Raw genomic sequence first — 576,716 nt, 5'->3', positions numbered from 1 at the left:
TGCAAAGCCATGTATGTGCCTTTCTCAGGCTAGAAGCCAAAGTATACATTATCTTTCTTTTAAAAAAACAAACTTTATAAAAATGTAATATACCTAAACAAGCAAAACTAAAGTTAAAAAAGGGAAAATGGGAGAAATTTCCCTCAACTCGGACACACAAACGATTTTTGTGTGGAAACTGTCAGCTATATAAAAACAGCATTAAGTCCAAACAGATTGAGGTTAAGAACAGATAATTCAAATAAAAGAAAATTCAGTTTGTTTAAAAAAAGAGAGACAAATGGTCAACCTTAGTGGTCATCAAATAAATATAATTTAAGTCATTAATGAGGTACCACTCATGCCCATTGAATTGAAATAATGTTTTTTTTTTTTATAAATTTATTTATTTATTTATTTTTGGCTGTGTTGGGTCTTCGTTTCTGTGCTAGGGCTCTCTCCAGTTGCGGTGAGCGGGGGCCACTCTTCATCGCGGTGCGCGGGCCTCTCATTAAAATAATGTTTTAAAACAATAAAACCCAGTGCTACAAAAGCTGCAGAGAAACTGGTATGCTCACAGAGTGCTATTGGCATTGTATACTATTACAGTCATTCTGAAACGCAATTTGGCTGTCCATTTCAAGAGCCATGAAAGTGTTTCTGCCCTTTGGCTGACAATTTTCATGTCAAGATAATCACACAAATAAAAATAATTATGTGCATGAAAGTAATCTTTGTGGGGTTATCTACAATGGCACACATATAAACAATCTGAAAGTCTAACATTAGGAGAACTGGTCAATTAAATGTTGTTCTATGTCCTCAATGTAATATTGTGCAGCCATCAAAATGATAACTGTAAAGTCCCTTCCATTTGTCAGCTCACTATTAGCTGATGTCCTCCTCCCCAAACTTCACAAGGAATTTGAAGGCAATCCCTTGATTTCCTGGCTCCCCACTTAAAATTTACATGTACGGCCCCACCTGCATTCCTCATCCTTCCCATCCCTGTCCCTTTCGCAGGTTAATCTCTCCACCTGTCTTCAGACCCTCTCTGTCTTCTCTACCATTTCACTCCTTCAAATAGCTACTCTCTCTGAAATCAACCTTGGCCTCTCAGCCATCTCTTTCCTTTACAAATCTCTTCCATTTTTAAAAGTAAACTCTCCCTTGAACTTACATCTCTATCTAACCACTGCTCTGTTACTCTCTTCCCCTCCAAGCCAAACTTCTTAAAGACATCGCACTCCCCTTTCTCACCCCTCCTTTACAGCCTGTTCACTTTCTCCTGGCTGCCCACCATTCCTGCCCTTTTACTGAAGTCACCGATAACTTCCTAGCTAAATTCAGCTAATACTTTTTCTTCCTTGACCTTACCTCATTTGACCTCTCTGGGTATAAGTTGACTCTCCTCCTTCTGAAACTCACTCTTCCTTTGATTTCCATACCCACTCTCTTTTCTCTGACTGAGGCTGGGTTTCCATGATATGTCCTGCCTCTCTGACTGTTCTTCTCAACTTCCTTTGTGGTGATCTCTTCCTCCATCCATGCTGTAGGGACCACCCCTGGTCCTCTTCACTTAGGTGTATCAGTTCCCTTCAACTGGAGTCAGAGGAATGGCATTCAGATTCACTTCCCAACCATGTGGAAAAGTCACTTCACCCCTTAATCCTCAGTTTCTCTTCTGTAAGATGAAGATAATAATAGGGTCCACCCCATAGGGTACCTTAGCAAATGGCACACATTCAGTGAATGGTAGCCTTATTAGTAGTAGTATATGGCACCTTAATCTGCTTTTCCAATCTAGATTCTCTGCTGAGTTTCAGAAGAACCCCTCTATTTAACATCCTACTGGAGATCTGTGCTGGATGTCCTACCTCAAACTCAATATGTCCACAATTGCATTAGCCATTCTGCCCCTCTCCAATCCCATTCCTGTCCACACCTGAAAACTGGAAGTCATCCTTCATACCTTCTCTCCCTTTATCTGTGTCTGTCTACCATTCCACTTCCAGGAATGTCCCATAAAATACTCCAAGTTCATTTCCCAATCACAAGAATGGTGAAATGCTCAAATGGTGAATGCTGAAAACTCTGAAGTCCTAGAGGAGGGTAGAGCTAAGACGGAAGGAGCTGGGTCCCTGATTGATCATGTGAAAGGCTGTCTACTGCTCAGGAAGCCTGTTTTGGGTTTCATATAAGAGACAATCCTCTAGTATGTTATGCCACCAAGATTTGTAGAACTATCTTTTATAGCAGCTAGATACACTTTAATATAATGTCCAAAACATGTGAAGGATCCATCAGCTTCTCCAGTCGCTGCCGTCACTACCCACTGTTAAGCCTTCAGAATCTCCTGTACAGGTCACTGCAACAGCCTCTTAACAGGTTCACCTAACCCCATTCTTGCCCTTCTCTACTCCATTCACTGTATAGTTGTTGGTGGGGCCTCCATGGGTTGTAAGAGGGACCCACATCTAATTATATCGACCACCTTGCTTAAGAACGTCTGTCACTGGCTCCCCATCACCTTCAGGATAAAATCTCACTTCTGCCATAACGTAGGAGGCCCTTCATGAGTTGGCCCAACCTATCTGATGTACCTATGCTCCTGCCCTCTTCATCTGACATGCCAGCCACAGTTAACTGCCCACAGTCCCAGCGACCTGCACCAGCCTCACCTGACCTCATGCCTTTGCACATGCAGCTCCTTCTGCCTGGAACACTTGCATGTCTTTCTTACCTTCCATGACTGTTACTCATCCTTCAAGATTCAGCTTGGACATCATCTCCATCATCTCCTCTGAGAGGCCTTCCCTGATTCCTCTAGGTTGGGTGATAGCCTTCTCTCAAGTGTCCCCATTACTCCTGTGATCACCTCTTTTTATAAGTATGTACCACACTTTTCTCACAGAATCCATTTACTTGTTTCTGAGGACAGGCACCTATTGTGCCATCTTGATTTTCTAGCACAATGTTTAGCATGTAGTAGGCACTCAATAAGTGTTTATTGAATGAATGAATGGCTATGCAAAAGTATGAAAAATAATTATAATACAACATATAGAAATATTGACAACATACCCTTTATTACAAAGTGAAAACTTAAATTGTGCACCGTACATATAGTACATGCATACTATGCAATATACCTACATCAAATATATATGCGTGTGGATAAATTTTGGAAACAGTCATTCACTAGACATGTATTGAGCACCTCCTCTGTGACAGATCATACTGATGAAAAGATTAATTAGAACTTGTCCATCCCCTCAAGAAGTTTACAATCTTGGGGGGAAAAGCAATCCTGGTTAGCTGATGGGAATATGGATGAAAGTTTTTTTTTCAAAATTCCCTTTAATTTTTTTTACATTTTAAAAGCAGCTTACAAAACAGAAAAAAAAGTCATCTATCAACTGCTGCTCATAGTGATTTTGAAGTTATAACATATAACCTCCATCATTTTGAATACATCTATCCAAGGTAAGGCCTCTTTGAGTTTTGGAGTCTACATACCTTTGCATACATTGAATCCATGTTTGTTTTGCTTTCCCATGAAATTGTTGCTATCTTGTACACAATGTACTTGCTGGTGACCTGTGTGCCCTTGGACAACTCATTTCACCTCTCTGAACTTCACTTGTCACATCTGCAAAGAAAATAACCCCAAACTCCATGTAATTGTTTCAAAGAATAAAATGAGGTAATGAGTATGAACCCACTGTGTGAGCTTCAAAGCACTTTGAAAAAGTAGGGCACAGCAGATTAGAAGACTACCTCCTTGTTAATTTTCAAATAGACCAATAGAACCAACTTTATCATTCTCATATTCAGCTAGTAATCTAAGTTGTAAGATTATACATATCTCCACAAAACTCAATAAAGTTATTTTCACTCTTTATGAACAAGAACATGTCTTTAAATGTTATTATTTTTTCTGATTTGTTTCTCATGCAAAAAAAGAGGTGTTGCTCACCAACTGAATTAAAGAAAAAATGTCAACTGTCCTGCACAGTGTTCTGCATCATGTGGACATGTAATAATAATAATGTAGTCTGGTCCTTTTCTAAAGTTGGTGGGAATATCATGTGATGCTGACCTCCCAGGATAACAGCCCTTTGGAGTGATGACTGCTCACCTGGCATGAAGCAGGAGCATCCCTGATGTGTTTGGACATGCTGAGGAGGTAGGTACCTTGGACATTATGACCCATCGTTGATGCTTTAGGGGGAGAGGAAACCATGGGGACAGGTGGAGGCAGAGAAAAGGAGACATTTTTAATATCATTCATCTGTCTCAGCATGTGTCCCCAGAAGATTACCTCCATCCAAGACCCTGGTTCTGGCCAAACAATTTAGAGTATTCAATGCCCCTTGTGATTCCTGCCTCTTTCAGCAACAACCGTTCTTAGTAACGGCTTCATACATCTCGCTAAGCACCTGCTCTCTTCCTGAGCTGTGAGCACAAGTATCTGTGTACCAGCAAATAGACCTATACTTCCCAGAAGAAAACTGTATTTTTTATTTCTAAGAACCAAGTAGAAGGAGTGCGTGTGTGCGCACGAGTGTGTGTGTGTGTGTGTGTGTGTGTGTGTGTGTGTGTTATATAGATGCCCAGAGAGAGAGGCCAGAATTGCTGGTAAGGGTCTTTCCAACCCAGTTTTATAAGGTCTAGACAGCTTGGTTGACTTCAGCTCTGATTTTGTAAAATAGAATTGATTTGCAAAGATCTGGGCCAGGAGAGGGCACACCTGGGAAATGGCTGTGAACTCAGAATAAGGAACAGGGAAAATACCTGAGAGCTACAGAAAAATAGAGAGTCCAGGGCAACCAGAATTTAGAGCTCCTTAATGGGGCTATTGAGTTCATCAGGGCCAAAAGGGAACCAAGTGTCAGCTTTCGTCTTGGGCCATAAAGAAGGCTATTCTGAGTGTGGAAAATTAAAGGTCACAGAGGACTGGTCAGTGTCCTGAATCTGAAATTACACTAAGTGATTTGAAGCTGGATTGTTGCTAAAATTCCCTTATTGCAACTATTCCAAACTCCAATCTACAATTTTCAGGAGTTTCACTGCATGCTAAACTGACAATGAGATGGTATGATTGCTTAGATGAGTGTTCTCAACCCGGGCTTTCCATTAGAGTCTTTAGGAAATTTGGTGCCTGGTCCTCACTCCAGGCCAAATGAATCAGAATCTCTGGGTGAGAGATCCAGGAGTCGGTAGTTTTAAAAAGCTTTCTAGGTAATTCTAATGTGCAGCCAGGGTTGGGAACCACTAGCTGAGCCTGAGATGGGCAAGAGATGATAGCCAGGGGAGCAAGAGAAAGAGTTGTGGTTGAGAGGTTGTGATTCCTGGGCATAACCTCAGAGAAGGAAAGTTTCCTTGTGTTTACGCTTGGATGATACTGGAATATAAAGGCACCAAAGGATATGCTGGGTGTGTCACAGGGGTGGTAATGAGTTTAACCTGTGCCTATAAGCCAGAAACCAAACACTGCACATCCCAAAACATAACCAGGATCAGACAACCTGGTGGATGAATAATACATTTAGTTGTGTGTTTCACAAGTATCAAAGATTTCACAAGTCAAGTATCAAAGATTCACTGAGTAGAAACCCACTCAAGAAACCTCAAGATTAGGAAGGTTTGTAGTAGAAACTACAAATACTAATTTCCAGGGATCCAGGGATCTAGACTCCCAGAGCTGGCAACCAGATACTCAGGGACTGAGGTCATTCCCTCCATCTCTCACTCATTTGATCTCCCTCATCTCTGTTCCTCTCTGCACATCTGCTTCATTCTTCCATTGCAGCTGTCTTCCTCTGATTCTCATTTCACACAAGGCTCAACATGAGTGCTGCAGCCCTAACTTATCATGATCTTTCAGGTCCAGAGCCCAGCACTGACTGACCATTGTCACAATGTTTCTTAGTTCAAATTTTCAGGGAGGGAATCTGGTCACTGTCCAGCAAATGATGGCTGGTCTTGTCTAGCCTTGGGTCAAGCATCAGTCTCTTCCCATAAGCTGGGCTGAGGGTGGGAATTGTCACATTGTTCACAGGCTGAACATTCTAGGAGACCACTGGAAGGGCAGGTTCTTGTGAGGAGCTGTGGGCAGAGTGGCAACGAAGTACATCTAATACCCATCCATAACCAATGAACCCATACCTTTCTTCTTTCCCATCTTCTACCTCCCAGGAGATAGGTGGGTGTGGGGGAGATAAGGAGGAGCTTGAAGGAATGTGCCTGTCTGCTGTCAGGATCCAGTCTAGCATCTGAGAGAGGTAACCACAGACTGGCACGACCAAAAGACAGTCTACAAACCCTCAACCAACATTTATGTACATGATTATACGGGTGTTGTCTTCCTCCTGAAACTACTGAAAAGTCAGTCCCTTCTTGGCAATAGTGAAAGCCTGAAGATGTCTGAAACACAGGATCTCTGCTTGCTCAACTTTAATCTCATACTTTCTATTGCATTGTGACATGTAAAAATGTAACACATTGGGGCTTCCCTGGTGGCGCAGTGGTTGAGAATCTGCCTGCCAATGCAGGGGACACGGGTTCGAGACCTGGTCTGGGAAGATCCCACATGCCGCAGAGCAACTAGGCCCGTGAGCCACAGTTACTGAGCCTGCGTGTCTGGAGCCTGTGCTCCGCAACAAGAGAGGCCGTGACAATGAGAGGCCCGCACACTGTGATGAAGAGTGGCCCCCACTTGCCGCAACTAGAGAAAGCCCTCGCACAGAAATGAAGACCCAACACAGCCATAAATAAATAAATAAATAAATAAATAAATAAACCCAAAGTTAAAAAAAAGAAATACAGAAAAAAAAAATGTAACACATTCAGACACTAAGAAGGATTCTCCTTCCCTTGGGCCTTTATCTAATTGTTAGAAAAATTTGCAATTAACATGTGATTACAGTGGTTTGACAGCTTGCTTGACAGCTCTGAAATAACATTCTTGGCTTTTAGTTGCCAATCTTTTACTGAAACTCAAAATGATACTTTCCAGAAACTTAGAACTTCAGCCAATTTGAAAGTTCATAAGAATTTTATAAACTCCCCAAATGGAGAAATTGTATGTAAACTCATCTTATGGGCCAACACTGGCTATTGCAGCAAAGAATTGAATGGTCCTATAGTTTTCCTTCTTTTCTTTAGTTAAGTTCAGTTGCACAGGGGCAGGAGGGCAGGAGTAGTCTGGACTTGGGGGCCATTTTTAGAGGGAGAAGACCAGGATAAAAATCCCCCTTCCACTCCAGCCTGTAGACAGTCTGAATATATTTTGTTCTTTTTAGGCCCCTGGGTGTAGAGGCAAAGTGAAGCCAGGATAGGGAAGAAGGTATACAGGGAAAAGTAGAGGAAGCACCAGTAACAAATGTTGTCTATTTTCACCTTGCCCAGAGCATGTGGTCCCTGAAAATCATGTCTGTGGCTCTGGCATAATACCATCATGCCAGTATGCAATCATTTATTCTAGAGTCTTAGATGGAGTCAACTATTTTAGCTTTTTCCCAAGTACAGCTATTGGAGATTCTGGGTAATTAAAAAAAGAAGAAGAAGAAGTCTAATACTTGTATTTTACTGACAAAACAAAACACCTTTAAACCAAAAGGATGATTTATCAGAGCTGAAAATAAAACTCCTGCCTACTGAAGTCTGGTGCAGCTGAGTTATCACTATTTTCGTCCTGTAATTTGTTTTATAGGGTACTAATTAACAGGGCAAAGTCTGTTGCCAGCAAAGTAAATCACATTTTGCTGTTTTCTTCTTTTCTAACAAGACCCAGACCTGGTCTTTAATTAAGGAGCAAGGTCCAAGAGCACTATGAGCTAGTGCAGTTGGGAAACATTCGACTGGGAAGATCATGGTGAAGCCTGCTGTGTGGAGCCCAAGAAAGATAGTGAGAGAGAGGAAGAAATGGAGGGAGAGAGAGGAATTGATTGCACAGGTGACCTTCAAAAGAAGAGATTGTTTTCCTCAACTGTCCCATCTTTTCTCTGTTCCCCACAACTTGGCTTTTCTCCTCTGGCTCTACGCAGCTGACACACTGTACCAGAAACATCCTTAAAACATCCTTTAAAAATAACCTCATCCTCCCCCACCACACACACACCAGTTCATTCCTGTCCCCCAAACAGTACTTTTCCTTTAAGGTAGCAACTCTGCGTGCGATTGGGCCTCTCTGCCCCCAACCTCCCCCTTCTCCAGGCCTTTTTCTTCAACCTGGCCCCCTCAGTGACCTTTGACTCGGGGCCTTGCAGCCTGGCCAGTGCAACTCATCCCTCATCGCTCCCCTCCCATCTCACCCTCCTTGCCTCCCCTTAGTCTTCACTCTTTTTCTCCCTTGCCTCTTTCTTCCATCCCACTCCTGGAGGCTCCGGGCCGGCGGCGGCCCTCTGGTTTCTCCTCCCTCCTTGAACCCTCTGAGGCATCCTTTGGAGAGGGTATATGGTGAGGGAGCTTGCTGATGGGCGGGCGAGGAAAGCGAGTGCCTAGCTTGCACCTTGGAAACAGGAGTCTGACGTCACCACCGCCTGCCTGTCAATCTCCAGCGGGCGCGCTGCTCGTAACCACCTTTTCTTGTACTGACTGTGTCTCTATAACTCTCGGCGGCGCCGGCACAGCTACCAGCGCCCCGCACTCCTCTGCGCGCCGTCCCGGCCACCTCCTTCAGGCGTCGGCTCTGTCCGCGCGGGCAGCGCAGCCTGGCGCCCAGCCACAGCGCTCATGATCAGCGATTTCCTGAAGCCCTGACTCCCCAGGTGAGCAGCCCGGCTCTCTAAAGGAACTGTGAGGGTGTGCAGAGGGGAAGGGGTGAAGGATGGCCGGGGGATGGCTCCTTCCTGGAGCCAAGCATGACGCCACACACCCTCCACCTACACAGACATCCTAGCTTCTCTCCCCCGAAACCGCTTTCCCAGGGGTCTCTGGCCTCCGGGGTCCGCTGTGCTCCACGGTCGCAGAAACTTCGCTTTCAGCACCGCGGACAGCTACTCCGCCTCCCAGGTGAGGAGAGCGCCTGACCGAGCCGGTCAGAGCCAGGGCGGCACTCGCTGAGGCTGACACTACTAGCTTGGTGCGCAAGATGCGTGTGCAAACACAGGCATACTTACGTGATCTGTGTGTATGCGAGTGCGTGTTATTCGTGTGTATATCTGTGCAAAAACTCAGATGTCAGTACGGGCATCCCTTGTGCGTTGCACTCACACGCTCACTCACTCACTCAACAGGTATTCATTTATTTTTGGCTCTCAACCACTGCTTCCTCGCTCTGCTCTGGGGTCCCTGGGTGGGATGGGCAATATGAGTGGGGGAGCAGCGCCCGGCGAAGTACCCGGGCGGCGTAAACCGCACACCTGACGCTTGTTCTCCCTCTCCACGCAGGGTGTAGCGTCCCGCCGTGATGAACGCGAGCTCATCTTCGCTCAACGACTCCCGGGTGGTGGCAGTGGCGGCCGAGAGTGCGGCGGCAGCGGCCACCGCAGCAGGAGCGCGGGACACCGGTGAATGGGGGCCCCCGGCAGCCGCAGCCGCAGCCGCAGCGGCGCTGGGGGGCAGCGGCGCAGCTAATGCGTCGCTGGAGTTGTCTTCGCAGCTGCCAGCGGGGCCGCCGGGGCTGCTGCTGTCTTCAGTGAATCCATGGGACGTACTGCTCTGCGTGTCTGGGACGGTGATCGCAGGCGAAAATGCGCTGGTGGTGGCGCTCATCGCGTCCACACCTGCGCTGCGCACGCCCATGTTCGTGCTGGTAGGCAGCCTGGCCACCGCCGACCTGCTGGCGGGCTGCGGTCTCATTCTGCACTTCGTATTCCAGTACGTGTTGCCCTCGGAGACTGTGAGCCTGCTTACTGTGGGCTTCCTCGTGGCCTCCTTCGCTGCCTCCGTCAGCAGCCTGCTGGCCATTACGGTGGACCGCTACCTGTCCCTCTACAACGCGCTCACCTATTACTCGCGACGGACCCTGGTGGGCGTACACCTCCTTCTTGCTGCCACCTGGACGGTGTCCTTAGGCCTTGGGCTGCTGCCGGTGCTTGGCTGGAACTGCCTGGCAGAGCGCGCCGCCTGCAGCGTGGTGCGCCCGCTGACGCGCAGCCACGTGGCACTGCTCTCCGCCACCTTCTTTGCGGTCTTCGGCATCATGCTGCACCTGTACGTGCGCATCTGCCAGGTGGTCTGGCGTCACGCGCACCAGATCGCGCTGCAGCAGCACTGCCTGGCACCGCCCCACCTTGCCGCCACCAGAAAGGGTGTGGGTACGCTGGCCGTGGTGCTGGGCACTTTCGGTGCCAGCTGGCTGCCCTTTGCCATCTACTGCGTGGTAGGCAGCCATGAGGACCCAGCTGTCTACACCTACGCCACCCTGCTGCCCGCCACCTACAACTCTATGATCAATCCTATCATCTATGCCTTCCGCAACCAGGAGATCCAACGCGCCCTGTGGCTCCTGTTTTGTGGCTGTTTCCAGTCCAAAGTGCCCTTCCGCTCCAGGTCCCCCAGTGAGGTCTGAAGGCTCCCTCCATCCTGTAACCAACACCACGCCCCCAACAAGCCAGCCTTTGGTGAGCTTCTCCGTGCCTGCTGATGGACTCTGAGATCCCATAGTGTGACTCTGACTTTGGAAAGAGAGAATAAACATAAGCACAACAAACTCACAAGGACAAAGAGGCTTGTTGGCACTTTACATATACAGTGTATACATGTGTACATATATATACAAATATTTGTATCTTCTGGAGGTGTTCAGGATGTGGAATTTCCTGTTCTGTGAAAAAACTAACAAAAAGGTGGTTGTATACTCAAATTGTACATCACACTTGTCAAATGAAGACATTCCAATACTGCTTAATTATAGCACTTTATTTTTAGCTGCTGAACTGCCAAAACAGTGTTGCCATTTTCAAGGGCAGGGGAAGGGGGGTAAAAGTGTATTTTTGTTGTATGTGATAGAATATTTTGCTGCATATGCATCAGTAAATTACAACATATTTTGTACACAAATAAACACATTATAAAAATGTAATTTTTGGCATGTGACTGATGATAGAATTACTATTTAAGAGACGAATTATTAGTGTATTTACTTTAAAAGTTCATTATGTGTCATCTCCATCCTGTGAAAATCTTAATGTAAAAAATCGCACACATTTGCACATTGTTCATAAATTGTCACTAAAACACCTAATCCAGATTATTGGGGAGGTACAGGAACTGAGTAATATATTCACATAACAGTATTCACAGGACACTAAAGGGTTATTTGTGTATCAGTGCAAATTAATCTACTCCCTTGGTTACTGGGTTTGGAAGACAAGCTCCAGAGGATGTCTGAAACCATTCCTTTATCTTACCACATGTGCACTTGTGAATCCTGAAATCACAAATTTTAGATGTATTTTTTCCAGTTTGGAAAGGATTTTAAATGTTGAAAATTCATATTGACTGAGTAGACTGTTACTGGCCAGGTCTTGTAGCAAAATGCACAGCCTTATAAAATAAATAAATTCTTCAAAGACAGGATTCCAAGATATACTGTGTTCATGAGGTGAATTAAGATAAGCTCAGTAGTCCACTTTGAGGCATTCTTATCTTCAAAGCACAGGGCATTAAACTAATATCCTCAAGAACTATATATTCCCATTCCACCAATGGGTGGAATTGTTAAATTGTTCCCCTCCTTCCCTTCTTACAGGTCATGTGAGGATAAATAAGATAACATACATGGACATATTCTGAGCACCTGCGAAGACATATGCACACAAGCACAAGTAGTTACTGGTCTTAGGCCTTAGGAAAACATACACAAGCAAATTTTTTCATACAGTCCATAAATATTTATTGAATGCCTACTATCTGCTAGACACAGTCCCAGGGCTGGGAATACAGACGTGAACTAAATAGAAGAAAGGTCTCTGCTCATAGTGTTATCCTCTAGTAGGGGAGATGGCCTACAAGCAAATAAACAAATATATATGAAGAGATTTATTATAAAGAATTGGCTCATGCAACTGTGGAGGCTGAGAAGTCTCAAGGTGTACAGTCAGCAAGCTGGAAACCCAGGAATGCTGATGGTGTAGTTCCAATCTGAGTCTGAAGTCCTGAGAACCAGGAGAGCCCACAGGTTCAAGACCCAAGAAGAACTGATGTTTCAATTAGAAACAAAAGGCAGAAAAATACCAATGTTCCAGCTCAGACCAATCAGGCAGCAGGAGTTACTCAGCTCTTTTGTTCGTTTCTGGTCTTCAATTGATTGGATGAGTCTCCTCTACATTAGGGAAGGCAATCTGCTTCACTCAGCCTACTGAGTCAAATGTTAATCCCATCCAGAAACACCCTCAAAGACACACCCAGAATAAGGTTTAACCAAATGTCTGGGCACCCCGTGGTCCAGTCAAGTTGACACATAAAACTAACCATCACACCAAGAGAACACAGTAATCCAAAATAAAGGAGAAAAAGTGTTCCAGGCCGCATAGCACAGGGAGATCAGCTCGGTGCTTTGTGACCACCTAGAGGGGTGGGATAGGGAGGGTGGGAGGGAGGGAGATGCAAGAGGGAAGAGATATGGGAACATATGTATATGTATAACTGATTCACTTTGTTATAAAGCAGAAACTAACACACCATTGTAAAGCAATTATACTTCAATAAAGATGTTAAAAAAAAAAAAAGTGTTCCAGGAGGGAGTAGTCAACTGGGTCAAACATTGCTGAGAAAATAAGTAAAATGAGGATTAAAAACAATGACTCCAGATTTTGTAATGTGAATGTCATTGGTGAACTTGACAAGAAACTTCAGGAGAGTGGGGGCGGGGTGGGGGGAGGATTAACTGTAGAAGGTACAAGAGAAAATGCATGAGCAATCTAGTCCCCAACATCTTGCAAAAGAGCTGTGACCCTTTTAACAATATAAAACACACTAAGTTTTATAGACCTATAGTTTTATAGTGTCTGTAAATTTAGATCCAGTAGGATCAGCGTTATTGCTCATTCATCAAGTTAACATTTTCTAACAAAACAACCTTTACAGACTATTCAGCAACATCAGACACTCTTTCAGGCCCTATTAGTATCCAGGATGCTTTCAAGTGGACTGAAATAACAAAAGCTCTGGCTATAAACTTTTCCAGACATGTGGTGGGGAAAACAACATGATTTCAGAGATGGAACAAAGAAGTCAAATTATTATACATGTTATAATTACAGAGAAAAATTTCTTGCAATCAGCAAGTTAAGAAAGTTCAACACTAAGATAGTAAGACAGACTATGGATCTGACTTCAGTCCACTTGGTATTAATATTCAATATCTCCCCTAGTCCTAATCAGAACATTTGCGAGAGCCAAGAACAAGAGGATACTAAACAATCAAGCTGTTAATATCCCTGGCTTACGCAGTTGGCCAGGCTGTGTGATGTCAAGGGTCTGGATATTAACCTACCTGATGATGTAAGGATAAAAAACTGTCAGTATATCTTGAAACATTTCTATGAAGGAATGTCACATATTCACATATTCACTTGACCCATCAACTATTAATAATCTCTATTTTAAGACCCTATGCTAGCTGCTGGAAGCATATAGTCTTTGAGAAAAGCAAGATTCACTCAAACATCCAACCACTTACCCACTTTGCTATCTAACAGGCATCCTAAATTTAATACATTTAAAATAGAGCCACTAATCTTTACCTCAGTAAGTGCTCTTTCTCCCTTCTTTATCATCTAAATTAATGGCAATGACATCTTTCAAGTTGTGCAGACCAGAAACCTTGGAATCACACTTACACTTCCCTTTCTCTCATACCTCCCATCCAACGTGGATGCCTATTGCCTTTATTTTCAAAGTATACCCAGAATCTAGCCACTTCTCACATCTCCACCACTATCATCATCTCTTACTTGAATTACTGTGGTAGCCTTCTCTCTGGTCTCCTGGCTTCAGTTCTTGTGCCCTTCAGTCTATTGTCTGTAGAGTGGCTCATCCTACAAACAGCTGCTCTTTTGACTACCCTTCAGATCAACGCATGAGTCCACTAGCAGTACAGTCTGTCTCAAAAGAACAAACTTGGGGAAGAGTTATTTAGGCTCAAGAAATAGGCCTTGAGGAAGAATTTCTTTTTTCTTTTTTAACATATTTATTGGAGGATAATTGCTTTAAAAGGGTGTGTTAGTTTCTGCTGTATAACAAAGTGAATCAGCTATACATATACATATATCCCCATATCTCCTCCCTCTTGCGTCTCCCTCCCACCTTCCCTATCCCACCCCTCTAGGTGGACACAAAGCACCGAGCTGATCTCCCTGTGCTATGTGGCTGCTGAGGAAGAATTTCTTGAGTCTAGAAGTGAGGACATAGGCTCTTCATCCCCACAGCTGGAAGAGGAATAGAGCAGGGGCCTCTGCAGCCTGAGGCCCAGGGCAGGGCTTCACTTGGCCCAAGGTATTAGTTTCCTATTGCTGCTGTAACAAATGACCACAAACTTGGTAGCTTAAAACAATACATATTTATTCTCTTACAGTTATGAAGATCAGAAGTCTGCAATATATTTCATTGGGCTGAAATCAAAATTTAAGCAGGGCTGCACTTTCTTTGGAGGTTCTAGGGGGAGAATCCATTTCCTTAAAATTTTCAGCTTTTAAAGTTGCATTCTTTGGCCTGTGGCCCCTTCCTCCATCTTCAAAGCCATCAGTGTATTATCTAGCTTAAGTGGTTACACTGCCTCCTTCTGTAGTCAAATCTCCTTCTGCCTCCCTCTTATAAGGACATTTGTGATTACATTTAGGACTTGCCCAGATAATTCAGGATAACCTTCCCATCTCAAGATCCTTGATTTAATCACATCTGCAAAATCTCTTTTGCCATATAAGGTAACAGTCACAGCTCTGAGAGCAGTACTAATGAAAAGTACAATAATAAGGGCATACACAGAGTGTAAGGATCCCATAGGAAGGTCAGAGAAATTCTATGGAAATCCACTAGGAAGGCAATACTGAACTGAGTCAAGAAGAACAAAAGAAGTGTTCAAGGCAAAAGACATTGAAGGGGAGTGTACCAGACCAAGAGGACAATATGAAGCCTATAAGTGTGGCCCATTCAGAGCAATGCAGGCCATTCAGTATAGCTGGAGTGTGTAAGAACTAGAACCTAGAGAGGAAATAACGGGAGATAAGTCTGGAGAGGTAGGCAGGAACCAGATCACAAAGAGCAGTGCTGGGAATGGACTGCAGGTGGAAAAGACTGGAAGCCAAGAGACTATTTTGGAGCCCAGCTGCAGCAATCCAGGTGAGAGCTGATGTCAGCATCAACTAAGGGGTAGGAGAAGGGGATGGATTCAAGAGGTATCAAAGAAGAGAGTGTCTTTGACTAAGTGAGTGATTATGGGGATTAAGGAACAATTTAGGAGTCAAGGATGTTCAAATGGGTGGATAACACTGAGATGGGAACATAGCAGGAAAGGCAGATTTGAGAAAGAGGGTGGTGAATCAAGTTTTCTACATATTAAATGTCAGGATCTGTGGGAATATCCAAGTGAAGGCAGCCGGCCCTGTGGCTTTGGAGCTTGCAGGGTGGCGAGAATGGAGACATAATTTCAGTAGTCATTGGAAGTGAAGCCACGGGAGGGAATGAGAAAAGGCCAAAGTTACAGTCTGGACACAATAACATATGGGAGTACAGTGAAGGAAGCAAAAGAGAAAAGGAGACCAAGGAGGATCATCCAGGTGAGACCTTTGGAAAACCAAGAGGAAAAAAGTTTTAAGAAGGAAGTGATCAAGTGTGTAAAGCATGCCCAGAGGTCAAGTAAGAGAGGGTTTGGAATGTGCTAGATTTACGAACATGGTGGTCACTAGTGACTTAAGTGAGAGCAGCTTCAATGGAGAGTGAGAAAAAAGCTAGATTGCAGTAGATTGAGGAGGTAATGGGAATTTTCTAATTTTTTTCAATATATTTAACTTTAAATGAAAGGAGAGAAATAGCTTGAGAGAAATACTGGGTCACAAGATAGTCTTTGTTTTGTTTTGTTTTTTAAAGATGGGCAAGAATAGAATATGTTATTAGACTGAGGAGCAAGTACCTGGATTGTAATTGGAACGGCAGAAGATAGCAGAGAGAGTAAGATGCCTAACAGAGGGAGGCTTCACAGGAGAATGGGGTCCAGAACGTAATGTGATGGGGAGAGAGGGACTTAGACAGGAGGAGGTGGAGACACAGCTCCCCTGCTCTGACAGGAGACAAGGTGGGAATTATTGGTACTGATAGAGCTAAGTTTACAGGTGGTGGGAGGAAGTTCACAGAGTTCTTATCTGACACCCTCAATTTATCTGAAGGAGGAGTGCCGGTTAAGAGACTATTGCGAGAAGTATCAAGAACCTAAGTTGATGACTTGGGGGACAAAGCTGTGAATTTGGGATAGTGTAATCATTTAATCAAAATTAAAGGTCAGACCACACCAAGTACTGCAAGGATGTAGAGCAATTAGAATTCTCATATACTGATGTTGGGAATGTAAAATAGTACAAACACTTTGGAAAATAGTTTGGTGGTTTCTTAAGAAGGTAAACATACTCCTCCTACCATATGACCCAGCCATTCCACTCCTCCTACGTATTCATCCAAGAGAAATTAAAGCTTATGTCTATATAAAGACTTGCACATAAATGCTCACAGCAGCTTTACCTGTAATAGCCAAAAACTGAAAACAACTCAAATGCCCATCACAGGTAAATGAGTAAAAATAAACAAACTGTGGTACATCCATACAACAGAATGTTACTCGGAAATCAGAAAGAATGAACTATTGATACATGCAACAACATGGATAAATCTCCAAATAATTATGCTGGGTAAAAGAAGCCAGGCAGAAAAGAACACACATTGTAAGATTCCATTTATATAAAGACCTTGAAAATATATAGTGACAGAAAGCAGATCAATGGTTGGGATTGGGGGAGTAGGGATGGGAAAGAGAGAGAGGCAGCGATTGCAAAGGGGCACAAGGAAACATTTTGGGGTGATGGATAAGTTCATTATCTTAATTGTGATGAAGATTTCATGGGTGTATACTTGATATGTCAAAACTCATCAAGTTGTATACTTTAAATATGTACAGTTTATTATACATCAATTATACCTCAATAAAGTTGTAATAAATAAGTGTCAGAGAAAGAATCATAGTAAAATAGCATCTAATTAAATATAATGCCAGATGGAAATAAAATATAAAGTTCTAATATGGCATGATTCATGTGTCAGAATAAGTTACGCTGCAGTAACAAACAACCCCCCAAAATCACAGTGACTTAACACAGCAAAGATTTCTCACCTGTACAATGTTAACTGCACTGCCTGGGCAACTTCCCAAGACAACCGTTCTATATGCAGCAATGTAGCCATCCATCTTCTGGCTCTATCCCTACAACATGAGGCTATCTCTGTAATCACTGGGGAGAGGGAGAACTGGAGGGTCTCACACCAGCAATGCAATGCTTTGGCCCATAAATCACACTTCCACTCACAGGCCACTGGGCAGAGCTAGTCACATAGCCCACCTAACTACTAGGGCACGGGGAAAAGTAATAATCCTGAATGTTCAGAAAGAAAGGCGAATCAGAAATGGATGAATTCAAGAAGATTTTACCACTCATGGTTTCAAGAACAAATACACTGTCTCTGCCATCCCAAACTGAACATCAAGTTGCAGACAGAAGAGATTCACAAGATTCAAACCCAAATCTTCAATTATTTAAGACTAGACAGAAGTGTATCGTCCTTTAATAAAACTTTACATTGTGGGGCTGTTGGGTTCATTTGGAGGAACACAGTGTAAAAACGTCAAGACGTGAAGTGAGCATAAAGGAAATGCAGTTCCAGACTGGATCTGATTTTCTAACCTCAGTCAGACTTTGCCCCTGGTCACACAGGAGGGGAGAATTGTGAAGGTTTAGCACAAACCCTTCTCCACAAACAAACTAACAAGCCCAAGCCCATGTTTTGGATATGTTGTTGAGATTTTGTGGGAAAAATTGAGGGAAAGAGCGTGAATTGATGGTGATCAGAGAATCCAGAAATATCTGAATTCTACCACAAACTTACTGGGTCCCTTAGGGAAATAGTGAGGGACAACATCCTGTCAAAATTATTAGCTGTTGAAGGGAAGGAAGGAGGAAGGAAGTTAGCTGTGACTGTGAGCTGTGGCTTTGGCACACAGCCTAAAGGCAGAGCATCCTTAGAAGCTGGGCTGGGTTGTATAAACCGTCCTGTTCTCTTAAACCAAGAATGTATAAATGGCCTCAGTTCAAAGCTTGACTTGCTTTGCCCAATTTAAGCCCTTAATACACAAACCCAGGTCTCAAATCTTGCCATTAGTGGTTATAAAATAAAACAAAATCAACACCAAACTTCCAGACATGGGAAGAAGAGAATCAGAATGAGAGAGAGAGGGTGAGAGAGAGAGACCCAGTGCCCAGTTAGCCTGCAACTGGTTGCCTCAGAGGATAGCGAGAAGAAACCGGCCAGGCCTCCAGACAAGGAGCAGTGCTGTCCCTTCTACTCCAGCCAGAAGGAAGGGAGTATGCAGTTGGCCATTTACTAGATGGGCCAATTGGATCAGTGTTCCTGCCAATTAAGGGTAGAGAGAAAAGAAGATGGAGAGAGAGAGGAAAACAGCATCTTACATGATGCGGTCATCTGGCTTTTTAACTAGCTGTCAGACCATGGGAAAATTCTTATTTGTTCAGTGGGGAATCATAATAGTAATTACCTTCTAAGGTTGTTGTAAGGGTTAAATGAGTTAATATATAAAGTTCAGTAGTGCACATGGTAGCATCATGTATGCCTTAGCTGCTATTGTTATTACTGTTGGTGAAAGCAGACTTCATGAATACTGAATTTCACCTAGTCTAGATTTTACAGCCTTAAGTGCATTTTGCTTTTCAAGTTTCCCTCTACTGCACCCATAAAATATTTTTCATATGTTATCTGTTTTCAGTAATCTGCAAATCTCAAAAATGCCTTTTCAATATCTTTAGCTACTGCTTTGAAAATAATTTGAATACAACGTATGATATTCATATAACATTTGATACCTAGTTAAGACTTATCTCCAAAACAGCAATCCAAATCAGCATTATGCCCATTTTTTCCAATGAATGAAATTGAGATCTACATACTTGCTAAAAAATATTGATCTTTAATTTTCAAATAGAATCTTGATATTTAGGAATACCTGAGCAGAACAACATTGATGTTGATTATATTACCTCTGCTTCCCTGAAAGCAGACTTTTTTGTACATAAAACCAAAAAAAAAATTAACTGCACACACACATCCTCTCTGACTTTGTCTCTCTGTCTCTGTCTCTTTCATGTGCGCACACACACACACACACACACACACCATGTCTCTATTCTCTGTGACTTACCAGGGCTCACTCACTAGAAGGATATACTACACACCCAGTAGTTGTTTGTATTCCAGGATGTTCTGCAGAACTCCGTTATTTTCTAGAGCAATGCAGCTATAAGAAAGGAATCTGTCTGGATCAACTTCAGAGGTGTACAGGAGAGCCAACATTCCCAGAGTGGTGGCTGGATGAACACATTTGAATACATATATGTAGGTGGAAGGAAGTGGGGGAGAAGGACCTACACTCACTAAGAGAGTTCTCTGAGTACTGTACTTATCAGTCCAGGCATGTTCTGTTGAGGGAAAAGAGTTTATGGCCATTTGAGTATGCAAGTGAGAGCCATGTCCTGGAAGTCTTCCTGTGTGTGCTGGCTTAAGTCCTAGTGTAACCAAATTCAAGAATGATTATAGTGCCTGGTAGTGGAGTATTATTGTAATATTCAAGTGAATCTTGTATTAAAAGAATAATTTCCCCCTGATGTTTTTATTATTATTATTAATGGGAACACACAGTAAATAAACACGAGACAGCATTCTTTCCTTCACTGGAAGTGTGTTAAATTTGTGTTTTGCCAATATTTTACACAAAGATGCTTATGAAAACATTGGCAGAGGTAAAGACAGCTATACAATCATGTTTCATAACATACTGATAAGTCACATTTCCACCACCGTGAATGCACATCCACTTTACTACTGAAAGAGCTGACAGCTGATAATATTATCTTTTGTTGCCAAGACATTTAAACAGTGTGTGACAGGTGTCATTGGACAGGCTGGTACCATACCAACAGAACTTTCTATATCATGCAGTGTGCACGTGAAAACCAATCTGCCTGGGCTTTGCAGATTGCACTTAACTCCTGGAGCTTGTGGCTATCTGTGACTTCCTTCCTTTCCAGTTGTCAAGGGAGCCAACTGGGTCTGCTGGGGGTTTTGGCTGTAGCATCAGAGCCAGTCAGATCTGGAGGGACCTTAGAGACCATCTTGTCCACTCACTTGGGCTTCAGACTGTAATACTGTCTTTGGATTCAGTTCAGAGAAAATGGGTCACTTACCCAAGATTGCACAGCTCATAAAGGGGGAAGACAGGTTTCCTCTTTTCCTCCCTATCACATGAAGTGTTTGGCATTCTGTCAGCCCATATAGACTCACGTGTTCTCTCAACTACCTTTACAGTCCTTCTCTGCCTCTCCCTCTCTTCTCAGAGATGTCCCTTTCTTACATCCTAGCAAAGCAGCTGGGCCAGGACTCCACGCCAACTCTAGTGCCTGGACTGAGAGCTCTGAGTGTTGTTAGGATTGGTGACTCAGGCTGGACTTTTGGCAAGGAGGGTGCTGATGGAGGTATTTGCAAAGCCCGACACTATCTCTTCTGGACTTCAAACGCCAGGCTCAGAGTGGATGGTCCTACCACTCCAGAGTCCTGGCCATTCAGTGTGGTGAAAGAAGGGAGTTTTGACCCTAGACTCTGCTTATCATTCTCCCAAAGCTCAAAGCTTGGCCGCCTTTCTTTTTTCTATCACAGCCAAGACAGAATGATACCACCCAGGAAGCAGTCTTGTGGCAACTTCCAGCTCCACTGTTGTGGAGGACAGTCTTTGGCTAAGCATTCAGTCAATTGGTAGACAAGCTGAGTAATCAGCTTGTAAATCAGATGTCCCTAAATATCAGAGCCAAACTCTCTTGTGCCCTATAATTCAGTCCAGGACTTGCTCTGTATATTGTTCATACTTGAAATACCATCTTCAACCACTAAGTCATGCAGTTGACCATCTTCAGGACTTTAAGTAAAGCTTTTAGCCTAAAGAGTCAAGAGTTTTCTACCTCCCCCAATTAAGCTTAATGTAGATTAATGAGTTAAATTACAAATTTTTATTCTATTAAAAAATTAGAAGAAAATACAAGTGAGTACCTATCTCTGATATCTCTGGAGTGGGGAGGATTTTCTGAGCTGAAAGCAATGAACAGAGTCACAAAAGTACATAAGAAATTAAAGTATGTGTGCTAAAACAAACCTGTCATAAACTAAACCAGAAGAAAAAGAACATAGTAAATATTTAAAGTGTATATATGACAAAGGGGTTACTCTCTTACATTTGAAGAATTTTTATAATCAAGAAAAGCTAATGAACCCATTAGAAAATTTGACAAAAATATGAAACATATTTCAAAAAGGAAGATAAACTGTTCAATTATATTACCCAAGAAATGTGAATAAAAGCAGCAAGATGCCATTTTTCATCTAGCAAGTCATGCACTTTTTTCAGTGAAAGTATCAAATATTGACAAAATAATAATCACAATGTCTTGTTGACTTTGAAATATATGTAGAAGTAAAATGTAAGACACAACATTTCATTGTATAAGAGTAGAAATTTACGAAGTAGAAAAAAATCTGTATGATGGAGAAAATTAACAGTCTTTGCATTATTTGGGAAATGGTAACAGTACTGTATTAGTTTCCTTTGGCTGCCATAACAAATTACTACAAACTGAGTGGTTTTAAAAACAACAGAAATTTATCCTCTCACAGCTCTGGAGGCCAAAAGTCTGAAATCAAGATTTCGGCAGGGCCACTCCCTTTGACGGTTCTAGGGGAGAATCCTTTCTTGCCTCTTCCAACTTCTGGTAGCTCCAGGCATTCTTTAGCCTATAGCTGCATAACTCCAGTCTCAGCCTCCATCTATACATAGGCTTTCTTCTCTGTGTCCTCTCCTCTTCTGTCTCTTACAAGGACCTTTTTCGTTGGATTTAGGGCTCACCCAGATAATCCGGGATGATCTCATCTACTGAGATCCTCAATTATATCCTCAAAGACACTTTTTCTAAATAAAGTCACATTCAAATATGTATTTTTATTCAGCATTTACAGTTGTTCTTGGTGGAAGGACTGGTTTCTTACAAGCTAGTCCATCATAGTCAGAAGTTCCTAATATATGTTTACTGAGTATCATTTTGTTTGGATGTATTCCAGAAGAATGTATGCTTTCTCTGTTTCCTATGTGTATATTTTAAATTTACATTAATGGTGTTGTGTTGTGTGAGATCTCCTTGTGTTTCTTACCTTTTTCTCTGAGTGCCATGCCTTTGAGCTATCCCTGTGGCTGTGTAGACTCTAAAGATTATGCTTCTCACTGCTGAATCTCAGTGTGCTTCCACCACATTCCAGTCTCCCAGTAATGGCACCCAGATTGCCTCCAACCTTCTAAAACCACAAATAGTCTCGAAATGAGCACTCCCAACTATGCCCCTTTATTGACCAGTCTGAGAATTTCTTTGAATATATACTCAGGAGCAGAATTACTGGCTCACTTGACCCAGAATTTCTGACTCAAATAATTGCGAAATTTGACTAAGCAGTATAATATTGCTCTCCAGAATGGTTTTATCTCTATATTAATTGCCCAATATCACAGAAGTGTGAGTATTTGGAATTTTCCATAAAGCAAAATGGATACAGTAGTGATGCTAATCACTGTGTTCTCACCCCGCCTCCACCTGCCCTGTACACACACACCTGCTTCCTGCTCTGGCCTCCTTAGTTTTACCAGATGGACTTATCCCCACAGGCCACAGCTGATTGGACAATGATGGACACCTTGACCATGCTGAGCCAACCAGATACTTTCTACCAAAAAGTTGGGATAAGGACACTGAAAGACTCAGTTAGAAGATGGTGGACACTTGAACTGAAAGTTTAGAGTCAGAACTACTCTGGTTCAACCACCGTCAACAACTTTCGCACTGATAATTAAGCAGGAAGAATCAGTCGAGAGAGAGAGAGAGAGAGAGAGAGAGAGAGAGAACAGACAGAGACAGAGACGGAGACAGAGATAGAGAGAGAGAAGCAGTGAATGGAGCCGACATGTAGCTGCACTAGAAATGGAAGAAGCAGTTTATCTGCTGACTCCCTGGACCTGGTCCTTGTGGGTCTGCCTGAATTTTGTTCCCCATTTTGGATGCCTACAAGGTTCGTGACCTACTGAAGACTTTTTTTAAAAACTGACTTTACCTAACTTGAATAGGCTACTTTCTAGCAACCAAATAGCTCCTAGGAAAATATATAGCTTATTTTCTTGCCTTAGTAGACAGAGCACACTGATTTTTGTAAATAAAGTTTAATTGCAACACAGACAGCTCATTCATTTATATATTGTCTATGGTTGCTTTTGCACTACAAAGACAGAGTTGTTACTGCATGGCCTACAGAGTCTAAAATATCATCTGGACCTTCACAGAAGAAGTTTGCTTACCCCAGCCTAATCTTTAGATAACTCAATGGCATCATTATGAATATCGTCTCTTGCAATCTGCCTTGGTCCAGTGTTGCACTCAGGGTTTCTTGAGGTGTATAGAGGGCTGTCTGCCCCACTCTAAATACCCCCAGAGAGCTGTGATGCTCTAGCAACTGGTTTTCTCTCTCTCCCCCTCAGGACCATTCTGCTCTGCATTGTTACTTCTCTCTGCTCTTTGGGTAGGATGGCAGCACCATGGTTAGCTGTTCCTGTGTCTATCACCTCTTGAGATGTCTGCTGGACCCTCCCCTTTGCTCCTTCTTTCCTCTCTCTCCTTTCCCTGCAGCTTCTCACTTTGCACTTTTGTCTTTGAACGTTGGCTTTTAGGGCCAGTACCAGTCGTCCAGTGCTCTGCTGAGGAGCTATCTAGACATACTGTCTCTCCTTCAGTCTTATCTGAGGTTCTTATTGATTATTTTAATTATAGTTTAGTTTTATGTTCAGACTGCTGACACCTCCACATTGTGGAAAGTGCTGGAAACAGAGCAGTGGAAAAGTACAAAGAGGATTTCAATAGTTCTGCAGGACACATTAGATACTAGGCATTGGAACAAAGGTGGAGATGGACCATCCCTCCTCTGCATCTTCATTCAGACTCCACTTGGCCACCTCCCCATACCTCTGCCCCATTCTTCCCACTTCCACACAGGGCTGGGCTGGGCCAGAGTTCCAGATAGCCCTCTTTACATTCTGTCTTGACACAGAGACCCCACCCTAAACTACACCCTACCCTTTAGAATCATCACTCTAGCCATCTTTGGGGTGAAGTATTAAGAGAGGACAGAAGCCCTAGACATATGGACCCATCTAAGGTCCTCAAATGGTAGTCCTATATATATAGTAAGCCCCTTTTATTGTAATCAAAAGGGTATAACTTCTGCTCATGGGGCGGCTGGCACCCTGGGAATCAGACTTAGGCCTCAGCCCTGGCTCTTTCTTTGCATGTGTGACCGCAGATGAGGTCCTTCACCTCTCTGGGCCTCAGCTTGTTCATCTGCAAAATGAGGGGTTTGGACTGAGATGAGTTCTGAGTTATCTTTTATTTTAGCCTTGTCACTCTGTTCTGAGCAGGTGGCCAGCCAAGATCCCATCTGTGATGGGGCTTAGAGAGATGCTATGTTGGCCGAGAACTAGCTTATTCCTCAGGGGAATCCCTCACTTAAATAACTTGAGCAGGGGTTCACTATATCCAGAGGCTGCTCTGTGCTTTCTGGCTTTGACTAAGGCAGAAATGCTTTGAAAATTGGTGGAATTTCATGTTCTAAAAGTTCATCACAGCACTCCAACTGCATTAGAGAAAGGTGTACGAAGAGCAGAGAAGTGAGCTATTCTTGTCAGCTCCTCTGCTTAAACCCACAGTAGCGCCCATTGTCACTAAAGTCAGACTCCTTCACATGACCAGTCAAACCCTTCATCATCTAATCCCTGGCAGCTTCTTCCCACGGACCTCTCCTCAGCCAAGCCAGATGCCTTTTAGTGCTTGAATATGCTGCTCTCATCCATCTCCAAGGCTTTGTATGTTCTGTTACCTTCGACCCCAACCTTCCTCCCCTGCCCTCTCCACCTCTTCCCAACTGGTGAGTAATACCTCAGGTCCTAGTTTACACGTTCTTCCACCTCAGACGAGGTTAGGCCTCCACAGGATGTTCTCCAAGTGCGCCTAGCGTCCCCCAGCCTGGTATTCTTCACCCTTTCTGGCAATTATTTCTCTAAATTGCCTCTCCTTGCTAGATTCTTAGCTCCAAGGGACCCTGTCCATCTTGTCACCACCATATCCCGAGGCCTGAAGCCAAGCCTTGTGTTTAAAAGGTATTCAAAACATACGTGTTAAAGGAGGGCCAAGGAATGAATTTGCTTCCTCTTCATGATGAGAAACACCTTCCTTCTTAGGCACTGCTATGGCAATTGGCCCAAAAGCCTTGAAAATGATCCAGTTAAGTGGATTAATTAGCTGAAAGTTAAATGATGGAGAGTTGTCTGGTGACAATGGGAGGGCTGCAGATGGGGCTCTAAACCATTCTGGTGGTCTGGGATGGTGATGTTATTAGATGGTGTCAGCACATCACAGCATAGGGAGATGGCTCAGCTGATGAAATAACTAGCTAAAAAGCAAAAAGTAAAGAGACTCTCTCCAACTTTTAAACAAAAGGGGCATTAAATCCTTTTCACTTTGATCTCTTGACTCACTAGTCAAGTTAATTTCCAACTGTCTCAGGCCCTAGGATAGCAGGTTCCTCCCTCCCTGTCCAGAATCCTAGAGTGTCCTCAAGCAGCTGCAGCCAGCATGGCTAAATCACACACTCCTGAGAAAATTCTGAGGTCCCAGAGGCAGAGGGAAGCCAAGAGGCCAGCTGGGAAGCCTGAGAAACCCCCTTGTTACTGCAGGTTCTTCTCATTATAATCTCTATGAATAGCAGATATTCATAGAAACAAAATGTCCATTAAATAGTATTTACATAAAGACACACTGCAACCAAGCTCCTTACATTTTCAGAGGCAGCTAGTACAGCTGAAGAAAAATGCTAAGTGGTTGTGTTAAGATAGGGGCATGTTTGATTTCTTTTTATTTTCTCTGTATTCCAAATTATTTTTGATGAAGCACATAAATTTAATAATGGAAATATTAATTTATAGTAAAGAAAATATAAAATGGGGGCTACGTTGTCCAGTATTAAAGACAACATAGTGTTGTGACCTTTTTACAGAAGTTAAAAATGTAGTACTTGGCTTCTTATTCCAAATTTCTAGTACGGTTTCCTGCCAGGATTCTTAATACACAGCAGCAAGGTCAACTCTTAATCATCATAGCAATAGCTGGGATGGTGTGGGCTTCTAGCAATCATCTCTCTGTAAGAACAACCACCCTGCAACACATTTTAGGACGAGGAATGACTCACTCAAAAATACGCTTGCTGGTGGAGTTTTACACAAAGTCATACCAGTAAATAGTGGCAGTCGTGGCACATGGGACCCCACTGAAGGGAAAGGAGAGCTTTCATCCATGGAGGTTTAAAAAGTCTTAAGAAGAACTTTTCCTTCTTTTAGGTTAATTCTAGATTAAGAATTTATTTGGAAATTGAAAAAGACAAGAAAGCTTATGTTTACCATTATGTTTAAGAATAAACAGGATGAGGAAGATATCTGAACTAACTACACTATTTTCATGTTCAGTTAATATCTGCTTATTTTTAAGCAGGCAGTTCTTAGTATCTTTACTTCCTATGTATATTAGTTTCCTATGCCGCTGTAACAAATCATCACAAACTTAGTGGCTTAAAGCGACACAAATGTATTCTCTTAAAGTTGAAGTCTGCAGTCAATCTCACTGGGCTGGTTTCTTCCAGAGGCTCTAGGGGAAAGTCCATTCTTTGCTTTGTCCAGCTTCTACAAGCTTTTCTCATTCCTCGGCTCACCGCTCCACATCATATCACCTCTTCTTTTTCTGCTTCCTTCATAACATGACCCTCCTGTCTCCCTTAGAAGAACCCTTATGATTACACTGGGCCCCCATAGGTAACCCATAACAATCTCCCTATCCCAGGATCTTCAGCTTAATCACATCTGCAAAGTCCTTTCTGCCATGTAAGGTAACATACACAGGTTCCGGGGATTAGGACATAAACAACTTTGAGAAGGAGTAGGCATTATTCAACTTACGACATATACCAAAATTCTCTATTTGGTTAAAACTGACAAACTTTTGAAAATATAGGGAGCAAACATTTTTTAGTTAATGAAAGCATTTTAATATCTGTGATGTGTGATAATTATACTATAATATGGCCCCCCAAAGTGCTCAAATTAGAGAGTTTCATCTATTTTAATAGCTTCATCAACTTTTCTGACAGAGATGAAAATTTTAAATAAAATCATCATTTGTCTCATAGCTATGAAGGCCAAGAATTTTTTTAGTGATAAAATATATATTTTTAAATTAAAATAGTTATTAAATTGGATCTTCTTGACTTGATTAGTAATGAATCTATTTTATTCTAAGGACTCAGAATTTCTAACCATCATTACATCCTCTAACTTGTGTGGTAAATGAAAGATTCTAATCAGCATCCTTTCTGTTACTTTAAAGAGGAAAAACAAGGTGGTAAATACAAGAATACCACTCTGATATGCAAATCAAAACTACAATGAGGTACCACCTCACACCAGTCAGAATGGTCATCATTAAAAAGTCTACAAATAAATGCTGGAGAGGGTGTTGAGAAAGGGGAACCCTCCTACACTGTTGGTGGGAATGTAAATCGGTGCAGCCACTATGTAAAACAGTATGGAGGTTCCTCAAATAATTAAAAATAGAGTTGCCATGTGATCCAGCAATCCCACTCCTGGGCATATACCCAGACAAAACTATAATTCAAAAAGATACATGCACCTCTACGTTCATAGCAGCACTATTTAAAATAGCCAAGACATGGAAACAACCTAAATGTCCATCAACAGATGAATGGATAAAGAAGATGTGGTATATATATACAATGGAATATTACTCAGCCATCAAAAAGAATGAAATAATGCCATTTGCAGCAACATGGATGGACCTAGAGATTATCATACTAAGTAAAGTAAGTCAGAAAGAGAAAGACAAATATCATATGATATCACTTATATGTGGAATCTAAAATACGATACAAATCAACATATCTATGAAACAAAAACAGACTCAGATATAGAGAACAGACTTGAGGTTGCCAAGGGGAAAGGGAGGTAGGAGAGGGAAGGAGTGGGAGTTTGGGATTAGCAGAGGCAAACTATTATATACAGGATGGATAAAAAACAAGGTCATACTGTATAGCACAGGGAACTATATTCAATATTCTATGACAAACCATAATGGAAAAGAATATGGAAAAGAATATATATATGTATAACTGAGTCACTTTGCTGTACAGAAGAAATTAACACAACATTGTAAATCAACTATACTTCAATAAAATTAAAAAAAAAAAAAAAAAAGAATAGCACTCTGGCTTGGAATATTGCTGCCTCAGCCCTTACCTATCTGGGATCCAGTTAAGAACAATGAAGTGAGTGGGACCTACCTCTGAACCTCCAAAACAAGAGATAATAAAGACTCCCATTTAGCATCCTGTACTCCATTCACAGGAGAGCCCATCTGGCCCTCACACAGAGCCACAATGCTTTACTTTAGATATCCTTCTAATAAATGTGATTATCTGATTTCCCACGGAGATAGGAGAAGGTGATAGGAGAAGTATCAAGCTAGAAGTCAGGGCACATGGGAGTGGAGTAATTTTCTGTTAGGCGGATACAATGACCTCAGCAACAGCAAGGACCTGGAGATGAAGGGGTATGCAGGAGTCTCAATGAGCAGGCACACTCACATGCAGACACTTTCTGAGACTTGATTAGAGCAGATAAAAAATACCCCAGGCTCTTCAGAGTCCACTGAACAATCCTGAAATAACTGTTATTCAAAGCATTAGCTTTGAATCACATAGAAAAAGACAAATGACGTTTGATTAGCTCTCTTTAAGAAAACAGGGAAGTGTGTGGGTTAATTTCTTTTAGGTTTCATAAAAATTAAGTTTCCCCCCTCCCCCTAACTTGCTTGAAAGGATAAAACCTCAACCACCCAGAAAACTTGGTTCCCCTAACTGACTTACTCTCTAGTATCCAGATAGTTACGATTGTTTGGAAATTAAATTTTCATTAATTTGCATTCTACTCATTCAGAATTTTTGATAATTCTATACCAGCTGGAATGACTAAAATTTTGCCTTTGTCTAATCTACAAAGAAAGGGTTTGCCAAGCAAACTAAACAAAAAGAGAGATACATTTAGTCTGCTTATCAAAAAATGTAAAGTCCTTTGAAATGCTTCTATGCAATTAGAAGCTACTCAAATATTTATTTTGTTCTGTTCATTTTCTTAATGTGGAAACATCTCAATATCATGTTTCGGTTTATGTACATGAAAATAGTAAAAAAAATTGCATTTCTTTAAACATATTTAAAATTCAAACTGATCACTTCAGTGTGTCCAAGTTAATGAGAATTTTTTCTATTCCTCTGTGGATTATATTACAATCAAAGCAGTGATGACTAAATAGTTTGAGAACTATTTACGTAAGATGAAAAGATGTTTTAAAGGCACAAACACCATTTATGACAATTCAAGATATGAATTATATTTAAAACCTTTGTTAAATTGAAAAGATCAAACACCATTTTAAATTGAGAAACAGGCTCTAATATATTCAACACCCAGCAAAACTTAACAAAAGCTTCACAAATGTTTGCAATTATCCTAATTTTTCTCCTGTAGTCTAATTTACAAACACTGGGAAAACAATTTTCATAGACTGTAAATCACAAACAACAGATGAAAGACTGAAATTGCAGACACAGAAGTTTGCATGTGTCTTGTAAGATAACCAAAGTCCCGGAGTTGCTCACATAAATGTAGGCAGAAACAGATCTCCTAGGAGGTGTATCTGGAAGATTAGGGTTAGTATTTAATATGTTCTAATTTAAAGCTGATTTAGCATCTTGCTACTTTATGTTCAGAAGTGTATAAACAGAGGTTGTATCTGACTGCACAAACTATTTAGGAAAAAGAAATTAAATTCAGCCAAGCAATTATTTTATTTTCTCTAGCGACTGGATCTGGTCAGTCCAGTATGTTATAACTAGATAGTAATTGGTAAGTACTTCTGATTGTTGAAATATTGGTTTAAAAACAAAAAGCTTTGACTAAATAATATTACATATATCTGGGATTTGCTTTGAATTAATCCAAGAGCAGAGGTGGATTATTATGGATGAAAAAGATGGGCAATGAGTTGATAGCTGCTGAAACTGGGTGATGAGTACATAGGGATTTGTTATACCCTTCTGTCCGCTTTTGGTGTGTTTGACATTTTCCATAATAAAAAGGAAAAACTTTATGTTGAGAAGACAGTTGAAAGAAAACAAAACTAATTACTAGTTTAGCATCAGAAAAGGAAAAGTGAAACTGAATTGCGGTTAGTTAGCCTCATTTTTTTTTTTTAACATCTTTAGTGTCTACACAGCAAGCATCTACAGATGTTTCATACAGCTCAGTCCAGAAATGAGTCTTGAGACCTGCTGTACTCACCACACAGCGTGGGCGAGTCAGTCTTCAGAATGCTGGCAGCTTGAGGTTTCCTTTCCAGAGCTTCTGGGTGATCCCTGGGCAACCTCAGCCCACCCGCCATCCGGATCTTATTAGGCCCAGGGAATCCATGGTTGAACACTATGAGATTTCCATATAATAATGATTCTGTGATTTTTCCAAGTCCTAAGGCCCCTCATCGAATAAGAACCATGATTCAGTACCTGATTCTCACTGAAAATGGGCATATATGTACAAGCACACTTGCACATTTAAGAACATATAATTATACCCCTACCTTCTTCCCAAAAGGATTTAAGATATTTGTGCACATATGAGATAAAACTTAAATTAGTTTTGCCATTTAAAATATCTTTCCCTGAAATAAAGCTTCATGAATATTTATCTTATATTTGCATAAAAAGGCAAACACCTTGTCATGCGACCCTTTTGTTCAGTTCGCTCACATCACTCAAGTTCATGATGAGAAACTGTCCTATTTATACACAGAATGTTAGATTTGCTTTTGATTGAAATGTGGTTAAGATCAGAAAAGTTGCCCTGTTAAGAATTTTGCTTTTCCTCAGTGACATCCACTTCAAATTCTCATTTCATGACTCTTCAGATTGTTTTTGGTCATGAAAATAGGGGCGCATACCTTTTAAATTCTCACATAAAAGTCTGGTTGTTCTAATACCTCTTGCATAGAAAAACACTCTCTGCTGGAGACATCTGCCTTCCCCTTTGTCATCTCATCACCTATCATCAATAAAAGCCTCAGAATCAAAAAGTAGAAGGAAGCGATTTTCTTGCAAAGCAGGAAAAAGGAGCCAAATCTCCAAAGATGTCTTCGACCATCCAAAAGCTTGAAAGTTGGAGAAAACATGTTCTGTCTGAGCACTACAAGCAGGGGTATTACCCCAATTACACCCACTTACAATCATTGCATAGATTGAATCCCACTTGGCTGAAACTGTCCTGTTAGTTTGCAGGCAATTGGATTTTGACCTGCCTGGGTAACAGCAGGGCAGGGCATGCTCTAGGCACAGCCACTCCAGCCTGAGGGATTCAGGGACCAGGCAAACAGTGGGAAGTCATTGCAAACCAAATTAACCTGGAATAAGGAATTACAACCACATTTTCTTTTTCATTCAACGTTAATGAACAGCTATCAGTGCCAGGCACTGACTGTTGAAAAGTCAAGGACACCTAAATCCTGATCCCCACCCTCACTGTGCCCCTGAGACCTGCAATTTGTCCTATCACTAAAGTAATTCTCATTACAGAAGCTTGGGAACCTTTAGTAAATTAACCAGTGGGAGCAATGAAAAGTTAGTAAATGTGGTCACTGATAAACAAAGGTCCCTCAAGAGCCATTCAGAATAGCCTAGAAAATGAGTTTAATCATGCAGACCAGAGATAATTCTCCAAATTACTTGTGAGGCGCTGACCATCAGTCCTGCCTCCAAGCCCTTCTTGATTGTCCACTTAATGGGTCAGGCAACAGCCAGGTGCTTTAGATCACTGGCTCGCACCTAAACTGCATATTAGAATCACCTGGACACATCTTAAAGCTTTGAATGCCCAGGTTAAACCCCAGACCAATTAAATTAGAATCTCTAGGGATGGAATCTAGGCATCAATCAGTATTTTGCTAAACTCCCCCAGATGATTCCAATAGGCACCCAAATTGAAAAGCCAGTGATTTTAGATAAGTAATCTCATTTAATCTTTAAAACAACCTCATGAGGGAGTGTTTTCCATGCCTAGCCTCTACAGGAAGAAATAGAGAGGTTTTGAAATTTACAGGTAGTTTCTAACCTACATTTGTCTGTTTCCAAAACTAAGGTTTGAACAAGAGCTTTCCTTACATTATCATCTAAGGAAAGCAGCTATTCAAATGCTGATCTTGATGGATCAGAATTCAATGACACATTAACAGACTAGTTTGCTAGCCTCAGAAGCAAAAAGCAGCATTCCTAGTGAATGGAGCCCAGGAAGGAAATTTGTGGTTAAGGGGAAGAGGCTGGTGTGTTCCAGACTTTGGTCTATGACACTAAGATGCCTTAGTCCCATGCCCTGGAGTATGTCTCTTGTTTAAATGTTGGTTTCATTGTGTTGTACTGAAATCTGGCTAGGGCCTTATAGATATATGCTATTTTCCTTGAAGAAGAAATTGCCCTTAGCAACAAATAGGACGTCAGTGGGAGGAGAAAGTCTCTTTTCTCTTGAGTTAGGTGCTCTAGGAGCCCAAAGCTCTCTGAGAATGGTCTGGATTGTAGAGGAAAACTTGCATATACCTTAGTGAGGCAGGCTGGGGGCCAAGAAGCAAGGCACTTCCTATTCTTTAACCTGACTACTGCCAACTGAAGAAAAATGCACAACCTAAAAGTTGAGAATTATGTTGTATTCAGTGGACATTCTGAAGACTTCAGTCCCGGGACACAGCATCTCAGATAACTATGAGAGACTGCTCCAAAGAGGTAAGAGGCGCTGGGGGGTAGGGGGGAGTCAGGATATATAGGAGTTTTTGCAACAAAGACCAGGTAGTCAGAACATTAGAAGATTTCTGTTAATTAAAGAAAACCAGGTATCTCAAGTTAAGGAATTTAGCGCTTTTCTATGTATGGGAAGATGCAGGAGTCTGGGCTCACTGAAATCATTCCTTTGATATGCACCTCAGCTATCTGGGGCCAGTATCCTGCTTTTCTCCATCCTGAATCCCCTCAGGGTGCACAGCTGGGGGTGACTGCAGTGGCTGAGGGCTTGGCAGTGGGCAGCCCATTTGTCTCCATCCTAAGTTCCCTCAGGGCTAACCATGGGGGCAGCGAGGCGACTGTAATGTGACGGCTTGATGGCTGCAACATCCTTTGCTTACTGATATGACAGGCAATATTTTTCATTCACACTACGTATCCTATTCCTTGGGCAGAGCTTTTTAAAGATGCAAACTCCCAGGCCCCACCCCAGTCTTAGAGACCAATCTCTAAGGGTGGGATGGAAATGTGTCTTTTTATAAAGTTCTCCTAGGTGGAAATCACTTAGCTGGGGGACTTTTTTTTTTTTTTTTTTAATTTTTGGCTGCTTTGGGTCTTTGTCGCTGCGCACAGGCTTTCTCTAGTTGCGGTGAGCGGGGGCTACTCTTTGTTGCTGTGTGTGGGCTTCTCATTGCAGTGGCTTGTCTTGTTGCAGAGCACAGGCTCTAGGCACGTGGGCTTCAGTAGTTGTGGCATGCGGGCTCAGTAGTTGTGGCTTGCAGGATCTAGAGCGCAGGCTCAGTAGTTGTGGCACACGGGCTTAGCTGTTCCGCGGCATGTGGGATCTTCCCGGACCAGGGCTCGAACCCATGTCCCCTGCATTGGCAAGTGGATTCTTAATCACTGCGCCACCGGGGAAGCCCTGGGGACTATAGACTAAAGATGAGTGAGCTATATTTTGTAAGTCTAAATAACTAATAATAGTATGTTCCTATCTGTGTTTATTTCCCTTTTGTCTTCCCTCAGCCCATAGCATAGCCTTGTTTAAACGTGCTAGCCAAGTCTATTGTGTACTATGAGTTGTGTGTCCATGCTTGTGCCAAAATGTTAAAAGTGAAGTAACACTTCATCTCTCTGATCACCAGTTTCCTCATCTGTTAAACAGCAAATGAAATAAAGAATGTATATAATGCATTTAATACAATGCCTGTAGGTCCCCAGTGCCTTCCCTACATGGTGATAAGTAAAAATGCTCATCTCTACTGTTTTTCTGCTGTGAAAGGCAGCAACTTCCTCCCATCCTTGGTCAAGGAGAGCCATGCCCAGGTGGAGGATATTAACAATCAATTGGGCAGCGAGGGCAGCCCAAGGACACTGGGTCCAGGTCATGCATTGGACATGTATAAAAATACAAACCTGTATCTCAATGATGGAAGATTCACTATTCACATTCCATAGTAGGTCTGAATGATAGAAAATGATTCAAAGTTGGATTTCTCCAATCTGCTAGTGCCACTACTGTATGTAAAATAGAATTTAATTTACATAAAATTTTCTCAGGAAATCATCTCCTGCATTAGACAAGGTCAAGTATTTATGAAAGAGAAATTTCCTAATGTAAAACCAAGTGCAAAGATAAATGATCAGCTGGGAGCTCTACTAGACCTCATTTTCCTTGTTTTTGGACTCATGTAGACCCAAACTACCAGAGGTCACCATCACAGTCAGCAACTATTATTGTATCTACTATGTCCATGGCATTGTGCTAGGTGATAGGGCCAGTTTTGGGTGGGAGTGGAGGACTGGGATACACGAAGAGAAATAGTGCAGACGCCCTGCCAGAAGAGTCAGGCAGCCAAATTACACTAAGAACCGTGGCCACAAGGCCCCACACCGTCTGCCCTGCCCACTCCTCTGTGCTCACTCTGCCCCATCTCACTGGCTCTTTTCTCTTCCTTGGTCCCAAGCTTGTCCCCACTTCAGGACATTTGCCATGTGGTCCCCTCCATCTGGAGTGCCCTCCCAACCCTACTCATTTTTTGCAGACCCTACTTCTCTTGATTGGAGGAGCCCTGCACTGTCACCTCTTCAGAAAGGCCCTTTCCTGACCATCCAAATTAGGATTCCTTTTCCTTTCCTCTGCTGGTTATCTCTCTCCCAATCCCTTTCTGGCTTCCTTCATAGTATGACACCTCCCATCATTTATTGTTATTTATTTGTCTGTTAACTGGGGTTTTATTTGTCTCCCTCCCAAGAGTACAAAGCCCACTATGGTATCCTCAGTACTTATCATTATGTTTTGAACATGGTTAGTGTCCAATAAATAACTTAAATGAATGATTATCAAGTCACAACAAAGCAAGAGGAAGATTCAAAATTATAGAAATTAAAGGGATCAGAGTTCAGAGGAGGAAGAGAGAGCCTCCTGGTGCAGAGAGAAGATGGCTGGGGTCCATTTTCTGAGTGATAACAGGCCAACAGTCTCATTAGACTTGTGAGAGTGGGTGTTGGTCACATCCCTAGTGGTCTCTTGGCAGACAGCCACAGGGCTAATCATCTAAGAAGCCACTGGGCGTTTGGGGGTGTCTCTGTGAGATGCCAGAAAACAGTACAGTATTTACAGTCACCTGGGCCCCACTTAATCAACATGAACTTGACTCTGAGGGGTCCAGGCTGAGTAACCCTGAGAAGCCATTCCTTATATCACAACCAAGACCTCCTTAGTGCCTACAGCATCCTTACTCTCACATTAAACATTAATAACTCACATTTATTGAGCACCTACTTATGTGTTAGGCACTAGCTTTACCGTTTAATGCCCACAGCAACCCTATAAAGCAGATATTACTCAGGAAACTGAGGCAGAAAATAGTTAAATGATTTACCAAGGTCACCCAAGCTAGGAAGTGGTAACACTGGGGCTCTATCCCAGGCATCTGACTCCACAGCTTATTCTCTGAAACCCTGCACGAACCCACTTCCTAGAGCTGTTCATACACACTGCTGGTTGACTGTACTCCTAACCACTCTAACTCAAAGGGAGTTTGCTAAATATTTAAAAGCATTCTTTAGTTTGACAATCTATTTTGGGAAACTATTAACTTTCTCTTTTGAGAATGTGGAAGCTCAATTAATTTATCCATGACAGTGGTGTGGTTTTTACAAACAGTAGGTTGTTTTTAACAAGCTGATTTTTCAGCATCTTCCCAGCATAGGAAAAGATCCTGTCATGGTCTTACCCAGCTTGGGGGCCACAGGGTCAATATGCCGATTTGTTGAAAGTCTTCAGAGGTGTCTTTCTACCACTTGATGAATCCTCCTCCTCTTTCTTCAACAAGCTGCCTTTTGGATTTCTTCCTCACCTTGGCTGGCATACAATCTCAAATTAAAATGACAGTTGGAAGACTGGTACACATAGTCATGTGCCCAAAGCTCACGTAGAAGTGGTAAATGCTGCTATTGCTGAGAAATCGCTGGTAGCATGCAAGGGTGCCAAAGCCCAAATCCTCAATCTTTCTCATCCAGAATGATGCAGAGGCAAAAAAGCACAACTTCCCTGAAAACTCAGAAGTGGTGTTGGCTTTTTTTGTATGATATTGGCATACAGTTATGGGAATTGTGCATACTGTTGGGACTGGGTGTAGAGGAGAATAAGTCTTTTTGGCTTTCTGCACAGAACTGCTCTGTAAACGCATCCATGCCAATATCAACATCTGGATCTGTTAGGAGAAAGTATGGGGGAGCCCAGAGCCCCCTGTGGTCTTTTCCTCACATGAGTGACAGTTCTCACAGGAACCAGGCATGCCCAGAGCTCTACTGCTTTTTTATCTCAAAACCCTTTGTTCTGATAAAATGTACAAATATATACATGTATAATGTCCCAAACAACACTAATAACATGTTGCCAGAAATGTGTGCTTTTTCACCTCTAAGTCTGTTGCAGTTCAAAACAGGATTTTTTCCCCTCATCAGCCTATAGAAAAATATAAATTTGCTTATGGCCAAATTCTAGGAAACCACTGAAAGATATTTTTAATCCTAGGTGAAGCATCAGATTATACCTTTTTTTTTTTTTCCCTGCTTGCTTATTGTAACAAAGCCATTCCAACAAGTTCTTCTGGAGACATTTCTAAAAGTCTGTAATTAGAAGCAGACAGAACTAGGTCTTTTTACTAAGCTAGATTTTTCATATACACCTTGAGATACGTTATCAGTGGTCACCTGGTGGTGGTGACCCTAAAATGACCTGACTAGTAATAAAAGATGTCAGATCCTGAATACAGCTACATCACTGGGTGATTGATTATTATAATTTCTTTAGAAAATATTTTTGCATCATCTGCTAAAGTTGGACATATGCATACCCTGCACCTCAGCCATTTTCATTGCCATAGAATTGGAATTTTCTGAGGTAGAGCTCAGGCTTTGTAATTCTATCAGATGCTTCAGATATGCAGACACGTGAAGAATGTTCACAGCAGCACTATTTGTAATAGTCAAAAAGCAGAAACAACCATAGTGTCTATCAACAGTAGAATGGAAAAACTGAGGTCTAGTCACAGAATAGAATTTCATTTCAAAAATTAAAATGAAAAACTATTTCTACATACAACAACATGGATGAGTCTCACAAACACAGTGCTTCATGAAAGAAGCAGAACACAAAAGAATGCATCTTGTTTGTGTCCACCTGTATAACAAAGTTCAAAAGTCTCTATCAATGGTGGAAACACTGTGGTTGCTTTGCAACTGTTACCTGGGCTATATATTTTGGGTTTGGTGTACTTTTCCATATGTGAGTTATACTTCACAATAAAAAAATTATTTTTTAAAAGAAAATTAATAAACTATATATAAAATAGATAACCAACATGGTCCTACTGTATAGCATAGAAAACTATACTCAATATTTTATAATAACCTATAAGGGAAAAGAATCTGAAAAAGAATATATTTATATATAAATAACTGCATTGCTGTGCTGTACACCTGAAACTAACATGATATTGTAAATCAACTATACTTCAATTAAAAAAATTAATAGGAAAGAACTCAAGTCGATGCATATGGTCCATATTCTCAAACAATTTGGGAAGAAATCTGGTTTCATCTATGTCCTTTTTCCCATTGAAACCTGAGCATATGAGGCCAGAAGCCAAAGTCAAAAGTAGGTCTTTCTGGGAGCCTTTATGATTGCTCTAAATCAAATCAACTCCTGAGTTCCCAGTTCCACCTGTGAAAGATACCTAGTCTTGAACTCAGGAGTTCTAAATTCCATGTGACCAGCTTCCTAAAAGCTTTTTACTTGATGAACAAATTGCACTGCCAAGAAAGTGTCAAAATTCTATCAAGATTAATTATGCAATTTCTGTCTATAAATGATATACCTCCTGTACCTGGTGAGACCCACCCATGCACTAATAGGATATGACAGCTGCATCACCAACAAAGCCTCCCCGGCCTTCAGTTCTCTTCAGAGGTGAATGCTTCCTGCTTGGGAGGTGCTGACAGGCCCTTTGACAAACATGAATCCAGTGAAGTCTCAAACCTGAGACAGTGTGACTGCCCAGGCTCACCCAAGGACCATCCCGTGCCACCAGTGGGTAAAGAGGGGAATTCATCACATTTCCACCTTTTCAGAACAAAATACATTACTGTTTGAGGTTTTGGAATTATTTTCATAACGTTTTTTATTTTTTAAAAATAGAGTTAAAAACTTTATTATTTTTTTGGTCAAGGTCATATGCAGTGTATTCCTGTCCAGAGACTGGGGAACCAACAGGCACCCCCTTCATGAGTGTCCTGAACTGAAGACTCAGCCTGTTACCTGATCCTGTTACTAAGGTGAAAGGGACAATATCTGTTCTCCAGGTTTTCCCTGTTTCTTCATCCTCTTTGAATGAATAAAGAAATGACTGAAAGCTAAAGTTTTGAGCCTTAAGAGAAATAAAAATTCTTTCAGCATTGGCTACAGACTCATTCTTTCCCAATGTATTTAGGTTGGGAAAAGGAAACATCCACTGCACTGGAAAGAAAAAAGAAATTGTCCCCTCCGCTACTCCTGTGAACCACACAGCCAATTCCTCACTCAATTCCCACTTGTTCTGAGTTCAAAGGAAGATGCCAGAAGAAATGATAGCAGAGACTAACCAGCATATGCAGCCCTTGCTCTCTAGAGACGTCCATATAAATATGGAAGGTGCTGACTAAATATAAGAAGGAACTATAAGATAATGGGCCTGGGATTTTATTTTATTAATCTTTTACTAGTATTATCCTAACAACCTCTATATCCAAAGGTACACATTTTAGTAGAGACTACACCATTATTCCACTGGTGCTGATTCTATTACAAACACTTTGGTAATACAAACAAGTTTGAACAATTCGATTTTGAATTTGTTTTTGCATGCAATGAGGCCCTTTTGAAATGTAAGAATTGGAGGAAATATTTGTGGATGATTTTATAAAGCCTGTTCAAAGAAAGTGGCATGTTCTTTGCTTTCCCTACTATATTGTTATTGGGAAAGAAAGGGGGAAAGGTCAGGAACAACAAAGGGAAAACCAGGGGCTGGAAAATTCTCCAAACCGGTGGTTCTCAAAGTGTGGCCCCTGACTGGCAGCCTCAGCCTCACCTGGGAAGTTTTAGAAATGCAAATTCCCCACCCAACTTTAGACCTACCTACATTTCTAAATGTCCCCAGGGTTTCTAATAGTCTGATTCCATTTTTACTCTCTTTTCTCCTGTAAAAATAACTACTAACACCTTTGGATTTATTTCAAGTCATCCTTTTGGGGTACTTGTGTGCATGGACCCTGTCCCCTTCATTCTAAACTGTATGATTTCACATTAGTATAGAATAACCCAGTCGGGCCTTCCTGTGTGTCACTAGGCTGCCCAGTGTGAACTGGGTCACTTCTGTGGCTCACTGATCTGGTTTTCCGATAGCTGGTAGAAGAAAAAAGGAAAATCAGGAAGCAGCTTGTTCCTCATCTTTAATTAATTGTTCCTTCCTCGCGGAAACGCTATTAGAATTAAACCAAGATTCCCTGACCCTCCGTGGGAGAAGAGGAGCTATTTTCCCACCCCAGAGCCTGTGAGTATGCTGGAGGGGGGCGGATGGGCTTGTCGGAGGGGAGGGTGAGGGGGGCCAGGGTGGGTATAAGGGTAAGGAAAGGTGGTAGTAAATTCCAGAGCAGATCAGGGGAGAGGGACCATGAAAGACACCCTTGGGGGAAACAGATCTGGAAGCCTCAGTAAGAAGAGGCCTATCTGATCCTATTCAAGATGTACTTTGTCTTCATAAAACTATTTTGGGGCCTTTTAAAAGTAAATTCAATGAAGAAGCATTACATGACAGTGGATGCTCTCTCTCCAGCAGTACTTTTATCCTTATTCCATTTCATCATAGAACAATTAGTTACCGGACAGATGCTTTTGATTTCAGTATGGAGAATGGCAATGTCAAGAAAGAATACACATAAAAAATTATAACTTCTTTCAACCGTTTCTAATGACTGTTGGAAGGGGGAAGAACTCAAAACATTTGCAAAACCAAAAACTGCTTTGGGAAACACTGAGTAATTTTTCAAATTTCTCTAATAGATTTGTTTCCACAGAAAGAGGATGTGCAACAACCTGGAAGACAGATGGGGGTTGAGGGGGCGGGGACTCCATTTCCAGCTCCATCAGGGAGCCGTGGAGTGAACTTGGACAAAATTCTTGACTGAACTTGGACCCCCAGAGCCCTTGGCTCCTCATCTGTAAAGTAAAGGTTGGGATTTCCAATCTCAAAGACCCATTACAGTTCCAGCTCCCTAAGAGTCTAAAAAATTTAATAGCCAATAGGTAGAAACAACCCAAATGCCCATCAACTGATGAATGAACAAAATGTGGTCTGTTCATACAATGGAATATTATTCAGCCATAAAAGGAATGAAGTACTGATACATGTTATAACATGGATGAACCTTAAAAACATTATGCTAAGTGAGAAAAGCCCATCACAAAAGACCACATATTATATGATTCCATTCCCACGGAATGGAAATCTATAGAGAAAATAGATTTGTGGTTGTTTAGGGCTGAGGGATGGGTAGGTGGGGGGGATAAGGAGATGATAGGTAAGGTCACAGAAGGTTTTTTTTGAGGTGATGTATGACGGTCATACAGATCTGTGAATACACTAAAAACCATTGAATTGTATACTTTAATTGGGTGGATTGTATGGTATGTGAATTATATCTCAGTAAGACTATTTTTTAAAAGTCTATTAGAAAATGCATTTTCATAAGTTGCTAAGTTTTCTACAGGAAACAAACTCATGCTGCTAGACCAAGAACACCTTTATGAGATGGATAAGAATTATTATTTCATATAAAGCAAGTTTCACAGGGCCTAATACCACTCCCTTAAGATAAAATCTGGAGGAAAATTGAACTCCAGGCCTTTAGGCATCGAAAGGGAATGACACAAACTGAATAGGTGGAAAAGTAGAGAAATGAGGTGAGGAAAAGTTACATGAGAATCAGCCCAAGGAGCTGACTCTGCATTTGGAAGGTCAGTGATGTGAAAACAGTGCCTGAGTGAGGACAGCAGCTGCTCAGTGACCCCGGAGCAGGCGGAGCAGCCAGGCAAGCGGTGGTGAGGACAGGTGAGAAAGCTGGCACTGGCAGGTAACTTGGCAACATGCATGGGGAGGGGCGAAGGACAGACTGGGGGTGGGGGCCGGAAGCAATTACTAGATTGCCTAGCTGTAACCACCACAGCACAGGAGCGCATCTGCTGGCTGAAGGGCGTTTTCAGGTCACAGAACTATGGCTGGCCCTCAGCAAAATGCCCTCAGCCCACAAAAGCAAGACCGGAAAAACTGACCAAACCCAAAAGCAGTGGCCTGAGTCAGTCCTTGGCTAACATTCCAAATTGGAAAATGAATGTTTGCATCTGTTTTCTCCTTTGAGAAAACAGATACCATGTGGTGCCGATGTACTACACAGCCATAATCCTAGTGGGCAAGGGGGCTGGGGGATTATGCAGCCCAACAAGCAAGCCCCTCCCCCATTCTCACAAAAGACAATGCAGCCAGACCCTACTGACTCATTAGCACTAGCATGCAATTTACAGGGAAGGGGCTACAGGAGGGGGACTGAGGCCAGCAGAGAGCTCGAGTCTCTAAACTCTCAAGTGAGAGCCCCCTAGACTCCAATCTGGTCAGCCCAAGGCAGTGGTTCTCAAGGCATAGCCCAGGACCAACAGAATCAGTGTAGCCTGGGAAATTGTTGGAAATGCAAATTCCTACTGAATCAGAAATTTGGGGATTGGGTCCAGCAATCTGTTTTAATAGGACACACGGAAGTCGCAGAACCATTACCTAAGTCACTCCCTATTCCAGTGACCCTAATATTGAGCACCTGGGAGCCATATCCTATAACCTTTCTGGGGAATGTTGAGGTGGAGGGTCAGCAGGGACTTAGTGTGAGGATGAGATATCTACAAGTGACATGCACCGAGGACAGAAAACCCCTGAGCTTCACCTGAGCCCTGCTCACCAGTGCAGCCTTCTGGTGTCTCACTTTTGTGAGTGGAACCCAAAGGGTGAGCCAAGGTCTCATGCAAGCCCATCTCCCCACCTCAGCACTCCCCACCCTGCTCCGCCCTCCACAAACCTTCCACGGGGTGATTATTCCCTGGAACAGTCCCAACACTCAAATAGTGCTTTTCCAGTAGGAAGTCCACTCACGTATGTGCGTGCTTGATTTATTCCATGTAAGAACCTTGTGAGGGAGGGCGCTCCCCCCCAAGAGACAAGGAAATGGAAGAGAGGGGTACCAGGACTATACCCCATATTCTCTCAGGTCAGAGTGATCTCCCCTGAACCCCGTACCTTCCTGGAAAATATCTCCTCAAAGGTTACACAACTGACTCAGAGACTAGAGACGTGGTGGCCTGCAATGTGAAAACAGATGCTCGAGATTGCTTTGCTCTTTCTCTGAGGGGTCCTTAATCCCTTCCAGAGTCTATGATCAGCCTGGGCCATGAGGCACTTCTGCTCATCAACCACCCTGGTCGGGGGTGTATGGTTGAGTCTGTGTGCACGCACCCTTGTTTCAGGCCTCCTGGCTTCAAGAGCCCTTGCTCCCAGCCATGGGCCATTTGACTGGCCTGCAGGGGACTTTATCTTATCTTCTTCACCCCTCCTCACGCATTCCACAGTTCTGGTCCTGTGGACCAGAAAGTCCTCCACCATGTTTTTATTTGATAGTAATGGTGGCAGGTAGTGTTTCACTTAACTAATTATTTGAGGAATTGTTCCACTGTAGCATTCTACAGCCTCTTATTATGGAGAGAGAGATTGTTACAGGACCAAGGTACCTTTGGGAAACACTGTGTACGTTTACCATGCACATTAGCTTGCTAAAGGCTTTGAGAATTCCTGCAATCAAGAAAGCTACTGAACTTTGCCCATTTCCTCCCAAATGTAGTTGATTACAGAACTAGTTTTCATGGGAGACCTATCTACCTCTCCCAGGACATGAGTGTTCCACGGAGTGCATTTAGGGTGACAGGACCCTACCTTCTCCCCCATCCCGTACTTATCTCTGTTGGGTTTGTCTGACACGTGCTCACTGTCCATAGCCTTCAGAGGACCACAGCTCTGATTCTTGGGTTCCGCCCTAGCCCAGCTTCCTAGGTGTGGAACCACCCCGTCCCTGGAACCTGGCTGCTTTTCATTAGCCTCTCCCAATTGTGAGGAAGGACAACTTCCTGTTTTGAGTCCACAGCCCACTCAGGCTCCCCACTGAGTTCCTGGTTTCCTGTCTGAAGGGTGTTTCTGTGTTTCCTTAATTCTAGGACAGAGAAGACTGTGGTGTTCTGAGCTTGGTGAATGGTCAGACCTTTCTTGGGGCAGGACCCCAGCCCTGCCTCTTCCCTCAGGGTTTCTTTTGTGAAGGACAGGTCAGGCAGAGTTTCCCACTTGTTAGAGATTTACAGTCAGAGAAACACAGCCAGCTCCAGGGACATTAAAATGGAGCTTGTAAGAAATGACTAAAATGCAGACCTGGGCTTGAGAGGGAGGTCACGGCCAGAGCTAGAGAGTGGAGCTCAGGAGGGAAGACAGTGAGGGACATATAGCAGGGCTTCTTAAAGGTTGGAAGGGAGGATGAGAACATGAAAGGTTTGAATTATGAGGACCAAATTTTAAAGAGAATCAGAGAGCTCACTTGGCATCCTCGATCTGAAAAATTCCTCATTTTATTCTCATTAAACTCATTAAATTGAGTACAACTTGGAAATGGCTCAAGTTGACACTACAAATACTGAGAAATTTCACAGCAAAAAAGAGAGAGGCAAATACAAGTTAACATTTTCAAATTTTTTACCAGAGTTACAAAAGAAAGAATTGATGGAACTGGTCAAACTTCTCAAAGAGTAACATTTTATAGAATGCTTTTCTGTATACCTTTGGGAAGCAGAGAAAGGAAAACACACATGAGGTAACTTCTACAGAATTACTGCAATAAAAACTTTGGATATCTTCTAGAACTTCTTATAAATGACAACTCATTTTTAACCTTAAGATGACTTTCAGCTCACCATCTACAGCTACCATCTAAGCTCTGAAAACTATCCCCAATCCACACATTACTCACTTCCAAGCACTGTGGATTTTAGAACCCTTTATCTCTAAGGAAATATTTCTACTTGTAATAGTGATGTCCTATAGGAGCAAGTCAAACATATTAGAGAGAACCAATGTAATTAGTTATTAAAAATAATTAGACTATAAAAACAAAAATGTAGATCAAAACTGTATTCAATACTGAGTGAAGTAAGTCAGAGAAAAACAAATATATGATATCGCTTATGTGTGGAATCTAAAAAAATGGTACAAATGAACTTATTTACAAAACAGAAATAGAGTCACAGATGTAGAAAACAAACTTATGGTTACCAGGGGGAAGGGGTGGGGAGGGATAAATTGGGAGATTGGAATTGACACATACACAATACTATATATAAAATAGATAACTATTAAGGACTACTGTATAGCACAGGGAACTCCACTCAATACTCTGTAATGACCTATATAGGAAAAGAATCTAAAAAAGAGTGGATATATGTATAACTGATTCACTTTGCTGTACAACAAAAATTAACACAACATTGTAAACCAACTATACTCCAATAAAGATTTTGTAAAAAACTGTATTCACTCCATGTCAGCTCAAAATGATCTGAAAGATGGAGTAGAGTGAAGGAGAGAGGAAAGCTCATAATCTTAATGATCTTAAACATTCAGCTATCTAGAATAGATGGGTTTTTTTTTTCCTGCATTGAACAAGCAGCCACTAACCTCCTTCTTTGAGGCTTTGGCAAATGATTACTTCTGAGGTAGAAGCACCAAATCTAATGTACTCATTGTCACAAAAGCCTGAGACTACATTATATTTCTTCTAAATTAGTCACCTAATAAGATTGGCTCCAAGTAAAAATCAAAAGTGTGTGTTCCTGCTATCTTTAGCTCTTGGGAAGGAAGAGTCTGTCTCTTGCCTTTCAGAAGAGTCAGAAGCCCCTTAGCTGATAGAATTATATACAGCTTCTCTCTGGCACTTTCACAAATTTAGCACTTGCACAAAGATAATAAGGGGTCTGGCTGGGTACACATGCAGCATGTTCCAATAGAAGCCCACACTTATGTCCTTGGCCCATGTAGATAACTGCTCTTGGGGCCAGCCCTGAGTCTGGCTGTCTTTGTTGGTAAGGTTCTCTTTCTCTCTTTTTTAAAATTTTTATTGGAGTATAATTGCTTTACAATGTTGTGTTAGTTTCTGCTGCACAGTGAAGTGAATCAGCCATACGCATACGCACATCCCCTCCCTCATGGCCCTCCCTCCCCCCCACCCCACCCAACTAGGCCATCACAGAGCACAGAGCTGAGCTCCTTGTGCTATACAGCAGGTTCCCACTAGCTATCTATTTTACACATGGTAGTGTATTTATGTCAAACCTAATCTCCCAGTTCATCCCACCCTCCCTTTCGCCCCATGTCCACACGTCAGTTCTCTATGTCTGCTTTTCTATTCCTGTCCTGCAAATAGGTTCATCTGTACCATTTTTCTAGATTCCACATATATGCGTTAATACGCGATATTTGTTTTTCTCTTTCTGACATACTTCACTCTGTATGACAAACTCTAGGTCCATCACATCTCTACAAATGACCCAATTTCATTTCTTTTTATGGCTGAGTAATATTCCATTGTATATATGTACCACATCTACTTTATCCATTCATCTGTTGATGGACATTTAGGTTGTTTCCATGTCCTGGTTATTTTAAATAGTGCCGCAATGAACATTGGGGTACATGTGTCTTTTTGAATTATGACTTTCTCAGGGTATATGCCCAGTAGTGGGATTGCTGGGACATATAGTAGTTCTATTTTTAGTTTTTTAAGGAACCTCCATACTGTTCTCCACAGTGGCTGTTATCAATTTACATTCCCACCAACAGTGCCAGAAGTTTCCCTTTTCTCCACACCCTCTCCAGCATTTATTGTTTGTAGATTTTCTGCTGATAGTGGTGAGATGATACCTCATTGTAGTTTTGGTTTGCATTTCTCTAATAATTAGTGCTGTTGAGCATCTTTCCATGTGCCTCTTGGCCATCTGTATGTCTTCTTTGCTGAAATGTCTGTTTAGGTATTCCACCCTTTTTTTATTTTTTAAATTTATTTATTTATTTTTGGCTGTGTTGGGTCTTCGTTTCTGTGCGAGGGCTTTCTCTAGTTGTGGCAAGCGGGGGCCACTCTTCATCGCAGTGTGCGGGCCTCTCACTGTCGCGGCCTCTCTTGTTGCGGAGCACAGGCTCCAGACGTGCAGGCTCAGTAATTGTGGCTCACGGGCCCAGTTGCTCCGCAGCATGTGGGATCTTCCCAGACCAGGGCTCGAACCCGTGTCCCCTGCATTGGCAGGCAGATTCTCAACCACTGCACCACCAGGGAAGCCCTATTCCACCCATTTTTTGATTGGGTTGTTTGTTTTTTTGATATTGAGCTGCATGAGCTGTTTATATATTTTGGAAACTAATCCTTTGTCTGTTGCTTCCTTTGCAAATATTTTCTCCCATTCTATGGGTTGTCTTTTTGTGTTGTTTATGGTTTCCTTTGCTGTGCAAAAGCTTTTAAGTTTAATTAGGTCCCATTTGCTTATTTTTGTTTTTATTTTCATTACTCTAAATGTAAGACCAGACACTATAAAACTCTTAGAGGAAAACATAGGAAAAACACTCTTTGACATAAATCACAGCACATAAATCATAGCAAGATCTTTTATGACCCACCTCCTAGCTTAAGGTTCTCTCTTATCCATAGAGCTGGTGAAGACAAAAATCAAAACAAAGGGTCAGCAAAGAAACACTCAATCTCTTCCCTGTTCTTCTATAGACACACTGCTTTAAAATGTATCTAGATCTATCATAATCAGGTATGGTAAAACAAGCAGACACAGAAATGACTGTTATGAAGGAAGAAGTTTTTACTCACAGATCCCTAGAAGCAAGAGGCATAGCAGGCCACACAAGGCCACATGGGGAAGCACCAGTGTTGGTCAGGAGGCAGGAATGAAGGGAAAGCATAGGCAAAAGACTTTATTGTGGTTTTCGTAGAAAGGGATGGATGAGCAAGGTAAGCAGTTTAGGATTGGCTAGTTTGAATAATTTCAGCAAGCTCTGGACTACAGGGTGGTCCCTAGTTGTTCAGTACCTGTCCCTGGGTGACTTAGAGGGAATATTGGCTTGCTGTGTGAGTTAATAAAGGAAGTAACTGGGAATATGGACTTTGGATTGGTTGATTTGCATATGAAAGGTGTGCTCACAGGCAAATTGTTTACTATCTCTAGGAATTAGCTAGCTCTGGAAGGGGCAGTCTCTTTGGGATTAGCAAGGCCCCAAGATGTCAAAGCACCATAAAATACAGAAAAAGTTAAAAATCACCTGATGTCCCTCCCTGCAATTCTCATTTCTTCCTTCCTCCTCTCCAACAAAGGACCAGTCTGTTCAGTGTAAGCTCACTAGCCCCCAGATGTACAGTACTATCCTCTCATCTGTGCAGGAACCCTTCTCACAGTGCTGCCTTATCACATTGCTTAAGCATCCTGGTTGAGAACCGGAGTTAAATACACCTACACATCAGAATCATTGGGGGAATTTATTAAAAATATAGTTACTTGGTCCCATTCCAGACTCATAGAATCAGAATTTTCCAAGGTAGTGCCGAAGTGTTCTGTGATGGTTAATTTTTTGTCAAATTGACCCCAGGGTGCCTAGATATCTGGTTAAACATTTTTCTGAGTGTGTCTGTGAGGGTATTTCTGAATGACATTAACATTTGAATCAGCAGACCAAGTAAAACAGATTGCCCTCCCCAGTGTGAGTGGAGTTCATCCAATTCATTGAAGGCTTGAATAGGACACAAAAGGCTGAGTAAAGAGAGAATTCATGCTCTCTGCTAGACTATCTTTGAGCTGGGACACCAGTCTTTTGCCTTCAGACTTGGACTGGAATTTACACCACCAGCTCTCCTGGTTCTCAGGTCTTCAGAAGCTTGCTGACTGCAGATATTGGGACTTCTCAGCCTCCATAACTGTGTATACACCTCCTATGGGTTCTGTTTCTCTGGATAACCCAAGCAATTACACCTTGAAATTCTATCATATGCTTCAGATCTTCAGATTTAGATCTAGGGTATGTATCCTCCAGTTCCCTGCCCCTTCTGGTCCATGAAGACTTCTCTGCCTCAGCCCACACAGAGTTTTCCTTTCTCCTGAATGCTTGGCACATTAATTAACAGAACTACACATTTTTCTATATATCTGCATTTTCACTGTCCTGATTACTATAACTTTATATTAAATCATAAAATCATGAAGTATAAATAAAGAACTCCAAATATGTCCTTTTTAATCAAAATCAATTTTTTATTCAAAATTGTTTTGCCTATTCTAGGTCCTCTGCATTTCTCTATAGATTTCAGAATTAGCTTGCCAATTTCTACAAAACTCATTCTGGGATTTTGATTGGAAATGCACTGAATGTACAGATCAATTTGGGGAGAACTGACATCTTAATATCATTTAGTCTTTCCACCAGAAGCATAGTATGTATCTCTATTTACTTAGGCCTCGTTTAATTTCTCTAAGCAATGTTTTATATTTTTCATTGTACAGGTCTTGCACATATTTTATGCCATTATAAATAGTATTATTAAATTTCAGTTTCTAAATTATTCGTTGATTGTATATAAAAATTTGATGATTTGCCTTTTATCCTACGACCTTGCTAAATCCATTTATTAATTCTAATAGATTTTTTGTAGTTTCTTAAGATTTCTTTACATAGATAATAATGTCATCTGTAAATACAGTTTTATTTCTTTCTTTCTGATCTATATGTCTTTTATTTCTTTTCTTATCTTACTAGACTGGCTAGGATCAATACAGTGTTTAATAGAAGTGAGGAGAGTAGACATCTTTACTTTGTTACCAATCTTAGGGGGAATACATTCAGTCTTTTTCTATCTTGTATAATGTTAGCTATAGGTTTTTTATTGATAATCCTCATTTTGGTGAGAACAATTTCTTCTATTTCTACTTTACTGAGCGGTGTTGTTTCTTTTTTTTTTTTTTAACGAATCAGTATTGAATATTATCTAATTCTTCTTATGCATTAGATCTGTTGAAACGATCATACTGTTTTTCATTTTTAGTCTGTTTAATGTGACAGACTATATTGACTGATTTTTGTATGTTAAACCAACCTTGCATTCATTCCTGGGATAAACCCCACTTGGTCATGATGGTCTTCTTTGTATATTTCTGGATTTAGTTTGGTAATATTTTAAAAGAATTTTTGTGTCTTTGTTCAAGAGAGATATTGTTCTTGACATTCTGTATGTGCCTAAAATCTACACGATTTTATTTTGATTCTCACAAAAATCTTGTGAAGGTAATGTCAGTGCATATTAAGGTGGATACAGGCCTTTAAAATTCCTGTCAGTCAGCACTTATGCTGACCTTTTTTTTTCTTTCTATTACTTGTATTGATAATTTTTAGATGTGAAAATTAAGGCTCAGAATTGAGTAACTTGTCCAGGAGTTAGATTTGGGATTCAAACCCAGGATTCACACTGAAATAGGAGGGAAGGGGGCAGGGCACAACCTTTAAAAGAATGTCATAGCCACTGAGGACACGACAAAAACTGGTTAGAGCTGATTAGGCCCAACACAGTGAAAGATTTGACTTCCAGTAGACCTTGAGCCTCATTATACACTCATTGTAATACATTAGCATGCTAAATGACACACCCACAAGCGCCAGGACAGTTCCGAGGCTAACCATAAAAGGCCAAAAAGTGGGCAGTGGCCCAATTCCTGGAAATCCCCACCCCTACCCCAAAACAGTTGGAATAATCCTCCCACCAGTTAGCCTGTGAAATTACTCAGCCCATAAAAACACCTTTTATTTCAGGCCTCTCTCACCTTTTGAGATGGACCACATTCTGTCTATGGAATGTGTATCTCTCTAAATAAATTCACCTCTTACCTATCACCCTGTCTCTCACTGAACTCTTTTTGCAACAATGAGACATAAAGAACATGAGTTTAAGTCCTGAGACCAGATGTTTGATTTCAATTAAAAGACAGTGTGTTCAAGTCCCAGCCCATGGGTTCAAGTCCCAATCCAAGTTGTGTGGCTTCAAAACCACCTTAAGTTCATGCTGCCTTTAGAGGTAAGTGACTTCTTTTCATCTTGTGTAAGGATTCTGTATCAATTAGAAATGCATTTGGCTTCATGGAATGGAAAACCCAATATACAATGGCTTATTCAAATGGATATTTCATTTTTATTTTATTTTAGAAAGTCCAGATTTATGAACTTCAGAGTTGGCATGATGGCTCCTCAATGCCACCAGGGACTCAGGCTCCTTCTGTCTTTCCACTCAGCCCTCTTTAGTGTTTGCCTGTCACCTCATGGGTATGAGCTGGCTTGTCCACCTCCAGCACTGAGACAAGTTCAAGGCAGGAAAGAGAGGATGGGCAAAAAGCAAAAGGAGATTGCTGCCTAACTCTACCCTCGTTAAAAGAATGTCCCAGAAACAACAGTTAATTAATTAATTACTTATGCATATACCACACTGGCCAGAACTGTGTCGCGTGGTGACTGAAAGAAAGATCGGGAAATGTAATATTTCTCCCTAAGCACACTGTCCACCCCCCTCAGGGTATATTGCTGCCCTGTGCAAAACTGTGTATAATCAGTAAGAAAAGGAGAGAGACTAGATATTGAGTGGGTACTTAGCAATGTCAGCCACAATGTCTCTCAGGGAGAACTGATTATTCAACAATCAATAACCCTAGCACACTGGCTAGAAATGAGAGTGAAGTTCTGCTTGGACTATTTCCCACAGGCCACCAGGTAACAGTATAATCCTATGGTTATACACAAGTTTGACTGAATTATAGTCAGGGTGACTCTCCTTAGAGGTGTAGCTTATCACTCCAGCCCAAGCATTTCATCAATGGGGATTCTGTGAAACCATCTGCAGTGTAAGAAAGCTGAACTAGAGGTTGCAAAGAGGCTTGAGTCAAAAGTTCTTCAGGTCTTTAAAGCAGGAGATGACCTGCTGCCAGTTTTCATAAATAAAATTTTATTGGGACAGCCATGCCCATTTAAAAAAATATTGTCTGTGGCTATTTTCAGTCAAAAACAGTGCTAAATACTTGCAGCTGAGGCCTATGGCCCACAGAGCTGAAAATACTATTATTTGGCCCTTTGCAGCAAAAGTCTGTTGACCTCTGCTCTAACACAATGCTGCCCAATAGAACTTCTTTGATGATAGAAATGTTCTATGTCTGCCCAATATGGTAGCAACTAGCCACCTGTGACTGCTGAGTGCTTGAAATGTGGCTAGTGGGACTGAGAAAATAAAATTTAAATTTCATTTGATTTTAATTAATTTAAATAGCTTCACAGAGCTAGTGGCTACTGTATTGGACAGCACAGCTTTAAAACGTTAGTGCATCTTAAAGTGGATATAGGCCTTCAAGATCCCTGTCAGCCAGGCACTTATGCTGACTTTCTTCTTTGCTATAATTTCTTACATTAATAAGTTCCTTACACCTTGGCAGCTGAAGAAGCAGAGATCATCCAAATTAACTAACTTGCCCCTTGTTACAGTGTTAGTTAATGACAGACCCCACAATTGAAGAGAATCTCCACAGAGCCCATGTGTGATGCTTGCCAAGAGTGTGGTGAATTCATATTTTGGTTCTCTAGGAGTTTTGGGGGTGGTATGGGTGGGCTTCGCCCTGTGTAGTCCTGGCCTAGGTGAAAGGCGTGTTATTAACATCTTGTCCATCCTTGGCTCCCTGTTGCTCTTTCTAATATGAGATGATAGAAGAATTTCTGCTCTAAAAGATATTCATTATTTTACGATGAACAGTCTTTCTGGCAAGGGTCTGAAGAGCTGTTTATGCTCCAGACTGCAAATTAAGGTCCATTCTCTCCCTGGAGAGAGAAGACAAAGGGACCCCAATGACTTCCATTCTTTTGGGGGGCCAGTAGTTGCATTTAAGTTGTACCCAAGAGGTACCAGAAAAGGGGCTCAATAATGTTGCTGACTGAATGACTCTTCCAGCCAAATGTAAGTGGTTGTACCCAGAATACTAGCAAGGAATTAGCCCAGTGCACGTACAAAATGCAGCATTCCCTCCTCTGCGTGGAGGTCCTTGGACCGCTCTGCTTTTCCTTGGTTAAATGGGAGGTGCCTGTAGTCTTTTCTGCACTGGTTGTTAAACACCATTCCTCCCCCTCCTCCCACCCCACACCTTCCCCAGTTCTCTATTCATACTGGCCTGGAAACCTGCTTTTCCCATAAATGAAATAGTAAGAAAGGAATATAATCTGTGTTCATATCCATGTCAGCACGGAAAGAAAGTGTTCCCTGGCTGTGACAAGGCCTGAGTCATGCAGGGGCGGGTTCTGGCCCTGGTGTGGGCCTGCAATTTATGGAAGTTAAAACGTGTGAGGGATGCCCATTGCCAGAGGAATCCTGTGATGTAGCCTCAGCAGGAAGGGTATCACTCACAACAGTAACAAAACACAGAATGTACTGAGAAATAAGCCTGGCATGCCATGCGTGAGACCTATATAAAGACAACAAAAAGGCTTTATGAGAGACAAATGAAGAAGGGCTCTGTATAAGCCCTGAATATGGGGCCTGAGACGCCTGCTAGATCATGGATAAAATGCCAGTTGTTCTCTCATTACAGGTAATAAAAATTCTACCTTATGGAATTGTGGCAAAGATTAAATGGGATGGTTCATATAAAGATCAAGGTCAGTACTCATTATATATTAACTACTATGATATCAGTTAATTTTAACCAAACAAAACCTATTTTTAAAGGAAAGCAGAGAACACTAGTATGATTTAAAACATACCAGATATTTAAGTATAATTTAAAACAATGAGTAAAATAAACAGGTTATTGACATAAAGGTGGACATGTAAATAAATACAGAATAGAAAGTACTGGAGACTTACTCATTGTGAGAATGTAATCTATTCTAAAGGAACCATCACAAAATAATGATGAAAAGAAGGATTTGTTCAATATTCTTGGGATAACAATAAGCTATTTGGAAAGAATAATTTAGATTAACCCTTCATACCACACACTGAAAATAAATTCCATATGTGTATTAAAGAGTTAAACAGTTCTTATAAAACACAGAAAAACTAGCAGAAAACAAAACTTGAGTGATTATCAGATCTCTGGTGGATTAATTAACTTAAAGCTATGAAGTGATCAAAGTGTTAAAAATAAGACAACAGGGGCAAAATGAAGTTGCTTATGCTAAGCCCCACATCACAAAACCAAGACTTAATTACAGTTTCAGCCTCTTTCAGACATGAAATCTTAACGCAGTCAACCAGGAATCGTCTGATCAGCACTAGTTAGGTAATCTGCCTGAGAGATCCCTGCCATCCCCTAAAGGAAAGTAACCTTGCATTAATCAACTCTCTTTTTTGCTTAGTATAATTTCCTTGTTTCTGTTCCCTTCTGCCTATGAAAGTCTTTCATTTTGTACAGCTCCTCAGAACTCCTTTCTATCTGCTAGATTGGATGCTGCTTGATTCAGGAATCATTTACTAAAGCCAATAGGATCTTTAAAATTTACTCAGTTGAATTTTGTTTTTTAACAAAAGAAAATACAAAAGTAAAGATCAACAGAACTGACGACATAAAAGTGTAAATTTGACAGGACAAAAACTGAAAGAAAATAGTAGATTAGAGGAAATATTTTTGTTCAAAGTCCAAAAGATTAATATTTATATGAAGAACTCATGAAGATATATTAAGAAAACATTAAGACTGACACAAATGAGAAATGATACATACAATCCACATAAGAAGAGATATAATTAGCAAAATACATATGAAGAAATGTTTGCATCCTCCTCCTTACCTAAAATAACCACCAAAACAAAATACTAACATAAGAGGGAAGAATTAGAGTCTATGTATTAAATTGGCAAAATGTAGAAAATCTGATAAAACCCAATGTTGATGAGACTGATAATACTTGTACATTTGTACACTGCTATAAGTGTTACTGAAATTTGATACAGAACTTTGAACTTTGCAAATCAATTTGCCAATCTTCAAATCTTTTGACCTTGTGTATTGTGTGTATATATATTTCAATTGTCTTTATATTATGATGCTTTGACATCTTAAGAAAACTTTCTGGCTGGGAAGAGACTGCCTCCCTGGCTAGCCAATTCTTAGAGATGGCTAAGGGCCCAGCAGGGAGCAAGCCTTTGATATACAAACTAGCCAAGGCAGTCCTCTATCTGGCCTGTGCACAGGAGGCCATATTCCTGTGCCTTTATCATCCCAGGGCCTGGTACCAGACTACTAGGGACAACCCCTATAGCCCAAAGCCCACTGAGATTATTTCAAATAGCCAATCCTGAACTGTTCACCCTGCCCTGCCTTGCCTTTCCCCCGAAAACCCCAATAAAGGCTGTTGGAGGCAGCATTCTCCTCCATCCTCTCATCTGCTTCCTGACCAACCTGGTCAACACCTGCAGCATGCTGTGCCTCCTGTCTCTACGACCTGTTAATATAATAAACTTTCTTTTATCCTGAGCCTCTTTCTTCTTGTGGCCACACATGACTGACCATCTCAGAGTCAAAAATACAAAACACTCTGAAATACCATTTGAGGGAAATATTCCAAAAGAAAAAAAAAATGGGTTTACTGCAGCAATATCTATAATAGTGAAACACTGGAAACAACTGAAGTGTACAATGGCAGGGAAATAATTAACCAACTTATGCTATGTGTAATTAATATAATATTATCATTTAAAAATACAATTATGAATACATTGTAAAAACATTAAATGTTTATATGATATAACATTTAGCATAAAAGCAGCATACAAGTACAAAATAATGAAAACAATTTGATATATTGTGGTAGAAATATTGTGAGTGAATTTTTTTCCATTTTATATTAGTAGCTATTGATAATGATATCTTGTCAATGCAATTAAAAAATTTAAAGTTTTATAGCTAATAAATGTAAGTATGTTCTAACATTAAGCACTATGGGTATCTCAAGAATATAATATGAAAATGTCTGTACCCATCTGAATGATTACTTTTCACTCTTTAAGTTAAAATATAAAATGGAAGAGATCTTTCCTAGAATTAATATCTATTTTAATATGACTTTTAAATTGTAAATCTTCTTAAGAATGATGACTGGAGTGATGAATGCCAATTTTCCCCCAAGGCCAACTGGAATACTTTCTATGGCCCATGATGACCTGGAAGAATCCAGTGCCCCAGCTCTGGGTTCCCACAACCCTTTTCTTCTCTGCTAGATGTCAGAGAGGCTATCTCAGCCCAGTCACAGTGGAGCCCAAGAAGTCCATTCCTCTCTGGGATCCACTTCAATAAAGGGGTACCTCTCCCCTTGACACTGGTCTTGGCAAAGGTTTTTTGGATATGATACCCAAAGCACAGCAACGATGGCAAAAATAAATAATTGGGACTATACTAAACTAAAAAGCTTCAGCACAGCCAAAGAAATAACCAACAAAATGAATGAGCAACCTATGGAATGGGAAAAAACATTTGCAAACCACACTGATAGGGGGTTAATGTCCAAAATCTATAAGGAACTCATACAACTCAATAGCAAATAAACAAGCAATCCAATTAAAAAATAGGCAAAGGACCTGAATAGATATTATTACAAAGATATTCAAATGGCCATGGTACCTGAAAAGGTACTCAGCATCACTAATCATCAGGAAAATGCAAATCAAAACCACAATGAGATATCATCACCTCAAACCTTTTAGGATGGTTATATCAAAAAGACAAGAGATAACAAATGCTAGCAAGGATGTGAGAAAGGGGAACGTTTGTACACTGTTGGTATGAATGTAAATTAGTGTGGTCACTATGGAAAACAGTATGTAGGTTTCTCAAAATAGATTTACCATATGATCTAGCAATCCCACTTCTGGGTATATACCCAAAGGAAATGAAGTCACTAACTCGAAGAGATATCTGCACCCCTATGTTCATTGCAACATTATTTACAAAAGCCAAGATATGGAAGCAACCTAAATGTCCATCAATAGATGAATGGATAAAGAATTGTGGTGTACACACACACACACACACACACACACACACACACACACTGGATTCATCAGTAGTTTCATTGATTCAGCCATTTGTGACAAAGTGGATGAAATGAGCGTGTGATGCTAAGAGAAATAAGTCTGACAGAGAAGACAAATTTTGAAAGATCTCATTTATATTTGGAATCTAAAAAGAACCAAAACAGAGAACAGACTGGTGTTTGCCCAGGGGCAAGGTGTGGGGAAATTGGTGAAAGTGGTCAAGGGGTACAAACTTCCAGTTACAAGGTGAATAACATGACGACTATAGTTAATAATACCATACTGTATATTTTTAAATTGCAAAGAGAGTAAATTTTCAAAGTTCTCACTACACACACACAAAACTGTAACCATGTGAAGTGATGGATGTGTTAACTAACCTTATTGTGGCAACCATTTTGCAATATATACATAGATACCACATTGTATACCTTAAACATACACAATGATCTATGTCAATTATATCTCAATAAAGCTGGGAGGGAAAAGGATACCTCTGAGGCAGAGGGACAGTGAAATCTGAACTGGGCTCAAAACCTCCTGGCAAGTTTATGATTTTCAGTTTGGTCAGGAGCTGAAAAGAACTAAGTATTCAGTAGTCATGGTATTTCCAATTCACACATAGACTAAGACAGAATTTTTACAAAGTCTAAAACAATAATGATAATAATAAGCATTCAGATTCCCTGATAGACCCTCCATAAATTTACATCAAAAAGTCTCCTTTTTACTACTGGGCATATACCCAGAGAAAACCATAATTCAAAAAGACACATGCACCCCAATGTTCATTGCAGCACTATTTACAATAGCCAGGTCATGGAAGCAACCTAAATGCCCATCGACAGATGAATGGATAAAGAAGTTGTGGTACATATATACAATGGAATATTACTCAGCCATAAAAAGCAAGGAAATTGAGTCATTTGTTGAGACGTGGATGGATCTAGAGACTGTCACACAGAGTGAAGTAAGTCAGAAAGAGAAAAACAAATATTGTATATTAACGCATGTATGTGGAACCTAGAAAAATGGTACAGATGAACCAGGTTTCAGGGCAGAAGTTGAGACACAGATGTAGAGAACAAATGTATGGACACCAAGGGGGAAAAACCGCGGTGGGGTGGGGATGGTGGTGTGCTGAATTGGGCGATTGGGATTGACATGTATACACTGATGTGTATAAAATTGATGACTGATTAAAAAAAAAAAAAAGTCTCCTTTTTGCCTAACAACTCTTCCCAGAGAGATGATGTGATAAACATACCATTTTTAGCCACAGGCTTGTTTTCTCTTGTGGCCACTGTGATTATGTTCCCTTTTTTCTTCAGTTGCTAGGAGGCTCAAAGTCAATTTGTAGTCAACTCCAGCTGTTGTACAGGACTTTAATCATTGGCAGCTATCTCAGTGTTTTCACACCACCCCTAACATTACTTTCTTTTCATTCCATCATTTTCCCTTTTTGCAGCTTCTTCAACTACTTATCTTTTATCCCATTATAGACAATGTTATAAATTTACTCCAATCCTTTTTTTTGTTTTTTTGACTGCATTGGGTCTTCATTGCTTCACGTGGTTGTACTTTTCTCTAGTTGCAGCAAGCGGAACTTGCAGAAACACACAAATTAATCAAGTATTAAATTATGCCTGTTGTCAGAGTTCCTGACTCTACTCCTTTTGGCACCTGACAAACTGAAGAAGTACAGCTGCAGACAGGTGCCCTGACTACCCTGAGAGCCCTTGACATGCTCCCTTATTAGAAATGCTCTAAGAAATTCAACTGCAGGATCAAAGCCATCTCTGATTTAAGCCCTAAAACCATCCCCACAAAATTAATTTATTCAGTCCTTTTAAAAAGTGGAATTAACATTTTTTTAAAAAACCGACTTTATGCATTGGTTTTAGATACAGACCTATAAGTTTTGAAAGATGTATACACCTGGGGATCTATCACCCAACCAAGATGTAGCAATTTTCCATTACTTCAAAATTGCCTTTCTGCTACTTTCCAGTCGATCCCTCACCCCCATGCCCTATTCCTACCACCACTTATCTATTCTCTATCATAAATTTGCTTTTCTTGTAGAATTTCATACAAATAGAATTGTACAGTATGTACCATTATGTGCCTGACATCTTTCATTCAGATTAATGCTTTTTTTTTTTAAATTAATTAATTTATTTATTTTTGGCTGCGTTGGGTCTTCGTTGCTGCGCACGGGCTTTCTCTAGTAGCGGCGAGCAGGGGCTACTCTTTGTTTCGGTGGCTTCTCTTGTTGTGGAGCAGGGGCACCAGGCGTGCGGGATCCAGTAGTTGTGGCATGCGGGCTCAGCAGTTATGGCTCGTGGTCTCCAGAGCACAGGCTCAGTAGTTGTGGCTCACGGGCCCAGTTGCTCCGTGGCATGTGGGATTTTCCCGGGCCAGGGCTCGAACCCGTGTCCCCTGCATTGGCAGGTGGACTCCCAACCACTGCGCCACCAGGGAAGCCCCAGATTAATGCTTTTTTAAAATTTTTTAATTTATTATTTATTTATTATTTTTATTTTTGGCTGTGTTGGGTCTTCGTTTCTGTGCGAGGGCTTTCTCCAGTTGCGGCGAGTGGGGGCCACTCTTCATCGCGGTGCGCGGGCCTCTCACTATCGCGGCCTCTCCTGTTGCGGAGCACAGGCTCCAGACGCTCAGGCTCAGCAGTTGTGGCTCACGGGCCCAGTTGCTCTGCGGCATGTGGGATCTTCCCAGACCAGGGCTCGAACCCGTGTCCCCTGCATTGGCAGGCAGATTCTCAACCACTGTGCCACCAGAAAAGCCCCGTAATGCTTTTAATTAATACATACATACTGATACATACATGTATGTATCAGTAGTTTGATTATTTCCATTGATGAGCAGTATTCCATTGTATGCATGCTCCACGTTTTGTTTATTTACTCATTTGTTGATGGATATTTGGGCTGTTTCCAGTTTGGGGCTCTTATGAATAAAGCTGCTATAAACATTTACCTAAAAACATCTTTGTGGACATATATTTTCATTTCTCTTGGGTAAATACCCAGGACTAGAATTGCTGGGTCATATGGTAAGTATGTTTAATTTCATAAGAAACTCCCAAACTGTTCTCCAAAGTGATTATACCATTTTACACTTGCTCTGGCAATGAATAAGAGTTCCAGTAGTTTCAAATCTTTTTTAACACTTGATATTGTCAGTCTTTTAAAATTCTAGTCTTTTTAGAGACTGTGTCATGGTATTTCATTATGGATTTAATTTGCATTCCTCTGATGACTAATAATTTTGAGCATCTTCCATGTGCTTATTGGTCTTTTGTATATCTTCTTTTGTGAAATGCTTGTTCAAATCTTTTGCCTATTTTTTCACTGGACTGTCTTCTTATTGAGTTCTTTATATCTTCTGAATACAAGCCCTTTATGATGATCGGTAGATAGATATAGATATCCATGAAATATTTGCAAATATCTGTATTTATATTTAATAATAGATATATTTCATATATTTGTGAATATAAATGCAAATATTTTATTTTTCCATATATTTTTATATGCAATATGATATATATTTACATGTGTAACATTTATGATACATATATATTTTAAAATATTTTATCTCAGTTTATGGCTTGCCTTTTCATTTTCTTAATATTATCTGTTGAAGAGCAGAGCTTTTAGTTTTGAATAAATCCAATTTTATTTTAAGGTGTGATTTTTGTGTCTTAAGAACTCTTTTCCTACTCCAAAGTCACAAAGACTTTCTCCTATGTTTTCTAACAGAAGTTTCACAATTTTAGCTTTTTTATTTAGGTCTCTGATCCATTTTGAGTTAATGTTTGCATATGGTGTGACATAAGATGCTAGGTTTGTTTTTGTTTTTCCAAATGGACACCAGCATCATTTGTGGAAAAGACTATCCTTTCCCCCACTGAATTATGTTAGCATCTTTTTTGAAAACCAAAGGACCATATATATATATACATATATATATATATATGTATATATATGTATATACATATATATATATATATATATATATATATATATATATATGGTTCTATATCCGGGTATTTTTTCCTGTTTCACTGATGGATATAACTACCGTTATGCCAATACAACACTCCTTGATTACTGTAGCTGTACAGTAAGTCTTGTAGTCAGGTAGTATAAAATCTCCAAATTTGTTCTTTTTCAAAGTAGTTTTGGCTGTTTAAGGTCATTTTGTATTTTTATATAAAGTTTAGAATCCACTTGTGAATTTCTATTTTTTAAAATGGCAGCTAGAATTTTTATTTGAATTGTGTTCATTGACTCTATTAATAATCAGTTTGGGGAGAACTGACATCGTAACAATACTGACGATTCTAATCCACGAACACAAGTAATGAAAGGCTATATGATTTCTAAAGTGCTGGGTATTTAACAGTCCTGAGTGAACTTTCTGTTACTATACTTTTCATATGTATGCTTTATTTCTCACTGTATGTTTGATATTACATTATTATATTTAAGAAAGCACTAAAATTTGCTTTTTATTTTTTAAGTGGCGCAACTCTTTTATGGAGGTGTTCTTTAATTTTTCTCAGCAATGTTTTGTCATTTTCTGTATAAAGGGTTTGGATGTCTTTGCTAAATTTATACCTACTTCATCTTTTTTTGGATACTATTGTAAATAAATAAATGGTGTTATTTTTTAAAATTTATATTCCAACTCTTTGTTGCTAGTCTACAAAAATACAATTAATTTTTAAAAATTGAAGTATAGTTGATTTACAATGTTGTGTTAGTTTCTGCCGTACAGCTAAGTGATTCAGTTATACATATGTATATTCTTTTCATGTTCTTTTTCATTATAGGTTATTACAAGATATTGAATATAGTTCCCTGTGCTATACAGTAGGACCTTGTTGTTTATCTATTTTATATACAGTAGTTTGTATCTGCTAATCCTGAACTCCTAATTTATTAAATACAATTATTTTTTGCATATTTGACATTGTATTGAGCAACCCAGCTAACTCAGTTTTTATTTCTAATAGTTTTTTGCTGATTCTTTAGGATATCCTACATACATGGTCATGTCATCTGCAAATAAAGACAGTTTTACTTCCTATTGAATTTGTATGACTTTTATTTTTCTTGCTTTATTGTACCAGATAGTATCTCCAGTAAAATATTGAATCAAAACTGTAAGAGTGGCTATCCTTGCCTTCTTGATATTATGAAAAAAAGTGTTGTCTTTCACCATTAAGTATGTTGTGCATTGTAGGTTTTTTTGTAAATGTCCTTCATATATGGAGAGGCTTATCTTTGCAGCTCATCTCTGATGGCTCTGTGCTTCTTTCTTTCTTTCTTTTTTTTGTGTGTGAAAGAGAGCTCTTTTTTCTTTTCTTTTAAGATTTTAAAAATTTATTATTTATTTATTTATTTATTTTTGGCTGCGTTGGGTCTTAGTTGCGGCACGCAGGATCTTTCGTTGCAGTGCGCGAGTTCTTCCTTGTCCTGCGCAGGCTTCTCTCTAGCTGTGGTGGGTGGGTTTCTCCTCTTCTTTAGTTGTGACACGCAGGCCCCAGGGCACATGGGTGCTGTAGTTGTGGCGTGCAGGTTCCAGAGCACGTGGGTTCTGTAGTTTGCGGTATACGGGCTCTAGGTGAGGCTTGAGAGCTCAGTAGTTGTGGTGCGCGGGTTGCCCCACAGTATGTGGGATCTTAGTTCCCTGACCAGGGATCGAACCTGCATCCCCTGCATTGTAAGGCAGATTCTTTACCACTGGACCAGCAGGGAAGTCCCATCTGTGCTTATTTCTGAGGACACATGGAACCATGAAACAGACCCTTTGGCCAAGATAGGAATGAGATATATTAGCTAGTAATTTATAATGTGCTATTTAAAGTCCAAAACCTCCCTAGAGGCACCCTATATCAGCCTGTCTACATTGTTTATTGAAAATGTATAGACTGATGGCTTGAACCTGGTTTACTGTATACACAGCCTGGTCTTGGCTTTATGAGAGCAGAGAAAGGAAACTGACTTGGAATTTTTATGGTGGTTATTGGTGGGGGCAGAGTGAGGGTTTGTGAGCAGAGGGTAAAAGGTCTTGCATGGTTTGAACCTCCCACCAGCAAAAGAGGAGGGAGTATCTGCATTTTCTATGGGCTTGTCCAGACATGTAACACAAAGAGGGAGGACCGAGGCCTAAAAGCTATCAGCAGTCAAACATCAAAAACTGGAGTCAGACACACATGATGAATTTGTCCATATTACCTAAGTTGTCAAATTTAGTCATATAAAATTATTTATGATATTCCTTAATATCCCTTTAATTACTGTAGAATATGTAGTGATGTTTCCTCTTTCATTCCTCAGACTGGCAATTTGCATTTTCTCTTTTCTGCTTGATTGGACTAGCTATAGTTTTATTTAGTCTTCCAAAGAACCAGTTTTTGGTTTTATTAATTTTATTCATTGCTTATTTGTTCTCTATTTCATCAATTTTCTCTGTATTATTTCCATTCTTTACTTTTCTTTATATTTACTTTACTTGTGTTTTAGTAGCTTCTTAAGATGAGAGCTTACGTTGGTCATTTTAGAGCTTTCTTTTTGCTTCGAGCATTATTGAGTTATGACTGATAAATAAAAATTGTATATATTTTTATGTATAAAATCTGGTGTACAGCCGGATGTTTTAATATATGTATTCATTGTGTTACCTTTCTTCTTTATTAATACAGGCATTTAAAGCTAAAAGTTTCCTTCCAAACACTGCTTTAGCTGCACTCCACACACTTTGATGTATTTTCATTATCATTCAGTTAAAAATATTTTCTTATTTCTCTTATGGTTTGTTCTTTGCCCCGTGGGTTGTTTAGAAAAGTGTCATTTAATTACAAATATCTGGAGATTTTCCAGGTTTCTTTTGTTAGTGATTTCTAGTTTAACTTTGTTGTGGTCCAAAAATATACTCTGTGTGAATTCAGTCCTTTTAATTTATTGAGATATTGTTAATGGCCAGCGTGTGGCCTACCTTGGTGAATGATCCATGTGTATTTGAAAAAGATGAGTATTCTGCTGGAGTTGGGTGGAGTGCTCTATAAATGGTGGCAATTTAGACTGAATGGTCAGGAAGGGCTTTTCAGGGACAGTCATAGTTAAAATGTGTAAACGACAAAAAGGAACCAACTAGGTAGAGACCAGGGTGAGGGCAGACTGGACAGAGGGAGTGGCTGGTGCAAAGAACCTGAGATGGGAGGTGGGTCCTATAATAACTGCCATCAGAGGACAATAACCTCCACACAACTCATGCTCACTCAGGATTTGGAGAGCTGCTGTCACACCCGGACTGGTGGTGCTTTATATCCACGGTCCTCCTTTCTCCCCTGACCGGAAGCCAGTGGAATCGAAGAGATTCGCATCCAGTTACCCAAGAGGTGGGCCTGCCTCTGGTCTTTGCCTCAGTTATGATTTCAAGGCAGCTGCCTTATCCCAAGACTCACTAAAATAACAATAATTCTAAAATAACAATAGCAGTTATCATATATTGTACAGTACCAAACACACACACAGTAGATTCCGCTTAATCCTCACAACTACCTTACGAAGTGGGTATCATTAGTCCTTTCACATGTAAGGAAAGTGAAGTTCAGTGAGGCTGAGGAATTCGCCCAAGTTCATGTAGCTAGAAGAGGCAGAGTTGGGTTTTAAGCCCAGATAGCTCTGACTCTAAAGCCCATGCTTTTAACCATTAGACCTCACTGCCTCTCTTCACCCACCCGCTATGTCAGTTGTGACCCTGAATCCCTGTCTTAGGTCCAGTCTTGATGCTGTCAAGTTTCTCAGCACACTGAGCATGGAGCCCTGCCTTGCTCCTGCTGATTCTCCCGGTCTGGACACAAACACATGACCGGAACCTGCTCTATCCTGACATCCCCAATCCCATTGCCCACTTCACTGTGTGATGCTGGCCTGCAGCTGGATGTCCCAGGGCTACAGCAGGGGCTGTGAACACTTTACCATACCAGTGGGATTCCAGTTTTTGCCTCCTGGCCTTGGCCTCCCTGACTAGGGCCTGGGTCCAGTTCCAGGTCTTGGCCTCTCACCCACAGCCTCACGCCGCTGTGGCTCACTACACTCCACGTCTGAAGGATACACACTGCCCCTCAGCTTCCACCTTCTTCTGGGGTTCTGTGAGGTTTACATTCCTGAGACCTATGGGGACTCCATTTGACTTCACACCTTGAACATCATCTGCAGCAGTAGACACCCAACCATTTTCATCAGAAACCCCATCAGTAAAACATTTCTGCACCTGTGCCCCTAACATATGTACATTTAATTATATGTAAATTAGAGACACGCACTATTGTACCAGTATATTATATACTTCATAAAGCACAAAAATATGGAAAGTGTTATATATGGAAAATGTTAAATTATAAAATATAGCACTCTCTAATATATGTTTAATGTTTAATATATATAATATACATTGCAATATTTTCCACCTTAAGAATTCCACCTTAAGAATACGTGTGTGGGGCTTCCCTGGTGGCACAGTGGTTAAGAATCTGCCTGCCAATGCAGGTGACACAGGTTCGAGCCCTGGTCTGGGAAGATCCTACATGCCGTGGAGCAACTAAGCCCGTGCATCACAACTGTTGAGCCTGCACTCTGGAGCCCATGAGCCACAACTACTGAGCCCACGTGCCACAACTACTGAAGCCCGCGTGCTCTAGGGCCCATGCTCCGCAACAAGAGAAGCCACCACAATAAGTCCATGCACAGCAACGAAGAGTAGCCCCCGCTCGCCACAACTAGAGAAAGTCCATGCACAGCAACAAAGACCCAACGCAGCCAGAATTAATAAAAAAAAAATACCTGTGTGTGTGTGTTTTATTTTCTCATTCTTTACCACTTTTTATATTTTGTATGTATAATATATACACACATGCTAATATTTTCTATACCAAGGATTTTTTTGTGGTTCACGTGAAGGGTACACCCTCCTATGGAGACCCCTTAACGCACAGGATCCAAACCAAGCTCCTCAGAAGCTGTCCTGGCTCTCCGCAGACAGACCTGCCACCTTCTCCATGCCGACCCAGAACTCCTCCTCTGTCAGGCAGCTTTCACCATTACTCCCCTCCATCCCAACACATGCTTTGGAGTCAGAACCCCTAAGGTTAACTACAGATGGCTGCTTACCAGCTGTGGGACCACGGCCAGTGTATGTAACCTCTATGGGCCTCAATTCTCACCTGTAAAATCGGAACAATAGCATGAACTTTTCTGGTGGTTGTGAGGAAAGAGGAAATACCTAGAAGGGGGCCTGGCCCAGAGACGGTGGTCAACAACTGATGACCATCACCATCGTTTTGCCAGGGGGCTCACTACTGCCTGCAGCTGCTATTTATTCTGATCTCTGCTGCCCTGCTGAGGGCTCCTTACCTTCTAGTTCAAGGGCTACCTTTCCTGACCGCTCCAGCCCTCTTGGGCTCCTCCATACTCTCTCTCCTCTGGCACCCCCCAACCTTCTGCACTTAGGCCCAGGCATCTGCAGATTGCCAGTTAACCATTTCTGTCTACTCTCACTTCCCCATCCAGCTTACATGCTCTGAGAGGGCAGGGGCCAACAGAGGTCCTGCTCCTGGGTGCTCACCACAGGTGGCAGGTGCTCAGGCAAAGCAGATGAAGCAGACATGTGCCCTCAGACTGCATGACTCTGGAGTCTTCCTGAACCACCACCTCCTGGCATTTTGTCACCCTTTGTCCATTCGCTGAAATCACAAGGTTGCATCTGTTGTCCTATGAAATCCCACGGGCTCCTACAGAAGAGGCCACTCTAACCAGACACTCGAGCAGATTCTGCCAAGCTGGGATCAGCATCTAATCACGTTTCCATCACAACACAGTGAGAAACATGTGACTGGCCCTTAGCAACAGTTTTTCAAGAAAGCTACCCCTATAGAGAGCTCATTAAGTTAACTGAACAAACGTGAGGCAAAAGCTAAAAACAGACCTGTGCTGTCTGAAGCCTCATGCAGCACGTGGCAGAAGCTGGAAAGGGCAAGGATGGAGCCTCGCTCCCAGGAAGAGTAGGGAAAGAAAAATAAAATCTGCTGGGCAGGCAGCCCCCGGGTGGGTCCGGATCCCTGAGAAAGAAGAGAGCTCTGGACTTCCTCCTGGGGCTGAAGACCCTTTGGTGAGGCCAGACCAGCCCCGCCCTGCCCCGCCCCCCAACACACACAGACAGCTGCTCCCAGGTATGAAAAGCTCTCCTCCACTCCCTAACCCCTAAGTCATTTGGAACCCAGGGCAGGGTAACACCAGGAACTGGCTTTGAAGAGCACTTGAAATAGTGAAAATTTAAAATTTAAAATTCATTTCAATTCAGTAAACCTCAGGCACTTACCATGTGTCCTGGGTGACATAGTCCTCACTCTTAAGAGGTTTACACGGACAGATAGGATATGTAACAAATACCCACAACTCAGGATAACACACAGTAAACACTCTAATGGGGGAGCAGGAAGAGCATTCTGGGAGCAGAGAGGAGAAAGGAGGAATAATACTGAAGGGGGAAAACTGGTAATCAGGGAGGGCTGCGTGGAAGAGGCAGTACTTGTCCCGGGGCTTGGCTCCCGACTCCTGGAACCTGTGAGTTGTCTTCCTCAGGGCTCAACTGAATTCACCAAGTACTTAAGTGGTTAAATAAGAAGGTATTCCAGGAGTTTGGTTATTGCCTATGCGTTGGTTGCCGAGGGTAGACTGGAAATGCTGCAGCTTCTTTTGTCTTTGGGGAACCTATTCAATGGGGTTAGAGAGACTCAAACCTCAGAGAGCAGACACCAAGGACCCTGCTCCCTTGCACCCTTTGCTAGTTGTCCCCCTTCCTTATGGAGACCAGTGGAGTAAAACAGACTCCTTGGCTCACTTTGATGTAAAAATAGGAAAGCAAACTGGGGCAGCACACACCTGTGAGTTATGGCTTTTAAAATGATTTTGAAATGCAAAACCGTCTCAGCTACCTTCACTGACTGCTTGCCTTCAAGCAAAATCAGCACAAGGGGTTAACACTATTCCCTTTGCCTGGAGTATATAAAAGGCAACCTTTCTGTATTAAAGGAGCAGCAAACCTGGAAACAGAAGAAAAGAGGGATATGTGTTCCACCCCTGACATTTTGTATGTTTCAAAAGAACTCAAGACAGCAGGTGAAGGAGTAGGCAACTTTAACCTGAAGGTCTTAGCAGCCCATCGCATTAGGAAACAGGTCAGAAAAATAAACCACATACACCCACAAACGCACCTATGTACACACCCAGACAGAGAGGGAAATTTCAAGAGTGTCTAGAGTTTAAAGCATAGAACATCAGACATGCCACCCAAGCTTGGGTCAAAAATCTCTGGCTCCACCGCAGCTGGTGAAGGTGTAGAGGGAAGAGTGGGAGCCACTGTGGGGTGTCAGCAGTAGGAATTCAGCTCTCATTTTCAAAGTCACCAGGAGGCTCCATCCCTAGAGGCAAACTCTTGAAGGGAGGGGGCAGCTCACACCTGCTTCAGACAGAGCCACACTCAAAAACAGGTACAAATGCCTGTGGTTATCTCTCAGACACACAGATGACGTATAAGTTGTGACAAAGGGGTCTGTGAGGCCTGGAGACTGTGGCAGGGCTCTTCAACGAGAAAATGTGCACTGTAAAGCACTATACCAGGGGTCCCCGGACCAGTACTGTTAGGCACCAGGCCACACAGCAGGAGGTGAGCGGCGGGCCGAGCAAGCCAGCGAACTTTCATCTGCCGTTCCCCATCGCTCCGCATCACAGCCTGAACCATCCCCCATCTCGCCCCCCAACCCCGTCTGTGGAAGAATTGTCTTCCACGAAACCAGTCCCTGGTGCCAAAAAGGCTGGGGACCGCTGCATTATACAAATGTTAGGATTTAGTGTTTAAGGAAATTAACATCAACATTACTTCAGTTGGAATGAGTAACCGTCATTCCCAGCCTCTGAGTAGCTAGTGCTGTTTGCCTCACTCCCACCAACTGAAAATTAATCAGTTCATTTATTTATTCCTTTACTCGATTCATTCAATACATGCCGTTCAGCACTGAATACATGCAGATGCCCTCAAGAAATTCGCAGCCTGGTAAAAAATGTTCCAAAGGTACTCGTTACACCAAATGCATAGAAAAGGTCTGAAAAGACACATGCCAGAAGTGGCTTCCTCTGGGGAGGGGAGCAGGATGGGGGTATTAACTGAATTCTTTACCAGTGAAAGACTCAACCGAAGCACCCAAGTGTACCTCTGATTTTTGAAAAATGACGCCTCTGTAAGCTACCTTTTCATATGCTACAAAACGAAAAAATTTTTTTGACCTTGGAATAAGCTGCTATTTCAGTTAGTCAGAAATTTCATGAAATGGACGTGACCACTGCTGGCAGCTGTTCCCAGCTGAGTGAATTCACTCCTGAGTGAATGTCCCAACCTGCAGGTTGCAAGAGCACCAAACAACTTTTAATTATTTCCTACTTCACACTGTCCACTTGGAGGCCAAGCAAGTTCTGCTTCACGTGAGTGGAGCTCCTCGGGCTCATTTTAGTTCCATTTTCCACTTCCCATTGACCCAAATCCCTCTCTGGCCCCAGGAGTTAAGAGGAACACACTGGAACTGTGTTCCAGCTACATAAATTCTAGGCCTCAGAATGGCCGTGCATGCTGACAGCCATTTACCCTGTCCCTGGGCCCCCCAGTTCCTGCTGTCCTGCCCTTTCAGATGACCACAGCGTCTGTCAGCCCTCTCAGGTGGGCAAGGCCAGGGGGTGCTGAAAAAGGTCCCTTAAGAGGGTGTCCCAGACCACCCAGTCATGCATGCTGGCTCACAGTGCCCACTCCCCACTAGAGGACATGGGGAAGAAGACTTCCTAAGCGTCCTCCGAGAAGTTTTAAACAAGCAGAAGCCACTTAAAAAATGAATGGTAGAATTAAAATATAATTCATTCATTCTCAACGTATAGTCCCAAGGCCGCAGCATCAGCACGCCCTGGGAACTGGGTAGAAATACAAATTCTCAGGCCCTGCCCCACACCTACTGAATCAGAAACTGGGGGTGGGGCGCAGCAAACTCAGTCTCATCAAGCCCTCCAGGGGTGTCTGGTGCAGGCTGAAGTGTGAGCAGCACTAATATAATTATCTGAAGCTGCGATGAGAAATGACTGGCTCCCTTTACATGAACATTATAGAAACTGCTCAGTTTGAGTGCCTGCCTCAGAGAGTGTGTGTGAGTGGTCATTGCCTCAGACACTTAATTCTACAGATGAGCTAAGTTATTTGAGGATGTGAGAATAAGAGTTATATCAGTCTGCTAGGGCTGCCATTACAAAATGGCACCAGGGACTCGGTGGCTTAAACAACAGACATTTTCTCTCTGATCTAGAGGTTGGAAGTCCAAGATCAAGGTGTCGGCAGATCTGGTTTCTCCTGAGGCATCTCTCCTTGGCTTGCAGGTAGCCGCCCTCTTGCTGCCTCCACAGAATGGTCACCCCTCCATACATGCACGCCCCTGGCATCTCGCTATGCATCCTCATGGCCTCATCTTATAAGGGCACCATATTGGATTAGGGCCCACCCTAACAGCCTCATTTTAACTTAACCACCTCTTTAAACCCAATCTCCAAATACAGTAACATTCTGAGGTACTAGAGGTTAAGAATTCAATGTATAAATTTGGGGGGATACATTTCAGCCAGAACAAGAGTCTTCTCAAAATGGACTGTTCTATCAGTTTTCACCAGGCCTGTCTGAAACACTTTCCCAGGGCGTGTGGGACCAAGGAGAGGATGACTGGATTCTCTTTCCTTCTCCTTGGCTCCCTCATCCCCTCACAGCGCTTCAGGCCTGTCCACTACAGGCCCGAAGACCCCTGGGAAGGACAGCCATGCCATTGGCTGAGAAGCAGACAGGAAGAGGAGGAAACGCAGGGGGAACGGGAAAGAAGAAGGGAGAAGGAGAGACTGAAGAAAAGAAAGGAGAAGGACAAAGGGTGAAAGCATTAATGAGCTCAGCAGGGAGAGGCCTACCTGCCTTTGTTTCCAGAATCAGAGATCCTAACCCCACCCAACTTGGAAGGCCAACCAGGGAGCCAGACCAAAGCTGTATCACTTATGAGCTGGTGGTCTTGGGTCAGCCATTTACACCCTTGATACCTCTACTCATTCATTTGTTGTCTGGTTCATTCGTTTGTTCGTTCGTCCATCCTACAGAATAAGAATAGGCTTTAGACACTGTCCTAGGTATTATTTCCTTGTTGGTCAAATGGGAGTAATAATCCCAACTTGCAGAGTTGTTAGGAGGATATGAGACAAACACCTAGCAGAGTGTCTAACCTTTTCGTGACTGGCGTGTGACTCTCACCTCACGTGAATGTAAGCCCTTGAGGATAGGGACGTGGTGTGTGTGTGTTCCCGTCTGTCTCCCAGCACCTGGAGAGTGACTGGTGCTCAGCGGATATTTGAGGAAGGAAAGAAACTTGGGATAAGGGGGGAAGAGAAGAAAGCGATAAAAGCATGGCGCGCTGAGGGCTCACTACCATTGCTGCTACCTCTTGGGATGGCCCAGATCCTGGCGAGTCCTGAGGAAGGAGTCACGTTAGCACCAGATCTTGGAACCTCGTCATCTGTAGACCAGTCCACAAAACAACTGAATTTGTCACCAGTGAAGCCCATTAACAATTCCCGGGAAATAAAAATAGACTCTGGGTAATAAAATAAAGTCTGACCTTTTTTCTTTTCCTTTGCGCTTGTCTAGTTTCATTCGAAGCGCCCCCGGCTCTTTAGACCAGAGTTCCTAGCATGAAACGGCGGCGCCCAACACCTCAGCTCGGCAGGCCGTGCGCGCGACCGCTACGCTCGACACTGCAATTCAAGATGGCGGCAGGGGCGGGCGGCGTGCAGAGACGCTGCGCCCCGCACGGCGATCGGGATCTGCCGCCGTGAGCGTCGCAGCTGCGTGAGAACTCCGCCCCCTCCCTCCCCCCAACCTCGCTGACGCAGATGAGAACCCTACTCAGCAGCCCACAGCTTGCAGGAAGAGCGTGAGCTCGAGATCACTAGCTCACACCTCTCTGTCCTCCGATCAAAGGAGAAAGCTTTCCGTTGCTTCTGAACCAAACTTGGTCTCATTCTATTGGCTCAGACGACACTGAGCTGGAGAATCCTTGTTGGGGACTGACTCCGGTGGGTCCGTAACAAAACTTCTCTTTGACGCTTTTCCAGCTTCACCCCCCTTTCCTATACCCCTTACTCCTGATGCTTACAGGCTGCTGGGGCCCCTCGCCCTGAGGGAAAAAGGGAGAGGGTGAGGTCAGAGCTCTGAACGCTCCCACACTATCCCCCTTGCTCTTGCCAGGGCTCGTCTCCCTCCTGGTAATTCCAGACATCTGGCCTGTGGAATGAGCTGAAGAACAAATTCTCACCGTGGTGTAAGAAACGTGGTAGGATGGTGTGTTACCCCTCCCAAGGGTCCTTGCCCTGCCGCCGAGCCTGTGCTTTAAGCCACAGACAATCGTTACAGAAAGTTAGCCCTGGGAGGGATCTTACAGACCAGCCAGCCCAACCCTTCATCTCCAACGGCCAATTGCAGCCCCACAAAAACATAAAAACTAATACTGAGCCCCTGAACAGAATGTCTCTTTGTGACTCCCTGAACCCCAATTTCTGAATAAGCCAGGCTGTTGGTGCTGACATATATTTTTGGCTTGGCAGAGACAAGTGAAGAAATTCTGTTTCATCCCGTTGCCTTCTCAGTGCCCTCAGACACTGCCAGGTATTGTCCTATTATCGCCTCTAATTTGACAAGAAGTAATTTCCTGATACATGCGGCTCTCCCGAGAAACCAGTCCCACGACCAGAGCCGTCAGGCTGGACCGCCGTGACGCCAACCCACCCAAGACCTTAGACCCCAACTCCCCTCCTCTCACACACTCTTCCTTTGGACCGTAAGAGAAACAGAGTTTGCCTTCCTTCTTCTTGGGGCAGAAATTGCCATAATGAGGAGACAGCCCCTTCCAAAGCTGTTTTTCTCATTAAAAATTTGAGAGCCTGTGTTTCCTGCATCTTAGCAAAGGAGGTGGGGAGTTAAAGGCAGGTCCTGGCCTTCTCTGTCCTGGGCCGCAGGCTAAACGGAGAGCTGTCCCAGCACAGAGGAAGCCACGCGTAGGCCTGTCCCTGCAACATGCATCCCCAGCACAGAAGCTAAGCACAGAGCCGAGACAGGAAGAGTCTGCTTCATTTCCACAAACTCAGCAGCAGCAGAAGTGGACTAATGCTGAGGTGAATGAACGCCTTACTTCAGGGTTCTGGGTAGGGTCCTAGCAATGCTTTCATACATCATGTTTTTGTAAACTGTGTAGATATTTTATAACCTCAGTCAGTGAAGACTTTCCCTTCTGCCATCCCCTCCAACATACTCCTGTAGAGTGATGGAGACATTCTGGGCATCAGTTAAGGAGAAACAGAGTAAGGAATACGGGTTTCATGGGACATTTTATGTGGTCCACAGTTATTTCCATGTCTTGTTAGATTATTGCTAGCCACCCTGAGGAAGGGCTTCAGGAAATCTTCCGCTGCCCACTGGGCATTCTCCTCTGCCCTCCTGACACAAATGTGCAAGGCCAGGGGCTGTGTAGCAATGCGAGCACATACTGGAAGAGTGGGGTGGTGAAGGAGAATCAAGGTCTGGAATGTATGAAGCCAGAGGCAAGTCTGTGGAAAATTCATCCACTTCTTACAGCTCACATATGAACGAAACTTGATAGCAGTTTTCAAACATCTGACAAGAAGCCTAAACATTTACATGGCATTGCCAATGAAAAGTTGTGAAGCTGGAAGAAACTTTGCTAAAATATAATAAGAAAAAATAGGCCAGGTTTGATCAGCCAAGTCTGAGGAAAGATGAAGTATCTTCCTCTTCTCTCCATTAAAAATATACTACACTGAGAGTTAAATAACTGTAAGAAGCAGGGACAAATAATTATAAGCCTTTATTTTATTAACCCAGAAAAACTACAAGTAATGACTTTCTCTGTTCAGCTAACAACTTGGCTTATGGTTTGTTTCTGAAGGAGAGATCATAAAGAAGATTGTTTAATGACTGTAAATCAATGTTCAAGAGAATTCACTTACTCATTCAACAAACATTCACACACCACCTACTATGTTCCGCTGTATTCAATATAATTTTACAATAGTGAAAAAGAAAAAAAAAACCCTACAAAATCATTGTCATATGAAGAGGTGATCAAAGAGTATGCAAGGAAAAGATAAATAAATAAATGAAGGGAATAAAGCATTATAAGGGTGTTTCAAAGAGTTAATTAAAATAGCATATTGTTGGGCTTCCCTGGTGGCACAGTGGTTAAGAATCCACCTGCCAATGCAGGGGACACGGGTTCGAGTCCTGGTCCGGGAAGATCCCACATACCGTGGAGCAACTAAACCCGTGCGCTGTAACTGCTGAGCCTGCGCTCTAGAGCCTGCGAACCACAACTACTGAGCCTGTGTGCTACAACTACTGAAGCCTGTGCGCCTAGAGCCCATGCTCCGCAACAAGAGGAGCCACCACAATGAGTAACCCCAACTCACCGCAACTAGAGAAAGCCCGCGCACAGCAACGAAGACCCAACGCAGCCAAAAATAAATAAATTTTAAAAATTAATTTTTTAAAAAAAGTTAAAAATAAATAAATAAATAAAATAGCATATTGTTTGAATTTTATGTTTGTGTTATATTTGATTTGTTTGTGTTTTCTCATTATAAATAAATACTTTTATACCTAACTTTGTAATGTGTGTTTTTGTTTTTAAGAGGACCTCCAAAACTATGTAAGCTTCATGCCCCAGATAACTTGGATGGAGCCCTGGCAGGGAGTCACTAAGGAAACAATTTGAACCCACTATAAAGAAGTCAACCATGTAAGGACAACAATGACATTCTCCCTGTGGCAACCCCAAACAGCTATGCCATATAAATAAGGCAACTGAGCACAGAGAGGCTTTGGGTTCATAAGGAATAGAGAGTTACATGGTTAAAGGAAATGTTCTCACTTGGGGGTAGATAATGCACATTAACTTGTGTGTTGGTACAATGTGAGTTGATAACAATGTGAGTTGTGAGTCGGTAGTTGGGACTTCAAAAGGAAGGCAAGCCCTAGTGTCAAGTGAACTCTGCCCCTGGTTCTGGAAGATTGGAGCTGGGGTGTCCCTGATGGGAACAGGGAATTGTGTGCCCCTGCAAGGATGCATCAGAGAACTGGGGCTTCCCCTGACTTCACTCAGAGGAGGGGAAGACTCACATCTCTGGGATGAATCTCCTGCCCACTAGTCTGAGCCTTATAATGGTTATGAGTGCTTTTAATCTCCTGAGTCTACCTTGAGAGCTCATTGTTCTTGACTTTGGTTTTTTCCCTTTCTTTTCAAGTTATTTTATGCTTGGAGAAATGAAACATCAACAAAAAATCAACATGCTTCTGTAGGATGGAGGGTGGCTAGAGCCCAGGCTTGTGCTGGATGAGGACTGGGACTTTCACGGGGCCCTGAGGAAGGTTCAACATGACAAATGTAACCAGTGCAACTCTCATCCAAACCCAAGAAGCCTAACTTCCGACTCTGCACCAGGGAGTGTGTGTTCCTAACAGCCTTCCATATGCATCACTTCTGGTACATATTTTCTGTGGAAGAGAATGCTAGGTGTATGCCATTATTCATTCTTGCCATCTTATAAAAGAATAGAATTTTAGGCAGTTCCCGCTGTATGGCCAGCCTCCCTTGCAGCTAGGCACAGCCATGTGGCTAAGTGCTGATCACAGTCACGTAAGATGAAATAATGGGAACAGCTTCCAGATGGTGCCCTAGAAGGGAAGGAGACTGCTTTCCCCTTCCCCTTCTCTCCTTCCCAAAGCTGGAATGCAGACCTGGTCATTGGTGTTACAGCAGCTTACACCACAAGACGGAAGCTGAGTTTTGAGGGTGGCAGCGCGCTGAGATGAAAGGAGCCTGGTGTCCACCACCACGGAGCCACCCCACAGCCCTGGACTGTGATGTAAGAGAAATAAACTTCTAGCTTGTTTTGTCCACGCTTGTTCCAGCCTTATGCTGCAACACCCAAACTTGCATCCTAGCATTCTTTCCACCAGGCAGTGTAGTACAACTGGTTAGAGCCAGCCTCTGGAGTTAGACAGATCTGGGTTCAAATCCTGGCTCCATCACAAAGGATGGCTCTGGTTCTTTTCTGGTAAAGGATGGCTCTGGTTCTTTTCTGGTAATTGCTATTCATCTTCTTTGACAGCCACTTTGTAGACCTTCCTAAGGGACAATTATTCATACGTCATATATACTCAGCACAGTATGGGCTTGATGGTTGAGCCCAAAGACTCATACTGTTGGGCTCAAATCCTAGATCCATATGTTCCAACTATATTACCTTGAGAAGTTTACTTAACCTTTCTGTGCCTCAATTTCCCCATATGTAAATGAGGATACTAATAGTGCCTCCCTCATAGGATTTGGTGAGAGGTAAGAGAGATGACAGCTACCCACTATGAATGAAGAGCAGACCCAGCTTCCTAAGACTTAAAGATCCCTGGCACAGGACCTGGTATATGATAAGCATTCAATAAATGTTAGCTGTTGCTGCTGCTTATTATTGTTTTTATTATTCCCATGCTGAGCACAGAGCTTGGTGCATAAGAGGTAAATGCTTTCAAAAGGATGAATGAATGAAGATCTAAACCATATTCTGTGGAGTGGAATAAGTCACAAAATAAACTAAATACCAAGGTGAGGTGTTTTACCCCAGATTGATCACTGCCCATCAGCGTCTGTCAGAGAATGCTGCTCCTCAGTCTGCAAACCCTCGCAAGAGTCCCTCAAGCTTGAAATGAAGGGTTTCAGTGTTGTTTATGCTAAATCAAAGCTTAGACTATGGCTCCTCATGGACCTCGTCGATAGTGGGGATCTCGTACAGCCCTGGGGGATTGTCCACAAAACGCAGATGTCCAGGCCACTTTTACTCTGGGTATTGACCCCTGCTATTTGGTGCAACCATAAGAATCTGTGATTGTTATTCAAAAAAGGTGAGTGTAATTCTCACCAGTGATGAAGTTGCAGTAAACTATCTCAATCCAGGCGTTCATTAGGAGCTGACCCTGGATGGGGCATCACTTCTGGTACAGGCCTGCTTGGGCACCAGAAGCTGACTCCACAGAGTTCCTCCTCCAACAGACAACACCACTGTTTCTAGAGAAACAGGGACTGACTTGAACGAGGCAGTTGGCCTGGACTCCACAAGGCCTGAAGGTCTCTGCTTGGAGAGCTGGAGTCGACCAGAGGCAAAGCACAGAATCAGACCCCCGGGTTTGCCGTTCACATTCTGGATCCATTACTAGTTATATGGTCAAATTTCTCTCTCTGAAACTTGATTTTCTCATCTGTCAAATGGATAAAATAACGGTATCTACCTCACCGGTGGTTGTAAGAAATAAATTAAACAATGTGAAAAGCGTTTAACAATGCCTGGCACATAGTAAGGCCACAATAAATGTTTACTATTATTCTTGCTGTTTTTAGTTTTTGGCTGGGGTGCACAGCCGGACACAATGGTCTGTGGGTTGTGGTGTGGTTTGCCCTCCTTCCTGCTTCTGTGCCTGACCCAGGCCATCCCTCCAGCCCAATGACTCTGCTGGCTCCATCCTGATCACCAGACAGTGGCCCCACTGGACCAGCTGTCACTGGGAACACATCCCCAAATCTCACGTCCTGCCTCAAGTACGCCCCACTGTGGTTTTAAGTTAAAAGCAAATGGAAAAGAGATATTTCAAAGCATTTTATAAATTACACTTGAAGTAACAATCCAGTTGGGCCCAGCCTGGTCAGCACTGTTTTTCTCTTTTCTCCTCGATTCTTTCCCCTCAGAGACCTGAGGGCAGATTGTTCTGGAGGAGAGGACTTTGCCAGGTGACCCCTCTATTACAGTGTGGGCAGGTTGGTGCCGGGGGCCCCCGGGGGCACTGCCAGGCGCTAGCTCATCCACGCAGGCTGCCAGCTTTTCTAAAGTTCTTTATCAGTGTTTAACCCAGAGGTCTGTCCAGGAACAGTATTCCTCCTCTTAGCCGGCCAACAGGATTGTATAAGGCAGGGAAATACTGCCACCTGTTGGTCATCCAGAATCCCTGTTTGAGCACAAACATTTCCCTGTACACCCACTTTGTAAATATTACTCCAGCCTTTTACTCGTGCTAGATACTTAGAAAATTCAGTTTCTTATGTTTCTGCCCAATGTGTCCATTTTACACAAATAGACCTAAAAATTAGTAAATAGACTTAAAAATGGCCTGTCAATACCAGCTCCCTATTCTCAAAATCACCTCTGCATAACCAGGTGTCCATTTCATATACAGTCGTCTACAGTTGGGCTCCAACACCGCCTGTATCCACGGGTTCTGCATCCCACAGCAGGCAGACTGTGAGGGACTGGTGCAACTGCAGTATCCTCTGGGGGTCCTGGAACCAACCCTCAGCAGACACTGAGGGATGACAGTGCACTTAGGAAAGTTTTGTAGGATCAGAGGAATAAGGGAGTCTAGAAGTTCAAGTTCAGAATTCTGGGCTCTGTCCTTGCCTGGCCATTGATTAGCTGTGGGACTGGGCGAGTGCCTTCCCCTCACAGGTGCTCCGGTGGGTGAGGCAAGCAGGGACTTCCAGTTCTAATACTATATGGTTCTGGGTACCTAATAACATGTAATGGGAAGGCACTGAAAGTGAATTTTCTGAACTAAGCATAACATCAAAAATTATATTGCAAAAATTCTATTTTAAAAAAATGAATAGAAAGAGTTCTCTTTGAGGCCTTCTCCAGTGGGTCATTACCACCCTGCAACAATTAATTGGGCCTGCAGAAAAGAGGTGCCTCCAAGCAAGAGAATGACTGTGGAAACGGCTGTGCGTCCATTCTCCCCACGTTTGTCTGAATGGTTCCCCTCTCGACCTTTCAAACAGAGAGTGGGGTGTGCTCAAACCACCCTTGGCTGCCGCCGCCACTAGGAGCCCAGATTCCCCAAAGAGCGCAGCAACTGGGTCTTCCCCACATGGGGAACCCCTGGGGTCATCAGCCAGAGACTGGTAGTAAGGGATCCCTCCTTACTGCCCAGGACACCTGTGTACAGGGCCCTGGAGCTTTGAGGGTTTGTGGCACAAGTTAGGACTTTTTCTCACGCCCGGTAAACACAGGACATTGCAGGTTGGACAGTTAGCCTCAGGAATGGAAGAACAAAGGGGGTTCAGAGGTACATGTACAGTCCTGATTTGTCACATCTTCAAATAAAAATTTGTTACACATTTGCTAAAATAAAAAAATCAATTATAAATTACAGTAATAAAAAAGAACCTTATCCTGTAAAATTTTCAAAATACTACTACGGTCGTTAAACACATCTGTTAGTTTTTAAATGTGCTTACTTATTTCACCTAATTCATCCTCAGATGTCCTGTCTCAGAATTGGGCTTGGGTTAGTCTATGCCTCAGACTCCAGTGTTTCCAATCATTAGAGTAGCTTGTCAGCCACACCTGCCAACAGCAAATCTCTTTTCTCAGTTAAGCCCCACCCAGTGATGACTTGAGAATTTGAGGCATAACCTCCCCAAATGAGAGTCTCTGTTTCACAGTTTCCACCTTGTCTCTCTAAGTCCCTGTTAAGTAACTTTTGTAGCCCTCAAAGCAGTGGTAGGCTGGTAAATGTTGAATAGCCATGCCACCCACCCACTGGGGCCAGGAAGCCCTGATCTGTGGTGTTTGCCAATTTCCATGGTGTAAATGCTCCTGCTGTGGCCAGTTTCAAGCGACTGTGATGTGACTGAGCACGGAGTTGAGAAGAAAAGTGCACAACTGACAAGCGCCAGCCCCATCCCACCCCGACCCAGCACATCTCTGCAAAGTGAACTCACGTTCAGAGCTGATGATTTCTGAAAGACACACTTTCCCTACATGTTTGTATACAGAGCAGAAAATAGTATCTCTCAAATAAAACATTATTTTGATAATCTGCAAAAACTTCGATACACAGTTGTTTTTTTCACACACATACCCCTGAGAAAGCCTTGGGAGAGTCTCCCCAGTTCTTGCGGATGCAGAAAACAACAGTGTAGGAGGAAAGGGAGTCGCGTATTTCATGACTGCAAAATCAGGAAAGTGAGAGAAAAGTCTGGGAAAGAGGACCAGAGACACAAGGAAATAGGATATGCGCGGGTTACGGTTGAAAGAGGAGCTGTGTAGCAGTCCATCTCAAACTGAAGTCTCTGGTCGGGGCCGAGCCCTCGCGGAGAAGCAAGCTGAATGCTGGATGCATGAATAGCAGTGAGTCCCCCTCAGCACCCATCAAACCTTAGTGTGACTTGAGAGAGCTCTCACTTCAGGGAAATGAGATATGAAGCAGGGTCCCTGGGAACCCGCGAAAAGACGAACATCAACCTCATTCACACCCGGCTAAGGGGTCAGCACAGCCGACGGTGTACTGGGCTCAAGTTTTCACATGCTATTAAAGCTTAGTGGGTACGACCAGCCCCAGAAAAAGTCGTGAGGAAGCAAACGTGTGTTTTCCTTCTTCCATCCTAATCCTCTCTCTTCCTCTCCCCGTTTGTCCGGCTGCTGGCTGCCTTCCAACGAATCCTCACACGCAAGAGGATTGGCCAGTCTGCTTCAACTAAGAATTCCCTTCGAAAAGCAATTTGCATTTTATTAATGGATCCAGGGAGACAGAAGAGCCTTCAAGAAATCAGCAGTCAGTGCAGGCGGGTCAGGGCGGAGGCTGCTCTGTCTTCCCGGGAGGCCGGGGCTTGGTCCCAAACAGGAGTCTTAAGGGAGCAAGGCTGAGGTGATTAAAACAGAAGTCAAACACATTGGTGTTCATATAAATGGTGAGCACCTTCTGCGGAGGACTAAATGACAGTAAACGAGTTTACATTTTAGCATGAACTATATAATGGATATAAGAAAAAAAAAAAAACAAACTACAGATGACAGTCAGTATTTTAGATGATTTACCACATCAGTCGTTGACTTGGTGATTTTCCTTTCTTTCCCTCTTAGACGCTGTATATTTTTTTAGATTTATTTTTTAAGCTAAACTGATTAACATATAATTTTGCTTTTAGAATTATCCTTTAAACTTCATTACATGAGATATCCTGAGGCATCGTGGGAACAATTCGGAAGTGATTAAGTAGGTTTTTTTTTTAATCTTTGCACAAACCAAATTAATCAAACTTGACATGATTAAGCAGAAACTTCTCCAGCAATGTGTCTATTAAAATGACCTCTACCCAGGTGATTATGAGTTCTACATACTTTCTATTTGCTTATTTGTTCATTTGTTTTTAAAAGTTTATTCCTTTGTCCTCATATCTCACACTCATTCTCCCATCATGTTCACATAAGCAGACATTCCAATATTTTTCATGTATGTATTTTTGCATATCTGTATTCCTACAAATTTTATGTTGTTTTGTATACTTGGACTTTTGAGTGATATTGTGTTCTGTACCACACTCTCTTTGTTACTTTTTTCACTGAGCATTGTGATTTCGATATTCATCCAACTTGCTCTCTCGTAGTGACTTGGATGAGTACTGCTGCAAAGTAACCCAGGCAGTGCCCCATCACATTTTACCTCTGCTCTCCTTGTAAGGGACACTGAGTTCATTTCCAACACTTGGCCACCACAAACAGTACTGTAATGAGCAATCTCCTCATGGACCTGGTGAGAGTTTCTTTGAGATAAACACCCAGGAGAGAATTGTTGAGTCATAGGGGATGCATATATTAAATTTTTCTAAGTAGGACCAGAAACCTTCTTTGTGTTCTTTCCAGAAAGAATGAACCAGTCATTCCTTCTGTTGAGTGATGAATAAGGTTTCCTACATTCTTACAAATATCTGGCATTATCCAACTTCATATTTTTGCCGGGCTAATTAGTATAAATTAATATCTCATTGTTGTTTTCATTTGCATTGTCTGATTACTAATTATTTGAAGCTTCACTTCCTATACATTGCCCAGTGTTATATGATTAGCTTCTGGGCTGGCTATAAATGTCCTATTCCTATCCTTTTCCCATTTTTCTACTGGGGCTTCTTTTTTTTTTTTTTTTTTGCAAAAGGTTCTCGTATGGTCTAAATATTAATCCCAGGTTTAGCTTAAACTTTGAAAATGTTTCCTCTTATCCTACCTTTTCTCCATTAACTTTGTTTTTCACTGAAAAATAACATTTAATTTTTAGTTAATCCAATTCATTTATTTGTTGTTTGTTTGTTATTTTTGCAATGTGATTTGTGCTTTTAAAGATGCGCTTAAAAAGTCTTTCCCTGCTTCTGGGTCACAAAGATAACTCCTGTATTATCTTGGATTAACCTTATACTTTTATCGTTCATATTTTCATTTTTAGTTTATCTCTAGTCCACCAGTGATATGGCATTGTGTAGGATCCAGTTTTATTCTTCTCTATAAAGTGAACCAGATCTCCAAACATGTTTTTACTGAACAGTCTGTCCTTTGCCTAGGATTGTCACCTCTATCCTGTAGTTTCCACATATACTTGGATTTGTCCCTGAGCTCTCCATTCCGTTCCATTGATCTATTTGTCTGTTCTTACTCCAAAACTAAACTTAGAAAAATAATAATTTGGTTTTGTAGTGTGTCAGTATCTAGTAGGATTAGCCCCCCCTCCTTATCTTTACTCTTCTTTTTTAAGACTGATTAGCCATGAATTTTTATTTCTTCATATAAATGTTAAAGTTAACCAAATTCCTCAAAAAAATTCAGCTGGAATGTTGATTGAAATCACATTTGATTTAAAGCTTACTTTGAGGAATAACTGACATCTTTATAATACCACATCACAGCATTCAAGAGCATGGACTATCTCTCCATTTACTGACATATTCTATGGTGTTTATAACAGTTTAAATGTGTTCTCCATAGAGTTATCATGTAGTCTTGGTCAAGTGAATTCCTGGATACTTTATGGTTTTTTGTTTCTATTATGAGTGGTATCTTAATTCTAATTATATAGTGTAAGAGATGCCGTTTTTACAGCTTGATCTTTATTCAGTAATATTGCTAAATTTTTATTACTGCTAACAATTTATAATTCCTGTTTATTTTTCTAGAAAGATGACTATATCTACTGAAAATAATGAAAGTTTCAACTCTTCCCTTTCAGTCTTTAAAGAACGTATATTTTTTTCCCCAATAGGTTGTGCAGGAGCATGAGTCCTGTGTAAGATAGTATTAAGTGGTATTAATACTAATAGTAGTAGTAGTCATCGTTGTCATCATCTTCGTCTTTTATTAGTATGTAAGGGATATTGTTTTGATCCCTATCTGTGGTGGCCCCCAAGCTGTAAGCTTATTCAGCTTTCTGCTTTCCGGAGAACTGCTTGTCTCTTTCTTGGTATGCACTCCTGACGCTGCGGTATTGAGCGTAAAAAAGGAAAATGGCTTGCGGCCAGTTTCGTTCCAGGTGCCTGCTCTGGATCTAAGAGCCTCTGGTTGTTCCCCAGAAGAAGGACGTACTGCCCTGAGGGGGAAGTCTGTATCTCCAAAGAATGGCCCATAAGGCATGCTGACGCATAGATAGTGGCGCATAGATAGTGGCGACAGAATTATGTGGAAATACAAGGTTTACTGATTTATTGTCTAATATTCATTCCGTACTAAACCTATATATACATTCATGCTCTTTGAATAAACTTACCTTGCAACCATCAGTTGTCTTGGCCCTTCTGACCCCATACTGGTGCTTTTCAGTTCCTTACCCCTCACCGCCAGGAACTTCTAGCTTTCTGCAGCCGGTCTGCGGCACCTATCTGAAAAGAACTGCGTCTAAAGTTTCACCATTATGCATAAGTATGTGTTTACTGTATGCAAGATTTGGGTATATAAGCTTTATCAATTCAAGGATGTTTCCTTCTACTCGTAGCTTGATAAGAGTTTTTATCATAAATAGGTATTGATCCTTTTCAAAAGCTTTTTCTGCAAAGATTGAGGTAATTAAATAATTTTCCTTTATATGTGTGGAATGTGGGGAATTACACTGATTGATTTTCTGTTGTTGAGCCATCATTTTGTTCCCGGCATAAACCTCACTTGATTTTGGTGTATAATTTTTAAAATAAACTGATGTATTCAGTGAATATTTTACTCTCTGCTTATGTATCTATGTTCATCGTGAAATGAGTCTATAATTTTCTTTCTCTTCTGTCTTTGCAATCAAGAGTATACTAAATTCATAAAATGAATGAGGCAGCTTTCATTTTTCCTATTTTGTGTTACAACTTGTATAAGATAGGAATATCTGTTCCTTGAAAGTTTGGTGAAATTCACCTATGAGACTGTATGAGCCTGGGATTTTTTGGAAGGTATGTCTTTGACGATCTTTTCAATTTGTTTAATACTTGTTGATCTAGTTCAAGCTCTCTGGTTTTTTCCTGTACCGTTTTAACATTTCATATTTTTCTATGAATTCATTTCTTTCACCTAGGCCTTCAAATTTAGTGGCAGATATGTGTCCATGTACTCTTCCAATCTTTCTGTTATAGTTATTTCCCTCTTTTTAATTCTGTATTTTTAAATTTATGTCTTCTCTTTTTTTATTTTTCACCTTTCAGTCTTGCGAGAGATCTGTCGTGTCGGTACTTGAAAAAAAATTTGTTGATCCTGTCAATCGTTTTTTGTTGTTCACAATTTTACTGAATTCTGCCCTTATAATTATTTCCTTCTTTCTTGTTTGCTTTATTGCTGCTTTCCAAATTCTCTTATTGATTGTTCACTTCATTTATTATTAATATTCCTTGTTTCCTGACAAATATATTTGAAGCTGTAAACATTCCTGAAATTTTCAGTTGAATCCCACAATTTTAACATGTAGTGTTCACTGTAGTCCTGGTATTTCTTAAAATTTCTTTATTATTTTCTCTGTAACACAAAGGTTGTTTAGTATATGTTATTTTGTTTCCTAACAAAAGGAATTATTTAGTTCTATTTATTTGTTTTCTTGTTAGTGTCTGAATGTATTCATTATTAATTTGTTGCCTAAAACATAATCTATTTTTGTAAATGTTCCATGTGTGCTTGAAATCTTTGTTTAATTTTATTGTTAGGTCTTTGATCACTGTTTTTTCTTTCTTTTCCTTTTTTTGAGGGGGGGGGTGTCTACTTGATCAGTCTTTCTCCAGTTACCATTGTAGGATCATCTATTTTTCTCTGCCATTCTTTGAAGCTTTTTTATTAGGTATATATATGCTCATAATGGACATATCTTTTTTTGTTGTTATTCCTTTGATACATATATCAACATACTGTCTATCATCTATCCTCTGTGATATTTTTTGCCTTAAATTCTTATTTTGTAAGATATTAATATTGCTACTCTAATTTTCTTTTCACTCATAATTACCTGGTGTATATTTTTTATCTACTTTCATTGTCAACTTTCTGTATTTTGTCATAAATTTTGTAGACAACATACTGTTGTGTCATATTTTGTTTGTTTTTTAATCCACTCTGAGAGTCTCTGCCTTTGGTGAGTTTAACTTTTTGCTGCTCTAGTTCCACTATCTCATTTAGTTATTTATTTCTTTTTTATAATCATCATGCTGTACATTACATCCCCAGGATTTATTTATCTTATAGCTGGAAGTTTGTACCTTTGACCATCTTTATTCATTTAACCTGCCTCTGGCAATCACCAACCTGTTCTCTGTACCTATGAGTTCGTTTTTCTTTAGATTCCACATATAAATGAGATCATACAGTATTTGTCTTTCTCTGACTTATTTACTTAGCACAATGCCCTCAAGGTCCATCCATGTTGTCGACTATTTTCTGTTTGCTTGACTCTCTCTTTCCTCTGTTCCTCAGTTTCACTGCATATATGAAGTTTTCCCAAATGCACTGCTGTCTATATATCCCTGCCTTACTTTACCATAATCACATGTCCTCTTGGGCTCCCTCCCACTCTGCTCCCTACATCATGCTGATAGAATTTTAGTTCTGGGTTTTATGTGAGAGGGTTTTTTTTCCTTCTGACACCGAATACATGGAGTCTTTTCCAACTCTACTTCTCCAACTCCCCAACACCACCGAGGTGTCCTACAGTTCAATTCTGACACTAACTACCCAGAGTTAGTCAGATTCCACAGGTTTAAGGACTTAGCCCTGGAGACTGCCCTCACTTCAGATGCTAGTTACAGGTCTCGGGTTCCCAGTTTACTCATGCTTCTGTCCAATTTGGCTACAAAGTCAGAGGTTTTCACAGCCCTCACCCCAGGCTTGATAATTTGCTAGAATGACTCAGAATTCAGGAAAATACTATACTTACTATTACAGTTTATTATAAAGGTTATAAACAAACAGTCAGATGAAGAGGTATGCAGGACAAGGTCCAAAAGGGTCCTGAGCACAGGAGCTTCTGTCCCCGTGGAGTTGGAGTGCACCACCCTCCCAGCATGTGGATGTGTTCACCAGTTTGGATGTTTCCCAGACCCCATCATTTAGGGGTTTTCAAGGAGGTTTCATTACATAGGCACAATTGAGGAAGCCATTGGCCGCTGGTGATTAACTCAATCTTCAGCCCCTCTTCCCTCTTGGAGGTTGGGGAGTAAGGTTGAAAGATCCAAGCTTCTAATCAAGGCTTTTTCTTTCTGGCCACCAGCCCCCATCCAGAAGCTATCTAGGGGCCTGACAGACATTGCCTTATTAGTCAAAAGATGCTGTCACCTTATCACTCAGGAAATTCCAAGGGTTTTAGGAGCTCTGTGCCAGGAACTAGGGACAAAAACCAAATATCTTTCTTATACCACATTATGTAAATATATTTCCTTCAACCTTAGCTTTTAAGACAACGATAAGCTTTACCAAGATATTTGATCACTCTTATTCCTATAAATCTTGCTCCATCATTTGGATTTATTTCTTATTTAAATACTTCTTCCAAAAGTGTTTTTAATATGGGTCTTTTTTGTGGCAAAACTTCTAATGCTTTCTATGCCTGAGAATATTGTTATTATGTCCTTACATTTGATTAGCAGATTGTCTGGATATAGTAGTTTAATACCAGAAAATGTATCTTTATTTCTTCAAATATTGCCTTTTCTTGTTTTTATTTACCTCTCTTTCTAGGACTCTATTCGTGTGGATGTAGACATTTCTCTTTCTTCCATTTCTCTAAGCTTTATTTATTTTAAATATGTATTTTCTTCTCCTCTTACCCTTTTCTGTTGCATTCTGGGAGAATATCTCAATCTGATCTTCCAACTCACTAATTATTCTTTAGCTGTATCAATCCTACTAGTTATCCCTTCTATGGTGTTCTTTATTTTATTGCCTACTTTTTCCATACCTAGTATTTCTACTTGATTCTTTTCGGTGACTCTTTATTCTTATTAGTATCTCCCCTATTTCTTTAGGTGTACTTATAGTGCTTATTTTAAATTCTTGGTCCATCTGTTCAAATACTTCTGCCTGATGGCATATGTTGTGCAGCTTATTTATTTTTTTGGTAGTTGTATTTCTCCGGTCATTTTGGCCTGTGAGCTTGTGTTACTCCCCTCTCCTCATTTTACCTGTTAATATTTCCTCTACTTTATTTTGTAATACATATTGGAAAGAGCCAAAGACATTAAATCAGGCCAGTACCCGTGAATATGGGGAGAAAGGAGGGAATGGAGTTCTGGGATGAAGAGTCCCAGGCACCGTGGAACCACTACTGATTCCTCTGGGCTGTTGGCTTTCCGTCAGTCACCTCCTCCGGGCAAGATTTCATCTTTAAGTCTTTAGGATAAGGCAGGATTGGGAGGAGGTAGTCCCCTAACATGCTGTCCCCCATCCCTTGGGGTGTGGAGAGGGAGAGGTGAGGAATGACTCTCAGAGGTTAGCTGTTCAGTCCACATCCGTTTCCATCACTCTTCCCTCAGCAGGGCTGTTGTGCTGCCATGAATTTGCCCTGCAAATACCTGCACCAATAGTCCAGGCTACGAGCACAGAGAGTCAGGTCATGATTGTCATAAAGCTACTCCAGGGAGATGCAAGGACGGCCTTTTAAAGGCTTTTGTCCAACTGGTCTCTTCACTGCTGCCTCCAGGTCCTGCCACCCCAGGCTGCAGTACCCCCTCCATATATAAGAGTTTAAGACAACATTCCCAGCAGCTTATTGAGGGTTTTGTTTGTTTCTTTGGTTGTTTTTGTTTGTTTTCCCAAATGCACATTTCCCTCTTGCTTCAGTGTTAGCAAGCAGCCTGATCTAGTTTGCCGTCTTGCTAGGAACCTAACAGTAAATATTTAATAAATGTTTATAATTGATTAGCAAAGCTAACAATGACGTATGTTTTTCTCTCCAGGTTTTGTTGTTGCTGTTTTTAAACAGGAAAAGCTTTTCAACTGGTTGCAAGGTTTAGGTATATCCCTGACAGAAGGGGACAGGAAAGAGAAAGGAACGGACTTCTCTTCTGTGCTCACTAGGTGTGGGCACTTGCTAGCTGCTAAACATGTGAGATAGGTATGAAATGTACTCCACAAAATTTGTTTCATTTCTGTATTTCTCTAAATCAGATGACCACTCTGGGCTCCCACCCAGGTGGCTAGTGGAAAAGTCAATCTCAGTGATTGCGGGACCTTCCCCTCCTTAGGGTGATGCAAAAGTCCCAAGAGAATGAGTCTTCAGCAGCCTAGAGCATTCTGGAAAGGGCATCTACTTTTCAATTCCTGCTAGAGTCTCTTGGGGGACTCTATGTAGTCTTTGGAAAGAGGCAGTTCTGCTGTTTCTCTGCCAGGCACCAGCCCAGGAGGTTTTTTCTGAGATTTCCAAAGCAACAACTAAAAATGTACACTTTCCCACTCCTCAAATGCACATCACCTTCTGGGGGGCTAAATAGAAGTGGGATGAGACCCACCTTCACAGGTCAGAATCCATGTTCACTGATCTTCTCTCAGTTGCAGGGAATTTCTCTCCCCTTCCATTTAAAATCAGGACCATTTCCATCTCCTTATCTTCAAATGCGCCTCCATCCCCTCTGGTCTGGGACCATCCAGCCTGCTGACCCTAAATGAGTTTGAAACACAAAAGCTTTCTCTCTCCCCTGTGGGGTGTTGAATTTCAGGATGACAGCTCAGAACTTTAATGACACAATGCTACTTTTTCCAAGGATGAGTCTGGGAAAAGATGAACCAGTTAGGTTTTGTTTATTTATGTTTCTTACCTTATTATATAGATGTTATGTCAACACCTTCAGCAGTTGCTGCAGTTCACTGCCCAGGTCCTCCTCACCTGGTAGGGAGGGCAAGGCAATTTGGGGTAACTTTCCTTACCACAGTGTCCAGAGGTTGGCTGATGTGGGATTCAGGTGAGGCCTGGTCCCCTTGACTCAAGGTGGCACAACTCTGAAAGGCCATTCGTTGGAGCTGCCTGTGAAACCAGCTGAGGCCTTGTGGCTAATTGTCCCAATTTGTCTCCCTGCCCACCCTGCTTCCTTGCCTTTCCCTCCACATGTTGGCCCATGAAAGCATTCTCCCAGGAACTTCCTGTACACAGATCTCTGCCTCAAAGACTGTCTCCTAAGATAAGCCCCAAGAAAGAGACATTTATTCACACTTTATAGGTGTGGAAACAGGCTCTGGGAGCTTAAGTAACTTGGTCAGATAGTAAACTTGATATTTGATTACAAAATCTGTCTGAGTCCCAAACCTTTGGAAATTTTTTGTCCAGTGAGGGCAGGACTGTGGAGTAATAACATTCATTCAACTGTTCTTCCCAGGTCCTCCCTACCAGGCACCATGCCCCAAGCCTATAGCTACATTACACACACACACACCTTTGCACCAGGGTTACCATCTCTTCCACGTCGAAAATTCCCAAAGAGAAGTGAGGAGCTGCAGGCCCTGGAGGTATGCTTCAAACGCCTTTGAACTTCAGCAGCATGAGGCCAGGCTTTCGGGCTGGGGAAGAGGGCTCTGGCTGACTGGCCCTCCCCTCAGGGCTGAGGCTGTGCTTCCCCTGCAGAGTCCAGAAGAGGCGGGGCGGCCAGCCAGGCTCCAGGAATGGCTGCCCCGGGAGGTCTCCTTCACCTCCCCTGACGTCCACCTCTGTCCTCCTCTGTCCTCCTCTGTCCTCCTCTCCCATTCCTGAAGAGCTCAGGGCTGTGGGGGAGGGGGAGGGAGTGAGTGTGAGTGTGTGTGAGTGTGTGTGCGAGTGTGTGTGAGCGTGTGAGTGTGTGTGCGCGCGCTCACGCTGCTTTTCAGATTCCAAGCCAGAGTCAGGAACTGATGCATTCTTTAAGAACAAATGCCATTTGCTGTCAGAGCGCAGCTAATAACGCTCCCTCTGGGGCCTTCATTATAAGATACTAACCCTCCCTCCCGCTCGTGCCCACATTAACATGCTGCACGCTGAAATATTCTCTAAGCGTAAGGTCCTTGCCTAGCACCTTTTAAAGAGGCGGTCGTGTTTGTTGCATAGAAGAAACACCCTGAGCCTGCCTGCGGTGCCTGCCTGTGGTCAGAAAGGCGCCCCGTGCTGAGCTCAACCCCACCTCACACAGAGGGCCTGGAGCTCTCCCTCAGCAGAGATGCCTGCTGCGCTGTGGCATCAAGGAGAAAATGCAAAGAACCCCCTGCTGTGCACAGACCTTGTTGCTCCTTTCTTGCAGGGGATCCGAAATTACTCAGGGCCTGTGTGTGGTTTCTGGGTCCGAGATCAGGGCCGGCTCAGCCCCCATGCTTTCCTGGGGCTTCTCTCCCGTGAGGAAACGTGACAGACCAGAGGAGGAGAGGGCGGGGCCTGGGGCGGGGCCCTCACTCAGCGGCGAATCCGCAGCCAGAGCCTACACCTTGGTGTTGCCCCGCGTGCCAGTCACGTGCCCACAGCTCAGAGTAGCAGCCTCCTCTGTGGGTCTCTGAGGTGATAGCTCCAGTTGTCATGCCTGGTTTTTTGTTTTTTGTTTTTCTTTTTGTCTAAAAGTTTTATTAAAATATTGGAAGGACAATAAAGTTGAATGGATCGCCTTAAGAGCTTAGGACAGTTCCGCCACTTTGGTAGCAGAGAGGGCACTACAACGTCAGAAGCACAGCAGTTTGTGGTGCCCCGGTCTCCACAGGAGGCTTATCCTCTCTTTCTCTTGGTGGACAGCTGTGGTCCCTGTACCCCTGGTATGTGACTTCCCCGCAGGGCCCCTCCCAGGGCCGGGGATCTGGGCAGCTCTTCCTGCTTCCCGAGCGCCCACCATTGCACTCATGTGCTCCCCACGATACTTCGGAGTCCCAACCCTGAGCATCAGAGCTGGCAACATGGTGGTGAGGAAAAATAGATTTAAAAACCATCATGGAACTTACCAAGTCCAGGGGGAAGACCAACACTGATCACAGAATTAGACAAATAAAACTAAAGTTATAATTGTACCAAGTGCCAAGCAAAGGAGGTACATGGAACCGTGAGAGCATGTAACAGGGGACCCGACCTAGTCAGGCTGCCCCGACTCTGGAGGAGAAGCAGGCAAAGTGGGCGATGGCCATTCTAAGCAGAGGGGACAGCGGTGGCAGGAGGGAGTGTGGCCTCTGAGGACTGGAAGAAGGCCAGTGAGGGCGGGAAGGGGAGACTGACCAGGTGTGCTGTGAGCCCAAGCTAGAGAGGGGCCAGACGGGGCAGAACAACGGAAAGTCTTTAAAGTATTTGAAGCAGTCACAGGAAGTAATCAGATATGCACTTTAAAAAAAAATCACTATTGCCTGCAGCAGAGAACAAAATAGGAAGAGGTGGTGAAGATGACTTAGGAGTTACCACTTGGACCACAGTGTGCAGATGAAGAAGAGGGAACAGGTATTAGAGATCTTTTTGAAGAAGGATCAGCGGGACTTGGTGGATTTGATATGGGGGGGGGGGCAGAGGGAGGTGTCAAGGCAGATACATGGGTTTTGACTTCATAACTGGTTATATAGTAAGAGAAGGATCAAATCTGAAAAAAGATAATGAATACCCTTCAGACATGTAGCTTGAGGTGCTTAGGGACATTCAAGTTGTGTAGTCAGAGGCAGTCGGGCATCTGTGACAGGAGCTCGGGACCAGGAACCTAGTTTGTAATATAGGTGGTTACCAAAGCCCTGGGCCTGGACGAGGTCGCCCAGGGAGCAGTTAGAGAGTGGGAGGAGAGAAGAGGGCCATGGATGATGGGGGAGCTCCAACAGTTAATGGCAGGCTGGGGAGCATGAGCCTGCCAAGTAGACCAAGAGGAGCTCCTAGAGAGCAAGAGAGGAAGCAAGAGAATGTCAGGGCATGGAATCCAATAGAAAAGAATGTGTTTCATGAAGAAGAGGACTTTGCTTCTGGCCACAGTGGGGTAACAGGGTCTAGATTTGTCCCCCTGCCTTAAAGACCTACTAAAACAGACAAGGTATATGAAACAATGGTTTTCAGACACTGAAGAACAGGCAGCACAGGACAGCCATCCCTGAGAGAAGAGAAATAAATGAGGTGAGTCCAACACTTGATGCAGTCTACTGCCTGGAGAGAGTTCCAGGCTGCAGGGCAGGGAGGGGGACCCTAAGCAGAGACTGATGGTCTTCCTGGGTCCAGGAGACAGAGTGAGAATTCAGGGAGACAGATTTAGTCTTTTCCTTTTCTTCTTCCAGAGGGCCTGAAGTGCTTTGAAATCTGGGTCTCACACGGGGCCTTCCTAGGGGGCTGGGGGACTTGCAGCAGACAGTTTGGAACTAGCTGCAAGTAGCCTAGGGAGCAGGTAAAAATAGGGCATGCAGCCTCGATGGAAGAGTGACAGAGGGGCCCCATTCTGCTTGGAGAGTACAAGTCTGGGGGAAAGAGGGTAGCTGGTAGCTAGGGGTTGGGTGAGGGGGTGACAAGTCTGCATGGATTTATACCACCCCTTGGGACTTTCAGGGACTTTCAGGACTAGCCAGTGTAGGCACCTCCCCTCCCCTGCTGGGGTTGCTCTTACTTGGCTTGTCTTTGGAGAAACCTATCTGGAAATTCAACATTACACCCATATTTTTTAACTTCCCAGTAAGAAAGCAGCTCACCGAAGCCCACCCACCAGACCCAGAAGCCCACCTGCCAGATGTGGACACCCACCCCTGTAGAAGAGACACAGCTGCCTTTTTTTCCCCCTCCCAATCACTTTAGCATGTTGTAGTTTATGCAGTGCCCAGGTTGACCTTCCTTGTGGGTGGCCCAGCTGGCATACCTCAGAGGCTGTGACAGGTAAAGGTCTTCACCTTCAGACAGAGGAAGTGATCCCCAAATTAGTCTGCCAGGGGGCATGAATGATGAGCCAAAGAGCCAGAGCTGCCACCAAGAGCCTTACTTCAGCAATGCAACCTAGGGGAAATACAAAGCCAAGAATCTCCAGCTAGAAAGTCAGCTCAGAGGGTGGGCCAGTGGCCTGTTCACTCCTAGCAGCACATGTGCCCCGCCAGGCAAGGAAGCCTGGGAAGGACAGGAGAAGATGGGGTGGGGAGAGGATGGAAGCATGCGAGGGGAGATCCAGGAGCACACACAGCTCTGTCACCATGCCTGCCTTGAGATGCTAACTAACTACAACTCTGGTTTGGCATCTGGGTGTGTTTTCCTTGAGAGCTGGGAAAGGCTCTGTTCATATAGTGTTCATCACTCACCACATTAATTTTCTGAATTTCTGCTTAGAACATTTGTGCCTGTCAGATAAGAGAGGAACTCAATTAGACTCCATATGTCACCATTTCTAGTAATTACCATCATGCACAAACAATGGAAAACTCTCAACAATGGGTCTGATTTGAAACATTAACTTTCAAAAATGCTCACAAATGAATCATTTAATCTACAATCAACTTCTATTTTATTTTCTTTCTCCTAGAGATAGAAAATAGATAATTACTGAGAAGAGAATTGGGGAAACTTTCCACACAGATAATTTGTGTTCAGAAACATAGAAACAAACATTTCTCTGCAATGTACAAAATGATTCCATATATAATGTTATCATTGTAGAAAACCTTTTAAAATGGATTCAGTGCAAGAAATCCTGGTTGAAAAACATCTGTGATTTAAGGCATGTCAAACTTAAAATATGCACGTATGGGCGTGTGGGTCTGTGTGTGCTCCCCGTAATAGAGTCCCTGTGCTTCTCATTCTGTGCGTGGCCCACGCGTAAGTGGGCATGAAATGATTATTAACAAAACCCCAAGTTGCTGTACCAAGGAGAGTGTCTGATAGAGCAACGCAAAAAAGGAGCATAGAGCCAGCAACTGCTATGCACTGGGGGAGACTTGGTAACTATAGCAACTTGCTTTTGAAGTTGTTCTTTCCCTGCCCAAAATCAGGTGGGCCTTGTCAGCCCTCCCCACACTACAGGGAGAGAGAAGCCATTCAGGAGAGGCAGCAGGCCAGCCCCATGAAGGGCACATGGAGGAAAGCAGACCTCCTTAAGTTCTGGCACCACATGGGTCTGTGAAGCAGCAGATTAGGAACAAGAATGAGGGGTGCAATTGAAGAAGGTGAACATAAAGAGTGGATTCTGAACTCTTGCAAACAGAATGGGAATTCTCTGTCAGGAATACGTCCACCCAGCTGTGACCATTCTGATGTAAACTGGCACATGACACAGAAAAGACCAGGACACACTCAAGAACTGGACCCAGGCGGGGTCAGGGTATTTCTATCAGGCTCCTGGATGAGCCCTCACCCCTTCCACAGGGAGGAGGGACTGAAGTTAACAACAGAACCCCACCATATATAAGATTTTTGTAGTTGTGGCAATTTTAAAAAAATGTTTAACTGTTAGTAAACTGCAGATAGTTGAACACATAGGGTGAGCTCATTTCTTCTCATCAAATCCTTTATAGCTGTCATTAAAAAGCCCGGAGCAAGGAGGAGCTTCAAGATGGCAGGAGGGTAAGACGTGGAGATCACCTTCCTCCCCACAAATACATCAGAAATACATCTACATGTGGAATAACTCCTACAGAACACCTACTGAATGCTGGCAGAAGACCTCAGACCTCCCAAAAGGCCAGAAACTCCCCACATACCTGGGTAGGGCAAAAGGAAAAAAAAACAGAGACAAAAGAATAGGGACGGGACCTGCACCAGTGGGAGGGAGCTGTGAAGGAGGAAAGGTTTCCACACACTAGGAAGGCCCTTCGCGGGCGGAGACTGCGGGTGGCGGAGGGGGGAACTTTGAAGCCACGGAGGAGGGCGTAGCAACAGGGGTGCGGAGGGCAAAGCGGAGAGATTCCTGCACAGAGGATTGGGGCCGACCAGCACTCACCAGCCCGAGAGGCTCGTCTGCTCACCCGCCGGGGCGGGCGGGGCTGGGAGCTGAGGCTCGGGCTTCGGTCGGATCGCAGGGAGAGGACTGGGGTTGGCGGCGTGAACACAGCCTGAAGGGGTTAGTGCGCCACAGCTAGCCGGGAGGGAGTCTGGGAAAAAGTATGGAGCTGCCGAAGAGGCAAGAGACTTTTTCTTGCCTCTTTGTTTCCTGGTGCGTGAGGAGAGGGGATTAAGAGCGCCGCTTAAAGGAGCTCCAGAGACGGGCATGAGACGCTAAGGCTGCTGCTGCCGCCACCAAGAAGCCTGTGTGCGAGCACAGGTCACTCTCCACACCTCCCCTCCCGGGAGCCTGTGCAGCCTGTCACTGCCAGGGTCCCGTGATCCAGGGACAACTTACCCAGGAGAACGCACGGCACGCCTCAGGCTGGTGCAACGTCACGCTGGCCTCTGCCGCCGCAGGCGCGCCCCGCCTCCTCCGTACCCCTCCCTCCCCCCGGCCTGAGTGAGCCAGAGCCCCCGAAGCAGCTGCTCCTTTAACCCCGTCCTGTCTGAGCGAAGAACAGACACCCTCAGTTGACCTACACGCAGAGGCAGGGCCAAATCCAAAGCTGAACCCCGGGAGCTGAGCGAAAAAAGAAGAGAAAGGGAAATCTCTCCCAGTAGCCTCAGGAGCAGCGGATTAAATCTCCACAGTCAACTTGATGTACCCTGCATAACTGTGGAATACCTGAACAGACAACAAATCATCCCAAATTGAGGAGGTGGACTTTGGGAGCAACGATATATATATATATATATTTTTTTTCCCTTTTTCACTTTTTGTGAGTGTGGATGCGTATGCTTCTGTGTGTGATTTTGTCTGTATAGCTTTGCTTTCACCATTTGTACTAGGGTTCTGTCTGTCTGTTGTTTTTTTTTTAGTATGGTTTTCAGCGCTTGTTATCATTGGTGGATTTGTTTTTTGGTTTGGTTGTTCCCTTCTTTCTTTCTTTTAATTACTTAAAAATTTTTTTTAATAATTATTTTTTGTTTTTTATTTTAATAACTTTTTAATTTAATTTAATTTAGTGTTATCTTTTTCTTACTTTCTTACTTTCTTTCTTTTTTTCTCCCTTTTATTCTGAGCCGTGTGGATGACAGGCGCTTGTTGCTCCAGCCAGGCGTCAGAGCTATGCCTCTGAGGTGGGAGAGCCAAGTTCAGGACATTGGTCCACCAGAGACCTCCCAGCTCCACGTAATATTAAACAGCGAAAATCTCCGAGAGATCTCCATCTTAATGCCAAGATCCAGCTCCACTCAACGACTAGCAAGCTACAGTGCTGGACACCCTATGCCAAACAACTAGCAAGACAGGAACATAACCCCACGCATTAGCAGAGAGGCTGCCTAAAATCATAATAAGGTCACAGACACCACAAAACACACCACCAGACGTGGACCTGCCCAACAGAAAGACAAGATCCAGCCTCATCCACCAGAACACAGGCACTAGTCTCCTCCACCAGGAAGCCTACACAGCCCACTGAACCAACCCTAGCCACTAGGGGCAGACATGAAAAACAACGGGAAATACGAACCTGCAGCCTGTGAAAAGGAGACCCCAAACACAGTAAGTTAAGCAAAGTGAGAAGACAAAGAAACACACAGCAGATGAAGGAGCAAGATAAAAACCCACCAGACCTAACAAATGAAGAGGAAATAGGCAGTCTACCTGAAAAAGAATGCAGAGTAATGAGAATAAAGATGATCCAAAATCTTGGAAATAGAATGGAGAAAATACAAGAAATGTTTAACAAGGACCTAGAAGAACTAAAGAGCAAACAAGCAATCATGAACAACACAATAAATGAAATTAAAAATTCTCTAGAAGGGATCAATAGTAGAATAACTGAGGCAGAAGAATGCATAAGTGACCTGGAAGATAAAATACTGGAAATAACAACTGCAGAGCAGAATAAAGAAAAAAGAATGAAAAGAATTGAGGACAGTCTCAGAGACCTCTGGGACTATTAAACGCACCAACATTCAAATTATAGGGGTCCCAGAAGAAGAAGAGAAAAAGAAAGGGACTGAGAAAATATTTGAAGAGATTATAGTTGAAAACTTCCCTAATATGGGAAAGGAAATAGTTAATCAAGTCCAGGAAGCACAGAGAGTCCCATACAGGATAAATCCAAGGAGAAACACACCAAGACACATATTAATCAAACTATCAAAAATTAAATACAAAGAAAACATATTAAAAGCAGCAAGGGGAAAACAACAAATAACACACAAGGGAATCCCCATAAGGTTAACAGCTGATCTTTCAGCAGGAACTCTGCAAGCCAGAAGGGAGTGGCAGGACATATTTAAAGTGATGAAAGGGAAAAAACTGCAACCAAGATTACTCTATCCAGCAAGGATCCCATTCAGAGTTGACAGATAAATTAAAACCTTTACAGACAAGCAAGAGCTAAGAGAACTCAGCACAACCAAACCAGCTTTACAACAAATGCTAAAGGAATTTCTCTAGGCAGGAAACACAGGAGAAGCAAAAGACCTACAATAACAAACCCAAAACAATTAAGAAAATGGTAATAGGAACATACATATCGATAATTACCTTAAATGTAAATGGATTAAATGCTCCAACCAAAAGACATAAACTGGCTGAATGGATACAAAAACAAGACCTGTATATATGCTGTCTACAACAGACCCACTTCAGACCTAGGGACACATACAGACCAAAAGTGATGGGATGGAAAAAGATATCCCATGCAAATGGAAATCAAAAGACAGCTGGAGTAGCAATTCTCATATCAGACAAAATAGACTTTAAAACAAAGACTATTACAGGAGACAAAGAAGGGCACTACATAATGATCAAGGGATCAATCCAAGAAGAAGATATAATAATTGTAAATATTTATGCACCCCACATAGGAGCACCTCAATACATAAGGCAAACACTAACAGCCATAAAAGGGGAAATTGGCAGTAAGACAATCATAGTAGGGGACTTTAACACCCCACTTTCACCGATGGACAGATCATACAAAATGAAAATAAATAAGGAAACACAAGCTTTAAATGATACATTAAACAAGATGGACTTGATATTTATAGGACATTCCATCCAGAAACAACAGAATACACTTCCTTCTCAAATGCTCATGGAACATTCTCCAGGATAGATCATATCTTGGGTCACAAGTCAAGCTTGGTAAAGTTAAGAAGATTGAAATCATATCAAGTATCTTTTCCGACCACAACGCTATGAGACTAGATATCAATTACAGGAAAAAATCTGTAAAAAATACAAACACATGGAGGCTAAACAATACACTACTTAATAACCAAGAGGTCACTGAAGAAATCAAAGAGGAAATCAAAAAGTACCTAGAGACAAATGACAATGAAAACATGACGACCCAAAACCTATGGGATGCAGCAAAAGCAATTCTAAGAGGGAAGTTTATAGCAATACAATCCTACCTTAAAAAACAAGAAACATCTCAAATAAACAACCTACCTTACACCTAAAGGAACTAGAGAAAGAAGACAAAAAACCCCCCAAAGTTAGCGGAAGGAAAGAAATCATAAAGAACAGATCAGAAATAAATGAAAAAGAAATGAAGGAAATGATAGCAAAGATCAATAAAACTAAAATCTGGTTCTTTGAGAAGATAAACAAAATTGATAAACCATTAGCCAGACTCATCAAGAAAAAAAGGGAGAATACTGAGATCAACAGAATAGAAATGAAAAAGGGGAAGTAACAACTGACACTGCAGAAATACAAAGGATCATGAGAGATCACTACAAGCAACTATATGCCAATAAAATGGATAACCTGGAAGAAATGGACAAATTCTTAGAAATACACAACCTCCCGAGACTGAATTATGAAGAAACAGAAAATATGAACAGACCAATCACAAGCACTGAAATTGAAACTGTGATTAAAAATCTTCCAACAAACAAAAGCCCAGGACCAGATGGCTTCACAGGAGAATTCTATCAAATATTTATCGAAGAGCTAACACCTATCCTTCTCAGACTCTTCCAAAATATAGCAGAGGGAGGAACACTCCCAAACTCATTCTACGAGGTCACCATCACCCTGATACCAAAACCAGACAAAGATGTCACAAAAAGAGATAACTACAGGCCAATATCACTGATGAACACAGATGCAAAAATCCTCAATAAAATACTAGCAAACAGAATCCAACAGCACATTAAAAGGATCATACACCATGATCAAGTGGGGTTTATCCCAGGAATGCAAGGATTCTTCAGTATATGAAAATCAATCAATGTGATAAACCATAGTAACAAATTGAAGGAGAAAAACCATATGATCATCTCAATAGATGCAGAAAAAGCTTTTGACAAAGTTGAACACCCATTTATGATAAAAACTCCAGAAAGTAGGCATAGAGGGAACTTACCTCAACATAATAAAGGCCATATATGGCAAACCCACAGCCAACATCGTTCTCAGTGGTGAAAAACTGAAACCATTTCCTCTAAGATCAGGAACAATGCAAGGTTGCACAGTCTCACCACTATTATTCATCATAGTTTTGGAAGTTTTAGCCACAGCAATCAGAGAAGAAAAAGAAATAAAAGGAATCCAAATCGGAAAAGAAGAAGTAAAGCTGTCACTGTTTGCAGATGATATGATACTATACATAGAGAATCTTAAAGATGCTACCAGAAAAGTACTAGAGCTAATCAATGAATTTGGTAAAGTAGCAGGATACAAAATTAATGCACAGAAATCTCTTGCATTCCTATACACTAATGATGAAAAATCTGAAAGTGAAATTAAGAAAACACTCCCATTTACCACTGCAACAAAAAGAATAAAATACCTAAGAATAAACCTACCTAAGGAGACAAAACACCTGTATGCAGAAAATTATAAGACACTGATGAAAGAAACTAAAGATGTTACAAATAGATGGAGAGATATACCATGTTCTTGGATTGGATTGGAAGAATCAACATTGTGAAAATGACTATACTACCCAAAGCAATCTACAGATTCAATGCAATCCCTATCAAACTACCAGTGGCATTTTTCACAGAACTAGAACAAAAAATTTCACAATTTGTATGGAAACACAAAAGACCCCGAGCAGCCAAAGCAATCTTGAGAAAGAAAAACGGAGCTGGAGGAATCAGGCTCCCTGACTTCAGACTATACTACAAAGCTACAGTAATCAAGACAGTATGGTACTGGCACAAAAACAGAACTATAGATCAATGGAACAGGATAGAAAGCCCAGAGGTAAACCCACACACATATGGTCGCCTTATCTTTGATAAAGGAGGCAAGAATATACAATGGAGAAAAGACAGCTTCTTCAATAAGTGGTGCTGGGAAAACTGGACAGCTACATGTAAAAGAATGAAATTAGGACACTCCCTAACACCATACACAAAAATAAACTCAAAATGGATTAAAGACCTAAATGTAAGGCCAGACACTATAAAACTCTTAGACGAAAACATAGGCAGAACACTCTATGACATAAATCATAGCAAGATCCTTTTTGACCCACCTCCTAGAGAAATGGAAATACAAATAAAAATAAACAAATGGGACCTAATGAAACTTAAAAGCTTTTGCACAGCACAGGAAACCATAAACAAAACAAAAAGACAACCCTCAGAATGGGAGAAAATATTTGCAAATGAAGCAGCTGACAAAGGATTAATCTCCAAAATATACAAGCAGTTCATGCAGGTCAATAACACAAAAACAAACAACCCAATCCAAAAATGGGCAGAAGACCTAAATAGACATTTCTCCAAATAAGATATACAGATTGCCAACAAACACATGGAAGAATGCTCAACATCATTAATCATTAGAGAAATGCAAATCAAAACTACAATGCGATACCATCTCACACCTGTCAGAATGGCCATCATCAAAAAATCTACAAACAATAAATGCTGGAGAGGGTGTGGAGAAAAGGGAACCCTCATACACTGTTGGTGGGAATGTAAATTGATACAGCCACTATGGAGAACAGTATGGAGGTTCCTTAAAAAGCTAAAAATAGAACTACCATACGACCCAGCAATCCCACTACTGGGCATATACTCTGAGGAAACCATAATTCAAAAAGAGTCATATACCACAATGTTCACTGCAGCTCTATTTACAATAGCCAGGACATGGAAGCAGCCTAAGTGTCCATCAACAGATGAATGGATAAAGAAGATGTGGCACATATATACAATGGAATATTACTCAGCCATAAAAAGAAACGAAATTGAGTTATTTGTAGTGAGGTGGATGGACCTAGAGTCTGTCATACAGAGTGAAGTAAGTCAGAAAGAGAAAAACAAATACCATATGCTAACACATATATATGGAATCTAAAAAAAAAAAAAAAATGGTCATGAAGAACCTAGGGGCAAGATGGGACTAAAGACGCAGACCTACTAGAGAATGGACTTGAGGACACGGGGAGGGGGAAGGGTAAGCTGGGACAAAGTGAGAGAGTGGTAGTGTATATATGGACATATATACACTACGAAATGTAAAATAGATGGCTAGTGGGAAGCAATCGCATAGCACAGGGAGATCAGCTCGGTGCTTTGTGACCAGGTAGAAGGGTGGGATAGGGAGGGAGGGATGGAGGGAGACGCAAGAGGGAAGAGATATGGGGATATATGTATACGTATAACTGATTCACTTTGTTATAAAGCAGAAACTAACACACCATTGTAAAGCAATTATACTCCAATAAAAACGTTAAAAAAAAAAAAAAGCCTGGAACCAAAGGAACTCCTCAGATAAGGTGAGACAAAGGTTTCCCACCAGGGGAGCCCCAGGGACCTTTAGTAATCTGGTCTCTGAAGTGGGCAGAAGGGAGGCCTCCCTCGCATGGAATGGGGCTTGGTGAGCTGAATGTTACAGGGACTTAGGCTCGGTTTACCCTTCTCACCACAGCATCGGGCACAGTTGATTGCTGCCTCTGTCCTGAACCATGTCCTCCATTTGACCGGAGAACTCACTCCTGTTTACCTGCCACCTCACTGGCTGCTCCTGATCCCTCCTCTCTGCAGGATCTTCCTTCTCTTCCCCAACTCTGGATGACCTAAGCCTTGGAAGTTCTCCCCTCCTCTCTACCCTCATTCCCTACATGATCTCATTTAGTATCAGGGTTCTCACTATATCTGCAGGCTGATGACTGACGTAGCCAAGCACCATCTCAATGTCACCACGTGGATGTCTAACAGGCACCACACACGCAGCATGTCCCAGACAGTCCTCCCGGAGTAGAAGGTTGGTCCCACCATCAAAGTACACCCCAAATGTGAATGCTTCTCAGCCAGTCCTCTGCTCCCTGTCAAGGCACTGGCACCCCTGCCTGGATTGCACCAGCGGCTTCCTGAGTTCTCTGCTTTTGCCCTTGTTCTTTCCTACAGTCTGTTCTCCACATGGCAACCAGTTATCTTTTAACAACACAAATCAGATCCTATCACTACCTTGCTCAAAACCCTCCAGTGTCTTCTGGTCACAGAACAGAAGCTGGAGCTCTTGCCAGTGGCCTCTGGGCCATGATCCGGTGCACCCTCCCCTCCAACCTTCTCTTGACCACTTTCCCCTTTGCTTGCTCTGCGCCTGACACACTGGTTTTCTTTTTTTTTTTAATGTGGACCATTTTTAAAGTCTTTATTGAATTTATTACAATATTGCTTCTGTTTTATGTTTTGGTTTTTTGGCCGCGAGGTATGTGGGATCTTAGCTCCCCGACCAGGGATTGAACCTGCACCCCCTGCATTGGAAGGCAAAATCTTAACCACTGGACCACCAGGGAAGTCCCTACACTAGTTTTCTTTGCTGCTTCAAACGTGACCTCAGAGCCTCACACTTGCTGCCACTTCTGCCTGGAACACCGGAATAGCTCGTTCCCTCTCTCCAAGTTTCCTCTGTCTCCTTAGAAACATCCTCCCTGTCTATATTAGTTAACAACACTCACTCCATCCATTCTATCCCTTTATCATGCTTTACTTTTCTTTGTCACACTAACCACTACCTATATTATCACAGAAATTTGTCTCCCTCAGTAGGATGTGAGATTTCTAAAAACAGGAACTTTTTGCTGTAGTTCACTGCTTTTCCCCCAGGACTCAGAACAGTACCCAGCACATGGTGGGCGATCAGCAAATATTTGCAAACGAGTGAATAAACACATGCATAAAGGAAATAACCATAATTTGTGTAACACGTTGGCTGTGACATGTAGTGGTTCAATGGTTTTTAAACTACTTTTGATTTTGTTGCTAAATGATCTGGCTCCTGAAACAAAGCAGGCCATAAAGTAAGACATTCTGTTGGAGAATTAAACACATCTGGGGTCAAAACATGGTGCTCTCCCATGTCTCTGATCCAAAATGGATTTCAGAAATCTAGCTAACAGAGGAGCCTGGATAGAATTAGAACAATAGGATTTTGGAGCTAGAAGAGACTTCTCTCCTCAAAGGAGATATATACCCTCCTCCTCCAAGAGCAAACACCAACTGTTCCTCCCAGCATGTGTCCTGTGGGCTCACCTGCCCCAACCTTGCTCACCAAGGCATCCTCCCAATATATGTGCCTCTCCCAGAGGAATCCCTCTTCTAGTTGCTAAAAAAATTCCTCCATATCATTACAGAATTACATAAGTTTTAATAGTAGCCACCATGTATTGGGCATTAACTACTTGCCACACACTTGACATTCACTTGTTTACTCCTCAAAGCAACCTGGTGATGTGGTATTGTTAGTAGTCTCGTTTCACAGATGAGGAAACCATAGCAAGCCAGGCTAAAGGAGATGTCCAAGGTTACAAAGCTAGTGGGATATGGAGCCAGGATTCAACCTGAGGTTCTGATCTCAGCATCCATGCTCTTAATGACCTGCACAGTCTCTGCTCTTAGCTAGAAGAGGCCCTAGAGACCACCTAGTTCAAGTCAAGTTGGGTGACTTGGCTAAGGTCAAACAGCAGGCAATGGACAAATGCAGAGGAGGGCGGGTCCAGGTCTATGTTTCCTGTTCTCTCCAGTTGACTTGAAAGATTTCAGTGAGCTATATCTGCCCCTGGAGAGTGGGCAGCAAGGAAGTTTTATGGTGGAACCAGTCCTAACTACTAATTGCTAATTTAAGACCAAAGGGGGAAATTGTCTTGCGTACCCTATAAAAGAGGGTAGGATTTAAAGTAAATATCTGGAACTTTATCTCAGTTTAAGTGGCAGAGTATGCCTTTTGTATTTGAAATATTTTTTCCTTTTTAATCCTTTCACTACAAGGTATTGTGTGATGTCTATGTAAAAAGTACCTTTAATAAAGTTTTTCTCTGTTCTCAATTAGTAATTATGCTTATTGTAAACCTGGCGCAGGGCTTCCCTGGTGGCACAGTGGTTGAGAGTCTGCCTGCCAATGCAGGGGACACAGGTTCGAGCCCTGGTCTGGGAAGATCCCACATGCCGCGGAGCAACTGGGCCCGTGAGCCACAACTACTGAGCCTGCGCGTCTGGAGCCTGTGTTCTGCAACAAGAGAGGCCGCGATAGTGAGAGGCCCGTGCACTGAGATGAAGAGTGGCCCCCACTTGCTGCAACTAGAGAAAGCCCTCGCACAGAAACGAAGACCCAACACAGCCATAAATAAATAAATAAATAATTTTTTTAAAAAAAGTATAAAATAACGCATTAAAAAAAAACCAAAAAAAAACCTGGTGCAGACTGTACCCTCTATGTTCCTTAATTTTGCCACATTCAAAGACTACTGTGTGCACCCCTGATGGAGTCTTGGTGGCTAAATAGCATTGCCGGGACTCACCCTAATGTCCCAGTCCCCAAGCACGCAAGGTGAATTATATGACCTTGAGCAAGTCAGCCTCTCTGAGCCAGTTTCCTCATCTCTAACACAAGGGATGGGCCTGGCTGGTCTCTATCTTACTGGATGGTGCCTTCTGATTCTATACCTAGAATAACAACAGTCACTATTTCTTTATTACCAGGCACTGTGCTAAATGTTTTATGTGCATTTCTCATTAAATCCTCACAACATCACTATGAAATAGGTACTATTATTATCTCATTTTTACAGATGAGGAAACTAAAGTTTAGAGAGGTTAATAAACTTGCCCAAGGTCACACACTCAGCAGGTGAGTGGCAAGGTGGGATGCAAAGCCTGGCAGTGTGCCCAGATCCTACAGTCGCAACCAGCATGAGGAGGTAGTGTGCTCCCTCACAGAATCACGGAGAGCAGAGGTGCCACAGAATATCTCCCGTCACAGTACAGATGGAGACACTAGGGCCAAGAGAATCTGAGTGACGTCCAATGTCACATTACCAGACAGTGGCAAAGCCAACAAGAACTCTCTTCTTGGCCATTTACTGTGGCTGTTCCATCAGGTAGATTCTGGAGAATGGACGTCTCTCTCATCAACAAGATTTTGATTAGACTCTGGGCCTGGTTTACTCACCTTTTGTCCAAGAATATATTAAAAATAGTTTGGGGAAGTGGTATGCATCTACCATGCATTAGATTTATACATTTTCCTGCTAGACTTAAGCCTGATCCTATATATCCTTTTTTTTTTTTTTAACTTTATTTGGGATTTGTTTTCAGAATCCAATCTGGGTTTCACAAGGATGCTATTGGTTGTCAATGTGCTGTTCTAGTTCTTCTCCACAGGAACTTTCCCCACAAATCCACTGCCAGATGGGTCTGCAGAAGGCTGAGGCTGAACTGAACTTGAAGTGCCTGCATCTTCTCCCACATGCTAAGCCCTAAAACAGTGTTCGCCTTCACATCATCTACCGACTTCTGACTTTTAGGTTGCTTTTATTAGGGGAATGATTCTCAACTCTGCCTGTACATTAGAATCATCTAAGGGAATGAGAAAAAAACTCGTAATTTGGGACCATTGAAACCTTTGGAAGCCCAAAAACCACTGAAGGCATTTGAGCAGCAACATGATGTGGGGAATAGTATATTTCAGGAAAGTTGTGGTCAGGTTGCCATTTCCATAATTAACTGGAGGGAGATTTTTACATATTTTTTGTAAAGAGCCAGGTCTTCTGTTCTTAACCTCCCAGTTTTGGATTAATCTTGAATCATAGGTTTCCCATGCACCCTATTCGTTCTTCTCATGGTTCCCTGGGGGATTTATCTCACTTTCATTTTGCAGTTCTCACTCCACATAGAGCAGCTTGTGGAGGAGCATGTACCTCTATACTGTTTTCTCCCTACTTTATTATTAATTTTGAAAATATATTTTGTTCACGTTACAACATTCAATACAGAGTAAAAAATGAGTCTCCCTACTTTCTTACCTCTTAGCCTTGGTTTTCCTCCCTGGAGCCCAGTTTCCAGCTCTTGGGGTATCCTTGCAGAGACGGTTTCTACATATACAGGCAGATATTACGCATATGGATTTACCTAAATGGCAACCTTCTAAACACTGATCAGTAACTTGCTTTTTTCCCCTTTCTCTTTCATCTCCAAAATTAAGCATGCAGGCTCTTCTTCTAGGTATTTTTTTAAGGGAAATAAAAAGGGCAATGACAAGGCTCATAGAGGATCCAGAACCTTAAAAGTTGTCATAATCATATTTCTGAGTTCCTTGCTCAGTAGTACTTGGAGCTTCCTGCTCTCTCCCTTTCTCCTCTGTACCTGACGGTGAGCTCTCCAAACCCTATTGTTGCTCCCCCAACCTCCTGGGTCCCTGACCCCATTCAGCATTTTTTCCTCTCCTTCCTTCATGAAAGTTCCTTTCACTAGGAAGTGGCCCTGAATTTACAGTTGAGGTGAAAGAAACAATGCTTATGAATAGGAGGCCATTCAGGGGCCTGCCTAACTTCATTTGGGAATTATACATCTCAGGGGAATTTAGGATCCATGGTCACCCTGAGCAACCTTTCACTTAGTAATTTAGGCAAGTGACAAGGGTCTGAGCTATGATGTTAAAAGCTGGAATTCAAAGGAAGGGGTAAACAGAAGAGACCATGCAAAGAGAAATGTGATGCAACTTGATAACCGACTAGGTTCAGGGAGTGGAAAGAAAGTAATGAACAACTGTCTATGCCTTAGAATTTAAGATTTTAAGCTCAAGCAACCAGAAGAATGGTGGGATCAATGTTAAACAAGACATTCTTTGTAAAGGCTTTCAAAAGCCTTATTTTTTTTCTAGGTTGAATACACTACTCATCAAATTTCCGAGGTGGACCAGACATGGGAAAATCTGTGAGGTAATGGGGTTTGTCTCTGACCCTTCTCTGCACCTTTTCTCCTTCACTCTTCTGCCTGATTCCGTGGGCTATTCTTCCATGCGGCTGCCTGTCATATAACCCTGCCAAAGTGATGAACAGTATCAGGTGTAGGCTGATAAAGGCAAAGCTGTGCCCTCTCTCGGGAGTAGCTACATTTTAAAAGGAGACTCATGAAGAAATAAAGCCTGAAGACAAAAAAAGAGTGCACTTACAAGAGTGAAATTAATGGGTCCTAGGGTGCATTTTTTTAGATAAGCTGGTAGTCTTCAAATCACACCAGTGGTTAATCACAAGGTTAATTCTGTTCCATTGGAACTACTTATTTCAAAGCTTTTCTTGCCTGAACAGATTACTGTATACTGATGGAGCTTTAGGTCTATTATTGTGTGAGGTACAAAGTTACTTTCTAGCCATCCATTTATTTACTTTAAAAGATAAAATAGACATCAAATAAGTTTCTTCCATATTTTCTGACAGTCTGTTTTGGTGGGATTTTTTTGTGGTCCATAATAGGGCTTTCTCTACTGGGATTATGTAATGTTTAATGTCTTGTTGAAGAACAATGAAACCTCCATCACCACATCCAAAGCTTTAAGAGAGATACATTGCTCTTTCTAAAGAGACAATTCCCCACATCCTCAGTTAAGTTGAATGCAACTGAAACAGCTGAGTGAGAGAGCAACTCAGACCAGAGCAGAAGCTCAATAATGCATGCATACAACCAACAGTCACCGATTCCAATCCAGCTGGGTTTACCAGAGGTCCAGCTAAAGGAGATACTGCTTCACCTTCTCCAGGCATCTGATGTTGAAAATATTCACACTGTATAAGAAATAGAATGGAATAATGGTGAAAAGCAGGAGCTCTGGAGCGAGGCTATTTGGGTTCAAATACTAGCTCTGCCAATCACTACTTAGATGACCTCAAGACATTTATTTATTCTGCTGTGCCTTGGATTCTGTAAAATAGGGACCATACTAATACCTATCCTACAGAATGGTTGTGAAGATGAAATGACATAATGCATGTACAGCACTTAGAACAGTGCATGGCAGATAGTTAACGCCATATGAGTGTTAGCTGTTAGTGGTTTTACTTACTAGTTCAAACATTTCATATTACTTCAGATTTTGCAAGCATTCCATTTTGCAATTAATTTAGTTTGTTAAAATGAGACAAAAGAAAAAAAAAACAGTATCTAGTTTCTGTCTTTAACCATTTCAAGTTTCTCTCTGATGTCCTAGGGTCTAGTAATGGCATCCACATGTGGCAAGGGACTATAGCAGTTAGGCCACACACTAAATGGCAGAGATGTCAGGGGACCCTTCAGAGTCATCTTTAAATACTCATTGCCTGTCAGCATAGATAAACCCTTTTTATACCCCTTTACTGTCATACTGTCCACTGGCAGGAGATCCAGTTTCAACTGAATTCAGCCAACAACTTTTCACTTCTGCTTCAAGCAAGCACCCGTGACAATGGAGACAAGGCAGTTAAAAAAGAAATATATTCTACATTCATGTCTTTTTTTTAAAAAAAATAATGTATATGCCAAAGTAAGATTTTTAAAGAGGTGACATGCCAATATTAGTTTCTTCAGCTAAAGGAGATACAAGGTCCATCTGAATATATAATCTCAATGAAAGGCAGCTCTGTGATACCTTGGGGTTTGGAGAAAACTGTTACCACCAAGGACTTGGGAACATCTGAAGATATACTGAACGAATGGGTCTTTTCATCATGATGTCTTATTATTATTGCACTGTGGAGCTACACAAATATTTGTTGAATATTTATGCTAGGTGCTTTGCCTCTGTATGAAATGCCTTTGACATAAATGTTCATTAATGTTTTTGGTGTGTTGAAAAGTAATGGTAATCTAAAGCATTTAAACTGCATGGTTGAAAATATTTTATTTAGAATTATTATTATTTAGATATCGCATGCTCTATGTTTTGGCCTTTAACTAGGGTAGCTTTTTCTACAATACCATAGCAGGTGAATTTTCTATTCCATATTGTTTTAAAATTTCTCTCTTTGTGGAGTTCAGCAGGATTCCAGAAAAGAAGCAAAGTGAGTTTAGTACCTTTACCTTTTAGCTTAGCTAACAAACACCAAATTAAAGCCACAAATAACCTCCAGACAGTTTGTACTGCTATTGATAAAAAATTCACTTTGATAGCAGTATTTTTAGGTATGAAAATGGAGCATATTTGAAAGAACCCCAGAGATTGCACCTTTTCTTTGAGAAGACAAATCATTTCCTACTGGAAATATAAGGCTGAATCAAATACTGATGTTAGAGGTCTAATAAATCTTGTTGATAAATTACACAGAAGCACATATAATATGTCTAAAGGGTAGCTCATGCTAGGAGAATATATTAAATAAATTTACATGCATAATATATATTTTCTTCCTTCAATCAACTTTCCAAGAAACTGAATGAACTATTTTAACTTTAAACCAGCCCAGAGATGGCTCTGTTTCATATCCTATTCCATGTTACCTAAACTTTTATTCTTTTCTACTATTTCTAGAAAGACTAGACCGTATACTGGATAATGGGATACCTGGCACAATTTAATTTATCCAAAGATCTCAAAAGGCCATACATAGAATAATGTGAGTTTTACCAAAGAAAAATAGGGTTCTTCAGAGTCACATAACATGTAACATGAGGGCTGGAACAGCTCAGCAGGCAACAGCTAGGCTAAGAATGATGTCCCTTACTCTACAGCTGTGTTTGTTGAGATATCATTTAGAGGCTCTCTCTCAGTACTGAAATCACGAAATAACTAAAACATCTCAAGCCATAAAAATCAATTCACAATCTCAGCTCTTGGGTATGAATTAAGAGGCATCCAAACTTTAAAGATTCTATAGGCAATAAAATAAATTATTCGTGATAAACTCTTTCGGTGATTAGCTTGTTAGCTTACTGATAGTGTATAATAAGCCCATTGGGGAATGGAAGAGAACTGGTGAATTTTTGGTGAGCCTGGGGGTAAAGCATTATGGGTGGGACACAGTGACGTTAGGGAGCTGCAGAATTGCCAGCACAGTGGACAGAGGTAGCACTAAGGTAGTTGGGAAGGAATGTGTGGGGTGGGATAAGATGGAAGGGGCCTTGTGAGATGGGAAATTTATTGGGGGAGGAAAGAATATAAAACACTCTCTCTCTGCAGATATATATGCATGTAGGGTGTGTGTATATCTTTCCCTCTCTCCTACCCTAGGCTGGCTCTGGCTAGTGATCCAACCCAGCACTAGTGTGGTCTTCGGTAGATTTTTTAAAAACTCTAAAATATGGTTTTAAAATAAACTAAATCTTTGTTTGAAATAATTTTTTATGTAGAAAAAATGATAATTTTATGATCTAGAGATATTTTGACAAATTTCATCCAAGTGTTCTCTGTGTTTATTATATTTCCGTAATTGGGATTATGCCCATAAGATTTTTAAGAATGTGAATATATGTTTCTTTAACTACAAAGAAAAGCATTAAATATTCCCTTCCTAAGGAAGGGAATTATGATTATCTTGAATGCTGTTTTTTCCCTGTGATAAAAACTAAGTCCTATAGCATGCCTTCTACTTCCCTCAAACTCCTGCCCTTTTGTCATGGTTTAATCATTTGCTTTGTACTTTTAGCTGTTATTCAGAAGTCCTTCTCCCCTGATCCTCCCTAAAAAATGGGGACAAGGAAATTTCACCTGAATAGGCCGCTCCCTTGTGTTCGTGTTTTTTACTATCTTCTTTCAGAGTTGAACCCCATCCCATCCCCTTTCCTGTAACACAGCATGACTGTTGTTGGTTGTAATCTTTACTATAGTGCAAGGCAAATCTTAGTAACTCAGATGGTTGACACAGACTAAACTGTCTTGTTCAGACCACCCTGTAAATCCCTTCCCTACTTTTCAGTGCTTGGGCGTAGAAGGGGGCAAGGGGTAGGGGTGCTGCTTGCCTGTCCTGAAGGCTTTTATTTTATTGTGGTAACACTGGTTTTTAACATTCTATAAATTTCATGTGTACCACATTGTATTTTGACTTCTATATACACTACAGCTTGGTCACCACCAAAAATTTAGTTTCCATCTGTCGCCATAGAGTTGATCCCCTTCACTCATTTTGCGCAGGGCTTTTTAACCCCACGCTAGGTTGACTTCTTCTTCCAGACAGAAGAAGTTTCTTGTTTCTGGAGAAAGAGGATGTTTTCCTGTCTGGGTCCAAGTCCATCCATCCCTTTGACATCAAAACTGCTTTACCAGTCTTCTAAGACCAACCGGCCTGCTGTCTTCTGGGCTCTACCAGGAAATCAACAACATGCCTTTCTCTCCTGGCCCTGGGCCTCCAGCTCCTTATCCAACATACTAATCAGAACCAACAATCTCCATTAGCAGATTCAAGTTTATTCTTCCATGTCCTTGCTGTCAAGTTCTTACATTAGTGAGCTGAGTGACCCCAGCCTCTCCCTCTATTCAGTTACCTCACTCTGGTTCCCAGGAGTGTATTTCTACACCCACATCTTCTCTGAAAAGCCTCCTTGTTGCTGCATACCTTACCCCTGTCCTTGGGATATCTAAGTCACAGCAGGGAAGGTCATCCTTCATGAATCACATTGTTCATGTACTCATAGCATGTTAGAAAGTTAATCGCCTTTTCCTGGGAAAACAGAAATTTCATATGGCTCAACCTAATAAATGTCGTCAATAGGAAAATAAAAAAATTAGTCATAATCTATTAATTCTCTGGCATAATACTCTGGCAATGAGAATGAATGAGCTAGAACCACATATATCATCATAGGTAAAACTCACAAATATATTGTTGAAGAAAAAAGGAGGAATATACACAGTATATCATGACTACAAAATTTGAAGGCTAGGCACAACAGGGACTTGCCTGGCAGTCCAGTGGTTAAGACTCCGCTCTTCCACTGCAGGGGGCACAGGTTCGATCCCTGGTCAGGGAAATAGGATCCCACATAGTGCGCAGTGTGGAGGGCGCTCCCCAACAAAAAAAATTTATAAAAAAGAAAGGTAGGCATGACAATACTACATATTTCTTGGGAATATATACACACACATGTACACACACATACATATACATATAGTATGAATATATTTATATATATACATATAGTATGTATGAATATATATACATATAGTATGAATATATTTATATATGCATATGTATATATACATATACATATAGTATGAATATATTTATATACATATGTATGAATATATACATACAGTATGAATATATACAAACATATGTAATATGTATACATATAGTATGAATATATTTATATGTATACATATGTAATAAAAATATAAATAAGTACATGGAAATAACAAACACACTGAATTCATGGTAGTAGTTACGTCTAGCAGGGAGAACAGAAGTAGCTTCAACTGTATTGGTTAATGTATATTTCTTAAGATGGGAGAAGATATGTGGGTGTTCATTATATATTTTATAATTTTATGTATGCATAACAAATAAAAAGAAAATGCCTTCCAGCTTTTGCTGTAAAAAGCTGGTTAAAATATTTTATTAACGTTAGCTGAAGTTTTGATAGAACCATTTATTATTTGCCTTCCCACAATGCACTGTGTTGGCCAAAAAGTTCATTCAGATTTTTCGTAAGATGTTATGGAAAAACCCAAACGAACTTTTTGGCCAAACCAATAAAATTCTGGTAAGAAGTTGCTGGCTCTATTTTCTTAGGAAGATAAACTTTATGTCATTTTAAGTTAATGTAATACTCTCTTTCTCTTATTCTAAGCACAAGTCACAGTAGGAAACTTCAATCCTAACTAAAACCAGCTCCTCTCTTTCCTAAAACTAACTGTGGAATTAATGTGGATCTGGCACTAAGTTTCTTAACTGGTACAAGCAAACTGGCTATGATTTCTGCTTATCTCTACTCAGGTTTCAGTGTTATAAGTCACCATTGGCCAATAATAAAATCATATTTTAATGAAATATAACCACCATTAATATTATTCCTGAATTTATGAATTCTTCATTAAGATATTCAGAGAGTATCTTCCACCTTATTTACCTGGCATCAGAGTGGTGCCGAGACCATGGGCACAGCTACCCAGATAATTAAAAAATTAATCTCTGTTATGAGCTGGTTCACGTGTACCTTTTCTTTAAGCTTCTTTTCTTACACATAATTCTGGTATCATGAGTAGCCACTACAAGCCATAATTAATAATGTTTATATAGTATGAGCATTTGCAAAGTGTTTTCAATCTGAGATAATCAGTTAGAATTCTTTTGTTGTAATTTTCTGTAATATAAACCATATGCCACTAACATATATAAAATTCTTGAGAAAATTATTAAGTAAATATTTAAAAATCACACATTCCAAATAACAGTAGAAACCATAAAACTTAAAATTATATCCTATCCTAAGGAAGGAATGAAATTAAAAAAATCTTTAATGGTACCTCTAAAAATATCACACTTTGAAGACAATAACATTATTATATATACATATGAAACTATGACATAAAATAGCATAATATTCCTGTGAGGTGAAAATAGTCATGTTATTAGAGAAATACTAGGTGCCCCAACTCTCAACCACCAAGTTCCTCATTAAGTTCTCAAGATAATAAAGGTTTCTGAGTACATAGCAACTTCAGGCCAACATTTTATTCACAATAGAATGGAATTTGGGAAAAGATAGATGTCAAGTGTAAGGTTAGATATAAAAACTAATAGCCTAGGGGCTTCCCTGGTGGCACAATGGTTAAGAATCTGTCTGCCAATGAGGGGACACAGGTTTGAGCCCTGGTCCAGGAAGATCCCACATGCCATGGAGCAACTAAGCCCATGTACCACAACTACTGAAGCCCGCGCACAGCAACGAAGACCCAATGCAGCCAAAAGTAAATAAATAAATTAATTAAAAAAACCTAATAGCCTAAATGTATATAACTTGCTCTCAAATGGTTCATTAAAAAGTACACATACAAATACACACAAAGTAAATAATAAAGAAAATTAAGTAAAATGTTAATAACAAGTAAATCTGGGTAAGAGGTATCTGGGTGTTTTTTGTACGATTCTTATTCTTGCAACTTTTCGATAAGTTTGAAATAACTTCCAAATAAAATATTTGTAAAAAGTTAATTGCCCTATTTTGGGGTTTAGGGGAGAGAGCGGACAGGAGGAGGGAAGGAGAAGAAAAGGGGGCAGATTTTAAGTTTCCAGCCAAGTACACAGGAGTCCCCTGAGGCCTAGACCCTATAATAAGCTACAGTTCTGCTATTGATTGTCACATTTCATTAATTACAGGAAGAATGATTTTAATATGGCCATATTTTCAGGGAAGAAATTGTCCTTTTCTGGTCTTGGTTCAGAATTCCAAACCTTGGTTTTGAGAGTAAGATCCTCTTCTAAGATATGCCCAATTTTCAGAATATTCCTGGAATGATGTAGAGAGGCTGATAGCAAAAAGGGAAAATGCAATCATTTCTGATGGTTTCAGTTGCAGGCAAGTCCCAGGCAACCTGATTGGTAGGACAGCCACTGTTAGAGTTCAGTCTGTCAAAACTCATAAAGGGCCTAAGACTTCATCTTACTTGCAAGCTAGTTTCCTGGATGCTGACAGAAGACATGAGATTCCTGAGTAAGAAATGAAAGCCTATTACAGCAAAAGCAGTGGCCAGAGTGTCAGAGGTTTGCAGTGGTTCCCTAAGCTCCAATTCCCACAGGGGTGATGTGAATGGGCCTAGATGTAGAGGGAGCTGTAGTGGGTTGCATTACAGGAGAACAACAACAAGCTTGGGGTACCTGCTGTTTTAAAGTAGGAAGCAGGCAAGTTTGCTCTTTGTCAGGGAGGGAGACATTGCCTTATCCTTCAAGGTTGCTCACTGCAAAAACAACCCTGAGAAACGGCCCAGATAAAGAGAGGTCAGGGCCTTGCTGGAGCACAAGAGTCTTGGAGGACTGTTTTGCAAGCGTCTCTTCTCAATAATAGATAGCTAGTAAGTAGCACAGTGCAGGTTATCAGTCATAGCCAAAACATTTTCAGGATGGAGCTAATGGCAAATGGACTGTGCAGGAAAATAGCAGACAGGAAGGATGGATGGGAAGGCAAGTATAGCTCATCTAAGGTCTTATATTTGGTTAAGAAGTAGAAGGGGTAGAAGAAGAGAGCAGGTGCCTACCAAATAAGGAGGGTGGAACATTCCAAGGAGGATGGGAAAGGTCTCTTTTACTTGTATTGTCTGTTTTTTTCCCTTAGCAGCTGCTTCCTCTTCCCGAGCCTTCCCTTTTGCCCTCTATGGGATGGCACTTTGGTGGCTCGTCCTGCTTTGGACTGCTTTCCTCTGAGATGTCCTCTAGTCCTAGATATTAGCTGTAGACATTTGCATCTTGCCCCCCTTTTGCATCCTAGGGCTCACTGAGGGTTCTGGTTTTACAATAAAACTAACAGAATTTAATTTCTCAAATGTCTAAAAACCTCTCAGTCCCAATATTTCAAAGGAACAGAGACACTACAATGATCAGTTTTATTATTCTTTTAATTGAGAATATTTTACTTTTTAGTTATATATGGCTTCCATCCATTCCACATTTATGTGTCCTGGTACTGTGTTCATGCTAGGGATACCAACTTTAACAAGTCAGTGTGCCTATTTCCAAAGATTTTACAGTCTCTGCCTAGAAAATCCAAGAGAATCCATAAACTATTATAATTCTTAGGCAAGTTCAGCAAGGTTGCTGGAAATGTACCAATATTTGAAAAATATATGTACTAGTATTTAGAAAATATAATAAAAAGACACCTTTAATTATAACTAAAAAGATTATAAGGTATCTAGTAATAATCTAACTGTAAATAGGATGTTGATTTGGACTCTTCTGTTTTGTTTTCCCAGAACTGTTAAGACCCAAAGCAAGGACAAGTGACAAGTACACCACCTACAAGAACACTACCACTAACCAACCACAAATGGGACCAGACTCCTCCCTCTAGGGAATGCAAAATTACCATCATCCACCTCCACTCCTGCCCAGTGTATAAGGTAGAGCACTGACAAGGACAAAGAAGAAGTGGTCAGAGTGGACTTATGAGGCATGTGGTAATTCATGGTTAACTGAGTAGGGGTAGATAGGGCAGTTGGTTCAAGAAAGAGACTAATAAAGATTGGAGATGCCTAACAGTGGGTTCTGTAGCTGGTTGTTGGCTCAGCTGCAAAATGTGTAGGCCAACACTGATTGTCATCTAAATGTGGAAAGGGAGTTCTTGGGAGTGGCTTGACATTTGTTCCCTGAGATTGGGGTCATATTCTAGGTATACAATCTATGCATAGTCACCAACCCATGGAATTTCAATCAAAATCTCAAAAAAGGATTCATAGGATTTGATAAATTGGTCCTAAAGTTCATTTGGAAGAATACAGGACCAAAAATAGCCAAGATTTTTTTTTTTAATCAAAAGAAACGTAGTCTACCAGAAATCAAGACTTAGAAATCTATAGTAATTGGGAAAATATATTGTTGTTGTAGAGAAAGACTAATATACCACCAACTCATTCACACAGGAGGATGTGATATATGAGAATGGCGGCATTAAAATTTAGTGGAGATAGGAAAGACTGTATAGTTTTCTATTCATAAAGAAAAATGATACCGTATTTCCTATGTCATACCCTAAACAAAAAGAAATTCCAGATGGTTAAAGACTTAGTGTGAAAAAGCTAACTTCTAAAGCTTTCAAAGGAAATTATATGAAAATATCTTTTGACCTCAGGGTACAAAAAGATGTCTTTAAAAAGCCACAAAAAGTACAAACCATAAAGAAATATAATAGTAAATATGAATGCACATTAAAATTTAAAACTTCTGTATGGTAAAACTCATTATACTCAAAGTTAAAGGCAACCTACAGATTGGGAGAAGATATTTATAGTTCCTATTATTAATATAAATCAATAAGAAAAGAAATATTCTAAACAGGCAAAGGATATGAACAGACAATAGATGAGGAAACTTAAATGGCCAATAAAGATATGAAAAAAATGATTAACCAAAGAGATAACTGTTTCACACTCACGTGTGAACTGCAAAGATTGTCAGCATCTATTTTTGTTGGAATATTAGAGAATTTTAAAACAACAATGATTACTATGTTAAAGGCTCTAATGGAAAAGGTAGACAACATGCATGAGCAAAACAGGAATTTCAGTAAAGAGATGGAAATAAGAAAGAATGAAATGGAAATGCTAGAAATAAAAAGCCGAGTTATAGAGCTGTAGATGCCTTTGACATTAGTAGACTCAACAGAGCCAAAGAAAGAATCAGTGAACTTCAAAGATAAGGCAATAAAAATTATACAAACTGAAACACAAAGAAAAAAGGACCGTGTGTGGGGGTGGGTAATAGAACAGAAGCATCCAAGGGCTGTGAGACAATATTAAATTATTAAGCATGCATGTAAGTGGAATCTCAGAAGAAGATGAGAAGGAAAACAGGGCAGAAGAAAAATTTGATAATGACTGAGAAGTTTCTAAAAGTTCCACAGATGAACCTGATGATCAGTCAAGTTTAATAACCACTGGGTAAATGGTAGGAAATTCCTCCCCAATCCATGAACTAATAATGCAAGTGAACTGCAAGAGTGGATAGAAGCTTATCAGAGGTATCTGCTTGTTCATTGTTTTAATGAGGCATCAATCATGCTGACAAGTCAACAAAGTAGAACACTAAAGAAGAGGATTTTGTTTAGAGCCAGAAAATTCTCTATGGTAAGGGTGTCAGTCTCTGATTTCTAATAAATTTGGGGGGGGGGGAACAAACCATCTTACTCTTCCTAAACCATCTTACCCTTCCTAAAAGAGGTACAGCTACACTAGCTTCACACCTTTATCAGAAAGTGACTGTAAGCTACTTTATACCTATGTGTTCCTTTTCTTTACAAGCACATAATAGTCACATGTGTCTGACATACAACAACTATTTATAAATATTTGTTGAATGAATTTAAAAAATGAGCAAAGAAGAAAAAATGACACCTGGAACTTATCTCAAAAGAAGCAAGGTTTAAGTACAAGAATGGAAACACTACCCTTTTAGGTTTACACACCACAATCTACAACTATATATGCTTCTATATCTGCTTTTTAGCACCTCACAGCAACTAATAACTGATAATAGTAACACTAACTCACTCATTCTTTCGTTATTTTAACATTTACTGACAGCCTCCTATGAGGCTAGGGCCTATACTGAGGGTGCAGAAACAAAAATGAACAAAATATAGTTCTCAAGATGCTCACACTCTGTGTCCCCTGGCATCAAGCAAGTATTAAATAAACATTTCTTGGTTAAAAAAAAAAAAGATGCTCACACTCTAATATAAGGAGATAGTAATATAAACAAATAATTACAATATATTCATAAGTGCTATGTTAGTATCACGTTTTAAATGGAAAGAATGTCCAGAATATTCTTTTTTAAAAGGTAGAAAAATTCATAGTAGCTTTCAGTAATATTAGTGATTAAGGACATGGGTTTTGGAGTCAGACAGACCTGGATTCAAATCTAGGCTTTACTCCATATATGCTATGAGACACGGGCAAGTCATAATTTCTCTGAACCTCAGCTCCTTCCTCTGCAAAATGGAGATAATGCCAGTTCCTACCTCATCCTGTTGTTAGGTGGATTAAATGAGATGAAGAATGTAAACTACTTAGGACAGTGCCTTGCACAAAAACAACAGATGGTTGGTGGGAGGGTGGGGTGGAAATGGTAGTACCACTAATACTTCCTTTATAATATATAAAATTTTAACCCTTAATTACCTGTAAAGGGGATTTATCAAGAATTATTTACTTCTTAAGGATCCTAGATAGCTAATATTTTATTTTAACCAATTTATTATACCAAGAACTGGGAGTAGAAAGATAAGTAAGACACAGTGTCTATCCTCCAGCAGAGGTATTATCAGTGATACCTGTTAGGGCACCATTTGTAATCAACAAAGATGCTACAGTCACCAAACAGTTAAAATAGAAATGGAAGTATAAATAAGTGCTTCAAACACACTTGCCCTCCCTTAAGCAAGAATGCTTCAAAGTGAAGTGTCACTGGGGAATTTTGATTTATGATGAAGTTTTTACAAGTTGTATAACTTCAGATAGCATCCTGTAAGTCCCCAAGCAGTAAACTGGGAGCTATTTGACAGGTCTGTCATTTGCTTTTTCTCATTCTTCAGAAAACTCCAGGGATGCACTGTCTCCACTTATGTAAGCCTTTGTATCTACGCTTTTGAACATTTCCCTTTGTTAGTTAAAAATAACCCGGATTGTTCACAGTTCTCTTTTTTTGTTCTGATGTGTCTTTAAATGCAGCTGCACGCAGTTTCACAGCAAACAGTTTAATTGTGAGCTTAAAGAACTCAGTTAAAATTTGGAAATTGTGCATTTTATGTAACTCATGTCCAGGATGGAAAAATACTGGTTACTAATTTTTATTTTTTATTAGTACCAAAAATAGACTTTACACTAATTTCCTTTTTGTTGATAAAGGAGGAAAAAAAAAAAAAAAGAGAGAGAGATTAGGCTGGCCAATCTCTTCTGGTAAAGAGGTACTAGGTAATTTGGATCTACCTTCTTACTGAGGGTAATTAGAAAGTTGGACAAAATGTTAATATAAAGATATATGCTTGAAACCACTTGAGAGACAACTAGATAGTAAAGAACTGCCAGGCCAAGATCTGGGGAAACTTGATGGCCCAGTTACTTTCTCTTGGATGAGTTTAATGACTCTTGAGGGGATTATTGAGAAAATAAGCAGTCCTTCTGACACCCTCATGGTGCTAGGATAGGAACTGGAGTCTGGAACTGGCCACAGAGGAAGACCAGGTGAACCTCCTCACTTTAGCTTAGGACCCTTAAGGGCTGTATCCTAGGGGTAAGGTCAAATCAAAAGTAGGCAGGGTCTATAAGGGCTGCAATGCAACTTTGAAATATCTCCATTCCTAAAACTGGATTGAAGTAATTCTATACTGATTGCTGGGTCAGAAAATAGTAAAAACAAATCCTCTCTGGATGAAGGTATCATTTTTTTAAAAAGCCTTCAAATTATTTCTATAATCACAAATAACTAGGTACATAAGGGAAGAAGACAACAGAAAGAAAACCTACAGAAATAACAGACATTAGAAATAGGGAATACTTGATTTATCCAGATTTATTCCAGATACTGGAATTATCAGACACAGACTATAAAAGAACTATCCTTACTATTTTTAAGGAGATAGAAGACAAGATTAAAAGTTCTGACAGAAAGCTGGAAACCTTAAAAAAAATTGGAAATTCTAAAAATGATAAATATATAACAGAAATCAGGAACTTATTCAATGGGTATAACAGCAGATTAGACACAGATTAAGTGAATTACAAAGGAGGACAGAAGAAAATATCCAAATTAAACACAGATAGACAAAGAATGGAAAACAGAAAACAAAAATTAAGAGACAAGGAGGAGGGATTTCCCTGGTGGTGCAGTAGTTAAGAATCCACCTGCCAATGCAGGGGACACGGGATTGATCCCTGGTCCGGGAAGATCCCACATGCTGCAGAGCAACTAAGCCCATGTGCCACAACTACTGAGCCTGTGCTCTACAGCCCATGAGCCGCAACTACTGCGCCCACACGCTGCAACTCCTGAGCCCACATGCTACTGAAGCCCGCGTGCCTAGAGCCCATGCTCTGCAACAAGAGAAGCCACCGCAATGAGAAGCCTGCGCACCATGGTGAAGAGTAGCCCCCACTCGCCACAACTAGAGAAAGCCCACACACAGCAACGAAGACCCAACGTATACAAAAAAAAAAAAAAAAGAGAGAGAGAGTCAAGGAGGAGACACTGAGATAATCTAATATGTAGGTAATTGGAGTTCCAGGAGGAAAAGAAAGAAAACAGGCCAGAAGAACTTTTTAAAGAAAGGATGACTGAGAATGTTCCAAAACTGATGATAGATATCAAGCCACAGATTCAAGGAGCCCTTTTGGATTCCAAGGAAGATAAATTCTAAAAAACTCATAATATCACCACATATTCTAAAAACATTAAGAGGACAATAAACACATACTATGAACAACTTTATGTCAATACACTAAATAATTTAGATGAAAAGGACACAATTGAAAATCTGAATAACTCAATGTCTATTAAAGAAGTTAAATCTCTTATAATAAACCACCCCACAAAGAAAACTCTAAGCACATATAATTTCATTGGCGAAATTTATGAAACATTAAAAAGAGAAAATACCAATCTTACATAAACTCTTTCAGAAAATAGAGGAGGAAACACTTTCATAAGGCCAGCATAAACACATATCAATATATGAAAATCTGACAAAGACATTCCAAAAAAAGAAACTACTAACCCTCCTGAACAGTGATTACAAAAATCTTTAATAAAACACTTGCAAATCAAATCTAACAGTATATTAAAAAAATCATGATTAAGCAAAGGCTTATCTAGCAAGGTTGATTTAATGTTCAGAAATCAATCAATGCAATTCATCAAATTAATAGAAGAAAGGAGAAAAATCATCAGTTCAACAGGTAAAGAAAAAGCATCTGACAAAATTCAACTCCAAATCAAGATTAAAAACTCCCAGCAAATTTGGACTGGATGAGAACTCCCCTCAGTCTGATAAAAGGCATCTACAAAAACCCTGCAGCTATCATACTTAATGGTAACATCAAACTTAATTAATGCTTTCCCACTAAAGACGGGATCTAAGCAGGGATATCTGCTCTTACCATTCCTATTTAACATTGCACTGGAAGTCCTAGCCAGGGTAATAGAACGAGAAAAAGAAATAAAGGGCATACATATCAGAAAAGAAGTACACTGTTTCTATTCACAAATAATATGGTTGTTTACATAGAAATTTCTATGGATTCTACAAAACTATTAGAACTAATAAATGAGTTTGGAGAGTTTGGAGGACACAAAGCAAATACACAAAAAATAATTGTACTTTCATAGATTAACAGCAAACTACTGTAAAGTAAGATACAAAAATTAAATACTGTCAAAAATATAAGCTACTTTCAGTATAAATTTAATAGAAAAAATGCAAAACATCTACACTGAAAATTACAAAATACTGCCAAGAATTAGAGACACAGACCATGTTCACCACTGAGACATGGGAAGACTCAATATTGTTGTCAATTCTCCCAACTGAGCTATAGATTCAAAGCAACTCTAGTCAAAATTCCCAGAAAAAAGTTTTTGTACAAATTGACAAGCTTATTCTAAAATTCACATGGGACTATAAAGGACCTAGAATATATAAAACAATCTTGAAAAAGAACAAATTGGAGGGTTTATAGTACCTGACTCCAAGACTTACAAAAGGTACCAGTAATCAAAGCTGTGTGGCACTGGCAGAGGACACACAATTAAAACAGTGAAATAGTAGAAAGCCTAGAAATAGACCTCCACTCATACGCTCATTGGATTTTGACAAAGGCAATAAAGCAATCTCTGGTGGCCATAAAAATGCACCATTCAGATCTCCTGCTGGGGAAAGCATACTTGACTAAGGTAAGGCCCCAGCTGCTGCCCTTCTGGATCTACTATTATGTTCAGGCAAAGGCCAAGTTTACCTTTCACTAACCCTAGCCAATGATTTAGCACAGCAGGGTTAGTAATACTGGTCCATTGCTCTAAGAAGGCAACTTTGGTGTGAGGAGTCCCCATAGGCCTGGCCAAAACTTTCTTAGAACAGCACTGCAGTTCAAGATACTTTTCAACCAATCATCCTTTCCCCTCCTCTCCTTTCACCATCCAAAGGCCTTCTCTGGCCTCCCTCCCCTTTCTCCTTCATAGGCATTACCCTCAGTAAATATCTAGTACATCTAATCTTGTCTTGGCATATGCATCTCAGAGGACCCTAAACTAACACAGGTGGTAATGCGAGTAATCTAAGAACACAAGTGGTAGGATGGAGTTGTAGACTGGCTTATTAATTACCTGGTAGGCAAAGAGGAATGTCACTCTGAGTGGTATGTGGGGCATGGATAGTCCCTGGCACAGTGTAGTGGCCAAACAGTTAAAGATTTCACCAGTGGTGACCTGGGAAAACATGCTGGGGAGGTGACTGCCCTTGCCTGTGTATCGATTCAGGCATCTCAATGAAATGGGGAGAACAATGTCTAAAAAGACAGAGGAACTGGCTGATTACTGCCAAGTTGCTATGATGCTCTACAGAGGGAGGATGAGAAATGAGGGCTGTTAATGAGCAGTTAAAGTCTATGGGTGAGATATTAGTTTGGTAGCTTATAAAAAGGCCCGTATTTCTAGATGTAGAAGAACAGATACAACTGAGTGGCTGACTGAAGATCTGTTCATTAGAGCCACAGAGTTCTAGAAACATTTAAATGCTCAGATGGAGGTCTGCTATGCCAAAACCAGGAAGAGTGGCATGACGGCACATGAGCAGAGTGGCCATGGTGGCAGAAATGAAGACCATGTGATGGGCTTCCACTCACCAAGGCCAATCAAGCCACTTCTGCCTCTGAATGGCCAACATGTTAGCAGCCAATCTGATTCTAAAATTTATATAGAAATACAAAGGGCCAAGAATAGTAAAGGTTATCTTAAAGAAAAACAATAAGGTGAAAGGGTTTGATTTCTTGGCTATCAACACCTTCTATAAGGCTAAAACCATTAGAAAAAACTGTGATACTGGTATAAGAATAGACCAGTAGAAAAGAATAAAGTCTATAAATAGACTCATTTATTTGTACCTATACTGTCATCATTACACAGTCATATCATAAATCATATATCAATATAAATACATATGTGTATTTATTTTTTGTCTATGTTTACGTATTTTTAATAAATTGGCCTGTAGAGCAGTGGGGAGAGGACAGTCTTTTCAATAAATGGTGCTAAGTTGATTCCATATCCATATGAAAACAAAATGAAACTTAACCTCACCTCATATGGCTCACAAAGATCAATTCCAGATGGATTACAGATCTAACTGTGAAAGGTAAAATAACAAAGCCTCTAGAAAACAATATAGGAAAATCATATAACCTTGGCATAGGGAAATATTCCTTAAACACAGCACAAAAAGCACTAACCATAGAAAGATTGATAAAATGAACTATATTAAAATTAGTAACTTATTTTCAAAGAGCACCATTAAAGTGAGAAGACAAGTCACAGAGAAGGAGAAGATATGTCTAATAAAAACATGGAAAGATGCTCAACATTAATAATTAGGGAAAAGAAAACTTAGACCATGAGACACTGCCACAAACCCACTAGAATAGCTAAAATTAAACAGTAATATCAGAAGCTGGCAAAGATAAAGAGCAACAGGAATTCTCAGACTGCTGGTAGGAGAATAAATTGGTACAACTTTGGAAAATCGTTTGGCATTACTACTAAAGCTGAAGATATCATATCCTGTGATTTAGCAATTCCACTCCTAGGTATATACTTACCAGAAATGTCTCCACATGAACAAGAAATATATGCAAAAATGTCCATACCAGTATTACTTCTAAAAGCCCCAAACTGCAAACTAAAATATCCATCAACAGTAGAGTAGATAAATTGTGGTATATTTATACCATGGATCACTATTAGAAATGAAAATAAACAAAGCAGTTTACATATAATAACATAGTTGAATTTCACAAACAAAATTTTAAGTAAGAGAAGTCAGACACTGAAAAATTCCACTTATATAAAGTTCAAAATATAGGCAAAATTAAATTATTATATTCAGAAACACTTGCTTAGGGGGTATAAGTCTATAGAGAAGCAAGGAAATGATTACCATAAATTAGGATAGTGGCTACCCTTGAGGGAAGGGGTGGTAATTAGGAAGGGCATGAGAGAGGCTTTCGGAAGTAATGACAATATTCTTGACCTGGATGGTGGTTACATTTGTATTCACACTGCAGTAAGATTACTGAGCTGAAAATTTTAGGCACTTTTCTGTATGCATGTTTTGCAATAAAAAAGATTAAAAAACCAAACAAAAGGAATGGTCTGGTCTTTGATATCAAGATGAAAGGATTAGTACTTGCTTAGTATGCCCTTATCTTTGAGTTATTTTATTGACAATGGTAAGTAGTTCACATTGAATTATTCAGATTCTTTTACCGAGACCCTATGCCAGACATTTCTAAGATGGTTGGCTAAGGGTAAAAAAACAATTTATTGCCAAAGAGTTGTGGAAAATTAACCAACCCAGGAATCAAATCTAAAAATATGGCCTCATTTTAATACGCTCTAAAAAGCAAAATTAATAGAATCACATCACACATAGTACTTATTTTTTGAGCTGAGTGTCTTCAAAAGAAAACGGATTCTTACCAACAAAGTAAATGAGGCGGAAGAGATAATATAGACATGAAAGGGGTAGATAAAAAGTCAAATTCCCCAAAGCCTCCCCTTGTTGCTGCTTTGTTTTGAATTAGAACCTCCATGGCAGAATTATCTTTGACAAAATCCTTAGAAGAAGATTTCTAGATCTGAAAGATAACAGAATAAAGGGTAGCTGAGCATGTTAAAATGGGAATAGAGCAGAGATTCTGCAGATATAACAGGATAAAAGGAGAAACTGCATAATAAACTGAGGTAGAAAGAAAACCAAGACGGTGTTGAGCCTAAGGGTGGTGGAATGTAACGTCTTAAAGACAGAAGATTCTTCTGCATGCTTTGACAATCCAGGAGAGCCTACTAGAGTATACTTAATGAGAAAAGGAGATCAAACTAGTATTATGGTAAATTAGATGAGAAGAACTTCAACATGGAAGTTTAAGCATGGGATTAAGATACTAAGGAGATGGTTCTTCCATCTCACAATACAGTCAAAACCCAACTCTAGATAAATCCAACTGTTTCTTTTTGACAATTGTCTTCAGACTGCTGGGGAAAAAAATCACATACTGCAGACTAGAACCACTATAAATTCATGGTCACCCATCTCAACAATGTTTTCAATATTGCATGACAATTTCCTATTTCCCTGGAAAGCTCTCTCCCATTTTTCACATGACTACTTCAAACCTTCTCTACTTTTCTTAAAACTGCTGTCACTTCTCCTGCTCCCCATTTACCCTGAGCAGTGTTGTCATCTACTTCAAAGAGAAAACAGATGCCGTTAGAAGGAAACTTTCTCAACTTTTTTGGCACCAGAACTTCAAATCTTTTTTACACATTCATCCTTTCCTCCTTCCTGCAGGCAAGGTTTCCTTTTACAAATGTAAAATTAATCCCTCCCTCCAATCATGTCAGTAATCCCTTCCCTGCTTTATGTCCCAAACTGCATTACTCATCCTCCCAGACCTGCTCTTCCTCTTAATGGTCCTTGTATCAGTAAGCTAGGACTCTGGAAATTATCCTTGACTCCTTCCTCTCCAATTACCAAGTCCAGTGTATTCCACATCCTAAATATCTCCTGAACCTATTTCATTAACCATCTCCTCTGTCACCATCATCCCCAATTATTATCTGTCATCTACTGTACCTGCCTAACTGGTCTCAACCTCCAAGTGTACTTTTAACTCATTTACCACTTTGCAGCTGCCAATCATCTTTCCAAAATGCTACTCTGATGTCAGTTCCTCAATTTTACTGCCCACAGAATATAATGCAAGCTCCTTAACAGGAGCTCCTATTACCTTCTCAAGGTAATATTACCTATTACCTTCTTAGCTCCTAAGACCTTCTCATGGTTTGCTCTTGCTTACCTTTCTAATTTATTTCTAGTTACTCCACTCCTTGTATGCTTTGCATCAAGCATTTCCAGACATGAACACACCAATTTCCTTTGCCTGGGAGACTGTCCACCCTCACTTCAACATTTGCCTGCCTAGGCCACCTCAAACTTTAAATATTATTTCCTTTTGGAGGCCTTTCCTGACTTCCTAGACTAGGTTTGGTGTCTGTGCTAGGAGCTTCCCTAACATAACATTCATTGTTCTTTGTTAATTTATCTGTATGCTCAGAAAGTAGGACTCTGTCTATTCACTGTTGTATCCCCAATACCCAGCAGAGTAACTGCAGGCATCAAACATTTTTGCTGAATAAATAGAAATATAATAAATGTAAAAAGAAAAACAAATCATTAATAATAGATGTGCTCCTTTATCTGGTGTGGTCTAGATAAAAAGTTGCTATAGGTTTTCTTTAAAGTCAAGTATAACATTTCATGGCTTTCATAGGTAAGAATGAAATAGATACTTTTAAGTAATCTTGGAAGTTGTTACAGTAGAAGACAGATTGTGATTTGATGACTCTTGTGTCTTCTGTATTGCTTCCAGGCCAGAAAGCTGTAATTTTATTACTCCTGGAGACATCAATGTCCTATATCAAGAGAGTAGTATTGAAACAGCTAGCCTAAAGGCAGGATGGATAAATAAGAAATTTATCAAGAAGTCTTTGAGTTCTTCTGAGTCTTTGAGACACATACACAAGGAACATATTTATATAGACTATAAAATATTCAAAATCATTATCACTAAACAAATTTATCTATTATAGCAAAAAGAAGAGAGTATAAATATCCTGAGAAAAATGACTTCAATACATGCTCATCTGTCTTTAAAATATTTTTTTCTAAAGAAAAAAAGTCAGGGCAGCTGGCCTTACAATAATGAGAAAAGATATTGATAACTAGTCTGTAAAAAAAAAAAAAAAAAAAAAAGTGCCTGAAATGTTCATTCAAGGCTGGTATTCATTCTTTATTCAGAGCCTGGCTGTCAGACTTGAAAAGCAACAGAGATTACTGATGCATTCTACAGCCAAGTCATGGAGAACATAAATAAATTTGTTCTTAGTACAGCAATGAATAAAGGGAGGAAAAGACTTATTCTTTGTATTACAAGGGTTCTATGACTTCTGTTTGGCTTCAGTAAGATGATTTCTATTAATTACAGTTATATGACACAATTTAGAAATACCATAATTTGATATTTCATTTTCATTAGTTCAATGCAGCAAAGCTGCCTTTAAATCCTGATATTGCATGATTAATATCCTGCATTGGTTTATTTGCACTTATTTATTAAGTAGTTAACATAGAGATCATGAATTCCAAAAGGAATTTATTGGACTATTTAGGAGCTTTAAATAATTTATGCTTGCTTCAGTTTAGGGAGGTAGTTTTCAGAAAAAAAAAAAGATGGGGTCAAGATAACTGTAGTAGAGTGAAAACCAACAAAAAACCCAGCAGCGGTATGTTTACTAAAGTCAAAGTCAAAGCTATGTTTTGAAAGTCATTCATGAGAATTCCCATTAAATTAAAACACTTGATCAATTTTGCTCCCTGCCTTAATAAATTACTTCAGAAATATTAATAACTTCCACCTTTTGGCCAGAAGGGGCGATTCTATGCTTTCCATTTCTTAAATTACACACACACACACACACACACACGCACATGCGTGCATACACAGAGTTTTTATGAAGCTAGGACTAGTTTTATGTCAACTCTACTGAGATCAGCAGGGGAAATTTTTTTAAGCAGGAGCAGTGTCTAGGAAGATATGATTTTAAGAGCGTTAGTGGACAGAACCAAAAAGGTATTTCCGAACCCGTTTACAAGAAGAGATATTGTGAGTTGCCTGTTTAAGACAAGGCCGCTGCTGTCTTGTGAGTAACCGATTCGGCAAGCTCGAGTAGTTAATAACTGTGATGCAAAATGGCTTAAGTATCACTTGAAGAAAGCCTATAAAAGAATTAGAGAAACTGAAAAGGAATATGAACTGCAGTTGTGGTGATCTGAGAAGACTTCATGAAAATATGGATGTGAGATTGTTGTTGAAGAAAAAGGGTAGGGCTTTTTAAAAGTGGAAATAAAGGGTAGTGTTTCATAATTTACAGAACACAACTGAAATGAACATTTTTCTTATTTATCTTTAATACATATTTATAATATGAAAATGCTTCAGAAGTCATCTCATCTGCCCAAATAGATTATAAATTATGAAAAGTAGTAGTTATAGCTTAAAACACCTTATAAATCTGCAGCTTACAAATATCCCTTACTTAGGAAAAGTTATAGACACACTTCTTTTCCCTCCATAATGACTGAATTTCATCCCAAATTCCACTGCTGCTAAGTATTTTCCTCCCCTTCTTTTGTCCCACCATTATTGGGAAGGGGAAGGAACAGTGTTACAAAAAAAAAAAAGAATGTCAGAGGGATTGACAGTTTCAAGGAAGTAGAGTGTATGCAGAAAATAAAGATCAAATAAATTAAGAACTAAAGAGTGTTTGTTGGATTTGGTAATATGGAGGTAAATGGGTGACTTCAACCATAACAATTGAAGCCAATTATTTCTGCACAATATGTAATTAATTTTTTGACTCTATGCTTATGCACGACCTTGTGGAACAGTAACATAATTCAATAAGAAAGAAAATAGTCATTACCCAGTAACTTTCATTCTTCTTAGGGTATTAAAATTAACTAGTGAATGATTTACTCCAAAAGTCTCTCAGCAAGGTAAGTTGAATACTAGACTGAAAAGTTATTTTGATTTTAAAATAAATACTACATGTATGGCCTCTTCAGCCTGTGGGCACTTTCTTATCTTCTAGGAATGTTCTGAAAAACAAACAAAAAAAACTATCATAAACTATTTAGGATATACACTGCCAGTCTTTACAACAGATCCACTTCTATTATTAAGTTTGGGACTGACATGTACACACTGCTATATTTAAAATAGATAACCAACAAGGACCTACTGTATAGCACAGGGAACGCTGCTCGATAGTCTGCAATAACCTAAATGGGAAAGGAATTTGAAAAAGAATAGATACATGTATGTGTATAACTGAATCACTTTGCTGTACACCTGAAACTAACACAACATTGTTAATCAACTATGCTCCAATATAAAATAAAAATTAAAAAAAAAAAAGACAAAAGGAAATCTTCAACCATTTCCTTTTGTATCTCCCTTAACTGCACCAATACCAGTATCATTCCCTTTTTAGTTACCTGGCCACAATTGAGCTTTACAAAAACTATCTACTAGCTACTGCCTTTTGATCATAAGCACCTTTGGAAAGACAAACTTTAAATTGTGGCACATTTTCTTGAGTTAAATTCAACAATATACAGTTTTGTAAGGTGGGAAGGAAACTCAAATGGCTATCTAATTTCTTGTTCTAGGTCTAGGCAAATCTACCTAAAAGAGCAAAAGCAAATCTTTTTATTAAAGCCACTGTGAAATGTTTTTTATGTCCAAACCGTATTGCTACTGGAGGACTTAGTGCATCATTCCTCTTCTACAAGGATTACAGATCATTAGTTAGCTACCTAAAACCCCCTCAAATTAGCAGGTTACCAATGACCTCATGTTTCAGCTATCTATTGCCACAATGCTATGCAAAATAATCCACCTCAAAACTTAGGTGTAAGACAATAAACATTTATTTTTACTCATGAATTTATAGGTCAGCTGAACAGTTCTTCTGGGCTGGGCTAATTTTAGCTAGGCTTGCTCATCTGTCTACAGTCAGCCAGCAGGTGAGCTTGCAATTGGCTCGTCTAAGTTGGCCTCACTTGGGATAGTTCTCTGCATGAGGTTTCTGAACTTCTAGCAGGCTAGGCAGAGCTTACTTTTTCCACATACTTTTGGGCAAAATAAGTCTCAGGACACCCAGATTCAAAGGGGGTGGTAACAGAACCCATCTTTTGATGGGAGTAGCTGGGATAGAGGGATCCCTCTATTGATGGGATAGAAGGAAGGATGAAGATTACAGTCACTTTTATAGTCAAACTACCAAAGCCCCATTTAGTCTTTTCTTCATACTAAATAATCTGATATTGATGCTGCTTCTCATCCATGCCTGAATCTGGACTGTGTAAACATTAACAACTAATTTTATCATTGCAAAACATAATTTCAAGAATGCTGTTAAACTGAAGTCAAGATGTGCTGAAATTAGAGAGCAAGTTGAGATTTTAATTTAAGAGCATAAGGAGTTGAAAAATACTGATTTTTTGACTTTAGGAAAAAAATGACATAAAAGCTACCTTATACACTAGACAATATGAGTCTGTACAATTAAGAGGAAATTACACAGCTTAAGTAGTTTTAAAATTTTTCATTGACTATTTAGAGCCTACTTTATATTATTTGATAAACTATCAGAAAGTTTTATTCAAAGAGGTAACACCCATGAACCTTTAAAATGAACCATTTATTAAATCAGACTGTTATTCTTAACAGTTATGTAAGTTACATGGTTTATGTCAGAGTATTTCACATGGAAAATTTTTAAACTCTTATAGGCAAGCAAAATTGTACCACACAATATATAAGTAGGAAGGGGATACTGCTAAACATTCAAATAAGGCAAGTATTTTAAAACAATAAAACAATAATTAAAAATTCAAGCATTCCTTTAAGAGAATTCAATACTACAAGCTAAATGTACTTTCTGAGTGTATTCATATAAAGGCAGTGTTTCTTCTTTTAAAACGTCAGGAAATGGAATAAGGCTCATTAACAGATACAGCTGCCCTCAAGATTTTTAATCTCAGTTGCTCTTTAAATTAAAATTCACAAAGTGCACAATTAAGATATATCAAAAAACTGAATCAGCTACTCTAACAACAGCTGTCCATGCTTAATACTTAGTGGTTTATTTGACCAAATGATGCCTTTTCAGGGAAAAATAAAAAAAGATAAGCCACTGTAAAACATTTAGTTTGAAATGTATGCTAATATTTTTCTTAGAAATCAAAAATTATGGAGGAAAAGGGTTATTTACCTCAAGGAAAAGAAAGCAAAACACTGGAATGACCAAACATTTTCAAAGAACAAGCACCACAAAGGACATTTGCATTCAGTTTTGTAATATTTATCAATGCATTTTTTCTTACTCCAACCAATCTACTTCATCAAATTCTGAATCATCTTCTGAATCACTGTATTCCACAGCAATACGGCGGGACAGGATGGTGGCAACATCATTTTCAATGCGTTCGTGTTTAGCTTCCTGTTCACGCTGCTCTTCGACTTTTCGTAGCTGAATACCTGATATAGTAAATCCAAACCATTCATTGTAAACCAAAATACAAAATACTAGATATTATTAGATATTATTAATCTAATAAATTCAAATACACATGAGAAATACTAACAGGAAAATAAAAAGCTAGTTCTATTAAAAAGAATTTGAAGATTTGATGAAACTTACCACATACCCCAGTGGATGTCTATAGTTTATTTAGCCATTATGGTCTATTGTGCTTCCCTACTCACCACCTCCTAAAGTTAACCAGGTGATACATTTCTTTTGTTACCTCTACCGTCAAATAAATTAAACATCGTTGAGCATATTTTCTGTGGCTTTGTTCTCCCCAGTACTTGAGGGAAAGGCACTATTATTCATTCTATACTGTTAGTGCCTGGCATATAGTAGGAAATGTTGGTTGAATAAATAAATGAATGTGACAGGTCGTTCCTTTGTTACTAAGGTAGGAATCTTAATCCTTTATAGGTATTGGTAAAGCAAGTGTCACTTACATACCAAATGGACAGCCTTAACACTGAGGAAAATACCATTTTAAAAGGAGTTAATATATATATTGAATATAATATTTACAAAGGGTTTTAACTAAATTTTCTATAACATTTAAGTCTGATGCTTTTAATTTCTCATTCATTCAATAAACATTTTAAGAATACCTACTAAGTATGAAAATAAAATGATTAATGTGACATATTTTCTTGAAAAAGACTTAAAATATAAATTGAACATAGCTTTACTTTCTAAAGACCACTTGTACAAAAACATGAGCACCTAAACTTTTATAAATGAAGAAAACATTATTGTCTCAAATATTTAGAAAGGTTCTAATGCTACCATTGCAATGTTTTTAACGGCTCTTGAGAAAATTACCTTTTCGTATTGCTTCCAGAAGTACACTTCTGGCATCACTGATTACAGGTAGGGTTGATGGGTGACGCTTTGGCTCAGAAGCAGGTATAACTTGTGATGGAGGAGATGGAGGCATTAATGGAACATGGGGACCTGGGGCAGTAGATGGAGTTGGATGTAGCCCAGAGGGAGGATGAGCAAGAGCTGCAACTGAGACAGGTGATGATGGTCGAATGCCAGGTGGAGGCAGAGGAGGCGGTGGTGGGGGCGGAGGCAGCCCCTGGACTTCTCCTTGTGGGAGTGGGTGAACTGGTACAGTCTCGCATACTGGGGCAGCTCTAGCTACCGGTGGAGAGGGCTGTACTAGAGGAGGTGCAATTGGAGGAGGAGCTGGGTGAAGAACTCCAGGGGCAATCTGAAGAGGAGCTGGAGGCGGTGGTACTGCTGGAGCTTGCAAAGCAGTGGTTGGAGGTGGAGGTGGGGGAGGTACTGGTGGGGGGGGAGTCGAAGTCATTGAAGCTCTTAATGAAGAAGTTGACAAGGCAGATGGAAGAGGTGGTGGAGGAGGTGGGGGGGTGGCGCTCACAAACACAGGTGTCCTCCCTGTAGCTGGTGACTGAGGACGATTTTCTATCAAACCTGTAGCAGAACTGAAATGATAAAGAGATCCTAGCAAGTTATTTAAAGAGAAAAAACTAACCACACAAAACATAAATGGTTACCAGTAATTATATCAAGGTAGAGGCATTAACATGTTCCTACAAAAATTAAAAATTCTTCAGCAATATTTAGAATGAAATGAGAACAAAAAGTACACTAACAAGAAAATCAATACGTGGTGCTTTGATTTATAATATTCTAAATGATCTCATCCTCTCATGCAACTTTCATATCCACTCGAGCATTTTATGCTTCCTTTGATATATAAAATGCTCAATTTTACACTGTGATATGAGTCTTCATAATGACTCAACATTTATCATATTACAACACTTGTATTGCTATACCTGTGGCCAAAACAATACTGTATTTGTATTGAAGCTATTAAGACTCATTATATGTCATTTCAGTTAAATCAATGACAACTAATTACAAACCACAAAAGGAAATTTATGGTCCTCTTCCTTGCTGAGGATGGAACATCAAATGAGTCAGTGATATAAGATTGATCTTTTTAACTGAAAATTGTAAAGCTGATCTCTATTTCTCTATTAAAAAAATTTATAATGTGGATAACAGTGGACAAAATGAAACTTCAAAAAGCTTTACTAAAAGATTATAATGAGCAATTGTCTATTCTCTCTCAAATTCTTAAGAGTATTTCCCCCAATATCAAATTAACATTTATAATCAAGTCTTTGGTTCCCACTTCTTTGTCCCTAACCACATACCAAATATTCTTAATTTTTATTAATATATTGCAGATCATGTGCTTGATAACAAAGCTATAATAAAATGAAACACACTTTAATCTTTAAATTATCATTAGCCAAAATTTCCCAAGAGACGGTGTCAGCTCTTATCAGAGGCTGGCAAATTATGGGCCAAATCTGACCCGATCCCTGTTTTTGTAAATAAAGTTTTGTTGAAACACAAACATATTCATTTGTTTATGTATAGTCCATGGTTGCTTTCATTCAACAATGGCAGAGTTGAGTAGTTGTGACAGAAGCCATATGTCCTAAAGCTGAAAACATTTATTATATGGGCCTTTAAAGAAAAAGGTTACCAACATCTGAGATGAAACATCATGTGCTTGTTCTGACATACCTGATACAGGTGGGTATGGGTTTTGCATCTCCTGCTCCATGCACTGGCGGAGGTGGAGGTGGTTCATGTGGTCTGACTAAGACCCTTTCCTCAGCTCTCGTCAGAAGCTCACTCATCTGACTAAACGGCAAGGCAGAAAGCGAGTAAGATCCATCCATATGATCCACGTATGTCTGCGGTCTAAAAAAATATATACAGTATCAGTGTATTTTTCTTGAATAATTGGTGAAGTAAAATGTTCTACCTGAGATATTTAAGGTTTATCCTTTGAATGCCAATATTTTAACTACTTTAAGAAACTTCTTTCAGAAATTTATTACATTCATCCTGCTTTTAAAACACAGAATGCTGCTCACAATGCAACCTTTCCTTGCTGATTCAGGTTATTATGATGACCTTCAGTTATTTTATTATTTTATAATATAATACTAATTCTATTCACAAGGGTGAAAAGTATTACTTTCATAATCTGATAAACAAGAAAAGAAAATAACTTTTAGCCAATTGTGTTCAAAGCTATCTGCCTCTATTTAATTTTTTTCTTTACAATAAGATGCCAATGACAACAAGCTAGAATATGAAAACTGGAATTTTCTACCACCAGAATATCCTGCTGTTCTTTTGAACCTAAATGACTTCCAAGTGTCTGGTGCCCAAGGGAGATAGGTCTCCCTGATACTAGTAGCACAGAGATGGCTAACTACAATGTTTTTGTTTTTTTGCTGTTTTCAAAGGTGCTAAGGTACTCAGAAAATAGCTGAGTAACATAATAACATGTGACTTAAGTCAGATTTAAGCAAAATTTTAGATACTTTGAGAATGTGAAGACTTATAAATATTTACTGACTGTAGTGCATGCTGGAGACAAAGCTGGATTTAAAAGATGTGTACAAAGCAAGTTAGAAATTATTATATTTACACAACTGGGTCAGCTCAATACCTCAATCACTTAACAGTGATTAGAAATAAATGTCTGTCTACAGATTATTAATTTTTAAAAAAATCAGTCCTTCCAGTCTCTTTCTTTCAGTACTGCATATAGATAGTACCTTATATGTATATTACTCCTAAAATAGGCCAAAATAATTTATACTTATTATTTGAAAGAAAGTCTTAAGTTCTTTTCCATTCAAAAATCAATAACTATAAAACATATAATAATAACTATAATCAACTGTACACAAATTTCTTCACAGAGAGATGCTAGTATAATGTTTGTTAGGGTTGCATTAGTTAGATAGGGCCCCTGGCCACTGAGAAAGGAAAAGGACCTATTGCATATTTCTGCAACAGGGGATGAGTAATTTTGTTTTGAAAGTCCTGATATATCTGAGGTGGAAGATGTGGCATAGAAAGGAAGTCAGGGGTAAGAAAAAGGAACAAAATATTACCCCCTTCCAATTCCTATTTTATATGCAGTGAACCAATAATACTTCAAAAAAAAAATCCAGACCCCATTACTCTATTATGAAATTCTAAGGCTCTGCCTGAACTACTGAGAGGGAGCTGAGACTTCATATGAAAGTTAAAACAACACCGAAGATCATCTACTCCAACCACTTCTTTCTACAGATGAGAAAACTGAAGTCCGGGTACAAAAATGACCTGCCCAAGATCAGACTTCAGTAGGCTCACAATGGTCAGGGTTTCAAAATCAACTCAATACTTATAGAACAGGGTCTGTCAATTCAACAGTTCAGGACCTAAGACTTAGACATATAGGTATTAGAAATAAAGCCAGTGTTTTACCATTAATTTTGTTTAAAAAAACAAACAAAAGAAAAGAAACCTTGTTTCAAAATGAGAGGCCGGTCCATTAGCAACTTCAATATGCTTATGTAAGAGATTAGCATCATCTTCAGCCAGCTCTGGACCTTGGGCCAGCTTCTGCCATTCTCTCCGCCTGTCATGGGGTGCTCTTGGCACTTTTTCTGGTTCATGAGGACGATCTAGATTTTTCTGCTATAACAGATGTATTGAAACAAAGCCAAATGTTGAAGTACTATGTTTTTAAAAAGAGGTTATAACAATGAAAATAGAATTCTAACATCAGTATTGAAAAAGACAATGTCATCATAATATAGTAAAAGTAACACAGATACAGTTCATTTGTGCATTCAGAGTTAAATCTTAGCTAGTTTGCTTTTAATCCCACTTTCGAATGCTTTTTTAACCTTTAAATGAAATTGATGTATCAGATAAAAATAGTATGTCTACGTAATAAAACTTGAGGTCAGAAAGTCCTTCCAGATGAAAAAAGATTAATCAACTCTGCTCCCACATTATTAGTTTTTGCTATAATGAGTGAAATTTCTACAATTAATGGCACTGCCTACCTCTAGCCAAAACCTGAAAATTTACTAAGGTTCTGTTATCTGAGAAACGACTAATTAGCTAGCCAATACATTAGAAAAAAATCCAATTACCCAATTAAACCATAATAACTGTCACTCAACAGAAAATAGGGTATTTGAAAAATAAAACAAAAAGTGATTCCAACTGTGGGAGAAAAAGTATAGAAAGAAACCAAATGGGCCAAGCAGGTAACATATGTGAATAAAAAGAGTCAGATATAAGATGAGGCCTGCACTGAACTAGACGAGTATGTCCATCTAAGGCATTCCAGTTCAAAAATTTAAAAATCGGGGCTTCCCTGGTGGCGCAGTGGTTGAGAATCTGCCTGCTAATGCAGGGAACACGGGTTCGAGCCCTGGTCTGGGAAGATCCCACATGCCACGGAGCAACTAGGCCCGTGAGCCACAACTACTGAGCCTGCGCGTCTGGAGCCTGTGCTCCGCAACAAGAGAGGCCGCGATAGTGAGAGGCCCGCGCACCACGATGAAGAGTGGCTCCCACTTGCCGCAACTAGAGAAAGCCCTCGCACAGAAACGAAGACCCAACATAGCAATCAATCAATCAATCAATCAATTAAAAAAAAAAAAGACTCCTCATTTCCTCCTCTAAAAAAAAAAAAAAAAAAAAAAATTTAAAAACCACTGTGTTTGTCAAACAAAACTGCTTGCAAGCATAGTCTGGGCTACCAGTCACCAGTCTGCAAACTCTGGCTAGAACACTGGTACACTGTCTAGTGCAGAAAATAATAACATGTAGGCATTTTGGGGAAGAGCGGGGAGAGCAGAGATAGCTATAGGAGAAACAGAGGGATGATAAAGACAAACTTTGCCACCTTCATAATTCTGCCTAAATCCAACTTTGCTTCCTCCTTCTATATTTCTAGTTATCATTAACATGGAATAAAACAGATCCAAGTGAATTTTATTAGAAAGCAGAAAATGATAATACAGCAGACAGGTAACAGGAATTTAGTGAGACTGTTATAAGCTTTCCATTTAGGATATGCTCTGTGGTAAGAAAATATTAACTTAATCTACTTTACCAATATTTGTACAATATTCCTTTGCTCTGCTTTAGCAGAATGCCTTTCTCTTCCCTGGTCCACTTAATTCTTATTTGTTCTTCAAGATTCATTATAAGCTTTGTTGAAGTGTTTATCAGCCCCGTCCTCCCTAAAGCAGGTGCTATTTTGTGCCACTCAAACCCTCCATGCATACCTCTCTGTTAGGGGGGCACTTATCACACGATATTATAATAACCTAATTGTTCATTTGCTCCGCATTAGACTGTGATCTTTCTGTGTGGTTATAAAGACTTCAGTATTTGACCATATGAACCAAATACAACTGTCAAAGTACAGAATTAATAAAGTTCCACATATGCAACAAATCACAAATACATGAAAACTAACTTCAATTTTTTGAATTTCTTGTAATACCTTCTGCTTCCTCTTTTCCTTCCTCTTATCCTCTGTATCTTGTAACATTTTTTCTTTCCATAGATCAAAGAAATATGAAGGATTGGTATAAAACTTCAAACCTTCTTTACCATCATCTCTGAAGTATAAAATATCAATTAAAATATACATTAGTAAGACTTAGAGAGGCAATAGGAATAGAAGTAATTTTACTAAAATTGTTTCCTCTTACATTAACAAAATATAGCATGTGTAAAAATATTGGCAAAATAAAAGAACATGCACCAATAGAACATTTCTCACAAATCAGACAGGAAACTAAGGAAAATGGAAAACCAGAAGTTTTTCAGAGTTGGTATTCATAATTTAAAGGTACAACTGGACAATTTTCATCCCTAACTTCTACTGAATGCTAAGTTTTCTATAAGTCCTGTGGGAAATTCCAGTAATTCCAAATGATTCTGGCAAAGATAAAAGCCTGAAAGGACAACAGAACAGAGAAACTATACAGGGTTTCTGCCAATACTCTAATTTACTTATCATCTTACCAAATCCAAAAAATATCACCAAATAGTCATTCTAATAGTAATAGTTATATCCAATGCCTTTCATACTGACAAATAGTTTCAAATAACTATCCAAATACCATTTTATTCAGGACACGTGTTGTGCCTCAAATCACCCATTTAACAATTCATGTGAAAGACTCCAAAGAAAGGCTGAATAAGTCCAGATTTCTCTAAATGGTAAAAGAAACTTAAAAACAGATACTACATATTCATTACACAGAAATTTAATGCAAAGATCAAGAGTAGACAAGAACCAGAAAAAAACAATATTTATTTTATTAATGTGGTGGGATTTTGAACTCTTTATTTTTTCTTTTTCATCTAATTAGAAGTTAAATTAAAAAGACAATAACAACTCCTTGTCTCTTCATATTCATGTTTGCCATTGGCTTTTCTTAAAAACACTTGTCAAAACAACTCCTTTGAGTAAGTCTTGTTTTTTGTATGCCCAAACCTTGGGAACTCACCTAGTGAATAAAGCAAAGGTTTTCTAAAGGTGGTGGATAAGGAGGGTTCTCTGCATTGGTCAAGAGACCAGTGAAATAAAAAATGTTTGGGGATTTAGCATTTAAAGGTAGACTGCTACATATCTGAACTTGAAGTCTGAAATAAATAACCGGCCTTCTTACTTATTAGTGTACTGACCTGTAAGGAGTGAGTATATTGAGAGGTGGAGGCTGTTCACAAACATCGTACGTCTCCTGCAATGGAACAGGCAAAGTCCTGCGGTCGAAAAGCTGCTGATCTTGAACTGTAGAACTTCGGAAAGCTTTTCTCATGGTTATATCTTGCAAAGACACTAAAACAAAAATCCAAAATGTATTGTTTTATTTTACTAAGATGATTTAACATAAGGACAAATTCATATACCATATTTGTTTAAAAGTCAGAAGGTCGTGACTGTTAGTGGCTTATGAATCAGGAACCATATTTTAAATGTTCTATCACTATATGTCACATCATTTTGTGCTTTATTTTCCCAATTAGATGGATCTTAATGCAACCTCTGATTTCTCAGGCTCTAATGACACCTGAAGCATATGCTACATTTCCCATCAAATGCACCTTTTCCTTTTCTCTCCTTGCCATCCCCAGCCCCCACCAACCTACATTTTCCTCTTTTTTTTCTATAATCTTTTTTCCATCTCCCTTTATTACTTTTATTTAGCTTATACCAATAACACTAAAGGAATTACTTAGTTATCAGTGGCATTCTGGGCTAAATGCACTATTGCCTTCTATGATTTAGAGACTATAAGTATGATACATGGACTATAAAGTTAAAACAAACTTATTGTAAAGAAAATTAAGTTTTCAAGTACTGGGCAATCTGTACTGTTGTCTATTTCACTTATCTTTTATCTTGTTCTATAAGGATCTCCAATTAACTACAAGTTCTTAAAGACTGAGGCTATCTTGTCCATTAGTTTCTCCAATAAGTTATTAACACAGCCCCATCATACATATGAGGATTTAAAATAACTTCATTTGCTCAGTTTCTTTTGGACTGTGCAGCATGTTAAAATAAAAAATTTACCAAAATACTAGATTTTTAACTCTTAGAGTGATTTCTTGATATTAAAAAATTAGGTGATTTTTTTACATATTTAATATGGCTTTTAGTACAAATGCCTTATACCATAGACAGGTCAGTACTAAATAATCATAACAATTCTTAAATTATTTTTCTCCCTAAAATAGTATCTCTTTCATCCTTACAAATAAAATTCACTCAACGTGAATGTTTGGGTCTATGAAATAAGTGGAGCAGTGAGGCTGGCTATTCAATAGCCACAACATGACTGCATTCCCAGCAATTCCACTTCTACCTGACTTGTAACACACTTAAAAACACCAAAATAAAATTCAGAGAAGGAAAAAGGTTTTTTTCCCACTATCACTAAAGAGTAGTATGAGAGATACTTAGTGAGTATAAACTATAGTGCTAGATGCTTTCACTAATTTTTACTTAAGCTTTATAACAATTTAATGGGATAGGAATTATTATCCCATTTTTAAATATAAGAAAATAGAAAATATTATATAACTGGCCCAAGGTAAAATGGTAAATAAGCAGTAGTGCCAGAACAGAAAACGCAGATCTGTCTGCCTTTGAGGCTAATCTCTCTGCCCCAATACCACACGCTGTTCCTCTGGCTCTTATCAGAAGTGGCCTCTGTTTTCTGCAATCAAAGTGGATCAATTTTTGCCACCCTCCTACCCCACTTATTAACCGTAAGCATGAAACCTAGTGTTTGATCTGCCAAAACTGTCTTAGTAAAGGATATAAAGAACATGTAAAGTAATAAGCATTTTTCTATCTTTAGCTCCTCTCATTTCTTTCATTTGTTAACAGACCAATGTGACAAAGCCCCCTCCAGTTGCCAACAATGACATCTGATATTACTTAGTGTTATATAACACGGTAAGTCAGCACAATATGTTTGTAAACATAACTGAATTAAAGATAATGGTACAGATCTTTGTTTAAACACTCAGTTTTTTACCCTTTCTAAATTACTGTTACTTACTATTTAATGGTAATTAAAAACCCCAAAATATTGATATTACATTCTGTAATTTATTATTCTACTCAATGTTATTTTATGTGAACTTTAACTGAGTTAAAAAATCTAGGTTAAATAACTTTGAAAATTCCTCTATTCAACATCCCCATGACAATTTCAAATTAAGTAGTTCAATTTTTAGATTCTGAATTCTTCCCCAATGCTCTATATAATTTTAAAGGAAACTGAATAATTCCAATAGTTGTTGGCACATTAAGAATTTTTTTAAACACTTAAACACATCTTAAGTTATTTACTAGTACCTGTATTTTCATTTTCAATTTTAATGGGAATGCTAAAATATCTGTTAAAATATAACAGTATTTTCAAACTAAATATTAATTTTTATTTCTGTTACATAAAAGAACATAAAAGAACTGCCTGTATATTTCTATATTTTTAGATGAAATGTACTTGTAACTTACATGTTTAAATTATTTAAAAAAGAAATTTCGGATATAAATGACATATTTGAAAGTATGGCCATAAAATTTTTTTTAATATTAGCAATGATTTTTATCTCAAGAATTTCATGACGTATAACAATATACATTGTATACATTATACGTTATAATACACACAAACATGTTTCAAGGGATACCACCAGGAAAAACAACCTACAGAATGAGAGAAAATCTTTGCAAATCCTAAGATTTGGGACTTGGATCCAGAATATATATAGAATTTGCATAACTCAACAATAAAAAGAAAAATAATCCAAATTAAAAATGGGAAAAGGATCTGAACAGATATTTCTCCAAAGAAGATACACAAATGGCCAGTAAGTCTTTTAAACCCTGTTTTGTTTTCTTTTTTTTAAGTTGGATTATTATTCTTTTTATTAATTTGTTGTTTGTTTGTTTTTTACATTTATACATCACTGTGAATTACATTTGACTGTAGCTTTATTAAAGGAAGAAACATATTTTAACTATTTCTGTTAGATTTTTGGTACAATGTAAAGTCAGGTTCTAGATCCAGCCCTTTGCACAAATAGAATCATTTTTGTTTTAGTTGCTTTTAACTGAACTAGTTGCAGTTGTCAACATTTAAAAACAAGAGGTATGAGATAAAAATCTAGATATCTGGCTTCTTGGACAAAAGAAAGATCTGGCATGACTAGACTGATTTTTACCTCATTTCATGTCACCCACATGCCAACAATCTGCTCCCTGTTTTGTACACAGTCTCTCAAAATTGCGCATTTGGTCCACTTCACTCAGAGTAACCTGGGTGTAAATCCTGGCTTTAAGTCCTAGCTCCACCACTTTCCTGCTTGGAGACTTGACTCTAAGTGGCTTATAAGCCATGAGAAGATGCTCAACATCATTAGTCATCAGGCAAATGCCAATACATTCTACAGAATGAACCAATATTGAAAACATGCTTAGAAATGAAAGAAGCCAGTCACAAAAGACCATATATTGTATGATTCCATTTATATGAAATGTCCAGAATAGGCAAATCCATAGAGACAGAAAGTAGATTAGTGATTGCTGGAGGCTATGGAGAGAGGGAGATGGGAAGTAACTACTGTTGGATATAGGGATTCTTTTTGGGGTGAGGAAAATGTTCTAAAACTGACTGTGGTGAGAGTTGCATAACTCTGTGAGAATACTAAAAACCACTGAATCATACACTTTAACTTTAGACAAGTTAATTGTAGGGTGTATGAAATATATTTCAGTAAAGCTGTTTTTTTTGTTTTTTTCTTTTTAAGTACTGTTTGGCTTTTTCTCATATCCAGACCTATGAGTTTATATCTTTGCATGTAGAGGAAACTTAGCATAGTAAGTACTCACCTCTCCTTATTCAGGCATTAAATTAAGTTATGCCAGAAGTTGGTTCAATCACCAAAACAGCCATCATTATATTCTACCTTTTGCTTTTTCCAGTGATATCCTTTAATATTTTTATTGTTCAAGTTTAGATCTATTACGTAACTTACATTTATAATAAAAATGTTATTCCACAAAAAATATTTTGAACAGAGGATTATAAGAGATTCACATTAAATAATACTCTAGGGTAGATAAGTGAAAATTATGTTCTTAGTAGTTTCACTTCTCTTTGTTAAAAAATAAACAAACAAAACAGAAAGAGGCATTTGAGAAACATCACCACTCAATGTATTCTATCAAGGCATGAAATGTTTTACCACTAAAGCTTCTACCATTATTTTAGCCTGTAATGTGGTTTTTTTAACCTAATATCCCTAGTTTAATATCTCAGCATAGGACACTTTTGTCCTATACACTGGCAATTTGGGAACTTTTTTGTTTTTGGAAACGTTCATTTAAATTGGGAAGTAACATTTAAATAACGAGATCAGATTCTAGCAGTTTAGCAATATGTATACACAAAAGCATATTAAAAGGAATTGCATTTTTAAAGAATCAAACCTAAGAATTTCAGGTAATTTTCAAATAATTTTTATTTCTAAGACAAAAGTTTACAAACAAATTATAAGGCAGAAAAGAGAAAGAAAATGGAGGAAGAGTCTGGCCAAAGAAATTTTATGTCAAAAAATGAAGAGCTATTTAATATACAAAAAGAAGAGGTAAAAAAGGAAAAAAAGAGTAGAAAACCCAGAAGACTCATGCTAATAGCATTTATACATAAGCCACCAATCTATTACAACATGTACAACAAAGGTCGTGGGTAAAAAAGTTGTGTAGTAAATTCCTTTTTTTTTTTTTTAACACCTTTATTGGAGTATAATTGCTTTACAGTGGTGTGTTAGTTTCTGCTGTATAACAAAGTGAATCAGCTATACATATACAAATATCCCCATATCTCCTCCCTCTTGCATCTCCCTTCCACCCACCCTATCCCATTCCTATAGGTGGACACAAAGCACCGAGCTGATCTCCCTGACTATGCGGCTGTTTCCCACTAGCTATCTATTTTACATTTGGTAGTGTATATATGTCCATGCCACTCTGTCACTTTGTCCCAGGTTACCCTTCTCCATCCCCGTGTCCTCACTCATGTCCATTCTCTACGTCTGTGTCTTTATTCCTGTCATGCCCCTAGGTTCTTCAGAACCATTTTTTTTTTAAGATTCCATATATATGTGTTAGCATTCAGTATTTGTTTTTCTCTTTCTGACTTACTTCACTCTGTATGACAGTCTCTAGGTCCATTCACCTCACTACAAATAACTCAGCTTCGTTTCTTTTTATGGCTGAGTAATATTCCATTGTATATATGTGCCACATCTTCTTTATCCATTCATCTGTTGATGGACACTTAGGTTGATTCCATGTCCTGGCTATTGTAAATAGAGCTGCAATGAACATTGTGGTACATGACTCTTTTTCAAATATGGTTTTCTCAGGGTACGTGCCCAGTATTGGGATTGCTGAGTCGTATGGCAGTTCTACTTTTAGCTTTTTAAGGAACCTCCATATTGTTTTCCATAGTGGCTGTATCAATTTACATTCCCACCAACAGTGCAAGAGGGTTCCCTTTTCTCCACACCCTCTCCAGCATTTATGTTTGTAGATTTTTTGATGATGGCCATTCTGACTGGTGTGAGGTTATACCTCATTGTAGTTTTGATTTGCATTTCTCTAATGATTAGTGATGTTGAGCATATTTTCATGTGTGTGTTGGCAGTCTGTATACCTTCTTTGGAGAAATGTCTACTTAGGTCTTCTGCCCATTTTTGGATTGGGTTATTTTTTTTTTTTTGATATTGACCTGCATGAGCTGCTTGTATATTTTGGAGATTAATTCTTTGTCAGTTGCTTCTTTTGCAAATATTTTCTCCCATTCTGAGGGTTGTCTTTTCGTCTTGTTTATGGTTTCCTTTGCTGTGCAAAAGCTTTTACGTTTCATTAGGTCTCATTTGTTTATTTTTGTTTTTACTTCCATTTCTCTAGGAGGTGGGTCAAAAAGAATCTTGCTGTGATTTATGTCATAGAGTGTTCTGCCTATGTTTTCCTCTAAGAGTTTTATAGTGTCTGGCCTTACATTTAGGTCTTTAATCCATTTTGAGTTTATTTTTGTGTATGGTGTTAGGGAGTGTTCTATTTTCATTCTTTTACATGTAGCTGTCCAGTTTTCCCAGCACCACTTACTGAAGAGGCTGTCTTTTCTCCATTATATAGTCTTGCCTCTTTTATCAAAAATAAGGTGACCATATGTGCATGGGTTTATCTCTGGGCTTTCTATCCTGTTCCATTGATCTATATTTCTGTTTTTGTGCCAGTAGCATATTGTCTTGATTACTGTAGCTTTGTAGTATAGTCTGAAGTCAGGGAACCTGATTCCTCCAGCTCCATTTTTCTTTCTCAAGGCTGCTTTGGCTATTCGGGGTCTTTTGTGTTTCCATACAAATTGTGAAATTTTTTGTTCTAGTTCTGTGAAAAATGCCAGTGGTAGTTTCATAGGGATTGCATTGAATCTGTAGATTGCTTTGGGTTGTATACTCATTTTCACAATGTTGATTCTTCCAATCCAAGAACATGGTATATCTCTCTATCTATTTGTAACATCTTTAATTTCTTAAAGTGTCTTATAGTTTTCTGCATACAGGTGTTTTGTCTCCTTAGGTAGGTTTATTCCTAGGTATTTTATTCTTTTTGTTGCAATGGTAAATGGGAGTGTTTTCTTAATTTCACTTTCAGATTTTTCATCATTAGTGTATAGGAATGCAAGAGATTTCTGTGCATTAATTTTGTATCCTGCTACTTTACCAAATTCATTGATTAGCTCTAGTACTTTTCTGGTAGCATCTTTAGGATTCTCTATGTATAGTATCATATCATCTGCAAACAGTGACAGCTTTACTTCTTCTTTTCTGATTTGGATTCCTTTTATTTCTTTTTCTTCTCTGACTGCTGTGGCTAAAACTTCCAAAACTATGATGAATAATAGTGGTGAGACTGTGCAACCTTGCATTGTTCCTGATCTTAGATGAAATGGTTTCAGTTTTTCACCACTGAGAATGATGTTGGCTGTGGGTTTGCCATATATGGCCTTTATTATGTTGAGGTAAGTTCCCTCTATGCCTACTTTCTGGAGTTTTTATCATAAATGGGTGTTCAACTTTGTCGAAAGCTTTTTCTGCATCTATTGAGATGATCATATGGTTTTTCTCCTTCAATTTGTTACTATGGTTTATCACTTCGATTGATTTGCGTATACTGAAGAATCCTTGCATTCCTGGGATAAACCCCACTTGATCATGGTGCATGATCCTTTTAGTGTGCTGTTGGACTCTGTTTGCTAGTATTTTGTTGAGAATTTTTGCATCTATGTTCATCAGTGATATTGGCCTGTAGTTTTCTTTTTTTGTGACATCTTTGTCTGGTTTTGGTATCAGGGTGATGGTGACCTCGTAGAATGACTTTGGAAGTGTTCCCCCCTCTGCTATATTTTGGAAGAGTTTGAGAAGGATAGGTGTTGGCTCTTCTGTAAATGTTTATAGAATTCGCCTGTGAAGCCATCTGGTCCTGGGCTTTTGTTTTTCGGAAGATTTTTAATCACTGTTTCAGTTTCAGTGCTTGTGATTGGTCTGTTTATGTTTTCTGTTTCTTCCTGGTTCAGTCTTAGAAGGTTGTGCTTTTCTAAGAATTTGTCCATTTCTTCCAGGTTGTCCATTTTATTGGCATATAGTTGCTTGTAGTAATCTCTCATGATCCTTTGTATTTCTGTAGTGTCAGTTGTTACTTCTCCTTTTTCATTTCTATTCTGTTGACCTGAGTCTTCTCCCTTTTTTTTCTTGATGAGTCTGGCTAATGGTTTATCAATTTTGTTTATCTTCTCAAAGAACCAGCTTTTAGTTTTATTGATCTTTGCTATCGTTTCCTTCATTTCTTTTTCATTTATTTCTGATCTGATCTTTATGATTTCTTTCATTCTGCTAACTTTGGGTTTTTTTTGTTCTTATTTCTCTAATTGCTTTAGGTGTAAGGTTAGGTTGTTCATTTGAAATTTTTCTTGTTTCTTGAGATAGGATTGTATTGCTATAAACTTCCCTCTTAAAACTGCTTTTGCTGCATCCCATAGGTTTTGGGTCGTCGTGTTTTCATTGTCATTTGTTTCTAGGTATTTTTTTATTTCCTCTTTGATTTCGTCAGTGATCTCTTGGTTATTTAGTAGCATATTGTTTAGCCTCCATGGGTTTGTATGTTTTACAGTTTTTTTCCTGTAATTGATATCAAGTCTCATAGTGTTGTGGTCGGAAAAGATACTTGATACGATTTCAATTTTCTTAAATTTACCAAAGGTTGATTTGTGACCCAAGATATGATCTATCCTGGAGAATGTTCCATGAGCACTTGAGAAGAAAGTGTATTCTGTTGTTTTTGGATGGAATGTCCTATATATATCAATTAAGTCCATCTGGTCTAGTGTGTCATTTAAAGCTTGGGTTTCCTTATTTATTTTCACTTTGGATGACCTGTCCATCGGTGAAGGTGGGTTGTTAAAGTCTCCTACTTTTATTGTGTTACTGTCGATTTCCCCTTTTATGGCTGTTAGTATTTGCCTTATGCATTGAGGTGCTCCTATGTGGGGTGCATAAATATTTACAATTTTTTTATCTTCTTCTTGGATCGATCCCTTGATCATTATGTAGTGTCCTTCTTCGTCTCCTGTAATAGTCTATGTTTTAAAGTCTATTTTGTCTGATATGAGAGTTGCTACTCCAGCTTTCTTTCGGTTTCCATTTGCATGGAATAGCTTTTTCCATCCCCTCACTTTCAGTCTGTATGTGCCCCTAGGTCTGAAGTAGGTTTCTTGTAGACAGCATATATACGGGTCTTGTTTTTGTATCCATTCAGCCAGTCTATGTCTTTTGGCTGGAGCATTTAATCCATTTACATTCAGTACAGTTATCTATATCTATGTTCCTATTACCATTTTCTTAATTGTTTTGTGTTTGTTATTGTTGGGTCTTTTCCTTCTCTTGTGTTTACTGCCTAGAGAAGCTCCTTCAGCATTTACTGTAAAGGTGGTTTGGTAGTGCTGAATTCTCTTAGATTTTGCTTGTCTGTAATGGTTTTAATTTCCCCATTGAATCTGAATGAGATCCTTGCTGGGTAATCTTCATTGTAGGTTTTTCCCTTTCATCACTTTAAATATGTCCTGTCACTCCCTTCTGGCTTGTAGAGTTCCTGCTGAAAGATCAGCTGTTAACCTTATGGGGATTCCCTTGTATGTTTTTTGTTGCTTTTCCTTTGCTGCTTTTAATATTTTTTCTTTGTATTTAATTATTGATAGTTTGATTAATATGTGTCTTGGCATGTTTCTCCTTGGATTTATCCTGTATGGGACTCTCTGCACTTCCTGGACTTGTGACTATTTCCTTTCCCATGTTAGGGAAGTTTGCAACTATAGTCTCTTCAAATATATTCAGTCCCTTTCTTTTTCTCTTCTTCTTCTGGGACCCCTATAATTTGAATGTTGGTGCGTTTAATGTTGTCCCAGAGGTTTCTGAGACTGTCCTCAATTCTTTTCATTCTTTTTCTTTATTCTGCTCTGTGGTATTTATTTCCACTATTTTGCCTTCCAGGTCACTTATCCGTTCTTCTGCCTCAGTTATTCTGCTATTGATCCCTTCTAGAGAATTTTTAATTTCATTTATTGTGTTGTTCATCATTGTTTGTTTGCTCTTTAGTTCCTCCAGGTCCTTGTTAAACGTTTCTTGTATTTTCTCCATTCTATTTCCAAGATTTTGGATCATCTTTACTCTCATTACTCTGCATTCTTTTTCAGGTAGACTGCCTATTTCCTCTTCATTTGTTTGGTCTGGTGGGTTTTTACCTTGCTCCCTCATCTGCTGTGTATTTGTCTGTCTTCTCATTTTGCTTAACTTACTGTGTTTGGGGTCTCCTTTTCGCAGACTGCAGGTTCGTATTTCCCGTTGTTTTTCATGTCTGCCCCCAGTGGCTAGGGTTGGTTCAGTGGGATGTGTAGGCTTCCTGGTGGAGGGGACTGATGCCTGTGTTCTGGTGGATGAGGCTGGATCTTGTCTTTCTGGTGGGCAGGACTGAGTCCATTGGTGTGTTTTGGGGTGTCTCTGACCTTATTATGATTTTAGGTAGCCTCTCTGCTAATGGGTGGGTTGTGTTCCTGGCTTGCTAGTTTTTGGGCATAGGGTGTCCAGCACTGTAGCTTGCTGGCCGTTGAGTGGAGCTGGGTCTTAGCGTTGAGATGGAGATCTCTGAGAGAGCTTTCGTTGTTTGATATTACGTGGGGCTGGGAGGTCTCTGGTGGACCAATGTCCTGAACTTGGCTCTCCCACTTCAGAGGCTCAGGCCTGACACCCAGCTGGAGCATCAAGACCCTGTCAGCCACACGGCTCAGAATAAAAGGGAGAAAAAAAAAAAGAAAGATAGAAAAAATAAAATAAAATAGTTATTAAAATTTAAAAAATTATTATTAAAAATAAAAAAGTAATAAGAAAAGAAAAAACAAAATGAAAGAAAGAAAGAAGAGAGCAACCAAGCCAAAAAACAAATCCACCATTGATAAGTTCTGAAAACTATATGACAAAACAAAAACAAACCAAAAAAAATGGACAGAACCCTAGGGCAAATGGTAAAAGCAAAGCTATACAGACAAAATCACACAAAGAAGCATACACATACACACGCAGGAAAAAAAGGAAAAAAAAAAAAGGAAGAGAGCAACCAAATCAATAAACAAATCTACCAATGTTAATGAGCTCTAAATACTAAATTAAGATAAACATAAAACCAGAAACAAATTAGATGCAGAAAGGAAACCCCAAGTCTATAGTTCCTCCCAAAGTCCACTGCCCCAATTTTGGGATGCTTTGTTGTCTCTTCAGGTATTCCACAGATTCAGGGTACATCAAGTTGACTGGGGAGATTTAATCTGCTGCTTCTCAGGCTGCTGGGAGAGATTTCCCTTTCTCTTATTTGTTCGCACAGCTCCTGGGGTTCAGCTTTGGATTTGGCCCCGCCTCTGTGTGTAGGTCGCCTGAGGGCGTCTGTTCTTCACTCAGACAGGACGGGGTTAAAGGAGCAGCTGATTCGGGGGCTCTGGCTCACTCAGGCCGGCGGGAGGGAGGGGTACGGAATGCGGGGTGAGCCTGTGGCGGCAGAGGCCATCGTGATGTTGCACCAGCCTGAGGCATGTCATGTGTTCTCCCGGGGAAGTTGTCCCTGATCACAGGATGCTGGCAGTGGCGGGCTGCACAGGCCCCTGGGAGGGGAGGTGTGGATAGTGACCCGTGCTTGCACACAGGCTACCTGGTGGCTGCAGCAGCAGCATTAGTGTCTCATGCCCATCTCTGGTGTCCGCGCTGATAGCTGCGGCTGGCGCCCATCTCTGGAGCTCGTTTAGGCGGTGCTCCGAATCCCCTCTCCTCATGCACCCTGAAACAATGGTCTCTTGCCTCTTAGGCAGTTCCAGACTTTTTCAAGGACTCCCTCCCAGCTAGCTGTGGTGCACTAGCCCCCTTCAGGCTGTGTTCATGTACCCAACACCAGTCCTCTCCCTGGGATCTGACCTCCGAAGCCCGAGCCTCAGCTCCCAGCCCCCGCCTGTCCCGGTGGGTGAGCAGACAAGCCTCTCAGGCTGGTGAGTGCTGGTGAGCACCGATCCTCTGTGAGGGGATCTCTCCACTTTGCCCTCTGCACTCCTGTTGCCGTGCTCTCCTCCGTGGCTCCAAAGCTTCCCCCCAACCCCCACACCTGTGTCTGCCAGTGAAGTGGCTTCCTAGTGTGTGGAAACCTTTCCTCCTTCACAGCTCCCTCCCAGAGGGGCAGGTCCCGTCCCTATTCTCTTGTCTGTTTTTTCTTTTTTCTTTTGCCGTACCCAGGTACACGGGGAGTTTCTTGCCTTTTGGGAGGTCTGAGGTCTTCTGCCAGCGTCGAGTAGGTGTTCTGTAGGAGTTGTTCCACATGTAGATGTATTTCTGATGTATTTGTGGAGAGGAAGGTGATCTCCATGTCTTACTCCTCTGCCATCCTGAAGGTCTCCCCCCGCCCCATAAGGTGTAGTAAATTCATGTTTTGTGTGTTTGTGTGTGTGTGTATGTTTCTCTGATTAATTGAAGCACATTTCTCCCAGTTGTTGTTTTTTTAATAAATTAATGTATAATAGTGTTCTTAAATATATCACTCATCCCACCTAACCAAAAACATACATGTGAAAGAAAATATAATGTGAATAAACTTACATTCTTCTTCTTTAGGATCAAGCTGTGTAACACTAACAGATAAACGGTCCACACGTTCTTGTAATGAGTTAACTCTGAAGGAAAAACTATGTGCCTCATTGAATAATTCTCCAAATATATCTTCAGCATATTTACCTAAGCAAAAATGAAGCATATACCATAAAATTTAATGTTATCAGAGATAAATATGAAACAATTTAACATTTAAAACGCTGCCCCAATGAATTTGGTATTTACTTGAAACTAGTTTAAATTTTAAACCCTAGCCTAAAGTAATCCAACTGTGATAGAGTGAGAAAAAAACACAAACCCTGGGAAATACAGTTTTAGATACTAGCTCTACCACTTCCTGGTAGGTGACTTGTGGCTAAGGAAATACTCTCCTGCTTTATCCCTATCTACACACCAGTTGAGGGTTAGAGAGGTTATAATGTAAAGTATACATAAATAATACATCTCTTAATCCCAATTCAGCATTTATAAACAGACACTACACTAGAACTGAATTTCAGGCCAAGTGGCAGAATCCAAGATACTTCATAAACCTAGTAGATGACCTAATCTCAGGAACACCCATAATACAGATTCTGAAAATTTATGAGAGATATTTTACATTTTCTCTCATTCTAGTTTCTTAAAAAATCATAAATCTAAAATCACTGAATTCCTCTAGTCATGTAAATTTCCATTACTGTAAAGAAGAAGCCAAAATAATCCCATTCTAAAAGGAGAAATAAAAATTTCTATCTAGTAAATAAGCCAGGGAGAAGTTTTAGATGACCTATAATTTTAAAATGTTCAAGTGTATTTAGAACATATAAATAAATGCTCACAATATAAAAATAAGTCAATCACTATCTGTACCTTTGAATAAAAAAAAATTGATGGTCTTCCTAAATCAAGACATTTTAGACCCAAGTGTACTGTCTAGGTTAAATGTAGCTCAACAGTAAGCTGTATAGAGTCCTGTAACAGGGTACTAAATACTTATAGAATGAATTCATTAATCTCACCAGTTTACATTTGAACAAACGGCTGTCTTATTTTCAAAGCACTTCAATATATTATCAGTTAAATCAACAAACGTTTACTGAGGGCTCACCCTGTGCCTGGTAGGTGTATTTCTTACTGAAGACACCAAGAAATAAAACATAAAATACCTGTCCTAGAAGATTTTATAATCTTTAGGAAAAAATCATAACTTTAATCTCTCTATAATAAATTAAGAGAAAAAGGATAATTTTATATATATTCATTTGCTCACATATATTCTTTAAACCAAAATGACTGGGAATGTCTTATGTGCCAGACAGTGTACCAGATCCTGGAGATATAAAAATGATTGGAAGTTCTCTGCCACTGACGGGTTTTGAACAGAGGGAGAAACAGACATTTAAATAAACATGAAAACCAATTTAATAAATAAGTCCAAATCTTTGTTCCATTCACTTTGAGGCCTTGGCATCAATTTCCTTACCTATAAAACAGGAATAAAAATATCTCCTTCAAAGAAGTTATAAGAAAAGGAGACAAAAGAAGGAGAGGATGGGGGGCAATGGTAGAGTACCTGATACAGGATAGGGGCTCAACAACAGGCAGCTCTTACTATAAAACGAGGTAAAAGCCACAGAGCACAGAGAAAGAAGCATCTAAACGTTTGGGTGTGGGATGGTATTAGAGACACTTCCAGAGACACAGAGTTTCTCTGGCAGATAAGGGAAGCATCCCATACCTTTATTCATCAAATGTTAGGGATACAGAGATGGAAGAGACAATTTTATCCCTAAAAGAACTTAGTTTAATACACGGATCTTTAATTTATAGTCTGTATACCACCTGAAATTATATGCAGATTTTTAATGCATTTGCATTGTTCTGGAAAGAGAGCCCACAGATTTTTTTTTTTTTAACAGATTTTTTAAAGAGAGTTTACACTTTCCCCACCTCAGGTTTAAGTGCCAAAGCACTGCAGTGGATAAGATAAACACCCCCATCTGTTCTCTTTTCATCTGTTCTCTTTTCATATTCCTTCTTACTTTCCACATCTACCTCCTCCTTCCCCCCCAGAGACAGGTGAAAGGAATAAAGTTTGCAATGTAAAACTAATTGTGTATGATCTGAATTTCAACTAACCTTACATTTATTATACTATGTCTCTACTCAAGAATCTATGAGGTCTCATCACCTCTGATGTTAAAATCTAAATCCTCTCAGCTAACACTGTCCTCCATAATCAAGCTCCACCTTACATGTCTAATATCATTTGTCCCTTTAATCCCCCTCATATATTTATTTTCGTCTCCATTCATCTGCCTACTTCTACATGCAAGTTGAAATGCCTTCCTTCTTCATTCACCTCCAGTTTCTAAATTCTTTTGTTCCTTAAAGGCCCAATTCAATTCACATTTCATTCAGCAAGCCTCTTCTAATGACTTCACCTATGCCTATCTCTCTTTTCTCAGTTCCTATAATCTAAAACTCCTGATTTTAATTATATACATGCTCACACTGTTTGAAACTCACATAATTCATAATATTAGACTCTTCAACTAAATGGGGTATGTTCTTTTCAGACAAGAAACATGTACCTTTATCACACAGCAGAATATTCAGTGTTATCTGTCCATCGTCTATTATCTAATTAGTCTTATAGAGCCAATCTATTTATCCACCCTCTTACCCATCTACTTTCCTATCTATCTGTCAAATTTTCTATGATTGAGAACAAGAAGTAGGCTCTATCAGCTCATCTTGGTAGCATGAACTGACTATATTCAATAAGAGAAAGGCCTTGGGAAGAGAAAATGTAAGAGATCTCTCAGGTAATTAGAGTCCCAATGGTTGTTAAATAAGATGGCAATAAAATGGGGAAACTTATGGTATAGCAGAAGAAATTTAAATAAAGTGAATTCTATGTTTTCAGTAATTATCTATTATAAAACAGAATTGTGTCCCGCTAGGAAAAACAACTGAACCAGATGCATATTTTTCCAAGGAAGAGGTCAGGACGATGTGCAGCCCCAAGCAATGCTGAGCTCTGTAGTTGACCTTCACTTCTGTGTGCTATAGCACTTTTGGTGCTAGGAATAGTACCAAAGTGAAAATCTGAATTACCTAGAACCATTCTGAATAGCCTAGTTTTCTAAGTAATTCAGAAATTATTTAATGCATTAATTATTATTTTAAGTACTTTGGATGGAAACTAATGTAAAATCTACTCTAAACTTCCTTATCTTCTTAAATAAAAATTAAACATAATTTAACCTTTTATTGAGGACTTATAGTTATGAATTGATTATGAGAAACAACAGCTTTTTTTTTTTAAATTTTTAAAAATTTGTACAAGAGAGAAACAACAGCTTTGAAATGTATAAGAATATTTGCTTTTACATTAAATGGCCTCTTTCCAGTTTTTATGTTGCTTTTTCTCTTATGTCACTTCTTCCTTTGCAATAAACTACATCTTTTGGTTGGCTTCAGTAATGCCTGCTTCTATTATCTCCACCCCATATCTCCTCTTTTAATGCTCTGAAACATTAATGTTTGGAAACCACATCATAAACCCTGTCTGAATTACCAAAGTAAAAGTAAACAAGTTGGGAGAGGGACCAACTGGTTATTTTATGTGCATGGTCTTTAGTATTTGGGCTTGTTTATTCTGGCTATCTAGAGGCCTTTTAAATTTAATTCCAGGTTCTCAACTATGTCACGTGGGAAAGCTGCCAGAGAGCTTAATTCTGGAGTGGTAAACTATTGTTACACCTTGCTACAATATTTTATGCTTTTTCTCTTTTTTTCTTTTTTTGAATCTCTACAAACTGCTTGGAAAATGCCTCTATAGTCTCTGATTCCAAGTTTGAAGTACCCAAAACCTAATTTAGTTATATTTTTACAATGTATTTCTATTTTCAGTCTGGCTACAACATGACCATGTGCTTGCTGACAGATGTTGCTTATATGGACTTTCTGTATCAAACTTGAAAATTCCTTAAATTTTCACCTTCAGGTTATGTAAGAAACAGGTTAGTACTGCAAAACTGACACACATTAGTTCTAAATTCTATATTGAAACTATGCTTAAAACAAGATGTTTATATTAGATCTAATATTCATTTTAATTTAAAGAAATATTTTAACCAAATTTATTAATGTCATTTCTATGCTCTTAACATATATTTTAATATTAACAAGCTGATGTACCCATATACATATAGAATATATAAATTTTATATGAAGTTATGTTACGTTAATAGAATCTAACAGATCATAAAACCAATTAGTGCTAGCAAATGATTTTAAACAATATGGCTAATCATATATTAATGTACTTTCTAGGCCTTTTCTTTTGACTTGTCTCAAAAGTACACTTTATATTGAATTTCTCAAGGAAGAAACAAGTAAACAATATGTTAGTGATTCACTGCTGATAGCTAACCTGAAAAAAAAAACCCCACCAAATGGGACAAGGAATACACTTAAATTCAAAGAAACAGTCTTTTAATTTACTCTTACAACTATTTCATAGGCAATGTAGAAATTTAGTGCTCTCACCAAGAATATTCTAATATAACTTTTTATGTTGCTCTGACTACATGTGTATGTCCAAATGCTCTCACTTGAAACAAATCAGATTAACAACATCTTTTTACCTTGTGCTAAGTACTCAATTATAAAAAGAAAGGACAAAAGTTAAAAGGAAAAGAAAAGAGGAGCTAATCCTGCCTATAAAGCCAATCTATGTGGGTGGGTATGGCTGATAAATCTAGGACTACTTAGAGAAGATATCTAGACCAAGAACATCTTGTTTTATCTTTAAAATGAAATATAAATGTCTAATAAAAAGCTAATCCTTCAATTCAAAAGATAAACTAGATTTAAAAAAATTTTTCTAATATTACATTTAGAATAAATGGGAAATGATTTATTTAATTCCTTAACCTAGTAGCTCTGTTCTGTAATCTTATAATGGAAACATACTGCCTGTCTCCTCCTCCCCTAACCTGTCCCTTCCACTGGCCTTTTTTATCTGACCAACCTGCTTGCCTTCTGTCTGCCATCATGCTGCAAATCAGACACTTGACTGATATCCTAATGTCCTTTAGACAACTCACCTGACTAACCTAATTCTCTGACTAGTTAGTTACTATTCCACATCTTTCACTTTTAGATATTTGGTAATATAAAAATATTTCCCTAGGCTAATAAGATATATATATGTATATAAAGAGAGAGATACTAGCATCCCAAAACACAAATAGTTTAAGCCTCTAAAAAAGTAAATAGCGATAACAAGCAAGCAAAAGTACAACTTGAGCACCACCTTTTACAGACTGAATTATATTTTAAAAACAATCTCATTAATTCTTAACCATCATGTGATTCTGTTCCTAAAGATTCTATCCTTATTTCCCTTTCCCAGAGGAAACATGCAGGGGAAGAAGAAATGATTCTAAAACACATTAATTTTACTTAAAATGACTACATTTTTCAAGATAACTCTGTGCTCTTCTCATCAACTATCCCCCCCCAAATTAATCACAAGAATATCGTCTTAATACCCTAAAGCATAACATTCTGGTTTGCGAGTAATATTTTTAATTGATGTAAAAATACTTACTTAGGCTACTTAGTTGTCTAATTATATTTGCCAAGGAAATATTGGTTACACATTCCAGTTCATTCTTAATTCCTCTAGGCAGTGCTGTGTGGCACAAGTGCCTAGGATCGATGTTTCTTTTCACTAATGGCATCTTGAGATCAACCTCTATGCCAGTTCACCTGTCAGAAATCAAACAATAAGTTAACACTTTTCAGTTTCGACCAACACAGAGTGAGACCTTATCTTTTACATTTAATAATAAAATATTTGCTAGTATGGAGACGGTGAAAATGGAGTCACCGGACTAAATGAATCAAAGTTGATTTGTTAACCATTTTTATCTTCAATTATTAGAATGTCAACATTATGTAAAATATTTTTTTTAAAAACTTACTTTCAATGTCAATTGCTTCATGGTGAAATCATAATCATCATCACTATTATTCTCCTAAAACCACTGATTTTACTTACTACAACTAGGGGTTTTGTTCTAGAGAGTTAGTATGAAAGGTCCTCTGTAAGGAAGTACCTAAAAGGATTAAAGAAACTGCAAGAGTACTATCAAAATTACACTTCTACATAAAATGTATCAGGCATTCAATAGCTCAGAAATCAGATAGTCCAAGTAGCCCTACATCCTCAATCTAATCAAAACCAACCAAATATTTATTTAATTGATCAAATGGTTCAACCTTCTTTGAATTACAGTCAGTCCTCACTTCCCAGGCTTCCCATATGCACAAATTTCAGCTTCCACAGTTTAGTTAAATACCAGTCTCCCAACAACATGGTTCCAACTTCACTTACCACAGTATACTAAGTGTGAGTAACTACATAAATACGAACTTCTTTGCGGGCACTTCAGTTCACAGGTCACTATGTCAATAAGAGATGCACCGTGATGAAGAGTGGTCCCCACTTGCCGCAACTAGAGAAAGCCCTCGCACAGAAACGAACACTCAACACAGTCATAAATAAATAAATAAATAAATAAAAGAACGTGAATTTCTTTAAAAAAAAAAAATAAATAACATGTTGTTGCTTTCGATTTAAAAAAAAAAAAAAATAGATGCACATCATTTCAGTGACCAATCACATCACTTCTTTTCAAAGTCTGTTGGGTGATAGGTCACTTCTCATCTGTTATTCAGTTCGCCTACAGACAGCAAAGCATGTAACTGGTTTACGTCTTGCCTTCCAGTGATAAACTCATATGAAATTTTACAAAATGGTAACTGAAAGAGGGAACTGGCCAACAAAGATAAAAGTGTGGCACAGAAAGGAAAAATGATGACACTGGAGTGAAATTCAAATTGAATGTAAGTGGAGTAAGAAAAAACAGCTGATTGCGGGAATGTTGTCACTGCCACTGTTTGAGAGACACAGATATGCAGTCAGAGGAATTTAGTGAAGGTGAAATTATTGATGTAAATGAGGAAAGTAGTTGTGACAAAAAGGAAGATGTCCCAGAAGAAGTGACAGCAGCAAAAAACTTCACAATAAAGGAATTCTCAGAGACATTTCATGACACTGAAAGTGCGAAGGACAAAGTGTTGGAAGCTGATCCAAATTTAGTAGAGGGACTTCCCTGCTGGCACAGTGCTTAAGAATCTGCCTGCCAATGCAGGGGACATGGGTTCGGGCCCTGGTCCGGGGGGATCCCACATGCCGTGGAGCAACTAGGCCCTTGTGCCACAGCTGCTGAGCCTGCGCTCTGGAGCCCGCGAGCCACAACAAGAGAAGTCACCGCAATGAGAGGCATGCGCACCGCAGCGAGGGGTGGCCCCTGCTCGCTGTAACTAGAGAAAGCCCATGCGTAGCAATGAAGGCCCAACGCAGCCAAAAATAAATAAATAAATAAATAAATTTAATTTTTTAAAAAAACCAAAAAAACAAAAAACAAATTTTGTAGAAAAGAGTAAGAAAATTTGCCATGGCACAGAAAAGATGCTTACTCTACTAGCTCTGTTTTTCTAAGTTATACAAGCAGAAGGCAAAGCACTGTTCAAACTACTCTTGGTTAAGTTTTTTACAAAGACATAAAGCACTATAATTCTAATTGTTTCTAATGTTTCATATTACATTGTACTAAATTAATATTAGCTTTACTATTTTTTTCATTTCCCTATATATTTATAACCAACATAGAAGAATTTTTAATGTTTTGACAAAAATTTTTAAAGATTATGGAACAACTGTTATTTTTTCCCACTGATTATCGAGATCATTTGGTATGGTTTTATCTTGTATGGTCATCTTTTTTTCTTTTTGGTCCCACACTACCATACAAAGTGAGGACTGCCTGTACTTACCTACTGGTAAACAATGTTTACTGAAGGAAGACATTTAGTATTTACTGAGCTTTAATCACTACCAAATGGAAAGTTTTGGATAAATCTCATTGCATTTAAGTGTTACTCATCACCATTCTTTAAAAACAAACTTTTACATGAAATCTGTCCTCTCCGACCTGTTTGCTCAGCATTCTCTCTACAATTTTAAACCTTTTTACAATTGTACAACATGAAACATGTAGGAAAAAAAGTATACAAAATTGTACAGCTCAATGATTTAAGCACCTAGCAAGCTAACATAAGAAATAAAACATAAGAAATAACATAAGAAATAAAAACCCCAGAACCGTCCCACTTTGGTCTCCTCCCCAGTCACCCTCGCTTCCTTTCTCCCCAAAGGTAACCATTATTCTGACTCTTACAATACACATTTCCTTGTTTTTCTTTATACGTTCTCACCTTAAGCAGATAACTCTAAACACTGTAGTTTTGTTTTTATTGCTTTTTGAAGTTTATGTGAATAGAACCATACGATATGTATTATTATTTTGTGTCTTACCCTTTACAGTCAACATATTTGTAACATTCATCCATGTTGCTTTGTGTAACCGTAGGATGTTCATTTTCAATGCTGTAAGATATTCCACTGTATAACTACACCGCAATTTATTTACCCATTCTAATGTTGATATTATATACATGAGTGTTTCCAGTTTGAGGCTATTATGAATAACAGTACCATGAACATTCATGTACAAGTCTTACAAATGTGTCTTACTCTACACATTTCTGTTGGAAATATACTTAGGAGAATAGCTTGGTTAAGGATATGCACAGCTTGAACTCTAGGAGATGATGTCAAACTGTTCCAAAAGCGACTGTACCAACGTGTATACTCCTTTCAGCAGTGTAAGAGGCCGCTGCTGCTCCACATCCTCACGACACTCAGTACTGTCAGTTTTTAAAAATCTAGCAATTCTTGTAGGTAAATTGTGATAACTTACTGCAGTTTTATGTTTTCCCCGGTTACTGAGAGTTTCTGCACCTTTTCATGTGTTTATCTTTTGGATTTTTCTCATCTGAGAAGTGCCTAGTCAATGCTCTTGCCCACCTTCTATTTACCATTTGTTGTGTTAGGGTTGATTTGTAGGAACACTGGATATGAGCCATTTAAAGGTTATATATGATGAAAACACCTTCTCTTGTGTCACTTGCTATTTCATTCTCTTGATGTCTTTTATGAGAAAGTGATGGAATTTATCAATCTTTTTCTTTTAGGTTTAGTATGAAAGCATAGGTTTTTAAATCATTTTATACACTAAGATCATAAGTATGATATTATCTCTTAGCTTTGTTGTTTTGCCTTGCACTTTTAATCTATAATTGACATGGAATTAATTTTTGTGAATCGTGTTAGGTAGCAGTCAAGTTTCTTACATATTATTTCAACACCATTCACTGAAAAGACTGTTCTTTCCCTATTGCTCTACAGTGGCGCTTTTGTCATAAACCAAGTTTCTATGTATTTTTAAATCCATTTTGAGTCTAGAGCTAATCTTAGTGGAGCTTTACTGTAAGTCTTGATATCGAATAGGGTAAGTCCTCTTACCTTGTTCTTCAAAAATGCTGTTTATTCTTGGCCCTTTGTACTTCCATGTGAATTTTAGAATCAGATTATCAGCTTATACACACAGACACAAACACACCTATTGGGAATGTGACCAGAACTGTACTATATCTATAGATCGTATTGGGAAGTAGGGGTATCTGTACAACACTGCATATTCCTATCCATGAATTATTCAGGTTTTTAGAATGTTTCTTAATAATGTTTTATAATTTTCAGAATAGAAGTCATACATCCTTTGTTAGATTCATTTGTATGTATGCGATCTTTTTTTACAATACTAGAAATGGCATATTTTGTTTTCTCTTTATTGTATATATAGAAAATAAGTTAATTTTTGAATATTGACTGCATATCCAGAGACTTTCCTAATCTCCACTAACCTACCTAAAATTATTTTGGATTTTTAAAATGTATACAATCTATTATATATGATTAATGACTGTTTATTTCCTTCTTTCTAATCTTCATTTATTTTTAATTTTATTTTTTCTTCCTTTTTTTCCCTTATTGCATTAGCTAGAACCTTTAATACAATGTGAGATAGAGTATTATTGTCTTTTTCCTAAACCAAAAGGGAGAGCCTTCAATATTTCACAAGATGCCTGATATAAGGTTTTTGTTGTTATTGTTGCTTTGCTTTGTAGACACTTTTTTTTCCTTTAAGTATAGTTAATTTAAAATGTTGTGTTAATTTCTGCTAGACAGCAAAGTGATTCAGTTATTTATATTATTATATTATATATTATATTATATATATATATTCTTTTAAAAATTCTTTTCCATTATGGTTTATCACAGGATATTGAATACAGTTCCCTGTGCTATACAGTAGGACTCTGTTGTTTATCTATTCTATATATAATAGTTAACATCTGCTAACCCCAAACACCCAGTCGCTTTCTCCCCCATCTCCCTCCCCTTTGGCAACCACAAGTCTGTTCTCCATTGTAGACACCTTTTAATAGCTTAAGGATGTTCCTATATATTCCTAATTTGCTAAGATTTTTAAAAAATAATGTTGATTCTATTATTTTTTCCTACATCTATTATAATTATGTGACTTTCTTCTTCTGTTGTTAATGTGGTGAACTACACTGATTGATTTTTTTTTATGTTAAACAGCTTTGCATCCTTGGAATAAACCCAGCCTGGTTGAGATGTATGTGGCAGGGCAAAATTATGGCCCTCCAAAGCAATCTATGTTCGATTCCCCAGAATTTGTGACTGTAGTACATGGCAAAGGGAAATTAAGATAGCAGTTGGAATGAAGGTTGCTAATCAGCTGACCTCAAAATAGGAAGATTATATTGTTTTTATTGTATTGCTGGATTTGGTTCTGGTTTGTTACTAAGTTTATTAATTTTTGCATTTATGTTCATGAAAGAAATTGGTCTATTATCTTCCTTTCATGTATTGTCCTTGAGAAGTCTTTTGTATTAAGGTTATGCTGGTCTAATAAAACAAGTTGGGATATGTTCCCTCTTTCAACTATTCTTTGGAAGAATTTGTATAAGATATGCATAATTTTTTTCTTAAAAGTTTGGTATAGTTCAATTATGAAGCCAGTTAGCCTCAAGTTTCCTTTGTGGGAGGGTTTAATATTATGAATTCTTAAGGGAACTCTCCTACACTGTTGGTGGAAATGTAAACTGGTACAGCCACTATGGAGAACAGTATGGAGGTTCCTTAAAAAACTGAAAATAGAGCTACCATATGATCCAGCAATCCCACTCCTGAGCATGTATCTGGAGAAAACCATACTTTGGAAAGACACATGTGCCCCAATGTTCACTCCAGCACTGTTTACAATAGCTAGGACATGGAAGCAACTTAATGTCCATCAACAGAGGAATGGATAAAGAAGATGTGGCACATATATAGAATGAAATATTACTCAGCCATTAAAAAGAACGAAATAATGCCATTTGCAGCAACTTGGATAGACCTAGAGATTGTCATACTGAGTGAAGTAAGTCAGACAGAGAAAGACAAATACATGATGTTGCTTATATGTGGAATCTTAAAAAAGGCTATGGGACTTCCCTGGTGGCACAGTGGTTAAGAATCCGCCTGCCAACGCATGGACATGGGTTCGAGCCCTGGTCCAGGAAGATCCCACATGCCACAGAGCAACTAAGCCCATGTGCCACAACTACTGAGTCTGCGCTCTATAGCCCGTGAGCCACAACTACTGAGCCTGGGTGCTACAACTACTGAAGCCCATGCGCCTAGAGCCTGTGCTCCTCAGCAAGAGAAGCCACCGCAGTGAGAAGCCGGTGCACCACAATGAAGAGTAGCCCCCGCTCACTGCAACTAGAGAAAGCCCGCGTGCAGCAATGAAGACCCAACACAGCCAAAATAAATAAATAATAAAAAATTTAAAAGGCTACAAAACAGAAAAAGAGTTACAGATGTAGAAAATAAACTGATGGTTACTGGCAGGTAAAGGAGTGGAGGGATAAATTGGAAGATAGAGATTGACACATATACACTACTACATATAAAATAGGTAACTAATAAGAACCTACTATAGCACAGGGAACTCAATACTCTGTAATGGCCTATATGGGAAAAGAATCTAAAAAAGAGTGGATATGTATGTACAACAGATTCACTTTGCTGTACACCTGAAACTAACACATTGTAAATCAACTATATCCCCAATAAAAATTATTTAAAAATATTATGAATTCTTTCTTTAATTGTCATAGAATTTTTGACATTCTCTATTTCTTTTGTTAATTTTGGTAAGCTGCATTTTCTAGAAACTTATCTACTTCATTTAAATTTTCAAATTTCTTGACATCAGATTATTCTTATGACTTTCCTATGATTATAAGATTGTAAAATATCCTTGCTTTCATTTACTATATTGATTAATTTTGCATGCTATTTTTTTAAATCACAAAGGGTTTATCGATTTTATTAGTCTTTCTAGAGAACCAATTTTTGGCTTTACTGAATTTCATTATTGCTGATTTATTATTTCTCTCCTGTTTTCAGTGGGTTTAATATGATGCTCTTTAAAAAAATTTCTTGATATAGATGCTTATTGATATTCAGCTTCATTTCAGACATATGGTTTTAAAGTTATAAATTATCCTCTAAGCATATATTTAACTATATCCCTCAAATTTTTTTAAATAAATTTATTTATTTATTTTTGGTTCCGTTGGGTCTTTGTTGCTGCATGCTGGCTTTCTCTAGTTGCAGCGAGCAGGGGCTATGCTTTGTTGCAGTGCGTGGGCTTCTCATTGCGTTGGCTTCTCTTGTTGCGGAGCATGGGCTCTAGGCATGTGGGCTTCAGTAGTTGTGGCTCATGGGCTCTAGAGCGCAGGCTGAGTAGTTGTGGTGCACGGGCTTAGTTGCTCTGCGGCCTGTGGGATCTTCTTGGACCAGGGCTCGAACCCATGTCCCCTGCATTGGCAGGCGGATTCTTAACCACTGTGCCACCAGGAAAGCCCCTATCCCTCAAATTTTGATATGTAATAATTTTGCTATGGTTTACTGCAAAATATTTTCTAATTTACATTGTGATTTTTTTTTGCTCCATGGGTTATCTAGAAGTATATTATTTTGATTAACAAACATATGGAGATTTTCCAATTATCTTTTTGTTACTAATTTCTAGCTTAATGGCATTATAGTCAGAGAGTATATTCTGTATTATTTCAATCCTTTAAAATGTATTTGTGTTTACTTTATTGCCCAGCATATAGTCAATTATACATAGAGAATGTATATTTTGTTGGTGGTGGTTACAGTGTTCTACATATGTCCATTAGTTAGATTTGCTAATTGTGCTCAAATCTTCTGTAGTCTTAATGATTTTTTTGTCTCTGGTTCTATCAGAGAGATGTGTTAAGATCTTCCACTATGATTACAGATTTATCAAATTCTCCATATGATTTACACATTTTGAGACTATGTTATCAAGTACATTTATCACTATAAAGTTCTCTTTATCTCTAGTAATACGGCTTTTGCTTGCATGATATAGCTTTTCCCATCCTTTTCCTTTCAACTTTCTTGTATCCCTATCCCTATGGTTTACACATGGCATTTCATAGCATACAGTTAGGTGTTTCTTTTTCATTCATTATTTTTTTAACTCAGTTTGACAACCTTATTAGTATGATGCTGATGTTCCCTCTGCCCGGGATACTCTTCTTGCCCACATTCCCTCTCTTCCCTACTCCTACTAGTTCTTCAGATTTCAACTCAAATAAGAGCATTCCCTGATGCCCCAGCCCTAGACTAGATCAGGCCCTTCTGTTAAAATTTTCTCATAGGACCTTATAATGTTTCCTTATAGCATTTGTCTCAGTTTGTAATGACATATCTTCATGACTGATTTCTGTTTCTCTCCTTTATTAGTTTTAAAGCAGATATCGTGTACTTTGTTCCTCATAGTATGCTGGATGCCGGGTACATCACTGGCACATAAAAATAATTCAATATATATTTATCGAAAAGCTCAACAATTCTTAACTGCAACTCAAATCTCTCTCCTAACCTGTAGATGCATTTATGCAACTATCCCCCGTACATCTGTACTTGGAAGTTCTGTAACATCCCTCAAATTCAATATGTCCCAAACTTAACTCATTACATTTCCTCTTCAAATCTAGACATCACCTTTAATTCTGTCCCACCACCACAGTTCCCAACTATATCCAATAGGAAATAAAGCCTTACTAATTCTATCTCATAAACATCTCTCATATTCTATTGTTCCTTTTCTATTCTAACTTCTGCTGCTTTAATTCAAGCCCTGGTCATCTCTCACTTGGTTGAACTAGACTTTCTGTCTTGAGGCTTACAGCTTTTGCCTGCCATGCCATCTATATCAGCACTCCCATCACAGCGTTAAGAATATTGTCAAAATTTTGAATCTGGTAACATCACTGTCCTACAAAAACAAACTCTTCAGTGGTTCATTGCTGTCAGGATAAAGTCCAAACATAATATACCAAGTTCTTCAGAATTTAGTCCCTCCCAATGTCTCCTAGCTTCATTCATACTACACTCCTTCTACCTTATGCTCTAACACACCTTGCTGCGTTACAGTCCTGCCTTTACTCATGCTGTTCTCTGTCTAGAATGCTTTTCCCTTTCTTATCCTCACAGAAAATAGCTGTTCAAGACTAGACTCAAGCATTACCTCTTTTCTGAAGCATGATTTAAGCCCCAGGCAGATGTAACTATCTACTCTTTGGTGCCCTCAACTCTGACCTACATATGCGTCTATCCAAATACTACCAATTACACTCTTCTGTATTGCACTTATATGTTTACATGTCTATGCTTGAATAAGAACTCCTAGAGGACAAAAAAATCTTGCCTTACTCAGCTTGTCCTTCCAAGATCTAAGAAATGGAAGATGTTCAATAGTTGATGATAAATAAAGGGAAAAAGAAGAAAATCGTTAACTGTAAGGAGGCAAAAAAAATTCTTTAGGTTACTGAGTGGAGAGGACACACACACACACACCCCTTTCTAAAGCAACTATTTAATTATGATTCTAGGGAGTTGCTCTTTTCTATGTGCATGGAAAATACATTTGAGAAAAATAATATCTTTCTATTCTATTTGTATTGTGGAATCACAGGCTTACTTGTTTCACCCTCCCAAGAGAAAGCATGGACCACATAGACCATTTATATATTTTATATATATATATATTATATATATATAATATACACACACACACACAGACATGCACATACACACATACATATACACAAAAGTATAAAGTAATATGTAAAGTGTCAAAAATAACCCAAGATCAGGTATCATAGCAATTTTATGGCTTTATATATTAGAAAAATAAATTATCATTTTCAGAACTCAAAAATAGCCCATAAAATTTATTTTGAATATTTAAAGGACTCCTTTAGTTAGCAATTCCAAGGAAAATAAAATAGCTGCTTTTAAAAAGACTGCCATAAAGTAATTACAGTTAATAATTGCTTTGCAGGTTATAGAAAGAGCATAAGAATTAAGAATTAAAAGTATTTTATTATGTCATCAATGACAAGTATTAATTCCTTATATTCACTAATATGTTAATGAAACAACTAATCTATGATTGTTTAAGGGTATTTCTGATTTTTTTAAATGACATTAATATTAAATAAGAAAAACTTTATGTTAAATCATGGAAATATAATTTTCAAATTTTATAAGGATTCAAACTAAAGGATTATATTGTATTATGTAACCTAAGGGAACAGGTTAGAATAAAATGACTATTCTAATAAAAACAAATTTCAGTATTTTAAATACTTTAAGAATTTCTGAGGGTGCAAATACTTTTTAAGAAACTTCCTACCTCCTTAAGAGTAGAAGCCACTTAATTATGCATAACAGAAGAATTAAATAAATTTTATATATTCCTTGGGAATATATAAAAATAACAAATTTCCCCTTTGTTATGAGCAGTAAACTTTAAAACTACTCACTACTCATGAATCTCTAAAATTCTACACACGAAGAGATGACAAAGCCAAACTAGGCACTCACAGGATTAAAGAATTATTGATCATGCAGAACATCTACAGTTATTTGACTGTTTTGAGGTGCTCTGGCCCTTGCTTAAAGAATCTGCCCTAAGAAGAGTGCTATCTTTACAAAAAAGAAATTATATTTTTCACCTCAAGTCACAATAGCAAAGTATTAAATTTTGGTTGAAAAGAACACACTGCTATATGAACTAAAGCAAAAAAGAAATGAAGAAATAAGCTACACACTGCAATTCATTACTGACGTTACTGTTAGATTCAAAAAGAAAAATGGATGCTAATGAAATAATTAATATTGTTAAACACTTCTAGAGTGGAAATGAGATTCAGTGTAGTCAAATTTGATTCCATGTTACTCTCAAAGAAAATATGTATTTTTTTTAAATTAATACAACCACTACTGAAACTCACTTGCATAAATCATACAGGCATAAAATCGCTCCAAGGTTATTTTTAGTGTTTTAAGAGATGTTAATTTGAGGGCTTCCCTGGTGGCGCAGTGGTTGAGAATCTGCCTGTTAATGCAGGGGACACGGGTTCGGGCCCTGGTCTGGGAGGATCCCACATGCCACGGAGCGGCTGGGCCCGTGAGCCACAACTGCTGAGCCTGCGCGTCTGGAGCCTGTGCCCCGCAACGGGAGGGGCCGCGATAGTGAGAGGCCCGCGCACCGCGATGAAGAGCGGTCCCCGCAACGCGATGAGGAGTGGCCCCCGCTTGCCGCAACTAGAGAAAGCCCTCGCACAAACCGAAGACCCAACACAGCCAAAAATAAATAATAAATAAATAAATAAAGTAGCTATTAAAAAAATTAAAAAAAAAAAAAAAGGGTCTCTGTGTTGTTAACAATTTAATTTCTCCAATGTTGAATTGTACCTTTCTCTTCATGTGTACTATGAAACAGAATGGATGATGACCACTGACAATAACAACAGCCATACTATTCTGTGGAACTGTATATCCATAATGGGACGAATTTCATTTCTCTGTTTTGTTGAAATTTACCAAATAAGAGTTTAAAAGACCTCCTTAAATATCTTAAAGTTAACAGTGAAGTGATATATAGTATAGGGAAAATTTTAACATTTACACATCAAAAACTGAATAATGGGGACTTCCCTGGTGGTCCAGTGGTAAAGAATCCGCCTTCCAGTGCAAGGAACACGGGTTCGAGCCCTGGTCAGGGAACTAAGATCCCACATGCCGCGGGGCAAGTAAGCCCGCGTGCCAGAACTACTGAGCTCGCGCGCCTCAACAAGAGAGCCCATGTGCCGCAAACTACACAGCCCGCACGCCACAACTAGAGAGAGAAAACCCGCTGCCACAACTAGAGAGAAGCCTGCACGAAACTAAGACCTGACGCAGCCAAAAATAAAAAGAAAGAAATAAAATAAATATTTAAAAAAAAAAAAAACTGAATAATGTATTAGCCTTTTTTTTGTTGTTTTTTGGTCGTGATGTGCAGCATGTGGGATCTTAGTTCCCTGACCAGGGATCAAACCCATGCCCCCTGCATTGGGAGTGCACAGTCTTTACCACTAGACCACCAGGGAAGTACCACATTAGCACTTTTTTGGAAGAGAAAAATATCTTTCAGACCCCTGATATTAGCTTAAATTATTTTTAATGTAATGTTACTTAGCAGTATACGGATGTACAATCAGATGTAAAATCCTTATGCTTATAACTCTTATGCCAAATATAGATATAAATCTATGAAACCAAAATAGATTTAAAATAAAATTCAACAAAAAACCCAATAAAATTCAAAATAACAGTATTAAATACAATGAAACCATTTTGCTTTAATTCCATCCTGCTTGCTATATGAATCTTGTACTGACTGCTCCAAAAACCTCCTTTATTTTGTTTATGCCTATCCTACTATGTATAAGAGCCTTTTCTCTATTTAAACTGCTGTGAAATTTTATTCATTCATTACCTGATTGACACTATTTAGGCTTTACTATTTACAAACACAACATTTATGTAGCAAGTGTGCCCCTGTAATATCATTGTTAGATTGAAATAATTAAAGCTGTACTATTTGGCACCAAAATTATGCTAAACATAATCATAAACAGAGATACTAAAATTACTTGACAGGACTCACTAAGTCCTTTTAAAATAAAAATAAAAAATTTTAATTCTCATAGAAAACTCACAACCATCCAAAAATATTCAGGCTGAGAAACATAGGCCAAGCCAAAGACATGACTCAAAGAGGTGGAATGAGTGGCTCAACAGTAAGGGCCAGGAACAGAACCTATCTGTATGCATGTGTGTCTTATCATACTCTATTGCTTCTATTATATTAAGATGAATTTATATAACATACACTTTATAAAACCATTCTAACAGTTCACTATTCAGCGACTGAGCAAAGTTTCACTTAAGAGGAGAAACAAAATGATTCTTTCACCAACCGAAACAGATTAACACATTTTTTTTTAAAGTATAAAAGTACATCAGTATGTACCATGGATGAGAATAAGCCCACTCAGGCTCCTGCATGTGATTTATGCCAAGATATGGAAAATTTTATTCCCCCTTCCCACTGTCTTTCTCTCATTCTCGGGCCAGTGTTTCTCTTATCTTCAGATATGTATTTTCAGATACTGTTTACTCCCTATGAATAAACCTCAAAATCAACAAGCTCCAAACCAAAGCTGTTATTTTTCCCCAGCAAAAAAACCCTACCTCTTTCTTATTTTAATTAACAGTTCCATTGAAGAGTAGAAAGTTAGAAACAGACTTTTCTTTGACTCCTTCCAGTCTCACCATATCCAATCTGTACAAGAATATCCATTAAATTCCTAGCAGAAGACCTGCTGACATCAAACTGTTGGTATATTCCTTAATTTTTTGAAATATTGACCAATAACCTTCTAAAAATTTTCTACAAATTATATTTCCATATCCTTGCAAACACCAGGGAAAAATGCTTTCTAATGCCCACATTATAGTCTATAAGATTTACCATAATTTATTTGGATTCCCCTAATGCTGGACATTTTGGTGACTTTAAAAGTTTTACTATAATACATACTACTGGGATAAATTTTCATTGTATAAATCTTAATGCAAGTTTCAGGTTATTTTCTTAGAATATGAAAAACTCAATGACTTTGAAGTATTTATTTTCAAATTGCCTCTAATAAAATTATGCCATTTTCATTTTCATCACACATGAGGGTATTTTACTACTTTCTCAGCTCCATTATTTACTGTCTATGAGACCACTTGTACTTCAATTTTCTCATCTATAAATGGAGATAATAACAACACCTACCTCAAGGGTTGTTTATGAAGGTTAAAATGGTTATTACACATAGAGCCTTAAGAAAAGTCCTTGGCACTCCTGAACCACCAATGGGTCAAAGAAGAAATGAGAAAATATCTTGAGCAAACAAAAAGGAAAACAAAACATACCAAAACTTAAGGAATGCAGCAAAAGCAGTTCTAAGAGGGAGGCTTAAAAAGATAAATGTTTACATTAAGAAAAAAGAAAGATCTGAAATAAACAACCTAACTTTACACCTCAAGAAACGAGAAAAATAACAAACTAAGCCCAAAGTTAGCAGAAGGAAGAAAATAATAAAGCTTAGAGAAGATATAAATGAAATAAAGACTAGAAAGACAACAGGAAAAAGTCAATAAAACTGAGAATTGGTTTTTTTTTTTAAAGGAGTTTTTTTTTGTTTGTTCTTTGTTTTGTTTTTAATTTTATTTATTTATTTATTTATTTATGGCTGTGTTGGGTCTTCGTTTCCGTGTGAGGGCTTTCTCTAGTTGTGGCAAGTGGGGGCCACTCTTCATCGCGGTGCGGGGGCCTCTCACTATCGCGGCCTCTCTTGTTGCGGAGCACAGGCTCCAGACGCGCAGGCTCAGTAGTTGTGGCTCACGGGCCTAGTTGCTCCGTGGCATGTGGGATCTTCCCAGACCAGGGCTCGAACCCGTGTCCCCTGCATTGGCAGGCAGATTGTCAACCACTGTGCCACCAGGGAAGCCCGAGAATTGGTTTTTGAAAAGATAAAATTGACAACCTTTTAGCTAGACTAACCAAGAAAAAAAGAGAGAGGACTCAAACAAAATCAGAAGTTAAAAGAAACATTACAAATGATACTGGAGAAATACAAAGGTTCATAGGCAGCTACTATGAACAATTATACATGAACAAATTAGATAACCTAGAAAAAAATGAATGAATTCCTAGAAATACACAAACTACCGAGACTAATTTATGAAGAAATAGAAAATCTGAACAAATCAGTAACAAGTAAGGAAATTAAATCAATAATCGAAAACTTCCCAACCAAGAAGAGCCCAGGACCAGATGGTTTCACTGGTGATTTCTACCAAACACTTACAGAAAAATTAAAGCCAATCCTTCTCAAACCCTTCCAAAAAACTGAAGAGAAGGGAACACTCCCAAACTCATTTTATGAGGCTAGCTTTACCCTGACACCAAAGCCAGATAAGGACATTACATTACACTTAGTAGTGTACACCACTATCCCTGACAAATACAGATGCAAAAATTCTTAACCAAATACTAGCAAACCAATTCAACAGCACACTAGAAGAATCATATATCATGATAAAGTGGGATTTATCCCTGGGAAGCAAGGATGGTTCAATATATGCAAATCAGTAAGTGTGATATATCACATTAATAAAATGAAAGATAAAAATCATATGATCATCTCAACAGATGCAGAAAAAGCATTTGACAAAATTCAACACTCTTTCATGATAAAAGCTTTCAACAAATTTGGTATAGAATGAACATATCTCACACAGTAAAGGTCATATATGACAAGCTGACATCTAACATCATACTCAACAGTGAAAAGCTAAAGGTTTTTTCTAAGGTCAGGAACAAGACAAGGATGTCCACTCTTAAAACTTTTATTCAACAGTACTGGAAGTCCAATTAGGCAAAAGAAAAAAAAAAAAGAAAAAAGAAAAGAAATAAAAGGCATCCAAATTGGTAAAAAGGAAGTAAAATTATGTCTGTTTGCAGAGACATAGTATATCTAGAAAACCCTAAAGACTACCAAAAAAATTTGTTAGAACTGATAAATTCAGTAAAGTTGCAGAATACAAAATCAACATAAAAAAATCAGCTATATTTCTATACACTAACAATGAACTATCCAGCAAAGAAATAAAGAAAATAATCCCATTTACAATAGCATCAAAAACAACAAAATACTTAAGAATAAAGTTAACCCAGGAGGTAAAAGATACGTACACTGAAAACTATAAGACACTGATGAAAGAAACTGAAGAAGACACAAATAATGGAAAGATGTCTCATGTTCATGGACTAGAAGAATTAATATTGTTAAAATGTCCATATTACCCAGAGTCATTTACAGATTCAATGAATTTTGAATGCACTGAATTCCTATCAAAATTCCAATTGCATTTTTCACGGAAATAGAAAAAGCAACTCTATAAATTCATATGGAAACACAAAAAAACCCAAATTGCCAAATCGATCTTGAGAAAGAAGAACAAAGCTGGAAGCAACATACTTCCTGATTTTATACTAAAAGGCAATAGAAATTAAAACATTATGGTACTGACAGAAAAATAAGATATACAGACCAATGGAACAGAATCAATAGCCCAGAGATACATGCAAGTATAAATGGTCAACTAATATTTGACAAGGGAGACAAGAATACTCAATGTGGAAAAGATAGTCTTTTCAATAAATGGTATTGGGAAAAGTAGATATTCCCATGCAAAAGAATGAAATTGGACCCCTATCCGACTTCACTCACAAAAATTAACTTGAAATGAATTAAAGATTTATATGTAAGACCTGAAATGTAAAACTCCTAGAAGAAAACAAAGGGGAAAAGCTCCTTGACATTGGTCTTAGCAATGATTTTTTTGGATACAAGACCAAAAGCACAAGTAACAAAAGCAAAAATAAACAAGAGGGATGACATCAAACTAAAAAGCTTCTGCATAGCAAAAGAAACAATCAATAAGAGACAACCTCCAGAATGGGGAAAAATATTTGCAAACCATTTATTTAATAAGGGGTTAATATCCAAAATATATAAGGAACCCACACAACCCAACAGCAAAAAACCCCCAAACAATCCAATTAAAAATTGGGCAGAGGAGTGAACAGACATTTTTCCAAGATGACATACAAATGGTCAACAAGTAAATAAAAAGATGATCAACATCACTAATTATCAGGGAAATGTAATTTTTTTCTTTTTTAAAAAAATTTTTATACAATTTTAAAGGTTATTTTCCATTTACAGTTATTACAAAATACTGGCTATATTCCCCATGTTATACAATACATCCTTGAGCCTATCTTACACCCAATAGTTTGTACCTTCCACTTCCCCACCCCTTTATTGTCCCTCCCCTTCCCCACTGGTAACCACTAGTTTGCTCTCTATATCGGTGAGTCTGCTTCTTTTTTGTTGCATTCACTAGTTTGTTGTATTTTTTAGATTCCAAATATAAGTGATATCATGCAATTTAAAACCACAATGAGATATCACCTCACAACTGTTATAATGGCTATTCTCAAAAAAACAAGAGATAATAGGGACTTCCCTGGTGGCTCAGTGGTTAAGAATCCACCTGCCAATGCCAGGGACATGGGTTCGATCCTTGGTCTGGGAAGATCCCACATGCCACGGAGCAACTAAGCCCATGCACCACAACTACTGAGCCCGTGCTCTAGAGCCTGAGAGCCACAACTACTGAGCCAGCGTGCCACAACTACAGAAGTCCACATGCCGCAACTACTGAAGCCCATGTGCTCTAGGGCCCGCGTGCCGCAACTACTGAGCCCATGTGCTGCAACTACTGAAGTCCGTGCGCCTAGAGCCTGTGCTCCACAACAAGAGAAGCTACCACAATGAGAAGCCCGCGCACCACAACAAAGAGAAGCCCCCACATGCCGCAACTAGAGAAGGCCCGCGCGCGGCAATTAAGACCCAACATAGCCAAAAATAAATAAAGTGGAGAAAAGGGAACCACTGTATACTGTTGGTTGGAATGTAAATTGGCACAGCTACTATGGAAATGGTATGGAGGCTCCTCAAAAAAATTAAAAATAGAATTACCACATGATCCAGCAATCCCCCTTCTGGGTATATATCTGAAGGAAATGAAATCATTATTTTGAAGAGGTATCTGCAATCCCATGTTTATTGCAGCATTATTCACAATAGGCAAGACATGGAAACAACCTAAATGTCCACTGACGGATGAAGAGATAAAGAAAATGTGCTATATACAGTATTTATAATGAAATAATATTCAGTCATAAAAATAAAGGAAATCCTGCCATTTGCGACAACCTTGATGGTATTATGCTAAGTGAAATAAGCCAGATAGAGATGAACAATGTATAATCTCACTTATACATGGAATCTAAAAAAGCTAAACTCAGAAACAGAAAGTAGAATTGTGGTTGCCAGGGAATGGGGATTGAGGGAAATGGGTACAAAATCTCCAGGTATAAAATGAATAAATTTGGGGGATCCAATGAATAGCATAGTGACTATATTTAACAATATTGTATTATACACTTGGAAGTTGCTAAGAGAGTGGATCTTAAATGTTCTCACAATAACAAAAAAGGTAACTATGTGAAGTGATGGATGCAGTTAACTAATCGTATTGTGGTAATCATTTCACAATACATACTTGTATCATATTATCACATTGTACACCTTAAATTTATACAATGTTATATGTCAATTATATCTCAGTGAAGCTGGTGGGAAAAAGGCCCTGGCACACAGTAAGTGCACAATGGATACTAATTTATTTGAATTTCTCACCAACATTAATGGTTAGAAGATAGAATTGATAGAGATGGAAGGTTTAAGTTTGGAGAAGAGAATGAAAATGACTATACATAGCAAAGTCTGCAGGTCACACAGACAGAAGCTCTCTGGAGCACAATGGGAAGATTTGAGAAAGATGGAGAAATGGGTCAAACGAGGAGCTATTCAAAGCAGTATGAAGATGTGAGTTCAGAAGATAACAGAAAATGAGGCCTGTATTTCTGCCAGTTGACACAGGTAAACAGTGATATGAGGTATAGTCAAATTATTTCTAGGTCTTTTGAAAGAGTATGGGCACACTCTTTGGTTTATGCTATGGTCCTGAAGATGTCAATAGAGGATGCTATGGCATGCAGAAGTAAATACCCTTTCAACTTTACCACATGTTGTCATACAGCTAACTATCGGCATTGCAGGGATAATAATCTCAGTTCTGGCTTCCAATTCAGTGTTTCCTTCATTGTAACAAGTTGACACTTTCTCCTAAATCTTATTCCTGGATTTGTAACTAATTACTTGGAATACATAATCATTTAAACATAGTTTTATTTTTCCTTAGTTGTATTCAGTTTGCTACAAAGAAGCTCATTTGCTATTTTCTTGTCCACTCACTGTCTCATTAGATCTTCACATAATTTTTCACTACACAAAGGGATGTACTGGCATTTCAACATGTGCTTTCTCCTCTTGAACATTTTAAACATATAAAACCAGTATCAACATTAATCCCTACTGTTAATAGTTTTCAATTCAAAATAGACCTCTTTAAAGAATCTTAAGCTGGAAGAGATATTAAAAACCATTTCATCTCTCATTTTTTTAGATGAACAAACTTACCTGAGAAAATATTAAAACTTGTCCAAGTTCATAAAATTAACATCAAAGTTAATAATAGATTTTAGGTTTCCAGATTTTTAATCTACTGCTCCACTCCTAATCTGTTAGTATTTTTTCATTCCATTTTATGTTCTTGACAAATCAGCCTTCAAATTTCACAATACTCTAGAAGATTTTCGATGGTGTTTTGAAGCTCCCCAATTCCCAGGTGACTACCTCTTCCAACAAATATTTTCAGATTATATATTATGATCAAAACATAGGTGGTAAAAGAGATATAAATGAAATAAAATACCTTCACTACCCAGAAGCTTACAAGATAATAAGGAAACAAAGATATATGCCAAAAAATTTAAAACAATAAAAATCAACATATGGCTATGGTCTAAAAGTAGGATAAGACAAATTATTAGGTATGTAGAGAGAATGAAATCAAAACAAGCTAAAGAGATAAGGAAGACAATATTGATATAGACCTGTGCTATCCAATATATTAACTGCTAGCCCCATGTAGCTAAATTAAAAATAAATAATTTCAAGTTCAGTTTTTCAGTCACACTAGCCACATTTCAAGTGCTCAATAGCCCCATGTGGCTTGTGGCTGCAATACCAGACAACATAGTTATAGAACATTATACCATAACTGCAGAAAGTTGTACTGGACAACACTGATGTCTGTGATGGATAAAATGGCAAGGAGACAGGATATTTTAAGTCAAGAATAAGAGAGGATAAATAAGGAAACATGCCTGAAAGGAACACAAAGGTATCAACAGAACTAGAAGATAAAATGCAATCAAATTGAAAAATTTGAACTTTGATATTCAATAAAGAACATACGAGTCTTCTTAAGGAGCAAAAGATCACAAACATTTGCCTTTAAAGAATTTTAAAGAGATCTTATTGTTTATTATGGAGTATATGTGAAATGACTGGAGGCAGTGAAATGCTGGGCCATAGGGTATATATATATACATACATATGCAGAGCTTTAGTAAATATTGCTAAATAGTTTTCCAAAGTGCTTGAACCAATTTATACCCCACCAGCTCTTTATGAGCATTCCAGCTGTTTGACATCCTTGCTAACACTTGGTATTGTACACTAATAATTTGATGATCCAACCAAGACTAATCACATTTTATTCTAAAGCTTCTAGTCTACAGTATTTTTTAAATTTCTAAAATCTTTGGCCATTAAATAATAATTATAATAAAATATTAAATACATTATTCTTGATTTAATCCTTGCTAGAAAGTAAATGATGAATACATAAAACCTCTTCCATGATATAGAAACAGTATTCCCTACATTCTGTAATATAAGAATTCTGTAAACTCAAGAATTCCAAGATTGGTCTAAATAAATAACAGGATCAACAAAATTCATAGCTACATTAATTCATCTATCGTGCAAGTTTAAATAATGAATAGGGACTTTATTAAATTTATATTGGTAGACATACAATTAAATTATAATATTCATTAATCACAATTTTGAGTCAAGAACTTGTAAAACTTTCAAAATCACCTCTTTTCTATTATGTTTGATTCATAGTTACATCCTCAACATTCTACAGTTTCCTCTCATTACAGGTGAAAAAAAATACAAATACTGAAAAGGTGCTAGGCATATTATTAACATTTTAGTTCTAATTCCCTGGCTTGGACATGGAAATGCTATGCAAATGCTATGCTGAATCAGTGAGAATAATCAATCTACAACTTTTCTAAGTCTCACAATCATCCCTCTGCAAGCATTTATTATTATAACCATTATTATTATTATGTCTTTTGTCTTAGTTTTAGAAAAAAAATACATATACAAACTTTATTGAGGTATAATTGAAGTACAGTATACTGCCCTATGTGATAGGCAGAATTCTAAGATAGCCCCCAGATCTCCAGCACCTCCTACTACTACCCCCATGATTATATTACATGTTACAAGAGATTTTGAAGATATAATTATGTTTGCTAATCAGCCAACATTAATATACAAAGATTATATATGCATGGGTTTAACCTAATCACATGAGCCCTTTAAAAACAGAGTGTCTTCTCCAGCTGATAGCAAAAGAGGAAGTCAGAGATTCAAATCATAAGGGAGATTCACCATATCACTGCTGGCTTGAAGACAGAGGCCACTTGGAAAGGACCTGAGAGTAGTCTTTAAGACCTAAGAGCAACATTTGGCTGACAGCCAGGAATAAAATAAGAATTTCAGTTCTACAACTGTAAGGAACCGATTCTGCCAATTTGAATAAGTGTGGAAGCTGATTTTTCCCCCCAAAGCCTCTGGAAATGAATGTAGCCCAGTTAACACCTTGATTTCAGGCTTATCAGACTCTAAACAGAAAACCAGCTGAGCCCACTCAAACTTCTGACCTACAAAACTGTGAAATAATCAATAGATGCTGTTTTAATCTGGTAAATATGCGGTAATTTGTTAAGCAGCAACAGAAATTTAAGTGTACATATTTGTAACTGTACGATTAATTAGTTTTAAAGCAGTTTTAACAATTTAACACTGTGAAATCACTACAGTCACTCCTTACATTTTCTTTGTGCCCCTTTGCAATCCTTTCCTCCACTCATGCCTGCAATCAACCAGTGACTTGCTTTCTGTCACTATAGATTTGTTTGTTTATTATAGAATTCTATATATATGGAATCATATTTATACATTTTGCCTGTCTTCTTTCCATTAGCCTAATGATTTTTTTTAGATTCATCCCTGTTGTTGCATGTATCAACAAGTCATTCACTATTATTATTGAATTTTATTGTTCATGGTATGGATGTACCCTAATTTATCCATTCATCTGTTGATGGACATTTGGGTTATTTTCAGTTTGGGGCTATTACAAATAAAATGACTATGAACATTTTGTGCAAGTCTATGTGTGAACATATGTTTTTGTTTTTCTTGATAAATAATATACATAAGTTTGTTTTAAGAGCCTGAGGTGGGGTCGGGCACAATGGTTTTGCACTAGGAACTCTGGTTTGAGGGGTCGGGGCAAGGCCTCTGCCCACGGTCCCCTACAAACAAATGAAACTAGACGAAACACAAGGGAAAAGAAAGGTTTGGGACATCGTCATAACCGCGGGGAGAGGAACAGAACTTCTCCGCAGCTGCCTTTAGACGTTTCTCCCCAGGCCTCAGCCCTGTCTGCATCCCTGAGCGACCACCATTTGTTTAACCTTTTGGAGACAAAGAACACCAGGCTATTTAAAATACATGGCCCAGGGCTTCCCTGGTGGCACAGTGGCTAAGAATCCGCCTGCCAATGCAGGAGACACGGGTTCGAGCCCCGTTCTGGGAAGATCTCACATGCTGCGGAGCAACTAAGCCCCTGAGCCACAACTACTGAGCCTGCTCTCTAGAGCCCGCATGCCGCAGCTACTGAGCCCGCACGCCACAACTACTGAAACCCACACACCTAGAGTCTGTGCTCCGCAGCAAGAGAAGCCACTGCAATGAGAAGCCCGTGCACTGCAACAAATAGTAGCCCCCTCTCGCCGCAACTAGAGAAAGCCTGTGTGCAGCAACAAAGACCCAACACAGCCAAAAAGAAATAAAATTAAATTAAAAAATAAAATACATGGGCCAAATATTAGCCAGAAAAAAAAAAAAAAAAAAAAAAAAAAGAGCCTGAGGTGGGGCAGGGAGAGGATAAGTGGCAGGCAAAGAGTTACCTTTGCTGCAAAAAATGAGAGGGACTCTTCTGAGTTCCAAAAGTAGATTTCAGGAGAAGCTGTGAAGTCTCCTCTTCTGTACCTGGAAAAAACCTTGGAGGAACTAGGATTCTACAAACAGTTTGAATGATAACAAGGACAATGGGCTAACAGGCAAAGACCTAAGTCTCTTCTAAATTCTACTTTTTTTTCAACATATCTTTCTTTCCATGGTTTTATTTTGTTGTCTATATGCCTAATAAAATACAATATCATACAGATTATATACAATGCATTTTCAATGCATTATTACAAAGATGCCTGCATTCCAGATTTCTCATTTACTATGATGAACAATGTTACTTTGTCCTCTATGAACAGGCTATGTGACAACAAGAACCCAGCCTTAACCTGACCTCTACGGAAGGACCACAGTTCAGCAAGAACTCAGCCTCTATGAGTAGTCTTCAATTAAGAAGTATTACACACATAAGCAAATAAAGAAAAGAGGTCTAAAATAAAACACATAATGGTGGACTTGTTACCACCAACTAACATTAATAAATCTAAAGTTGATTAATAAGCAATTTTGAAAGAGCACAAGTAAGTGGTGAAATTCATTCTAGCTCTCAGTGACATATCTTGAGTGATTATTGGGCATTTCAGTGAATATATTTTAGGAAATATATTCAAGTGTTTTTAAAGAGTAAAAGTAATTTGAATTTATCGAGAATGATTACTTATGAAAAATATTTTCTTTTTTGGGGGGACAGGTCCTAGAACACAGAGAGATGAATTCTGCTCCAACTCCCCTTTTTTTTCATGATTTCTCTTCTGTGAGTCTACTCTGACCTAATTACATTTTCACGTTTTCATTGTATAGTATTCTCAAAACAGGTAAAATATAAACTAAGATATATCAGGCAGATAGCACTTGCTTGCTTCAAAAGTCATAAAACAAAGACAGAAGTAGAAGGAATACTTCCTAACTCAATGAAGTTGGCATTACACTAATACAAAAGCCAGACAAAGAAGTATCAGGAAAAGAAAACTACAAATCAACATCTCTCATGAATATAGATGCAAAAATCTCCCACAAAAATTAGCAAAATCAATCCAATAAGGTATAAAAAAATTATACACCATGACCAAGTGGAATTCATTCTAGTTATGGAAGACTGGTTCAACAGTCGAAAATCAATCAAACTAATCCATCACATCAACAGGCTATAGAAGAAAAGTCACACAATCATATTAATAGAGTAGAAAAAAACATTTGACAAAAAACCAACACCCATTCATGATAAATTCAGAATGGCCAGCAAACTAGGAATAGAGGGTAACTTCCTCAACTTGATAAAAAACACCTAATAGCTAAAGCTGTTACCTACAGCTAACATCATACTTCATGGTGAGAAACTAGAAGCTTTCCTGCCAAGATCAGAAACAAGGCAAGGATGTTCCATGTCACCACATCCTACTCAAAGTCTTAGCTAATGCAACAAGACAAGAAAAGGAAAAAGTATACAGACTGAGAAGGAAGAAATAAAACTGTCATTATTCACAGATAACATGACTGTCTATGTAGAAAATCCAAAATAATCAACAACAACAACAAAAAACTCCAGGAATTAATGTTATTATAGCAAGGCTGCAGGATACAAGGTTAATATATAAAACTCAACTGTTTTTCTATATACCAGCAATAACAATTGGAAATTTAAATTAATAACACATAATTTACATTAGCACCCCCAAAACCCAAAATACTTAGGTATAAATTTAACAAAATTTGTATGAGAGCTATATGAGGAAAACTATAAAACTCTGATTTAAAAAAATCAAAGAAGAACTAAATAAATGGAACAATATTTCATGTTCACAGGTAGGAAGACTCAATATTGTCACGATGTAAGTTCTTCCCAACTTGATCTATAGATTCAATGCAATCCCAATCAAAATACTAGCAATTTATTTTGTAGCTATTGACAAACTAATTCTCAAGTTTATATGGAAAGCCAAAAGACCCAGAACAGCCAATGCAGTACTGAAGGAAAAAAAAAATAAGTTGGAAACTGACACTACCTGACCTCAAGACTTAGCATAAAGCTACAGTAAGCAAGACAGTGCAGTACTGGCAAAAGCACAGGCAAACAGATCAATGGAACAGAACAGAGAGCCCAGAAACAGACCCACATAAATAAAGTCAACTGATCTTTGACAAAAAAGCAAAGGTAATAATAGGCATACCTCAGTTGTATTGTGCTTCACAGATACAGCATTTCTTACAAATTGAAGGTTTGTGGCAACACTGTGTTATCAGATGACAGCATTTTTTAGCAATAAAGTATTTTTTAATTAAGATATATACTTTTTTTTAGACATAGTGCTACTGCACATGTAATAGACTATAGTATAGTACAAACATAACTTTTATATGCACTGAGAAACAAAAAAATTCATGTGACTAGCTTGATTGTGATATACACCTTATTGGAGTGGTCTGGAACCAAATCCACAACATGTCCAAGGTATGCCTGTACAATGGAGCAAAGACAGTCTTTTCAACAAATGGTGCTGGAACAACTGGACATCTACATGCAAAAAAGTGAATATAGACACAGACCTTACACCCTTCACAAAATTAACTCAAAATGAATCAAAGACCTAAATGTGAAATGAAAAACTATAAAACTTCTAGAAGATAACATAGGAGAAAATCTAGATGACCTCGGGTTTGGCAGTGACTTTTTAGAGCCACTGAAAAAAACTGATAAGCTGGACTTCATTAAAATTAAAAATTTCTGCTCTGCAAAAGACATCATCAAGAGAATGAGAAGACACATCACAGACTGTGAAAAAATATTTGCCAAAGACTGAAAAAGGACTGTTATCCAAAATATACAAAGAATTCCTAAAAACAGTTTTAAAAACAAAGGAACAACCTGATTAAAAACTGGGCAAAAGATCTAAACAGGCACTTCACCAAAAAAGAGATATAGATGGCAAATAAGCATATGAAAAGATGTTCAACATCATCTGTCATTAGAGAACTGCAAATCAAAACAATGAGAATTCCCTGGCAGTCCAGTGGTTAGAACTCTGCGCTTTCAGTGCCGAGGGTGCAGGTTCAATCCCTGGTTGGGGAACTAAGATCCCACAAGCCGCGTTGCACAGCCATAAATAAATAAATAAATAAATAGAATAAAAAACAACAATGAGATACCGCTATATACCTATTAGACAATGCTGACAACAATACCAAACACTGACGAGGATGTAGAGCAACAGGAATCTCATTCACTGCTATTGCTGATGAGGATGCAATATGTGTATAGCCACTTTGGAAGACAGTTTGGCAGTTTCTTATAAAACTAAATAAACCCTTACCATATGATCTAGCAATCAAGTTCCTTGGTATTTATTCAAGGAACCCTATAGTTGAAACCCTATGTCCACACAAACACCTGCACATGGATGTTTATAGCAGCTTTATTCATAATTGCCAAAACTTGGAAGCAACCAAGATGTCCTCTGGCAGGTAAAAGGATAAAGTATGGTGCATACATCCAAACAATGGAAAGTTATTCAGTGCTAAAAAGAAATGAGCTATCAAGCCATGAAAAGACATGGAGGAACCTTAATTGCATATTACTAAGAGAAAGCCAATCTGAAAAGTCTATATATTGTGTGATTCCAACTATATGACATTCTGGAGAAGGCAAAACTATAGAGACAGTAAAAAATTAGTGTTTGCCACAGTTTGAGAGTAGGGAAGAGGTGCATAGGCAGAGCTCTGAGGAATTTTAGGGCATTCTGGATGACACTAAAACAGTAGATAAATGCCTTCAGACATTCATCAAAATCTACAAAATATATAACACCAAATGTGAACACCAATGTAAACTATGGACCTTGAATAGTAATGATGTGTCAGTGCAGGTTCATTGATTGTTAACAAATGTACCACTGGTGCAGAATGTTGATACTGGGGTAGGCATACATTTGCAGAGTGAGTGTGTATGTGGGAACTCTGTACTTTCTACTCAATTTTGCTGTGAACTTAAAACTGCTATAAAAATAAAATCTATTTTAAAAAGTCATACAACATGTGAATGTACTTAATGCCACAGAACTGAACACTTTCAAAATGCTTAAAATGGTAAGATGTTATGTATATTTAACCACAATTTTCAAAAAGTCCTAAGAGTGTTTTACCAATATTAGGAACTTAGAAGGTATTCTATTCAGATGTCTGTGTCTTCTCCATTTCTTCTTACTCAAACTACTGCCTTACTGTTCTGACTATTGTAGCAGAATAACAGACTGGGTGGCGTGTAAACAAAGAAATTCATTTCTTACAGTTCGAGAGGATGGGAAGTCCAAGATCAAGATATCTGGTGAGGGCCGGCTTCCTAGCTCACAGATGGCTGTCTTCTTGCTGTGTCCTCACATGGCCAAAGGGGCAAGGGAACTTTTATAATAACATCATCATTTAAGAATGAGTCTCCTTTAAGGCGATATTTTTCCTAACTACTTCCTTCTGGCTTAGACTTTCCATAGCAGCACTAATTCAAAGTGTGGTCCTTAAACCAGCATCACCTGGGAACAAGTAAGAACTGCAAAATTTTAATACCACCCTGTAACTTCTGATCAAAATCTACTTTTTAAACAAGATCCCCAAGTAATTAGGATGCACAATAAAGTTTGAGTACAGTGTTCTAGAAGACTTAGCTCTTGTGTACACCCCCTTTTACCTCTTCCTTTAGACTCTTGGTAAGAGGCATGAATTCTAGCAATAAAGGAAGCAAGGAACAACAAAAATTAAAAGTTTTTATAAAAGGAGAAAGGGTAGGGATGCAGTAGTGTCAACTTGAATTTAAAAGGGTACCAAGGGTGTAGCTGGGAAAAGAGAAACATTTATGAGTAAAATCAGTGGTATACCAAGCCAAAATGGAATGTCAGTATCAGGGACTAAGGGTAATGGGAAACAGATGAATGCATGTGAAAAGAAACAGTTCGATGGACCAGGAAATTAGGGCGAAAGACTAGGAAGAGGGTTTAATAATGAGAAAAAAAAATGATACCAACGATAATTCTCCTATTCTGAATTCTCATTTTGATCAAAATATTTCTGAACCCTTTTATCCTGAACAGATTTAAGACTATAATGTTTTTAAAATACCAATGTCATTCCAGACTGCATTTACAAACCAAAAGTAGAGTCTTTACAGAGAATATTCAGATTACAATAGCGTCCTCATTTTATGGAAAGCAAGGCTCAAAGAATGACCAGAGACACCAGGAAAGCCGACATGAGATGAAACCTATTTCAGTTTTAGTATTACATACATTATTAAAACAATAAATATTGGCATTTTATACTCCAGCAATAGATGAAACATTTTTATTTACTTTGTCCTCTAGCAAAAATATTGCTAGTTGAACTTAATTTGTAAAATTTAAAGGCAGTTTCCTATAATGTTTAGGAATACAGAGTTTGACATCAGAGGAGATGGGGTTTGAATATGGCTCTGCCACTCACAAATTGTGCTAACTTTAACCTCTCTGTGCCTCTGGGATTAATACTACCTACTTCACTTCGTTGTGTGTGAGGATTAAATAAGCTAAAATGACTAGCAGAAGGCCTGGCACATAGCAAATAAGAACTCAAAAATGTTAATTATTATTTCTGTGAAAAAATTCTATAAGTATTTCTTAAAGAAGAATCTTCCAAGGATAAAGGGCTACCCTATCTTATTATAATTGGAATGACTTTCTTTCATTTTAAAGAACAATATTTGAATGAAATGAACAGCAGTAGTCTGGATTTCTGCCACCTTCCCTTTTATGAACTATTATTTTCCATGTCCACAGAATCCACTAAGTATATGCTTGTAGAAAAGTGCTTTGTTGAATCTTCAGACAGACTGGTCTGGTCTTTAACATAATCAATAATCAAATCTGAATGTTAGTTTTAACAGACTCAGAAGAACAGAAGTACTGTGATCTGTTTTTATGCACACCTCACTTCTGACAACAGATGTGTAGATTTTTCCATACCAAGGAGTTCTCCAATTCTCTGTGGACATCAACTGAGTGTCCTACACGTCAATTCAATTCTGACATTAACAACCCAGAGACAGCGCAACCCCACAGGTTGCTCACTCCCGTAAGACTGCCCGCAACTTCAGAAGCCAGTCAAAAGTCTTAGGCCTTCCACCCTTCTCACCAACAGGCTATAAATCAGGGGTTCCCCTGACCCCCTCCTCAGATTTGATGATTTGCTAGAACAGCTCGTGGAACTCGGGAAGGCACTTTACTTACTATTACTGGTTTGTTATACAACTCAAGAACAGCTATGTACAAATACATCTGGGCAAGGTATTGGGGGTGGGGAGAAATCAGTGCAGAGCTTCCATGCCCTGTCTGCGCACATCACCCTCCCAGCAGCTCAATGTGTTCACCAATCTGGAAGCTCTCCAAACCCTGTAATTTAAGAGTTTTTACAGAGGGTTCATTACATAGGCATGGTTGATGAAATCATTGTTCATTGGTGATTAACTTAATCTCTAGCCCCTCTTCCCTTTTTGGAGGTTGGGGAGTAAGCCTGAAAGTTCCAAGCTTCTTAATCAAGGCTTGGTCTTTCTGGTCCCCATCTAGGTGCTATTTAGGGGGTCCCTTGCCACTAGTCATCTCATCTGCATACAAAAAGACACTCAAAGGTTTTAGCAGCTTGTGTGAGGAACCAGGGACAAAGACCAACTATATGCTTCTTATTATATCACAATATCACAAGAAGTAATTCTGCAGTTAAAAATGAAGATTAGGGCTTCCCTGGTGGCAAAGTGGTTGAGAATCTGCCTGCTAATGCAGGGGACACGGGTTCGAGCCCTGGTCTGGGAAGATCCCACATGCCACGGAGCAACTAGGCCCGTGAGCCACAACTACTGAGCCTGTGCGTCTGGAGCCTGTGCTCCGCAACAAGAGAGACTGCGATAGTGAGAGGCCTGCGCACCGCGATGAAGAGTGGCCCCCGCTTGCCACAACTAGAGAAAGCCCTCACACACACACAAAAAAACGAAGACCCAACACAGCCAAAAATAAATAAATAAATAAATAAATAAATATTTTAAAAAATGAAGATTAAAAGAAAATTTAAAAAGATAAAAACTAGGGCTTCCCTGGTGGCGCAGTGGTTGAGAATCTGCCTGCCAATGCAGGGGACACGGGTTCGAGCCCTGGTATGGGAAGATCCCACATGCCGCGGAGCAACTAGTCCCGTGAGCCACAACTACTGAGCCTGCGCGTCTGGAGCCTGTGCTCCGCAACAAGAGGCCACGACAGTGAAAGGCCCGCGCACTGCGATGAAGAGTGGTCCCCACTCACCACAACTAGAGAAAGCCCTCGCACAGAAACGAAGACCTAACACAGCCAAAAAAAAAAAAAAAAAAAAGATAAAAAATAAAATCAAAATGAAGGTATACCTTAGTCATTTATCCTTGTGTCTATACTCCTAATAGTCCAAAAGTACATTCAATTAAATTGCTTTAGAGGCTATTAAGTCAGAAGGCAGTAATACATTTTCACCTCCTTTTTATATCAAAGGATGAAGAAGGATAGAAAAAAAGAGATCCAGTTTTCAGATTTCTAAAAGTCTAGCTACATGTAACTGTCTTATAAAAAAGATAAAAACTGTGAAATTATTCTTTTTGTGAGGATCCATTCCTTGCAAATAACATTTCTCTTTGCTATTCCATGCCATTTAAGGAAAGTACATTAGACTCCCTCTTCTTATCACCTCCCACATTCCCTCAGGCCTCTGACTCCCTAGCTTATTCTACCAAATAACACAGGTCAAATTTGTGTGGTAATTTTTTAATAATTGTGTATTATTACCCATAGGTGTTGTCCAGTTCATGCAACCTTAAGTGCCTCAGGACCTATGGTAAATTAGAAATGACTGCAAATTCTTTGTAACTCTTTATTACATTATTTCCATACTCCTTGAATATGGGCTGGTTTTGTGACTTGTTTTGACAATATCATGTGGTAGAAGTGACACTGTGTGATTTCCAAGTCTAGGCCTCAAGAGACCTCACAGCTCCTATAAATACTCTCTTTGAACTCTTCCACAGATAAGCTCAGATAGCCTCCTGGAGATATACGGCCCAGCCAATATCCAGAGCCAACTGCCAGCCACGTGAATGAGGTCTTCTTAGACTCTCCAACCCAAACTGGGCCACCAGATAACTGCAGTCATATAAGTAACCTTGACAAGATCAGCAGATGAATTGCTCAGCTGATCCCAGCCCAAATTACTGGTCTACAGAATCATGAACAAACAAAATAGTTGTTTTAAGCCATTAAGGTTTGCAGTAGTTTATTATCCTGTGAGAGATAACAGATACAAGGCCAAAACCCCCTTCTGAATAAATGAAATTATCTTTGTATAGAGTAAAACTGAGTTGTACTACTTTGCCTTCAATTAAACCAAACCTGATAATATGATCACAACCACTGGATTGGTATTTGATCTAAAAGCAGCCACATATTACAAGACATAGGAAAAGCTAGTCATCTATAAAGTGACATGGCACAAAACTCTGCCCTAGTGGACAACTCCGTGGAAGGTGGTGACAAACAAATTCACATCCTTTATTAGGTAACAGGAATGCAATATAAACACTGAAAAACTGGTCACTAAAGCTGCTATTGCATCCTGAAAAACATAACGTAAATCCTTATCCTGTAAGCACTAGGACCCAAGGGGCTGTATGTCTACTCAGCCTCTTTGTGACCCTACTCTGGAGTGAGCCTCCATTGGCTAAGGAAATCTGAGCATTTTTCTTTACAATCTGAAAGGACCTAATACACTATATTAATTTCATCTATAGTAACATTTTATAGTGTCTTTTTTTAAGTTTATAAAACATTTTAAAATAAACTCATTTGAAAGGCAACATGGCTTATTGGACAGAGCACAGACTTTGGGTCAGGGAGACCTAAGTTTGATCATACTAATCGAGAAATCACTACGAGCAGTTTTAAGGATTAGAAACGAGAAAAGTTCATGTAAAAATTTTAAAGTATCTGGCAAATAACAGCACCTCAATAAATTCTATTTTTCTATAATTTAGTAAGATTTATTAAGGACATTGATCTTATCAATTGGCTTTTGTTACATAAAAAAATGCCTCAAAAACTAGTAGCTTAAAGTAACAACCAATTCTGAGTCAGCAATTTAGGCTATGCTCAGCTGGGCAGTTCTGTTGATCTTGGCCAGGCTCACTCATGTGCTGTGGACAGAAGCCAGGTAGACTGGCTGGTCTAAGAAGGCTCAGCTGGTATGGCTGTCTCTGTTCTAAATGATCCCTTGTCATCTATCTGGCTAGCCTAGATTTGATTACACATGGAAACATTCAAGGCCTCTTAATGCCCAGGCTCAGAACTCACAAAACATCACTTCCACTGAGTTTACTGGCCAAAACATATCACAAGGCAAGCCAAGACTTAAAAGGATGGAGAAACAAAGTCAAGGAGCTGCTTATTGTGGTCATTTTTGCAATTTACCCAGAGACCTATATATCAGGTATTGTTAAGGTCTTTTAAATGCTATATATATGTAGATGTGAATATTTTATGTATTTAATCATTACATTAAATCATTACAAAAAGTCCTCAAGAGAGATATAGACTACTCCTATTTTTCCATGTGGGGCAACTGAAGTGTAGCTAGTAACTAGCCCAAAATATTATTACTTATACATGGCAGAGTCAAAATTGGAAATCAGGTTTCCTAGGTTCTACCTAGTTCAATGTTTTCTCCCTTATATCATCCTATTTGTCTAGAAATTGATTGCAAGATCCTAGTGGTCCTATAACACCTCTATAAAATAGCCTCTAAATAATGTCACATAACAAAATATTTTATAATTTGAGATGTTAGTTTAAGTCACATTTGCTTGATTTCTTTGTCACAGTCTACCTAACCTAACAAAACACCTGTGGGCAACTTTAATGAAAACCTGTTTACATGGCACAGGAATCATCTTGTTTCAGTTTGGTTCTGGGAACATTATTTTTCTTTCAGACAGAATTCATTCAATCAATCTCTACTGAATGCCTGTTGCCTATGTCAGTCACTGTACTAAATACTGAAGGTACAGCAAGATAATCTGCTCATATAACTTTATTAAAAGTTTCTCCCACATTATGATGCCTTCCTTGAATCATGAATAAGAAAGAAGTATTAATAAGGGAAGTATTTATTTTTGGAGAAATTTCTGGGATATACTATCTTAATGGAAATATATTCCTTTTTACAGTCAAACCCTGCAATAGCTAATAGGAATACCAAGTTCAATAAATTGTGTCACCTGTATGTATAAACAGATATTCACAAATATGCATTTAATTACCCAAGTCAGAAGCCTATTAATCATTCTGACTCCTATCTCTATTCATTCCCCTCATCCTGGTTGATTCTACCTTCAAAATATATATCAAGGGCTTCCCTGGTGGCGCAGTGGTTGAGAATCTGCCTGCCAATGCAGGGGACACGGGTTCGAGCCCTGGTCTGGGAAGATCCCACATGCCGCGGAGCAACTGGGCCCGTGAGCCACAATTACTGAGCCTGCACGCCTGGAGCCTGTGCTCCGCAACAAGAGAGGCCGCAATAGTGAGAGGCCCGCGCACCGCGATGAAGAGTGGCCCCCGCTTGCCACAACTAGAGAAAGCCCTCGCACAGAAACGAAGACCCAACACAGCCATAAATAAATAAATAAAAATACTTAAAAAAAATATATATATATCAAGTCCATCTACTACTCTCCATTTCCACTAACACTACCTTGAATCAAGCTACTACTATCTCTTGCTCAAACCATAACTGACACCAATTTGGTCCCCTTGTGTCCATTCTTGCCTTCTTAGAGGAGCTAAACATATTCTTAAAATATGAGTCTGATCACATTATTTCTCCTGCTTAAAACCCTTCACGACAGCTTCCCTATTCTAAATGTAATCCCTTCACTGTAGCCTACAAGACCCTGCTTACCTTTCCATCCTCACCTTTAACCCTTCTCTTTGTTGCTCCAGTCACACCACCCTTTTCCTTTCACACCACGCTCTTTTCACTGTAAGGCCTTTGTATCCACTGTTCCCTCTTGACGTCACTGGCCTCTTTTCATTTCTCAAGGCTCAAAAAGGCCTTTCCTAACTCCTCTCACATACGTCCCCTTCTTGTCCTATTATAGCGCCCTATTTGTTTCCTTCATAGCATGTTTTCAATTTATAAATACATACTTACTTTTTATCTACTTGTTATATCTTTCCTACCTGGCTGTAAGTTCCCTAAGAGTACAAACTATGTTTCATTCATTACTGTACAAATACTTAGCATACTGCTTGCTACATAGTAAGTGTTCAATAAATATTTTTTAAAATAATCAATATTTAATTTTTTGTATGGTACCATATTGGTTTATTCTCCAATAACTGCAGATAATAAAAGAAGGATGGACAAAACTAAATTTACCACAGGGAATGAAAATGAAAAGATTTCCAGGGTCAACACCCAACATGAAAATAAAATTTATCGCCTAAAATAAGTACCTGTTACCATCATCTTAGATTATTAATTGCCCAACAAATAAAACCTAATTCCTATGCACCTAGAGTATCTACAGGGATGATCATATTACTGCTAGTGTGACTTTTCACAATAGGCTTTTCTCACCTCTTCTATTTCTCTATAGGAACACTTCTCAGGTTAAATACTAGGTTGCTGAAATATACAGAAATGGAATTTATACACTAATTTCAAACACAGTACAGTATATTTCCAAAGACAGAATTACACTGTTTCCGGCATAAAAGCAATAACTAATGTTGAAACAGATTTTTAAATAATGATTCTCTGCAGGCAGTTGAAAGAGGGAATTTCTAAGGTCAGTTATTTTAACGTGGAATAACATGTCTATATGGCATGTAAATTAGTACAGTATAACAAACTAAATAAGTTTAGATAGCTCACTAATTTAAAAAAAAATATATCAAATAGTAGTTAGCTTCAAATGAAGTGTTTTCCCAACTATATTCAGAAACAACATACTTGTCTTTTAGTCATGTGAAATAATGTTTATTGCTGCCAGTTATATAATCAGTACACGTTTCTTGAAGAAAATTTAGAAAATATTCACATACATGAAAATAAAATTATCCCAAATCCCAGCAACCAGAGAGACTAACAGTTAATATTTTATTTAACAGATAACTATATTTTAGATTAATTACAGTATTATGTAGATAAACTCTTAAAAAGAATCGAATTCTCTGAACTTATTCTGTGACTTCTATCCAACTACTTCCAGACTTCTGCTCATGCCATTCTCTCCTCAAAGAATGAACCCAATCTCAATCTACTCACCTTTAAGACTGAGTTATTTAACATCCCTGAGCATCTGTTTTATCTTAAGATTTTTGTGGGGATTTAGTAATGCACATTAAGAACCTAGTACAGAAGGTGCTATACAAATGGTAGTCATTGTTACAGCTAAAAAGTCCCCTCTTTAGTGGAACTTTCACAGATTACTTCAGTCCTTCTCTGATGCTATTTGTATGTCACTTACATTGGAATGCCTCATCATGAGCCAATACATGTCTTATCTCTCTCACTAGGATCTGAGATGATTTTGGCAGGTCTCCTACAACTTTATACTCCCCACAGTGTATACAAATATTTAAGGTCAATTCAATAATATTTTTTTCACACATATTACCTGTAAGTCATTGAACTGGAGACACAAAGATAAATCTCAATTTCTGCCCTCACTTAGCTTATAGTAATCTTTTAGAGGGAAAGAGACATTATTTAGTGTAAATGATTTTAGGTCCACAAACTCTTTTTTTTGAAACCCTTTAGGGGAAAATGTGTTTCAGAATTTAGAATTTCCCAGATTTCAGAAAGGTAGTACAGTATATATATTATATATTAAGAAACCACTCAGCAAGGTCTAGGTCAGCACCCTATGATCCAACATTGTTATTTCTATAATGAAATGTATAAATATTTACTAACTGGTATAAATATTGACTATAAATAGCCTCCCATCAGTTCAGGTCAGGTTTTATCACTGTATTAGCTTCCAACTGCTGCTGTAGCAAATTACCACAAAACGTAGTGGCTTACACAATACAAATTTATTATCTTATACTTCTAAAAGTCAGAACTTTCACTGGGCTAAAGACAAGGTGTCTACAGGGCTGGGTTCTTTCTAGAGGATAAATGGGAGAATCTGTTCTTTGCCTTGCCTGACTTCTAGATGCTGTTTGCATTCCTTGGCTCCTGGCCTTCTTTCATCTTCACAGTCAGCAATCCCATTACTCTAACCTCTACTTCTGCCATGACATTTCCTTCTGACTCCCTTGCTTCTCTCTTCCTCTCATAAGGACTCCTGTGATTACATTGAGTGCATCTAGGTAATCCAGGCTAATCTCCCCATTGCAAGATCTTTTTTTTTTCCCTTGTCTATAAATAATGTTTTATTGAAACACAGTTATACTCCTTCATTTACATTTTACTGTGCCTGCTTTTTGGCTACAATGACTGAGCTGAGTAGATACAACAGAGATCATATGGCAAATCTAAAATATTTACTTTCTGGCCCTTTATACAAGTTCCACTGCAAGTTCTTTAATTTAATCATCTCTGCAAAGTCCCTTTTGCCAAATAAGGTAATATGTCCATAGGTTCCAGGGATTAGGACATGGACATCTTTGGGGGGCCATTATTTTGCCTACCAGAGCCACCAATCTAGTCTTTTTTCTTTTTTAAAAAAAGAAACTTCTAGCTTTCAGAGTCTTTTGAACTTTAGAACTACAGATAAGGAATTTTGGACCTGTATAACCAAAGGTAGTACAAGGCCAGTGATATAAGAAAAGCACAGGAGAATTGCAGAAATATGATGAATGGAAAGACCACAACGCTAAGTATCAGGAAAAGCTCAATGAAATAGACGGAATTTGATGAGAGCCTTCAACGATGTAAAGGATCATGACAGGTGAACACTGGTACAAGAGGTAATTTTCAGACATACTTGCTCTCAAAATTTTATAGAGACATACAAAACAGCAACAACAAATTCGGAGTCAGGAAACTATAGTATATATTTGGAGAAGAAAGAGAATGCAGTTTGACTGAACTATACAGAATAAAAGTAGAAGAATAGTGAAGGAAAAGAAGGGGAAAGATAAATTGAAGACAGATACAATGGGCTATGTTGCTTGTCAGTATGAAGAGTTTGTCCTTAATTCTGGAGGAAGTGAGCAGTCAGGTGGAAACAGTTTTGAACTGAGAAATGATGTGATATGATTGGTGTTATATTGGAGAAAGATTAACTTGGCAAGAGGATTGATTCAAATTGAGAAAGGCAGAACAGTAGCAGACAAATGACTAATCTAAAGAAGTAATAAGGGGGCTTCCCTGGTGGCACAGTGGTTAAGAATCCACCTGCCAATGCAGGGTACACGGGTTCGAGCCCTGGTCCGGGAAGATCCCACATGCCATGGAACAACTAAGCCCGTACGCCACAACTACTGAGCCCACATGCCACAACTACTGAAGCCCGTGCTCCGTAACAAGAGAAGCCACCGCAATGAGAAGCCCGCGCACCGCAACAAAGAGTAGTCCCCGCTCGCCGCAACTAGAGAAAGCCTGCGTGCAGCAATGAAGACACAACACAGCCAAAAATAAAAATAAATTAAATAAATAAATTTATTAAAAAAAAAAAGAAGTAATAGGTACTTTAGCGTGATAGGAGAAACAGAATGATGTCAAGGTAGCTAGAATTCGTTAAGAGATTTTCATCAACATGATTTTTAATAAAAGTAGCTACAAATTATAGTTTACTGTATGTCAGGCACCATTCTATGAAAGAGTTTAACTCCATTTTATAGATGAGAAGACTAAGGCATAGAAAGTGTAAGCAATCCTACACTGAGTGAGTATCATGGCTGGGATTTGAATCCATGTGTATATAACTCCAAAGTCCAAATGAATGTGAGCCTGTAGTGACAATTTGAAAGCGGAACAAACTGATTTGTGAAAAATTCACCATTCCACTTAAAAGTAAACTATGGTAAGTTAAAGATGTATACTATAAACTCTGAAGTAAACACTAAAATATCACAAGGAATTATAGCTATTAAGCCAACAAAGGAAAAAAAATAGAATCATTAAAAAAATTACTCAATCTAAAAGAAGACAAAAAGGGAGATAAAAGATTGATGAACAGTTAAGACAAAAAGAAAACAAATAGCAAAATGGTAGATTTAAACCCTACCATATCAATAATCACATTAACCATAAATTATCTGAACATGCCAGTTAAAAGGCAGAGACTGTAAGACTGGATTAAAAAAATGAGACCCACCCACACGCTGCCTATAAGAAACATGTTTTAAATATGAATACACAAATAGGTTAAAAGTAAAAGGACAGAAAAAGATACACCACGCTAAAGAAAAAAAAGTTGGAATGACTATATTAACATCAGACAAAGTCGATTTCAGAGAAAGAATATTACCAGAGATAAAGGGAATCATTCATACTAACATACAGTTAGAAATTTCAACATCTCTCTTTCAATAACTAATAGAATAAGTAGACAGAAAGTCAATAAGCATACAGATGTCTAGAAGAACACCATCAACCAACTTAACCTAAGTGAACTTTATAGAACATCTTATCCCAAAACAATACACATATTTTCAAGTATTACAAGTATATAAATAACATTTACCAAGAGAGACCACTTCTGTGTCATAAAATAAGTAAGACTAAATTTAAAGGGATCCAAGTCCTACAAGGTATGTTTTCTGACCGCAATCTAATTATGTTACAAATCAACAACAGAAGGATATATGGAAAATTCTCAAATATTTGGAAATTAGGAAACATATTTCCAAATAACCCCAAAGATAATAAGTCAAAGAGGAAATAAAAAGAAAAAAACTTGTTTTGACTTGAATGAAAATGAGAAAAATGTATCAAAATTTGAGAGAAGCAGCTAAAGCAGTACATAAAGGGAAAATTATAGCACTAAAATGTCTACATTGGAAAAGAAGAAAGGTCTCAAATAAATGGCCTCAACTACTTTCACCTCAAGAAACTAGAAAAAATAAAGCAAATTAAACTGGCAGTAAGCAAAAGAGAGGAAATAGTAAAGGTGAGAGCAAAAATCAATGGAACAGAAAACAGAAAAATAATGGAGGGGGGAATAAATCAACAAAACCAAAAGCTGGTTCTTTGAGAACATCAATAAAAATGATAAACCACTAGTCAGGCTGAGGGGGGGGGAGGGTGGCATTCAAGGGAGATACAAATTGACAATATCTGGAATGAGAGGAGTGCTATCATTATAGATTCTACAGATACTAAAAGAATAGTTAGGAAATATTGTAAACAACTTATAGCAATGAATTCCACATCTTAAATGAAATGGAAAAAATTCCTGGACAACCACTAAACCTCACTCAAGAAGAAATACAGAGCCCTCTGAAAAAGAAAAACAATATTAGAGGATTTATATTACCTGACTTCAATACTTGTCATAAAGCTACACTATTCTAGGTAGTGTGGTATTTGGTATAAAGACAAATATCCAATGGAACAGAAAAAAGTCCAGAAATAATCCAACTGATGGATTATTGGGTCAAATGATTTCTTATACAGGTGCAAAGTTAATATTCTTTTTTTTAATGGTGCTACAACATTTGGATATCTGTATTAAAAAAAAAAAAAAAGAACTTTGATCCTTACCTCATACCATGTACAAATAAGTCATAGACCTAAATGTAGAATGTAAAACTGTAAGACTTCTAGAAGAAAACAGCCTCGGTTAGGCAAAGATCTCTTAGATATAACGCCAAAAGCACAATCCATAAAAGAAGAAATTTTTGAATTGGAATTCATCATAATCAAGAACTTCTGCTTTTTGAAAGATACCGTTAAGGGAATGAAAAGACAATCCACAGGCTGAGAGAACATATTCACAAATCACATATCTGATAAAGCACATGTATCTAGAATAAAGAACCCTCAAAATTCAATTAGAAAACAAATAATCCAAAGCTAAACATCCAGAGATTTAAACAGATACTTCACAAAAGAAAATACACAAATGGCATATAAAAAGATGATCAACATCATTAGTCTTTAGGGAAATGCAAATTAAAGCCACAAGGAGATACCACTACACACCTATTAGAATGGCTAAAACTAAAATGGTGAGGATGTGGAGCAACTGAACTCCTACCTTGCTTGTAGAAATATTATAAAATGACATAACCACTTTGAAAGAGACTTTGGTACTTTCTTATAAAGTTAAACATATGCTTACTATATGACCCAGCCATTTTACTTCTAGGTATTTACTCAAAGGAAAGCATATGTCCAAACAATGACTTCTACATGAATGCTCACAGTAGCTGTATTTGTAATAGCCAAAACCTGGAAACAACCCAAATGACCACCAACAGACGAATGAGTAACAAATTGCTTTCCACTGGAATAGTGTTTACAAAATAGAATAGTATTCAGCAAAAAAATGAACTAATGATGGATGTGACAATACAGATGAACTTTAAAATCATTACGCTGAGTGAAAGGAGCCAAACAAAAAAGACTCTATACTGTGTGATTCCATTCATATAAAGGTCTAGAAAATACAAACTAACCTATAGTGTCGGAAAGTAGATTAGTGGTTGCCTAGGGTAGGGATTGGGATAGATGGAGTAGGAAAGATAGGATACAGGAATTAAAAAGGAAGAATAGGAAATTGAGGAGAGGGGTTTATTATCTTGATTGTCATGATGGTTTCAAAGTGCATCCATAAGTCAAAACTTATCCAAGCGTATAATTCATTATATGTCAATTATATTCCAATACAGCTCTCAAAAATCCATTTAATCAAATAGCAATAACCATTTATTCCAATATAGTCAATACTCATATCCTGCTATAAAATGATTATTTTCTACCACCTATTAACAAAAAAATGATTTAAACTTATAGTAGTAATATCATACTACTCAACTTCAGTGTGCAGAAGAGTACATTTCTTTCTGGAAACGTACAAGCAAAAAAATCTTGACTAATGGATTAAAACATAGTGCAAATTCAGTGTAGATCAGTGAGCTTCGCTATCTTCTGTCAGCATATTACAATCCTATTCCTGACTTGAAAATAAATGCAGTCATCACAGTGGAAAACTGGTAAGTATGTGGCTCTAACAATTTCCATCCCATCACTAAAAATAATCTACAAGTATAAAATGGTAGATGAGTTGGGTTATAGTCATTTGTAATCTGCCTATGTCGAAGTGAAAAACTTCTCCACAGAAACCATTTCACATGGTGGGAAAGTTCCAGGCCAGTTCCCAAATCTTATTTACACAGTAAGGATTAATTATCCCCTCTTTCTCTTCTGCATCACTGTTTTCCCTCTACTGGATCACTGTCATCAACATAAGGATGTGCTATAATTTCATCCATCTTAAAAAAAAAAACAGAACAGCAACAACAAAAACAAACTTCTCTTGGTCCTACTTCTGCCTCTAGCCATTCAACACCCCCATTCCCTGATTTCTCTCCTGCAATTCTCACTTAAATCTGCCCCATTTGGGCTTTCATTTCCAGCATTGTATCAAACCATCTGACCAAGGTCAGTTATGTGCTATATCCAGTGGTTAATTCTGAAGTCTCTGTTCACTCAGCCTCTCAACAGCATCTGACACAGTTGTTCACGCCTTGAAATCACTTAATGTGGCTTTCAGGAAACCTCAAGTTCCTGGCTTTCCTCCTACCTCCTTCTCCTCATCTTCTCTACCTCTAAATATTAAGAGTACCCTAGGACTTAGTCCTTGGGCCTTTTTTCTTATTTTTATCTATACTTACTCCATTAGCAGTTTCATATTAAATTTTCTTAAAGTAAGATACATCTATATCTAACTTAAAGGACTTGATTGCGTCACTGTAATCCTCAAATAAGGTCAGTTATGGCTAATTCTAATAATGAAAAACAAATACAAAAAAATTAAAAAGAAAATAAGTGATTTAATTTTCAATAAATCATTACCATCTTTCTTTAAAATTCAGTATTACTGGTACAGAGAGTTACTTAAAAATTAAAAATAAGAAAGCTAAATTGATGAATACCAAAACAAACATTTATTCTAGTCATTTATTACATTGGAAACATTTAAATACTACATTAAATATTTCATTAAAAATGTAAATCATGACCTTATCTATGGTCCTAGTCCCATATGGGCCTATAACAGTAACAACTTATATTAATATAGACTTGTTTCAAAAGCCTTTTTTATAACAAGTATCTCACTTTACCCTAAAAAGGCTCCATAAGAATATTACAGTAAATACTATTTAAGCCAGCAGTTTCTGCTCTTACCATGATCTCTCACTTAACAGTCAGACTTTTAATGAGCAGATTTAATTAACTCAAAATTAGTTGGAGGGCTTCCCTGGTGGCGCCGTGGTTAAGAATCCACCTGCCAATAGATAGCTAGTGGGAAGCAGCTGCATAGCACAGGGAGAACAGGTCAGTGCTTTGTGACCACCTAGAGGGCTGGGATAGGGAGGGTGGGAAGGAGACACAAGAGGGATGAGATATGGGGATATATGTATACGTATAGCTGATTCATTTTGTTATACAGCAGAAACTAACACAACATTGTAAAGCAGTTATATTCCAATAAAGATGTTAAAAAAAAAAAAGGAATCCGCCTGCCAATGCAGGGGACACGGGTTCGAGCCCTGGTTTGGGAAGATCCTACATGCCCCGGAGCAACTAAGCCCGTGCGCCACAACTACTGAGCCTGCACTCTAGAGCCCGCGAGCCATAACTACTGAGCCCACGCACCACAACTACTGAAGTCCACCTGCCTAGAGCCCGTGCTCTGCAACAAGAGAAGCCACCGCAGTGAGAAGCCCGCACACTGCAAGGAAGAGTAGCCTCCGCTTTCGCCGCAACTAGAGAAAGCCTGCGCGCAGCAATGAAGACCCAACGCAGCCAAAAATAAATAAATAAAATAAATATTTAAAATTTTTAAAAATTAAAAAAAAAATTAATTGGAGAACTCATAAATCCATCCCTATTATAAGAAATATATATTAAAATTCATGTTCAACTGATGACAGGTCATTAATGTCATCTTTCTTTACTTAGCATAAAAATACAAAAAGGAAATTTACATTTTCTTTTTAATGTTAATGAAACTAAGGCCTTTATATACATATTCATTAAGGGATATTCTTTATTTCATTTACTTCCATGACTACACTGATAATAAAAATGATATTAACACTGATCTCCTATATATTAGGTACACAATTGTTGCCTGCCTCTATCACAATGAAAAAAGACTTATTTTTGCAAGCAAGAAGGGGAATATATTTATAATTGAGCATTCACAAGTAATGCACGACGCTTTTTCTCCCTCCAAAATTCCCACTTCAAATGATGTGGCGTGCACTGCCTGCTGACCTCAGGGCAACGGTTAGAGGCATAAAGACTAGAGCAAAGCTTTGTAAAGTATACCTCATCTCTCTTGAGGGCTCAAACTTCAGTCCTTCCAGTTCTGAGGACTGAGGAGTAGCCCCTTCCCCTCTACTACTGAGCACATCAAGCGTCAGTATAGACTCTTAAAGTTCTGCCTCTAAGATCTCCATCTATGAAATGTCCCTTTCTGACCTAAATATTCTATTGCACCCCTCCAACTCCTCATTATTAAATTTCTTTGTCCTTACCAATTCCTTGTGATCCTTTCATTCTCCTCTGTTTTCAAAATCATCAACATACCTTTGGCTTTGCTTCCCTTCCTACCTCAGTAGCATTTCAGATTTCTTTTCAAAGGAAAATTGCCCCAGACCACAGACCTTACTTTATCCTCTGGTCCCTACTGAACAGTCATATCAGAACGCAATACATTACATCTTCTCTGATCACATCTTCAGCATCCTCTTCTGGCTGTCCTTTTAATTTCCGCTCTGTAAATAATGAGTCAGGAATCAACAGTTTTGTTATACCCCAGTTCGCTCTATACTCTCTCTTCTTCATAAATCCATCTATATCCAGATCTTGAACTATCACCTCTAAATTACTGATACAAACAACCCTAACATCCCTGTAAACATTTAGACCTGTGCTATCTGTCTGCCAGACAGCAACACAATAATGTCTCATTAACTCATTTTCAACATATCCAAAATCATATTCATCATCAGTGACTCCCCACTCTCCCCACAAAGAAAATTTACTCATTCTTTGGACTTCTCTATTTCTAATAACATCACCTAATCACCTAGCATTTGAGGTCATCTTTAAAGCAAAGTACTGGTTTCTTTACAATATCAATTCAGTAAACTTTTGATTGTATGCAAATTGCTGGCAAAATAACTGCATTTTCATCAAAGGATATGATACAGCCATTTTCATTCAACTCTTTTGATGGTTCACTAATTTGGTACACGATTTTTACTCTGCACGTGGCTTGAACTCTGGAACCAATCCCCAACACATACCTCCTATTTTGCCACCTAACAAGTTAATCAAAATAATCCCATTTTTTCCCCTACATCTAGAGGACACCTGAGTCAGGAGTAAGCATAAGAGATTGGGCAGTTAGATTTTGGCTAATATTGTGAAAGACTGTAGCTGTCTATGCTTAAACCTTAGTTTCCACCTGATAAAAGTGAGAATTATACCTCCTCAGTGGGTTGTTTTGAAGATTACACCATACATATGCCTAGAACAGTGCCTAGCACATAATAGGTGCTCAAAAAATGGTGCTACTGTGATTACTGGTGTCACTATTAAGTCAAGAGCAATACAGCCACATGGGAAGCCAGTCTGCTTCTTCAGGGGACTGCTTATAGCACATCTTTATTTTAAATCAACCTATGTCTTAAATTTTAGAACAATTCTAATTTTGATCACTGTATTCTATTCCACTGTTCTTTTAAACCATTCAAATGTTCCAAAAATTCCAATATTCTGTCATTTAAACCTCATCTTTCAGCTCGCTTTTCATTCCCAGAAGTAACATAAAAATCCTTAGAGAGCGTGATGGTAACCATACTTTTGGTTGCCATGTTCAAAACTGCAGAAATACTTAAGATTTATACCTTAAATAAACACCTGAGGATTCTAGGCAAAGTGGAAGCCATAGTCTATACACTACATTTATGTACTCTTCTTTTAAAAAATATTATACATATCTCAATTTACTTCATGCAGCTCTCTGCTCCCTTCACTCTCCCTTACAACCCTATATAAAGTAGTGGCCCCTCCCATTGCTTACTATACCTATGCCTTGCTTTATTTTTCTTCATAGAACTTACTGACATCTATTACATAGGTATTTATTACCTATGTATTACACAGGTATTTGTCTATTGCCTATCTCCCCAACTAGAATGTAAGCTCCACATGAACAATGATTTTGTTTTGTTCTCCACTGAATACTCAGTACTTAGCAGAGCCTGGCACTTAATAAGCGCTCAATAAATATCTATTAATGAATGAATGACTGGAGAGGTCAAGACCCTCATGTGATACATAGTCTCATCTGGTTTCTTAGAGTGCAGTTAGAAACAACAAATTAAAGGGGGAAGCTGAGAGAAGCAGCCATATAAACACTGAAAGCTGACAGAGAAAGATAGAGTTCAAAATTGCAAACACAGTAATGTAGGCCAGCAATGTAGATCATTTGTTATACGGATAAATAATCCTATATCCTTTAATAACCAATATCTCTGTATTACAACAAACTGCAATAACAGAAGGTCTTCATAATAAGTCAATTCATCAGTTTAACTGAGCATCTATACATATAAGGCTTTGGTAGGAGCTAGGGGAATCTTTATTACTAAGAAAAGGTTAAATTGTATTCCATGTACTTTGCTTAAGGAAGCAAAGTCTCCTTAAATACAGTTTAAGAACTGTGAATTTTAAAACTATTTCCATGGAAAGTAATTAAAACACAAATTTTACTTTTAAAAGGAAAAGATATAATTGTTTGGAAAAGACATGTAAATGGAATCTCTCAATTCCCAGTGAAGTCAGATGAAGAAATCATCACCACATTTCACAAGTTTAAAAATTAACTTAATTTTTCTTTTTAAGAAAAAATTCATTATTGACCTATAGATCATTAGGCTTGCAACAGCCTATCCTCATCTCTGTTAGAAGTGTGTAAGATTTTTAAAATAGATTAGTGCATCCCTCTGTTTAGCATAATTTCTAACAATACTGGTAAAGTTACACTTAACCCAATACCCATATCTCTCTTTAAATCATAAGCTATTCAGAAATACTACGTAGTTGAAAACCTTGACAAAGGTCTTTCCAACTGCAAGATTTACGTATACTAAGTCAGAGCTTCTCAAACGTAAAGGTGCATACCAGTCATCCAGGGATTTTGTTAAAATGATTTAGTAGATTTGGGGTAGGCCTCATATTCTGCATTTCTAAAAAGCTCTCAAGATGATGCTGACACTACTGGTCCACAGATCACACTTTTGAGTATCAAGGCACTAAAGACTATATGACCTCAAAAATTACTAAGTCACTTTGGAGAAGAATATTGAAATAAATGAAAAATCAAAATTCTAGCTGATTAAGTCTTACCAAATGTTTTAGAACAACATATATTGAATGCATAATTGCAAAGCTAAGTTAAAATTGGCTTTGCTTATTTTTCTTAGTTCTTATCTTCATAAAACCTAATGTATTCTATCTTAAGTTTAAGAGTATACTATATCAGCTTCCATCAACATATTATTTCCTCAATTAGGTTTTCAAAGTATACTTGTTACTTAGCTATCTCACTCAGAATCAACTATGGCCCCTGTCTCAGAATCAACTATGCCCCCTTTCTCAGAATTATCAATAAATCGAAGTATCTTCTTTCAAAATACTGTACTAAGCAGCCTGGTCTAAAGCTATTTAATTAACAGGGTGCTTTATTACTAAGACTCACAGTTTATATCACAACTGGATATACCTAAACTACCCAACTTTTATATAGTGCTTTATAGTTTACAAATGCCTTCTATTGTATTATTTAATCCTCACAACAACTCTTCAAGGTAGTTTTTATCATTTACATTTCATAAATAAGGGAACTTATCAGAAGTAAAATGGTCCAAGAGTACATAATAAGTGAAAGTACTAAGAATTAAATCCAGTCTTCTGATTTAAATACAGTCAATTTCTGATTAATTTCTACGTAACTGCAGGAGGAAATATAGATAACTGAAAATAGCCATTAAAATCAAAACTACAGTTTATTCAAGGAGAGTTATTACATCATGGCTTGTCATATGAAAAGAAAGGAAGCAATCTAAACATCTAACAGTGAGGAATAAGTGAAATAAATTTCGGTTTACCTATACAATGAAATACTATGCAGTTTTTAAAAATACATATGATTACTTTCAGGTTCCACTCCAACATGTAAAGAGCTTGGAAGCCATCATTCTTTCTCTCATAACGAAACGAAAGCTGGATGAACTGAAAACCAATGGACTTTTCTTAGATCCATCACAGACTGAAGTCACAGGACAAAGTGCCACCCAAGAAACTAGAGAGAACAGTGAATCCAGAGAATATAGATTAGCTAACTGAAGCAGAAGCCATGGGAGCCAGGAACTGGTATGAACACTTAAATGGTAACTTCAACAAGTTGCTGGACACTGACTGTGGACTAGTTTGAAAGTTTAAAACTCCCGGGGGGGGTCTCCTCTAAGGAGGTGGGGGCTGCTATACTTTCCTGGGCTTTATGCCCCACAAGGTTATCATAGTGAGGATCAGAGAAAAATCACCTCCTGTTTGGCAAGAGGAGGGGGAAAGTAACCATTCTGAAATAAGTCCAGAGAGTTCTCCACAACACAAGCCTATTCAGCAAAGGAAAAGACTTCGCCAGAGCTTTATCCAACTTGGGGAAAAGAAAATTACCCAATTCCTGCCCACTCTAGCCTTACTGACATACCTACAGAAAGGGGAGCAGAAGCTTAGAAGCACTTGTGAAGGCTCAGGGGCACAGACCCTGCAAAAGACTGATATCTTACCATATGGTTATAGACCACCTCCCATCCCCTACACCTTACCACCACATGAATAGGGCTCCTATACAATAACAGGATTATGGCTGAAAAAAAAATGCAAGGCTCTAACTCTATTTAAGAAGGTGTTTCTAGGGAAATCCAAAGACAACAAGGGAAACAAAAACAAGGACACTAAAGGAAATTGAAACCTCTAACACCTACTGCTACAGCAAACAGTAATCACAGCCTAATTCCCAGTCAGATAAATACAAAAAAAAAAAAAATTATAAGTCATGCTAAAAGGAAAGAAAAAGCATAGTCAGAAGAGTCAAAGCAAGCATTAGAACCAGACTCAGATATAGCAGAGATTTTATGGTATCAGACTGGGAATTTAAAATCACTATGATTACTAAGGGCTCTAACGGAAAAAGTGGACAACATGCAAAAGCAGATGGATAATGTAAGCAGAGAGATGGAAACTCTAAGAACCAATCAAAAAGAAATATTAGAAATAAAAAACACTGCAACAGAAATGAAGAATGCCTTTGATAGGATCATCAGTAAACTGGACACAAATGAGAAAAGAATCAGTGCACTTGAAGAAGTATCAACAGAAACTTCCCAAACTAAAATGCAAAGAGAGAAGAGAATGAGAAAACAGAACAGAATATCCCAGAACTGTGGGACAATTAAAGAAGGTGTAACATATGTATAATGGAAATACCAGAAAGAGAAGAGAGAAAAGAGTAGAATAAATACTTGAAGTAATAATGCCTGAGAATATTCGAAAATTAATGACAGGAGCCAAACCATAAATCCATGAAGCTTAGACTACACCAAGAATGAAAAACCAAAAACTCTACACCTAGGCATATAATATTCAAACTGCAGAAAACTAAAGACAAAGAGAAAATATTGAAAAAGCCAGAGGAAAAAACACTTTACGAATAGAGGAACAACAAGAATCACACTGACATCTTGTCAGTAACGATGAACAAGACAGTGGAGTGAAATATTTAAAGTGTTGAAAGAAAAACCACCAACCTAGAGAAATTATCCTTCAAAGTGAAGGAGAAGTAGTGAGTTTCTGGACAAGTGAAAACTGATGGAATCTGTCACCAGTAGACATGCCTTGAAAGAAAAGATAAAAGAAGTTCAGAGAGAAGGAAAACAATATAGATCAGAAACTTGGATCTACATGAAGAAAGGAAGAGCAACAGAGAATGAATAAATAAATGTAAAATAAAATATTTCTTTTAAATTTCTCTTTGATTTTAATAGACAACTGTTTTGTTCAAAGTAATAATAGCCACAAAGTATTGGGTAATTATAGCATATGCATAAATTAAATGAATGGCAGCAATGATGTAAGGAATGGATGGAGGAATTGGGAATATTCTGGGGGGTTTTTTGTTTTTACTTTTTTTTTTTTCGCCGTGCAGCAAGGCATACAGGATCTTAGTTCCCCGACCAGGGATCAAACTCGTGGTCCCTGCAGTGGAAGCGTGGAGTCTTAACCACTAGACCGCCAGGGAAGTCCCTGGAATATTCTGTTATAAGATACCTGTGCTACTTGTGAAGCAGCATAATGTTATGTGAAAGCGGACTTAGATCAGTTGTAAATGTACATTGCAAACTCTAGGGCACTAAAAATTTTAAAAAGAAATATAATTGATATGCGAGGAAAGGAGAAAAAAATGAAACCATATAAAATGCTTAATTAAAGCCAAAGAAGGCTGAAAAAGACAAAAGTATTAAAAAAAAGAACAAATGTAATGAATACAAAATAGTTACAAATATGGTAGATAGTTATCCAACTATATCAATAACCGTTTTAAATGTGAACGGTTCAAATACAGCAATTAAAAGACAGAACATCTGAGTGCACTAGAAAAAAAAAAAGACCCAACTATATGCTGTCTACAAGAAACCCACTTTAAATATAAAGACACAATTTCAGAGAATGCAGACACTTTTGAGGAGAGGAATATCCCAGGGATAAAGAAGGGCATTACATAATGATAGGGGTATAAATTCTCCAAGAAGACATAACAATCCTTAATGTATATACCTAACAACAGAGCACCAAAATATGTGAAGCAAAATCTGATAGAACTGCAAGGAGAAATATAGATGGATTCACTATTACAGAGACTTGAACACCTCTCTATCAGTAACTGACAGATCCAACAGGCAGAAAATTAATAAGGATAGGGTTGAACGGAACAGAATCATCAGTCAACTGGATCTAATTGACATTTATATAGTACTTCACCCAACAACAAAGAACACACATTCTTCTCAGGCTCACACAGACCATTCACCAAGATAGACCACATTCTGGGCTGTAGAACACCCTCCCCCCAAAAGAACAGACATCATACAACGTATACACTCAGACCACAGTGGAATTAAACTAGAAAGTAATACCAGAAAGGTAGCTGGAAAATCCCCAAATATTTGAAGATTAAATACCACACTTCTAAATAACATATGGGTCAAAGAAGTCTCAGATAAATTTTTGAATATTGTGAAGTAAATGAAAATTAATACCACTCATCAAAATGTGTGAAATCTATCAAAAGCTTAAAGGGAAATTTATAGCACTGACTGCATATATTAGGAAAGAAGAAAGATCTAAAATCAATCTCAGCTTCCACCCTAGGAAACTAGAGAAAGAAGAGCAGTGTAAGCCTAAAGTAATCAGAAGAATTTTTTTTTAAATAGAGCAGAAATCAATGAAATTGAAAATGGAAAATCAACAGAGAAAACCAATGAAATCAAAAGAGGGTTCTTTGAAAATATCAACAAAATTGATAAATTTCTAGCCATGTATTATGATGTATCACACAAAGCTTTTATTTTGGTTTTCAAAATAAATGAGCGCTAGTTTTCTTCTCCAACTAAAATATAAAATGCTTCTCATATTCCTCCCATTTTGCTTAACCTTTCCACAATTCTCTGGCTTTATCTTGAGCACATTTATGTTACAAAAATTTACCAAAAAACAAACAAACAAAACCCAGATATAAGACAACATATGTCTTATCAAAGAATGGAAAACAAAAAAGCTTACTTTTGTAGCATAACATGAAAACATAACAGACTTCACATTTTTCAGTAGAGGAATCAAATGAGTTAATCCATTCCCTGACACACAAGCTTTATCTTTTTCTTTTTCTTTTCAAATGAGTTAGTCATTATAGAAAGGCTAACTTTTTAGAGTAGACCTGAGTAACTGTTACTCAACAGAAAAGAATGCCAGGAAGCTTTACCATTGCAAAACATACCCCAAATAAAGCACTGCTGCCATCATCATCCAACAGGTGTCATCACACCCAACACCCACCTCCTTAGAATCCCTTTAGAATCATTAATTTAAGGAGTGGTGGCTTGGCAGCATATGGTTATAGGAAAAAATGGGACTTTGAAATCTCTATTCAAGTTCCACCTCTACCATTTTTATTAGCGTTGTGACCTTGTACAAGTTACTTAATCTATGAGAAGACTCAATTAGTTGGTTGCCAAGTACCAAAAATATAATTCCAACTAGTTTGTGTAAAAAAGGACAACTTATTACAAAGATACTAGGGTGCCTCTTGCAACCCAATCTCAGGACCATGGACAAAGACACTTGAACACAGCCAAGACTCTGTATCTGCTTCTCTTCTTGTTCTTTCTTCAAGATGCCCCTGCTTATCTACTTCACAGGGCAAGAAACAAGGCCATTAACAGTTTCCCAGTTTTGTGTCTTATAGCTTCAGCCACTGGAGAGAAAACAAATTATTCCACCCTCTGGGCACTTAGGACCCAGGAAAAACTGAGTAGCCTGGCTCAGCACGGGCATCTAGAACTGGACCAATAAACTACAGAAATGGGCAGAATTGTGATTGGCCTCCCTGGCCCCCTCTAAGCCAGAGCGATCTTTTTAAAAGACAGATCTGATTCAGGATTAACCTGGTTAAAATTCCTCATGGCCTTCCCCAATACACTTAAAGTAGAAATCCGTACCTCTCACTGAGCCAGAGCTAATGCGCCTTGCCTGGTCTGCCTCCCGTTTACCTCCACAAGCCCTCCTGCCCACTACACAGCTCAGCTTTATCTACTCTGGCCTTTCTTTAGTCCCTTGAACCTGCCAAGCTCTTTCCCATCTCAAAATTGTTTTCCACGCATTCTTTACCTTCTCTTCCTTTTTCACATAGCTAATGTCCACCAATCTTTCCTCAAAGAAGCTGTCCCTGATTTCCAAGGTAAACTAGGTTACCTGTTCTTGTCCTTTAGAGCACTCATCACAATTTCTAATGATAAATGTGTGCCTTTGTCTAGTATCAGTCTCTTACCATGCTGTTTAAGAGAATCAAGACCTCTGTTTTACTCTCTTTTCTGTATCTATCTAGCACCTAGTTGGCCCTCAGTAATTATGTGCTGAATGAATAACTGGCTTAGCACGGGACAATCACCACTAGATTGTCCAAATGCAGATGAAGGAGAGGTAGCAGGCAGGCAGAATTACTATTATCAAGTTATTAAAATGGCTGCTTCAGCAGTAAAGGGAAGAGAGTGGTGCCCAGAGAACCTGTGCTTCTGCTGAGCAGGATGAACTTGTTTAATTCAGTTAACCCCCTTCTTCCATAAAATCCTCATAAGACTATGATATCAAATTAAGATAATAAATATAACAGTACCTATACAGTAGCTTGCACGCAGAGCAAGCATGCAATGGTACTTCTTTTCCTCTTAGGAGACCATGTTACCTGTTACCTGTTATTCTTGAATATTATTAACCTCCAAATAAGAACTTAATTAAAAACCTACAAAATACTCCAGTGTATATGACAAACACAGCTGTGTTTCATAACCCCTTTTCTCACAGCATCTTGATCTTACTACCTTCCTAAGAGAATTATTTACCTGCTCTTCCGTCATAATTATATCAGCTCAAACATCCATTTAGCTTAAAGAACAAGTACTAGAAACACAAAAATGAAGGAGAGCAAAACAAAACAACCAATCAAAACAACAACAACAAAACTGTCCTGTTCTCAAGGAGGACTTTCTCCCTCTATCCCTCTGCCTCCAACCACCCCATAACCATACTCTTGCCCGGCCCAAAGATCCATAGCACCCAAGGCAAGGCTGCCAGATTTAGCAAATAAAAATACAGGATACCCTGTACATTATCTGACAACCTATTCTCAGCTCATATTCCATCTCTTTACCTTCATACACCCACTCCACAACCTTAGTTACAATATTTTGCCTTCTAAAAAAATTTCTCTGGAGATACACTGCATATGATCTTTCTCCAAAGTATAAAAATAAAATCTACCTTGACTTTACTTACAGGCTGCCAGTAAAAAACTCAAAAGAGGAAAGCAAAGAAAATCATCTTAATTCTGTTTCTTGGTGGTGTTGGGAGTTTAAAAAAATAATAAAAACAAAAGCAAACAAAACAACAACTGTAACAACAAAAATTCCTTTAAAAACCTAAAAAGTCTTGCTCCCACGAATAGGCATGTGAGAAAAAGAGTAAGACTATAATCTTTCCAGAGGTAGATCCAGAAAGGAGAAATTTTCTGACAGGAAGTATATAAGCAGTAACATTAGAAAGGGAAAGTGAACTCTCAGCAAAAAGGGTTACACTTAGCTTTGAAACGCCTTTGAATTTTATTTGTAACCAAAAGGAACCTCAGAGATCATCTACTTCAACCTTCTCAATTTATAAATGAGAAAACCAAAGACCTTAAGAGGTAAAATGACTTGTCCAACGTTACAAAACAGATCTTAGCTCCTTCCAATTTCTCATTCTCTGACCTCTTGCCCCAGATGATGTAAGGTTGCACCACTCACTGAACTGAGGAAAATCTTCCTCTTCATGTCCAGTGGGTGTCAGAGGACAAGTTCCTAATAACGTTGTTATGTCTAACACAAGAGAAATGTATTCCTAGCATTTCAAGGTAGATTCTGAATTGATTTTCCCACAGAAAGATTGTTGTACACATTATTTTCAATATAGGTATAGGTATTATACCTATAGGTATTTTCAATATAATAGGTATTTTCAATATAGTATTTATATTATTAATACAATTTTACAACTCTCTAATAGCATTAGTCTACTCCTAAAATTCAAGTATATTATGGGTTAAATTTGGTGAGTTGTCTGCAAATCTAACCAAGCATATTGTTTCTGAGAACGTAAGTTCCAAGTTCTAAACCATTTTACAAGTTTTAAAATATAATCAATCCTATTGTAAGTTAGGAACTACCACTACACAAAGATTCAAAATTATAAACTGAATGTGATAAACTAAAAACACAAGATTCTTCATTTTATAAAAAGCTCCACCCTAGAGGTCACTTATTCTTAAAATTAGGTACTCAGGCACATTTAGCACAGGATATACTCTACATACATTTTTTTATTAATATTTTACTGGAAAGATGAAATAAGTCAAAAAGAATCAAACACATATCTATACTCATCTAATTTAGGAAAAAAAAAAACTTTAATGTACATTTTCATGAAGTGACCTGTAAGAAATAAGAACATTATTGTCATTTCATAAATGAAAGGTTGACAATGTATGCATTATACAGTATCTAGTGCTAGTTCAAAAAATGTGTGGGTAAAGGAATTATGCCTGAACAGGTAAATGAAGTTCAAAGAACTTCCAAATACATTTTTTGATTTTCTCATGAGATAAAGCTATAAGCTTTACGAATTAAAAATTTATTTGATAGATCTTTTAAAAAATGTCTACATGGTACATTAAATCAATGGATAGTCTTCATTCATTCATTTTATTTGTCCAATAAAAAATTAAACCTATACTATTTGCTAAACACTATGCTAGCAATTTCAGATTTATGACAATAAGCATTGGGGCAGTTCCTGTCCTCAAGGAGCTTAGAAAAACCTTGAGTAAACTGTACTTATCCAAGTAATAATGACAGCTAAATTTTAGTTGGTCATTTAAGAAAACATTAAAAATGTCATCAAATTAATTCTCAAAAACAGAAACTATACAATAGTAACTTTAAAGACATTTGAATAGTCTTATTTATATGAAGTTTCCCCACAAGGTAACTAAAAGCACTGTTTTGGTAAAAGTAATAATAATATATTTTAATAGTAGTTTTTGCTATGAAAATTAACTCAGTTAATCCTGCGATAAGAAAATCAAAAGCTACTAGCTACTGTGATAATGAAAATCAAGCACTTGGAAATACCTTAAATTATTCTGACAATAAAGCAAAATGTATAATTAAATATAGTATTATATTTATACACCATCTCTGAATATATAAATGGTTATTTACAAACCTGAATAATAAACAAAGTAGCTCTATATAACACCTCACAAATGATCAACGTATTTTCAATGTATTACAAAGTCAATTTATTATATTACACTACAAAAATCAATGTATTACAAATTCAAAATGTATTTTGAATTGTGTCATCTGCAAATTTTTCAATGAAAAAGGCCTTAATGTTTTCTGGAGATTTTCTTTTTCACAAACTTAATTCAATATTCTACTTGTTTACTACCAAGTCATATAACTTTTTCATGAATATTAACTATACCTGCATTTACAACTACATATATGTATTAACTATAATACCTATTAAATTTGCAATTATTAAAAACTTGATAGATGAGAAACATTCCTCAATTTAGAGCCATATGTCTCCAAAGCAAAATTCAATGTAAATCATCCATTCTAACATGCCACAGAAAATCCTAATGACATTTTTCACTGTATTTTACACTGAAATATTTTCATCGTTCATTAGCTAAAGTATTTAAATTTTCTTTGAAAGCATCATGAAAACATATTTACTTAATTTATGCATACTACTTAGTGGCATAAATCGGTTTATTTCCATTTACATATAAAGAAACCAAGACAAGGTGTCCATTTTGTAAACTGCAAGGTCATTTCCTAACAAGCAACTGATCCTACACCATCAAGTTATATGTGCGCCACTTCCAAGTGCCATAAAACAATTACTGTACCTTAAAACAACTGCCTCTGCAATGTCTATGTGCAATTCCGTTTTACCAAGAGGGATATGGCAACAATCTTAAACAAGAAAAGCTGGAAAGGGAGGATCACAAAAAGAAAAATAAAACACTTATTTTTGGTCGTGAATCGTTTATTTTTAAATAGTGGGATGTAAACAGTTTTTAACATAATAAACAAGTAACCAACAGTTGTTTCTTCCATGTTCAAAAAATATTTCATCTTTCAGGTAGATCATGCAAAATTGTAGCCTACCCATCCTTGTAGACAGAAGTTAGAAAAATGAGAAGAAATTCTATAACAAGTAATTAAATACATGATATTGCAAAGAAAAGAACTGAATAAAAAGTAAAATTTAGATAAATTTAGGAAATGTTATGCAGTTAAAACCCCATCTTAAATATTAAATGCTTCCTTTCTTTCAACCGAAGGCTAGGATTGGCAATCAAATATTCCGCTACTGAAAAATAAAGAAATACAAAACTATCCTTATTCAAAACTTGAGAAATTTTATATCAAATATTGGACATTAAAAAATACACTTTTCCTAACAGAAACTTAGAGCATAAGGGAAAAAACTGTTCCTGAGAGTTCAAAGACTGAGACTGAATCTGTAATTATGATACAGTGCTACCAACAATTAGGAAAATGAAAGTTATCTCCTATACAAATTAAATTTAAGAACATTAGACGGGTTGACTAACCAATAAATCAATTACATCAATTACCGGACAGGAATAAGACTAGCTAATACGTGGATCTAACACCAACAACAAAAAAACAAAAAACAACTATATATAATCCTAGGCACACTTTACACAGAAAAGGATAGAATTAGACTGAGTCGTATTCAAGTATCTAGTCTACCTGGGGATTAGTTAATTAATCGGCTATAGGACAGGTTATGAATGTTCAGGTCAGATGTGCTTTCTTTTCACCATTATTCCAGTTCATCATCCGCAAGTGCAAGAGAAGGCGTCAGAGTACCGAAGCTAGGGGGCATGCTACAGTAAGGGGAAAAGAAAAATGGGAAAGGTGCAATGGATGCTGCAGAGTTGAATAATTATCCGGGTGGCACAATGGGCGAGTCCTGCTGACATCGGAGCTGGGTGAGCAGCTCCCTAACTCTGGTCAAGGCACCCCCCTCCCCATAGCAGGCATCGGAGGCTAGAACCGCGCTTGGCCTCCTCTTCCAGCCAAGAAAGAGATCCCCGCACTCGCTTTACCGTTATGTTGTCTCTTTAGACACAGACGCGCGGCGCAAAAACGCAAACGCACCAGCTGGCTTTACAGAGCCTCGGGCACGTAGCTCGAGCGGGGATTCTCCGGCACCGGGTGCCGCAGCCTCCCCCAGAGCGAGGAGGCACACGGGCGGGCCGCGGGGGCAGGGGCGCTCAGGCGGTGGCACCTAAGACCCGCAGTCTCCCCGCCTAGAGCAGCCTCGGGGCGGTCCCCGCAACCGAGACCCAGGTGCACCCGCCGGCCCCCGTGTCCCTGGGTACCCAGCCGGGCCGGCGGTCTGGCTGCCGAAGCTCTGGAAACCCGCGAATGGGGGTGGGGGCCGTCGCGGGGTAGGCGCGCCCATCCTCGCAACCTTTGCTGGGCTAGTGCTCCACGCACACCTCTCTCCGTTCTGGCCAGTGAGGAAGAGTTCATCTCCCGGCACCCTGTCCCTCCAAAAAAAACAATTCCTAAGAGACTCGCGCTCACCGAGGAATCTTGAGGGGCTCTAGCCTTACCCCTTCTTCATGCTTCGGCGGTGGCCGCCGGTCCCTCTCAGCTCCCGGGACTCCACCTAGAGCCTCCAGGATTGTCAGGCTCCCGGGTGGAACCCGCTGTGGGCAGCGGCCGAGGCACCGGGCCACAAGGAACGCCGCCTGCGACGCCCGCCGGTCACCGGACCCACCGTGTGCTCGACGCGCGAGCGAACAACACCGCGAGCCGCCGCCGCCGCCCCCCAGCTGCCCCCTCCCAGCGCGCGACTCTCCACAACCGGGCGCGAAGACCCGCTCCTGAAGCAGGGGGAACCGCAGGACTCTCGCCACCTAATCCCCCATCTTTCCCACCAGGAGCTATTCCCCGCCAGTCAAGGTCTTCCCACTTATGATTCTCACTTTCCTCTTCAGCTCCCAGTGCCCAGGTGCATCTGTGGTGGGAAACTCAGCCCCCACCCACTCACCCATCAGTGGGGGATGAATATCTCTCTTCCCCCCCCTTTCCTGAGGCTTTATGGTATTGCCCAATCCTCAGTTTGGGGGAGGGGGACGGAGAGAACAGTGCTTGGCCAGGGAATGAGGAAAGATGATAGCCAATTGAAAGAACCTACCATTCAGGGGCGGGGTCAAAGTGGGGCCCGCCCGCCCCGCCCCCTTCCTCTAAACTACAATTCCCATCGTGCCTCTCCAACTTCCCGCCGCGCGGCACGCCGGAAGCGTAGTACTTCGAGGCCTCAAGGTATTTCGGAACTCGTAGTCTTTAATCTAGCCGCACAGGTCCCGAAAGTTATAAGCTATTATAATTCTGTTTCCCTAGGTAAATGTTTCTAAATTCCAAGTCCTGTTATTCTTATTCTAATACTAATTAATCGATTGTAATGATTTTTTAAAATATAAACGATTTCGTAGGAAAGGCACTAAATAATGTGTGTTATGGCAATCTGTCAGGACCTGAAGCTACTCCTTCTTCCGCCAGGGCCTGGTCTCCGCAGAGCGTCTGTTGCCGTCATGTCGGCTGCGATTGCGTCTCTGGCTGCTTCGTATGGTTCGGGTTCAGGGTCCGAATCGGACTCGGACAGTGAGGGTGGACGGTGTTCGCTGCCAGCCGCGGACTCCCTTATGCACTTGACCAAATCGTCTTCAGATAAGTCCTCTCTGGCAGTGGCGGTGGACTCCGCTCCGGAGGTGGCAGTTAAGGTAAGCGTTTTGGCCACTAGTGCGGGGCTGGAATTGTCGGTTTCTGCTCCAGAATCCGACAGTCACTTGTTAGGCCCCGGGTTACCTCGTCCTCAGTCCTGAAAGGTTAGTGGCTAACGCTTGGATCTCTTCTTCTCCCTACATGCATCTTCCTCGGGAGAAGCTGGGAACTGGAAGTTCAGGACAGCCCTCCACTCCCTGCTCTCGCCTCCCACCTTCAGAAAGCAAGCGGGAAGAGGGGGTGAAATTTGAATTTATGGATTAGGATGTGGCCTGGATGGAGTAGGTGTAACAGAACATAAAGCTAAATCAGGACTTCCCAAACTAGAGTATGTGCCCTCACTTGAAGTGAGCTGTGGCCTGGCTTTGTTTTGTTTTTGAAGTCAGAACTAGATTCTGATCCCGGCTCCACCACTTGTTTGAACTTGGGCAAGTTATACAACGTCCTCTGTTTTCTCACCTGTACAATGGAGATATAATTTTAAAAGGACCTATCTATATGAGAGGACTATTGTGACGATTAAATGAAATGATACAAATAAAGCTTGCAGCAGAGATCCTGGTATCTAATAAAAGTGCATATATAAGTCAAGACAGTGAGACAAGGCCTTGGATTTAAGAAACAGTGTGCATGATCCCAATTGAGGAAAGTGATAGAGGGAGAAATTGGGTTATATAGTTCCTTTAACAAATATTTATTGAACACATGTTACTTGCCAGGAACTGTTCTAAGGGCTGAAGACACAGAGGCAAACAAGCCAGACATCTTTGACATCATGATTGCGTACATTTTAGTGGAAGAGGCAGCCAATAAAATATGAGCAAATAAAGTGGTTACAGATTGGATTGAGTACTGTAAAGGAAAAAAATAGAATTCTGTGAAATAGAGTTCAGTGATAAAGAATAAGTTAGGAGTATGACTTCTGTAGATTGGTCAGGGAAGTCCTCTTGCAAAAGCAGCTTTGAGGAACAGGAAGAAGCCAGCCAAGTGCACGATAAGGCAAGAGTTTCCCAGCAAAAGGAGACAGCAAGCCCTGAGATGGCAAAGAGCTTAGTGTGTTTGAAGAACTGAGGAAAGGACTGTGTGTCTAGAGCTGGAGGAGAGCATCCACCAGTTGGTATTATAGGCCCAGTAGAGCCCAATGGGGGTGATCAGGAGCTGAAGATGTGGTGAGGGGAGGCAGTGTGCAAAAACTCCTTTGTATTTAAGATGTTTCCCAGTCTAGTGATATACTTAAGCCTTTTACAGGTTTTTAGTGAGCTATTCATGGATTTTACTTTTTACTAATGTGTATCAAGTATGAAAGAATGCTTAGGATCCTCCTACTTTTATAACAAAACAGACTCCCCAAACTTACACCCCTCCTCTAGCAGCCTCCTGAGTCTTCATTCTTTTCACAGCTCAGCTTTTTGGAGCTCTCTCACTTTATCTCATTTTCTCCTCAACTCAATGCAGCCTTGCCCTAGCCTCTTAGGAAACTTACTCTCCCTGAGTAATGTCACTGGCCTTCCAGTTGTCAAGTTCTGTCAACTGAGTTGAATATTTGCATCCAGTGACACTATTAAATAGTTCTTTTTTTGAAACTTTCTCTCTTTTTGGCTTCCGTGGGGCCATCCTCAGTCTTCTGATCCCCTGTTCTTCTGCCCTCCCTTTCAATATTGGTGTTTCCTGAGACTCTGTCCTTAGTCCCCCTTTGCACCCCTCATACTCTGCAGGCCTTCAACCTGCAGTGCTCCTGATGACTTAACAGGTGAACACTGTGAAGTGGTTCGCATAGGCTCTGGAATCAAGACCGCCAGGATTCAAATCCGACCAACAGCAGTTACCCAGATGGTGACCTTGGATAAATTAAGTGCTCTGTGTCTAAGTTTTTTCTCATCTGTGAAGTAGGGATAACACTAGTAACTATCTCATGGAGTTCAAGACTTGTCATAAAGCATGTGCCAGGCACACTATCCTTATCCAATTCTAAACTCCTTGCTAGCTTCAGAACTATTGCCGTCTCTCCCGGGATAGCTCTCAGGCACCTCCAATCCAGTGTGCTAAAAAATTGACATTTTCTTTTCCTTGGGATCTGCTTCACCTGTTTTTCCCATTTGGATTAATGATCTCACAACCCACCCATTAGTCCAAGCCAAGAGCAGAGGGGTCTTCCTTTTCTCTTCCTTCTTCCTCAACCCCTGAAGCTAGTCATTCAGCTGGTTCTAACATTTCTGCTTCATTAAATTCTCTCAAATCAATTCCTTCCTCTCCATTTTTACTGACACAGCCTTACTTCATATCTTCCTTACTTCTCTCAGGAGTCATTCTTGACTTTTCTTTCTTTCTGAACCCCTGCTATTGGGTAATGGGTCCTGTTCATTACCAGGACCCATTACCCAATAGTACCAATGATGTTTATCAAATCTCTCTTTCCTCTTTTGCTGCCACTGTTCAGATTCTTATAATTTTTCTTCAAGACAATTATAATAACCTTCTAACTGGTCTTCCTACTTCCTCCATTCTTGTCTCCCAGTTCCACACCCCCTTTTCCCTTCACAATGCACTCAGAGTGGTCTTTCTAAATTCCAGTGTTATCATATCACTTCCTTGCCCCAAGACACCCTATTGCCTGCTGGGTAATTTCTGAGTTCCTTATGAGACCTACCATTCTCCCATGCTGAACTCTCTACAAAGCACCCAAAGCCTACTTTCTTTTTTTCTCTCAAGATTTTGCCCACGCTAGTCTCTCTGCATGGAGATCCCTTGCCTCATGCCTCCTCTCATCCCACCCCCCAAAACTCTACTGTCCTTCAGTCTCAGTGCACATATTTCCTCCTCTCTCTACCTTAGCCCCCTTTCCACATCTCAGTTACAGCACTCGCCACATTGCTGTGATTTGTTAATTTTTTTTCTTTCCTGTGGACCAGACCCTGGAGACCAGAGATTGTTGTGTATATTTGTTTTCATGTCTTCAATGCCTAGTACACAAGATTAAGAGAAATACATTAGGCGAGAAAATGAATGAAAGAGTAAGTGCAAAAGAAAGTCTTGAAAAAGCATGTATGTTGAGATTCAAGGTACATTGATTGGGTGGGAGTGAGGGGAAGTCTGTAAAACTCAGTTCAATCACTTCAAGTTATAAGTAAGATAATCCAGGAGGAAAGATTGAATAGGTATCAGAGGTCCATTAGAAGCAGAGCTGGGGCTAAACCCCGCAGTGATCTGGTTTCTATGATGAGAGAGTAAGGGATATTGATCATCGCTAGTTTGTTAATATGCTTTTAAAAAAGCTTATACCCAGTAAATTTAATGACAGAAAAGTGTCCAGGGGAGGAGATGTGAAGCATACAAATAAGCTCATATGTATTTGTCAAATTGTACTGTGACTAATAGCAAGCATTCTGGCAAAGTATGAACTTATGTAATGTTTTTAATCCATATCACTGAACACTAATGAGATTTCACATACCTTATAGGTGAGTTGATTTTATTTTTTGAAGTTACTATTCGGTTGTCTTTTTCCTTTTGATCTGTAGGAGATGCTTATATATTCTGGATACTATCCTTCGTCAATTATGTGTTGCAAAATTGTAGCTTGTTATGGATTGTGGTTCCTTTTCCTTGTTGGAGAAATTCTTCCTTTTCCCAAAGTCAGAAAAATATCCTCCCATTTTGTCTTTTGAAAGCACTGTATTTTTGCTTTTTCCATTTAAGTCATGACTCCACATGGAATTAAGTTTTGTGTATGGTGTGAACATTTTTAATAATGTAGCTCCATCTTTGGTAGGGTTGTTCTACCTCCCCCACCCCCACCCCACCTCCATCCCTTTTTGTTGTTATTCAAGAATGTCTTGGCTGTTCTTGTCCCCTGTAATTCTGTATATGGTTTAGAATTAACCTGTAAATTCTGCTAACACCCAGGTGGGATTTTGTTTGGAGTTGGGTTGACTCATAGATCAATTTGAAGACAGTGTTGTATCTGTTCATTCATTTAGGTCTTCTTTAGGTTTTTAATTTCTTTGAAATTTTATAATTTTCTCTATCAATATCTTGAACAGTTTTGCTGCAGATATTTCTAGGTGCATCTTAGTTTTATGCTATTATAATAATAAATTGTGTTATTTTTTCCATTATTTAATTTTTTGACTGATCTTACTACTTACATAATGGTATCAGCTGCAAACATGACAGTATTTTTTTCTTCCTTTCAGTCCTTTTTTCTCTTTTTTTTCTTGCCTTGCCATGCTCGCTAAGCTCTCCAGAAAGATCAAAAATAAAAAGAGGGGAAAAGAATATATCAGGCAAATTCCAAGAAAAAGAAAATGGCATTGGTTGTATTAGGGTCAATAAAGTAGACTTTAAAACAGAAAAGGGATCACTTCATAATGATACAAGGCTCAGTTCACAAAGAGGTACATAACAATTTTAAATTTATATGCACCTAATAATGTAAGCGTGAAATATTTAAGCAACAGTTTTTATAACTACGAGAGAAATTGATAAATCTACAATTACAGCAGAAGATTTTAATATACCTCTTTCAATAATTGATAGAATAAGCAAAACAATATCAATGATGACACAGAAAATTCAAACAACAAAATTAGCAAACTGTATCTGCAGGGTATAAAGGACATGGCACTCAATGCAGAAAACTGTTTTCAAGCAGTAATAAAACATTTTTAAAAAACTGACCATATATTAGGCCAGGGATTGGCAAACTTTGGTAAAGGGCCAGATAGTAAATATTTGGGGCTGTGCAGGCCACATACAGTCTTTGTCACATCTTAATGTCTGTCTTTCCCTCTTTCTTTCTTTTTTTTAAACAACCCTTTAAAATGTAAATATCTTACATTTACTTAGCTTGTTGGTACAAAAGCAGACTGTGGGCTGGACGTGGCCCAATAATTGTAGTTTGCCAACCCCTGTACTAGTCCATAAAATAAATCTCAATACATTTTAAGTCATATAATCACATTCTCTGAACACAGTGCATCTAAGCTAATCAGTCACAAAAAGATAACTATAAAATCCCCACATTTGAAAATTATGAAATTGTACTCAGTAAACCATGGGCCAAATTTTTAAAAAATAGAAAATATTTTGAACTAAACAATAAGAAAACAATGCTCATCAGAACTTATGAGGTGCAGCCATAGCAATAATTTTTTTTCAAGTATAGTCTTAAATACACATAACAGAATAGAAGAAATGAACATAGACTATCTTTCCATTTATTTGTATCTTTTCAGTTTTTTTCATGAATATCTTATAGTTTTCAGTGTATATATCTTTCACCTCCTTGTTTAAATTTGTTCCTAGGTGTTTTATTGTTTTTCATGCTATTGTAAATTGGATTGTTTTCTTAATTTCTCTTTCTAGTAGTTCATTGTTAACATATAAAGCAACAGACTTTTGTATATTGATTTTGTACCCTGCAACTTTACTGAATTCATTTATTAGTTCTAATAGTTGTTTGGTGGAGTCTTTAGCATTTTCTCTATATAAATGATGTCATCTGCCAGTAGTGACAGTTTTACTTCCTTTCCAATTTGGATGCTTTTTATTTCTTTTTCTTGCCTAAATTGCTCTGACTAGGACTTACAGTACTATGTTTAATAAAAGTGGTGAAAGTGGGCAACCTTGTCTTGTTCCTGATCTTAAAGGAAACTTTTTCATCTTTTTGCCATTGAGTATGATGTTAGCTGTGGGTTTGTCATATATGGCATTTATTATGTTGATGTACATTCTGTCTATACCTGCTTTGTTGAGACTTTTTATAAGGAATGGGTATTGAATTCTGTCAAATGCCTTTTCTGTGTCTATTGCGATGATGTTTATTCTTTATTTTGTTAATGTGATGTATCACGTTGATTAATTTGCAGATTTTGAACCATCTTTGCATCCCTGGAATAAATCCTACTTGATCGTGGTGTATGATCCTTTTATTGTATTGTTGAATTTGGTTTGCTGACATTTTGAGGATGTTTGCATTTAAGTTCTTCAGGAATATCAGCCTGTAATTTCCCTTTTTTTGTGGTATCCTTGTCTGGTTTTGGTATCAGGGTAATGCTGGTCTCATAAAATGAATTTGGGAGCATTCACTCTTCTTCGATTTTTTGGAAGAGTTTGAGAAGGGTAGGTGTGAAATCTTTCAATATTTGGTAGAATACTGAAGCCTTCTGGTCCTGGAGTTTTATTCTTTGGGAGTTTTTGATTACTGATTCAGTCTCCTTACTAGTAATGGGTCAGTTCAGATTACCATTTATTCATGATTCAGTCTTGAAGATTGTATGTTTCTAGGAATTTATCCATTTCTTCTAGGTTGTCCAATTTGTTGGCATATAGGTGTTCATAGTAGTATCTTATAATCCTTTGTACTTTGGTATCAGTTGTAACTCCTCTCTCGTTTCTGATCTTATTTATTTCATCCTCTCTTTTTTCTTAGTGAATCTAGGTAAAGGTTTATCAATTTTGTTTATCTTTTCAAAGAACCAGCTCTTGTCTTTTTCTTTCTATTGTCTTTTTAGTCTCTATTTCATTTATTTCCACTCTGATCTTTATTATGTCCTTCCTTCTACCAACTTTGGGCTTCATTTGTTCTTCTTTCCTAGTTCCTTTATGTGTAAAGATAGGTTGTTTATTTGAGGTTTTTCTTGTTTCTTGAGGTAATCCTATGTCTCTAACTTCCCTCTTAAAACTTCTTTTGCTGCATCCCATAGATTTTGGTATGTTGTATTTTCATTTTCATTTCTCTCAAGGTATTTTTCTTTTCAATTTCTATTTTGATTTCTTCATTGACCCATTGGTTGTTCAGTAGCATATTGTTTAATCTCCACATATTTGTGGTTTTTCCAGTCTTCTTCTTTTAATTGATCTCTAGTTTCATACCATTGTGGTTGAAAAGATGCTTGATATGATTTCAGTCTTCTTAAATGTATTGAGACTTATTTTGTGGCCTAACATATGATCTATCCTGGAGAATGTTCTATGTGCATTTGAAAAGAATGTGTATTCTGCTGCTCTTGGATGGAATGTTCTGTATTTATCTATTAAGTCTATCTGGCATAATTATTGATTTTCTTTCTGGATGATCTATCCATTAATGTTAGCGGAATATTAAAGTCCTCTACTATTATTGTATTCCTGTCAATTTCTCCCTTTAGGTCTGTTAATACTTGCTTTATATATTTAGGTGCTCCTGTGTTGGGTGCATAGATATTTACAAATGTTATATCTTTTTGCTGGATTGACCCCTTTATCATGATGTAATGTCCGTCTTTGTCTTTTATTACAGTCTTTTTCCTCTGTATTTGTTAAGGGCCAAACTCAAAAGATATCTTTATATGAATTTCTATTTTTTTCTCTCAGCCACTTAAACTCCCATTTTAAAAAGTCTATTCATTTCTATTTTTTGGTAAAAAACCTATAACATAAATTGATAGTTTGTAATAATGGTTGATATTTATGTCTTGTTTATAGTTTACAAAGTGCGTTCACATCCATTTTCTTATTTGTATAACAGTGAGAAATGTGAAAAGGACTAAAACGTAAATATTATTTGATTTTATTTTCATATTACTTTGAATCAACAAAAGATAACATTTAAACTTATTTGACTCATAGGGTACACTTCACTTATTGCACTTTAACTTTTATGGATAATTAAAGCTGAATAGAAATCCTTTGTAATTCTCTGGTAATTTCAATTGCATGCCTAATTGTTATTGAACTCCTCATGGGTATTAAAACAAGGTTGTGGTGTTGTCCAAGTTTTTCTAATTAAACGTAAAATTAATAACTCTTCATTTTCTGAGGAGTTGTCCAGTTTGTTCTATAATTTTAGCAGGAGCCAGAGACGGGGACCTATTTATATTTTTTATTAGTTGCCACATTGCTTTTTAAGAGTAGTTCTTTTAAAATTGTATTTTGCATTTAAAACTTGATGTCTTGTGGTACTCTGTTCAAAATAATTCAAATTTAGAATATTAAAATACCCTTAATCAGAAAGATCTGGTAAACCATATTATAAAGTGGTTCTAGCAACTGTATTCTAAAAAAGCCATTGGGAAAGTATGAACATGGCTAAGCCTCTTGTTATTATAAGCAGTTTTTCCTTATAAAAGAGAGAAAAGCATTTACTTTAGTTTTTATGCAGTTTAACCTTGTGGTACTTGGTTTTGCTACCAAGGCCTAGGTAGATACTCTCTCTAATCAATGAAGATTGGGGTATGCTTTCTAGGGTAATATAGGTGGCCCAGCATTTGAACCCCCTTCCTTAATAGTCTTAATGTAAACAGCATCCTTCCCTGCCTCCTACCTTCAGAAGCTGGAAACCCAGATTCTATCCTCCCAGCTCCCTTTCAGCTAAGGTTTAGGACTATTATTTGGGCTCACAGGCAGATGCACCCACCTAAATTCTAATCTAAAGCTAATCCACAAAGAAGCAAAGAAAGAGAATATTTTAAGTGGCAGTGATGACTCCCAGCACTAAAAGATTAAAAGAAAATTAAAAGATCATCTATGACTCCCAACATCTCCCACCAACTCCAAACATCTATCACCCATCACCCATTCTTGTCTTTGTAATCTCTGTTTCATCTCAGGGAGGATTCTCCTTCTCTTTTCAGAGGCTAGTTGGTTGTATCCTGGATTATCTCCCCTCCCACCTCTTCCAGAATGACCATACCTTTTTCATCATTCCCTCATTCTTATCATATGTTTCTCCCTACTTGCTCCATTCCTGTAGCTTATGATTGACTAAATCTTTGGCTTAGCCTTTTCTTTAAAAAGGAAAAAAGCAAACTTAATTTTACCCTGAAAATCCTTCAATCTGGTACCCCGTCTCTTCTTCTTTACTGCCAAATGTCTTGAAAGAGCAAAAATACTGATGTCTTTTTTTCCTAAATCCTCAGTTATACCTCTGCCCCTTGCAACTGGCTCTCCATACTTCACCCCACTACCAAAATTGCTCTGGCAAAGGTTTTCTGTGACATAATTGCCAATTTCAGTGATCTTTGGTCAGCCTTCATCCTCTTTAATTTCTCTAGGAATTTGACATTTCTTTCTTCAGTTTAATTTAACAAATATTTATTGAACATGCACTTAATGCTCTGCATTCTACTGGGCAGTAAGACTATAAAATATAAGTAAAAGTCATGTGCAACAAATAATGTATCAGAAGGGCTATTAGGAGTTATGTGTAACATCTCTTAGGACTGTGGGTGAAAAAGCATTTTTCCTGAGCCAAGAGGAGGGGAGGTATCAGGGAAAAGAAGAAGATGACATATTATCAGATAGCAAAGGGAAATGCATAAGGAACAAAGTAACATTGCCAACAACACAGGAAGCATGAAAGTGCTTGATATTTTAAAAAGTCAGCAATTAGTCTAATACGGCAAAAATGGGGGTACGTTAAAGCAGATAAGGACATATTATAATAGACCAGGCAAGATATGAAGTCTGAACTAGGATGCTGGAGAAGGGAAAGTGGGAGTAGGGTTGCTAGAGAAATATTTTAGGGGTAGAATCAGTAAGACTCACTGCCTAATTTGTTAGTGTGTGACAGTGGAGTCATGGGGAAATGGTATCTTCTGTTTTGGACATAGCAAGGTGTTTGATGCTGTGGAATATCCATATAATGAAGTTCAACAGGCTGTTAGATATGTGGATACAGAGGCTAGGTATGGTCAAGGCTGCAGATAAAAATTTGGGCTGGAAATTGAAGTCAAGAGATAAGATAAAGATGTGGACAAATTTGAAACAAGAGAGGAAGGAAGTTTAAGAGAGTCAGACCTGAAGGACTCTATCTTTGTAAAGTAGAGAAACTAAGTCACCTGCTTTGGTGAGGGGTGTTTTAATAGTGACAAAATTTTGGAACAATAACTGTGTGCCTATACTATTACTTTTCCTGTCAGTTTTCTATCTTTGGTCATTACCTGGTCTAACTCTACGAGATCTTCATTTGTCAGTGGCATTGCTTCTTCTCCAGCATCACTGTCAACTTCATGCTTTCCTACCTGTTTTGCAAAATTTGTGATGTTACTTTGCATTATCTTTGCATTATGTTTACAGATCTATCCTACATCTGCAAGTGGCCAACAGAATAAAGATGGTGATATGATAGGAATAGTTCTAGGGGATTAAGGCCACATTCGTGCATACAAAATCCAACTTCTGTAGCTTATACTTTTTTTTAACATCTTTATTGGAGTATAATTGCTTTACAATGTTGTGTTACTTTCTGCTGTATAACAAAGTGAATCAGCTATACATATACATATATCCCCATATCCCCTCCCTCTTGTGCCTCCCTCCCACCCTCCCTATCCCACCCCTCTAGGTGGTCACAAAGCACCTGTGCTATGCAGCTGCTTCCCACTAGCTATCTATTTTACATCTGGTAGTGTATATGTCAATGCTGCTGTCTCACTTCATCCCAACTTACCCTTCCCCCTCCCCGTGTCCTCAAGTCCATTCTCTACGTCTGCGTCTTTATTCCTGTCCTGCCCCTAGGTCCATCAGAACCATTTGTTTTTTTTAGATTCCATATATGTGTGTTAGCATACGGTACTTGTTTTTCTCTTTCTGACTTACTTCACTCCGTATGACAGACTCTAGGTCCATCCACCTCACTACAAATAATTCAGTTTCGTTTTGAGTAATTCCTTTTTATGGCGGAGTAATATTCCATTGTATATATGTGCCACATCTTCTTTATCCATTCATCTGTCGATGGACACTTAGGTTGCTTCCATGTCCTGCCTATTGTAAATAGTGTTGCAATGTATACCCTGAGAAAACCATAATTCATAAAGAGTCATGTACCACAGGGTTCATTGAAGCTTTGTTTTTTTGATATTGAGCTGCATGAGCTGCTTGTATATTTAGGAGATTAATCTTTTGTCAGTTGCTTTGTTTGCAAATACTTCCTCTCATTCTGAAGGTTGTCTTTAGTCTTATTTATGGTTTCCTTTGCTGGGCAAAAGCTATTAAGTTTCATTAGGTTCCATTTGTTTAGTTATGTTTTTATTTCCATTTCTCTGGGAGGTGGGTCAAAAAGGATCTTGCTGTGATTGATGTCATAGAGTGTTCTGCCTATGTTTTCCTCTAAGAGTTTTACAGTGTGTGGCCTTACATTTAGGTCCTTAATCCATTTTGATTTTATTTTTGTGTATGGTGTTAGGAAGTGTTCTAATTTCATTCTTTTACATGTAGTTCTCCAGTTTGTCCAGCACCACTTATTGAAGAGGCTGTCTTTTCTCCATTGTATAGTCTTGCCTCCTTTATCAAAGATGAGGTGACCATATGGGCATGGGTTTATCTCTGGGCTTTCTATCCTGTTCCCTTGATCTATATTTCTGTTTTTGTGCCACTACCATACTGTCTTGATTACTGTAGCTTTGTAGTATAGTCTGAAGTCAGGGAGCTTGATTCCTCCAGCTCTGTTTTTCTTTCTCAAGATTGCTTTGGCTATTCAGGGTCTTTTGTGTTTCCATACAAATTGTAAAACTTTTTGTTCTGGGCTTCCCTGGTGGCACAGTGGTTGAGAATCTGCCTGCCAATGCAGGGGACATGGGTTCAAGCCCTGGTCTGGGAGGATTCCACATGCCGTGGAGCAACTAGGCCCATGAGCCACAACTTCTGAGCCTGCGCGTCTGGAGCTTGTACTCCACAAAAAGAGAGGCCGCGACAGTGAGAGGCCCGCACACCACGATGAAGAGTGGCCCCCGCTTGCCGCAACTAGAGAAAACCCTCGCACAGAAACGAAGACCCAACACAGCCAAAACTAAAATTAATTAATTAATTAATTAAAAAAAATTTTTTTTTTTGTTCTACTTCTGTGAAAAATGCTAGTGGTAGTTTGATAGGGATTGCATTGAATCTGTAGACTGTTTTGGGTAGTATAGTCATTTTCACAATGTTGATTCTTCCAATCCAAGAACATGGTATATATCTCTCCATCTGTTTCTATCATCTTTAATTTCTTTCATCAGTGTCTTACAGTTTTCTGCATACAGGTGTTTTGTCTCCTTAGGTAGGTTTATTCCTAGGTATTTTATTCTTTTTGTTGCAGTGGTAAATGGGAGTGTTTCCTTAATTTCTCTTTCAGATATTTTGTCGTCAGTGTATAGGAATGCAGGAGATTTCTGTGCATTAATTTTGTATCCTGCTATTTTACCAAATTCATTGATTAGCTCTAGTAGTTTTCTGGTAGCATCTTTAGGATTCTCTATGTATAGTATCATGTCATCTGCAAACAGTGACAGTTTTACTTCTTTTCCGATTTGGATTCTTTTTATTTCTTTTCTTCTCTGATTGCCTTGGCTAAAACTTCCAAAACTATGTTGAATAATAGTGGTGAGAGTGGGCATCCCTGTCTTGTTCCTGATCTTAGAGGAAATGGTTTCAGTTTTTCACCATTGAGAACGATGTTGGCTGTGGGTTTGTCATATATGGCCTTTATTATGTTGAGGTAGGTTCCCTCTGTGCCTACTTTCTGGAGAGTTTTTATCATAACTGGTTGTTGAATTTTGCCAAAGTTTTTTCTGCACCTGTTAAGATTATCATATGGTTTTTTTCCTTCAATTCGTTAATATGGTGTATCACATTGATTGATTTGTGTATACTGAAGAATCATTGCATTCCTGGGATAAACCCCATTTGATCATGGTGTATGACCCTTTTAATGTGCTATTGGATTCTGTTTGCTAGTATTTTGTTGAGGATTTTTGCATCTATGTTCATCACTGATATTGGCCTGTAGTTTTCTTTATTTGTGACATCTTTGGTTTTGGTATCAGGGTGATTGTGGCCTCGTAGATTGAGTTTGGGAGTGTTCCTCCCTCTGCTATATTTTGGAAGAGTTTGAGAAGGATAGGTGTTAGCTCTTCTATAAATGTTTGCCTGTAAAGCCATCTGGTCCTGGGCTTTTGTTTCTTGGAAGATTTTTAATCACAGTTTCAATTTCAGTGCCTGTGATTGGTCTGTTTAAATTTTCTATTTATTCCTTGTTCAGTCTCGGAAGGTTGTGCTTTTCTAAGAATTTGTCCATTTCTTCCAGGTTGTCCATTTTATTGGCATATAGTTGCTTGTAGTAATCTCTCATGATCCTTTGTATTTCTACAGTGTCAGTTGTTACTTCTCCTTTTTCGTTTCTAATTCTGTTGATTTGAGTCTTCTCCCTTTTTCTCATGATGAGTCTGGCTAATGGTTTATCAATTTTGTTTATCTTCTCAAAGAACCAGCTTTTAGTTTTATTGGTCTTTGCTATTGTTTTCTTTGCTTCTTTTTCATTTATTTCTGGTCTGATCTTTATGATTTCTTTCCTTCTGCTAACTTTGACATTTTTTTTGTTCTTTTTTCTCTAACCGCTTTAGGTATAAGGTTAGGTTCTTTATTTCAGATATTTCTTGTTTCTTGAGATAGGATTGTATTGCTATAAACTTCCCTCTTAAAACTGCTTTTGCTGCATCCCATAGGTTTCGTGTCATCGTGTTTTCACTGTCATTTATTTCTAGGTATTTTTTGATTTCCTTTTTGATTTCTTCAGTGATTGCTTGGTTATTAAGTAGTGTATTGTTTAGCCTCCATGGGTTTGTATTTTTTACAGATTTTTTTCTTGTAATTGATATCTAGTCTCATAGCGTTGTGGTCAGAAAAGATACTTGACACGATTTCAACTTTCTTAAATTTACCAAGGCTTGATTTGTGACCCAAGATGTGATCTATCCTGGAGAATGTTCCATGAGCACTTGAGAAGGAAGTGTATTCTGTTGTTTTTGGATGGAATGTCCTATAAATATCAGTTAAGTCCATCTGGTCTAGTGTGTCATTTAAAGCTTGTGTTTCCTTATTTATTTTCATTTTGGATGATCTGTCCATTGGTGAAAGTGGGGTTTAAAGTCCCCTACTATGATTGTGTTACTGTCAGTTTCCCTTTTTATGGCTCTTAGCATTTGCCTTATGTATTGAGGTGCTCCTGTGTTGGGTGCATAAATATTTACAATTGTTATATCTTCTTCTTGGATTGATCCCTTGATCATGATGTAGTGTCCTTCTTTGTCTCTTGTAATAGTCTTTATTTTAAAGTCTATTTTGTCTGATATGATTATTGCTACTCCAGCTTTCTTTTGATTTCCATTTGCATGGAATATCTTTTTCCATCCCCTCACTTTCAGTCTGTATGTGTCCCTAGGTCTGAAGTGGGTCTCTTGTAGACAGTATATATACGGGTCTTGTTTTTGTATCCATTCAGCCAGTCTTTGTCTTTCGGTTGCAACATTTAATGCATTTACATTTAAGGTAATTATCGATATGTATGTTCCTATTCCCATTTTCTTAATTGTTTGGGGTTTGTTATTGTAGGTCTTTTCCTTCTCTTGTGTTTCCTGCCTAGAGAAGTTCCTTTTGCATTTGTTGTAAAGCTGGTTTGGTGGTGCTGATTTCTCTTAACTTTTGCTTGTCTGTAAAGGTTTTAATTTCTCTGTGAAATTTGACTGAGATCCTTCCTGGGTAGAGTAATCTTCATTGTAGGTTTTTCCCCTTCATCACTTTAAATATGTCCTGCCACTCCCTTCTGTCTTGCAGAGTTTCTGCTGAAAGATCAGCTGTTAACCTTATGGGGATTCCCTTGTATGGTATTTCTTGCTTTTCCCTTGTTGCTTTTAGTATTTTTTCTTTGTATTTAATTTTTGATAGTTTGATTAGTATGTGTCTTGGCATATTTCTCCTTGGATTTATCCTGTATGGGACTCTCTGCACTTCCTGGACTTGATTGATTTTTTCCTTTCCCATGTTAGGGAAGTTTGCAACTATAATCTCTTCAAATATTTTCTCAGACCCTTTCTTTTTCTCTTCTTCTTCTGGGACCCCTATAATTCGAATCTTGATGCATTTAATGTTGTCCCAGAGGTCTCTTAGGCTGTCCTCAATTCTTTTTATTCTTTTTCTTTATTCTGCCCTGTGGCAGTTATTTCCACTATTTTACCTTCCAGGTCACTTATCCATTCTTCTACCTTAGTTATTCTGCTATTGATTCCTTCTAGAGAATTTTAAATTTCATTTATTGTGTTGCTCATCATTGTTTGTTTGCTTTTTGGTCCTTCTAGGTCCTTGTTAAACGTTTCTTGTGTTTTTTCCATTCTATTTCCAAGATTTTGGATCATCTTTACTATCATTACTCTGAATTCTTTTTCAGGTAGACTGCCTATTTCCTCTTCATTTGTTTGGTCTAGTGGGTTTTTACCTTGCTCCTTCATCTGCTGTGTATTTCTCTGTGTTCTCATTTCATTTAACTTACTGTGTTTGGGGTCTCCTTTTCGCAGGCTGCAGGTTTGTAGTTCCCATTGTTTTTGGTGTCTGCCCACAGTGGGTGTGGTTGGTTCAGTGGCTTGTGTAAGCTTCCTGGTAGAGGGGACTCCTGCCTGTGTTCTGGTGGGTGGGGCTGGATCTTGTCCTTCTGGTCAACAGGGCCACGTACGGTGGTGCATTTTGGAGTGTCTGTGAACTTAGTATGACTTTAGGCAGCCTCTCTGCTAATGGGTGGGGTTGTGTTCCTGTTTTGCTAGTTGTTTGGCATGGGGTGTCTAGCACTGGAGCTTGCAGGCTGTTGGGTGGAGCTGGGTCTTAATGTTGAGACGGAGATCTCTGGGAGAGCTCTCGCCGATTGATATTACATGGGGCTGGGAGGTCTCTGGTGGTCCAATGTCCTGGACTTGACTCTCCCACCTCGGAGGCTCAGGCCTGACAGCCGGCCGGAGCACCAAGACCCTGCCAGCCACATGGCTCGGCAGAAAAGGAAGAAAAATAGGAAAAAAAAAACAAAAACAACTAACAGAACCCCAAACCAAATGGTAAAAGCAAAACTAAACAGACAAAAATCACACAAATAAACATAAACACATACTCATAAAAAGAAAACAAACAAACAAAAAAAAACCCAAACAGTCAGAACCCTAGGACAAATGGTAAAAGCAAACCTAAACAGACAATATCACACAAAGAAACATACACATACACACTATAGACCAGGGCTTCAGAATATCTGGTCCTTTTTCAAACTTCTCTCTGTTCCTCTGTGAAAGGACTTCATGGTCAATTTGCTTAGACTTGATTCTCAGCCTGCAACTTTGGAATCATGTGGGAAGGTTGAACCAATGCCAGGCCTCACTCGGGAGGAATTAAATCAGAAAATATGAGGTGAGGCCCAGCATGAAACTTCTTTAAAGCTTCCTGCTGGACTCCACCAGTCTACGGAGGCCAGCTTATACTTTAATAGAGGGAGGTAGACAATTAATACATGTCAGGTGATGATAAATATAATAGAGAACAATAAAGCAAGGTAGGGGGAAAGTAGGAAAACTGTGTAGAGACCTGAAAGGAGAGAGAACAGTCATGTGGGTATCCAGAGAAGGAACATTCCAAGAAGAGGAAACAGGAAGTGCGGAGACCCCAAAGCAGGATTGTCTTTTGGTGAATTCCAGGAATAACAAATGAGCCAGTGAGGCTGGAGTAAAGTGAGCACAGGCACAGGGCTAGGTGAAGACAGAAGTTAGTAGGGGTGAGGGACAGATTTGGAGGGTAAATTCTCAACCAGTTAGATTCAGACTTCTTCAGTTTATAATAGTGATTTTGTAACTTCAGCTTTCCTGAAATATAATTCATAGATATATAACTTCCTTAAGAATTTCAAAATATAACTTGAATACCCTAATTAAAGGAAATTTTGTAAAGCAACTTTATAACATGTTTGATATATAAATTAAACATGTACTGATAACATGTTTTTACTAGTAAATGCTCAGGCAGGACAATACAGGAAGACAAAAATGCCCTATAAAACTACCCTTGGGAGCCATACTTTCTGAAAACAACTTGGTAATGAGCCCTGTAGTTCTTTGTTAGGCTCTTACCCTAAATGGGGAAGCTACCAGAGGGTTTAGAGTGAACAAGTAACATAATTGGACTAATATTTTAAAAGAATCACACTGGCCTCTGTGTGGAGTGAGGCTGTGGGTAGACAGGGGCAGAAGCAGGGAGACCAGTTAGGAGGCTATTACAGTAATCCAGGTGCAAAATGATAAACTGGACTGAGGTGATAGTGAAAGAGGACTTGAGAAGTGGTTGAACTCTGGGTGTCCATAGAAGGTAGAGGATTTGCTGATGGGTTGGATATACAATGTGAAAGCAAGAGGAGTCAAGGATAACTGTGGCAGTTTTCGCCTGAACACATATAAAGGTGGGGATAGTGGTTAATTTAGAGGAGGGTAGAAGGAGTCATTGGGGAAGGGGAGACCAGAAGTTCCCTTTTTGGGTATATTAAGTTTGAGATGTCTGTTAGACATCCTGGGAGAAAACATGTTGAGTTGAAGCTCAGATATATAAATCCCTAGAGTTCAAGGGAGAGAGCCAGGCTAGAAAATTGTTATATTGTATGTATTGCATGTATTGTTTAAGTGGTGGGGCTACACAAAAGATAGACTACCAGTGATTCTCCAGTGGAGATGAGATTTTTATGTTCATTAAGTTGGGGGATGAATTTAATAGTCAACGTAGATTATTAGACTTTAGATTTAGAAGATTTGGGCCCTGCCACCTCCTTTGGTTTCTTCTGCAGTCCCTAAGCAAGTCCATCTGGGTACATAGCTAATAAGGTCTGAATAAAGGAGTGCTTCTCCTGAATTTAGAACCAGAAGATCAGGTCTTTTGAGTTCATAAAAAAGAGCTGGACTCTCTTACTTTAAGGCTTTGAGTAGTATTAACTTACTTAGAAATTTTAATTTGTTCAGATGGGATAAAGTCAATGTTTTTGAAGGAAAAAATTTTTGTTATGCATTCTAATCTCTATAACTGTTTACTTTTATTAGTCTTTGTTTACATTACTTTTATTAGTCTTTATTAGAATTATATGTAATCCTATACATTAATATATAGAATTATATATTAATCACATAGCACTAGTGTAATCTTCATAAAAGTGATGTTAAAATGGCTAGTGTGACCTTAATGTAGTTTCTAAAATACAGTCAATACTTGTCGTATCTTGTTTGTTTGGTTTTCTTGTAGGAAGATTTGGAGACTGGAGTTCACCTTGACCCTGCTGTCAAAGAGGTTCAATATAATCCTACCTATGAGACCATGTTTGCTCCTGAGGTAAGAAAACATATTATAGTTAAAGAGTGTCTTTTGCTAATAGTATTTAAATTATACATACGTGATAAACAGTTGGTGAATTTTTCAGTGTTTTCTCATGAAAGTATACTGTTTAAACTGTTAGAAAATATATCGTGTTATATGTTAGTTATATCTCAATTTAAAAAAGAAAGGAAAATATATCCTTCTATTCTCCAAAAGTTAAATAGTACGCTTTTGTAAGAATAATATCTAATTCTTAGATGCAAACTTAGTTAACATCTTCCTCTCAGTTTTGATAAGGGAGTATTACAAGTTAAACATGAGGGAAAAAATTTTGGTTGATTAGCTTCATTAATGCATAGTATATTATGAAACATCTAGTGACAAATGCTGCTGTGTTCAGCACTAAAAAGAGGTACCATACTGACGTGGTCACTGCTCAAAAATAGTCACATGGTTTATTGCTTGCTCTGAGTCAGACATCTTATGGATTCTTTTTTCTGATGATGATAAATGGTGATGGAAGCATTAAAAAAGCTGAAGAAGAAGAAACAAAAAAGCAGAAATAGTGAAAATTGTCCATTTAGGAAAGTCTTTGTAGAAAAGATTAGATTTCTAGGTATTTAGCCTTTAAAAAGGAGAAAAGAATGCTTGATTGACAAGATACAGATATCAGAAAAAGGTCATTATAAGAAATAATAATATGGCTTCAGTAGCAGGATCTTTAAGGGCACTTTTAAAGATAGAAATGAGGAGCTATATCTTATTGCACCCTGGTGGAGAAAGAAGTACTTTTTAATAGTTTTGATTTTTTAGCATATAGTCATTGTCTTTTTTTTTGATAAAGCTATTTCATGTAATTTTTGCCTGCTTAGGTTTCCATAGTCACTTAAAATATGGCAATGGAAATGTATAGCACAGCCAAGGATGTCAGTGCTAGTGCTCTAGCTGTTCTCCTAAGTGTACAGTAAGCAAAAAACTCATTCTCATGCTCTGAGACTGGTACATTTTTTATTTTATTCCATTATTTCCTAAATCCTTATAACCTGTTGAATTATAGGCTGTTTTATATCCCTTGACACCATTTTAGCACTGGCGCGCTGCATGATTTTTTTTTAATGTAAAGTACTTCAATTTAAGCCACTAACTTTAGAAAATGAGAAAATTTGGAAGTGGCATGGTGTATGACATTCCTTTGTCAGTGTATTTTCTATGAAGCCTGTTTTTCTTAAATTTTTAGGTCCTATGCATAACTAATGTATTGCTGTATGATTAGTTTTCAAAACTTTCAAGAAAAATTCAAAAGGTCAAAAAATTTTTGGTGCTATTGATGAGGCAGTAGGTTTATCATTCTCTTTTGGGGATTATCAGTCCTTTAATTTTCTGTTCTTTTTTTTCCCGTGTTAGGGAACCTCACATTAAGTATATCAACTAGTTTATGTTAGGAACATTTCAGTGCTTATTGTCAACAATTTAAGGAAAGAGTGATGGGACTGAAAAGTGAAGAAAAATTACAATTTTTCAAAGGAATTGTCTGTGACATAATAAATTATCAACTTTGAACTTTATGACTAGGGTACGTATAACTTGGCAAAGTCTGGAAGGGTATTACCAGGAACTTTGCTAGATGAAATTCAAGTTCTCATATTTTGAGATTCCATCATTAGAGACAAGATTTAATCCTTCTTCTCAAGCTAGTGTTTACCAGAGAGGACATGCTAAGTGTTTTTTAAAAAAAAAAGATGGAGACCAGACTGTTTCTTATAGTGCCTCTAAAGCACCAGTCAAGTTTAAGGAGAGATTGCATCTTGTTATAAAGATAAAAGTTCCATGAAAGTATTTGTAACTGGCAATTTTTTTTTTTTTTAAAAGAGATGACTCCCCTGTTCTTTACTTTTATTTATTTATTTATTTAAATTTATTTATTTATTTATTTTTGGGTGTGTTGGGTCTTCGTTTCTGTGCGAGGGCTTTCTCTAGTTGCGGCGAGCGGGGGTCACTCTTCATCGCGGTGTGCGGGCCTCTCACTATCGCGGTCTCTCTTGCTGCGGAGCACAGGCTCCAGACGCGCAGGCTCAGTAGTTGTGGCTCACGGGCCTAGTTGCTCTGCGGCATGTGGGATCTTCCCAGACCAGGGCTCGAACCCGTGTCCCCTGCATTGGCAGGCAGATTCTCAACCACTGTGCCACCAGGGAAGCCCGGCAAATGTTTTTTGAAATAAGCGATACAATCCAGGTTAAGAACATGAGATGTGGGGCTAAACAGACCACTTATTAGCTCTTATGTGACCTTAGATTATCTTAGTTTTTTCACAGGTAAAATGAAGATAATTTCTACTTTACCAAATTATAAGGATAAATGAGATAATATGCGATGTGCTTAGGAAACTGTCTGGCACAGAATAAGCATTTAATAAATTATAGCCTTTATTGTTATTTATGTTAATATTATTGGCATTGATGGCTAGATAGGCCTTTATGAGGAAAGATTCCAGACAGAGGGGAACAGCATGAGCCAAATCATAAAATCTAAAGAACTGTAGTGTTTTAGTCATCATCAGTAGGGGAGAACGGGATAAGGCTAGAATAGTACTTTGTATAGTCAGTATTGCACAGGCTCTAGGGGCCAAGGTAAAGAGTTTGCTCTTGATTTAACAGAAGAATTTTTAGGAAGATTAATTTTAAAGGTTTGCATGATGGAAAAGACCAGGGATGGAAACTAATAAAATAAAACTACCATTTATTACACTATGCCAGGTACCACACTGAGGGATTTGTATACCTTATCTCCTTTAGCCCTCACTACAACCCTATGAAGTAAGTACTTTTATCCCTATTTTATAGTGAGGAATTCAACTGTCAGATTATACTGCCAGCAAGTGCCATATTTGAGGCTTTGAGTCCAGATCATTCTTAACAATCACTCCATAACTATAAGACCATTTAGAAGGTGCAGTTTTGACTTTATTAGTTCAGTAAACTAACAAATTAGCTATTTTATAAATTACTGGTTTCCCTCCCAACCAAGGACTTTTCCTAGTTGATCTACCTAGTTATCCAGATAAGCTTTCTCAAATTACAGAAGGAACCTGAAGACATAATAGCCATTGTTTTAGTCCAGTGATTTTCTTCATTTCACGCAATCCTTTTGGTTCCGCCTAGAGAAAAGTCTGTTTGTTAGCTTCTCTAGACTCATATAAAGCCCATAAGCCTCAGAGAGAATTTCAGACTCCTTAAAATAATATTACTTTTAGGAATAGAAAAAATATAAAGTTTTAGAGGGGGAAAATGCCAGTTACTGTTTAAAATCTGGCCTGTAAGGGCTGCTATAAATATTAATGTTAGAATGGACTTTAGAAGTCATATAGATCAGCTCTTTTATTTTATAGATGAGGAAACTGAGGCACAAGGTCATAGAACCACTAATAAAATATACTATCATAATAATTAAACTGTGCTTATGTCTTACAAGATTGAGGTATTCTGCCAATAAAGTTGAATTGTGGTGATCTTTTCCAAAATTATAGAAAATAATAATTAATCAGTATGCTCTTCTCGCCTTAAAATTTGTTTATAAATGTTTTATACATTGATTACTGCAATGAATATTAATGGAAAACTTAATACAGCAACCTGAGTATATGATTATTTGTTGAATAACATGGGTTTTTTTCCTATATATGAATTCATGGTTATGATTTCATATAGTCAATTTTTACTTATATGAATTTTATTAATTCCTGTGATGTTATAATATACTGCTAAGGCATCAACCCTCAAGTACTCTGCCTGCTGAAGACGTGAGAACCACTGCCTTATAATACATGGATCTCTTAGATTTATCAACTAATGTCTTAAATTAAAAATGCTTTTCTCCCAAGTTTATAAATAAATCACTACTTCACTGAGATGAAAGATGTAAGGTTACTTACCTCAGAAACATTTTCTTTTTTGGTGCAATGTCTGAATTAATACATAAATATGTATATTTTATATGGGAGATTTACAATTGTAATTGACTGTGGTGTACTTCAATATTATCTTAGCTAAAAACTATTAAATACTCATACCTAATTAACTTGAATATGTATTTTTAAAAATCACTTGAATACAAACTTAGGCTTAGACTTAACTACCAAAAGTTGAAAAGAAGCATTTAGAAATCAGTTTTGTGTATTTTTAAATATGCATTGTTTTGTTTTTTTAATGGTTAACCCAGAATTAAGAGTTGCATATTCACACAGACCAGGAACATCTGAGAGAGTAATTGGTAAGAGCTGAGTCCTGCTGAATAACATTCTCTGCCTTCCTCTGTTGACATGTAATGTCTTTGAGGTCAGCTCCAATAGCTGCCAGTAACCAGAAAGTTAAGGTGAGCCAGAAGTAGATGAGCCTGCCCCAGGCAGCTTCCTATATCAGTGGAAGATTTTTTTGTTGTCTCAGCTTAAATATGTATGAAATATAAGCACGTTTAAATTTTTAGACAGTGTTAGGAAGAGTACCACAAGATATACTTTGCTGTAATATATGGATCTATACTCCTATAGAAATCAAAGTTCTTAACACTGAGAATTTTTCTTTAAAATATGGAGGCAGTTTGATATATATGACCTGTAGAAGAATTATTCCCTTTTTGTAAAATCTTAATAAAATTAGAATATGGAAATTGTACTTTCCTTTTTTAAATTGGAAATTATAAGCATAACGATTGGTAATTTATTATATGTGATAGGAGTAACAATATAGGCAATGGGGATTTTTATCATTTTGGAATTTTTTACCCCCAGAAATATTGCATGCTGCTTTGCAGATGTTAACTGACTGTAGCAAGTAGATCATCTAGTCAACTTAAGTCATTTTATTATCTTTAATTTTATGGATGTTTTTGTTTTTGTAATAAATTTCATGACTGAATGAAGTTAACTGTAGCTTCCAGCATTCAGCAATCTAGATTTTTTTCCCTACATTTCCACCCGTCAGCTCAGGAAGAACTAATATGGGCTATAAAGTCTTGCCCTGTCCTTTATTATAATTTAGAATAAATAGTAATAAAAGCTTTATATATGAATCAGATATCTTAAGATTGAATCATTTTAAACCTAGAAATGGAAGCTGTCAATAGAAAGGAATATTATAGTAATTTATTTTCTTCTAAAGCAGAAAAAATTATAAGGCAAATTAATGTTTAAATTCAGATTTTTATGCATAGCATAATGTTGACATGTAGAGAAGACAACATTCTGGTTAAGGAAAGATCAATAATTTATATTTATGGCTCTGGAAGTGTATCATGGAAAAGGTGGTTTCAAATGGTAGTGACCTAAGATGTTCTAATGTCAAAATATTTATTATGACAGTCGACCTTCCAGAATTCAAATAAAAATATCCTGTCCAGTTCCACTGTTTCCAAAGTGGGAAGTTCATTTTATTCTTTATTTTTAAAACTGGAAAGAAAAGAGTTGGATCTTCCCGATACCTTTTCTAATAGCATTAGTGACTTTAGGCAGGCAAGGTATGTCATCTTGACCTTTTTCTCCACTTCTAACATGAGAAAGAGAATACCTCTTTAACTTTCCAGAATTTTTGTACAGATCAAATTAAATAACATTTGGAAAGCCATTCTGGAAACTCAAAACATTGTAAACATATAGATAATAATGGCACTATTTTGTGTATGATTTTCATAGTGTGACTTTTCAGAGTGGAGAAGTTTTATTTACATTTGTAATGTCTTTTCCTAGGGACTTTTTCAAGCACTTTACTTTTATTGTCTATTTCCTATCTTCTGCCCCCAGTGAGACTCTGATTAATCTTTCCTTCATTAGTGCTTTCTATATGCCAGGCACTATGGAAAGTATTGAGGGTTCTAAGTCTTCACCTTTGAGGAACTCATAATCTAGTAGCAGAGAAACATGTGTTTTTTAAATTACATCATGGTACCATTCCAAAAATCCCCCAAATCATCATTTAGACAAAACTATAGTGTGTCTCAGTTATCTAGAGCAACACTGTCAAATAGAACTTCCTGCAATAATGAAAATGTAGTAGCCAGTAATTGTATGTGGCTGTTGAGCTCTTGAAATGTGGCTGGTATGACTGAGGAACTGAATATTTTAATTAATTTAAATTTCAATAGCCACACATAGGCTTGGGTGAGCTGGTTCCTCTCCAGTCCTAGTGGCTGCCAAACAGTGCTAACCCCCATTGTCCAGTTGTACTAAACCATGTGAGGTGAGCATGTTCCCAAATAGGTTAATGGGCCCCTGATGATTTAGAGTTAAAAATACATTGTGCAATAATTCTACTAATTCTAGCTTTATACACTGAGAATTTGGTGGTTTTTGTTTGTTTTTTTCTTATAACATTGTAGTTTGGACCAGAAAATCCCTTCAGAACACAGCAAATGGCTGCCCCTAGAAATATGCTTTCTGGATATGCTGAACCAGCCCATATCAATGATTTTATGTTTGAACAGCAAAGAAGAACTTTTGCCACATACGGTAAGGTGATACGTGAGTTTCAAGTTAAACCTTATTAGAAGTGGGGGGGGGTGTGTGTGTGTGTGAGAGAGTGTGTGTGTGTGTGCACGCAATAATCGATTTTATCTTCTGGCTTTTTAAATTTATTAACCTGGATTCCTTAAAAGGGTAGTATGTTTTCTTATACACATCTATAAATATTTATACAAATGGGAAGGTGCACTAATATTTTTAGCTGTCATTCTAAATCTGCTCTGATTTCTGAGTACTGGAAATATTCTGTGGTCTTAAAAACAGAACGTTCTCTGTTGTACTTTTTAAATGCTTGTTATTGAATGACTTGCATGTAGACTGCTGTTGAAATTGGTAAATAACAGGATAGTGTTAAGAGGTATATTTTTATCTTCTTATGCACTAGTTGACTTTACTCTCTTTCTCAAATTTTATCTCTGAAAAGTTTTCTGTTGATTACTGAGGGATATCAGGAAATGGAATGGCCACAAATTCATTGCGTAAAATATTTATATCCTATCAGTGGTGGGATTTGAGAAAGTTAATGTGCATACAAGGCTGGGAATCCCCTCTACAAGAAGATGGTCTTTATAATAATGTCCTTGCTGATGGTTCTACAGATCATAGGTCTGGTCACATATCAGCTTTGTCCATATTTGGTAGTGCCTTTTCTTTCCCTTCCCATAATCTACATTTGTAGGTTGACAGACATACTGATCACCTTCTGCTTTGAAGAGCTTTTTGGTAGGGTGGGTGAGCAAAGTAACTGAGAATGTTTTTATGCCTGTTGTAGTGATCTTTATGAATCAATTACTTATGCTGATGTTCTCTTCCCCAAAGAGTAACTGAAAAAGAAAACTCAACTATTTTTTTTTTTTAATTAATTAATTTATTTAGTTTTGGCTGTGTTGGGTCTTTGCTTTTGTGTGAGGGCTTTCTCTAGTTGTGGCAAGCGGGGACCACTCTTCATTGCAGTGCACAGGCCTCTCACTATCGCGGCCTCTCTTGTTGCGGAGCACAGGCTCCAGACGCGCAGGCTCAGTAGTTGTGGCTCACGGGCCTAGTTGCTCCGTGGCATGTGGGATCTTCCCAGACCAGGGCCCGAACCCGTGTCCCCTGCATTGGCAGGCAGACTCTCAACCGCTGCGCCACCAGGGAAGCCCTGAACTTTTTTAACAAGAGATTTAATAATCACATTTTTAGACATCAGCAACATTGTCTCTCTTATTTTCATTTAGTTTTCTTTGTAGTTAAAATTCTAATACCTCCTCCTTTTATTTCTTATAGAATTTTTTTAAAGTTCTAAACAGATTTTTCTGTCCTATCTACCATTAACTTCCATTATTATAAGACAGCACCCAAAAAAAAAGTTGAGAAATCAATATCATGTGAAATGTTACGTATTCGGTGATGCTTTTTAATAGCAATTGTTTTCACTAAAAAATAACATAAACAAATTTTAAACATTTAGGAAAGAGAAGAAAAAGGTTACCTATAATCCCACTATACTAAAATATCTACTTTTAGTAGATATTTTATTCCTCCAAGTCTTTTTTATTATACATATTTGTATTACAGAGCTATAATCCTTCTAAACTGAAAATTTTGCAACTTTTTAATTCAATATTCTATCATAAGCATTTTTCAGTGTTACTTTATAATCTCAAAGCTTATTATTTTTAAGTGCTATGTAATATCCACTGATGGGTTTATATTACAATTTACATAATTATTCTAATGTTAGAAAATTACTTTTTTCTAGTTTTTAGTGAGCAATGCAAACTGATTCATCGTGAATTAGTTTAGAGGTTTAGTACAGATAGTCTTAGTTATTTATCCACAATATGTTCTTGGAAACTGGTTGTAAAATGATTGACATATACTAAATTATATTTCACCGTGGCAAGGTTATAATTGACTTAACAGGTGCCAAAAGTCATAGCAAAGACTTTATACCTCTGAAATCTCCTAAAAGAGTTCAGTGACACTTCCAGTCCAATAAAATGGTTATAAATGCATTGTACCCAAAAATGGTTATAAATGCATTGTACCCATTGCTTGTATAAGGGATCCCATGTAAATCTAAAGTATATGTGCATTACGTAAAAATCAATTCTATTGCATCATGAATTTATTATATCCTAGCCTATAATAAAACAGACTTTTAAAGACTCTGCATGGGTTTTTTTAGACTTTAGAAGGAAGGGCCTTAAACAATAATTTGGGTAGCTTAAATCTTTAAAACAAAATAAAACAGATGAAAAAAAATTCAAATTAAGTTCATACAGATACCTACTTTTCTTGAACTATCCTATAGCATTGAAAGCTATTCAGTTGGCTTTAGACCCAGGTTCAGAAACGGCTTATTTGAAAAAAAAATAGCTGGTATTTTTTGCCTCTTCCATTAAGAGGGGGTGGACTAGGACAGAGATTGAACTATTTAGTGAGTTAAAGACATAAAAAAGGAATGTGGGGTATACTGTGTTAGGTGGCCTGGAATAAAAGGAGTAGCCACTTGCAAATTAAGTAATGTATGTTTTGTCTCCCTTATGCGAATCTTAGAACTGAGAACCATTTATCTGAACTTAAATTAATAAACAAGTTAACCAACCTCAGGTTTAGCAGTCTTTTTTTCTTTACCCCCAAGTACTAAGCACATATAGCTTCTGTTAATTTAAAAGTCTGATTTTCTCATAGAAAGTTCTTGTCTAGCTTCTGATAGTAATTCCTATCTGAGTTTTTCCTCTCACTCTTACACATGGAATGTAAAGCTATGAGACCTTTCTGTTACCTTCTCTGATTTGCAAAGTACCAGCGAGCAAACCTTCCTAATATCTTGTATAAGACACAGGACATGTCTCTCTTACCTACGAGACATGAAGGAGATGGCACAGGAATTCAGCTTTTTTAAAATTAATTAATTTATTTTATTTATTTATTATTTTTGACTGTGTTGGGTCTTCGTTGCCGCGCACGGGCTTTCTCTAGTTGCGGCGAGCGGGGGCTTCTCATTGTGGTGGCTTCTCTTGTTGCGGAGAATGGGCTCTAGGCACGCGGGCTTCAGTAGTTGTGGCATACGGGCTCAGTAGTTGTGGCTCACGGGCTCTAGAGTGCAGGTTCAGTAGTTGTAGTGCACGGGCTTAGTTGCTCCGCAGCATGTGGGATCTTCCTGGATCAGGGATCGAACCCATGTCCCCCCCATTGGCAGGCGGGTTCTTAATCACTGTACCACCAGGGAAGTCCAGGAATTCATCTTTACCTAAGTCTCATATTTATCACTCTATAACTCTGCTGGGATATAGAACAAACATTGATCCTACTTTTCTAACCATTTTTAAATGGTTATAGCAGTGTTATAATCTAAGTGTATTATTTTACTTAGTTTATCACAGCCACCTCTATTCCTTAATCTGTGAAGATAGTCTCCTTTACTGTATCATCCCATTTACTTATGCTACAGTTTTGCTTTTAGCTCCCATTTATCATGTTTGTCCTGAGTTCTTAGTCTCTCAATGGTTTGTGTGAATTCTTTTGTCCTGTTCTCCTCCCTTTTTGTCTTGGGTTTCTGGCCTGTTCCCTTACTGGTCTTACTTGGGGCTTCTCAGTGAGGTTTCTCCCCTTTGTCCTCCTTTTGCTCATGATTTTCTCTACACCAGTCTATGAAAGTGGAAAATTTTAAATAGACACGTTTAAGCTGATTCACTTCATTGTACAGCAGAAACTAACACAACATTGTAAAGCAAGTATACTCCAATAAAAAAAATTTTTTTAATTAATAAACACCTTTAGTTTCACCACACTCATTATTAACTGAGTTTTAACTTCAATATTAACTCTTTATTAAACCCTTTTATTAACATTTTTAAATGATTTTTTAAAATACCCTGCTGAATGAAGATGTCATAATTTATGTAAAAATTCTTGTATCATTTAGATTGCAAGTTCTGGTTTTCATTATTTAAAATGTGGTGATGTATATTTTAAGCTGCAGTAAAATGCTTTTTAAAACGTGGTAGTGAATTTGTCTGTGCATAAAACTTTATGGGTTTTTTTTCGTTATTAAGATGAATCTCCAGAAGTGGATCTAAGAATGTAAATGTTTTTAAAACTTTTGTTATATATTGTCAAATTGTTTTCCAAAAGAATTCTCCCAACTTTTACTGCCACCACCATGTATAAAAATCCTACTTCTCCTTACTCAAGATCCATATGATTGTTTTTCCTTTGTTTATTTGATAGTCAAAATATTGTATTTCTTTATTTTAACTTTATCCTTTTGGATTACTAGTGAGGTTTGAAGGTTTTTTCATATATTTGTAATCATTCTTTTGCAAATTGTTTACAGTCTCTTCTCATTTACCTATTGAGACATTAATATTACTAATCTTAAGAATCTAACAATAAAACTAGTATTATTAGAGCCATTTCAAGTAAAACTACAAAGAAAGAAAGCAAACATTGGGACTTCCCTCGTGGTCCAGTGGTAAAGAATCTGCCTTCCAATGCAGGGGACACAGGTTCAATCCCTGGTCAGGGAACTGAGATCCCACATGCCGCAGGGCAACTAAGCCCATGCGCTACTACTACTGAGCTCGCACACCTCAACAAGAGACCCCGCATGCCACAAACTACAGAGCCCACGTGCCCTGCAGCCCACACGCCACAACTAGAAAGAAGCCTGCGCACCACAATGAAGAGCCAGCACGCTGCAATGAAAGATCCTGTGTACTGCAACTAAGACCCGACGCAGCCAAAAAAATAAAGAAAATAAATTTAAAAATTAAAAAAAAGAAGTAAACAGTAATTCTATTAAAAAGATAAAATGGAAAATAAGCTTCAGAAAAATAGATAAGAATATTTCAGATCTTAAATGTAGATATATTCACTTATTTGAGACATAGGTTGGTAGAAAACTAATTGGACTAAAATTCTGTAGTGTTAGAGTTATATCTTGTTCTGTTGCTGGCTAACTTCTAGTAAGACATTTATCAATATATAAATATTTAACAACCCTTATTAGTAAAGGGAAAATACTATTATCCCCTAATTACCTGGGTGGGAGGCAGTAGTGGTAATGGTGATAGTGGCAGTAAAGATTTTACCGCAGAGGGTGTGGAGAAGGAGGAGAACATAAGTTCCTTTCGTCAGAAGAAGAGGAAATTCCAGGCCAGATGAGCTGGCAGTTGGTGCTTACACAGAGACCATAAGAAGAACCAGAGATCTCCCTTCCCTCTCTGCCTCCTACATCATCTCCCTAAACACATAATGCAATGCCATTTGTGTAGACATATATCTCCTTCAAGGCAGAATTACATTTTAGATAAATTTTTATGGTTGAGATGGGGATTTTTAACTTAGGGTATGTTGGTTTAAATTTTACATGAGCCTTATGAACTCTCATTTTAGAAAAATAATTTATAGAACACTAAACACTATTCTCTGTGTCAAAGAGATGAAAGATAAAATAACTTATGGGATTTGAACCTGTGACTTCAGAGGTTGCAAAGCTGCTTTCTGCCATCAATCTCTCTCCTCAGGCCAAGAACATATTTTAATACCAAAGAAAAAACTATATGCAAATGAGCTAATACCTAGGTGGTTGGTTCAGTGTTAGCGTATCATGAGGGTGAGTTGAGCACCTACGTGCTTAGCTTGTTTGAAAAGTATGTTTGATGACAAATCTTTTTCTTTTTCCCAAAAGAAGTTCCCTTTAATCTTCAGCTGGAAAATTAAAATGTAAATAAATAAATAAGAAAATCTAATTGTTAACTATATTCACTAGAATGTACCGTTAAAAAAAAATGCGCAAGTACTCTTATGTAGTATTTCATGATTGTTCACATGGGTTGTAGACCATAGACTGATTTAATGATCTAGCTCTCTTTTGTGAATATACTGGATTATTACTAAAACTGATTTTACCAAACATTTATCATACTAGCACCCCCAGTTGAAGAAAAACTGATTTGAGTTAATATAGACTTTCTTTCCTGAAGTTCCCATAGACCACTGAAGACTACATTTATATGTAGCTATACACTCTAGCTGAAGGAGTATATAAATATGCTAGTAGATATCCTTACTGCTCTTACCAAAGAAATATAAATAATGATTTATGAAGTAGAAATATACTGTTTTTAAATTGGGAGGGAAGACTATCTTTACTGAGAATAACATTTCCAAAATAATAGCTAAATTTTATGTAATTCTTCTTACCCTATTTCTTTTTTATTTAAAGGTTTATATAACTTGATAAACTAAACCATGCATTATCTGTTACCAAAAATAAAAAGATTTCTAAACTCCTGAATGTATGATGTATGTATATTTTTAAGCTCTTAGAAAATTTAAGACTAAAGTTTGATATTTTGGCCTAACAGGCTCTTAGTAATGTAATGTCAATATGCTAGATTCATCTGTTCTACTGAAATCATTCATTGTCCAGCCTGAGATTTGGGTTAATGATTCTAAATAGAAACATAGCTCACGAAAGAAGGATTAGTCCTCAGAGTAACAGTGGACAGTTGAATGTGATAAAGTGATAACTCTTTTGGAGATAAGCTCAGAGAGATCCAACACAATGAAAGGCCTTTGAAATTATCTTGCACAAGCAACTTTACAATCGAAAATTTGGTTTGCTTGTGATAGAATTATTGGTGTGTACATCCTGATGATAAAGGAAGCTGTAATACTTTCAGAACATAAGGAAGAAATAAAGTCACAAGAAAACAAACAAAAAAAGAGACCATTTTCAGCATCTGGGAAGGAAAATGTAAAATGAGTAAATGTGTATAGAATTAAAATGAATTGTAAATGGAAAAAAATGGAGTCAGTAATTTGTACTTTTCTCCTTTCAGGTTATGCGTTGGACCCTTCATTAGATAACCATCAAGTGTCTACTAAGTATATTGGTTCTGTAGAAGAAGCAGAAAAAAATCAAGGTAATTTATTTGAAATATCAATATTTAATATCAAATATATATACCTATACTTATTGTTTGTAGATTGACTTTGGACAGTAGGGAAAAACTAGTATGTAATTTATCTCTTGATTTTTTTTTTTTTTTAAGTTGAGACAATAGTGGGATATAGTTTAGAGCAATGTATAGAACTATTAGTTTGGAGCTTGCTTTTGCCACTTACTAGGTGTGCAGCCTTGTAAGGAAGATAGTCGTACCTGTAGCAGCGGGGTTGGGGGGTGGGGGGTGATTTCTTGGCACAGTTCCAGTCCTGTAGAAATCATTCAAGAAATGAAAACTAATGTATATCTGATTTTAGCAGTTTATTTCTCAACACTAATGTCAAGCTCCATTTTAACAGAGCAGAAAAAAATCTCATCGTGCATGTCTGTGGAGATTGTCTTTCAAGGGTTGCTTTGAAGTCTGAGTTTGAATATGTGTTTTAAAACATATGTTTATACTTGTATTCATTTTGTATTTATTTTAAGACAAAGCATCATACTCTAAATGCTAACTTGCCACAAAGCTCATCAGCCCCTTGGAATCTTATCCATAAAATGTTTGATAGAAGAGTATGCTGTTTGTACGAGGGCACTTAGTAACTCTAGAGCCTATATCAGGGGTCCCCAACACCCGGGCCACAGACAGGTACTGGTACGTGGCCTGTTAGGAACCGGGCTGCACAGCAGGAGGTGAGCAGTAGGTGAATGAGCAAAGCTTCATCTGTATTTACAGTCGCTCCCCATTGCTTGCATCACTGCCTGAGCTCCGCCTCCTGTCAGATCAGCGGCAGCACTAGATTCTCATAGGAGCACGAACCCTACTGTGAACTATGCATGCGAGGGATCTAGGTTGTGCGCTCCTTATGAGAATCTAATACCTGATGATCTGAGGTGGAGCTGAGGCGGTGATGCTAGCGCTGGGGAGCAGCTGCAAATACACATTATCATTAGCAGAGAGGTTTGACTTCACAGACCATAATAAACTGCTTGCAGACTCATATCAAAACCCTATCAGTGGGTGGCAAGTGAAAACAAGCTCAGGGCTCCCACTGATTCAGCATTATGGTAAGTTGCATAATTATTTCATTATATATTACAATGTAATAATAATAGAAATAAAGTGCACAGTAAATGTAATGCACTTGAATCATCCCAAAACCTTCCCCACCCTTCCATCCCCGGTCCATGGAAAAATTTTCTTCCACAAACCAGTCCCTGGTGCCAAAAAGGTTGGGGACCGCTGGCCTATATGATCAAGCTACCTTTGGTTTATGAGCTAGATTGTTGTTAAAATAGGATTTTAACAACCTTTTGTTATAACACAGCTTAAAGGAAACTGATTTGAATTGATATAGGTAAGCTTTTCTCTTTGTTAGACCTCTACAAGCTACATCTTTATGTAGCTAGATTCTCAGTTAACATTTAAATTGTGACTATGACTCCCGTAAACCTTTCTTTTTCCAGTTTAATGACTACACACAGCATGCCACCTCCTACTGATCAAATGAGAATCCCAACCAGAAACGTCCTCTTTCCTCTTTTCTTCTTACTGTTAAGATTTATGGTATTAGAGGTCAAGTTTAGATTGAGATCACCTGGAAGAAGTACCAGATTCTTGTGAATCCTTCTTTAATTTATATTGTTGCATTACAGTACAGTGAAGCAAGTGAAGCAAGGAAAAGTTATTAATTACTTAATGTAATTTTATCTAATTCAGCTTTTGAATGAGAAATTTTAGTTTATTCTTGCTTTCAAAGGTACGTCATCATTATTTAGCATTATTAAATTGCTATGTTTCTTTCAAAAAGTGGTAAAATCTACTGATAAAGGTCTGTGATTAATTAAAAATTGTGTACCATTGCAGGATTACATAGCTGGGTCTTTTCTTCCTTCACATATATTAGAATTTGCAACATATTGCAGTGGTAGAAAGCTGCTTTGCCCAGAAGGTTGAGTCTCTTTTTATATAGCATGAGTTGGTGTATCTGGATTCATGTAGGTTTCATTTTGTGTTTTAAATATTTTGTGTTTATAAATCTATATAAATATATATATTGCTGTTTCTTTAGAAAATATCCATATTTATGATCTCTGCTTTTTTGTTTTTAATATAGGTTTAACAGTGTTTGAAACTGGTCAGAAGAAAATAGAAAAGAGGAAAAAATTCAAAGAAAATGATGCATCTAACATTGATGGTTTCTTGGGACCATGGGCAAAATATGTGGATGAAAAAGATGTAGCCAAACCTTCAGAAGTAAGCTGTGATGTTTTCCATTGCCAATTCAGGTGTCTGCTGTGTCTCTATGAAGGATACCTATATTAATAAACTTGAGGTTTCTTTAGAGAACTAAATGACTCTTCAGAATTTCTCTGCCTTAGTTGATTGAGAAAATACAATAATTCCTTTGTTTTTCTTCGGAATAATTTTTGTTTATATTTTTCTGATTTATTATCTTCCATACTTTTTAATTAAAATACAATATTGAACAATTTTTTATAAAAATCACCTTGATAATACTATTAAGGTGCCATGGTGGCTGATTTTCTTTTTTTTTTTTTTTTGAAAGTAGGTGGGAGGCTTTTTTTTTTTTTTTTTTTTTTTTATTTATTTTTTATTTATGGCTGTGTTGGGTCTTCGTTTCTGTGCGAGGGCTTTCTCTAGTTGTGGCAAGCGGGGGCCACTCTTCATCGCGGTGCGCGGGCCTCTCACTGTCGCAGCCTCTCCTGTCGCGGAGCACAGGCTCCAGACGCGCAGGCTCAGTAATTGTGGCTCACGGGCCCAGCTGTTCCGCGGCATGTGGGATCTTCCCAGACCAGGGCTCGAACCCGTGTCCCCTGCATTGGCAGGCAGATTCTCAACCACTGCGCCACCAGGGAAGCCCGATGGCTGATTTTCTGATACCAGATATTCAGATAGTAATTACAGAATCAGCCTTTCTATGATTTTAGAATTCATGATGGGTTTTATTTATTAATTTATTTAAAAATTTTAACAAAATAGTATGTGTATTTTTTTTCATAATATTATGAAGTTTATAAAGTAAAACTATAAAACCCTACTTGCCCCTCTCCACCTCCTAATCCTACTGTCTCTATGAGCCAGTCACTGTTCTAGATCTTAGGGATATAGCAGTGGAAAAGATTAAGAAAATCGCATCCTCATGAAGCTTACATTCTAGCTGTATCTCACATCCAGTTATCTCAGTAATACATATATGCTGCTCTTTATTTATTTTGACTTCTCAGTTATTATAAGGATTTACTACTACCCCACCTTCCTTTTACTGCTTCTCCCACAAAAGTTGTGTCACAAATCTGTAGTCACTGCTTATATCCTTATGACTATTAAAAGCTGTTTACTGAAGAAGAACATCATCTACTAAAATTCACTGTCTTTTCTGGTACTAGATTTTCTAATTGCCTCATCTTTTCACTTACATAATTAGCATAATACATCAAATTACTTTCTAGGTGTTCCAGAAGGATGGGTTTTGTATACAATGAGTTTAGAAGTATTAACTAGTACCCACTGTGTGTTTAATGCATTTTGTAATCTGCCAAAGAGTTGAGATTGTTACCCTGGGAAACATACTTGCGGCTATTGCCTCACCAAAAAAGTGTGCCTCATTATAAAGAATTTATGACCAGTGTTGGCCAGGATGGGGTTCTAGAACATCCATTTTAAAAGTTCACTCCTTAATTTCTTAGGAAGAACAAAAAGAATTGGATGAAATTACAGCAAAGAGGCAGAAAAAAGGCAAACAGGAAGAAGAGAAACCTGGAGAGGAAAAGACAATCTTGCATGGTAATATATTTTTTATGCCTCCTCATTTTTATGGTAAACTTTCAGATATTTACTCTGTTCTCTGTTCACATAATATATGTATTGCCTTTACTAATCAGCTGCTAGAATTCATTTTATTAAGAATTATATTGGACAATTTGCATCCCAAAGAAATAGCAGACCTCTTCTATATTCTAATTAAAGAGATAGCCACAGATGATTTCTTTTGAAGTGCTAATGAATTTTTTTTTAAAGGTAGATAAAGGAGATTATGGTTCACAGTCTGTTCTTTCCTAAGATAAAGTTGACTCTTTTTGATGTATAACTAGTCCCCCAGTCATTTTAACCTTTTGTTTTTAACCCAAGCCAAATATTCTCCAGGTATGATCACAGTTCATAACTGTTACTAAATTACACTTTAAAAGAATAAACTTTGTTTTTCATATAAGTGTATTGGAGATTAAGATTCTCATACTTACTTTGATTTGTAGAAGGAAATGCATATTCACCAAAATAAATTATATTCTAAACTCTACCTGGTTCATTAGTAACTAGTTATATTGGGGAAATTATGTAGTGACTACCAGACTAAAAGAAGAATTCAGTTCTGATAGTATTGATTATTCTAATGTTATATCACTTATCAAATATATAGGTTTCACGAGGTCACGTTTAGCTTCTCAAGCTCCAGTTTTATCTCCAAGGAGTCTATTTAGTACTGTGGTGCTTGTAGCCATAATAACAATAACAGCCAATATTTATTGAGTACTTACTCTGTGCAGCATGCTACTAAATGCTTTATATATACTATGTCATTTAATTCTCACATGTGACTTTATTGTAAAATCTGGGTTGAAAGTAGAAAAGAGACTGGAAAAAGAACCTGGAAGGACATAAAGGAGGAAAGCAGGGAAAAGGGTAGTTGATATATTTTTGTTTTGTTTTAACTTCCTTCTTATCCTGTTTTGCTTCTGATTCTTTGCCAATGACTCACAAGGCCCAAGTATTATCTTTCCTTCTCTCGCTGTAATTGTACTGCAGTGGAGTCTTTGTATATGCCGCTAAAATGTGTAACTGGATTAAGGAAGTCAGAGCTTATTTAAAGGTCTGATATTCTCTCGATATTTAGGGATTCTAAAATACTACCACTAATTGTAAATAATAGCTATGATTTCAGGCAGTTAAATTTTAGCTGACTCTTGGTCTTAACATCATCAGAGTATTATTACCAAAACCTTGATACGCAATGATACCCCTATGAATAAAATGTTTGTTATCATTTTAAGAATGTAGATTTCATGACTGTGGCTTTTATTTGTTCACTGCTTTCTTTTGCCTTCTTGTTTCAGTTAAAGAAATGTATGACTATCAAGGCAGGTCCTATCTTCACATACCTCAGGATGTTGGTGTTAATCTGCGGTCACCTGTGCCACCTGAGAAGTGTTATCTTCCCAAAAAACAAATTCATGTGTGGTCCGGACACACAAAGGTAAGCAAATTGGTTGTTTTTGTTTGTTGTAATGTATAACAGTGACACCAACATAAATTTTCAGCTATTGATGTGGGACATTCAATATTTCTAATAAAGATGTAGAGAAGTCAAGATAGAACAGGGAGGTCAAATTGAAGATAAACCGGAGTCAGACTCTGGCGGTACCAACACATATGAGTCACAAGTGAATACTCAGTCTTCAAGGTCATCTGATTGGGCCGTGACATAAGCATTCATGATTCGGTGTCCTATCCCCTTATGGTAGCCCAGGCCTTCGCCTCCAAGTTCCTGCCATAATATTCTTCCTCTTGGGCACCAAGTCAGTGAGTAATGGGCTGGTACTAGCACAAAAGCCTCAGTAATTTTACCTTAGCAATTAGAGTTATCACACTTCAAAGAAGATTAGATGCTCCCTGGTTTATACACTATGATATTCTTAAACTAATGCAGAGACAAGACACTTGAAAATTTTGATGTTAATATTCTTTGTCATCTGCACTGTTCCAACTGATAATTTCCAGCTCTTAGCAAAGAGCAAAGGTACTGAGTAAAAGAAGGAAGAGGAGTGAGGGCATTAGTAACATGATTGACTAAGAATTCCCTTGGGTGAGGAAGTCGGTAATGAAGGTTAAAAAAAAATCTTGTGAAGAGCTTAGCGTCCAAAGGGCTGCTCTTAGAATACTAACGAAGGTTATTCTAGGGTATGATTTTTAGAATGAAGAAAAATAGTAAATTAGGTGGCTTAAAAATACACTGTCTTTCCCTTCTGTTTAATTTTAGCTGAGATTTCAAATGCTTCTGACTGATAATTTTAATTCCTTTTTACAGGGCGTCAGTGCAGTCAGATTGTTTCCCCTCTCTGGCCATTTGTTGCTGTCTTGTTCCATGGACTGTAAAATTAAGGTGAGTTTTCAGTAACAGAGTAGGAGCGCTACAAAGCTAGTGCTTTGGTTAAATCTATTCGGTTAATTATAGATAAATCTGGGTTTGTTAGGCAATTAGAGGCTAATTATTTTCTCTTAAGCCCTGTGAATGCAGCAGTTTATGAACTGCTTCCAGACACGCTGATTCAGATACGGCTTTGTGGTCCAATTGGCTAGGCTCTTTTTTTTTTTTAAGATTTTTTAAAAATTTTATTTATTATTTATTTTTTGGCCACGTTAGGTCTTTGTTGCTACGCGCAGGCCTTCTCAAGTTGAAGTGAGCGGGGGCTACTCTTCGTTGCGGTGCGCGGGCTTCTCATTGCGGAGGCTTCTCTTGTTGCGGAACACGGGCTCTAGGTGCACGGGCTTCAGTAGTTGTGGCACACAGGCTCAGTAGTTGTGGCTCACGGGCTCTAGAGCACAGGCTCAGCAGTTGTGGTGCACAGGCTTAGTTGCTCCGCGGCATGTGGGATCCTCCCGGACCAGGGCGCGAAAGCGTGTCCCCTGCATTGGCAGGGGGATTCCTAACCACTGCGCCACCAGGGAAGCCCTTGGCTAGGCTCTTTGTAAGCTTAGATAGCTGATTAGGACATAATCAATCACTTTGGCTTTAGGCACATAAATATTTAATCACCAATAATGCATTTTTATAGAGGTTTTAGATATGTAACTGAGTTAATTTGTACCTTAGTACCTTAAAGGTAGAGAGGACATGTGATAGAAAACCCATTTTTAGAGAGCAGATAATGTAATTCACCCTTTTTCTTCTAAATGCTAGTAGCAGAATTGCTCCCAGCCTCTTCTCACACTTTTTATAGTCTTGGGAAGGTCCAACTTTAGTTGATGTTCAGCTGTAGAGTGTGTGGTAGAAACACTCACTTGCCAATACATGTCAATTTGAATATGGGAAAGCCTTTTAAAAACTTAAATCTGGAAGCATGGTTTTTATCTTTTTTATGTCTTCTGTGTCTGGATCATTATACTGGTCAATAAATATCAACCCTATAGTACTCTTGAGTCTTGGAAAGTTGACTCATGAAAATTTTATTCTTTGTAAATAATTCATGGGTAGTAACAATATATAAAGGCAGCTTTTTTTGATGAGAGCAACCATTTAGGCATTTGCCTCGACTTAGTGGCTTAAAATGACAGGCCAACAGTTTGGAGTAAAAAGCCTTATTTCCTTTAACTTGCAGTTTATACAGACTATGTTAATTGAGATTAAGGTCTCCTGTTTGACCAGTTAGAAAAGCATAGAATTCAATTTGTTCACGTCTGTAAACATTTATTAGGTATCTATTATGTGCAAAGGACTGAGGATAAAAAATTGTTTAGGGGCTTCCCTGGTGGCGCAGTGGTTAAGAATCCTCCTGCCAATGCAGGGGACATGGGTTCGAGCCCTGGTCCGGGAAGATCCCACATGCCGCAGAGCAACTAAGCCCGTGAGCCACAACTGCTGAGCCCACGTGCCACAACTACTGAAGCCCACACGCCTAGAGCTTGTGCTCCGCAACAAGAGAAGCCACCACAATGAGAAGCCTGCGCACCGCAACGAAGAGTAGCCCTGCTCACTGCAACTAGAGAAAGCCCACGTGCAGCAACAAAGACCCAACGCCGTCATAAATAAATAAATAGATAAATAAAATTAAAAAAATAATTGTTTAGGCACTGTCCCTGCTCTTAAGGTGATCGTTTTGTTATGATGTAAATGACCATTGTAGAGGCAGATGCAAGGTATTTTGGTTTCAGAGAGGAAGCATACCTCAATAGGAAGGTAACTAAGTAAGCAGGGGAGGGGCACAGGGAGTAGAGTATGTCTGAGAGGAGTAAATAGAATGAATCAGCATGGTATGTGCTGAAAACCGCAAGTGGTGTGACTGCTAGAGTCTAAAATCTGAGAGGCATAGAATGACTACAATCAAGGCAAAGGACCAGGTCCTGGGGTCCTTTCCTGGTATGCTATGGGAACGGAGACTTTATCCTGTAGGCACTGGGTGGCCAGGAAATGCTTTCTATTTTAGATCATTAGCAACACTGTCAAGGATTGGATTTGAGGCAGGCAAGAATAAAGGTAGTTTCAAAGCTATTGTATTAATTCACTTTAGATGTGATGAGAATTATGAACGTTATATTTTAGTTTAGATTATCATTTTCATAACAGCTTTTATAGTAGTTAATACTTCAGAAAAGTTAAAAAAAAAAACCTTTCAGTACCAAAATGTTATAACATTTTAATAACATATAATTCTTTTAAAAGTAGTTCATAGTATTACATAAGTAGAAACTTTTCATCATAGAAAATATATCAAATACAGAAAAGAACAAGAAGAAAATGAAAACCACCTGTATAGCTCCATCTAAGTTCTCTTGATTTCAGAGTTTAGTTTTAAAGTGTGTGTGTATGTGTGTGCACATGCGTATGTGTGTAGTCCAAATAGTCCAAGTCACTAACAGCACCGAACAATATGTTTAATGATATGTAATGCCTTTGGTTAAATAACCTGTACACACACAGATACGCACATACATAGCTGGCATACGACTATTGTTAGTGATTGATAGTTGTCATTTTATCAAAGTCTTGTATTAAATTTAATGTTTCTGTGTGTTGTTTTTTCTCCAGCTATGGGAGGTTTATGGAGACAGGCGCTGTCTGCGAACATTTATTGGTAATACTTCTTTTCTCTCTGGCTATAAATCTGTTTGGAAAGACTTTTTAAACTACAATAACAACATTAACAGTAATTTTACTACACTGATATGAAGGAAAGCCTTCATAGACTTGAGCTGAGTCTTGAAGGAGGGGTATGTCTCCCCATGTAGACAGAAAGAACTAGGAAGAGAGAGCAGCAGAAGCTAAAGCAAGAGTGGAATGAGAAAGCATACTGCTTTGAGGGAACCACTTATACTTCAGAATTGTTAGCGTGAGGGATATAGTAAGAGATGACAGTGGAGAAAAGCAGTAGAGGAGGGCAGAGTATGGAAGACCTTTAGACTATCCTGGGGGCCTTGGGAAGCCAACCACTGAACTGCTCTTGCAGGAAAGCAACCTTGATCAGATTTGAAGTTTACAAAGATCACAGTGGCAGTATGGAGGATGATTTGGTGGGGCAGGCCTGGAGGCAAGAAAGTGATTTACAAGGTTATTTCATTGGTCTGGATTAGAGATAATGAGAGCCTGAACTAAAGCAGCAGAGAGAGAGGAAAAACAATCAAGAGTTAAAACCAATGGGACTTAGTTAGCAAGTGAGTGATAAGAGTGAGGCAGGAATCTAGAGTGACTGTCAAGGTGGCTGGAAGAATGGTGGTGCTACTCATCATAGGAAGATGATGAGATTTCAGACTAATGGAATTTGAGCTGCCTTTGAGATACTGAGATAAAAATGTCCAGTAAGCAATTAGATAGCCAGATGTTGAGCTTTGCAGAGAGGTTGGGAATTGGCAACAAAAACAGATAAAGAGATAAGGTTGAGAGAATTCCTTGAAGGAAAGAAAGCCAAAAAGAGGACAGCTTTGTGGTAGACTAGCCTTGTTGGTAGATACTAGTTTATTGTCTTTGTCAGATTTTGTGTGAAGGCTAGTTATGTTTTGAAATTTAACTGTACCAAATTGAAACAGTATTTGTGTGAATTATATTGGCTCTGTTTTTAGATTTAAGTGGGGGTCCATTCGGCAGTACTTCCTTACGATTTTAGGGCCTCACTGCACAAATAAATACTGCCCGAGATGCCAGGGCAGCCCAGAAGAAGACTTGTGGCAAGGCTCTCAGCAGCGTACAGGGAACAAAATGCCTCCTGCGACATAGGGGATTTGGTCCCCATCTGTCTCCCCTGCACTGGCAGTTTTTCAGTGGAAAACTGAAAATTTCCTACTTAGAAAGATGATAGCAGCTCTGACTGGGACTCCTGCTGTACAAAAGAATGCCTGATTGCCGTGACTGGAGGTCATTGGTGGTAGTGGTTCAGGGCCCCTGGGTACGGCTGACAATTTGTGCCATGCACATTTTGCACAATTGTACTTGGCAGTCTTTGTCATGGTGGGATGGTAAAAAATAGGAAAGTTTCTGCTTTCATTTAGTCATATTTTATTTGCCCCTGTAACTTTCAGAAGAGTTCACTGGTCAGGCAAGACTGATTTCCAAGGAAAGCACCTTAACATTAATTTATTGTCAAATGCCATTTTAAAACTAAATAATAGTTAATATTTGTTTTCAAAAAGGTTTAGTCTCTGAGATTCTGAATCCATTTCTACAATATTTGGGAATGTGATCACAGAAATAGACAATTATTGAACAAAGGCCACACTTTTCATGAACTTTAGGTTTAGGTCACTTTGTTTTCACTTCCAGCTTGGCAAGTAATCTCAGAGTGAACCTTCAAAACGTTACCAGCCATTTCTCTTTCATTGGCAATAATTGGACTATTGTGTTTCCTTAAATTCTTTTGACTGTTTAGTCATCAGCTGTATGTATTACATATTAAGAGAGTGCATGAGAGACTTTTTAAAACAAAGTTACATCTTTTCTCTTGGTTCTTACCTAAATTTGATGCATCAGAATCACCTGAGGAGCTTTTCAAAGGGGAAAAAAACCACCTACATTCCCAAGCCCACACATAACATATTCTGAGTCAGTAAATCAGCATGTGGGGTTCCAGTGATTTTGACTCACAGCGTGGCTTGAAAAATACTGTTTAGTGCTCTTTCTCTTATGGTGCTTATATTTTAAAAGGACATACTTCACCTCACCTCCATTTCTATTGTATCTGCCTTTAGGTCACAGTAAAGCTGTTAGGGACATCTGCTTTAATACTGCAGGAACACAGTTCCTCAGTGCAGCTTATGACAGGTATCTTAAGCTCTGGGACACTGAGACAGGTAAGAGTTCACTTATACTAACACCTATTTACCTTATAAATTAGTGTTTTTAAATGAAACAATGTGAGTGGTCTTCTGTGGTAAAATGGGACCTTCCCTAACTGCTGATTCTCATATCATTGACTATCAGCTGATATCACAAAATGTTTGTAGAGTTGAAACTCAGCTATATAAGTAGCTCTTTTACTATGAAATTTCTTTTCCACCAAATATTTACAATTTATAAAGCAAATATATTGATAGACAAGGAAATTTAAAAATTTCCGTAGACTATTTAATTGATCTTTTTTTCCCCTACATAACCTAGCACACTGCATTGCACATCATAGAAGCACAATAAATACCTGATGAGCAGAATTAAATTTAATTGCCCCAGTTGGTTAAAATGTAGGTCTAAACTTCCATGGGCAGATTGGTTTTATATATTCACAGACATATTGATTACATCAGCACATTGTGGCTAGTATAATTTTATATAATTAGAGAACCGTCTTTCATCCTACTGAGTTTTAAGGATAAAGAAAATAGGTAATAGTTATTGAACACTGTTTACCAGGCATTGTACTAAGCGCTTATATTGCAGTATCTTGGTCAATCCTTAAAATATCACTATGAGATTAAATACTGTTATTGTTATAGATGAGGAAACTGAGGCTTAAGAGGTAACTTTTCTAGGGTCACACAGCTAGTAATGGTCGAATTGGGTTCAAACCAAGGTCTCTGTAATGCCAAAGCCCATACTCTTAACCTCTTTGGCAGTGGTCCTCAACTCTAGCTGCATATTGTAATCACCTGGAGAACTTTATCTGCTCTGCAATTGATGATACAGATTTACTTTTGAATATACTATTTTTAATCATTAAAAATCCATGAAAAGGAACAATGTAGTTTACAGTAAAGAACAAGCAGGTTGCCATTCCTCAAAATTTATTAGCAAATGATCTCTAGATCTTAATCCCAGGGTTATCTTTAAATGGTCAAATTTATTTTACCTACTTTAATTTGGGTCTTTGGTTTTAGGACAGTGTATATCAAGATTTACAAACCGAAAAGTACCCTATTGTGTCAAATTTAATCCTGATGAAGATAAGCAAAATCTCTTTGTGGCTGGGATGTCTGATAAAAAGATTGTGCAAGTAAGTCTTCTCACAATATTTTTATTAAGATTCCTGAGCTTTACACTGTATGAGGGGCTAGAATAAGGAATATTAACTTGTTTAATGTTTGCTGCTTCTAGGGAGTGCTGATGCTCTAGTCTTGGAAGCAGTAAATCTATAAAAACACGATATTGGAGATCTTTTTTCCTTCTCCATTTTCCACAGTTATGATCTTTGTTTTCATAAATCTGCTCTTTGCCATTTCTCTTATTTGATATACAGTGGGACATTCGAAGTGGAGAAATTGTACAGGAATATGATCGGCATTTGGGAGCTGTCAACACCATTGTTTTTGTTGATGAGAATAGGAGATTTGTGAGCACATCTGATGATAAGAGCCTAAGAGTTTGGGAATGGTGAGTTTTTATTAGTAGAAAATCTAATTAATATAAAGCAAACAATTTAAAATTTTGTTGTGAAAGATAAAGGCTGATAATATTCAACAATCTGAATATTTTCACAACTGTGATCTCTGGCCTGTCAGTCAAACTGGTTTAACTATTTAGGTATCCAGAATATGAAAATAAAAATTTAAACATGCTACTTTTCATAGTCTTTAGATAATCTATCTAAAGAATATGTATTTTGAGTCCTTTTTCTTGCACTAGTAAAAAAGCTTATATAGTGCCATCTTACATTCTTTATTAGGTATCTTATTCATCTTTGCAAAATGACTGACGAAAAGTAGGGGTCACACACGTATAGACTGTGTTGCTTATGCTAGGGATTGAGCATAACATCCTAGCATTAGAACCAACCCAAAGAAAATATTTTTTAAATCTCTGAATTTTGTAAATGTCTGCATTTTGATTATTCAGTACTGAAAATTGCCCCATGTCATCACCCTTGTGTCCTGCTGTTCATAGCCCATAATGTTTTACTTGTAGAGTATAATCAGAATATATTGCTTAATTTTGCTTTCCTAGAGAAAAAAACACTTTTCTAAAGTCAAGAAATACTAAAGCTAATTTCACTAAGTATCTATCATAGACCATGTTTTATAGTTGATTTTCAAAGCAATGCATAATAATCTTTTTGTTAGAGTTAATGTTTGGTTGGAACCCAGCTTGTTTTGATAGTCAATTATAAGGCACAACTCAACTGTGGTTACAGCCTTGCGGGGACGAGAAACTATCTTCCTACCCCCAGAAGTTGTTCAGCTGTAGGAAGTGAGAAGCCTTGAACTACAGGCAGTAGTTTCCTCCTGAGTCTGTTTGGGGAACTGAGCACGTCCCTAACCATTGTCAGGACAGTTTGGGTAACTGAAGATTTAATGTAATTTAACTGCAGTTTCTCCCATCACCAGTATACCCCTCCAGATTACCCCCAATTAATGGAGAGTTGACTGTACTTTATACACAGTCTTAATGTCATTCTTAATGTCCATGGTTTGAGACTATCTTATAACTAAGATCTCTCCTACTTCAGAAATGATGTCACATGCAGAGGACGTGATAAGGATATCGTTTTATATGAGCCACCTTAGACCATTTGCACAACAAGCTAGATAGTTAAGCATACATATAGCTGTTTTGTTTTATGTACTTTAACAGTTTGATTATACTTAAACTTTCAGGTGTTTCTATCAGATATTTTCAGCTCCATTTGAAAATGTGAAGTAGTATAAAAGAAATTGGTAAATGTTTGAATGATGCACCAATTACAGGGCTTTTAGAACACTTGTGTATGTTTTCTAAATTAGAGCATTGGTCAGTAAAATATTTTGATTAAATGATCATGTTTCTTTTTTTTCCTTCTCAGAGCTTAAGAAATACTCCTAAGACTCATGATACTGTGTCATTATAAATGATGACATCCCGTAGATTGTAGTTTAATTCTCACTTGCTATTAGAGCCTTCCTAACCAATCCTCACATGAGATTAGGCATCTTCTCTATCATCCCACAGACACCCTTTGCTTCTCACAGCTTTTTAGTTCTTGCTTATATTCTCTTCCCTGACAAGTTCTTTTTTTTTTTTTTTTGAAGTATAGTTGATTTGCATCAACTATATTGTTGCATCCTGATGAGTTCTTAATCATGAGAGAAAGAACTGTGTCAGTCAAACTCTCCATCTGTCTTCAACACCAGCACAGTGCCTGGCATGTGGTATGCACTGAATATCTAAGGAAATCATTGTCATAATTATTAATGATGTTACATTTATTGAGCTCTTTCTATGTCCCAGGCACACTAAGTATTTTACATGAACTATTTCATTTAATGGGCAAGTAATCTTACGAGATAGGTGTATTTCCTATTCCTGTTTTATAGATAAGGAAACTGAGATAGATTAAGTAATTTGCCCAAGGTTCCACAAGAAACGAAAGAGCCAGAATTCAAACTCAGATGCAACTGATTCCAAAGATTTTTTTGTTTTTTTTAATAAATTTACTTATTTTATTTATTTTTGGCTGCGTTGGGTCTTCGTTGCTGTGTGCAGGCTTTCTCTACTTGCAACGAGCGGGGGCTACCCTTTGTTGTGGTGCACAGCTTCTCATTGTGGTGGCTTCTCTTGTTATGGAGCATGGGCTCTAGGCATGCGGGCTTCAGTAGTTGTGGCATGCAGGCTCAGTAGTTGTGGCTCGCAGGCTCTAGAGCGCAGACTCAGTAGTTGTGGCACACGGGCTTAGTTGCTCCGCAGCAGGTGGGATCTTCCCAGACCAGGGCTTGAACCCGTGTCCCCTGCATTGGCAGGTGGATTCTTAACCACTGCACCACCAGGGAAGCCACTCCAAAGATTTTTTTTTTTCTTTTTCTTTTTTTCTCCCCAGTTTTATTGAGGTATAAATAAAATTGTAATGTATTTAAAGTGTACAACACAATGATTTGATATACATATACAGTGTGAAATAATTCATTAACCCTTAATTAACATATCTATCACCTCACATATTTACTTTTTTGTTTGGTGAGAACACTTACGTTCTACTCTCCTAGCAAATTTCAGTTATGCAATACAGTATTATCAACTATAGCCACCATGGTGTATACACTAGAACCTCAGACCTTATTAATCTTACAGATAAAAGTTTGTACCCTTTTACTAGCTTTGCCTAATTCCCTGCCCACCCCTCCACCCAGCCCCTGGCAGCCACCATTCCACTCTCTATTTTTATGAGTTTGACTTTTTTTTTTTTAAAGACTGCACAAATAAGTGATACCATGCAGTATTTGTCTGACTTATTTCACTTAGCATAACACCCACCCTCCAGGTTCACCCAAAGGAACCTTGGTTTTCTTAAACAATACTATACAAACTAAGACTATTATACAGTTTTAAAGAAGAATAGGAGATTGTAATTAGATATTGAGCATCCTGTGGTATCCTAATTGCCTAAATTCTAAATTCATGAGATATTATAGGCATGTTTTCTCCCAAAGGCATTTATTTTTCTTAAAATGTTTTTAAAAGAAAATTTTACAGTGGTTGGCACTAATGTCTATCTTTTATCTTTAAAATTTCATAGATTTTTGTTAGGTTTTTTTTTTGTTTTTTTTTTGATGATCTCATTTCCAGACTGAAGATTATTTGTAACATAAGTTACTAGCTTATTATGCTGATTTACAATTTCTAATTAGAATATAGTATTGTTTATTAAATAGAACTATGCCTACCATTTTTACTAGCAATTATGAAGTTCACAGGTGTTCATATTCTTTTCATGTTACAGAGCTCATTGTACCAAGAGTCCTTGAAGTAAGGGATCTGTTTAAATTTTAGTAAACCATTGATTGATATGAACCTGAACTATCGTTAACTTAATTTAGAAAATGCCCTTATTTTTAAATTCATGTTATAAAATTATCAGCCACTAATAATGAGAAGGGAAAAGTATTTGAACCTTTTTAAGATTGAGGCTCTTCTCAATACATTTGGGTCATTCTGAATGTCAGTTCTCACTGGTGCCTTAGAGGTATAAAGGGTTGGAGATTTGATAAATGATACTGTTCTTCAGGTTATACCTGAAAACGTTTTCCTCCAACCAAGACTCTGATAGAGTTTTTTCCAATCATTTGCTTCTTCTTCTGGGTTGATAGATGGTTAGAGAAGATGCTTACTTAAAAGGGAAATTATTATTATTGTTATTGTTGTTCTAATTAATCAAAGTCTTTGAACTTGAACCATGGTTTGAAATTGAAATTGGTGCTTTATAGTCTGTATTTTCATCAGATTACATTTCCCACACATTACTCTATAAAAAACAATTCTGATGTCTCATGGTCTCTGAAGGACCAAAATCCTTCAGAATTAGTAAGGAATTTTTTTATCATGGAGAATATTAAAAATGAAAAGAATTTTGGATGGGTCTAGATTTAGGTGACTAGTTTTGGATTTTTGTTGTTTTTGTTTTATCTTTTGTATCACTCACAAGAAAAAAATTTTAATGCTTTTTCTCCTACACTGTACACATTTGGAATACTTTACAAATAAGCTGAAAATAGAAGATGTCCAGGTACCAAGCACTTAATCTACCTTACCCATCCCTTACCCATCTGGATGGGCTCGACCTGCTTGCAGATCCCTGTACGTCTTTGCCTACCATCTATCTACTTGCATTGCTGAAAGCTCTTTAGCACTCTCACCTGCTTGCAGAGTAACAAGTTATGGTTGACTGGCAGGTAAAATAAGAATACTTCCCTGTAGGCTTGCCTCAGACATCTTGCATCTGCCTACCATGGTACATTTTTAGATGAGTTCATTATTAAAGAACTTACAGTAACAGATTTTTTTTTTAACATGAAGGCCAAAGTTTAAATCAAATAGAGATAGAAAACAAAATCACTGACACTTGTAATTATCATGGAAAGTCATTTGTAAAGTAAAAGCTTTATAATAATCAATAGAATGTCATTTTGTGGTTTTCCTTCCTCCAGGAAGTTTCATGAAGGGTTCATTAAATATATAATTTCAAGAGCATCTCTTTTGTTTCAGAGATTATTCTTCTAAAAGTACTTTTAAAAATTACTATTCTGATATGCTATTTTTAATTTTTAGGGATATCCCTGTGGATTTCAAGTATATAGCAGAACCCAGCATGCACTCAATGCCTGCAGTGACTTTGTCTCCAAATGGTAAGTTAGTAGATAGTGTTTTTAAATGAGCTCTGTTTTCAAAAGAGCCTTGGCCATTCCCTCCTAGGGGAAGTCTGTCACGGTGCCATACTTATATAAGGAAATCTTTTCAGTATTAGAAATAATCACTGGTTTTCATGTGTGAGTCACCTCACCCATTCTCTTGTTTTTTTAAAAAGGTAAATATAAAAGAAACGATGATTTGCAACTAACGTTGCCCGAGCATCTAAAGATTTCCATCTGAGAATCAGGATTTGGTTTTTTTTTTTGTATAATTCTCCTTCCAACAGAATCATGTTCAACAGCTCACTTAGTGATTTACTGTGAGCTCTTTTTCTTTCAGGGAATAGGAAATTTTGTTCTGGTTCCTCATAGAGAACACCGTAGCAATTTACTGTAAAAGATTTTTTCAGGCAAAAATTTAAAAGATAAATCTAATACCGTTTTCTATTTAATAATTCATTGCCTTTTAAGTACAAGTACTACAGATATACTGATATAATTCTACATGAGGATATTAAAGTGGAGGATCCGATATTTGGGCAGCATTGTGAACTCACATAGCTACTGTGAGTATAGAGCAAGGAAGAGGGGACAAGAAAGAGTTTGCTCTTCTAGTCGGGGCATCTGCCACAGGCAAATCAATGATCATCTGTCAAATGCCCTATGATTTTTATGAGAAGAGCAACCTCACTGGGTGCTGTTCTGATAATCACTATACTGTATACAGTCACATTTGTCACTGTGCACCTGAATTTCATATAGTGTATTTTTAAACCATCCATTACAAATACGGTGCCCATCTTGAACAAGGCCATTTACCCAGTCAGACTGTGAGCATTGTTAGGGTCATCCCTTAGTTAATCATGTTTACAAATATATAAGATGTAAAGATACTGCAGTTAAGACTCTAGTGGCTTTGGTGAATCCTGGGTAGATAAAAGCAAGGTGGCCCAAATTGAAAAATGGGCAGAAGACCTAAATAGACATTTATCCAAAGAAGACATACAGATGGCCAGTAGGCACATGAAAAGATGCTCATCATTGCTAATTAGAGAAATGCAAATCAAAATTACAATGAGGTACCACCTCACACCAGTCAGAATGGCTGTCTTTAAAAAGTCTACAAATAATAAATGCTAGAGAGGGTGTGGAGAAAAGGGAACCCTCTTACACTGCTGGTGGGAATGTAAATTGGTGCAGCCACTAAGGAAAACAGTACGGAGGTCCCTCAAAAAACTAAAAATAGAGTTGCCATATGATTCAGCAATCCCACTCCTGGGCATATACCCAGACAAAACTATAATTCGAAAAGATACATGCACCCTTAGTTCATAGCAGCACTATTTACAATAGCCAAGACATGGAAACAACCTAAATGTCCACTGACAGATGAATGGATAAAGAAGATGTGGTACATATATACAATGGAATACTACTCAGCCATAAAAAAGAATGAAATAATGCCATTTACAGCACAATGGATGGACCTAGAGATTATCATACTAAGTGGAGTAAGTCAGAAGGACAAAGACAAATACCATATGATATCACTTATATGTGGAATCTAAAATACGACACAAATGAACATATCTATGAAACAGAAACAGACACACATATAGAGAACAGACTTGTGGTGGCTGGGGGAGGGGAGGTAGGGGGAGGGGAGGTGGGAGTTTGGGGTGAGCAGATGCAAACTATTATATACAAAATGGATAAACAACAAGGTCCTACTGTATAGCACTGGGAACTATATTCAATATCCTGTGATAAACCAGAATAGAAAAGAATATAAAAAGAATATATATCTGTGTAACTGACTCACTTTGCTGTACAACGGAAATTAAACACAACATTGTAAATCAACTATACTTCAATAAAAATTTTTTTAAAAAGTAGTGTGGCCCACAACAACAGTTACTAGAATTTTTTTAGTCATATCTTTTTTTGTACAGTTTTATTTAATAATACTAGGTTTTCTCACCTGGAGTTTATCGTTCCTCTTCCCATAATTAACATAAATAAGTCTCTTTCTCTCCATGGTTCTATTGTTTATACTTACTACAAATTAATTTCATTTCATAAAATTTAGTTTTATTAACGCTAAACTCAGAGTTTTTGTATATCCTAATTTAAACAAAAAAGCTTTTATAGGAAAAGTACTAAATGATATAAGATTGTATGAGCAAAATCCATTACTTTATATATAAATACCTCTCACCAGCAACAAATTTGTAACACTTTACAGGTGGTATGGTAAATTAATTTTCCTACTATTATGAAGTATTTGGGAACAAAGTAATATTAATGACCGAACAGACTTAAATAAAGTGTTTTTAAAATTTTCAGTCTTCCTCTAAAATGTCTCATTTATTGAATTTACAGGGAAATGGCTAGCGTGCCAATCAATGGACAACCAAATCTTAATTTTTGGAGCACAGAACAGATTTAGATTAAATAAGAAAAAAATTTTTAAGGGCCATATGGTAGCAGGCTATGCTTGTCAGGTAGACTTTTCACCAGACATGAGGTAAGTTTAAACCTTCTCATGTATTCCCATATTCATATATAATGATATAAACTACTGCTGTACAAATAACACTGTACAAATCACTTTTATATATGTAATTGTATGAGAACTGTTCAGATTGTCAAAATGCCAGATAAAAGGCAAGAACAAATTAAGACAGCTGCATTTGGCTTTTAAGTTCTTCAGTGTGTCTCTTTATATTGTTTAGTTCTGTGCCCTTTTACCACATAATGAATCCCTGTCTTTATAGGCTATGTCTTCCTTTCTTTCTGCGTTTCTAAGCAAGGCTGGGAGGACTGTAATCTCTATATTACTGTGATTGAATGAGCACCAGAAGAATTAATCCTGTATTGTAGGGTTGAAGTTAACAGTTTCACTACAGCTTTTCTGTGCTGAAACCTCAAATCCATCTTCTGGTCACACTAGATTTGTGAAGCCTATAGCCTTCCTAAGAGTGAAACTGCATTCATTCCCCTATTGTTAGCTAAAATATATGGGTATCACTAATTTAGAAATCCCTGTAAACTTGTATGTTCAGCCTGGTAATTGGGATTTAGACTCCTACCTCTGAGTGAATCTTGGACATATTCAGAAGCTCTTGGAGCCAAAAATGATTATGCAGGTGGTAGAGTCCACTATAGTTGAATGGGTCTACATGTGTTTGCTGGCTCTGTATGAAATTGGTTCCCTTACACTGTTTCTGACTGTCTAGAGAGTGACTGTGATACCGCATTCACTGTGGCCCCTGGCTCTCCCAATCTTCCTAGTTAAAAATAATTTTTCACTCTTAGATTGGTCACTCAGTGGGGAGGTTTTTTGATAGAAGTTTAAATTATAGACTGCTTTATACTCTACCTTATTATTCTGAGTATTATATAATCACAGTGATTTTTTTATGTTAAGGTGAAAAAGATAAATTCTTTCTCTGTTCCTCACCCACTTTACCAGTTTAAGGTGTTTGAATAATTTGAATTTATTTTTCTTCTCATTACAGCTATGTGATTTCAGGAGATGGAAATGGAAAATTAAACATCTGGGACTGGAAGACCACAAAACTCTACAGTAGATTCAAAGCTCATGATAAAGTGTGTATAGGTGCAGTGTGGCATCCTCATGAAACATCTAAAGTCATAACTTGTGGTTGGGATGGTCTCATTAAATTGTGGGATTAATGGGATTAATCCTTATACTATCTAGGATCATTTTTGATCCAATATCATATTTAACTATATTTAATTATTAAATGTGTTGAATGACAACTTGATTTACAGATTATGATTTTCTTACATGGCCTTATGAAGTTGAACCATTGTTTAAAAAGAAAAAAACTTTGTAAATTTGGCTCATATAATTTCATTGGCAACTTCATTTTGTTCTTTATAGATGTTATTTATACAGAGAATGACCATTAACTTTATATTTGACAAGTAGTTATTTTTGGCAGGCAGTTTGGGTTTACCCCCATGACGTACTGAAAGGATCCCTTTAGAGCTAAGAAGGAATCCCTAGTGGATTACCTCTTCAACAAAAAGGGAAGAACAGGGATGGTATAATTTAATGTGAATCTGATAGAAGGATAAAACCACCCACAATTACTGTTCCCATTATTTTCAGTGGGTCAAGTTCTAATCTTTCGGATTCAGGAGTTCCACTATTTTTTATGACATATGTTGTGTCTGTTTAGTTGTAAGCCAGCAATCTTCTCTGACTGCAGCATTCCTCTAATTTTTAAACAAACAGTGTAAAATAAAAATCAGTCCAGAGTTCTTTTGTTGACTTTCTTCTTGATCAGTATAGACAGGATTGTATATAATTAGAGAATTACATTATTTTTGAAGATGGAACTCAAGAGGATGAATCAAGACTTTGAACTGTATTTGTATTTACTGTCCAATAAGGACCTGGCTACACTTTCAGAAATCAGGGTCTCCTAGGTCACTCACCTCTTCACAGTTGTTACTACTGAAATACTCCTCATAGGAGATTGGATGTGAGGACATAGTTCAAAATGTCAACTTGTAATTTCTTTGAACGTGTATGTTTTATCTATAAAATTAATCTGATTTTTCTTTTGAATATATTCAATAAAACTTTTTAAGATTAGAAAAATTTTAAACTTCTTTCCAAATCTTTGGGTAAAATTGACACTCCAGGAAGATGGCTAGGTTTCCCAGTTTGAGAAGCAGGGACTGTGATTGGTTAAAAAAAAATTTTTTCAACTTCAGATTGTGACATCAAGATAGCCTTTTAAATATAGTAACCGAGAGCACTTTAGTTTGACAAGCCATTTCTCCTTTTTTTACAAATCTATGTTAGATGTTTGAATGTAGTATGAAATATTTCAATACCATGCTGTAAAAGATTGGTTCATAGCTGCTCAGAGTGCTGACTTGGAGACCAGAATCATGCTGAGTGTTGATATCCTAGGAACATCGTTAGCTCTGAGTCCTGGGCCATCAAGAGCAGTTCATGCTCCATACCCTTAGAACTTCCATTTTTAAACATTAAGTTTTAAAAGACCTGGTATAGATGACCTGGTGCTACAGCCACATATAAATAAATTTCAAAGAAGAAAATAGAAAAAGAGAATAAAAGTGGTAGAGATGTATTTTTGGACACACAGGCACTCAAAGAAATAAGAATACACTGCCTAGCTGCTGTCATTTCTATTTCTTTATCTGCTGGGAAGGGTGGCTGCCATTTCCTGGAGAGGAAAAAATTCAGACAGGAGCTTTTCTTTAGTCCCAACCACTGGTTTTAACAAATGTGAATTACTGAAATATGATGGGACAAAAAGAATTAATCATACATTTGAACTATCTTGTTCAGCACCAGTATTGTGTATGTTATAAATCATAATTTCGAAATCTGGGTTTATTTTATTGTGTTTTTAACTGTTTCTAAACTAAGGAACTGTATATAAAGTCTCTTTTTTTTAAAAGATTGTATTTTTAAATAAAGCACTTTTGTAGAAAGTGTTATCAAAATTTTCATTCTTAGTCTCCTTTTAAGTCTTAACTGAGACACCACATTAAACCATTTGCATATTTTAAATGGGTCATTTTCATTTTCTGGGGAGAAGTGATGCTTTAAAGGTGAGTATAGTATATTAATGGGTTTATTCTAAATAAATGACAAAAATACAGGGCAGTGTCCTCAGAGCACATAGATTAAGTTTAACACAGTCCATATTTATTCACTTGGTGCCACTGAGTCATGATTGCATTCATTTTAGAGTATACAAATGAGTGGGGTTCTTTTCCAGCATAAGAAAGTTTCCAGATTATGTTGTGACTGGAATTAAGTGGTTACCATCTGGTTCCTTTTCCTCACTGCAACCCTTTTGTCACACCCAGGACAGATTTCCTTCCTAAAAGTTAGAATGAAAGTGATGCTTTAGTGAAGGTTTAATGAATATTTCAATACTGAAGCACAGGCTGGGAATATGTTGTCCTAAATAGGGAGCCAGTTTTTTTTTTTTGGGAGCCAGTTTTAAGATAAGGAACAGGGAGTAGCCTCAAACAGGCACTTCTCTAAGTAGGACAGTATAGAGTGATTTTTGAGGATACATTGTGAGGCTGGTTAATGTCCTTAGCATGTTTATTAATTACCTGGAAGAAAACATGGACAATGAAATAGCAAACACTTGGATGGTAGGTGTAAGAATTGCCACACTAGCAACAATTATAGAGACTCTACTTGAAGAATACTGTTTCTCAGAGTGTAGACTGAGAACCACCTGGAGATGGTATCACTGAGATACAGAATTCAGAAGAAAGTAGTGTTTGGTTGAGGAAACCATAGTGAATTCAGGTATGGAGAAGTGAAGTGTGAAGTGCCATCCAGGACAAAATATCCATCAGCAGTATTAACTTTGGGTCTCAAAGTGAGACCTAGGGAACACTTGCTATATTTCATCAAAGATGCAGGTTTTTCACATTTTTAACATCTCTGAAATAGGGCTATGTCTTAAAATCAATGACGTGTCATAGTTTAATTGGCGGCATTCTTTCTTAATGGATCATAAAATAACTGATGAAATACAGTGTAAACAAGGCAATTACTAAGGGACCTAAGAAGGAGAAGAGAAGATCCAGTGGAAAGAAGATTACATCTTAGCAGCTGGTTCAAAATTCATGTTATCAAATATTTATTTGATCAGTGGGTAAATAAAATGAATGAACTAGCAAAAGACTGCAATTTTACAAATACTATATATTCAGTCCCTGGTTCAAAGTCAGCACTTTTAGTAAGTTCCCCAGATGATACGCACATTAAGAATGAGAATTAGGGCTTCCCTGGTGGCGCAGTGGTTGAGAATCTGCCTGCCAATGCAGGGGACACAGGTTCAAGCCCTGGTCCGGGAAGATCCCACATGCTGCAGAGCAACTAAGCCTGTGCGCCACAACTACTGAGCCTGCGCTCTAGAGTCCATGCGCCACAACTGCTGAAGCTCGCGCAGCTGGAGCCCATGCTCCGCAGCAAGAGAAGCCACCGCAATAAGGCCGCGCACCGCAATGAAGAGTAGCCCCCGCTCGCCGCAACTAGAGAAAGCCAGCGCGCAGCAACGAAGACCCAATGCAGCCCAAAATAAACAAATTTATTTGAAAAAAAAAATGAGAATTAGTGGAGTCTGAGTTTATCTTGAGTATTTCAGAAACTACACTGTTCAGAGTGCGTAAACTCAGAGAAATTTAGCTAACCAAAAATATATACACGTGTGTGTATGTGTGCATGTATTTATATGCATGTATGTATGTGAATATATGATATACATTTTACATGTTTATATGTACACCTTCCATGTTCAAAGCCACTTTAATAATTGTAGAAACAATTTTCTCAACCTAAACACTGCAATTTTATCTGAAACTTAAAGAAGTCACAACTTGCAGCCAGAGTCCTTAGAGTGGCTTTATTTTTAGTGACAAAGTGATAACTCCTTTGCTTTTACAGCTTCCTATAACTGCAATAACTGTCTTCAGATGATTTTTTAGCTCCCCACATCCTACTCTCCAACCTTCAGCATTTTTGAGATCTGAGGGACTAACTCAAATCTCAAACATTTTGTATTTAAGTATGTGTTCTAGTATAGCACTAATAGAAATACATGAGGCATATATGTAATTCTTAATTTTCTAATGGCCACATTAAAAGGGGATATTAATATAAATAATATATGATCCAAAATATTCTTTCAACATTCAATTATTTTTAAAATTAATATTTTACTTTTCTCATACTAAGTCTGAGATCTGGTGTATATTTTACGCTTAACAGCACATCTCAATGCAGACAATAAATTTTCATCAAATATTTTACCTGTTTCACACAAAGTAGATTTACACACCTAAGTTGTTCCAAACAGACCTACTAAAAGAGTTTTCTAATAATTGAATCAAGTATAAGTTTTTAACTTAATTAAAAGTAAATATAATTTAAAGTTCATGTCCTCAGTCATACTAGCCACATGCTAGATGCTCAGTAGCAACATGTGGCTGATGGTTACCATAGTGTCCATACAGTTCTAGTACCACTTTTTACAGTGTCTCAAATACCCAGCTTTACTGCTTCATCTTCTGAAAGACATTTTAAGGTTCAAACTACTCATAAGATGTCTTATTTAAGCAATATAAATGTTCATATTTTTCTGTACTACATTTTGGATAGTTTCCTCAGGTTTATCTTCCAGTTCACTTTACAGTCTCTTCAGCTGTGTCTAATCTGCTGTTTAATTCATTAAACTCATTCCAATGACTATTTTTCCTTTGTGGTAGGTCTATTTGTACTTTTTTATATCTACCTGTTCTTTATATGTCTTATTTTTTTATGGTTTCTATATAGTCTTTAATGCCTTTAATCACATCAAATAATTTATATTATACTTTCTATAAGATTGTTGTTCTGTTATCTCAAATTCTTGGACTGAAAATCCCAGTGTATAATGTGTCTGTTTACTCTATCTCATGGTGGGCCATTTCCTTATCAGCTGTAATTTTTTATTAGGAGTTCATCTTATGTGGGTCTTGTTTTTTGGAGGAAATACTTTGTAGTCCAAGTTGAAGAGTCCCTTTGAGTGGTTTTACATTTGCTTCTGCCATGTACCCCTGAGACATCGCCCCCTAGAACCAGTTTTATATCTAAAATTTACAGCTTATGGATTTCTTAACCACGTGATTATAGGTTCAACTCCTTAAACAGGCTGAAGTTTTCAAATTCTCATGAGAAACTTTGATTCTCTCCAGAGCTATAGCAAGGGTAGACTTCCTTGTGCTCGGAGGAAGGGAGGTAGGGGTAGTTTTTAGAACCCTCTTCCATCGAGATTGTAGCCCTCCAAGTGTCCCACTGTTTCAAGTATCTCACTCAGTTCCAATCCTTTCCCCCAACACAACAGGCCTTATCTCTAATGCTCTAGGCCACTGGCCATCACTGGTATACTGAACTAGGACCACTGCAGTGTAGGTTCCTGCTCTACCTCTCTGGTTCTAGGGTCCCCCGAGCTTTTTGTGCCTGAAGATTTTTCTTTCTTGGGCATTCATATATGTACATATACACATACACATACATACATAGATAAATGCATACATATTCACACATATACATACAGAAGGATCACCATAAAGATATATACTTAATCTAGTATCTTTGGATATTGCCATTTTGTTAGGACAGTCTAAAAACACAGAAGTGTAAACAAGTGCAGTCTGAAACATTCTGATTTTTAGAACCTTGTGAGTTTAAGTGTGTTATCTAAAAAGGTACTTTACCTAAGGGCACTTCACTCGATGACTGGAGAGCCATCATAATGGATTCATCTTTTATCTGGGGCTTTTCTTCTGAATAAACATATCACTTGGATTCTCCTGAATTTATCCTAAGACTTTATAGCACACAAATCAAGAAATTACCTAACCACTATCTAAGCCTTCTCTAATCACAAAATGCTAGAATAATGAGATTTTCAAGCTAGAAGAAACCTTAGAAATCAAATATTCCAACCTAAGATAAGAAAATAGGCCAATAAGGGTGATGAATTGCTTGGTATCACGCAGCTGGTTAGCAGCAGGGTCAGAATCTTTCTCCCTTCATCCTGCTATCCTTTCTCTTCTACATACTGCCACTTAAGTGTGTATTTTTAAAACTGTCAGATTTGTGTTGTAACCTTTGTGGCTTCCAGCTTGCTTTCGCTGAGGTAGTTTAAAAGATTGTATTTATTTCATCTTTTAGTAAAACAGAACCTACAGCTAAAGAGATTCTCAGAGCCTCTTCCATGAGAGTTAGACCTAATGGTAACTGTGCCCGAAAGGACTTTTCTTGGTCAGACTTCAAATATCCTGGAGAACATAATACCCTCTCTCACCTTGTTTTTACTCTTTAAACAACTACCTTAAATTTTTTTGTCCTAGAAAATCAATGTGATTTTAATCATTTTTGTAGAAATACCAGCCCCTGTCCTTTACATCATCATACCTTCTTTCTCTCATAAACTGAAAAATATTCTCCATGCTACTGTGAGTTGTGACCAGATACACTGACTCTAAAAAGTGTGTTTTCTGGGAATTGGTTAAAAAAAAAAAAAGGACAATGAGGAATGAGAAAGGAAGATTGAGGTTTTATATCCTAGGGTACCTTCTAACAATACTTGAGCCTTTAATTATTATTGTATTTATTCGATTCAATTATTATATAGCTCTCAAGTCCCCAAGGTCAAGAAAGATCTTCAGGTTAGCATCCTTTAATCAGGAATGAGGACTATTGCAAGTAGTGCAATAAACAACCATGTCAAGAAAAGGACAAATTGTGCCTAAAATTAAATTAACCAAAATGAGAAATATTGGTCCATCTAAATTCCAAAGACATTTTTAATACCAGAAAAAAAGTCAATGACAAATGATGATGAAATAATCTCACTGAAAAATCCTATGTGAAGTAGCTTTCTTTATATTCATATTCAACAATATTTATGGAGCACCTTTGACCTAGCAGGCTCCATGGTAGGCACTGGGGATACTGACATGGTCTTTATTTACCCTCATGGAGCTTACAGTCTGCTGGGAAAGCCATTACACAAGCAGATCCATTAAAGTAAAAGGATCGTGAAGCGGGGGAGAATAGAAGACATTGTAAGGAGACATAGCTGGGGGCCTTCAATAAGGGAGTCCCTGAGAAAACGATGTTTGATCTGACACCAATCCTTGAGAAGTAATACTTTCTTGTACAGATAACTAATAGCTTATTTTTATTGATACATAATTGTGGCTTCTCAATAATGTTGTGGAACCCACTTGGACTTTTGGTTATTATATATACCCACCTAGGGGCGATGTCAAAATATCCAATGACCGGTAACGCATGACATAGAGCAGTTAGAATAGAAGCTAAACACGGGGATGGGGCAGGGTCCTGAAGGATGCCTATTGTGCTGTGCATTAATTGCTTGATCTTGGGGCGGTCTGGGGGTCTTGTGGGAGGCAATGCAGTGGAGGAGAACCTCTGGAGGACTGAGGACCACAGTCATTCACCAACTCAGCTCCCTGGTACATACTGATTGCATATCTGTCCTATATATACTGAGTTTCTCTATTAAAATAGTCTAGATTAGAATCCAAACTTTGCAGGAAAAAAAAACCCCTTATTACTTCAGACAATCTTATTGCATAAAACCAATCACTAAGAAAAAACTTAAAATATTTTATATGAGAATATGAATTGCTAGTTTTACACAGCAATTAGTTTTAACAAGTGTTGGGAACTAGCATTTCTCCATACAGTGCTAAATATAAAGTGTGACAATATTAAGCTTGTTTGATTTACTTTTCTTAAGGACAGAAATACAATAAAATTAAAGAATTTCTATAATTTCTAAATTTAAGCAGTTTAAGAATATCTCAAATCTTTGGATTACGATTTCATGTGATAAGTAAAGTTCAAATACCTCTTTAAATGTAAGAAAAAGGAACATATTTTAGCATACAATTAAATGCACTGAATTCACAAAGAACCAGCAATTGGCTAGTACAAAAAAGAATTATGTTATTGCTTAAAAGGCAAAATAAATTTATCTCCAAAAGAAGAGAATTATATTACATGATTGAGCTTGTAGGTACCTACCATTGTATAGTCAAGTAGAATAATCTGTTTAAATGAGGCCTTCATTTTTCATCTGGAGAAATATGACGACGAGGCTGGCTCCCTGGTATTAATTCAAGCTTTGCAAAATCCAACATGTAATACTTAGGAAATGCAAAATCTTGTACTGTATTTACTATATACTAAAATCTTATAGTCAAAGCAGAAATGTTTACGTGAATAACTGATTTGGACTAAACATTGTAAATTCATGAATTTGCTTTTGTTCTACCCTGATGTAAATACTAGTGGACCTTCAGTCAATTCTAACAGAAGTTTGTTTACCTCTTCCTGGCTCACTTCATTTGAACTATGTCAAATAGTTACAAATATTTATATGATAACCTATTATAACTGTGTCAAATACAATCACTCTAAGAAAAGGGAGAATGGGAAAATTGTTTTTCTTTGACTTTAATCTCAAATTGTGATTTAGCACAACCTTTTGCTAAAAGGTTGACCTCTGAATCTCTTACATCCTCATATGTCTTTCATCCAAAAAGGAACAGTTTTTAAAATCATTTGAAAAGAGCATTATTAAATTTCTATTTTCAGATTCATTTATGAGCACTGCTCTGGTAGGAGTTAATTAAGAGATGTATGTCACAGATATTCACATCTGAGCTCACATATCTGCAGGTCAAAGGCGAGTTTGAAACAAAGGAAATTTACACTACACTTCCAAGTGACTGGGCCTTTCCTAAAATCCAGGAGCAAAGTGCGGCATATTGGGACCAGCGAGGGCCAAGAGTCACTTCCAGGACTTGCAAGATCTTTCCTGGCAACCTGAATATATTGAAAGAGAAGCTGTTGGGACCCCATATTTTTTCAGTAAGCCTCCATTTGGTGGGCACATTTTAATTAAGTAGATTGTTTAAATTAAACCTGCATGCTACAAAAGCGATCCCAACTCTAACAGATTTGCAGGTCTGGTCTTAGTATATTTGTAGGCTTTTCTTCCCATTTACTAATAGGGAGGCAAAAATATGTCCTTACGTTTGTCAAAGGCCATTGAAGCACACGGTGGAGGGGCCCTGCATGGGCTTTGGGATCTGGCAGTCTGAGATATGGATTCCTGCTTCACCATTTGAATAATCTGAATAAGCTATTTAACCTCTCAGAGTTTCCTTACCTGTATAACTGGAAAAATTACACTTCCTTATAGGACTGTTTGGAGCATTAGGAATAATCTATGCACAGTACTGGGCACATAGTAAGCTCTCAATGAGTAGCAGCTCTTGATTTTGTATGTTTGTGTTTTGTATTTTGTTTGCGTTGTTTTTGTGGTGCTCCTGGCACCTAGGGGGAGGGCCCGGGATGCTGCTAAACATCCTACAATGCACAGAATGGCCCTCCCTCCCCCAACAAAGAATTACCCAGCCCAAAATGGAAATAATGCTGAGGTTAAAAAACCCTGGCCCACACAATAAGCATAATAATTCTAGAGGCAGGGAAACCACAGCAACAGTCAGAATATTCATCACAAATTTCAAACTCTCCATGAAGGGAATGAAGGACAGTCTTCGAAAAAATCATAAAATAAGTACAAATAACAATTGAACAGGCTGCCTAGTAGGTGGGTGTGGGTGGGTGTGTTTGTGATTTATTTTGAGTTTGTCTTTATTTTTTTCCTAACAGTACTTCCATTCTTGCTTCAGATATATATAGTGTGATGAAGTCAATGTTCTGCACCACCAATCCGGAATAAATGGTAACCTGTCCTGTACAAAGGGGGGCTTTCAGTAATGCCAGTAATCTTCAATCCCATGAATTAAAAATCTTGGTATGAGTGTGAATACATCTAAAACCTAGTCATACTAGATACTTAGGATCAGTATACTTCATACCTTGGTGTATAAGAAGGGTTAAAAGTTTTAATGTATAAAAAGATCTGTGTTTACTTTAGTGTATAAAATTTTTATTAAAAAATGAAAGATAATCTGTGATATAATCCAAACAGGACTGAAGTTAACTTTGTTTTGGAGGCTACACCATGCAAACTAACAGTAAAAACCACTTTTGAATTTGATAAACTTTTTGTACTTTTGAAATACCTAGGGACACTGAAAGCAACTAAACTGTTATTTAAAATCAAACTTATTCAAGCTGGTCCTCTCTCCTCAATGACTTTTATTAGTGTACTATAAGTTTTAATATAAAAAACCTCATTTATATTTTAAAAAATCATCACTACTAATTCAGAAAGTCTTATTCCCTTTTGAACCCAAGTTAGTAAGATGATATATAACTCTATTGTATTTTGGTTTCTCACCTGAGGAATGATATTTTCAAACCACTGCAAAAAGCAAAAAGCCAACCCAGGGAATGTCTGGGGTGGAAGGAGGTAAAACAATGGGGAGAAGGAATCAAGGTCTAGTAATAATCAGTATTCTATGCTCTCCCAAAATTTCTCAAATGAACAGTGTATGTATTCCTGCTCTCTTGGGATATAAAAAATACCAGAAGATGTACTTAATTTATAATAAGGTAATAATTTGATTTATTTTTATACTATTTAATTAATTTATTTGAAATAGGATTTTTGAAAATCATTTGTAGGCGTAAATGTCTAATCCTGTAAACAGAAATGATAGAGATTGTTTGAACTACTGAGAACATGCATTATCTGCTTAATTAAAAAATATATACAAAAAGGATTGGTATTACCAAAGCACACTGTATCTGTCCCAGGAAAGAGAGAGACTCTGGCCCTCAGGCCACAGGCTTACAATGAATGCCAACTGGCAGCAAGGAAAAACTTAATCTTGGAGATAATATAAAAAAAAAAAAAAAAGACTTGATACCATAGGCAAGTTGGAGGTTGAGAAATCAGGTTTGAAGACACCCAAGTTCTGCTTTGTGTTTAGTTTCATAGGAACAGAGGGGATTTAAGGCTGAGCATGAAAAGAATCCTGAGTTGAATAACTTGATACTTTAGTCTTTTTAACTCAGTTACAGAATTTGGTGTGTCTGAGTTCCCAGAAACCAGAATCAGTGGTTCTTATAAAGTCACAGCATGGCCTCAGCAAAAACTGAGGAGGAATAACTGAAATCTACAAGGCTGTAAAGAATGTTATTGACACAGTGAACAAGAAAATCCTCGGAAGAGGTGAGTTAACATCAAATGAAAGGCCCTATTTTAAACAGCAGACTACACATTTAAGGATCTCCTCAACCCAGTAAAAACAGAAACGTGATATAATTTCTTTTTCATGGTGGTAAATTCATGGATTACAGATACATAATTAATTTTAGGGAAAACTGAGATAAGTGTGGGATTATCTTCCAAGCTGAAATGAAGGAGGACAAGCACCCTCACTCTGTCAGAGGCAGACAGGCAAAGAGCCTGGGTTTGGGCAGATGGAGGTTGACTGCTGTGGCACTCCTGTGTCCATCCCCTCAACAAGTGTTAACTGTTCCCCTACCATGTGTGAGATGCCAGGCTACATGTACCACAAAGGCAATAACACAATCCCTGCCTCAAGCAGGTCACAGGCTAGTGGGAGACTAGACAAGTAAACCGGAATAACTAGAATCATGGACATGATCCACGCTGCAAATATTTCCTTGAGCTCTTGATGAGCTCCTGCATCCTATTTCCATCTTGTATTCACCCAACTCAGAGTATAACAGCTACTCGCATTGAAAATATCTTTCTTCAAGAATAGCTGAGGTTTAGATAAATCTTTGTAACTGTGAAAAAGCCTGAAATCCTGTAGTTCTAACTCTTTGAGGAGGCTGTACCAGAACCGCACAACACTGCTGTCACTGCCACTGACCTCAAAGCCAGGCCAGTGGAGATGGATCTCAAAGATGAGCTGTCCAATTTGTTCAAGGACATTTTCCAGAATAAGATTTTCCAAAACTTTCCATTCTGCGCTTTCCAGATCTGCTTTGAGAACATCAATCTGTAACAAAATGATGAAATGAGATTAGCAGAGTCAATAAACATTGTTAAAAATACCACTGATATCAGGAGCATCACTGTGTAGCTACCTCCCAAGAAAGCAGAATTTTTCAAATTTTAGAGTTAGAAGTCTTTTTCAAATGGTCACTTATGACATGAATTTCTAACCTCATGCCACACCAAATGTTAATATACAAATAATGAAATACCAGTCAGAAATCATGATGGACTCTCTTACTCTCTGCCCAGTGGGAATGGATGTCCAAGAAGGAGATGCTGGAGCATGTATATCACAAAGCACCATGCCCACAGCCTCTCCCCAGCAACCTATATGCTGCTCAGAGGAACCCAGCCATGTCCTGGCAGAATGGTGGCCTGCAGGGAGGGACTGACAAAGGGCCACTGCCTACAGGAACCAACTCAAAAAACCTTAACCCCCACCAACTTCATCAGGATTGGAAGCCAAGGAAAGAGTTCTCAGGTATCTGAATTCTGGACTTGAAAAAAAAAATTATTAACATTATTCCATGATTTCTTTAAAAAGTATATACCAGTACAGTGTTCTAAAAAAATTTCTAATAAAACCATTCTCTGTTCATTTAATGAATACAAGTTCACATTCCAGGTGAAATGGAACATAGGAAGAAGAGTAGGATGGGAGAGATTTTGCAATTAATCAAGCTATGAGAAGCAGCTCCTTTCTGCTGACTTTGCACAAAATCCGTTAGAATAGCAGAATACCAAATACTTCCAGAAAGCAATGAAAGCTAATTACTTAAGGAGTGCTTCTTTGCTCCTGGCACTATGCTAAGTGCTTCACCTCGCAATATTCATTTACTCCTCTCAACAATTCTACAAGGGTGTATCCCTATTTAAAGGTGAGAAAACCAGACTCAGATTAATCCATCCTCAGTCACACAACTTGAGAGACAGTGGTGAACTCTGAACTGAGTCTGTCTACGTGGCCCATGTTCTTAACCACGACATGATGTTGAATTCCCATAAACCACAAGAGGAAAAATGGTAACTCAGAGTTCCTAAAAGGCTTTGGTTTGGAAAATAAGGTGTTAATGGAGAGGGAGTAAGGGTCAGTGAGTACAAGTATCGTTATCAGCATCGCCATTTTACACTGGAAAGCAGAGCACCTTCCAGCTTAAAGAATCACTTTCCACATACATTATCTCAACAAAACAGCCCTATAGGTAAGCAAGGATTTGGTAAAAATGACTTTTCTGCTGCCAAGAAATGGAGGGGGAAGTTAAAGGGGATAATTTTACCACACAGAGGAAGGCTGGCATATTCAGACACAAACTGGAATAATCAACATGCAGGGAATCACTGCAATAGAGCAAAGCCTATAGTTCCAAGAGGTGACAGCAAAACCCTAAACAGCTCTTCAGGAAGCTGCTAACTGAAGTCACCAAAATCCTACCCATGAAAGTGAAGTATCTTTGACTTTTCAGAAGGATGAATAAGAACCAAGGCCAATCCTGCCCCAGCCTCTCCTTTCTCTCAGTGCATGTCTATTTGACAAGCTTCTCATTTGCAGCTGAGACATGAGGCTCTCAGTGAATGGTAAAATTCCTTGCGTCATTTCAGAGTTGACTGGAGGAGATGCATAGAATTCAGATATAATTGATCCAAGAAAATGGTCTTTGCCCGGCATACTGAGACCCTGCAGGAGAGGCTTTCACTCACTTGCCTTGGATAGTACCTCCTGGTCCACCAGGGAAAGAGTGATAGTAACAACCCCAAGAATATCAGGAGACCTTAGAAAAGGCTAGATATCCATAAACCAGCTTTTTTGTTGTTGTTGTTGTTGTTCAATGGTTCCAAAATAAAAGGGAAAAGTTTAAAAAAACAAAAACAACTTTCTTTTCTAAAAGGAAGCTAGCAAAGGCAGGTTCCATGTGAACATATACAAGGCTGAAATAATTCTTGTGAATTGGACACAATAGAGTTAATTCACTCTTTTTTTATCTCTGCTGCCCTGGCGCATCCTTGGCTTTGTTTAATCTTCAAAGTTTTTAGCAGAATATTCCTGAATTAGGGTAATTAGGCTGCCAAAAGAAATACTAAATCAAAACTTCACAGAATTTTTTAACTTATACAGAAAATATCCAAAACTCAGAATCAACATTTGTTGTGTCAGTTCACATAGTCAAGAATATCTTAGGTTTCTTACAGGTTTATTTTTTACCGTGGCTTTCTGTGAGTTTGGATATATTGAATATGATCAATAAATCAAAGTATTAGAGGGGCAGAGAACTTAATCAGCCTAAAATTGGCCTAAAAATTATATTGGTGAAGTGTAGAGGAATATACTTAACATATTTTTTCAATCATATTTTTAAAATAAGCTATCAATCAGAAGTTATGAGCAACTGGACTAGAGCCCGTGAGCCACAACTACTGAGCCTGCATGCCACAACTAATGAAGGCCGCACACCTAGAGCCCATGCTCCCCAACAAGAGAAGCCAGCGCAGTGAGAAGCCCACGCACCACCACGAAGACCCAACACAGCCATAAATAAATAAATAAATAAATAAATTTATAAAAAAGAAGTTATGTGCAACTGGAAAAAAACAAATTAGGCTAAGTCATAGCAAATATATACTTTCTTTAGAAATTCAATTTTCATTTACAAAATGCTATTCTAGCTAAAGAGCAAAAAGTATTTCAAACATGACCACACTCCCCCGCCCCCTTTTGAATCCAGTGACTGAAAATTCTCCACTTCAATCAGAATTATAAAGGTTGATCTAAATCATGCAGCCCAGGGGTAATAGAGCACTGAGGAAGACATAGCTCTTTCCTATTTTCCAGCCTTAGCGCACAGACAGCCAAATGCGGTGAATAAAACACGGTTTTCTCTTCCAGTGTGCTTTTTCTATTTCTTGCATTTCAAAATGTTCTATTACCACAACTATTTTGCAAGTGTAATTTCTATTATTACTGCGTAATGCACCTAATATTATTGTTATTATAAGATGCTAAACATCTCTGAATAAGGTATGCCACTTTTAAGATTCTAATATCAGCTTTCAACAATTATGGCACTAAAAATCATGCAAATTATTATATCGGAATAATCAAGTGCCAATCCTAATACAGTTAGGTTAAATCAGGTTTCTTGAGAAAAACAACTAAATGTTAGCTCTCTGTAAACTCTGGAATAACTGAGGACATATTCTCAAAGGAAGCAGATGAAGCAACCTATTTGGTATAAATTCAGAGGCATTAAAGTAGTCCTCCCATCAAAGTTATCTCCTTTTCTTTGTGCCTGAAATATATAATAAATCACCTTTTACAGAACTTTTTGAGGAAATGAGAATTTTAATTTTAACTGGATTAAGATGTGAGGCCATCTGGCAGCTTCCTCTTCATGGGCACAGTTTATCCTGTGTTCATCCACCCAGAACTGCAGAGATGAGAGGAAAGGAGGGTAAGGTACACTGGCATGGGTATTAGTTTGCTAGGACTGCTGTAACAAAGTACCACAGATTGTGTGGCTTCAAAAATAGAAGTGTGTTGTCTCATATTTCTGGAGGCTAGATGTCCAAAGTCAAGGTGTCCAACACTGTTGGTTCCTCTGAGAGCTATGAAGGATACTCTGTTTCATGCCTCTCTCCTAGCTCCTGGCGGTTTGCTGGCAATCTTTAGCATTCCTTGGTTTCTTCATCTCTCTGATCTATATCTTCACCTTTACACCATGTTATTCCTGTGTATGCGTCCAAATTTCCCCTCTTTATAAGAACACCAATCATATTGGATTAGGGACCCACCCTACATCATTATGACCTCATTTAAACTAATTACATCTGGCTTGACTCTGACTCTATTTCCAGTTATGATCACATTCTGAGGAACCAGGGGTTGTGACTTCAACATACGCATTCTGGGAGGACACAACAGTGTTTGAAGTAACTATTGCTATAGAGCCTTGGCAAGTATGTGTCAGGAGCCAGTTTTCTGGGGCCAGTGCCTAGGGAAAGTGTCCTGTACCAGAGATCCAAGGGCAAGCAACTATCTGAGGGAATTATGGATGTTGTCCTGCTGGCGCCTACATCAGCCAACACTGACAGCTCCAATCTTGCTAAGTGTCAAACCCAAGGCAGATCAACAAGCCTCCAAAGCCAATTAAAACCGTCATCATGAAACTCCTTTGCTTCATTCCCCGGGTCTTTCTTGGCCACACAACCAGGCCCAGCCGGGGCGGCTCCTGTTTGGCACCCTCCTGTTCCCCAGCCCATCCCTCTCCCTCCTCTGGAACTCCTTCAGGCAGTCAGTGTCCTCATGCCTACAGCTCCCCACCTGAGGCTTCTCCCCTTCGAGGGGGTTCTCCAGCAGGATAGGAAGATTTTGTCACATGCCTGCTAACTCTCAAGAGGGCAAAAGTGGAAGCTGCAACACCAGCATCATTTCTGCTGCATTCTATTGGCCAAAGCAAACCACGAGGCTAGCCCAGATTCAAGGGGAGATGAAACAGATGCCACTCTTGAGGGGGGGAGTGGCATACACAGAAAGGAGGAGATAGTCATTGTTCACAGCCATGTCTGCAGATAACTGACCCCAATGATTGAAAACAATATTATTTTATATACAAATCCATGAATGAACTACAGTATTACCATAGACATGAGCCTTAAATGGACACAAGCAACACTCCAGGAAAAATGAATAATAAAGCCTTTATTCATCAGAATATTATTAAAGAAGGGACATTAGGGAATTCCCTGGCAGTCCAGTGGTTAGGACTCTGTGCTTTCACTGCCGAGGGCCCGGGTTCAATCCCTGGTTGGGGAACTAAGATCTCACAAGCCTCGCGGTGCAGCCAAAAAAAAAAAAAACAAAAAAACGAAGGGACATTAATTAAGACATGGTATTTTCTGTTAGATCTGACTTTCCTTGGAAGTTGACAGAGAACCTGGGATATCCAATGGATTAAAGATGACTAATAAGGAAAATTCTGAAAAGAACAAGTAAATATGTATAAGTCCTAGATATATTAGTCTACTAGGGCTCCTATAACAAAATACCACAGACTGAGTGACTTAACAACAGAAATTTGCTTTCTCACAGTTCTGGAGGCTGGAAGTCCAAGATCAAAGTGTCAATAGGTTTGGTTTCTCCTAAGGTCTCTCTTCGTGGCTTGCTGAAGGCTGCTTGCTCACTGTGCTCACATGGCCTTTCCTCTGCATGAGCACTCCTGGTATCCCTTCCTCTTCTTATAAGGACACCAGTACTATTGGATCAGGGCCCACTCTTACAAGTTCATTTAACCTTAATTACCTCCTTAAAGGCTCTATGACCAAACACAATCATATTGAGGGTAAGTGCTTCAATTTGTGAATTTGGGGGGGGGGACACAATTCAGTCCATAACAGATATAAAACAGGTATTTTTGCTGTACTTTATTTAGAGGCAACCAGTATCTCTGCACAAAGAGTTTTAAAATACATCCCTGTTACTGCTATGGCAGCCCGGTTGCTGGAGAGGGCCAGCAGTTCTTCCTGCATAACTAATGGCTACTCCAGTTCTGGGTAGTAAAAATGTGAGCCATCTAATTAATTGAAGATGAGTCATAGACACTGTGGCAGATTTTATTTTCCAAAGATGGTCTCACCATTAATGCCCATCTCACATGCTTTTCTACAATATGGCCTTGACCCTCCTCCCATCAAGAGATGAAGTTGATGTCTCCTCCCCAGGGATAGCTTCTTGGGGTGCAACCTACACAGTCACACCAGGCCCTGCATTTAAAAGGGCTCAACACTTGGTTTAATGCTCTGTTGTCACTGACTTGAATTTCTTAATACGTTTTGAACAAAAGACCCTACACTTTCACTTTGTACTCAGCCCCACAAATTCTGTATCCTGTCCTGTGATCCTCCCCTTGAATCTTGATGGGCTTGTGACTAGGGACTACTAAAGTCTGGTAGAAGTGACTCTAGGTGACATTCAAGCACAGGCCATAAAGGTGATGCAGCTTCTCCTTTGTTCACTGGTACTCTTTCTCTTTAAAACTTTAGCCACCATGCAAGGTGTCCAAGTGCCCTGAGGCCACCATGCTATGAGTCCAAACTAGCCCTTGCAGAGAGACCACACGAAGAGACTCAATCAATATGAAGAGAGTGATGCCTAACTGACCCCAGTTGCTCCAGCCAGCATCTGACTGCAACCCGATAAGAGATCCTGAGCCAGAACTGCCCAGAAAAGCCCTTTCCAAACACTGACCCCCAGAAACTGGGAGAGATAATAAAATGATCAATTGCTGTTGTTTTAAGAAACTTAAGTTTTGAGGGTGACTCATTATGTGACAGGAAATAACTAGAACAGAGACCAAGTGCTGTTTATGCAAGTCTTCTTTTGAAACATCACAAGTTACTTGTACAGTGTCAATACTATATTTTCCAAAGCTGTGACTTCTAGAAATTAATGTATATTTAACCAAAGATATTTTCTTATTAAAAAACCAGTACATAGTCATTATTTAAAAATTAAAGCTACAGATAAGCAAAAAGAAAAAGAATTAAGATACACATCATCTAGAGTTTAAAAACAATTAACTTGAACACCTGGTGTATTTCTTGTTAAACATTTTTCTTTGCCTGAAACACACACACACACACACACACACCCCACAGATTACAGCCTACGTGGGTATAATTCAAATACACATGTTGTTTATAAAATTAGAATTACACTGTTTTCAAATTTGCTTTTTAATGTAACAGGCCATGAATATTTTTCCAGGCCAATAAATTTTCATCTAAAATGTTCTCTCAAAGAGCATCTTTGGGAGCTTTCATAAAAATGTGATGGGGGTGAGTAAGGCCCCTGCAGGCGTGAGGGAGATGTGGAGGAGGCCCCAGACCTTCTGCCTCGGTTCAACAGGAGCAGCTCCCCTTTTCCCTCTTTTACATGCTGGGACTCCCTTGCAAATTTTTGCTTAAGAAAGAGCTTTCCTGCCTAAGAAAAAAAGAATTTGGAAGCCTCCATCTATAACTTGTTTTTTTAACAATTTTTATATTGGTTTAATTTACTTAACCAAATCCCCCTTCTGATGGTCATTTAGGTTCTTTCCAACTGGATGATGTTACAAACTGACGTGTTCAACCAACTTGCAGCTAAATATTTAAGTGTGTTTGATTCCTTCCTTAGAAGAAGAACACTCCCAGAAGTAGAGTAGCAGGTTCAAAGCATAGGCACAGTTTACACCTTTAATAATTCTACTAACCAGTAACCCCTTCCTGTCCCTGCTCTTGAGAAACTGAGGACAAACCAGGTTGCCCTAAGGTGGGAAGCACGGGCAGGCAGACCACAAAAGGCTCCTCCACTGTTATCAGCCCAGTCTACACTTGTTTTCTTACCCTGAAGCCACATGACACTCTGGAGCATTCCTAAACAGACCTATACTTTTATGTCCCAGTGATTCTCTAGATAAGACAAAAACCTGCATGCCATTTAAAGAAAGAGAAAACAAGACAAATCAATTTTAACTAAGTACATGTTAAACTGTTTTTATATAACTTTTTATTTAAAACATTTTAATAAAAATATGCTTTATCTATTATTCTATATTAAATCTTTAAAAGGAGATAGATTCTTTTTTCCACCCAGAAAATGTGTATTAAAGCTTCAAACTGGCTATTACCATCCCTCATAAAGCTAATTAATCATTATATTAGTCAAAATCCGTGGCTAAGAGCCAAAACTACACAACACCAATAAAATGTCAGTATTAACCATACAGCTTATCAATCGACTAACACAGAACAAGGGACTTCCCATTCATACCAGAATTGACCTGCAAACACAGCTGCTTGCCTCACTATGGGCAGTCTGGTTTTGAGGCCAGAATCAGATACTACGTATATGGCATTTACAGATACATCTCACATTTTGTAAAAGATAAATTCCTGAAAAAGAGTGTGGAAATTGGTTTTTGTAATTAGGCTCTATTTTTTAAATTATTATTTATTTGACCACTCATTGAGTTATTTATAAATATTTTTAAATTAATTTCTCAGCAATTACTTACCACCCCAACAATACATGCTGCATTCATTCTCCATATTCACCATGGTTTAGGTCAATATTCAATCATAATTTTAAAATTATTTTATCAATACAACTTCTTCCTGGCTTTTAGTTTAATTATGAAAAGTTGTTATTTAATGATTGAAGCAAGGTAAATCCAGGCTTTTATATACTGTCTGCTTAAAGCAAGATATATCTGCACCTACAAAATTAAAAGCTGAACACATTAGAAAGAGGATCTTGTTTTTGTAGAAAAATACAAGAAATTTATCTTAAATGAACAAGAGGATTAAAAGTCTCCTTAAAAGCCTTAAACCTTAAACACACTAAATCAGGCCCAATTATCATTGTTGGCTGGCAGAAATGTAACATTACAGGATTTTTGCTACTGCTACAGAAAGGGGGAGATAAGACTTGCCCTGCATAGTATGGGAAATATGAAGGGTCACTCTTAAGCTAATGTAGGAGCAATTCTGAACTAATAATGATAATAAAAAATAAAAAATAAAAAGAAAATGATTTGTATGTAGTAATCAGCTCACAGAAGTGACCTCTGCAAGGATCAACACTCTGTAAATGAATTTTAAAGGAATTAAGGGAAACATTTACAAACACTTTTTTTTTGCCAAATCTCTAGCCTATTCCAAAGGAGTTAACCTGAAGCTGCCGGGCAAGAACATTCTGGGCTGGGTGAGGTCATATAACATGTAGCCCCAGAAACCTAGGTCAGAGACAGGAAATGGGTGAGCTGGTGACAAGTCAAGAAGTCAGCAGGGCTACTGGTGACATGCAACAGCAAGGAACCAAGCAGCGCAAATTTAGGCAGGATTGAGGTGGCAGCAAGGGACCTGGCCCAGGGCAGAGTCAGGCAGCACCAAGGACAGCACCAGGCAACTGCTTTAATTTCCATCAGCACAAAAAGTTCTATTGGACAGTGCTGCTCAGAGTATCACATGCATCAGAATCAGCTGGAGGGCTTGTGAACACACAGGTTCTGATTCAGTGGATCTGGAGTGGGGCCTGAGTATTTACATTTTTACCAGGAGCCCAGCTGATGGTGATGTTACTGGTCCAAGGATGACACTTTGAGAACCACTGGACCACACATCGGACTTGGCCGATGACACTGGGTGAGCTTTTCATGGTGTGTTTGCAAAGAACTCGGCCTCAGCACAGGCTGGGTTCTCCCCCTTCTCATAAACAGATGCAGAAAGTATCGACGCACTGGTAGGGACTTCCCTGGTGGTCCAGTGGTAAAGAATCCGTCTTCCAATGCAGGGGACATGGGTTCAATCCCTGGCTGGGGAACTAAGATCCCACATGCCACAGGGCAACTAAGCCCACATGCCACAACTACTGAGCTTGTGCGCCTCAACAAGAGAGTCCACATGCCGCAAACTACAGAGCCCATGCACTCTGGACCCTGCACACCACAACTACAGAGCACACACGCCCTGGAGCCCGCATGCCACAACTAGAGAGAAGCCAGCACGCCACAACGAAGAGCCCGCGCCACAACGAAAGATCCCACACGCCTCAAGGAAGACCCCGAGTGCTGCAACTAAGACCCCATGCAGCCAAAAAAAAAAAAAAAAAAAGGGAGAGAGAAAAAAAGTATCTACACACTGGTCATCTTTGGCTTGGGAAGGTATATGGTGGGTTTCCAACACCAGATGTTTTCTTAACTAGGATACAGTTAGGTCAGGGTTTCCTAAACACATCACCAAGGTGTTGATAAGGCTTGTACTCTTTGACTGTGTACAGAAAAATGTGTGTTTATTTCCATGAACACTTTTCTAAGAAAATTCTAGTCCCTGGGACCTTGGCTCTGGGACCAATTGCCTTATCACATGGGTCTAGGGCAGGTTGTTTAGCCTCTCCTACCACAGGGCTTTCTTGAGGTCAAAGGAGAAATGCACATAACTCATAGAAATGCACGGCACCTAACAGAGAGTACGTGCTCTGTTTGTGGTAGCTGTTATTATTTTCACGAATTCTCAGCCATAACCCCTTCATTGCCCCTGCCTCAGTTAAGATTATCTTGTTTAAGCTAATATCAAAATGTGCCTTCTCTGCACCATAGCAGCTATGCCTGGGGAGATGACTCAGGGCAAGAATTAAAATTTGGTACAGGAAATACACAGAGGTATTTCAAACATGATAGTAAAAAACCATCTCTATATAGCACATTGGCAGGTGAAATTGAAAACAGTTTCTTCAATGGCACTTCCATCTGACAAGAGACAAAAGAGGTATAATCCCTATGCCCTAGACTGGACTATAAGCTCCATGAAGGCATTAACTTATTTATTTTTGAATCCACAGCTTCTAGCCCACTGCCAGGGACAATCAAATATAGTTGATAGGTAGATAGATGGATGAATGGACAAGTGAATAGATGGACAGGTGGATGGATAGGAGAATGGAGAGATGGTTAAATGGACCTCCCAGGATCCAGGTTCTGGAAGATTAGAGCAAGTAGTGATATATGAATATCTGGGCCACTTCCTCATTTTCTAGACAAGGAAAACTGAGGCCTAAGAGACTAAATGATTTGTCTAAGATCACAAATTAATTAATCAGTGGCAGATATTCTACATCACTCTCTGCTCTGAGTCTTAGATACACATACACATACATACACACACACACATCCATTAACATTTATCACGCATTAATACAGCTTTGAGACGAGTCTACAACTCTAAGCTTTATTTTCCTTGAGACTTAAGGACTAGCGAAGTGTTTTATTTAATGACTGCTACAATATTTGAGAAAGAAGCATGATTCCTTTCTTCTCTCAATATCCCTCTCTGCCAAGAATCACTTTGCACCAGAAGTGCCCAGAAAAGCATAATCTGGCATTTTCTAAATTTATTTCTGATCAATACCAGCTCACCACTAAGAATATTAATACAAATTCAGATCCTATAAAATGTTTTTCTCTTAGTAGAGAAAAATAGCAATATATACTATTGTTTAATTTAAAGGGAAACGTAGCATGGCAGAGGTATCACTTGCACACATATCCATTCCTTCTTCTTTCTCAATAACAAAACCCTGATTTCTAGCTGATCACATTGCTGCCCAGATAAAAGACTGTATTTCCTAGTCTCTCTTATGGCTGTGTGGCCATGTGGCTAAAATCTGACCAATGATATAAAAGTAAAATTGTCATGTGGGATTTCCAGTAAGTTCCCTTAAAGGAAAAGGCTGTACTTAGTGCTTCCTCCATCCCTTTGCCTGGACTGAGAATGTGATGGCTGGAGCTGCAGCAGCAATACTGGACCACGAGGAGAAAGATTACACCCTAAGAAGAAAGACGAGCTGGATGAAGCTCAGATCCCTGATGATTATGGAGTCTCTATACAAGACTTGTACTACATACCTCTAGACTTCTCTTATGTGAGAGGAAGAAAATTTTCCTACTGTTTAAGCCACTATAATTTTTTTTCACATGTAAGTCAACCTAATTTTAAATACATTCAACATATTCTAGTATTCTTAGCTGCTAATAAAGAGTGGTGTCCCTGTTGAAAAATTTATTTAGGATTGAAGTCTTCTGTGAAGAAGTAGTTAGTGGCAGTGAAACAGACCAGGAATCCATGCCTGCTGGAAATTAACTTATTCAGCACTTCCTGAATTGGTATGCAACTTTCTAATTCTGGAATTACTACTCTTCCTCTAGATTCCCTACATATTTCCTTCTGGCCTCCTCCTCCTTTGCTCCAAAACCATGGCAATTCCTCTCCTTCCAGAATTCTCATGACCACCACATTGCACTCTCCCTTCCTCTCTTAGTGCAGAAATTTACAATGCATTAATAAAATGGATCTGCAAAATCACACCTGGTCAGTTCTTTTAGCCTGAAAAATCTAGGTTTGAGGCATCACATTAATGAAGTTAGTACTATTCTTTATCTGTTCTATACATTTGAAATTCTAGTATATGCTTAAGAAGCCAGATACTGACTTATTATTTTGACCATTCAATGAAATCTACACATTTGTATATTTTTATTGAAAGCACAGATGCTTTCTCTCGAAGAATCAAAGCAAAATTCAGTCAGTCTTCAACTGGAGCAAGAAAATAAAGATATCTTTAGTCTTATAATGCTCCCATAATAACATTCACTTTAGGCAATTTTAAGTTGAATGTGTCAAGTCTTTCACCTGCAAAACAAATGTAACTTATAACTGGGGTATATCCAGGTTTTGTGAAGCTTGAAGCTTATTTAATTTGAGGACCCTTTTTAAGAAAAAGAATACAAAATTACAAATACAGAATTAGATAAAATCACTTCTGCTTATAATCAAGACATATGTACAAGTCCCAACTCAAGAGAAAAGAGGATTAAATGATAGCAAACTATAAACAGATGTATGGCTAAAAGCCAGAAAATAAGGGAAAAAATAAAAAGAGTTTTTTAAAAACCTACAAGAAAAAAATTCAAGCAGTACCAGTTTTGAACCTCCTGTTAAATTTACGTAGCAACTGCAATGAGGGGAGAAAAACTTTATACACAGAAATATCAGTGCCGACTATCACATATGGAAATTATCAATAAAATATCCAAAGAAATCTGTTAGATATTCAGATACAGATTGTATCTAAAGCCTCATCTTAGGGAAAATGTTAAGACAATGATGTAGAAATAACCACTCATTGGTTCTCACTGGATATTACTTAAAAGTCCCTAACATTTGCTCTAGATGTTCCATCCCTCAGAACATACCTTTTTATCTTATACCTACTGGTAATAAAAAAAAAAAAAATTAACAGCCTACTTTAATCAAGCACTTTTTATATGCCCACTCAAGCAGCATGCTAAGCACTTTTCATTCAATACCCCCAATTCATCTCCCAACAAACAAATGAGGTAAGTGTTTAATTATTTTCATGCTATAGAGGGGCAAACTGAGGCCTAGGTAGGTGACACAACTTGTAAGAGGTGAAGCCAAAGCCAAACCCAAGCAGTTTCCATAGAAACCTGAGATTCAGAGAAGTTAATCAACCAACCCAGGTCACACAGCTATAAAGTTGTAGAATCAGGAATCTAACTGGGTCTGACATCAAAACAGGCGTTCTTAACACGTTTATACCCTCAGAATATAAAGGAAACCAAGCACAAAATACGATATTGTGGAGGGTTTCTGGATTTACAGTTCCCTTTGCAAAAATGACAGACAGGTGGAAAGCACATATGGAGTGTTTATTAACCTAATACATCTTTGTTGAGCTCCTAGCATGTGCATGGCCCCCTTGCTGCCATTCTTGGGGGTAAAAGGTAGCAATTAGGCCTGGCTTTAGACAAAACACCCGCATTTTAGCAGTTGTATCAATAGCTTATTTTATCATTGGCACTAGTGCCCTCTCCACTTTGTTCCATGTACTTTTTCTAGAATAATAACATTGTCACTATATTCATTTCATAACTTTTACATGACCAAAAGGCATAACTTGGGGCTGAGACATTTTCTTTACCAAGTCATGTTTTATAAAGTTCCATACAAATTAATATAAATACATAATAATAAGAAAACCACCATTTGCATCTGTGGAGGCTGGAACAACAGACACAAGACTCGTGTCCCTTAGCTAAAGAGGGCTTTCCTCCCGCTAATTCATGCCCTCCACACCAAAAATGGATTATGTATTCCCTTTAATTCCTAATTTCAGATTCAGGTCCAACCAGAAAGGGCCAGGTCTATAGCCAACACCATGTCACGTGTTAAACTGTCCAAAAAAAAAAATTATTTGAAACCTAGCATACCAAGAAACAAATATATGACATTCCATCCACCTCAGGGCTCTCCATTCCCTAAGGGGCAATAATTTGGGATGCTGTTTGTTTGTTGCTGTTTATAAAAATAAGACATGAATTTGTTAAAAATTGGGAAAGTACAAAAAGATATAGAGAAGAAGGAAAAAACTGTTCAAAATCCCAGTCCCAAGTGGAAATAACTATTAACATTTTGGTTATATTTCTTGCAGTATTTTATCTACCTTAGAAAATAATTGAGATCAAACAGTACATATAATTCTGAAATCTCTTTCTAATGGGGAGTTTTTGCTTTGCTTGTTTTTTCACTTTAAAAGGTCATCTGCTTAATACTCATGTACGGAGCCCTTTTTTTCAGGCAAAGAGCATTTCAACAGCTTGACTGGAACATTCTAGAGACACCTGAAAACAGCCCAAGCTTTTCTTAGACGTAATTCAGTAGGCTGTCCTGGGACTTTTTGCTCCATAGAAGTGAAGATGCGCCCTCACAATTTACCCTCCATAGAGTTACGTGACAAGTTGAGAACTGACCTTCCTGAAAAATAAGAATTGTCATTGTATTTTCATACTAATATGAATTTGGTGAAAATTTTGTATTTTTTCATGTTTTACAACATCTACTGATTTACACCTGGCACTCTCTGAATTACACAAGCAGGAAAGATTGCAAATTCAAAAGAAAGGAAGCACATATGGAGAAGTGGAGGAGTCATTTAAACATTTATCAAGATAAAAGTGTGTAAGAGCCTCATTCGTTTGACAAGGAAGAGGTGAAAGAAGAGGATGTGAAGGAGGAGGAGGAGGGGGGAGAGGAGACTCAGCTTCATCCTCCAACTGCCATGTGCCTTGTAGAGGACTTCTGGTTGAGATTTCTCCTTTCTAACAGCCCTAAAACCTTTCTTATTCCTCAGTCTCACAGCAAGTAGAATGGCTGCCCAACAGTTAAGGTGAAAAGATGCCTTTACTACTTTGTTTGCTATGAATTGACATGTGGGACATTTGGCTGATGATCATCTAAAAATCACCCAAATCTATACACTTCTAACTGAATCAAAGAGATCAATACATATAATAGATTTTTTTAAGCCTGTGTGTTGGCCCAGAACAGAGAGAGTGGAGGTAATCATGAAAGTTTTATGGGTTGTCAGCCAGGGACTTCATCATCTTGCTTGATTTCAGTGGTAGCTGTTTTTATAATTTTTAAATTGAGGTTCCCAGGATTCTCTATCCTCTTATTCATATTCCTTTATTTTTTAAAAGAATTGCTGATGCCTGGGAGGTTTCAGCCACGAGGCAATGCAGTTTTACTGGAGCTAGAGGAGTTTTCCAAATGGCATCTTTTCAATAGAAACAAAAGGAAGGATGTCGTTTCCCTAACGTGCATACACCACTTGTGGAGCTTGGTGGCCAGTCCGTTGTTAACCTGTCACCATGAACACCTTCCCTAAAATGGATGTTCTATATTTCAGGGAGTGGGTGGTTGGTTTCAGGCAGACATATTTCAGGCACCAAGGTTAGCTCTGAATCATGTTAAGTAGAATGACAGCCTACTGGCTACTTCCTTGAATAATGTAGTAATAACATGTAAACTTCTTAGAAAGCCAAAACTCTTACAAGACATTTTACTTAGCAAGTTTAAATTCTTTCAGTTACTAGTGATCCCATACCAGTGTTTTCCATAAATGTCTAAATGGAGATAAATGTGTTCTAATTGTCTTGTTTCTTATGAGAGGAGGAAAAGCAGTACCATCTTGGTTCTTCTGAAGTGGGTTGCCAAATTTAGTTGAGTTCCTTACTAACTTGATGTTTAACTAAAGAATTCATGCCAAAAACAGCTTCTTAATATCTTTAGTTAAGAGCATACATCTTTAATTTGTTGTTTCAAAAAACTGAGCGTGGTGAACTGTATCAGATGTGAGCTTCTTGATCTATGTGCTAGAAATTGTCAACCAGATACACATTTGAAATTGAAAAAAATATTTACAGGGAAGGATTAAAAAGAGTCCATAGTTTATTGTAAAAAGTCTATATAGCCTATATATTTTTTGAAGTCAGTTCTCAGTTATCTATGGGGTAATTTCAAAACCCACATTCAAAAGCAGTTAGACGTGTACACATCACAGCTAAATATCAAATATTTATTTTAAGTTATATACAATTTGGATTAACCAGATCCCTGGAGGAAAATAATAAATTGTTGATAGTGCAAAACCAGCTTTCATTATTTGTGGGCAATGTGACTTATTTCTATTTTCTTCATAGACAAAAACCCAGTTCAAATTTGTTTATAGCAAGCCCCAGAACAACTTTAAATGTTTTAGTAATGAATATTTCTTTTAAAATGAATTCTTAAATAGAGTTTTAAAATGTTTCGTGCTGTAGCTTTAATTTTTTATTGCAGTAGGATTTGACTTTTTTTTCAAAAATAAATTTGTTTTATTAAAACAGTTGTAAAAATGCAACTGGGACAGAAATGTATAAAACAAAAAGTAAAAGTTCCTTATTCCTGCCCACATTTTAAATTTTGGTAGCGACTGACAGATGTGATAGCTATTGCTAAAATGCCAAGGCTGACTGATATCACCTTCACCAACACTGGCTCCTATCAATCTTTTTAGTACTTGCTTGCCCAATATTTCTAATGAATTATGCCTTCTCTCAAGAGTTCACAACCTTGAATTGTCCACCTTCCACAATGTTTCCAGAATTATCTACCTAATTTTAAACCTAATTACAGTAAGTCCCCTACACATGAACGAGTTCCATTCCAAGAGCACGTTTGTAAGTCCCATTTGTTTCTAAGTCCAACAAAGTTAGCCTAGGTACCCAACTAACACAATCAGCTATACAATACTGTACTGTAATAGGTTTATAATACTTTTCACATAAATAATATGTAAAAAAAAGACACAAAAAATAAAGAAAACTATTTTTATCTTACAGTACAGTACCTTGAAAAGTACAGTAGTACAGTACAACAGCTGGCATACAGGGGCTGGCACTGAGTGAACAGGCAATAAGAGTTACTGACTGGAGGAGGGAGAGGAGGTGGGAGATGGTAGAGCTGAAGGATCATCAGCAATAGAAGATGGAGGGCATGCTGCAATTTCACTCACGCCTGACGTTGACTGCACAGGTTCTGGTTCCTTGCTGGATTCAATTCTCTCTACCCTCAATAAAATGATCCAGCGATGTCTGGGTAGTAGCTCTTTTTTTCTCATCAGAGATGACACGGTAGCACTGGATTGCATTCTGAACGGCCGCTGCAACCTTCATGTACTGTTCTACATTTGGGTCCTGTGCCTCAAAAACTAACAGAGCCTCCTCAAATAAAGAAAATCCCCTTGCCATTTCCTGTGTCATGAATCTCTTCAGTTCTTCAGTTACTTCTCCTTCGCCCACTTTTGTTTCCATCGTTATCCCTCGGCGCTTCTTAGCAGTACCAGCTACATTACCACTGCTTTTACGCTTGCTTCCGGACATCCTGGGCTTGAAATAAGGATACTGTACTACTGTACTCCATACGGTACTGTACAGTAAAGTACACAAAAGCACAACCACTTGTAGAGGATGCACGCACGTGACAGTGTATGCCAGACGTGTGAACTAACTTATGTGACTGGACATGCGAACACACGTTCGCATCTTTGAAAGCTCTCAACTTGAAGGTTCATGTGTAGGGGCTACTGTATTTAAGTCCCCAGTTTCAGGGCCTCTGCTAGCTCCCTGTAGCTACAAAATGAAATCCAAACTCCTTTACAGGGCTCACTAGGGCCCTCACAGCCCGGACTTTAACCTTCTTTTTTTGCCTCATGTCCTTTTTCTCTCCACAGATCACTTTTTGTGCAAGCCACGCTGAATTTTTTACCTTTTTGCAATTCATGATTCTCTTTCTCAAGTCTCCACCCCTGCACTTACTATTTCCCCTCACTCCTACCTCTGACAACCTCCCATTCCACTTCTAAGAGCCAGCTGAAGTATCGTCTCTTCTGTGATACCTCCCTGACCCCCCTAACTAAAAGGAGCTATACATCTCCTCTTCTGCTTCTCTTGCATTAGCACTTAGTGCATTTCAGGATAATTTTTGCACAAATGTTTGTCTCCCCCTACAGACCATGATGCCTTTGAGGGAAAGGACCCTCATCATTGCTGCCCTTCATTGGTTGAGTTCCTAATTTACAGGAGAGCCTCAAAAAGTGTTTACTGAACACCTAAAAAGTGTTCAACAGTATCCAGCAAAAGTAAAAAACAACAACAAAAATCCAGGCTCTCTTCTTTGTCTGTGGCATGGAATATGAAATATTTCAGAGTGCTTAGTACATAACAAGCATTAACAACCTATGGCTGCCCTGCACAAGGAAAGCATGCTAAGAAACTGCTGGTGGGCACTTCCACAGCCACAATCGAAATGACCAAGAAGGAAATCTATACCTAAGTATTTCTCCTTCCCGCCCTCCTTCTGCCTTCCTCTCTCACCTCTTGTGACTTCACACCCACGGCATTCACTCTCAGATGCCCTCTGGCTGGACAAAGCTCTTTACTACAGAATGTTCATCAAGCCAGACACAAAAATTTCCTACTTTTCCATCTCGGCCATCTTCCACTCCCTCAGCCAAGTGTTATGAGACACCTACCCGAGAAACAAATGAGGTCATATGATTTAAGTAGCTGATGTCCAGGCAAGAATAAGCTCAATCTTCCAGAGAGAGATGGCTTTTTAAAAGATTAGCTAATTGGGACTTCGCTGGTGGTCCAGTAAAGAATCTGCATTCCAATGCATGGGACACGGGTTCGATCCCTTGCTGGGGAACTAAGATCCCACATGCTGCAGGGCAACTAAGCCTTTGCACCACAACTACTGAGCCCGTGCACCTCAACTAGAGAGCCCACACGCTCCGGAACCCATGTGCCACAACTAGAGAGAGAAAAACCCGCATGCCACAATTAGAGAGAAGCCCGTGTGCCGCAACGAAGACCCCCACGTGCCACAACTAAGACCTGACACAGCCAAAAAAATAAACAAAATAAATATTAAAACAGAAAAAAAAAAAGATTAGCTAATTAACTCAAATGAATCTAACCAGCAGAATGTACTTAAGAGAGATTTTTATTGGAAGGCATTCCTGAAGTCCTTTGGACTTTCTGGGTCTTTAGACCCCTCCAGCCCCAAGACGGAAGAGATGGTGTCAGCAACCAGACCCCGCATTTCTAAAAGGTTGCCCACATCAGGCACATCTGCAGGGATTTCTCAGTGTACCTTCTTTAGAGGGTCAGTGCTCAGAAGATCACAATCGCTCAGTGTATACACTTTTGGTCTGGTAGAAAGAAATCATTAAAAAACAAATACAATTAAGGCAAGAGAGCAAGGAGGGAAAACATTGAGAGAAGAGTGACAGATGAGAAAGGATGCCAATATTGGGAGAATCACATAGGAGATAAAAAGCCCAAATAGATGGCACTGGGCACTCACACAAAAAACCTACTGAAAACATCAGAAATGCACCCATCCCATCATTAAAATGCTTTTCCCCTAAAAAAGCTGAGTGTCCTATAAGATATTAGCTAAAAAAAGGAAACAAAAACAAAAAGACATAAAAGATTGAGTGGAGGAGGATTAACCAAGATGGCGGAGTAGAAGGACGTGCTCTCACTCCCTCTTGTGAGAGCACCAGAATCACAACTGGCTGCTGGACAATCATTGACAGGAAGACCCTGGACTTCACCAAGGAGGATACCCCACGTCCAAGGACAGAGGAGAAGCCACAGTGAGACGGTAGGAGGGGCGCAATCAGAGTAAAATCAAATCCCATAACTGCTGGGTGGGTGACTCACAGACTGGCGAACAATTATACCACAGAAGTCCACCCACTGGAGTGAAGGTTCTGAGCCCCACATCAGGCTTCCCAACCTGGGGGTCCGGCAACAGGAGGAGGAATTCCTAGAGAATCAGACTTTGAAGCCTAGTGGGAATCGATTGCAGGACTTCGACAGGACTGGGGGAAACAGAGACCCCACTCTTGGAGGGCACACACAAAGTAGTGTGTGCATCGGGACCCAGGGGAAGGAGCAGTGACCCTGGGGGAGACTGAACCAGACCTACCTGCTGGTGTTGGGGGGTCTCCTGCAGAGGCGGGGGGTGGCTCTGTTTCACCGTGGGGACAAGGACACTGGCAGCGGAGGTTCTGGGAAGTGCTCCTTGGCGTGAACCCTCCCAGAGTCTGCCATTAACCCCACAAAAGAGCCCAGGTAGGCTCCAGTGTTGGGTTGCCTCAGGCAAAACAACCAACAGGGAGGGAACCCAGCCCCACCCATCAACAGTCAAGTGGATTAAAGTTTTACTGAGCTCTGACCGCCACAGCAACAGTCAGCTCTACCCCCCACCAGAGCCTCCCATCAAGCCTCTTAGATAGCCTCAACCACCAGAGGGCACACAGCAGAAGCAAGAAAAACTACAATCCTGCAGCCTGTGGACCAAAAACCACAGTTACAGAAAGACAGACAAGATGAAAAGGCAGAGGGCTATGTACCAGATGAAGGAACAAGAAAAAACCCCAGAAAAACAACTAAATGAAGTGGAGATAGGCAACCTTCCAGAAAAAGAATTCAGAATAATGATAGTGAAGATGATCCAGGACCTCGGAAAAAGAATGGAGGCAAAGACTGAGAAGATGCAAGAAATGATTAACAAAGACCTAGAAGAATTAAAGAACAAACAAACAGAGATGACCAATACAATAACTGAAATGAAAACTACACTAGAAGGAATCAATAGCAGAATAACTGAGGCAGAAGACGGATAGGTGACTTGGAAGACAGAATGGTGTAATTCACTGCTGCGGAACAGACTAAAGAAAAAAGAATGAAAAGAAATGAAGACAGCCTAAGAGACCTCTGGGACAACATTAAACACAACAACATTCGCATTATAGGGGTCCCAGAAGGAGAAGAGAGAGAGAAAGGACCAGAGAAAATATTTGAAGAGATTATAGTTGAAAACTTCCCTAACATGGGAAAGGAAATAGCCACCCAAGTCCAGGAAGCGCAGAGAGTCCCATACAGGATAAACCCAAGGAGAAACACGCCGAGACACATAGTAATCAAAGTGGCAAAAATTAAAGACAAAGAAAAATTATTGAAAGCAGCAAGGGAAAAATGACAAATAACATACAAGGGAACTCCCATAAGGTTAACAGCTGATTTCTCAGCAGAAACTCTACAAGCCAGAAGGGAGGGGCATGATATACTTAAAGTGATGAAAGGGAAGAACCTACAACCAAGATTACTCTACCCAGCAAGGATCTCATTCAGATTTGATGGAGAAATCAAAAGCTTTACAGACGAGCAAAAGCTAAGAGAATTCAGCACCACCAAACCAGCTCTACAACAAATGCTAAAGGAACTTCTCTAAGTGGGAAACACAAGAGAAGAAAAGGACCTACAAAAACAAACCCAAAACAATTAAGAAAATGGTCATAGGAACATACATATCGATAATTACCTTAAACGTGAATAGATTAAATGCCCCAACCAAAAGACATAGACTGGCTGAATGGATACAAAAACAAGACCCATATATATGCTGTCTACAAGAGACCCACTTTAGACCTAGGGACACATACAGACTGAAAGTGAGGGGATGGAAAAAGATATTCCATGCAAATGGAAATCAAAAGAAAGCTGGAGTAGCTATACTCATATCAGATAAAATAGACTTTAAAATAAAGAATGTTACAAGAGACAAGGAAGGACACTACATAATGATCAAGGGATCAATCCAAGAAGAAGATATAACAATTATAAATATATATTCACCCAACATAGGAGCACCTCAATACATAAGGCAACTGCTAACAGCTATAAAAGAGGAAATCAACAGTAACACAATAATAGTGGGGGACTTTAACACCTCACTTACACCAATGGACAGATCATCCAAAATGAAAATAAATAAGGAAACACAAGCTTTAAATGACACAATAGACCAGTCAGATTTAATTGATATATATAGGACATTCCATCCAAAAACAGCAGATTACACCTTCTTCTCAAGTGCGCACGGAACATTCTCCAGGATAGATCACATCTTGGGTCACAAATCAAGCCTCAGTAAATTTAAGAAAATTGAAATCATATCAAGCATCTTTTCTGACCACAACGCTATGAGATTAGAAATGAATTACAGGGAAAAAAACGTAAAAAAGACAAACACATGGAGGCTAAACAATACGTTACTAAATAACCAAGAGATCACTGAAGAAATCAAAGAGGAAATCAAAAGATACCTAGAGACAAATGGCAATGAAAACACGATGACCCAAAACCTATGGGATGCAGCAAAAGCAGTTCTAAGAGGGAAGTTTATAGCTATACAAGCCTATCTCAAGAAACAAGAAAAATCTCAAGTAAACAATCTAACCTTACACCTAAAGAAACTAGAGAAAGAAGAACAAACAAAACCCAAAGTTAGCAGAAGGAAAGAAATCATAAAGATCAGAGCAGAAATAAATGAAATAGAAACAAAGAAAACAATAGCAAAGATCAATAAAACTAAAAGTTGGTTCTTTGAGAAGATAAACAAAATTGATAAGCCATTAGCCAGACTAATCAAGAAAAAGAGGGAGAGGACTCAAATCAATAAAATCAGAAATGAAAAAGGAGAAGTTACAACAGACACCGCAGAAATACAAAGCATCCTAAGAGACTACTACAAGCAACTCTATGCCAATAAAATGGACAACCTGGAAGAAATGGACAAATTTTTAGAAAGGTATAACCTTCCAAGACTGAACCAGGAAGAAACAGAAAATATGAACAGACCAATCACAAGTAATGAAATTGAAACTGTGATTAAAAATCTTCCAACAAACAAAAGTCCAGGACCAGATGGCTTCACAGGTGAATTCTATCAAACATTTAGAGAAGAGCTAACACCTATCCTTCTCAAACTCTTCCAAAAAATTGCAGAGGAAGGAACACTCCCAAACTCATTCTATGAGGCCACCATCACCCTGATACCAAAACCAGACAAAGACACTACAAAAAAAGAAAATTACAGACCAATATCACTGATGAATATAGATGCAAAAATCCTCAACAAAATACTAGCAAACAGAATCCAACAACACATTAAAAGGATCATACACCACGATCAAGTGGGATTTATCCCAGGGATGCAAGGATTCTTCAATATATGCAAATCAATCAATGTGATACACCATATTAACAAATTGAAGAATAAAAACCATATGATCATCTCAATAGATGCAGAAAAAGCTTTTGAAAAAATTCAACACCCATTTATGATAAAAACTCTCCAGAAAGTGGGCATAGAGGGAACCTACCTCAACATAATAAAGGCCATATATGACAAACCCACAGCAAACATCATTCTCAATGGTGAAAAACTGAAAGCATTTCCTCTAAGATCAGGAACGAGACAAGGATGTCCACTCTCACCACTATTATTCAACATAGTTCTGGAAGTCCTAGCCACGGCAATCAGAGAAGAAAAATAAATAAAAGGAATACAAATTGGAAAAGAAGAAGTAAAACTGTCACTGTTTGCGGATGACATGATACTATACATAGAGAATCCTAAAACTGCCACCAGAAAACTGCTAGAGCTAATTAATGAATATGGTAAAGTTGCAGGATACAAAATTAATGCACAGAAATCTCTTGCATTCCTATACACTAATGATGAAAAATCTGAAAGAGAAATTATGGAAACACTCCCATTTACCATTGCAACAAAAAGAATAAAATACCTAGGAATAAACCTACCTAGGGAGACAAAAGACCTGTATGCAGAAAACTATAAGACACTGATGAAAGAAATTAAAGATGATACCAACAGATGGAGAGATATACCATGTTCTTGGATTGGAAGAATCAACATTGTGAAAATGAGTATACTACCCAAAGCAATATACAGATTCAATGCAATCCCTATCAAATTACCAATGGCATTTTTTACGGAGCTAGAACAAATCATCTTAAAATTTGTATGGAGTCACAAGAGACCCCGAATAGCCAAAGCAGTCTTGAGGGAAAAAAATGGAGCTGGAGGAATCAGACTCCCTGACTTCAGACTATACTACAAAGCTACAGTAATCAAGACAATATGGTACTGGCACAAAAACAGAAATATAGATCAATGGAACAAGATAGAAAGCCCAGAGATTAACCCACGCACCTATGGTCAACTAATCTATGACAAAGGAGGCAAAGATATACAATGGAGAAAAGACAGTCTCTTCAATAAGTGGTGCTGGGAAAACTGGACAGCTACGTGTAAAAGAACGAAAATAGAACATTCCCTAACACCATACACAAAAATAAACTCAAAATGGATTAGAGACCTAAATATAAGACTGGACACCATAAAACTCTTAGAGGAAAACATAGGAAGAACACTCTTTGACATAAATCACAGCAAGATCTTTTTTGATCCACCTCCTAGAGTAATGGAAATAAAAACAAAAATAAACAAATGGGACCTAATGAAACTTCAAAGTTTTTGCACAGCAAAGGAAACCATAAACAAGACGAAAAGACAACCCTCAGAATGGGAGAAAATATTTGCAAACGAATCAACGGACAAAGGATTAATCTCCAAAATATATAAACAGCTCATTCAGTTCAATATTAAAGAAACAAACACCCCAATCCAAAAATGGGCAGAAGACCTAAATAGACATTTCTCCAAAGAAGACATACAGACGGCCACGAAGCACATGAAAAGATGCTCAACATCACTAATTATTAGAGAAATGCAAATCAAAACTACAATGAGGTATCACCTCACTCCTGTTAGAATGGGCATCATCAGAAAATCTACAAACGACAAATGCTGGAGAGGGTGTGGACAAAAGGGAACCCTCTTGCACTGTTGGTGGGAATGTAAATTGATACAGCCACTATGGAGAACAATATGGAGGTTCCTTAAAAAACTAAAAATAGAATTACCATATGACCCAGCAATCCCACTACTGGGCATATACCCAGAGAAAACCGTAATTCAAAAAGACACATGCACCCGAATGTTCATTGCAGCACTATTTACAATAGCCAGGTCATGGAAGCAACCTAAATGCCCATCAACAGACGAATGGATAAAGAAGATGTGGTACATATATACAATGGAATATTACTCAGCCATAAAAAGGAACGAAATTGAGTCATTTGTTGAGAAGTGGATGGATCTAGAGACTCTCATACAGAGTGAAGTAAGTCAGAAAGAGAAAAACAAATATCGTATATTAATGCATGTATGTGGAACCTAGAAAAATGGTACAGATGAGCCGGTTTGCAGGGCAGAAGTTGAGACACAGATGTAGAGAATGGACATATGGACACCAAGGGGGGAAAACTGCGGTGGGGTGGGGATGGTGGTGTGCTGAATTGGGCGATTGGGATTGACATGTATACACTGATGTGTATAAAATTGATGCCTAATAAGAACCTGCAGTATAAAAAAACAAACAAACAAAACAACTAATACTAAACTTTCATTGAGTTATTTGTATGGAAATATGTTAATATAAATGTTTCAGATATTACATGAAATTTCTAAAAATCTTATATTTGTATTTGTATGGAAATATGTTAATATAAATGTTTCACACATTACATGAAATTTCTAAAAATCTTATATGTTCTGGTATAATGTTATAAGTAATAATCCTAGTTATTACTTTAAAATGTATATCTCAGAAATAACTAATTTTCTTGTCAACTGCATTATTATGAACTTTCATCAAATCTTTAACTGTGGTCATTTTTAAGTCTTTTGTCCTTTACAGACAGTTCTGGGTGTACTCTGATGCTTTTGCAAATATGTTCCTATAAAAGGGTTTCATCTTCAAGAAATTCATGGAAAAGACTCTGACAAGTACAGGTTTCTGGTAACTGACTGTACTGCTGAACTGAATGAATAAGCATTTTCAGAACTCTAATGAAAAACTGATGAACTCAAAAAAGTGCTAACAAAAGATCAAGATGAAAAAAAAAATTTAATTACATGGGACTGAGTGAACTGATGAGGATGAGTATAATTTTTGTGACTTTCTGTTTGAATTTAAAAAAAAAAAAAATCCCGCAAGGACTCAGAGGCAAAGAATATACAAATCAATTTTCACTGCAAAGTAAAGGAGCTGTTACAGTGGAGGATTACTGGACTGAATGTCAATATTATGACATAGTATGAGTGTGTTTCAGGTTTGGTAATTGCAATCATTGTTGCTTTTGTTGTGGTCATCCATGTACAATGCTTGGTGTCAGTCTATTTATATCTTGTAAAAATAAAATACAGTGTGTGTGTGTGTGAAAAAAAAAAAAAAAAAAAAAGATTGAGTGGATCAGAAAACCCCAGAGTACTTTTCTTCCTGAAATTATGAAAGCCTGCTGAATGGCTGGAAATGTCTCTGCTCTACCCTCACTTCTCATGATATTAGTTTCCATCCCCAATTTGATCTGATTTCCAGGGCGGCCATTTCTCTTATAGCCACACATGCTGAGATCAAAGGATGGAGAGGCTATTATATTAAAGACTAATGTTATAGAGAGAAGAGTTGGAAAGGGCTCAAACTTCATTATATATATCAAAAAGTTTTCAAGGCATAAAAACCATTTTCAGGGGAAGCCAAAACCAAAAATAGTAGCAACTTTAAACATCATTTCAGGAGCATGAGGGATGTTATACCTCTCCATGTGGTTGCCTAGGGAACAGGATTCATTTATTCTTTGCTATTCAATAATATCTTGGAAATTGCCACCCTATATCATACCTATGATTGTTAAATCTACTCTAAATGGAAAGGCCCCTCAAAAAGTGCACTTTAAGTTACAGTACAGGAATCTTTGTCAGGAAAATGTCATATAAAGCCAAAGTTCCTTTAATATCTCTTGCTGTTCCAATACATTAACATTCTTCTACTGGGATAGGAGACTTTCTTATCCACAATATCTTATTCTTCATTTTGATTACTGAATGTGGAGTCTTCTTATACATAAGTGAATTTGCCTCAATTAAACACACTTATCTGAGAATGCCAAAAAATATAAATAGGAATATTCTGGTTTGAACTAAAGCATGCAAAATTATTCTGACTTTCCCCTAAACATTAATGAAAGAATACCCTTGATAACAATGTGTAAGAAGCAAAAAGAATGATATTTGGTTTTCTGTACATGACAAATGTTCTTCAGCTTTTGTCTGTTATAGGCCCAACCATGAGGGAGGAAAGTCTGAGTAACTGCCATGGGGAAGCTTATTGAAAGTGCCATCCATGACGTTAGCACATGTTTGTTTTATGTAAAAACTATACTGCTGGTCAAATCCCTGTCCCGCTACTTCCTGTAACTCTTTGAGCCCTAAGTAATTATTTCACTGAGTGTGCCGGGTTTTTCATTTCTGGTTCCCTGTGTTGTCAAATGAACAAAGGGCATTCTGAGAGCAGACTCTCCAGTGGGTAGACTATTCCTTCTGTTTATGTCCCTTGCTCATGCTTTTTTTTTTTTTAATTAATTTATTCATTTTTGGCTGCGTTGGGTCTTCGTTGCTGTGTGTGGGCTTTCTCTAGTTGCAGCGAGCGGGGACTACTCTTCGTTGCAGTGCATGGGCTTCTCACTGCAGTGGCATCTCTTGTTGTGGAGCATGGGCTCTAGGCACACAGGCTTCGGTAGTTGCAGCACACAGGCTCGGTAGTTGTGGCTCATGGGCTCTAGAGCTCAGGCTCAGTAGTTGCGGTGCACTGGCTTAGTTGCTTCGCGGCATGTGGGATCTTCCTGGACCAGGGCTTGAACCTGTGTCCCCTGCACTGGCAGGCGGATTCTTAACCACTGCGCCACCAGGCAAGCCCTTGGTCATGCTTTTGGCTTCTCCACACATTATCACTTTTTACAGGAAAACCAGACGAGGTTAAAGTTTAACTCTTTACTTTCCTCTTTGAAACAGCTTGTGTTAAAACCTAGATTAGGGAAGAAACTGAGACCAATGGCTAAAGAGGGGGGGACTTTGTGATTTGGCAAGTTAAATTTTCTATGAAATTTTAAGATACTGGCTGTCCTGTACCTAAAACAGAGACTTTGTACCTCAAACACATATCTTCCAGTACAACCATCTCTGAAATGATAGCCATCAGCTGAACAGCAAAATCTCAATTAACCAGAATCTAACCACAGGAGAAAAATTCCTACTTGTCATAAAGCACTGTCTTGGGCAATATGGGGCTTAAAAATATGCCAAAATAACTTTTTCTGCAGATCAATTTTAAGGGAGTTGAATGATAAAAGAACAAATTCATATAAGAAATCTTGTTTTTAAAAAATAAAAACAGTCCAGTGGTTAAGACTTCACCTTCTAATGCAGGGGGTGTGGGTTCGATCCCTGGTTGGGGAGCTAAGATCCCACATGCCTCACAGCCAAAAACCCAAAACATAAAACAGAAGCAATATTGTAATAAATTTAATAAAGACTTTTTAAAAATGGTCCACATCAAATAAATCTTAAAAAAAAAATGAAAACAATTTCCAGGGAAGGTCCTAAGATAAGTACATACCCAGTTCTATCTTCTACAGCTAATTTCTGTACCACAAGAGTGAAGTTCAGAGTGACTTTACAGGATTGTCAAATACCTCACTTTGCTCACTCTATTTTTTTTATTAATTAGGGCCTATTAATGACTGTCTCAGGCTTCTATGGAACACTGGATATGGATGTTTGAACATGTAAATGCTTAAGTGGATTAACAAACTTAACACAATTTTATCAGTTTTAAGTTTTAAATTGTTTTATTTGAGAATATGCAATTCTGCTACAGAAAATAAGAAATCAAATGGGATAGGTGAAACTTGTAAGATATGCTAAGTATAGATAAGTAACTTATGAGACATTAGGCATAAATAAAATACATAGATGTGCTGAACACAGAAAGAGATAGAAATGCTGAGTAAACACTAAAATTGTCACTAAACATTAAATATACATGAAGTATTAAAACTGTCACTAAACATTACACATACATGATGTATGAGTCACTCAATATTTATGAAGTCTTAAACTGGTCACCCATTGGTTACACCCGTTCTAGCTCCGCAGAGAGTCTGCCAGATAAAATCCATAGCTGCTCACAGACTAGTTGGTGAGTTTACAATTGTGGCCAGACACACTTGTCCCTGTATCTCTCTAATTGAGCTTTCTTGCTCCAAACCTCAAGTCTGTTCCTTGTAACCACACCATCAGCAGGGAAGGCTGATGAGAGAGGAAGGGTTGCAGGGGGAGAAGGGGGGTGGGCGGAGACTGACCAACTGACCAAGACTCATGCAGTGTGGCCCTTCTACCTCACTTGCACCCAAACCTAAGTACATAAACCTACTCCATCTCTTTCCCCTTACTTCTCACTGTGTGTTTTTAATTGATTCAATAAACCATGTGATTAAAGCATCTTAATTTGTGATGCATAACCCATGGGATAGTCTACCTGGTAGTATATTTGGAGGCTACATTGCATCAAGGTAATTTCCCACATGACAAAAATCATCAGTGTTTCTTAAGCCTTCATACTGTCTGCTAATTGTCTGCCACCAAGGGCCAATAGAAGGAAAATGAATGGAAGGTGGCAACCAATTATTAATTGGCTAAAGTAGTTAATCCTGCTTAGTCCTACAGCTTGGTTACACGTGGTCTTTGTTCTGAGTTTATATTACATACATATAAAGAGTTATGTTTTCTCCTGATGAAATTATTCCTAGGTCAAATCATTAAATTACAGATATTGGTATTTCCCGATGTTCCAAAATGAGTATAGTGGCCTATAAAGGGGGTTATGAGCTCAAGATGCTCACCCAGCTGAAGTTTCACTACCATCATTTTAGAAAGATGCTCACTAACAGTGTGAAACTAACTCATTTCACTGAACCTGTACTTATTTGTTACATATTTCACATGGGCCAGGCACTATGTTGTGTGCTGCAGTGGAGAAAAGGTGAATATGATAGAGTCACTATCTCAGAAATTTCATAGTGTATCACAGAGAAACATAGTGTATCACTAAGATACACTAAGTATCCAGGTAATTATGATACAAGGAACTAGCTGCATTCTATAAAAGACATGCAAACAAACCTTTAGGGAAACTCAAAGAGGTAAGCAGTCACATTCACTGCAAGAATACCCATAAAGTAAAATGGCACAAATTCTCTTGAGGGTAATTTAGCAAAGTGTATGAAAAGCCTTAACACTGCACAGTTTATAGTAGTTAAAAACTGGAAATAATCTACATGCCTAACATTTTGGGAGCGGTTAAATAAACTCTGATACACCTATTAATCAGAATATATGCAGCTCTTAAAATTTACATTGCAAATATGTATTTCATTATAGGTTATAGAAAAAGTATAAAATACACACGGTAAAAAAAAAATTGTTCCCTTCAAAAGGACAATGAAATGTCTTCCTCTCACCCCAGAATCCCCAGTACTTTAACCCAAAGACAAGACTATTTTACACACACAGAGGGCTTCCCTGGTGGCACAGTGGTTAAGAATCCACCTGCCAATGCAGGGAACATGGGTTCGAGCCCTGGTCCAGGAAGATCCCACATGCCGCGGAGCAACTAAGCCAGTGCACCACATCTACTGAGCCTGCACTCTAGAGCCCACAAGTCACAACTATTGAAGCCCACGAGCCACGACTATTGAAGCCCGCAAGCCGCAACTACTGAAGCCCGCGCGCCTAGAGCCCGTGCTCCACAGCAAGAGAAGCCACTGCAATAAGAAGCTCGCGCACCACAACGAAGAGTAGCCCCAGCTCGCCGCAACTAGAGAAAGCCTGTAAGCAGCAACGAAGACCCAACACAGCCAAAAATAATAAATAAATTTATTAAAAAATAAAAAAATAAAGTACACACACATACATATGTATGTAAAACTCTTCACTTTTATTCAAATAGTGGGTGACATACTATACCCACTGTTTGGTTCTTTGTTTTGGGCCTTTAACATTTATCTTGGATATCTTTATGTATTAGCAAAACATAGTTCTATAGCATGTTTGTAAATAGTCACAGAGAATGCAATTGTATGGATAAATATATAATTATATATTTATATATTATATATTATGATATATTTATATAAAAATATATATTAATATATAAGTTTAATATATAAATTTATACATTAATATATATTTATATATAAATATTTGTTGTATTTATAAATATATAATATATAAATATGTTTTATATTAATATATTGATACATACATTGATGTATAATATATATTTATATATTAGTATATATTTAAATATATATAAATCCAACAAAATATGTACAAGATCTATATGAGGAAAATCACAAAACTCTGATGAATAAAATCCAGTAGGAACTAAATAAATGGAGAGATATTCCACGTTCACGGTTTGGAAGACTCAATATTTTCAAGATGTCAGTTCTTCCCTATTTGATCTATAGATTCAATGTAATCCTAAGCAAAATCCCAGCAACTTCTTTTGTCAACAAATTGATCTGGAAGTTTATATGGAGAGGAAAAAACCAAGAATCACCAATGCAATATTGATTGAGAAGAACAAAGTTGGAAGACTAATACTAACTGACTTTAAGACTTACTATAAAGCTATGGTAATCAAGACATTGTGGTACTGACAAAAGTATAGACAAATAGATAAATGGAACAGAATAGGTAGCCCAGAAATAGACCCTCATAAATAAAGTCAACTGATCTTTAACAAAGGAGCAAAGGACAGCACTGGAAGAAAAACAGTCTTTCAACAAATGGTGCTAGAACAACTGGACGTCCCCTACAAAAAAAAAAAACTGAATCTAGACCCAGACTTTACACCCTTTACAAAAATTAACTCAAAATGGATAACAGACCTAAATGTAAAATACAAAACTATAAAACTCCTAGAAGATAAGATAGGAGAACATCTAGATGACCTTGGATTTAACAATGATTTCTTAGATACCACACCAGAGACATGATCCATGAAAGAAATCATTGATAAACTGGACTTCATTAAAACTAAAAACTTCTGGGCTTCCCTGGTGGCGCAGTGGTTGAGAATCTGCCTGCCAACGCAGGGGACAAGGGTTCGAGCCCTGGTCTGGGAAGATCCCACATGCCGCGGAGCAACTAGGCCCGTGAGCCACGACTACTGAGCCTGCGCGTCTGGAGCCTGTGCTCCACAACAAGAGAGGCCGTGATAGTGAGAGGCCCGCGCACTGCGATGAAGAGTGGCCCCCGCTTGCCGCAACTGGAGGAAGCCCTCACACAGAAACGAAGACCCAACACAGCCATAAATAAATAAATAAATAAATAAATAAAATTTTAAAATGTCCCCATTCCTCTACCTTTAAAAAAAAACAATACTATCAACAAGAACAACGATATAGGTCTCCATGTGTACATGCAAAACATCCATTAAAAAAAAAACTAAAAACTAAAAACTTCTGCTCTGTGAAAGAAAATGTCAAGAGAAAAAGATAAGTGACAGACTGGGAAAAATATCTGCAAAGGATACATCCAAAAATAGAGAAAAAACTCTTTGAATTCAGCAATAAGAAAACAAACAACCAGATTAAAAATGAGACAAAGACCTTAACACACACCTCACCAAAGAAGACACACATATGGCAATTGAGTATATGAAAAAATGTTCCACATCATATGTCAGTCATCAGGCAAATGCAACTTAAAACAGCAATGAGATACCACTATGCACCTATTAGAATGACCAAAATTTGTAACACTGACATTAAATGCTGGCAAGGATGTGGAACAACAGGAACTCTCATTCACTGCTAGTAGGAATACATAATGGTCTGGTACAGCTGCTTTAGAAGACAGTTTTGCAGTTTCATACAATATTAAACATACTCTTTTTACAAGATCCAAAGGAGTTGAAAACATTTCCACACAAAAAACAGCAAATGGATATTTATAGCAGCTGCATTTATCATTGCCAAAACTTGGAAGCAATCAAGATGTCCTTCAGTAGGTGAATAGATAAACTGTGATACATCCAGATAATGGAATATTATTCAACACTAAAAAAAAAAAAAAAAAGACTAAAAAGAGCTATCGAGCCATGAAAAGACATGAAAGAAACTTAAATGCATCTTTCTAAGTGAAAGAAGTCAATCTGAAAATGCTACATACTGTGTGATTCCAACTGTATGACATTCTGGAAAAGGCAAAACTATGGAGACAGTAAAAAGGTCAGTGGTTGCCAGCAGTTTGGGGCAAGGGGGCAACGGGAGAGATGAAGAGGTAGAAACAGAGGATTTTTAGGGTAGTGGAAATACTCTGCATGATAGCATAATAATGATACATGTCATCACACATTTGTCCAAACCCATAGAATGTACAACACCAAGACTGAATCATATCGTAAACTATGTACCACTCTAGTGGGGAATGTTGATAATGGGCGCTCTGCGTGTGAGGGGGGCAGGGAGTATACTGGAAATCTCTGTACCTTCTGCTCAGTTTTACTGTGAACATAAAACTGCTCTAAAAAAAAGAGTCAATAACAAAAGAGCAGATTATAAAATAGCATATACAGTATGATCCCATTTTAATTTTGTTAAAATATATTTACTATACGGAGAATAATCTGAAAGGAGTGACTGTATGTATTATTAGTAGTTATCTTAGAGGTAGAATTAAAGGTGATTTTAATTTTCATCTTTTTACGTTCTGTGTTCTCTATTATCTAAATTTTCTACAATGAACATATGCCATTTATATAATTTAAAACCACTAAAATAAATGTTTTTAAGAACAGCTTTGTGGATGAGACAGCATTTGAAACAGGCCTTGAAAGATGAGTGAAATTTTGACTTGTTCAGATACAGAGAAAATATTAGTGACAAAAGGAACTGTGACTGAAGTTATATGGGGTGAGGAAGTTTTGGCAAGTTGGAAATAAAACTGTCTAGTTAGGTTAGAGCATAGAATATCTGTAGAAAAGGGTGGAAAATAAAGAAGTTGGAAACTGAATTGAGACCTTGCACATCAGATGAGGTGTTTACACTTAACACAGTAAGTAGCACAGTAGAGGAACAATAAAGACAGAGGTGGGCAACAGCACCTCTTTCATTTAGTCAGAAATTTTAGTTATTCAGAATATTCTTGAGCACTTAGTTCAGCCAACAGTTAGTGCTATACCTGATGTGTCTCCAAAAAGGAGTCAAAATTATCTAACAGAGGGTTTCAGAGAGAGAAAGATCAACCTAGAGGAGAATCAATGTCATAAGGCAAATGTAGTGGCAAGTATTAAAGAGTTATTACTATATAAAATACCTTCGAAGACATCAATACTCACCACCCAAATGATTCCACAATGGTATACTCAATAAGCCTGTGGGGCTTACACCCAAGACATGGACATGGGAAAAAAATGACTGAATTACAAGATTTCTACCAATGCCACGAAGCAGGTGAACTATTTGAAATGCACACCAACTATATTTATTACTGTCACTGCAGAAAGATTGATCCCAGGGACACTGAAGGGATGTCTGGACATCAGATTCACACTGCTGCTGTTCTAAGCACTTCCAAAATCCAATCCAGGATACTGACTCTCTAACGTTTTCTAGAGTAAATGGCTGACCTATCGAAAATACCCCACTACCACTAAGAAATCAGAAGAACAATGAAATACACCAAATGGTCTACACCATAATATTCCATTCCAAGTATTTGAATATTGGCCTAAAACAATTCAAATCAATTCAACCCAGTAACTATTAACTAAACAGCTGCCATCTGGGGATCAACAGCCCAGGCACTGTGTGCTAGGTTCTTTATAGACCTTTTGTCTTTAATCCTAACAATCTCACACAAAAGGTATTATCATCCCCATTTTACAGAAAAATAAAGCATGGCTCAGAGGACTTAATTTGCTTGTGCTTTTCACACAACTAGCAGGAGGGAAAGGCAGCATTAGAGCCCTTTTGGCTGAGAGCCAGTGATCCCTCCACTGGGCAACCTGGCCCCATACTCCCACCTGCCCCCAAAAAAGCATTCAGAAAATGTCATCAACGTTTGTCTTCCTCTGCCAATACCATGAGCAGGGCAACTGTGAGAAACCCTCAGGACTCATTTCAGACAGATAACTGGATCTCTCTAGCCCATCAGAATAATAATGCTATAGCAAACAGCAAAACCAATCTAAGTTTCTAAGGAAAGAGCTGTGCCAAGTATTTTTGTAGCCAGCCTCTTCCTTTGCCCCAGTTGCTAACAAAATTAAAAACTGGGCAGAATAATAAACATGTCTTTCGTTGGTTTGGGGATCAGATAAACAGATTCCTTTTGTAAAACCAGGATCAAGAAGTTTGTCTCCAAATATGCCTATATATCTTAAATATCAGACATTGCCTTGAAAAATCTCAAAAATGAAATTTCAACTGAAAGTATCTATAAATAGCACAGGATTGAGAAAAATGTTACTGGAATGAGAAAATGAGCGAGAGGCCCTTTTGCTATCTTGATAGAACAAAATTTTCTAGGGAATAGAGGCAGTGTTCTAAGAATAGAAAGAACATTTTCTCCCTGAATACCCCATGACTCCCTAACATCACTACACTGTCATCTTACATACTCAGGCAGCTTTCTTTTTTCTCCCCCAAAAAGAGGCAGAGACGTATCTGGTGGAAACATCTCAACATCTCTAAATATTAGACGATGTACAGAATAAGAAAAAGAACATTACTGGGAAAATGTTTTCCATAATCTTGCCAAAGAGCCGTAGAGGCAACCAAGGAAAAGCTAGTAATCTATTAACAAATGCTCTCACTGACCTCCATTACCATTCCTGCAGAACAGAGGACAGCCGCATAGCAGGAAGGAAACAAAGGAAAAGGGTCTCCATGGCCTACTCTCCCACCCACCGAACACTTACCGAGTCCCCACTATCGACTAGGCAACAAGAATACAAAAATAAATGGCATATTAGATTGGATTTCTCTGTTAAACACTCCCCATAGCACATCGCACTTCTCTGGAGCACTCATTACAGATTCACATTTCTGCCTTTTTAGATATGTGTTAAATCTTAAGACACTTGTTTGTAGAAATGTAAAGTGGTGCAGCCACTATGAAAAACTGTATGGCAGTTTCTCAAAAATATTAAAAATAGAATTACCATAGGATCCACCAATTCCATTTCTGGGTATATATCCAAAAGAACTAGAGGCAGGGTTTTGAGAAGATATTTGCACACCCTTTGTGAGCATTACTCACAATAGGCAAGAGGTGGAAGCAACCCAATTGTCCACTGACAGAGAAATGGATAAACAAAGTTGTGGTATATACATACATGGGAATATTATTCAGCTTTAAAAAGAAGGGATATCCTGTCACATGCTACAACATGGATGAATCTTGAGGACATTATGCTAAGTGAAATAAGTCACAAAAAGACAAATAGTGTATGATTCTATTTATATGAGGCACCTAGCATAGTCAAATTCATTGAAACAGAAAGTAGAATGGTGGTTTCCAAGGGCTGGGGGAAGAGGGGAATTGGTGTTTAATGAGTACAGAGTTTCAATTTTGCAGGATGAAAATGTTCTAGAGATTCCCAACAATGTGAACATACATAGCATTACTGAACCACACTTAAAAATAGTTAAGACAGTAAATTTTCTGTTATGTGTATTTTACCACAATTTAAAATTTTTTCAATTAAAAAGAGACTTGTTTGCCCCTACATCTTTATTATTTAAGCACAGGTCCTCGCCTATAGAAGATGCTTAATAAATATTTATTAGATGGATAGATGGATGGAGGAATGGATAAATGGATGGATGGACTGGACAGATGGGAATGTGAACAGAAGTGTAACATATAAACCAATAATTACTATACCATGTGAACATTGAGAAATGGGCCCTGTGAATGTGAAGAAGTGGAGAGTTCTTGTTACGGTTGGTTTGACATAATATCTTTCATATAGAATTACTTTGTTTTACCAACCAACACCACAAAAACGTTTTTATATAGATTCAGTTCTATCTAGTTGAATAATTCCTATTTTTTCTCTTATTTCTCTTCACTACAGTATAATCTCTCCTCTGATCTACATGACATTAAAACAGAAAAATCCATTTTCTGTCACCTTTGCTTTTTCCAGCACCTCTCTTAATCCGAAAGGGTAATGTGAAATAAAGCTTACACTCAACACTGCAGAAGACGGAAGCGGGTGATAAGTTGCTTGCCCATAGGTTATTAATCAGCTGTCCTCCAGGGCGTAGTGTTATGAAGCTGTGTCGTGTAATAAACAGCAGGCGAAAAGAATAATCTCCATTTTCTGACTCTGAAGTGCAGGCATGTGCTATAAAACTAAATTGACATCTGTTAGCAGGCTTGTCACATGAACGGTTTTTTCCCGCAGAATCTGGAATAAATTAGATCTTAAAATAAGACTTGGAACAGAGAGGCTGTTTTACATAATTCCTTCTAATGGTGTGCTGTGAACCCATCGCACTGATTTTAAAGAGAAGTTAACAGAAATGTTTCATTATCATTTTAATTGCAAAACTGTTGAATGCCACTCCATGCTAGGAAATTTGTGTTTTTTAAAAGGTCCTTATATTTTTAACTAAAAAGTGGCAAATGACATCTTCCTTTTCTAATATTTTCATGGCTGAAAAATAAATCAGGTTTTACCTCCAAGTGAAACTGCGACCACCTTTCCCCATGCACTTGGAGCCTGCTCTGTGGGTGGTTTATTATGCATGGGCACCCCAGAGGCTGGCATGGCTGAGCTCCTGAGGCAGAAACAGCCGGCCTAGGCGTGACCTCACAGATTTGTTCAGGAATCTCTCCCTCAGAGGATTCGCTAATATGATAGCAAGTTCTTGGGGCTCTTAATGTCAAAAGGCATTAAGCATTTTTTAACACACATAAAGGAACTTGCAGAGCTGCCTGACCCAGTGAATCTGAGCTGTGTAGCACTGAACACAGCATCCCTCTATCGACCCAGTGTCTCCTTTAGGAAAGAAAGTCACAAAAAAGGAAACCTTTAGAGGCACCTGGAGCTTAGAGTCCCCCTCTGCTCCCTCAGGATTCACTTGGCTCTCATTCCCCAAAGTTTGTCAAAAAACAAGATTCTCAGACAAATACACCCAGCCCTGGTACACAGTGACGAAGAAAAACAAATGCCAGCTTCCTGGAGCCTAATTTCCTCCATATGTGAAATCTTCCTCTTTGGTAATAATACTGGACCCCCTTGAAAATCTCAAAGGAGTGAGAGTCAGTCACAGTGCTCTATAAAATAAAGTTCCAATTCTGGTTCCATGAATACTCTTCATTCATCACTGTCACCAACATGAGTTTATTTGCCTGGACAACCTTCTCAAATGGCAGAGATCCATATCGCTCACCTTTTAATAGGGAACACTGAGGCACAGAGGACACAGAGACTTGATGAGGAGCCAGGGAGTGAGGCTGCAGAAGCTGACAGCCAGGCTCGGGACTCCATTCCTGTTTAAAGGGTTTTATGCACAGCAAGGGAGGAGGGATTTGCAAACGGAAGGCTGAGCCACTAAAGTCCTCTCTACACAGGGAGGCTTCTCAAAGGGTGATGTTCATATCACCTGGGGCAGAGTGGGGTGGGGTTGGTTAAACATGCAGGTTCCTGAGCTCCATGTCAGACTAGCTAAATCAGAATCTCTGAGGTTGGTCCTGGGCTTGACATTTGAATCAATCTCCCTAGAAGATTGGATGCTTTGACGGTGGTGTGTTGCTGTTATTTTTGGTTTGTTTTCTGGTGTTCTGAATTCTAACACTGAAATCTGAGAAGCCCTTGGTTGTACAGGTGGGAGTGGGTCTCTGGATTCCAGAGCACTGTTCACACACAACCTTTCTGGTCATGGCTTTTGGCCAAGGAAAACCAAGGGGAGGACACATCTAAGGAAACAAAAACTGTAGCTCAATGCAGAGGCACTGAACGGTTTGAAAATTATTAAGAGGAGCCAAGACTTTTTGTTTCACAGCAAATCTCACCATTACTGATGAGTGAATAGGGTAAAAAAAAGCCAAAACTCATTTCCTAAATGTTGAGTGCACAAGTGCTTGACTCATGTTCTCAAGATGGCTTGTCCTTAGGGTCCACTGCTGATTGATGGAGACAGAAAGATGTCTCTGCATTTCAAATTGCAATTCAGTACCATGAATGACTCATGACTCTTAAATTGCCACTGGCTTATTTCACAGAAACACAGCACCATCATGATTAAATAGCAATTCTGCAAGATGAAGTTGCCTTCAAATACACAGAAAGATACATACCTCTCTTTGAAAAAGGAATATAAACAAGTCTAAATAGAAGATTCCACTGGGCCCTAAAAGAATCACCTGGACTTCTACCTTTATCACAACATATCTTGTTTCCATGCAGTTTTCTACCCAAATGTTCTTCTGAAATATCAGTGACTAAGGCCTCTGGATGCTCATGCTGCTGCTGATTAATTCCACGGCAGGTTGTAGGAAAAGGTGAAGCATTCAAACTCTGATACCCTGCACGTTTTATTTGGAAAGGTACCAGGGAGAAAGTCAGGTGGACAAGCATACATTTCCTGAGCTCCTCACTGGGTAGTCAGGATTTGACTCCATACAATAAAGAGTCTCTGGTCTTGAGGCACACACAGTTTAGTTGGAAGGACACATCTGAGAAGCAGAGGTCCAGCTACAGGGTAAAGCCATTAGTCATCCAGGACTCAGGCATGTCTGGGCCTTGCACTGGTGTGGCAGATGACCAGGGGACATTTTTATAAAGGAGTTTTCCTCCTGAGAAAAAAAAATGTCCCAGAAAAACAGCAAATCTAGTACACAAAGCTGGTGCAACAGGCTGGCACATGAATAGAAAAATGACCCGAAGCACAGCACAGCATCTGTGCCTCACTCCACCTTTGGTAAGGACTCAGGCTAGAGGGGGAGGACATCAGGAGAGCACAAAGTGGCCCAGTGCTGGGCCTCTGGGGTGACACCACTTAAGTGCAGGTCCCAGCAATGACAATTACTATTAATATCCTCTGCTCCTATGCTTCTCAGACTGTGGTACAGACCTTGCTAGTCATTGTACGGTCCCCAACCAGCAGCGTCAGCATTGCCTGGGAGCTTGCTAGAAATGCAGAGTCTCAGGCCCCACAGTGAACCTCCTAAATCAACAGCTACATTTTCATTAGATTCCCCAGGTGGTTCACATACACAGCAAATATGAGAAATACTGGTATAGAATATGATTTAGGGCAAGATAAATAAGGATTTCAAAATCTTTCACATAAGGTATTTTTAATGTATATTGGAAAACAGCCAGGACAGTTGACTCATGAGTCCATGGATATTATTTCTGCAAATAATTCTAAGGAAGAAAGGTGAATCAATTTAAAGAAAAGTATGAAGGCAAGATGCACATCCTCCCCATTGTACCAAACACAAAGTGAAAAAGAGAATGATGAGGGAGGGGACAAAAAGATCAAAGCAGGTCTCAAAAACAAGATGAACATCTCCATGGACCAGAACATAGAGCAGTGAGCAAGACTGAAGCCAGGACATGCTGGGTTCCCGACATAAAGCAGGTATAGCAGTGGTCCTGGGGGTGCATCTCCTGCAGAGAACAGGAACTAAAAGTGCTCCCATGAGAGAGCAGCTGAGCCACATTCATTGTTTAAAGCCAAGGTCTGGAATGGAGTACCCTGGATCCAGAAAGGAGCTCAAAATAAACTGCTGACAACCACTGACGGGGTTATGGCTTAAAACCAGTCATTGGCCTAGGGAGGTGAGAGAAGAGAGACTCACCCCTGCAAATAGCAAATGAGCCAGCAAATGAGATGGTTCAGTAACTGAATATTCCCAGTATCACTGGAAGAAGCAGGAGTCCCCAAATGCTTACAGAAGACCAGGCCTGAAGGCTATTATAAAATCACTAGGCAGAGAAGGGTGGAACCAAAAAGGAAAGAAAAAAGCAAAACCAAACCAAAAACCTTCCACTGAAAATGAACTAACAAATGAAACTCGAAAATACACACAGAAATCAAATGATGAGAAACAGCCAACCAAAGCAATAACTGGAACATTACTTCATTCCGAGATTAAATTAATTTTGTTGAACAGTCTGACAAAAGTTTAAAACAAGTATGTTTAGGGCACTCAGGGCAATCAGTAAGAATAATATTTACTTTCACAAAGACGGAAGTAGTGGCAATACACTTTGAAATAAAAACATGCAGAACTAAAAAAGAACAGACGGACAGGTAAAACACCAATTAAAAATCTCGGAAGTGAAAAACACAATAATTGTAATTCTTAAAAATATCAACAAAGGGTATGAACTCTAGACTGGACACAGTTAAAAAGAAAATTAAAGAATTGGAAGCCAGCATGGAAGAATTCACCCAAAAGTAGGCCAGTGACTGAGATTTTAAAATACGAAAAAGCAATTGAGAGACAAGGAGGAACCTCTCAAGACTGAGAGGTTCCAAAAGACATCTAAAGGGAACACCAGAAGTAGAGAATAAAGGAAATTGGAGGAGAAGCATTGAAAATATTTTAATTTTTAAAATATTCACAAGGTGTAAAATTAAAAGATATAGAAAGTAGAATCCCTTCCTCATCCATTCAGTTCTTCTCCCTGGAGTCAACTAGTATCACCAGTTTCTTGTATATATTTTCAGAGAGATTCTATATGTATAAAAACAAGTATGTGAATTATAAAAACCTACATACATTCTTCTATAATTTGCCTTTATTGAGATATAATTTATATACAACAAAATTCATATATTTTAAGTATATAGGTTGATGACTTTTGACATACGTATACACCCATGTAACCACCAACACCCCAGAACATTCCCTTGTGACCGTTTCAGTAAATCTCCTCCATTCCAACACCACATGCTTCAGGCAACCACTGGTCTGATTTCTATCACTATAGGATAGTTTTTCTTCTTCACTAAAGAGAATCATACAACATGTAATCTTTTGTGTCTGACTTCCCTCATTCAGTATGAAGTCTGTGAGATTTGTTCATGTTGATGTATCACTATACTTGTTCCTTTTTACCGCTGAGTGCTATTCCATCATAGATGGATGGAATGGTATATTGTATATGGTATATTCAAACCATAACTTCCTTAACCATTCACCTGTTGATGGACAATGGGGTTGTTTCCAGTTGGGGTGATAATGAATAAAGCTGTTATGAACATTCAAGTACAAGTCTTTGTGTGGACATATGTTTTCAACATTCTTGGGTAAATACCTAGGAGTGGGTTTGCAGGGTCAATTGGTAAATGTAAGAACATAGTAAGAAACTGCCAAACTCGTTTCCAAAGAAGTTGCCTTCCCACCAGAAATGTTTGATGGTTCCAGTTACTTCACATCCTCATCATCACTTAGTATCATCAACCTTTTTAATTTTAGCCATCTTGGTGTTTGTGAAGTGGTAATGCATTGTGGCTTTAATTTTCATTTCCCTGTTGCTTAACAAAATTGAGTATCTTTTCATGTGTGCTTTGCCATCTGTAATATCTTCTTTGGTGAAATGTTTGTTCAAATCTTTTGCCTATTTTTTAGTTGAGTTTTTTGTCTCATTTTTGGTTGTACAGTTCTTTATGTACTCTGAATACAAGTCAAATAATTTGCTTAAACACTTCCACAATGGTAAACATGTAGATTATTTCCTATCCTTTGCTATTACAAACAATGAGGCAAAAAATAATAATAATAACCTTGTTCATATATCAGTTCATATATATGGGAGTACGATTGTATGGCAAATTCATAGAAGTAGAATTGACGGATCAAAAGGTATTTGCATCTGCAATGTAACAGATATTGCCAAACGGCCTGGCATAAAGACTGTACCAATTTATATTCATGCCACTCTTTATCTTTGATAATCTGATTCCTGAGAATATTGTATCTAAGGGTAGTTTCATTTCCATTTCTCATACTATGAGCAAGTTTAAATACCTTTTCATGAGCCATTTGTATTTCCTTTTTTGTGAACTACTTTTTCAGTCTTTATCAAATGTTCTATTAAGTTGCTAATCTTTTCCTTATTGATTTGTTAAAGCTCTTACATACCACTGAAATTAGCTCTCTGCTTATAAAATGAGTTATAAATACTTTTTCAGTTTGTTATTTGCCTTTTAATTTTGCTTTTGGTATTTTTAACGTGCGGAAATTTTATATTTATATGTAATCAAATTAATCATTCCTTCTTTTATGACATCCTTACTCCAGGATTTTTTACACAATTTTTTAAAATTTTATTTTATTTATTTTTTATACAGCAGGTTCTTATTAGTTATCTATTTTATATATATTAGTGTATATATGTCAATCCCAATCTCCCAGTTCATCCCACCACCACCACCATTCCCCCCTTGGTGTCCATACATTCATTCTCTACACCTGTGTCTCTATTTCTGCCTTGCAAACTGCTTCATCTATACCATTTTTCTAGATTCCACATATATGTGTTAATATACGATACTTGTTTTTCTCTTTCTGACTTACTTCATTCTGTACAACAGTCTCTAGGTCCATCCACGTCTCTACAAATGACCCAATTTCATTCCTTTTTACGGTTCAGTAATACTCCATTGTATATACACACCACATCTTCTTTATCCATTCATCTGTCGATGGGCATTTAGGTTGCTTCCATGACCTGGCTATTGTAAACAGTGCTGCAATGAACATTGGGGTGCATGTGTCTTTTTGAATTATGGTTTTCTCTGGGTATATGCCCAGTAGTGGGATTGCTGGGTCATATGGTAATTTATTTTTAGTTTTTTAGGGAACCTCCATACTGTTCTCCATAGTGGCTGTATCAATTTACATTCCCACCAATAGTGCAAGAGGATTCCCTTTTCTCCACACCCTCTCCAGCATTTGTTGTTTGTAGATTTTCTGATGATGCCCACTCTAACCGGTGTGAGGTGATACCTCATTGTGGTTTTGATTTGCATTTCTCTAATAATTAGTGATGTTGAGCAGCTTTTCATGTGCTTCTTGACCATCTGTATGTTTTCTTTGGAGAAATGTCTATTTAGGTCTTCTGCCCACTGTTTGATTGGGTTGTCTGATTTTTCTTTTTTTTTTAATTAATTAATTAATTTATTTATTTATTATTTTATGGCTGTGTTGGGTCTTCATTTCTGTGCGAGGGCTTTCTCTAGTTGCGGCGAGCGGGGGCCACTCTTCATCGCCGTGCGCAGCCCTCTCACTATCGCGGCCTCTCTTGTTGCGGAGCACAGGCTCCAGACGCGCAGGCTCAGTAATTGTGGCTCACGGGCCTAATTGCTCCACGGCATGTGGGATCCTCCCAGACCAGGGCTCGAACCCGTGTCCCCCGCATTGGCAGGCAGACTCTCAACCACTGCACCACCAGGGAAGCCCTGATTTTTCTTAATATTGAGCTGCATGAGCTGTTTATATATTTTGGAGATTAATCCTATGTCCGTTGATTTGTTTGCAAATATTTTCTCGCATTCTGAGGGCTGTCTTTTCGTCTTGTTTATAGTTTCCTTTGCTGTGCAAAAGGTTTTACGTGTCATTAGGTCCCATTTGTTTATTTTTGTTTTTATTTCCATTACTCTAGGAGGTGGGTCAAAAAAGATCTTGCTGTGATTTATGTCAAAGAGTGTTCTTCCTATGTTTCCCTCTAAGAGTTTTATAGTGTCCAGTCTTACATTTAGGTCTTTAATCCATCTTGAGTTTATATTTCTGTATGGTGTTAGGGAGCATTCTAATTTCACTCTTTTACATGTAGCTGTCCAGTTTTCCCAGCACCACTTATTGAAGAGACTGTCTTTTCTCCATTGTATATCCTTGCCTCCTTTGTCATAGACTAGTTGACCATAAGTGCGTGGGTTTATCTCTGGGCTTTCTATCCTGTTCCACTGATCTATATTTCTGTTTTTGTGTCAGTACTATATTGTCCTGATTACTGTAGCTTTGAGTAGAGTCTGAAGTCAGGGAGTCTGATTCCTCCGGCTTCATTTTTTTCCGTCAAGATTGCTTTGGCTATTCGGGGTCATTTGTGTCTCCATAGAAATTTTAAGATTTTTTGTTCTAGTTCTATAAAAAATGCCATTGGTAATTTGATAGGGATTGCATTGAATCTGTAGATTGCTTTGGGCAGTATAGTCATTTTCACAATGTTGATTCTTCCAATCCAAGAACATGGTATATCTCTCCATCTGTTTGTGTCATCTTTGATTTCTTTCATCAGTGTCTTATAGTTTTCTGAGTACAGGTCTTTTACCTCCTTAGGTAGGTTTATTCCCAGGTATTTTATTCTTTTTGTTGCAATGGTGAATGGGATTGTTTCCTTAATTTCTCTTTTTGATATTTTGTTGTTAGTGTATAGGAATGCAAGAGATTTCTGTGCATTAATTTTGTATCCTGCAACATTACCAAATTCATTGATTAGCTCTAATAGTTTTCTGGTAGCATCTTTAGGATTATCTATGTATAGTATCATGTCATCTGCAAACAGTGACAGTTTTACTTCTTCTTTTCCAATTTGTGTTCCTTTTATTTATTTTTCTTCTCTGATTGCCATGACTAGGACTTCCAAAACTATGTTGAATAATAGTAGCGAGAGTGGGCATCCTTGTCTTGTTCCTGATCTTAGAGGAAATGATTTAAGATTTTCACCAATGAGAATGATGTTTGCTGTGGGTTTGTCGTATATGGCCTTTATTATGTTGAGGTAGGTTCCCTCTATGCCTACTTTCTAGAGAGTTTTTATCATAAATGGGTGTTGAATTTTGTCAAAAGCTTTTTCTGCATCTATTGAGATGATCATATGGTTTTTATTCTTCAATTTGTTAATATGGTGTATCACATTGATTTGCGTATATTGAAGAATCCTTGCATCCCTGGGATAAATCCCACTTGATCGTGGTGTATGATCCTTTTAATGTGTTGTTGGGTTCTGTTTGCTAGTATTTTGTTGAGGATTTTTGCATCTATATTCATCAGTGATATTGGTCTGTAATTTTCTTTTTTTGTAGTATCTTTGTCTGGTTTTGGTATCAGGGTGATGGTGGCCTCATAGAATGAGTTTGGGAGTGTTCTTTCCTCTGCAATTTTTTGGAAGAGTTTAAGAATGATGGGTGTTAGCTCTTCTCTAAATGTTTGATAGAATTCACCTGTGAAGCCATCTGGTCCTGGACTTTTGTTTGTTGGAAGATTTTTTTTTTTAATTGATTAATTAATTTATTTTTGGCTGTGTTGGGTCTTCATTTCTGTGCGAGGGCTTTCTCTAGCTGCGGCAAGCGGGGGCCGCTCTTCATCACGGTGCGCGGGCCTCTCACTATCGCGGCCTCTCTTGTTGCAGAGCACAGGCTCCAGACGCGCAGGCTCAGTAGTTTTGGCTCACGGGCCCAGCTGCTCCGCGGCATGTGGGATCGTCCCAGACCAGGGCTCGAACCCATGTCCCCTGCATTGGCAGGCAGATTCTCAACCACTGCGCCACCAGGGAAGCCCATGTTGGAAGATTTTTAATCACAGTTTCAATTTCATTACTTGTGATTGCTCTATTCATATTTTCTATTTCTTTCTGGTTCAGTCTCAGAAGCTTGTGCTTTTCTAAGAATTTGTCCATTTCTTCCAGGTTGTCCATTTTATTGGCATAGAGTTGCTTATAGTAGTCTCTTAGGATGCTTTGTATTTCTGCGGTGTCCACTGTAACTTCTCCTTTTTCATTTCTAACTTTATTGATTTGAGTCCTCTCCTTCTTTTTCTTGATGAGTCTGGCTAAAGGTTTATCAATTTTGTTTATCTTCTCAAAGAACCAGCCTTTAGTTTTACTGATCTTTGCTATTGTTTTCTTTGTTTCTTTTTCATTTATTTATGCTCTGATCTTTTTTTAAAATTTATTTTATTTATTTATTTTTGGCTGCATTGGGTCTTTGTTGCTGCACGCTAGCTTTCTCTAGTTGTGGTGAGTGGGGGTTACTCTTCATTGTGGTGCGCGGGCTTCCCATTGCAGTGGCTTCTCTTGTTGCAGAGCATGGGCTCTAGGCATGAGGGCTTCAGTAGTTGTAGCACACGGGCTCAGTAGTTGTGGCTCGCGGGCTCTAGAGCACAGGCTCAGTAGTTGTGGTGCACATGCTTAGTTGCTCCGCGTCACGTGGGATCTTCCCGGACCAGGGCTTGAACCTGTGTCCCCTGCATTGGCAGGTGGATTCTTAACCACTGTGCCACCAGGGAAGGCCCTCTGCTCTATCTTTATGATTTCTCTCCTTCTACTAACTTTGGGCTTTGTTTGTTCTTCTTTCTCTAGTTCCTTTGGGTGTAAGGTTAGATTGTTTGAAATTTTTCTTGTTTCTTGAAGTAGGATTGTATTGCTATAAACTTCCCTCTTAGAACTGCTTTTGCTGCATCCCATAGGTTTTGGATTGTCATGCTTTTCTTGCCATTTGTCTCTAGGTATTTTTTGATTTCTTCAATGATCTCTTGGTTATTTACTAACGTATTGTTTAGCCTGCATATGTTTGCGTTTTTCTATGTTTTTTTCCCTATAATTTATTTCTAATCTCATAGCATTGTGGTCAGAAAAGATGCTTGATATGATTTCAATTTTCTTAAATTTACCAAGTCTTGATCTGTGACCCAAGATGTGATCTATGCTGGAGAATGTTCCGTGTGCACTTGAGAAGAAAGTGTAATCTGCTGTTTTTGGATGGAATGTCCTATAAATATCAATTAAATTTATCTGGTCTATTGTGTCATTTAAAGCTTGTGTTTCCTTATTAATTTTCTGTTTGGATGATCTGTCCATTGGTGTAAGTGAGGTGTAAAAGTCCCCCACTATTATTGTGTTACTGTCGATTTCCTCTTTTATAGCTGTTAGCATTTGCCTTATGTATTGAGGTGCTCCTATGTTGGGTGAATATATATTTATAATTGTTATATCTTCTTCTTGGGTTGATCCCTTGATCATTATGTCGTGTCCTTCCTTGTCTCTTGTAACATTCTTTATTATTATTTTTTTTATAAATTTATTGATTGATTGATTGATTTTTGGGTGTGTTAGGTCTTCGTTTCTGTGCGAGGGCTTTCTCTAGTTGTGGCGAGCGGGGGCCACTCTTCATCGCGGTGCGCGGGCCTCTCACTGTTGTGGCCTCTCCTGTTGCGGAGCACAGGCTCCAGACGCGCAGGCTCAGCAGTTGTGGCTCACGGGCCCAGCTGCTCCGCGGCATGTGGGATCCTCCCAGACCAGGGCTCGAACCCGTGTCCCCTGCACTGGCAGGCAGACTCCCAACCACTGCGCCACCAGGGAAGCCCCAACATTCTTTATTTTAAAGTCTATTTTATCTGATATGAGTATTGCCACTCCAGCTTTCTTTTGATTTCCATTTGCATGGAATATCTTTTTCCATCCCCTCACTTTCAGTCTTTATGTGTCTCTAGGTCTGAAGTGGGTCTCTTGTAGGCAGCATATATATGGATCTTGTTTTTGTATCCATTCAGCAAGCCTGTGTCTTTTGGTTAGAGCATTTAATCCATTCACATTTAAGGTAATTATTGATATGCATGTTCCTATTATCATTTTCTTAATTGTTTTGAGTTTGTTTTTGTAGGTCCTTTTCTTCTCGTGTTTCCTCCCACTTAGAGAAGTTCCTTTAGCATTTGTTGTAGAGCTGGTTTGGTGGTGCTGAATTCTCATAGCTTTTGCTTCTCTGTAAAGCTTTTGATTTCTCCGTCGAATCTGAATGAGGTCCTTGCCTGGTAGAGTAATCTTGGTTGTAGGTTCTTCCCTTTCATCACTTTAAATATATTGTGCCATTCCGTTTTGACTTGCAGAGTTTCTGCTGAGAAATCAGCTGTTAAACTTTATGGGAGTTCCCTGGTATGTTATTTGTCATTTTTCCCTTGTTGCTTTTAATAATTTTTCTTTGTCTTTGATTTTTGTCAATTTGATTACTATGTGTCTCGGCATGTTTCTCTTTGGGTTTATCCTGCCTTGAACTCTCTGTGCTTCCTGGACTTGGGTGGCTATTTCCTTTCCCATATTAGGGAAGTTTTCGACTGTAATCTCTTCAAATATTTTCTCGGATCCTTTCTCTCTCTCTTCTCCTTCTGGGACCCCTATAGTGAGAATGTTGGTGCATTTAATGTTGTCCCAGAGGTCTCTTAGGCTGTCTTCATTTCTTTTCATTCCTCTTTCTTTATTCTATTCTGCAGCTGTGAATTCCACCATTCTGTCTTCCAGGTCACTTATCTGTTCTTCTGCCTCAGTTATTCTGCTATTGATTCCTTCTAGTGTATTTTTCATTTCAGTTATTGTATTGTTCCTCTCTGTTTGTTCTTTAATTTTTCTAGGTGTTTTTTCTTTAATTCTTCTAGGTATTTGTTAAACACTTCCTGCATCTGCTCGATCTTTGCCTCCATTCTTTTTCCGAGATCCTGGATCATCTTCACTATCATTATTCTGAATTGTTTTTCTGGAAGGTTGCCTATCTTCACTTCATTTAGTTGTTTTTCTGGGGTTTTACCTTGTTCCCCCCTCTGGTACCTAGTCCTCTGCCTTTACATTTTGTCTATCTTTCTGTGAATGTGATTTTTGCTCCACAGGCTGCAGGACTGTAGTTCTTCTTGCTTCTGCTGTCTGCCCTCTGGTGGATGAGGCTATCAAAGAGGCTTGTGCAAGCTTCCTGATGGGAGGGACTGGTGGTGGGTAGAGCTGGGTGTTGCTCTGGTGGGCAGAGCTCAGTAAAACTTTAATCCCCTTGTCTGTTGATGGGTGGGGCTGAGTTCCCTCCCTGTTGGTTGTTTGGCCTGAGATAAACCAGCACTGAAACCTACAGGCCCTTTGGTGGGGCTAATGGTGGACTCTGGGAGGGCTCACACCAAGGAGTACTTCCCAGAACTTCTGCTGCCAGTGTCCTTGTCCCCACGGTGAGCCACAGCCACCCCCCGCCTCTGCAGGAGACCCTCCAACACTTGCAGGTAGGTCTGGTTCAGTCTCTTATGGGGTCACTGCTCCTTCCACCTGGGTCCTGATGCGAACACTACTTTGTGTGTGCCCTCCAAGAGTGGAGTCTCTGTTTCCCCCAGACCTGTCAAGGTCCTGCAATCAAATCCCACTAGCCTTCAAAGTCTGATTCTCTGGGAATTCCTCCTCCCGTTGCCAGACCCCCAGGTTAGGAAGGCTGATGTGGGGCTCAGAACCTTCACTCCAGTGGGTGGACTTCTGTGGTATAATTGTTCTCCAGTTTGTGAGTCACCGACCCAGCAGTTATGGGATTTGATTTTATTGTGATTGCACCCCTCCTACCATCTCACTGTGGCTTCTCCTTTGTCTTTGGATGTGGGGTATCTTTTTTGGTGAGTTCCAGTGTCTTCCTGTCGATGATTATTCAGCAGTTAGTTGTGATTCCAGTGCTCTCGCAAGAGGGAGTGAGTGCACATCCTTCTACTCCGCCATCTTGAACCAATCTCCCCTTACACAATTTTTAAAGGTTACTTTCCATTTACAATTATTAAAAAATATTGGTTACATTCCCTATGTTGTACAATACATCCTTGAGCCTATCTTACACCCAGTAGTTGTACCTCCTACTCCGCTACCCTTATATCACCCCTCCCACCCACTGGTAATCACTAGCTTGTTCTCTGTATCTGTGAGTCTGTTTCATTTTTGCTATATTCTAGTTTGCTGTATTTTTTATTTTCCACATATAAGTGATATCATACAGTATTTGTCTTTCTCTGTCTGATTTATTTCACTTAGCATAATGCCCTCCAAGGTTAGCCATGTTGCTGCAAATGGCAAAATTTCATTCGTTTTTATGGCTGAGTAGTATTCCATTGTGTGTGTGTGTGTGTGTGTGTGTGTGTGTGTATAAATATATATACCATATCTTCTTTATCCATTCATCTGTTGATGAACACTTAGACTGCTTCCTTGTCTTGGCAATTGTAAATAATGCTGCTATGAACATTGGGGTGTATGTATCTTTTTGAATTAGTGGGGTTTTTTTCGGATATAACCAGGAGTGGAATTCCTTCCAAATTGGAAAGGAAGAAGTAAAACTGTCACTGTTTGCAGGTTACATGATACTATACGTAGAAAATCCTAGAGATGCCACCAGAAAACTATTAGAGTTCATCAGTGAATTCAGTAAAGCTGCAGGACATAAAATTAATATACAAAAATCAGTTGCATTTCTATACACTAACAATGAAGTATCAGAAAGAGAAATTGAGGAAACAATACCATTGTAGCAAAAAGAATAAAATACCTAAGAATAAACCTACCTAAAGAGGCAAAAGACCTGTACTCCATAAACTATAAGACACAAACAGATGGAAAAATATGCTGTGTTCTTGGATTGGAAGAATCAATATTGTTAAAATGGCCATACTACCCAAGGCAATCTATAGATTCAATGCAATTCCTATCAAAATACCAATGGCATTTTTCACAGAAATAAAACAAAAAATTTTTTAATTTATTATAAAAGTGGAAGAATCACACTCCCCGATTTCAGACTATACTACAAAGTTACCGTAATCAAAACAGTATGATACTGGCACAAAAACAGACATGTAGATCAATAGAACAATATAGAGAGCCCAGAAATAAAGCCACACACTTATGGTCAATTAATCTGTGACAAAGGAGGCAAGAATATACAAAGGAGTAAAGACAGCTCTTTCTAGCCAGCACCGAGTGATTGGCATCTCTCGGGACAACTGGTACAAGCGCCGCAAGACTGGGGGCAAGAGAAAGCCCTACCACAAGAAGCAGAAGTATGAGCTGGGACACCCCACTGACACCAAGGTTGACCCCCACTGCATACACACAGTCCGTGGGCAGGGAGGCAACAGGAAGTACCAGGCCTTGAGGCTGGATATGCGGAACTTCTTCTGGGGCTTGGAGTGTTGTATGTGCAAGACAAGGATAATTGATGTTGCCTACAATGCATCCAACCACGAACTGTTCTGTACCAAGACCCTGGTGAAGAACTGCATCATGCTCATTGACAGCACACCATACTGACAGTGGCACAAGTCCCACTGTGCACTGCCCCAAGAAGGGGGCCAAGATGACTCCTGAGGAGGAAGAGATATTAAACTAAAAACAATCAAAAAAATTCAGAAGAAATATGATGAAAGGAAAAAGAATGCCAAAATCAGCAGTCTTCTAGAGGAGCAGTTCCAGCAGGGCAAGCTTCTTGCATGCATCGCTTCAAGACCAGGCCAGTGTGGCCGAGTAGATGGCTATGTGCTAGAGGGAAAGGAGCTGGAGTTCTATCTGAGGCAAATCAAGGCCTGGAAAGGCAAATAAATCCTCTTCCCTCCTATTTTAGCTCGTGTAATAAAGGTGTTTATTGTTCTGAAAAAAAAAAAAATAAGATTCTACCGGCAATTTTACTGGGATCATGTTAAATGAATAGATTAACATAAGAAAGATTAAATCATTACGATGATGAGTCCTTCTACCCAAGAACATGCTATGCTTTTGAATTTGTTCAAGTGTTATTTTAAATTCTTGAATAAAGTTTCCTTCTTATAGATCTTGCACATGTCTTAAGTTTATTTTTATCTTTTTTTTGTTGCTTTTGTAAATGGTGTCTTCTCTGCCTTTATATATTCTGGTTATTCATGAAAGTGTACGTTTCTAATTTTTGTACACTGCACTCAAACAGTTCATTAAATTCTCTTATTGTTTGATGGTTTTTCATTAGATTCTCTTGAGTTTTCCAGTATGCAATCATATTATCTACCAATAATGAGTGCTCCAATAATAATAATAATACATATGCATACAATAATAACAATTTTTAACTCCTTCTTCCTAAGTTTTACCCCTAAGATTCTTTCTCTTTTCTAATTGTGTTAACTATTATCTTAGGAACTGTGTTAAATAACAACGGTGATTATACACTGTACAATTTTGTTTATATAACATTCTTGAAATGACAAAATTATAGAAATGGAAAACAGATAAGTGATTATCAGGGGCTAGGGAAAGAGGTGGGGAAAAGGAAGGTAGGTGTGGCTATAAAAAGGTAACATGATCCTGACGGTACTAGAGATGGTCTGTATCTGAACAGTATCATTGTCAATATACTGGCTGTGATATCATACTATAGGTTTGCCATTGGGAAAAGGTGCATGGAATCTCTGTATTATTTCTTACAACTGTGTGCAAATCTATAATTATCTCAAAATAAGATTTTTTTTTTAAAGAGCTCTAATCCAGTTTTTTTTAATAATAATGACAGGTATCCTTATTTTTCCCTGACTTTAATAAGGATATTTTCATTGTTTCAACATTAATTGTGATGCCAACTGATATATCAAAGATGTAATTAATCCAAATATATCAGCAATCACGATAAATACAAATGGATTAAATTCACATACATAGATAGATGTATTATAGAAGTATCCATCCATTCCTTTCCATTGAGTTTTTTAAAAATCTGCAGAGACAATAGTCGAATGCAAATGTAATATTTGTACAAATGAGAGAGGGCAAGTGTGGCAAAATATTAACAATTGATGAATCTCAGTGATGAACATATGAGAGTTCATTGTATTATTCTTATTCTCATAACTTCCAACTTTTATGTTTACATCTTTTCAAAAGAAAATATAAAAATTTTAAAGAGGCAAACTAAAACTCCAGATAATAGCAATGTGGGGCTCATATTCAATGGGTAGTTAAGTTGCTAGGATCCTTGTTGTGTTTAGGAGGAATACAGAAATACTGAATAATTTGATACGTTGTTTTAAAATTTTATAGTTAATTATATACATTTAAAATTTAAGGGTAACCAAGACGAATTAAAAAAAAAAAAGCTTTTGCAACAAAACATACAAAAAAAAAAGCCCAATTTAAAAGAACTGAAATTTGTCCAATATGCCAGTAATCACAATAAATGTAAAGCTAAGTGAATTAAACACACGTGTTTAAAGACAGACTCTCAGATTGGATTTAAAAACACAATCCAGGCCTATACTTAATATGTCACTCTTACAGGCAACACATAAACTAAAGCTATATCCAAAAAATATAAAAATAAAGGACTCTAGAATATCATTTCATATAAAATGTATTCCCCCCCCCCCCAGAAAAAAGCTGGTATGGCAGAGCTAACAGCAGACAAAACAGAATTTAAGGCAAAGAAGATTTCTAGAAATAAAAAGTGACATAACTTATACACTTGGTCCGATGTTCTTCCTGAAGAAAATCTATCATTTTCCATTTCCAACAGCAAAGTGTGAACAGTATTCCCAACGAGCATTTCAATGTAGGGCAGTATCAATATATTGTTTATATTTGCAAACTTGATAAGCAAGAAGAAAAAGGAATCTTTTTGTAGTTTAATTTCAAAGCTCATATTCTCTTAGACACAGCACCAAGCATACAACAGATGTTTTGCAATTAATAGCGGGCTGGCTTCCCAGGAAAGCAGAAACTGGCATTCCTTTCAGAGTCCAAGCGGGCACTCAGCCTCGGGGGCAACATCCTGGGCGAGGGAGGACCTGCCCCCTCAGGGCTGAACAGGCAGGAAGTCAGCTACACCTGCATCACCTGACCAGCAGCCCCAACCCCATGGTCTACATCTGCTCTGAATTAATTCTCAGCAGCTTATTTCACTTCTATACAGCACAGGATTTACTTTCTATACAATCACCAGCAAAGCTGTTCAGTGCCCTGAGGCAGCAAACAAAAACAGTTCTTCTATGACCAAGTCTGAAGGACCAATTCCCTTCAATTTCACACAAACCTTTCATTAAAAACTCTTAACTAGGGCTTCCTTGGTGGCGCAGTGGTTGAGAATCTGCCTGCTAATGCAGAGGACACGGGTTCGAGCCCTGGTCTGGGAAGATCCCACATGCCGCGGAGCAACTGGGCCCGTGAGCCACAACTACTGAGCCTGCGCGTCTGGAGGCTGTTCTCCACAACAACAGAGGCCGTGATAGTGAGAGGCCCGCGCACCGCGATGAAGAGTGGCCCCCGCTCGCCGCAACTAGAGAAAGCCCTCGCACAGAAACGAAGACCCAACACAGCAAAAATAAATAAATAAATAAATTTATAAAGTTCCTACCAAAATTCAAAAAAAAAAAAACAAAAAAACTCTTGACTAGAATTAGGTGCAGTTAGCAATTTCCAAAGAAATTGCTGATATATTTTCCCTGGAAACAAAGAGAAAAAAGAAAACATTTCTATAAAATTTAGTAAAAACTTACTGAAACTGTTAATAACAATTCTTTGAATTTACAATCAAATGACAAACTGACGCCAGGCACTCTGCTGGAGGCTTTCACACTGTGTTCTCTGATCCAGTTCTCAGAAACAATCCATTTAGGTGGTATCATCCTCATTTTACTGACAGTCAAACTGAGCACCAGAAAGGTTAAATGACTTGCCCAATGCCAAAAACCAACAAGAGCACCCATGCCTCAAACCTAGAGTAATGAGCTTACAGAGGTAAGCTCTAATGCGGTCCTGTTATTCATATTATCTTCAGCATGGTTATGACTGAAAATAATAATTCTCATTAACCAGCCTGGATCATTTAGGATACTCTGTGTAATAAAGTCTTCAGAAGAAAGCACCCATTATGATTAATATGAGCAGAAATCTCAGATTCGATATTTCTAGTCATGTTCTGGAAAAATTCTTATGCATAGTTACAGCAACAAGCACTTCAGCCAAGAGAAGACAGTTATTCATTCCAAATAATGCTGGATCCAGGTGATATTATTCCCTGACAGACTGGGTTTCTCATGCACACACTTTTGCTGATACAGCTGCTCTCACTTGATGCTTTAGAAAGGTTTTTTGATCTACGGTTTGAAGTTTAAATTACCGAAGAGTTTTAAAAGCAGTATGAAAGCCACATGCATTTTACTGTCACCATCTCAAAATTCTGCCTTTCATTTTTGCCTACATTTTTGCCTGAGCTGCTGGAATGTACGTATGGCTAAAGAGAAGAAGAAAAATAACTCCTTAAAATGGAAAACATCGCAAAACTATATGAAATATTTTAAAGTCATGAAGTGAAAACAAAACAACAAAACCCCTTTGGTTTCTATAGTCACTTGCAGGAAAAATAAGTGAAGGAGGCAAGGCAAACGCACTGACATTTTTTAGTGTGTTTTTCCTATTTGTTTTCCCTGCCAGAGCTACATCGTATTTACCAGGGTCTGTACACATGCAGAAAAATGAAAACAGACCTTGCCTGCTGCAGGCCAGAAATGAGGTTTCCTTTTATCTGGCACCACGTAGCTTCTAGAAGCATGTTCCTAATGGAAGCAATCACTCACCAATGGCTTTAGATTTTGTTGTTTTTGTTTTAAAGCATTCACCCAAAAAATCTCTATGAAAGAATACCAGTATCTTTTCAATTTTCAGCAAGGGACTCTTTTTTAAGCGACAAATACATACCTGGCAATTCTGAGCCAGATCATTTCATTATTTATGGGGTTTTTTCCTCCATTTTTTTTTTTTTTTATCGTGGTAAAAAACACAACATAAAATTACCATCTTAATCATTTTTAAGTGTCATTATTAGTGTTTTCAATAAAATAATAGCCCTAAGAATATGAAAAATCCTTTAAAACATTTATCCTTTTTAAGTATCACTATAAATATTTCTGCTGTCTCAGGAGCAGTGTTGTAAAAGGCATCATGCTTCAGCTACAGCATAAAGGTTTGCCCACTGCAGCTCCCATGGAGTTAATTAAACAAGCACAATCCAGGTGCCTACCTGGTTATCCGAAAACGCGTTTTTCATATGAAATGTGGCACAGATAAATTATATCCACAGATCATTTTTCGAAGTCAATTTTATCCTCACATTTTCCAAATCTTTGGCTAAAATATTATCCAAAAAAAGCAAAATGGCTTTTTGTTTCACCTCTTTTCTCTACTCAGTCTTTTCTTTGAAGAATGGGGGTGGAGGGCCAGGATGTAAAGAGCATTAAGGGGGAGCAGCAAGACTCCTAAATGAACACAAAGAATCAGTAGTTAGCTCTTTGAATAACCTAGAGTTGACATGCTAAAAGGGTCAAGCCTGTAATTTTCGGCTGCAAAAAACATGTCTATGAAGGTAACAAGCAGCAAAAACAAAATAATATTCTGAAAAATGCTCTCACTTCCTTGGGTTCTGTTCAAAGATTTTACGCAAAAACCCCTGTATGTGTTTCATTAAGGCTCCTAACTATTAAATGCTAGTTACTCTCAATGGCAAATCAAAATACAAATACAAATACAAAATTCAAAACACATGTTAAAAGAACACCAAATTCTTTGAAGTTGTTCTTGAAGAAGTTCCTGTTGTCCAATTAAAGGAATTTTTTCTGTTTTTGAATTTTTTTTTTAAGAGAAAGAAGAAGAGGAGGAGGAAGGGGAGGAGGTGGAGGGGGAGCAAAAATAACAATGCAGAGGAAAAGTCTTTTTATTAAAGATCAAGCAGCCAACTCAGATTTAAAATTGAGTTCCATGTACACTGTATCTCAGGAACACCCATTCTGGCATGTCCTAAATTACATGCCATCTCTGGCTGGGAATAATAGACCAAGATAGGCCAAGCCCAAGAAGAGCTGGTAATCAAAGGCAAGACAACTACACTCAGGAGAATTTCTCTAGTATCTACCTACAGAATGCAATTAGTCACAGCTAAAAATTGCTTTCAAAAAACTTAGTTCAAAGATTGAGTTTCCTTTTGCTATCCATTCACAATAAAATATTTGTAGAGATTTGATGTCTTTTGACATAATTATATCAGTTGTAATACACATAATGTCCATTCAATTTTACAAAGTACATTTTAATCAAAGCTACATGTATTTTCTGACCTTTAAGAGACTGGAGACTCAAAATCATTGTTACAACAGTGAGAAACATGATACACAAGCGATCTCTTATCAAACACAAACCTGGTTCTGATTACTTTTTGTATTTGAAGCTGAAATAAGTAGTTTGCTCTGTCTGGAAATTTAAAATCAATTCCCAAATGGAAATGGTACTCTTGAGCCCACACCAGAGTAAGTTTCTTATTCTCCTTGGCAAGTCTTGGTCAAAACCTTAGCACTACTCAACAGCAACTAAAATCCTGAAATCAATTTAAAATCTCTATCCTTGACAAAACGTTATATCTACAGAACTGACTCTATAAATAATGATAAGTGATCAGTAAGGTTAAAACTGGACCTTCAACTATCCAATCCTTGGTTTGCATTAAAAAAAAAAAAAAAGCGGGCTTCCCTGGTGGCGCAGTGGTTAGGAATCTGCCTGCCAATGCAGGGGACACGGGTTCGAGCCCTGGTCCGGGAAGATCCCACATGCCGTGGAGCAACTAAGCCCGTGAGCCACAACTACTGAGCCTGCGCGTCTGGAGCCTGTGCTCCGTAACGGGAGAGGCCGCGACAGTGAGAGGCCCGCGCACCGCGATGAAGAGTGGCCCCCGCTCACCGCAACTGGAGAAAGCCCTCGCACAGAAACGAAGACCCAACACAGCCAAAAATAAATAAATTAATTAAAAAAAAAAAAGCTTATGAGTTTGTTCACTTTAACTATGAAATCAAATGAAAAATCTGACCTTGTGATGCCCAAATTCATTCAAAATGGTTCTCAGTTTTCTGGTGTTGCTATATGGTTTTTGGGCAGCAACAGCTGGATGGGAGTCCCGCCAGTCAACGGACAAGCGGTGATACCAAAAACGCTCACTCTCCAGAACATGAGCTGATTTAACAGTAGGATCAAAACGATGCACTTCACATCCATCATTGGCCATGCCGACCTCAAAATGGGTATCATCACTTCCCAGCCTGTAAAGAAAGAGGATGAAAATCAACAACAAAAAAATATATGGAGCAAAAGTGTTATATTGACAAAAATGACAGTGCCAAGGTCAATTTTCTTAGTCATATCAAGCCTTCTCCTGTTTTAACACATGGCTGGTTGTACATATTCCATAAACCTTCCTTCACAAAAAGCATTAAAGCTAAAAGCTTCTGGATAAAAGAAAGGAGAGAAATTATGTGCTAAATGCAGACCAGAGGATCACATGTTCAAACATGTAGAAGCACATCAAATTGATTTTTTTAAAAAAGATATAAACTATAGTAGCAATGAAACAAAGAAGACTATCTAGTCATCTTAAGAGATTTTCTCAGAATATGTCAAAAATATAAGTCCGAGCACCAGTTCCCTTAGGGAGAGGTGCATGGCCATGGTGCTGTGCATGCAGTTTGACTTAAAGACAACAGCTGTTTTCTTAAGAACGGAGTGCATTTTAAATAGTACAGTTAAAGAAAAAAGGCAGACGTATGTGGTTCTACTGGATCTAGTACTCAAGAAGCAAGAGGTATATCACCTAAATTCACATCAGCAGGGGGTAGAAATCATGAATTAATTGTACTTAAGTACCCAGTTAGGTAACACATATTGTGGAATATTCATATAGTTACAAATTTTTAATTTACTAATAAATATTCCTTACTTGGTGATGTAAGATTCATAACTTTGATTAATGCATCATTTTGAATGAAAAAACATGAAATTAACTGAGAAGATGATTTTTTTTTAAAAAATGGTGATTATGACTTTTCTGCCCCAAATACTATAATTAGATGTGCTTAAAGATACCAAAATCCCAGAGTATCTATAATGCATTGGCCAAACCTGAACCCAGGGCAGAAATGCTTCATCCTCTTAGACTCTACTATTAGACTATTTTATAATTTGGAAATATACAAGCTTATTGGGTAACAATTTAGTTAACTAAAATAAGTCTTCAGTACAGAGATCTTCCACCTAAACATTCTTAATATTCTGTTTGCCTTGTTCTCTCCCTTCACTCCCACTACATTCTTTTAATCTCACTGGACCCATGTCATGTTAGCCCTCTGCTATTCTTCAGCTATAATTCTCTTGACACTTTTGGCTAGGAAAAGATTCAGCACTCTTCTCACAAACATTCCCATTCCTTCTACCCAAGAGATCCTGTTTCCTATTTTCAACCTCCTATTGAACCCACACAGCTCAGACCATTGTAATCTCTATCTAAGCTCTCCCCCAATTTGTTCATTATCTAATCTGGTGTTGCAGATTGACTTGCTGGCCCTAACACTTCACCCCTTCACCCACACTACTGCCATGCTCATCACGGATGGAGTGTCCTTTCCTGTCCCTTGATTTTTTGGCTTGGCTATGTGACTTGCTTTTTGGAAGAAAGGGACATGATGCCAGTCCTGATCCTAAGGCTTCAAGCACTTCAAGAATGAACAATGGTTCACTCTTTTGTACCATTATTGTGACAATAACATACCCTGGATAGCTTGCTGGTCTCAGGAAACTAAAAGACATGAGGAGCAGAGGTGTCCCAGACAATCCACTGGCCTTCTGTGAAACAAAGAGCTGCCCTTAGCCACCTCAGCCTGAAGTAAAGTCTCTCAGCTGAGCCTGACGTGGATCAACTGAAGCTCAGCTGATCTGCAGACATGTAAGCAATAATAAATAATGGTTTTAAGCTACTGAGTTTTTTTTTTTTTTCTTAAATTTACTTATTTATGGCTGTGTTGGGTCTTCATTTCTGTGCGAGGGCTTTCTCTAGTTGCGGCGAGCGGGGGCCACTCTTTATCGCGGTGCGCGGGCCTCTCACTATCGCGGCCTCTCTTGTTGCGGAGCACAGGCTCCAGACGCGCAGGCTCAGTAGTTGTGGCTCACGGGCCTAGTTGCTCCGCGGCATGTGGGATCTTCCCAGACCAGGGCTCGAACCCGTGTCCCCTGCATTAGCAGGCAGATTCTCAACCACTGCGCCACCAGGGAAGCCCGCTACTGAGTTTTAGAGTGACTTGTTACATAGCAACAGCTAACTGATAAACCTGGCATTAAATGTATATCTAAGAGTTGCAGTAGACGCTGCAAAGCATTTTTTAGTAGACAGATTTATTTCTTTATAGATCAGAATGTTATAGAACTCACCTGTCCCAAGAGATTTTTCACTTAATTGAATTTGTTGAAATTTAGGGAATTCCCTGGCAGTCTAACAGTCAGGACTCCACCCTTTCACTGCAAGGGCCTGGGTTCGATCCCTGGTCGGGGAACTAAGATCTTGCAAGCCACGTGACGTGGCCAAAAAAAAAGAATTTTTTGAAATTTAGATGAGCAAACCTGTGTTATCATGGAAACATGGAACCCAATGGAAAAATGGCAGTTCTGTAGCTTTACTAAGAGAACAAAACACTAGTCAAATACTAGTCAAATAGTAGTCAAATACTCATTAAATATAATTTCTATATAAATTTTCTATGTAAAAAATGTGAATGATTTCTCCATGAATTTTCAGAATTTCAAGAAAACACTTTCCACTGTAAAACATGTATGTATTTTAATCAAGCCCTCAGAAATTTTTAAGAATTAACCACATAACAGCTGTGTAACTAGTTTTTTTTAGTAAGGCACTATATTATGTATTGATATGTTTTCAATTTAAACTAGTTTCTTACAATTAAAAAAATAACAAACACACTTAGAAAAAGTTAAAGTTGTATATAAGTATATAAAACGAAAAGTAAAAGTTTCCTACCACGAGAATTTTAGCCATCAATTTCCAGAGATAATCAGTTAGCAATTTTTTGTGTATCCTTCCAGAGATTTTCTACACATGTACAAGGATTCTCTATTAGAAATATCATAAGTACACATACACATATATAAGTTAATCATTAGATGAAGAGGAACTATTTTGTATGATACATTAAATAACATGAAACTATTGAAATTTGTAAATTTTTTGTTATGCTTTTACTAAACAAAATCCATTTAATCTAAATATATAATATGTACTGTATTGGAAAGTAATAAACTACATTTATTTAATCAAGGTCTGTAATTCTTACTTTCATTTATTCAAAATGGTATTGCTACTTCTTCACACTTAGTTTAAATTAGTCAAGTTTGGGGTAGGTGTAAAAAGCAAGAGGAAGAACAAATTTAATATACATAAGTGTTGCAAAAAGTGGCCCAAAGGGGTAAAATCAGGACTCAAATCCAATCCAGGTAGTTCCAAAGCATGTGCTCTTTACACTCTACCTCACTGCAAGTAAGGGCAGGACACAGAATCATGGAAGGAATATTTGTGAACTTAGGGATCTATGAAATTGACAGCTACTAGATAGGAAAGCTCCACAAAGTAAAGGGCTGTGTCAATCTGGCTTATTTCTGTATCCATAGTGCTGAGAAGGTAGATGAATGATCACAGACAAACCCACAAAATGCTGCACTAAGTAAAAGAAAACTATTAGGTAGGGTCTGGAATTCCCAGAATATACAGTACAATATCCAACACAGAATGGAATGGGCTACATTTCACTGACTTATTCATGTTTATTAATAAATATTTACAGAGCACTTTATATGTTCAAGGCAGTACCCTAGACACCGGAGACAGACAGATAAATTAAACATGATTCTTGATCTGAAGAAACTCAGAAGTAGTAAAGAAAGATTTTTGAACAAATAACTACAATAAACTAAGTAAAAGAAAATTATTTTTTATACCAAAAATGTATTTAGTCTATAAGGAAACTATTTTCTGCTCTTATTTAACTGGAAAGAGAATTCGCTGTAGAAAAGTTTACTTTATAGAAATTATCTATCTATCTATCTATATCTATATATATACATATATATAGATCATGATCATATGGCTTTTACCTCAAGGTCTAAGACAGTTGTTCCAGTTCCTGCCATCACAACTGCATTCCAGCCATCAAGAAAAGTAAAAGGGGAGGTGAAGGTCACATCCTTTCTTCCTAGGGGCATGGCCTAGAAATTGCACACATCACTTGCACTCGTATCACATTGCTCAAAGCTAGTCATATGGCCACTTGTAGCTGCAAGGAAGGCTAGAATATGCAATCTTTGGCAAGGTGGCCATGTGCCCTGCTAAACTCAGGAGTTCCGTTACCAAAGAAGAATGGAAGAATGAATATTGGGGGACAATTAGCAATTTCTACTATAACCCATTTTTGAAATAGTTAAGCTGTTAATACATATATTCAAAGGTATAAGCCTTCATGAAGACTGTAACCTATCCTCCTATATGGCGGAGAGATAAATTATATAACTCATGCTTATAAATATTATGCTGTATATGTTAATGGAGAGGTTTGAGATCACAAAAACTCTTCAGTACAGAAGGGCCATCAAATCTGAGGGATTTGTTGAAGAAATAGGAAGGGGGCAGATTACAGGACTAAACAGCCAAAGGTAGTAGAATAACAGAGTAACCATTTTTGCCCTCCTCTCCTGATGTCTCAGAGAGCAACAACTAGGATCCCTAAGTGTGGGTGTGTGGGATGTGCACTAAACAATTCGAGGGGGCACCATGCCTAATCACTATAATGATTATGCAGCAGATAAGTAAAGGTTCTTGAGAGAGGAAATGTCTTTCCCATGTTGTATAAAAGTGTCCCTTGAACTAGCTACAGTGCTGGCAATTGCATCCCCTTCAGTGTTACTGAAGAGTAGAAGGGATGGATGTGGCACTGTTTCAAGTCCTTGGTTATTCTTTTAAAATATTTCTAAGAGTATTAAGGTGACTATCCTTTATGTTCCCTAAGAAGCAAAAGCTCAGAGTATAAACACATGAAGAGATGCTCAAGATCATTAGCCAGTAGGGAGAAACAAAATAAAACTATAGTGAGATACCATTTCACATCTACTAGGATGGCTACAATCAAAAAGACCAATAATATGGTGTCAGTCTATTTATCTCTTGTAAAAATAAAATACAGTGTGTGTGTGTGTTAAAAAAAAAAAAAAAGACCAATAATAGTAAGTGTTGATGACAATGTGGAGAAATTGAAACCCTCATACATTGCTGGTGGGAACATAAAATGGTATATAACCAAGAGAAATGAAAACATATGTCCACACAAAAACTCATACATGACTGTTCATAGTAGTATTATTCATAGTAGCCAAAAAAGTGGAAACAACCCAAATGTCTATTGGCTGATGAATGAATAAATAAAATGTGGTATATCCATACAATGGAATATTATTTGGCAGTAAAAAGGAATGAAGTACTGATACATATTACAACATGGATGAACCTTGAAAGCATTATGCTAAGTGAAAAAGCTAGTCAAAACACCACATATTGTATGCTTTCATTTATCTGAAATGTCCAGAATAGGTGAATCTATAGAGACAGAAAGTAGATTAGTGGTTGCCTAGGACTGGGAGACAAAGAGCTGAAAGAGGGTTGGAGGGAATTGAGAGTCAGTATTACTGGCTACAGGCCTTCTTTCTTGCAGTGATGATAATGTTCTAAAATTGACTGTGGTGACTAGAAACCATTGAATTGTACCCTTTAAATGGATGAATTGTGTGTTATGTGAATTATATCTCAATTTAAAGCTGTTTAAAAAAATAAAAAAATAAAATCAGAGCAGATACAGGGAAAGTTTTTAACTCTCATCACTGAAGACAAGAAAGGTTGGAAGAAGTAAGACAATTAGTGTTTTTCCCAGGAGAAGTTTCAGTTATCCATTCCTCATCCCAGCAGGAACCAGAGAATCTGGCCAAATAATTATCTAGATCTGTAAACTGCCAACTACTAGAGAAGGAGAAATAGGTTTTCCAAAGCATAAATGACATTGAATAGTGGATTAAAATATTTTATAATTATTAATTTTTATTAAATAACATTGCATAAAATGACAAGACTTCATCTAAAATATATTCTTAACAGGCATGATATCACACCTAAGGGGGCAAAAATTGATTCTTGAGGGCCAAAAAAAATCTTCTTGTTTTTATGTCTAAAGCATAGATAATACATATGTTACATAAACAGATATACGGTGTATCTATAGTACTAAAATTTCATGGGGAGAGTGATTAGGAAAAAAATTGTCTAAAAAGGGTCCTTGGGTCCCTGATTTTCTGATTCCTCATTCATATAGAATATGAGCTCCTGCTGTGCTAATTAAACTATTAAAAGATAAAAATTTTGGCTCTGGAGCTCATTCATTCCTCTTGAAATGCTCAGGGCAACCAGAAGTCCCAGATTTTCTGCCTAAGATATTGGCTCTTGTTGCCTAACCATGTATCATGTATCAAATTTTCTTCTGTCTCACATTGAGAATCTGTCTTCAAACCAAATGGTATTAACATGTCAGAGAACTAAAGGAGAGATGAAAAAGATTTACCTATGTATTATCCCTTCTCAAGTTTTCTCTTCTATTCCCACTCCTACCCCTGAAATATAATCTTTGACATGAAGGATAAAAAGGTGATTTTCCCAATTCACTTCAGCTACAACCCTCATCCCCACCCCATCTCCCCACCATCACCCCTCCACCTCACACACAAGAAGACTTTCAGGGCAGGCCCCATCTGAAGTCGTGCAGTAGACAATATTATCATGTGAACCTGCAGCCTCTCGTCACATCTCTTCTCTTTCCCCTTCTCCATAACATAACCTTCCTTTTCAGTGCCTTCCCCTATCTTAATTGGTCTATTCTTCCCCTTTTCAAAACTAAAAAGAATCTTCTTTAAATTTTCAACTGAACTTTACTCAGAGTATACTCTCCTAGAAAAATGTCTTTTACATTAACTGCAGAATAAAAAGCTTTGATTCTTAGTAAAGAAATTTCAGACATCAGAGAGAAGGTAGAGGTGATGGCTGCTTCAGTTCTTGGGAGTGGAAGAAAGGTAGGACATGGATCAGAAGGAGGGCATTCAGCCTCGGCTTTCTGATCAGTATGTCCTCAGATCCCTTCTTCCTCTCACCCCCAGAAGGCCACCACCCCCCCACCCTCCGTTGCAGCTTCATTCATTATGCTCAGGATAGGAATGGCTGCCACAGCCCTGAGGTTTGTAGCACATACTGCCTGGATGTGGGCGCCCCGTGACCCACCTGCCACCTGCCCTCCCCACCTATCTCACAGCTATCCCAACATGCCTAAATGCTTGCACCTCAGGACCACCACTTCTTCCCTCAGCATCAATTGAGGTGTTGTCAGTTGGCTATTTACCTGCCCCTGAAGCAAGCAATTCACCTGAGAAGATTCTCAGGTGAATCCTGAGTAACAGGACAATCAACATAAACATCCACAATCCAAAGCATCCTTTTTTAGGACATAAGAAATATTTTCTTTAATTTCCAGTTTTCAATTAAGCATTGTTAGGTTTTAAATCAAATGTTGGCACTTAAAATCTAGTCATTTCTTTTCCCAGTGGGATTCAACTGCTCCTATCTGCTCTTTACAAAGTTGATTTTGAATAGTGAACATTTACATGAAAATAAGAAACTCCCTTTTTTACATGTAATAATCTGAAATCTCACAGCAGAACCACTTCATCTAATGGCTCTGAAGTATAAGGAAAGCAAAAAGGAACGTGAAAAATATCCCCCAAAAAAGCTTTCGCAGTTTTGTTTTACACAGTTGTATGCTTTAAATGAAATTATTCCGGGGTGTAAAATATTAACCAAAACATAAAGGCAGTTTGGAGCAAGAAAATAGGACTAAGCTGAGATCTCTAATTTGCATGTAGTACTATGCAATTATTTTTATGACCTACTTTCATACATTGTTAATATGATATAAATTAAACTCGACTGTCACAAGTTCCCATTCTTTATCCAATCTTGCATCATAGCTGGTAGGCTCCCAGAAAAAAGAGCTCTGTTCTAATCAACTGGCTGAGCAACTCATTTCCTAATCTTCAGGCTCCTAGTTTAAATCACAGCAGAACCAGCTTCCCTCTTTAGTCTTCTTACCTCAAGCAATCTTTCTGTAGCAAATATATATTTAGTGCCTACTGTGTACCACGCTCCACTGATATATACCATGGCTCTTCATTTAACCCATAGAAGAATGTCTCCATTATCCTGAAACTTATTTCAAACTTGTTGTTTTTGCTTTTGTTTTAATCCACAGTGACTCTAAGAATCCTTGTTCGGTGAAGTTTGACATCGGTCGTGATCCTCTACGCGTTAGCACCTTTTGGTGGGTCTCCACAGCACCCAAAGGTCAGCTCTGAACCCTTATCATCTAGGATTCTGGGTGGCAGTTGTCACTCATGAGCCTGAATGTAAATCATAGAGGAGATGAAGCCTATCGGTGAGGAACAAGCAGAGGACACTTGTGAGGGTCCCCAGTATTTTGTAAAGGACTCCAGGGATCTTGCCTGAGAACCTAACCACACAGCTTCTAGAGTCGATGCAACAGGGTATTCCAAACAAAAATAACCTTCTCCTGCCTTTTTTTGGAGACATATATAATTTGCAAATTCTCAGGACTGTTTATATGAATACTGATGCATTTCGTATATTTTTTTATCTAATCTCATTATTTTATATTCACCCTTTTACAAAAAGCTCTCTATATCTATGCATACATTTAGGTCATTTTCAGCCTGAATAACTGAATATCAATATTTCCCCCAGTTTTGACAAAATCTCATTATTTTCATAGGAGTTCCCTCTTCTTTCTTTTTTCAGTGTAAAAGTACACACAGATTTACCATTGGCATTAAACATAAAATAAACATAAAACATAAAAATCCAACAGTGGCCATTTGTCTTGGGTCACTCATCATAACTGAGTATAAAATTTCTAATATACTCACTGTTCTTTTTTTTTCTAGGTGCATTCTTAATACTTTTCTGTTTCTAATAAGAATGCTCTAATTCTAGCTGAGAATCATTGGCTTCACCAAGAGGATCATCATCATGCTGAAAATGGAAGTTGTCAACTTACTACCAACAGAATGGGAGACACAGTGGCCCTGGCCACTGGTGCTCTGCAAGTGCCCACAGTTACATAACAGACAGATGAGTCTGAAATGATGTCAGGAGAAGAAGCATAGCACCCGTATACCCTGCAACCATTCATAATTTGTGTTGCTGAAAAAGCCTTGGCTGCCTGCAGGAACATTTTTTGTTTTCTGCTGTAAAATGTACTTACCCTAAAGAATAGAGGCGGCACTGCTTGTTGCGAATTTGATGAGCTAAGCCAAACCTGTCATCAAGACAGACAGACCAGGGCTTTTTTGAAGGGCTGGAGTCAGTAGCCAGGCTGTCTGTGCTCACGTGATCACACGCAATCTGTAAGGATTGGAAATCAATGTGAATAATTTAAAGCACTGGGTGATAGATGGTAGGTAGAGACTTAACTGCTTTCCCAGTCCCTGAAAACCGTAACGGGAGAGTTATGTCCTTCTCCACTGCTAACTACTCCCCTCCCCAGGGAATCACAAGACTGCTGTAAAATGTTTGGAGGCATTCCAAATACTAGATTATAAGTAACCTCATGGAGACTACAGGCAGGTTTGAAGGGAAGTTAAGAACTGCTATAGCCTTGTGCACAGAGTATACAGGGGAGAACAAATCAGGAGCAAGGAAGGCAGGGAGGAAAAGTCAGGAAAGCTCTGCAGAGGTGTGTTAGTCTTGGAGGAGGAACAGAAGTTGACTAAGAGGCTGAGACCAAGAAGGGCATTCCAGACATGGAGAACAGTGCTCCCAAACCACAGAGGCCTGTTACCCACAGCATTCCTATTAGAAGTTGTGAGATATGACCAAGAGCATAGATCTTCGAAGGATACAAGATTATCTACTCTTTATCTCAGGCAGATAAGGTCAGGCCACCATGGTCCGACCAAGTATGTGTTAACCAAGGTAAACAGCTTGGGGTCAAGTGAGACTAATGCATAGTCCCTACTAACAAGACAGTACCCTCTGTGATACACTGGTCCATTGAAATTCCTCCTGGGGGGAAAGGGCAAGAGCCCCAGCCAGGAAGGAGGTTTTCCAGAGCTAGCCAAAGCACCTCTCTTAACTCATCCATCAAAATTAGATAAGAAAACCAAAAGGAACGTGGTATCTAAGTAAAGTGGAAGGAAGCCAGTCTCTAATTTCAAATGCACATTAAGTAAACATACTTAGTGAGGAATTCTGACTTGTGTTTGAGGCTGGCACAGTGTGCACAACTGAGGCTGTTGGAACCAAAGAAAACAAGTTCTGTGGCCAAGGTATTTATCTTACTGAGCAACAGTATTTCCGCCTAATCCCTCAAAACTCTCATAGTCATCATGATGCTCCATGAATCATGCAGCAGCTCTTGCTGTCACATCACAGACAACACACCACTCCAGATGCAAAGGAGGTTTTGAGGTTCATTGCTTTAATGCATTGGAAAACATAACAGGACAATTTTCTTCTTAAGAAGGTACTCTAGACTTGCCCAATCCTTTTATTTAACTGATTTTCCAAAATGTTAATCTGAAAAGAGCATATTACGTGGAGCCAGCATCTCCCTTATTCTTGCTGTAATCTAGGGCTGGCCTGGCAAAATCATCCTAGCACTATCTATCAGTGACTGAGAGAGAGCCTTCTGCTAGAATCTGGACATTTTATAGGAAAGCTTAAAAAGTGAAATCCTAAATAGTTAACTGTTCTTTTCTTTTGATGAAATAAAAACTCACATTTTAAGGCAAGAAAAATTTAAACATGAAATTTTATAACCCACCACTTGCCTTGTATGTGCAGACATCTTTGGTGAACTTTATGTACAATGCCAATACATCTTTCCCCTTAAAGATAGAGACTGGTGCAGAACAGACTGGGTCAGATGACCTGGGGAGATACTGGGCCTCAACTAATGGAAATTCTTAGCTTAAATACTTACTTAGGACCTTATTAATGTTACTAGCTATATTACTTGTAGTCTGCCTATTTTGCAAGATAATTGTTTCTTGTAGTACTACCATATGTGTGATGGAGTCTTCAATAAAATTAATGATGATTAGATGACTTGAAACAATTGACCAAATATATAGTCCTATAAGATCAAAGATTGTAATAGTGTAACTCTGGATATGAGAAGCAACAAGAGCAAGCATTTCCTAGACCATAACAGACTAGAAAGACAGATGGTCCAGAGGCTTTTGACTATAGTTAACAGGGCCAAGTCCAGTAATAGCACATTAAGTAGCCTATCAATGAAATCCTTGACTGAGCTGGGAATAAGCATTCCTAGTGCTGTGAGACAAATTGATCATGAAATGCCTCCCAAACCTTGGTCAAAATTAAGACCAAAAAAAAAAAAAAAAAAAAAAAAATTAAGACCAAAAGGGAGGGGATTGTAGAATAAAGAATGTTGCCCACCACCTAGTTCTACAAGAATCTCATTAGCCACTGCAGTCACTGACCTACAATACACCCTGAAAGGAATTCAGGGCAAAAATCAGGATGAGACATTCTGTGCTCTGGAAAAACTGGCAGAATAGGCCTTCAGATAGTTAGATATTTTCAGGGGAAAATGTATGAATCCTGTTTCTTGCATCTGCCCATACTCAGAAAGGCACTAAAACTATTAACTAAGATACCTGTTCCTTGCTATTAATAGTAACTTTCTACCAAGATGTGTGCTTGATTGCACAGACCCCTTTGTCAAAATCAAATATCTACTAACCTCCTCAGAATAGTCCTCAGAGCTGGTTATCTCCCAGGTTATAATCCTCAGTTTGGCCTGAATAAAATTTTCCATTTTTTTCTCAGATTCACTATTGATTAATTTGTCAATATCTTCAACCCAGTATCTTTCTCTCAATACTTCTCTATCCACAACCACGGTTTAAAGAAAAAAGTGATAATGGAAAATGGAATTGAATCTTCTCTCAAGCAACTAGTACAGAACACACTTATTAACTAGATCCATCAACATGTTAATTTGTATAATTCATTTCCTACGATTCTCCCACAAATAAATGGAAATTATGCCTCTGCCTGCGCACTTCTTGCTTCCACTCACCCACCCAAAGGAGAAGCTGCTAATCTAATTAGTCAAAGCTCAATGTTCATCTGGCTGGTTTTCACTAGTACGTAGATTATGATGCCTTCAACCTTCACTGGAACTTGGTTCCACGCCCTGGCTCCTGCAGGCAGTTAGTTAAGCCTGGGCAGTTTGGTGGGCCCCAAAGACGTGCCTGGATCTCCTAAGCCTGAACCTTTTGTTCTAGGGCAGCTTCCTGGGGGTATTTTTATTAAAGTGGTATGATGATTTATTTATTAAAATGGTATGATGTTTTGCTATTGTTTCTTTGTATGTACTCTCCCTAAGAGCCCCCAGAAGACAGATCAGGAGATGGACATTCACAGGTACTTGTTCATAGTACCCTCCCAACACCATTTAAACCTAACTCTAGCCTCTCCCATTGTGTTTCTCAAGGTGTGGCCCACCTACATTCTGATGGATGCGGGAGTACTTAAAAATGCAAATTCTTGAGTCCCACTCCATTCTATAAAATCAGAATCTTTGAGGTCGATGCATGTGAACATGCATTTTAATAAGCTCCCCCAGGTGACTGTTACGCAGGTGGTCCTGTGAGTTTCCTGGCAGCCTTTTGTAAAGTCCCACTGAAATGTTCCAGCCTGGCCTCACCTGTGCCTTAGCAAATTAAGGGAAGAGGCTACACCTGGGCCAGAGCTTTCAACTGAAAACAGCAGCCTCTCCAACCTCACCCCTAACAAAGGGCCAGACAGGCAGCCCCTACAATTAGCCAGAGGCCCCCAAGAGTCCAGCAAGTATTAATGGTCAAGATTCAGGGCTGGAGAGGAGCTTCAAGATGACGGAAGAGTAAGACGCGGAGATCACCTTCCTCCCCACAAATACATCAGAAATACATCTACATGTGGAACAACTCCTACAGAACACCTACTGAATGCTGGCAGAAGACCTCAGACCTCCCAAAAGGCAAGAAACTCCCCACGTACCTGGGTAGGGCAAAAGGAAAAAGACAAAACAGAGACAAAAGAACACGGATGGGACCTGCACCAGTGGGACGGAGCTGTGGAGGAAAGGTTTCCACACACTAGGAAACCCCTTCGCGGGCGGAGACTGCAGGTGGCGGAGGGGGGAAGCTTCTGAGCCGCGGAGGAGAGCGCAGCAACATGAATGAAGAGGGCAAAGCGGAGAGATTCCCGCACAGAGGATCGGTGCCGACCAGCACTCACCAGCCCGAGAGGCTTCTCTGCTCACACACCGGGGCGGGCGGGGGCTGGGAGCTGAGGCTCGGGCTTCGGAGGGCGGATCCCAGGGAGAGGACTGGGGTTGGCTGCATGAACACAGCCTGAAGGGGCTAGTGCGCCACAGCTGGCCGGGAGGGAGTCCGGGAAAAAGTCTGGAACTGCCAAACAGGCAAGAGACTATTTCTGGCCTCTTTGTTTCCTGGTGCGCGAGGAGAGGGGATTCAGAGCACCGTTTAAAGCAGCTCCAGAGACGGGCGCGAGCCGCGACTATCAGCACGGACCCCAGAGACGGGCACGAGACGCTAAAGCTACTGCTGCAGCCACCAAGAAGCCTGTGTGCAAGCACAGGTCACTCTCCACACCTCCCCTCCCGGGAGCCTGTGCAGCCCGCCACTGCCAGGGTCCCGTGATCCAGGGACAACTTCCCCAGGAGAACGCACTGTGCGCCTCAGGCTGGTGCAACGTCACACCGGCCTCTGCCACCGCAGGCTCGCACCGCATCCGTACCCCTCCCTCCCCGCGGCCTGAGTGAGCCAGAGCCCCCGAAGCAGCTGCTCCTTTAACCCCATCCTGTCTGAGTGAAGAACAGACGCCCTCAGGCAACCTACACGCAGAGGCGGGGCCAAATCCAAAGCTGAACCCCGGGAGCTGTGCGAACAAAGAAGAGAAAGGGAAATTTCTCCCAGCAGCCTCAGGAGCAGCGGATTAAAGCTCCACAATCAACTTGATGTACCCTGCATCTGTGGAATACCTGAATAGACAACAAATCATCCCAAATTGAGAAGCTGGACTTTGGGAGCAATGATATTTATATATTTTCCCCTTTTTGTGAGTGTGTATGTGTATGCTTCTGTGTGTGATTTTGTCTGTATAGCTTTGCTTTCACCATTTGTCCTAGGGTTCTGTCCATCCGTTTTTTTGGATTTATTTTTTACTTTAAAAATTTTTTTTCTTAATAATTATTTTTTATTTTAATAACTTTATTTTATATTATTTTACTTTATTTTATTTTATCCTCTTTCTTTCTTTCTATTTTCTCTCCCTTTTATTCTGAGCCGTGTGGATGAAAGGCTATTGGTGCTCCAGCCAGGAGTCAGTGCTGTGCCTCTGAGGTGGGAGAGCCAACTTCAGGATGCTGGTCCACAAGAGACCTCCCAGCTCCACGTAATATCAAATGGCGAAAATCTCCCAGAGATCTCCATCTCAGTGCCAAGACCCAGCTTCACTCAACGACCAGCAAGCTACAGTGCTGGACACCCTATGCCAAACAACTAGCAAGACAGGAACACAGACCCATCCATTAGCAGGGAGGCTGCCTAAAATCATAATAAGGCCACAGACACCCCAAAACACACCACCAGACGTGGACCTGCCCACCAGAAAGACAAGATCCAACCTCATCCACCAGAACACAGGCACTAGTCCCCTCCACCAGGAAGCCTACACAACCCACTGAACCAACCTCAGCCACTGGGGACAGACACCAAAAACAACGGGAACCACGAACCTGCAGCCTGCGAAAAGGAAACCACAAACACAGTAAGTTAAGCAAAATGAGAAGACAGAAAAACACACAGCAGATGAAGGAGCAAGGTAAAAACCCACCAGACCTAATAAATGAAGAGGAAATAGGCACTCTACCTGAAAAATCCAGAATAATGATAGTAAAGATGATCCAAAATCTTGGAAATAGAATAGAGAAAATACAAGAAACGTTTAACAAGGAACTAGAAGAACTAAAGAGCAAACAAACAATGATGAACAACACAATAAATGAAATTAAAAATTCTCTAGAAGGGATCAATAGCAGAATAACTGAGGCAGAAGAATGGATAAGTGACCTGGAAGAGAAAATAGTGGAAATAACTACTGCAGAGCAGAATAAAGAAAAAAGAATGAAAAGAACTGAGGACAGTCTCAGAGACCTCTGGGACAACATTAAACGCACCAACATTTGAATTATAGGGGACCCAGAAGAAGAAGAGAAAAAGAAAGGGACTGAGAAAATATTTGAAGAGATTATAGTTGAAAACTTCCCTAATATGGGAAAGGAAATAGTTAATCAAGTCCAGGAAGCACAGAGAGTCCCATACAGGATAAATCCAAGGAGAAACACACCAAGACACATATTAATCAAACTATCAAAAATTAAATACAAAGAAAACATATTAAAAGCAGCAAGGGGAAAACAACAAATAACACACAAGGGAAATCCCCATAAGGTTAACAGCTGATCTTTCAGCAGAAACTCTGCAAGCCAAAAGGGAGTGGCAGGACATATTTAAAGTGATGAAGGAGAAAAACCTACAACCAAGATTACTCTACCCAGCAAGGATCTCATTCAGATTTGATGGACAAATAAAAACCTTTACAGACAAGCAAAAGCTGAGAGAGTTCAGCACCAACAAACCACCTTTACAACAAATGCTAAAGGAACTTCTCTAGGCAAGAAACACAAGAGAAGGAAAAGACCTACAATAACAAACCCCAAACAATTAAGAAAATGGGAATAGGAACATACATATCGATAATTACCTTAAATGTAAATGGATTAAATGCTCCCACCAAAAGACACAGACTGGCTGAATGGATACAAAAACAAGACCCGTATATATGCTATATACAAGAGACCCACTTCAGACCTAGGGACACATACAGACTGAAAGTGAGGGGATGGAAAAAGATATTCCATGCAAATGGAAATCAAAAGACAGCTGGAGTAGCAATTCTCATATCAGACAAAATAGACTTTAAAATAAAGACTATTACAAGAAACAAAGAAGGACACTACATAATGATCAAGGGATCGATCCAAGAAGAAGATATAACAATTGTAAATATTTATGCACCCAACATAGGAGCACCTCAATACATAAGGCAAATACTAACAGCCATAAAAGGGGAAATAGACAGTAACACAATCATAGTAGGGGACTTTAACACCCCACTTTCACCAATGGACAGATCATCCAAAATGAAAATAAATAAGGAAACACAAGCTCTAAATGATACATTAAACAAGATGGACTTAATTGATATTTATAGGACATTCCATTCAAAAACAACAGAATACACATTCTTCTCAAGTGCTCATGGAACATTCTCCAGGATAGATCATATCTGGGGTCACAAATCAAGCCTTGGTAAATTTAAGAAGATTGAAATCGTATCAAGTATCTTTTCCGACCACAATGCTATGAGACTAGATATCAATTACAGGAAAAGATCTGTAAAAAATACAAACACATGGAGGCTAAACAATACACTACTTAATAACCAAGTGATCACGGAAGAAATCAAAGAGGAAATCAAAAAATACCTAGAAACAAATGACAATGGAGAAACGACGACCCAAAACCTATGGGATGCAGCAAAAGCAGTTCTAAGAGGGAAGTTTATAGCAATACAATCCTACCTTAAGAAACAGGAAACATCTCAAAGAAACAACCTAACCTTGCACCTAAAGCAATTAGAGAAAGAAGAACAAAAAAACCCCAAAGTTACCAAAAGGAAAGATATCAGAAGATCAGATCAGAAATAAATGAAAAAGAAATGACGGAAACGATAGCAAAGATCAATAAAACTAAAAAAGCTGGTTCTTTGAGAAGATAAACTAAATTGATAAACCATTAGCCAGATTCATCAAGAAAAAAAGGGAGAAGACTCAAATCAGTAGAAGTAGAAATGAAAAAGGAGAAGTAACAACTGACACTGCAGAAATACAAAGGATCATGAGAGATTACTACAAGCAACTATACGTCAATAAATTGGACAACCTGGAAGAAATGGACAAATTCTTAGAAATGCACAACCTTCCAAGACTGAACCAGGAAGAAACAGAAAACATAAACAGACCAATCACAAACACTGAAATTGAAACTGTGATTAAAAATCTTTCTACAATCAAAAGCCCAGGTCCAGATGGCTTCATAGGCGAATTCTATCAAACATTTAGAGAAGAGCTTACACCTATCCTTCTCAAAATCTTCCAAAATATAGCAGAGGGAGAAACACTCCCAAACTCATTCTACGAGGCCACCATCACCCTGATACCAAAACCAGACAAAGATGTCACAAAGAAAGAAAACTACAGGCCAATATCACTGATGAACATAGATGCAAAAATCCTCAACAAAATACTAGCAAACAGAATCCAACAGCACGTTAACAGGATCATACACCATGATCAAGTGGGGTTTATTCCAGGAATGCAAGGATTCTTCAATATACGCAAATCAATCAATGTGATACACCATATTAACAAATTGAAGAATAAAAACCATATGATCATCTCAATCAATGCAGAGAAAGCTTTCGACAAAATTCAACACCCATTTATGATAAAAACCTTCCACAAAGTAGGCATAGAGGGAACTTTCCTCAACATAATACAGGCCATATATGAAAAACCCACAGCCAACATCGTCCTCAGTGGTGAAAGACTGAAACCATTTCCACTAAGATCAGGAACAAGACAAGGCTGCTCACTCTCACCACTATTATTCAACATAGTTTTGGAAGTTTTAGCCACAGCAATCAGAGAAGAAAAAGAAATAAAAGGAATCCAAATTGGAAAAGAAGAAGTAAAGCTGTCACTGTTTGCAGATGACATGATACTATACATAGAGAATCCTAAAGATGCTACCAGAAAACTACTAGAGCTAATCAATGAATTTGGTAAAGTAGCAGGATACAAAATTAATGCACAGAAATCCCTGGCATTCCTATACACTAATGATGAAAAATCTGAAAGTGAAATTAAGAAAACACTCCCGTTTACCATTGCAACAAAAAGAATAAAATATCTAGGAATAAACCTACCTAAGGAGACAAAAGACCTGTATGCAGAAAATTATAGGACACTGATGAAAGAAATTAAAGATGATACAAATAGATGGAGAGATATACCATGTTCTTGGATTGGAAGAATCAACATTGTGAAAATGACTCTACTACCCAAAGCAATCTACAGTTTCAATGCAATCCCTATCAAACTACCAATGGCATTTTTCACAGAACTAGAACAAAAAATTTCACAATGTGTATGGAAACACAAAAGACCCCAAATAGCCAAAGCAATCTTGAGAACGAAAAATGGAGCTGGAGGGAATCAGGCTCCCTGATTTCAGACTATACTACAAAGCTACAGTCATCAAGACAGTATGGTACTGGCACAAAAACAGAAATATAGATCAATGGAACAGGATAGAAAGCCCAGAGATAAACCCACACACATATGGTCACCTTATCTTTGATAAAGGAGGCAAGAATATACAGTGGAGAAAAGACAGCCTCTTCAATAAGTGGTGCTGGGAAAACTGGACAGGTACATGTAAAAGTATGAAATTAGAACACTCCCTAACACCATACACAAAAATAAACTCAAAATGGATTAAAGACCTAAATGTAAGGCCAGACACTATCAAACTCTTAGAGGAAAACATAGGCAGAACATTGTATGACATAAATCACAGCAAGATCCTTTTTGACCCACCCACCTCCTAGAGAAATGGAAAAAAAACCAAAAATAAACAAATGGGACCTAATGAAACTTAAAAGCTTTTGCACAGCAAAGGAAACCATAAACAAGACCAAAAGACAACCCTCAGAATGGGAGAAAATATTTGCAAATGAAGCAACTGACAAAGGATTAATCTCCAAAATTTACAAGCAGCTCATGCAGCTCAATATCAAAAAAACAAACAACCCAATCCAAAAATGGGCAGAAGACCTAAATAGACATTTCTCCAAAGAAGATATACAGATTGCCAACAAACACATGAAAGAATGCTCAATATCAATAATCATTAGAGAAATGCAAATCAAAACTACAATGAGATATCATCTCACACCGGTCAGAATGGCCATCATCAGAAAATCTAGAAACAATAAATGCTGGAGAGGGTGTGGAGAAAAGGGAACACTCTTGCACTGTTGGTGGGAATGTAAATTGATACAGCCACTATGGAGAACAGTATGGAGGTTCCTTAAAAAACTACAAATAGAACTACCATACGACCCAGCAATCCCACTACTGGGCATATACCCTGAGAAAACCATAATTCAAAAAGAGTCATGTACCAAAACGTTCATTGCAGCTCTATTTACAATAGCCAGGACATGGAAGCAACCTAAGTGTCCATCAACAGATGAGTGGATAAAGAAGATGTGGCACATATATACAATGGAATATTACTCAGCCATAAAAAGAAACGAAATTGAGTTATTTGTAGTGAGGCGGCTGGATCTAGAGTCTGTCATACAGAGTGAATTAAGTCAGAAAGAGAAAAACAAATACAGTATGCTAACACATATATATGGAATATAGAATATATATACAGAAAAAAAAAGGTCATGAAGAACCTAGGGGCGAGATGGGAATAAAGACACAGACCTACTAGAGAATGGACTTGAGGATATGGCGAGGGGGAAGGGTAAGCTGTGACAAAGTGAGAGAGTGGCATGGACACATATACACTACCAAACGTAAAATAGATAGCTAGTGGGAAGCAGCCGCATAGCACAGGGAGACCAGCTTGGTGCGTTGTGACCACCTAGAGGGGTGGGATAGGGAGGGTGGGAGGGAGGGAGACGCAAGAGGGAAGAGATATGGGAACATATGTATATGTATAACTGATTCACTTTGTTATAAAGCAGAAACTAACACACCATTGTAAAGCAATTATACTCCAATAAAGATGTTAAAAAAAAAAAAGATTCACGGCTTTGAGGTTCAGCTGCTCCTCCACTAAACCTTGAGGAGTGGAGTTTTATTCTATTAAAGTTAATACTTTAAGCATTTCTTCTTCTTCCACAGACTTCGTCTTGCACAGATATCCCTATTGGAAAAACATTCTTTTCCATTCAATCTCTGCTAATGTTCCCCTTTCCTCTCCTAGCTCAAAAATAGAACACAGAAGTTTTTCCATTTTAACCATTTATTAACCATCTCATTTATAGACATTAGCTTTTGAAAACAACTAGGAGTAAGGACTCAGTAAAATTCAGCTCCTAAAAATTAATTAAATATTGATTTTTCAAACTTTCTTGTTAAGATTTATGGCCAAGGCTTCAATGAACTCTCTTGTGAGCAAAATCAGCGAGGGCAGTAAGTCCTAGCTAAGCTCTAACTCAGGTAATTATGGGTTTTTTTCTCCCTCTCTCTAATTCCCCTTGTCATTTTAGCCATATAAACAGAATTAAGCCTGGACAAAGGAAAACAGACTCCAGGAAAAAATGTTTTCTGAAATGCTTTTTAGTTATTTAACTTGAAGGGATCTAATTTATTTTCCTTTCATTTTGTATCCCAAAAGCCTGAATAGCATTTCTGCCAACCCATAAGTAGAATCTGGCAAAGGGAGCCCTTAAATTTTGGGGACTTGGCAAGAATCGCTTCAATAATCAAACTGTATGTTAATGAAATACATTATTTTGAAAGGTAAAATATCAAGGAAAGGGTTGTATTTTTGTTGCCTTTATCCCAGTTTGTGTGTGTGTGCATGTGTGTGTAGCAGTAAATATAATAGAAACTATTGTTATAAATTTGTAAAATCTGAATCTCTAGATCCGTAGGTTCTTATGTCATTCTTACAATCAGTTAGATGGTTAGATGATTAGATAGATAGATAGATAGATAGATAGATAGATAGACTGACTTTAAAATGTATTTTTTCTTTTTAAAACAGCAACTGTTGCTTAGATTAATTTTGTACTGCAAGCCATGCTTCCTGAAGGCATATGGTTCGGGGGTTGCCATAAAAAGCTGGATCTGGAGCCTTCCTTTAGAACACAGCACTGGGTTTATGATTTAACTGTTTCTTGTTAGCAGCAGTGTATCGTCTACTCCAGAACTCAGAGATGTAACCATGGCCTTTCACATTAGAAAACAATACCTAGTAAAAACTGAGCTTGATGTTATGCCTACTCTACCCGAATACCTTGCTCTGTGCTTCTGTTCCCAAGCTCCTTTGGCCTGGGGAAGTTTACCCACCCCATCTGTCCACCCTGTTAGAGAACACACAGTTCTCTTGCATCCTAGCCGTTCACCACTGTGGGGGGGATATTTAATTCAGTTTTGACATCCCAGCCAGTGCCTAGCACAGCGTCATCCACAGAGCAGGCACGCAACAAATGCCTGCTGAATTGAGGAATGAATAAATCAACTGATAAACATATCAAATGCTAGGCCTTGCTGTAAAAGCTTGAACACGGATTTGAGGGAAATATATATATATATATTAAAGCAGTGTAAGAGGATGGAGGTGGGATTTGCTTAAGTACCTACAGAGGGTTTTTTTTTGTTTTTTTTTTTCCCTTGCCCATTATGACTCACTACTGCTAACTATGAAAATTTTAGGTAATAGTGACTCTAATATTCTGCCAGCTTTGTAGGCTTTCATTGTCAAGATGAGTTCTAAATGAGGCATAAGCTCCCAAAGCAGCCAAAAACTCTGCATTACATAGAGAGGGGGAGGGAGCACTGGTCAGTAGGATTCTGATTAAACCAGTTAGTGTCATCTCTGAGGAGCTCCCACCTGCTGGTCTAGTGACTCGGAAGCACACAAAAGCACAGGACTTTAACTGGGTAAAATGACGTCTGATTACAAAACAATTGTGAGGTCTAGAACTTTATCTTGTTCTTTCTAGAGGATTAAAAATCTTTTAGCGAGCTTTAACAACCAAATCTCTATTATTATACTCATCAAGCTGAATAATAATTATATGTCCATTTATCTACCTTCCCAACTAGTTTGTTAGCCACCTGAGGGCAGAGACTGTATTCCCAAGGCCTATGTTCCTGGCACATAGTAGATGCTCAGTAATACTTGGTTAATAACAATTCTACACTAGTCTTAATAAAGTACAGGCTCACAGAGCTGGAAGGGACCTTAGAAATAATTTGATACAATCTCTTCGTTTTCAAGATCAGAACAGCCAGAGCCAAACAAGCAAAATAAACTGCCCAGGGTCACAACATTAAACTACCTCACAGGATGCTTTTTTTTTTTTTTTCCTAAATTAATTAATTAATTAATTATTTTTGGGGGCTGCATTGAGTCTTCATTGCTGTGCGTGGGCTTTCTCTAGTAGCAGGGGCTGCTCTTTGTTGCAGTGTGCAGGCTTCTCATTGCGGTGGCTTCTCTTGTTGCAGAGCATGGGCTCTAGGTGCACGGGCTTCAGTAGCTGTGGCGCACGGGCCCAGCTGCTCCGCAGCATGTGGGATCTTCCCAGACCAGGGCTCGAACCCGTGTCCCCTGCATTGGCAGGCAGATTCCCAACGACTGCGCCACCAGGGAAGCCCCAGGATGCTTTTTTTAAAGAATTTTTTCCCTCTCAGCCCATAACTCATAGGAAAACTCCAAGAGGGGCTTGAAATAACACTTTCATGCCTCAAGAGCTTCTTCTAAGTTAACATGCCTTTTATAAGTTACAGAACATTAACCTGAAATACATATAAAATAGAATTTAGAGGCTTTCATGTGGTCAATTTATACTGGGAGGTGAAGCTCACAATTCTCAAATTCAACTCATAAATTTAACACCTCTCATTTTTCTCTAGGGCTTTTAAGGGCTTCTTAAAGTCACAGTTAAGAGATCCAGCTTCTTATTCCTCGTGTAAAACCAAACTATAAAATTAAAATTTCAGTATTTTAATTGTCTAAGTCCACCAAATTAATTTGCAGCAGCAAAATAAGATGAAATTATGTAAAGCACAGGGACCAATTTATCATCCCATTACTCATGATGAATTCAACAAGCTTTTACTTCCATGTCTAGGTGACAAATACTAAAATTCCTGGTTGTCTGACTGCATCATATGAGAAATGGGACTTTCTTTTACCGCTAAACTAGCCTTCTAAAATTCCAGAAATATATGCTCTCCCATGGATGAAAAACGGGCTTGGCCACCAGTGAGGTTTGGGAGGGGAAGTGGGATGCCAAGAGCTAGTGGGCCGAAGGGAGATCAAAAGACCCAGGGACCCCCAGTGCCATACCAGCTCCACAGTGCAGCCTCCCCAGCTGCAGCTTCACAGGCAGTCTGAGTTTCTAATTTACTAGCACCTCTCAGCTCAGGGCGAACTTTCCCTCGGGCCTTGATTTTCTTTTCTGTCTCTCTTTCCTCAGGATCAGGCTACTTGAGAATGGAACCTCCTGATTAATGTGTCAAGAGCCATAGACTCTCCTTAATGGAGGGTCTCTGCCTGCTCGGGTCGCCCGGGCAGGAGCTGCCACAATGTGTTAAGTCACTAATGAAGGCCAGTGCTCAGTAATGATTTAAAGTGCCCTAAGAACAGAGAGTCTTCGGATTCAGTAAGCTTCTCTTCCTACTGCCTGCAAAGCCTCCTTTACTCTCTGGCCTAACGCATCCCTGTCTGCCAAGCTTCTGTGGCAGAAAAGCGAAAAGGCAGACTTCTCCAAATACAAAATGGAATTTGAACCTCCAGATGACGGTTTTGGTTTGTGACACACTGGACTGCCTACTCATGGGCAGGAATCTGTCGCTTCACATGGTTTTCCAAAACAATTTTCTAAAGTGGATCTTTAAAACACATCGGGATGAATCATTAAAACATCTCAGGGTGACGATACTCCTGGAAGGGATAAGATGCCGAAGCAGATGGAAGGCATCTATTATATGCCTCTAAGGGAGTGAATATATTTAAGCAGCAAGGCCTCAGAAACTCTATCAAGTCCCTATCAGGAGGCACTGAGAAACTCCCCAGCCTTCTTTAAAAGGGGGTAATTAGCGGGACTTCCCTGGTGGTCCAAATGGTTAAGAATCTGCCTTCCAATGCAGGGGACGCGGGTCCAACCCCTGGTCGGGGAACTAAGATCCCACATGCCGTGGGGCAACTAAGCCCGTGCACCACAACTACAGAGCCCATGCACCACAACTAGCAAGAAGCCTGTGCGCCGCAACTAAGACCCGACGCAGCCAAAAATAAATAAATAAATAAAATTTTTTAAGGGTGCAATTAGCATCTTTTACAGAGTCTCCATAACCACTTGTGCCTGAAACACAACCTGAATGGTGCTGATGTATCTCAGGAACCTCAAGGCTTCTTCATCCAGGGACCGAGCAGGACCTGCCCAAGGCTGGAGATCTATATGCCACCGGGGACCCTGTAAAGGAGAAAACATAGGTCAGTGTGCAAGGTATCAGGAGCTTGGGATGGGGGTGGGAAGGACGCAGAGCATCAGCGAGGCAAGACTACTAGCCGCCTGCAAAACAAACACGGCTGCACTTTGCGGCAGGGGGTTGGTTCGGAGCTGCTATAGTTAAGGCCACATCAATCACAGGGAGACAAATGAGGCCTGAGAAAGCCCAGCTACCAGATTAAGCAGGAGACTGCAAAAGCTAGAGGGGATGTCTGTCTCGATCTTCTGATCAAAGGCAAACTCCACTCGATCCCGTCAGGCTCTCTCAGCTGCGGCTTTGTATTACCCGGAGCCACTCCCCGTTGTGGAGAAATCCTCCCCTGCCTACTATGGTTTCCAAGGCTTAGAGCTTCAGAAATAGGTGCCTCCTAGGGGCCAGTTTTGTTGTCATGGTCCCATAATGCCTGAATCCTCAGGGCGCTTGGGCACCTTCCCCCCGAGCAAGGGGGGGGGGGTGGCACCCAGAGTTCTAGACCTCAGTGCACCTGTCGTCTGGACCATGCACCTGCCAACAGTCCCTGGAGCTGGCACTACCACGGCTGGCAAGGGTGGCCTTCTAGCACTGTGGGACAGCCTCCAGCTTTCAGCAGAGGACATGGGGGCCTCCCAGGAGCAGGGGGATGAGAACCCTAAGCCCCCGTTTAAAGCAAGGGTAGAGTGGATGAAGGGTTGGGGGAAAGTAGTGGTGATCCAGAAGAATCAAAAATGGGGACCCCTCCAGTCAAAAGGAAGCACCAGTCATAAAATCCTTGCTAGAGCTCAAGTTCCCCACCTATAGTTGTCACCACCTGGAAACCTCCAGAGGCTCACTGTGATCCCAAGGGCAGAGTACTGCCCAGAGTGTATGATGGGGAAGGGCAGGGACCTGGGCAGGGAGAAGCCCCAGCAGCTGGCAGGGTGAACATCTAGTGTCAGGAAAGACTCTGGGGGTCTGGGCACAGGGGTTCCTGCAGAGTGATTAAGATGGGCCCCTAAACCCCATTTTAAGGTGAGGAAAGGGGCAGGGGAGGGTTCTGGGGACAAAATAAAGGGACTGTTCATGTACACACATTGTTCTCCAGTCAGGTATTGCAATGGTCTGAGCATGTGTCTCCCACCCCAAATTCCTATGTTGAAATCCTAATGCCCGGTGTGATGATGTTAGGGGGTAGGACTTTTGGGAGGTGCTCACGTCATGAGGGTGGAGCCTTCATGAATGGAATTAGTGCTCTTTTAAAAGAGACCCCTCATAGCTCCCTAGGCCCTAACATCATGTGAGGACACAGAGAGAAGTCAGCCATCTGCAGCCCAGAAGAGGGCCCTTACCAGAACCCCACCGTGCTGGCACACCAATCTTGAACGTCCAGCCTCCAGAACTGTGAGCAATAAATTTCTGTTGTTTGTAAGCCAGCCAGTCTGTGGTATTTTGTTATGGCAGCCAGAATAGCCTAAGACAGGTATTATGGCAAGAACTGTCTGTCACCCACAAAGAAACATCGAAACAGGCTAGCCCTGAGGCACTTTAGTACCTTTATGGTTTTTTTGCCCCTAAATGGGGTGGCCTAGGTGACTTGGGGTTAAACGGAAAGCAAGGAAGAGCGGGGCGCAAGCAGGTTAGTCAGTGTGAAGCCAAGTGTGTGGGCTTGGGGAAGAAGAGTACACTCTGGCATGAGGGTGCGAGATAAATGCAGACACTTTGTAAGTGGTAAAGCGTTATTCCGGGTTAGGCATTATGAGACTCATATCTCTGCACCAAGTCCCGAGAGCCCACAGTCTTAGTGGCTCTCAGGTCTGCACTGCCTTATGGTGGCTGAGAGCCCTGCAGTCCTCTGGACTGAAAGAAGCCTCACTAATTTCCCACAGGCTGTCTTTTCCTCAGCAATCCTTAAGGCAGGGACAGTTTCATGGGCATGCCACCTGCACAGTCTTAGAAGGGCTTGTGTTTGGCTCAGTGCTGACACTCTTAATAATTTTTTAACAAGAGCCTCCACATTCTTATTCTGTGCTGAGAGCCCTGCAAATTATGTAGTCAGTCTGCCCTGAGGGGCACCTTTTTTTGGGAAACAGGCTTTTCGTATAGCTGTTCCTGTTCTGTGAAGGTTGAGTAGGCAAGAGACTCCAGTCAGAGAGAGCCTGAGAACATTAAGTAATATATCTTCCCAGTTAATGGCTCCCACCCCCTATTTCTTTTTTCCTTCTCTAAATTAGCTGTTGATTACCATTCAGTCAAACAATACTTATTGAGCATCAGCCACTCTGTGCCAGGCACTGGTCGGCACACATTTGAATAAAACCCGGAGGCTCCAGGGAGGTGCTCACAGTCTGGTGGGGGAGACAGACACATACAAAATAAGTTTGACAGGGAAATGCTGAAACGTTAGGGAAAGTCATTCTTTCTGGGAAACTACTTAATTATGAAATCATAAATTATAGACACACTTTAGTACAAACGCCTCTTAGTTTTGCTTGGTCACGCTCCTTTTGCGTCTAACGACAAAGAGTGTCTTCCCAGGTTGCCGCTGCTGTCAGCACAGCAACACAATGCTGCATGCAAGCTTGTCCAGCCCTGGGGTTTAAAACTCCCCACATCATTGTCATGGGACCCTGACAAGTACCCTGGCACCTGGCCCAGGAGCCTCTTGATGAAAATGATAAAGTTCCCACATTATGGTTTTCCTCTAAATCAGGGATCTGTAAACTTTTTCTATAAGAAGTCAAACAGCAAATATTTTAGGCTTTGCAGGCCATACAGTTTCTGTTGCAATTCTTCACCGCCTGCTGTAGCTCAAAATCAGCCAAAGACAGTAAGTAAACAAATGGTCAGGACTGTGTTCCAATAAAACTCCATTTACAAAAACAGCCGGCAGGCTGGATTGGGCCTGCAAGGCTGTGGTTTGCTGACCCCTGCTCTATTTGATTCTAATTTGGTTGTAGACCAGCCTAGAGGAGAGTGTTTACTTGCAATAATGCAAGAGACACAGATTATGATATCTGGGTTACAAACAACTTTGTCATCTGGGTGACTGGGGAAATATTGGCCAGGTCCCAGCAGGATACAGTGGGAAGAATTTAATAGAGAGCCTATTTATAATACAAAGGTGTAGGCAGAGTTTAGGAAACCAATAAGGAGTAATGCAATACCTGTGGCTGGTAGCACCAGGGAGCCCTTTCAAACCCTGAGCCTGAAGGAGCAAAGAGGGGGAGGAATTTGTGGGACCCAGAGAGGGAAACTGCATGGAGAAGGTGTTTCATAGAAGAACACAGCCAATCCCATCACATCCAGCCCTATTACATACCCACCCTAACTGTCAAATCGAAGGATAAACTAGAGAAGAGGGAGGCTGTGGTTGGTCCATAGGTCCGCCTACTGGGGTGCAGAGCAGGAGAAGCAGGATGGAGAGTGGTGCTGGAGAGGCAAGTGGAAGGTCTCCTGCACAGCATCTTTGGAAAGAGGCACTGAGACTTGACCAGGGAGTCATTCATTCATTCAGTGGCCATTTGTGCCTCGTGCCAGGCTCTGGGTTACAATTTAATATAGGACAGAGCTGTGTACACCAATAAATGCAATGAAGTTCTGCAAGAGCTTTGACTGAAATCTCTATAGGGCACAATGGGGTCACGGAGAGATGAAGGACCCAAGTACCACTCCAAAATAAATACCAGAAAATACAAATGTAGATTATAGGAAGCAGTCTCCAATGTGAGAAGCCCAAAACTCTCAATAAAGAGACACCTTAAAAACCGCAGAAGCACTTAACCTGGGCTAACACACGAAAGTAATGTCACAGATCAATAACAGTGAATCCATACGGTGACTCAACATGACAAAACTATATAATTATCTTAAGAATCCACAAGCAGTATCCATCTTGCTATCTGATATTTCTCAGTTTCTCTGAGTGTTGACCACGACAAAGCTAAACACGACAGCTGGAACGGTGAATAACATAAGTTGAGGGGCCTCAAGTGGGGATATAATAGAAATATACAGCAGACAGATGCCCTCAGAAGTGCTCTGGCTTAATACTTTGGTTGAGCTGTTTAAAAAACATTTCACATAAAGTAATGTTCTCATCGGCATCAGTCTGACAGCAGTTTGTGATTATTTCCCCAAGGAAACCACTAGCTTTTATCATATCTTTCAATTATCACTTGTCTTAATTTTCTAGTGCACACATCAATATTTGTCCTTCAAAGATCCCACAAACAATTCTCTGAGCACCTTAAAATACCCATGGTTGGTGTTTACTAGTACAAGGCAAAAAACCCCATCTTTTTCTTTTAAAAAGATTTTATCATTATGATTTTACCCTCAAACAGTTCCCTAAATGCCAGGGTCCACTATTAGCCATGTGCTCCAAATATCGTGTGGCCAGGACAAGGCTACCCCCATCACTCCCAGGAGGTGGGAAGGTAGATTCCCAGTCCCTTTTGTCACCCCCACTTCCTCTTCAATTGGGTAAAGGAGCAGCTTAAGCAGAAGGTGGTGGAGGTACAGTCACTGGGGTCATTGGGGGCTGGTCTCTGTCCCCGGCAGGCTTGAGCTGAAACGTCAAATGGAGCATACACAATGCGTTGCCACAGAGAAGCGGCCAGGCTCCTGAGCCCCCGCAGGGGCGGTGGGCGGGGTGTGGGGGGGGTGTTGTCCAATTCCTTTGCAATCTGTGGTCCGGCCCCCTACCTAAACCACCAGGCCAGTCGTTCAAAGGAGCGCCTCCCGCAGCAAAGACAGCCATCCCAGGAAAGGCAGGGTCCCAGGTTTCTGAGGAAAGGCAGCTGCCCTCACCCACTTTCGTCTGTGAAGGATTCATCCGGCACTTCCTCCAGGAAACATGCGTTGCAAAGTGAACTGGTTTCTTCTAATGAGGGGAAATGTTTTGATTATACAGAAAAAAATTCCAAAAATTAACACTAAGCAAAGGATTCTATACACAACTAACTCATGTTGTTTGGGGGCTATTTTGCAGACATCTGAGCATCTCTTCCCAAAGGGTAAAAAGTGATCGCTGAGTCAGCCCAAGTTGGTGCACAGAGATAATGGATCTGGCTCTAAAGACGGCAGCAAGCACAGCCGTGAGGCTTTCACATATTTTTATAATTTATGACTTCAGCATCAAATTTGTTTCTTGAAAAAAGAAAATGATTCTTTCAAGCCAAAGAAACTGAATTCCAAGATTTTACTAATAAAAGATAATGCAAAATATAAAGCAATCTTTTAAAATACTCTTTTGCCTACCAGCCTACAACGTATGCATATAACAGAAATATATTAACTCAAGACCATAAGCCCCAAGCAAAACTGGTTGCATTAAAAAAAAAAATATATATATATATACAAACACACATATATAAAAGCAGAGCCACCCATGACTTGAAAAGAGAATCATCGATTCTGCCTCGTGCAAAAGCTTTCTTTGCTTTGAAATTTGGAACAACAGCTTCCTTCTTCAGAGGCCGTTTTCCCCACACCCATGAATGACCTCATGCAGGCCACACAGAAATTGTCCAATTAGCAACAGTTCCACCATCAGTTGTACAAGCAAGTTTTATACATGCATGTTTTTTACTTTCTTTTAAAATAAGAACCAAAGGAGTCTAATGGTCCCATTCCTCTGTGTTTCAGTGCTACAGTTCTTTGGGGATGAAATTGTATGACAAGTGATTTAAATAATCAGTTTCTTTATTGTGATGGATAATTGGTAGAGTGTCTGGGATATTTTTACGATGTTTCAATACTCTCAAATGCGCATTCCCACAGCTAGTAAGCTCTTGAAAGGTTTTAGAACCAGCAATTTTCTGCTGGGAGAGACGGCTAACAATTGATTTTCTGTGCTGTGGTTGTGCCTGTGGAAAAGAACAAGGTTGTGAGTCCTTGACTCAAACTAAACAATACGCTGAGCCTGTGTGATGAGTTGATTTTGGGAAGCCTAAGCTTTCTAGAAAAAAGAACAAACTCAAAACAAGCAAAATCTATTTATTTGGCAATTCTGCTGCAATTCTGTGCTAATTAAGAGCATCTGTCAGTGGGCGGGAAACAATGATTGAAGGAAATTGTTTGCTCCTTTTTAGAAGGAGAAGGGAGGCTGTGGGAGTTGTTGGGGGAGGCGGAGGCACAAAGTGGTACCTGGGAAGAGCATGAATCCAGATGAGCACCAGCCACTGTCTTTCTGGAATGCCCTGAGATAACCATGGTTCCTAGGACTTCGCTTGAGTGGGATTAGGGGCTCCCAGAGTCTCTGGGTGGCAGCTCACATGTCTCTCCCCACCAGTCTCATGTAACAGGACTTTCTCTCAGAATCAGCCCTGCTTTGGAAAGAGCAGGGGTCAGTTACACACTTTATTGTGACATTTAAAATTCAGGTACCCCATGCAAAAATTTCATTAAAAAAAAAAATCTCCGTTTCAGTTCTGGGTAACATGGATAAGCACGCCCGCACCCTGTGTCTGGCACTGAATACGGCAATAAAACCTGGACAGAATGCAGAGAGCAGCTATTTGAGGAATCTGAAAAGTAAATACTAGCAGGCAGATTGAAGACCAGAACTCAAAGTACCAGGAACCAGCAGTGAGGTTACCACTGTTTTTCTCCTGGTATTCCCCTCAAGCCCCGACTCGGGCAGCCACACACTGGATGTGGACATCATTGCAGACGAGAGCTCCAGGAGAAGCCCTCTAGTTCAGGCTCAAGGAGGGAAGGGGTCTCCTAATGCTCAGAGAAAGCAGGGGGCTTCCCCATTTCCCCCTCTCCTTGCATTTCCTTTCCTTCATTCTAGCATCCCAACTCCCAGGCAATCCCACTGCAGTGGTGGAAGCCACAGCAGGAGTCCGCAAGCACCTAAAACTCTGAGGAAAGGGAAGTTTCTTCTCTGATCTGAGGTTGTGGCCCCAAACCCTGCTGAGTATTTTCTCTCTTCTCAGGCAGCTTGGCCTTGGACTTGGACATAGTCACGAGAAGGGTGCCATAAAACGCAAGCAGAGCAAGAGTAACTGAAGTCTAGCCTTTCTAGCCAGAGGTTCAGGAATGCAGGGGACTAGATAATACAGTCAACCCTCGGTATCTGTGGATGCGGAACACTGGGGATACTGAGGGCCGAATGTAGTACGCCATTGTATAAGAGACTTGAGCATCCACAGATTTTGGTATCCGTGCGCATGCTAGAAACAATCCCCTCCCCACCCCAGATACCTAGATACTTGCATCTGCACGTGCATCTGAACCATTAGCATATCAAAAACTTTGAGAACCAAGCTAACAGACAGACTTCCACCAGGTCCCAGACTGGCCACTGGTGTCACGCATGTGGGACAGATCTGAAGAACACTGCAAAGATTTTGAAAACAGAACTGATACTGAAACCACAATCCATAGAAGGCTGGCTGGAACTTGAGACCTGAACCCAACCAGGTCAAGTGCCTGTAAAAACAAATATATGGACATTATCTATAGTATTTAAACATGACTCAGAGTCTCATGATATTACACACAAAATGCCCAGGATATAACCCAAAACTACTCAGCATATGAAGAATCAGGAAAATCCCAATTGGTGTGGGGAAAAGACAATCAACAAATGCCAATGACATGACACAGATACTGGAATTATTTGACAAAAACTTAAAAGCAACTATTACAGAAATACTCCAAGAAGTAATAGTGTACACTCTTGAAACCAATAGAAAGAAAGTCTCAGCAAAGAAATAGGATATATAAAGAGCCAAATGGACATTTCAGACCTGAAAAATACAATAAACAAAATAAAAATCTCAGTAGATGGACTCAATAGCAGAATGAATATAACACAAAAAAGAGTCAGCGAACTTGAAGATAGATCAATAGAGAGTATCCAATCTGAACAACAGAGAGAAAAAATTATTTGAAAAAGAAAGGAGGGCTTCCCTGGTGGCACAGTGGTTAAGAATCCGCCTGCCAATGCAAGGGACACGGGTTAGAGCCCTGGTCCGGGAAGATCCCACATGCGCGGAGCAACTAAGCCCGTGCGCCACAACTACTGAAGCCCGTGCGCCTAGAGCCCATGCTCCACAACAAGAGAAGACACCGCAATGAGAAGCCTGCGCACCGCAAGTAAGAGTAGCACCCGCTCACCACAACTAGAGAAAGCCCGCGTGCAGCAATGAAGACCCAACGCAGCCATAAACAAAATAAATAAATAAATTCATTTTTTTAAAAAATGAAAAGAGCCTCAGGGACCTGTGGACAATATCAAGAGGTCTAACACTCAGTTACTGGAATCCAAGAGGAGGAAGAGAAAGAATGCAGTGCAGAAAAAACTACTTAAAGATATAATGGCTAAAAAATTCCCAAATTTGACATTAGACATAAACCTAAAGATTCAAGAAGCTCAGCAAACCCCTAACAGAAAGACACAAAGAAATCTATGCCCATACACATCTTAATCAAACTGCTGAAAACTAAAGACACCGACAACAACAAAAAGCTCAGTCTCTTTAATCTTGTGATAGACTTAATAGTGGGCCAGGGTCCAGATGGGAAAGGCAGAGCCAGCCCAGCTCAAAAGGGCTTCTTACCCTGAGGTCCCCTCCCTGTCAAGGCCCAGTCCCACCTCCCCAAGTCCATCTGCTAAATGTCTTTGGCAGCAGACAGCACGCATACTGAAACCCAAATCCAGAGCACATTCTGAATCCTTTCCCCATCAATCTGCCACCTCTGCAACATTACACAGAGTGTAGGCTGGGAGGCAAGGGAACCAGAAATCAAATCAACTCTGACAAGAAAAAATGCACTATCATTCAAGCAGATAACTTTTAGGAAGAAATTTTTTAAATAAAATAAAAAATAAATGGAAAAGGAGGAATAAATGCTCAGCTCTAGATTTATTCTCTAAGTTATCCTGGTAAGTTGGAAAGAAATGCCAAACTAATTTGAGTTGGGTTTTGTTCTTAAACTGACGTCTTTAAATTCACTGTGTTTTTTGTGTGTGGCAAAATAGTTCAAGTCTGGGTGAGACTGAAACACACAAAGGGATGGTGAAGAGAATAAAATATATAATGTATTTTAGGTTTTTATCATTGACAACAGAAAGAGAAGCCAAATTCCTGGAGTAGATCCAGAGAAATGCAGAGGTTTTCATTCATTTTCATGATATAGAAACTATATAACATCTGCATACACAGTAGGCACTCAAATGTCAAATCATGGATCTCACTAGGGTTACACATCAACCATGAAAGGAAGGGAGGCGTTTCATTTGTCTTACGAAAGTAAGATTATATAAGACTGTTTGCCTAAGAAAGCAAAAAGGAATGTAGAAACAGCATTTATCACAGTTTTAAGGATTCTCTCTCTCTCTCTCTCTCTGGGACACACACACCCCTCCACACATATGCACACTGTATTCAAAACATATAAGTTACCCAGACTTGGGACTCAGAATCTTAGAAGCTTAATATCATCTGAATCAACATCAATCTGTTATGAGGTCATGGATTTACTTCAGTCTGAAAACTCCAGCCAGTTAATATCCCCCAAGTTATTTACCAGTTCCCAAAACATTACCCTCTCAAAATGGAAGGTCTGCAGGACCCCAATAAACCCATTTCAAGGATTCTTGAATCCTGAGTAGCTGCCAAAGCCAAAGGAGACATGGAGTTAGCAGAGGGCTGGGAGAACAGGAAAACCACCAGGAGGGAGGGAGAGGAATAGAGAAGGGAAACAAGAAAATGGGGGGCATGAGAGGAGAAAGGGTTGCTCCCCCAATACCTGCTCAGCAATCTCCATCCTCCCCACAAGTTCACCTGGGACCCAGGGTTGTCAGTAAGTGGTACCCAGGACTCTGTGGTGGCTCTCATGAGCCACATGAGTCCTCAAACCTCATGCCAAACCACAGGTCCCCCCATGGGTTCCCTCAGTGTGATCCTGAGGCTGCCAGTCACGTCCATGCAGATGCCTCCTTACTCAGCCTCTCAGCCTCCGAACCTCTGAAGAGGCTCTGTGGCACAATGTTGGGCAGAAAGCCTGTCAGTGCTAAGGCTCAGTGCTGCTGAGCAGTTTCACAGGGAAAGTGTTTCAGTTCTACAGCCTAAACAAGACATGATTTTTATGACCAAAGAGAATTAAAATGCGTCACCCAGCATCACCAAGTGCAGGGAGATGGGGATCATGGCAAAAAGAATGCATCCCAGAGGCCACATCTGAGATGCAGAGCTGCAGCACCCAATAGCCACCCCGCAGGCTGACGGGGGGTAACAGCAGCTGCGTGTGGCACCATGCATAGATGGGACACAAAGCCATCCCTGGAAATCAACCAGAGACACTGGACGATGCTTGGGTAGCCTCCTTTGAAAAAGGATGTAGCAAGCAAGACAAGGTGCTCTGCCGTGAGTAGGACAGCCGAGGGTGGGTGGGAGAGAAAGAGAAAAATGGGGTTCAGGACCCCAGAAAAAACACACACCACGGTTCAAGGGTATCATCAGTTTCCTGATGAGGCTGTCATATCCCACTGACTATAAGCCATCAGTTGCACACAACTATTTATGTATGTATACTTGTACGTGTGTATGTATGCACATATGTGTTTCTCAGTTTTAAGTGTATGTTCATTCATTATTAACTAACTTGTCATCTTTATATTGTCCATGTTTTATATTGTCCATATTGCCACTCTCTGGCCCTTTTGATTATGATATAGTATCTGGTAGCCTGAGTGAATCCTACTGACAATTAGAGATAAGACTCTGGTTCTGGGACATTCCTCACATGATTCTATATTTATAGAACATTTTTCTGTCTGAGTGCACTGTAAGTTATAGCGTCTGACAAGTAGAAGCAGCCCAATAAATGTTTCTTTTTCATCTGTGGGAGGCTGCCAGCAGTGTAAAACAAGGCAGAGAGAGAGCTGGCAGGACAACTCTGGAACCAAAAGCACTTTAAGCTTCAAACCTAAATGGAAGCTGATCATTAAGTGGCCCTTTTCAGGAACATGAAGAATTGCCGAAGGAAGCAGACCTTTTCGGAGGTCAATTATTACCGGGTTTGTAACTCTCTGAACTGAGAGTTCTTTGGTGAAAGAGAAAGGGACTCTCAAAGGTTAGAAGTGAAGCTGCCAAAGTATCATCTGACCTTGGCCCAGTCCCCTTTCCCCATTTCAAACTGGAAATAACAAGAGTAAAGGGGACAGATTGTGAAAATAAATACAGATTTAAACTGATGAAAAATGTTGACCATATTTCTTAATTGTATGAGAAAGGAGCACTAACACTCCTTGCATTAAACAAAAACAAGCAAACTTCCATCCACAGGAAGAGTTTTAAAAATAAACAAGTTATAGAATTCAGAAGACAGAAACTATTTCTAGCCTTAAATTTTGTTTCATACTAATAGAGAATCACTGTATTCAAAAAGACCTTAAGAGTGATCTAGACCAACTCCTTTATATTATAATTGAAGAAAATGAAGCTTAGAGAGGTGAAGTGACATACAAGTCACATAGGTAGGAGGAGGAGGGCTGTGACTTGCTTGGACCCATACTTCTAGGCTGCTAGTCCCATCATTGCTCTGCTACACCATGCTGCCTTCATCCCAGATCCAAGAGTTTTATCTTCTCCATATCCAGTTTTACTGTTAACATAGACATTTTACGCCCAATAGCAACTTAGAAGGGATTCCCAGGTGAAAACCACAATGGCTGCCTTGCACTTACACACTCATTGATGCAAGGGGTAACAAACTTATGAAATTCTTCATCCATAAGATGTGGAATATACTAAAAAATTCACCAGTGGCTCTGAAAATGTCATAGACGATGAATCCACAGTGAGTTAAAAAGGAGGATTAGAAAAGATTCAGGCCTTTCTGATGAATGGCAATGGTATATCTAAGCTGAGGCAAGGGCATCTTGAGTCCCTGAACGACAGCAAGAAGGTGAGATCTTGCCTCTCACCTCCCTCCCCAACCCACACTGGGAATACAGCATGAGTGATAAATATTTTTTCTTTTAACCTACTGAAATTTTGATGATGTTTGTTACTGCAGCATAACCTAGCCTATTCTGACTGACACAGGTCCCTAAAAGGCACTGGGTAAAAGATGGTTATCATTATTATAAATGCTTCCCCACAGAACCTTCCCAATGCCATGCCATCAAGGACTGAATGGTAGGCTAGAATGGATGACTGGTCTTATGGAGATTCTCCCATAAGGAACGAAAAGAAGTGTAACCAATGACAATTCATTGCCAAGATAAGACTCAGGGAAGTTAGGAAGTGCTCAGATAAAGACCATAAGGACACTGATTACAAAACAGATCCTACTCTCTGGTCTGTTTCCTAAAAGCATCTTGCCCCTAACATGCCAGGCCAGGCCTTTTCCCTCCTACCCAGAATTCTCTCCCTTATTCCCTAGTCAGTTCAAATTCCGCTTATTCTTCTGGATCCAGTTTTAGTCCCACATACTTCCCCCAAATTTCCTAATCACTCAAGCCTCTACTATACACAAAATAAACTATGCAAAGCAGGATCTTCAGCAACTATTGCTTGTACTTCTCATTTTATACTTAATCAGATGTTTGTTATAATTTGTTTCAAGTGTGTCAATCTTGTTTCTCAAACCAGACTACAAGCCTTGTGAGGACACCATGTGTTTTACTTCTTTTGCAGTCCCCCAGAGATATGATTCCAAGGGACATTTTTAAATTGATTTAAATGCCAGGGAGGAAAGAACATGATAGAATTCTTAGGATTAAGGACAATTTTTTTTATTACTTTTGAAGAAAGTAGGGAAATTCACTAGCTGGGCTTTATAGTAATATCTTAATCTAGCTAAACATAAATACTATTTATTTAGGTGGAAATAAATTATTATCAACCTTAAATGTCTTTGATTCAAATTAAAATAAAAACAGAGATGACAAGAAGTTTAGCAGGAATTCTGACAGAAACTTTAAGAAAGCATTGTTGAAAAAAAAGAAAGTATTGTTGAGAATTTAGGACATTTCATTCAAAATTAACATTTGTTTTGGTACATATATACAATGGAATATTACTCAGCCATAAAAAAGAATGAGATAATGCCATTTGCAGCAACATGGATGGACCTAGAGATTATCATACTAAGTGAAATAAGTCAAAAACAAATATATGATAGCACTTATATGTGGACTCTAAAAAAAATGATACAAATGAACTTACTTATAAAACAGAGTCACAGATGTAGAAAACAAACTTACGGTTACCAGGGGGTAAGGGGGGGAGGGATAAATTGGGAGATTGGGATTGATATATACACACTACTATATATAAAATAGATAACTAATAAGGACCTACTCTATAGCACAAGGAATTCTACTCGATACTCGGTAATGGCCTATATGGGAAAAGAATCTAAAAAAGAGTGGATATATGTATATGTATACATGATTCACATTGCTGTACACCTGGAACTAACACAACATTATAAATCAGCTATACTCCAATAAAAATTTTAAAAAATATTTAGAGATTCTGCAGATTAAGGTGAGGCTCCTGATGTAGTGGGTTAAAGAATTAATTTTTCATCTCTGGAGACGTGGATTCAAACCTCACTGAACCCACAAGAGAAAACAGGTTTTGTGGCCTCAGTCCATCCCACAATTTGTCAACACCCAGCAGGAGCAAAATCCTTCCTGAAAGCCATTAATCAAAGAAAGTGGAGTCATCAGAGCTTAGGATTTATGGGATGTGGGGAAGCTAAGAGGCTACAGGTGACACTATCAGCCTAGCTAGAAATGGGATCTAGGACACAGGCTCAAAGGTGGATAAAGGTACAGATGATAACACTGTCTATACTTCCACTTCCCCCTCCTCCACCTCTGGCAACCACCCATCTACATTGTATCTCTGGAGCTTTACTCATTCTGGACATTTCACATAAATGGAATCATACAATGTAAAAAAAAAGAAAAAAAATTTCTGTTAAATCAAAAAAAAAATATTTAGAGATTCTGAAGGTAAAAAAAATTAACATCTGTTTTGATGAAAGGGTAAGCTGGGACGAAGTGAGAGAGTGGCATTGACATATATACACTACCAAATGTAAAATAGATAGCTAGTGGGAAGCAGCCGCATAGCACAGGGAGATCAGCTCAGTGCTTTGTGACCGCCTAGGGGGGTGGGATAGGGAGGGTGGGAGGGAGACGCAAGAGGGAGGGGATATAAAAAAAATTTTTTTAATTAACATTTGTTTTGATAGATTAAAAGGTTAATTAATATTTATATACTGGTTATAAAATTTAAGTTAAATCTGTACATATTCTACATCTTGAAATCATAGTTAGGTTTTATCCAAATCTATTTGTTAACAAGAACACAGAGCTTTTCTATAAAATTGAAAGTTTTTTTTCATAATTCTAAAGATTGTTGGCATGTAACCTTGAAACTAGACATATTTGTTATTGTAAATTTTGTTAAATGCAGAAAAATTAAATGCTCAGGTAAAGGTGAAAACTATGTTTGCCATGGGAGGTTGATCCCACAGAGCCTTGCAGAGATTGACCTTCTGCTCATAATTGCCCTGATCTAGTTCTAATCATTCAATCTGTACAACAGTGCTGTGTAGAACCTCTTTTTATTTTATTAATTAATTTATTTATTTATTTTTGGCTGTGTTGGGTCTTCGTTGCTGAGGGTGGGCTTTCTCCAGTTGCGGCGAGCAGGGGCTACTCTTTGTTGCGGTGCGCGGGCTTCTCACTGCGGTGGCTTCTCTTCTGATGGAGCAGGGGCTCTAGGCACACGGACTTCAGTAGTTGCAGCACAGGCTCAGTAGTTGTGGCTCGTGGGCTGTACAGCGCAGGCTCAGTAGTTGTGGCGCATGGGCTTGGATGCTCCGTGGCATGTGGGATCTTCCCGGACCAGGGCTCGAACCCGTGTCCCCTGCATTGGCAGGCAGATTCTTAACCACTGCGCCACCAGGGAAGCCCTGTAGATCCTCTTAAAGGTAAATAAATGTATTCCTCACTGTAGGAATTTATTTTATAAATAAAATAAACTCCAACATACTTTAGAACATAGTGCACAGTTTTTATTTTCTTTGACATACAATATATTACAGCAGAAGCACTCTTAACCTGTCTCTATAAAACCCACTTGTCAGATGAACTGACACTCAGTATTTACTCTACCTGTGCACTCCTGCTGCTACCAGTTTAGTCATATTTTTACCAGGAGTCATTTGATTTGTTCCCAAACCAGTTTATATCAGTTGTACAAGTTACTGAAATTATATAATTTAATTAAAATTTAGGTAAAATTATGAAATCTGTGCACAGAAAGAAAACGGGTTCTCTTTTCTATAAAAACCAAGTTGAGAAAAGCTAGGTGCTATTTTTAAATACTGTTGCGTTAGGCATGGGTGAAGTAACTGTAAAAGAGAATAACAAAATCACTAAAATCTAGAGATGTTCTGCACTCAGATTGCTTCACAGGTGTCAAATTCTTGCTCTACTTTAAAGAAACCAAAACTGAAAATGGTGGGTGATGCAGTTCAGATGGGTTTTTGCAAGAAAGACCAGAACTCCAGCAGGGGATCATACTCACAACAAAAAACTGGCAAAAGAATGCACTTGCATATGTTTTAAGTTAAAATAGGCTGTGTGTATACTTTTGGGGATTCTCTATTTTAACCACCTTCTATATAACTAACCAATTACTGTGAATTGGTGACTATGGATATGGGTCCACTTGCTAATTATATCGTTTTAGAGATTCCGTAAGTGCACAGTTAGAGAGTGCAACATTACCAATTAGCTTAGATGCTGGACTAATGATGGTACATAGCTGGAGAAATATAAACATAAAGCAGGACTGTACACAAGGCAGAAGACCGGAAGAGATGACCCATAACATAATAAACATAAGCTTCTCAAGAGGCTATGAATTTTTCTGCCTTAAAAAATTTTTTTAGCATTCAATATTTTAACAGCATAGAACACACACTTATTTACAAATGAAAAAACATAAAAATCAATACCAGGGAGGAACCATTGGCTGCTATTCTGAAAACAAAACATGGCTCTTCTTCAAGGTGTAGCCTGAGACCCAGGAGAGCAGAAGAGGCCATCAGTAGGATTGTACCTCTCAGCACCATATTTCAACACCAGGCCCCGCCTGGGCTGGTCCCGACTCTACAGGCTGTTAACCAGGACTCTGAGCTCCACCTTCTGAGGGAGCTCAGCCCAGCCAGCAGCGAGATGATTCCAGCAGACAAAAGCCCATCACACAGGGGCACCCCCTCAGTTAGAGATGAACACTAGTTATTGAAACATTTATCCCAACTTTAGGAATCAACCGTCCCAATCCTAATTGAACCTGTCTTAACAGCCTCATGCCTCCCTCAGGGAGGAGGTCTAGGGTAAGGGAGGCTGAGGCATCTGTATTCTGAAAAACGTCATGAGTGATTCTGATCCACTCTCAAAAGAAGAATTTTTGTGAGGCCCATGAACCCCCTGAAATCAACTGTAAACAAATGTGTATGCAAACAGATGTTCAGTATTCTGGAACGCTTATCCATAGCTTTCATCTAATTGTTTTCATCAAATTTTCATAACTCAAAAATTGTGAAGGCTCATTGTTCTGAACTCGATTCGAGTCTTCACCGCACTAGTTGTCTACACAATCCAGAGGAAATCTGAGAAGCAGCCGAAGACAAGCATTCCCTGTACAGAGCCTTCCTGTTATATTTCTTTTTTGCTCTAATTTTTTTTCCTCCAAACTCCAATCTGTTCCTATTTCTTCACTTCTATTTTTAAACTGAAAATTTTTGGCTTCAAAATAACTATAATCTAAGAACTCCTCCGATAAAAGACACAGAAAATTAAATTTCCTATTTCCCTTACTCCACTTCTCCCACTCTTACATGGTTTTGTTATTGAAACTTTTTTTAAAACCTTAAGAGAACTTTTGCTCTGTTTTTCCTATTAGGTTAATGACTTGACCAAACATATGTGCCTTTATTTTAATTATCAGCGTCCTGGCTTGCCTATATTTTTAAAATAACAAATTATACATAGAGATAGTACTCATAACAAGGAAGGATACAATGTTGTATATGGTAAACAGGCTCAGATCTGTGCTGGTGGTTTGCTTTTATAAATAAGAACATTCTCTGTCCAGGAGGAAGGCCTAGGCACTCAGATTTTCCAAAACCATTCTCTGTATCCAGGGTACCCAAATAAATTCAAGCACTTCAGTTTCAAAACTGATGTAGCTGTCTGCTCCTGATTGAGGTTAACGTCCTCTAAGTGCACATTAGTTAAATAAGCCATTTTTTACTATTTCTGTACAAAATGAATATTCACTATTCAAAAGAACATTACCTATCATAATTATATAATCAGTTCAAATTTGTTCTTAAGTAATGTAAGGCATGCTTGAAATTCCAACCTGATAAAATAGCTAAAAGTCAGCTTTAAAATACATTATTTGACTTGGAAAATATCTAAGAAGTCTTTGCATCAAACTTAACATCTACAATAGTCAACATATTTTTCTGAGATCCAGACTTCAGCATGGAGGTAGCCATAGTATATAGTAGAAACAATACTAAATATGACCTCAGCCAACTTGGGTTATAATCTCTATTTACCTTGAACTAATTATTTAAACAGATTCCTTCTTGGTGGAATGGAAATGACAGCCATTTCACTCATAAAGCTACTATGAGAGCCACTTGGGAAAACATCAGAGCAAGCCTTTGGAAGCTGGGGAGAGTTGTATAAAAGCAAGGTATTGGTATAACTGCTGTTCCCTTTAACACAAATGCCCTCCAAAATGTATAAGATGCTCCCTGCACACAAGTCATTACGAATGAGGTGACAAGGGTCCTGTGGGTGAAAATGAAAGTGAGAAAAAGAAAGAGGCAAGGTAACTGAAGTCCTAAGGAGAAGAACTCATTCATAGAAGAGGTGCAGTGGGCTGACCCGTGCTCGGACACCTCTTTTGACAAACCCCCGGTGCTCTGGGTCAGAGCTCTGCGCAAAAAACTGATGCACTAGGAGGCCAGCAAGCTCACAGTGATGGCAGCTTCAGCTTCCCCCTTATCTGGATTCCTAACGTAGGGCTGCATGTGTCTGATTCTGCAATGCGTCTGCCACGCCTGGGGAGCTGATGGGAGAGTGAGCACCATGCAGTTCACCAGCAGCAAGTGACCACTCCTGAGAGGCCAAGTCAGGTACTTCCTAGAGAAGCAAGCATGTGGACTCTGCCTTTCTGTTGAGCGTACCCATGCCAATTAGTGAGCACCATCAGGCTGGGGTCCCAGGGCTCTCTCATAGTTAATTTATCTTCATCCGGACAGAGCAAAGCATGTGGTTTCACACCTGCCATTCATTCCATGGGCTTCTGACAATTTTTTTTAACTGATATATAATTCACACACCCTAAAATTTACCATTTTTAAGTGAACAATTAAGTGGCTTTTAAATATATACACAGATTAGGCAACCATCACCACTAATTCCATAATATTTTCATCACCTCAAAAAAAAAAAAAAAACAAACCATTTCCAGTAGCAGCCATTTCACATTCCCCTCTTCCCCCAGTCCCTAGCAAACACTAATCTACTCCTGTCTCTATAGATTTGCCTATTCTGGTTATTTCATTAAAATGGAGTGATGCAACATGTGGCCTTTTGTGACTATTTTCTCTCACTTATCATGTTTTCAAGGTTCATCCACATCATAGCATGTATCAGGACTTCATGCTTTTTATAGGTGAATAATATTCCATCATACAGATATACCACATTTTGTGAATGCATTCAATGGAAATTTGGGTTGCTTCCAACTTATGGCTATTATGAATAGTGCTGCTGTAAACATTTATTTATACGATTCATACAAGTTTTGGGCAAACATGTTTTCAATTCTCTTGATTATGTACCTAGGTGTGCCATTTCTGGGTCATTTCTGGGCACTCTTGAACCCTAAAGTTCATGTAAACTAATTTCCATGGCAGACAGAGGAAATATAGTTCACCAGGGATCCCAAAAGCCAAAGGAAGTAATGAAGACACGTATGAAGGAAAAAGGAAGTTCTGCATGAAGCAACATACTACTGTTCCCAAAATGTCACTAGTAATATATTTCCCCTATATCACAAAACAGCAGTAGCCACAGCCGGGATGAGGGGACCAGCACTGGACCTAAGCTGGCACAATCAACAGGTAATGAGTGCTTACTACATACATCCAAGGCACTGTGCTGAGCACATTATATAGACTGTCTAATAGTAGAGAGGATGTAGGAAACACGATTTTTGAAAACAAACACTGATTGCAACCAATTCTGCTTTCCTGCCAGAGTGGTATAATTCATCTCTATGCCAGGCCTGGAAGGAGAGGAGAAAACTAAATTGCCTGAGTAAGAAAATGACATGCATTTGGGATTTGTTTGCTGTAAGTTCAAGAGAATAGGATGGGAAGTGATGGTCTGAAGGCTTGAAAAATGGAAGAAAGGGATTGATGTGTAGATAAGAGAAGGCAGGATCAAGGGTATAGGAGCCTAAGAAGAAAAGAAAGCCAGTAAGAAATTCCCAATGGGCAAGAAATCTTTAATCAATTTTAAGTTGAATTTGTTTGGAACTTCATTGACATCTCTATTACCCTGAGACCTTCAGTAATGCCTGCATCATTCTGGGGGATAAAAGAAGTGGGCAGAGCAGAACAGAGAGGAGACAGCAGTGGCCAGAGGTAAAACACTGAGCTAGGAGAGTGATCAGAAAATGTAAGCCCCAGATATTATCAGAACATTGAGGGGAGGGAAGGTACTGGACCTCTCACAGCACATGGCTCAAACCATTTTAAGTATTAAACAAAGAGTGAACCCAGAAGCTGGAAAAAATATGGTCATCTGACTGTCATAATATAATCTCAACAAATCTATATGTGTGTTAGAAAAGGTGGGTAACAGGCAGTAGTAAGCAAACACCAGGATTTAAACCATTTTAACATTCACTGCATGGCAATGGTCTCAAAACAAAGACCTTGGACAACTATGATGACATTCCCATGAATGGTTACAGAGGACCAAAACACGTTCTCAGTATCCCTGTTGGAAGCCTAGGACCATTCTTCTCATGTTGCGGATGGCAAATCTAGCACAAGAGTCTCGTGTACTGGACTGGGGCAAATGTAGGTTGCCCTGAGGCTATTTCCACAGCAGGGGTTGGCAAATATTTTCTGTAAAGAGTCAGACAGTAAATATTTTAGACATTGTGAGCCAAGAGGCAAAATCAAGGATATTAAGTAGACTCTTACATAATAAGAGAGAAGATAAATTTCTACATTTTTATTGATAAAATTCAACATATAATAAAAATTGTGCAGAATTTTCTGTAACATAGATATACTATATTACTTTTGGACAGTATTTTGCTTCATTTGGGTTCAAAGTTAGTGTTTCCTAACATCAAGTCAACTGCAAATGTTTATCTATAAAAACCATTCTTTACTCATGAGCCATACAAAAACAGGCACAGGCTGGATGTGGCTTCAACTCTCTGTAGTATAGTCACTGTTGTCTGAAGCCAAGTCAAGGCTGGGAGCTCTGTTCCAAGAGTCTGGGGTGTAAAGCCCTGACTCAGAAATTAGAGATCTGGAGGGGGCTTTAGAAAAGCTCTTGAAAGATCCAAATGTTCCTCAAACACATTGGTCTAGTACCCCAGCGGACTGAAATAATCGTTTTTTAGCCCTGTTTACTAAGCACCTGCTTTGTGCTGATGCTATCATCGTTTCTGGGGATAGAGTGGTGAGCAGAACAGATGAGCCCCCTACCTTCATAGGGGATGAGACTGCAAACAAGAATTAGAGAAGGAAAAAATATCAGAGAGTGGGAATGCCATAGAGAAAATAAGAGAAGGTATTAGAAGAGCAACTGCGATAGGGAGCTACTTTGGATAAAGTAGTTTAGTAAGGAGTTCCTTTTCCTCAACATTCTTATCAATCTGTTTTACCAGACATTTTGCACTGTTCCAATACGATTGGGGGTGAAATATAATCCCATTGTGTTTTGATTTGCTTCTTCTGCTTATTGGTAGGATTTATCATCTCTCTGTACTCACACTCTCTCTATCCATATTATAATTATATTATATTGTTATTTGATAGTTATATATGTGTTATATATATATATAAGTCTTCCAGGTTTCCTCTTCTGTTAACTCCTAGTTAATGCCCTGTTTGTTTTACTGTTCAGTTGTTTATCTTTTTTTCTTATTGTTTTGTTGGTTTTTTTTTAAACTTTGGAATATTAATCCTTTATTCGTGATATGCATTGCAGATATCCTCTCCCAGCCTATGACTTGCCTTTTAACTCTGTGGTGTCTTTTGTTTACATGAAGATTTTAATTTTCAGCTGGTAAATGATCTATTTTATGTGAGACTTGGTTGTTAGCTGCCCATTTCATTGGGCAAATTGAAAGAGTCATGGATTGTGAGTTTAAACCTTCATCCCATCCCTTTTAGCTATGTCTTACTCACATTTATTAATGTCTCTAGCCTCAGCTCCCTCATCTGAAAAATAAGGACAATTCCTACCTCGCAGATTTTTTGTGAGAATTAAGTGAAAGAATACTAGCACAGTGGCCCCCTCCCACCCCACTCTTTTTTTTTTTCCCACACACACACACACACACTGTACTTTATTTTTACAAGAGATAAATAAACTGACACCAAGCACTGTAAATGGATGACCACAACAAAAGCAACAATGATTGCAATTACCAAACATGAAACACACTCATACTCCCCACCCCATTCTTAAACTGTAACCATCTTGAAGCCCTTACAGTCTGCAGAATACCACATGCAGGGTCAGCACTTAGATTTACTTTATTGTGTTGGTTAAATTGAGTTTGTCTTTAAAATGGATACAAAGTACCAAGTAGAATAATATGCACTTAATTATTAGACTACAATGTGGAAGACAGAACCAGAAAAACAGTTTAGCAATTAGCTCTTTAACCCACAATTACTCCAGTGGCCCCTCCTGAACTAAAGAAGCAGCAGAGTTACAGTAAGTGGCAGTTAATAGGAGATTTGTAAACATTCTTTTGAGTGAAAATTGTATTTTGAAAGCTTGGAAACACATTTTATACAGTCAACCCTAACATGGACCAAAATTATTTAACAGAGCAATGTTGTAAAAGATATTTGTAATTGGATTTAAGAGAAAAAAATCACAAACTGACATGAAAAAGTAAGTCTTAACAATTTTATAATAAGTGAGTTACATGAGGAATAAGTTTATAATAAAAATGCTAACAAAAATTTAATATTTACTTTAGCTTTTATTTCAGATTAAAAAAATTCCAGTACCTCTGATGGCTCAGCATATTATATATGCTTTAAATTTCAAGAATAATAAAAGAAGTATTAAAAATTCCAATGAATACTGTGCTTTATACCACACAGACACACGTGCCTATACCTTTTTGAGATTCAGGGGCTAGTGTCACAGCCAGCAATACGAGGCTGAACAGAGAATCTTCATTTACAGGACTATTTCCATAGGTCAGGTGTTTTCACCTACTCACTCTCCTTTAACCTTCATGAGTTAAGTACTACTACATTTTTACAGAGGAGGAAACTAAAGTTCAGACAGGGTATGCCACGTGTCCACATCCAGTAAGTAGGGGAGCAGAATTTAAACTTCTGACCTCAAGTGTAAAATTACGAGCCCATCTTAGAGGTGAGGATGCATCATAATGAAGTGTTTTCATGACATTTGCAAATACAAGTAAATAAGTCTCCTAGGATCTCACGTGTTACTTGGCTTCTCTATATTCTACCCCAAAAATTGCTGAAAGAAGAGGCCTCCTTCCACATGTGACTGAATCCTTCTGCACTCAATGGGCATGTGTTTTGCTAATTAGGATTTTTAATTGATTTGTTGTGCTCTACTCAAAGTAGATGAAAAATAAACTAAAAATACTGTTGTCATTGTGTGCAATAGCCAACACTATACAACATGAATACTGTTTCTGATTTGTGGCCAGATTCTGAAAACAGGCTTGGAAGTCTTTCAGCTTGCTCTAACTAAAAATGAGTAAGCGATCGCCATGAAGATGCATTTAAACATGGAGTTTGATTCATCTCACCAGAGGCCTTCAGTTCATTTACACTCATGGCTTTATTTATTCAAATAACTTGCCCTTTTTCTCCCCAGAACTGCAGACCATCATCCCATCATCGCTCTGCACAAAGAATCTAACATAAACACGTCAACGAGAATCACTGTACTTAACAAACTCCAGGACATGCCACAGCACTGTTTATAAGATGTAAATCGCGTCTCGTTTTATTTCACTGTTCTGCTAAATTCAGATGTCTGCTTCATTTTAGATCTACGTCCCCTGAAAAGAGCCTCGCATGCTTTAGTCAATACTGCCAAATGTGCAGATTCAGCGAGGCACTGGAAATGGCAAGCAGGAAACATGACCTAGACGATGTCCATTTAGATACGGATGATTGAAGTGTTACTATAGTGCGGTGACCGTAAGTGCTGCTCACCAAACAGTTCCTGCCTCTGACTTCTGAGCACACGGCAGATCTCTGGCCTCCTGCACTGGGAAGGCCCAGCAAACAGCTCTGGTCATTGGATTGTGAGCAGGAGTGTTATATCTGGCTTTTGGCCAAGGGCATTTAACAATGCCACGCAAGACTCTCCAGAGCACTCACCGCTCTGCCGAGGCGACAGGCAATGTTCCAGACTGGGGTCCAGAGAGAGGATGAAGACAGCATAGAGCAGCACCCCACTCCTGCCAACCAGCAATGGATACGCAGCAGAAGCAAGAAACAAACCTTTGTTGGTAAGAGCCCTGAGATTTGAGGGTTGTTTGTGATCACAGCATAAACTGGCCTCCCCTGCCCGATACCCTAGACAAATGGTGCCGTGAAAAAGGGCTTGGTGTTTCTAGTGATAAGTCAGCAGATTTGTATGATTTAGTATCTGGTGCTAAATGTTATTATCTTGTCAGGGAAAGGTCCCTTAGCCCATAGTTCACTTGGACCCCAATCATCATGCTCCAAAATCTGAATTAAATAGAGCAAGCAAAATTGAAGAGGGAAAGCTACAGTTGTAACCTTCCAAACTGCCAACTCTAATTTACTGATCTGCCAAGGTTCTTGGTTGTAAACAACAGAGACCACTCTGGCTAGTTAAGTAGAAAAGGAGTTAAAGATTTATTAGCTTACAGAATCTCAAGGGCAGGAGGAACACCACCGTGGACACCAGTGTAGACCGCACTACCCCACCACTGGGCACAGACACCACGGCTCATTTCACCACCCTAGGCACTGATGCCTCTGCTAGAACCTGGAGCTCTGTGATCCTTGTGCTGAAGCTTGTTTCTTCAAATCTCTGAAGCACAATCCAAACTCTCATGCAGGTGTATGTGAATGGTGAAGCCTAGGTCACAAGAATGACCTTTAGGGCCAAGGAAATTTATTTTTTACCTTTTTCTTAGAAAGGTGGAGAATTCCTCAAACACAGGAAGGGAATTCAAAGGTGTGGCCAAAAAGAATGATAAACACCCATTACATCTTTGGTAATGGGTGATACAGATAACTAACGTATTCAATACTCATTTTAGTCCATAATCAAGTTCCGAGAGCTGTCCTGGTTTCTGCAGCTCTTTCTTCAGTTCTACCCTAGCACCCTTCCAATGAATCCCTGTTTTTACTAGTTTCAGTTGGGTTCTGTCACTTGCAACCTAGAGAGTCCTGATACAGAAGTAATCATATGTTAAAGAATCCCAAACTAACCAGTTGCAAAAAGGGTTATAAATATTCAGACGCTCTGAAGAATTTTTCAGATCTTTTTTGCAAAGTAACTTTCTGAACTGACAGACAAAAAATCAAAGAACATAAAACTCTAACTTTGGTTTGAGAACCCTAATGGGGATCACGGGCTGAATATTGATTATATTTACCTTCTCCACAAAAGTCCTCACAAATAACGTTTTACTTGAAAAGAAGGGACTTCCCTGGTGGTCCAGTGGTTAAGACTCTGTGCTTACAATGCAGGGGGCGTGGGTTTGAGACCTGGTTGTCCAGTGGTTAAGACTCTGTGCTTACAATGCAGGGCGCACGGGTTTGATCCCTGGTTGGGGAACTAAGATCCCACATGCCGCGTGGCACGGCCAAAAAAATATATATGTATTGCATAAGTATAGATCTTGTGTATATATACCAAACTGAATAAAAAATCAGAAGTATGCACAAGGTACCAACTTATTGCTGAGTGCTACCTGGAAGTAAGGTTATCTTTAACAGTTTTAAATAGAGAAACAGTTAACCAATAAAGAAATACACACACACAGAGGCACAGAGGCTAAGCTCTGAGATTATTTTTGTAAAAAAAGACCTACACTCTATTTCTAGGTGCTCAGAAAGTTTCTCCTTTCTCTAAGAATGGCTCCCTGCACAGGGACGGGGGCTGCTGGGCTATATTTGTGGCCTGTGGTTAGCGCTGGCTGACCCAAGGTGAGTATCTAAGAGACCAAGCCCAGGAGTTGAGGGAGGTGAGTCTTATTGTGGTGGCCCTGGAGGGAGAAGCCCAAGGAAAGCTGGGAATTCTAGAGTAACCTATTCTTTCTCTCCTCAACAGCATGATCATTTAACTCTTCCTCCAATTCAGTGGTAAATTCCCAAGTTTCAATACATTTATTTAATTCTTTTTTTTTTTTTTGCTTTTTTGCTTAAGCTAGGCCAGAGTCCATCTTTCTTGTTTATAACCAAAAGAATATTGTATTAACTAAGTACACTCCCCTATAATCTTACTCTCCCCAATAGCCAACTCTACCCTTAGGTAACTCAACTCTCTTGACTAGGAATGACTTAAAAGGACCTTCAGCTTCTGTGTATCTAGTATTTATGTGCCTTGCTACCATTGAGCTTAGCAGCATTAACCTTGCTTGTCACTTTTTAGGAAAAACAATTGCAATTTTTTTTAAAATAATAGTTTTAATTTAATTTTTTTTTACATCTTTATTGGAATTTAATTGCTTTACAATGGTGTGTTAGTTTCTGCTTTATAACAAGGTGAATCAGCTATACATATACATATATCCCCGTATCTCCTCCCTCTTGCGTCTCCCTCCCACCCTCCCTACCCCACCCCTCTAGGTGGTCACAAAGCACCGAGCTGATCTCCCTGTGCTATGCGGCTGCTTCCCACTAGCTATCTATTTTACATCTGGTAGTGTATATATGTCCATGCCACTCTCTCACTTCGTCCCAGCTTACCCTTCCCCCTCCCCAAGTCCTCAAGTCCATTCTCTACATTTGCGTCTTTATTCCTGTCCTGCCCCTAGGTTCTTCAGAACCTTTTTTTTTTTTTAGATTCCATATATATGTGTTAGCATACGGTATTTGTTTTTCTTTTTCTGACTTACTTCACTCTGTATGACAGTCTCTAGGTCCATCCACCTCCCTGCAAATAACTCACTTTCACTTCTTTTTATGGCTGAGTAATATTCCATTGAATATATGTTCCACATCTTCTTTATCCATTCATCTGGACAATTGCAAATTTTGACATCTGGCTCAGAGGTTGAAACTTCAAATGCCTTCACAGATCAGACAGATAATATAAAGGGAGACAGTGCTGAACTGGACTCCACTGGACACTACATGCCATATCTGAAGATATTTATGTTTAGATACTTAAAAACACCGTGTGGCTCAAACAAAATTCTTCACGGGTCCAATATACCTCCTTGAGCCATAAACTAACAAGCCACCTTGCTATTAGTTTAAATTACATATGGTTCTAGACTAGAAGGCTAAAACTCAATTTTGTTTCAATCATTTGAGCAGGATAAAAATGCTTCTTGGACAGCAAATTTTCCCACCCTGTTTTAGCAGAAAACTCTACAGGTCATTAATGGGATTGATGTGAGGTATCTAAGAGGACTCAAGGGCTGCTTTTAAGAGAAGCTTATCAACGCTAGTGTCTCATGGTAAATGAAGCAGGTACCTGTTACTTTCTATGAATCACAGAATAAAGAGCCAAACTCCTTATAAGGACTCCAAAGGTGTCATAACACAGATGGAAAAAAATCAAATGTCTACCACTCTTAACAGTCTCCAGTTTAACTACACAGCTCTGATTCTCTTCACAGACCAAAAATGAAATCCAATTCGAGAAAACCAATAAGGCTTTCTGTTCCTTGGAGAAAATGAACTGGACAAATTGCACACAAAAAAACCTAAAACCTCCACCACCAATTGTTGAAAACAGTGGGGCCTCCATTAGCAGTTTCTTTGCCCACAGAATGCTCTCTGAGGAACTGCAGGGTTTGGAAGGAGTGCAGAAGCCTATGCTCCACCTACTGCACATCAAAGTTTTCATCAGAACATGCTTTTCTTTGCGAAACTAAGCAAATGCTTTTTCACACCCACATATTGCTGGAGCACATTCAATTACCCTAAACGACTGTTTAAAATGAAAATGCTTTGCCTCCTGAGGACAATGTGAGAGGATTAATGAATGTTGTTCTTGAAGGACAGGAGTGTAGGGATACAGCAGAAACCTAAGTAGCTGGAAACTACTGCTGGGCCATATTTTACAAGCAATTCAAACCTACCTTCAAGTATTTTGTAAAGAATAATACTGTTTAAGGCAGTTGGATATATCAAGGGGCATACTATGCCATTTTTCCTCCTTCTTCTTGATGACAATCATGGAATTAGAAAACTAAGAGGATAACAGGAAGTGATGAAGAAAGACTAACTTTTGCCATATGGTTTTTCAGGAGAAGAGGAAACAGCACTTTTTTTCCCCTGACATGTTGTTCCAAAGGATCTGTAACTAACAAACCAAGCCAGCACATTGCTGGGTTCTGTAGGCCTGTGACTCAGAAGTCACTTTTCTACCCCACATATTAAATGTCAAGCAAAATACATCTGATAAGAGAGAAGAAACTTTCTTCAGGAAGCTTGGCTCCTGTATGACTACTGATGAAACAAAATTCATATTTTAAGGCAATACGAGAAAAATTTAAACATAAGATTCTTTTCTCTGCCTGTTTGGACCTCCTCCCTTCCTTCCAGCGTGCATTGTGCATCTGCATTATGCATTAACCAGACCACCCCAATGGCAGAAATACCCGCTTAACCATAAAGATCAATTTTTCTTCTTCTGGAGCCAGCCATGTAATTCCTTAGAAGTTAAACTTCCTTTCTCAATCCTGTAAAAGGTCACGATGACCCACCACTCACCTTATACATGCAGACTCTTTGGTGAACTTTATGTACAATGTTAATATATCATTTCCCTAAAAGATAGCAACTGGTACAGAACAGACTGGGTCAGATGACCTGGGGAGTTATTGGGCCTCAACTAATGGAAATTCTTAGCTTAAATACTTACTTAGGACCTTATTAATGTCACTAGCTATATTACTTGTATTCTGCCTATTTTACAAGATAATTGCTTCTTGTACTGCCAAATGTATGATGGAGCCTCCAATAAAATTAATGATGATTAGGCAACTTGAAACGATTGACCAAATATATAGTCCTATAAGATCAAAGATTGTAATAGTGTAACTCTAGATATAAGAAAAAGCAACAACAGGCAAGCATTTCCTAGACTATAACAGATTAGTAAGACAGATGGTCCAGAGGCTTTTGACTATTGTTAACAGGGCCTAGTCTAGTAATAGCATGTTGAATAGCCTATCAATGAAATCCTTGACTGACCTGGGAATGCGTATTCCTAGTGCTGTGAGACAAATTGATCACGAAATGCCTCCCAAACCTTGGTCAAAATTAAGACCAAAAGGGAGGGGACTGTAAAATAAAGTATGTTACCCACCATCTAGTTCTACAAGAATCAAGTCATTAGCCACTGCAGTCACTGACCTACAATACACCCTGAGAAAGGAATTCTGGGCAAAATCAGGATGAGGCACTGTGCTCTGAGAAAACTGGCAGAATAGGCCTTCAGATAGATATTTTCAGGAGAAAATTCATGAACACAGTTTCTTTCATCTTCCCATATTTAGAAAAGCACTAAAACCATTAACTAAGATATCTGTTCCTTACGAATAATAGTAACCCTCCACCAAGTTGTGTGCTTGATTGCACTTAGCCCTTCTCTAAAATCACTTATATACTGGTCTCTCCCTTTACCTCTTTGGAACAGTTCTCAGAGCTCTCTGAGAGACTGTCTCCTGGGTTATAATCCTCAATTTGGCTCAAATAAAATTTTCCATTTCTTTCTTACATAGACCACTGATTAATTATTTTGTCAACAGTACTTCTCCTGTGCATATGAGCCATATATTTTGCTGCTGTCTTTTAGGTGGATTGCCAACGTGAAGAGAAGCATCTACCCAAGATTGTAGAAAAAAGCATAAATCATGAAGACCATCATCAGTCCTCTATTAATGCCCCCCAGAAGAACTTTACCCATGTAATCATAGTAAACGTCTGTTTAAGAAAAACCATAAAGAAACACAGAAAACAGAGAGAAAGGAAAGGAATGAAATAGAATTATAGTGATATTTGTAGGCTTAAAGCCTCTGTAATATACAAAATTATATGGGTTCCAGGGGAGTCCTAATCACATAGGACAGTATTTATCCATCATGTCTCATTTGCCCTCAATTCATAATGCTGTAAGATTAGAACCCCTGATGTGAAAGAGGATTTGCTATTTAGAGCTATTTCTTTCTTTCTTAGCTTGGTGAAAGAAGGGGATGAGAAAAGAGGAAAAGAATTATATGAGGACTACACTTCACTTCTCTTTTTTATAATAGATTATTTTCTTTGAGAGAAGCATAAGCTATGATTAAAGTGGCAATATAATTGCTAAATGTTTGTGCCTGTAACACCTGCAAAGGAAGCACGTTGACAAGAAACACTCAGCAACCCAATTATTTCATGCAGGTTCTCATCCACCCAGAAAGCCATCCTCAAAATAGAATGGAACTTTTTCTCCTTCACCTATCTGGTAGGTGCCTACGGCAAAGTAACCAAGAACCTAAATAACATTATTTATCATTATCCTCAACAAACAAAATGTAAATAAAATAGGATCCAAGGAGTTTAACACATAACTTCCAAACTTTAATTATATCAATTATTTAACTGTGCATTCAGTTTATATTACACCTTGTCTTGATGGGAGGCTAAAAAGGAACAAGACTTGTTTCCCGAGAGATAAGGGACATTGCACTCTGTTCCCAGAAGTGGGAGAACAGATTAGGTAACTGGTCTTTCCAGTTTTGAGGAACATTTTAATTCAACTGTGAAATAATGGAAAAATGAAATAAATTCAAGATTTCCACTATCTAGGAATTTGGGAACGTTAGAATGTATACCTTGAAAATAAGAAAATAAATAACAAAGTAGCTAGGGAAAAGAAAATCCAGGGAAATTTTTTTCTTTAAGAGACTAAAAACTAAAATAATACTTTAAAAATAGTAATTTTTAATTGCTATTTTCACTCAATTCTTTCTTATATATTTTTAACCAAAGACATTTAGAGTTATACGTAATAGGTTGAAATAATAAGATTCTTATTTTTTTTACTTATTGGTGTCTTGGGAGTAAGCATTTACTAAGGGTCACTTTGGGAAATGTGATCCTTTCCATCACAAACAACTGTGCAGACAAAACATTCAATCTGAAATAGATTATTAGGTCAAAACACGTACAAAGCAACTCACAAATCAGAATGCACTTCTGTTGTCTCCCAAACTGGCAAAGATCAGCAAGGAAGTAGGAATGATGAGTAAAGGTTTCCAGGCCACGATCCTTGACCTGAATGTTCAAGGGTGGAAAGGGCATGAATCATAGGAAAAAAGGATGGGGGTAAAAGAATCAGCGTAAACCAAAGGAATGTAAATAGGTTATAAAAAATGACATTTAGCAAATGGCTGAGGCTAAAGACTTGGGACAGATTAGTGAAAATTAAAGCTACCATTATTGAATGCTTACAACATGTAAGGTTCGATGCAAATATTTCCTTTTTTGGGCGGGAGGAGTATAGTTGTTTTACAATGTTGTGTTACTTTCTACTGTACAGCGAAGTGAATCAGCCATATGAATATTTCTTTTTTTTTAATTTAATTTTAATAAAACTGAGCCCCAGGGCTCAGACTCAGATCTCTGTCTTTGTTATCCACCCTCACTGCCCAGATGATCTCCTGCAGTCTCATGGCTTTAAAAGGACCACTTGTACCCTGAGGACTCCCACACCTCTATCTTCAGCCTGGACATTTCCTCCACCTCCAGACTCATATGTCCAACTGCCTAATTGACATTTCCACATGGATGTCCAAAGGATATCTCAAACTCAAGATGTTTAAAACAAAACTCCTGATTTCCATCCACTCCCCCGAAAACACAAAACTAAACAAACAAAAAAAAAACCTACTCCTTTCTCATTTTCCTGCAAAATATATCCAATATTGGACCACTTCTCACACCTCCACTTCAACCATCCTATCTAAGCCACCACTATCTCCTGCAGGAATTACTACAGCAGCCTCCTAAAGGAGGTGGATTTGAACTTGCTCTCCAGTAGCCCTCTGAGTCTATGCATTTCAAACCTTTCCATTTGTAGGACAGGCTCCAGTTATCGATTCTGTCATCTGAAGTGGAGACTAAGACTCATCATTTAAGAATGATTCTTGAACAGGTGAAACAGAAACAACAGAGGCTGAGAGCAGATGTGAAAGGGCAAGTGCAAGGTGGGATTGAGGGTGCCAAGGATGGAACATTTGAGGACATCCAGAGGGACAAAAGAACCTGAACTCCTAAGAAACATCAAATCCTAGGTCAAAGGTCCCCTCCGGGTTAGCCTTTCTTGACTCCCCAGGCAGAGTTCAAGACCTTAAGTATAGCACTGGTCACAGTACTGGATGTCTGTGCTGTGTGCCTCCCCAACTAGACTCTGAGCTCATATTGTGCCCCCAGCGCCTGACGCAGCACAGGGGACCTGGTAAGCACTTGGCAAAAGAGTGCTGAAAAGCCTTTAGAAAAACATGGCATCATGGAAAGTGCGTTAGGAGCATGAAGAAAGAAGTGACTACATTCTTCTATAAAAGCAAATTAGGACTTTACATAGGAAATGAGGTTTCAGATACATATATATATATATATATATATATCTGAGTTTATCCAGGAAGATAACACTGATGGCCTAGACAGGGACAGCAGTGGTGTGGAAAGACAGAGGGCAAGGCTTGAAGAGGAAGTGAGGGAAAGGAAAACAGTAGAAGAAATTGGTGGACATGATATTGAAAAGTAAGGTAGAAGTTAAAGGAAGCAGCAGAGTCCAAGGAAGAGTTTTTCTCTCTCCCCAATAGTGGGGTGGTGGGGAAGCTGGAGGGATGCAGGGGGGCTGTTTAAAAGAAAAGAGGGAAAGCAAGGCAAAGGACGTTGTGAGGGTTGATGGGTATAAAGACCAGGCAGCTCATACCTGCAGTTCTTAATCTTTTCACTCCCAAGTACCAAGTAAATTACGGAGCTCCAAGAGGTGGATAGGAAGCCAGAGGCTTAACAATCAGAGTTTAAATTGAATAAGATAACTACTCAATGTGTGAGCCAAGAAGTTAATGAGGGAGGGAGACCAACACTGTTGGTGGTGTAAGAAAAACCCGGGTTATTACTACAGTCCTCCAAGTTCCAATTAACTCCCCATTAAGTGGTGCTGGGAACTCGACTTCTCACCCCGCGCCCAACACCCTGCCAAAGTCTGCGGTGGAATTCAAGGAAAATTCGGCTAAGTGAACCTTCATCACCGCGATGAAGGTAGAATGGAAAAGCAATTCACAGTGGATACCCACACAGCTTTGTCCAGGCCTCAAGGAGAAAACGGGGAGAAGCACAAAACATCAACAAAACCACAACTCCTTTCTTTTCCTTGCCTTGTCCATCGCTCACGCCCTCCCTCCCTAAAATGTAAGCTCCTTGCGAGCAGGGCTTGGTCCTTCCCTCCTGGATGCCCGCATAGCAAGGGGCCTGGCACACAGTGGGCGCTCAGCAAATACTGGTTGAATATTGAATGAGGGCTCTGTAGCGAGGACCGGGAGGGGGAGCCGGGTCTAAGACCCAAGACTGCATCTTTTGCAACTGACCTTACGGCGGGGACGCCCGCGCGGAGAGCAGCAGCCCGGCTCCTGCGTCCCGCTCCCGCCGCCCCGCGGCGGCGCTCGGTGCCCGCTGCGCACGTAGGTCACCTGCCTCCGGCTGGCGCCGCGCCGCTGGGCCGGCGCGGGCAGCAGGGGCGGCTCGGGCGGTCGGGGGGCCGGGCCCGGCAGGCCGCTGCGGGCCGGAGGCTGGGCCCCGGCGCGCCGCAGCTCCGCGCAGAGCCGCAGGCCGAGCAGCAGAGCAGCGCCGAGCAGACAGCGGTGCAGGGCACCGCAGCCCCTCCCCGGTAGCCTCTCCCACGCCATGGCGGGCCGGGCCCGGGGTTGCGCTCCGCCGCCCGCACGCGCCGACCCGCAGCCCGGATGTGGCCCCTCGGGCCGAGCTGCCAACTGCGGCAACTCCCCCGCGGGCCGGGGCGAGGGCTCGGACCCGCCTCCCTTCCTCCGTCCAAGGAAGCCTCGGCGTAACCTTATCCAGCCCGGCCGAGAGCGCCTGGCTGGCAGGGGAGAGGGACGACGGGCCAGGAGGGGTCCCGGCGGCGCAGGCGACGCAGGCGGCTAGGCTAAGCCAGACTCCGGGCCCAGCTCCACCTTGAGGGTCCCGGAGGAGGCGCCCCCCAGCCCGGCCCCCGGAGCCTGAAAGCTACATAGCCAGAAAAAGCACGAAAAAAAAAAGTCCTAACGGGATCCTAGGCCATAACTTCATTTTCTAGTATTAGTGTTGTTGAAGAAACACAGGAGGAGGATAGGTGAGCTGACAGGTTTTGCTCCAAGGAACAAGTTCTGATTGTCAAGCAGTTTGTGCCATTAAGCACGTTATAAAAATACATCACACTTATGCTCAGGTTTACAACTTCTCTCCCTCAAGAAAGAAGGGAAAGGGAGAGGAGAGAACAGCGCTGGATGCAGAATAATCAAAGTTATTCCATTTCTAAATTCTGCCCGAAGCCAACCCGTGCTTTCTCCTCGTGTTATGAAATGTGTGGGAGGTGAAGGAAGGGGGTGGCGGGGAAGCCAGCTAAGATATCTGACAGCAGGGAGAGAGAACAGAAGTTACCATGGCATGATGTAAATCAAATTAATTTAGCTCCAAACACATACCTCCCTGCTGTCTTGCAGAGAAAAAGAGGGACAAATTTATCTTTCGGCAAAATGCTCCCCAGCTGGTATTTCCATCACCACCTTGACCTCAATTAATCAGCCTGAACGCTCACAGCCTGAAGTCCAGTGTGCTCACAGCCTGAAGTCCAGTGTTGGCTGTTGCGTTTTCAATTGTTAGTAAAAATTCTTTCTCACCACCTGTTTGAGGTTTGGGTTTGGGTTTGAGTTTGCTTTCTTTAGTTGGGCTACATTTTTTTCATACTCTACGCTTGCATTTTCCATGCTTTTATGTTAGACTACCCCTGCCGACCAACCCTCTCCCCTTGACAGCCTATATAGCAAGGACAGCAGAGAACAAATACAGAAACCCCACCCCCATTTGAATTTCGGGAATTTCCCATAAGGAGTTCGCCTTTCTAAAATCTCCCTGGCTTAAGAAAGATGTGATTTAATCATTGTCACTGCACAGAGCACTTGGGCTATTTCTCTACATGTAACGAAACTTCTCAAGCTGATCTAGTCCACTCCCTGGGCACGCTAGGTCCTCAGACTTCTGAGTGTTTCATTATGATTGATTTTTGTTTTTTTCGTAGATGTAGCCCTCTGGCTATTGCACAATAGATGGGCTCTGTTTTAAAGAATCCAAGCAAGTACATTTTTCCTGACACAAACTCTCAGAGAAGACCTCATATTCTGTGACTGTTTAAACAGTATGAGCTGTGGTGTTACACTTGAACTGTGTGCTGAATCAGGACCCTGCCTTTCAGAAGCTGTGAGACTTTGGACAAGGTACTTAACCTCTCTGAGACTCAGTTTTCTCATGTGTAAATAGACTTGTATATCTGGTAGAATGACAAAGATTGCATAAAACATTTTATGTTCAGTACCTAAATAATGCATGGTTATATAAGTTATTCAATTAATAGTAATTGTTTTTATCATTTACCATTAAAAAAAATCCTGGATGTTATGAAAAACAAAATTTAAGCATTGATTCCAAGGTAGGTAAAGATAAAGTAGAAGGATATTTGTATATCCTTAAGATATTTATCTTACACAGTATTCTCTGGATTAGCAGTACCCAACAGCTGCAAGAAACAACCACTAAAAGTCAAGATCCCACAAATGCACTCTATTAAATTATATAATTGTGTGAAGCTATTGAAGATATGATGTGTATTGTGCTTGTGGTGATTGTGGATCACCAATGTCTGATGCAGACTTTGCTAGAAGTTTTAATTTCTATGCAACCAACATAGTGCCACTAAAGAAGTCATCTTTTGAAGATTATGGTACCACTAAATTATACCGACTGCTTATCTGTTGAGTTCCTCTCCAGGGGAGAAACATGAGGAGTATCCTGTATTATTAAAATGAGACTCTGAACTGGGGGTGGAGGAGGGGAACACAGAACAGTGTAGCTCTTGAGAATGGGCAAGAGGCAAGATGACCTCATGTTTTCCCTTATCTCATTTCTGTGGTTCTCTAATATTTCCATTATGCAGGGGAAAATCCAAATAAAATGTAATATTTAAAGGCCCTTTTTCCTTACCATTTGCAACTATCTCTGTTTATTATTAATAAAAAGGAACTGTTTATATGTATGTAGCATCATTAATTTTCTAGGAAGGAATCTCCTATTTTTAACTTGCATGCATATTTCCATGTGTTGTCAATGGTAATAAATCAGGAAATGGGTCAGTTGATAGAGGAAAATCTAACTGATCACTGTCAGAGCTGACAAGCAATCTTTCATTCACAACCTTTGCTTTTCTTACAGACTTGACTTGTCTCAGTCATTTCTGGATGTTTCCAAAATGCAGATAATCATTAACCACTGAGTCGTAGGTTGGTTAATTGAATGTGCAGTTGAGTAAACCACAAAAGCAGCTTTCATCAGATCACAAATTACATCCTCCTTGAGGTTTCAGCCAACAAAAGGAGTGAAATCGCACATTTTTATTACTAATCTCCTAGACACCATACATTTCAACTTGCACACATGCTGTAGTGCAGTGGTTCTCAATCAGGGATAATTTTGCCTCCTAGAGGACAACTGGCTATTTCTGAAGACATTTTGGTTGTTTGTTTTTTTTTTTTTACTTTGTGGGGTTTTTAAAATTTTTGTTTATTTTTATTTTTGGCCACACCATGTAGTTCCCTGACGAGGGATCGAACCCGTGCCCCCTGCACTGGGAGCGTGGAGTCAACCACTAGACCACCAAGAAAGTCCTAGCCACAGATGTTAATGTACCAACTTTTAATTAGAGGCTGTCCAGAGGGAGAACAGAGGCTGACAGACTAGGATCCTCACCTCCACTAGGTGGTTATTTCTGTTTCACAATGTGAAGTACCCAAACTGAATTAAAGTTATCAAATTTAGAAAGGAATGGAGCTGTCATTAACATCTTCCCCCAAACCCCATTCTCTTTCCTCCATGTAATACCTGTTCATTGTGGAAAATATACACAAGCAAAAGGAGATATCAACAATCATTCATAATACCACAATTCAGATAGAGCTATATTTTTTTCCTATTCATATATATATATATATATATAAAACAAAAGTGAACTCGTATTATGTGTATTTCTTTATAATCTGCTTTTGTAACATAATGTTATATAATTTACATATTAAATAATAAAGTATATTATTATTTAATATATAATTATATAATATTTAAATCATATTTAAATACATAATTTATCATATATTACATAATACGATGTCTGGGATTTGCTTAAAAACAATCCAGTGGGGAGGTGGGAGATAAGCGGGGGTACAAATGAAGCAAGAACGGCTGTGAGCTGATAATTGTTGTAGCTGGGTGATGGGGATTCACAGCTCTCTACTATTGAGTATGTTTGAAATGTTCCATAATTAAAATGTCACTAAACATTAACCTATTAACCTACAACATCATTTTTAATGGCTGCATATACCACAATTTAACAGATCTTTCACTGTTGAATGATTAGATCATTGTCAAGTTTTCGTTTTATAAACAATGCTGTGATAGACATCTTTGTAGCTAAATCTGATGAATCAGAGGTAGACTGTGAGAAAAAGAAAGAAGTCAAGGATGATTCCAAGATTTTTCCTCAGTAACTAGAAGAATTAAGTTGCCATTAACTGAGAAGGGAAAGGTTCAGGTAAGAGTCGTTTGGGTGAAAAATCAAGGGTTTGATTTTTGTGGTCATGTTAAGTTTGGGAAACCATCCAAGTGGAGATGTCAAGTAGGCAGTTGGATTTAAAAGACTGGAATTCAGGGGTGCAGTGAAGCCTGGAAATATAAATTTGGATCATCAGCATATTGATGTTGAGAGTGAGGGAAGTAATATTTGAAGGCTTAGCTCTGGGCTTGATCAATTTAAGGTCAGGAAGATGAGGCGGATCCAACAAAGGATTTGTAGATAGATAGGCAGTAAAGTAAGAATGTGGTGTCCCAGAAACCAAGTGAAGAGGTATTTCTAGAAGAAAAAGACTGAGAGGTCTAATAAAATGTGGGCTGAAAACTGCCCATGAGATTTGATAACACCATGCTTTTTTATTACCTGTCTCTTCCAACTAGAACGTAAACTCCATGAGGTCAGGGACTTTGTCTGCTTTGATTATTGCTATAATCTCAGTTCCTTGAACTGTACCTGGCATGTAGTATTTGCTCAATAAATAATTGTTGAATTGACGAGTGAATTAAATCTGTGTGTATTAATAATTATCTCATCATGTTAAATTTTTAAGGGTAGAATTGATAAGTTAAAGCAAAACTGAAAGTCTTTCGATGTGAAGAGCTATTATTAATTTTTCAGTCCGTCAAAAAAGACTGTATTAATCCCATTTAAAGCCCATCAAATACTCCTTTGCTGTCAGTGGGAAACCTCAAAGGATAGCTTGAGCCAGCCTCTAAGATAAACTAATCAGTTTATTTTTAGTTCCCTCCTACTTCTTCTCTCACTACACTTGAACCAACTTTATTTCCCCTCCAATGCCCATCTCAAGCTGCATCTTAGATGGGATTGTGTTCACTGAACTGTCAATTAGTTTCCTCCTCCCCACCCTAAGGATGTAGCTAAATATTAAGATGACTTCAACATGACTTAAGTCCCCATCAGAAGTATCCATGTTAAAGGAAGAACTCATCAAGATGAAAGCTTTCAAGACCTAGAAGAACAAAGTTATAATAGAATGACAGACACTGGAACCGCTATTTGGGGCTGGGAGCCCTCCCTAAAATCACACCACTGCCTAGTCTACAACCTAATAAAGCCGGCTCTGGGCTAGTCTTATAGAAAATGCCTGGAGAATATCTCCATGCCCGGGCCTGCTTGGGGAAGAGCTCTTTCCTGCCTCCTTTGAATCCCCTAATGCTGTGTTCTCTCATTCTTGGTGTTTGTCTTACTCAAGCATTTGTGGACTTGCTTTATCCTTCCTCTACACAGGCTGTTTCTCAAGCATGGGATGGGGTCTTACTCACCTCTGCAACCCTGCAATGCCTTTTGTGGAAAGGGCCTCAGTCAGACCTCTAGAAGTGTTGACAAACAGCAGACATCACACCCAACCCCGCTGAAATCAGACCCAAGATAACACATTTCTTCCAGCAGATCCTGGTGTTTATCCACCCTAACCAATAAAGAATCATGCTCAAACCCGTGCTGGATGGCTCACAGGTAATATTTCCAACCTGGTTCCTTTTTTCCCCTCAAGGAACTTGGGAAGAATCAGGGAATGCTTCACATAAGCCACTGGGAAAAAAGAAAGATGTGGGTGTGGGGAGAGCCGTACATGGAATGGGTGAAAATTATGACGGCTGATAGCTCTAGGCCTGGACAGGAAGTTCATAAAAGACACATCTCACACACACACACACACACACACACTTTCCTGTATTCTGAAAACATATCTGAAGCATTGTTAGATAGGTTTATTTATAGACATCAACTCTCATGATGAGACATTCCTGGATTTTATGACAATAAAGCAGCTTAGGTTAAGAACGATCAAAACATTGCCTCTTTCATAGGACCAGGACCACCTATGGAGCATTTCCCCTCCCTCACCCTCGACTCATCTTATTAAGACACATGCCAGAAATAATCTCCCCACTACAGATCACTTTGAAGTCACAAACATTCCTGGTTGAAACTTTCCCAAAGTCAAGGGCTTAAGAAACCTTTTAAGGTCAGAAAAGATCACCAGGGAACTGACAGGATAAAGTGAAGCACAGCATGCCCAAAGGCAAACATCTCAGCGCTCTGTCATTTCAACTTAGCTTGTGAATATATTAAAAATCCTGAGGTCAAAAGCCATTTTGCTTTTTCATCACATCACTGCTCTAGCCCTAGAGAGAGCAGAAGAACTATACTATTTTTAGATCATAATGGAGAGGCTCTCAAACTTAAGTGTGTGTGAGAACCACCTGGGAGTTATTGAAAATGTAGGTTCACAAGCCCTACCTCCAGAGATTAAGTCAGAAGTGAGTCCCCAAAATCTTTCATTTAACAAGTTTCAGAGGGTCTGTGATCAAACTTTTAGAAGCCTTGACATGGAGGTTCCCCAGCCATGGTGATGGTTGAGGGGGACGAAGGGGTTGCAGAATGTAGGAAGCAGTTATTACAAGGTGTCCATGTATCCATGGGTGCAAATGTTCTCCTTCAATCCTCTAAGTACAGTTACTAACAAACTTTTAGGCATTAACAAGGGGTCCTCATATTCAAAAGTTCAGGGTCTCCCTTGGCAGCTACTCTATTCTTCCCTATGACACCTGACGGGAAGGTGAAGGGAGTACGAGAGGAGAATTTCCTTCCCCTATCTGCTCTGGGAATTTCTCAGAGATCTGGAATGAAAGGAAAAGGAGCTGGGGTCACCCACAGGAATATTGTATGGGCAGAGCTGCTCCTTGCTTACTCAAAGTAAGGCAGTAGCACCTGGAAATCTGTAAAGCCCTCGCTGAGATACAATGCCCTTCAGCTCACTAAAGGACCCCAGAGAGTTACAGAGAGATGGACTCAGGAAGGCAGGTAAAGGAAACAAAGTCAAAAGATCAGATGAAGCAGAAGACCTTAGTCTAAGCGTGGCTTCTCTGAAACTACTCCCTAGCAGTGTAGCCCTGCACAAGTTACTTTACTTCTCTGTGCCCCAGTTTCCTCATCTATAAAACAGAGACAATACTAGTAACTTCCTCATTGGGTTGTTGTGATGATTAAATGAGTTAATGTATTTAAAGAACTTAATGTGCCTGGCCCACAGTAAGTGCTGTCATGTGTAATGTGTTATTGTCACTCACTGTTAAGTCAGAAAGGACATTTGTTTTAGTTTTGCTCTAGTTTATATTCCTTTTGCCTTTAGGTTGGATTGTTTGGGGTTTGAGACTGGGTCTTGACTGGCATAAGAGAGGAAATGAAAACCACGCCTCTGTTTCTGGTGTTACCACCCAGCCCACAGTCTTTTTCTTTCAGACTCAACACATGCCAGGGTGTATCTTCCTAAGGTTTCCATTGTTTCTGGGAAAGCACATTGATCCAATTTAACTAGCGAGTCTTTTCCTTCCCACTTTGACCTGCAGTATTCTAAACTATGTCCTTTCTTCCTTTTACTTCTGATTCCTATGGGTTTGGTGTGCCATAACCCACACCACTCTTCTCCCGTACCTTTCTCATCGTGTTTGCTTGCTCACTTTTACACTTTCTCTTTAAAGCATGCTCTTCATACTGGGCCAGCTCCATCACCTTTTCACCTGCCCCTCAGAACAGCCACAGCCTTGGTCACTCAACTATGAGTTTGCATCATCAATCAGATACAAACCCCGCTGCAGAGAACACATCTCCCCACACTTCCTTCAGGAATATTCACAGTGCAGAAGCCTGCTGAGAATTTCCAGAGAGCAGCTCTCTCCCAGGGGGGAGGAGAAGGCCAGGAACTACTATCCTGCCTCCCACCCACCCCACCTTCCCCAGTGACTTAGAGGATTGCTCAGAGAGGGAGACAAATGCTGTCTGAAAGAATGTTGCTGTTGCTAGGAGAGAACGCAGGAGAAATAGTTCCCGCCACAAAGGGCAGCAAGGAGAAAAGAAAAAACTGGATGACAAAGAGTGGGGACGAGTTTCTGTGTCTTGCTAATATTGCGGGTGCGTAGCTACCCTTAGCTGCTTCATCCGCAAAGTATGAAGTCAGTGGAATGGGCTTTTAATAGCTGCAGTTCTTCTTTTAATGTCTTTGTGGGTTTATAATTTGGCCTTTAATGTGGGGAAATAGTATGTAAAAACCAGGAAACAAATTCCCATTATTGCCATAACTTTGGCCCATCAGGTATCATAGCACTTAACTGCCTCTGCAGTGCTTGTTTACCAGTCTAAGTCCCACAGTAGATGCAGGGATGGGGACATGCATGGTGAATTATTCATTTTTGCCTCCCTGCTGTAATCAGTCTCTGGCATGGAGAGGAGCTCAGTAAAATGAGTGTATCTGAGGGTTTGAAGAACCCTGCGATGCTGGACTTAGTAAAAATGGACCCAACCTTCAGGCACCCCACATTCCAGCCAGGAACCCCCACTGGCTATACCCCAAACACCACTCTGCTTTCCTGCCTCTGGACCTTTTCTCGTACTAATTTGCCATGTCCTAGAGATGGGAAGGTCCTGGGCAGGTTTGGAAAGAAGCTAGCTGAATAGTTAGGTTTTCAGTTAATGGGAAATGGGGAGTTATTGATGGTTTTTGAGCAGAAGACACTGGTATGGATTCAAGGTAGAGCCTGATTTAGACCTTCATAGACCCTAAGAATGCAGATGGTGGCTCTCCCAAACCCCCATCTGTATACTTCAAAGTGAAAACAGTACCAAACAGTAAAACACAAAACATCAGATACGTTGACAATGAAAAAGTTTGATTCTACATCTTCTGAATGTAAAATTCTAAGTGCAAAAAGAGAACCCTTTTCTAGGTCTTTCTCTGCTTCTCCTTATCACCCAAGACTGAAATGGACCTCTTTCTTTACTTTAGATCATGCTCCCAGAAATGTATAGAATTTTATAAGTTTCGAACACAGAGATCTAAGAAAATAAAGTGGTCATTGTCCAACTATACATTTCCGTCACACAAAATTAGATAATGGTGTAGCATAATTATTTCAGAACAAATCCTCTCACTTTTGCTGCAGCTTCACAGAATGCACTGAGAGTAACCTTAAAATACATCTCATGTGTCTTTCTTGAAGCTCTTAAAAGCAACACTGGTCAAGTTATAAGGAAATCTTGATTTTGTATATTTATTACATTAGATTAGAGCCTTCCTAAGTTTTGTGGACAATAATGAAAATAGTTTACAAGTCACACAATCATATTCCAGCATTCAGTTTCAGCATAAAGGGGGAGCTAGTCAGCATTGGGCATCTATATGACCAATCAAATCCTTCATTTTGCCTAACTCTGCTTTAAAAGCAAAAGGGTGTTGTTTCACAAGGGTCTTTCAGCCCTAAGCTTTTTTTTAACAGTGAAATTAAATATGAAAAGGAGATAGCTTAAGGTTTCATAGATAGGAAATTAAAATCAAAACTAAACCCACAGTCTATCTTTAAAACAGAGAAACACCCCTTTAACACAAAGGTCTGTATCTTGTTGACCACCAAGCTGCAATGTAATACAACCATTTCTATGTAGCCTGTTTCAAATCCTATGTTAAAGAGAAGTGGTTTCATTATCTTTCAGGCTTTAACATCCCAGGATAAATTGGCTGTTCGTCTATTATTCATCTGCTGTTGTTAGAAATTAAGTCTTTGTTACTGACAGTGGTAAAACTTAGTGGAATAGATCAATAGAATTATTTCTACAATAATAGAAGGTAGGAAGATAATGATGAGCCATGTCTTTTTTTTTTTTTTTTTTTAATTCTGCCTTTCATTAGCAGTTCATGCTCCAGGAAAGGCTTTTTGAGTTGCTGAATAAAAGACAGCTCCTAAGGTTCAACAGCTTCATGTACCAGAGAAATTTTCTGTAGCCCTGAAACCTCTGTAAAACCTAGCAAAAAAATAAAAAAGAAAGAAAGAAAAAGAAAAGCATATTCTGTGCACAGTCCACTCTCAGAACCAGAGGAAAGCCTTCATAATTAACACACTTATGAATCCATTACAGGGCAGTGCTAAACCCTGCATTACTACATTCAAGGCCATCAATAGCCATAAGATCAGAACAGAAAGAAGAAAGGACACACTGAACAAGATGCTTCGGCAACAAGAAAGACAGCTCTGCTTTCAGAAGACTGACTGTTCGGACTGGTTTCACACTTTGGCCCCATGTGGTTTCTTTGGAAACTACCTGTCATGAAATTTTATGATCTGTTAAAAAAAAAAAGGGTAAAAGTATTTCTTACCTACCTCACAAGGATGTTGAAAAGATTAAAATTAGATAGCTGTGAAAGTGTTTCTAATTCTCCTAGGAAAGACTGGAGAAATGCTTTGTGGATAAAACTGTTCCTTGGAACTTTAAAATAGTCATAATGATCCCATCTCACAGGCTTCTCCCATTAAAAGCCCAGGATTCTGCTGACCAAGCAATCAGTAACCTTGCCCCTAAATAGCTCTTTAAAAATCATTCCACTTAGGGCCTTCCCTGGTGGCACAGTTGGGGGCTTCCCTGGTGGCGCAGTGGTTAAGAATCTGCCTGCCAATGCAAGGGACACGGGTTCGAGCCCTGGCCCAGGAAGATCCCACATGTCGCAGAGCAACTAAGCCCATACGCCACAACTACTGAGTCCACGTGCCACAACTGCTGAAGCCTGCATGCCTAGAGCCCATGCTCCACAACAAGAGAAGCCACTGCAATGAGAAGCCCGCACACCGCAACGAAGAGTAGCCCCTGCTCACCACAACTAGAGAAAGCCCACACACAGCAACGAAGACCCAACGCAGCCAAAAATAAAAAACAAATAATAAATAAATTTATTTTTAAAAAAAATCATTCCACTTGAAGCCCAAAAGTATTTAATATGTGACTGACAAAAAGAAAACAAGAATTGCACCACCCCCTCCAAACCCTTCCTGGATTAGTCAGAAGAGAAATTCCAGCAGCTCTGCCTTGTCTAAGAGTGGAAATACTCCCATTACCCCCTCACTTCCTTTTCTCTAAACACATTTTCCTTTGTCTACTTCCAAGTATAACAACTAGCAAATGCATTGCCCACTGTTTACACACCCTCTTCTCATCTGTCCCTATCAGCATATACTATTCTTTCACTTAAGCTCTAATGGATAAAGGCATGACCACCCTCAGCAGATGTATCTTCAATACTTCCATGCTCTGCACATCAAGCCCCTAGGCAGCAAACACTTGCAACTCCAGAAGAGACCTGATATATGTGGATTTCCCAAACATTTCCATCTTTTACTCCACAACCCTCCCCAGCTGATTCTACGTAATCAAAACCAACTCTCAACTGAGACCAGCAACGCATTCACATAAGGTGTAAATCAATAATGTCTGCTTAAGGAGCTACACCTTCCTAAATATTTTTACTTTGGTTGCCTCTCCTTTTGACTATAATACACCTTCCCTCCCCATCTTTCATGTACATTCACTCCCACAACCTATCACCAGTGAACACAGCAGAGAGGAAATCTCACTACTGTTAAAAATCACTATATATAATGAGATGGTCCCACACGGGTGTGATGCACATAGCAACAGTTTAGAGGAGGGGAAAAAAGACCTTAAATTAAAGAAATGAAATACTAAGAGTAGAGTTTCAGGTGAAATTTGAGGTCAATAAACGCACGGAACAGAGGGGATCCCCCAAAGTCACTTGACTTGGGTGCTACCTATTCTATCTACAGGCTAACCTAACCCTGGTCACTAGACCGCATGGTTCCAAGCACTGAGAACTGGGTGGTGGAGCATATGGCTTCTCAGGCACCTGGCATGGTTATTATATAGCATTCAGTTGTAGACAATAGATGCTACTTGCAATGTAAGCAGAAAAGTATTTATTTCCAAGTATTATGTGGCTTCCTAAATCATGGAAAAGTAGAGGAATGGGTACTAACTGAGCTACTGAGAACAATGTCCAACTGCCTCTGCCATTTTTGGAAAAGCATCTGCCATTACTATCAGATGCAGCGGAACCAGGAAGTGGTTGATGTAGAACCATGATGCCTCTGCCATCATCTACTTAACTCAGTTTAAGTTTCCACACTTAACTCAGTTTCAAATCCAAGGTTCATGCAAATACACAAGTCCAAAGGAATCTTAAATCACATATGGAACCGTAGCTGTAAGACAGTCTAGGAAATGTAGGTCCGCCCCTCCACTCCCACCCTCGTGCTGCGCAGCTTGCAGGATCTTAGTTCCCTGACCAGGGATTGGACCCCGGCAGTGAAAGCGCCGAATCCTAACAACTGGACAACCAGGGAATTCCCGAGGAAATGTAGTTTTTAACTTTCCAGACTCTACATCACAGAAAAGCACATTATAAGGACATTAGAATAAACTTTGACCATTTCACGGAAGCTGTCACTGGCAAAGCCCGTTAACAAGTCCCAGGAAATAAAAATAGAATATGGGTAATAAAATAAAGTCTAACCTTTTTTTTTTCCCCTTTGTGCTCAGTCTAGTTTCACTTGCTCAGAGCGTACTGTGTGCAGAGGCCTTGCACCCGGAACTTCAGACCCAAGTTCATAGCGTGAAACGTCTGCGCCCAACACCTCAGCTGGGCAGGCTGCGCACACCACCTCAGCCCAAGATGGCGGCGGCCCGTGTGCAGAGACACTGCACCCGGCACTGGAGAACTCCGCCCCCTCCCCGCCCCGCTGATGCTGCCGGGAAGCCTATAAAGCAGCCCCGCCCACAGCCTGTGGGGAGAGCTGGTGCTCTAGAGCAGTGGTGCCCAACCTTTTCGGCACCAGGGGCTGGTTTCATGGAAGACAATTTTTCCACAGACGGGGGGAGGGGGGTATAGTTCAGGCGGTAATGCCAGCGATGGGGGAGCGGCAGATGAAGCTTCGCTCGCGTGCCGGCTGCTCACCTCCTGCTGTGCAACCGGGTTCCTACAGGCCTCGCCCGGTACCGGTCCTCGGCCTGGGGGGTGGGGACCCCTGCTCTAGAGTACAGGTTCGAACCTCTCCATTCTTTGATCAGAGAATAAAGCTTTCCTTTGCTTCAGAACAGAACTCAGTCTCATTCTATTGGCTCCAATGACAGCGGGCAGAAGGACCCATGCTGGGGCCTGACTCAAAAGGGCTGCTAACAAATCTACTACGTTGTATTCCTGACTAGTGAAGTTCCAATTAAACTGAAGACCAATCTTGAAGTATTAAAATACATTTCTTTTAACTATTTTCTGTGAAACGTTTTTTCAAGTGCTTTCCACTTTTCCCAGCCTCAAAAAAAAAAAAAAAAGACTAAATGCAATTTATTTTTTGTCAACGACCCCAAATCATAACCATAAACATTAATTACTGTGCTGCAAATAGCACACACACATACACACAAACATATTCATAACAAAATAAAGAGTAATACTCATGATAATTACAGTCCTTGTTTCTGTTAACTGTTCACATGGTCATAGCTGGTATTTATAACTACCTTCTTCCACTACCCAATCTGTACCCCCTTTACCTTCAGCAAGCACCTCAGCTGGTTGTGGTTCTTTACCTGCTGGGGTGACCCAAACCCTCATTCCTGAAGTGTCTGGGCCATTAGTAGCCCTGCCTGGATTGGGTTGTTGTCGTTTTCCATTGACCTTAATCACAGGGTATGGTAATCATGCCCTGAGGGATTTCCTGTACTTCAGACATACTCGTCCTTACCTCCGTTGTGAAGCAGTCCGATTTCCCCATCTTAGTCAGGACCAATCACCCCAGGCAACACCAAAATTCCCTTCTTTGTCTTGTTGATTCAGAGGCAGGAGGGGCCCAAAGTGAGCAGGCAGCAGTCTTTACTCCCAGTTCAATGCAATCACCGTTGTATCCGCAGGTGGAAGCATTTTACCTCACGCTGGAACTAAGACCTCCCGGCTAGCAGAGCATAAGGTTGTGGGACCAGGAAGCAAATATTTTCCTCAGGGGTCACTAGGGGTAATAGTAAGTGGTGCCACTTCCATTTCCACCTCTTGATTCCTGGACCTGTTACTAACCTTTTCAAGTCAGGCCCCAACAAGGGGTCCTCCTGCCCGATGTCACTTGGGCCAGTAGAAGGAGACAGAGTTCAGTTCGAAGCAAAGGAAAGCTTTATTCTTGGATCAAAGAACAGAGCAGCAGGATCTCCTGCTCTGGAGTCCACGCTCTCTGGACAGACTGTGGGCGGGGCAGCTTTATAGGGTTCGTGTCGGTGTCAGCCTCAGCCATCAGCTGGCGGGCGGTACAGCTGCGCTGCTCATGGCTCCAAATTGCAGTGCCAGGCGCAGCGTCTCTGCCCCCGGCCTGCTGCCGCCATCTTGAATTGAGGTGTTTTGCACAGCGCTTCTGCACACAGCCCCGGAAGTTGGGGTGTCAGGCACAGCGGTTCTGTGCTGGGAACTCTGATCCAACCTGTTAGCTCCAAGGCCTCTGCACACGACACCCGATAGGTGAGTGAAACTAGACTTAGCACAAAAGAAGAGGTTAGACCGTATCACCTAGATTCCATCTTATTTTTTCCGGGGACCCGAGTGAGCTTTGCTGGTGACAAACCCTTGAATGCTGGCTATCAGAGAAACAGCACCATACACTGGATGCTGATTCAGGGCATACACAGCCTTCTGGAGAGCATAGCAGAGTCTTCAAAAGGCCTTTGCATCGTTCCATCAAACCAGCTGCTTCAGGGTGGTGGGGAGCATGGTAAGAACAGTGAGTTCCGTGAGCATGGACCCATTATCGTACTTCTTTTGCTGTGAAGTGAGTTCCTTGATCAGAAGCAATGCTGTGTGGAACACCATGACAGGGGAAAAAACATTCTGTAAGTCCACAGATGGTAGTTCTAGCAGAAGCATTGTGTGCAAATCCATTGCACACAGTTGAAGGCAAATCCATGTGTCCAGAGTAAGTGCTTATTCCAGTAAAAACAAAGCATGACCCTTCCATGATGGAAGTGGTCCAGTGTAATCAACCTGCCACCAGGTGGCTGGCTGATCACCCCAGGCAGTGGTGCTACATCAGGGACTCAGTGTTGGTCTCTGCTGCTGGCAGTTTAGGCTCTCAGCAGTGGCCACAGTCAGGTTGGCCTTGGTGAGTGGAAGTTCATGTTGCTGAGCCCATGTATAACCTTCCTCCCTGCCACCAGGGCCACTTTGTTCATGAGCCTTTGGGCAATGACACGGGTGGCTGGGGAAAGAGGTTGATTGATATCACAGAACAGTTGATATCATCCTATCAACTCGATTATTAAAATCCTCCTCTGTTGAGGTCACATAGGACACAAACATATTCATGTTTTTTCCCATTCAGAGAGTTCTATCCACATACCTCCTCCCCAAATATCCTTGTCCAATTTTCCAATCATGTTCCTTCTAAGTCCCTGACCATCCAGCCAAACCATTGGCTACAGCTCATGAATTAGTATATAATCACATCTGGCCATTTCTCCTTCCAAGCAAAGTACACCACTAGGTGCACTGCCCGAAGTTGTGCCCACTGGGAGGATTTCACTTCACCACTGTCCTTCAGGGCTGTCCCAGGAAGGGGCTGTAGTGCTGCAACTGTCACTTTTTGGATGGTGCCTACATATTGTGCAGAACCATCTGTAAACCAGGCCTGAGTCTTCTCTTCCACTGATCACAGAGAACTCCCTCTGAGTTCACAGATGCAGCCTGGGAGAGAGAAGGCAGTGTTGCAGGAGTGGGGACCACGGGCATTTGGGCCACTTTTTCATGTAACTTACTTGTGTCTTGGGGGCCTGCTGGGATCCAACCACATACATACAACTCCCATTTGATGATGGAGTGCTGCTGTGTATGCTCAGATTTATGGCTTGGTGGGTCAGATAACACCCAGTTTACGTTGGGCAGCTCAGGTCACATGGTAGTTCAGTGGCCCACAGTCATTTGTTCAGTTTATACTAAGGCCCGGTAGCAGGTCAAGAGCTGTTTCTCAAAAGAAGAGTAGTTATCTGCAGAGGATGGCAGAACTTTGCTCCAAAATCCTAAGGGCTTGTGCTGTGATTCACCTATGGGGGCTGCCAAAGGCTCCAAACAGCATCGCTATCAGCCGCTGCCACATCGAGTATCAATGGATCTGCTGGATCCACATCAAGTATCAATGGATCTGCTGGATCCACATCAAGTATCAATGGATCTGCAGGATCGTATGACCCACGTGGCAGAGCAGCTTGCATGGCAGCCTGGACCTGTGGCAGAGCCTTCTCTTACTCTGGGCTCCACTCAAAACTAACAGCTTTTTGAATCACTTGGTAAATGGGTCAGAGCAACACACACAGATGAGGAATATATTGCCTCCAAAATCCAAGAGACCCATTAGGCATTGTACCTCTAATTTTTTATAAGAAAGGCCAGATGCAACACTTACCCTTCACTTAGAAGGGATATCTTGACATGCCTCACACTACTGGACCCCTAGAAATTTCACTAAGGTCGAAGGCCCCTGAATTTTTGTCAGACTTATCTCACTCTCGGACATGTAAATGTCTTACCAGTAAATCTAGAGTAGTTGCTACTTCTTGATCACCAGGTCCAATCAGCATAATGTCATCAATGTAGTGAACCAGTGTGATATCTTGTGGAAGGGAAAGGCAATCATGATCCCTGCAAACTAAATGATGACAGAGGATTGATATCAACTATGCCCCTGCGGTAGGACAGTGAAGGTGTATTACTGGCCTTACCAGATGAAAGTAAACTGCTTCTAGTAGACCTTATGGACAGAGATGGAGAAAAAGCATTTGTCAGTTCAATAGTTGTATACCAAGTGACAGGGAATGTGCTAGTTTTCTCAAGCAATGAAACCACATCTGGTACAGCATCTGCAATTGGTGTAACCGTCTGGTTAAGCCTATGGTAATTCACTGTCATTCTCCAAGATCCATCTGTCTTTTGCACAGGCCAAACAGGCAAGTTGCATGGGGATGTGGTGAGAACCATCACCTCTGCCTCTTTCAAGTCCTTGATGGTGGCACTAATCTCTGCAATCCCTCCAGGAATGTGGTATTGCTTTTGGTTTACTATTTTCCTAGGTAGAGTCAATTCTAGTGGCTTTCACTTGACCTTTCCCACCATAATAGCTCTCACTCCACATAACAGCAAACCAACGTGGGGATTCTGCCAGCTGCTGAGTACATCTGTTCCAATTATGCATTCCAGAACTGGGGAGATAATCACAGGATGGGTTTGGGGACCTACTGGGCCCACTGCGAGACAGACCTGAGCTAATACTCCATCGATCACCTCCACGAGCCCCTGCTCTGACTGGTCATTCACATGATTATGGAGAAGGGAGATTATGTCTCTCTTTTTGCTTTCTTGCCCCTCCATTCAGTTTATTCTCCACACAGCAACCGGAGTAATACCAGATCATGTCATTCCTTTGTTTTCAAGTCTCTGATAGCTTCCCATTGCACTTAGTACAAAATCCAAAATCTTTACTGTGGCTCCAAACCTGCAAGCTGAGGCATTCTGCAAACTGGAATCCCAGGAAGGCCAGTGGTGTCGTTTTAAGGCCTGGGAGTCAGTGGTGTAAATTCCAGTCTCAGTCTGAAGGCCTAAGAACCAGGAGTACGGAGGACAGAAGAAGACTGGTGTCCCAGCTCAAGCAGCCAGGCAGGGAGAAAGCAGTTCCTGCATTCTTCTACCTTTTTGTTCTACTCAGGCCCTCAGTGGATTGCATGAAGCCCACCCATACTGGGGAGGGCAATCTACTTTACTGAGTCTACGGATTCAAATGCTAATCTCATAAACATACCCAGAAGTAATGTTGAACTAGTTATCTGTACGTCTCATGATCTGGTCAAGTTGACACATAAAACTACCTTTGGAAGGATGCAAAATGAGAGGGGCATGAGAGAGCCTTCTAGGGTATTGTAAATACTCTATATCTTGATCTGGGTGATAGTTACCTGTGTGTAGTTTGTAAGTTATACAAGTATGACTTGTACATGTCAGTGTATATAAGTTGTACCTCAGCAAGGAAGGAAGGACGGACAATAAGAGTTCATGTGCTTCAGAGCCAGGCAGAACCAAGTTCAAATTCTGACCATTTGCTAACTGTGTGACCTTGGGCGTGTTATTTAACCTCTGAATTGCAATTTCCCTGGATATAAAATGGGAATTTTAATATCTCAGGCTTTTGAAGGTATTTTAAAGAGATAGTACATGTAAAAAGCACCTAGCCCATAGTAGGTCCTCAGTACATGTTAGTTTCTTTCTCTCCCCACTATTACTTTGTCTTCTAAACTTCTTGTTTCCTGGTTGTTCTTCCTCATTCATCTCGGGATCACACTCCGATTAAGAAAGCCATTCTCAATGTTGCAGTATAGACCTTGACATCAAATGCTTTACTTCTTTGATTCTAATTTTCCATGTACTTCTCTCTGACCACAGTGCCCTATCTCTCTGGTTCCCTTACTTCTTTCCTCCTAAGGATCATGATTTTACATCCTTGGCCATCCAACCCAGTCCCAGGGGGCTTACTTTAGCCATTCTGAGCAGCACCCTGGATGGTTTGGCCTCCCGTCCCCCTGCTGCACCCATTCTGTAGTCCCCAGCCCTGAATTGGTCTAGTTACCATCTTCCACGCTACTTGCTGAGGCTGCTGGAGAACATCTCACCAAATCTCTCAGAGCCACCCCTTCCAGCCACTGCCCCCTTTCTCTACTCCCTTTTGTTGCAAAAACTCCTTAAAGGAGTTGTCTTATACTCAATATTTCCACATCCTCTCTTCCCACTCTCTCTTGATCCTACTCCAGTCAGACTGTCTCCCTCACCACTTTAGAGAAATGACTTTTCTCAGGCCACCAGTGATTTCCACTTTGCCAAATCCAATGGTCAATTCCCAGGTCTTGCTTTATTCCACTTCTCAGCAGCATTCAACACAGGTGATCACTCCATCCTTCCTGACAAACTCTTCATTTCACTTCTGAGACACCATATTCTCCAGGTTTTGCTTCTACCTTACTGGAAGTTCCTTTGCTATCATCTCCTCTTCATCTTCCCACCCTCTCAATGCTGACTGACTGCAGAGCTCAGCCCTCAGGTATTTTTTTTCTTTTTTTATAGTCACTCCCAAAATATATCATCAACGCCCATAACTTTAAATATGCTAATAGCTCCCAATTTTTTTTTTTTTTTAGACTATTTGATTCTTCCTTTATTTCAGGGGAATTTTACATTTGTTTTTTAGGTTTCCTATTTTAGAGACTTCAGTTATTTTTTTTAACATCTTTATTGGCGTATAATTGCTTTACAATGGTGTGTTAGTTTCTGCTGTATAACAAAGTGAATCAGCTATATGCACACGTATATCCCCATATCCCCTCCCTCTTGCGTCTCCCTCCCACCCTCCCTATCCCACCCCTCTAGGTGGTCACAAAGCACGGAGCTGATCTCCCTGTGCTATGCGGCTGCTTCCCACTAATAGCGCCCAAATTTATACCTCCATCCTGGTCCTGTCCCTGAACTCCAGACATATATATCCAGCTGTGTACTCAACATCTCCACTTGGGTACCTAATAGATGTCTCAAATTTAACATACCCCAAACTTCTGATTATTTCTACCTCCCACCCTCCAACTAAACCTTCTTCTCCCTCAGTGTTCTCCATCTTGAAACACAGTAGCTTCATTCATCCAGATGTTCAGACCAAAAACCTTGGAGTCAGCTTTATCTCCTCTTTTATTTTCACATCCCACATCAGATCCATCAGTGAATCCTGTTGTCTACCTTCAAAATATTCAGAGTCCTGCCACTCCTTACCACCTGCACTACCCTAGTCCAGCCCACCCTCCTCTTTGCCCTGGACCCCTGCAATGGCCTCCTTGGTACTGTCTCCCTTTTTGCTTCACTTCCTCGCCCCTCCATTCAGTTTATTCTCCATCCAGGAACCAGAGGAACACCAGATCATGTGATTCCTTTGCTGTCAACTCTCTGATGACTTCCCATTGCCCTTAGTACAAAATCCAAGATCCTTACCGCAGCTGCAAATCTGACCCGCGTCTACACAGCTGAGCCAATCTGCTCCCACTCTCCTTCTCACTCACAGCACCCCACCCCACTCCACTGTGTGTCCTGCTCCGTACACTACCAAGCACACTCCACTCCCTTCTCAGGATCTTTGCACCTGCTCTTCCTTCTGCCTGGGATGTTCTTCCCCCAGATATTCACATGGTTGCTAATTCCCTCACTTTATTCAGGCTTCTGTTCAAGTGCCACCTGCTCAGAGAAGCCTAACCAAACCACTCTAGATAAAATAGCAGGCTTTGAGCCTCCCAATTTTTTTTAAACAAGTTTTTCTTCATAGCGCTTAAGACCTCCAAACACAAATGTATGTACTTATGTACTCTACCTCCCCTAATTGAATGTAAGCTCCATGAAGACAAGACCTTTGTCCAGTAGAATAACACCAGTGAGATATACAGGCTTGAATGGGGGCACAGATATCATGGCTTTGCTTCTAAAAAAATTTTCTTCATCCTAGTCCTTCTAGCTGGTTAGGTAATTCAGCCACCTGAGAATCCAGGCCATGAATGTATTCTCTGTGATAGTCTTTTTTATTTTTTTTTAATAAATTTATTTTATTTATTTATTTATTTATTTTGGCTGCATTGGGTCTTCGTTGCTGCACATGGGCTTTTTCTAGTTGTGGCGAGCAGGAGCTACTCTTCGTTGCAGTGTGTGGGCTTCTCATTGCAGTGGCTTCTCTTGTTGCGGAGCACGGGCTCTAGGCACATGGGCTTCAGTAGTTGTGGCACGTGGGCTCAGTAGTTGTGGCACACGGGCCCTAGAGCACAGGCTCAGTAGTTGTGGCACATGGGCTTAGTTGCTCCGTGGCATGTGGGATCTTCATGGACCAGGGCTCGTACCTGTGTCCCCTGCATTGGCAGGCAGATTCTTAACCACTGTGCCACCAGGGAAGCCCTCTGTGATATTCTCAAACTGTGAGATTTTAGTAATAGATAGATTTTCACAATTTTTAAGGAAAATCAGTCAGAAAGCCAACAGGAAAGGAAAGACAATTTTTTTCAAATTTAAGATGGAATAATCTGTCCATTGATGTCACATTGATAGTTTACTCACCAAGTCATTCAACAAATGTTTACCAAGAAACAGACCTGGCATTTGGAGCTGGGTATAAACTGTTAAACAAATCAGATATGTCCCTGCGCAAATGGAGCTTATAGTTTAGTGCAAGGCAAACTACAGCCTTTAGGTCAAATCTGGCCCTCCGCTTGTTTTTGTAAATAAAGTTTTATTGGAACACAGCCGTGACCATTGTTTACACATTATCAGACTGCTCCCAGGCTATGGTGGCAGAGTTGAGGAGGTAAGTTGCAACATAGACTGCATGGCCAGTGAAGCCTAAAATATTTACCATTGGACCCTTTACAGAAGCAATTTGCTGCCCCTGGTCTAAGTGGATAGCTGAAATCTGTTTTTTTATCCCAGGGATCCACTCATTTTTTATAAGCAGACTTAGACAAAAGTTTCTGGTTGAAAGTAGAGGATCTACTTAATGGGCTCAAGGAGGAAAGGGGATTATGGTAAAATATTTCCCCATAGAATCCACAGACAGGAAATGAAATACAGATATTACTCCTACAGTCATACAAATTGGCCAGAATTCAATTATATTAGTTAAAGGCCAAAATATGCACTACTAAGAACACCACTGGTTACAATAGGATCTTGACCAGGGACTGATAATGTATTCAGGAGTTAGGGTAACACCAATGTTAGAACGCAAGAGATTTGTTTGAGTAGTTTAGACTTTGTCTATCCTAACAAAGGGTGATAACAACTATAAAGGAGATAAGGATATAAGGATATATAAAATGTCCTTGTTTAGGAAAAGAAAGGACAAGATTTTTAAGTAAAAGATAGAATTCAGCCAATGCTGGATTTGCTCCATGATATTAAGATTAAGATTTTACTCTTATAGCTATAATATGTATCCTTAATTGCTCCAGGAAAAAATAACTTCTTTTTGGGGGAATCTCAAACTCTCCAGCTCCCATCCCCTTTCTCTTCTTAATACAATAATTTCTGAAAAACAATTTTTAAAAACATGAGGTTTCTGAGGAATGCAGAATTGACTGTCCAGGCAGACAGCATGACGAGTGGAACTGGGTCAGGACCTGGGTCATTCTTGATGCTTCCCCCAAAGTACGTCCCCCTGGGCTTTCTTCTCTCCATTTTCTGCTTTTCTCTGCCTTCTCTCTCTTGCCTTGCTTCCTCTACGTAAACCTGAGCAGCCTGCACTGTTGCCCCAAGCCTACATGCCTCCAGAGCCTGCAATTACCAGGAAACAGTTTTAGAATCCTCTGGTACAAATTCTTAAGAATCTGACTAGCTTAACCCAACTTACTTTTAGCAGAGCCTGCTAAAACCTTGACTTTTACATTGTTCACAAAGTCAAAAGACTACATCCCCAGCTTCATTTGAATCTAGTGTAGGCTTACACAATAAGATATAAGCAAAAGTATTGTGTGAGTCTTCTGGAAAGTTTCATTGGGGGTGGATTAATGATGCGATGGCTGGAGCTCCAACTGCCATCTTGGAACCATACCCTTGAGATAGCAGAACATGAGCAGGAAGAGCCTGGATCACTGATGAAGTCCCCACACAAGCCCAGAACTGCCTAAATCCAGGCTTCTACCAAGTAAGAGAGAAATGCAGTGCCCATCTTATTTAAGCAGCTACATGGGGGAGTTTCTGTTACCTATAACTGAACCTAAACCTAATTGAAAGTTTCCTCTGACCCAATAACTATAACCAGAGAGGCAGGGTACTGGGGATACTGCCCAAATAGTGAACTCCCAGGTTTGAGCAGATTTCCCAGAAAAGGGGTCCTGGGTAGAGCAGGCAAACCATTTGGAGTATTCACTACAATAGCTGAGTTCCATTGCCAGACCACTTGGATTTGTATGGAAGAGAAATACTAGGACGCATGAAAAATTTGGGGGTGGACTGATATCTCAGAACATGCATCAGAGTAAAAACTGTAATTCAAGGGAAATTTAGGCTCTGAGTGGTGGAATTATAGGTAACATGACTGCAGGCCAGGTGTGCAGGTGCCCTGACCAGATGCAAGTCAATTGTTCTGCTAATAATTGAAGAAACATTGGTTACATTTTTTCAGGCATCTGGTTAACTCATTCCCTTTAGCCACTTAGGGCTGTGATTTATAGGCGGCAAAGTCACTTAGGATAATAAAGCCCCCAGGCCTGGTGGCAAACTGCAGAGATTTTTCAAGAAGAAAGGGACCACTTAAACATCTCCCTCAGCTTTTCCTCAGTGAATGATACCCAGAGGAAACAGGTTTCAAACGTGTCTCCATAATTCACACCCCCAAGAAGAAAGATGAGAGGAATCAAGAAAAAAATACTCTAAGTACTACATTCATTTCAAATATCTGACAAGTTATGAGAGTCCTGGAACAGGTTTCCCAGAACTACAACTCCCAGAGGACACAGGTCCCACCATCATTTTCTTCCTTTTCTCTAAAAGCTCTTAATGGATTGTTGGGAAAAAAAGAGAGTTATATCAATAGGGTTGAATGCATGTATTCAATAAAAGGAAGAATCTATATCATTTTTTAAAATAGTCTTTCTTCTGTACAACCGTGTCCTAGTGGGCTATGGCCTTTCTGTTTAAATTTTTCTTCCCAAGCAAATAAAATCCTGAAAGTCTACATAACCTCTGTCTGCTGAAGAAGAGGTTCAGCAAAGCTGCTGTGTCCCGCTGGGTCATGGCTGCAGCAGGTCCTAGCTCAGCCAAAAACATCAGACACTTGAAAGCAGGGATTTAAGAAGGAAATCGGCTGTTCTCCACGTTAAGAAAAAGTTTTTAAATGATCTGTAATAGAAAATGGGGGCCCATTCTCGGGCTTTAGCATAGTGATCTAAGACTTCAGCTTACAAAAACAGGAAATCTTTGTGGAAACAAACAAACAACAACAACCAAAAAAAGACCAGCCAAATGAGAAAAGCAATGACTATTTACTCAGAGCTTGCTATAGTAAGGGAGTTCAGCCACCGTAACTCCAAGGCAGGCAGAAGAGTGGGAAAGCTTTATAGTGACAAAAGAGAAGACTTCAGGTGTGCCCTGAATGGATGCTCTTGGCGTGGGGAAGCTGTCAGCAGGCTATTAAGAAGTGGGGCATCCTGGGTGATTGGTCAGGGGTGCATATTTGACTTTCTCTGGTTGGTCCTAAGTTGGAAACAGGACAGAAATTGGGGAAGCTTGCAGTTATTAATCAAATACTGGCCATTTGGAGCCAATTGTTCCTGAAATGATTGTTTAACTTTCTGGATTGTTACTAGAGATAGCAATTTAGCTTCTTACAAATCTGACCTATAGCAGACTGGCTCCCTTGCTAGTTATTGTAAAGAAAGAGGTTAGTTTCCCAGGCAGGTTGCTGCAGACCATGGATCAGAGTTCTTTTATATATAGTCTGGCCATTGTCCATTTGTATATTCAGCCTCTCATTTTTCAGACAGGCAGCTGTCTCTGGGCAGCTGATCTACAGCCAACAATGTGGTTCCCAGCATTTCTAGAGAGCCACTTTGGCAGACAGCTAATTCCTACCTACCACCTTGCCCAGGAGTGCCTAAGAACACACCTGCATATGTGAGCACATCCCTCTTAGCTCAGTGCCCCAAGATGGTAACGAAGGAAGGGGAGGTGAGTGGTTATAGTAGTGGCAGAGCCCCGTGAGTAGAGGAGTGAAACAGTGCTCTTAACCTTCAGTCCCAGCTATTGGACAGAACTCTGCGGGTTATGAGTAAATACTGTTGCCGGGGCTCCACCCAACCCCCAACAAATGCTAATTTATTAGAGCAGGGCTGGGAATGATTAGTTTTTCAAACTTCCCCGGTGACTTTAATGTGCAACCCAGGTTGGCAGGTACTGATCAAAATGAATAAACCTTTAAGAGAAGGAGCAAATATTTATCAATTAGTAAAAATGAAATCAGGGCATGCCCCCATGACCACTTTCCCAAGAAACCTCTAATCTTTCAGTCTTGTAATGTTAGGCTTTAGAAATATAAAATGCAGAGTTAAATTAAACTACAGTAATTGCTTGGACCATTGCAAATAGGCAATAGCCATAGAGTATGAACCTACCTACAGGAAATGAAAATGCTGCAGGATCTAAACTGTGGGCATAAGGAACAACTGAGTACACTTAAAACTGCTGTAACAATGACTGAAATACACCTATTCTGAAAATTTTCATTTTTAACCATTAAAAAATGTATTCCCCCTCTTCAAAATGCCATTTGTCATAACATATTATTTCTCACAGATCATATGTAGTGAGTGCATGTGTGAGTATGTGGATGGATGTGTGTATATGTGTGTATTTTCAGTCTATCTGAGCCTGTACATTTCTCAAATACTTTAAACAGAATTCAAAACAATTGCATTTGGGGCATATAAACTCCAAAACCTCAAAAGAATCACCCACATACTCCACACACCTGGTATCCAATTTTTATTTCTAGCCCTTTCTAAATTTTCCAATGTACCAATTTATCTGAATTTGATACAACACCACCCCCTGGTGGAAATCCACAGAAAAGAATCCACACGATTTAACTTGGGAACTTTAATACTGTAAGGGATGATTAAGATCCTTTAGTCCACTGGCATGCACGCTCGCTCTTTCCGTCTTTCTCTCTTCCAGCACAACATTCTCTGCAAACAAAATCATATGCAATAGGGACAGTGGGAGGGAGACGCAAGAGGGAAGCGATATGGGGACACATGTATATGTATAGCTGATTCACTTTGTTATAAAGCAGAAACTAACACACCATTGTAAAGCAATTATACTCCAATGAAGATGTTAAAAAAAAATCATATGCAAAAGCTCAACGAACAAAACAGCAAGAATGGAGCTGTGCTGGGGGCTTTCTCTTTCCCATTCTCTTTGCCAGTTCCACATCTCCCCCCAGGATGTCTAAAATAGAACTTATTATCACTAAACGTAAGCCATATCCCCAAAAAATTAAAATTAGAATTATACATATTTCTTTTTTTTGACCCTCATGTATATATTTTCATTCACCTTTTCAATGATAGCTGTAACTTTTTTTTTTTTTTTTTTTGGCCACACCACAAGGCATGCGGGATCTTAGTTCCCCAACCAGGGATCAAACCTGTACCCCCTGCAGTGGAAGCGTGGAGTCTTAACCACTGAACCACCAGGGAAGTCCCGATAACTATAACATAAACACCATACACATTACATCTTATTAAGGCCTACTATTTAGGCCTATATTTAAATTAGAAATATTCAAACTTAGAAATTCTCCAGTGTTAGAAAATGTCAAATAAAACAGACTATTCTCATAAAAAAATAATTACATATATTTCTCCCAAGCTTCCTTACCTCAATGAATAGCATCTCCTTTACCATTCACTCAGCCAAAAACCCTCCTAAGTATTCACAATACACATGAACAGATTATAGACCAAGTCAAGAATCCAGATTAGATTTATTAATTCAGCAATTCCCAAACTCATTTTATCATGAGATACATTTCCACTCCTCCCCAGTACCTTTTAACAACTTGCAGAAAACTCTTTGTTTATATTTTATTCAGAGTGATTGTTCCATTTTAATTAGCAAATTAGCCCTTTGGCTGCACATACTATTCAATCTTCAAAAATGCTTAGGCAAAGTCAACCATCCAACAAACCAGCTCTCAATCATTTGTGGTAGTGGAAAGTACACCCCTTAGGTGATTGACCCCAGACCGCAATTGAGTTGATGCCACATCTGTAGGCAACATCATCCCTATCTTCTACCATCAGTACCAGCTGAGAGGAAGTAGAGGTTGCCACTAGCACTAGCAGGAATCATGCTTTGTCTTCCACTACATGGAACAAGCCTGAATTGTATATCACTGTGTAATTTTAAAGGATTATAGTGTTCACTTGACTGCAACCTATGAGCATCATGGGCAGCTCTGCAACCGACAGTGAATTAAGTGTTTTCTATACATTATCTCCTGTGGATTTATGAGCCAAAAAAAATCCCTGCAACCATGTGAATTGGCATAGATCCTTGGACACAAGATCTTAAAGAAATCTTACTTTATAGCAAGTATTTTTTAACAAAAATAGAGCTTTATGCCCTATGTCATTAGTACTAGACTTAAGTCTAGTACTAAGTTAGATTAGTACTAATCTTAAGTCTACTGATACATATTGCATCATTTCTAATTTTGAAAGCAAAGCCATGTCCAATTAAGCTTTCATTTGATAGAAGGGTTATTTGAATCTCTTCTGGTACTTAAATTATATTTTGATTAATAGTTTCTGGGGCCATTTGCTGTCATTTCATGCCTACAGCTTTGATTTGGGAGCAGGGGTCCTGAGGGCTTGGGCACACTCGCTCACCAGCCTGGCGGCCTCCAGGGCAGTGCCCCAGTGCATGGCTATGCCCCCACTACCGTGGCCGTAGTGATGGACCACAGGCAGCCTCCGGCTGCCCTGGGCTAAGAGCTCTTTCTCCAGCCGCACACCTGGCCTGGTGGGCCTCAAGCCCACCTTCTCCCTTATGTCACAGGCTCCATGGAGAGAGGGCTCGAGGGCACAGCATCGGGAAAGAATCCCTTTGCTAATTTCTGCATCTGGGGACAGATTCCAGTCTCCTTTTTGCCTAGTTCCACCCAGGGTTACGTTGGATATACCAGGGTAAATGTATGTTAGCCCACTCCCATCTCGGATAAAATGTTTCACCCAGGGAGCCTGCACTTTGAGCACTTGACCCCTCACTGGGAAAATCTTCGGGTCTCCCGCAAGCTGCCTGCTTCCAAGGCCTGAACAGTTGACCACAATGTCGAAGGACGGGTGAAGCTCCCACAGGTCTTCTACTCGTCGGGTGAGTATCAGGCCCCCGCTTCCTTTTAGCCTGGGGAGAACGAGAGACCGTGAAGTGAGCCATAGCAGTTTCCTGCTCAACCCCTTACAGAAGTGATGGACAGGAACTCGGGAACAAAACTGAGGAGACCGTCGAATGAGCAGATACCTCCAGAGCCTCCAGGGCCCAAGCAGGCCAAATTCTAGCTGACTGCCTCACATCCTTGGAAACCAGGGATTCCTAAAGGTGAACCTAACTAAATAAATAGCTATTTCAAAAACTCAAAGCAAATTACATGCTTCATCCTTTTTATGTTTAATGGAGTTCCTATATCATTCTAGATGCTAAATAAATACCAGGTTAACCTGGTATTTTAAAAACCCCAAGCACTTTTTGTTCATGCCGTTTATTTAGCACTTAAATTTACTGCCTTGGACGTTCTGTCTCATATTGTTAATTAACTCTTGCATGTTCCTGTGTATTACTCTGTTCTCCCTAACCAGATGGTTGGGACAGGGCTCACATGCACTCCTCCTTATGTCTACCACAGGGATGCTAGCATAAGAGGAACACAAAATATTTGCAGCTGATGGACTAAATAACAGTTGTGGTTGCTAATGATTTTTTGGACCCAGTACATCAAGAATGAAAAGAAATGGTTTATCCAAGTTCTGTCATCTTATTTTTTAATAGTAGTAAAATACGCATAACACAAAATTCACCATTTTGACCATTTTTAAGTGTACGGTTCAATGGCATTAAGTTTAATACATTCACATTGTTGTGCAACCACCATCATCATTCCAACTCCAGAACTTTTTTGTCTTGCAAAATGAAACTATGTACCTATTAAACAATAACTCCAGGTCCTATCATCTTATTCATAGGTCACTTGTAGAATATAGGAGACGTAATATGAGAAAAAGACTATTGGCAGCTCTCTACACCAGGATGCAGGTTGAATGCCTGTGTGCAAGGTACTGCTTAAAGGTAAAGTGCCCTTCCTCAAGATTGACAAAGGAGTTGGGAGACAGAGTGTAAATACTTGGCAGAATGAAGTAAGTTCCAAATGAGAGGTGATGTAGAATTGGAAAGCATGGGTTTAGGTCCCAGTTGCCTCACATTAGCTTAGCTTTGAGGTCTTGGCCAACTCACCTCTCGTCTCCGACCCTCAGTTTCCTCATTTGTGTTATGGGGATGACACCTCCCTTGCCTGCTTCAGAGATGGCTGTGAAGTTCAAGTTCAAGTGAAATAATGGGCATGACAGTGCTTCACAAGACGTGAGCACAACAAATTCTAGGGGACTGATATCAATAAAGTATAAATTTCTCAAGGGGAGAGACTGTCTTATGCTTCTCACTACACCTATGACCCAGCTCAATGCCCAATACCTAGTGGACTTGACATGAGTGTTGGCCAATACTGAAGACCATATGAAATCCTGGTTTGGGTATATGATGATTAACTCTATGTTTTGGCTTGACTGGGCCATGGGGTACCCAGATATTTAGCCAAACATTCTTCTGGGTGTTTCTGTTAGGGTATTTTTGGATGCAATGAACACTTAAATTGGTAGACTGAGTAAACTAGATTGCCCTCCTTCACGTGGGTCTCATCCAACTGGCTGAAGGCCTGAATAGAACAAAAAGGCTGACCTTCCTCCTGCTAGACTGACTTCAAACTGGGATATCAGCTTTTTCCTGTCTTCAGACTCAGACTAAAACATTGGTTCTTCCTGGGTCTGAAGTTTGCCAGCCTTCAGACTGGAATTACAGCCTTAGGTCTCCTAGGTCTCCAGCTTGCCAGCTCACCCTGCAGATCCTAGGACGTGCCAGCCTCCATAATTGTGTGAACCAATTCCTTATATTAAATCTCTTTATATATATATATATTTTTTTCTATTGGTTCTGTTTCTCTAGAGAACCCTAAAAGATAGAGAATGGCACCACATTGGCATCCTTGCTTCAAACCTGAAGCAGGGTACTTTATTAACAGCAATCAGAAAATTAACAATTTTTAGTCCATTTGTCTGAAGAAAAGGAGAAAAAAAAGAAAACTAACTGAAAATCTCAGTTGGCAAATAATGCTATGCATATAGATTCAGCGGGAAAATCCACTGTTTATTCCTAGTGACACTTAATGTAGCTATACTTAAAATATCTTATCATAGTTAGAATTTTTAAAATGCATTTTAGGCTTACAAAGCAACTAAATCTCTCTCTCTCTCTCTGTCTCTCTCTCTGTCTCTCTTGCCATATAATTTTAACCTGATAATTTTAACCTCATCTGATGACCATATTGCTCACTCATTCTGCTGCAATGCATGTTCTAATAAAATAAACTGCATTCTATTTCCCACTTCTCAGAAGATCCATCTCTGCCTTGTCCACTGCATGAACTTTTATTAATCGGTCTAAGCCCCGTCCAGTCACGGAGCAGCTTCTGTTCCCTTTGGGGAGGAGGTGTGGATGAGGCCTGGGTTTCTATGGGCAGAGTGGTCTGGAGGGGAGCAACCGTGCACCCTTAGTCAGTCCAGCAGGTGGGGCTCCCCTCTTCCACTGTCTTAGGGCAGCAATTGGAGCCCCAGTGGAAGCCCCCAAGGCCACTGCATCACAGCCAGCCTCCATCTATTCCCTACTAACCTTCTTGCCATCATCAGAAAAAATAGGACTTCCCTGGTAGCTCAGTGGTTAAGAATCCGCCTGCCAATGCAGGGAACACGGGTTCAAGCCCTGGTCCAGGAAGATCCCACATGCCGCGGAGCAGCTAAGCCCATGCACCACAACTACTGAGCCTGCACTCTAGAGCCCGCTAGCCACAACTACTGAGCCTGCGTGCCACAGCTAATGGAGCCTGTGCGTCTAGAGCCCGTGTTCCGCAGCAAGAGAAGCCACCGCAATGAGAAGCCCGTGCACCACAACGAAGAGTAGCCCCCACTCGCTGCAACTAGAGAAAGCCCGCGTGCAGCGACGAAGACCCAACACAACCAAAAATAAAGAAATTTATAAAAAAATAAATAAACACCATCATTTTCCACTTTCCTGGCTGATGCCCTCCTGCCTCATCCTTGCATAACCAGGGAGAAAGTGGGGCGTTCATATTAGACCTGTGTCTAAGGCCAACTTTTGCCCATGGCTCCTCTGGTTAAGGGCCAGGGGCCAATGCTGCGAGTAGGAGGAACTCTCTAGGGGCCTGGAAAAGGAAGGCTGTGCTCTGGCGGGCACAGGGTGTGTTGGGCATGGGGGAGCAGGGGTCTGCTGTGCACAGGAAGGGACCTTTGCAAGTTGGACATTTGTTAGGCAGGGATGACCTGTCACATGCCTGATGTACAATCCATATTTCTGTCCACCTGCCGAGGGAGTGGCATAGGCACTGCTGTGAGTCAGGCCAAGTAGGAGAACAGAAGCTATAGGAGACAAGAGTCTGGGACTCTGAAGGGAAAGTAAGAGAGGACTCATTAGATGAGTGGGGAGGAAAGTGCAGGGAGAGAAGCTCAGTGTGGTTAGTGCTGTGCTCAGTGCAGGGCCCTCATCAGGGCCACAGAATAAGGCGTGGCCTGCTGGAAAGAAGGCAATGCACCAACGTTACAGGGCCCCCAGCACCGAAACGGGGCACCCCGCTCTCTGAATGTCTCCCAAGGCAGGACCATCCTGCTCCAGCCGGGATGATTTATTTAGGTAGGATGCCTGGTGAAGAGACGGGCTCAGTTGACTTATTGCCTCTGTGATTCATTTCCTGGAAGGGCAAGTACAAAGCAGCAGAATATAACTCCACTGGCCAAAGATATAAAACATGATCTGCATGGCTGATTAACCCTCAGGGGTTTTTGTTTATTTGTCTGTTCTGGGTATTATTGGATATACTTTTTTTTTTTTTTTTTTTGAGAAGGGGATGATTCCTTCTGTTCTTTGAAAAATGCTAATGATCTAATTTGTGGTTAAAAACTTTTTTTTTCTTTCCTGGAAATTAATATTATTTCAGAAGGACAGAGCTTAAATTGAAGGCATTGTTGTGTGGCTTGCTGAGTGAAATGCCTGTTTTTGAGTCAGAAGGCTGCAGGCTGAACACTCACATTGTGTAGAAGGGGCGTAGGAGGCAACATAACAGACCCTGGGTGTGAGGAACAAGCAGGGATTGTACGGCTCCCCAGCTGGGTCATCCCGTGGTGGAAAGTGGGTGGCAGCCTACAGAGGGAGCCCCAGGGGGTCCCACGCTCTCACCACCATGCTGCCTGGCCTCCCACCTGGCCTGAAGTCCTTACCCTGAGAGGGTTGCCTTGGGCTTAAAGGAGTCCTAGCCCTACAAAGCCTTACTCAGGAGTAAAGGGAACGGGTGACCCTCTTTCTCCTCCACATTGGCCTTCTGGTCAGATGCCAGGGCCTGAGGGAAGGGGGGATGACTAATCTTACAGAGAGGAGGCCCCTCATTGGGGGGTTAAGAGGAAGCATGAAGTATCAGGGACCTAGGGGGTACCAAAGCAGGAGGCGGGGCAGGGGTGGGACAGCTAGGACGAGGGTCTCCTTGTGGCTTCCCTGCAACAGACTGTGTGTAGTGTGTGTACTGTCTGTCTGAGGCACTCATGTCCCCACCCACTGTCATGGTGGACATGTATATCAAACAAATGGACCTAAAAAGTCCTCCCCAGGACTCTATGGGGACAAGAGCAGCCCCTCAGGCCTCTTCTCCTTGACTCTGTCACCTAAAAACAGACAGGAAGCAGCATGCTCCAAGGCACCACTCCAGCTGGCTGGTCATCAGGCCTGATGGTGTTGCAGTCAGGAGGTGGCTCCCACTGGCACAAAGCACCACTCGCTCAGGGTTATTTTAAGTAAAGTAAAACGCTGACAGCAGGCTTCCAACTAATGAGAGGGGATCAAGATTTTTCCCAGGCCTTCATCCCACAGTTAGAGATTAGGCTCGAAAATAAGGTTATTATGGAAATGAGGGGCCTGTTTTCTAGAAGGTGATACTTGAACAAATTGTTCAGGTAATATATGTTCTCGTGTGAAACTGGCTGAGGGTGGCCCAAAATAAATATGCATATATTTACAGCAAAGCTCTGCCACTTATGGCTTGCCTAATAATTTCCCCTTATCTGAATTTTATTAAGATATATGATACCTCAACTACGTATCAATAGAATTAGCAATTTCCATGTTCTTTTTCCAGGCATTTTTATAATATAAAGACAAAAATGCAACACCACACAACCTTGCCACTCAGAAAAGATGGTGATGCCCTGAAATTGGAATGCTGGCGGATGGGTAACTCCATCACACGATGGCTCAAATGTTCATTTATCAGCTGATATACAGTGGTTTAAATTTAGCATACAAACAGGGGTTTATGGGCCAGGGACAAGGCACAAAAGTGTAGGTTTTATGAAACTGGAACTTTAAGAAGAAAAAAGTCCCATATAAATTGCTAAGAGATAAAAGTGAAAAGAGCACTTATAAAGCTACAAAAATATATCATGGTGCTCCCGGCATGTGCCTAACAGACTTAGGCTCCTTCCTCTGCACTCCCAATCCACCTTCATAAATTTGTATTTAACCCTCATCACATGTGTTACTGTTATTGTTAATTAACATGTATATCAATGTGCACACACATATATACACCATCACCCCCAATAGACTATGAATTCCTTAAGAAAATTGATCATATTTTACACTTCATTTTTGACTAGCTTCTCGCACAGTGCTAGGTATACATAGAAGGTCAACAAAGAATTGTGGAATTAATTAATTATTCCAGTTAATTATCCTATCTCTTACATCTGGGACCAAGCCATTGCTGCCACTGCTTACCTGAAGTCACTTTTCCAACTTTTACAGAATAATTTGCATTGTTCCTATTCATCTACCAAATATACAGACTTGGGGATTGAAAGGGCCAAAGTTTCACAACCCTCAACATGCTTGCAATTTCAAGATGAAACTAAAGAGAGATTTATTGATGTGTCTTAAATAAAAATACCCTTGATGTGTTTCCTAACCAACTGGAAACAGAAAGTCCTGAAAACCAAGCCAAAATGCAAGTTCATGGAATTTGGGGCTGAACTTGGTAAGGAAGCAATTACCTAATTTAGATAAGCCCTCACTTTTAAAGTTCTTGCTCATAACAAAATAAAATAATGGGGTTAATTTCTTTTTCACTAATGAGAAAAAATTTCAAAAATAACTTATAATAAGCCTAGTTCTCGAAAGAACTAGAGTAAATCATATCATTTTACGGCTGGAAGCATATTCTCCAAACATCTCACTTTATGGATGAGCAAAGTAAGATACTGTTTCAACGAGGGGGTCTTACTGGTGGGGAGAGAGGGACCAAATCGTGCATCAACGTGCACAGTGAAGCAGAAGATGGATGTGTTACTAACTTGGGTGTGACTCACTCCTTGTGACACAGTGTCTTCAGAATGTTGTACAAAGCCCTAGCCTTTAATGAATAGCAAGACAGTGCACAAGAGCTCTGAGGAACCACAGAGAAGCTATGAAGTTATTTATGGGTGTGACAGACAAAGGAAGCAGCAAAGAGCCACTTCAACTGACCTTTTCTCCAACCACGAGAGGTAGGCAGGGCCTTCACATTTGAGCGTCGTAAAAGCCTGACCGAACACATGTTGGGGGAATTTCTTCAGCTCATCCTCAGTCATCTTTCGAAATCCCAGCACCACATCAGCCCAGAATGGCACTTCCTCAGTAGGAATGCTCCGAAATATCTGCCAACTCAAACACATTAAGTGGAAAAATTTCCTGAAGTTCTATGAAATTTCTAGTGAACTCCATGTTACATTCTCTAAAGCATTTTAAAAACACACTTCTTATACCCATACAGAGAAAGACATTATTCTTCAATTCTCTCAGGTTCAGACAACTCAGTAGCTAAATTTAAAATGTTCGTGGCGGGGGGGAGGGGGGAGGGAGGCCTTGGTATAAGACATTTAAAAAGTTGTGTGTCTTTTAAAGATTGAATTTAACTCTCTTTTTCTAAAAAGCTCTTGCCCAGATTTTCTTTATTTACTTATGATGATGCATTTTTGAGGAAAGATTTTTCTGTTTTGCATAATGCTTTACATAAAGTGTAAGCAAACCATCAAAAGTTTAAAGGTTGGCCTCAATTCTGAACAAAATATCTAAGTTAGAACAAGCAACGGTGGTGGTGCAGGAGACAGGGCTGTGAATTATGAGTTAAGTTGTAGATCATCACGTTAAGTTCTTGATAAGAGAAGCCAGGAGTTGTCAGGAGAAGCCCTGTTATCGTTCAGTCATGGCTGGGGCTGATGAGGCTAGAAAGATATTAGTTGTTAACAAGAAGCCTATAACTGTGCTATCAATAGCTGCTAGGCATATGTTTGGATTTTTAAGTATCGGGCTCTTTACATCAATAGGAATAAATGTTGTAAAGCATGGCTGCTCTAAAGTAGCAAGGGAAATCATTTGAGTGCTATACATGGTTGCTAATGCTATGGTAATTAATGTACTGGAATTTATATCTCTAAGTAATTCATTCTATACGGTTCCTGTGGAAGGTATAAATGTTGTTTGCTGCAGGTCTCTACCACAGGCCCTCTTGCTGTCTCATTCTGCATACTCTCCCTGGGCTAGATTGCCCTCTTCCCTGTCTTCACCATCATACTATAGGCCAAACACTCAGAAGACTACATCTCCACCCCTCTTCTCTCTCCTGAGCTCCAAAACCAGATCCAGACCCATGTTGCCTACTCCCTACTGGATAAGTCTACCCCCATGTCTCAGACATTTACCGCATGCCCGCTGCTCTTTCCCCATCCACCCAGGTGCTAACTCCAGAAACCAGAGAATCATCCTTGACCTTCTCTCCTCTCTCACACCCTACATGCCATCAATTATCAAGTCCCATCTAAGCTCCTCATAAGCATTTCTCAAATCCATCTGTTCTCTATGCCCACTATCAACACCTAATCTATCCCACCATCATCTCTCTTTCCACAAATCTGTTCTCTACACTGCAGACAGAATGTTTTTGAAATGCAAATATGATCAGTTACTTCACTGTGTAAATCCCTCAATGGCTTTCCATTACCCTAGACGTTTTTCAGTCCCTCCAACACACCAGAGTCACCCTAGATTCAGGTCTATTCATGTACTATTGCTTCTACCTGAATGCTGCCTCCTCTGCCCTGGACCCTATCTCTGTCCCCTTCACCTCTACAGGGTCAGCAGACTAACCTATACTCATGTGGATGGTCTCCACTGAAACATCACTTTTTTTCTGAGTGGCTTCTCATAACTTACCAGAGCAAGTTTATTCTCCAGATAAATGCTTCCATAGCACCCTGTACTCTTCCGTTGGTGACTCATGTCTCATATGTAACTCATTAGATTTAGGACATTCCCTACAGAACATAAGCTACATGAGGGCAGGACCATGTCTGTCTTTCCTAAAAAGCCACTCAACACATATTTATTGAGCATCTACTATATGCCAAGCAATATGTACTAAGTTGCTCATTTCTATTTCCCTAATTCCTAGAAGAGTACCTGATACTGGTGAATGCTGAGTAAATTGTTTTGAAGGAATAAATAGATGAATAAAGTTTATACTTATGCCAAGGTGCATAGGACATTTGTGCCCTTACCTTCACTTGACTGATTCAAATACTTTTTGGAAGCAAGTGGGATAAAAATTATTCATATGAGGAAAATAAGTAACTCTTTTTTAGAATGGCTTAGAGTACATTCCTTTTAATATCCTCAATAGTGGCAAAGTCTTGCTCTTGAAAGGACATTTGAATCTTGGACACAGCTGTTTCCAAAAATTACTGAGAGCTGATGTTTGTGAATTAGACTGGGTCGTGTTGGGTTTGGACAAAAACAAAGTGTGACCATAAATCAATGACAACGATGTTTCTATGTGGCTTATCAACTGGCTCTGGAGACAGTTACGGTTTCAATCCATCTTCAGAAGGTAGAGAAGTAAAGTTGCTCCTTTGGGTAGGGACTTTGAGAAATTAGTGATATCAATATCGTTTGGTGTTTGTGATGGTGAGGGAGAGCAAGAAGAGGAATAGGGTAGAAATCTGCCTGATGCAGGTACGTTCACCAGCAGAAAATGTCAGCAGACAGCCTGAACTCAAAAGAGGAGACAGGACAATTTTTTTTTTAACAGCACAAAAGATGCAGTGGTTTTGAGAACTTAGTAAAAGGCAGACATCCCTCTGTTCTTCAGAAGGCTGTAGGGCATAGTTGTGTTATCACATAGAATAACACAATGTATGTGTAAATCCGAAGTGATAGCATGGTTAGTGATTTCTGTTTGAGAAGATATAGAAAGGTATTGTCATATTTTAAGTGCCAGTTTGTGTTATAAATGTTTAATATTTTAAACTCTTTTATTTAATTTTGCATTTCTTCTGAAATTGGATGTGAAAAATCAAATGAAGCTTGCTAACCATTTCAGAAATATTTTTTCCCAAATGGCACTTTAAAAGGTAACTTTAGTGACCTATGAAATTTGCTTTTTTGGAACACTTCATTCTCCACGGACACCAAATAAGAAAGATGTGCCTGTGCCTTGCGCCTCTGCACCCATTCCCATATCAATCACACCTGTTTGCTTTCCATCAGCCCCCATCAGCCCCATGTAACCCAAACTCAGTGTTTACCTGCTATATGTTTTTTTAGCCATATTTGTAAATCACTGCATATTCCCTGAGGAAACTCAAAATAGCATTTGTGATGAGAAAATATAATGGTTGTTTATTGTTTAAAAGTCTAATGCTATAACTTGTCTCTCTCGAGTTCTTTGGAGTAAAGCCTAAAATGTTCTTCTAAATCCTCCTACATCTAGTTCAGCACTCTGCTCATAGCAGGTACTCAGTAATATTTGCTGTTGAACTCTAAAGTCTGTTAAGATCATTCTAAATTCTAAAATAACTTCAGATTTCCTCTCTTACCCAGACACCAGGAGAACACCAGCATCTTCAGCTTCTGCAGAATTGGCAATTGCAAACAGGTGATCAAATGTCTCTTTAAACCACTGCTTCTGCTTGTCAATGGGTGTGTCTGTGATGGTGGAGAAAAGCAAAGCAGAACAGAAAGGAAAATAATGACAATGACTATCTTCAGAGAAGCTCCTTCCTACAAACTGGGAAAAACTAAAGAGGCAGGGAGGAACATTTAGATAAAGTACCACATTGTGGTGGAGGATCTGTCAGTCACCAGAGTTTTGAATGTTGACACTTGCTGTCAGAGTCGGTTCATAAAATTATTAATCAACAGAGGGGAAATCAACCAATGAGGGAAAAATCTAACATATGGGCCAGCTGGAAAGGGCGTATTGGCCTTTTGCACTAGGCATATTCCAGAGGTCCTTGAAAGGTCCATAACCAATCTGAGCCAAGTTAGCCGATCTGGCTGAGGCATCCAGCTGGCCACACAGTCGAGATGATAGGAGAAAGAACCCAGGGCCTCTTTCCTGAGGGCTGAAAACATGGCAGGAGATAAGGGGAGATCTGTGGGGCCCAGGTCAACCAGGTTGAAGAACAGACTGAACATCAGTGGGAAGCCAAGTTTGCTCACCCTTCTGATACAAGGAAACAAGGCCTGCATTGTGGAACTGAGCTCCCTACAGCCCCATCCAAGGCTGCCATTACCTCCATCCCCCTCCATTCCATGGAATCATAGACCAGCTTGGAGTAGCATTCCTGGGGTCACCAGGGGTATGCAGGGACCACACCAGGCACCACCTCTCTGTCAGAGTCCTGTGGGCCAGTGCCCCCTATCCCCCAGGCATCCCTGCCTGTGTACAAGAGATTGGACCTGGACGTAGCTCTGGAAGGGTTCCAGGCCTGCCAGGGAGAAAATACAGGTCAGGGTTCAAGCCCCAAAATAATAGTGTCCAGTGTAGGCACAGAGAGCAAGCATGGCACAGAAGCACTGACATATCCAACTGTGGATGAAGTATTTGGCCGTCTGATCCCTGTGGGAAGGTCATGAGAGAGAGTCCAGGGTCAGGCCAGGGACTGGGGAACTGTAATCCTGAGGGGCTGCTATAGGGGGAGACACAGAGGAGATGGGGGAACTGAGCAGAGAGGATACTGGGTCAGCTTTGCTTGGAGAGATGTCCCTAGAGCTCATGGTAGAGATGAAAAACCCCTGGAGGCATCCTGCTTCCAGGTGAATGAGGGCATTTCAGTAGCAGGTTTTAAAGCAATTCACTTGTTCAGGAGCCAGTAAATATTTCTTAAGTAGTGGATCTGTGCTGTTGTCTTTAAACATATGCCCGTGTGAACTCAACACTCCCAAAATTGCAGACTGGGCCTACTGGTTTACAAATAAGGAGGAAATAAATAATAAACTGCAAAGAACTAAATTAGACCTCATATGGATCATACCCCAACAATCTAAGGCAGTGTACGAGGCTGTATTGAAATGCACACCCCCGTTCCCACTTCAAACCTTAAAAAACAAAATAGTGACTGCTATTCACACACTGCAAAAGTCACCCCAAAAGAATAGACAATTCCAGTTCAACAGTGGGTAAAGCAAGCCTGGGACCTAATTCATGTTCAAGTGCTGGTAAAAGAAAACTGTAGCCAGAGTAGCGGTAATAACAATAGCAAGTGCTGACATAGCACTTACTATGTCCAGGCACTGTTCTAAATGCTTTACACGTGTTAACTCATTTAATCCTCACAACAAACCTATGGGACAGTATGGTCCCCATATGGTATGGACATTTATGGGCACAGAAGATTTTCATCACTGCGGCTGGTCTGAAAGAAGCCCAGAGAGAAAACCAAAGTCTATCTAGCAGCGCCAGAGAGAAAGACCCTGATCCAGGGGCCCCAGTCACCCAGCCAAAGGGTGAGCTGGGCCTCAGTGGCCTGAATGAACTCTCAGGTGAGCCTCCTTTTTTGAATATGATTCCATGATTATCAGGCAGCCTTCTCACCATTCACCTGGGCCTGATGCATACAAGGGGATGCCTAGGAGATGGACACAAGGACTCTGGTCACAAGAAAGGTGTCCAGTGTGAACTAGCATTCTGCAAAAACACCAGGCTCCTGTGCTTGTTTCCGGCAAGGCAGCTCCCAAGAGGTACACTAGCATCACGGGTGCTGACAAAGCCAAGTTCCTGGACTGCAATAGTGAGGCCACTGCCCTCCCCACCCTGGCAGAAAATGGGTTTATCCTCTGTTAGGTGAAGCAGGGGGTGTCTCTGGACTAGGAAACACCAAGTGCAGGCAAAGGCAGGGATACCCTAGTAAAAACAAGAGCGTTAAGGAAACACGTGCAAACCACATGCTAAGACCCCAGACCTCTTCTCCCCCTCCTTCTAGAACGCTGCCAGCCAGGCCTTCACCCACCCCAGCCAGGGGACTGGAAGCCTCTTCTCTGGGGAACATGACTTGCCTAAGAAGAAAGACTTAAATATAATGACATCAGAGGTTCTCCAACCAAACAGCACTCCCATCTCACTCCAGTGAGCCTCAAGGCAACAAGCCCTAAGCAAGGACCCAGAAACTCCCATCAGCTGTTTAGGATCCTGCTCTTAAATGTCCACAGACAGGTAACGATGACCACATGGCCAAGGAAAACCTGTAACATGAAAAATGAGCACGTCAAATAAAAAAAACACAACTTGGAGACAACAGAAACTATGCAGGGAGAAAAAACTTTTAAAACTATTACTAGTGTCTTCAGAAAGATAAGATATTGCAACCATAGAACACAAATAGTATAACAAAGGGAAATTCAGAGAATAAAAAAGATCTTTGGAATATTAAAAATGCTACGGTAGAAATAATAAATCCAACAGCAAGGCAAAAAGAAAAAATTGAGAAAATCTCCCAGCAAGTAAAATAGAAAGAGAAAAAGATAGAAATAGGAAGGGGAAAAAATTGAGCCAATGGGAGGACTCGTCCAGGAAGCCCAGCAAAACAGCAATTCCAGACAGAAAGGCAGAGACGGCAGGAGGGAGGAATCGGCAGTTGGGTAACTCAGAGATTGTATCTTGAACTGGAGACATGAGTTTCCATATTAAATGGGCAGGGCAATTTTCAAAGTCCAGATTGCTGTTTTTTTGTAATAACTTATAATCATTTGACTGCTTAAACTATGTCCATGTATAACTTTGATACAAAAATAAAAACTAAAATTAAAGGGGAGAAAGGAGAGTGGAAATGAGGAAGTGAAGACAGTGAGTGTAAACTTCATTAGCTGCAAAGTGATTTTGTTTCCTATTTAATGCTATTTCCTCCTCTTCCCATTTCGTATGAAGAATACAGAATGGAAAGGATGCATGAAAGTGTTTTTAAAAATCAATGCATTGGGACTTCCCTGGTGGTGCAGTGGTTAAGAATCCGCCTGCCAATGCAGGGGACACAGGTTCAAGCCCTGGTCTGGGAAGATCCCACATGCCATGGAGCAACTAAGCCCATGCGCCACAACTACTGAGCCTGCGCTCTAGAGCCCTCGACCCACAACTACTGAGCCCACGTGCCACAATTACTGAAGCCTGGGCGCCTGAAGCCTGTGCTCCGTAACAAGAGAAGCCACCGCAGTGAGAAGCCTGCACAATGCAACGAAGAGTAGCCCCCACTGGTCGCAACTGGAGAAAGCACGCGCGCAGCAACAAAGACCCAGAGCAGCCAAAAATAAATAAATAAACAAATTAATTAATTATTTTAAAAAATCAATGCATTTTTAGTCCTGAATACATATTGACTGATTGTTTTTAAACTGGCTTAGAAGTGAGGATAATGTTAGTCCCATTACAAGTATTTTCTGACTTGATGGTCACTACTGGTATCAGTGGAAAGACTTCGAGTTACCAGTTACCAACTGTGGTAGCCATTGGTGCTGTTTACCAAATACTCTGGCTGTCTACCTTCTGGGAGCCTTACAGAATTGCACTTCCTGGCCTCCTTCTGAAGGGTGGGAGCATGTGACTAGCACTAGCCAATGAGCTGTCACCAGAAGTGATGAATGTTGCTTCCTGGCCATGAACCTTTAATTGCTAAGGTAAGACCCCTCAGAGCTCTCAATCCCCCAGCTACAGGTACTGACCACATTCAAGGCTCTGGCTGCTTCATCAGCTTAGACCCCTGAGTGATGAACAGAACCCTTGCTGAAGCTCAATCAACATACAGTATGAGCAAGAAATAAACCTTTGCTATTTAAGCTGCTAAGATTTGAAGGTTCTTTCTGTCTTGCTGCATAACTGAGCCTTTCCTAACAGATGAACCAACAAGATGTCAAAAGTGCACATTACACTTACGTGAACATCCAGCTGTCTTTGTCAACAGAATTCCACCAACACCATTCTATCTAACGTCCGTTATATCTGACAGAGGAGCAAAAATCTCTTTCTCACCTGGATAAACAGGAGGAATAAGCATTCCAGCTGCCACATCACTCGTGGTCTCGGGAGTGAACTGGTCTGAAATGACTGTAATGGAGCATCGCGGGACCAGTTTGGAAATGCACACAGCGGTGGAGAGCCCCACCACACCAGCTCCCACAGCTGCAATCCGTACTGTATCCATGGGCCTGTAAGAGGCACGGTGTGAGCTACAAACCTTGTTTCAAGAGTTATTCCATCCAGTACAAAGCTTAGCCCTGAAGGTTCTTTCCTTAGGTCCACAGCCTCTCCAAATACGACCTTTCTTGCTGGCATTTCTCATGGGATAAAGAGAGCTCCCTGTAAGCCCTCTTTCCATTCAATGTCAGGGTAAGGACAACAAGGTCTCCATGGAGTTTAGACATTAGTCCCAAACCTGCCTGGAGTTGCCTTTAGAACAAAGGACAGCTGAGTAAGTCTGCCCTTGGGGGTGGATTTCTACTCATTCCTAAACCATGTTCCCTGTGGACACGGCCTAGGGAAGGTTGGTGAGATAAGCGAGGTGGACAAGAGCAGCAGAGCTGCTGCATCTTCTCCCAGAAACCTCCCGAGGAGCAGCCACTGAGAGGGCACGAGCCAGACCCAGGGGCAATTTAGAACTCAGCTGTTACTGTTTACAAACTGCTTTTTAATTATAACAATGTGACACAAAGTCTGAACAACGGAACTCAACATCTCTCCCGCTCTTCACTCTAACTGGAAACCAACTCCTCCCACCCACGCCCCAACCCTCCACTCCCCACCAACACCCCTGTCCTGAAACCCCACCCTCTGAGAGCAGGCTTTCCAGGTAAGGAGCCTGGATTCCTTCGTGGACTCGAGTTCTGATTCCGTAACCTGGGGAGCTACCCATGGTCTCCTCGCCTCCACTCCCTCATCTGTAAACCAGGCCAGGTGAATTCTTTATTAGATCCTGTGGGTGGTAAATAACAGAGATGCACTGAGGTTGTCTTGTAAAGGGGGCTTCTTCTGAGAGTCCATATGGAAATGCAGGAGACAGACATCCAGGGGCCTGGGCTGGGCATCCTGAGACTGGCACCCAGGGTGGAAACCAGAGGGTTGATGAGGGTTCAACACTCTCCCACCGCCTCACCTCTGAGCACCAGGAGTCCACTGAGCCCTCTCCACAGTCAGCTCGCATGTCCCCCCATGCTTCCCTGCTTATCTTTCCACTTCTGGTTCCAGCTAACTTCCCCTAATAAGTCTCAGGTGGAAACTCCAGAGAGAGAAAATGCAATTAGTCCAACTGGTCGTCACCATCCCTATTAAACAAAGCTCTAGCCCCAGTCCAGCTTGTTGGGCTGACAGAGCCTATAAATCTGCCCTTGGCACAGGTGCCCTTCCTTGTCCAGTCAGCAATAGCCAGGGCATCAGGTCACGTGGTACAAATCATGGCCACCTGCACATAAAATTCATCTTTTCTCAGGAGGGAGTGGGGTGGTTCGCTCCACTGTGAGTACAGCAAAGGCAGTCAGTGCTCACTTCCGTCTCTGAAGGTCTCAGCACTGAGATATTGTAAAGTCTTCCAAAGTGGTTTAGTGTGTGTTATTTCCATTTCTCAAGCAGTATACAGTTTCCTCAGCCATAATTTTATCTGACTGCTCCCCAGTGGGCTGGCTAGCTGAGAAGGAACAGGATTGCCAGGGCAGAGGGAAGAGAAGGGCAGGGCAAGGAGCAGACCAGTGGATGGGGGGCAAGCTTGAGGAGTGTAGTCCTGTGCATGTCCCCTAGAGGTAGAAAGCAGACACCTATCCCCTTACCGGCTTTCCTATTTCACAAGGCCTCCCCTTCCCAGCAACTTTCTCAAAATAGCTCAAATAAATTAAGTTGAAAGGGAAAGTAACCTGTGGCTGAGAATATCCAGCTACCAGGGAAGAGAAAAGTGACCCAGCAAAGTGGGTACATTCTGGTCCAGTGACCTGTGAATCTCTGTCACCTGATCCCACTTAGACACACACACCCCCCCCAAACTCGTGGAGTAGGTCCAGAACCACCCCTGAGCGGAAAGCAGGAGCATTCAAGTACCTGTCTCCAAAAAAGCAGGCTTGGAACCCACCGAAAGCTCTGGCACCAATACTTGTTTTCCCAGTGAGTGGTTGCTCTAGTGCCCTGAGAGACAGAAAAAGCAAAACTGCTTCCCATTGGGGGATTTATTAAGGACATTCTCTCTAATCTTAATCTCCATTGGCCCACACCCCTGTCTCTGTCACTTATTACCCTGGAGAAAGGAGCAATTGACCTCATCTCATCCGTGGAGCTGCAGCTCTGCTGATCCCCTGGAAGCCGGTCCATGCTTGGCAGCCCTCGCTTCTCTTTCTGGTTTACAAACCCTCTGTCTTGCCACAAATCTGGGATTTCTCCAACTGATTTGTAAGCGTGGTAAATAAGGGGTGAACCTGTCCAACTTCCAGCACGTTCCATCCAGAAGCAGACGCGTTTTCCTCATTTGGCTGCCCCGAGTTAGCATCCCTCTCCTGTAGGCGCCTGGCTCTGCTGAGTCAGCTGATAGGGGTGGGAGTGGGGTTGGGTGAGGGCAGAATAATGTTGTTGATCACTAAGATGATGACCTGACTGCAGCTGGAAAAAATGATTCAGGAATTAATCTAGGATAAGAATCAAATGATTCTTTAGCCCACATATTCAGATATTTGCTGAGTGTCCATTGTGTGGTAGACACTTTACAGTCAGTGAGTCTGTTTATAGGGAAGCAGTTTGAAGTATCAGAATAATGATAATAATATTGTAACCAATATGTATTTAACATTAACCCTGTGCCAGACACATTCATGATACCATGTAACACAATCATCCTATGAGGTAGGTACTATTATTATTATTCCCACTCTATAGATGAGCAAATTGAGGCTCCAAAAGACTAAGGACAGGCCCAAAGTCTCTTAAGTGGCAAAGCTTCATCTGAGTGTTAGATTCCAAGGCTCAAAGTATTAACCAAAGCATGTACTTTGGTGTCAGGAGACCTGTCTGTTTTATTTTGAACAAGTCACTTGCTTCTGAGTTTCAGTTTCCCCATTTGAAAGTTGGAAATGAACTTATTTTGTGAGCACCTGCTGAATTAAGATGTGTAAAATTCCTCCTACAAATAACAAATGCTGGAGAGGGTGTGGAAAAAGAAGAACCCTCTTACACTGTTGGTGGGAATGTAAACTGGTACGGCCACTATAGAGAACGGTATGGAGGTTCCTCAGAAAACTAAAAATAGAATTACCATATAATTCAGCAATCCCATTCCTGGGCATATATCCAGACAAAACTATAATTTGAAAAGATACATGCACCCCTATGTTCATAGCAGCACTATTTACAATAGCCAGGTCATGGAAGCAACCTAAATGCCCATCAACAGATGAATGGATAAAGAAGATGTGGTATATATACACAATGGAATATTACTCAGCCATAAAAAAGAATGAAATAACACCATTTGCAGCAACATGGATGGTCCTCAGATTATCATACTAAGCGAAGTAAGTCAGAAAAAGAAAGACAAATACCATATGATACCACTTATATGTGGTATCTAAAATATGACACAAATGAACTTATCTAAGAAACAGAAATAGACTCACAGACATAGAGAACAGACTTGTGGTTGCCAAGGTGCTGAAGTCCAGGAGTTGATGAGATCTCCCTGAGACTGCAGGCGAGCTCAGCTTCACACTCCTCTCCAACAATTTTTCAGGAACTTTTTACTTTGGGCTCTGGAGGTCCCCAGAGCCTCACCTGTGCAGTGTGTTGGGGTCCTCCCTGCCCACCAGCCCCTCCTGCTCTGCTCTCCATGGGCATCAATGGCTCGAGACATGTTAGCCTTGCTGGTGTGTTAGTTTGCCAGTACATCAAGTGTCTCAAGACAATGGAACTTGAATAGCCTCTTCAGAGGCTATTGAGGAAGCAAGGCTCATGGGACCAGGGATTCAGCAGTGTATGGCTGCAGATTGGGGCAGGGAAGCATGGGAGGGATGAGTTCAGGGAGATTCGAGTCTGTGATACATTGGCTTAGCTCTGACTTGGGACAAAAAGTAGAACAGAGTCTATAATTGAATACTTTCTTCCTTATAAAATAAGACTTTTAAGACTTACCTGTACAAGGACTTCCCTGGTGGTCCAGTGGTTAAGAATCCACCTTCCAATGCAGGGGATGCAGGTTCGATCCCTGGTCAGGGAACTAAGATCCCACATGCCACAACTAAGACCCTATGCAGCCAAATAAATAAATAAATATTAAAAAAAAAAAAAAGACTTACCTGTACATCCAAGAAAATCTCTAACGTTTGGTCCCTGATCTGGTAGGTAGGCACAGGGAGAGGCAGGGAATGAATGAAGAAGATGAAGCTACTTAGGGAACAAGAAGCTGTCAGTATATACTGGTACAGTGTGGGCTTCAGAGATAAAATGAGCAGCCATTCCTGACTCTTGGCAAATTCAGATAAGACATGAACACCCACAACTCCCAGACACTCTGTTGGGGGGAGATACCACAGACTGGCTTCAATAGTCAGAATTCACAATCTTAAATAAGAAAATATTCCTCTTCACCACCACAAGAATTTATGTACCCCCTTTGCATAATGCCATTTTACAGAATGAACCCTTTGTATTGAGTATGTGGTAAGTATTTGATAAGAGTGATCAAAAGGGGACAGGTCAGCCCCTCAGAACTGACTGTTCAATTGAATACGTTCAGAGAGTATATATATATATATATTTTTTTTAATTTATTTATTTATTTTTGGCTGTGTTGGGTCTTCGTGCGAGGGCTTTCTCCAGTTGCGGAGAGCGGGGGCCACTCTTCATCGCGGTGCGCGGGCCTCTCCCTGTCGCGGCCTCTCCCGTTGCGGAGCACAGGCTCCAGACGCGCAGGCTCAGTGGCTGTGGCTCACGGGCTTAGTTGCTCCGTGGCATGTGGGATCTTCCCAGACCAGGGCTCGAACCCGCGTCCCCTGCATTGTCAGGCAGATTCTCAACCACTGCGCCACCAGGGAAGCCCAGAGAGTATATTTTTAATATGAACTTATACCTCACAATGTAGCTATTAACAGAAATTCGGGGGGTGGAGGGAGGAGGACAGATTCAGCTTTTTTGGGATCTGAAGTTATACAGGTTTAAGCCCTCTTTTGTGTGTGTGTGTGTATATATACATACATACACAAAATCATGAAAGAACAAAATGTCTGTGACTACTTTGATGTCATCTGACAGAGGGGAAATCTTACAGAAGGAAGAGTGGAGATAGTGGTCTTAACTGATTGCAGTGAATAGATCTTACTTTTGCAAATTTTTTTACAAAATTTACCAAGATTTATAACCAAATAAACCAACTGCTAAGGTCTTTCTCAAGAGCCTGTGCAAGTGAGGGAAGTGAGTCTGAAGTTTGTTCTTCATTAGCTTCACAGTAAGTCTTCCCTGCAGCTATTATGGGCCAAAACTATCACCAGAACAATCTAAATTGCAGAGTCCTCAAGGGAGAAACATATTATATGTTGTAGGACACAATCAAATCGGAACAGGGACAGCATGATGGGCTCCAAATGCCAACTGGCCAAGACCAAGGCTGGACAGGACGCCTGCCACACTCTCCTTGACTGCATGGTGGAATCATATAAAGTGCATGGAGAAACAGCATGGTATAGGATCTGGGCTGTGGAGGGTGGCATTAAATGATGTAGATATAGTATCTCATCTTTTCAGTCCTGTGAGCGACATTTTATTATGATCCTGAATTTTCAAATGAGAAGACTGAGGTAAAGAGAGGTTGATTTGCCCAAGTGAGAAGGCTGATAGCCAGGTTTTTTGTTTGTTTTTTTTTTTTTTATCTACGTGCTTCCACTGCCCCTCACACTTCATTGCTTGTTGAGGTCAAGTTGATGTATGGTCCACAGTTAAACAGAACTGGTAACAAGGTCACCTGCCTGAAGTTTACCTACTTGTATGTGGGTTGTTTTCTGAGCTTTCCAATGCTGTGGTAAAGTACTCCTTGAAATGTTTACAACCAGAGACAGGTTTGATGTGCTACGTATGACTAGCTTCCAACTATTATAGATATACAACATCACTGTTTTTCAAGTATAAAATCAGAAAGCTGTGCATACTAAGAAATGCTAGAGGAACAAAGTATGTTTGGCTTCCTGTATGACATATTTGTGAATTGTTATGCTATAAAGCCCAATTTTTCTCCCAATAAAGTGGGGTTTTTTTCCTTTTGAGTTAAAAACACTTTTTATCAAGGTTGCTGGATATATGAGCAACATAGAAAAATCAAGCACCCTCCTTTATGCCCACAATAAACAGTAGAAAATATATGAGAAACTTAACATCTCTAACTGTAATAAAAATATGTACCTAGAAATAAATACAAGAAATGTGCATGATTTATGGAGAAAATTATTCTTCATTGAAAGACATTAAAGACAATCCAAGTAAATGGAGAGATAAACCACAATAATGGCTAAAAGGAAACCTTCAAGATGGCAGAAGAGTAAGACATGGAGATCACCTTCCTCCCCACAAATACATCAGAAATACATCTACATGTGGAACAACTCCTACAGAACACTTACTCAACGCTGGCAGAAGACCTCAGACCTCCCAAAAGGCAAGAAACTCCCCATGTACCTGGGTAGGGCAAAAGAAAAAAGAAAAAACAGAGACAAAAGAATAGGGATGGGACCTGCCCCTCTGGGAGGGAGCTGAGAAGGAGGAGAGGTTTCCACACACTAGAAGCCCCTTCGTGGGCGGAGACTGCAGGTGGCGGAGGCGGGAAGCTTCGGAGCCACAGAGGAGAGTGCAGCAACAGGGGTGCAGAGGGCAAAGGGGAGAGATTCCTGCACAGAGGCTTGGCGCCGAGCAGCACTCACCAGCTCTAGAGGCTTCTCTGCTCACCCGCTGGGGCGAGTGGGGGCTGGGAGCCGAGGCTCGGGCTTCGGAGGGCGGATCCCAGGGAGAGGACTGGGGTTGGCGGCGTGAACACAGCCCGAAGGGGGCTAGTGCGCCACGGCTAGCCGGGAGGGAGTCCGGGGAAAAGTCTAGAGCTGCCGAAGCGACAAGAGACTTTTTCTTACCTCTTTGTTTCCTGGTGCGCGAGGAGAGGGGATTCAGAGCGCCGCTTAAAGGAGCTCCAGAGCCGGTGCGAGCTGCGGCTATCAGCGCAGACCCCAGAGATGGGCATGGGACGCTAAGGCTGCTGCTGCCGCCACCAAGAAGCCTGTGAGCGAGCACAGGTCACTCTCCACAGCACCCCTCCCAGGAGCCTGTGCAGCCCGCCACTGCCAGGATCCCGTGATCCAGGGACAACTTCCCCGGGAGAACGCACTGCGCGCCTCAGTCTGCTGCAACGTCACGCCGGCCTCTGCCGCCGCAGGCTCGCCCCGCATCCGTACCCCTCCCTCCCCCCAGCCTGAGTGAGCCAGAGCCCCCGAAGCAGCTGCTCCTTTAACCCTGTCCTGTCTGAGCGAAGGACAGGCCCTCAGGCGACCTACACGCAGAGGCGGGTCCAAATCCAAAGCTGGACCCCAGGAGCTGTGAGAACAAAGAAGAGAAAGGGAAATCTCTCCCAGCAGCCTCAGGAGCAGCGGATTAAATCTCCACTGTCAACTTGATGTACCCTGCATCTGTGGAATACCTGAATAGACAACAAATCATCCCAAATTGAGGCGGTAGGCTTTGTGAGCAATGATATATATATTTTTTTCCTTTTTCTCTTTTTGTGAGTGTGTATGTGTATGCTTCTGTGTGTGATTTTGTCTGTATAGCTTTGCTTTTACCATTTCATTTGTCCTAGGGTTCTGTCTGTCCTTTTTTTTTTTTTTTTAGTATAGTTTTTAGCACTTGTTATCATTGGTGGATTTGTTTATTTGGTTTGGTTGCTTGCTTGCTTTCTTTCTTTTATTCTTCCTTCCTTCCTTCCTTTCTTTCTTTTTTTCCTTCTTTCTTTCTTTCTCCCTTTTATTCTGAGCCGTGTGGATGACAGGGTCTTGGTTCTCCAGCTGGGTGTCAGGCCTGTGTCTCTGAGGTGGGAGAGCCGAGTTCAGGACATTGGTCCACCAGAGACCTCCCAGCTCCACATAATATCAAATGGTGAAAATCTCCCAGAGATCTCCATCTCAACAACAAGACCCAGCTCCACTCAACAACCAGCAACCTCCAGTGCTGGACACCCTATGCCAAACAACTAGCAAGACAGGAACACAACACCACGCATTAGCAGAGAGGCTGCCTAAAATCATAATAAGGTCACAGACACCTGAAAACACAACACCAGACGTGGACCTGCCCACCAGAGAGACAAGATCCAGCCTCATCCACCAGAACACAGGCACTAGTCCCCTACACCAGGAAGCCTACACAACCCACTGAACCAACCTTAGCCACTGGGGGCAGACACCAAAAACAACCGGAACTACAAACCTGCAGCCTGCAAAAAGGAGACCCGGAAGTTAAGCAAAATGAGAAGACAGAAAAACACACAGCAGATGAAGGGGCAAGGTAAAAACCCACCAGACCAAACAAATGAAGAGGAAATAGGTAGTCTACCTGAAAAAGAATTTGAGTGATGATAGTAAAGATGATCCAAAATCGTGGAAATAGAATGGAGAAAATACAAGAAACGTTTAAAAAGGACCTAGAAGGGCTTCCCTGGTGGCACAGTGGTTGAGAATCTGCCTGCCAATGCAGGGGACACGGGTTCGAGCCCTGGTCTGGGAAGATCCCACATGCCGCAGAGCAGCTGGGCCTGTGAGTCACAATTACTGAGCCTGCGCGTCTGGAGCCTGTGCTCCGCAACAAGAGAGGCTGCGATAGTGAGAGGCCCGTGCACCGTGATGAAGAGTGGCCCCCGCTTGCCACAACTAGAGAAAGCCCTCACACAGAAACGAAGACCCAACACAGCCATAAATAAATAAATAAATAAATAAAAACTAAAACAAACAAAAAAACAAGTTCCATTTTCTTTAAAAAAAAAAAAAAAAAGGACCTAGAAGAATTAAAGAGCAAACAAATAATGATGAACAACACAATAACTGAAATTAAAAATTCTCTAGAAGGAATCAGTAGCAGAATAACTGAGGCAGAAGACCGGATATGTGACCTGGAAGATAAAATAGTGGAAATAACTACTGCAGAGCAGAATAAAGAAAAAGGAATGAAAAGAACTGAGGACAGTCCAGAGACCTCTGGGACAACATTAAACGCACCAACATTCAAATTATAGGGGTCCCAGAAGAAGACCAGAAAAACAAAGGGACTGAGAAAATATTTGAAGAGATTATAGTTGAAAACTTCCCTAATATGGGAAAGGAAATAGTTAATCAAGTCCAGGAAGCGCAGAGAGTCCCATACAGGATAAATCCAAGGAGAAACATGCTAAGACACATATTAATCCAACTATCAAAAATTAAATACAAAGAAAACATATTAAAAGCAGCAAGGGAAAAACAACAAATAACACACAAGGGAATCCCCATAAGGTTAACAGCTGATCTTTCAGCAGAAACTCTGCAAGCCAGAAGGGAGTGGCAGGACATATTTAAAGTGATGAAAGGGAAAAACCTACAACCAAGATTACTCTACCCAGCAAGGATCTCATTCAGATTCAGTGGAGAAATTAAAACCTTTACAGACAAGCAAAAGCTAAGAGAATTCAGCACCACCAAACCAGCTTTACAACAAATGCTAAAGGAACTTCTCTAGGCAGGAAACACAAGAGAAGGAAAAGACCTACAATAACAAACCCCAAACAATTAAGAAAATGGGAATAGGAACATACATATCGATATTTACCTTAAATGTAAATGGATTCAATGCTCCAACCAAAAGACATAGACTGGCTGAATGGATACAAAAACAAGACCCATATATATGCTGTCTACAAGAGACCCACTTCAGACCTAGGGATACATAGAGACCGAAAGTGAGGGGATGGAAAAAATATTCCATGCAAATGTAAATCAAAAGAAAGCTGGAGTAGCAATTCTCATATCAGACAAAATAGACTTTAAAACAAAGACTATTACAAGAGACAAGGACACTACATAATGATCAAGGGATCAATCCAAGAAGAAGATATAACAATTGGAAATATTTATGCACCCAACATAGGAGCACCTCAATACATAAGGCAAATGCTAACAGCCATAAAAGGGGAAATAGACAGTAACACAATCATAGTAGGGGACTTTAACACCCCACTTTCACCAATGGACAGATCATCCAAAATGAAAATAAATAAGGAAACACAAGCTCTAAATGATACATTAAACAAGATGCACTTAATTGATATTTATAGGACATTCCATTCAAAAACAACAGAATACACTTTCTTCTCAAGTGCTCATGGAACATTCTCCAGGATAGATCATATCTTGGGTCACAAATCAAGCCTTGGTAAATTTAAGAAAATTGAAATCGTATCAAGGATCTTTTCCGACCACAATGCTATGAGACTAGATATCAATTACAGGAAAAAATCTGTAAAAAATACAAACACATGGAGGCTAAACAATACACTACTTAATAACCAAGAGATCACTGAAGAAATCAAAGAGGAAATCAAAAAATACCTAGAAAAAAATGACAATGAAAACACGACAACCCAAAACCTATGGGATGCAGCAAAAGCAGTTCTAAAGGGACGTTTATAGCAATACAATCCTACCTTAAGAAACAAGAAACATCTCAAATAAACAACCTAACCTTAAACGTAAACAATTAGAGAAAGAAGAAAAAAACCCCCCCAAAGTTAGCAGAAGGAAAGAAATCATAAAGATCAGATCAGAAATAAATGAAAAAGAAATGAAGGAAGCAGTAGCAAAGATCAATAAACTAAAAGCTGGTTCTTTTAGAAGACAAACAAAATTGATAAACCATTAGCCAGACTCATCAAGAAAAAAAGGGAGAAGACTCAAATCAATAGAATTAGAAATGAAAAAGGAGAAGTAACAACTGCCACTGCAGAAATACAAAGGATCATGAGAGATTACTACAAGCAACTATATGCCAATAAAATGGACAACCTGGAAGAAATGGACAAATTCTTAGAAAAGCACAACCTTCCAAGACTGAACCAGGAAGAAACAGAAAACATAAACAGACCAATCACAAGCACTGAAATTGAAACTGTGATTAAAAATCTTCCTACAATCAAAAGCCCAGGACCAGATGGCTTCATAGGCGAATTCTATCAAACATTTAGAGAAGAGCTAACACCTATCCTTCTCAAACTCTTCCAAAATATAGCAGAGGGAGGAACACTCCCAAAGTCATTCTACGAGGTCACCATCACCCTGATACCAAAACCAGACAAAGATGTCACAAAAAAAGAAAACCACAGGCCAATATCACTGATGAACATAGATGCAAAAATCCTCAACATAATACTAGCAAACAGAATCCAACAGCACGTTAAAAGGATCATACACCATGATCAAGTGGGGTTTATCCCAGGAATGCAAGGATTCTTCAATATACGCAAATCAATCAATGTGATACACCATATTAACAAATTGAAGAATAAAAACCATATGATCATCTCAATAGATGCTTTCGACAAAATTCAACACCTATTTATGATAAAAACCCTCCAGAAAGTAGGCATAGAGGGAACTTACCTCAACACAATAAAGGCCATATATGACAAACCCACAGCCAACATCGTCCTCAATGGTGAAAAAGTGAAACCATTTCCACTAAGATAAGGAACAAGACAAGGTTGCCCACTCTCACCACTATTATTCAACATTGTTTTGGAAGTTTTAGCCACAGCAATCAGAGAAGAAAAATAAAAGGAATTCAAATCGGAAAAGAAGTAAAGCTGTCACTGTTTGCAGATGACATGATACTATACATAGAGAATCCTAATGATGCTACGAGAAAACTACTAGAGCTAATCAATGAATCTGGTAAAGTAGCAGGATACAAAATTAATGCACAGAAATCTCTTGCATTCCTATACACTAATGATGAAAAATCTGAAAGAGAAATTAAGACAACACTCCCATTTACTTTTGCAACAAAAAGAATAAAATACCTAGGAATAAACCTACCTAAGGAGACAAAAGACCTGTATGCAGAAAACTATAAGACACTGATGAAAGAAATTAAAGATGATACAAACAGATGGAGAGATATACCATGTTCTTGGATTGGAAGAATCAACATTGTGAAAATGACTCTACTACCCAAAGCAATCTACAGATTCAATGCAATCCCTATCAAACTACCAATGGCATTTTTCACAGAACTAGAACAAAAAATTTCACAATTTGTATGGAAACACAAAAGACCCTGAATAGCCAAAGCAATCTTGAGAAAGAAAAATGGAGCTGGAGGAATCAGGTGCCCTGACTTCAGACTATACTACAAAGCTACAGTAATCAAGACAGTATGGTACTGGCACAAAAACAGAAATATAGATCAATGGAACAGGATAGAAAGCCCAGAGATAAACCCATGCACATATGGTCACCTTATTTTTGATAAAGGAGGCAAGACTATATAATGGTGAAAAGACAGACTTTTCAGTAAGTGGTGCTGGGAAAACTGGACAGCTACATGTAAAAGAATGAAAATAGAACACTCCCTAACACCATACACAAAAATAAACTCAAAATGGATTAAAGACCCAAATGTAAGGCCAGACACTATAAAACTCTTAGACGAAAACATAGGCAGAACACTCTATGGCATACGTCACAGCAAGATCCTTTTTGACCCACCTCCTAGAGAAATGGAAATAAAAACAAAAATAAACAAATGGGACCTAATGAAACTTAAAAGCTTTTGCACAGCAAAGGAAACCATAAACAAGACCAAAAGACAACCCTCAGAATGGGAGAAAATATTTGCAAATGAAGCAACTGACAAAGGATTAATCTCCAAAATTTACAAGCAGCTCATGCAGCTCAATATCAAAAAAACAAACAACCCAATCCAAAAATGGGCAGAAGACCTAAATAGACATTTCTCCAAAGAAGATATACAGATTGCCAACAAACACATGAAAGAATGCTCAATATCATTAATCATTAGAGAAATGCAAATCAAAACTACAATGAGATATCATCTCACACCGGTCAGAATGGCCATCATCAGAAAATCTAGAAACAATAAATGCTGGAGAGGGTGTGGAGAAAAGGGAACACTCTTGCACTGTTGGTGGGAATGTAAATTGATACAGCCACTATGGAGAACAGTATGGAGGTTCCTTAAAAAACTACAAATAGAACTACCATACGACCCAGCAATCCCACTACTGGGCATATACCCTGAGAAAACCATAGTTCAAAAAGAGTCATGTACCAAAATGTTCATTGCAGCTCTATTTACAATAGCCAGGACATGGAAGCAACCTAAGTGTCCATCATCGGATGAATGGATAAAGAAGATGTGGCACATATATACAATGGAATATTACTCAGCCATAAAAAGAAATGAAATGGAGGTATTTGTAATGAGGTGGATGGAGTTAGAGTCTGTCATACAGAGTGAAGTAAGTCAGAAAGAGAAACAAATACAGTATGCTAACACATATATATGGAATCTAAGGAAAAAAAAAAAAAAAAGTCATGAAGAACCTAGTGGCAAGACGGGAATAAAGACACAGACCTACTAGAGAATGGACTTGAGGCTATGGGGAGGGGGAGGGGTGAGATGTGACAGGGTGAGAGAGTGTCATGGACATATATACACTACCAAATGTAAAATAGATAGCTAGTGGGAAGCAGGCGCATAGCACAGGGAGATCAGCTCTGTGCTTTGTGACCACCTAGAGGGGTGGGATAGGGAGGGTGGGAGGGAGGGAGATGCAAGAGGGAAGAGATATGGGAACATATGTATATGTATAACTGATTCACTTTGTTATAAAGCAGAAACTAACACACCATTGTAAAGCAATTATACTTCAATAAAGATGTTTAAAAAAAAAAAAAAAGGAGAAACGTTTTTGGTTTTATTTTTTATTTTACAAGTGAAAAGGCCAAGTGAAGAATTGAGTGATTATCCAGGGAACTGAATTAGTATAAAAATTCTAAATAATTCAGGTCAAATCTCTTTTTTTCCCCATAATAATGCTTTTTAAACAACAGTATCTCTACGATTGTCTTAATCTTTTACTTGCCTCTGCAGATAACACTAATGCTTCATCAATTCTAATGTACTGGACTTAAGACATATCCAACAGCTAAATTTCAAGAGCAAAGGAAAAAATAATGAACTTCTGATGAAACCCAAGTGAAGAAAATACCCAAAACCTATGGGAAACTTATCTAGAATGCAAACTCTTCTAACAGATAAGGCTATGCCATAATTTTGCAGCTGAAATGTTCAGGATCTTAATCTATTATTGTGAAATAAAAGTGAAGTTGAGGAAACAAAATTTATTACTTTAAAAAAGTAAAATCTTTCTATAAATTATTTTTAAAAGGCAAGAATAATTTAAAAAATTTTTTTAAATATTGGGAACAGATCCAGATGTCAATTTCTTAGATGATCTACAAACTTAAAAAGTTTGCGGACTTCTCTGGTGGCGCTGTGAATAAGAATCCGCCTGCCAATGCAGGGGACACAGGTTCAAGCCCTGGTCCGGGAAGATCCCACATTCCTCAGAGCAACTAAGCCAGTGCACCACAACTACTGAGCCTGCACTCTAGAGCCTGCGAGCCACAACTGCTGAAGCCCGCGTGCCTAGAACCCGTGCTCTGCAACAAGAGAAACCACCGCAATAAGAAGTTTGCGCACAAAAAAGAGTAGCCCCCTGCTTGCTGCAACTAAAGAAAGCCCGCGCAGCAATGAAGACCTAACACAGACATAAATAGATAAATAAATATCAAGTTCCCTTTAAAAAAAGTTTGCAATACACTAAAATGCCACAGCTTCTATGTACAGGGAATGAGACTTATGGAGAGAATTTGGTAAATTTAGGAAAAATCAGACTGTCAGGCTAGAAAACTCACTCCTGGCCCCTAGCAGATGTGTGTCCCTTAAGTGGGCCAAACACAAGCACATGTGTCTGCATGTTCAAGTCCTCTTCCTTCAGGGTGCTGGAAAGCAAGATATCTTTTTTTGTAGCTATAATTTTTATGGTTAGACAAGTGTTTTTTGATGGGGCATTTCTGAATGACTTGAAAACTTGACTTGAATTTAGAGCTATGATTCTCCTAAGAGAGGAAGGAATAGCAGAAATAGAATCTTCGAGCGGCTTTGTCAAAAGAAACACACTCTCACATGCCCCCTCCTCTTCCCAGTCGACAGTCCCGGTGTTGGGGGGAGGGCATCCTGATACTGAAGGGAGTGTGCAGCAGTCCCTCAGGCCTGCAAGAATCAGTGACACAGAAGAACAAATACGGAAATATATTTTGTGGCAATAAGAAAGCAGTGTAAAAAAAACCGCAAATTCTCATCTTGCTTTTTATTTCTTCTACTTTTACAAAACCATTGTTTCAAAACTTTCTTACAAAATTTAAAAAAAAGACACATACACATGACATGCAGGAGATGAGAATAATGTTCCTCTAATACAAAAGCATTAAACAATATTTCAGGTGCTACACAGCACGTCTGGCACATTTATTTATTAAGACCAGAATCCTCAGAGTTAACCACTGCGATATTTTCTAACACAGTATTATCGGTTGTGGAAAGTAATTTGCCTGAACTGCTCTCTTTTTCAGTTTCCTCCCAAGTAGTTGTCAGAGGTTTCCCGAGGGTTTCTGGAAGCATGAATGTTAGCACTCCACTCACGAAGGCCAAAGTCCCAACAAGCAACTAGAAGGAATTAAAAAAAAGAATAAGTGACACATCGAGAAAGAAGTGTATCCTTCAGAGAATAATCATTTCTGAACCTTTTTCAGAGGGCAATAGAATTGAATTTGACGTAACAGTTGTCATTTATTCCTCAGTGAGACCTTTTGGTTACTTATGCTGGTCCAGGGGTTCTTTAATTTGTTGACTAGGCTTAATCTGATCACTCATTAACCACCTACTAAATAAATCCCAGTTACAACCTGCATTATTACTCGTGTAGGCACTGTCCCAGGAGCTACACAGGGGGAAAAAAGTCCCTGCCCTGTCTTCCCAGACTCCAGAGTCTCACGGGGAAACCCAGAGTCTTGGATTTGGACTTGACGGCCAGGGACTGTCTTAGTCAACCCTGCCCCGGCCCAAAAAATTGACATGCTATCAGCATTCAATAAATGGTGGGGAATGAATGAATGCATGCATGCACAAATGAATGTTTCAATGAACCAAAACCTGCAGGATTTAGGGGGAAACAAAACAGAGGCAATGGAAACGAGCTGCTACTATGGGGGAGGGGTGGGTCCAATTGATTTCCTGTAAAAATTCAGTATTTCTTAACTTTCCAGGTTTTGACACATAAAAGGCAACCTTTTAAACTAGCACCAAGGTGTCTGCTTTTAAAAACGAAAATCACATTAAAAACTAAAGTCTGCATATCTATTCTCTGTTGATCACTATGTAGATTTTGGGTGGATTTTAGAACTAAATCTCTATATGGTCTGTAAAAACTTTGTCCTTACATAATTTAAACCCCTTTAGCAAAAAATACTGCCTGGGAAGACCCCATAAAAATAAATTAAGGCATGGTTTTTCTGATAAATCTGCATACTTGGTGCTTTTACAGCCTCTGAGACACAGTGCAACTGTGACGCGCTGTGAGGCTACATCGCTAACAGACGTGACCTGGGAAGACAGCTCCTTACTTTGTTTGCAGAACACTGACAACCGAAATCTAGAAATACATGAGTAAGCCTAGAAGCAGTAACAGAATCTAAAGTGACATTGCAAAGGACGTAGAAACCCCAGAAGAGCCCTCTGCCAGGGTCTGAAAAACACTGAATAAGTCTAAACAAGAAATAGAATCAAATGGAAGATCCAAGACAAGACTGGATTTTCCTTTTCAACTTGGTAGTAAGAATAGTCAGGCACTAAACAAACTCAGAACCCTCCATCTCCTCTCTCACTCTCAGCAGAAGACCTGGTCTCCTATGGCCCTTGGCCAGCTCCCCCAACCCCCCTACAAGAATCCCAAAAACCTCCCCCCTCCCCCCCACCCCCCCACTCCCCCACCCCGGCCAGGAGGAGCCTTTGTCGCCTCTCACCTCCTCCTGTGGGTGGGAGGTGGAAGGGTGCCGGTGGAGGTGAGGTCTTCCTCCATCAGTAGACCTCCCTTCTTACCCGCTGATTTGTTTTTTGGAACGCATCAATTGGATCTAACTTTTTAAAAGATCTGTATTGGAGTATAGTTGATTTACAATGTTGTGTTGGTTTCTGCTGCACAGCAAAGTGGATCAGTTATACCTATACATATATCCCCTCTTTTTTAGATTATTTTCGCATATGGGTCATTACAGAGTATTGAGAAGAGTTCCCTGTGCTATACAGCAGGTCCTTGTTGATTATCTAATTTATATATAGTAGTATGTATATGTCAATCCCAATTCTCACTGATGTTTGATCCTTTCCTTTCCACTGGCTAGCTTCCCTCGGTAAAAATAGAAGTTCTTGAGCCTCTTATAATTTCTGTACCCACTCTGCCCAGGAACTTGTACTTGTGACCTGTATGACCCTGGGCAAGTGACTTAACTTTCCTGTTCCTCAGTTTCCTTATCTGTAAAATGGAAATAATACTACTACCTGCCCCCAAAGGACTGTTGAAAGGATTAAATTAAGTAACACATTTAGGGCACTCAAAACAGGGACTGGCTTATGTTAAGGAGTCAATAAATGGTAGCTATCATTACTACTCTCGAGTCTTTTGAAACAAGCAAAAGAGGCCCTCTGCCTCAGCCCACACCTACTGCAGCCCCCAGCCCATCCTCTCCACAGCGCTCACTGCTTCTCCTTCCATCCTGCCCCCCACAGCATGGCCCACTCCCACCACTCACAGAAGTTGCTCTTCCCAGGCCACAGATTCCTAGCTGCCAAACCTGATGCACGTTTTCCTGTTCTGCTCTTTCTTAGCCGCTGTCCTGTCCTGCCTTCCTCACCTGCCCTCCTCCTTTGGGGTTCTGGTCACCTCCCTGTCTCCCCGGCTGCTGCATCTCAGTCTCTGCCCTGGACCCCTCTTCCCATCAGGCTTTAAATGCCACCGTTCCCAGGGTTCTGCTCTTCAGTCTCCCTCACCTCTTCATAAGCTGACTCCCAAATCTGTACCTCCCATGCGGGTGTCCCCTGAGCTCCAGACCTGCCTCCTCGACACCTCGCCCAGCCTCCGCCGTCAAGCAGGTACCTCACACACATCACCCACAATTCAAGTGCACTGTCCTTCCCCACCTCAACCTTGTTCCTCCTCCTGGGTTCCCTCCAGCCCCGAGAACAACCCTCCCATCCCTCCAGCTGCCCCCCTCCACCATATGCAAACTCATCATGGGTCCTGTGGATACAACTTTTCCATCCTGTCCTCTCCAACCCGCCTTTTGGTCTGAATGTTCTTCTGTTCTGCTCTCCTTTGAGATCCTGCCCATCCTTTCACTCATATCTCCTGGCTCCCTCAACCCACCCTGGGTGTTAGCAGTAATGCTTGCACCCAAACTCAAACTGGCCAAGTTCCTTTTCCCTCTAAGTTTTTGCCTTCCTGTTTCCTCGCCGTGGAACTCCCTTCTCTCCTTCTCCACCTTGCTGACTCTCACTGGCTCCTCCAGACACAGATTAAAGCCCCCTCCTCTGGGAAGCCTCCCCTCTGGCCCTAGCCTCGGTTGGTAGCCCTCGCCTACAACCCCATAACCCCAGCATTTCCCTACCACAGCCCTCTTCTCTGGGGCTTCTGCCTTCTGCACCAGACTGGACATCTCTCAGGACAAACGCTGTTTCTTTCATCTCTGCTGCTCATCACCTAGCAGGGAGGCTAATTCAAAATCAACACTCGACCTTTGCCAAATGAGTTCATGAATACAAACAGGATATGAATTAGGTGTCTACTTTTTTTCCTTAGATTACTAAAAAAATGATGGTTGATAATAAAAGCAACAGAAGGAGTGATTTTCATGTGCTTCTTTTTGAAAGAGAAAATATAAACTTATCTTCTAGATTACCATTTCTATTCCTCAAAATGAAAATACTGGCTCCCTAGGCAGTTTGACACCCATAAATAAGCTTAATGAGAAATTTAATAATTTATTTTTTTACTCATTAAAAGTAACAAGTAACATCTGCTACATCCAAAGGAAGTACCTTCACAGAATACTTTTGCAAATATACACAAGACCCTGCTGACAGAGGTTGTCCTGGGGAAGGGGGGACCAGGGTCAGGGTGGAGGAAGAACTTAGTTCTCTGTATCCCTTTTAGGACTGTTTGTTTATTTGTTAGACCTATACAAAAGGCATGGTATTTGGGTTTGAACCCAAGTTCTGTCACTTAAATAGGGATAACAAAAACAGTACCTGCATTCTGTGAAGACTACTTTTTGTGAAGCACTTAAAATAGAGCTTGTTACATAACAAGCACTATTTAAGTACCTGTTAAATCAAATTTAAAAACCCCTTTAACTCTGTAGTCCATAATGGACCGTTATGGATGTCCTTTAAAAAAAATCTTTATTTGGTTTCAGTGATTTTATAGCAGTTTGCTTTTATAGATTTGTCTATCTTCTTCTGTGTGTCTTAGCTTATTTTTAAAAACATCTTTTCCATTTTTATCTTTTATTTATTTAACAAAGAACATAAAGTGCTAGCACAAAGGAGATGCTTCTGGAAAAGTCCGTGACCTAAAGAGAGTGGTGGATTCTCCAAAACTCCTTCCTGTGTAGGCCAGACCCAACGCCCCCAATTAAGCAAACTTGACTGAGTGCCTGTTACTGAGACATGAGAGAGAACCATGCTGAGCCAATGATTCCCAAAGAGCAGACGCATACCACCTGTGTATGCCAGGTGATTTTTTTTTTTTTTTTTTTAAAGGACGTCTCAAACAATTTGTTTTACTACTTATGAGAGTGTTAGTGTATTTTAGAAAAACATGTAACTAGTATAACACCCATGATTTCACTGTTATTGTTGTTTAGGGCAAAGCTAAATTTTAAAAGCCATTCTATTTGATTTAAAATATTAAGTAAATTATAACATGAATGGCACGCAAGGTGAGAGAAATGCTCCGGTGGACCCAGTTTTGGGTACACAAAATGCCCTATCCTGCAAGAGTTCAACAATTTAACTGGGGGACAAAGACATACATGTGAATAATACAGCCAGACTGCGACAGCGGGCTGCGGAAAGGGTACACACGAAACGCTATGCAGACCTGGGAAAGGGAGAGGTTGCATCACTGGATCTGGGTGAGCTTCTTAAAGAAGTGGGGTTTGCTCTGGTCTTAAAAGAGGTTTAGCTGCCTCATCTAAACCCCTAGAGCTTTGGGCTTTCCACTAGTCGTCCGGCAGAGGCAGTGCAGGAGGACGAACTAGGAATGAGGCAAGTGGGTCCAGGCTGGTCTCATTTCCCCAGCCATGCAAGACACAGCCACGAAAGCTCCAGGGCACCCTCATCCAGAAGAACCTGGTGAGGCCGTTGCTCTCCACGAAGCCCAGGAAGACCCTGTGAAAGGGCCTTCATAGATATACTGGGAAGAAATCACTGCCTTAACGCATCTTAAGGTCCTGGGAGCCCTCAGGGCTCTGACCCAGATGGAGTGCAAGCTTCTGAGGCAGCCTGGGTCCTAAAAGTTCTTGGATTTACCTCTTAAAAAGGAAAAAAAAAAAAAAAAGGTCTATATCTGTCTATCTACCTATCTACCATAAAATATGGTATAATTTTTTTTAATGCATAAAACAAATGCACAGTTTAAGAAATAATTATAAAGCAAACACATCATGGTCTTGATCACCCACAAGAAAACACTTCTTGCACCCCAGAAGCCTCCCCTTCTCTCCTCCACAGGTCGTCCTGGTTTAGTCAATTAGCCTTATCTGTTTTTCTGGTTTTAACATTACTTTCATGGTTACAGAATGTATAAAACTGGTCCCATTCTCTTAAAAAAAAAAAAGATACACGAAGTTTGGGGCGGGGGAGGAGCATTCTCTGCAGAGGGGATGATCAGGCAGAGGAGGCGGGCGGGGATGAATGAGAACAGGGTGTGGAGAGGAGGGGGAAGTGTGTGAGGAAACAAAACAAAATAGGGAACGTGGGCAGGGGGTCAATCTGGAAAGGCCGTGAGTGTCAGGCAGAGTTTGGGTTTTGCTCTGAAGGTGAGGGGCAGTTGGACCAGAGCTGCGGTTCAGCAAACTACTCTGATGGGGGCAGGGAGGCGGGGGCGTGTGCAGGGAGGGAACCAGGGAGGCAGGCGGTGATGAGGGTCTGGACTGGAGGCAGGTGAGTAGGCTGGTTGTGAGAGAGGAGAGGACTCGGTGTCGTGGGTTGGAGGGGGTGGGAGAATAAAAAGTTGGTGCTCAAGTGTCACGCTGCAGGCCACGGACTCCTACCGCAGAGCGGAGACGGGAGGAGGAGGAAGCATAAGTCACCGGCGCGGCTGGGTGTGGGAAACGGTGAAGCTGTTAAGTCGCCCAGGGAGAATATCCTTGGGGCTAGTGGGTCTGCAGCTTGGAAGAGAAGTCAGAATCAGGAGAGATTACCCGCGCAGGGACTGAGAAAGACAGCCAGAATGGCTCTTGGAGAATGAAGCAATCAGAAGAAGACAGGAGCACAGGAGGAGCCCCAGAGGGGACAGCCTAGAGAGAACGCGGACCAAGAAGTCCCGGAGAGGGAGCCTGGAGGGGGAGGGAGGGCCGGCACACCCAGGGCTCTCCCCTAGGTGGTGCAGCCCCTCAGGCCACTCCCCACATTCCCCACTGTCCTCAGCTCCCTGCCCCCTTCCCTCCCCTCCCCCCATCCTCCTCCTGACCCGGCTGTGTAACAGTGGTCCGCGTGGTTTCCCAAACTCTCAGCCCGGCCACGAGGACACGTACAAACTGCACAGAACCCCTCGCACACTTCGTCACCAGGCGGACGGCTCACACTGCCGGAGCCAGGAGGAGGCACGCAGGCAGCCTTGCCTGTGAAGAGCCCCTCAAGTTTCGGGGAAGCTGGAAACCCCAGATCCCTACACCTCTCCACCAGACACCACTGGGTCCTTCCGGGAGCAGCAGCCTCCAGAACTGGCCTTGACCAGCCGTCACACGGTGGGAACACAGAGGCAAGGGCTGGGGGTGGGAGGCAGCTTGCGGATCCAGACAGAGGGGCGCAGGCTCAGAGACCAGAGACCAGAGCTCTCCCTGCGCAGTCCCGGCTTCATGATGTGCTGAGGAGAAGCCCTGCCCTGGCTGGCAGAGCTGCAATTGATTAATAGCTCCCAGCCGGAGGCGGGGCGGGATGGGGAAGAGGGGGAGAAGGCAATCAACGAACAAGAAAAACAGCAACCCACCACCCTACTTACCAGCTGGTGAGCTGTTAATTAGGTTTCTATAAACCCCCATAACCGAATTATAAATTGGCTTCCAATAAATAAAAATATAGAAGGCAGTCAGCTCTTCTGCCTCGCCGCTATCTCAGTAAAGTTCTATAAACTGATGAACACCTGTGGCATGAAGATCCAAATGCTGGAGAGGTAAATGCAGAATGGGGCTGCGATGCTCCCCACACGGCCCACCGTGCTGCCACTCCCCACAGCCAGCGACCTGGAAACACGGAGAGTATTAATACAGCAGCAAGAACAGAAGACAAGAAAGGCACAGGATGCAGAGAGTGAGGGAACAGCTGCCCAGAGCCCCTGTCCACCCTTCCAGCAGAGAATAAATAGAAAAACTTAGCTTAATATACTTGGAAATAATTTTACCTTAATTTTTTAAGAATTGTTCATGATTTATATTCACATTCTGTGAAACAGCAGTGTAAACAAGCATGCAGATAATTCAAGACAATTCAAGACCAAAAAAAGAAGGTAAACCAATCATCATCAGCTATGCAGATGAGGCCCTTACATATACTCATTGAGTCTAATATTGCGGATAACATCCGCCTTCTAGAGCAGGAGTTTATTTGGGGTATGGAGTGGGGATTTGGGAAACCAAAAGATTTATATCTATGGAACATCCTATTTCAATTTTTTAAAGTCAAGCAATATCTTAATGTGCTTTCCTTTAAAAGTTATTTAAACCTTATAGAATGTCTAGTAGGAAGCAAAGAATGTGCCTTCAACATGAATAAGTATCTCTTATTAAGCCTAGGAGAAAGGCCCCAGGAGAAACCAAATCTGCCAAACAGCTTGATCTCAGACTTCTAGCCTCCACAACTGTGAGAAAATTCACTTCTGTTGTTTGAGCCCCTCAGTCTGTGGTGCTTTGTTATGGCGGCCCTAACAAACTAACACAACTGACATCAGGACATCAAGATATACAACCTGAGAAAATTAGCCTTGAGTCGATGTAAGTCAACTGTATTTGAGACTTAAAATGGTTTTAGGATAATAAGAGTGTTATTTCAAAACCAGTTCTCTAATATCCCTGCTAATGACGTATAGACAAAGCCTCAAATTCAGAATTAGCATCATCATGTAACCCTCCCATAGCTCGGAGCTCCAGTAACTTCTACGGAAAGAAAGCATTTATACTCAAAGGCCAAATGTAATCAAATGACACATAAGTGAAAGATAACAACAGAAAAATAAGTAACTCTTACCTTACAATGGTTGGATACAGCTCTGCTGTATAAAGGTATATAAGGCCAAACGCTGCCCCTATGGCAAATTTTCCAGCCATAGATGCCACCACACACCAAACGTGATAATCCTGAAGAAATATATATTAGCAAAATAGACCATCATTTTGTCATCAAGTAATATTTTAAAAGAAAAATAGAAAATCCTTAAAATTATTACTTAAAACTTTCTAATTCTCCAGTATTTTTCAGAACAATGAAGAGTTTTATTTTGTAAACTCGACGCATGGTCTGCAAAAGCTTTCCATCTTTATGAAATTTAGAGGACAGTTTTACTGTGCCTCCCTGCAGCCTTGGAGATTTCAAATTACCAAATAAGAAAAGCTATTTGGGAAGAGACACTTTGGAATGAGACCCTCCCAGATGGTTTCTGCTGTCGTCCCTGACATGTTCTACTTCCTGCAGTGGTTCTCAGAGACCTCCCACAGTCCACCTTTTCTCTCCTCCTCTGTCTGCCAGCTGGGTGTTGAGACCCAGGTGACCTTGGAGCTCATGTGTGAGGAGTGGCAGCACCTCCGTCAACCCGAGTCCCTGAATGATTCAATGGAGCCAAACACCCCCTTCACCACTCCCACAGCCACCAACGAGGTACACCCACATCCAACTTTCTATGAGCAAGAAATAAATGTCTATGATGTGAAGTTACTGAGATTTGGTGGTGCCTCTATTAAGGCAACCAGTGTCACCTTGTCACCTTAATTACTATTGTAGACGATATTTGTTGAATGAATTAATGGGACTTAAAAATTTTTGTATTGTGTTGACATTACCATTTGGAGAGAAGTTTTATGAGAGGGGAAAAATTTGTGGCTAAGGGTTAGTACTCTATTTCGAGAAATCCCCATCAGCCACTTTCCTGTCTTCCACATTACCGCTGGGGCTTAACCACCGTAGAACCTGAAGGTTCTAGGGTTTCCCTAAATCTTCACCAGCTCAAAGACAGCTGCCATCAACTCAACAAATATAACTGCAAGCTACTTAAAAACACAAACAAAAAGGGTGTGGATGAAGCTCCCTCAAATTGGCAGAGACCTCCTTGTCTTAAGCAGTTTTAACTGATGTGTATCAGTTGTATATATCAATCACCTGGAAACGTCAATACATAAAACATTTGATTCACCAAACCTGATAATTAAGTGAAGCGTTACTATAAAAGGAAGTCACTGGTTAGCTTAAGTTAAATTTCAAACAATATGCAAAACTTAAAATGCCTTGATCTAAATGTTGAGATACTGTTGCTTAATAATTATAAAATCAATTTAAAATAAAGTATTTTAAAGTATTGTTATAGTGACCATATTTTCCATATTGAGAATGAAAATACAGGTTTTACATTTTGGGGGGAAAGAGAAGAAGCACTTCTGGGTGCAAGAGGTATTCTAGGGGATGGAGTTTGCCAAAATACAGGAACGTGAAAGTCATTTCAGTAGTTTATGGCACTGTTTCTCACTAAGAAATTGAATTTTAAAAACAAGCTCCTCAGGGGATTTATGCACACTAGAAATTGGAAGCTACTAATCTACCACAGTGAAAAAAAACACAAGACTACTTAAACTGGAACAATCCTGAACATAAGACTCATCGTATCTTTCAGCTGTCTCCATGGCTCCCTCCCTCCTTCAGGTTTCTGATCAAATGTCACCTTGTCTGAGAGGCACACCGTCCTCAGTCACCTTAGATAAAATAAAATAGTTCACATGTGCATTCCCCCTCCATACACAGTCATTCTCCAGCCCTCATCCTATTTTGTTTTTCTTCATTATACTCAGAGAAACTCGACTTACTGCACATCCTCAGCACCTAGAAAAGAACCTGGCACATACTAGATGCTGGATAGATCTTTCATGAATGAATAAAAGTTTAAGATGACGATAATTACTGGAAGGTGCAATCTACTCTTCTCACTCAGGATGATCATGTTGGCAAAATACAACACTGGCCATCTCTCGGAAGTGGGATTATAGGCTTTTCCCCCTACCCCCGCCCCACATTTCTTTTTTTCCTTAAATTTTCAACTATCTGTGTAACAGAGAATGACTTTTAAAGAAAACATTTAAAATACTATGTACAGCATATACTCTATCCATATGTCTTAATTCATCTTCGTATTCATAAGCTGAAAATGCTCCCATCACACTGTCATAGTCTAACTAACCACTCCCTAAATAAAACATAAAGTAACTCACCTTGGGGATCACCATAATCACACCATTGGTCACTGCACTTGAGAGAAGGGAGAAAACCAGAATGCTTCTTCTCCCCACACGGTCCATCCCAAAGCACACAAAGATGGAGGCAGGAATTTCCACTGCACCTGTCATGGAGCAAAATGATGCATCTCAATAAGCCACAGTGTCCAGCTGAACAAGGGGACCCTGCCTTCTAACCCACCACCCAAAAGGAATGGTCAGCCCTCTCTCTCTGCTTCCAGGGGCTTCTAAGAACTATCCAACAACCGCCTGAGAGGCAGCAAGCCCCACGACTTTTAAACTCACTGCAGTGGGCAGGATGTTTGCTGTGATGTGCACTAATGCTCACATAATCTGCCTAGCACTTTTCACCTGTCTTTGGAATCTTATCCCGGACTAGGCAGGAAGCTCCCCAGGACACAACACAGTGACTGGAGGATGGGCCGGTTGAATGAATAAATATGTAAATTAATAGACAACGTTGATCTTTTTTGACCTTTGGCTTCTTCTGCTTGGCAGAACTATGGGGAAATGTTTGTACTGTAACTTCGAACATAGCAATTAAAGTAGAAAATTCAGTGTCAGCTTTACATCTATCAGCCAGAATGCATCAGGGAGCAAGCAAGAAGTTTTCTCAGCAAAAACTGACCAAACCCAATAATAGCCTTTGAGAAACTGTCACTGTTTACTAGCCTAGCTTGTCCACGTAATTCAAAGGTCTGTTCTTTCGACCCTCCGGAGCTTGCCTAACCCCAGGACACTACCCACCACTGCCTTTTAGGACTGATGTGCATTTTCCCATTCAACTACAGAATGGTGCAAGCACCTGGACCGGCAGGTCTGGATCTACATGTCTCCTACAGCTTTGGGAACATATCTCTGCAGGTGGACACATATTTTCTGAGTTATTATTCTTAGCAGTACATCAGAAGTTAAACTCAGGTGCAGCTGCTCAGAAAAAAAAAAAAAAAAGGCCTGGCAAAGACAAAAAAATAACATTCTGAGCCCCATTGGAGAGACAGCCTCCCTCCTTTTCATTAACATGGAAAATAAACAACTCCAGAGAAGAGGCCTCCCTTTCACAGACCCTGCTGTAAGGTCCATGCCTCCAGGCCCGAACAGTAGGTACATCTATTACTCTACTCTTTTTTTGTTTGTTTGTTTATCAAACACTTTTCAAGGTCAAATAAATCAATGATTCTCCAAAGAACCTCATGAGAATAGGCCTGGATTATTACCCCCACTTTCCAACTCAGATTAAATGACTTGAGCCCAGTGAGCAAGTGACAGCTCAGGGACTGGTCTTTGGGAGCCAAGGCCCCTTTCCTGCAACCTCCCTCCCTCATGTCTGGTTCCCTCCACGTCTGACTCAGGGCTCCCCTCTCTACAGCACTGTGTGCAAGGCCACCAACCGACTTCCTGGAGTCTAGCAAAGCTGCACAGCAACTGGGAAACAGCTGAAGAGACCTTTTAAATTATATTCCACCTTGATGTTTCTTGAGTTGTTGTATAGATGCTGCATCTAAATTTTGACCTGACTATGTCTGGGTTAGAAATGGTGCAACCAATGAGGCCCAATCTATCTGGGATTAGGACCATGTGCCCTTATTTTCTTTACTTTATAATGTATAACCCCATTCTGCTCCTATCTCCACATAACCTCAAAGATACGTCTTCAGGCTACTGTAGCGCTTATCGCCTGCAAGTAGCACAAAACCTAAGCTGGAATTCCCACCGGCCCCAAACCATCTCAGGAGATGAAAACTTGTTCAAAAATTTCACAGCACAGAAGTGTTGACTAGAAGCGCCTGTCAGGCAGAGGGCTGCTGGCAAGGGTAATGACATGAAAAATCAAAGGCAGTGAAGACTATAAAACCATGGTATTTGTGTTGGAAACATTTTTGTATTTACGAGATTGCCCGGTTTCTTGAGAATTTACATCTCCATCAAAATTAAGACTATAGCATAGAGATCTAAAACTCCAGCACTCCTAAGCTTCCCCATGCCACACCCCACCCTACTTGATTCTCCTACCATTTGCTGCTCTGTTCTACGAATACTGCATCCTTTCTCCAATTGACACATAGAATGTGTTTGAAGTCAAGATAGGCTCTTTTTATAAACTTGTTGGTCTGCCCAAGAAAAGAGTAAAGTTTTTTTCTTAGAATTACTTCTCTCATAATTTCTGCTGAGCTATAATAAACAAAAACAGGTGTCTTATCAGAACATTTTAATGAGAAGGGATGTTAGCTATGTATAAAAATTTTAAAGCAAACTTTTCTGGGGATAATATCAAATACAAGCAGCCTACACGGAAGTAACCAGCTGGACAAATGCATTTCTGATAATTCTCTCGTGTCTCGTATGAATTTGGTTTACCCTAGGAGTCACACCTCAAGCTATCACAGCAGTATCTGAAGCTATCTTAACCTGCTACTGAATTAAAAGAAGCATGACAACATAAATTACAGTTGCATGTATTTAGGTTATTTTACTGACTAAAATTCCTAAATTAAGGACACTTGAAGGTAGAAAGATACTAGAAGATCTCCAAGACATGTTAAATATTAAAAGGAATGCAACTTGCAAAGAACAATATGTAGTGAATAATCTCATTTATGTTAAAATATAAAACGTTTATCTGCACAAATATATGGAGATGCATAAAAAGAGATCTGAAAGTACAAGCCAAAGGTTATAGAAGTTACCTCTGAAGGATAGCTCTGAGATGGCAATGGGCTTAAAGAAAGGAAGCAAGCAAGGAGAAGAGGCAGAAGAGGAAGGAGGGACTCAAGTCTTCTAACTGTTGGCATTTTTTTAAAGAGAATATATACAGGTGTAACACTAAAAGAGACCATAATAACATAGTTGGCAGTATTGCTCCTGGTAGAAAAAAAAGACAATAGAAACACTCTCAAAACTTGGTAGAAATTTCACTTCATGGCTACAACTTAAATGTAATTTAACCACTTACCCATGAGGAAGAGATTTAAATATTCATTGCCTCCCAAATTAACAGAATTCAAGGAGAAGGTGTAGAACCCAAAACACCCCGTGAACCAAATCAGCCAAACAATAAGTGTCCTTGTTCCAATACTCCAGTCATAAAACAGATCTGATAGGGTGTGCTTCTCAACTTGAGAGGGCTTATTACCAGCAGAACCATTGTGATCCAGTGATAAAAGTTCTGACAGTTTACAGGATCTCGTCCTATTCCACTTGGCCATCGTATCAATTACTTTTTGTGCTTCTTCATATTTTCCCTCCGAGAGAAGCCAAAAAGGTGTCTCTGGGAGCATCCAACAGCACAGGACAAAGGGGACAGTCACTGTGGAGAGGACTATCTGATAGATCCACCAGGTCCTGACCAAGTAGCCCGTCAAAGCCACCACCATGGTTCCAAAAGCAAAAAAGGAATGCAAGTGGATGGATGCCCACGTCCGAGACTTCATGCCGACAAATTCTGTCACATAGACAAACACCACCACGAGATAGCCACTTCCACACTGCAAAACAAAGCAGGGAGAGTGGTCCAGATTTAAGGTCACACACATAACTACTAAGGAGTCCAATCTCTCTGCAAATCACACATAGGCAAGAAAGAAAATGACAAAGCATTGCTTTCTGAAACCCGTATCATATTTATACAATGGCGTTTAATCCGATCCATCCTTCTTCTTTAAATGGGTCCTCTCATCTTCCCACACCCTGTCCACCCCAAATGGCAAAACTTGAGTGGTTATGCATGATATAAATGTTAGACACTGCCTTTTGCTTCATTTAAATATTCCTTTACGGTGTGAATTTATGTCTCAGTTCCTTGCAAATGTGTGTATCAATTTATCTATATAGAGAAGAGCCTTATTATCAAATCCTAAATTTTAAATGGGGACAAACAATTTATGGTAATTAGTGAGAAGAAAAAAGATTTGATTAAAACTTCATTTTGACGGGCAATAACAACAACAACAAAAAAAAACAGACAAATTGCACTTCAGGGAAATTCAAAATTTCTGTGCATCAAAGGGCACTATATCACCAAAGTGAAAAGGCAACTTACGGAATGAGATATATGCAAATCATATATCTGATAGGAGACTAACATCCAGAATATGTAGAGAACTCCTAAAACTCAACAATAAAACAAACCCTTACAGGATATTTGGTTCTGTCAGAAACATCCACAAAACATTCGGTCCACACCAAAAGGTCCTTGAAATTTGCTCCTATCCAAAACATCCATGAGCATATTTGGTCTATGCCAAATGGTTTTGGACAGGACCAAATATCAAGTACCTTTTGGCCTGGACCAAATGTTTTATGGACGCTTTGGACAGGACCAAACGTCTGCTAACCAAACAAACAATCAAATTCAAAAATGGGCTTGGATTTTTCCAGAGAAAATACAGGAATGGCCAATAGCACACAAAAAGATGCTAAGCATTACTAATCATTAGGGAAATGTAAATCAAAATCACAATGAGATGCCACCTCATGGCCATTAGGATGGATAGTATCAAAAAAAAAACAAACAAACAAACAAAAAATAACAAGTGTTGGTGAGTATGTGGAGAAATCAGAACCCATATGCACTATTGGTGCATATAGGAATGTAAAATGGTACAGCTGCTATGGAAAACAGTATGGGAATTCCTCAAAAAATTAAGAATATTATTACCATATCCAACAATCCTATTTTGGGAATATACCCAAAAGAACTGAAAGTGAGATCTCAAAGAAATATTTTTATATCCATGTTCATAACAGCATTATTCACAGTAGCTAAAATGTGGAAGCAACCCAAGCATCCATCAACAGATGAATGGATAAGCAAAATGTGGTATATACATACAATGGAGTATTACTTAGCTTTAAAAAAGTAATATTCTGACATATGCTCCAACATGAATGAACTTTGAGGACATTATACCAAGTGAAATAAGCTAACTCCAAAAAGACAAATACTATGTGATTCCATTTTTATGAGGTACCTAGAGCAGTCAAATTCATAAGACAGAAAGCAGGATGGTGGTTGCTAGGGGTAGAGGGGAAGAGGGAATGGGGAGTTATTGTTTAATGAATATAGAGTTTCAGATTTGCAAGATGAAGAGTTCCGGAGATGGATCCAGATGGTGGTGATGCTTGCACAACAATATAAATGTACTTAATATGTACTGAACTATATGCACTTAAAAATAGTTAAGATGATAAATATTATGTGTATTTTACCACAATAAAAAAAAATGGGGGAAAAACTTTATTTTGAAAATAGGCCTATCTTTTTTTAAAAAATAAATTTATTTATTTATTTATTTTTGGCTGCATTGAGTCTTCGTTGCTGCACGTGGGCTTTCTCTAGTTGCGGCGAGAGGTGGGGCTACTCTTTGTTGTGGTGCGCGGGCTTCTCACTGTGGTAGCTTCTCTTGTTGTGGAGCACAGGCTCTAGGCGTGCAGGCTTCAGTAGTTGTGGCTCGCGGGCTCTAGAGTGCAGGGTCAGTAGTTGTGGCGCGTGGGCTTAGTTGCTCCGCGGCATGTGGGATCTTCCCGGACCAGGGATCAAACCCATGTCCCCTGCATTGGCAGGCGGATTCTTAACCACTGTGCCACCAGGGAAGCCCCCCAAAATAGGCCTATCTTTAATTTAACAAAATTTAGATTATAATAACAATATGTGACCCCTCATGGAATAAACAAAGAATGAAACAAATGATGGATTTGTGTGTGTGTGTGTGTGTGTGGAGGGGGGTGGTGGTGAAAGGATTAGAATTTTTCCTACAAAATTATTTCACATTTGACTTTTATAAAACAAATCATAAAATTAATTTTTGCAGAATTATTCTAGAGTGCCACTGATTTCTCCAAAGGCCTCTCTTAATCCTTTGATATTTGAATCATACTCTTTTGAAGGCTCATCTTGTCATTATCCTTGTGGATGTTAATTTCTTCAAAAGTTAACTGGTTTCTATATGGGAAAAGAATCTAAAAAAGAGTGAATATATGTATATGTATAATTGATTCACTTTGCTGTACGGCAGAAACTAACACAACATTGTAAGTCAACTATACTCCAATAAAAATTAATTAAAAAAAAAAAAGTTAACTGGTTTATCTCTGCCAGATCCCAAATGGTCAAGGGATCTGTGTAGGATTCAGGCAGTTTTCCCCCACTGCTTTCAAAGACTTTGTAATCTAGAATCTTTTGTGAGATCTGCAATTTCACTTTGCATCAGAGTCGCAAAGAGGCTAGCCTACTAGCAGTAAGCAGAGAGGTGCTTGATGGGGATTATTGTATTAATGGGCAGTTTCATATTTTGTGGCAACCGCTTTTATTTCCCCACGAAACCTTGTAATTGCAAGACTCAGTTAATGAACCCTGATAATGAGGACTCCCATACTGAAGAATCCAGTTGTTTGGTAAATTTAAACCTTCAAATACTACAAATTTCCCCATTAAAGTAAGTTGTAACACCAGTCCCCAAAATGTTTTTCTCAGTGCCAGTTCTTTTTGCGTTCACTCCCACTTCCTACTGTTTACTTCTGTCACTGGGTTCAAACAATCCATTGCACAACTGCCTAAATAATCCCAGAAGCCTCCTTGACACCATTCACACCTGTCACCTCCACTGATAACACTCTATTCCTCACATCTACCCTGACCCCACCCCCAACATAGCAGCCAAAATGACCACTTCACCCCTGAATTCACTGAACTCCTTCAGGGGATTCCCATTGCCTTTAGGAAACCAGGCAAACTCTTTGTCATCCTACAAGGCCCTGCCTAGTCCTCTCTCTCTCCTTCAGCCTAATCGTGTATTTCACCTCCTCTCTATTCTCCAGGCATCGAGACCTCCAGTTTCTTCACATCTCAGGGCCTTCTCACTTGCTGCTGCCTCTGCCTCTCTCACCCACCCCTCAGACTAAAAAGCCCCTGACTCTCCAGAGCCCCCATCCCATCCCCCGCTGCGGGACCCCCTCCACTGTTAGTCCTCCGTCGTCAACATTGTATGGATTTTTAAAATGGCCCGTCAGTGTCTTGACTTCCTCTAAGATGTAGGGTTATTGAAACAGCCTGGTCAGGTTTACTTAGCATTACACTCTGTAGGCAGATCCATAAATGTGCTGAGTGAATGAATCTGCCTGCATCTTCCCTACTCAGAATTGTATCACAAATACATTTCCCATAAAAACCAAAGGAAGGAGACACAGAAAATTAAGGCCACATTTTACAGATGTATTCTATGGGTGGCTGTCTCATTTTCTTGGCTCTGGAAATCAACTCATGGTATTTTGCAAGACCGAAACAGATATTTTTAGAATTATCCTCTTAAATCTTCCAAAAGAGGGCTCCACACTCTCTCAAGACCTGTCTGTGCCTCTGTTGTACCATCATTCTCACCAGAAGGTCTCTTATCAAATCTCACTCTGTAGCTACAGAGCCATTTCCTCTTATTCTGTCCTCGGTGGAGACAGAACTGCTGGTTGTTATCTTTCGTATTAAAAACTCTCTATATTCCTAGATATATATACATTTTTTTAAGATGCAACACCTTCAATTCTCCTAAATTTTTTTTAACGCATCTTCCTATCCTTGGCCATCTGTGTGGCTTTCTAGGAACCCTTCCCAGCCATCGATGAAGACTCCAAAAGAGAATACACCACCTTGCCCTCTGAGGGGGTGCAGTGACCTCTTCTTCTGAGATTGAAGTCCTTGGCTTCTCTCCAGACCCTTGGATCATCCATTCTGGTGAGAGGGGATGCATGCCCTGCTCTGTGTTCAGCAAGATCACAAGCTCTCCCTGAAGATAAAACTTCACTCGGTTATCCTTGCCCAGTGACCTCCAAAGAGAATCACTGCTGCTGTTGTTTGGTAGTTTGGAAGCTATCTGGAAGCCTCACCAAGTGTGGAAACAGCTTCTTCACTCTCTGGTCCACTTCCAGTAATAGCACCCTAGTAGGTGCTATTGTAATTGCATTATTTATTAATAATAAATTGCAATTTATTATTAATAGTAGGGAGTGCCTACTCCATGCCAGGTACTGAACTGTGGATGCTTACATGAATCTCACTGAATCCTGGTAACAGCCCAGTGAAGCAGGTATTATTTTCTACAGTTTATGGATCAGAAATTAAGGTTTGAAGAGGATAAGGTGTTTGCCCAAGGTCATACAGTTGAGAAGCCAATACATGACAAAGCTGGGATTCAAACTCATGCCCTTCCCACTCTACTCCCCTGTTCCCCATAACAGAAATGCCTGATGCCTTCTTGTTTTCATTCTTCCTGCACATTATACAAATGACTTTCTTAACAATACACCTGAACCTTCTGTTTGGCTCATGCATACAAAGCCTGACTAGACCCATACAATTGCTCAGAAGTAAAATAATTTGCAGCGATTATTTGTAATGGCTAAAAATAATGACTTTTTTTTTCTTTCTTTCCCCTTATGCCTTCCTCTCTCCCTCTTGTTCTCCCTGTCTCCTCTCTCTCTTTTGTTTTATAGTATCTGCTAGAATCCCCAGTACAATGCCAAGTGGAAGTGATGTTCCACAAATCCTTGCTGTTAGTAATCGTGGAATGTGGATCACCTGTCAGGCATCGAGTCAAATGTAAAGTTTCTGCCTACTAAGCAGCAATTTTTCATTTTAATGAGTTCCATTCTAAGCATAGGACACTAATATGCTACAGAAAGACTTCTGTGGTGGAGCGAACAAAGATTAGTCCTTGATCTCTCTCACTAGATTCTAAATGAACAAGACTAAGAGAGTTAAGGTTTAATATAAAAGTCCTGCAGTGGAATTAAAGAGGCAAAACAAAACAAAACAAAACAAACCAACAACAACCCAACTCACGATAGCAAGAAGGAAGCGTGCGACTATGAAGCTGTAATAATCAAACGTGAATGCCGCTGCTATGCCAAACAAAAATACACCGGTGCTTGTGGCCCACAAGACAAGTCGTCTTCCTGCCCTGAAAAATAAGAATTACACAGAGGAAGGAGCAAGGTGTGGCTGCAACAGTTTAAAACATCCACTCTAATTCATGAAAGATAAGTGCTACCTATATTTTAATAGCTTATGTATCAATATTTGATTGTTGTTACTCATTCATTTATTTTGACCAAATCATGAGTTAACACATGATTTCTTCAAGAGGCCTGTTTTTCAGTGGACTGGCCTCCACCTGAGCTGCTAATATACACACTCGATCACTCTGGGTGGTCCCCAAAGGACCACCTAACCTGAGATTGGGAGCAAGGAGAGGGAAGATTTGTCCTTTCCCTGTCAGGACCTGCTCTGTGACCTGCTGGATCATCTTCCCTGTTGGGCTAGCTCAGCCCACCAAGGGGAGACAACTCTTACTAAGCCCCTCTAAAAACAGAAGTCTTGCTACATTCTGCTACTAGAATAAGCTGCTTACTTGCCCTATATTTTCATAACTGAGAAGTGCATTTCTTTGCCTAAAAAGCAAACAAATAACAATTATATGCCTGCAGACTTAAAAAAAAAAATGAGATGTAATTCACATGCCATAAAATTTAACCTTTTAAAGTACACAATTCAGTGGCTTTTAGTGTATTCACAGCGTTGTGCAACTCTTATTACTATCTAGTTCCAAGGCATTTTCATCACTCCGAAAAGAAACCGCACCCAGGAGTCATCATTCCCCATGCTCTGCTCCCTCTAGCCCGTGACAGCCACTAATCTGCTTTCTGTTTTTATAGAGTTGCCTATTCTGGACTCTATATATAAATGGAGTTGCACAATATACGACCTGGCTTATTTCACTAAGCATTATGTTTTCAATCTTCATCCATGTTATAGTCCTTCATTCCTTTTTATGACTAAATAACATTCCATTGCATGGCTAATACCACCTTTTGTTTATCCATTCATCAGTTGATGGACACCTGGATTGTTTCCACTTTTTGGGCTATTATGAAAAATGCTGCCATTAATATTAGCAAACAAGATTTTGTGTAAAGTTATGTTTCAATTCTCTTGGATATATACCTAGGGGTGGAATTGCTGGGTCATAAGCTACTTTATGTTTAATTTTTTGAGGAACTGCCAAACTGTTTTCTAGGATGGCTGCCCCAGTTTTACAATCCCACCAATTTCTCCACATCCTTGACAACACTTGTGGTTGTCTGTCCTTTTGATTATAGCCATTCTAGTGAGCAGGGGTTATCCCACTGTGGCACTGATTTACGTTTCCCTAATGATTAATGATGTTGAGCATTTTTATATGTGTTTTTTGGCCATTTGTATATATTCTTTGGCAAAATATCTATCCAGATCATCTGTCCATTTTTAAATTGGGTTATTTGTCTTCTTATTGTTGAGTTATAAGAGTTCTTTATATATTCTAGATACTAGACTATCATTAGATATGTGATTTGCAGATATTTTCTCCCTGTGAGATGTCCCAGACAGATAATTGTAAGGCAAAAAAAATACAGTCCTGAGATTCCAACCAACAGGCTTGCCCAGTGCAGCAGAGGGTATGCAAGCAAACTGGAAACTGTCACTTTCATGGCCTCAGCCTTCTCTGCTCCCACATGTATTAGTAGGGATTGTTGACCCTGCACATAAATGTTCCCAATCTCATTTGAGCCCTGAATGCCATTTAAAACTATTTTCCATCCATCCCTGATCAACCCCCTGTACCACCCACAAAGTCTTCACTCTCAGCAGATGAGCGGCCCTCTCCTGCAGAGAACAGAGACCATCAAAGAGAAAGCCCCACAAGTTCCTGGTCTGCCCACCTGCCAACATGACCTGCATCTGCCTTCAGGCTTCTCTTCTTTCCTCCTTTCCAGAGACACACCCCCTTTTCTCTCCAAATACCATTTTGCAGTCTTTGTATAGGATCATGTCTCTTCCCACCTCCTCTGAGGCCTTATTCTACCAATTACTTCTTTTTCCTCTGTCTTTCACTCTCCTCTGACTTCTCCCTTTCAGTTTAAGTCTCTTCCAGTCAAAGACAAGAACCTTCTCTGGACCCCATCACTCTGGTAGCCACCTTGCATCTTGCAGTTCCTCCACTGACAGACTTAACAAAAGGGAATATCTACCTCTTCATCTCCTATTTTGTTCCTCTCCCCACTGACACCCTAACTTCCACACTTCCCAGGAAGACAGTTATGAAGCAGAAGATTCTTAAACACTGAAACATACTTCAATCACCAAATAATAACTAGACTCCACTTCTGCTCCAATTTCATTATTCAAATGCCACCTCCTGGAGGGGATGTGTGTGTTGGGGGGAAAGACCTGGGTACTCCTCCCTTTAGGCTTCCACAGTCTTTGCCTCCATTGCTTTTACTTCTAGTATGGCCCTGGACAAAACAAAGCCCTATAATCTTTATTTGGACGTGTTTGTTGGCCCCATTTGACTAGCACACCCTGAGGGCAGGGATTTCTGACCTAAGCAGTTGTTCTGAGGTTCCCAGTGCCCAGCACATACCTGTAAAACTCACAACTATGGGGACCAAATAAATAAGTTCATCTCTGTACTTTAGGACAGATACGAAAAGTGTGGTCCCTGTCCATATAGAGATGAACTTTGCTTCATTTTAAGAGCTACATATTCATTTTAATGTGTATTTCTTTAAAATATGGCTGGTATATCACACAATTTCATAGATATTATTGCTTAGGACCAGACTATCCTCCTAAAAAGCAAGTCTATTTAAAGAAAAAAAAATTCACTACTGAGTGGTTATATGTACCTACTGAGTGGTTATGTGTCCAAGGTACTTTTTCTGTATTAATTTTGCAATAACCCTCTGAGGTGAGCGCTATTATTTTCATTGCCAGCTTACACATGAGATTCTGAAACACATATTAGGCAGTTCATCCAGGTCCCACAGCTAATAAATGGCAGAACACAGGCAGACTGTCTTCAGAACCCATCGCCTAAACACTATGTTATTTTGTGTCTCTAAATAATAGATCGGCAAAGAATTTAGATAGAAGGTATGAAAATGACTACAGTTTTGAACATAATTCCCTGTCCCCTAAGGAAATCAGATAGGAAAATGAACCCTACACTGATGCAACAATACTAAACATTTCATTTTACCTGTCAGAAAGGTAGCCGAAGATCACTGCTCCCAGCAGGACTCCAAGCATAAATGTAGGCTGGATCAGCCTTCCAAACCATTCTCGGTTACACACCAGATCCCACTCAGTCACCACAGTGCTGCGCCACTTGCTCTTGTCATAGATGTAGCCATCCAAGCAAGGGAAACTACTCTTATGGCCGTTATAATCATAGTTCAAACTCGACTTGTTATCCCTCCGGAACCTGTGACAGCTTGTGAGCTCCCAAATCTCACTGTCCTGTAGCTGCACTATGATGTGATCTTCACGGCCTATGGAAAACTGGGTCCAGATGTCCTCCAACCTCCAACTAGAGATACCTTGGAAAAGAACCTGACTCACATTGCCTGGGGGCCTGCAAGTATGCTGTGGGGACACTGACAAGAACACAGAAGCCAAGTAATGTATACCACAAGAGATGTTCTGGAAGGCACATATAAAATAGAGGAATATCTGGTATCTGCAAAGAGAAAAAAAAAATCAAGTCATTATATCTGGCCTATGGGCTAAAAAAAGACATATGCAAATATGAAAGGCCTCCATTATGCCTTAGCTTGGATAAAGGGATAAACACAGAAATAATTATAGATATGTGTGTATACACAAGTGTATATATCTGTCAACAGGGCCTAAAAGCGATGACATCCCAATAGCAACAAGCACATCAGTGCCCAGATCTTGGGCTCTAACTATCATTCTCCAAAAAAAGGAACCAGGAAAAATGTCTGATTCTAAGACCAGGACAGGCAGAATACAAAATAAGCCTGGAGCATCTTACAGTATCAGAAAGTAAGGAAGTACTCAAAATACAAAAAACGTGGTGGCATGTCAAGGGGACAGAGGAACCAGTATGAAAGAGCTCCCAAAGGGCAAAGCTGAAACAATCTGAGCAACAAAATAAATAGCACAGTATAATCCAAAGTATAAAATAAAATAAAACATTTTTTAAAAATTCCATGAAGTAGTTTTTATTTCCATTTTACAGAGAGGGAAACTGAGGCTCAGGGAAGGCCAGTGACTTGCTCAGAGCACAGAATTAAGAGCTGGGAGATAAATTCAGTCTATCTGAAGCCAAAGCAAGCTCTTTCCAAATGTCAAGCTAAAACCTGAGGTAGCACAGTAATGTGAAAGTGCCATTCACCCACTAGCTACATTAATAAAATTAGTTTCACAACATTTAAAATTATTTGAACTCCACCAGTACACATGCTGATAGCTTTTGAATAAAATGTATTCACAACTATGTCATTTAGAAGGCAAATCAGATCTAGTGAGCACTTGTGTCATTTTTTTTTTTTTAACCTGTTGAAAAATAGCCTGCACTGACAATCCTTTTAACACTTTGGGATATATGATATGATATGATGTCCCATACTATGATGTTTAATTTTACATGTCAACTTGACTGGGCTAAGGGATCCCCAGACAGCTGATAAAACATTATTTCTGGTGTGTCCATGAGGGTGACTCTGGAGGAGATTAGCATGTGACTGAGTAAAGAAGATCGCCCTCACCAGTGGGGGCGGGCATCATCCAATCTGTTGAGTGCCTGAATAGAACAAAAGGTGGAGGAAGGGCGAATTTGATCTCTCTGCTTGGGCTGAGACATCCATCTTCTCCTGCTCTCCAAAGACACTGGCACTCCTGGTTCTTGGGCTTTTGGACTGAGACCAGGACTTACACCATCAGCCTCTTGTTCTCAGGCCTTTGGACTTGGACTGAATTATAGCACTGGGTCTCAAGCTTGCAGACATCACATTGTGGGACTTCTCACCTCCAGGACCACATGAACCAATTCCTATAATAAATCTCCTCTTACCTTTATCTATATCTATTTATCTCTTACTGATTCTGTTTCTCTGGAGAACCCTGACAAATACAGACTTATATAAGAGAATGACTGAACAAATAAAGAAAAAAGAAAGAAGAAACAAATCTTTCTTACAGTAGAATTCCAACTAATACCTGTAGATATTCCCTCTCTACAGAAGATGGACCTTAATTCCCACTCTTTCTCCCTTGGCTAGACTTAGTGACTCATTTCCAAAGAACACAGTAGGATAAAATGAAACTTCACAGTGGGGAAATCTGGCAAACACTATCTTAACCGAATGTTGAAGGTTAACATCCTCAGTGATGTTGTATGGATATCACATTCCCCCTCATATGATGTGATGGACAGGCACTTCACCTCTGTGGCCATCTTTCCAAAAACCATAACCCCAGTTCAATCATAAGAAAAACAACAGATAATCCCAGATTGGGGGACATTCTACAGGTTGCCTGGTCAATACGCCTAAAGAGTGTCAAGGTCATAAAAAACAAGGAAAGACTGAGAAATTGCCACAGACCAGAGAAGAGCGGGATAACATGACAACTAAATGCAATGTGGTACCCGGGATTGGATCCTGGAACAGGAAGAGGGCATTCCTGGAAAAACTGATGAAATCTATATAAAGTGTAGAGTTTAGCGAATAGTAATGTACTAATGTCTGTTTCTCAGTTTTGACAAATATCCCATGGTAATATAGTGTTAACAATGGGGGAAACTTGGTGAGGGTCGCACAGGGACACTCCTTACTCTCTTTGCACCTATTTTGTAACTCTAAAATTATCCAAAAATTAAAAGTTTATTCAAAATTTTAAAAGTAAATGTAGGGTCTCCAAATTTACAGACTGAAACCAACAGTGACCTGAAATTTACTGGTCAATCTTTGCTTAGCAAATTACTCATGTAAATAAAGTGGAAAGCTAATCTTACTTAAGAAAAGAGTTCAGATTTACTAATTCTTTTTTTAAAATCAAGCACCTAAGCAGATGGGTATTACCATCTGCCCTTGAGAGTAATTTTTATTTTTTACCTCCCTGGAGTAACAAGTACTCAACATCATAAAGATATCAACTCTCCCAAAGTTAATGTACAAGTTTAGTCTGTAACTGGAAAACACTGGAAATTTAAATGTCTTCCAGCAGGAGATTAGTTATATAAATTATGGTAAAAGTTATAAATGCTGCCTGGGAGATTCCAGAGGAAAAGGGCAGCATGGAGTCTTTCACTAAAGGCAAGCTCCTGGTGTCTAGAACAGAGGGAGAATCACCCTGTCCAGATCATTACAGAGTGGAGTCTGTGGTGGGCCAGTGTCTAACTGCCAGACACCGAGGCAATAAAGACTTGGGCACCAGATCCTCTTGCAACCAAATCCTGTTTGGGACCTAAGAGGCATCCAATAATAACAATCCTATATGAATATGACTGAGAATGTAACATACATCATTGTTATAAGTCTTTGACTCCTCCCCACCCCACAAATTCCAGCACTGCAAACTACAACACAGCCCCCGCAAACAGCAGACAGATTTTGTTTGTCTGAAGTTTACCTGCCTGCCCCTGAAGGCGTTTGGGTTTGGTACCTAAGTAGTCTCATCACCTGGAGCAGCTCCACTGCTGAAAAGCTCACATTTTGCTCTCTGACCACGGCCTCCCATCCTCCCAGCTCCCCCTGTCCCTCCCACTCACCCCACCTCCTGCACCGTCCAGGGCTCCAGTCTTTGAATCCCACCAGCTTCTCTAGTTTGTCACCACCTACCTGGCCTCAGGTCCTTCCCCAGCCAACCCGAACCCCACAGTTGTCACTAGAGTTCTCTACAGAGTCACACAAGTGTTCTATTCTCATTCTCTATTCACACACAGTCCCCCCAACAGAGCACCTACCCTGGCAGGCCCCTGAAGCTAGGATTTGTCTTCTCTGCCCCACCCTCAGGAGGTCTGAGGTGGGATCCAGGACTCTATACAAGCTTAAAAAGCTTCCCAGGAGAGGGACTTCCCGTGTGGCGCAGTGGTTAAGAATCTGCCTGCCAATGCAGGGGACACGGGTTCAAGCCCTGGTCCGGGAAGATCCCACATGCCGCGGAGCAGCTAAGCCCGTGCACCACAACTACTGAGCCTGCGCTCTAGAGCCCGCAAGCCACAACTACTGAGCCCACGTGTCACAACTACTGAAGCCCGCGTGCCCTAGAGCCTGAGCTCCGCAACAAGAGAAGCCCACGCAATGAGAAGCCCACGCACCGCAAGGAAGAGTAGCCCCCGCTCGCCACAACTAGAGAAAGCCCACGCGCAGCAACGAAGACCCAACACAGCCATAAGTAAGTAAATAAATAAATAAATAAGCAAGCAAGCTTCCCTGTCCGAAAAATCAAATTCCCTGGTTTAACCATATGCTTACACAACGTTTGACATTCAAAATACTTAACAATTGTTGTGGAGCCACTGGAAGTCTCATAAACAACTTGCGAGGGTGTAATTTATTACAACCACTTTGCAAAACTGTTTGGCAGCTGACCACATGCACACTCAGGTAACAGGGCAATTCCTTTCCTAGGAAAATACCCAATGAAATGTGTACATCAGCTCCCAAAAGTCATATACAAGAAAGACTATTCATAATAAACCCAACCTGGAGACAATCCAAATATCTGTTGACAGTAAATGAATAAACTGTGGAATATTCATGCCATGACATACTACACAGCAATGAAAATCAAAAAACTACTGTGACATACGATATGGGTGAATCTCACAAGCACAGTGTTGAGCAAAAGAAGCCAGACAGAGAGTTCGTGATTTTTTACTCCAATTATACAAAGTTTAGAATCAGGCAGAACTAACCTATGGTGTTAGATGTGAGGATAGTAGTGAGTTTGGGGGAGAGAAAGGGGGCATGAGAAGGGGTGATCTGGGGTGGTAACACGTATGTGTTCATTTTATGATGATTCATCAAGTTGTAGATTAGGGTACACACTTTTCTGTATATACATAATACATCAGTTTGCAAGTCTTATATTTGCAAGACCCAGGGAGAGGAAAAAGTATTCAGCAATGCCCCTGCTGAGGTGTGATTGGCATAGCTGCCAAGGCACACCCAATCTGTCCACATGGTGCCTATCGTCTAGACTGCAGCCCTGGTCGGCCACCCAATCCATACTGACAAGAAGGTGTCCTCTAGAAGGGTGGGCGGGAGATGCAAGAGGGAGGGGATATGGGGATATATGTATATGTATAACTGATTCACTTTGTTATACAGCGGAAACTAACACAACATTGTAAAGCAATTATACTCCAATAACGATGTTTAAAAAAAAAAGACTGGCACTTCTAAATTTTAAAAATTTATGTATATCTATTATGACAACAAAAGGGGTATAATTTGTGCCATGGAGAACTTTAGTGGTGCAAGATTCTAACAGCAGCATACACCCACCAGCTCCATGTTAGCTGTTTTTTCTTTTCAATGTGACTTGCAGGAATAAACTATGGTCCAACATTCAAAAAAAAAGAAATATATAGCAATGTATAGACATATATATTATGAGCATTTCTGTTTTATAGCTATTCAAAAACAATGATTACAATGATAAAAGTGTCAAATTGGGTCCATCAAGCCTCTATCATTAATGTACCAATGTAATACCACTTATTGACTTCTTTTGAAATAAAACTAGTAAAGAAAATTAAAAAAAAAACAAAAACAAAAACAAGAAGCTGTCTCACCTGAACAATACATATTTACCCAAATGCCTATTGGATGTCTCGACCTGGAATTCCCACAATGAATTTGCCTTAAGAGTCTCCAACGGATCTCAATACCTAAGCCCCAAGCCTGGCCCACCTGGAGTGTAACTGCTTCTGAGTTTAGGGCACCACCATCCACACAAACCAGAAATATGGGGTAGGGGCAGGGCATGGGGGGCCCTCATGGTCCTTCCCACTTCTCCTTCATGCCTTAGGGCCTGGAGGTCCCATCAATTCCACCGGTTAAAACTATCCCATCCTACCTGCTCACACTGCCCCTGCTCCGGTCCAGACCCTCATTATCTCCCACCAGGGCTCTTACCTGGGTCTTCTCTGGTCTCCTTGCCCCAACTCCTGCCCCTCCAATGCACCTTCCATTCTTCATAGGGATCCTAATACCCAAACTGCTTAGCATGACATCAAAACTATTCTTGTGGATGACTGTAAGTGTACCTACCCCTCACTGGCCTTCTCTCACCCTCATACTTTATACTCCATAAATAATAAACCACTTAGCAGTCCTCAAACAAACCATGCTAGTTCATATAATTATACTTTCTATGTGCTGGGAAGGTCTTGAGCACGCTTTCAATTTGAATTTCCCTTTCCCTGTTACAAGGATAACTTCCTGAAAAAAACAAACCCCTACTTCCTTAGGTGTCTAGCATTCTAACATATCACTTTGTCCCTTATAAAGATTGTTGTCCATCAGGTGTCCCCCCCGGCCTAAGGCCCCTCCAGAAAAACAGACTTAGAGACTCCACGCTTCCACTACAGGCGGCTCAGTTTCCATCCCTGGTCAGGGAAAGAGACTCCACGCTTCCACTACAGGCGGCTCAGGTTCCATTCCTGGTCAGGGAACTAAGATCCTACAATGCTGCGTGGTGTGGGCAAAATAATTTTTTTTAATTAAAAAAAAAAAAGAACAACAGAGACACAACATATCACTGTGCCCACAGCTGGAGAGAAACACTAATGGAAAAAGCATCATACAGACACAATAGACAGGAAACCCAGAGGCAATGAAAAGCAAGGATGATCAGAACCCCCAGGAAACAGACTCATGCTATCTGGGTGACAGGTGAAGAAGATTACTTTTGGTCCTAGATTTATATCATTCTGTATAATGAAGCATAACTAGTGTCATCCCACTGTGGTTAAGAGCATGGATCCAGAGCCAGACTGCCATGGTTTGAATTTTGTGGTTACTTACCACCTGGGTCTCTGGGCAAGATCCTTACCCTTTCTGAGCCTCAGTTTCCTCACGTGAAAAATGGGTTGTTGTGGGAATGTAAAGAGTTAATACATGGAAAGCACTATGGCATACTGTAGGTGCATAAAAGTGCTAGTTATTATGATGTTCATAAGGTGAAGTCAAAAAAGAACCTAAGGGACTTCCCTGGTGGTGCAGTGGTTAAGAATCCACCTGCCAATGCAGGAGACAAGGGTTCGATCCCTGGTCTGGGAAGATCCCACATGCCGCAGAGCAACTAAGCCCATGCGCCACAACTACTGAGTCTGTGCTCTAGAGCCCACGAGCCACAACTACTGAGCCCACGAGCCACAACTACTGAAGGCCGCGCACCTAGAGCCCATGCTCTGCAATAAGAGAAGCCACTGCAAAGAAAAGCCCGCGCACCCCAACAAAGAGTAGCCCCCGCTCACCACAACTAGAGAAAGCCTGTGTGCAGCAACGAAGACCCAATGCAGCCAAAATTTAAAAAACAAACCTAAAAGGTTCATATATTGGGGGGGAAAAACCCCAGTACCTATATCCATAGATTAAGTCAGCCACAAGGCTCAACATTCCAACTCTGAAATTTTAAACCATCTCTCCCTTTATCCCAAGATAACTCAAAGATCCAGGTTCTTAGATCCCCCAACACAGATGCCTGAATCTTGGTTTCCTCAACTCCCTCTAACATGGGACTTAAGCCATGAAGTTTTTGTAACTTCAATATGGCTTCAGGACAAGTCCTGGAAACCTAATTCTTCTTAGGTGTCCTGCTTTCCTCTCTTAAAGGTGATTAGGATAGTGCTTCCTCACCTTAGAAATGACTAAAGAGAAATGAGAGATAATTAGGGTTTTCTACTTAACACTTTCACTAGGTTTCCTTAAGACTAAATAATAATAATACACAATAAACTCTCTATTTATAAACAATAAAGAGACCAATTAGAGCAAATGCCAGAGAAAATATGGGTACTGTGATATGCTCACACTATTTTCACCTTTTGCTGTAAGCATTGACTTGTTACCCTTTTCCTTCCTACAAGCAGCTTTCACAATCTACCCTTCCCACCAGGATGGGGACTCAGGTAATAATAGCCATGATTTATTGAGAACTTACTGAATGATAAGACTTTTGCATACATTACTGTAGCTGGCTAAGAGCTGTCTCTCAAAATCCATTCTCCCCTTCTCCCACCATGGTGAGCCACATTTGACCATGTGGGTGAGGACATAGAGCAGCTGCCCCCGGTGCTGTGGATGGCGGAGCTGCCTCACCCACTTGGGTCCCTGGACAACCCCATGGAGCACAACCTGCCCTGCACAGTTACCAGAGAGGAACAACCTCCAACTGAGGGATCTTTTTGTTATAGCACCTAAGTATCTTAGTTAATCCCTAAAATATATGGTGAAAGAATGGTATTAGTAACTACTACCTCATAGGGTTACTGTGAGGATGAAATGAGAGGCTGAAGGTGGAGTCCTTAAAATAAACGTTTGTAGTACTATTATTACCCCCATTTTACAGATGAGGAAGTGGTAAGTCAAATGTCCAAGACCATACAGTTAATAATTGGTAAGTCAGGATCGGAACTCAGACATCCATCCCCAGAGCTGATTTTGTAATCCCCATGCTGTTCTGCTTCAAGGGGGATAAGATGAGATAATATTGGGCGAGGGGTCATACAGCGTGCAGATCAGACGTTTGGAGCTCAGTCTGAATCCTGGCCTGCCACTCACTGCTAACGTGATCCTGGGAATACATGAAGGACCTGGCTGAGTGCCATGGTTGTGCTCAGGAGAGCACCATGGTTGACAGCATGGACCGTGAAGGCCAATGGACGTCCAATTCTGCTCTGCTACTAACAGATTTGTGATTTAGGCACAAGGCCTGGTTTTCTCATGTGTAAAATGAGTGATGCCACCGATATCATGGGACTGTAGTGAAGGTTAAAGAAGGTAACATGTACAAAGAACTTATGACAGAGCCAGGCACAACTCAGCATTCAATAATGCAGGTATCAGGAGGAAGCAGGGGAGAGCTGGGACCTCCTGCCCCTCCTCTGCCTGCTCCACCACTTCTTTTTTGTGGACCCTGAGAATCATAACCAACATTTGTGCAACTTTCCACCCTGGAGAAGAGCACATCATCATCTCTTCACCACAAGCCTGGGAGGGAGCTAAAGGCAGGAACGATTATAATTCTCACTTGGCAGATAGGAAACTGAGGCACAGTATTCCCATGGTCACGTTCGCGGTGAGTGGCAGGCCAGGATTCAGACTGAGCTCCCAACCTCTGATCCGCACGCTGTATGGCCCCTCACCCAGCTACCTCTCCTCCCAAAACGTTCCAGGTCAGAGAAGTGTTTTCTCCATGAATGAATGAATGAATACACTTTAAATTTTTAAAATTATTTTGACAAATGAAAAGAGGGTGACAATCGTACAAAGGTTAAACCTAGGTCCCACCTTGCCGTAGCTCTGGGTCCTTGGCCCACAGACTGAGGGACCTGTGCGTCCCTCAGTTTCCCAATCATTAAGATAAGGATTCACCCCCTTTGCAAGATTCCGTGGGCATCAAATAAAGCACTGTGTAGCTGGCACATATTAGGTTTCTATAAACGGAAACAACAACAACAACCGCTAACGGTTGTTTCTGGAGCAATTCAATACCTGCCAGGCACTGAAGGAGACTCTACCGCGGGGCGGGGCGGGGCGGGGCAGGGCGGGGCAGCAGTCGTCTGGGGAAGTGAAAGAGGAGCCCGTTTGGCCGATTAGAGAAATGAGCCGCCAAGAACAGGCATTCCTCTACCCCTGTGAGCTGGCTTTCCAGCCGGGGCTCCGGACGCCGGCACCCGCAGACGGCGCGCCCCAGGTTCCACCTGCCAAGCGGTAGGCGCGCCGGACGAGCCCTGCGCCCACCACTCCCGAAGCGAGCCCCAGCGCCCCCTGCTTGCTCTGGGGAGGTGCCGCCGCCAGAGTTCGAGAGGATGAGCCCAGCCAGGGCCAGGAGTCGGGACGCAGGCCTCCCGACTTCTCTGGGAAAGGAGGGATGGAAATGTTTTCGGATCGCGAGCTCAGCACGAGAACCCCGTCGCAACGGGAAGAAATAGACCCCACCGGCGCCTCCCCCAACTCGGCTCCTGCTTCCCCGCCCCCCCGGCACCGTCCTCCCTCCTCACCCCCACTCCAACTCCCTACCTGCCAAAGTGCCCCACGCTGTCAAAAACCAGCTCCAAGTTGCCGGACCCCACGCTGCCGCACCCCATGCTGCCGCCGTGCCCCGCGCTCCTAAGCCGGACGCGTGAGGCTCGCCTAGAGCCGGGGGCTGCGGGCACAGCGCCCAGCCCGGCCCAGCCGAGCCCAACCCAACCCAACCCAACCCGGCCCCCGCCCGCCGCGCCTCGGCCCGCCCCGGCTTCTGCGTCCAACGCGCGTCAAAAGTGCTCGAGCCGCGCGCGGGGCCAGGCTTTTTGTTCCTCTCTCTTCCCATCGAGCGAGTCCCCGCCGCCGCGGCCTCTTTCCCAGTGCGCTGTGCTCCCGGAGCCCCCAGTAGCACGGTGCGCCCAGCCCCGCCACTTCCCGCGGCCTCCCCGCCGCCCCATCAGACCCTGGACACTCACCACGTCCGTTTGGGTCGACGCTCGAGAGAAGCGCCGGTGCCTGGGTAAAGGTTGTCGCCCGACAGCCCAAGGCGGGAATGCGGAGGCCGGGGTTCGGTCTGGAGGCGCGCGCCTTACAACCATGGCTCTCAAACTTGTGCTTGAGTCTGCCCCAGCACTTGGTTTTATATGCACATTTCTGGACTCCACTCTTGGGCACAAATATCACTTTCTCAGAGAAGTCCACCCTTTTGAGGGCCAGGACAGGGATGTACAAGAGCAGGGCATAGAGAATGGATTCTGATGACCCTGAGAAGTGGCAGGATCTTGCAGAGCTGTGTGAAATATCTTATGTTAACCAAAGGGCAAAGGGAACTCCCTGGGTAGAAACTTAAGCAGAATAGTGAAAATAGCAAACTTGTACTCGAAGAGGATTTGAAAAAGAGGAAAGCACATCTCCCAAAGTACTTCCCTTACCTACTTGTCACAAAGCCTGAAATAACACCATTAATGATTTATTTATTTTTGCTATGAATAATTCTATTTTCTTTTGAAATGCAAATGCTCCTGGAATGATTAATCCATTAAGTAATAAACAATTTGGAATGGATTTTTTTTAATTAGGTAGATTCTTACTAACTAGAAAGTCTTAAGGTTGGAAATGCTGGGGAGGTACACGTGGTGGGGGGAGGGAGGGAGATATGGGGAAAGTTGAACTTTTATCTGCTATTCTAATTACACCAAATAGAAATGGCACAACATAGATAAAATGAACAAATTCCCTGAAAGACACAAACTACCAACGCCCACTCAAGAAAAAAACAGATAACCAGAATAGCCCTATATCTATTAAAGAAATTGAATGTGTAGTTAAAAACCTTCCCACAAAGAAAACCCCAGGCCCAAACATTTAAGGAAGAAATAATACTGATTCTGCACATACACTTCAAGAAAACTGAAGAGTAGGGAATACCTCCCAGCTCATTCTATGGGCCAGTATTATCCTGATACCAGAACCAGGCAAAGACATAAGAAAACCACAGACCAGTATACCCCATGAAGATAGACATAAAAAATTCTTAACAAAAGTTTAGCAAATTGAATGCACCTTTATATAAAAAGGACAATACATCATGACCAAGTAAGGTTTATCCCAAGAAAGCAAGAGTGGTTTAACATCTGAAAATCAATCAATAAAATTCACCATACTAACAAACTAAAAAAGAAAAACCATATGATTATCTCAATAGATGCAAAAAAAAGCATTTGACAAAAAACCTAACATCCTTTCATAATAAAGACACTCAACAAACTAGGAATAGAAGATATCATGATCTGTTTCTGCCCGTAGAACACTTCTGACATGAAATGTGTGGGGTTTTTGCTCATACCAACAACCAATTCTCCAACTCTCCAAATACCAGCTGGGTTACCTAAATGTAATTCAAATCTGACACTAACTATTGGAGTTAGCATCAGATCCCACAAGTTGAGGGCTCAGTCCCACAATACTGTCCCCTATTTCAGATGCCAATCACAAGTCCGAGGCTTCCCGTAATTCTGATAAACTGACAAAAATCAGGGTTCCCACTACCCCCTCCTCAGGTTCAATAATTTGCTAGAACAGCTCATAGAATTCAGGAAAACACTTTACTTACATTTACCTGTTTATTATAAAAGGTATTATAAAGGCTACAGATGAACAGCCAGATGAAGAGATACATAGGGCGAGGTATGGAGGAAGGAGCACGGAAGGCACGCCACCTTTCCAGCACCCCATATGTTCACCAACCCAGAAGCTCTCTCAATCTCAATGGAGGTTACATTACACAGGCATGGTTGATTACATCATTGGCCATTGGTGATTAACTCACTCTCCAGCCCCTCTCCCTTCCTGGGAGGTCAGAAAGTAGGGCTGAAAGTTCCAACTCTCTAATGCCTGCCTTGGTCTTTCTAGAAACCAGCCCCCATTTTTAAGTTATCTAGGGGCCTCCAACCACCTGTCATCTTATTACCATACCAGAAAGACACCTTTATCACTCTAGAGATTCTAGAGATTCTAAGGGTCTTAGAAGCTCTTGTGTCAGGAACTGGGAATTAAGACCAAATATGATAACAAAAGATCCTCCTATCACCCCTATCACTCAGGAACTTACAAGGGCTTTAGGAGCTCTGTGTCAGGAACTGAGAATTAAGACCGAATATGTATTTCTTATTATATCACAATATCACAGAAGGGAATTTCCTCAATCTGATAAAAGTCATCAACAAAAAACTCATAGCTAATAGCATACTTAATGTCTGAAAGACTGAACACTTTCTCCCTAAGATCAGGAATAAAATAAGGATGTCCACTCTCACTGCCACTATATTGTACTGGGGGTTTAGGCAAGAAAAGAGAAAAAGAAAAAGTTCTCCAGATTGGAAAGGAAGAAGTAAAACTGTCCGTATTCACAGATGATATGATAATCTATGTAGATAATCTGATGGAGTTTACAAAAAAAAAAACAACCTATTAGAATAAGTGACTTTGGCAAAGTTGCATGATAACAAGATTAATATACAACAAATTAATTGTATGTCTATATGCTAGCAATGAACAACTGGAAATTGAAATTAAAAAAAAAATTTTAATAGCACTGAAAATATAAATATTTAGGGATAAATCTAACAAAAAAATGTGCAAGATATATCACTAAAATCTAGGTATGTGCATGTATTCTGCAACTTGATTTTTCCTCTGAATATTTGTTTGTGAAATTCATGCATATTAATATGTGTAGCTCTAGTTCATTTCTTTTTCATTGTTATTTAGTACTCCATTGTTCCAACAAACCACAATTAACCATTTTCTAATTGATGGACATGCAGATTGTATTCAGATTTTTACTACAGCAATACTGCTGTAAACAGTCCCTATGTACATATATTGGAGTTTTTCTAAGGTATATACCTAGGAATGGAGTTGTTGTGTTGTAAGGCACATACATCAACTATTAAATATTGCTGAATTGCTCTCCAAAGTGGTCATACCAATTTGCCTTCCAACCGGGAGGCTATAAAATTTCCCTACACCTTTGTCACAATACTTGTTTCATCAGACCCTTAAACATTAGTCAGTTTCAGAGATGTGAAATGGTATTATGTTGGAGTTTAAATCTGCATTTCCCTAATTAGTACTGAGGTTGTACATCTTTTCATATCTTCATTGATCATTTGGTTTTTCTTTCCTGAGAATTGCCTATTCATATTTTTGCACATTTTTCTATTAGGTTATTTTTATTTATTTTGATTTGTAAGTGCTTTTTGCATATTCCAGATACCTTTGTCAGTTAAGCATTAGGAATAATTGTATTTTCAGTCTCTTTGTGGTGTTTTTTGATCATCAGAAGTGGTATTTTTTTATTTTAATCAAGTCAAATCCATAAATATTTTCCTTTATAGTTTGTGATTTTGTATTTTGTTTTAAATATTTTGTTTTTCCATGAGGTCACAAAAATATTCTATTTTCTTCTAAAAGTTTTAGCCTTTGGCTTTTCTTATTTAGGTCTTAAAGCCACTGGAACAGATTATTTGATTTGAGGTAAAGATCCAATTTTGGTTTTTTCCATACATGTAAAAAATTGTCCCAGCACCATTTATTGAATATATTCCATCCTTTTCTCTGCATTTTCACCTCTGTCATCTATACAGTTTCTATTTACATGTGGGTTTGTTCTGGACTCTCTAAATCTGTTCCGTTGGTCTATTTACTTTTTCCTGTGCCCATGTGTCTTTATCATTTAGTTTTATGCATCTGCTCCAATCTTTTACTACTACTTCTCCAAAATAGCTCTTATCAAAGTCACCATGATCTCCATATTGCCAAATTCCATGGTCAGTTTTCAACCTTTATTTTACTCAATGTCCACTGTTAAAAAATAATTTTAAAAGGTAAAATCATGACTCACATACAGATATACAATGAACACGTCAATGATTTTATTTTATTTTTAAAATTTATTTATTTTATTTATTTTTGGCTGCGCTGGGTCTTCGTTGCTGTGTGCGGGCTTTCTCTAATTGCGGCGAGCGGGGGCTACTCTTTTGTTGCGGTGCATGGGCTTCTCATTGTGGTGGCTTCTCTTGTTGCAGAGCATGGGCTCTAGGCGTGCGGGCTTCAGTAGTTGTGGCACTCGGGCTCAGTAGTTGTGGCTTGTGGGCTCTGAAGCGCAGGCTTAGTAGTTGTGGCACACGGGCTTAGTTGCTCCGCAGCATGTGGGATCTTCCCAGACCAGGGCTCGAACCCGTGTCCCCTGCATTGGCAGGCGGATTCTTAACCACTGAGCCACCAGAGAAGCCCCTCTTTTAATCATTAATTAATGAGGGAACTAATAAGATGTTACAATCAATTCAAAGAAGAATTCAATGAAGCCCAAGTATTAAAGCAATAAGGAATGCTAGAACAGATTTACAAATAGATGCAGAACTGGTCTATCCACAGGGTAATTGCATTCCACCAATGCAATCAGTTGCATTCCACAGGAAGCAATTCATTTCTGTGGACAAGAATCATTGGTTATGATCAGTTTTCTACAACTTAAAAATTATAAAATAGCTCAAAGACAATGAAAGATGAAGATAACCCTAAAGGGTATACTAGACAGACATTCTATTTGGCAGGCGGTGGGGGGGGGGCGCTCATTTCAAAATCTTTCACAGTGTTTACTGGCACCACAATATCATATTGTCTTTCTTGAAACATCTTCCTTTGCTTCTGTGCCAGCCCAGTCTCTTGATTTTCTCTTACTTTGCCACTTTCTGTATCTCAGTCTCTTCGATCCTCCTCTTCTTCCCATTTTCTCTACATGTTGGAGTGCCCCAGGGCTCTGAGCTTTCTATTCTCTTTTTACACTCTCCCTAGTAGCATCATGTAGTCCAAAAGTTGGTAAACTACAGTCCATGGGCCAAATCTGGCCTGCCACTTGCTTCTACAAATAAAGTTTTATTGGAACATAGTCATACTCATTCATTCATAGATTACCTACAGCTGCTTTCATACTACAGTGGCAGACTTAAGTAGCTATGAACAACTGTATGACCCACAAAGCCTAAAATATTTACTATCTGGCCCTTCTGTTTGCCCTTCTGATGGCAAAGAGAATAAAGCGTACCAACCCGTGATCTAGTCCTATGGCTTTCAAAACTTACATTAATGACTCTCAAATTTATATGTCCAAGCTGACCTCACCCCAGCACTTCAGACTTGTTAATACCACTACCTTCTCCACATCTCCATCACCTATCTAAAAGGCACCTCAAACTTACCATGGCCACCCTCAATCCTGCTTCTCTCCAGAACTTCCCACTCAGTAAAAGGTACCACTTTTACCCAGTTGCTTAGGCCAAAACCCTTGGTGTCTTCTTTTACTCCTCTCCCATTTTCACACTCCACATTCTTTTCCATCAGAAAATTCTAGTTGCTCTGCCTTTATAATAGAGCTTGATTCTGAACACTTCTCGCCACCCCCACTGCTAACCTCTTTATCCAAACCATCATCCCTTGCTAGATTACGCAACATCCTCCTAACTGGTCCCCTTGCTTCCTCCCTTGCCCCACACAGCAGGCAAGCGTTCCTGAAAAATATAATTCAAGTTGACACTTCCAGATGGGACCAAAGTGAGGTGGCGGGGCAGGGGCTGACCCCTCCCGCAGCAGCCATGGCGTATACTGGCTTCACGGTGCCTCTCGTCGTGATGAGTGCATTCTAGGGCTTCCTCGGCTTCCTGGTGCCCTGGGTTCATCCCTAAGGGTCCCAGCTGGGGAGTTAGCACCATTGTCATCGCCATGTTGGTAACCTGTTCAGTTTGCTGCTATCTCTTTTGGCTGACTGCAGTTCTGGCCCAACTTAACCCTCTCTTTGGACCACAGTTGAAAAATGAAACCATCTGGTAGGTACCTCAAGCATCATTGGCCTTGAGGAAGAAGACCTGCTCGCCAGCGCTCAGTCATTGAGGTCACGAAGAGAACTCCTCTAGATGCAAAAGCACCTCCATACCCAGACCACCTTCCCTGACTTGCCCACTTTGGCCATCAGCTGCCTTAAACATTCACACCACATTTGAATATCTTATTCTAGAAGGCAGTATTTTTTCCTGTCTCCTTCTTTACATTTTGATGAATGATGTGCCTATTTAATCTAAACTGTGCTGCCTCCACAAAATGTTTATGTACTCTTCTGAGATAGAAAGTGCCGTTCTTCTGAGAAATAATGTTACTATCTCCTTGGATCCTGTGGATTTGAAGGTGGCTCCTGCCTGCTCACAACATGAGAATGAGTGAAGTGTTTGAAAACTGTTACACACAGTAAGACTCCAGTGGGGCAGTCAGTAGGAGAACATGTTCAGAGGGAAAATCTGTCTCACCAGAATTATACCAAAGTATATTTTCAGGATGAATTTCTTACTTCTGCCGTCTTTTGGAATAAATAATTTTTCTGCTTTCTATGGGGAAAAAAATGTATATATATATATATATATATATATATATATATATATATATATATATATATATATATATACATATAAAATTCAGATCATGACAATCCCTTGCTCAGCAGCTTCCTAGCACACTTAGAATAAAATCAAAGTCCTTCCATGACCCTGGCTGCTTCTCTGACTCATCTCCTACCTCTCTTTCTCAACCACTCTTCACTCCAGCCACACTGGCCTCCTAGCTCATTCCTCTAACACAGCAAACACACCCCGGTCCCTGCACTTTACACTTGCTATTCCCTCTACCTCAAAACTTCTTATTTTTTTTTTTCCACTTTGACTTTCTGTTTATTTTTCAATTTAAGATTATGTCCCAAATAAAACAGCCACAACAATAAAACCAAACAGGGAATTCCCTAGTGATCCAGTGGTTAGGACTCCATGCTGTCACTGCCAAAGGCCTGGGTTTGATTCCTGGTTGGGGAACTAAAATCCCACAAGCCGCAAAGCACGGCCAAAACCAAAAACAAAACAACAACAGCAAAAAAAAAATAAATAAATAAATCACGCCCCGCCTGCCACAGTCTGGAAACTTTCCTGTAACTTTTATTTTCCCTGCTTTACTGAGATATAATTTACATATAACGTTGTGTAATTTTAAGGTGTACAATGTGAGGATTTGATATATGTATAAATGGCAAAATTATTACTGTAGTAAGGTTAGGAAACACATCCATCACCTCACAGTTTTTTGGTGAAAACTTTTAAGATCTACTCTCTTAGCAACTTTCAAGTATACAATACAGTATTGTTAACTGTATTCATCATGCTGTACATTAGATCCCCATAATTTTTCATCTTATAACTGGTAATTTTACCCTTTGACCAGCTTCACCCATTTTCCCTACCCCTACCCCCACCCCCTTCCCCTGGTAACCACAAATCTAGTCTCTGTTTCTGAGTTCAATTTCCTCTACCTGAGACCTCTTTCCCCAAGAGCCATATGGCCGCTTCCTTACTTCAGTCAGGTCACTGTTCAAATGTTGCCTCTTCTGAGAAGATTTCTCTGCTCCTCCTCAAGTATCAGTCTTCATCACTCTCTAGCCCCTTACCATGCCACCTTGTTTTATTTTTCTTCAACCTAATATATACATATATATATATATATAAATATATATATATAACTACTATATCATATATATATATATTATCACTACTATAGAATATAAGCTCCATGAGGGCAGGAACTTTGACATATAGCAGGTGTGTTGAATGACTGAATACAGTAAGTATGTGTTGAATGACTGAATGGACATAATCCAAACATAGGGAATAATGAAACAAAATTTAAGCAGTTTCCTAAGGGCACCAGTTTCTCCACAAATGAATGGAAGAAACCTAAAAGGGCCTGGCTCAAACACTACCCACCACTCAGACAAGTCTTAGGTTCTCCTAAAGAGGAGCCCACTAACAGCACACTTTCCATCTTAGAAATACAATGAGGTCATTTTAACACAAGTACAGTGCAGATGTATTTCTGCCAGTGGGTGGAAGGGACATGGGCAGATAGGCAGGGGATAAAGGAAGCGGCCTAAGAGAAAACAATGTTCGTGCATCCTTCTAAATCTAAGAGTAGTTGTTAGATTGGGTGACTTAGGGTCCCTGGCATGTGAGAAAATATTCTGATGTCCTGTGGTCCCACAGCCTCCAGATCCCAGCCCTCGTCCCAATGTGGACTGTCTTGTTCAATGTGGACCATCAACCATGCAAAGATAGATGGTTTCTGTTCTCATCACCTACCTACAGACTCCCCCAGCCCATTGCTCTCCCATAGTTCTAGCCCCTTATCCCAGCTCTCTACTGGACAACTCCACCCATCACACCTCAGATTACCAGAATGACCTCTCTAAAATTCCCATGTAAATAGACCATGCCATCAGTAAAATCCTTCCATGGCCCCCTGGCTTTCAGAATTAAGTTTCATCTCCTCAGCATGGCCTCCAAGGCCTCCCAGGACTGGATCCCTGCTTACCTCTCAAGCATCATTTCCAGTCATGTCCCTCTTCTCCAGAATTGTAAGGTTCCATTGGATCCTGTGATGTGGGATGTTCATTCACACCACCATCCCTTTGCTCATGCTGTTCTTTCAGCCTAGAAATCCCTCCCCACCTCCCCAACTTACTGGCTAAATCAATTAATTCTTCAGGACACAGCTCAGGTGTTGCTTGATGTCTGATCCTTGATGACAATCGAATGAAGTTCCAAGTCCTTTCTCCAGTTTAAAAAAAGGTGTAGTCAGAACCATCACTTAGTACCTGTGTGATCCTGGGCAAGTCATTTAACCTCTCAAAGTTTTCTCTTGCAGGTAATAATAGTGCCAACTTGGTTATGAGTGTTAAACGAGATCAGTGTCTCCTCAATTTTAGTATCCAGCCATTGGTGATCATCTTCATGATGATTTCCATATCTATATATCATAATTTTATAAATATATTTTAAAATGAACTTTAAATTGACTAACATTTTAAAACTAATTTTAATATGCTTGTTTTAAATATATTATATGTATTAAGCAGAAGTTAGTGCTGGAAACAGAAACCTCTCTAGGTATTTCAAGAAGAGAGGGATACAATAAAAGGGATTATATGCTTTCAATATTGTTGGAAGGGCTGGAGGAGGAGTCAGGGGCCACAGCTTGAATATTTGTTTCAAGGTCACACCACCATAGTTGCAGCCCAGAAGTCAGCAAGCTGCTGCAACTGCAGGTGCAGCTGCTGCCACCACTGCAGCACGACTGCCTCATGCCCACTTATAGGAGGAGGATTGAACTGGTAATGCTGCACAATTCCAAAAGATAATGGAGCCTATGTCATTAGCTATCTCACCTGATGTCCACTGAGAGAAGACAAATAAGGGATGAAGGAAGGGGTGGTCTAAGGAACAAAAATAATTCTGGTTTTTGATTACTTTCGCTGCTCTTATGATACTCTTTTTTTTAAGATTTTTTTTTTTTTTGATGTGGACCATTTTTAAAGTCTTTATTGAATTTGTTACAATATTGCTTCTGTTTTATGTTTTGCTTTTTTGGCCACAAGGCACGTGGGATCTTAGCTCCCTGACCAGGGATCGAACCCACACCCCCTGCATTGGAAGGTGAGTCTTAACCACTGGACCACCAGGGAAGTCCCAATACTCTTCCTTGAAAGGGGCTTTTATTTCCTGACCCCCATCTTCCCTCTTCCTTCCCCCCCACCTCTATCCTGCTGCTTCCAACTCTCTTTCATTTCCTCAAGCAGCTATAATTGGTCATTTGCTGTAGAAGCCTGGGAGAAGGTTTAAGGGAGTGGATATTTGTAAGATTGGTCCTTCACTTAATAAATACATATTTTACTTGTGTCTGCTCTGTATGAGGAGGCAACATGAGTAGAAGATATGATCCCTTACATAAAAACTTTAGATAGAGAGATAGATAGATAGACAGATAGATAGATAGATAGAGATATATGCTGTATGCCAGATACTATGCTAAGACCTTAACGTTGGTTATCTCATTTACTTCTCACAGCTCTCTAAATCAATGCTGTTCTCATCTCCGTACTCAGATAAGAAAAATGAAACACCCAGAGAACAAGCAATCTGTTTAAGTTTGCCCAAGCTTGAGAGTTACACAGCCAGGTTCCAACCCAGCCCTGTACACTCTAAAGCTACCACTCATGACCACAACACTGGCACTGCTTGTTACAAAACGTGTGGGTTTTGCAGAGTTACCGTTGAAATGACTGGAGCGGAAATCTGGTGACTTCAAACCACCAGTCCCCTCAACCTCCATAAGAAATGCCCACAAGTTACTGTGCAGTAAGCCCTGGAAGACACCCATTTGGCCCTGTGTTCAAGTCAAAGTCTTTAAAACTCAAAGGAGGAAGTAATTTCTTCTGGGTGAGGCCTTTGAGGAAAGGCCTCCAGAAGGATTTGACATTTGATTTCAGATTTGAAGGATAAGTATATATTGCCAGGCAGAGGTGGGGTAGGGAGCATGCTCAGGTGGAGAAAATAGCCTGAGTAAAGATCCAGATGTAAAAAGTCAGGACCTGTGTGAGGCTATAGTGTGCAGCACATCAGCAGATGGGATGGGAGCAGGCGTGCATTGCACTCAGCCTCCTGCCTGGCACACAGGAAATACTAGGCATGTCTTCCCGAAGGGCCTTAGAACACACCGTAAGAGCTCTGTAGTCGGACGCCTGGTCGTAAATATCTCCGTATTAAAAGCTGCGAGACCCCGGGCAAGTCACATCTCTCTGGTGTCACTGCCTCATCAAAATGATTGAAAGTGACAGTCCTACTTCACCGGGCCGTGGTAAGGGTCTAATGAGTTAAGTCCTGTAAAGTGCTCTAGTCATTGTTTCAGTTGCAAATAACAGCGAGCCTAACTCAAACAAGCTTAAGTAAGGAACGGACTTTTTCACTCATTATGGTAAAAGGCCAGACGTACAACTAGCTGCCTGCGTGGTGGGATCCAGAGGGACAAACAATGTCATCAGGTTTCCCCCTCTCTCTCATTCTCCATCTCTTCTCCTCTCTGCTCTTCTCTGCTTTTCTGTGTAGATTTCAACCCCACAAGAAGAGAGAAACCCACTCTCTCCCGCACCTGCAAGTCAAATTTCCTAAAGCTGGGCTTGGAGATGGGGGAGAGTAGAATGCTCTGATTGGCTGGCCTGCGGCTTGGGGTGGAAGAATGCTCTGATTGGCTGGTCTGTGTCACATGCTCAGCTCTCGTCAATGGCCACCCGACAGCGTCTAACAAACAGGGGGACAAACACCTTTCCTGGAAAGAGATTCCAACTAGACAAACAACATTTAGAAGCTTTTAACAGCGTGCCTGGCCCTTGGTAAGTGTTTACTAATAGCTAATGCTATGAAGATAGGCCAAAAAGGATAAGTTAGGGCCACATGCATGGGGCCTTGAATTTTAAGCTAAAGCTAGCAAGCTTTAGTTAAAGGGCTGTGGGGAGCCGCCAAGGCTTTGTCCAATGTGGTGAACAAAGTATGTTTTAGAAAGATTGGTCTGATAATGGGGGTGTGACAGAGGGTAGAGAAGTTGGTGGTAGGAAGGTCAGCCGGGAAGCTGATAAATTGGTCAGCTGGGAGGCTGATATATTCCGATCTCAGTGTTCAGGATCCCGGTTAAAGATGTGATAGAAGAACAGAATGAAGGGGATTCCCACTTAAAAGGCAGAGAAGGAAGAATGGCTGGCTTTGGCAACTGGCTGCCTGGGGAGGGCACATAAATGTGAGGAGGTGAGGAGTCCCTGAGGTTACAAACCTGGCTGACTGGGAAGATGGTGGCCTGGCCACTCGGGCTCCTATCTTTCCTCCTTCCTCTTTTCATCTTCACCCTCCCTCCCCACTCTCTTTAGGGAACTATGCAATTTTCTCTTATCCTAGACAGCACAGCCTTTCTCTGGTGCATTTCACTTGCACACCCACCAAGGGATCTACCTGGAGCAGCTTTAAAAGGATTGATTTATAAACAAATGCAATGTGTTAAGAAAGACTCAGGTGAATGCAGTGTTCCCCCCTTACCGTAAAAGAAAACAAGCAAACAAGAGGGAATTTGTAAAATGGGCAAAAGATTTGGAATAACCTATGTCTCTTTTAAGAACATGAAATGAATTAGTTTTGGCTAGGAGCCCTGAGTATTGTATCTGTGTTAGAAATGTAAAGAGTGTAGCAGAAGATGGATTTCACCCACTTCAGGAGAGAGGTACAAGAGGTCTGTATGTGTCTGTCTGTCTGTCTGTCTGTCTGTGTTTACAGGTCTGTAAGTGAGCTAAATGAGAACCACTGACATGTCAGAGGCAGATGTATGTCAGAGTTATACTGACCCAAGTGGTCAAAAATTGAGGAGCAAACGTGAGGAAGGGAAGAGAGAGACTTCCTAGTTCTACTTCCGAAGTGCGTTTCTGGGATGTTAAGGGGAGGCTTGCACAATGCGGTGTCTCAAAGCCATCTGGTAGCAACCTGTCCCTGTTCCAGGAGCCGTCACCCACGACTCCAGCTGGCCCAGGCAGTAGCCTTGATGGATTTCTTCTTTTAATCAATGATGAAAATTTTGTCTTTGTCTTTCACTTGTAACCTGGGTGTGTTACTGACTCTTGTGAAAACTTCAAGAGGGATTCCAATCCCCTACTCCATAATCTGGGAAGTAAAACTAAGTATAAAACAACTGAAGAAGTTATGGCATGGTCGGTTATTTGTCTGTCACTTTCCATCTTCTTTCATAATATAACCCCTTAAATAAAGGACCACATAGGGATGGCAGAGGAGCCAGTTAGAAGGAGCCTATGACCCCAACAATCTGGCACAGACCTGAACAAGGGAATGACAAATGATGTTATCCAAAAGAGGTTGAAAGGCCCCTCTGCCCCAAAGTTTCTCTCTGACAATCTGCTGCAGACAACTCACTGCACCTTGCGTCCCACTTTAAGGTGAAGTCTTTTCTCCTGAGAGCACTGGCCCTCCCTTTCTTTATACCAAACACCTGTTCATCCTTCCTAGTTCAACTTCAGCGATGTGCCTCTCCTGTGAAGCTTTTGCTGATCCCCACTCCCAACTCTCCATCCTCCCATCTATCTCTCTCTCCAGCATGGAGCTGACAATGTGGCTAGGTACTTATCTTCTCCAATGGCTGCCAGACCCCAAGAGGGCAGGAGCCTCATCTTTTCAATTTTGCATCCCAGCACCGTACACTGTAGTAGGGGCTCAAAAGATGAAGAAACAAATATGATGCAGTGGAAAGGTCACTGAACCTGGAGTTAAGTGATCATGTCAAACAGGCTCCTTGGCTGATGATCTTGGACAAGAGACCCAACTCTTTCGAGCCTCAGTTTCCTCATCTGACAAGAAAAACAATCCCCTCTCCCCTTTTCACACATCCCAGTTTTTCCATGGAACAAATGAAATAAGGTATTTAGCAGAGCAGGTATTTAGGAAGAAAATCTGAGGAGACACTGGTCCAGCCCACTCATTTTACAGATGATAAAACCGAGCCTTAAAACTTTGTTTTTTACCAAAATTTACTATCCTTAGTCCCATTCCTCTAGGAGCTTGCTCTTGGAATCTGACCTGGAGGTAGGAACCTAATAAATTCATTTTTTCAGGAGTTAATAATGGTTGTTCAGAGTGTGAGAGTACCTCTCTTAGAAATATTTGCATTTCTCTTAAGAGGTTTACAGTAGTAAGATTTCTTTCAGGTCTTTGAACAGACTAGTAGAGAGGTATTTTGGATGGGATGGTTTCCAAGTCTTTCCCAATTTGCATGATATAAATAACTGTCTCTTTGTATACTGTCTTGCACTGATATTTGGAGAAAAACTACATTAATGTTGATCTCCCACAGGTGTCCCATGCCCCAAAGTCTGGAGGACTCACCTTTTTAAAATATGAAAACTAGAAATCTCAGAACCCTGAAGTCACAAAAGCAGTAAACATCTTCAAAGAGATGAAAAAATAATCATGACACATTGTAAAGAATCTTTAAATAGAAGTAAGGAAATCTGAGGCCCAGGTCTCACCCTAGCAAGTTATGTGAACTTGGTTAACTCAGGCTTTTTGAGCATTCCCCCCTCTCCAGTATTTTAATACTATTTAGTGTGTGTGTGTGTGTGTGTGTGTGTGTACATAGGTCAAAATTTAAAAGGTATTGTGGGGGACTTCCCTGGCAGTCCAGTGGTTAAGACTTTGCCTTCCAACGCAGGGGGTGCAGGTTCGATCCCTGGTCCGAGAGCTAAGATCCCACATGCCTCACGGCCAAAAAAAGCCCAAAACATAAAAAACAGAAGCAGTGCTCGCTTCAGCAGCACATATACTAAAATTGGGACAATACAGAGAAGATTAGCATGACCCCTGCACAAGGATGACACGCAAATTCATGAAGCGTTCCATATTTTTTTTTCCTTCCCCAGGTGATGGTGTAATTCAGTAACGGGTGCAAAGGCAAAACTGCTGCGGTCCTTGTAGACCATTCAGGGCCTAGACTGGCCCTTTGTGCTGCCCTTTGGACCTTGTGAGGATTGGGGTGGGGGTCCTTTCCTTACCCCCTAGAAGTGATGAGTTTCAATTCTGTCTCAGTCGTCAGCCTCAGGTGTGACCTTTCTATACAATCATTTCCTCTGAGGTTTGAGGATAAAAATAAGTTAAGGAGAAAGGGGGTTTTAATCTTCAGGAAATTAAGAGTTAAATACAGCAGAAGCTGGAAGGAAAATATTAGGGAAGTAGAGATAAAACCGTACATTTTTTGAAAAGCACCAGGTAATTCAGCATATTCCTAATCCTTTATTATTAGTGTATATAAGATCGTTTATGTACATAATTAATATATAATCAATTTGACATATTTTTCAAGATAGAGGGTTTGAGATGTATAGTAATGGGCAAGAATCATCCATAAACTATTGGGACCTGAATGGGGTTTGTCACGTGCATGAAATGTTGTTAAATGCTTATGAGAAGTGTTGCTATTTTATTCACCAGTTCAATCAGTGAGTGACTTGATCAGCCAGTTCTAAAACCCATGTGAGCTGGGTGCTGGCGAGATGTGGAGAATTCAGATGTTACTCTTCGGTTCTTTACCTTTGTTTAAGGGATTTAGTTCCTTCCCCATGGGCTGAAAATCTTCAAGGGGGCATCTTGGCAGACTTCTCTGTTTCCTCCTTTTTGCAGTCTCTGTTTTTTCAGCAAGCAAACTACTTTAAGCCATTTCAAGATAATGAGCATTAAGTATGTCAGTTTTTCTGCTTTGTCTCATTTGGATCTCTCTGTTGTGTTTGTTAAAATGTAATGTTTTACCAGGGTAGTTTATTTCTTCTTTTTACACTTTCTGGTGGAAAGTGCCTTGAAACAAATAAAATGTGAGAATATTCTGGTAAAAAAAAAAAAAGAAGAAGAAGAAGCAATATTGTAACAAATTCAACAGAGACTTTAAAAATGGTCCACATCAAAAAAAAATTAAAAAGAAAAGGTATTGTGATATTATAGGAAATATATATTTGGTCTTTATGTCCCCCTCCATGCCCTTCTTGATACAGAACTCCTAAAACCCTTGGAATTTTCTGAGTGACAGAGTGTCTTTTGTTATTCATAACAAACCCCTTTCAACCATGTCTGAGTCTGTGCTAATGAGGTGATTCTCGGTGGACCTCTAGATAGCTTCAGGATCAGGAGTGGTCTCCAAAAAGACCAAGCCTTGATTAGAGGGTTGGAACTTTCAGTCCCACCCCCCAACCACTGGGGAGGGGTGAGGAGAGGGGATAGAGATGGAGTTCAATCACCAATGGCCAGTGATTTGATCAATCATACCCTTGCAATGAAGTCTCCATAAACATCCCTAAACAGGGTTTGGGGAGCTTCCAGGTTGGTGAACACATCCACATGTTGGAAGGATGAAGCGCCCCAACTCCACAGGGACAGATGCTTTTGCACTCAGGACCCGTCTGGACCTCGCCTATGTGCCTCTTCATTTGGCTGTTCATTTGCCTCTTTTATACTAAACCAGTAAATGTTTTCCTGAGTTCTGTGAGCCATTTTAGCAAATTATCGTACCTGAGGAAGGAGTCATGGGAACCCCCAATTTATAGCTGGTTGGTCAGAATTACTGGTGGCCCAGGAGTTGTGATTGGCATCTGAAGTGGGGGCAGCCTTGTGGGACTGAGCCCTTTAACTTGTGGGATCTGACACTAACTCCAGGTAGATAGTATCAGAATTGAATCAAATTGTTGGACATCCAGCTGGTGTTGGGGAATTACAGAGGTATAAAGAGCAAACAATGAAAAATCACCTTTACTGTCCTATCCCCTAGCTCCTGTTTCCCTCCTTGGGCCAAGAGACAGCTGCTATTATCAGTTACTTAGTGCTATGGACTGAATTGTATCCCCCCCTCCCAAATTCATATGTTGAAGCCTTAAGTGCCCCCACCCCAATGTGATGGTATCTTGAGATGGAGACCTTGGGAGGTAGTTAGGTTTTGATGAGGTCATAAGAGTAGAGCCCCCATAATGGGATTAGATTAGTGCCCTTATAAGAAGAGATACCAGAGAGCTTACTCCCTCTCCACCATATGAGCACACAGGGAGAAGAGAGCCATCTTCAGCCAGGAAGAGAGTCCTCGCCAGGACCTGAGCACGCTAACACCCTGATCCCAGACTTCCAGCCTCCAGAACAGTGAGAAAATTCATTTCTGTTCTTTAAGCTATCTAGTCTGTGGCATCTAGTCTAGTTGCAGACTGACCTAAGATACTGGGGATCTACTCAGAAATATTTTATGCATAAACAAGCAAAAATAAATATATTTCTATTAGTTTCCTTACTTTTTTCACACAAATGGTTCTGCACCTTGCCGTACTCTATCTTGAAGAATAATCCAAGTCACTACATCTCTTTTTTCAGTAGTTGCATGACATTTTTTCCATTGTATGAATATACAGTAGTTCATTTAACCAAACTTCTGTTGCTGAACATTTAGATTGTTTCCAGTCTTTTGCAATTACAAATTATACTACAATGAATAACTTTGCACATATACCATTTGCACATATGAGAGCTAGTTGTTGGCTAATTTCCTAGAAATGATTGCTGGGTGGAAGTATATTCGTATCTATAATCTTGATAGTTATTGTCAAATTGCCCTTCAGAGTCATTGTGCCAATTTACACTCCATTCAGTATGTGTAATAATGTTTATTTTTCCCTCACTTTCACTTGCATAGTATGTTAGCAAACTTATGAGATTTGCCAAATTGACATATAAAATGTTCTTTATAGTTTTTCTTCTTTTTTTGCATTTTCTTATTATGTGTGAGATTGAGTATCTTTTCATATATTTAAGAGCCTTCTGTGTTTTCCTTCAACAGTTCACATCCTTTTTTAGTTGTAGGTATTTTTCTTATTGTTTTGTAGGAGCTCTTTATTATAACAGGAAAATAAAACGTATGCGTGATAAGAATTGCAAATTCCCCCCAGTTTATTTGTATGTTGACTTTCCTTATGGTAATTCTTTTCATACTGAACTTTTTCATTTTTATATAGTTCAATTTATCAAACTTTTTTTCAAGCCTTCCAGGTTTCATATCATACTTAGAAAATTCTCCTACTCCAAGATGAAAATATCTCCATACTCTTTTCTACTTCTCTTTACTTCTTATAGTTAAGTCTTTGACCCACCTGAAATTTATTTGGTGTAAGGTATGAAGTATGGGTCCAACTTAGTTTATTTCCAGAGAGTTACCCAATTTGTCCCAATGCCATTGACTGAAAAATTTATTTTTCCTCCTCTTATTTGAAATGCACCTTTATCATATACCAGAACAACAGTAAATGTCATATACTATGTCATATATAAGTTTTGGGGTCGAGTCCAGGACTTTATACTCTGTTCCACTGAGCTGCTTATCATATGCTAACACTGCACTGTGTAAATTGTTTTGACTTTAAATGTTTTAATAACTGGGTTGGTTTTCCCCTCTTCTTTTTTATAATTATCCTGGCTCTTCTTGCCCATTTATTTTTCATATTAACTTGAGAGGTATCTTAATTGGTCTCAGAAAAGTTCCTTACAGTATTTTTACTGAGATTGCCTTAAAGTAAGGAAAGTTTTTTTGTTTGTTTTTTAAACCTTTTGTTCTTGTTTTTTTGTCTTTTTTAAAAAAATAAATGTATTTATTTTTGGCTGCATTGGGTCTTCGTTGATACACGCGGGCTTTCTCTAGTTGTGGCAAGCGGGGGCTACTCTTTGTTGTGGTGCGCGGGCTTCTCATTGCGGTGGCTTCTCTTGTTGTGGAGCATGGGCTCTAGGAGCGCGGGCTTCAGTAGTTGTGGTACGCGGGCTCAGTAGTTGTGGCTTGTGGGCTCTGAAGCGCAGGCTTAGTAGTTGTGGTGCACGGGCTTAGTTGCTCTGTGGCATGTGGGATCTTCCCAGACCAGGGCTCGAACCCGTGTCCCCTGCATTGGCAGGTGGATTCTTAACCACTGCGCCACCAGGGAAGCCCAAGTAAGGAAAGTTTACTTGACTCCGATGTTGAGTCTTTTTACTCAAAAGCAGAATATGCCTTTCCATTTGTCCACATTCTCTTTTGTATCCCTCAGTGGTGTTTTAAGTTTTTCTTTAATTAGAACTTCCATATTTCTTTTCAGTTTAATTTATTTTTTCAGTTACAATGCAAGTAAGGTCTTCCGTTACATCCTGTAATTGATTATTGTTTTTTATTTAAAAGACTGTTTTTTTTAAATAAATTTATTTACTTATTTATTTTCGGCTGTGTTGGGTCTTCGTTGCTGTACGTGGGCTTTCTCTAGTTGTGGCAAGTGGGGACTACTCTTCTTTGCAGTGCATGGGCTTCTCATTTCTCATTGCAGTAGCTTCTCTTTGTCGCGGAGCATGGGCCCTAGGCACGCAGGCTTCAGTAGCTGTGGCTAGCAGGCTCAGTAGTTGTGGCACACGGGCTTAGTTGCTCCGCGGCATGTGGGATCTTCCCGGACCAGGGATCGAATCCTTGTCCCCTGCATTGGCAGGTGGATTCTTAACCACTGCATCACCAGGAAAGTCCCAAAAGACTGTTTCATTCTGTTGGGTTTTTGTTTTTGTTTTTTACCAAGCCAAATTACTTCCCATATTGTTTGACATCATTTTTCATGTGACTCAAACTTTCTAGGTATAGCATTACCTCATCTGCAGATAGTGATTGTTAGCTCTTCTTTTACAAAAAATATATATACCTCTAGTTTCTCTTTTATCTAATTGAATTAGTTAGTACCTGCAGAATAATGTTAAATAATTGCAGTGTTACTAGACATCCTTGCCTTGTTTCTGATTTTAATGGAAATGTGTATTGTTTCTCCATTAAGCTCAATGCTGGCTCTTAGACTGAGATAGATATATTTAACCATTTTAAGAAAGTATCCACCTATTGCTAGTTTACTGCATCTTTACCAAGAATGGATATTGAATTTTATCAAATGCCTTCTTAGTACCTGTTGGAAAGATAATATTAATTTTCTCCTATCATAATAATAGATTCCCAAATACTGAATGGTGCTTGCATTCCTGGAATTCCTAATTGTTAATGTTATTATTCTTGTCATGTGCTACTGAAATCTGTTTGCTAATACTTATGTTGGATTGCTGTATTGATATTCATAAGTGAGACTGCTCTATAGTTTTCTTGTGCAATAATTGTATATTTTTATCAGTGTTATCTTAGCTTCATTTGAATAATTTGGATACTTTATTTCTCTTTCTTTATTCTGGAACAGTTTAAATAGCATTAGAGTCATCTGAATCTTTCATAAAATTCCTCTTTTTTTTTTTCAATTCCTTGCTTTACCAACTTTTTCAGTTAATCAACCATCTATTGGTCACAGCTGCCTCAGATAAAAATGTTTTTATTATTTCTAAGGTTTATAAACACACATTACCCTCATAAACATAAGGATATTAAAATATCATTAAAATAAGGAAATAACCGTAGAAATGTGCAAATGTATATATGCAAAATTTTTCAATACAGTGTTACTTATAATAGAGGCAAAAGATGAAGCAACTTAAAGGCTAAATGTTCACAGGGGACTGGTTAAATTATGGTGTTTTCTACATAGTAAAATACTCTGCAGCTATTAAAAATGATGTTTTGGTATGGGAAAATAAGACTTTTTTATTGATGTATAGTTGATTTACAATATTGTATTAGTTTCAGATGTGTAGCATAGTGATTCAGTTATTTTTTTTGCAGATTATGTTTCATTATGGGTTATTACAAGATATTGAATATAATTCCCTGTGCTATACAGTAAATTCTTGTTGCTTATCTATTTTATGTGTAGTAGTTTTTATCTGTTAACCCCATGCCCCTAATTTGTCCCTCCCCCACCCTTTGGCAACCATAAGTTTGTTTTCTATGTCTGTGAGTCTGTTTCTGTTTTGTATATAGATTCATTTCTATTACTTTTTAGATTCTACATATAAGTGATATCATATGATATTTGTCTTTCTCTGTCTGACTTACTTCACTTAGTATGATAATCTCTAGGTCCATCCATGTTGCTGCAAATGGCAATATTCCATTCTTTTTATGGCTGAGTAATATTCCATTGTATATAAATACCACATCTTATTAAGCCTGTTGTCTCTTGATAAGCACTTGGGTTGCTTCCATGTCTTGGCTATTCTAAATAGTGCTGCTGTGAACATCAGGGCGCATGTATCTTTTTGAATTAGCGTTTTTGTTCCTCCTGGATACATACCCAGGAGTGTATTGCTGGATCATATGGTAGCTCTAATTTTATTTTTTTAAGGAACCTCCATATTGTTTTCCATAGTGACTGTACCAATTTACATTCCCAGTATAAGAGGGCTCCCTTTTCTCCACACCCTGTCCAGCATTTATTATTTGTAGACTTTTTGATGATGGCTATTCTGACAGGTGTGAGGTGATAACTCATTGTGGTTTTGATTTGCATTTCTCTAATAATTACTGATGTTGAACATCTTTTCATGTGCCTATTGGCCATCTGTATGTCTTCTTTGGAGAAATGTCTTTTTAGCTCTTCTGCCCATTTTTTGATTGGGTTGTTTGTTTTTTCAATATTGATTTGTATGAGCTGTTTGTGTATTTTGGATATTAATCCCATGTCAGTCACATCGCTTACAAATATTTTCTCCCAGTTTGTAGGTTGTCTTTTCATTTTGTTCATGGTTTCCTTTGCTATGCAAAAGCTTTTAAGTTTGATTAGGTCCCATTTGTTTATTTTTCCTTTTATTTCTTTTGCCTTGGGAGACTGATCTAAGAAAATCTTGCTACAATTTATGTCACAGAATGTTTTGCCTATGTTCTCTTCCAGGATTTTTATGGTATCATGTCTTATATTTAAGTCTTTAAGCCATTTTGAGTTTATTTTTGTATATGGTGTGAGGAAGTGTTCTAATTTCATTGATTTACATGAAGTTGTCCAGCTTTCCCACTTGTTGAAGAGACTGCCTTTTATCCATTGTATATTCTTGCATCCTTTGTTCTAGATTAATTGACCATAGATGTGTGGGTTTATTTCTGGGCTCTCTATTCTGTTCCATTGATCTATATGTCTGTTTTTGTGCCAATACCATGCTGTTTTGATTATTGTAGCTTTGTAGTGTAGTCTGAAGTCTGGAAGGGTCATGCCTCCAGCTTCGTTCTTTTTCCTCAGGATAAGACTTTCTTTTTTATATGTTCCTGATTGTCTGAAGCTTTTACACTAGGAAATTATTACTTTTATAATCAATAATATATCATTTTAAAATTAAAATTAAAACGATGGCATAATTGTGTATTTATTAACATGGAAAAATGTTCACAATAGATGGTGATGCATGTTTCAGAGCAATATGATCTCATTTTTGTAATCTGTGTTTCTATAGTTGTCAAAAAAACATTTGGAAGTGGTTTTCTTGGGCTAATTGAATTTTGGATGTTTTTCATTTTTGTTTACATCTATTTTCCAGTTTTTCTAGGGTACTTATGAATTATAGCTGAATGGCTGGGCAAATAGATAAATAGATGGATGAAAAGCCATATTTTGGGATTAAACAAGAATCTTTTTATAATTAACTGGATGGAAGGTCAGGAATGCTACCTGGCTCCAGTCCACCCAAATAAGAAGTCTTCCAGTACAAACCACTGGTGAAAAGAAGAAAGTATTGTCTAGTCCCCCTCCATACTTTAGGCCAGAGATTAAAAATTGTGCACCTACCATCTGGCTGGGCTGCCTAGTACCATAGCCTTGAGTTTCCTGGCCTGGGTCAGTAGGAGGTGGTGCAGGGAGAGAAGAGGTGTCTTTAGGGACAAGAATATATAAACCTCATCCTACATAATGGCCACAAACCTTAAATGTCCTCCACCCTTAAAGGGAAGGGTCAACTAAGTGGGTGAATGCTATAAACCATTCTCTAAGTTTGGTCCCAGAACAGCAGCACCAGCATCATCTGGAAACTTGTGGGAAATGCACATTCTCAGGCCCCACACTAGACTAGCTGAACTATAAGCTCTGAGAGTGGGTACCAGCAATCTGTGTTTAATAGACCCCCAGGTGATTCTGAGGCCTTCCAACCACTTCTGTAAATATTCCCAATCCAAGATGATTTCTGAGGCAGGGTGATGTAACTGCTGAGGGGAAAGAAAAGTCTCCTCCTTTCTAAAATATCTTGGAGAACATTACTTGTTCCCAGAAAAGTTCCAGAAAAGTTTAAAGTCAATACATTCACAATACGTTGAAGAAGATTCCTGAGTTTAATGGAACTATTTCCCATGTTAATCAAGTCTTTAACATTTGTCTGAGTATATATAGAGTGGGATCCTAGAATAACAGAATGTCACAACTGCTTAGACCTCAGAGATCGTCCTGGAACAGTCCCCTTGTTTTCACAAATGATGATGCTGTGCTGAGAGAGGTGACTTGGCAAACAGCAAAGTACAAACGATAAATGCAGGCTTGTTTGGATTTGTTCTCAGTAGACCCTAAGAAACCCAAAACTATGGTTACTTAATAATGTACCAAAGTATCACTCATAACTGACAAATGAAGGAGTTCTGGAAGAAGCCACAGATGCTGCAGGAATACGATCTTCCCCTCTCCAGAGCAATGACAACAATCTCTAGACAAAAGTGACCAAATTCATTCTCACAAACTTTCTCACTGAAGATGAATTTCAGTTAACGACAAAACAACATGAATCCCAAATCTCTCCTGGAAGGCTAGGGTGAACAGTATAACTCAAATATTTCCTTCCTGAGTAATTTCACATTAACTCTTTCCTAAAATGCATTTTTTCTAGAGCAACCTCTAAAGTAAACATATGCTAGGGACTTCCCTGGTGGTCCAGTGGTTAAGACCACATTTCCAATACAAGGGGCGAGGGTTCAATTCCTGGTCGGGGAACTAAGATCCCACATGCCGCGAAGCATGGACAAAAATTTTAAAAAATAAAAAATAAAAATAAATAAAATAAACATATGCTCTTCAAGGATGCTAGAAAACACTGGGTTACATTTAATACTTCTTAAATTTATAAGAATCTTATCTCAGGCAAGGTTTCTTACTTTATTTAAAGCTGTATTTCAACAAATACCAGAGACATAGCCAATAGACAATTATTCAAAATAAGTAAGTCCATGGACAAGGTTTAGGTCATTGTGTTGTTCTATAAAAACATTTTGCTATTGTTATAATAGTATTTCTATATAGGGTTTTTTGAGTTTATGGTTTAACTCCTCCGTTAAACCATAAACTTTTGGTTTGTTCAAATGGACTTTTGTGTATGTTCAAATAAAAAGAAAGTATAATCATTTTGGAATCAGAGTACTGGCAAGAAGCATTAGTAAGTCAGTATGTTTTTACATACAAATTACTTTGCTGATCACTGGAAGCACAGCCAGACAAGGTTTTAACACATAGTCCCTGCTTTTAAATAGCTTCATTACCAATAAAAACATTTATGAGACTCATATAGGCAGAATTGAAAGCTAAGAAAGTTGAAATTAGGGACTTCCCTGGTGGTCCAGTGGTTAAGAGTCCACGATTCCACTGCAGGGGGTGAGGGTTCAATTCCTGGTCGGGGAACTGAGGTCCTGCATGCTGCGTGGTGCACCCAAAATTTTTTTTAAAGAAAGAAAAAAAGAAAGTTGAAAACAGATTTAAAACTTTAGTGGTCATGTTTTTGTCATTAGATGTCCTTTCACCCTCATTTTAATAAAATATTTTCTTCTGAGAGCAACCTTCTATCCTCTCTTCAGCAGGGACAGATCCAGGTTTTGTGAAGCTTGAAGTTTATGCAATTTGCAGAGACCACTTTAGAGGATAAAAATTATGAATACAGAATTACTTAGAGTAAGAAAAGATATCACAATACCTTACGATTTTCAAAAAGCTGACTAATACAGGACTTCCCCAGTGGTCCAGTGGTTAAGAATCCGCCTGCCAACACAGGGGACATGGGTTCTATCCCTGGTCCAGGAAGATCCCACATGCCACAGAGCAACTAAGCCCGTGCGCCACAACTATTGAGCCCACACTCTAGAGCCCACAAGCCGCAACTACTGAGCCTGCGCACCACAACTACTGAAGCCCATGCACTCTGGGGCCTGTGTGCCGCAACCCCTGAGCCCACGTGCTGCAACTGCTGAAGCCCGTGCGCCTAGAGCCTGTGCTCCGCAACAAGAGAAGCCACTGCAACGGAGAGTAGCCCCCACTTGCTGCAACTAGAGAAAGCCCGTGCACAGCAAAGAAGACCCAGCACAGCCAAAAAATAAAAAATTTAAAAATTAAAAAATTTTTTAAATAAATAAATAAAGCTGACTAATTAAAAAAAAAACTCACAAAATCTGGAAACTAACCTAATGTTTTTTCCTGAATGTTCTGACACTCTCTAAAATCCTTTTCTCCTCATGACATTGTTTGCGGGACCAAAGCTTACCTGAAGCCAACTACCTCTGGACTTTTCTGTTACATAAACTGATATTTCTCTGTATTGTTTAAGCTACTTTGAGTTATTTGCAACATAGAATTCTAATTCATACAAAGATATATGGAAAGCTCATAATAAGCTTTAAGGATAGATGGACCTCAGCTGAGGAGGAAAAGCAGTGGAGGATTTATCCCAGCTTGCAAAATATAGAAGGTTTGTGCAGTCACACAGAAATTCCCTGTGTGGACTGAAAAAAAATGCACAACCTGAAAGTTGAGAATTATGTTTTATTTGGCAGACATTCTGAGGACTTCAAGCCCAGGAGGCAGCCTCTGAGAATAGCTCTGAGGGAACTGCTCTGAAGAGGTAAAGGAGGAGCCAGGATATATAGGGGGTTTTGCCAGAAAGACCAGGTAGTTGACACATCAAAATATTACCACTAATTAAAGAAAACTAGAAATCTCAAGTTAATGAATTTAGTATTTTTCTATATATGGGAAGATGCAAGAGTCTGGGCTCACTGAAATCATTCCTTTGATATGCACTTTACCTATCTAGGCCAGTATCCTGTTCTTTCCCATCCTGAGTCCCCTCAAGGTACGCCGTTGGGGGTGGCTGCAGTGGCGGAGGCAATAGGCAGCCCATTTGTCTCCTTCTTGAGTTCCCTCATGGCTCACTGTCAGGGCGGCTGTAGTGGCTTGATGGCTGCAACATCCTTTGTTTACTGATATGGCTGGTAACATCTTTCACTCACACCTCCAGTCGCAGAAGGAACTTAGAATCACTTAATTTTTAGCACTGTGTGATAAATATAATTGAGTCACAGAAGAATATGGGAAAATAAAAACATTTGTTAGGTCAGAATAAAACAAAAATATTATTACTGCCTTTACTGAGTGTTCAGTAATTAGCCCTTAATGGGAAATGGTTACATGGCTCCTTTGATGTGATTGCCTAAAATTAATCATTACCTAGAACTTCTTTGTTTCCAGTAGAATAAAGAAATAACCTGTAAAAAGATGAAAAAAGGTGGAGAAAAGTTTAATTAGCTAAAAACTGTATTTATTTAAAATCCATTAAGAAAGGGCATTTGAAAGAAGTAAATGGAAATCGTAGCATGCAATAAACATCAAATGTAGCTTTGAGACGTAAACGTGCCATGGGAAAACAACAATAGATCTGAGATAGAAAATTTTGTACGACTTTCTGTAGTGTGGAGAAACAAATGGTCATTTTGAAAGTCTGTGAGCTCAGTGTGGTTCTCTTTGGAATAATGACAGAAAGAAGCCAAAACAATAATTGCATTTGGAATGGAATTGATTTAGAACAGAATCCTGCTATGATTCATTGTTTTATTTTTGCCAGCTAAAGAGCAGAAAAGGCCAAGCCCACAAGGCCAAGCCCTCTAAGCTTTAACATATCTTTTACAATTGTGGTTTATTCAATGATGACCTCTTAGGATTTATCTGGAACCATAAGAGAGGAAAGAGGCAGGATGACTTTGATCTTGGGGGTGGGCCGCAGTGTGTGGTGGCTTGAAGTGGGCTCTAAGCTCCCTGAGTGGGAATTGAACCTGGACCATGGTGGTGAGAGCACCAAATCCTCGCCATTAGACCACCCGGGGACTAGTGGCGAGAAGCAGGGCCCTGGCTCTTGTCTTCTTTGAAAAAAAGAATTTTAGCAAAGAGACAGAAAGTAGTGTTTATAAACACGGTAAAGTGTTTATTAAGAGACAGGTACATGCAGATAGGCACAAAGAGGCAGGCTCAGAGAGAGAGTTGCACCTTTTGGGTGGCTTAAATCACATATATGGAGGCAGTTTTCCAGGGTTCCTCTGACCAATCATCTTGCTTTGTCTGGCTCCGGGTCCATATTTAGTCTGACTCCGGGCCTTTCCCTGTGTGCACATGCATCTTTTAGCCAAGATGGATTCCAGCACGAGGGTCTCTGAGAGGTTGACAGAACATATTATGGGCTAGTGCCCCCTCCCCTGAGGAACCTTGCTGCACATGTACAGTCTGGGAGGTCTTCTTGACCCCAAGAATGAGAACTATGTGGCCTCTTTATCTTTTACCTAAGCAGGGCTTAGCCCATCTCTGTTCCTGTCATTTCCATTATCTTGAATTGTCCACAGGAGACAAAGTCAAGCTGCTTATCCTATTCCTGTTATTATCTTTGTCTCAAAGCGCAAACAGGAGGCTAATTGTAAATGTCTAACCTGAGGCCCATCTATGTCCTTCCTCAAATTGAGAGGCTTACAAAAACAGTTAATATTTGGGATGGATTTTCATTATAGTTTGACAAAACACCTTCCCTAGTTGCTGCTCATAATGGAAAAATAGGTTCCGTGACAGAATCATGGCACTGTTGCTGGGGCCTCAGAGAACAACTAATCCAGGATACTCTTTGCCCATAAATTAAGGGACTTGTTGAAGACCACACCATCAAGCTGATGGCAGAATGGGTAGCAACTAAATCTGCATAACAGGTAAAAAGGAGAGCCGAGCCAAAGGAGGAATGTTTGTGTCTGTTCCAAGTTGTAAAATGTATGCCTCCCATCCTCCTGCATTTGCATTCGTAGTTCTCACAACCTTCCTTCCCTGCACCTACTCTCACCAGATACCTGAGACCATCCCTTTGTCCCCCATTTACTTCACTGGTAAAATTGAGACTTATTCTTACAGAAAATTATACTTCCACAGGTTATATGATCCATGAGGGATCTCTTCCACAATCACATCTTGACCTCCTGGTCTGGTGTGGGCTCTCAGTCAATGTTTGTTAAATGAATTCAGTGCCACAGAAGGTAACTGAATTGCTCAGTAAAGGCCCACCCCACAGCTCCCCACCCCTCCACCCGCTGCTCAGCTGGCCTTAAACTTCTTTGGTTTTCTAAGACAGCTTACCAGCCTGCCTGGCTGGTAGGCATGATGGTCTTGCAAATTCACTTATCTTTAATGGCACAATTTGACCAGCTGTCCTCCATTACAGGCAAAACTTCTCACTCACCTCTTGTGTGACTGCCTTCCAGCAACCAGCCCTCAGTCTCAGCTCTTACTCTTATTGCACTGAGAACATAGCAGAAAAAAATTAGTAGAGAACTTTCACCCACAGCACCACATCTAACCTCTCTTCTGCCTTTACCCCTGCTTTTCCACCATGTGAAAGATAAACTGTTCTAACTCAGACAGCCCAGCAATGTGTGTGTAGGGTGCCCATCTCCTCTCACCTACTCAGGAACATCAGTCATGCAGTTACCTCCTCTCTCTTCTGCATTCCCCTCTCTTCTTGGGATCTCTCACCTGCATACAAGAAGGTTTTGATACCTTGATCTTAGCATCCTCACTTGATTCCATATCCCTTCAGGTTAATGTCCCTTTTTTCCTCCTCCCTTTTAAGGCAAAATTCCTCAAAAGACTGATTATAAAATCAGTCTTCAATTCTTCTCCTCCCATTCTCTCTTGATACCAGTCCTGTCAGGCTTTTGCCCACATCAGTGAGCTCCACATTGTCAATTCCTATAGTCGATTGTAAGTCTTTATGTTACTATTGGATCTGTCAGCAGCATTTATCAAACTGGAAACCAGGTCTCCTCCTGTCTTGATGGCTATATCTTCTCGGTATCCTTCCCTGGATCTTATTCCTCTTTCCACTTTCTAACGCTGGAATGCTCTAAGAAGAGCCATGAACCCCTTCTCTCTCTGCACTCACTCCCTCTTGGTCTCATGGTTTTAGATACCATCCTTAGGCTGATGACTCCTAAGTCAATATCTCTGGCACTGAGCTTTTCCCTGAACTCCAATTTCTTGACATCTCCACTGGGAAGTCTGATGGGCACTTAACCTTAATATTTCCAAAACAGATTTCATGATATTGATCTTCTCCCTAAAGCTGCTCATCCCCCAGTGACCCGTATCTTAGTGAATGGTACCTTTAATCTCTTAGTTGTTTAGCCCCCAAACTTTGGAATCTTCTTTGACTCTTCTTTTCCCTTCACATGCTATGTCTAAGCCTTGGCAGGTCATGTTACCTTTACCTCCAAAATGTATCTCATTTCAAGCACTTGTCACCACTATCCTTGCCACCACTAAGCCACTTAACCCCTCATCTGGACTATTTCAGTGGCCTCCCAACCAGTCTCCCTGCTTTTGTTCTTGCTCCCTAACCCAAGTCTACTCTCAACACAACAGCCAATAAGATCCTTTGAAAATATGAGAACTGCTACCTTCGAGAAACTCTCACAAGAGGACATAGGCTAGAAATTTTATTGTTTGTAATAGAGAAAAATTGGAAACAACCTGTCAATGGATAAAGAAAGTGTGTCGTATTCCTACAGTGGAATACTATGCAACAGGAGGAAAATGAGGTAGATTAATGTGGGAGATATGGGAAGACCTTGAAAACATATTGCTATGAGAAAAAAAACAATTTAGGAGATGGAATACTAGGCAGTCATTAATAATGAGTAGGTAGAACAATATGTACTAAATTGAAAGATGTATAAGATATATTATGAAAAAGTGAATAGAAGGATTCTTTTGTCTAATAGTAGTGTCTTTTATAAAAGGTATACATGTATATGCTTAAACATATACAGAATATCTACACAAGAAACTGATAAATTGGTTTCTCCTGAGGAATAGAACATGGGGTTTAGGTGAAGAAGGAGACATTTATTTTTTACTTTACATTCTTGGGTGCTGCAAAATTTTGGTAATGAGTATATGTATGCATGCACACACAAAGGCACACACATACTTACATATGTATGTTTTCTTCTGGCATTTTAAGGTTTGCTGGTTGGTTTGTGTTTTTCTCTTATATACAAAGCTTCATTGGAAATTTTCATCAGTATAAAGAGTGAAATAAGGATACTACATTCTTCCAAATGATTGGCAATTGTCTCAAACCTATCCACTGACTAATCCACTTTTTCTCCACTGATCAAGTGCTACCTTTATTATATACAACATTTCTACTGTTACTATTTTAATTATTACCCCCATCAGCAAGTTTTTAAAACCCAAGTTAATTACTAGTTCAAATTTTTTTCCTTGGATTTGTGCTACACACTTATAAAAAAAATTATTGGCCCAAACACACTTATAAAAAAAAATTATTGGCCCAAACCAAACCATATGTATATACAATGTGTCAATTACGTATTAATTTGTTTTAATAAAAAATGTGTCCCAAACTGTAAAGACATTTGAGCGTAAATATTGACCTTTTCCTTAAAAAAAAAAAAAAATGCAGGGGAGATCCTCTATTTCTTTGATAGATAGCCATGTTAATTAATCCTAAGAAACTGCCTACCATGCTTATTGCTGCCTACATGCTTTCAGCCCAGCACTGTGGGTATATAATCATGTGTTTAACAAGCACTCATCTGGATTTATACAGTCATTTTGTATGAAACTGCCTCAGAACCAGCATGTGGTTAGGATTGTTCATCTCCCATTTAAATGCTGCTGCATAACACTGCCCAGCTGGGAGCTAGGCTTAGTGCTCACAAGAGGTACATTTAAGGGTTGAAAAGGACTTGGAAAATTTCAGGTTTATTGGGTTCTGAGCACTTCTCTTCTTCCCCAATATATTCAGAAGGCAAAGTCTTCCTTTATTTCTTCCACCTCTCCAAGTAGGAAAGTTCTATCTATGTTCTGTGGTGCAATTGCACTGCAGAGAAACAATTTGTACATTCCATACAATTAATCTATAACTATAATGGTAACAGGAAGAGGATAGTGGCAATCCTGGGATAAAAAATAACTGCAGACTTCTGTTTCTGGTAGTATTGCAGACTTGATTCCCTGGACAACCCTCCTCCTACAAAACAACTAAAAATGCTAAATGAAATTATTTAAACGTTTTAATTTATCTAAATTTAAATGTATAACAAAATGTTAAATTCGAAGTTTGAGTAAGATGCCAAGATATAACTATCAGACACATAAAGCAAGTTATGAGACAGACCAAGATGAAGATGTTCAACACAGGGGGCCAAGAATACAATCCACACTGAAGACATAAAACAGTCCAGTGACTCTCCACCTGGAACTCCACTGAGTTGGCTGGTGGATAGGGTTCCTTGTCAAGAGTGGCTACTACGTTGAAAGGGGCAGTGGCACCTTCTCGCAACCCTAGTAAGAGGAGCTTCCAGGAAACCTCGCAGAGAGCTTGATATGGGTCCCCTGAAATTGTGAGACACAGAGGCAAGTAATATAGGGCTGGGGAAGCTCAAGGCAGAGGCTGTGGTTTTTGGTGCGGGGCAACAGGTTAGGAAAGTGGGGTGCTCTTGCATAGTGATGAACCTGCTTTCTAAAGCTTATATGGAAATGCAAAGCACCTAGAAGAGCCACATTCTTTGCAAAAAAAAAAAAAAAAAGAAAAGAAAGTTGGAGTTGCAACTTTCTTTAAGAATTATATAGCTACAGGAATTTAATAATTATTATATAGCTACAGTAATTAAGACAGTGTACATTGGTTTAAAGGTAGACAGAGCAACTGAACAGAAAGTTCAGAAATAGACTCACATATATATGGTCAGTTGTCTTTTGACAAAGATCCCAGGACAATTCAGTGGGCAGAGGATGATATTTTCAACAACTGGTGATAGAATAGTTGGATTAGTCATATGAAAAAAAAGAAAAGAAGAAAAAGAAAGACCTTTACTTTACACCATCTATAAAAATTAACTTCAAATAGATTAAAGACCTAAACATAAGAGTTAAAATTATAAAACTTCTAAAAGATAACTGTACTATTAATCTATTGCAGAGTAACAATATTACTACCAACTTAGTGACTTAAAATAACACACATTTTGTTTGTGACTTAAAATAACAAAATGTGCTCAGGAGTCCAGGAGTGGGTAGGTGACATCTCAGCTTAGAGTCTCACAAGGCTGCAGTCAAGATGTCAGCCAGGCTGTGGTCTCATTCATGGCTTCACTGGGGACAGTTATTGACAGAATTCAGTTTCTTGTAGGACTGAGGATTTCATATCTTGCTAGCTATTGGCCAGAGGCCGCCCTCAGCTGCTAGATGCTGCCCATAGTTCCTTACCACATGGGGTTTCACAACATGACCATTTGCTTCCTCAAAGCCAGAAAGAGACCCTAGCAAAATGGATGCTAAAATCTTAAGTAACAGTCATATAATCACACATACTCGTGTACATCCCATCAGCTCTGCCATATTCTACTGGTTAGAAGCAAGCCGCAGGTCCTGCCCACACTCAAGGCCAAAAGCAATAGCAAAAGCAATTGAAGAATGTACATAGCTTTTCTGCATTGATGGGGAAAAATGTACATGGCCATACAGATCCTTTGTTTGTCTGTTTAAAAAATAGTTCTACATAGATACTCCTTGTATACTGCATTGTATGGTGGCTTCTTTTCCATGTATGTTTTTAATCCCCCATTTAGGCCGTAAATTCCTGAAGAATGGAGAGCATCTTACACTTTATAAGTCCCAGGGCGCCCAGCAGCAGTGTCTCACATGTATTAAGTACTCAAGAAAAATTTGGCTAGAGAGTCGTGCAGGCTTATGGAATCAGGGGAAGATTAATTCAAATCCCAGCTCTGCCATTTACTAACTGGATAAACACAAACAGTTACTTAATATCTCCAAGCCTCTGTTTCCCTATATAACCACATAGTTTTGAGTCAAAATGAGATAATGTGTACAAACTGCCTGCCACGTTTGCTAAATGATAGCAGTTACTGTTATTTATAGATGTGGATAACTATAAAATGTTAAAAATGAAAAAATTTTAATATCAAACAGAAAATTTAAACTCAGGTTTCTGGGATGAATATTTCTTTGCATCTGTGAAAACATTGGGGTTCCTTTCAACTGCTGCTCCCCTTGTGTAAGGACAGTCTCACCCAGATGTACATGCTCTCAGGTGCCCCAGCAATGACTCTTTTTGCCAAACACCTTCTGTAAACCATCTTTTCCCTTGAACAAACTTTCCCAAATGTATCTGATCATTACTATATAAAATACAGCAGGGTGTGTCTTCTAAGTTCTAGTTGTAATAATATTTTTGCCACAAGAGGGCACAGTGTGACTGTGTATACTGTACAAAACAATTTACAACCCTAAAAGTTAATATTACAAGGCAGGATAAAGTGTGCTCCAGTAATTGTTTTCATTTGAAGACTGTTTTTTTGTATATTTGAATTAATTTTATTCTTTAAAGCAAGAATAATTGAAAGCAGGAAATTTCCACCATTTCCTTCTGGAAGATCTTTTCCAAGGCTATAACTGGTTAAGCACAAACTTAGCATCGTTCTTCTCTGTTTAAAATACTGCAATTCATCTCCTTTCTGGGAGTCATTTCCTGTAGGGCCTTAAGAGGCCTTCTAGCTCCAAATTACTGTACATTCCCAGTTCTTGGTATGTTTCCTGCAGGCCATCAAGTTCATGGGTTTTATTATAGCCTTGCAAATTAGTAGAAAAATATTTACTAGCCCATAAACATTTTATCAACCTTACTTGCTCCTGGGGGCAGATTGGTAACAAAATAGCTGAAAGCACTGTTATGTATAACTTACTCAGCTATGAAACTAATCATTGTCATGCAAACAGTTTCTAGCTTTTTATTTTCTCCTGGCGAAGAGTGTGCATGTACACTGGATGTGGGCATAAATGTAACCAAATAAACCTGTTGTGCAACACCACATGCAACCTGTGGCATGCACGGCAAGCATGACACACACAGGCAGATTTCATTGACAGATGGAAGTCACCCTCCTGTGAGAAGTTGCACTGGCCCCTGCTCGAGTGAATTACTGGCCAGAATGTGCTTGTTCCCTCCTCCTCCTCCTTGCCCCTCTGCTCTCCCTAACCTCCCCTGGATGCGCAGTGGGAGAGTGGGCAGAACGTTGGCACATGATCTGACAAAGATTTCTGATGTCTGGACTGAAACGGATGCCTCCGCACTCAGGAAGTTGGTGCCTATGTGGTGTGATGCAGTGGTCCAAGTCACTGTCTACTTTTCCCCCTTCGCAAAGTCACATGTGTTTCTTTGTGGTTGCCAGGCCCATTTCAATTTAGACTTCATGTTCCATGCCAGCCTAATGTGGCTAAGGGTAAATGCCCTTACCCCTGTATTTTGGGGATGCCTGCCCCTTTCTGTAAGTGTAGCTGTGGTTCATCATTCTTCTCTCTCATACCAATTATGGCTCTGCCCACCACATAGAACAAGGTGGCAGATAAACCACACAATTATTAATAATGGAAGCAGGTGTACCACAAAAGAGAAGCAGCCCGCAGTAAGCAAGAGAGCAGGTGAGGATAGCAATGGAGAAGGGGCAGATTCTTTATCAACTGTTGGCACTTCTCCCCTCTTTGTTCAAGCCTCTGAGAAGTCAATGGGAATCTGACTGACACCATTATTGGGTGTTTGCTCCTGATTTGAACCCTGCCCCATAAGCAAAGGGAGTTGGTGAGGTCAGTGGAGAGGTGGCAGCAGGAGGATAGGGTGGCTGAAATCAGGATTCCTGGTGGTTCCTAGGCCTGGGCTGCCAAGCAGAATGTGAGGATGCCAACAACGTGAACTTCACGACAGATTTCAGAACCAGTTTTTCCCAGTGGGTGTACTGAGAGAGCTTAAGAGTTGTCCCGTGAAAATAGAGTTTCATAAAGTTTCCGTAGCACAGGACTTCTCAGAGTCTTTAATATATCAAACTTGTATCTCCCAAAGAGGGATATTATTTATTACAAATCCTGTTTCTGAAATAATGTCATACAAACCTAGGGTTTGGAGTTATATACATGGGAACTGGTTTTCTAATCATCTAATTTGGACCAATTATTCTAAAAGAAAAAATCATAATGTGTTATTCCTTATTAAATAAGAGCAAATATTTAATTATATGTGACAAAAAGTAAGATTGAGGAGTAACTTTAGGGGATTATTAGGGGATTGGAGGTAGCAGTATCATTGTAGATTTGCAAATACCTAGGGTCCAAGTGAGGGGTACAAAGGTTGTCTTTCATCCAGGTGCATCTTTATTTCAACAAGCTTACAGTGCTTCGCAGATGTCACCTTGTAAGAATTCCTGAGTTCTAGAAACTGGGTTAGAGGTAGCATGGCCCATGGTGTGATGAATGAATAAATGAAGGAGCTCAGTGTTCATTAGGCAGGATTTAAATATCTGATACCTCAGAGAGATATACCCAGCAACTGTCTGTTCTTGGTGAGGTATAGCATGCTACCCTTTCTGGACATCATAGGCTAGACTATTCCCCTGCACAGAATCAATACAAGCTGATGACCTGAAGAAGCTAAATTGATTAAAAGGAAGCAGGTTGTAGGCAAATAAAACCCCAGGAAGACCTGAAATAACATGTAACTTGATGTTGTTACCATTGTCTTATGTAAAAACAATTGCTATGGTAACACATGAGATGAGGATGCAAGAAGACATTTTGACTGAGTCCCTTTCCAGGCCAGGGTGCGTTTTTCTCTCATCTACAAAACTTCCCCCTGTTGATCTTGCTTTGCTCTGGACAGTGGGGGTGATGATGAATGACGGTGACCTTAAAGCATGTCCAAAGAAGTGGGGATTGGCAGGAATTATCTTCTGAATTACAAATAGTGGAAACCACCCATCAATGTTTAGGGGTGAAGAATAGATAACAGTCACTGAGTCCATAACTAATTCTGTTCATGTGATTTTGCCACAAACGATCAACACTTTGCACCTAAAGAAACTTCCTCTAGAGTGTCTGCTGTGAGTACTTGTGTCGAGTTGGTCCAAAAGTTGACCTGCAGCGTTCTGACCTGATACCAAACTCAGCCATCTATCCTGAGAAACCCAAGTCTGACTTCAAAACAAAAAAAACAGACACAAGAAAAAAAGGGGAAAAAAACCCCATAAAACCTTAATCTCCTCCAGAAACCTAGGGAGAGAGAGGAGGTGCATACCAATACTTGTGGCCACACGGAGAGAAGACTTAAATGGCCCGAGAAAAAATGTGCCATTCTAAGTGGAGAAGAAAACAGCTATTGTCTAACACTTAAATAAAAAATACTGTATAAACAGCTAACAGCTGTTTTTCAGCCTTTGCTTTTTAGAGCAAAAGCCAGTAAAAGAAAAAAAAAAGCCAGTAAAAGAAAAGAAATACTCTTTTAAATGTGGTTTTTGTTCAGAGTCCAGATTTTCTTCAATTAATTCCCAGCCCAGAAGCAGGCCCTGTTTCAGATCATTCTGTTTTGAAGGCTACAAAGTTCAGTAGAGAGCTGCAGATCTGGGCAGAGGCAGAGCCAGACAGACTTTGCTGTACCAGGGGGGAAGGTGTGTACACATCAGAGGGGATTTTAGTGATAAAAACAGAAACCAGTCCTCTCAAAACCTTCTTCAATAAGTGGATATTGAAAGGAAAAAAACATTAACTTTGGGCTTCCCTGGTGGCGCAGTGGTTGAGAATCTGCCTGCCAATGCAGGGGGCATGGGTTCGAGCCCTGGTCTGGGAAGATCCCACATGCCGCGGAGCAACTAGGCCCGTGAGCCACAACTACTGAGCCTGCGCGTCTGGAGCCTGTGCTCCGCAACAAGAGAGGCCGCGACAGTGAGAGGCCCGCGCACCGCGATGAAGAGTGGCCCCCGCTTGCCGCAACTAGAGAAAGCCTTCGCACAGAAACGAAGACTCGACACAGCCAAAAATAAATAAATAAATAAATTTAAAAAACAAAAAACATTAACTTTGCATGCAGAAGTAGAAAATAAGGTGCATCTCTTTGAGCTATTGTTTGATTTCAGCACCCTTCACTACAAGATCATTGAGAGTAAATGACATGGTCCATCCGTTCGTTGTCCAGGGATAAAAGCCACCTGATAAGGCCAGGAGGACTCTAATGAGCACCCATCTTGTAAATAAGGAAATTATAGGGGACTTTCAAAAGGGATATTCATTTGAAAATTACTAGCTAAGTCTTATAATTATGAAGCCAAAGGGATAAAATAACAGTAAGGCAAGGCCTGGTTTATAAACAGAGACTCAAAGATAAGGTCTTACTGATCCCCTCTTGGTGCCTCTGTTGACTCCACTCTGAATACCAGTTGCTGTTCCTTAAAGTCGAAGACTTACTTCACGTACAGCTCTTCACCCATCTCTTTTTTATTATATATATAAAAATATATGTGTGTGTTATACATATATGCATGTATACACATACATACATATATATGACGAGAGGCAGAGAGAGCTTTGAAATTTTCTCTACTTATTTCTTATATCTTTATCTTAAAATTTTGAAGTGCAGGCTAGGCCTCCTTCTGCATGTGCATATATTGCTGTTGTGTCAAAATGCCCTGAACATTATGAACACGTGACATCCATTCCCAGCATTACAGCAGAGCTGATCATCTGAAGACTCTCCTGGCACAATTCAATTAGATCCTGAATACAGTGTGGTTTTTAATGCGTGCTGCTGGGCTTGCAGATAGCAAAGAAACTCTCCAGAGTCCAAAGAAACAAGCAGTGAGCTGCAATCCAAGCAGGAGGTGGGAAGCGCAGACCAAGATAGGACACTAAACCCTGGGCCCATTGCAAGGCACAAAGGCTAAACTAAGTCTCCCGCTTTAAGCCCTGACACTTGAAGGGGGCTACATTGGCCCTCTGGGTCGTGGAGGAAGCAAAGGGAGACCTCTGCTGAAGTAAACACCTCCAAGTGAGGCCTTCAGGATTCCCACAGATGGAGCAAAGTGAGCTCAGAATCAAAGATCGCCAAACAGCAAGAAAATAAGCCACCACAGGTAAGAGAAAGCAGAAACAACAAGCAATGCATTTATACTCCCAGGACTTTGGTACTGGAATTATTAAAAGCAAAGTTTAAAATATTGTATATGAAATATTTAAAGAAATCCAGGATGGAATCATAAGTATGTGCAAGTACGGAGAGACTGTGGAATATGACCAGGCAGATTTGAAAAAGAGCCAAGTAAAACATTTATAAATGAAAAATATAATTGTTGAAATTAGGAACTCAATGGCTAAACAGTAAGTAAGACACAGTTGAAAAGAGAATCAGTTAACTAGTATGTCTGAAGAAATTACCCAGAATACAGTACAGAGAGACAAGAAGATAGAAAATATGAAAGAGTGATTAAGACATGGAGGATAGAGTGAGGTTTAGTATACTGATCATAGGAGTCCCAGAAAAGACTGGAGAGAATAGGTGAAAAGGCAATATTCAAAGAGATAATGGATGAGAATGTCCAGCACTGCTGAGCAATTTGAATCCACAGATACAGAAAGCTTCATATATATATACCTCGCAGGATAAATGTTTTAAAATCTACACCCAGACACATTGAACTAAAACTGCAGCATGCTAAGCTCAGAAAGGAAGATCTTAAAGGCAAGAAACAGAAAAAAAGGCAAATGTCCTACAAAGAAACAATTAGGTTGTCAGCCAACACCTTTGTACAGCAATAGAAACCAGAAAACTAGAATAGTATCTTCAAAGTGATAAGAGAAAATAACTGGGAAAGCATGTGCAGCAAAACTACGTTTTTTTTTTTTTTTAATTTTTGGCTGTGTTGGGTCTTCGTTTCTGTGCGAGGGCTTTCTCCAGTTGCAGCGAGCGGGGGCCACTCTTCATCGCGGGCCTCTCACGTTGCGGAGCACAGGCTCCAGACGCGCAGGCTCAGTAGTTGTGGCTCACGGGCCTAGTCGCTCCGTGGCATGTGGGATCTTCCCAGACCAGGGCTCGAACCCGTGTCCCCTGCATTGGCAGGCAGATTCTCAACCACTGTGCCACCAGGGAAGCCCCAGCAAAACTACTTTTAAGAATGAGTTGAAATAGTCTTCAGATAAACATTATATTTGAACAAAAACATGAACAATATGATGAGTGCTATGCTTAAGCTCCTTTTTGGGCACCATACCAGGAACGCTTTTTTGTGAAGAAAAAAAAAAAGATTTAAGTATGAGATTAACATTTACTTAGTTGAGTGACAAAGAGGGTTTTTCGTGTTCCCTGACTCTCTGGGAATTCAGGAAACAATTGAGTTATTGGTGGTTTAAAATGTCAGAGAGCAGTAACCACAATATGCTTCCCACTCAATTACTTCAAGCATTGTCAGATTTTGAGGCTATTCTTGAGAACTAAAATATTTTTCTAGTATATATTGTGTAGTTTCCACGCTCTCAGTATGACTAATGCATTAGTCACAGGTTACAATACGAGAGACCCAAGAAAAGACAGTCTTGGTCTCTGGAATGACTTTCTTCCCAGTGCTTCCCACTCCAGCCAGTTATTGCCCCTGGTCACTGAGACCGGTTCTATTCCTGGCACGAGTTACTTCCTGAGTAGAATCTGCTGCTTCTTGAAGCCTTTACTTCAGCAAAAGCTCCATCCTCCTTCTTGGGCAGACATTCCCCCTGTATTTCTCATCCCTTTTCCTATAATCTGTTGTCTACCAGTGGGAACATGTGTGAGCCCAGCTGTTAGAGAAGTCAGAAAGGGAGAGACAAGAGGAGAAATTACATGAGGTTGATGCAACTTGCACAAAGATATTTCAAGCTGTGCTTTTTGTAATAGGGAAAAGCAGGAACCAACCCAAGTATCCAGTGATCAAGAACTAGCTAAACAGATTTTAGCATATAGAAAAATGGAATATTATATTGCCGTGAGTGATGATAAACGCAAGACTGTGTGGACAGTGGCTACGTGGGAATTATGGGACGACATCAAACTGTTTAAACTAATGTCAAACTGGTAAACATAGAGCACAGACTCAGTTGTGCACAAGGGTTGCAACCATGTAAGAATCATGCAGGTATAGAGCTAAGAGTTGAAAGAGGACACAGAGCCTTCTAACTTATTAGTAAATGTATTATTTAAGCATTAGTATTTACTGTGTAAGTGTTTTTATGTTCTTATGTTGTTTTTGTTTCTTCCATGATTCTTAAAGGAGGCTACATTTTTATTTTAAATGGTGGACGAAAAAATATAGTGAATGTATTAGAGTCCAAACAGGAGACAGAAATCACACAGTAATTTCTACAAGGAAAGTTAACTCTAAAGAATTATTGAGGGAATTCCCTGGCAGTCCAGTGGTTAGGACTTGGCACTTTCACTGCGAGGGCCTGGGTTCAGTCCCTGGTTGGGGAATTAAGATCCCACAAGCCGTGCTGCATGGCAAAAAAAAAAAAAAAAAAAAAAAAAGAATTTTTGAAAGGGAATTAGAGTACGTGAGTTTGGCTAGTAAGTGGTAAAGATAGCACTAAAGAAAAACAGGAATAGCAAACACAGAGAGCAGCTATCACCCCTAGGGCTGAGATAGAGCATTCACGAAGAGGCCATCTCCTCCTAGGGCTGAGACCTAGACCTTATTGGAGAGGGTGTGGCCATGGCTCTCTGGATGGTAGAAAAGTACATAGGGGACCAGACTGGTGAAACGTTGCAGAACCTACTCTCTGGAGTGCTGAGGAAGCCATCCATAGAGTGGGATACCAGGCCCCAGAATTCACTGCAAAGCTACCCAGTGGGGTGCCAAGGAAGCCATCCACCCATTTTGGCGCTCTACTATGAAGCCTCCTGTGGGAGTTCCAGCAGAAGTCATTCACAGGGAGGTGCCCAGGGAAGCTACCCACAGGAGGGCACCACTGCTGCTGGCTACCTGGCACTGCAGGAAGAGCTATGCCCACCGCAGGAGCCTGCTGAGCAAGGCCACTGGAACCAGGAAGAGAAGCCCCTTCTTCTCACGGTGTCCCTTCAGGACCCTCTACTGACAAAACTTAACCCCACACTAGCTGTCAAAGAGAACTGCTTTTCCGTTATTGCCAAGCAGGTAATGAAGGGTCAGTTTGGAGCCAAGAGGCAACAAAATGATAAATGTCATAATGAATTAAGCAGATGGGTGGAGCTTGAGCTATACCCATGTTCATTCCAGGTCAGAAGTCCCAGATTTTCCTGTCAGAGAGCCAAGCTCATGCAAGAAGCTTGAGCTGCTGATCAGACAGCTGCGTGAGCTGGTCTTCACCTCCTTGGGTGCAATATCTTTTACGAAAGCCCACTGGCTTTCCATAGTAATCATTTCTTGTCTGCCCCAAGGCAGGCTGGGCCACATGGGTCTCCTGGGTCTTATGATTTAAAATATGCATCTAACAATACAAAAATGTCATTCAGGTATATTAAGGTAGATCATGAGTTAAGAATACTGCATATATGTATAGTAGCTAAATAAATGCCAATCATGGTTTAAAATTTTCTGCAACTTCCTCTTTGATGATGTAGTGACCAAGGGCCTGGGCTCTGAGCCATTTACTGTTTAACCTAGGGCAAATCATGTCACCTCTCTGTGCCTCAATTTCCCCATCTGTAAAGTGCAGATAATGAGAGTACCTACTTCAGAGGATTGTTGGGAGGATTAAGTGAGTTACTACATGTAAAGCTCTTAAGACAGGATAGCACGTAGCACATAGTAAGCACTGTATATATTAGGTATTATTATTAATATTTGAAAACAGTAACACCTAGACTCATTTATGCTAGACCCCTCTTCAGTACCCTACAATGTCTCCCGCGCTCCTTCCTCAGAATTTTGACATTCCTCACAAATGCTGCTCCTAAGGGGCACGTGAGCATGGTGCAACAGCTGAATCCTGCTGGGTAGGCCATCAGTTCCACTGGTCAGTAGGACACAAGCTTCCTCTTCTATCATCAACGCTGGACAGAAAGGCTGAAAGCCAAAACAAGTAAACCTGCCCCCACATAACTGATCCAAACAGCTTGGGGCCTGGCAGTACCAGTGGAAGAGCTTGAAAAGAAAAACAACCAAAAACAACGCACAGACTTGTCTTTGTCATGGCTGACCCAGCTCGCAGCCAGGCACGGAAACAGAGCGGCTTTATGAGAAAATGCCTTTCTTTCCACGCGGTAATTGAATCCAGTTGTGGATTGAGGTTGTACATTAGTAGGGTTTAAGAAAGGTTTGCTTCTTAGATACATCTACTTCAGCTGAACAATCATTTATTTCTGTTAAGTTCTCGTTAAGCAGGGTGCTAAAGCATCCATGGGCAATATAATCCTCTGGAATCTGGCTCTCACAACTCATCCTACAGATATGCTGGGAATCTTTTAGGCTCTTCAAAAACTAAAACCTCTTGGGTGGAGTCCAAGACAGCCCCTCTGGATAGTGAATTCTGCTTTGTAGCATACAGCGTTTGCAGCAGTTTTAAGGCAGCTGACTGTTCAGATCACTTTAGATTGACTTCACCATAATTCCTCTTCAAGGGGGCTCTCCTTGTGTGATTCCCATCTTTCTCCTGGAGAACCCGTAAAGGGGAAGAGTTTGCCTGTGGAGTTTGCAAGAGTTTGCAAGATGGATCAGAGTCAGGTTTGGTTGCATCTGGTACTATGGCTATTGCTGCCTGCTGAGAGCATGCTTCACTCTGTTAATGAAATTAAACAGTCCCTGTTCTGACAACTGCCACCCACGTCAGGACACCAAGTCTTACACCACCCAGCTGGAGTCCCGCCCTGGAGCCTTCAGGGGCACAGATTCAAAGGTCTTAGCCAGCAGCTCTTCAGTAAAGCATGGTTTTTAAAAAATCTTTAAATTATTTTGGTAGTTTTGTAATGATGAAACGCTCCGTGTGGGAAGTGGAGTGGGATATGGGTTAAGTTAAATAGAGTTAAGTTTCTTCTATAGACGTAAAAACAAAAGATGTTACTGGGCATCCACTGTGTGCATGGGACTCCAGAGTGCAAGGCTATCATATGTGGCACAGTCTCTCCTGTCCTCAGGTACTTTACGAGCTTCTGTTTTCCAGCTTTTCCCTGGGAAAGGCTTTTCCACCATATACATCAGCTTTCTGGGCAGGGAATAAATGGCTCATTCAAACACAGAGGAAAGTTGACTAAAGGGACAGTCATCTCTCCCTGGTTGTTCAGAGCCCACCCCTCAGTGAGGTCCTCTCTGTCACTGGAATTTGGAAGGATTGGGATGTCTAAGCAACTAATATGCATAACAGTTATGAGGGGAAGGCCTGTCTCCAGACCTCCGCAGAGCACCTCCCTTCGCCACCTGCCGCCCAGCTCGATCGCAGGCCCCCAGGTCGCTTGGCCTGTGCAGGTGAGCATGAGGTGTAAGATCCCAGGAAAGGTTTCCCCTAGAAACCCCTGGGGACCACGCTGGCTCCACTGTCACAGCTGAAAAGATGAAAGGTGGAAGAGAAAGACATCAGTACTGTGAGATCTTCGTTGATTTTTCTAAAATTGAGAGGGAATGAGAAAAGAAAAAGTGAAGACAAAGGAAAATGATTTCTGTGAGTGAAATTCTCTTCTGTTTATTCGAGCCCCAAATTTCTAAACGAATCACTGAGCACCTAGCTGTGCTCTCCCTGGGCTCAGCACAGAACACTAAGATGCCTGAGACACAGCCCCAGGTCTGTTTCAGGACCTCAGACTGTGGCCAAATGCCTTCCCCACCCCTGTATTAGTTTTCTAGGCTGCATAACAAATAATCACAAACACGATGGCTTAATATAATAGATATGTATTCTATCACGTCTGGAGGGCGGAAGTCTGAGATTAAGCTGCGGGCAGGGCCATGCTGCCTCCAGGAGTTGTAGGGAAGACTCCTTCCTTGCCTCTTCCAGCTTCTGGTGACACCAGGCATTCCTTGGCTGTAGCTGCATCACTGGCATCTCTGCCTTTGTCTTCGCATGACCTTCTCCTATTCTCCCTGTCTCCTCTTCTGTCTCTTATAAAGGCACTTGTCATTGGATGAGGGTGCACTGGATAATCCAGATGAACTCAAGACCCCCTAATTACATCTGCAAAGACTCTCTTTCCAAATAAGGTCACATTCATCATTCCAGGGTTGGGACGTAGACATATCTTTTGGAACATCACCACTCAACCCACTACATGCCCCCCCACCCCCACCCATCTTCATTCTCTCCCTGCCTCTGGATCCTCACACTGAATCTAGAAACATGTTCAAGTTGCCTCATCAAAAGAAAAATAAATTCTATCTCATTAACCTTATCAAGCGTTGCCATCCATCCTTTGGTTCCTTCACTCAGCTATCAAACTCTTCCAACGAGTAATCTGTATTTGCCAGCTCCGTTTCTGACTTACCACTTAATTTTTTCTCCGCTTACTTTTTTTAAAAAATAAATTTATTTATTTATTTATTTATTTATTTGGCTGCACTGGGTCTTCGTTGCTGCGTGGGCTTACCCAGGCTTTCTCTAGTTGTGGCGAGAAAGCTACTCTTCATTGCAGTGCACGGGCTTCTCATTGCAGTGGTTTCTCTTTGTTGTGGAGCACTGGCTCTAGGCACGCAGGCTTTAGTAGTTGCAGCACGCAGGCTCAGTAGTTGTGGTGCACGGGCTTAGTTGCTCCGCGGCATGTGGGATCTTCCCGGACCAGGGATCGAACCCGTGTCCCCTGCATTAGCAGGCGAATTCTTAACCACTGCACCACCAGGGAAGTCCCGCCACTTACTTTGTAAAGCAATTTATTATGATTTATTTAAAGCATAGGAAAAGTGTAGAGAACGATATGACTTTTGAAATGTTTACATTTTTCCCCACTTTTTTTGTGGTAAAATATGACATAAAATTTGCCATTTTAACCATATTTAAACGTACTATTACATTTAAATTTAATTTTAATTTCTGTTTGGTACAGGAAATACTTAGAAATTATTTATTTAATTAATTTAAATATTATATTTAAATATACATTATACTATTACAGTGACATTAAGTACGCCCACATACTTTTCAATGCTTTATAATTTGGCTTTGACCCTCACCACTGTCCTTAATGATTCTCTCAAAGATCACCAGCTTCCATCCTCCACCTTCTCAGCCCCTTTACCAAAGTGGATACTACTGACCACATCCTTCTTAAAACTCTTTCCTCAGCTTCCCAGACCCCTGCTCTCTTCCTGTTCAACTGTTTCTCTAACCCCTTCTCCCCCTGTTCCCTAAGTCAGGATTCTTCAAGAACCTGCCTGGTACCCCTTAGTTTTGATTGCGCCCTTGGAAACCTCCCATGTTCTCATCCAATGTTATGGCTTCAACGAACTCCTCAATTCAGATGACTCATTTAAGCTGAAGCTTGGACCAAAAGCTGAGCTAATAGCTTAAGCCTCCAAGGCTTTGTTGTCTTCTGATCTCCACCTACATGTCCCATTAACACCTCAAACTCAGTATGTCCCAAAAGGGGACTCATGGTCTCTTCTTTCAAACTTGTGCTTCCCTTGCCCCATATTCTCCCCAGATCTCTACATGGCACCACCACCCTCCCACTCACCCAGTGCCTTCCATATCCATTCTGGCACCATCTTTGCCTTCCATATCCATTCTGACCCTGTAACTTTTATCTCTACAGTAGCTCTACCACCTCATCCCACCCCATGACATCTTTTCCATCCGATATTCTCCTGCTTCCCTTCTTCAGCCTGGGAGACTGTAGTGGACGTCTCTTGGGTTTCCCTGTATCCACTCTCTATCTTCCACTCCATTTCACACATTGTTAATACATTATTCTCCCTAAAACACAGTTCTTATCAAAAACCCTCAGTAACTCCCACTACTTTGAGAATAAAGCCTAAACTCCTCAGCCGAGCCTTCAAGGCCCTCCCTGACCTGGCGCTGACCCTCTCCTGACCGTCACATACCCTTTGCTCCAGCCAACGATATGAACTGTCTGTCCTCTGGACACATCCCACGCTTCCTTTCTTACCTTTTCCCATTCAAAATATGGGTTTCATAGTCTTCTAAAAGACCTCTTTTCTTTCTGTTACAATATGAGTAACAAAATAAGAGATACTGACCGAAGAGATGATTGCCAAATTCCGCAAAGTGGAATCACCCACCTCTCATTTCCTGTACCAAAGAGAAAACACACTGCAGACTATTCTTATCTGACAGGGTTACAAACAGAGCTTTGTTTGCTCATGAAATTCACCAGCTTGGAGTTGAACCATCACCTTTTGAGAACTCAAACATTTTCTTGGTAACTCTCCTGTTGGGGAAAGCATCAACTTTCCTGCTCCGAATTTCTATAACAGAAAAGGGGCTCTGGTAGCAGATAAGATGGTAACAAAAGCTATCACTTCAAACCTGAAATCTTGTGACTGAGAGTTCCAGGAAGTCAAACTGTGCTAAAGATGTGATGCAAAAATTAAAAGGAAACTTCAGCCTGTAGAAATCATTGGAGGCACAGAGAGGATACACTGTAAGGTACTTGTTTCTCATGTATTTCAGTTCCCAAGCCCTTGACCATACCAGGAGATGGCATCAGAATGCTTCTAAGAAGCCCACACATGCACCTCACCAGTCCCAGCATGCCAAAAGGAAATAGCTCTTTTGGAAAACCTAGGTGTGGCATCCTTTACTCCATTTGAAAAGACCCAAGTAGTATATCTTTCTATCTATACAATATCTGAAACTTTAGTCTCTTCTTTTGGATTTCTTCTGCCATTTAGTGCTACTCTGCCCCTGTGGCCATTGATATGTTCAAAAGCAAACTGAAGCTGCAGCTTCTGAAGGCACAAAAGCACTTTGAGCACTAAAAGCCCTCAGAAATTCAACTGAGCACAAGTTTAGGGAACTTTATGTTTTCTTATCAGAGAAAGATATGCTGGTATATACAACCTGGGTTTGAATCAGTTGGTGGGAGCTACTAGTTGTATCACCTGGGAAAGTTATTTAACCTCCCTCAGCCTCAGTTTCCTCATCTATAAAATGGGATTATTAAGATTACCTTGCAGAGTTGTTGTAAGGATTAAAAATAATAATATTTTTATTATTATAATAATAAAAGCACACACACTTTAGGGCCTGTGCTCCACAACAAGAGAGGCCACCACAATGAGAAGCACGTGCACCGCAATGAAGAGTAGCCTCCGCTCGCCACAGCTAGAGAAAGCCCGCATGCAGCAATGCAACCAAAAATAAATAAATATATATAAAAAAAAAGAAGATTTGCCCCTATGTTTAAAATAAATAAATAAATAAAAAGATATTCTTTTTTTTTTTCACACACACACACTGTATTTTATTTTTACAAGATATAAATAGACTGACACCAAGCATTGTACATGGATGACCACAACAAAAGCAACAATGATTGCAATTACCAAACATGAAACACACTCATACTATGTCATAATATTGACATTCAGTCCAGTAATCCTCCACTGTAACAGCTCCTTTACTTTGCAGTGAAAATTGATTTGTATATTCTTTGCCTCTGAGTCGTTGTGGGATTTTTTTTTTTTTTTAATTCAGACAGAAAGTCACAAAAATTATACTCATCCTCATCAGTTCACTCAGTCCCATGTAATTATTTTTTTTTTCATCTTGATCTTTTGTTAGCACTTTTATGAGTTCATCAGTTTTTCATTAGAGTTCTGAAAATGCTTATTCATTCAGTTCAGCAGTACAGTCAGTTACCAGAAACCTGTACTTGTCAGAGTCTTTTCCATGAATTTCTTGAAGATGAAACCCTTTTATAGGAACATATTTGCAAAATCATCAGAGTTTAAAATAAATATGTTTAAAATAAATAAATAAATAAAAAGATATTCTTAAAAAAAAAATAAAAAGCTCAAGACCTGGCACGAAAAAGCTCTCATTAATAGTAAAATTATTTTTAACACTGTAAATTTGGGTGAAAAGGAAGACTAGGTTGTTCTTCAAGTAGAATCCTTTTTGTGTTTACAAGCGACATGAGAGATTTTTTTTTAAAGAAACAAAAAAGCCCTGTAGTATTAGATAAGCTACTGTATACCCTTCAGACTTGTGTCTATTTAATATTCTTATTTATTTAGTATTCTTTTCGGTCATTCTTTAGACATGACTCTAGCACTTATTACATTTAAAAGCAAAATAAAATGCAAGGAGCATTTCACTGTTTCCTAAGATAGATGTTCCCAGCATAGAGCTAGATTCCCAGAACAGAGCTTGATTTTCATCTAAGGATCTCCCTCCCCCACTTGTAGTTCCTGTGGGCTGTGTGAGGCTTCACCCCAACTCCAGGGCTGCAGCAAGTGGCGCAGATATAACCAATAAAAACATCATATTCTTCAGCCACAGTCACTGGTTCAGAGGTGAGCATGTGACCTATGTCAACCCAATAAGAGGGTCACAAAGGAATTAGGGGAGCCACTGGAAAAGACACTCACTCTTCCCTGCAGGTCTGTCTAGACCCAAAAGGGTGTAAAGCTGAGGTTGCTGCAGCCATGTTGTCACCACATGGCACCTGGCCAGGAAGCCAGCACAAAGGAAGGCAGGCTGAGCAATGGAGAGAGCTCAAAGCCCAAAAACACAATGGGATTTGAGCACAGGAGAGGAAAAAGTCCAGAGCTGAAATGGCAGAAGGGATGAAGGAATTAAAGGGTGAAAGAGGAGAGAGAGAAGAGGGGAGCCTGGGGAGGGGAAGGGTGGATACCATAGGGAAACGAGGAAGGGACAGGAGCAGCTTCTCTAGCCTATGGGGTCCAGCTCCTCCTGTTCCTCCACCTTCTTCTCAAGGTCCTCCTCTATCACAGAAGTTCAGTTACTTGTGTAGAGGAGGAAAAATAATTTTCCCTCTACCCTTCTAGGTTCTTGGCTGAGACCCCCTGTAATAAAAGAGAGATTAATGAGAAAAACTAATTTAATTATGTACATATATACTAACGTGAGCCCCGCAAAGATATGAGACTCAAAGACTTGACCAAAGCAGGAAGCTTTTATACCTTTTAGACAAAGAAACAATAAGTTTGTGACCAATTAACAAGACAAAGGGATTTGAGCTTGGGATAGTAAATTGGTGATGAAGTAACAAGGTTTGTTTATATAGCCTTCTCAGTCCTAAATTCCCCACCTCAGTTGACAAGAATGTTTTCTACCTTCCTGGTCAGGGGAGGTACCTTTCACATGGGAGATTTATCTCCTGCTTTCAGGAGGACAAAGGAGGGTCAGAGTGTCCTTCTTGTCCTGGCTGTTTCTCAAGTTCCTTTAATTCAAAATAATCAATATGCCAAAGTGGTATATTTTGGGGTGACATATTCTGAGCCACTACACTACCTATTAAAAATGTACAACCTCCTTGGTACAGCTTTCTTCTTGGAATTTATTCAAAGGAAATTATAAAGAATATGTACAAAGATTTGTGTGCAAGGGTGTTCACTGGACATTATTTAAGCAAACAGAAAGTTGTGAAGAATATAAATGTCCCACAATATATGTGCATAATATTTATCCATTTTGTGTTTGTGTGCATGTATATATATATTATATATACATATATACACAATATACATATATACTATATATTATTTATATATATATTTCATACACTCACCCAATCTGAGAGGAGATACACAAAAATGTTAGTAACTATTTGGTGGTGAGATTATGGGAGGTATTTATTTAAGTTGTTCATTCACTTACCTGTATGTTCTAATTTATTCTACTTGTGGAGTGAAAAAGAAATAAAATAACCAAGTGTCAAGGTTTCAACCAGGGTAGAGCTCAGCTGCAGCTGACTTGTTGCCAAGAACTCTTCCCAGGAGAGCCAGGTAGGATGCCCCCATCCCATCCTCAGGCAGAGACAACACCTGTGGCCTTCCTATGGGACCAACCTGGACTGCAGCTGCAGAGCTGAGCTTGGCCCCAGAAGTCACCCCTCTGCTGAAAAGGGACACATAGCTCATGAGGCTTTTACTCACTGGGCCAGGTCATCACTCTCTCCTGTTTTCCTTCCAGGCAAACAGACCACGGCCCAAGGACCAGGTGTGCTGGGAGTGAGCTCACCAGGAACAGGGTGGTGACAGTGGAGGGCTCTCCTGAGTGCCTCCCTGGCCTCATTAGCATCTCACTCACTGCTGGGGACCAGAGCACTAAGATGAAAAGCATCTTCACAGAAGTAATTGTACCTGTGGGGGACAGACAGTTTTGTTTTTCGGGGTTTTTTTTTTTTTTAAGACATAAAAGCTTTTTATTTTTCTTAAAACACTCTTCCCAAATGTACTATACCCAGTCTACCTTCTCCAATGGTTAGTAGCTCTCTTAATGGCATCTTAGGCAGATCCATAACTTTCCAGTTGTTTTCAGATACTAAGTCTCAGTGCAGTTTAAAACATCAATTCCAAACTTGATTCTATTCTCACTTCCTTCCCTCTCCCGCCCTAAGCAATGTAAGCTTGAACCTAGACCCTGAGTGATTGGAGGTGTATTTCCAGGAGCCCCTGTCCCTACTTTACCCTTCCAGTGCTGGTTCCTCTAGTTGGGCTACGAGGTAGGACAGGGAAGGGGCAGCGGGCCTTATAATTGCTATGCCTGGTAGTAGCTGCTGCTTCTCTGGCCAGCCTGGACTGACTGCAGATGCTCTCTGGAAGGCAAGCATCCAAATGCTGGCTTCCTCTGTGTGATACATGTAGGTTCTTTAGAAGGACTTACAGAGCAGAGATATGGCAACTCCAGGTTCAGCCCATCCATGCCCCCTTAGCTCCTGTCACCTGTGGATGTATACTCTACAAATTCTTTCAGCTTAAGCTTCCTGGCGAGGAGAGGAGAACTGTCTTACGATGGGGATGGCACAAATCCAACTACTTTCTAAGCAGCATGCATTTGAACCACAGGGAACTCTTTCTCCAGCCTTGACAAACTGGGTGCATTCAGACTACCTCCTGCAACCCTTCTTTCTCCCTTGTTTTCTTTCTTCAAGATTCTTCTCTGCTCCTAAAGATGTACTGGTAAATCAAAAAACCCTTTTCCTAATTAAATGTCCAAATGGGGAACTAATTTACACCCTATCTTTATGAATGATTTTCTTAGAACCCCCTCACCAGAGACAAAGTACGGCTACTCCCATTTCCCATCCCCACAGGAAGAGGAGGAATAGGATCTCCTCATACTCATTACACTCCAGACTTTTAGACTGATTTCTCTCTCCTCTCCTTCCTAGTCTTGTTAGGTAGAAGATGGTGGTTGGTGGAACATCTATCTCCTCGTAGGAATGCTTGGTTCTCTGGTTCCTATGGATGTCAGCTCAGGTATAGAGAACTTCTCTGTCTTTACTCTTTTTTGTGTGTGTGGCCGTGCTGCATGGCTTGTGGAATCATAGTTCTCCAACCAGGGATTGAACCTGGCCCCAGGCAGTGAAAGCAACGACTCCTAACCACTGGACGGCCAGGGAATTCCCCTCTGTCTTTACTCTTGAGTCCTAGTAGTCAAGCCCAACACAACGAAAAGAGTCCCACTCAATAGCTTGTAATGTGTTTAAAGTAAATAAAATTCCATTTCGGGAGCTCTTCATTCCTTTGTGTCAATCCAGAATTTTATTTGGTATCATTTTTCTTCTGCCTGAAAGACTTTCTTTCTTTCTTTTAAAATTGAAATATAGTCGATTTACAATATTGTGTTAGTTTCAGGTACACAGCATAGTGATTTAGTATTTTGCAGATTATACTCCATTACAGTTTATTACGAGATAATAGATATAATTCCCTGTGCTATATCCTTGTTGCTTATCTATTTTATACATAGTAGTTTGTATCTGTTAATTCTATACCCCTAATTTGTCCCTCCCCCCTTCCTTCTCCCCTTTGGCAAACATAAGTTTGTTTTCTGTATCTGTGAGTCTGTTTCTGTTTTACATATACATCTGTATTATTTTTTTTAGATTCCACATATAAGTGATATCATACAGCATTTGTCTTTCTCTGTCTGACTTATTTCTCTAAGCATAATATTCTCTAGGTCCATCCACATTGCTGCAAATGGCAGTATTTCATTCTTTTTAATGGCTTAGTGATATTCCACACTTATACATACACATGTACCACATCTTCTTAACCCAGTAATCTGTTGATTGGGCACTTGGGTTGCTTCCATGTCCTGGCTATTGTAAATAGTGTGCTGTGAACACTGGGATGCACATATCTTTTCAAATTAGTGTTTTTGTTTTTTCTGGGTATATCCCAGGAGTGGAATTGGTGGATCATATGGTAGTTCTGTGTTTAGTTTTTTAAGGAACTTCCATACTGTTTTCCATAGTGGCTACACCAATTTACATTCCCACCAACAGTGTATGAGGGTTCCCTTTTCTCCACATTCTCTCCAACATTTGTTATTTGTAGATTTTTTGATGATAGCCATTCTGACAGGTGTGAGGTGATGCCTCATTGTGGTTTTGATTTACATTTCTCTAATAATTAGTGATGTTGATGTTGAACATCTTTTCATGTGCCTGTTAGCCATCTGAATGTCTTTGGAAAAATGTCTGTTTAGGTCTTCTGCTCATTTTTTGATTGGGTTGTTTGGTCTTTTTTTTTTTTTTCTTTTTTGATATTGAGTTGCGTGAGCTGTTTGTGTATTTTGGATATTAACCCCTTGTCAGTCACATCATTTGCAAATATTTCCTTCCATTCTGTAGATTGTCTTTTTGTTTTGTTGATGGTTTCCTTTGCTGTGCAAAAGCTTTTAAGTCTGATTAGGTCCCATTTGTTTATTTTTGCTTTTATCTCTTTTGCCTTAGGAGACTGATCCAAGAAAATATTGCTATGATTTATGTCAAACTGAAGGACTTTGTTTAACACTTCTTATAGTACAGGTCTACCAGGGATCAGTTATTTCAGTTTTTGTATGTCTGCAAAAGTCTTTCTTTTGCATTCATTTTTGAAAGATATTTTGCTGGGTATAGAATTCTAGATTGACAATATTTTTCTTTCCGTACTTAAAAGATTATTGTTCCTCTGTCCTGTCACTTTTTTTCTGACAAGAACTCTGATATAATCCTTATCTTTGTTCCTCTTTTCATGTCATAACTTTTTTCTCTACTTTTAGATTCTCTCTTTATCACTGGTTTTGAGAAATATGATTATGATGTGCCTTAGTATTATTTTTTTCATATTTCTCTAGTTTGAATTTTACCTTGTTCAGTATTTTAAAAATATTCTTGTGTGTTTTTCTGGGACATCATAAGTTACTTGGAAATAGTTTGATCCCTTCAAGACTTGCTTTTAAGCTTCGTTAGGAAGGACCAGAACAGCTTTTAGTCTAAGGCCCCACAACTGAAACAATGCCCTTGTGAGTACTCTACTCAATGCCCCATAAATGATAAGATCTTCAACTCTGGTTTGGTGAGAATGGGGTCTATTCCCTGTCCTGTGTGATCTCCAGGGATTGTTTTCTCTAATCCTTTTGGGTGGTTCTTTCCCTGACCTCATGCAGTTCCCTCATATGCATGCACTGATAAGTATTCATCTGAAAACTCAAAGGAGTTCTGTAGAACTCCAGCGTTCTCTCTCTGTGTAGCTCTCTCTTCTCCAGTATTCTGTTCTGTTAATTCTAGCTTCATTGGTCTCTCTGGGATCCCAGCACCATCTTCTCTATGAAGGAATACTGCTGGGGTCCACCCATATTCCCTTTCCCAATGCTATGGCCTGGAAATTCTCTCCAGGCAGTAAGCTGGGGGCAATCATAGGACTCACCTCATTTTTTTTCCCCACTCTCAGGAATCACCGTCATGCACTACTGTGGTCCAGTGTCTGAAAATCGTTGGTTCAAATACTTGGTCTGGTTTTTCACTTGATTCAGAATCCTGGTTATAGTGTGCATTTCCTGGAATTCCTGGAATCACGGATGTTAGCTCTTAGGTGAGCTTTTTAGAAATCATCTAAGTCCATACCTCCCATTTGCCAGGGAAGAAACTAAATGAGAGAAGGGAGCAGCCTGAGTTTGTGGCAGACTCTGAACTGGGCCAGGTCTCCTGACTTCTGATGGAAGTTGTTTTCAAAGAAGTAAGCTCGTGGGAGAAAAGAAGGAACTTGGGGAACTCCAAATAAAGACTCCTTTGTGTCAAAGAGAAAGTAGAGTTAGTTGCTCTCAGTGTCTCACTGTCTTCCTCATTTCAACATTTGCCATTTTTTGTGCCTTCAGTGTTGGCCCCCTACCTCAATTTCTACATTGATAATGTAGAAGCTTCCATTCCCTCCAGATCTTCTCTATCAGGTCAATCTCCTAGAAAAATTGCAAGATACTCTGAAATCTCAGAACCAGGAAGAGGCAGATAGCAGAACTGGAATTTAAGCTCATACCCCAAAGACTTCCCAGGGGGAGCCTGAAGAGCATCTGGGCCAACATATCATCTTATAAACAGGGAGACTGGGACAAGACAGGTTCACTGGTGCACCCAGACAGGGCTAAGATCTTGGTTTTGCACTCAGATGCCCACCTCTGAAAGACGATGTGCTTAAGTGTTAAATAGTCAGTTCTTAATGCTGTTGAATTTTTAATATACATTCAGCTCACTACATCATTTACCCACAAGAACTACTCCAAACCCAGCTGGAATTTTGTATCAGAAACTTTTCTAAGTCTTTTCGTCCATGTTTTCAGAGCACATATGATAGTTTGTTTTGCTTGTTCATCCACGCAGCAGGGTGAGAATTCCCAACAGGAACCTGGGGTCACTATGAGAGGAAGTTTTTGGAAAGGCAGACAAGTGTCCGAGAGAAGGAGGAGGAAGAAGGAAGGAAACAATGAAAGCAATAGCCCATTTTTCAGGTCATTTAAAAAGCCTCCAATTTGGACACTGAGCAGATAAGTAGCTATTTTTCTTTGCTTTAAGTACTTTTAAAGGAAATGCCTCCTCCCCATTTACTTGAACACAATACTAAGCACACACTTCTCAGCACGTAAAAAGTCAGGACGTTCCAGGTTTTGATGCACAAGGCAACCTTGGCTTTGCCTTGTTGATTAGTCATTACAATGGGGGCCTTTCACTGCAGGACCACATGGTTCTGGGCAATGTGACCCAAGATCTGGCAAAGGCTCCAGGCAGCACAAAGGAACGGAACTTGTCTTTGTGCTGTGAGTTCAGTGGTGGTGTTTGGAGTTTCTTGCGATTGCTCCTGGGTTCAAAGCTCAGTTGCACTTTTTTACCTCTCTCCTACACCTGCAGTTCCTCAGTGGCCAGAGCTAAGCCCGGCTCCCAGGGCAGAGGAGGAGGCGGGGCCAGGGCGAGGCCCACCTGGGGAAACACACAATATGTGCATATAAAGATATTTGATAGCAGTCCAAAAACACCCCTCTGTACATACCTTGGTAATTGTTTTAACTTCTTTTGTGAACTTGTAAATTTTTAGAGATTGTTGAATTAAACAGAGTCTGAAAGTGGAGCATTTTCACATAGATAAAACCATGGGAAAATGAAATCGTTTACTCAGGAAGAACCTCATGGCAAAATATACCTTGCATCCAACTAAAGGAAGAACGATTTCAACCATTGTCTTTAAGGCAGATTCACTGTGTGTTACTTAATACTCCCCACACTGCCCGTACAGCCTGAGGTGATTCCTCCAGAGAAATTTTATCTCAATCCAGTGGTCCCCAGTCTTTTTGGCACGAGGGACCGGTTTCGTGGAAGACAAGTTTTCCACGGACTGGGGGGTGGGGGTGGGGGATGGTTCGGGAGGTAATGGGAGCGATGGGGAGCGTTAGATGAAGTTTCGCTCCCTTGCCCGCTGCTCACCTCCTGCTGTGTGGCCCGGTTCCTAACAGGCTGCGGGACCGGACCCCTGTCTCAGTCCATAGGAAAAGCCTTCAATTTTGGCAGGAAGGAGGGAGCAGGGTACAGCTGGGCTGGCGTGGCATTCTGTCCATTGATTAGTCTTCGCCTCTTCATGAGGGCAGTAGAATGCTACCCAGACGTTTTAAAACAGCAACCCCAGAGTATGGGAAGGTCCTGATGTGCTTTCCAAGCCATGAACAATTCCTTATGTTCGGCACACTTTTGGGGGCTAAGTGAAAATGGTACTCATCATGTGGAGTCTATTGAACTGTGTGTACTCTGGACACACTGCTATCCTCCATTATCACAGTTTCACTGAGGACCAATCGCCAAAAGAATCTAGAAAGCCATGAGAATGTTAATGATAAGATAAACCATGTTTATCAAATTCTTATTCTGTTCTCGGCTCTTCACACATGCAGTATCTCATTTAATGCTGAAAACAATACCCTGAGGAGGGGACCAGCACATCCCCTATCTTACAGAGGAGGAAACAGGCTCAGCGATGTTAATGAAGTGGCCCAAGATCACAGGATGAAGGCCCAGGATTCAAAGCCAGGCGATGTGAACCCACAGACCATGCACTTATCCACCAGCTGTTGTGGGTATAGTCAGGGAACAGGAGCAGGAGGCAGAAAGAGGAGAGGCATAGCAGGTGGGGTTGGATAACATTCCCCGTGAATCTCCCAAAGCCAGGGTGGAGAATTCCAGTCCACTTCTGCAAACTGAGAAAATGCAGAGAAAATTTAAAAAACAAAACCAAAAACCTGCTCCAAAGGAGGGGAGAGAAGAGTGTTGGTGTGAAATATCAGTGAGATGCTGTGGTTTATGCTCTTTGTCTTTTCTCTCTGGCTCCCCTAGCAACAGTGAAGAAGCATCAGTGTTAACGCGAGTAATGTGCTGACTTTGTTCCTCCAGGCAGCATCACTGCTAAACAGAAACGCATGCTGATTTCCGCTCTGTTAAGCAAGGGAAACATCATCAGAGGCCGCCCAGTGGAAAAAGACAAAAAGCAGACAGAAAGATGTTTAAATTTCAAGGTTATGCAAGAACAGGGAAGAAAGAACAGGTTGTAAATTAGTTTTTGAAATATTAAGCTACTAACAAAATCCTAACACTTACCAATACAGAGAGAAGAGGAAGTAAAGGCGGAGGAGAGTCGTGACTGAGGCTGTTTTGCCACAGCATATTGCTGCTGCCACATTTTTTCTAGAGTGTCTGAAAATATCAGGCTTTAAAATACACATGCATTATTTTTTGAGACGTGTGTGACTATAGCCTCAGGGTTGAAAAACAAACAACTCCATTGCCATGAGCTCATGCTGGAGTTGGTGTAAATTGTTTCGCCTCCTTATGTATAATGTTTCTAATTAGGACGATTATGGAGGATGAGCTTTGTGTGCTGTTGAATTGGCTCTTTGTGCTAATTGCAGAGCGCTCTGTACCGGCCTGTGCTCGGCTGACCTGCTTCTTAGAGGCATCACTAGATGGGGAGGATGACCTCCGATCCCGCTGTCTGATGTCCCATATTGAGAAACACCCGAGGGGGTGTGCTCTCATCCCCTCACCACACCTGTCATTAAAACAAGACATCTTTCCAAGATACATGAATAGACAATGACTGGTTTCTAGTTTGCCCTTTTACTCCTATAAGACCTTTATGGTATGATGTGATTTCTTTTGCGTTGTGATTCCTACTCATCTTGTGCAAAACATAGGATTTAAGCTACGTTAAGTAGTTCAAAATGGAGTCACAGTGGCCAGCGTGAACTTGCATGTTAGTTGTTTTGAAACGTCTGCTGTAGGACTGCGAGCATCTTTGATAAACTAAGAGTGTTACTTTAGATAAGGAATTTATCTGGTAACATTTGCAGAAAGATTTCACTGGAACAGAAGGAGCAACTGATAGAGATAAGGCCCTGGGGTGTATCCATTACACCCTACTGGCAGACTCCTTAAAAAGAGACCACTGAGGACTTCCCTGGCTGTCCTGTGGTTAAGACTCCGCACTTCCAATGCAGGGGGTGCAGGTTCGATCCCTGGTCCGGGGACTAAGATCCCACATGCCGCGTGGCCCGGCCAAAAAAAAAAAAAAAGAGAGAGACCACTGAGCCTAGAGATTGGAAGCCTCTTCACTGGAGGACCCAACTCCATGATGCTGAGAGCCGTGGGAGGGGACACTAGCCGAGGCTCTGCTGGAGCCGAGGGCGACTTCTTCCCACTCACACTTATCATGGACCCGCTGCCAGGCTGGGGCTACTGCTGCTGCTGAGACGCCTCCTCCCCGGACTTCTCCTTGGAGTGGTCATTCTCCTCTTTTCTGTTTCCCCTACTTTGACAAGCCTGTGTTGTGTGCTAATTGTGTACAAGAAACCGACTGACTTGTGAATTGAATGTTGGCTACATTTCTTGGTATCTCCAGTTCTGGAATTCTCACCTGGCCTCACTGCTGGGCCCTGTGACAAACACTTTAATTAACAAAAGTCCAATCTGAGGTCATTTCTCTAAGAGGGAACGATTTACCTAAAAGGAATAAGGTCAGCAATAAACCCTGGCTCCTCTCCCTGCATTGAGTACTTTGGAAACGTCCCTCTTCACCGTTTGTGGCGTGAAAGTGGGCTAGGCCTCTGCTCTCCGAAACGCTAAGGCCTTGGAGCGGGGGGTGACGCAGAGGGTGTGGGTCTCCCTGGCTGGCACTCTCCTACTCCCCACTTCTGACATGCTTGTCTGTGCAGGTCAGAGACACTAGAGAAATCAGTCCTCAGCCGCCTGAGGAGCTGGTTGTGAGCAGGTGACTTCCTTCCGCAGGTCAGCCTCAGTCATCCTTTTAAGAACTGCCTCATTGATGCCAGGCCCTCTGCCCTTCCTGGGTCTGGCTGTGGTGGGAGAGGCAGAAAAACAGTGTTGACTTGGCTCAGAGGTCTCCACATCCTTGGTCTCAGAAGATGAAGTAAAGGTCCCTTGTTGATCTAAAAAAACCATTTCCACTGTGGAACCTGGAGACACCATAGTACCCAGGGGGTGCCGGGATTTCATGGAGGGTGGGGGCCGGTGCTGAACGTCTCCCCCCAGGGATTCTGATAAGCTCAGATGGGATGATGGCAGAGGCCTCAGGCAGGCTTCCCACATCTCAGGCTGCTTGTATCACTGCCTTGTCCAGGCCTGCGGCGTCAGAAGAGCCCAGCTCACAGAGCGAAAGCCACATTGGAAGAAGCCCAAGATGGGGCCCGAGAGCCTGACACTGCCAGAAAAAAGCCCTGTCATGGAGGCCCCAAGGCAAACCTCAGACAACAGGCAGAGCCTCCTGCCCGCTTGCCCGTTGGCAGCTCCCGGGGGACTGGAAATGGAATAGGGCGGTAAGGCCCCAGAGCCAGCAGGACACAGGGTCGTGGATGTCTGGCTGCACGCCAGGCCAAGGGGGCGGCAGTGGACTGTTGCTCTGAACCACAGAAGCACTCGTGCCTTATGCCTGGTGGTTTCCCGAGACCCATCTGGATGCCCTATCCATGACCTAGTTTTCTAACCTAAGCTGAAATGAGAAAAACAAGCATAGCATAGTAAGTTTTTCACTAAGCAAATTTGCTGAATTTTAAAGAACTGCCATTTGCTCTGGTACTGTGTCCTTTCTACTTTTTTGGTAGAAAAAAGTATTTTTAAGGAACAGATTGGATAATATACTAGATGATAACATTTTTGGTTTTGCTTTTTCATATTCCTGTTTATCAAAATAAAATATGACAGTACTGTGTTATTCCTCCATTTTGTTTGTGTGTTTGTTTTTGTGTGTGTGTGTAGTAGATTAAAGATGGTCACAAATTCTTTGGCACTTCTCCCCCTGAGAGGTGCATCTAATTTTCTTCCCCTTGAATCTGGGAGGGTCTTAGTGACTTACTTGGCTAAAAATATATATATAAAGTAATAAATTTACTTTATTAAAAATGTGGTCAACGTGACATTCTAGAACTTCTGAAACGAGGTCACAGGAAGCTTTGCAGCTTCCTCCCGGCCTCTTGGAACCCAACTGACACGCTGTTAGGAAGCCCAAGCAGCCATGAGAAGAAGCCCATAGAGAGAGGAAGCAAGGCCCAGGCCAATAGCACTGGATGAGCTCATAGCTGATAGCCAGCACCAACTTGCCAGTCACTGAGTGAACCCTTCTGGAAGTGGATCCTACAGCCCCAGTTGAACTGCCACAGCTGATACGACACGGAGCAAAGATGACTCCCCACTAAGCCCTGCCCAAGTTACAGGTTTGTGAGGGAAATAAATGATTTCTGTTGTTTTAAGCCACTAAGTTTGAGGATGATTTTGTTACACAGAAATAGATAACCAGACAGCTTGTTTGTTTAAATGGTTTGTGAAATTCAAAAGTCAGAGAAACGCTGACTCGCATTGTTTATTTAACATCTGTATTAGGCAAAATAATGCACCCCCTCCAAAGATATCCAAGTCCTGATCTCCAGAATCTGTGAATATGTTAATGTTACATGGCAAAAGGGAATTAAGATTACAGATAGGGGCTTCCCTGGTGGCGCAGTGGTTGAGAGTCTGCCTGCCAATGCAGGGGTTCGAGCCCTGGTCTGGGAAGATCCCACATGCCGCGGAGCAGCTAGGCCCGTGAGCCACAACTACTGAGCCTGCGCGTCTGGAGCCTGTGCTCCGCAACAAGAGAGGCCACGATAGTGAGAGGCCCGCACACCTTGACGAAGAGTGGCCCCCACTTGCCGCCAACTAGAGAAAGCCCTCGCACAGAAACGAAGACCCAACACAGCCATAAAATAAAAATAAATAAGCAAATATGGTTAAGAAAAATATTTTTTAAAAAATTACAGATAGAATTAAGATTGCCAATCAGATGACCTTGAAATAGGGAGATTTTCTTGGATTATCTGGGTGTAGCCAGTGTAATCACAAGCGTCCATAAATGTGGAAGAGAGAGGCAGAAGAAGAGAACAGAACGATGCAATGTGAGAAGAACTTGACCTGCTCTTGCTGGCTTTGAAGACAGAGGAAGGGGACCACCAGCCAAGGAATGCGGATGGCCCTTAGAAGCTGGAAGAGGCAAGAAAACAGATTCTCCCGTAAAACATCTAGAAAGGAACATAGCCCTGCCAACACATTGATTTTAGCCCAGTGAGACCTAGGCCAGACTTCTGACCTCCAGACTGTAAGAAAATAAATTTGTGTTGTTCTAAGCCACTACATTTGTAGTCATTTGTTGACAGGCATAGAAAACTAGTACAGCACCTAGCCTACCCTGCTATATACTACTGACCTTTTAGAGTCAGAATTGATGGTTAAAACTGTCTAAGAGCTTGTATGGTGCGAATTTTAAAGATGGGAACATGTAAGTCCATAGATTCCAAGATCCAACAGCTGATTTGTAATATATACAGGACTAAAACTTAGGTCTTCTAAAATTTAAACTCCATGAGGAAAGGAAATTTGAGGCAGCGTCTGTTTTGTTCACCATTGTATCCCCAGTATCTAGAACAGTGCCTGGCACATGGTAGGTATTTGTTGAATGAAAAAAATGAAAACTAATTCCTAACTTCTGGTTTAATCACTTGCTCTAGTAAGGTTACGAAAGGACAAAAACTACAGCTTTTTTAAAGGCCAAAAAAAATCACTATTGTATCTTATAATTTACATCTGATTATTTGGCTTTTAACAATGTTCTATTTTAAAATCTCACCATTTGTTTTATTTTCATTTTAAATTATTATATTTGTATACAGATACATGGTACAGATTCAATGATACAAGTTCAAAAAGTATGAAAGAAGACAATGAAAAATAACTTCTATTTTCATCCCAGCCACCCAGAGGTAACCACAGTTACCGCTTTCTTGTGCATACTCCCAAAGATATAGAGCATTTCTTTGAGAGTTGAGAGTCTGAACAGTTTTAAGTATGTCTAATGCAGTCATTGGATTTTTACACTCCCCTCAGCACCTCTGTCATGATTCATCACTCTGGGCTTCAAGGCACTGGAAGAGTCTGAAATATTCCCCATAAATGCTCAGGACCCATCCAACAAGGCTCACCCCACCTGCTGCAGAGGTCAAGGTCTCCTCAGGCGCCAGGGCCCCCACAGACCTCTGGGAGTGGGGCTTATGGCAGTTAACTCCAGAGCTGATTAACTGAGGCCCAGCTGAATGGGAGCTTTGTCCCATGTCGTACAGCTGGTGGAAGAGCCATAGTATGTCTTGCTGACACACTATGGTGGTTGGTGTTTATACAATATCCTGCTTTAATCACTGGGTACTGATTTAGTTCAAGAAGGTACCTGGCTCCTTTTCATCAACCACAGTCCAAGAGGTGGCCAGTGGTTATTTCAAGATGCCAGGTGAGAAGGTGGGATCAAGGAAATAAAGTGCCCTTCATCCTTCCTCACACATCTCACCCCTCCCCGAGTGAGACTCCTCATCATACTCTCTTAGTACTACACACCTCCTCTCGGCAGCAGTTTCCTGTTACTCACATTTATAATACATTTTCATATTTTTATTGCATGTAAAATGCATTTGCAATAATTACATTGTAATATTTGATTAGAGTCTAGACATCCCTCATTTAGACTGGAAGCCTCCTGAGGGCAAGGACGGTGCTTCCTTTTACTCACCTTGTATCTCCATCACCTAAGACAGCATGTGGCTGGCGGGTGCTCGATACAAATGTGTTGAATGACTAAATAAATAAGCTAAAGCCAATTCTTGTGACCTATGCCAGGCATTAGCAAATGCTCTTTCAATTCTTATAACAACCTTAGGTAAACAGGTTGTGTTATTATCCCCCTTTACATATAGGGAAACCAAGACAGAAAGTGCTTAAGTGCCCATGATTGCACAGTGAATGGCAGTCTGGCACCAGAGTCCACCTGCTTAACCACCACATTACATCACATTGCATTTTGATGAAATTTTAGGTGGGCACCTGGAGAGTGAGGCTCAGATGCCAAGTAAAGCAACAAGAGCCTGCAGAGCCCAGCAAACAGAAGCATGTGCAAGACCAGGGACATGGGAAGTGGAAGAAAGCGGCAGACAAGGCGTGGGTCTGTGAACAGTGACCCTGGAGCTGTGCATCATAAGTGGGAATAGTAAGACTTGACCTTCAAGCCTTAAGGGGGTTTCCTCTCAGGTTCCTCATGTATGTCCTGGCCATGGCCAAACCCAAGCAGAGCAGATTCTGAGGTGAGATGGGCGGGGGTGGTATTCCGGGTTTGCAGAGAGCACTGAGGCAGCCTAAAGGGAGTCAGGGCCTCACTGACACAATCAGCCTCAGGGGAAACTGCTGACACTCAGGCACACTGGTGACCCCAGGCCCTGCCCTCAGTGGGCTTCTGCAGCCTCCTCGAAGGCCAATCCTCATCTACCTGTCCCAGGCTCCCCTCAGCCGCCCTGCACACTCTCCCCTAGCCCAGGGCCTCTCACACCTCTGATTCTTGTCCTGTAAATGGACTGCTCTCACCCTCAGTTTCTGTCTCATGTCCTCTTCCCAGTCAGCCAACCTCCAGGCTCCTGCTGTACTTGTCGGAAGCTCCTAGCCCAGTAGCAGCATCCTTCATATAATTATTCCTCCTGATAAATCAGGCCTGGCACCTTCTCCTTTTGATTAGAGATATACTGTGTATGTGGTGCTTCTGGCACTTTGTTTGTTGTGTGCCCTGAATGAGAGCTGCAATTTGGTAATTATTCGTATGAAGTCAGCCATGTTGCATCATAGAATTCTTGTCTATGTTATTTAGCTCAGAGATCCCAAGGATCCAAAGCTGCTCTTTGACAAGAATATAGAGGCAGTTTTTAGGTCTGGTGGAGAGATGGCTTCCAAACATGGGCAAAATCCTGTGGGAAGAATCCTCCATTCCTCCTTTCAGGGACCTTGAACTCTCAGCAGTCAGCTCTCTGAAATCAGTCATTTGCATTTTAGTTTGAATACCAGTCCATGGTTGTCCTTTCCCACAGTTATTAGCATTTTGGACCTTCTGTCTCTGGTGTAAATGCTTTTTTTAAAGGAATTTGGGGCATTGTCAAATACGTGGGGAGGTTTTGGGGGCCCAAGTAGAGAGGGATCCCACACATCTCAGGCCCAGGCAGGCCCAAGGGTGGAATCCTGCTCCTTCGCAGCACTGGTACCAGCTCAGTGGGTCTGCCTCAACTGTCTCAAGATTTAGTCAGCAAACGTGCCACTCTGGTCCAAACCGAGGGAGAAGAAGTTGTGTCACCAGAGCTGTGAACCAGAGCTTCGGGGAAAGTGGGAGATTGATAAGGAGAGAAATTGCTCTGTTTATCAACCACTGTTTCCTTCTGCAAACTGCAAAACGAAATATAAAATGAAATTACATTTTAAATCTCTACCGGTGCTTTCAGAGGTAGGCCAGTTCTGGTCTCCCATTGGCAGAGACCACCCTTCTGAAATGCACAGTAACCTCATTCAGTACCTGGTGCTAGAGCAACTGTTTACTTACAGTAATGTTCAAGGTCCCAGCTAAGAACAGGGAATGAATTAATACTTAGGAATTTCTCTTTTCTGCACATGCCATGCCATTTTAAAAAATTGCCACTTTGGTGCCTTCGTCATCACATTGCCTTCAAAGAGGAGCTAAGTGCCATGCAAATTACAAAACCTGATTCATGTTCACATGCAAAAGCCCCCGTTGTGCAGGGAAGGGCTTGGGGGCTGAGGCCCCTGGTTTTCACTAAGAATGCTGCTTGACTCCTGCTTGTTTGTGGGAAAGAGGAGGGGGCATCACATACGTAAACATTTACTGTTTACTATTTTTTGTTTCATGCTTTCATTTCATCTTTTACTTTGCAGAAAGTGAGAAATGTTTTTACTTTGTGACTCTCACCCAAATCAGTGTTCCTTCCACTTCCTATCTACTCCAGGAAACACCCGAGGAAAATTCTTTGTATTTCTTTAAAATAATAATATTTAAATTCTTGTTGAAGAATTAAGCCATGTTCATTATTGAAAATTTAGAGGAAAACAAACTACCCATAATCCCAGGATCCAGAGACAATTATTATTTATAATTTAGATTACCAACATAAAACCAACTAGGTTGTGATGTATTATCCTTTTATATATACTGTTGGATTTGATTTGCTAATGTTTTGTTAAGGATTTTTGCACATATATTCATGAGGAATTTGGGTCTGTAAGTTTTATTTTTTGTAATATCTTTTTCTAGTTTTGTTACCAACCCTCTCAAGTTGGTCTCCAACAAGGGTCCTTCTGCCCGGTGTCCTTCGTGCCAATAGAATGAGACTGAGTTTGGTTCAGAAGCAAAGCTTTATTCTTTGGTCAAAGAATGGAGAGGTGCGAGCTTGCGCTCTAGAGCACACGTGCTCCTCACAGGCTGTGGGTGGGGCTCCTTAATAGGGTTCTCCTTAATTGGGGAGGGGGCAGAGTTTTCACGGAGCCTGCGCAGCTGCTCACGCCCCAGATCACAGTGCTGGGCTGGCGCAGCGTCCCTGCCCAGGGCCCATGGAGCTGAGGTGTTGGCTGCAGGCATTTCTGATGTGCTGGGTGCAAGGCCTCTGCACGCGGCACCCTGTGAGCAAGTGAAACTAGAGAAGCACAAGGAAAAGAAAGAGACAGGTTAGACTTTATTTTATTACCCAGCTTCTATTTTTATTTCCCAGGAATTGTTACTTGGCTTTGCTGGTGAGAGTTTTGGTATCAGGGTAATGCTGCCCTAATAAATTGAGTTGGGATGTGTTTCCTCCTCTTCTTTATTCTGGAAAAGATTGTGTAGAATTGGTATTATTTCTTCCTTAAATGTCAGTAGAATTCACCAGTGAAATTTGTTTGTTTGTTTATGCAACTTAAAACAAAACTCCTTTGTTAACTCCCAGTTCTGTAGGGCAAACATCTGGGCATGGCGTGGCTGGGTTCCCTGCTCAGGTTCTTATAAAGCTGAAGTCTAGGTGTCCTCATCTGGATCCTGAGCTTCTCTTCTGAGCTCAATTGACTGAGTCAGAATTCAATTCCTTGCAGCTATAGGATGGAGCTCCGTTTCCTTGATGGCTGTCAGCTGGAGGCCACTTTCCATACTCCTTGTCACATGACCCTCTCAGTCTTCAAACCATGAAGTGGAGAATCTTTCTGTAGTAGTCTGCTAGGGCTGCCACTACAAAACACCACAAACTGGGTTGCCTAAACAAAGGAAATTTATTTTCTCACAGTTCTGAAGTCCACAAGTCCAAGATCAAGGTGCTTTCTGAGTTGGTTTCTGGTGAGAGCCTCTCTTTGTGGATTGTAGATGTCTGCTTTCTTGCTGTGGCCTCACATGGCCTTTTCTCTGTGAGTGTGCAGAGAGGGGGTGGTCTCTGGTGTCTCTTCCTCTTATAAAGACACTAATTATAGCACATTAAGGCCCCAGACTTATGACCTCATTTATCCTTTATTACTTTCTTATGGGCCCTGTCTCCAAATACAGTCACATCGAGGTTAGTGTTTCAACAAAGGCGTTTTGGGGAGACACAGTTCAGTCTGTAATACTTCCTCATGTCAAATTCCTCTATGCTTCAAAACTCTCTCACCAGGGAAAGTCTATCATCTTTTAAGGGCCCATATGATTAGATCAGACCCACTGAGAATATCTCCCTATCTTAAAGTCAACTGATTTGGGATCTTAATTACATCTGGAAAGCCCCCTCACAGCAGCACCTAGACTAGGTTTTGTTTTTATTTTTTAGTTGAACTATAGTTGATCTACAATATTATATAAGTTACAGGTATACAATACAGTGATTCACAATTTTTAAAGGTTATAATCCATTTAGAGTTATACCAGTGAAATAGTTTATTGTAGTTTACTTTACTGAAAGTTTTAAACATCAATAGTTACTTTACTTGTTATAGATTTATACAGAATTTCTATTTCTTCTTGAGTAAGTTTTGGTAATTCGTGTTTTTTATGTTATTCCCATAGAATCCTTTTAATTTTTATCAGATTGGTAGTGATGTCCCCTCTTTTCATTGTTGATTTTGATAATTTGTGTCTTCTCTCTTATTCAGTCTAGCTAAAGGTTTTTCTTTTTTTTTTTAATCTTTTCAAAATACATACTTTTGGTTTAATTGAATTGATTTTCTGTTTTAGTTTTGTTTTGTTTTTTGTTTTATTGATTTCTACACTGATCTTTGTTGTTTCCTTTCTTCTGCTTAATTAAGGTTTAATTTATTCTTCTTTTTCTAATTCTTAATGTGAACATATGTAATTGACTTGTAATATTTCTTTTTTAATATAGCTATTCAGTGTTATGAATTACCCCAACCACTGCTTTAGCTGCATCTCATAAATTTTGATATATTGTGTTCTGTTGATTTTAAATTCATGTTTTTAAATTTCGTTTTTGATTTCTTTTTTTGTCCATGGGTTATTTAGAAGTGCATTGTTTAACTTCCAAATATTTGGAGATTTCCCAAGTTTCTTTATGTTGATGATCTCTAATTTAACTCTGTTGTGGTTAAAGAACATCTTTTAAATAGTTTCAATCATTTAAAATTTATTTAGATTTGGGTTTTGGCCTAGCATATGATCAGTCCTGGAAAATGTTTCATGTGCACTTTAAAAGAATGTGTATTCTCCTCAATTGAAGTCTTCTCTACCATTATTCATTTTGTGTCCAGTTATTCTGTCAGTTATCAAAAGGTGGGTATTGGAATCTCTATAGTTACAGAATTGTCAATTTTTTTTTCAATTCTGTCAACTTTTGCTTCATATATTTGGGGCCTCTGTTGTTAGATGGGTATACACTTATAATTATTATATCTTTTGGATGTATTGACATTTTTATCCTTATGAAATACCTCTTTGTCTCCAGTGTATTTCTTATTTTAAAGTCTATATATCCTGATATTAATATAGACATTTCAGCTCTCTTATGGTTATTGCTTACATAGCAAATATTTTTCCATTCTTTTACTGTCCATCTATTTTTATCTTTGAGTTGTGTTTTATAGCCAGTGTGAGAATTTCTGCCTTTTCATTGAATGGTTAATAATGTAATTTAATGAAATTATTAATAGGATTGGATTATGTCTATCATTTTGCTCTTTAATTCCTATATATTGCAGATTTGTTTTGTTCCTGTTGCCCTTTTACTCTCTTCTTTTGTGTTAAACAAATATTTTAAGTGTAACATCTTTATTGCTGATTTTTAAACTATTTTTAAAATGTATTTCATTAATGATTGCTCTAGGGATTAAAATATACCTCTTAACCTTGTCACAATCTAGTTCAATCTTAATTCCAGTAAAATATAGCAACTTTGCTCCAATATAACTCCATTTCAACCCTTCCTTTATGCTACTATTGTTTATATATTATACATATATGTATAATAAGCTTAAAAATAGTGTTATAATTACAGCTTTACAAACCATTATGGTTTTTAAAGAAATTAAGAGAAGAAAAGAAATATATTTATAAGAACTTTATATTTACCGACGTATTTACCATTTCCTGTGTTCTTCATTTCTTCTTTGGATTCAAGTTACAATCTGGTGTCAGTTCCTTTCAGCCTGAAGAACTTCCTTTAGTATTTCTTGTAAAGCTGGTCAGCTAGCAACAAATTCTCTTAGTCTTTATCTGGAAATAGCTTTATTTCATTTTAATTATTAAAGAATAGTTTTACTAAATATAGAACTCTTGGTTGGCAGGTTTTTTTTTTTCTTTCAGCAATTTGAATATGTGATTCTACTCTCTTTTGGCCTTCGTGGTTTCTGACAAGAAGTTGATCATTAATCATATTGTTCTCTTGTACATGATGAGTCATCTTCTCTAACTGGTTTCAAGATTTTCTCTTGTCTTTGCCTTCTAATAATTTGACTATGATGTGTCTAGGTGTGGATCTTTTTATTTATTTTCCTTGGGGTTTGTTGAGTTTCTGTGGTCTGTAGATTGTTGTTTTCATCAACTTTGAGAAATTTTCAGCCATATGTCATTAAATATTTTTCTGCCACTTTCTCTTTTAGCCTTCAGGGACTCCAATGACATGTATGTTGATATGCTCATTGTTGTCCCACCAGTCTCTGAGGCTCAGTTTATTTTTCCTTAATCTTTTGCCTCTCTGTTCTTCAGATTGAATGATTTCTAATGAGCTACTGGGTTGGCCAAAAAGTTCGTTCGGGTTTTTCCGTAAAATGTTATGGAAAAGCCCGAACGAACTTTTTGGCCAATGCAATATGTTCAAGTTCACTGACTCTTTCTTCTATGACCTCCTCTCATAGATTATTAAATTTCAGCTATATATATTTCAACTCAATTTCCATTAGGTTCTTCCTTTATAATGTCTGTTTCTTTATTGAGATTCTCTATTTGTTGAGTCATCGCCATTACACTGTCCTTTAATTCTTAAGCATGGTTTCCTTTAGTTCTTTGAACATATTTATAATAGCTGCTTTAAAATCTTTACTTGCTAAATCTAAGTTCTGGGCCCACTCAGACTTAGTTTCTATTGTTTGCTTTTTTTCCCTGAGCATGGGTCATATTTATTTTGGAGTATGAATCAGATTTTCTGTTTCTTCACGTCTCATAATTTTTGTTGAAATCTTGATATTTTAGATAATATACTGTAGCAACTCTGGACTCTGATTTATTTTCCTGAGGTGGTTATTATTGTTTTTATTAACTTGCTTGTACTTAATCAGCAGAATCTGTGTCTCTGCAGTGTGATGCTGAAAACTCGGCCTCTGTGAACTGGTGCCAAATTGAATCTTGGAGACAGAGTTTTGGGTGAAGTAGAAAAAAACAGCTTTATTGCTTTGACAGGAAAAGGGGGACACAGCAGGCTCGTGCCCTCAAAAACTGTGTGTCCTAACCTAGGGGGATTTGGTGAGGAGGTTTATAGCAATGGTTCAAGGGTGGGGTTGTTGATAAGAATCAGGGTTTGTGCAGGGCCTGCATCCCTTTAATTAGGACTCAGGTGGTCTCCTGATGAGCTGTGGTTCTCAAGATTATCAAACTGTGACCTTCTCTCTGGAATGAAGAAAGCTTCATCAAGTAGTTAACATCTTCCATTTCTTGGGGGTTTTAGTTCTGCAGAAGAGCTCAAAGATATTGTTATGTGTGTCCCTGAGGGGGAACCAGGACCCTGTCCCAAGGCTGCACTATTGTTTCTTGGCTGCTCCTCCCTTGTCTCTGCATCCCCTCCCTTCCCTGATTAACAACCATTTGAACCTGCCCTTTGGAACTCAGGGAAGGTCTAGAAAGAGGGACACAGAAAGGCTTTCATGCCCAGGAGCCCCACAGGGTCCTGCTTGGTTTCAAGTGTATGGCCACTAATGTCTCTGCTCAGTTGTTTTGTTTGTTTGTTTTAAGTTCTTATATTTAATTTTTAGCCTGGCTGCCTAAGGGTTGTCCCTGTGTCTGCATAGTTTAGTGGTCAGCCAATGATTAGGCAGAGGTTGTACTCAAACACCGTAAGTTTATAAGATCCATCCTCTGCTGATGGATGTGTATGTGGGTTGAGGAATTCATTCAAAGTTCAGTCAGTTTTCAAGGCTGCCTGACATGTACTTTCTTCCAGGCTCTCTTGACTCTCCCTTGCATAGACATATGCATAGTTTCCTGGTCAGCCAGGGATGCATGGAGAGATTATATAGCTTTTCTATGGCTCTCTCATTTCTAGGATTTCCCCTTTACATTTCTGGCTGGTCAGAGGCTCACTTCAACCAGGACTGCAATTTCAGGCTAGGAGAGCTGTGAGTTTTCCTTTTCAATTCCTACTGAGTTTGCTACTTTTACTGACAACACTGCTGGGTGTGGGTCTTCACCTTCCATTCCAAATCAAATCCACCCCACCTCTGATAGTGAGGCTGCTGGTTTTCACAGCCAGTATTGCCCTGGTAAAATCACCAGGCTAAATGTGCTAGGGGCACAGGGGAGAGAGCAGCTCCAGGCATGAAAGCCACAGACGCTCATCATTCTTTCATAAAATTTTAGCAGCTTTTCATGACAAAATGTTTCTCAGTTTGTTATTTCCCTTTGGTTGATTTCCAAAGCCTTGAAATTGTTTCTTATAATTTTGCCCAGGTTTATATTTTATTTTTTGGGGTGAGAATTTGCCAACCTCTTCATTCTCCCATAGCCAGAAGTCTTACCCAATATATACTTTTAAAATGCAATCACACTGCACATCCTGTTTTCTACACTGAAAAGTCTAACTATTCTAGATTTTTAGTTTGAGTTGCGCAGTTGATAATTTGGCTTCTTTTTATTGATTTTCTAAATTCCCAAATTGAACTTTTGGGATCATTCCCTCCTTTGACCCAGAATCCCTTTAAAAATTCAAAGAAATCTTAAATGATCATGTAGTCAGGAGATTCCTAACTTGGGCACCTTAAACCCTAAGGGTGGGAGAAAGTAGTAACAGAGACAGGGAGGAGCAATCAATACATTATTTTCAATGTTTAAAAAATTCCCCAGGGAAATTATACAGTTGTCAGAGATAAGGCTAAGTTAACCACAATGTCTCATTTCTAAGTTTTGGGCTGAAATTACTTCAACTCAAAATAAGAATTCTGGTAATCTTATGCTGATCAGAGGTTTTTGTTGGTAGTTATAAATAGCACTGGTTAACAAAAGTGTGAGGGTAAGCCAATTATTACCTAATAAAGCAGTTTATTTTAAACTTGGGTGTGGGTCCAAGGGAACAAAGTAACAATCAAAGGGATCCTTGGAGATAAAATAGGTGGAAACCTGTGATGTGGCCCAGACCGCCCTGGTACAGATGAGGGAACCTGAAGCCAGTCCAGTAGGCAAGTTGATGGCAGGACCCGAACCTACATCTGTGGGCAACTCAACTTACCCTTTAAGCCTACAAACATATTACAGCACACAGTACCCCGCCATTGTCAGTTAAGTCCTATGATTTAAATAATATAAACCATAGACCAGTGCTGTCTAACAGAACTTTCTGCAGTGATGGAAATGTTCATATTGTACTATCCAAAATAGTAGCCACTAGTCACATGTGGCTATTGAGTACTTGAAATATGGCTAGTGAAATTGAGGAACAGAATTGAATTTTTAAATTTAATTTAATTATAGTGGCTAATGTTTTGGAGAATAAAGATATAGACATTTGTGTCATTCGTAAAACTAAATTCCTCCTCTAAGCTATTCCAAGTATAAAGCAGTTATTTTCAAACTTTAAATCACAGAATCCCTTCTTAAAAAGAAAAAGTATATATATATATATATATATATATATATATATATATATATATATATATATATATATATAGTTCCCAGACCAATTCAAAATGTAAAGTGGCAGAGCTAACATGGGGGTGGGCCTGGAACCCAACTGCTCCCTCCTCTACTTTCTACCCTTATCAATTCTCACCTGTCCTGACCCACCTGGGCCCTTGGGCACCTCCTCAGAACCCCCAAGACTGCACTGAGCATGGTGTGAAAATCACCAACAAAAAATGCAGGAGAATAGAGCAGCAGCAGGTAATTTCCCTAACAAATATTTACTGGGCAGCAACTGGCACCAGACGCTGGTCTAGAGGTTGTAGGAGTTACACAGGAAATATGACCCCTGCCATGAAGAAACCAAAAAGACAACAATGTTTATCAATAACATCTCAGCCAGATGCTGACCATACCTTATCTCATTTGGTCATCATATTAGTCCTATGAAGTAAGTGTTATGATCCTCATTTCACAGCTTAGTACGCAAGGCTCTGAGAGAGAAATTATTCACCCAAGGGCACACACACAACTGGTCAGGAGGAGCTGGGACCCACGTCGGCCTGACCCAAACCTGCATTATGCCCCTCCAGAGCTCATCCTTCAGGTGGGGAGGTTGTCTGTGCCTGGAGGCTCAAGTGAGCTCTCTTGGGAACTGGAAATGTGAGAAATAATATTACTCTATGGGGGTTAAACTGTCAATGGATCAGAGAGGAGATATTTACAAAATAGCTCCCAGGCCCAGAAGCTTCTGTGGAATATATTCAAGGTCCAATAAATAAAGTTGTCAGGTGGGGCTAGGGGTGGGTCAGCCATGAAAAAACAGAAAAGGAGAGGCCAAGATAGATTAAAAAACAAGACAGACACAGGCATAGTCAGGGACCAGAACTTGGCCAAGGAGTTGAGTATTTCTAACCCAGACACAGGCTCCCAGGGCATCCAACTGTGAGATGAATACATCAGTGTGATATTGTGATGTAATAAATATATATTTGATCTTCATTCTCAGTTCCTGGCACAGAGCTCCTAAAACCCTTGTAGTTTTCTGAGTGATAGGGGCAATAGTAGCATCTTTTGTTATCATACTTGGTCTTAGTCCCTGGTTCCTGAAACAAGAGCTTCTAAGAACCTTGGAATCTCGAGAGTGATGCGTATCTTTTTGTATGCTATGAGGTGACAGATGGCTGGGGGCCCTTAGATAGTTTCAGGTTAGGGGCTGGTCACCAGAAAGACCGAGGCATGATTTCTGCCCCACTCTCCAACTTCTGGGGAGGGGAAAGAGCCTGGAAATTGAGTTAATCACCAAATGTCAAAGATTTAATCAATCGTGCCCACATAATGGAACCTTCATAAAAACTGAGCAGGGTTTGGAGAGCTTCTGGGTTGGGGAACGCACCAAGGTGCTGGGAAGACGAGGTGCTCAGAGAGGGCCTAGAAGCTCCACAGCCACCACTGCTCCTCCCCGCCAACATACCTTGCTCAGTGCTGCTTTTCTGTTTGGCTGTTCCCGTGTTGTATCCTTTATAAGAAACTGGTAATAGTAAATAACAGTTCTGTGAGCTGTTCTATCATATTATCAAACCTGACATTCAACTGGCTCTGAAGTGGGGACAGTCTTGTGGGACTGAGCCCTCAAACTGTGGGGACTTCACTAACTCTAGGTAGTTACCGTCAGAATTGAATTAAATTGTAGAACACCCAGTTTGTGTCTGCAGAAAACTGAAGAATGGCTTGGTGTCAAAAACCTCCCATTTGGTGTCAGAAATGTTTCGAGTAGAAATGGATCATAGTTTCCAGCCTCTTGAGCTTGAAGTCAGGGAATCTTCTGTGTCTGGGTTCACTGTACCCCCTCTCATGGGTCACCTGCAAGAGGAGGAAGTGCCAGCGAGAGGACACTTTCTTTCCTCCTTGGGGATGCTGTCATTGCAGTTCTTCTGGAAGACCCTGACCGCTGACCCAGGCTACTCAGCCATGGTTCACACATCCTTCTTCCTCTAGAGCCCTCTCTCCTTAGCCGTTCCAACCCCAGAGGAGAATGGGAATTGATAAGTAAGGCCTTAGCCTGAGAGGTTTCTATCCTTGGACAGGGATTTCTCATGGTGAATTTTAAGGGTAGCTACTTACAATGACATGGTTTCCCTTGAAGTTTTGACCACAGGGAGCAAATATCCTGATTGAACATTGAGATGTGAGATTCAGGTTTGAGTAGTTGCCAGAGCTCATTGACTCTGAGTGGGCCCAGAAGTTAGCAAAGACTTCAAAGCACCTATTACGAATATGTTCAAAGAATTAAAGGAAACTATGATGATAGCGATTCAGTATATAGTGAGTCTCAATAAAGCAGTAGAAATCATAAACAAGAACCAAATGGGACATTCACTTACGGCATGGGGTGAGGAGGTCAACACATCTTCTCTCAGAAATTATAAATCTGGAAAAAAACTGTCAAAACATCTATAACATTAACTTCTTAAAACTAAGGAACCCTTTGTTCAAACAGAAGAATACATGGAACTCACCTGGTAAATGGAACAAATGGAAAACACCTGAGAAAGAAGCAGACAGACCACCCTCGACTGCGCCCCGGGCCCCTACTTGCTGCCTTCTTTGATTGGTCTGCAGCGCCCCCTTGAGAACCATGGCGGTGAACCAGTAAACTGGCATCATGGGGTTAACTCAGGCTCTCAGGGCCTTTAAAGCTGACGGTAAGATTCTGGATTATCTAATAATAATCCCATCTTCAGCTGGCCTCGGTTTAGCTCAGCGGATCTCACTAGAACCAATACCTCCCAGAGGGCTTTCTAGAAACTTGTGGGGATTTTAGGGGTTATCTAATGATTTGGGGCTTACTGCTGGCCTGCAGTGGATAAGAGCCAGAGTTGTTGGGCCTGCTAAAATGTGCAGGACTGTGCCCCGCAATGAAGAATTGTCCTGCATCCCTTGCAACTTTTGAATATCCTTTCAGTCATTCATTAGGTGAAAAACCTGTTTATAATTATTTGAACCTAGAACTAGACTTACTTTACATATAGACAGAAAGTATTTTTTCCATAGTTTTAATATATGCCGAATTGCTAGGATTGAGCCTACCACATAAATCAAGGTAGGTTGTATTTTGGCTTTTTTTTTAACTTCAGCAAATATTGTTCATCCTTTCAGAAAGTCACATCACTAAAGCACCATGGTGTGTGGTATTTGAGTTGTAAAACAACATCCTGTATCAGTCTGCGTTTTCTCCGTAATTCATTGTGGCTTCTAATGCAATGCAATCATGTCAGTCATTTACATATTGAAATAGATATTACTTTATCCTAGGTTACTTTCCTATTCTTCTCTTTTAAACTACAGCTAGGGCATTGTATTGATATATTTTGAAATTATGTGTGTAGGTCAGTTACCTTATCTATGAATTTCATAATAAATGGCATTACAAAAGTATTTCATATAAAAAGGGGGTGTTGGGTCTGACAGAGTTGAGAACCATAAACTTAGACAATATTCTTATCACTTCCACCTTCTCTCTATTACTTTCTTTTTATTTATTTATTTATTTATTTATTTATTTATTTATGGCTGTGTTGGGTCTTCGTTTCTGTGTGAGGGCTTTCTCTAGTTGTGGCAAGTGGGGGCCACTCTTCATCGCGGTGCACAGGCCTCTCATTGTTGCGGCCTCTCTTGTTGCGGAGCACAGGCTCCAGACGTGCAGGCTCAGTAGTTGTGGCTCACGGGCCTAGTTGCTCCGCGGCATGTGGGATCTTCCCAGACCAGGGCTCGAACCCGTGTCCCCTGCATTAGCAGGCAGATTCTCAACCACTGCGCCACCAGGGAAGCCCCACTCTATTACTTTCATTCAACAAGGGGGCCCAGATAAAATATTAACTAATAAGAGAAACTATGGGGTGAGTACAATTAAATGCCAAAATAAATGGTTCAGACTGGGCATCGAGGAAGAATTCTTTGAAAAGGTTGCTTAGTGGAGGCTGCAGGAATTAGGGAGGTTTCACGGAAATGAGACTCAAATAGGACTTTCATGGGGGAGTAAGGCTTGGAGGACAGGGGAGGGGAGCCTCACCCAGGGCTTTGCACACAGGGAGGACTCTATGCAAATGTGTTGGCCGCAAAGGGGAGAACAGTCTCAGCCCTCACGTGGTGCAGCACACACACCAGGCAACCACAGGGAGACACGGGGCTGTCGTGCACGTTCTGCTCCCTAAGCGGCTCTGAGGGATTTCAGCGGTTGGTTATGGATTTCATTGTTGCAGCACTTCGATGATTATCATCATAGCCCGTCGCCGTTGCTAAGGAATAAATGTTCAATTTTCTAACTTAGTGGCACTAAAAATGTTGATATTAGAGTCATTCATTTAAATATAAAGATTGCAAATCCCAGTAATAATGGTAGGAGATACTTAATTTGAAATAAGCTACTGCTTTTCAACAATTAACATTTCCAAACACATACTTTGAATGTTCTGTACTTGTGCCAATGGTATTAAGGTTCTGACTAGTTAGACGCCCATACCTGGATGATTTTAACTGCAAGTATTTAAAACAAACAAACAAAGTGACTTTTAAAATAAGGACATTTATAATGTCCCAGAAGAGAATTCCAAAGATAGGACAGTTGCAGGGCTGGTAAAATCAGTGATTCAATACACTCAAGGATCCTGGCTCTTTCCATCTTTCTTCTCAGTGATCTTGGGTGTTTCAGCGTGCCTCTGAAGCTGGCTCTCTCCATGGTCCCACTGGCGGTCACAGTTGCCAACTCATATACAGAAGTCCAGGCATAGAAAATGGAATGTTAGTGTCTTGGTTTTTTTTTTTTTTTTTAGCTTGAAACAAATCCTCCTAGAAAACTCCCCAAAAGGTTTTCCCTCAAATTTTATCAGCCGGAATTGCATGATATGCTCATGCTTGAACCAAAAGGAATGAGATCAAATGTGCTGGTTTTGGTCTAATCACTATCCATCCTCTGGAGCTGAGGAGGGACCCAGCCTCTATGGAAGGCTAGAATGAACCAAACAGGCTTCTGACAGCAAGGAGAAAGCAGGGGAAGGTTGTGGAGGAGGCCCTTAGTGTCTGTCACTACTAGGGATTTCCAAATTGTTTTCTATAGAGCATTCTTCGGAGGTGCAGGAAAAAGGAGTTCTTTGGTCAAATAAGCATGGAAAAGGGTGCACTATATCAGTTCCTGAAAATTCACAATGTCTTCAGCATATTAAAGGCTCTGAGAAAGCCTGTACTTTGTGTTGTTTTTTTTTTTTCTTTTCTGCTGTTTCCGCAATATTTGGGCAACGAATTAAGTAGCCTGTGTGTATGGTCAGGCCTCTCAAGATGGCTGTTCTCTTGCTCTCTGTACATCCCCTGCCTGACCAGTGCCTGTTTCACCTAAACCTTACACACGACTGATCTTCCTTTGTTCTTGTCCCAGGCCCCAGCTAGTGACTGTTCTTATCAAAGGGGTGGTGAGGGGCGTGCCATTCCCCTGGTTTCCCTGGTAACTAATGAGCCCACCTGACATCAATTCCCCTATAACTGGTAATCTCCCCTCCCCCCACCAAGCGAAGACTGCCACCATGTCCTGCCCACAGTCAGCTGCACACAGTGAGGTGTCCCTCCAGGACCTTGCTTCAGACATGTAAGATTCCTCTGTCCATCAAACCATTGACGTCTCTGCTGCTGACTCTGGGCTCTTTCTTCAGTCTTAAAGCTGGACAAGTGCAGGCCTTGTAGGCCTGTGGCGTGCATCCCAACAACGTGAGTAAGCATCAAGAGCCCCTTTCACAAAGAAGCAACACCTGGCCTCAGGTGGGTAAAGGGCCTTGATCTCAGCTGGTGATGGGAGGAGCCAGGGTGTGAGTATCACCCACCACTCCACCATTCTCCCTCCTTTCCCCACTTACCCAAAGTTTTCCCTGTGTATCTAGAACCAGGAGGCTGCAGGATGGCTGAGAGCCTTTCCTTTGGTGGCTAAAGGTGGGGCACCAGTGACTAAAGCCCTGAAATTGAACTCCAGGCGTGCACCCACGTTCAGCAAATCTAGCAGGTAAAAATTTAACTTTGCATTGGCTTTTAATGGCTTCGTTAATCAAGGACTTAACCAGGTCTGCTGCTTTTGTTTTTAAGTCTTTACTTTGGGTTTTTCCAATGATTGTTTCCCTTTATGATGGGAGGACGGTAGAAAATAAGGATAACAATCCAGTTTATGAAAGAATCACATCAACCAGCGAATTTTCTAGAATCGCGTTTGCAGTCACTCCTAGGAATGCATCTGCCGGGTGAAAGGCTAGCGGGCTGGGGTGGGCGCGGAGCAAAGCCTCGGCAGCATCTAGGTAACCCGTTCGATGGCTCTCTAGCGCCCTGCGCCCGGGGTTCCTCCCCTCCTCCCGCTGGTGCAGCACGGAGACGCGCCCCCGGGTAGGGTAGCCCCGAGCGGCCATGCCTGCCCCCGGGGGTTATTTAGACACCCCCACCCAAGTGCAGCCTCAGCCGGGGAGGATGGGGTTAGGGGCTTCCGCGCAGCGCCAGGCGGAGAACCGGGTGCTTAGGGGAGACAGGGAAGGGTGCTGGTGTTCAATGAGAAGCACCCAAGTGTTTTCCAAGCATCTGGCCATCAGATTGTGCACTCAGCCAATGTATAAAATCGTAATGTGGGGCGGCGCTCGTATCCTATCCCCGTCTTGGCTGAGGATGTGGCGGCTGTCTAGGGGCTATTGTTCAATGCAGGCCACGCCTCCCGCCCGGAGGCCCAGGGCCGGTGTCCCAGGCACGGCCCGGCCGGCCTAGCGCAGAAGCTGCTTGCGGAGGGCAGCGCCAGCTGTACTTTGTGTTTAACCCAGAATTTTTCAGATGTATTTGACCATGTACAGACATGTTTTGTTTGTGAAAATCTACGAAGTAGTGTTCCATGAAACGCTGTTTGTGAGACACTGAGTTTAATGCTGGACGTTCATTCGGCTTTCGTAACAATATTTTAAGTTAGGTGTTAGTAAGTTTTATGTGCAGGTACATTTAGAAGAAGAATTTTAGACAGTTTTAATTTGGAGCGTTTTGCTACTTTTTTTTAAGAGCATAAAAACGTTGCAAAATTCATTTGTTCCCTTCTCTGAATTAGAAAGGGTGTGGTGACTGGGGTAGGCTGGAGACTGACTTGTTTGCTGAAACCAGATCTGGTGAAAAGATCTAGATTCTAGGTCCGTTGTTTTCATTCCTTAGCCTTTGGAGCAAACAAAAATTAATTCTGTTGGCCAGGGTGAGTTCCAGATAAGATGTCCAGCCTTTCTATTATTTTGTTTTCCCACAGGACACAGGGACAGGAACAATCCAAAGAGACTATCCAAGTCATACGGATTAAACCACCCTAAGGGCAACGTAATGGTTAATAATGTCCAACAGTAAGGGTATGTGGCCTCACTTAGGTCACTAACCAATTTTAAAAGTTTCCACTTAGGAAGTTATTCCATGTGCCCAACCTGCATCTTCCATAGCTCACTTAACAATGTAATTGGACATTCCTTATATTGACAAGGCCCTGGGAGATTCAAAAATGAACAAAATCAGAAATGTGGTCCTTGCTTTAACAAGTGCACTATCTAGTTGGTGTCAAGATAAAAGTCCAAATGTTAAAATGATAATAGGATAGCAAAATGATGTAGGGAAATTTTAGAAGAAAGTCACCAGATAGTGTTAAGGCTACATGAGACACACCCTGAATTTCTGCTTTTAAAAACTTATTTTCCTTTGTCCAACCCTCACTAGAAAAAAAACATGTTACAAACAATCATACAAGAACTGTTCACATAATTTAGTTGGCAGGAGCCCCTACTTAACTGGTGGTTCTCTTTTGGATTATCTTCTTCAATGAAAGTTCCTATGAATTACAAATAAGTAATTATACACACACGTATTACAATCAAAGCTAAGCTCCTTGTTCATGACAAAAGAGCTTTTATATACATAGTGTGAGTGGAGAAGCAAATATAAATCTATTCCTTATTTATACAGAAAAATGTATGGCACTTTTAAAACCAATGGTACATCAAGAAGGTGGGTATTTTAAAAAGATTTTTAGATACATGAGTAGAATTGAAATGCTCGTCGTTTAAAAAGCTTAAGTTTCTACCAATAGGTTAGGGGAAAAAAATTACTTTGGATTTTCTGGACCCACCTCTTCTGCTCCCTCCCCTGCTTTCATTTGGACCTGCTCTTTCCTTTGGCCTTGCTGCCCATGCCTTGTTCAATTTGGGTGATGCTTCCAGCAGTTTCTCCTAAGTGCAGGACTTTTTGGAAGGGAACTTTGTTTTATTGGTTTGGAGTTTGGGCCCAGACTGCTCCAACTCCATCAGCCCTTTTCGCCATGGCACTCACCGGCAGGCTGGAGTTCTGGAATTGCCAGACTCACCCACTACGGGCTGCTCTTCTCAGAGGGACTCCTTGTGTGGTCACAGAGAGAGGATCTCTTTATCTCTTCCCTCCTCTCCCCTTAGTGGGCCAGACCTTCCAAACCTAGCCTATAGGGGCTAAAAGGCAAAACTTAGGAGTTACTTTTGTTCCTGGCAATCTTTCACATGTGAATGGTATGAAAGTATTGGCAGTTGAGGAGTTTTGCCCATTTCTGGGCCATGTCTTTATGAGATCTGATCACTCGGGAGTTGGAAGTACAGGTGATAATTTATGAGAACCACAGTGGAGAAATGGAGGAATTATGTACTCTTTGGATCCAGACTGGGTGGGTGGCTTCTGCTTCATGTTGCAATTGCTTGTCCAGAAATGAGAGTTGCTCTCATTGGTATAACTACAGCTATAAATGGTATGGAAACACAATTTAATGAACTTCTTGTTGAGGTAGGAGAAAAAGAGGTGATGGTTGAAGCTACCAAAACACAAGGAAGGAGTCCCTCATTTTTTCATAAGAGTTTCATTAAAGAAGCTAAACCCTGGTGCCTGTTACATAACCCTCTGCTTGTAAGAACGCTCCTTGGCATGAAGCGTGGTGTCCCTCTTGACCTGCAAGTGGCCGACCTAGTAGTCTGCACAGATGTAGATGTCATCTGTCAAAAGAGAGATCATCAAAGGGTATTAAACGTATTATTTACACTAGAAACACACATTCAAGCACACAGAAATTGCAGAGGAAAGAGAAAACCAACGGCATCCATTTATTGAGTGTCTCCTATGGTCCAGGCACTCTGCTGGGCACAACATATATTATCTTATTTAAGCCTTAAACTGTGAGATAGGTGCTATTTTTGGCACTTTATAGATAATAAAACAGGATCAAAGAGCTTCAGTAACTTATCCAAGGCCACACATCTCAGAGGCAGAAGGGCTGGGTTTCAAGCCTAAGTCTGTCTCCAAAATCCATGTTTTTTCTGTTAATGCTGTGTTGATATGGCTGATGCGGAGGTGAATATTACAACTCAATAATTATTAGGGACCATAAGTGGGATTAGCCCTGTGAGATTTAACCAGCTCAACGTCTATGTGCTTTTCTGCAATGTGGTGAAAATATAATGGGAAACACCATGAAATCAATTCATGGGAACCCTCGTTAACCAAGGTTTTTCTGCTCTTGGACATTAGAAAGGTATCCTCGCTCCAAAAAATCTTGAGATTGGGGATTAGGTCCCCCGAACACTTTTGAAGCTATCACTTGGGGTGACTGCAGATCTTTGCTGCTCCCGTATCTATCATCCCCACTGCTGCTTAGCACACTGGCACCATGATGCAAAGTATTAATTTACTTCCTATTTGCTTCTCCCTACTCCCAAAGAATGAGATTGATTTAGGACTCAAGCTAAGCACCACATGGTTGCCTGGCAAGGTCAGAACTGTTAGGATTGATAACCCCCCAAAGTGGAAGGTCAGTAGAGCCAGAAGCCATGCAGAAGAAAGGAAGCCCAAGCAGAACAGGAGAAGGGACAGAACCTGACTGTCTCACTGGAAGGAGGATTGAAATACATTTTTAAAGAGACAAGATACTACTCTTTGTCTATCAGACTGGTGTATAAAGATTGCTCACAGTGAGTTTGATAAGGCCGAGGGATATGGGCACTCTCATTCACTACTGGTAGAAGTAAATTAATAGCCTTTTCGGAAGGTAATTTGGGAATGTGTGTGAGAAGAGTATGGTATAAGTCAGTGGTTCTCAAACTTTTGCATGCATCAGAATCACATGGAGGCTCATGAAAACACAAATTGCTGAGCACCACCCCCAGAGTTTCTGAAATTGTGCTATGGGGTGGAGTCTGAGAATTTGCATTTCTAACAAGTTCCCAGAAGATGCTGATGCTGCTGGTCCAGGGAGTACATTTTGAGAAGCACTGGTGTAAGTGGTTAGAGCTTAGCTCTGATGCTTATCAGCTGTGTGACTTATACAAGTTACTTAACCTCTCTGTCTCACTTGTTTTTCATTAATTAGAAATGGGGACAATAATAATACCCACCTCGTACAGTTGTTGTGAGAATTAAATGAGTTAATATGTGAAAAGTGTATATAGCAGTGCTCACTAAATGTTAGCTCAATAAATGTTGTCATAATTTAAAATACTCATTCCTTTTGACTTGACAGTTCCATGTGTAAGTATACATCTTAAGAGAAATAGTTACAACTTAGATGAAATAAATCCATTGAAAAATACAACTTAAAACTGACTCAAGAAGAGATAGAAAATCTGCACAGCTCTATATCCTTTAAAGTAATCAAACTTGGGACTTCGCTGGTGGTCCAATGGTTAAGACTTTGCCTTCCAATGCAGGGGGTGCGTTGTTTGATGTCTGGTCAGGGAGGTAAAGATCCCACATGCCTCATGGCCAAAAAACCAAAACGTAAAATAGAAGCAATATTGTAACAAATTCAATAAAGACTTTAAAAGAATTGTCCACATAAAAAAAAAATCTTTAAAAAAAAGTAATCAAATTTATACTTAAAATTCTTCTCATAAAGAAAATTCCAGGCCCAGAAGGCCTCACTGATTTCTTCTACCAAATATTTAAGGAAGAGATAATACAAATATTGTACAAAGTCTTTCAGATAACAGAGGAAGAAAGAACATTTCCTAAATAATTTTATGAGTCCTGCATAACCCTGATACCAAACCTGACAAAGACATCACAAGAAAATTATAGACCACTATCTTTCATAAATATAGATAGCAAAATTCTTAACAAAATATTAGCAAATCAAACCCAGCAAATTATAAAAATGATAATACATCCTGAACAAAATCTATAATAGTTTCCTATGACTGCCATAACAAATTATCACAAACTCAGTGGCTTAAAACAACAAGAATTTATTCTCTCTCAGTTCTGGAGGCCAGAAGTCTGAATTAAGATGTCAGCAAGGTCACATCCCCTCCAGATGCTCTAGAGGAAAATTTACTCCTTTCCTCTTCTTGTTTCTGGTCGCTGACAGCATTCCTTAGCTTGTGGCTGCATCACTCCAATCTCTGCCCCCATCTTCACATTGCCTTCTCTTCTGTGTATCCCAGAGGTGCAAGGTGGTTTTAACATTCAAAAATCAATCAACGTAGGCCCCAATGTACACACCCTGTATAATTCCCTCACTTGAGCAGGACTTGTGAATATGATGGAATAATCACATCTGTGATTACATTATATAAAACTCCATTGTAGCAGACTAGAGAGAAATTTTCCTGATGGCCTTGAATAAGCCAACTACCATGTTGTTGAGAGGGCAAGATGGCAAGGTACAGTGAGCAGCCTCTAACAGCCCTCCACTTACTGCAAGCAATTCTACAACAACAGGAGCTGAATTATACCAACAATTAATGATCTTGGAAGAGGACCCCAAGCCTTAGACAAGACTGAAATTCCAATTACTGCCTTGAGATCTGGTGAGACCCTGAACAGGATCCAGTCAACCCACATGACCACACTCTTGACCCACAGACACTGTGAGAGAATGAATTTGTGTTGCTTAAAGCCAAAAAACAACAACAACAACAAAAAACAATGTTACTCATTACATTAACAACACAAAGGGAATAAATCATATAATCATCTCATATACAGAAAAGTCATTTAACAAATTTCAGCACCTGTTCATGATTAAACTTGTCAAAATAGGAACAGAAGAAACCTTCCTCCATTTGATAAAGGGCAACTATGAAAAACTTTTATCTAACACCTTTATCTAATACTTACTCTCCAAGACTGAGAACATTGCAAGGTATTCACTCACACCAGTTTTATTCAACATTGTATTGGAAGTGCTAATCCATGCATTTAGGCAAGAAAAAGAAATGAGAGTTAATCAGATTAGAAAGGAAGATGTACAACTCTCTCATTCACAGATGACATGATTGTATATGTAGAAAATCTAAAGGAATCTTCCCCACCCCCTCCCCCAAACAAAAACTACTAGAACAGTGAATTTGGCAAGGTTGCAGAATATAAAGGCAATATGCAAAAACCAATTGTATTTCTATATACTGGCAATGAATAATTAGAAAATGAAAAATTTAAGGTGCTATCTATACTAGCAAAAAAAAATATTTAACAGAGGTGTTCAGATTCTACACTGAAATTTGCAAAACATTGCTAAGAAATGTTAAAAAGAAAAAAAGACCTAAATAAGTGTAAAGGTATATCATGTTCATGGGCCAGAAGACTCAAGATACTGACTCATCCCAAATTGATCTATAGATTCAGTGCAATTCCAATTAAACCCAGCAGGTTTTGTAGAAATTGGCAAGCTAATTCTAAAATGTATATGAAAATGTATAGAATCTAGAGTAGCCAAAACAATCTTGCAAATAAGAACAAAGTTATAAGGTTTCTGCTACCTCATTTCAAGATTTATTATAAAACTCTAGGAATTAAGATACTGTGGTATTGGCTAGGACAGACAATAGTTAAATGGAACAGAATGAGGAGTCCAGAAATAGATCCATATATGCACAGTCAGTTGATTTTTTTGACTAAGACACAAATGCAATTCAGTGAGGGAAAGAAATTTCTTTTTATCAGATGGTGCCTGAATAACCAGATATTTTATAAAAAAAAAAAAAGATCCTTGACCTCTACCTCACATCTTACACAAAAATTGTTTTGAGATGGATCACAGACCTAAAAATAGAAGCTAAAACTAAAATCTATTAGAAGAAAATAAAGGTGACTATCTTCACACCTTGGGGCAATCAAGGGTTTCTTAGGATATACATATACACACACTAAAAATGGAAAAATTGGACCTCATCAAAATTAAAAATTAAAACAAAAAGTATTTGTGATGCATATATCTGACAAAGGATTTATATTCAGACTATATAAAGAAGGCATAAAACAACTTAAAAGTGGAAAGAAGTCTTAGACACTACACAAAAAGAAGATACTAATGATCTTTCATGTACCAATAAGCACATGAAACAATGTTCAACATCATTGGTCAGCTTGGAAATGCAAATGGAAGCCATAGTGAGATACCATTGCATATATATTAGAATTGCTAAAATTTTTTAAAAGATTGACAATATTTTAAATATATTTTAATTGAAGTATAGTTTATTTACAATGTTGTGTCAATTATTGCTGTACAGCAAAGTGATTCAGTTATACATATATAATATATATGCATTCTTTTTTCTATATTCTTTTCCATTATGGTTTATCATAGGATATTGAATATAGTTCTCTGTGCTATAGAGTAGGACCTTGTTGTTTATCCATTCTGTATATAAAAGCTTATATCTGCTAACACCAATATCGCACACCCCTCCTCCCCCAACCCCCATCCCCCATCCCCCATCCCCCTTGGCAACCACCAGTCTGTTCTCTATGTCCATGTTTCTGTTTCATAGATAGGTTCATTTGTGGCATATTTTAGATTCCACATATAAGTGATATCATATAGTATTTGTCTTTCTCTTTCTGACTTACTTCACTTAGTATGATAATCTCTAGGTCCATCCATGTTGCTGCAAATGGCATTATTTCTTTTTTTAATGACTGAGTAGTATTCCATTGCATATATGTACATCTTCTTTATCCATTCATCTGTCAATGGACATTTTTATGTTGTTTCCATGTCTTGACTATGTGAATAGTACTGTTATGAACATAGGAGTGCATGTATCTTTTTGAATTATAGTTTTGTCTGGATATATACCCAGGAGTGGGATTGCTGGATCATATGGTAATTCTATTTTTAGTTTTCTGAGAAACCTCCATACTGTTTTCCATAGTAGCTGCACCAACTTACATTCCCACCAACAGAGTAGGAGGATTCCCTTTTCTCCACATCCTCTCCAGCATTTGTTATTTGCAGACTTTTTAATGATGGCCATTCTGACTGGTGTGAGGTGGTACCTCATTGTAGTTCTGATTTGCATTTCTCTAATTATTAGTGATATTGGGCATCTTTTCATGTGCCTATCGGCCATCTGTATGTCTTCTTTGGAGAAATGTCTGTTTAGGTCTTCTGCCCATTTTTTTTAAGCTAGTTAAGATTTATTTAAGCATTTCATGAGTAAAACAAATCAAATTTACTTAATCATACCTTGGGAAGAAGGCATGGTTTTTGTTTTTGTTTTTTAAAATTTTTACTGGAGTATAGCTGATTTATAATGTTGTCTTAGTTTCAGGTGCACAGCAAAGTGAATCAGTTATACATATACATATATCCCCTTTTTTAGATTCTTTTCCCATATAGGCCATTACAGAATATTGAGTTGAGTTCCCTGTGCTATACAGTAGGTCCTTATTAGTTATCTGTTTTATTTATAGTAGTGTGTATATGTCAATCCCGATCTCCCAATTTATCCCTCCTCCCCTTACCCCCTGGTAACAATAAGTTTGTTTTCTACATCTGTAACTCTATTTGTTTTGTAGATGAGTTCGTTTGTACACTTTTTTTAGATTCCACATATAAGTGGTATCATATGATATTTGTCTTTGTCTGACTTATTCACTCAGTATGACACTCTCTAGGTCCATCCATGTTGCTGCAAATGGCATTATTTCGTTCTTTTTTATGGCTGAGTATATTCCATTGTGTATATGTACCACAACTTCTTTATCCATTCTTCTGTTGGTGGACATTTAGGTTGCTTCCATGTCCTGGCTATGGTAAATAGTGCTGCAATGAACATTGGGGTGCATGTATCTTTTCAAATTATGGTTTTCTCCAGATATATGTCCAGGAGTGGGATTGCTGGATCATATGGTAGCTCTATTTTTAGTTTTTTAAGGAACCTCCATACTGTTCTCCATAGTGGCTATACCGATTTACATTCCCACTAACAGTGTAGGAGGGTTCCCTTTCCTCTACACCCTCTCCAGCATTTACTGTTGTAGATTTTTTGTTGATGGCCATTTTGACTAGTGTGAGATCATATCTCATTGTAGTTTTAATTTGCATTTCTCTGATAATTAGCGCTGTTGAGCATCTTTTCACATGCCTATTGGACATCTGTAAGTCTTCTTTGGAGAAATGTCTATTTAGGACTTCTGTCCATTTTTTGATAGGGTTGTTTGTCTTTTTGTTGTTGAGTTGTATGAACTGTTTGTATATTTTGGAAATTAATCCCTGTTGGTCTCATCATTTGCAAATATTTTCTCCCGTTCTGTAGGTTATCTTTTCATTTTGTTTATGGTTTCCTTTGCTGTGTAAAAGCTTGTAAGTTTGATTAGGTCCCATTTGTTTATTTTTGTTCTAATTTTATTGACTTGGGAGACTGACCTAAGAGAACATTGGTACGATTTATGAAAAGATTGACAATATTAAATGTTATTGAAAATGTAAAGCAACTGGAATTCTCATGCACTACTCACAGAGTAGAAAATGATATAAAATTAGAAAACTCTTTGGCAATTTCTTTTAAAGAGAAAACCTATCCTATGCCCTAACAATTCCATTTCTAAGTATACCCATAAGAAATGAAAATGTATGTCCACAACAAAACTTATACAAAAATATGAGTAGCATTACTCATAATAACCACAAACAGAAAACAACCCAAATGTCCATCAACAGACAAATGACTAAATAAATTGTGCTATATTTATACAGTGGAATATTATTCAGCAATAAAAAGAAACAAATTAGTGATATATCAAATATGGGTGATTCTTAAAAACATGATGTAGTGAAAGAATCCAGACACAAAAGAGTACAAACTGTATGATTCCATTTAAATGAAATTCTAAAAAGACAAAACTAATACTTGTTGATAGAAGGCAGAACAGTGGTTGCCTCTGTGAGTGTGGGGTATTGACTGGAAAGGAGAATGAGGGAATTTTCTGCAGTGATGGAAATGTTCTGTTTCTTGATTTGGGTTTTGTTACATAGATACATACAGTTCTCAAAGTTCTTTGAACTATACACTTAAGATCTCTGCATTTTACTGCTTATGAATTATGCCAGTAGAGATTTAATCATGCATTTTCAACTCAGATATGGCACCTGCAGCTGAATTCAGTCAAATCTTGAACATCTTGTTTATAATTTAAGGTCTGTAGGCTTCAATTAATTTAGGTTAATCTTGCAACCAAAAGAAAAAGCTTGATACATGACAGCATTTTCTTGGAGGACCAGATCTTTCAAAGGTGGGTGCTCAGGACCAACCAATGCATGTAAGAAAATGAATGCAGAGGACAAGACCAGAGGAAGACAAAAGTCTG

At 39.8% G+C, this 576,716-nt stretch overlaps 6 protein-coding genes and 2 pseudogenes across 31 annotated transcripts; 4 read left to right on the top strand and 4 right to left on the bottom strand.

Moving 5' to 3' along the window:
• Positions 1 to 8,193: 8,193 nt before the first annotated feature.
• Positions 8,194 to 16,440, top strand: GPR6 (G protein-coupled receptor 6). Its single transcript, XM_082404866.1, has 2 exons — positions 8,194 to 8,753; positions 9,376 to 16,440. The coding sequence occupies exon 2, from the start codon at positions 9,395 to 9,397 to the stop codon at positions 10,496 to 10,498; it is 1,104 nt and encodes a 367-aa protein (XP_082260992.1). The 5' UTR covers positions 8,194 to 8,753; positions 9,376 to 9,394; the 3' UTR covers positions 10,499 to 16,440.
• A 115,462-nt stretch (positions 16,441 to 131,902) lies between these two features.
• On the bottom strand, positions 131,903 to 216,207 carry WASF1 (WASP family member 1). 9 transcript variants are annotated; one of them, XM_082404780.1, is made up of 11 exons: positions 215,749 to 216,101; positions 214,003 to 214,084; positions 200,322 to 201,919; positions 158,065 to 158,225; positions 152,448 to 152,582; positions 140,364 to 140,517; positions 139,171 to 139,288; positions 137,167 to 137,339; positions 135,378 to 135,557; positions 133,629 to 134,257; positions 131,903 to 132,760 (listed from the first exon to the last, which is right to left on the bottom strand). In XM_082404780.1, the coding sequence occupies exons 4-11, from the start codon at positions 158,195 to 158,197 to the stop codon at positions 132,603 to 132,605; spliced, it is 1,680 nt and encodes a 559-aa protein (XP_082260906.1). In that variant the 5' UTR covers positions 158,198 to 158,225; positions 200,322 to 201,919; positions 214,003 to 214,084; positions 215,749 to 216,101; the 3' UTR covers positions 131,903 to 132,602. The 9 variants fall into 9 exon arrangements, with proteins under 9 accessions (XP_082260906.1, XP_082260902.1, XP_082260905.1 ...); XM_082404776.1 differs by lacking the exon at positions 215,749 to 216,101 and having other exon boundaries at positions 200,322 to 200,498; positions 201,809 to 201,919; positions 214,003 to 215,671; XM_082404779.1 differs by lacking the exon at positions 215,749 to 216,101 and adding an exon at positions 214,877 to 215,671.
• A 471-nt stretch (positions 216,208 to 216,678) lies between these two features.
• Positions 216,679 to 271,318, top strand: CDC40 (cell division cycle 40). 3 transcript variants are annotated; one of them, XM_082404769.1, is made up of 15 exons: positions 216,679 to 216,921; positions 234,971 to 235,057; positions 241,409 to 241,538; positions 248,387 to 248,470; positions 250,605 to 250,744; positions 252,199 to 252,295; positions 253,624 to 253,763; positions 254,595 to 254,669; positions 257,313 to 257,358; positions 259,463 to 259,564; positions 260,585 to 260,700; positions 260,944 to 261,077; positions 265,719 to 265,795; positions 268,181 to 268,325; positions 269,320 to 271,318. In XM_082404769.1, the coding sequence occupies exons 1-15, from the start codon at positions 216,733 to 216,735 to the stop codon at positions 269,495 to 269,497; spliced, it is 1,740 nt and encodes a 579-aa protein (XP_082260895.1). In that variant the 5' UTR covers positions 216,679 to 216,732; the 3' UTR covers positions 269,498 to 271,318. The 3 variants fall into 3 exon arrangements, with proteins under 3 accessions (XP_082260895.1, XP_082260896.1, XP_082260897.1); XM_082404771.1 differs by lacking the exon at positions 216,679 to 216,921 and adding an exon at positions 239,258 to 239,308; XM_082404770.1 differs by lacking the exon at positions 268,181 to 268,325 and having other exon boundaries at positions 269,320 to 269,453.
• Positions 216,937 to 397,887, bottom strand: METTL24 (methyltransferase like 24). Of its 9 annotated transcripts, none has more exons than XM_082404870.1 (6): positions 397,500 to 397,887; positions 364,287 to 364,385; positions 349,201 to 349,340; positions 339,813 to 340,041; positions 281,234 to 281,362; positions 216,937 to 217,381 (listed from the first exon to the last, which is right to left on the bottom strand). In XM_082404870.1, exons 1-6 carry the CDS (start codon positions 397,815 to 397,817, stop codon positions 217,226 to 217,228), a joined length of 1,071 nt encoding a protein of 356 aa, XP_082260996.1. In that variant the 5' UTR covers positions 397,818 to 397,887; the 3' UTR covers positions 216,937 to 217,225. The 9 variants fall into 9 exon arrangements, with proteins under 9 accessions (XP_082260996.1, XP_082260997.1, XP_082260999.1 ...); XM_082404871.1 differs by lacking the exon at positions 216,937 to 217,381 and adding an exon at positions 217,395 to 221,160; XM_082404873.1 differs by lacking the exon at positions 216,937 to 217,381 and adding an exon at positions 241,557 to 244,820.
• LOC309635175 (small ribosomal subunit protein eS8 pseudogene) lies at positions 332,861 to 333,562 on the top strand (annotated as a pseudogene). Its single transcript has one exon. The product of its transcript is annotated as a small ribosomal subunit protein eS8 pseudogene (transcript).
• Positions 397,888 to 423,220: 25,333 nt separating the features above from the next.
• On the bottom strand, positions 423,221 to 447,317 carry DDO (D-aspartate oxidase). 6 transcript variants are annotated; one of them, XM_082404838.1, is made up of 5 exons: positions 447,081 to 447,317; positions 439,978 to 440,153; positions 435,554 to 435,662; positions 432,168 to 432,344; positions 423,221 to 425,663 (listed from the first exon to the last, which is right to left on the bottom strand). In XM_082404838.1, the coding sequence occupies exons 1-5, from the start codon at positions 447,185 to 447,187 to the stop codon at positions 425,096 to 425,098; spliced, it is 1,137 nt and encodes a 378-aa protein (XP_082260964.1). In that variant the 5' UTR covers positions 447,188 to 447,317; the 3' UTR covers positions 423,221 to 425,095. The 6 variants fall into 6 exon arrangements, with proteins under 6 accessions (XP_082260964.1, XP_082260965.1, XP_082260963.1 ...); XM_082404839.1 differs by lacking the exon at positions 447,081 to 447,317 and adding an exon at positions 442,061 to 442,199; XM_082404837.1 differs by lacking the exon at positions 447,081 to 447,317 and adding an exon at positions 442,030 to 442,113.
• Positions 447,318 to 453,943: 6,626 nt separating this feature from the next.
• Positions 453,944 to 488,097, bottom strand: SLC22A16 (solute carrier family 22 member 16). Its single transcript, XM_082404772.1, has 8 exons — positions 487,965 to 488,097; positions 477,944 to 478,423; positions 474,709 to 474,826; positions 468,832 to 469,363; positions 465,855 to 465,982; positions 463,630 to 463,739; positions 462,530 to 462,629; positions 453,944 to 455,775 (listed from the first exon to the last, which is right to left on the bottom strand). Exons 1-8 carry the CDS (start codon positions 488,030 to 488,032, stop codon positions 455,578 to 455,580), a joined length of 1,734 nt encoding a protein of 577 aa, XP_082260898.1. The 5' UTR covers positions 488,033 to 488,097; the 3' UTR covers positions 453,944 to 455,577.
• A 4,506-nt stretch (positions 488,098 to 492,603) lies between these two features.
• LOC309635166 (V-type proton ATPase subunit e 1 pseudogene) lies at positions 492,604 to 494,836 on the top strand (annotated as a pseudogene). Its single transcript has one exon. The product of its transcript is annotated as a V-type proton ATPase subunit e 1 pseudogene (transcript).
• Positions 494,837 to 576,716: the final 81,880 nt, after the last annotated feature.

Source organism: Balaenoptera borealis (assembly GCF_965194805.1).
Source record: "Balaenoptera borealis genome assembly, chromosome: 9".
In the NCBI taxonomy this organism is placed as follows: domain Eukaryota; kingdom Metazoa; phylum Chordata; class Mammalia; order Artiodactyla; family Balaenopteridae; genus Balaenoptera; species Balaenoptera borealis.
Note: the sequence above shows the minus strand (reverse complement) of the source record. Positions and strands in the feature narration are given on the sequence as shown.

Excerpts from the sequence above, each read along its gene's own strand:
- WASF1 (XM_082404784.1), bottom strand. The coding sequence starts at position 158,197 with ATGCCATTAGTGAAAAGAAACATCGATCCTAGGCACTTGTGCCACACA. Across the intron at positions 152,583-158,064 it reads TAGACAACTAAGTAGCCTAA|GTAAATATGCTGAAGATATA; the intron begins GTAAGTATTTTT and ends ATTTTTGCTTAG. Across the intron at positions 140,518-152,447 it reads TGATCCTAAAGAAGAAGAAT|TGTCTTTGCAAGATATAACC; the intron begins GTAAGTTTATTC and ends TTTTTGTTTTAG.
- METTL24 (XM_082404867.1), bottom strand. The coding sequence starts at position 397,817 with ATGGCGTGGGAGAGGCTACCGGGGAGGGGCTGCGGTGCCCTGCACCGC. Across the intron at positions 364,386-397,499 it reads GCGGGCGTCCCCGCCGTAAG|GGTCCCCGGTGGCATATAGA; the intron begins GTCAGTTGCAAA and ends TCTCCTTTACAG. Across the intron at positions 340,042-349,200 it reads TGCCGCCTCTATTCTTTAGG|GCTGGGAAGTGATGATACCC; the intron begins GTAAGTACATTT and ends CTTTCTTTACAG.
- DDO (XM_082404838.1), bottom strand. The coding sequence starts at position 447,187 with ATGCCCATCTCTGGGGTCTGCGCTGATAGCCGCAGCTCGCACCGGCTC. Across the intron at positions 440,154-447,080 it reads GCGCACCAGGAAACAAAGAG|GCCCATGGATACAGTACGGA; the intron begins GTAAGAAAAAGT and ends TGCCTCTTACAG. Across the intron at positions 435,663-439,977 it reads TATTCCTCCTGTTTATCCAG|ACACACCCATTGACAAGCAG; the intron begins GTGAGAAAGAGA and ends CCACCATCACAG.
- CDC40 (XM_082404769.1), top strand. The coding sequence starts at position 216,733 with ATGTCGGCTGCGATTGCGTCTCTGGCTGCTTCGTATGGTTCGGGTTCA. Across the intron at positions 241,539-248,386 it reads AAGAACTTTTGCCACATACG|GTTATGCGTTGGACCCTTCA; the intron begins GTAAGGTGATAC and ends TTCTCCTTTCAG. Across the intron at positions 260,701-260,943 it reads CTGATAAAAAGATTGTGCAA|TGGGACATTCGAAGTGGAGA; the intron begins GTAAGTCTTCTC and ends TTTGATATACAG.
- GPR6 (XM_082404866.1), top strand. The coding sequence starts at position 9,395 with ATGAACGCGAGCTCATCTTCGCTCAACGACTCCCGGGTGGTGGCAGTG.
- SLC22A16 (XM_082404772.1), bottom strand. The coding sequence starts at position 488,032 with ATGGGGTGCGGCAGCGTGGGGTCCGGCAACTTGGAGCTGGTTTTTGAC. Across the intron at positions 463,740-465,854 it reads TGATTATGGTGATCCCCAAG|GATTATCACGTTTGGTGTGT; the intron begins GTGAGTTACTTT and ends ATATTTCTTCAG. Across the intron at positions 455,776-462,529 it reads TTTGGATCTTCATGCCACAG|TTGCTTGTTGGGACTTTGGC; the intron begins GTGTTCATCAGT and ends AATTCCTTCTAG.